At 39.8% G+C, this 472,500-nt stretch overlaps 9 protein-coding genes and 1 long non-coding RNA gene across 23 annotated transcripts in view; 4 read left to right on the forward strand and 6 right to left on the reverse strand.

Moving 5' to 3' along the window:
- DUS1L (dihydrouridine synthase 1 like) overlaps nt 1-8,513 on the reverse strand; it is a 15,437-nt gene extending 6,924 nt beyond the window's left edge. The window contains exons 1-8 of the mRNA XM_081962577.1: nt 8,289-8,513; nt 5,861-6,107; nt 5,158-5,266; nt 4,714-4,764; nt 3,909-4,021; nt 3,151-3,233; nt 2,432-2,535; nt 891-970 (exon numbers count right to left, since the gene is read on the reverse strand). Coding sequence (XP_081818703.1) covers nt 891-970; nt 2,432-2,535; nt 3,151-3,233; nt 3,909-4,021; nt 4,714-4,764; nt 5,158-5,266; nt 5,861-6,100 — 780 coding nt within the window. The 5' untranslated portion in view covers nt 6,101-6,107; nt 8,289-8,513. The remainder of the gene's footprint in view (nt 1-890; nt 971-2,431; nt 2,536-3,150; nt 3,234-3,908; nt 4,022-4,713; nt 4,765-5,157; nt 5,267-5,860; nt 6,108-8,288) is intronic.
- Nucleotides 8,514-16,574: 8,061 nt separating this feature from the next.
- Nucleotides 16,575-72,300, reverse strand: FASN (fatty acid synthase). The gene is made up of 43 exons (XM_081936885.1): nt 72,085-72,300; nt 62,089-62,229; nt 60,927-61,079; nt 60,260-60,433; nt 59,700-59,900; nt 58,423-58,545; nt 56,928-57,043; nt 56,369-56,503; nt 55,451-55,910; nt 55,061-55,248; nt 54,031-54,220; nt 51,214-51,308; nt 50,555-50,689; nt 50,253-50,456; nt 43,018-43,133; nt 42,391-42,566; nt 39,788-39,979; nt 39,403-39,483; nt 39,080-39,265; nt 38,154-38,333; nt 37,318-37,521; nt 35,534-35,844; nt 34,786-35,175; nt 33,767-33,931; nt 33,463-33,581; nt 33,215-33,369; nt 32,651-32,854; nt 30,666-30,816; nt 29,924-30,102; nt 28,945-29,064; nt 28,694-28,816; nt 28,016-28,239; nt 26,313-26,511; nt 24,940-25,091; nt 23,769-23,860; nt 23,521-23,672; nt 23,080-23,322; nt 21,231-21,419; nt 20,298-20,501; nt 19,835-20,055; nt 19,377-19,475; nt 18,959-19,210; nt 16,575-18,117 (listed from the first exon to the last, which is right to left on the reverse strand). The coding sequence occupies exons 2-43, from the start codon at nt 62,213-62,215 to the stop codon at nt 17,980-17,982; spliced, it is 7,518 nt and encodes a 2,505-aa protein (XP_081793011.1). The 5' UTR covers nt 62,216-62,229; nt 72,085-72,300; the 3' UTR covers nt 16,575-17,979.
- A 3,604-nt stretch (nt 72,301-75,904) lies between these two features.
- CCDC57 (coiled-coil domain containing 57) lies at nt 75,905-166,134 on the reverse strand (the record flags this gene model as incomplete). Its single annotated transcript, XM_081936886.1, is given in 20 exon segments — nt 75,905-76,283; nt 88,619-88,835; nt 94,495-94,631; nt 95,135-95,363; nt 107,426-107,499; nt 108,178-108,360; nt 116,516-116,681; nt 122,032-122,151; nt 125,485-125,647; nt 130,153-130,311; nt 144,417-144,617; nt 150,623-150,697; nt 151,926-152,083; nt 157,435-157,536; nt 158,558-158,666; nt 162,069-162,477; nt 165,958-165,994; nt 165,997-166,059; nt 166,061-166,116; nt 166,119-166,134. Coding segments are annotated over 20 exon segments (2,874 nt in total). The 3' UTR covers nt 75,905-76,083.
- Nucleotides 166,135-183,426: 17,292 nt separating this feature from the next.
- On the forward strand, nt 183,427-204,624 carry SLC16A3 (solute carrier family 16 member 3). Of its 2 annotated transcripts, none has more exons than XM_081936893.1 (5): nt 183,427-183,557; nt 195,954-196,196; nt 198,071-198,214; nt 199,594-200,355; nt 201,360-204,624. In XM_081936893.1, exons 2-5 carry the CDS (start codon nt 195,974-195,976, stop codon nt 201,617-201,619), a joined length of 1,389 nt encoding a protein of 462 aa, XP_081793019.1. In that variant the 5' UTR covers nt 183,427-183,557; nt 195,954-195,973; the 3' UTR covers nt 201,620-204,624. The 2 variants fall into 2 exon arrangements, with proteins under 2 accessions (XP_081793019.1, XP_081793020.1); XM_081936894.1 differs by lacking the exon at nt 183,427-183,557 and adding an exon at nt 190,219-190,240.
- Nucleotides 204,625-210,992: 6,368 nt separating this feature from the next.
- On the reverse strand, nt 210,993-248,672 carry CSNK1D (casein kinase 1 delta). 5 transcript variants are annotated; one of them, XM_081938881.1, is made up of 10 exons: nt 248,353-248,671; nt 239,948-240,058; nt 238,956-239,104; nt 238,256-238,484; nt 237,257-237,427; nt 236,180-236,328; nt 233,704-233,875; nt 228,733-228,872; nt 214,640-214,704; nt 210,993-211,779 (listed from the first exon to the last, which is right to left on the reverse strand). In XM_081938881.1, the coding sequence occupies exons 1-9, from the start codon at nt 248,426-248,428 to the stop codon at nt 214,672-214,674; spliced, it is 1,230 nt and encodes a 409-aa protein (XP_081795007.1). In that variant the 5' UTR covers nt 248,429-248,671; the 3' UTR covers nt 210,993-211,779; nt 214,640-214,671. The 5 variants fall into 5 exon arrangements, with proteins under 5 accessions (XP_081795007.1, XP_081795005.1, XP_081795004.1 ...); XM_081938879.1 differs by lacking the exon at nt 214,640-214,704 and having other exon boundaries at nt 248,353-248,670; XM_081938878.1 differs by lacking the exons at nt 210,993-211,779; nt 214,640-214,704 and adding an exon at nt 221,908-223,495 and having other exon boundaries at nt 248,353-248,672.
- A 6,108-nt stretch (nt 248,673-254,780) lies between these two features.
- Nucleotides 254,781-269,413, reverse strand: UTP18 (UTP18 small subunit processome component). 3 transcript variants are annotated; one of them, XM_081936892.1, is made up of 15 exons: nt 269,393-269,413; nt 268,458-268,782; nt 266,757-266,887; nt 266,015-266,110; nt 265,104-265,186; nt 264,894-264,985; nt 262,942-263,067; nt 262,397-262,571; nt 261,897-261,997; nt 261,215-261,305; nt 260,492-260,615; nt 258,430-258,604; nt 257,583-257,725; nt 257,128-257,168; nt 254,781-254,877 (listed from the first exon to the last, which is right to left on the reverse strand). In XM_081936892.1, exons 1-14 carry the CDS (start codon nt 269,398-269,400, stop codon nt 257,144-257,146), a joined length of 1,695 nt encoding a protein of 564 aa, XP_081793018.1. In that variant the 5' UTR covers nt 269,401-269,413; the 3' UTR covers nt 254,781-254,877; nt 257,128-257,143. The 3 variants fall into 3 exon arrangements, with proteins under 3 accessions (XP_081793018.1, XP_081793017.1, XP_081793016.1); XM_081936891.1 differs by having other exon boundaries at nt 257,124-257,168; XM_081936890.1 differs by lacking the exon at nt 254,781-254,877 and having other exon boundaries at nt 254,887-257,168.
- A 32-nt stretch (nt 269,414-269,445) lies between these two features.
- Nucleotides 269,446-322,907, forward strand: MBTD1 (mbt domain containing 1). 3 transcript variants are annotated; one of them, XM_081936887.1, is made up of 16 exons: nt 269,446-269,754; nt 274,586-274,787; nt 276,069-276,208; nt 279,728-279,842; nt 280,479-280,564; nt 289,044-289,161; nt 289,638-289,772; nt 290,059-290,147; nt 291,783-292,017; nt 292,258-292,313; nt 294,298-294,402; nt 297,438-297,585; nt 298,604-298,686; nt 302,204-302,438; nt 305,961-306,038; nt 318,870-322,907. In XM_081936887.1, the coding sequence occupies exons 1-16, from the start codon at nt 269,734-269,736 to the stop codon at nt 318,986-318,988; spliced, it is 1,965 nt and encodes a 654-aa protein (XP_081793013.1). In that variant the 5' UTR covers nt 269,446-269,733; the 3' UTR covers nt 318,989-322,907. The 3 variants fall into 3 exon arrangements, with proteins under 3 accessions (XP_081793013.1, XP_081793014.1, XP_081793015.1); XM_081936888.1 differs by having other exon boundaries at nt 269,447-269,754; nt 276,069-276,202; XM_081936889.1 differs by lacking the exon at nt 269,446-269,754 and adding an exon at nt 270,334-270,430.
- A 2,977-nt stretch (nt 322,908-325,884) lies between these two features.
- On the reverse strand, nt 325,885-333,374 carry NME1 (NME/NM23 nucleoside diphosphate kinase 1). The gene is made up of 5 exons (XM_081941027.1): nt 333,215-333,374; nt 331,119-331,251; nt 329,664-329,765; nt 327,366-327,478; nt 325,885-326,160 (listed from the first exon to the last, which is right to left on the reverse strand). Exons 2-5 carry the CDS (start codon nt 331,245-331,247, stop codon nt 326,043-326,045), a joined length of 462 nt encoding a protein of 153 aa, XP_081797153.1. The 5' UTR covers nt 331,248-331,251; nt 333,215-333,374; the 3' UTR covers nt 325,885-326,042.
- A 214-nt stretch (nt 333,375-333,588) lies between these two features.
- On the forward strand, nt 333,589-341,023 carry LOC309385133. Its single transcript, XR_014174161.1, has 3 exons — nt 333,589-333,711; nt 336,859-336,955; nt 340,799-341,023. It is a non-coding gene; the product is annotated as an uncharacterized lncRNA (long non-coding RNA).
- A 2,638-nt stretch (nt 341,024-343,661) lies between these two features.
- Nucleotides 343,662-440,801, forward strand: SPAG9 (sperm associated antigen 9). 5 transcript variants are annotated; one of them, XM_081955485.1, is made up of 30 exons: nt 343,662-344,110; nt 348,439-348,559; nt 359,382-359,452; nt 365,941-366,035; nt 373,875-374,028; nt 378,240-378,447; nt 379,093-379,192; nt 379,941-380,062; nt 385,815-385,872; nt 386,520-386,672; nt 386,755-386,806; nt 387,514-387,644; nt 390,613-390,669; nt 392,310-392,483; nt 396,424-396,553; nt 401,683-401,778; nt 402,354-402,521; nt 403,960-404,131; nt 406,185-406,412; nt 408,399-408,594; nt 418,137-418,259; nt 420,168-420,248; nt 421,389-421,456; nt 423,673-423,821; nt 425,409-425,580; nt 426,963-427,076; nt 429,463-429,501; nt 430,524-430,700; nt 435,176-435,322; nt 437,151-440,801. In XM_081955485.1, the coding sequence occupies exons 1-30, from the start codon at nt 343,805-343,807 to the stop codon at nt 437,264-437,266; spliced, it is 3,978 nt and encodes a 1,325-aa protein (XP_081811611.1). In that variant the 5' UTR covers nt 343,662-343,804; the 3' UTR covers nt 437,267-440,801. The 5 variants fall into 5 exon arrangements, with proteins under 5 accessions (XP_081811611.1, XP_081811612.1, XP_081811613.1 ...); XM_081955486.1 differs by having other exon boundaries at nt 418,140-418,259; XM_081955487.1 differs by lacking the exon at nt 429,463-429,501.
- Nucleotides 440,802-472,500: the final 31,699 nt, after the last annotated feature.

The raw sequence follows: 472,500 nt of genomic DNA on the forward strand, positions 1-472,500 counted from the left end.
CTCAGTGCCTCTGCAATCACACTCTGGAAACCCAAATTTGTGACTAAATTACAGATAGTCCTCGTTTACTGACTGTTCATTCAGCTACTGCTCCAAGTTGGAAACTTGACAACTAGCAAGCAGTTACAATGGTGGCAGCATCACGATTGCCATGTATGAACTCCACAAACAGCTTCCAACCAGCAAGTCAATGCGAAAGCAGGCAGGAAGTTGTAAGTTGTGCTATTGTCATGTCATGCTTAATAACATGCATGACTTACTCCCACAACCGTAGCCGATGAGGTAAGTTGGGCATTGTTATGCGATGTTTCATGTTAAAACTGCCTTGCCTAGTAATGGAGTTGCCAGTCCCAATGATGATTGATGAGGACTAACTGTATGTTGCTTACTCTTTCATATTTCGCAACATGAAATTAAAATCCATTTCTTGCTATTTCAGAACAATAGAGATTATTTTAATCTATTATTTTACCTCTTCTGTGAAATTAGTGAAGCCTTATTTATCTGATTCTCATGGAACTTCACAGTTAGCATAGTTAGTTGACTACCTCGACTTTTCAAAATTAAGATTTCAATCACTTTCATTAGTATTAATAGGGAGGGGTGTACAAAATGTTTCATATTAAACTGCTTTCAAGCACGGGTTTTGCAAAATGGGCTGTTTCACACATTGTGGAAGCATTTCAAGTTCAAAATACTCATTAGCCGCCCATATTTGCTCGATAGCGGGATGAGTGGCACATAAATTTCATAAATAAATGAAATACATAAATTTCAATACCTCTTGACTGCTTGAAAGCAGGACGCTTTGCAAAATTTTGTGATCAAATTATTTTGAGATGAACCATTTTCACACTCCTGGATAATCACCAATGTTTCAGGAAAAGCACTTCTCTTCCAGAATCCAAATGCAAGCTAAGAGGTGTTAATATGCATATACAACCGTATTTCATATCTTTTGTTTCTCCATCTAAAACAATAGATTTTATATGCAAACTCAAATTCATATTTAAATAAACTAATCAATAAGCATGTTATAATAGCCAGACATTCAAATCTTGTATGGCAGATGTCTTCAAACTGTACTCCATGGAACCCAGGGCTACCCAACAACCTGATACGGTCCCTTGAAAGACTAAGGGGTTGGGGGGGCGGGAAAGGATCACTTGAACCCAGCCAATTTTCTATCACTGGAGCTTTACCAAATCAGAGGGTCCAGGAGTTTTAAAAAAAGTAATAGGTTCCTTAGCCTGCAAACCGCTAAAAAAAACCCAACCCCTTGTCGTACAGCATTAATGATGATCTCTGCTTTTTAAACTAAAGCACTATGTATTCCAAAGGATGTACCTGTTAAGTCTTCACGCCCTGAATGATACCCATGTCTCCCTTAGAGTTATCAGTAGAAAAGCCATTTTTTCATTATGGGTTCCTTTTAATGCATATGGATCAGTGGTGGGTTCCGGACTCCGTCGCAACTGGTACGCTGCTCATGGGGCCGGGCATCCTAGTCAGGCATGCGCACTGTGCACGTATGAGCATGCCACCACCCTGCGACACCCAGCTGCTCGGCGGTGGTTGTGCAGGCACCGCACGTTGTGCGTGCTTGCGCAATTGGCCGGTCACATTATAAACAGCAATGGAACGCGGGCGGGTGGGCCAAACGAGCCACCGTACCGGTACAGTGGTCGCTACTCCTGGCTACTACCGGAATGGCCGTACCTCCAGGAACCACCACTGATATGCATTCTTTCATCAAGATTCCATGTTAAGCCTATGTAGCCTTGGAGCTCTTGTTCCTGATTCATCTGGATGCCAGAGTCCAATGTCTCTGCTGACTGCCAGGAGCTTAATCCTCACTAGCTCAAGGTTGACTCAGCCTTCCATCCTTCCGAGGTGGGTAAAATGAGGACCCAGATTGTTAGGGGCAATAAGCTGACTCTGTAAACCACTTAAGAGAGGGCTATAAAGCACTAAGAAGCAGTATATAAGTCTAAGTGCTATTGCTATTAACTGCTAGCTTTAGAACTTAATTATTTTGAGTCCTCTTCAGTTGTTGGTGCCCTTTGTGTGAGTTATCCACTACAGTAACTATCCTATTTTTCCAATGATCAGTATTAATGTTTGGATGTGTCACCAAGTCTGTACAGAAGATTGGAAGAAACAACAACTAGAATAGCAATGAGACACCCACTTCAATATTGTTGCAAGAATATTACATCACTACAGGTATGTCCCTAAAGACACCAGGAGTCTTGACAGAAGATTGTGTTTATCATATCTGGCACTGCTGGTCTCCGCTCGGAAGATTTAAACCACTGTTTTAAAGGATAATGAAAGCAACAGAAACACTAGATAACCACACTATGAGCAAGAGTACTTGGTATCATTTAACCTCAACAGTGAGATTGAAGAGTTTCTTTTTCTTTCCTACCTGCGCTCATCACGCCCTGAACTCCTGTCTTCTGAATACACCGTTCCACATCTTTGAGGTATTGAATGTTCCCATTTGCAAAAACAGGGATTTTTACAGCCTTTCTATGACAGCAAATGGAAAAGGAAAGATAATGCATAAATAACAGAAATCAAAAACTTTTAAGAGCAGCAAACTCTTAGACTCACCAGACAATATTTTCTCTAAATTGAAGGCTTTCAATGCCTAGGGAAAAAAACCTCCTAACTTACACTGAAGACCAAAAGAAAGAACCTTGTCTCTCCCTTCCAAGATACAATATTCCTTCCAAGATGAAATATTCAAGTTCTACTGATAATTATGTGTGTTCAGAGAATTAAAGGGCAGAATCCTCTGCCTTTCCCATTGGTCAAGATGTCATAGTTCAAGAACAGGTAGTCAAAAAAGAGTAACAGGAAAGGAAAATCAACTTAAATGGCAGTAAGTGGCTCACAATTTCATTTCATTCTAACTGTGAGAAACTAATCTCCTGCCTTTCTTAGCCCCTCTATTCCTCTTCTCTAATAAGTCTCGCCTTCTGCAGAAAGTAAATTTAAAGAGAGTCCATTTCTTTGCTTCAATTCATGTGAACCCTTTGAGAGGCAGTAATTATCTAAAAGATGAGATACAAATGCAGTGAATCAATCTACATACATTCAGAAGTACAGGGTCCTCTCCTCAGGTTAGCTATGGGTATTTACCTCACAGCCTGTATGTGCTCCCAGGAAGCCACACCAACAAGAGGTCCTTTTTGTTCTTTAGTGCGCCCATGGACAGTTAGAAGCTACAACAAAATTGTATTTGTCTTTCAATGTGAATGAGACAAACAATCTTAGAAAACATTTCATTTTTCTGTAATGCTAGCTGGGTTGTTTTTTTAAACAAATAGGCAGGAATGCCAATTTCCACCTCCAATTTCTTCAGATGACATTACAGATAGTCCTCAACTTAGGACCACCATTGAACCTGACTACCATGTCTGTTGTTAAACAAGGCAGTTGCTAAGTGAGTTTTGCCCCATTTTATAACTTTTTTGCCACAGCTTTTAAGCGAATCACTTCAGTTGTTAAGTGACTCATGCAGTCATAAAGTGACTGGCTTTCCCCGTTGACCTTGCTTGTTGAAAGCAAGGTGAACAAACTTAAAAGAAAACTGATAAGTAACACTTGAATAAATTTTATGTCATTCTCAAAAAGACAGAAATTGAATCAATAAATGTATAAAACTATGCACAGATGTGGTGAAAGCAGGGAATAACAAGGATAAAATGTGGAGAAGTAGAATGAATAGTATCAGTGTAAATTAACATTTTCTCATGTTTGATTTATGTCTTGGTTTACATTTTCCTTCCGGCTTTTCTGAACTTTGCATAACTGTTAAGCTGAAAGAGAATAGCATGATACACATGTACATATACATATAATTAATACGTCAAAACAGACTGTAATGAATTTCTTACTTGACAACCAGCTTTCTCCAGTAACTGAGCATATTTCACAGTTTTACTAATTTCTGGGAAAACACGGATTTTGCATGTAATAGGTACAGAGAGCTTTTCACTAGCCAATGCAACTGGAAAACAAGAGAAAGAAGCTGGCTGAATCAGGAAGTTACATTACTAGGAGAGAACAAATAACTGCAATCCCATTTTCTGGTACTCTGCACACATTAACCGCATAGCATACATTGCATTATTGCAGGAATAAATAACTACTAGTTCCTATTGTCTCTTTGTGTGTCAATTCTACATTTGAAAAAGATTCTGTGGATACTCTGTATAGAGGATGGATAATGCTGTGTCAGTGACCCGAAAGCAATGAATGTGCTTTAAAAATATGAGCCAAAGGCCTACCATATTGGCTATTGCACCTTTTCAACTCAGTAGCTGTTCTGTCCTCCGCTGGGCAATTAGGAATCAGCTGTCAGTTGTTTTATTTTATATTAGCTGTAGTCTTCTTCTTCTAGTAATAATTAGCAAGACAGCACATCCACAATTTTGTATGCGGCAGAAGCATAGAGTCCAGTTAAATGTTGCTGGAATTACCCTGCATCCAGCAAACCCTATAGAATTATTTTTAGTTGCATTGTCAAGACAGAGAGACCAGTTACCAAAATCTATGTTTATAACTTGCTGTGTCATTCAAACAGGATGGGTGCAGTGTTATGAATAAATCTTTACGCAGGAGCCCCAAGGACAAATGTAATGCATTTTGGTTCTATTCTCCTCCCATCCCATCCAATGCTGAAGAACTTTCAGGACTTACTCATTCTCTGGAGAAGGTCCCACTCCTCTTGCAGAAATGCTCCATAGTGACCTAAAAGAAAATCCAAAGAATTATAGCCTAACAGGAACTGGCCCAATGTTAGATTCACAAAATAGCCACAGCTTTTTGTCCTCTCCTCAAGCTCAAGAATAAAGATGGAGAATATATTGGAGAAATAAAAAGATTAATTCTAGGGGGGAAAGAAATGACAAATTAGACTAGAAAAATGACTGTGCATGGCAAGCATAGAAGAAGTAGAAGATAATCTACAAGATGGCTTTTCTTAGAGAGTTCACAATTACAGGCATTTGGTTATGTAGTCAGAGGGAGTTAGGCTGGACTTGATGGCACTTTACTAATTCATTCCTTTCAAGGGAGGCTAGTCCTGTATCAATGAATTCCGGTTTGTGGCCTAAATTACTTTAGATTCCAATTTAAGCATACCTCTTTTTGCAATCATCTGAGGACACCCCAGATTTAGGTCAACTGCATCACAGTAGTCTTGAGCTAACAAGGCAGCCTCGACAAAAACTTCTGGATCATTGGCACAGAACTGTAAAAGAGATATATAAACCAAACAGTAAGCTAGCATTTATTTTAACATCAAAATAACTGAAGCATTTAAGATATTTAGAAAAGAATAGGTCAGTATGCTGTGAAACGCCTTCGATATTGTGTTATTAAGTATGACAAACTATTTTATATATTTGTCCTCCCCAATCTAAGTAATATTGTTGTTGTTGTTGTTGTGACTACTTGACAAGATTTGTTTATAACTTTCCAGTTTAAAACTTTTTGTTTCATCATGACAGCATTCCTTTTTCCCACAACTATCACCATGTTGGATAAGTTGACTGGGAGAGTGTGACTGGTCAAGTGATTTAATGAGCATGAGTGACTGAAGATGGGCTTGAACCTAAGTCTTCTTTGTCTTAGTCCAACATCTTAATACTTATATCACACGTGCTGAGATTACAATTCTTATCACTATAATAAATGTCTGTGGATTATGGAAATTAGTCCTTGAGTGGGTGCATTCATTATTTTACAATTACTTCTTCTGAAATATTTATTGTCACACAATGCAGAAAAATGTACTGCACAACAAAGATATGAAAGCCCATTGAAATCATCTGGTCAGTATTACCTGTACAATCAATGGTCTGTCTTCAGGGCACACTTCACAATACAAGTTTTCCTTACGATAATTGGCATCTCTGACAAAGACCTGAGCATGCAGCATAGGTGTATAACATAGGTGGGCCCCATGACGGCGGCTTAACAGTCTCCAAGCCAATTCGCTTTGATCCACCATGGGAGCAACCACAAAACGGGCCTCTCTCAGTGTGTTTTTCCAAAATTCAAAGCCCTTGGGTTTGGGCATCATCCTTTCACTGAAAGAATATAAACAGTAAATATTAATATCCTCTTATTCATCTTATAAAGTAATTATAATATACATTAACTGTATTCAACAACTGATATTAGTTTTTTCACATGGTACCCACTTACTATTGCAATCAATTATTTGTGGTGTTCTTAACACCTACATACAGTACACAAATGATCAATACTGAGCATTCAAAAGAAAAAAGACCAAGAGTTCTGTTGCGCACTTAAAAGTGTATTTGTTGTTGTTGCTCAGCCACTAAAATTGTGTCCGACTTTTTGCAACCTTATGGACCACAGCATGCCAGACCCCTCTCCCCACACTGTCTTCCACTGCCTCCCTGAGTCTGCCCAAGAGCATACCTACTACCTCAATAACACTATCTTATCTTCTACCATCCCCTTCTCCTTTTGCCTTCAATCTATCCCAACATTAGGATCTTTTGCAGTGAGTCCTCTCTTCTCATTTGGTGGCCAAAGTATTTGAGCGTTAGCTTCAGTATCTGTCTTTCCAAAGAAGACTCACGGTTGATTTCCTTAATATATATTTAAGATTATATAAAAACTAGAATGGAATGGAATAAGAATAGAATCAGAATAGAATAACAGAGACGGAAGGGATCTTGGAGGTCTTCTAGTCCAACTCCCTGCACAGACAGGAAACCCTATATCATTTCAGAAAAATAGTTGTCCAATCTCTTCAAAACTTCCAGTGTTGGGAGCATTCAGAACTTCTGAAGATAAGTTGTTCTACTGATTAATTGTTCTGTTAGTTTCCATCCATTGCTTCTTGTCCTGTCCTCAGGTGCTTTGGAGCATACGCTTAATTCCTTCTTCTTTGTGGCAGCCCCTGAGATATTGGAACACTACTATCATGCCACCCCTAGTCCTTCTTTTTACTAGACTAGACATACCCAGTTCCTGCAACCGTTCTCCATATGTTTTAGCCTCCAGTCCCCTAATCACCTTTGTTGCTCTTCTCTGAACTCTAGAGTCTCAACATCTTTTTTACATTGTGGCGACCAAAACTGAATGCAGTATTCCAAGTGTGGCCTTACCAAGGCATTATAAAGTGGTATTAACACTTCACGTGATCTTGATTCTATCCCTGTTAATACAGCCTAGAACTGTGTTGGCTTTTTTAGTAGTGGCAGCACACTGCTGACCCATATTTAAGTGATTGTCCACTATATAGTAGCTATATTATTTAAATTATATACTTAACATTTGTTAACAAAATTGCTGAACAACAAGGATTCTATAGTTTAGGATACGTTTCCTACAATTTTTATATTCTATGATTACTATTTTATGATTTTGTAGATCCTGCTTTATAATGCTACAGCATTATAATTTTCATGACTTGGTAATCTAACTTGCCCTACCAGAGCGTATTAATTTTCATCTTGAGAATTAAGATCAAATTAAAACAATGCTAACTAGAAAAAACAGCCCTATGAAACACTTCCATCTTCTTGTCTGCAAGGAAACCAGATCTGCCAGATCAAAGCTTAAATCTAAGTGAGGGGAGTTATTTCCTCTTCAGCTATGTTTCTTGTGTGTGAAATTCACGTATTTTGCAATTAGTTTCCCTCTCTCCCCTCCCACACCCCCCCATCTCTATTTAGGGAAATAGAGAAAGCCCGGTTAGCTGATAACCACGAAGCTGGCATAAATCATTTTTACAAGGCGAGGGAGCCAATCTCAATATGACCGGATTACCTTTTGATGATGGCCGAGCATTAGTCTACACTAGGTCCAGCGGGGAAAGCCAGCTTGCTTACATAGGGAGACCAGCTATATAATTATTTAAGAGAGGAAAGAGCGAGGGGCTCTGTGTAGGTGCCTTCTGGTCTCTCCATACGGCAAAGGGAGCCCATGCCGGCTTCCATCTAGATTCACCTTTTCCAAAAGCAGCCACTTTACGGTCCTGCCGCTTGGCCAAAGCAGCCCAAGCCCCGAGCTCATCTCCCAGCCTTGCTCCTTCAAAGAGGGCAGCCCTCTATAATAAAAACCAGGCCAGGAGCCCAAGCAGCCTCCCCTTCTCCGGCGCCTCAGCCTCCCCCCCCCTCCTCTCCCTTCCCCCCGCCCGAGCCCTTCTTCTACCGGAGCCCGGACGGCACCCGACCCTGAGACGGCCTGGCCCAGCCCGGGCGGGGCCATTGAACCCCCCTCAGAGAACGCACCCGTCATTTCAGTCCGGCCCGCGTGGGAGGGCGTAACCTCGAACCGGCCCCCCTCGGAAACGACAGCGCGGAAGAAAGAGGCCGGGCGGCTTCTTCCCGGCCGCCCGGCAAAGCCTCCCTCCTCTGCCGGAAGGAAAAACGGCGAGAGGAACTTCCTGCCTTTATAAGAAGGGCGATCCTTCTTATACTTAGCGGGGGTCGGGTATCTCATGGCTGAATTTGTGTTTTAGCGCGTAAGGGAATTCAGGCGATTGGATTAGTCAAGGACGTCAACGGTTAAATGAGAGGAGGCCTAATTCCCCGTTCCTTCCCAGCTCCCTGAAAGTTGTAGTCGCCCGGTACTGAGCTGAGGAAAGTTGGCTTCCCCGGCAGAGAGAATTGAATAAAATATAGAATATCAGTGTGGAAGGGATCTTGAAGGTCTTCTAGTCCAACCTCCTGCTTAGGCAGGAAACCCTACACCGCGAAAAGAAAAGAAACGTAGGGTTAGGGTTACGGGGAAAGACTGAAGAGATTCTCCAGGTCAGGGGTGGCGAACAAGTTCGACAAAAAGAGCCAAAATTTTAAACTGTGAGAGTCAGAGAGCCACACCACGCGCTCCCTTTCGGCGCTAAACCCAGAAGTACGGTCTTGCCCCGCCCCTGGCGATGCAACGACGCCTGCCTGCGCTCCACCAGCTCGGCTGGGAACGGAGACGTTTCCTCAGCGGAGCGGAGCGCCTGAAAGGGACGCAGGCTCAGCCTGCCAGGCTGCCACCACTCCACTGAAGACATTGCTGAGCAGAGAAACGTCTTCGTTCCCAGCCGAGCTGGTGGAGCGCAGGCAAGCGTCGTCGCGTCGCCAGGGGCGGGGCAAGACCGTACTTCCGGGTTTAGCGCCGAAAGGGAGCTCGCGATCCGGGTTTAGCGCCGAAAGGGACAAAATCCAAACTTGGCAAAGAGCCACAGTATACAAAATAATGATAAGAGGCAAAGAGCCGCATTCATTTTGGCCGGGAGCCGCATGCGGCTCGAGAGCCGCGTGTTCGCCACCCCTGCTCCAGGTCATCATGGTTATCCCAAAGGTGCTTTTTCTGGAGGCAACTGGACTTCTACTCTACAGACGTTTAGCTATGCAATTAGGCATGAACACCCTTTGAATGGTGTGGGAGTAGGAATGGATTTCCAAAGGAAAAAAAAAGCAGACTACAGGAACCAGAAGCACCACGCAGGTGACCCTGAAGACACAGATTAACCTCCTAGTGCTTCAAGGACGGTCTAAATAGGATGCAAATGATCAGCTGTCTGCAAGGAATATAAATCCTTCCATTCCCCACTATCCTGTCAGAGATGAAGAAGCTTCTTGGATGAGACGAAATGTCTTCCAAAATAAAAAATAAGAAGCCCAGTTGCCTCCAGAATAAGCACCCTTGGGGGAAAGACTCATTTAGGGGGAAAGACTCATTTAGGGGTCTGCTGAAAACTCAGCCAGGATCTCTCCTTGCTCCGTTTCAGGTCACTGCAGCCCGTCAGATTTTATACTCTTGAGGTTGTTTTTCAACAGAATGGAGACAAGGAGGAAATGCTCCTCTATCTTGGTAACAGCTGACAAGAGTCTCAGGCTGGGGTGATGATGAAGGCAAGGTCCTAGGGACAAAGTAGAAATATAATCTTCGCCAGAACATTTTGTAGCATGGCCAGGATGAAGTTAGAAAGGGATAATACAGGTGGTCCTCAACATACAATCACAACTGAGGCCAAAATTTATGTTACTAAATGAGATATTTGTTAAGTGAATTTTGCTCTTTTATGACCTTCCTCGCCACAGTTGTTTCATGAATCACTGCGGTTGTTAAATTAGTAATACGGTTGTTACGTGAATCTTGCTTTCCTGTTGGCTTTGCTTGTCAAAAGGCTACAAAAAGTGATCACATGATCCCCAGGGGGGTCATAAAGAAGAGTCAGTTGTCAAGCTTCTGAATTTAGATCACATCATGATGGGGATGCTACAGTGATCATAAGTGTGTGAAAGTGTGAAAAATGGTCATGTCATTTTTTTTATTGCCGTTGTAATTTTGAACGGTCACTAAATGAACTGGTGTAAGTTGAAGACTACCTGTAGTTTTTCTCACTCAATTCTGAGGTGATTGTTTTGTTGGTATATGAGATGCTGATGTCCTGTATGCAGTATTAATAGAATCTCCAGAGAGTGTGCCAAATAAAGAAGTATTTTTATTTAAAAGTATTTACTTTTAAATTTTATATACTCAGAGAAGTATTTCAACCTCAAACTTCAGTATAATGATGCAGCAGCATTGGCGACTCAGCAATGCCGTATTCCATTTTCCTAGTTGACTGCTTCATTTTTATATTCTTGATACCATTAGCCACAGCACTGGATCCTTTTCAAACCTGATTATGCTGTTCAAGCCTAACCTTCAGGTAATTCACTCTATTTGCTGGGATGAACAGTCTTATTTTGACATGGGAGACAATAGAGGGCGTGGCTAGTGACTGGAAGTGGAGACAGCAGACCTGAAATGCTTACTTTGTTATTTTGTTTTAGGGACTTTGGGGAGAATTTGGGGCAAAACTGATATCATAAACATTTCAGGCTTGTCCATTTCAGGAAGCTCCATGGACACCCATGGTGTACTAAAGTCTACAGGTTTGTAATTCCTGACTTATTGTCGAGAAACCCTATTACCAATAAATGCTGACATTAAGGGACAGTCAGATCTAATGGTGAACCCTGTGCCTCGTACTCTACTGTCCATTGTGTTTGCAGGCTGAAATCACAGCACTAGGTAAAGTGTAATTTGTAAAATACAACTTGTCTCTTATAAATTCTATTTTAGACTTAAAATAGATCTTAGACTTATATACTGCTTCACAGTGCTTTGCAGCCTTCTCTAAGCGGTTTATAGAATCAGCATATTGTCCCCAACAATCTGGGTCCTCATTTTACCCACCTCGGAAGGATGGAAGGCTGAATCAACCTTGAGCTTGGTGAGATTCAATCTGCCAAATTGCAGACAGCCAGCAGGCAGCAGAAGTAGCCTGCAGTACTGCACTCTAACCACTGCACCACCGTAGTTCATCAATGGCAATCCCAGCAGTCCTGGTTGCAGCCATATCCCCAGAACTGCATGGATCATTAAATGAGGGCCCACCTGACCATATGGGAAGAGGCTAGCAGGTGAGAGCTGTGGATGACAGCTAAGAATGGACAGCCAAATTCACAGGCAATACAATACAATACAATACAATACAATACAATACAATACAATAGTAGAGTTGGAAGGGACCTTGGAGGTCTTCTAGTCCAACCCCCTGCCTAGGCAGGAAACCCTATACCGTTTCAGACAAATAGCTATCCAACATCTTCTTAAAGACTTCCAGTGTTGGGGCATTCACAACTTCTGGAGGCAAGCTGTTCCACTGATTAATTGTTCTCACTGTCAGGAAATTTCTCCTCAGTTCTAAGTTGCTTCTCTCCTTGATTAGTTTCCACCCATTGCTTCTTGTTCTACCCTCAGGTGCTTTGGAGAATAGTTTGACTCCCTCTTCTTTGTGGCAACCTCTGAGATATTGGAATAATGCTATCATGTCTCCCCTAGTCCTTCTTTCTCTTAAGCTAAATATACCCAGTTCCTGCAACCGTTCTTCATATGTTTTAGTCTCCAGTCCCCTAATCATCTTTGTTGCTCTTCTCTGCACTCTTTCTAGAGTCTCCACATCTTTTTTACATCGTGGCGACCAGAACTGAATGCAGTATTCCAAGTGTGGCCTTACCAAGGCATTATAAAGTGGTATTAACACTTCACGTGATCTTGATTCTATCCCTCTGTTGATGCAGCCTAGAACTGTGTTGGCTTTTTTGGCAGCTGCTGCACACTGCTGGCTCATATTTAAATGGTTGTCCACTAGGACTCCAAGATCCCTTTCACAGTTACTACTACTGAGTAAGGTATCACCTATACTGTACCTGTGCATTCCGTTTTTGTTGCCTAAATGTAGAACCTTACTCTTTTCACCATTGAATTTCATTTTATTAGATAGTGCCCAATGTTCAAGTTTGTCAAGATCCTTCTGTATCTTAAGCCTATCTTCTGGAGTGTTGGCTATTCCTGCCAGCTTGGTATCATCTGCAAATTTGATGAGTTCCCCATTTATTCCCTCATCCAAATCATTGATGAAGATGTTGAAGAGTACTGGACCTAAAACAGAGCCTTGGGGTACTCCACTGCATACTTCCCTCCATGTAGATGCAGTTCCATTGAGAACTACAAGGCAGATGTGAAAGAACGGAGGCAGATATAATGGACAGCACTACCAAGCATGGGTGGGTGTGCAGGTGTCCCAGGTGGCACTATAGAGTGTAGGCAGGCACTGTGGAATACAAGTGGGTGCCCAGGATGGGCAGGTGCTGTGGGCAAGTGCCATAGAGTGCAGGTGGATGTGGATGCCCAGGGAGGCAAAAAGCGACAGGAGCATGCACAACTTACCTGTTAACTTTGCAAGTGAAAGTCACAGTCATGATCACATAACCACAGGACACTGCAACTGTTGCCAAGCACTCAGATCGCAATGATATAACCACAGGGATGCTGCAACAGCTCCAACTTTGTGGCTAATAGCAAGTACCCCTTGTTCGGCACCATCATAACTTTGAATCATCACTGAACGAGTGGTTGTAACCCGAGGAGTACCATACATCTTTGTTTGATGCCTTTTAGTATGCAGAAGCAATAGCAGCCAGTGGTTTGGAATACAAGGTAGGAACTTCCTGACATGTCATTGTGCTATGGGATAAGATGGAAAGATGCTGATACTTTAAAGAGAAGCCTGAAGAGGAGGCATGGTAAATTGGATTGTGGTGAAATTATTGTAAATCCATCCACCTGGCAAGTGGTATCATGCACTGCCTGTGAGAATTTCAAGCAGACAGCTTATTCAAATACTATTTGTGACTCAACTGATTCTGACTACATAATGATTAATTTTACATTAATTTATACACACACCCAGTGAGTTGTATATAAGAGACTGTTACAAGAGTGGCATTAGGTATTTATTTGAGCAAGTTCTATTAAAACAATATTGATACCAAATAGAGTTTACATGACCTTGTTGCCTTGCAATAAACAGTGCAAAACTATGGTTACTATTTCCTGACATCTAAGTCCCAGTAGTTGTTTTAGGTTCTAGTCTTGGCATTTGGCAAACTGAATGTAACAAGCAGCATTCAAAAGTGAATCAGTGGTTCTTGCTAGACAATAGCTGTGGAGCAAGTGCTTAAAGATGCTTAAAAAGTGGTGTGAGTGGCACAAATCATGCAATATGTGCTTATGTAATCTGTATAATGTTGTGTTGAAATGTTTTTAGAAGCAGCCAGTGGAACCTTGCATTTTAGGAATTTAGTGCAAAAGCAATTTGGAATAATTTTATGGGTAATTTATTCAGTTTTGTTATTGTTTATTTGTTATAAGGCAGAATAACTTCTGATAATGTCCCTTTAAAACATATTTTAATGCTGATGGTATAATGGTTGCCTTCAGAAGGAAATTTTCCTGTAAATGCAGTTAGTCTTCAACTTACGACCATAATGGAGCTCAAACTTTCCATTGCTAAGGAGGAGCCAACGGCGCGACAATACGGACGTGCGGTCTCGATGCTCTGAGATCGGAGCCGATACTTTTGCCGCTGGGTGGTCCAATCGGACCTAAACCGTCCCACAGAGACGGTGATCAGGAAGAATACGCCTTGCTGATCTCAGGGACATGGCAAAGTCCCTGATCGATCCAAGAGAAGTTCTTCAAGCCGGCGACAAAAAATCCAGCCATTAGGCTGATGAAGTCAGGGTGGAAGGATGGAAACGGAAGGATGCGGAAAGAGAAAGTGTTTCCAGCTGGTGAGGAATTTTTACCGTTTTAAAAGAGACTGCCTATAAAAAACTTAAAATTAATTTAAATTGGAGAACAGAAGAAATAAGCAGAGGAATTAAGTTTGGAATGGTTTTGGACAGTGGGTTATCTTACTTTTTAAATGCTATGTTCATGGATGGAATTTATGCAAGCCTTTTAAAACGAATGGATTAAGTTTTCTTCTATTTTTCTTTTTCTTTTATTACTCTTTGTAACCTATGGACTAAAATTCTCCTCTTTCATTACTGTGGGTGTTCTTCTAACTCATTCAAGAATCGGACTTTTTTTAAAACTTGAAATACGAAAAAGATACAAAAAGAAACAAAGAAAATTGCAACAATAACACTGCTACTCGGAGGCTGGAGGTTTGTGTATTAGAAACGAAACACTCTTACTTTTCTCATTGATTATCCTGGCTTGGCACTCCAAGGTCTCACTGCTTGTTTATAGAGAGTGATAAGAAGAAAAGCATATAGATGTCCCTTCGAAGTATATCTTTAATCAGAAAAAAGTGAAAATAAAACTTTATTGTGAATCTATGCTTAATCTTGTTAAAACCTTCCAAGCTAGAGCAGCAGTGTTTCTTAGCTGGAGATAATGGCACAATTTCAACAGCAGAAAGAAACTTTAAGTCTGCAAAAGATAATCTTAGAAATATAGAAATCATCAAACACATTTGAGAGGATAGAGAAGAAGTTGGAAGACTTAGAGCATCTAACAGTAAAATATGATGAAGAAATTGGAGATGTTTATCAAGTGGTAAAAGTGGTGGTTAGAATCCTAAAAATCGAAGAGGAAAATCACTATAAAGAAATTAAATTTGCTGATATTTATGGTGATTGGTTTGTCTCTGAAAATGGAAAGAGTGGAATATTGAAAAAGGAATTAAATGGAGGGGAACTCTACCCCAGATGGCAAGACACAGAAGAAGAAAAAACTAAAGAATTTATGGATTTAAAGAGAGACAGTTCATTAGCAATATTATTGATAACACTACTGACAATCAAAGATAAACTGATTAAGGAAACAGAGGAAGGGCATCGAAATTACATGAGAGTCTTTATAAGCAAGGAGTTGTTAAGAGGAGTCCATACAACTTTGATTAAGGAGATGATTAGAGGACTGACACCACAAATGGTAGAAGATATGAGACTGTTTTGCTACTGGAAAGATACAGGTTGATAGATGGAAGAGTATAATTTAAAACTAGTTAAACTTAGTGAAATTTAGTGACAATAGATATAGTTAAATAATTGATTATGATAATAATGTATACAATGTGTAGTGTTATAATAAGTAATAATGGGATATGAATATTGAATGGTACCCATGAAAGGAAGATTAGAAATCCTTTTGGATTATATACAAAGGTTAATAAAAAGAATTAAGTTAGATTCAGTTAAGTCTTGATTATTAGGGGGGGGAAATGTTATGATACAGGATATAGTCAGATAAAGGAGGGATTTATTTATTTTTATTTATTTTATTTATTTATTTATTCTTCGCATTTCTAGACCGCCCCCTCTCCCAAAAAAGGACTCGGGGCGGGATAATGATAACGTATATATATGCATGGGTACAACATAAGGAAACTGAATGTAAATTGTAAACAGTGATTTGGAAAGGAGGATTAGAAAATTTTGTTATTAAATATTATGCATGTTTAGCTAGAATAGGACATAAGGATTCAGTGTTATTGGAGGATTTTAGAAATAGTAAATGAAATGCCAGTATGTGGTTATGTATTAAATCTAGGTATATTTTATGATGAAGACGTTTAAACAATTATAGTCAAATGAAAATGGAGATATGATGATGGTAATATGTATAAATATTTGAGTTAAAATACTTGAGTTAATATGAATTATGTTTGATGACTGTGGAAGAGAGGCACGAAAACCTTTTGTAACCAACTGATACACTTTCTACAGTATGTAAAGTAGGAAGATTTTATATGTTGTGTTTGTTTTGAAAATAAAAAATAAAAAAAATTACTTAAAAAAATTCCATTGCTAAGCAAGACAATTGAATTGTGCTCCATTTTATGACCTTTTCTGCTGCAGTTGTTAAGTGAATGACTGCACCTCTTAAGTAAAGCATGTGGTTCTTAAATGAATCTGGCTTCTCCCACTGACTTGCTTGTCAAAAGCCTGCTGGGAAGTTACTATTGGTATTCATATGCTACAGTACTGTAGCATAATTTTTGTTTTTACCAGCTTTAAATATTAAAGTAAATGGAAAACACAGATTAAGATACTTGGAAAACATGTATGTGCGGTCAATCAATTACTCCAATCTGAATATATCGAGATCTATTTTTCTTTTTCTTTTTTAAGCAAAGAAAAGTGGAAAATATGTAAAAATAGACAATGAACGATATGGCAGATTTAAAGTGTTTAATTCAAGAACAGCTGCAGAAAAAAAAGATGCATAGAGTTTTTCCTAAAGTAAACATAAAAGGGGGGGGGGAAGCACAAACACAATTGACATATTTTTTCCCATTTTTGATTTCGAAGGACTTCTTAATTAAGAACTAAAAGCATGCATTTAGCTGCATGTCCACAGAGGATGGCTAGCCAACTCCTTCTCAGCAAGTATGAAATATGTGTGCCCCGATGCTAGTAAAATAATCCAGCTGAGATACTGGACTCTAAAGAGTTTGGAGAGGCACTACAGCTCTTCTCATTGCTGGTTTTTCAGAGTATCTCCACTGTATCATTATTGCAGCAGAAATGCACTGACTCTTCTACGATCATCTCCAACACAAAAGAGGCAAAAATAAAAGAAGAAATGTAATCAACTCCAATAATTTTTCAATTATTTTTACATAGGATGTTTTGCAGATATTGAAAATTACCACCAGGTTCTGCTTGAAGAATGGGGAAAGAAGGATTCAGATTCTTGTCAACAAGAAACTCTGTAAATCAAATAGGGAAATAAGCAAATAGGGAATAAACAAACTAAACCAAAAGCATTTTGGGAAGATGTTTACGTTGGGCTTGGAAGATTGTATATACTTAATTTATGCATTCCCAAATAAGTGAAGGAAGTATTTTAAGTTTTGATCTCACTCTTGGCCAATATACAGTATATATTTATATATGCCCAGAATTACCATATCCTTACATCAGAACCTGAATAAAAGTTTGGCAATTTTTCAAAAGAAGCCCATACTAAGCAAAGCAGAGAAAGGCTTTGCTTGTGTGGGGAGCCTTCTTTTCTCTCTAAATGACGTGAGTTTAAAAGAAATTTTAGTTTAATTCTTTTTTTAAAAAAAGATGATCAAGCAGGAGAAAAATATACTCTTAAATAGAGTATTTCATTCTTATTGTTTAGTCAGTTACAAATTAAAACAACGCACTTCTAGTAAAATAACAATGCAATAAATACCTAGACTATTATTAAAAATAATAGGTACAAAAGAGCCTCAGTGGAATTAATGTAGTTATTGCTACAGACTGACCCTTCACAGACATAGGTGTCTCCAAAATCAGTTGTAGCTTCCATCCTTGGTCACTCGACTTGGTTAATTCCATTTTATCCTTTGGAATACTTCTAGACAATACAATACAATACAATACATAGTACAACACACATACACACGTCTGCCCCTAATTTTGTGTTTCTCTGCCAAATGATGTAGATTGTTGCCATCAGAATTGTTCCTTGCAACTGCGCAACAAGAATGTTACTGTACTGGAAAGAGATGCTGATCAATAAGACTTTCTAGGCTTGGCTGTAGAGCAGATGACAAAGTTCTTGGGGTTATCTAGCTTTCAGAAGTATCTAGCCTTCTCGAACACTGTCCCGAGATTCTGCTATTGAGCTGTGAATGATCCCAATGATAGATTCAACGCCTTCTCCTTCTAGGATAGTACGATGGTCTCCTTCAACAACATGGACAAACACCTTCCCATCGCAGACCTGCAAAGGGTATAAAGATGTAGAAGAAAACATTACAAATTTCAGCCAGAAATGCTTGCTTGAGATCTTAAATGTTCTTCCCATGTAATGTTGGATCTTTTCTGTATATTTCTTCCCATATTTCTTTCCTGGATCTCTTTTAATCAGTCACAACAAAAGCAAGGTATTTTTGTTCCCGTTTCTTTCACATATCCATTCTTAGAAACCATTAAACTGTATCTTTAGCTATAGCGAATACTGGGTAGATTGTGGCTATATTTGCATCAAATCAATAGAGAGTGGCATCATATATATTTATAGTTGCTTCAAAGTCCGGCAATTATGGAAGAGTGCCAAAAAAGGGCAAGAGGGGAAAAGATACCATGTAGATCTCATCCTGTGATTCACTATTCATTCTAACTTTAATGATGAAGAAAGGGAGAATCTTTATTTTTTAACTAATTCTTTTTCTGTGCACCATTCAGATAAGGTTTGGTGTGATTAGCAGTCACCAGATGCTTGCAATTATTCCATTTTGGAAAGTATGGCAGTTAAGAATGAAAAGTGATTGATTGTTCTTGAAAATCTCTTAAGCACTTCAGATAAGAGTTCACAGTGATTTTGTATTCTAAATTTTCTTGGCTATCTAACTTGGTTAAAATAAGTTAAAAGTTAATACACCATTATTTTGGGAGAATCATGGCATTTAGTAAGAGACAGGATGATGGATCAACATTTATACATGCTAAATGAATACGACTTATTTCTACCTATTAACACATCAGTAGTGCAGCTGAAGTTTCTTTAAAATTAGAAAACCTACTAGGTGAAAAGCCATGGTCATGTAATTTTTCAGACTAACCTCTGAAAGCCTGTAGTCTCCTCCAAGACCTTCTCCATATTCATTGTGGGTCTTTGCTTTCAGCAGTGTCACATTGCCGTGATATTTGGATTCTGGTACATACTTGTCTGCTGCCTTTAGTTTGTTGTAAAAGGAAACAGCAGCAAAAGTGAGTGCCTCATGGCTGATATCTTTGTGATTTTGAGTAATCAGGTCTGCTGCAGCAGTAGCACGAGCTTCCAAATTTGGTAGGGGCAAAAGAATCTCCAGCAACTGCAAATAATACAGATAAATCAATCAATCAATCAAAGGGTTACTACAAAATACGGTGTACTTATTAAAGGGAAATACACACGCACACACACACTTATAGTAAATATCTTTATGTCTACATGCACGCATACGTTCTATAACAGTGAACAGTATCAACTATCATTACCTTATTGTACTCCATGCTAGAGAACTGCTGGACAAAGGCACACATTGCTTCTGTCTCTGTTTCACCTTCATTTCCTGGGGTTAGCTTAGCTCTGTAACTCTGGAAATGGGGAATGATTCAAAAGATAATTTTCATGACAAGAATTTTAAACGCACAGAACATAATGATAAAACCCAATTACAATTATTAGGAAACTACACACAAGTTAAAAATGGCTACTACACTGAGATAATTTCTAATTATGAATTCTCCCAGAATAGGAATATTTCCCGAAGAATCCTGTGTAAAACAATGAGGTAACAATTGAATGTTATGGTCACTAATTTGTATTACAGAAGACATTGTTGGAATAGGAAATGAAGTCATCTCATAAATTTGAGTGCTATGTGCATGCGCAACAAAATAGGTACATGCTGATCAGCCAAGGAGTACTGGTAGCTAGACCTTGACTCTCTTACCTGAGTATGTGCTGCTACATAGGAGTGAGAGCCATCGAACAGGAAGAGGCTGTTGGGTAGGTAGGTAGGATTTTGCTGAGCTTGGAGCTGACAACACATTTCAAAGGCTACACAGGCACCAAAGGAGTATCCAGAAATTCGATAAGGGCCTTTTGGCTGTATCTCTTTTATACAGTTAATGTAATAGGATGCCAGGTTCTGTATGCTGTCCAATGGAGCAGCTAATGATAGAAAGCAACAAAGTTAAGAAAAAGAGTCAGGCACTCGACTAGCACATTTATCATCCTGCAATAAAAATCCAAGCCAGCCTAATAGGAATTTTGATAAAACATAGATAATGATGTTGTCTTCCTCTGCTTATAGTTGTTTTTTTTTTTTTAAATGAAATCTTTTTATATCAGCACAGCAGTGTGTTATCATATTGTTTGGCGATTTGATAAATGTGTTAAAATACAATAGCTACCTTTGGTACACTGGAGCCCATAGCTTGGTATGTGGAGCTTTGAGGCAAGGGTGTTGAAGACAGCGATGGATCCCTCAATGGGATGAATAAGGAAGAGTGGAGACTCAGTGTTCTTCACCTCATTGAGTGGTATTATTGTTGGTCCATCTGGATTAACCAAGAGGCTATTCAAATCCACTCTGCCTTTGGTTTCCTGGGATAATACTAAAGATAAGATACAGATACATTCATACAGTGAAGTACAAAGTTTATAAGATGGGCACAAGCCTAAATATTTTTTTTAAACTTTGACTTCTGAACTACTAGGATTCAAGCCAACTCTGATTCAGAAATTCTGAGAATGGGTTCCCATATAGTTTTGCTTTTAGATAAAAGAACATACCCCTGAAAGTCAGACTACAGCTTATACATAAAATATACGTAAAATACTGCCTGGGCAAAAAACATAGTTTTATCTGCTTTTATCTTCTTTTTTCTCTGTCATCATTAAAAGTGGGACAGATGGTAGGTCAGGGGTTGGCAATTAATTTTCTCAAGAGTCCACAAGAGAAATTAAGACTACTGGAATATGATGGTCAGAAACTTTTGTACAACACTAGTACTGTTTGAAATAGTATATATGTTATTCTGTTTTTACTTTTGTTTTATGGTAAGTGGAATGCCAGGACAATTACACTTATTCAATATATTTATATGAAACAATAAAAATATAACTTAAAAACTTAAAAAAAAAAACTGTTGTGGAGGGTCGATCCAAGAGGGCCATGAAGGTGCTTAGGCATGCATCCATGCACATATTTAAACTGAAGAAAAAATAGCAGTCACCTTCTAAATAAAAGCAATCCAAAGAGGCTGGGAAGGGTCAACCAAAGGGTTGGATGTGGTCTGGGGCTATAAAATACCCAGGTCTGTCTAGTTGATATACACACTTACTGTCCTGAGGCCCAGATTTAGAAGAAAATTCCCGTAGTTTGTTAATGGTAAGCAACCGTACATCTCTCATTGACATGACAATATCATAGTCCCGCTCCAATGTCTGGCGTACTTCAACTCCCATCAGGGAATCCAAACCCAAATCAGCCAGAGAGGTGTCAGCATTCAGACTGTTCACATCACGGACACCTGAAGAAAAGAAAAGCTTGCTTAATGTCATATGGGAACGGCCCTTTTAGGCTGTCTCTTCAAGATTTAGCACTTGTTTGACAGCTTTTCTCATTTTACTGACTTGGCATCTCTTGATGGGATTGCTATTATATAAGTCTAATGGAATGCATGAAACATGATTTGAGATAAAGGGCAGCTATCTTTTAGGCAATATTTAAAATACAGTTCTTTCAGTGTGGTCAGCGACATTTCAACTTTTTGTATATACATTCTACAGATCATTTTGTTTAAAATTTAAGCAGGGTATGGAATTGAAAAAAGGCAATTAACCTATGAGAGAAGTCATCTGGGACGCCATGGGAGGCATCTGGGATGATGAGACACCTTGGTGGAGGATGGGATTCAGAACCCAAGGGATAGTTTGCTACACTGCTTAACCTTTTCTGTACTACCCCGTTTCTTCTCTATCTTTGCAATACACATAGTTACACAGACAGTTTAAGAGAACTAAGACCTTGAGACTGCATATTCTCAGATGACATGACATCAAGTCCTCAGATTTCCATCCTAACTTTTAGAAATGATAGAACTTGCAAAACCTCAGACAATCCCTGATCCACTAAGGATGAAATATAAATGTATATGAAGTGCACATAGTTGAATGCAAAGGAGCTGGATTACTAATAATGAATAAAAGTAAATTAAAAAGTGAAAGAGCTCAGCAATGGCTATATATACATAAACAACATTTGCCATGGAACAACACAGGGCATTATCGGCTATCCAAGAGATCGTGACTGAGTCATGCAAATCAAAGCAATAGCATACAACAAGTGAGAGAGAAGGGAAGGGAGGGATGGAGAGAGGGGAATGGGAAAGAGGGAATGTTGCTTTCTCAGCAAAAAACCTCCTTGCGTTTTAAAAAATCATGACTAGCATTTAAATCATGTTACAACATGAGCAGTAGTGAAAGCCTACACTATTTCAGCAATTAATCCTTTTCACTTCTAACTTTCTACTAAGTCATTTTATATTAATTTCTTATTTTAGAAACTCCAGCCTATGCGTGTTCTTTATAGATAATTTGTGGTGTTATTTTGATTCTGAGCTTCAGTTTCGGTAACTCTGATTATTTTCTGCCTTCTTTTATGTTTTCAAGAAGAGAGAAGTACTATATCAGTTCACATCTTTACAGACACTCCTCTGCATTACTGATTTCTCTTTCTCCCACATCTACTACTATTTGACGTACAGCAACCTCAATTTCTCCATCTGTAACATAATAACATCTTCATTACAAATCCCTATAGACACTTCTTGCAGAAGCTCTCCAGCTCTGTGAAATCGTCTTCAGAAAATAACAGACCTGACTTTCTGCTAATTTCATAAGTGTAGGATGCATGTTTAAATCAGGATCACAGTATACTTTGCAAACAACTAAATGAAATTATGGAATAATAGCAATGGATTGTGTGAAAAAACAGAATAAACAATAACACAGAAGCTGCAAACAGAACTATTTCAAATCTACAATTAACCTACTTAGTGTACAATACATATTTCCCACCCCCACCCCCTTTTAGATGACATGGCTCCTCTGCCATCATTCCTGTCCTCTGGCTTAGCATTCTCCCTAGGATCAGATGGCTCTGAATTTGCTGTTCTCAGTGATACTCACCAAGAATGTGAGCAACAGCTTCCACAAGATCCCTCTGGCTACCTCCATCATTTTTGGCCAACATTTTTTCTGCTAAGACAAAACTGGACATGACAGCGTGAGGCTGGTTGAGGAAGTGATCCAACACATCCAAGCATGAGCTGATCCTTTGGGGTAGAGTTCCCCCAATCACAGTGTCATTTGTGCCAATTGTTTCCAAAACAATTCCTACATCACCAATGGCACCCCACTGGATTGCTAGACCTGAAGGGAAAAAAGAAGATGTGGCAGTTATTAAAGAGGCAGGCATAAAACAACAAGATAAGAATATTATTGTTTATGAGCATAAGGATGTGGTAATGTGTTGGAGAAATCAGATGACATGTACTTAAGTCTATCTAATCTTCCTTTAATTTATGTCTTTTTAAATCCAATTTGTCAAGGTGGAAAAATGATTATTACCAGGAAGGCCATCATGTCGCCGCTGTTCACAGATACGTTCCATAGTAGAGTTGGCAAAACCGTAATTACTTTGGCCAGCATTTCCTCTTCCACAGCTTACTGAAGAGAAGGCTACAAAGTGATCCAGTTTGGGGCACCTTTGGCGGGTTACTCTGGAATAAGAAAACAAACAAGATTATTATTTACTTTCAAAGAGATGCTCCACTTGATCACCATTATCAGCTTTAAGTTCTTCGCATGCTACTTACTGGTCCAAATTAAGTGTGCCCAAATACTTGGGTTTGTTGACATCACAGAAAAGTTCTGGGGTCTGATTTTCCAGCATAGCATCTTTCAGCACCTATAGAAACAGCAACAAATTTCTCAAACTTACAAAAATATTTTGGTCCCATTTCAAAACAGCTATGCTATACAGTAAGGACCTACCTCATAATTATCTTTACAGTTAATGTGCACATTTTATGGAAATAAAAATAGTAAATATTGATTGGGTGGAGCAGATGAAAAAAGAATTAGGCAATCCTCTTGCACTGCAGGCAAGAGTTAAACCACCACCAGTTTTCAGATATATTAGCCCTTTGTTAATTATTTAATATTAATATTTTAAGAAAGACAAACAGTCTTTGAAGATAAAATCTAGACAGCTCTAAGATAATCATCCAACCAAGATAATGTTGAAGTATATATTAGCGTTTCCATTCAACCAATGTCCAATATATCTTTTTCCATATTACTGCAGTGTCCTTTTTTCCCTTACAATCTTTCCTTCTCAATTCAAACTCTAGGGGAAAAATTTTTTAAAAAATCATTTGATTACTTCTCTTGTTTGAGGCACTATGTGATTATGGTTTTGGCTGAGGAATGCTGAAGATTAGATAGGGAGATATTCACTCATAGGTTAAGATGAGCCCATCTAATTAACACTATACAAACTGAAACAGCCACACACCTCCAGAGCATTACACTTCACTACATTTCAAATTTTTTAAAAAACATTCAAAATTGCATATATTTGGTAAAAAAAAAAAAACTTTCACCAAACATATCTGCCTCAAAAACTATGTTAGCGAAACAACATACTGAAAGCACTGTATCTGCTAAAAATGCTTGCCAAATTATGTACCCTAAGCAAAACTGTCTACAAAATATACATAAATTAAGAAGAGTATCTGCAAAAAAGTTCATTAGTTTTTCAGACATACTTTTTTTAAATCTGAAAACTGATGAGAAAATAGGATAAAGTAAAGGTTTTAAAAAATGGAAGATACAAGAATGGTCAAATCTTTGGGGACAGAGGTCAGATCTTTCTGTTTCTAGAGTGGTCCACAATAAACAGTCAAATAAAACGAATCTGAAGAGAATTAAACAGCAGAGAAGAAATTAACAGAACTATGGCCATGCCAATAGCCTGTCACTCACCATCGCCAAATTGAAAATACCCCCAACAGGCCCTAGTTGAGAAGCCTCTTGTATTAACTGCTGGGCTCCCTCAAGAGTAGCAACATCACTGGTTGACACGAGAACCTGGACTCCAAGCTGTTTCCATTCGTGCACTCGTTTAGCCTGATAACCTGAAAATCAGGAGAGTCCGAAATCTAGCTGCAATTATGCTATATTTTGGGGTATAAAATCATCAACGCAATTAATATGAATATGAATTAGGCAAACTCCTGGAGATAGTGGAGGGGGGGGGGCTGGCATGCCATGCTCCATGGGGTTGAGAAGAGTCAGACACAACTTAGCGACTGAATGACGACAACATTTACTTCCCCATTCTGCTGATGAAGGTAAACGGAAGAAGCAGGAATTTATCTTCTGTTTTACATGCACACACATGTCTGATAACCAAATGGGGAAATAAATCCGTTTTTATGATCATAATGATCCTACTGATAATCATAGGATACATCATTGTTTCTTTCTGAGATAAGCCTACATTACTGGGAGTTGGCAAAATTAACTTTGTAGAGAAAGAAAAAAGGGGGGAAATGTGCTTGTGATTTATGAGTTTGAGCATTATTTGATGGAAAAATGAAATTGTGATGTAACAATAGAGAGAGAGTAAAATACAAATGTATTTATAATCACTGGCAAAAAAATTGGAAGCTGCTTCTTTATATATATATTTTCTTTTCTTTGTTTTCTTACTTATACACCATTCTTCCTTATTTTCTTTTTGTTTCTTTAACACTTGTATTGCTTTTATATTTTTGTTAAAAATTTCTTCAATAAAAATATATATTTAAAAAAGAATCTTGTTACTAGGGATAACAGGAAATGAAGTCTTTGTGTGAGTGTGTGCAAAAATCTATGTTCAAAATATTGATGTTTTTTTTTCTTAGTACTCTAGCAGTACTGTATTCACTCTTTATCTTTGCATGCAAGATCTTAAAAGGTGGTATAATTCAGTTTAATTACATTAACTTCCATAATTTAATTTTTATTTCTGATTTTCCCCCTTCATTGAAAATGATTGGGGTTTTTTTCTACAACTGGAAGAAACAAGAATACCACAATTGTCCTTTATGTTATGATTAGTATATTCTCCCTTTCCCTTAACTGTTAGATTCTTTAAAAATGCATTTTTGCTCTTGCTCCATATGAACTGCTAATTTCTTTTAGCAGTATGAAAAGTTTATCGCACAATTATTTCACAATTCCATCTTAAGCTTTCTCAAACCACTCCTTGCTGTCTCGATTCAAATGTAACCTTTGCTAAGAGCAAAACTAAAATTTGCATTTCCAATCTGGAATCAGGGAACTCAGTCTTCCCCATTATTTGCTCAACATACCTGTCCTGATGCCTGAACGAGATGTCAGCACCAGAATTTTTGCCCCTCTTTCAACCAACCACTGAGCCAGTTCAAGCCCAAATCCTCCAAGACCTCCTGTGATAATATATGACTTGTTTGGTGGGCAAGATGTTCGGGAGATGGCTGGAATCGGTGTTAAACTAAGTTCCTTTGTGGGAGAGCTCTTTTCTTCATGGATCTAGAAAAAGAGGCAGCAATTTCATCATATAGTTCAAAACAGACTCACACTCTCTTTTTTAAACAGAAATAGCACTAAATTAGTATAGCTGGAAAGGCTATCCTGGAGGCTATCCTGTAAATGGGTCATAATGTCTTGGTTTTAAATATTTTTCATTATACAATAGCTAGCATGCAACTGAGATGGGTGGATATTATTATTATTATTATTATTATTATTATTATTATTATTATTATTATTATTATTATTATTATTATTATTATTATTATTATTATTATTATTATTATTATTATTATGCAATTGTATCACAGCGGCCAGTTGCTTCGCTGGATTTGGCATTGATTACTAGTCGGGCCCCACCCAGGGGCCTAGGACGTCATAACATATTTTCGTAATATACGTGCGGATCCAAGCAGTGCAGCTTTTTGCATTTGACTGATGGTGATTTTGTCAAGTTTTAACTGTTTTAAATGTAATTCTAGTGCTTTTGGAATAGCACCCAGTGTGCCGATTACCACTGGAATTACCACTGCTGGTTTGTGCCATCATCATCATCATCATCATCATCATCATCATGTTGTTGTTGTTGTTGTTGTTGTTGTTGTTGTTGTTAATCTTTGGTGAGATTCACAGCCTTTGGGGCTGGTTGGTAGCCTAATAGCTCGAGTCCTAACCAAGGACCTAGGAACTGTTAAGGTAGCGTCGGAGGATTTAAGTTGTTCCAAGTAGGGTGGTTTTTTGTAGAGTCAGAATGTTCAAGTCAGGTAAATTTAGAATTTTCAAATAGCGAGGTAGCCCTTTAGGTATTGCTCCAAGGGCTGCAATTACAATTGGGACAACACATGATTTCTTTTTCCACAGTCACTCAACCTCAATTTGCAAGTCCCGGTATTTTGTGATTTTTTTTCTTGCTGTTTATCTTCAATTCGTGCATCATCAGGCATTGCAATGTCAATGAACCATACTTTTTTTCTTTTCAATTATTATGTCAGGTGTAGGCCAAGTGCCTGTCAGTCTGGATTCTGAAGTCCATGATGATGATGATGATGATGATGATGATGATGCAACCGTATATTCTGGCAATATGGGAGTCTTTAACAATTCTCACAACACCCTTCTCAGTGCAGAAGTTCAAATTAAATATCCTTATCCAGTTTGTGTTTGAACATATCCAGGGAAAAGGAACACGCTATTTTCCTCAGTAATTGGTTCCATTGTTGGACTGCTTTGACTGTTATGCAGGAGTGGGCTGCTGGGGGTTCGCAGGGGTTCAGGAGAACCTCTAGCTAAGATACTGTGCAGTTTGGAGAACCCCCAAATCCCATTCTTGGCTGGCCCCGCCCACCCTGCCCCTCCCCTCCCAGGAGTCTACATACTAACTCAGCTTCTCCATTCTTCAACCTACCCTCTCCCTTCCCCACTCCTTTTTCTACAGATATTCACAGCAGGTATCAATATTCACAATTATATAGTACAGCTTTCCCAAAGCCTTCTTGGATCGTACCTGAATTACCACTTTTCCAATGTGTTTTCCTTGTGCCATGTATCTGAAGGCAGCTTCTATTTCTTCTCTGTTAAACAAAGTAGTCTGCAAAGGTTTTACTACACCATTTTTAATGCCTTCTTCTAGCAGGTTGGACACAATTTCCCAGTCTTTGTTTTTGTCTTCAAAAATAGCATCTAGTAGAATTCCATGAAAAGCCACGTTCTTCAGGAAAAGAGCCATTCCTACAAGAAGCAATGCAGTTATGACTCTTCTACCTTAATGTAGCTTTTGCTGCCAGCAAAATTCTCATAAATGTTTAAAACAATCAATAATGAACCAGAGCAAAATCAGATTAGAAAAAAATGACACTCTCCTTTTTATGAAATGATTCCTATGAATTTAATTGAAATAAAACAAGTAACATTTAAGATGAACTAGTTTTAGAAGTTCCAACCACATAACTCTTCCATTCAAAAAGTTAGTTACAAGCATTACAGTATCAGAATGCTAAGAAAAAGATGTTTAGGGTAAGAGGTGGTTCAAGACATCTGTTAGTGCCTGCTTTGATTTGTGCCATGCCTTTTTTATGCTCAAATCAAGGTATACGTCTAAAAGGTATGACTAAATTCGTGCTACAACTGCCCAGTAGAGTCCAGAAATATCATACACATAGATTCTCAGGCTGAAAAATCTTACCAAGAGGTGTGTTATTGGACAGGTCATATTTGCCAATTTCCAAAAAGCGCCCATGACGAGCAAGGCAACGAAGGCTGGCCTGGAGTTTCTCTTCTGATAAGGAGTTTAACACAAGGTCAACACCTGCAAAAATGTTCAACAAAGTCAATAAAGTAGCCTACAAGATTTGCATTGCCTGGTCATCTACACTCTTTGCTTCTAATTAAAATTTTTACCATAGCGGGATGGTTGCCTCCAGTATTTACACTTACCTCTGCCATTAGTAACTCTCAGTATGTGTTGTTCGAAGGAAGTATTTCTAGAATTGGCAAAGCTATTTGCATCAAGTTGAGGGAATCTTTTTTGGAGATATTCACGTTTTTCTTTGGAACCTGAAAATAGGAAAAATGTATTCCTCTCAATTCAAATATCTTACAGCACTTTCTTCTTTGGAAGCCTTTTAAGGAAGACAGAGAATGCCATGAGCATCTACAGTGTGGGGTCAAAATCTGCAAGATGGTGCTACAACAATGTGACTGAAATGTGTCCTTTTGTTGTGAAAGTGTGATTGATGTTGATGTAGATATCAAAGGGGTGGTGGGACTTAGATCATCACACCTGCCATCTTGAAGATTTTGATTTTGATCTCTCTCATTTCATGGACACCATTGGATAATGCCAGTCACAGCACTGTTCTGATAAATTGGCAACTGATGATGATGGCTGAAGAGACATAGAAATTAATCTACTGCAATTTTTTTTTAAAGTCAACCTGTCCTTATTTACTTCTCCCAGGTTTAGTTTATATTATCAAATAAGGAATATGTTTAAGGAATAAAAGAAACATTGTTTTTCTCAGTTCTTCAAGTCATGTTTGTTTCTGAAAACAAGTAACTTATTTATTCATTCATTTATTCAATTTCTGTAGCTGCCCATCTCAAGGCTCTGAGCTGCTTAAAATTCCAAAAGCATAGAACAATTAAAAACATTTTTTAAAACCCCACCCAAAATAAATAAACTGGCCAAGATATTTGGCTAGTTAACAGTAAATGCAGACCTGCAGGCTCAGGAACACAGGCAGGATTTTAAAGACTTTTAAAAGGTCAACAAATTGGAGTCATTCTAAATTCTGAGAGGAGATTATTCCACATTGTTTCCTATGTTTTCATTCTTCAGAGAAGAAAACAAAGGTTACAAATAGAAAGAAGGGCGGAAGCAGTTGTTTGAATCAATGAAAAGGCAGTTACGTACCCACAGTGGCAAAGACCTGGCAGCCCATGCTTAGGGCAACAGCAACGGCAGCTTGGCCCACACCTCCTGAAGCTGAGTGGATGAGGACAGAGTCGCCCTGCTTCATGCCCCCTCGAACCACCAAGGAATAGTAAGCGGTTGCGTAGGCCACTGGCACAGAAGCTGCTTCTTCCAGGGTCCTGAAAAATGGCAAGAAGTTATTTGCAGGCCTACAAACCTCTATTTCCCACCCCTCTTGTCAGTTTTCATCATAACTCATGTGAGGAAGAAAGGCAACTTGGAATCTGCCCTTTTCTTTCTCAAGGGGCCATTCAACTATGTGCACCATTTTTAAACTGCATCTTTTCATCCAGAATTCTTTCTATAGTAGCAGCTGATTGTAAGAATGTTGTGGTAATAGAAAATTTGTGCCAGAAAACATTTGCTTGGTTGCTTTTTCTCTCCTCCCTGTATTCCCTCTTTACATAAGCCAGATCTGAACATGTTAATTTCCAGAATGTAATTTTAAAAAGTACTTAAAGTAGAGCAAATATTAACAATCTGTTCAGTCTCTTAAAATTAAGTTACCAGGATCCCCAGGCATTCATCACCTAGCTTGGTAAAAGAATCCTAAATAAAAATTGGTGGGCTCCAATAAAATCAAAGGCTCTGCATTTTCTCCAATCATAATGTTTCTTACATTAAATCCCATTATATTTTGCAAATGTAGGGATAAATAGAAAATGCAATTAACTAGACTTACCAGTTTTGTGGCACTTCCCATAGGAATCTCTTGTCACAGTCTACCACTGTAGCAAGTCCTTTAGCTGGTAGCAAACCCATTACTCTTTTCCCTGCAGGGTCATATCCTGAGAACTCCATTCCTAACATGCATTGTTGCAGTGTCCAATTTCCTGGAAAACAAAATTGTCTGTTCCTGTGAAACTGATCCAATGACATGCTACTGGTAGACATTTATGGACTTTAATGTCCATACTGATGTCTCAACTTTCCCATGCACATTGCTGATGAAGAGAGATATGTACGTCAATTTTGATCTGCAACTGAGTATCCCCAGCTAGAAATTGCAATGTAAGAAAATAATTTCTAATGTTTAACAGTTTAGCATTTGACTGAATGTATTTGTTCTGCCTATCAAGACTGTAGCATTAAATTTTCCACTTCTGACTTCAACCCACATAAAGACTGGTAATTGCTTCAAATATGTGACCCCCAATGACTTTCCAATTTCTCCTCAGGTAAGGTCACTGCTCTTCCCCAGAATTCTGATTTTGACATGTAGTCAATGTTTGACAAGATTCTCCAGCAGGAACATTTTAAAGTGGCAATTGCAGGCAGTTTATCTCCAAGATAGGCACATCATCAAGGAATCCCACTTGAAAGTGGACTTAATTTAAAAAATGATCTTAATATTTTATTTCAAAGTGTTTCTAGGGTGGGGATGGCGGTGGAAATTTTAGCCCTATTCTTGCGATAGTCTGTATGGATAAGATTCAGGAAGGATTCAGCTCACCTCCAATCGGATCCTATTCTTTATCTAATTTAGAACATTATTATGTTAATATCAAATTTCTTTCCTGAAGATATCCATTCTCTAATTATTTCTACAGATATTGTATCAAGCCATATATTATACTATCTTAGCCAAAGAGTTAATCTAGTTTTTGAAGAATATATATATGTGTGTGAGTGTGTGTGTGTGTTACTGTGAAAGTCGGAAATCTGGTGAATGTCGACATTCACCGGTGAATGTCGGAATGTCGACATTCACATAGTCGCTTGGTGTATGTCCGAAATTAAAACCGACACCCTTACCCTAATACCCTTACCCTAATACCCTTATCCTGTTGACACTTCCTTAAAAGGAAGACGCTTCCTTTTAAGCGTCTTCTATTCGCGGAGTTTTTTTTTTTAAACCGACACTCTTACCCTAATACCCTTACCCTAATACCCTTATCCTGTTGACACTTCCTTAAAAGGAAGACGCTTCCTTTTAAGCGTCTTCTATTCGCGTGTTTTTTTTTAAACCTGCGATCCTCGGCGGTTAGAACGAGTAGTTTCCAGGACCGCGAATTGAAAAGGAAAAGTAAAGCGGTACGCTGACTCGTTGGACTTTCACAGTAACAAATGTCACCGTGAAAGAGCGAAATTGGTATGTGTCGACATTCACCGGTGAATGTCGACATTCACCAACATTCACCAGTGAATGTCGACATTCACCAATTTCGGTCTTTCACGGTGACATATATATATATATATATATATATATATATATATATATATATATATATATATGATAAAATTGTTTGTCTTAGGACACACATATATAATAGAAAACTTTTATATTTTCATAACTTTAATACCATTTAAGACTCATCCTGACAATGGGTTCTAATCATTAGGCAATAATTTAAGAACACTCAAGTAGAGAGGAGTTTCTGGAAATGTTTTTTATAAAATACTACAAAGCTGCTTTGTAACAAGCCACAGCACTTAATTATTCAACTGTTATAATTGGTAACTACTTTTCAAGGTCTTTCTGCAAATCATCATGTTCTCTATTACTGTACTGTGCTGTGTTTTCATCTACTTATCTATATTCAATTTTAATGGAAGCATCTCTTTCATTTAAATACTTATATGTAATATGTTTCTCTCAGAAACAGGTGAATTAATGCATGCAAACTAAAATACTGCAAAGCCTCTATTAAAACAAAAGCAACTTACCAGGAATAGCATCTGGAGAGAGTTTTCCTGTGGCCAACATAATGTCTCGGAAATTTAGAGACGCATAATGGATTTTGCACAGCTGGACATTGGGATTGCTTGTGCAGAAATGCTGAAGTGGGGAAGAAATCCAGCGAAGAGAGGAAAGATCCCCACGTGTCAAAACATTCACAAATGCATATTCAGTAATCTCTTCAGATTGAGCTGGAGGAGATTGGGAGATGTACAATTTAGCATTCTTTCATTTTACAGGTGCAAATGTGACAAACTTATTTTTCTCCTTAAACATTGGGAAGAGCCTGACTTAATTAGTTAGAATGGAACATTCCATTCCAACATTCCCAAGGCTTTGGGTTTCTAAAGTAAACTCACTACAAGACAATTCACACCACTCATTTGTACCGAAAAGGCATTCACTGTTATCCAGAACTGAGACAAGTGTCACAAGAAGACTATTTACATTTATAAAGAATAGAGAGATTAAGTGAGAGACAGTGGAGCAAATGTTCATTTTTCCCCCTTGTCCTTTTGTGAGCACATTCTACATTTTGTAATAAAATTCACCTTGCTTTAGTGGGAGATGTCTGAAAGAGCCCCACTTTCCATCACGGTAAATATTCATGACCAAATCATTTTGCAGAATTGTTTGCATTTCTTTAGCAGAAGAATTGGTGGGCGGGCTAGGAGAAGCAGCATTCAGACTGCAGATGAAGAGGCACCTAGGAAGTAAAAGACACTGTTTAGTCTATTCCATATTTTTTCCAAGTAACTTTAAGAAATGTATAGTGTCACTAAATATTATATTGTTCTACCTGATTCTGTGTCCACCAGGTTCTTGACGGAGACAGTTCACCATACCAACAACTCCAGAAGTACCACACTTATTTGCAGTCAACCACACAGAGTGTTCAGAAGGCTCTGCTAGCATTTGCTGAAAGAGAAATATCTTATTTAGTTGTCATGGAATAGTGATTTCCATAATGCGTAATATGAAAATAGCAACTTTCAAATTTCAAAGGATTTGTATACTAAAAGTTGAAATCCTGTTAACTGACAGCTGTAAACTTTAGGAAACTTTAGAAAAAGAAAGAAAATCAAGTACTTCTCCGTTTTTACCTTCAAAGGTTCCACCCATTTATAATTGGTTTCTTCCACCGCTAGGAAAATGGGCTTCTTGGTAGGAAGTGGCTTGCGGCATAAGAAGATTGCTGCGCCAAAAGATGATCTTTTCACAGCTACCAAATTTAGACTAGCCTTCTTAAATAAGTTCTCCCATTCTACCTGCCAAACCAAGGAAAATTAGAATTATCGTAAATCACCCAGTCATGTGATTCTTGAAGAGTAATATTTCTCATTTGTTATTTACTAAACAAACGTTAGGGAACTGTCCTGTTGCCAATCATTTAGTTTCTTACTGATGCTCTTACCTTTAACCTACCTGCTACTTCTAGAAGACTATATCACTAACCTGCCATTAAGAATATATTTAATGGTAACTTGTATGGAATAATCTAGGGCTTGTGAGCTTGTGAAGTAACCGGTACTTAAAATTATGTTTTATTGTCTAATACTGATTCAAAAGTAAATCTCAGAGAATTCAATTTAATTATTAATGTATAGGGGATAGCTTTAGCCTAAATCTTTCACACTGATGTGTACAAGCATTTACCTATCAGTCTGTTGTCCTTCCCCCACATTAGTCAATTTCACTGTACCTACTGGATCTATCAAAATGGCTTCTTTTCATATTTAATTCTTGTAGGAAGTATGTCACTCAGGTAACCAGGATCAGAGCTTGGTCTTTTTCCAGGTTACTGTCTTTATTTTATTATGTAAAGAGTCATTTTCTAATCTTTGGAAAGATGGATAAGAGATTTTTATTCCTGTCAGTCTGAGGTAGATAGTGACATGACTAATAGTTATTTAAATACATTATGGCTACTCTGCTCTAGACTTTTAAAACCTTTTAGACTACACTATGGATTTCCCCCTCTGAAATGTAAAAGAAAAAAAAAAATCCCATCTGACATCTTTTAGATAGATGTGCCGAGTTGGCAGTTCCTAGAATTCCTCAACCAGAAGAGACAACACCATTCTGAAGCAGCTGTAGAGAAATGGGAGGGCATATTTCATACCTGATTTAGAAGGCCTGGTTTATCTTGAAGCCCTGGGGATGTGAGAAAAGCAACTATTTCTCCTAACGTTTCTCCTTTCAGAAGAGTGTGCAATAAGATAAAACCACCATCCTTCACCGTGGCTGCCATGTTAGAAAGTGTTTCGGCTGGCTTGCTGAGAGCATTCAGTGAGCAGTTGCATACTAGGAGATCAGCATTTGTCAAGCTTCCAGGAGGAGGACTGGCAGGATCCCACTGCTCCATAGAGGCCCCGATTTCCTGCAAATCGTTCTCATGTGATGTCAGATTTTTTAGTACTCGGTCAGTGGCAGTGTAGTCTAGTTGCAGCATGGGCTGGGTGTTTAAGATGCTTGTAACTCGTGAGAATAGATGTCCATCTCCTGCTAGAGCCTGAAAGAGCACAATAAAAGTGTGTATTTGTGCGTGTGTAGGTACACACACAGACACACACAAAGGTAGTCCTTATTCAGCAGTTGCCTTGTTTAGCAATTCTTTGTAGTTGCAACAGTGATGAAAAAGTGATTTTTTAACCAATCCTTGTGTTTACTACCTTTTCAGTCTTTAAAGCAAAGGAAAGCTCAAGTAAGATTGTAAGCACAATCATGGTTTCACTTATTGACTGCTTCAATTAATGATCAAGTTTCCGGTCTCAAACGTGATTGTTAAGCAAGGACTATCAGTATTAATGCATGGGAGAAACACACCCATAGAAAGAACAAGTGGGACAGTAGAATTGTTTCATAGTTACCTCTATGATTCTCATCTTGTGACTGGTGATATTCTCCAGCACTACATCTACACAAGTCTTCAATTCAGCAAAATCCAGCAAGCCATTGAGAAGAGAGTCTTCTTGAAGATGCAGCTTTTCCCGAGCCACAACCTGTTCTAGTTCTGAATAGAGGTTTCCATTTAGCTCTAGGCGGCAGATTTCAGCAAGAATATGAGCAAGACCCTTCTGCTCAACTTCGGCTTGTGTGACGTTTATGAGAGCATCTAGCCCAGGTATTGCTATCTTGACTCCATGCTTTGCTATCTTCTTCTGTAGGTTTTGGATCAGCACTGGAAAGAAAAGAACCAAGGTATAAAATACTTTATAGTGGTGGTTTCTTCCAGTATTCTAGTTCAGACCAACAACTGTTTTTCACAGAATGCATTTAATTCAACCGCAATTCTCTATGTCTTCTTTCTGCAACAGACCAAATTATATCCACATTATCCACAAGTCTATGTGTTAAGGCTGTGGCTCCCAGAATTCTAAGCCAGGACGCTAAGTTACAGAAGGCTTTCTATTGTAGGTGTTTAGGGACATGAAGCACTTCGCATCCAAAGCCAAACAACGCTTCAGAGTATGCACACTGCACTTGTCAGCACTTCCTTAAAGAAGCTGTTTTTTTTTTTTTCTGGGCTTGGGTAATAGGCATGTGAAGTTTGGAAAATATGGATTTGAGTTGAGAAGGCACTGGCGGGGTGGGACAAACTACCTCCTAAAATCAAGCACAATTTTTTTAAAGATCATGCAGCTAACATGGGAGCCCAGGAAGATACATTTTCTTGAAAGAGGTACCAACAAGTACAGCATGCATTTCCATGCTTGCTCCTTTGCGTCCTTAGTTCAGCATGTTCCTACTTCATACACATACAGTATGTAACTTAGGGATCTTTGCTAAGAATTCTTCCTATCCAACATATTCGTAACTAAGTGTATGCACACAAGAGATGGGCAGTCTTTCAATCTCAAACTTCAAATTTAAAGAGGCTGAAAAGCCTCTTCAAGGACTGTTCTCCCCCAGCTAATGCCTTCTAGATATGGCACACCCATAATGCTATGTGTGACCAGCGCTTTCCTCCACCCCCCGCTTTTGGCGTGATTTTTTCCCCCTTGCCAGGCTCTAAGGCTTTCTAGCAACCTGGGGAGGGCAAAAACAGCCTCCCCTGCTCTCCCTGGAGGCCCTCAGGAGGCTTCAGGAGCTTCCCTTAAGCCTCCTGAGTGCAAAAAATGGCCTTAAGGGCAAACTGGAAGTTCAGGAACGGACTTCCGGTTTGCTCATAGGACTGTTTTTCGCCCTCTGGAGCTTTCCTGAAGGCTCCAGAGGGCAAAAAACTGCCTCAAAAGAAGTCAGTTTGCCAGGGCATGCATGTGCGCTGGACCTGACAGGGCAACACCTCATGTGCCCTAACAAATGGCTCCGCGTGCCACCTGTGGCATGCGTGCCATAGCTTCGCCATCACGGTGTTAGGATGATACATTTGGGGGAACGGGGGGAGGGGAATTGAGGACTGTTGATTTAGAAATTATTTAGAGAGCTTTTGGGGGCTATTTGGTGATATCATTCAAAAGGAGGGGAGATGCGACAAAGGTGGAAATGAGAGCAATAGATTTTTTGGAGACCTCCATTCCACAACCCCACAAAATCTGAAACGGCCAGAAATTTCAATTAGAACCCAGACAGAATATGCAGTGATAACTCTTTCTTCATTGCTTACGGGGTATATCCTATCAAAAATTTCCTCTAATCATAAGGAACTTTTTACCTTTGCAGTGCTCAAAAGTAGACTGAAGCTTGGCATCAGAGGATAAGCAGCCACTCTCATCATAGGGCACAAAACAAAATTTCTCCAGGATGGGAGGAATTTGTTCCTGCTGTCGCCGGGGAGCTGTGCTGGAGTGAAGACCAGATATCTGAACAGCTCCTCCTGTAATGGTATCAAGGCAACGGTCCACTGCAACATCTAAAACTACAAGGCAAAGAGATAGTCAATGGACAGCACTGTAAAAGAAAACCAATCAGAAAAACGACTTCTTGGAAATTCTAGATACAGGTAGTCCTTGACAGTTTGTATGGCGACTGTTCTAAGTTACAACAGCACTGAAAAAAACGACATATGACTGTTTTTTTGCACTTACGTCCATTACAACATCCCCATAGTCATGTGATCAACTGACTCATATTTATAACAGTTGAAGTGTCCTGGAGTCATGTGATTGCCTGACAAGTAATGTCAATGGGGAAGACAGATTCATTCAACAACTGTGTTACTAATTTAACCGCCGCCCCGAGTCCTGCCTGGAAAGGGAGCGGCTAATAAATCCAAATTTATTATTATTATTATTATTAACAAGTGCAGTGATTCACAACATCTGTGCCAAAAAGATCATAAAATGGGGCAAAGTTCACTTAACTGTTTCACCTAACAACTGAAATTTTGGGCTTAATTGTGGCAGTAAATTGAGGACTACCTGTACTAATTATTAATTTTGCTCCCTAAAATTTATCCTAAAACTTTAGGCTGGGACAGGCAATTTAACATGTTGGCTTTTTTAAAGAAGTTACAGCAAAACAAAAAATAAATGGCAAGATGCTCTTTACCTTCAGTCTCTTCAGTGTGTTTCTGAACAAACTCTAGATGTAGTTTTGGGTCAATGCACACTGAACGGATTCTGGTTGGCAATCGCAGATTTCGTCCCATTTCCCCCAAAATCATCAAATGCAGCATGGTGTCAAGAAATGTCACCCAGTTCCCATTCCACAAAATCTTCCCAGAATTTCCTGCAACGGCAAGCAATTTAATTAGCACAGAACACCCTTGCCGCTGCTGTTTTGGTAAGAAAAAAGAAAATGCAGGCGAAAACCATAGGCACTACAACACAGAATTACTCTGCTTTCCAACTGAAATTCAAGAAAAATGTCCCCAATGACCTTTATTTTCCTAAACTTTTCCCTGGTTGCCAAGCAAATATTTGTATTTCTGTGCTTAGATTATAAATTCATTTCATCTCACAGTCAGATTTCCTATTCTAGTACAATGCTGATACTTTGGATTACATTCCATATAATTGCAAGACAACATGTTATGCAATAATTATGGGAGCTGTCAGCAAACACATTGAAAGCACCAGATTAGAAGAGAGTTTTCTATTCATTAGAATAATTACAATTATACAGTCCTTATTTCCTTTCAAAAATTTTCAAGCAATTACAAAATAATAGAACAATAAAAGCTATTAATATTGCAAATTAATATTAAATTTGAAGCCAACAAAATATTTTTATATTCTGTTGGCGTAATAGCCACATTGATAGTATCTTGAAAATGAATTATAATAAAGTCAATTGCAAAAGGCAGCTTTACTTACATCTCATAACAATGCCTTTAACACAACAAAATCTGCCTATCCTTAGGAAGGACTCAGTAGGTGAACAAAAATGCCAAGTCCAGTCTAAACATTTGGCTGCTTGTAGGACCACCCATAATAACCATAGTAGTGCTGATTTCTATTAAGATATGTTGTTACCATTACTGCTGGATTCCATGACTCCTTGAAACGTTGGCCCATAATCATAACCACGTAGGCGAAGCTCTTTGTAAATGTCACCCTTTGATAAGCTAATTCCTGAGCAGGGATTTGGCTGGTTTTTCAAATCAATAAGCTGGTTTCGAAAGTTATTCAGAGCAGTTTCTTCCAAAGTGCAGATTTTTCCTAGTATATCCAGTAGATAGAGGGGAAAAAAAGAGAGTCAATAAGCAGGCAGAGTCAGTATTTCCTTTTTTAAAACACACGCACACACACACACACACACACACACACACACACACACACCAATATTATTTACTTACCACTCACAGCCAGATTTCCATTTCCAGATACTTCAAAACACTGGGAAGCAGGCATGAGTCTCACCTCCAACTGTGTTAAGCCTAAAAGGAAGGCAGAAATTAATGAGTTGACTCTACATTCAAGTATCATATATGAATAAAATAAAGAAAGCAGAAATGGTACAGTGTTTGTATTTATGGTATGTATCTTTCTCTGTTACTAGATAAAGGAATATGTCCCTCATTGATGTCATTTAAAATTTATCTCCCCTCTGTCATGTTATTCCAGTTCATGTAAAAATGAACAGATTTAAAAAATAAGATCTCCCAGACACTATCAATGAACATTTCAAGGAATCAACTCGATCAGACAATACTTAGATGGAGCAATTTTTATTACTCTTACCTTTTTTGGGAAGTATTGTTGCCTGGTGGATTGTAACATCTTCAAACATGACAGGCAGTTCTTCTAGCGTAGTTCCCAGGGAGCGTGCTAGAGTGCGCCAGGCTAGTACCAAGTAACCAGTTGCTGGATAGAGAACTCTGCCATCAATGCAATGGCCCACTAAGTAATGTTCAGGGGATTCAGGATTCACATCTGTTAACAACAATAGACAAACAATATAGCATTTTAGAACTTTCTTATGAACCTGACTTTGGTATCTTTTACCCATAACCAAGAATCAATCTCTGCACACTTTCTCTTATCCTAGCTTCAGTGTCAGAGATGTCTCAAAGAAAGCAGATCTCTGATTCTTACTGCTTCCCATATACTTCTTCTACTAAAGTGATTTAGTAGAACCTACCTGGTGGCATTAAGGGCGGCCAAATGTAGATATTGTGCCACCCTTATTGCGTCCGCGGATAACCGCCCTGCTGCCCTGTTTAGGGTGACCCGCTCCCTCTTGTCACAGGGGACGCAGGGGGCACCTTTACAGGGCAGAGCAGAGGAATTTGGGGAATATCTGCAGGACAAAGTCGCTCAGATCCGGAGCGGATGGGCCCCACTCAGTGGACCAGACGAGCCGCCAACAGCGAGTCTTGTGAGACCATCCTGGGAGGAGTTTGATTCTGTTGCCCCCGAGGATTTAGATAGGTTGCGTGGACGGCTGCGACCCACCACATGTTTAATGGACCCGTGTCCCTCCTGATTGGTACTGGCATCTTGGGAGGTGACACGAGGCTGGCTTCTGGGCCTGGTGAATGCCTCATTGGGTGAGGGATCCTTACCAACCGCCTTGAAAGAGGCGGTGGTGAGGCCCTTACTTAAGAGGCCCTCACTCGACCCAATGGAGCTAGCTAACTATCGTCCAGTCTCCAACCTTCCGTTTCTAGCGAAGGTTGTTGAGAATGTGGTGGCCCAGCAGTTTCCACGACACCTTGACGAATCCGAGTATCTAGACTCACGCCAGTCCGGCTTCCGACCTGGGCACAGCACAGAGACAGCCTTGGTCGCGTTGGTTGATGATCTCTGGAGGGCCAGAGATAGAGGTTGTTCCTCTATCCTGGTCCTATTAGACCTCTCGGCGGCTTTTGATACCATCGACCATGGTATCCTATTGCGCCGGTTGGAGGGGATGGGAGTCGGAGGTACCGTTTTGCGGTGGTTCGGCTCCTACCTCTCCGACCGGAGGCAATGTGTGTTGACAGGGGGACAGAGGTCGACCCCGAGGCCACTCACTTGTGGGGTGCCACAGGGGTCGGTCCTCTCGCCTCTCCTGTTCAACACATATGTAAAGCCGCTGGGTGAGATCATCCGTGGTTTTGGGGTTGAGTATCACCTCTACGCTGATGATACTCAGCTGTATATTTCAACTCCAAACCACTCCAACGAGGCTGTCGAAGTAATGTCCCGGTGTTTGGAGGCCGTCGGGGTCTGGATGGGGGACAACAGACTTAAACTCAACCCCTCCAAGACTGAGTGGCTGTGGCTACCGGCACCTCGATTCAGCCAGCTGATTCCATCGCTGGCCATAGGGGGCGAGCAATTGCCCCCTGTGGAACGGGCGCGCAATTTGGGCGTCCTCCTTGATGCCCGGCTGTCAATGGATGACCATGTGGCGGCCGTGGCAAGGGGGGCGTTCCACCAGGTTCGCCTGGTGCGCCAATTGCGCCCCCTACTGGACCGGGATGCCCTACGCATGGTCACTCATGCGCTGGTGACGTCCCGCCTGGATTACTGCAACGCTCTCTACATGGGGCTGCCCTTGGGACGCGCCCGGAGACTGCAGTTAGTTCAGAATGCAGCCGCGCGGGCTGTGATGGGGAGTACGAGGTACTCCCACATAACACCTCTCCTGCGCGAGCTGCATTGGCTACCTGTGGTTTTCCGGGTGCGTTTCAAGGTGCTGATTACCATCTTTAAAGCGCTCCATGGCACGGGACCTAGTTACTTGCGGGATCGCATCCTCCCACATACATCCCTGCGGCCAATACGCTCACACAGGGACTTCTCCTGGTGCCATCCACTGGACAATGCCGGCGGGCGACACCGAGGAGTAGGGCCTTCTCTGTGATGGGCCCAACCCTCTGGAATGACCTCCCCCCCGACATTAGAACCACTTCTGACCTCCGCTCCTTCCGGCAAAAACTGAAGACTCACCTGTTCCGATTAGCAGGCCTGGCATAATTCAACTGTCCCTCCTGGCAAACGCACTATATCTGGTTATTTTAGGGGTTTTTTAATTCACTGTATTTGTTTTTAGGGGTTTGAACTTATTTTAATCTGCTTTGTACAGTTCTTTTAATGGCATTTTAACCTCCTCCATGTCAACTGTCAACTGTACATACTTAATTTTATTGTATCTGATATATTTTGTATGAACTGTACACCGCCCCGAGTCCCTTTCGGGAGAGGGGGCGGTCTAGAAGCATTAAATTAAATTAAATTAAATTAAATTTAAATACTAGGACATGTTTTCCCTTGAGATTGTTAAAATCCCACACAAATTTATTTTTCTTTTTGGAGTGGGGGTCAAAAAAAGAAGCCATTTGACTTCTAGTACATACCAATATTGTAGACTGTTGCTGCCCCAGAACCTCCGGACCCTGTTGGAAAATCTTCAGGTTTTGGGACATCCCAGATCTGGCTGTGGTCCCAAGCAATGTAAGGAGAAATAAGTGGCGTTCCGGTCGGAACAGGATATTGGACGTGTGGAAACAGATTGTTTGCCAGGACATTTATTCTAGGAAAAGAAAAACAAAACATTGTGAAGATGGTACTCATCACTCAGAGGCAAGAATAGTAGCTCCTTGGAAAGGGAGATTTAGCTAAGCACCAGCATGGGAAGGATGACCCAACACCACCATTTGGGACTCTTGTTTGATCTCTTATAAAACATACTTTTCTTACATGACTCCTTCTATTGATACTCTTGCAGTAACACAAACAAAACTTTGATTTTTTAATGGTAGCATTTATATGTAAATAATACAGAATGCTTTTATGCCACAATCCATTTTTCCATTATCATAGCGGTAATTAGAAATGCAGGCTTCTTCCTCAAACCTTTAATTATTTCTTGGGTAGTCACATAAAGTAGCTGGGGCAAAGCAAATAATAGTACTATTCGATACAATCCAATTATGAAATTTGGGCCATTATATTCCCCGCAAACCTTTCATTTATTCCCTTACCCTGTCAAGTGGATTTTTCCAACATTTGTCAGGAAAAATTCCAGATTGTTCTTGTGTTCCCTCCTCATCAAAGGTAAAATGGTGCAGGTTGGTTTCAACGATCTTTTCAGGATTGCCTAGTTAGTTAGAGATTACAAAAATGATCAGAAAAAGTTACACATTTTCCAGTTCCAAAAGATTTCATTAATTATGGATGTCAACTTATTCTGACAGGCAAGTTTTCATGAGACAGGGGAACAAGGGCATGGCATGAAGAAGAAATAGTTGAAGAGATCAGCAACAATAACTTTTAAGACAATCATTCCTTTTACTTAGTAAACAGATGGCTTTTTCCTCATCATTGTATAAGTGCTGGGAAAAGCTACCTGTGTCATAAGGCATAAGTACAGTCTAGCGGGGTGGGGGAAGAGGTTGCCAGTGCTGTTGTTGACCTGACAGAAAAACTTTTTGTACCCAGTTATGTTCTGCCAATGTTTACCAACCGCATGATAAAAAATAATAATGCCTTTTGATGAGCTTCCTACACACAGCCAGTCAGCACTTCTCAGAAGGATTAACAAGAAGTTTAATTTAGAAGAAAGTGATATAACATTTGCAAGTTCTAATTCATTTTTACTGGAACTACAGCTTCCCTCAACCAGAAGGGATATAAGGTAAGACATAGAAAGTATAAAAACATGCTTTGAGGGTTTCTATGTCTTTGAGCACATGTTTAGTTTGGGTCCTGAGCCTATTGTCCTCCCCATTATTGTTCTTCCCCCCCAAATTGCTTGGTTCAGCAGCAGTAGGCATTACTTGGGAGAATGCCCTTTTAAATAAAATAGGGCTTAATTTTTGGTAAGTGAATGTCATCATTTTATGTCAAGGTTATCCAGAACTCAGTATTATGTTATTTCAAATCAATCAGACAGCACAAGGTCAAGATACAGTTTATGCCCTCTCTGCTTTAAATACCATGCAAAAAGAATCCTCTTTCTTCAGTTTATCACAGAAACCAGAAGTATTTGTCAAGGCAAATTGCCCAGATCTTAGCATTGCCACTGAAAAGGTACTGGGCTGCTAACTAAGACAGGAGAATCAATGAACATATGTAGGGATCAGAGGTGGTATTCAGCCAGCTCTCACAGGTTCTGGAGAACCGGTAGCGGAAATTTTGAGTAGTTCGGAAAACCGGCAAATAGGCTGGCCCCATCCCTGCTTCCTTCCAGCTGATCTTTTGTTGTCCTGAACAGACGAACTGAGCTGGAAAGCAGGTTAGTGAGATGGGGAGAGAATGGGGATTTTGCAGTATTCTTCCCCTGCCACGCCCACAAAGCCATGCCCACAGAACTGGCAGTAAAAAAAATTTGAATCCCACCACTGGTAAGGATGATAAAAGAAAGACACCAGGAAGCCTGATGAAATTCCTTAAGTAAGGAAAGAGCACTGCACAATTAAAATCTTGCTTGGGAGTCCCAGAGTGGCAAAATAATACATTCCCAAAAAGGACACCTTAAGAAAAGGTGATGGTTCCTCAAGCACAAATTAATTATATAAAAAAAGAACACCTTGGATTTGAAATGATCTTGATTTTGATCTAAAGAGCACATCTAATCAGAATAGCTTAGAAGACTTGTACAGGAAAAGTGAAATTGGCTAAGACCACATCCAATTTTTATTCACTGAATTGACAGGAAAGATAGCAAATACATAAATTCAGCAGCAGTAAACGTCTACGATGATTCTCAATCACCCCGGTCAACGTTGTCCCAAAAGGGCTTTTTCAAGAGGCCACTGGACTTTCCAGAAAGTCCAGTGGCCTCTTGAAAAAGCACCTTTGGGTCAGCAGCAGTAACGAAAAAAACTCAGAACAAGCATCAGAAACCAAACTTCCAGTAACACCTTTAGAACAGCTACATCATTTTCCAGGTTATGTTTTACACAATACATCTAGAGTGTAATTTGCACACTGGACTGGAAAAACAGGAAAATAAGTTTAATGCTAAGTAGATCCAAATCCTCAACCAAGCTTAATATCTGTTGCACAACTGTATTTTCAGACTGCACAATCTACACCAGTGTTACGTTTACCTTGTGCATTATCCTTCTCCCTAGATTGATATTTCACGAATATCTAAGCTATTTCATTCCCAAGATGCCCTTCTTTCCTGATGAGACCTGCATCTTGCCTTCTGGTTCTCCGTCAGTCTAACTGCATGAAGCAAATTATTTTTTGGACTTTTCTCTATGTCTTTGGATGTTTAAATGACTTGTCCTTTTTACCTTTTTTTCTCTTGAGAAAGAAAATCTATTTGGCCTGAAGAGTCAAATGTTCAATCTACAAAGGTGTAAATGTACTTTGCCTCACAGCCTTTTCCAGGTCTGGCCTCTTCTTTCTTTTTCAGTCTCAAACCTTCCTGATTGTAATTAACCTGTATGCAGGTGTTCCAATGCATATGAAAGAGGCCAAGATGGGCAGAACAAATAAATTGACAGTCTTCTCATCATTATTTATCCAGCAGTGCATGTAGGATATGGGACTTTCTACTTACAGCATATATGAACAGTTCACTGCATTTTCTCAAGCAACTAAAAATACAGAAGCTGTTTCTTTAGTCTTTTGAGCCACTAACCAAAGTAAGAAGAGGATGATCTACACTGGTACTTCCCCTCATATGCGACATCTTTGAGGAGACTCTTATGCTTACAGAAATGACTCTGATTTGCCCAGGGCCTATTCAGTGCTCTTAATATAGTTCCCTGACATTAGTTTAAACAAGTGCTCTTAGCACTAATTTTCTGTCCTTTTGATTAATGTAAGTTTTTTTTATTTTATTGCAGAAAGCAAAGCAATTTTTTTAGAGCTGAATATTATCAGCAGCATGAGCCTGAAAAATCCTTCATCTATTTTTATCTTAAACTAGCCAATGCAGATACTTTCATGTTTTTTATATTCATTTCCTCAGTAAACCTCTTTATTATTAAAAGTAAAGGTTCCCCTCGCGCATATGAGCTAGTCATTCCTGACTCTGGGGGGCGATGCTTATCTCTGTTTCAAAGCTGAAGAGCCAGCGCTGTCCGAAGATATCTCCATAGTCATGTGGCTGGCATGACTAAACACCAAAGGCACATGGAACGCTGTTACATTCCTACCAAAGTGGTCCCTATTTTTCTACTTGCATTTTTACGTGCTTTCAAACTGCTAGGGTGGCAGAAGCTGGGACAAGTAGCGGGAGCTCACTCTGTTACGTGTGCTAGGGATTCAAACCACCAAACTGCTGACCTTTCTGATCAACAAGCTCAGCGTCTTAACCACTGAGCCACCGCGTCCCTTCAAACCTCTTTATTAGCTTTCCCTATAAGAAGCAGCTTTAAGTGTTTGGAAAGCAATATTCTGGCCAAAAGTTTTTGGCGTCTGCAGATTTGAGCTGAATCTGTTCCATGTGAGGAGATAATAGGGTGCTGCCTTGAAAAATCTTCTTGACTGAAGATCTCAAATATAACTAGTCCAATTAAGAGATTATAAATTGGTAGTCCTCAACTTATAATAGTTCATTTAGTGACTGTTCAAAGTTACAGCAGTGTTAAAAAAGGGGACCCATGGCCGTTTTCCACACTTACAACATTGCAGCATCTCTGTGGTTACATGATCAAAATTCAGATGCTTGGCAACAGGTTCATGTTTATGATGGTTGCAGTGTCCCGGGGTCATGTGATCCCCTTCCACAACTTTCTGATCAGCAAAGACAATAGGGAAACCAGATTCACTTAACAATCTCTCCCGCGGAAGCTGCATTGGTTGCCGATTTGCTTCCGGGTGCAATTCAAGGTGCTGGTTGTCACCTTTAAAACCCTTCATGGCTTGGGACCAGGTTATCTGAGGGACCGTCTCTTGCCGATCACAGCTACCCAACCCACCAGAGCGGGGAGGCAAGGAATGTTGCAAGTGCAATCTCCTAGGGAGATACACCTATTGGGACCCAGAAGAAGAGCCTTCTCCATGGTGGCTCCCTCTCTCTGGAACATCATTCCTCCAGAGATTAGAACGGCCCCCACTCTAACACTCTTTTGAAAGGAGCCGAAGATCTGGTTCTGCCAGCAGGCCTGAGGAATCCAAAGCGGGATGGAGTCCATTAAATGGCTTGTGTGGTGTGCTGTCGCCAGGGTGGTTATATTATTTTATTAATTTATTATGTGATTCTATTAGTTTTATTGTTTTATATATGAGGTTTTCATATTCCTGTAAGCTGCCTTGAGTCGCCATGTGAGACTAGGTAGCAATATAAATTTCCTAAAATAAATAAAATAAATAATCATGTTACTAAATTAACAACTGCAGTGGTTCTCTTAACAATTGTGGCAAGAAAGGTTGTAAAATGGGGCAAAACTCACTTAATAAATGTTTCACTTAGCCACAGAAATCTTGGTCTCAATTATGGTCGTAAGTCGAGAACTACCTGTACTCTGAAATACACTATGTTTTGGGATGCAGGGCTGTGCCACAAAATATTTCAGAGTGGTTAGATGTTTCCAGGAAAACATGCAACTGTTTTGTGGTGCTGCAGACAAGAACCAAGTTTCAAGAACCATGTTTTTATGTCCCTTGAAACACTTTTAAGAAATCGAATTCCAAGCTTCATAGTCTCAAAACACAATAAACGAAGTCATCATAGTAAAATATATTAAGGCAGCCTAGAAAAACTATGGGATAACTGTTACATGAATAATATTAGCAGATTTTACTTATAAGTGAAAAGGCAAAGTTTACAGATGAAAACAGGGGATTCAGAATTAAGGCACTGCAGTTGAAAAAAATCTACTGCAACTAATACTACATCTAATTCTGCAAACCCATGAAGATGATTCTGCCATAGATAACTAGGATTACATAGATTCACAAAGGTAGATTTTTTTCTCCTCCCTCTCGCTCCAACAGTTTTTAACAATCAATTCTTAATAGCAATAGCACTTATACGTATATACCGCTTCACAATGCTTTACAGCCCTCTCTAAGCGGTTTACAGAGTCAGCCTATTGTCCCCAACAATATGGGTCCTCATTTTACCCACCTTGGAAGGATGGAAGGCTGAGTCAATTTTGAGCCTGATGAGATTCAAACTGCCAAATTGCAGGCAGCCGGCAGTCAGCAGAAGTAGTCTGCAGTACTGCACTCTAACCACTGCGCCAAGGCTCTATAATGGGTTTGTTTTATTATGGAAGTGATGCCTTCCTAAGAGACAGATTTTGCTACAGCATATTATTTCTAAAATTAAAATTGATCATTTATAATGGCCTCTTTTTATAATGAATGACAACCAAACATCCTTATAGACATTGGTTTTGCATCACACCCATAGAGAAACACCTGATATTACTTGGTAATGGTTCCCAGTAATCAAGATAAACTATAAGACATTTATAAACACAAGATAAATTTTGCAGCAAAGGCAAAATTTGATAATCTTCACTCAAAAAAACAAAACAAAACCCCAAACCAAACAAACAAGAAACCAAAACCACATAGGTAAGCAGAATTGAAAAGCTCTGAAGCTATTCCTTCTGTCTGTTCAAAACAAAAAAGCAATTGTGTCTCTAAGTGATGTAAACCTATATATGAATATCTAGGAATAAATCCCACTTCAGGTAGTCCTTGACTTACAACTACACCTTGGCCCCAAAATTCCATCGCTAAGCAAGGAAGTTGTTAAATGAGTTTTGCTGCATTTTACATTTTTGCCACAGTTGTCAAGCAAATCACTGCAGTTCTTAAGTGAGTAATGCGGTCATTAAGCGAATCCCCATTGCCTTTAGAAGCCAGCTGGGAAGGTTACAAATGGTGATCACGACCCCAGGACACTGCAAACATAATAAATACATGTCAGTTTTCAAGAGTCTAAATTCTGATCATGTGACCATGGGGATGCTGCAACGGTCATTAAGTGTGGAAATTATCACTTTTTTCAGTAGCATTGTAATTTTGAATGGTCACTAAACAAATGGTTGTAAGTCGAGGACCACCTGTAAACACCAATGTACTTCCTTTTGAAGAAGTATAAATAGGGTTGTATTCAGTGGTGGGATTCACTTTTTTTACTACTGGGTCTGTGGGCGTGGCTTGGTGGAGGGGTGGTCATGTGTCTGAGTGGGCGCGGCTGAAGGTGAGCTAGGCGGAGGGTGAGCGGGCGGCATGTGGGCAGAGCCCCGGGGAAGGCCAGAGCTGGGCCGCGTGGCAAAGGAAACATATATAGGGTGGGGATGGGCAGGGCAAGCGGGTGGGACCAGCTAGAGATGGTATTTGCTGGTTTGGTGAACCAGTTAAAATTTCCACTACCGGTTCATCCAAACTGATCCAAACCGGCTGAATACCACCTCTGGTTGTATTGTTCAAGTCATAGTTCCCTGGTGAATGGGTAGCCATAAAAATTGAACACATAAATAACCACAGTAATAAATAATTCAGGGAGTGTCCTGAAACTTCATGGTATGTTCCGAATTGTAACTTCTTAGAATTGCCTGGGCAGTTTAAATAGGAAGTCAATGTACTCTTGTAACTCCATTTAGCCCATTATTGAATATACAAGTCTTGCACTTTTCGCACATTTAACTCTAACCTGTGCAAATGGGATCCTTGTTGCCATTGCATTTATTATCCTAGTTGTACTGGTCTAAGTTGTAATAAAGATTTTAGAGGTTGCAATTCTGTTCCTTATAAAAATGAATTGCTGTAAACTCGATTTTCTGAGAATAGTTGGGAAACCTAGAGATTAGAGACTTTATTTCTAGAAACCACTGAGCAGCACAAAGCCAGCACGACCATCATTTCAAAGTGACTATGAGCTACTAACACCACATCACAACCTTATAACACTAACTATTACAAAACATATGGTATTTGGAGATATTCAATAGGCTTGTGGAAAGATGGCTATGATTTAATTTTCTGTTTCATTCTCTACTCCCAAATGATACTAATGAAATGGTTTCTCTCTTTTTGGTTTCAGAAAATATTATGACTGCTGAGAAGCACATTAAAATAGGTGCAGAACAGCTACATGAAATTTAAAAACACAGAGGAAAGTATGAACTGATAAGGAGGAACCAGTAGATTTCCACAAGTTGGTGCTTCAGGAGATCCTTGACTGAGGGAAATTCTGGGAATTTTTAACTACAACACATCTGAAGACACCAATTTTGGAAAGACTGACCCCACGATATTCTTACTAACTTTTACTCATCGTAGTCCCCAAGAGTAATACCTGTAGAAGAGCATGTGGAGCAATTTCCACTACCACTGCATTATCTGGAACATGCTTCAGTGCTTCCTGGAACAAGACTGGGTTGACAAGATTATTCACGTGATACTCAGCAGAGCTATTCTGAGCCAGCTCACTTTGCCATTGGCTTTCAGGGATAGAGGTACTGATCCAGCGGGCTGAGCGAGGCTTTGGATTTAGGATAACCTAAAAGGAGGAAATGAAAGGACATGTGCATTGGAGGTCACTTCTTTTGATCTGAACGCTTCCTCCCTCCCCAGCGCTGGATCCTTCCAGAGCATTACCTTTTGTAGGGCACTCAGCAACACTGGTGCAATTGAAGCCATATAGTAGGAGTGGAAAGCAACTCCAGCACTCAGCACTTCCTTCGCAAACACGCCTTCTGATTTCAACTTACTCACAAATTTGGCTATGGCCTCCTAAAAAATTAGAAACGCATAATAACCCTTTGGCGTTACTCCAATAGTTTATAGTTAATCACATTATGCACTTGGGCCCTGCTGCCTGAAGTGCCTCCATTACTTCCCACAAGTTGCTCCAATGTAATCAGTCTACATTTAATATTAAACAAAATATTAAGTATTCCAGGTGTTAAATACTGTTGCTTGTTACACATTTTCTTGAACTGTCCAAACAAATTGAAATAATATCACCTCTCCCTATGTGCTATTCTATATTATTTACTCTCCTCTATCTTGCTGTTCTATCCAGAAGGCAATCAAGGCAGTCCATAATCCTCATCCTGAATGTGACACTTGGTTAGCATTCACACAGCTCCTGGCACCTCTTGAAGCTAAGAGTTTTCACAAATACAAGTATGTTTAATTAGCTGAACAGCATTGAGCTTTCACATCCGGTTGACCCAGCCAAGACGGTATTGAGGACATGGAATTAATACCCTAAATGCCAACATTTGAAGTAATCGTTCACACTACTATTTTACCTGAGGGCCTGAGATGGTGACAGTGTCTTCAGCATTATGACAGGCAGGTACCACTCCTGGAGGACAGTTTTGCCTGCATTCCTCCCATGTCAGACCTGAAAAGGGCAGGTTATTTTAGATAAATCCAATCGAGTGAAGAATATGCAGGAATACTTTTTTTCATAGGACAGCAACATAGCATTCCTAGAGCTAAAAAACATTTCTTCCCTAAAATTATTTCGGTACCTTTGTAGAAGAAAACTTTTTGTGAGAAGGATTATGAAGCACTTTCCTTCATTTGGTTTTTCCAGAAGATATCACTAAAACCTGATGCCTTCTCTACTACCAAACAGGACAAAAATATGTTATATGTACCGTGCTCTCCTATGCATATTTATTCAAAAGGACTATATTTTAGTATGCATTGAATCACAGCTGTAATTACATAAAGTTGCTAATATGGACAGCCATGGATAAGATACCTGAAAAGCAAGCTAAATTAGCATGTTAAGTTCTTACACCTTAGGGACTAGAACAGGAGCTTCAAATTTTGAATAAACATAAGCCACGAAGTTTTCCCTTGATATCAAATATGTTTGACTACCATTCTCAAAGCTCCCAATTAGAATGGCATCTGATCATACTATTCTAAACAGTGCAATCTAAAACAAGCCCTATCGTTCATATGCTCCATTCTTGTCATCCATCTTGCGTGATGGAACCTTGTCAACCTATTCACAAACTTATCTCCTATTGTGTTAAATCATATGCTATATTGTGTTAATTGAACTTTTAAAAAATTTGTATGTGAATTCAACAAGGTTTGCATTGTTGAAATATCTGATGCAAATAACTAAAATAAAGCCATACATATATAAATATAGAATGTCCTTAAGAATAGATATTTACTGGCAAGTTCGGATTCCACCAAACCTAAGAAAATTAATTGAAGTTGCCAACTGTTGGTTCAATTAACAAGCAAAAGCAACAACATTGATTCATTCCAGTGGCTGACACAGTATCTTTTTAAAAAATTGAAACGCAAAATTCTAAAATATCTAACCAGACATATGCCACTCAAGTAGAAATGCTCACTCATTTATTGACTTCTATGGTTGTACACTAATACACCGTTCTGAACAACTTATAGGGTTTATGAACAAGAGAAAACAATATTAGAAATAGCCATGCCAGTAGGAAACACTCCTCCCCAGCTAACAGCAATTAATTCAAATAGCATGTGGGTGACAGGACAAAGAATCCTGTTTTGATTATCCAAAGAAAGGTTGAAAGAAGGACTGTAGTCCATAAAGCACACACACCTCACTGACAAGTTGCTTCTGGAAAACAAGTTTTGCAGATGTATCCATTGTTTCATAAAGTTGCCAAACCTGGTGGACTAGAGACACGAACTCAACCAAAAAAAGATATGTGTGTGGGCATTTTGGGAAACAATGACTATTTCTAGAATATTTTTTTAATTAAATATAATTTTCAAGTCAATTACTTAACTCAAACACAGGGTACAGCGTCAGACCCTGTAAGAATCTTACAGACCCAATATCTCTAATGGGTTTTGTAATGAAAAGTAGTTACATAAATCTGACCAGTTTTATTGCTTAATACACAATGAACTAGATCTTATTGAGGCCACAAACATTTGTTTCTGAGCCTCTAAGGTTTAACCCTTGCCTGAGCTTGTTTCTATATAATTAGAAAGCCAATTCTCCATCCTACACCCCAGTGAAATTGTAGGCTAATGCATAAAATCTCTTTTGTACATCCTTTTAAATTAAATTGGGAATAGCAGTATTTATAGCAACAGCTGTTGCCAGCAAACAGTCAAATGAAAATATAATAGCCAATTAAATTAAATTTGGAAAAAGAGCCAATTAGGTGGAATTTGGTGAAGTTTAGGAGAAGTTTAGTTTAAATTTAAATTATTTAGCTAGGAGAGATACAGACACAGCTAATCCAAGGATGGACTGAGTCTAAACTGGGAGGAGGAGCCTCATGGGCATGTCTTTACAACTTATAGACCCAATCCAATTGGATACTGACAGAGTAAAACCCATGCCTGGATGATGTCTCCACCTACTAGGGGAAGAGCAGTATTTATAGCAACAGCTGTTGCCAGCAAACAGTCAAATGTCAATATAATAGCCTGGTGAAGTAAGTTAGTCTTTTCTTTTGATGACTGAAGAGCAATAAGCACAGCTTGCCTAAATTGCTGGCAAATGTTAACTTTTGAAAAGTCCAGATCTATTGGTGACCAAGAAGCAGTTTTAAAGATCAGTGCAACATAAGGAAAAAGCTTCATTGGATTTTCTCTTACGTCTAACCATATTTTCAATAGTTTATGTAAAAGCTTCTTCAGTATGCTGTAACTTTCCCCAAACTCCCATCACAATTATGTTGCATAGTAGCCAAGATTACAATCCAACATGTCTAGAGGGGCAGCAGGATGAAAACATGTGGCTATATGATCACTCTCAAATGAAACAAAGTAGAAATAGAAAAGAAACACCAGTTTTATATGGTATCAGAATACACTGTAATATTTGGCCATTTGATCACAGTGGAATAAAGAAAGCAAACCATTACTAGGAGTTGCCCATTCTTTGCATTAAAGATATAAGGCAATAAATTTTCAGTAGCTATAATCCATTGAGTGAACCAAACTGTCATCCCTAAACCATAAAATAGTTGGTTTAGAGACAGTGCATTATATGGATGTGATGGTGTTAATTCAGCTTTAAGAATTAGTGTGCTGTGTGGACTCCCTCAAGTTATAACTCAGATGTTTTTTCTCAATATTCATGAGGGACTTTTACCTACCAACAGCGGCCATGCCTCCTGGTGGCAATTTCGCATCTTTGACACATTTTCCTCTCCAGTAAGCTGAGAGAATTACTTCTTCATGTGTTAGGGAGTTATCTGCATAGCCACAGGCCAGTTCTCCAACGGAGTGACCAATAATCCCATCAGGCTGCAAACCTGCAGCCCTGAAAACATCAATTTGTGCAATCTGTGAAGAGAATATCGTTGCTGGATTTAGATATGTGAAGCAGTATAGGTAAGCCTATTCAGGTGAACATTATCACCTATTATTACACAATACATAGTTCCTAAGAGTACCTAATTGTACCCTCACCTCTCTTTCAAATATTTTGTCACTTAGTGACCCATATTTCTTTCTTGGAATTTCTTTTTTCCAACCAAAAAGCTATGGTTTATTTTTCCCAATTCCAAGATGGCTTCAGAAATGTCATTATATGGTACTAGACCAAGGCATTCCTGCTGTATTCACACCAGCATTTTCCTACAGTCAACAGCCATACCAGCCACAGAAATGAACACAATGTTATTGTAACATTGAGTTCCATACCTCTTGCATATGTTAAGGCAAAGGTCTATTTTCAATTACACTTGCAATTAAGCCTTAATGTGTCATTATTAGTGTTTATTATTAATATATTGTTATCTATTTTTCCTTCATGATGCTCAAGATAGAAATTATGTTCTTCTTGTTCTCATCTTAGATAAAGTTGACAGATAAGTACCTAAATCATGAGTCACCCAGTAAACTCTATGATAAATAAGGTTTCAAAATGAATCTCTATGGTTGAAATGACGTTAACTTGGGGATATTCAGGTGTTTTGAATTACAATTCCCATGATGCTTGTTTATAATAATCAATTTGGAACTGGTGGGAATTGAAATCCAAAACATTGCAGAAGTATCATGTCATCCCATCTTTCAAGCATTTCTCCAGCCTAATTCTAGACTATGACTTAAAAAAAATCTTCACTCTAACAAAGCTTGTGTGCACCAAAGCAGTTGCCAAAGTAGATCCATTCTTCTTACCTGAATAGCTGCAAGCCCAACAAATGCATTTACTGTTTCATTAAAGGTATTTTCATCTGAACTCAAAAGAAGGTCTGAGACTTTCAAGCCTGTGTCCTTCAGAGCCTCGTCTGAACGCAAGATGGATTGTCGGAAGAGATCAAGCTTCATTAGGCTGAGACCCATCCCTTTCCACTGTGTCCCCATTCCTGAAAATTAAAGGAGGAGAGAACCCTTGCTATTATTAGTGAATGGATGAATCTATTTTTGATGTGACATTTGGAACAGCGTTTAAAAATTATGTCTCAAAAGACTGAAACTTTCCAGTTAGTAGCACATATATGAAGGTGGGCTAAACAGTTTCAAGGCTGTTTGCGACTGAATGGAGGGGGGGGGGGAGAAAGAAATTACCTGAACAAATGTACCACAGAGGTCTCCCTGAGGCCTGGGCCATTTGAACTTCCTTTATATCACTCTCACTTCCAATCAAGGTATAGCCCCTGTAGGGCATGGATGACACTGATACTCCAGAGATATCGTTAAGCATGCTCAGATATGCAGCGTGTTCATGTGTCTTGCAGCTCTGTTCTATTAGTGTTTCTACTGCTTCTTGAGTCCTTCCACAAAACTGTAATAATCGTGGCAAATTGGGAGCTTCTGGTGGGGGTGATTTGTTTCTGTTAGCTCTCAGAATGACATGAGCATTTGAACCTCCAAAGCCAAAAGAATTGATTCCAGCAAGGAGGCCTTTTATGGGGGTTGGCTTGGTGACTACTTGTAGGCGGCCGTCATCTAACCCAGGGATATCTGGATTTGGGGTGTTGTAGTGGAGATTTGGTGCCCATACACCATTTTCAAATGACAGAACAACCTGAAACAGAGAAAACGTAACAATACTGAATACTGGTTTTGTAACAAGTGTAATATAAAGATATAATTTTGGCATTGACTATGAAAGCTAAAAGAACCCCTTATGCCCTTAAGTTATATATGAAGACTTTAAGATCCTGTAAAGTCACACATTTTCAAATATTTGAAGATAGAATTGCTGGAGTCTTTTTTTAATATTGTGGAAGCCTCAAAATTAAGGAAAGATTATGTTCATCATCATACAGTATATCTATTCTGTATTTCTCCTTCCTTCTTCCCATTCTCTCTCCTTTTCTGTGTTGGCAACCTTGCACTTTCCTCCTGCTTTCCCCTGTAAGATCAATGAATCCCACTTTTACCTCTGCATTGGATCACTTACAAATGATCACTCTGCTCTCATTCTCATTCACAACACAAGTGGGAGCAACATATGCAATGAGACATGTATAAAATCTTTACCTTTGCTAAAGCTGCAAGACCAGAAGCTGGTTCTGGATGGCCCATGTTAGATTTTGTGGATCCAATCAACAATGGTGGCCGCTCTGATTGGCAAAATACATTTATAATGCCATTCACTTCCTGTGGATCCCCAACCTAAGAATAAAAGAAAGATTGAAAGATTTCAAAGGTAACAATGACTGCTTCATCCTGTCAGTTTTCTTCATAAAGTTGTACACAAGTAATATGGTTGAAAGTAGAGACTACTATAATTGAGCCTAGCAGGGAGCCAGCATGCATATCTAAGATGGGAATAATTCTTTATATGCAGATCAAATCTTCTAGTGTGACTCTGATCATATTCATTAGGGAGATTTTGAAATTTTAAACAAATATGAACATTACTGAAATATTGGGATGAAATAACAGGCTGGAATCATGGTTTGCTGAGGCGTTCTCCAGTGAAAGTTTTAAATGGGGAATCTATTTTTTCTAGCTCAGTTAGAGAAGTACAAAAAAAATTATAGAAGAATTACAATGACCATCAAAAGAAAATAATCAGAATAGAAATAAAATGTACCTTTGTGCCTGTGCCATGGGCTTCTATATATTCTACTTCTTCAGGTTTAATTCCAGACTCTCTGTACAGAGAACTGACCAACTGTTGCTGCATCCACCCAGAAGGAAATGTTACACCTAAAGTAAGAAGAACCATTATTTCTCAATCTTGTATGAAGTACCAAAACATCCTCATTTAAGATTCAGTCCTCTACCAAATTACTTGGAAGAGTCCATTTAATTTATAGGTCTTCATAATTAGGTGTGTATAATTGTACTATTAGGGTGTAACATAAACACTGCTACATTTGTCTGCAAAAATTTAAAATTAATATTTTAAAAAGAAGCATGAGTATAAATGTAAAGCACTAAGAAATTCTCAATTCAACCTAGGAATAAAACTAATATGTATTATATCTAGTAATATAAGGATCATTTGAATTTTTCATACGTGGTGCTTTGAATATTCAAAAAACTTAAGTTAACTACAAGATATGATTATTCATGTAAAATATTCAATTTTGCAAACAGAAAAAGGCAACTTGTAGAACTTTTTAAAAATCAGCAATTTCTCAAGTAGCACGGAACCATCAATATGTTCTCAGTGACTCGGTGAATGCTGAGTCATTCATTGGGATGTGTTTTCATGCTTCACAAGAAAGGATTTCTTATAATTTATGGTTAAGGGCATTTCCACTTGAGGCTTTTATTAATGTGGAATTGCTCTACCTTGTTCATGTAATATTTTTTGAAAACATCTAGACCAAACTTCCATTTCTAACTCTCCAAATTTTGTTCTGATTCTTTCCAACCTTCCCACCTCCAAATATAGCAGCATTGTTAAGAAGTGAAACAAAGGTCAACTGTACAAGTAAATGGGCAATCTTTTCTGTGGCTAGGACTTTGCTCTTCTCAAGTTCTTATAGCTTGGATTTGGATTTGGGACCAATTTTTCACCTCTTTTGGATTTGGGACTTAAATATTATAGGTTAATTATAAGCCTATCTCCAGTTTACTGTTCCTATTTCCATTCGCTTCTTACTGAAAATCAACAAATCTCATTTTTCAACTTTGCCATTAAATTCCTGTGGAGGGACTATCAGGAGTTTGCATAAACGTTGCCTCTGAGGCTGCACAAAGTCTGGGTACCAGGTGTTTTCCTATATGGCCTTTAGTATTTTTAAAAATGTTCAAGAATTCATTCTTTTTTTGTAAGTAAAGAGGGAAAGTGGTAGTTGCTGTGATGAAGTGGCAACCTCTGCTGCAAACTTTAGTATCTTACATTAATTGCAGAGAGCGACACTCTTAAAGGAATCCTTTTTCTGGAATTCTGGAGAGCTGTTGATGTGTCAGTGTACTCACCAATGATATTATGATATCATAATAGGAACCAATGAGAAATATCAGTTGATTTAAATATGGTACAGGCATTTCTAATCCAAGGAGAATCTAATCCTGTTTCCTGCAGAATAATTATTAAAACCTTAGAACTTCCAAGAAAGGGAATTATATTTTACCTTGTTCTTTAAATCCATCTGTGTTAATTCCAGAGTTTACTATGGTAGCGTAAATCCTTTTGGCTTTTGATTTCTTGGTCAGAAACACAGCTACAACAGCTTCAGAGCGACAATAGCCATTCCCTGGAAAAATCCAGAATCATAAAAGCAACAGATTCAGACTTTATTCATGTTTGAATAATTGGATTTCTAATCTTTGTTTTCAGAAGTGCTGAGCAACCAAAAAGTAAAAAATACTAAAACATGTTCATTATCATATTTAAAAAGGGAGATTTTTCAATTCACATATTTTTAGAGTTCTCACTATTCAGAAAGTTACAGAAAAAAATGATTAGCAGAATAAATTTATGCAAGAATCTTACAGTATGTTCTGTTCATACAACTTGGCTTCTTATTCTTTTGATTATCACACTGGCCACAGACCCTGTTTTCCATAATTTTACTAATAATTTGGCATAAAGGCCACAATTCTGTTTTTCAAATATTCAATTATCAGGGTTATTAATTTTATAAGGAAATTAATAATATTTCCTAACTTATTTTGATGGAATATTAAATATTACAGAGAAAACTGTATTATAAAATATTTTCTCAATCAAAACACATTACTATATATAGAAAAAACTGTAAATAAATATACCTAAAACATTTTAAAATTTACCATTTACACTAATTCTCCTTGTAGTCTCTAGATAAAATGCTTATTATCACCACAAACTGGAGGGTATCACATTAAAGCTTTTTTATAATACTAAAACTAATTAAAATTAATAATAAAGTATTGGCTTTTAATAAGTATTCATGAAAAAGAATTATCTTAAAAGAAAAAGAAAAAAATATAGAATTAGCTTGCAAGCAAGGCTGATATACATGTTTTCTTTCATTTCTTCCTATATTTTTAAAACTTAAACCTATTTCATTTATTTACTACAAACTAAGCTCTAAGTGGTTTTTTTGCCATATAATTTTTTGTCACTCTAAACTTTATGGAATTATATGTATCTTGCATTTTTATAACTTTCTAGCTTTCTTATCAAAGCTGTCTGCTTTCCCTGTTGGTAGCTTCTTTGCCTGATCTGAACCTACCAAGTAGTTCTCAAATTAAAAAGGCAATTAAAATTAATTAATTGCTGCTGGAGAGCCTTGAAGGGGGAAAAACCACACCTTCTCTGGCTTTTCTGATTAAATGAAAGCTCTGAAAACAAACATTTTATCATACTCAAATTCTTATAACATTTGACCTAAATATTTAACAATGAGAAAGGCAATCTTATTACCTTCAGCATCAAAAGATTTGCAGGTCCCTTCAGGGCTCAACATGCCGAGCTTCATGAACTGTACAGATGTATTGGGTTTCAGGATTAGGTTGACTCCACCTACAAGAGCTGATTCACATTGCCCACTGCTGATTGCTTTGTAAGCATTGTCCAGAGCAACAAGGCCAGAGGAACAGGCTGTGTCAATGGACATACTGGGTCCTTTGGAAATACAAGTTATGAAAAGATAGATTACCAAGTTTATAAACATTTTCAGTTATCCACCAAACCTCAAACAGTTTGCTTTTCTTATGAGAAAAGGAAGGAGTCCTGTTCTTCCTGGATTCGAACCCTCAAGAGAAAATGCTACTTCTTTGTCAACAGCTGAACTTCGCATTGTTGCAGCAAGCTGCCCAGAAAAATTTCTAAAAGCCCTCAATTATATATTTCACCATCTTAACACTTGTATAAAACTGCCTGGATCCCTATAACTAAATTTAAGAATAACCAGCTCACAAGATAGTTACTGGTAGTTGCTAATACCGGTATTAAGCTTGTAACCTGTAACTATGAACACTTGCCTTTGAAATCAAAAAAGTAAGAGATTCTGTTGGCAAACATAGCACGTTGACAGCCAGTCATACTGTATCCCAGCAACTGTTCAGGATCTACACTAAATGCTTCAGCAGCTTCTGACCCACTCACACCAATCCACACGCCGGTGTCTGTGCCTCGAATGGTAGTTGGGTCAATACCTACAAAGGAGGAAGACATATTTAATTCCCTGTGGTGTTCAAGGCAAACAACTCAAAAGAACATTAGCCATATCTGATATCCAAGTAACTAATGGAAACATGAGATGGGTGTATGGACAAGAAAAAGGCACTTATGAAGGAATTATTGATTGTAATATTAATAATTTATTTGACTATTTCAAAACTCTCTCAAGCTCTTCAGAGTGGCTCAACTGTAGTTTGTTTCTTTTATTCTATAAATCTTTCCACAAATAAGAGTTTGGGCCCCACCTTTTTAATTTTTTTACATGCATATTACAATCAAACCAATATGGCCATGCTAGAGAAAGATGCCAGTGGTTACTAATGACTACTTTAAAAACAGTCTTCCTGTGTCTATTTTGTGCATGAATAAATCTGAATCTAATCAACTTTTTATCCAAACTGTAATCTGTACACTCAGTCCATAGACGATAGGATTTTTGAATAAAGAATTCCAGGCTCTATTGCTTACCACCATCCAAAATGGCTTCATAAGAAACTTCCAATAACAGACGTAATTGAGGGTCCATGGTGTGAGCTTGTTTTGCATGGACTCCAAAAAATGTGGCATCAAATTTGCTGATGTCTTTGAGTTTTCCATTTCTCTTGGGCAGTCCATAAATTCCTGAATTAAACAAGAAACAAAATTATTTCATCACAGTCATTGTGTGGTATATAATTACTGAATGAGAAGGTGTCATTATAAATCAGGTGCTGATTGTACTTATTTTGCATCTCACTATTTTTACATCTTAACAAGCCAAGTAAATATGGAAGCAAGATGTAAGATACTGGTAAGAGTTGTTTATGAAAGCCACATCGTCTTTTTTTTTTGTAAAGACAAAATACCTTATTATTTTACTAGTATCCAAGCTTTATGCATTGTTCTCTGCTGGAGCACACAACTTGTCATAGATTCAAAAGTAGTTATACCTAACAAATCTTGACTATCTTATATTAATTTCTATTGTCTGCTGGAGTTGGGGTGGCCAATAAATTTAAATAAATAATAACTTATTTTACAAATATAGCTACCTGCATTTATTTTGGATAACTATCTAAGATTAGTACAATCAATAACATCAATACAACTGATATCTAAACATTTAATTTGGTATATTTTACCATCCATAAAAGCTTCTTTTACTTGGTTAAACTGCCCAATTTGTAAACTACACTGTAGATAAATTAGAAATTATCCTTTCAATCATCTCAGATCTCCAAATAATGATGAGAGGCCTGGGTAATAGGGGGAAAAAACAAGTTGAGGGGGATGCAGAAACTTTGTAATTAGAATGGAAATCAGGTTGGTTGCCAATTTTTTTACTACCGGTTCGGGTGCGAGACGCTTCTGCGCATATGCAGAAGCGTCCAGGAAGGTGGGTGGAGCCTCCCACCGCTGCTACTCCCGGTTTGGCCAATCCGGGCCGAACCGGCAACAGCCCACCTCTGATGGAAATGACCTACTTTCTTAATCAAAATAAAATAGGAAATTGATCAAACCGTCTAAAACAATTCAATCATTTAAAAAGAATTATTTCATTTGATCCTACTTCTGTTTATTCAATCCAATGCATATAAAGACTTTTTTAAAGTTTCTTTTTCTACCATCAACTAAGAATTATTTAACTTACCTGGTTTCCATCTCCGATCATCTTCTGTAACCATGTCTACTCCATTGATCAAGTTTTCCCAAAATTCCTGCAAATTTTCTGATTCTGGCAGCATCCCTGCTATACCGGCAATTACTATGTCTTCCATCTTTCAATTCTTTTCTGAACATAAAAGAAAAAACAAGAGTCAGGCAGTGAATATTGCAAAAAGAAAATGGCAAAGTTTTTTTAAAGTTATCTTTCACTGCTCATTGAAGAATTAATTTTCTTTCTTTGCTATGACAATAGACTCTTTTAAAGACACACTTGAAGGACAGCAGAACAATTGTATAAGTTTGCATAACTACACACTAAATGTGTGGGTGAATCATTAAAAAAAAAGTGAGGTGCCAAAATTGCTCAATGAATTTAATTACTCAAATAGAACAGGATTTAGCCTAAGGAGATTATGACCATTGAGGTCTCCTTCCTTCCATATTACAGTGCAGATCCTCATTTTCTGTTTGCCTCATCGCCAGTAAGGGACATCCACTACCTCTTGAGCCCAGGAACAGAAGCTGTCATCCTCTACACACTCACAACCCACCACAAGTAGACCCTCTGGCTTTATTTTGAAGATCTGCTCCAAATTGTCTGCTCCAAAAACCATCTTAAGCCTTCTTCCAAGCAGATGATCTGCAGTGTTTACTTTCAATCTTACGGTAACTCCTGCAATTGGCAAACACCTATGCCTTCCCTCCAGGGATTGGCCACTGCCTTGTGCAGCAATTTCATCTTGCACTCTCAGGCTCTTGTGTTCTCTGATGATAAGCAACTTCCATTTTGCAATTATCTTGTAGTTGATTCATCAGCAGCCTATTGTCAATGAACTTTCCTCAACCCATTCCTTGTGGAAAGTCCTTATGCCACTCAAGCCTTAGATATGCCATTGGGCCATTGGGCACCCTTTTAGGTCCTTCCCAGGCTGAGTGAAGCAGGATCCCTTTGTTTTCTATCCTCTTCCCACAGTGCTGCAAAACTTCCCCTTTTCTTTATCTTTTTAGTTGCAACATAAGTAAGCACATTGGAATGAAGTTACCAAGTTTAAGTAAATGCTACTTTGCTTCCATGAGTTCTTCCTTCTTATAACAATTTCATCAATTTACAATGGAACATAGGAACGAACAACTTATTCCCTTTGTTTTAATCATCACAGCATTAAAAGCAATGATGGTACAAAAGAGAGAAAAAAGAGATGGAAGGAAGGAGGGAAGATTAGCATTAGTGTCTCAATAGAACCTCAAATTGGACTAGAAGACTTCCAAGGTTCCTTCCAACTCTGTTACTCTGTTAATGTATGAAAACAAACAGGTGTGCAAATAGCTGCAAAAATCAAGGTGAAAAAACCAGGGACCCATGAGGATAGCTCAATTTGTAAAAGGAAAAGGCAGCTACCAGGAAATCCTAAATGAGCAGAGTAAGTGAAAAATGATAAACAAGTAGAATGGGCATAATATTATAGAGCTCTTCTGTTTGCAGTAAGGATACTCTGAATCTAACTAATTGTGTTTTAGATAATTATTGCATTTCACTGATTTTTGCTTAGGTGTGCCATGGATTTAATAATAACTATGGTCATTTTGTTACCTGACATATTTTGAATGGAATTGACTAACGATTGCTGCTCAGGATCTTAAAGAGTGTTTTTGAATGGATGAATTAGAGATAATAATAGCAGTTCAATTTATCTGCTCAGAGTCAAAGGACTCATAGAATTTATGATTTAGTTAGAAAAAATAAGAACTGGAAACTAGTGAAATACATGTTTTATTCAGTGGTCTCATTAAAATTAGATGAGGCATATTTCCAGAGTGAATGCACTGAGGTTAACAACTGTAATTAAAATTAAGTAAAATTAGAAACATTTCAAAACATTAAAATGAGTTATAACAATAAGGCAATTTGTGACATATTTGAGAGTTTTGAATGACATACCTTGTACTGAGAAGGACTATGGAAATAGCATACTAGAATAAACAATTATTGTTATTTAAATGTAAAACTCAGATCTCATAATCAAAAGTGCATGCTAATAACATTCGGGGCTTGTCAATAAATATATCAGCAAACCTATTTATATCCATTTTTCTCTCTCTGTGAGTTGCGTAAATCCAAAGGCACCTTTATTTCTCTTTGGGAGCAAAGGAACAGATTGGGAGACAGCCGCTCAGATGTTCAAGCGGTTATACCTCTCTCCAGTATTTTAGTTGTATTCAATGTAAGCTGTTACAATGGTGACGACTAATGAAGCTACTGTCCATACTGCTTCCTTTTACGTTGGATGGACCTATTGGAATTATTCAAGGAACATCCATTGTGTGCTAGAAAGGGTAATGAAGATGGCAGCATATAGAACATAGGTCTTAACCAAGGGTATGAGCATTTTAACAGGTAATGCCCCTATATGCCACCCTCCATCCATAATATAGAAGAGTTCTGTGTGGTTTATACTACGCACATAGGGCACAATTGACAGGGAGAAGTTTTGGCTTATGTGGTCCCTCTGCTAAGTATGTATGTTAAGGGGTTCCATTATGGAGGGCATCAGATTTTTTTAAAGTTCCTTTTAAGCAGTACCCTTTAAGCAAAGTTCAATCCGTAGTGTGTACACGGATGTATCCTTTTCTAGCAATAACATAGAATTGGCTTACCACAACGCTTGCAATGTTTTTCAAATATCCCAACCTAACGTACAACTTGGCATTTCCTGAGTCTACCATCGAAGTTCTAATCAGTCCTAAACCTGGGTTAGGGACATCTGGTTTGAATAAAAATGACAATGGCATTGATTTCAGTCCTTCTATAAAATACTCTTGCCCTCAGGATATAGTTAATTCACTACATCCTCTCACAATGTATTAATATGCTAATAAAATAGAATCATACAACCCATGAGTTGGAAATGAGCAAAATGTCTTGCTTGATGCCCTGTCTCCACTAAACCATCCATCATAAGAAAGAATTTAAATCTTGTTTGAACATCTCTGATAGGGGATTCCATCACTCCTCGAAGTAGTATTTCTTAGCAATTCTTAGTCAAGGAATCCCTCCTAATACTCAGCATGAATCCCCTTTTCAATGTGAACATGCTGACCTCTTTCCTGCTCCTGTTTCAATGGAGAACAGCTCTGCCCCCTCCTGCAAAAAAGCAGCCACATATCTGTAGACAGATATTTCATCTTCCCTTCTTTGTCTTCTCTTCTGCAAGCTACTCATGCCCAACTCTTTTAACATTGCTCATAGGATATGATTTCCAAACCTTTAGGAACCCGGTAGCTCTTTTCCTGAACCAGTTTTCTCTTGGCCCTGTTAAGATGTACTGCTTTAGCCTTCTTGATTGGAGTCCCACTTTGTGGGAATTCATCTCTTCTTATGGTTTCTCATCTCACTTCAACTTATTTATCTGTTAGGATTTCAAAGATTGATTTTCTGCTCTTTTGCCTGAGTTCATTATAATCTGCTTTTCCTTTCATAGTTATCCTCAAAAAGTTTCCCTAGCTGAGATAGTTTCCTAGCATATATCAGAATAAGCCTAATGCTACTACTGTATAGCCCACCAACCTGAAAACTTTGGAATTAATTTAGAAATAGTATGTCCACAGCCATTGGACAGTGGCCTGTAAATAAATTTCTACTGTAGCTTTTTTTATTCTCACTACTTCTACTCTTACCCAAAAGTTTCAAGCAGATTTCCATATTCATGGAAATGAATTCCTCTACAAGAGTATGACTTCTTTACAACAAAGCTACTCCATCTCCTACCTCTCTTTGAATTAAATCTATTCCTTTTGAACAAGAATAAACTTTGTATGTTTCAATCATTATTTCTATATCAGCCATTTTTATGATACTGTTCAAGTGATGTTTTCTTTCCTGTATTTATTTCTAAAGCCTCCATTTTTCACCCACACTGATTTATAAACCTTGGAGTCTGGGAATGTCATTGCTTATTACTTTTTCAATTACCACATGTTGAAGATTGCATCCAATGATTCCCATGGAATTGAAATTTGGCAAATTTTATACAACATTTTATGACATAAGAATCATAAAACACTTTATAACCTAATATAAAATGTCATAAAACATTTCCTGTGTTAAACTGCTGAGATCTGACTGTGTTACACAGTTCAATGGAAGCTACTTTCAAGGTAGATATCTCTCTGAATATCCCCTTGAATTTTGAAGACCTTTTTCAGTAACATTAGAAGCTCTGCCATTATTGTAGGCACTGAGGAATTTGGTAAGGAAATATCTCTGAAATGATGACCCAAGGTGATCATGTGGAGTACCTCTATGTACTGCTGGGCTCAGAAAATTGTTTTGGGTGTTAAAATGAAGCCAAGTTCACAATCCTTCCAGATGACAATCTATTCCTGGTTACTCAAAGTTTCTTCATTACAGAAATCAAAACTGGTTAGCGGAAGTAATTTTTCCATTATTATTGTTAACAAAAGGGGAGAAGGAAATCAAATAACTTCAGATCACCCAATATTTTACCAGTAGATCCCAATCTACCTTTTTTCTGACTTTTAATTTAAGGTGCAAAAGACTTATGCTATTAGAAATTAGCTGCTTAACTGTTGCAAGATTTCTATGCCCTATAACACAAAGCTATTCCTTGTTGAATAATTTTGTTTAATGGTCATTTCCCTGCATGCCCTTTATGAACGTCTAGGGACAACTGGGTGTCCCTAGACATCCCTAGAAGCAAAAAACAAGATGGCGCCGCCATAGGCGCCACCAATAGAACCAGTTCAGATGCGTGGGCAGCCAAGTTACTACCTACTCAGCCGAACCGCTCCAAACCAGTAGGAACCCATCTCTGAATACAGGTAGTCCTCAAGTTACATACAACAATTAGTTTAGTGACTGTTCAAAGTTACAACGGCGCTGAAAAAGTGACATATGACTGTTTTGCACTTACAATCATTATGGTATCCCCATGGTAATGTGATCAAAATTCAAATGCTTGGCAACTGACTCATAATTATGACATTTGCAATGTCCTGAGGTCATCTGATCACATTTGGCAACCCAGATTCACTTAGCAACCGTACTACTAATTTAACTGCCATTGTTCAATTTACAACTGTGGTGAGAAAGATCGTAAAATGGGGCAAAATTCATTTAACAAATGTCTCACTTAGCACTAGAAATTTTGGACTCAATTGTGATCATTGAGGACTACATATAATTCCTCTTCAGAAAAGTCTATATAATCCCAAAGCTTTCTTGATGAATTTCAATTCAGGGAGGCTACATACTTGGCTTTCCCAGAATGTAACACTTAAGTTACCGAAGAAATATTGCCAATCCCGTTGTGACTGCAATTTAATTATAACAGAATGGTGCAACAACTTAATTAAGATTCTGGGTGGAGTAGAATCCAGAACTATGAAATGTGGTCAACCCTATTATTAGGTAAAATTAGGTATTATATTAGCAAATCAGGAAGGCCACACTTGTTACCAGGCTCTAAAACTTTTCTTACCCTTGTTTTACCTTCCTTGAGCAGGTCACAGAGGCCTGCAACAGATAATGATGCTTCTGAGCCAATCACTGCTTTCTCAAACATATAGTAAAATATACCCATGTTTTCCCAAAAATGAGACGGGGTCTTATATTAATTATTGCTCCAAAAGACACACTAGGGCTTATTTTCCAGTTAGATTTTATTTGGGGGGAAATATAGTACTAAATGAGTCTGTCTGGCTGACAATCTTAACTGGGGTTTATTTTTTTGGGGGGGGGGTAGGGCTTATATTATGATCATCCTGAAAAATCATGCTAGGACTTATTTCCAGTTGGGTTTTATTTTCAAGGAAACACGGTAGATAACCTGGCAATGTTAACACAAGATACTTAAGCATATCAAAAAAGACCTCATAGATGTGTTTATACAATGTGCTACAATTATGGATTGTGGCTTAGTAAATAGTTTGAATTGAACTAATGGTTCACAGTATTAATCAATTCCAGACAGTGGATTAATTTATCACACATATTATGAATGCTCTTTGATAACAGAGCTCTAAACTCTGTAGCAGCTAATGAATTTGGGTATAACTTATTGAAGGAAAAGAAAGGAGGCAGGAGACAGCAGCTCAAGTGGAGCAGAATTGCTTGCTTCAAGAGCAAAGGAACACTACAAATATAGCAGACCCCATGTCACTTCCACTTAATCAGCTAGTATTGAAACAGATGATTAAGCAATTTCAACCCCCCAAAATTGGCAGAACATAAAATGATAGGATAGAAGAAAGAGAACTATAACAATAGAAAGCAAGAATGTGCTTCTATAGGTGTAGCAAATTGGGGTGGGTGGGGGGTGGAGGTAGGAATAGTAGTATGTACCATTAATTCAAAATAAAAATCCTTTTTAAAGCAGTCCTGAGTTCAGAGGTTATCTTGATTTGTGGAAATAAAGTAAGTCACTGACTGTTTTTCCTTTGACAACTCAATATCTTAGCCAGCCTAGATTTGAAATAAACCACTGATAGATAGGATAGTAGAGAAGACAGAAAGCAGAGCAAAGATAGCCCATGCATAATACAGGTGAACATTGTGCTTAAGTAAACACAAGAAATAGGGACAATAGACAAAGAATGTAGTAAAGAAAGTAGACATTAATTATGCAGCTACTCAGGACAGGATTACAAATATGTACTTGAAAAATTGGTCATTATAAATCTAAGGATTCATATTTTGATGGAGAACAGATTGCCAGTTTTATACATCAGAGCAGTTTCGGACCATTTGGGGTGCTCCCTGAACAAACCAGGCGTTGCTCCAACACTGTTACCAATCAAGTGAAAGAAATGTTGGAAAGGTAATGCCCCAATACCTCTGAGAAATACCAGTTTGGTGAAAATTACATTCAGATATTCTTCATATTTACCTTTGCCAAAGCAAATATATTAAAGGGCCATGGGCTGCCCTTGTCTAATACAAAATACCTGTGAATGTATCCTTTGGGATTTCTTAAATTTTCCCAGTGTACCTTTCTTTTCACTTCTGCAAGTAAAATATATTACTTCTTTTCCTTAAGTTGCTGACTATAATAAATTATCTAGAAATTGTTGTGAATTCCTCTGGTCATGACCCCAAATACTTTGCTGGCCAAAATGAAATACAAAGTCCCATCCTTGCAGAAATTCCAATTATAGTTTAAGGCTTTTCAACCTTACTTCTTTATAAATAATTATCATTCTAGGAAGAGCCTTTTGATTTAGACAAAAATAATCTAGTCCAGTGTATTGCGTCTTAGAATGACCTGAGCAATATATCTGGAAAATTTAAAAAAGGAAATCATACCAAAGGCTTCTGACCAGTTTAATGGATACGAGATAGACAGCATATCACAGTCAGCAGTGAGTGTTGTCTAGTTCCAAAGGAACTGGTCATTCTAATTTGGAATACTCTGCTGTCCAAGAGAATTTAAAGACCACACAGAAAACAACCATGTTACTGGACTCCAAATACCCATTTGCCTCTTAAACAGGCCTTTGTCCTCTCCCTCATTTTACAACTCTGAGGCAAAATTTTCAAACTTCAACAAGCCATTCACCTTCTCAGCTGTGATTAATTTGAACAGTTTGTTAAACAATCATCAGGCCTAGTTGAACGATCATCTGTTGAATAATGAAGGTGGATTCTTTTAAACAAACTATAGTTTAAATGACATTATCAACTGGTTTATAATAAAAACTATTGTTCAGTGTGACATTTTTGTTATGCGTATCCAGTATTTCCATTAATAAACTTGTATTTCCAGAAACCTGAAGTGCTATTATGATATGCAACTTGTTCTAGTTCCTCAATTTGTTGACTGAGAAAACTCACTGAATATAGATTACTTTTCTTCCTGGTTACTTGTGGTTACCAGTAGACCCTGTGGTTACTGTAACCCCAGACAAATTTCTTATGGATAAACTCACTGAACTGAGTAAGACTTGTTTCTAAGTTTACTAATCCAGAGCTGGCCCGTTACTGTGCGGCCTATATCTGTTTAGAAGCAATTCTTATTGTACACCACTGAACTAGTAATGTGTGGCATGGATTTCAATTAAGGATAAATAAAATGCAAACAATTAAGGAAAACCACTTTTAAAAAATACCTACCGTTGCACACAGATTAATACTGCTGAAGTCAACAAAACTGCATTTTAATTTAGGGCCATCACTGAATGAATTGTTTGTAGATTAGGAAATTAAAGTTCTTTGTTTCCACTGGCTTTAATGGAAAAAAGGAACTTATGATACTATTTCAATTTTATTCTTACTTCCTGTAGCTTTAAAGCAGCTTTCTCCAATCTGCAGCTCTTAAAATACTGATGGAGCTATGGTTTCCATCATTACCAGTTAACATACCAAAGAGTTGGATTGGTCCTCAAATTTGGAGTGCTAATGTCCAGAAGATGTAAACAGTTCAATATTTGAAAAGGCTGCTTTAAAAATGCTTTCAGATTATTCTAAATAACAGTTTTACGCTGTTGAATGTTGTAATTCACTTCAGAATTATTTTTTAAAAAGCTTTTAATAAGTAAGTCAATAATACTTAAAAATGTAATGTATTTACAGGTCAAGAAAAATATAATAAAAGGGAATTTGCGATCTATTACCCTACTGTTTAAAATAAAACATGTGCCTAAAAGTTTCAGTGTTGCATGCATTTGTTACTTGATAAATGTGAGAACTGTATTTCACCAACTTTATTAAAAATCATGTTTGCATCATTAATACAACTGTAGGCTTTCAAAATCAATGGAGCAAAGATGGTGAGGGGTTGGCAGATACTAGATATATACTAGTAGAGACAGTAAGTTATATATTTTGTCCAGTAGAAAAAAGATTTCCTTCTGCATCAAACAGAACTATCTTATTTGTCATTATCTTCCTGAGAAGAAACAAATTAAGGTTGTGAGTAACAAAGAAGATTATCCCATCTCCAAATTCCCTCACAGAAAAGTCACAGAATATTCGCAACATCGAGTTTTTGCATTTCCGGTCTTAGCTCTTTCTGCATACTATTGTATGGGGATGATAAGAGCCAGAGATTTCCCTCTAGGGCTTTAAAAATATCGGTAAATATTAGTACGTCAGCGTCAGCGTATCTTGCTTTCCCTGCTTGATACCAAAATGGCTGGATGCAGAGCACTTCCAATGCAGAAAGGCTTAGTTCTCCCCTCATGAAACACCCCTCCCCTTATTCAACAATCCCAGAAACCCCCCCTTAATTTTAACCTATTGGCATACTACTACAAAATGACCAACCTATCCAGAATTTATCTATGTCATTTTATGGAAGGCAAGAGGGAAGGCGAGATTCCTGAAGGGACATGGTCAAATCAGAGCCTCGTTTCCAAAGAGCCAAGCCAAACTGGCATCGCTTTAAGTTCAACGGTCTTTGTTCTAAAAGGCATTTTGTGAGGCAAGCTCATTGTATAATTACAGACTTTCCTGCGCCTCCAAGGCCTCGACGCGCCGCACGCACCTAATCTTTCGCTGCCTCTCAGCAGGGACCTGAGATTGATGTCGCCCCAAATCAGCACAACTTCCATTCAAAAGAGATGCGTTTCAGTCATTCCCAAGGCTTACACAACCCACTTTGCATAAGGAGGCTGGGAAAATGGAACGCACTAAGCGATGTGGTGCCTCTCCAATACCGGTTTCCCCTCCCCACGCAGGAGGCGAGAGCGAGGAAGATGGTTGGCTTGGCAAGAAAAGGGCCTCTCCTCGGCGACGGAGGGAACGGATTTGAAGCCCTTCTAACAATGCCTCCATCCTCTCCTCGCCCCAATTGGTGGGATACACCCCCCACCCCTCCGCCTCCAAGGATAACTCGGGCCCTGCGTGTCCCCCCCACCCGCGAACGCCATTCCAGCCACAGGCTCCATTTTAGCTTCCCTCAGTTTCTTTCATTCACGCCATCCCAAGTTTTGGATGTCTTTTTTCAAGCAGCGCTAAGCCGGTTACCTGCTCAGGTCCCTGAGGTCGGCCAGGCGGCAGGTCGGTGCTGAGACAAGCGATGCGGCAGCTGCTGAAAGCTGGTTGGCGGAGGAGGCGCGCTTATCCGACTGCTAAGCAGGCACGCAGGTCTCTCGGCTAATTTGCCTCTTTCGTTCCCGGTGCTTTGGCGCACACTGAGCTCTCTGCGCTCTCCGTTTCTTTCTCACTGTCTCCCTCTAGCTCCCGGCGCCTATTTAAACAGCCACCACCTCCGGTGGCCACGCCACATGGGCTGACAGTTTGCTTTTTTCCTTCAGTCCAATGAGAGCCGGCGCTGGGCCTCCCGGAGCAGATCCTGGGGCGATGCCAGGCCCTGGCTCACGGGAGCTTCTCGCGATCACCGATGGGGAGGAAGGGAAGCCAAGAGCAGCGCCCTGAAGAACACGCGTCGTCGTCCATACCGAGGCCTCGCGAAGCCTTGGCCCTACAAAATGTCGGCGAAGGGAAGGCGGGGGGGGGGGGGGAAGCACACAGACAACGTCACTGCGTGGATTTTAGTCCGAGAAGAGGAAAGGATTATTCGAGACCCGTGATAGTGATGGATAGATTTTGTTTAGATATCCGTCTTTTCCCTCGGGAGCTCAAGGCGGTCTGCTTCCTTCCCTCGGCAGGGAAGGCTAAAAAAAAAGGCGGACTGGCCGTGAAGTCACTGAGAGAGTTTTGTGGATGTTGAAGTGTAAGAGTGTGTTTGTGTGTGTGTTTAAACGCTAACCACTACACGAGAATATTCGCCATCACTGAGTCTTTACAACCGCATTTACTTCACCCTCCTCACACATACCTTCCCCCCACCCACCCCACGAAACTTTCGCCAATCTTAATGTGGACATGGCGAATAAAGTTACGACCACTGTGTCTCGGTGGAGTGGATTCAGCAGCGCCACACACGGACTTCGCTAGCCTAGCCTCCCGACCCCTCAGAGACTCGCGCTTTTTCCTCCCGGCTCACTTCGAGAAGGCTGCCTGATGCTTTCTCGAGAGCCACCTGGTGCCGGCGGCTGCAATGGGGTGGCGACGGCGGCGGAAAGGGAAGCCCGCTTGCTATCTAGAAAGGAGGCTTGCTCATGGGCGGCTGGCCTGCTCGTATGAGAAGTGTGGTACGGGATGCACTTGAATTCATTTCCCCCAACCTCAAGGGAAAGATGAGCGGGTGGAAGATGTAACCTTGTTTTAGGAATCACGGAGTAGCTGCGTGTATACATAGTCTAGTGAAGCCTGGGAGAGAAGCATAATGAATTCCTTTTCCCAGCCAGTCTCCTCTTCGGCAAAGGGAAAAAAAATTAATTAGGCAAGTTTATCCCTTTAGACTTTTGGCCCAGCACTCTCCCAGACGAGTCTAATTGGCCGCAGGCGCTCTACTTTGAGGAAACGGCTGGTATCCTAGGAAATCAACGCCAGTCGAGCGGCTTGTCTTGCTACACTCTGACCGAATTCTTTCTCAAACCCGGCTAAAATGAAGTACACAAAAGAACACATTTCTTTCGGGGCCCTGGGTCATTGATAAGAGTGTCCAATCCGAAAGCCAAGAGATGTAGGCGTGGTTGCCCTTTCACCAATCCCAGAGGCTGTATGGGTGTTGCTAGGAGATAGGGTGATATGGTGACTGTATTTAGGGGGACGGGTCTGTTTAGGAAATGAAGTTGTTGGTGATGCAAGAAGAGCTTTTGAATTGTGGCTTATTTCAGGTCATTCACCTCAGAAGAGTACGAGCTTCCCGGGTTACTACCGTTCAGTCTTTCAAGTGGACTCCAGATCGCTTCACTCCAACCCGAGGGATTTTATTCCTGCTGCATGGAAGAATATAGGCCCAAGAAACGGTTAAATGTCCTTAAATAGTGCCCGACTGTTCTTACATCTTTTGTCTTTCTAGATTTGCTTCACCGTGGAGCGTAGGATCCTCTGACTAGGATTAAGAATTTGTACTATCTTGTTGGCTGCCTTTGTATTCTGCTGGTTATCTTTTTAAGTGTAGCTTTCTCCATCTCCTCAGTACATTTGTGACATCCTAACTTATCCATAGGTTTGCGCTTGCTTGGCCCAAATGTAACACTCCCCATTCTTTATAAAAGCAACACAAGCTAAAGTCCCCACCCCCAAGCTTAAACTATAATTAAATGTAGCAGTCTTTAAAGTGCCACAGAACTCTTTGTGATTGAATTTTTCCCAAGAAGTGTAGTAGAGAGCAGAAGTTGAGTCACTTTTTGAAAGATGACATTACTTATTGGACACTATATTTTGAACATAAGTGGAGTATAGTAAGCTGGGAAAGCACAGTTCAAATCCCTATTTATGAATTGTTTTAAGATTTTTGCCTGTATCTCCGAGTTCCTCAGCCTAGTGGCCTTCTGGTGCATTGAAATATAATTCCCACCATTCCCAACCAGCATGGACATCATGCTGTATTAGGTGTGCTATGCATTATGTTGTTATGAAGACTCACTTCTGTTTCTATGAATTCTTTGCAGTAGTTTTTTAAAGCATGAGTTTGTACATTTTTATCTAAAATCATAAAAACATTGCAATTTCAAGGAATTCATTTTCTTTTTATAATGAATTACTGCTAATTGAATGTATTATTATTAAAATATATTAAAATAATAACCTTTGTTTCTGTCATGTTTCAATTTCCTCTCCCCCAGTGATTCTATTTATTTAAACTATTTTATTCCTATTTTCTTGTAGGAACAGATATTTAGATTTTAGGTTTCAAAAGATCTGGAGAGTCTCTAGTGCAGTTTTCTTCAGCCTAGTGTCCTCCACGATTGGACGATCATCCCAACAGCATGAGATTGTCCCACTGTGATGGCATTCTTGAGCCATAGGCACTTTGAATGGTTAATCATATCTTGTTTATAGTTAATATTTTTTATTATTTTAATTAAGTAATTAGTATTTATTGCAAGACTGTTGGACCTGTGATTATATCTCTAATGCTATCAGACTCTGAGTACCCTTTCCAGAGTTTCCAGATTGATGCTTCTATTAATGCCCTTGGCCAGTGTTTCTTAAAGTATGATCCTATGATCTCTAAAGATCCCCCAAGGCACTCTTTTAAGTTTTCAATTTTTATTTTATAATAATAAATTATCACATTTTAAATGACATATCTTCCTCACAGAGGGGTTTTGTGCCAGGCTATGTTGAAAAATAATACATTAAAATCCCATCAATCACAGTTGTGAGAAGTAGTAATGAATGTATCAATTTTAAGTGGAAAGGAGGCCTGAGAACAAGAGGAAATAGTGCCCTAGGCCAGGAATCCTTCATCTGAGGCTTCAAAGTTTACAACAGCCTCACACACATGAAAACATAACCCTCAGAACCCTTGTAATTTTTAAAGTAAAAGCATGGCTATTAAATACATAGAAACAATAACATAAACTGTTTCATTAATGTTTATGATGTTTCAATAAAGGTGAAGTACTTGTTTCCTTTGAAGTGCAGCCCTTGGCATGCCACTCAAAAGCCATGTGGCCTGTCTCAGAAAACACTATATGTAATTAGTCTGTGGAATGCGGAGATGTACAAACCCAGTAAATACCAATAGTATATGTGTTGTCCTATGACACAAAACCTTTATAACACATTTTCTGGATGTAGTGGCCAAATAAGGAGAGCTACCCAGTGCAGATGGCTGAAATCAAATACTGAGAAGAGTCCATGTTCACAACTATTGTATAATGATGGAGGAGCAATTGTTCATCATTGTGTAGATAGGTGCTGTCAAGTGAACTTTAGCAATTATGGTTATGAGCCACCATGGTTAAAGAAAACACAATATTTTGGGTAGACTTTTACATTTTATTCCATGCAGAAAAAGAAAAATGAGCATTTTGATATGCAATAATATGAGATTAGCGATATCAATGCAGCTGAAAGTCTAATATTTAAACTATTTTGTATCTTTAATAAAAACAAAGAATCTCAGCATACTATACAAAGAAAATTTAATAGTTCAGTGAAATCTCAGTCCTTTATATTGTAATTGCGGATTTTAGTTATTCGTTGAGATTTTTGGAGTTTGTTGGATTGAATGTAAGGTGATTTCTTTGGTTTTAGCCTTGCTTGAACATCAAACTTTTTCCCCTTGACAGCCAATGGATCTACTTGCGCTTTTCTTGGAGATTCTTCAATTTGTTTGGGTTCATTGATAATCTGGCATTTTTCTACAAATCATAAAGATAAAGGAAATTAACAGCATTTTCACACAATTCCGATACAAGTAATAGAGACCTAAACTGAGAAAAGAGCATTGTTTTACTCCCATTTCTCACTGCCAGCTTTGAAGACAGCTGATGGCATTAAGGGTGGCTTTAGATCCAAATTAACACTGTGTAGGGACACAAACTTTAGATAGAGACAATGCATTATCTCTCTCTGTCTTTCTCTCCTCCCTCCCTCTCGCTCGCTCTTTCATTCTCACAGAACTAGTAAGGGAGAAAATGGCTGCTTTGTTTACTCATTAATATTTCAGGCTATTTTCATTTGACTGGAACCAAGCTATTATTCCATTCAATAAAAATACATAGACTAGTCCCAATAAATTACAAGTCTATTAGTTCTCAATGTAATAAGTAGACCATATGACTGGTTTCTATATTCAAACGACGGGTGTGTTCGAAGCAATGTTATTTCTGAGGAGCAGGCTGGTTTTAGAAAGTAATGTTCAGCTCTGGACTATGGTCTTGTCCTTCACCATTTGGCTGAAAAATACTCTGCTTCTCCCCCACTCCCCACCGCTGCCCAACGTTCCCTGTTTTGCAACCTTAGTTGCAAAAATCAGCTCTTGAATTTATTCCAAGGGGTAGAGAAACTGTGGAAAGATTAAGGCAATACACCATTGGCAAAAAGCTGCTTCTATTTATCCAGTCTCGCTAACTCCTCTCTTGAGAGTTTGGTGTTATTATATTTTATCTTTTTCAAAATTATAACTAAAGGTCGTGGATGTTCCTAATACTCCTGCCTTCTATTTTGTCCATAATAACTACGCTATGAAATAGGTTGGGTTGAGAAAGTGGCCTAAAGTCATCCAGCTACCTTACATGTCCATCTTTCTGAAGCTGTTCCAACTTAGAGGTTAAAGGAAGGTTACATATTAGCCCTCTTACTTTTTAACTTTTATATAAATCAAATCCTTCAGGCACTTATGTTCCCTGCTCACCACCCTCCCCTCGTAGTAGAATGTGTGATTCTGGCACTTGTATGACATTGTAGTCACCATGTCATTTTCTCAGGAATGAAAAAGGCACTGGCCTTTTGTATTTAGAAAAAAGATAGATATCCTCAATTACCGTAACAATGACAACTGGAACTAAACTGTAGTTATTAGGCAACATGGTTGTAAAGCTCAACGTCATAGCACATAGCGTAGCAATGGCAGTTCTGGCCCTTCCAATTGCCTTAGTTAAGAAAATCTCAAGATGTCACTAAGTGTGATATCCTGTGAACACCATTTATAACCTCCTGCCGGCTGTCCCACTGACTTTTTTTCTCAAAAGCCAGCAGTGATGGTCACAAATAATGATCCTTTGTCTGTGGGATGCTGCAATGTTGTAACTGCGAGCCAGTTACAAAGCACCCAGATTGCAATCATATAGCAAAGGGGATGCTGCAATGGCCGCAACTACGAGGACTGGTTCTAAGTATCACTTGTCCATCACTTTTATAAAAGACTGGAAAACGTTTTGCTTAAAATGAAAAGAAGGTGAAATGATGATTTTTGGACATGACTGAAAAAGGACTGAATAAAGGATCTAAAGGGACCATTTTAACATGAAAGAGGGAACAGGGATAAGGAGTTTGTAACTGCTGTAAATAAGGTTTGAAATTGTTTCTTTTTTTTTCTGTAACTATTGTTTTCTGTAGTTTTCTCTCTCTCTTTATATTTCTATATTTGCCTTTGAACTATGTAAAATTCTCAACAAAAACTACACTAAGTCTCCATTGATTTGGTCCCTTAGGACTGTATTAAATTAATATGAGTTCTGAAGGCTATTGACAAAATTCATTCATTAGGTTTCACAATATACAACCTATGCTCATGAGGCTTTGAAAATGCCAGAAGGGCTCACCAGCAACAGATCTGTGACACTGACCTTCAAACCAAGCTGAGCCTAATGTCTAGTCCTACAATTTGGGAGATTCTTTTATAAGAGTTTGTGTCAGTTCCCTATTTATTCATGATAACAACAACATTTAATAGGCTTTTACTTTAACACTGACCTCAGCAGTCCTCTTTGGACACTATATGGACACCTTGCAGGCCAGCAGCTATACCCATATGGGGATGGCTCAACAGGGTCCCTGGACCACTGCCCCTCTGGTTTTTCCTTTACACAATATTACATTATTATATGTTTATCTTTATTCTTTGCTATACTTACTCGCTCTACATTCATCTTGTAGGTTTTATATTGCTATTTTCAGGCTTGGTTTGGTTTGATTTAGGGTTCTAGTGTCAGCCCCGGACCACCAGACGGCCTGGGGCCACCATTTGGGCAAGGGAGGAGTGGACAACTGGGACATGCATGCACGGGCATCAACGGCCACACCGCCCTGCCATCCTGACGGGGATGAGCCACCACCTGAGACGACGTTCCAGACACACGCCCACAGCCGGCATCGCATCACTCCTGCCTCCCAGGGGCTGCCGCCTGGCTAGCAGGACCCAGACTGTACCTGGCTGATCAGGAAGGGAAATAGCTGATCGTCAGATCGTGGGTGGAAGCAGGAAACAGAGCGGGATAAGCTGGGATGTGTAGCTAGGGGCATGGCCGGACTGCGGAAGCTGTATAAAACCTTTATAACACATTTTCTGGATGTAGTGGCCAAATAAGGAGAGCTACCCAGTGCAGATGGCTGAAATCAAATACTGAGAAGAGTCCATGTTCACAACTATTGTATAATGATGGAGGAGCAATTGTTCATCATTGTGTAGATAGGTGCTGTCAAGTGAACTTTAGCAATTATGGTTATGAGCAACTATGGTTAAAGAAAACACAATATTTTGGGTAGACTTTTACATTGTATTCAATGTATTAGCGGCAAGTAGTCAATAGGAGGGGAGGTCTAGCACGATATAAGGTGTGGGTGAACTAACCACGGTAGCACAAACTAATTCCTTTTGGATGGTCGCTTTGTGCCAGGTCTGTGTTTCCAGATAAAAATTCTAACATCATCCTGTGTTACTGGCTTTTCTTACGCAGGGCACCGGAATGTGACATCTAGATTATCATGGAGGAAAGGCAAAGCATTAAGGAAAGCTGAATGTAAGATACATATCTGGGTGTGTTTGTCAATGGATGTTTGAATGACAAAAGCCACAAGTGTACGCATCTAGAGCTAGGTCTATACAGGTAGTCCTCGACTTACAACCATTCATTTAGTGACTGTTTGAAGTTATATTGTCATTAAAAAAGTGACTTATGACCAGTTTCCACTTGAGCACTTGGCAACTGGCATGTATTTATGGCAGTTGCACTGGACAGGGTCATGTGATAACCATTTTTATAAACTTCCAGATAGCTTCCAACAAGCAAAGTCAATGGTGGTGGGGAGTTAAATGCCCTTAACAACAAGTAATTCACTTAAAAACTGTGGCAAGAAAAGTCATAAAATGCAGCAAAGCTCATTTAACAACTATCTTGCTTAGCAACAGAAATTTGGGGCTTAATAGTGATCAGAAGTCAAAAATTGCTTGTATCTCAAGTACTGTATAGTACATAGATATGTATATACAATCATACACAGATACGCATATAAAATCATTCAAAGTCCGTTAATATCATTCAATCTATCTTTTATTAGCACTCTTTCACATGGAAACTTTAATCTGTACAGAACTGGTATGGTTCTATGGGAGCCGAGAATCTGTGTTTCCTGATTTGTTACTGGTTTAAACTCGTTTTCCAACAGTTTACTGGCCCATTAATTTTCCTTGATGCCTTTTCATCAAGATGGACGCAAAAATCTCAACTAAGTTATTGTGGCCTTGCTATCTATCTTTCTTTGTTGCTCAGAGGCCAATAATTTTTTTAAAAACTGAAATCTGTGGGAAAAAAATCTTTGATGTTGCATAGCAGGTGGATTCTGTGCTACAGCCAACTCTCAGTGGTGGATTCAAATTTGATTTATATCTGTAAACTATTTAGGTTTCTTTGCCTGACATAACAGAACCTTTGCTTTGGCTTATTACAATGCCTTATTCTCAGCTGTACAAAATGGGAAATACAGTAGGTGATAGCCTTGTGGAAATCCTATTTCATGTATTTTTTCACTGCTTTTTCTACAGCAATTTATATGCAGACATGCTTTTGCTGCCTCCTAACAAAGAGCCAAATCTGTTATGAGTGAGAGACATTTGTTTCCTAATCACAGACTGGAATGCTACTATCACCAGTGTTCTATGTGCATCAGCAGCAATTTTCATCAGAAAGGCATAAAACGTCCTAATCCTGGAGTGATGACCCCATGACATAGTTCTTTTCTATTTTATAATATTTTCTTTTCATTTCATGTCATTAATGTATTTCTATTATATCTTTATGTTTTGCATTATATTATATTATGGCTTTATATATTTTATTCAGTTGCTTCTTTTCTCCATTTTTTAAATCTTAACTTTAATATAGCTGTTACCCTGCTTCCATGTTTTCACCTTGCTGACAAATGATCACAATTAAATAAAATGGACTTTGAAATTCACACACGAGCAGGTCCATATGTGTTGAGAGCTCATCTGATATTTAGCACTAGCTCCATCTGTGCCCATTCATGATCCCTGACAACAAAATTAATTTTGATCACACTGCATTTCCCTGAACCAAAGAATATAAATGATGAATTCTTACAATCCATTCTGTTACTACTGCTCCTAGAATCCAGATAGCTCTCTCTTTCGTTTAAAGTGCTGATTTTACTGGCAGGAACTCTTAAGTACAGAAATCACATCAGAATAAGTTAATATTTGTACTTCTCTTGGGAGATGAGAATCTTACATAATAGAGAACAAAACTGCATGCATAGAGTCCAAAACGAGTACGCATCTCTACTGGTTAATATTCTACCCAGCCCTCTCACTGTCTGGTCCTTTACCCACATGATAGGGAAAAACGTGTTGAAATTCTGATCCATAGAGAAGATTATGTATGACCCAATAAAACTGAGCCAATAATAATGAACAATTATAAAAGCGGATTAGTTTTCATCATCTGGGTTTAAATATTGCAACAAAATATGTATTGAAATTATGACTGTCTCTTATTTTTCAATCCTTTTGCATCTTTTTATAGTTCCCCAAGGCTTGGAACTCTAAAAATAAAACACTAGCACAGTTATAGTAATTCAATTATTATTGTTTCATTTGGTCTTTATACTGATGCTATCTGTTTAATTATGTTTGTCAACTAAGTAGCTGTCTTCCAACAACTAAGGCAAGTCACTCTGGGAAGCATGTAATTTAATTTATAGGAATGGTGGTACAAATATTCTAGGGCACATTATGTACACAATTATGTACATAGAGAACAAATGCAGTATCCTTCCCCTGTCATCTCCACCAAGCCACGCCCACAGAACTGGTAGTAAAAAAAATTGAATTTCAACACTGGATCAGATGCAAGTAATTTAAAGAACACAAAAGAACAAAAATTGAAGAATGTAAGGATCAAGATGAGCCTTATTTAAAAAAATTGGTTTAGTGCCAGAAAAATTGAAGAAGCTTTGGAAATCATTAAGGAAAAAAATACCAGCAATAAGCTATGAAAATTGAATGCTATGAGGCCTGAATAATCTAATTTAAGAAAAATCAGTATTTCAATCAGACCAGAGGAGATTATACAAAATATACTGTAAATGGCAATAGAAATTCTAAAAATGGAAAACCAACAAAAAAGGTGTACAATACAGTTTTGTAAAGATCTATCAGAAACTCAAAATATAATAAAAATGTTGGATTGGGATAAGAATTTGAAGACGAGTTAGTAAAAATCAAATTCAAGGTAATAACAACAGAAATGGTTATAAATTAAGTGAAATGTATTAAAAACTGTACATCTTGTGGAAATTATCAGTTGTATGGCTTTTGGCTTAAATATTTGAGTAGTTTACATCAAATTATAGCTGAATGATTTAATGAAAATTTGCATAAAAGACATCAGCGACCGGTTAATAACTGGCAAAACTTATCCGATTTAAAATGATCCAGCAAAAGGGACACGGGGAAACTACGGGCCAATAACATATTTGTCTACAATGTTTAAGTTACTCATAAGCATTATCATGGACCATATCCAAGATCGTTTAAAAGAAAATAACATCATCCCAGTAGAACAGAAAGAAATAAAATAAAAAGCAGAAGTACAAAAGATCAACTTCTGATTGATAAAATGGTTTTGGAGAATTGCAAAAGGCAAAACAACAATTTACATATTGTCTGGCTTGATCATAAAAAGGTTTTTACTACATCATTACATAGATCATCAAATTTTGCTTCAACAAGAACATTGCAATGTTTATAGAAAAATATAATGAAGTAGTCGAAAACAGAACTGGTAGTTGGAAATTAAAAATATAGGCTTATCAAAATGAGCAAAGGCATTTTCCTGGATGAGTCATAATTACCCTTATTATCTGTCATTGCTATGATCTTATTTTCAGTGTTTTGAAAAAAAATCAAATTTTGGCTATAGAACAGCAAAAAAATACAGTATCACATTTCTTTTATATGGCTGATTTGATTTGAAGTTTTAGGTAAAATCAGAAATCAAATCCAGTCATGGACAAATACAAAGAATGTTAGCATAAATATAGCAATAGAATTTGACCTAGAGGAATGTGTTATAGTAGCAATAAACCAGGGTAAAAGCACAAATAGTAATGGAATTGAAATGGTGAATGGTGAAGCCATCAGGATGAAGTTTCTAGGCATTTTACAGTTGGAGATACTAAAATAGAAGACAAATAATTAAGGAAGATCACAAAGTATCAAAATTGAAGTTGAAGGATTATGGCATGAATTGGTCATTGTGGTCCCAGTGATTATTGGCATGGGTGCCAATAATATTGGGTGCCATGCCACAAAAACCTTGGATGGCACTTAGGAAATCTGCACGTTGACAAAATGACCAATTTTCAATTACAAATGTGGCATTGTTTGGATCTGCACATATACACTGATTCACTACGACATCCAAATTTTTGGGGAAGAACTCAATGCCTATGAAGGCCAATACTAGCAAAAGAGCTGGCAGCTATGATTTCAAATGTATATAATAATGATTGTGTGACTAAATATTATAACCTTTAACAACATTAAACATCTGCCTATCCCAGGTCCTTGGGAAGCACTCAATAAATGGTCAAAATGCCAAATCCAGTCTAAATATCTAGCTAACTATGTGACAAATCATCATCATTTTGACACTCTCCTCTTAATAATAACTACTCTATTTTTCAAAGGGGTTTTTTGTCTATAGGAGAAGATCTCATGCTACTCAGATGCAAAGAGATCTATTCCTTTTCAGGTCACTGACTCGCAGAATGTCCACATTCAATCTTGATGTTTTTGCTTTTCTCTAATAGCAACATGAACATGTCCCATAGTTTTTATATGGTGTGTCCTGATAACATTGTCTTCATTTCACTATCGAGCCACATAAACAATACCTTAAATAAGTACTGTTCCTCTTTTCACACAATTTTTGCCATGGATACAATACGGGTTCCTGACTGAGCATTTGGTTGCATGACATGAAGTTGGAACATGCGCTTCTGGCTGCTACAAATATATCCTCTCCTCTACGGTTTCCAGGCACTGCCCTCCATAACCATTTTGACTTGAACTGCAGGTGAGACCAGATATATGGCTTCCACAGATATATCTTGTCAGTGTATGAGGAATTATGAGCTGGGATAGCCATAACAACAAGTCAGCCAATGGGAACTATTTGGTGAAGTTCGGAGCCTGGGCCTGGCTCATGTATGTATATATAAGTGCCTCTGTATTATACTGCTTGTGTACTTCTGGATTCTGAGTTCTGGATTCTGCTGCATGGTATTGTATACAAGGAAGTATGTTATATCAATGAATCCTGTTGAGTTATTTACTTGTGTGCTGGTTGGATTGCTGCAAACTCTAACATATCTTCCTATGTAATAACTGACTGGTATTTCAGAAATGTCTTCCAACAAAGGGATTTTTCATGATTGAACTATACATTGTATTTTAGGGCAGTGGCAGAAAACACTATTTTGCCAAAGTTTACACTTGTTTGCTTATCCCATGGGTCGCCTTCAGATGTTACTGTCATAGCCACATTCTGTCAGCATAGCCATTCCTCTGCAGCTTTTATTGACTGTTCTCTCCCACTTCATATCTTGCTCTTTCTCATCTTTTTAGCCTGACAGGACATAAATGCAATAGAAATATATTGGGTAAGGTGAGAGAGAATTCTCCAATGTTCCTTACAGTGCTCTGAATCTGTGAACTTTAACATGGAATATTTTTGAACATAGCTTTACTGCTGTTTTGAAAAAGCATTAGACTTTTTTCAAAAATATTAAAAATGGGCTGGTTAACAAGCCACGAGTGTGAGACAGGGAGGGTGCTCCCTCTGGAAGACTGGGATAAATCCTTCCTACTCCATCCCACAACCCCACTCCACAATTGCAATTTGTCTGGAAACTCCAGCCAATTGGAGTCACACATTTGTGGTGGAACATGTCATTTTAGGATGCCTCTTCCATTCGCTTTGCTACATTCTATATTGCCTATATGCAGGACCTGAAATCAAGATAAGAGGATAAATACTATTCCCAAAGCAGATTACCTAATGCCAAGACCTCCATAGTAGGTATATGAGATAGATAAATACCAAGCTTAAACATAAATCTCAAAATCCATCTGTAGATGGTATAAAATACTAGCCCAAAACGTTGTTCTATAGCATGAAATTGTGGCCATTTGCAGTATTAAAGGCAGCAGTTTTATTTTAGATAGATGAATCCAAGATTAGGAATTAGTGTTTTTGTAAAATTGCCAGATAAGTTTCACCAGTTGAGAACATGAAACATTAGGAAAGTTGCTGTAATATTTACATGTGCAAACAGTCTTTATCAATAGGTTCTTGAACTGTGGTATCTCTTCTATGCTCAGTTCACAAAATCTTTGATGCAATAGATGAATCTCTACGTAGTATCCCTGGAGCTCCATATTACCCTCCCCTTGCTACCACATGGCTGTCAGCATACGTAAGTATTATGTAACTACTGTTAAATGGGAACACAGTGTTAATCTGTAATTTCATGATATATTTTCTATTTCCAAAAACTTTCCCAAAACATTTGCAATAGTAACTAACGAATTAGAGTCTTGGAGCTAGAGAATCATCTGCAGAGAAATTGTCCAATTTGTAGAAATCTGATAAATTCATGTAATAAGCATTAATGACCATAGAGTGATCAGTAAAAGAAAGAGACAAAGTGAGGAAGAATTTTAAGTCTAATATTGGAGAGATAAATGCTTAGTTCAGCGATGGCGAACCTTTTTTGGCTCGCTTGCCATAAGTGGGGGGAGCGCAGGGGAGTCGTGTGTGGGCGTGCTGCACCCATAATGCAATGTGCGACCCCCCCAGTGCGCATGCGCGCACTACAGGCTTCCCCCCATTTTTACATGCTTTTATCGCCCTTCCCAGACTCCAGAGGCTTTATAGGAGCCGTGGAAGGGTGAAAACAGCCTCCCCCGCCCCCCCTGGATGCCTCTGGACGGTCCCTGAAGCCTTTGGAGCGCTCAAAATGACCCTCTGAGCAAACTGGAAGTGACTTCCGGTTTGCTCGGAGGGTCGTTTTGAGCGCTCCAAAGGCGTCAAGGAAGCTCATGAAGCCTCCAGAGGGTCTCCGGGGGGGGAGGCTCGTTTCGCCCTCCCCAGGCTCCTATAAAGCCTCTGGAGTCTGAGGAGGGTGAAAAATGTCTTTAAAAAAGGGTGAACTCAGTTGGCCAGCGCACGCATGCGCGCTGGCCAGCTGACAGGGCAGCGCCTCGCGTGCCCTGACAAATGGCTCCACGTGCCACCTGTGGCACGCGTGCTATAGGTTCGCCATCACTGGCTTAGTTGGTTCATATAGGCAAAAAAGAAAACATTGGTCAACTAGTGAAATAAGAAATTATTTTAAATGGGATAAAAGAAGAAAATAAGCTATTAAATATTAAAATAATTAAGTTCTATGGATAAAGATAATTAAAACAAGTTCAGTAGTATTTTCCACACGTATAGTATATATGTATTTGCGTGTGGGGGTTGTGGAATATGTATGCATCCATGCCAACTTGCTTTTTCAGGCGGGGGACACACAAAAAGTATCAAATCATCCCATCAAATCATAGCAGAAGTACTCTATAAAGCTTTGGTAAGATCCAACTTAAAATACTTCATTCAGTTTTGTTCATCCCAATACAAAAAAAATGTTGAGACTTTGGAAAAAGTTCAGAGAAGAGCAACATAAACAATTAGGGGTCTAGAAGCTAAAACATACGAAAAATGATTGCAGAAACTGGGCATACCTAGCCTAGAGAAAAGAGAGACCAAATTGACATGATAGCAGTCTTCCAATACTTAATGGGATGCCACAAGGAAGAGGGGGGCAATTTATTTACCAAAGTACCTGTGGGCAGGACAAAAAGCAATGGATAGAAACTAACCAAGGAGTGAAGCAATCTAGAACTAAGGAAGTGAGAACAATTAACCAGTGGAACAAATTGCCTTTGGAAGTTGGGGGTTTCTCCATTGCTGGAGGCTTTTAAGAAGAGACTGGATAGCATTTATCAGAAATAGTATAGGTCTCCTGGAAGAGCAGGAGGTTGAACTAAATGACCTCCAAGGTCCCTTCTGTTACTATTATTCCAAGATTACCAATAAGATTCTGCTTAAAATTAATTAATAGGTCAGTTTCCATTTCCCTCATAATCTTTTCAGATGTTAATAGGTTCTGAGTGTTTCCTTTAGTAGTATTGGGGTGGCAGGGGGCAGCAACTTTAATGTGTACACTATAAATCACCTAATGTGCAAATCTCACAGGGTTGTTTTGGGGGGAACCTGGGAGGATAGAGCATTACGAATACCAACTTGAGTTCCATAAGAAAATCTAATTTAATAAGTAACAAATAGTTTATTATTGAAACTTATAAAATTGAATCTTACAACAAGGCCACACTTGGAATACTGCATTCAGTTCTGGTTGCCACGATGTAAAAAAGATGTGGAGACTCTAGAAAGAGTGCAGAGAAGAGCAACAAAGATGATTAGGGGACTGGAGACTAAAACATATGAAGAACGGTTGCAGGAACTGGGTATGTTTAGCTTAAGAGAAAGAAGGACTAGGGGAGACATGATAGCATTATTCCAATATCTCAGAGGTTGCCACAAAGAAGAGGGAGTCAAACTATTCTCCAAAGCACCTGAGGGTAGAACAAGAAGCAATGGGTGGAAACTAATCAAGGAGAGAAGCAACTTAGAACTGAGGAGAAATTTCCTGACAGTGAGAACAATTAATCAGTGGAACAGCTTGCCTCCAGAAGATGTGAATGCCCCAACACTGGAAGTCTTTAAGAAGATGTTGGATAGCTATTTGTCTGAAACGGTATAGGGTTTCCTGCCTAGGCAGGGGGTTGGACTAGAAGACCTCCAAGGTCCCTTCCAACTCTACTATTGTATTGTATTGTATTGTATTGTATTGTATTGTAACAAATCTTAGAATGCATTGACTGATTTTTTTTAAAATCTCTACCAAGCAAAACTTGAGTTATAAGTACAAAAAACAATATTGTATTTCCACCTATAAGTAGTTTATGAAAACTAAAATAATAACAGTAAAATAATTTTACTTACTGAAAACGGCAGTATAATGCCAATATAAATATATTAGTGCTAAGTAAAAGTGGTGATATATTTATATTCAGCTACAATAGGGAGTATCTACTTCCGAATTGTGAAAAGAGTAGTTACCAGACTTTCAGCTTTAAAGAACATTTTGTCACACATTTCTTATCGCTTAGCAACACCTGACTTGGATTTTTATACAGCGGAAAGGAGATGGGCTGTAATCAGTTTAAGTGTAGGAAAGTATACCAAAAGAGCACCCAAGAATACAATTAACACTTCCTTACATTTGGATATTGTGGAATGTCCAAGAAATACACGGGAGAAACCATTAGAGACAAGTATGCTGTCTTCCAATAAGTTCCACAGAATATTATTTGATCTATGTGTAGATACTACAGATTCTGATCTATCTGTAGTCAATGATTAATTGAGCACATAAATGTGTTAGTTTCACACTCAGTGAAACACTGAATTCAAAGGTGGTGAATATGTAAAGGAAATGAAGAAAATACCAATGGAATTTCTCATAGGCAAAATAGAGAAATTTGGGTTTCAAAAAGCCATTGTGCTATATTTGAATTATATTATTGAAATTAAATAACCATGGCTTTATACATTATACATACCTTGGTCAATGTTTTTGGGGCTGAGAACTGAAGGACTTGATCCCATCTCTAACATTTGCCAAATTTCCTCCAAGGAACTAGGAGCACTAGATGATAACCGACTTTGCTGGGATAGGCTTGGACTTTCTCTTCTGAGCTGTTGAGGCTGCTGTAGCACAGGGGCTTTAGATACTGAGGGATCTGCAGTGCAGTTTCTTGAACATGAGTCTGATCCAATCTGTGGAAATGACCAATGCCAGAGATCAATATCATATGGAAATAGAGGAGAAACATTAAAAAATAAAAATATGGAATAAAATTTTAAGTAAAAATTTAAGAAAATGGAACAGAACGCATTTTGTAGAAATCAATGCTGTGGTTTCCAAATTATGTGATCTTTTCACTGAAGAAGCTTCTTGCCCAGACCACTTCTGCATTATTCTCAAAGCTCTCAGCAATAATTTGGCAATGCAATTTGAGTGAATCACCTTTGTATGAGCCTTAGTTTCAATTTCTCCATATTCTGCTACAGCACTACACCAAAAACACACACACAGAGGTTAGGGCAAAATGAATGCTTTTGCAATGGAATAAACAAACATGGCAGCTATAATGTTATTTTTTTCTTCAAACAAAATTAAAGTTTGGAAATAACACATGTCATGAAAACTTTGAAACAGCAAAAGAAAAAGGGAAAAATATGATAAACCAACTAATCCATGGACAACCAAATGAATCTGGAAATCTGGAGTGAGCTAGTGAATTAGAATGGAAGTGAGGATGGAAGTGATTTAAATGCTATAGTTGACCAGAAATGGGACTATAAAAGTGGAAAGAAGAGAAAAGGAGAACTTTGCCCAGGTCATTCTTCCAAATGGCCGAAGAATTAAATATTTATAATGTATGGCGAGAAAGAAGTCCAGAGGGAAAGCAATATACCTTCTACTCGAATACCCATGAATCCTGGTCAAGGATAGATATGGTCTGGATGTTGATGGAGTTAATTTCGGACGTGAAGGAGATACACATAGAACCCAATCTATGGGCTGACCACAATCCCATGAGGATTATATGGGGAAAAAAAGGCAGTTATCGTTGGTCATTCAATAGAACAATCCTAAAAGATCAGGAATATATTAAAAGAGTCAATCAGGAATTGAGATTTTTCTTCAAAGAAAACTAGCCAAGAGACACATCCCTACCAAACCTATGGGATACAACTGAGGCATTTATAAGAGGGGTCATGATATCAGCTACAGCTAGGAAGAAAAAAAATGAGAATCAAAAAACAAGAGAGTTGAAAGAAATATACAGAAATTTAGAGAGTGAACTTCAAAAGAAACCACAAAATAGAAGTATAAAAGAAAGTATGGAATTGGTTAAACAGGAACTGCCTATATTTGAAAAAGCAAAACTGGCACAATCTATAAAAAAATCAAAACAAAATTCCTTTGAGAATGCAAATAAACCTGGGCGGTGGCTAGCCTATAAATTGAAGAAGCAGAAGCAAGAGAATTGGATCAATAAATTACAAGATGAAAAAGGCGAGATCGGCTATCAACTAGAGGAAAAGAAAGGATTACCCAAAAGTTCTATGAACAATTATATAGAGAAAACGGAGACTATACAAAGGAAGGAATACTACAATATCTGGAAAAGTCAGATTTGCCAAAGATACCAGAGGAAGTAAAAGATATGCTCAAAGAGGAAATAAAAATATCAGAACTAATTGAGGCCATACAAAGACAAAAGAATAATAAAGCAACAGGGCCGGATGGACTGCCAGCGGAAATATATAAAGAATTCCAGGATATGCTTGTTCCAACACTGATGGAGGTTTATAATGCTGTGTTGAAAGAGGCAAAGACACCGCTATCATGGACGGAGGCTAACATTGTCTTATTACCTAAGGAGGCTTCAGATCAGATGTCTATACAAAACTACAGACCAATTTCATTGCTAAATGCAGATTATAAGACTTTTGCTCTGATAATTGCAGAACGGTTGAAAAAATTCCTCACATTGTTTATCCACACAGATCAAAATCGATTCCTTCCCAGAAGACAAATTAAAAACAATATGAGAACTATGCTGGACATTCTCAAATATTATGAAGTGCATAATGAAAAACAGGTTGTGCTACTTTTTCTCGATGCCCAAAAGGCATTCGACAATGTGAACTGGGAATTTTTACATCAACAATTGGAACACATGGAATTTGGTGATAAATTTATAAACACGATCAGAGCAATGTAGACAAATCAAAAAGCCAAAGTAATAATTAATGGTGAATTAACGCAAAGTATAGCAATACAGAAAGGTACAAGACAACATTGCCCTCTATCCCTGCTGCTGTTCATATTAACCCTAGAAGTTCTAGCTCGGAATGTGCGTAAAGAGGAACAGATAAAGAAATTAAAAAGGAACAATTTAAGTTACAGGCTTTTGCGGACGATTTAATTTTCGTGTTAGAGGATCCTTTAAAGTCTGGTATAAAATTTATTGAGGAATTGACAAAGTATGGGAAAGTAGTGGGTCTAAAGATAAATATGACAAAGACTAAAATGTTGGTCAAAAATATGACATCCTAATTGAAAGAGGAGTTAACAAAGAAATTGGTTATTCAAATTGTCAAAAAAGTGAAATATCTAGGTATACATTTATCAGCGGGGGGTGTGTCCATCAAAGAAGACAACCATATTAATTTGATCAATAAAACTAAGCAAGACTTAGAAAGGTGGAAAAAACTACAATTGTCCCTGATGGGTAGGATCGCAGTCATAAAAATGAATGTACTACCAAAATTTCTTTTTCTGTTTCAGAACATTCCCTTTAAATTAGAAACAGGTTTTTTAAAGATTTTAAATCAATTGGTTTCTAAATTTATATGGCAGGGGGAAAAAACAAGAATAAAACTCAAAGCTATGCAAGATACTAATGAAAAAGGAGGATTTGGCGTACCGGATTGGGAACTTTATTATACTGCGGCTATTCTAACATGGTTAAAAGAATGAATAATGTTGAGAAATAAAAGATTACTCAAATTGGAAGGTCATGACCTCCAAGCAGGATGGCATGCCTTCCTATGGTATGAAAAAGGATCTGCACATAAATATTTTTATAGACACTACATCAGACAGTCCCTGTTATTAGTTTGGAACAAAATAAAACACGACCACTACATTGAAATACCCATTTGCTTATCTACGATAGAAGCATACATACATTCAAATTTAATTAACATGGAAAAAATTGTTACATACAAAGAGTTATTGATCAGACAGGGGGAGATTAAAAACTAGATAGAATTGGCATCACAAGGGGTACAACTAGAATGATGGTCTTATTTACAGGTACAATCAAGTTTGCACAGGATAGGAAAAGGGAAGGTATTGCCAAAGATTACACAATATTAGATAAACTTCTGATAGAGACAGAAGACAGGTTGATCAAACTGCTGTATAGATTTTTACTGGAATATAAACTTGAGAAGAACATGTCAAAGAAACTATGGTCGCCTGGACGAAAAATTTTGGTTATAATGTGGATTTGGCTAAATAGGAAAATCTTTGGATACTTAATTGGAAACTAACAATGGCCACGGCTTATAAAGAAAATCTGCATAAGATGTTCTACAGATGGCATCTTCCCCCAGCACGGCTCTCCAAAATGTTTAAAAATTTGCCCCTAAATTGTTGGAAGTATAAAAAACCACCAGGCACTTTTTATCATACATAGTGGACATACAACGAGGCAAAAATATACTGGAAAATGATTTCATGGTTGGAACAAATGGTGGGAGATCAAATTTTGTTCAAACCAGAAATTTTTCTCCTAGGCATAATACCAGAGGGGTATAAGAAAGTTGAGCTTTATCTAATTATACATGTACTAACTGCGGCGCATACAACTTATGCGCAGTGTTGGAAAAAAGAAAATACACCACCAGAGTTAGATAGAAAAAATTAGTTCAAGGCTCTCCCTTGAACAAAAAAATAAAGGGGAATCGGAATATTTTGAAGTCTGGAACAGATTCTATTATTGGTATAAGACAAGGTGACAAGACTGGAACAAACTGTATATATTGTGATTGGATAGAAAGATGGATAGTGTACTAAGTAGGCTAACAGTTACTGGATGAGATTATTTGTATATAATGTGATTGTATGGTCACTTCGACTTTGCGGTGCTGCACTGTTTTAAATGTAAAAACAATAAATATATATATGAGGATGGAAGTGAGGATGAATTTAAAAAATTGACTGTTTGCAAAAAAGAAGAAGAAGGAAAAAAGAGAGCACCATCACATATGGAGCCTCTAAAAATGAGAATCAGTTGGTTGGCAATGAGGTGTAATTTAATGACAATGAATATGTACATATATCTGTGTCTCCGGTCTCAAATTTGTCCAATTACTGCAATATTGGTAATAAATCACATTCTGATTTGAGGCAGATTTGTTAATCCCTATATAAAATCCTCCCTATCCCTCCTCCCTCCATCAAAATGTATTATTTGAGGAAGCATTATAAGCAGGGGTGAAATCCAGCAGGTTCTGACAGATTCTGGAGAACCGGTAGCGGAAATTTTGAGTAGTTCAGAGAACCGGCAAATACCACCTCTGACTGGCCCCAGAGTGGGGTAGGAATGGAGATTTTGCAGTTTCCTTCCCTTGGAGTGGGGTAGGAATGGAGATTTTGCAGTATCCTTCCCCTGCCATGCCCACCAAGCCACGCCCACACAACCGGTAGTAAAAACTTTGAATTTCACCACTGATTATAAGTTTTAAAAACGGCTTTTCTCTCTTTGGTACATGTCAACATCAATGTACTGTGCTTCTGAACTAAAGAGATATCTGTAGAAAAACCTGAATCAGGGATAAGGGCAGTTTGCCACCTTAGATAATTAAATCCCTTTCCAAATTGGCTCATTTTGTATTGGGTAGGAGTTGTGTGTACAAATCAGAGTCCGTATCTAGTCAGCACTCGTGTTGCACTTCCCATGTAATTGATATTAATTTTTTTGCCATAAGTGACAATATGCAGTGAAAATATCATATGGTTAGGAAATTGCTTGCTATCAGTTCCAATTGGTAAGGGCATGAAAAATGGATCAGCAGAATGAATTGAAATTAGGATAACATTACAATGAATTAATAAAAGCTTTAATGCAATTTAATGTTAATTTGCCTACATATTGCATATATAACCACTTGAAATAAAGGAAAAATTATTACCAAAACAAATTTATTTCAAAGAAAATATGCTTCTATTTATGCTCCATTGGAGGGAATTTAAGGCTATAAAACACCATATGTTTTCAAAGGATTTCTACTACTTCAGGACAACTCCTACTGCTTGGGATATTTTCTTTTTTCTTTTAATATGATTGTATTAAATTTCAAAACCATGAATAAAAGTAATCAAACAAGAAAACAAAAAACAGAAAAAGGGAAAAAAGAGACAAAGTGCAAGGTAGAGGGTGAAAAAGGTAAAAAGAAAAGAGAAAGGATGGTTTCCAACTTTCTTTGGTGCAGATGTAAATAAAAAAAAATACGGCCCTTTTACTCTAAAATTAACAATAATCTATATTAAATGTATCCAAGTCTCTTCTAACCAATCTTTAGGCACATTGGCACATTGCTGCAATCTCCAAAGAAATTGTGAATTTTACCTCAACTGTGTTCCCCATGGAATAGGGATGGAATCTGGATAGTTGGGCATAGCAAAATCAGAGTTATTTCACAATACTCTTCAGAGCCTGGCTTTTGCATAGTTTGCATATCATATTACTGCAATCACAAGAAAGGATCTAGCATTCCGACAGCAATCTTCTTGTCCTTGATATAAAATAATAGGATGAGGTTCTGAAATACTGTTTGGAAGAGGACATATTACCTGTTTTGTAAGATGGCATTGCAAATGTTCTAAAGCTAGAAAATGCTGCTTTGCTTCTTGTACAAGTTCTTTGGGATAAAGAGCACTAGGGAATATCTCGTTTTGAAGGTTTTTTGAGTCGTTGCAATCCTGAAATCCTACAGAGATGACAAAATAAAAATGAACCTTTTATGCTATACAGAAATTGAAAGACGATCCCCAGTGCTTTAGCTTTAAAGTTAAATTTTATTTTGACGTCAGGTTAGTTATACAATAATGTCATTTTTCATTGTTCCTCATCTCCAGGAAACAAAACAGAAAAGTATTTATTTCAAGAATCTTCTTATATACATGAGAAGTATATAAAAGAGCCTTTTGCTATTATGTAACAAGTAGTTGCTACCTTGACCTTTTAGAGCAGTAATCCTCATAGCCAAGAATAAGAAACAAATACTGAGTCTGTTCATGTTTCATACCATCATGTTCAATGTTGAGAGCAACTATGCTCTTATTCAGCAGCATTTCATTCTCAAGCTCTGACCAGGACCTCTTGACCTTGACAACAAGCCTACATGCAGTACTTCACTCCATTAGTTTTTTCAATCTCAAGAGACTGAATTTCTTACGCAAGTATTGAGATTGTTCTCTCCAATGAGCTTACCTTCCTTTGAAGCTTCTCCAAGTTCTGTTCTTAGTCTATTTACCATCTCTAGTAGCTGCTGTTTCTCTTTGCTCAGACAGCAGATCTTTTTTGCAGCTCCTTTCAGTCTGTCTTGAATCACTTTTCCGTGGTTTCTAAAACGTTGATGAGGTCCGTCACCTGTGGCTGTACTAAGTAACTGCTGCTTGGGATGAACGGAATCCACCTGAAGCCATTTTACCAATGGATTCTAGAAGCAAAATGAGATAAAGATTATTCCAGAGTAGGAATAATTCCTTTTTGATGCTGGTAACATATTTCATATTTTGAGCACCTGCTGGAGGTTTTCTGGGTGCTTTTGAAAAACAGTTGCTTAGAAGGGCTTGGGTTCCAAATCACCAATTACACAACATCATTTAACTGAAAGATTATTTGCCACCTGGACTGGACCCTCTCTGTTCCAGATGTCTTCTAAAAATTCTGCTTAGTTTTGTCTTTATTGACAGCAGATAGGCATGCTTCTAAACAAAGCACTAGACTCTTAGCAGCCCACTATTATTATTTTCCAAGAAAGCTTATAAAACCTATTTGGGGTTCAGAGCAATACTGGGAAATTTTTAAAAATTGCCAGATGCTGGAACACTGCTTTGAAAAATTCCAACTTCTCACATTTGAAATCATTATTATTTTAAATGTAATAATGTAGGGAAAGGATTCCAACAGGTAGCAAGACAACTCTAAAGGGACACATTCGTAAAGTAGTCACAACGCCAGGAAGCCCATTCCAGAATAGTATTACTAAAAGAAAATGAAGGACAAGATATATATTTCTTAATGAACAGAGTAACACAGTGGTGTCAAACTTGATTTCATTGAGGGCCGCATCAAGGATGTGTTTGACCTCGCGGGGGGGGGGGGAGGCGGCGTGAGCATGGTCAGCTTACTGTCACTTGTGTCGGGAGCACCTGTGGTGGCATGAGCACTCTGCCAGCGAAAAAGGGCTCCTGAGCTCCGTTTTCAGCTGCAACAGCCTCCTGCAACCCTCTGCCAAAAAAAAAGGAGTTTGTGCTCCATTTTCACTGGCAGAGACACTGCTGAGCAGTCCTTCACTGTTTCCAGGGTGGCCTTGTGAGCCAGATCTAAGCAACTCGCATGTGGCCCTTGAGCCTTGAGTTTGACATTCCTGGAGTAAAGTGTTCACTATGGTAAGATAAACCAGATTGAGTTTGCAAAAAAGTACCTGAAGGACTCTCAGACTGTGAAGAACAAACTCTAAGTGGGCTTTCATGTGTTTTGCACTAAGGAGAGGCTTCCATCTAGCCACTCTATCATAAAGCCCAGATCAGTGGAGGGTTGCAATGATGGTTGTCCTTCTGAAACTCTGTCCCATTTCCACACAGGATCTCTGGAGCTCAGGCACAGTGACCATCAGGGTCTTGGTAACCTCTCTTACTAAGGCCCTTCTCTCCCAATTGTTCAGTTTGACCGGGCAACCAGCTCTTGGAAGAGTCTTGGTTGTGCCAAACTTCTTCCATTTGAGAACTATGGAGGCCACTGTGTTCTCAGAAACTTTCAGTGCAGCAGAAATGTTATTGTAGCCTTCCCCAGATCTGTGCCTTGCAATAATCCTGTCTCTGAGCTCTGCAAGTAGTTCGTTTGACCTTGTAGCTTTTGATCTGCTACAGTATTCATTGTCAGCTGTGACACCTTCTAAAGAGAGGTGTGTGCCTCTCCAAATCATGTCCAATCAATTTAATTTACCACAGATCAACTCCATTCAAGGTGTAGAAACATGACAGCAACAATCAAGAGAAATGGGAGACACCAGAGCTAAATTTCTCGTGTTGTTGCCAAGGGTCTGAATACTTATGTCAATGTGAAATTTCCATTTTTTCTTTTTAATAAATTTATAAACATTTCTAAAATTCTGTTTTCACTTTGTCCTTATGGGGTACTGAATGTAGATTAATGAGAAAAAACGAATTTCAATAACTATAGAATCAGGCTGCAGCATAACAAAATTTGACAAAAGTGAAGGGGTTCTGAATACTTTCTGAATGCACTGTAGCTGACCTACCAGCTTCTACCAGTAAAAAGTACTTCTTACTACTGCAAGCACATGAGTTTCTCAGCTATTAGAGAACTTTGTATATTCAGCATACAGATTGAAAAAAAATAAATAAGGGGAGGGTTTATACCCTCATTTTAATTTTATTACACTCATTTGGCAACATGGAGTCAGTTTCACTATATTCTATCTGTACTGTGAGTTCCTGGGCTGTTAAGTTTAAGTTTCTTGTAAGGACAAGGAGATATTTTGCAATTCCCATTTTTCTAAGCACATTTCACAGCTTGATATTATTGACACAATCAAAAGCTTTCATGGAAATTGACTGGCTTTCTTCATCTTTAGTTTAACTTGGAACCTATAATAATGGAAAGTTAGCACTGAAGCAGTGAATTGATGCAATGATAGTGAAGACATTTAACTTATTCAGTACCATCATTGCTACTAAATAAACCCAGAAACACATTCTTAACCCTGTTAGTTGTTCTATTATTTTAAATAGAAACATAGAAAACTGATGGCAGAAAAAGACTTAGTGGTCCATGAAGTCTTCCCTTTGAGTTTATTTGCTTTTTTGTTTTCTTTTTAATATATATCATTTTTAATTATTATTTTTATTTAATTTTAAATTTTTGTTGGATAATGGACACATATTTATCTCAAACAGGTTAAGCATGTTTAAACTCTGTTTCTGGGGACTGACCCACTTCCTCCACTGGAACTTGGTTCCAAGCTTCTACTACTCTTTCTGTGAAGTAATACCTTCTAACATTACTTTTGTCAGTTTGAGGTTATGCCTCTGTATTCTTGATTTTTGCTTCATATTGAACATACTGCCTTCTAGAACCTTATTTATACCCTTAATATATTTAAAGGTTTCAATCATGAAACCTTTAAATATTTTCCCTTCTGTTTACCAGGCTGTACATATTCAGTTCTTCTAGTCTCTCCTGATATGTTCTGTCCCTCAAACCTTGCACTATTTTTGTTGCCCATGTCTGGACTCCTTATCAGTATCTTTTTTAAGTGAGTTCTCCAGAATTGAACACAATATTCCCAATAGGTTTGGCTAAACCCTATATAGCAGGATTAGGCTCCTTTTTCCTGCTGATGACCCCTCTAGTGATGCATTCCAGAATTTTGTTTGCCTTCACAGCTTCCTGCCCATACCATTCACTCATTTTGGAGTCATCTCCTATTATATTCCTTAACTCTATGCCATGAAAAGTGAATTATGCCCTAGAAAATGAAGCCATTGCTAAAGATGCATTCACTTATGAATTCCTCTCATGAGTGGCCCCATGAATGTACAACTCTTTTGTCCTTCCATTAACATAATGGCTTATTACCGATGGAGCTGTATTACAGCTTCAGTGCTTACTCCCCATTACCCTTCAAGATACAATTTTGCTAAAACAAAACATATTTTTATGAAAAGGAGAAAAGGGAAAAAATCAAAATCATCACATGACCTGTGGCCCTCATAGCTAAGTTTTAATGTAACCCAAAGATCTTCTTAGAGATTCTACTTGTTAAATAATGTAGGTAAGCAGAGAGGCATCATTGGAGCAGCTTTTTTTTCTGCAAAATTTCCTTCCACATAAATTCTAAGACAAATTTAAATCCTTGGAATTGGCAGGCAGAATTAAGCTGATAAATTTATGTTTGACAAAATATTATACATTTAATTAACACCAGCCAAAAGTGAAAAAGGTATTACTGAAGGTATTTGATATGTGGGGGAAAACATTTATAGCAGAGCAAGATAAATTACAACTTGTACAGCTGCAAACTTAGTTAGCTCTATCTGAGATACAATAGTAATACAATACAATATAATAGCAGAGTTGGAAGGGACCTTGGAGGTCTTCTAGTCCAACCCCCTGCCTAGGCAGGAAACCCTATACCATTTCAGACAATGGCTATCCAGACTTCCAGTGTTGGAGCAGTCACAACTTCTGGAGGCAAGCTGTTCCACTGATTAATTGTTCTAACTGTCAGGAAATTTCTTCTCAGTGCTAAGTTGCTCCTCTCCTTGATTAATTTCCACCCATTGCTTCTTGTTCTACATTCAGGTGCCTTGGAGAATTGTTTGGCTCCCTCTTCTTTGTGGCAACCCCTGAGATATTAGAACACTGCTATCATGTCTCCCCTAGTCCTTCTTTCTCTTAAGCTAAACATACCCAGTTCCTGCAACCGTTCTTCATGTGTTTTAGTCTCCAGTCCCCTAATCATCTTCGCTGCTCTTCTCTGCACTTTTTCTAGAGTCTCCACATCTTTTCTACATTGTGGTGACCAAAACTGAATGCAGTATTCCAAGTGTGGCCTTACCAAGGCATTATAAAGTGGTATTAACACTTCACGTGATCTTGATTCTATCCCTCTGTTGATGCAGCCTAGAACTGTGTTGGCTTTTTTGGCAGCTGCTGCACACTGCTGGCTCATATTTAAATGGTTGTCCACTAGAACTCCAAGATCCCTCTCACAGTTGCTACTATTGAGCACGGTACCACCTATACTGTACCTGTGCATTACATTTTTGTTGCCTAAATGTAGAAAGAACGTTGGTCTTACCTGAACGTTTTTTTCTGTTGAGTGGAGGGAGGGGTCACAGAAGGGTTAACACAGCCTGATTGGTCCATTTGACTGAGAGAAAACTTCTTAACCTTCGGCTTCTCCCGTTGGTTCCCAGTTTCCGCCATGTCGTGGCCTGCATCTGTAACAACAAACAAAAACAAGGACAAGCCCCCCCGGGGCCTCCCAATCCTACACCTCCCGGACCCTGTCTATCTAACTAGGCGGGAATGTGACCCCTCTCTCCACTCAACAGAAAAAAACGTTCAGGTAAGACCAACGTTCTTTTTCCAGTAGAGTGGAGGGAGGGGTCACAGAAGGGACATACCCACGCTACGTCCCAGGGAGGGCAGACTGGGTCCCAGGTGAAGGATCGGCCACGACCCTCTGGAGGACCCTCCGCCCAAAGGACGCTTCAGCAGAGGCATAGGCATCCAAACGGTAGTGCCTAATGAAAGGCGTAGGAGAGGCCCAGGTAGCCGCCCTGCAAATATCCTCGAAGGGCGCCCTGGTAGCCCAGGCCGCAGTGGTAGCGGCACTGCGGGTGGAGTGGGCAGTGATCCCTGACGGGGGAGTCTTCCCGGAAGCACCGTAGGCCTCAACTATGGCCAACCTAATCCATCTCCTGATAGTGGAAGAAGACACCTTGCGTCCCAACGAGCCCGGCTGAAAGGAGACGAACAACGCCTCGGTCTTCCTAACGCCCTCCGTCCGCTTCAGGTATATGCGGACGGCGCGGCGAACATCCAGCCTGTGCCACACTAACTCCTGCTCCCTTGAAGGATTGGGACAAAAATTAGGGAGCACGACCTCCTGGGCCCTGTGAAATTGTGAATTCACCTTCGGAATAAACGAAGGATCCAAACGCAGGACAACCCTGTCTTGGTGGATTACACACAGATCACTGCGAGAAGAAAGGGCCCCCAATTCTGAAATGCGCCTGGCCGATGTAATGGCCACTAAAAACACCACCTTAAGAGTGAGAAGGCGCATGTGCACCGTCCTAAGAGGACGGGGAGCCTGTTAGAGCCTTGAGGACCAGGGTAAGCCTGTTAGAGCCTTGAGGACCAGGGTAAGGTCCCAGGTCGGGAATCTATGAACTGGAGGCGGACGGATGTTAGCCGCCCCCTTAAGAAAACGCTTAATCAGGGGGGAACGGGAAAGGGTAGGGGATCCCTCCCCCCCCAAAATGGTGGCCAAGGCCGCCACCTGTCGCCGGAGCGTATTATGCGACAAACCGTCCTCCAACCCCTTCTGGAGGAACTCCAATACGTCCGGGACGGTAGCCCTAGAGGGATCCAACCCCAATCGGATACACCACTTCGCAAACGCCTTCCATGTGGCATTGTAAATCCTAACCGTGGAAGGCCTCCTAGACGCCTCTAAGGTGGCTATAACTCCCGACGATAGCCTCTTCCCCCTCAGGATCCCCCGTTCAAGAGCCAGGCGGTAAGATGAAGCCACTGAGGCTCTGGGTGATGCAAAGCCCCCTGACTCAGAACGACCTCCCCTGGGGGAATCCTCCAGGGGTCTGCTACCGACAGCTGGACCAGGTCCGCGAACCAGGGTCTCGTCGGCCAGTACGGGGCTAACAGGATAACGAGAGCCCTCTCTGTGACTACCTTCCTTATCGTACGGGGAATGAGGGGAAGGGGAGGAAAGGCATAAAGAAGGCCCGGGGGCCACCGGCTCCTGAGAGCGTCCGCTCCTTCCGCCGACGGAGTCTGGAAACGGGTGAAGAACCGCGGCAGCTGGGCGTTGTCGGGGGAGGCGAACAGGTCCACAAGGGGCAAGCCGAATCTGCTGCAGATCTTCCTAAACAACTCCGGGCCCAGTTGCCACTCGCCATTGTCCAGGGTTGTGCGACTCAGCCAATCCGCCTGAAGATTCGACACCCCTGAGATGTGCTCTGCTACTATCGATGCTAAGTGTCTCTCTGCCCACAGGCCCAACAACTGCGCCTCCTGCCATAGGGAACGGGAGTGGGTGCCCCCTTGGCGGTTGACATGGGCCTTTGTTGCCACATTGTCCGTGAGCAGGAGGACATGGCGCCCCCGCAGGTGATGACGAAAAGTCCGAAGGGCAAGCCTCGCGGCTTTCAGCTCCAGCCAATTGATGTTGTGGCGGAGGTCCGAGGCTGACCAACGTCCCTGGGCCATGTCGGAGTCCATCACGGCCCCCCAGCCGAAGAGGCTCGCATCCGTCGTCACGGTTACTCTCTCCGGTTCCCAAAAAGACGCTCCCTGCTGCAGAGCTGGGGACATCCACCACCGAAGAGAGAGCCTCACCTCCGCTGGTAGAGGAACAGGACGCAAGGAGTTGCTCATCATCCTTCTCTGGACCGGAATCAAGACCCACTGGAGTGGTCGCAGGTGGAGCCGGGCCCAGGGCACTATCCCTATACAAGAGACCATCTTCCACAGGAGTTGAGACAAGGTCAGGATGGAAACAGACCTTCTTCTTCTTACGGAAGAGACCAGTTGGCGTAGGCTGGTCAGGCGGTCTGGGGATAGGCGAACCCTCCCTGACTCGGAGTTTATCACTGTCCCTAAGTGGAGGATCTGCCTGGATGGGGACAGGTGGCTCTTGGGAAAATTCACAGAAAACCCCAACGCCTGAAGCCAACGGATCGTCAGCCGAAGATCCGACGTGGCTCTGGGAAGGGACTCCGCCTGAACAAGGACGTCGTCCAAGTAGCACTGAAGTCTCACCGGGATGGAACGTAGGTAAGCCGCCAGTGCTGCCAGAACCTTGGTGAACGTCCGCGGAGCTGAGGCCAGACCAAATGGGAGAGCCCGGTACTGGTAATGCCTGCCCTGGTGGGAAAACCTGAGATAACGCCGGTGAGACTGAAGGATGGGGATGTGGAGATAGGCCTCCGTCAAATCTACTGAGGCCATGTAATCCCCTTTCCGAATGCCCTGCAGGATTGATTTTAGGGACGCCATCTTGAACCGCCTGTAGACTAGGTAGCGGTTCAGATGCTTCAGGTCGAGGATTGCCCTCCAACCCCCCGAGGATTTTGGGACTACGAACAGGTTTGAGTAGTAGCCCAGACCCCTCTCCGGCTCCGGAACGACCTCCACCGCCCTGATGTCTAGGAGATGGGCGACTGCGAGGTCCATGAGACGACGGCGTTCCGGGTCTCGAGCTGGGGGGAAAACCTTGAAAAAACTCGGGGGCTTGGAGAGGAACTCTAACCTTAGGCCGTGGCAAACGGTCGCCCTGACCCAACCGTCTGATGTGATCTGATCCCACTTGTCCGCGTAGTGCCAGGCGGCCTCCGATGGGATGACTCGGGTTCGAGTCATTTCCCTCTGCGGAAGGGACGGCTGCCCCCCCCTCAAAAGGGCCGCTTGGACTGCGGCTGATACCTAGAGCGATCCTGAAAGTTCTGCCTATTGAACTGCCTGTCCTGCCTGTACGGTTGGTAACGCTGTTCCTGATCCCTGTCATAGGATTTGAACTGGGTCCTGCGATAGGGGTGACTACGGGACTCCGCTTTCTTGGTGGATGTAGGCATAACCTTCTTCTTATCTTTGTTCTCCACCAAAATTGGCTCTAAGGAAGCCCCGAACAAATTGGTACCTGTAAAGGGGGCAGCTACCAAGTCCCATTTGGCCTTATAGTCAATCTGCCAGTTCCTGAGCCACAGGAGCCGACGGGAGGCCACAGAGGTGGCCAAAGCACTTGAACCAAATCTAACAGCGTCTAGGGTCGCATCAGCCGAATATTGACACGCTGCCATAATTTTAGCTAAATCCTGGTGTACGCGCTCATCTTGGATCGGAATACGATCCTGAAGTTGGCGGAGCCACATAGCCGTTGTGCGGTTGAAGTACGAGGCAGCAGCCGCCGCCCGCACCGCCCATGCAGAGGCCTTATAATTTTTATGCAAAGTGAGCTCCGCCCTCTTGTCCTCTGGCTTAAGCTTGTCTGCCGCATCCCCCGAGACCACCGGGGAAGAGGAGACTAGAGCTGCGATGGGCTGATCTATAACCGGAAGCTGAATAGCCTGCACAAAAGACTTTTCCATGTTGTAGGAGCGACGGTCGTTGCTGCCTGGAGGGGAAAAGTTAGAAGGACGGGCCCACTGGCTAGTAGCTACCTCCAAGAATAGGGGAGGAGCAGGAATCTCTTCCTTATTGGTGGCCGTCGCTGAGAACATGACCATGTCCGGATCCGTGGGCGGCGGGACTGTGGGATCCCCAGTGCCCACCTTGGTGGTCCTCCTAGCCTTCTTAAGCAATGGTTTGAACATGGCCTGGAGAAAAAGGTTTGAAGAACGAGGCGGCTCAGGAGCCGCATCCTCCTCCTCAGAGAACCCCCAATCATCCCTCCGTGCCTCCCCCCTAGAGGAGACCTCACTCATGAGAGAGGGGGAAGAAGCCCTAGATCTGGACCTACTAAAGGGAGTAACCCTACTGTGATGGTAAGGCCTGTCTCTTTGGGCAAGGCCCCTAGAAATGGCTGCAGAAATTAGTCTTTTAAGATTCTCAGGGAGGTGTTCTAGATCCTCCTCATCACCCTCCGAATCATAGTCTGTTGCCACATAGGCCCTGCTGGATCTCCTACCCCTGACGGGACCTGCAGAGGTACCCTCCAACGGGTCCTCCCTATCTGCCTCTCTAGTCCCCAGGGAAGCAGAAGGAGAGCGAGGGCCCCCCCGCTCCTGACTCCTATCAGATCTGCATGGGGAAGCAGAGGAAGAGGAAGGACTTAACCCCCTGGCCACAGGTGGAGAAGGGCAGGAAGCCACAGGGCGTGGAGATCTGGATCTAGGCCTAGGATCCCGGGCCTGTCTTTTCTCAGCTCTTTCAATGACCTTTTCAATAGCCCTGGATCGCCTGAGCTCATCTCTTTGCAGAGCTCTTGATGGCCTGTCCTCTGCCGAAGGCCTGGAAGCTTGAGGCCTAGCTGGGGGAGTGGGTTCTGCCTTATCTTCGCCTGCCTGAGACGGCGCGGCCTGCTGAGCCTCTGATCTCTCTGCCATCGCCCCACTCACGTGCTCCAAGGTGAATTTTAGGAAGTTACGGCCCTTCAGCTGGTGAGGATCGCCTGCTCCGGGCCTCTGGCAATGCTGTAAAACGCACAGACACGTTGTCCTCAGCCTCTCCGTGCTGCAAGCCCAGACACGTGATTCAAAATGGCCGCCGGCTTCTTTGGGCGGTCCTTTGACAAAAGCGCACCTAAAAATGGCCGCCGACCTCGCCCGTAGCCTCCTGTGCCTGCGGGCGGCCGTTTGCAAGCTCGCCGCCCTGAATTTCACTCAATTTCTCTGCTGGATCTCCTAAGCTACGAGGAACCCTCCAAAGACAAAAAAACGGCCCCGCGCCGCTGCTGCGGGCTGTAACCGGCCCAGGAAGAAAGCAGTTTGAATGGCAAGCCGATCTGTCGCTTTCGCGCCGAAAAGCCCCAGCGCGCTGCGACTCCCTACCGAGGGAAAGCTTTAGAGACCGCAGGATCGCCTGGCACGCCCGTGACACCAGGCATCAGTCCAGAGCGATCCGTTCAGGAGAGGGGAGGAAGCAAACGCCCCCCCCCTGACTCTCCAAGCCTTCTGAGGGCAGCCAAACAACAGCCCTGCAAGGCAGACCAACTACCGAAAATTTAAATAAAAAATCCAAATGTAAAATGTTCAATTGCCACTAATACTGACTAGCTAGCTAACAATAAAACTCTCTTACTAGGAACCAAACCTTAGTCATTGGACCGACTGAGAGGAAACTGGGAACCAACGGGAGAAGCCGAAGGTTAAGAAGTTTTCTCTCAGTCAAATGGACCAATCAGGCTGTGTTAACCCTTCTGTGACCCCTCCCTCCACTCTACTGGAAAACCTTACTCTTTTCACCATTGAATTTCATTTTATTAGATAGTGCCCAATGTTCAAGTTTGTCATGATCCTTCTGTATCTTAAGCCTATCTTCTGGAGTGTTGGCTATTCCTGCCAGCTTGGTGTCATCTGCAAATTTGATGAGTTCCCCATTTATTCCCTCATCCAAATCATTGATGAAGATGTTGAAGAGTACTGGGCCTAAAACAGAGCCTTGGGGTACTCCACTGCATACTTCCCTCCATGTAGATGCAGTTCCATTGAGGACTACACGTTGAGTGCGGTTGGTCAGCCAGTTACGAATCCATCTGGTGGTGATGATGTCTAACCCACATTCTTCTACTTTATCTAGTAGTAGGTTATGGTCTACCTTATCAAAAGCTTACTGAAGTCCAAGTAAACTATATCGACGGCATTCCTTTGGTCCACTAATTTTGTCACTTTGTCAAAGAATGCAATAAGGTTAGTCTGGCATGATCTGTTTTTGACAAACCCATGTTGACTTTTGGCTATTACTTTGTTTACTTCTAGATGTTCGCTAATTCATTGCTTGTACAATTTAATTTTCTTTCCATGTTAAGAGTTCAGTTTAGATAACCCAAATAGATTATTAGAATATATACAGGTGAAACTCAAAAGATTAGAATATCGTGCAAAAGTTCATTTATTTCAGTAATGCAATTTAAAAGGTGAAACTAATATATGAGATAAGACTCATTACATGCAAAGCAAGATAGTTCAAGCCATGATTTGTCATAATTGTGATGATTATGGTGTACAGCTCATGAAAACCCCAAATCCACAATCTCAGAAAATTAGAATATTACATGCAATCAATAAAACAAGGATTGTACCTAGAACAATATCGGACCTCTGAAAAGTAGAAGCATGCATATGTACTCAGTACTTGGTTTGGGCCCCTTTTGCAGCAATTACTGCATGCATGCATGCATGCATAAATAAATAAATAAATAAATAATAAATAAATAAATAAATAAAGTAATCCTTTGGTCATTGAATCAAGTTTTGGTGCTTTTGGCAGTGTGGACAGCTGGAAAATGAAGTCAGCATCCCCATAAACCTTGTCTGTGGTAGGAAGCATGAAGTGCTCCAAAATCTCCTGGTAGACAGCTGCGTTGACCCTGGTCTTAATGAAGCACAGTGGTCCAAAGTCCAGTTGCTCAGTGGTCCAAAGTCCTCTTTTCTGATGAGAGCAACTTTTGCATCTCATTTGGAAACCAAGGACCCAGAGTATGGAGGAAAAGCACAGTAATCCCACGGTCATTGAACCAGGTTTTGGTGCTTTTGGCAAAAGGTGCTCTCACCAGAAAAGAGGACTGAAGAGCTGAAGGCCACTATTGAAGCATCCTGGTCTTCCATAACACCTCAGCAGTGCCACAGGCTGATAGCTTCCATGCCACGCTGCATTGAGGCAGTAATTGCTGCAAAAGGGGCCCAAACCAAGTACAATTGATTTGACAATTATGACAAATCATGGCTTCAACTATCTTGCTTTGCATGTAATGAGTCTTATCTCATATTTTAGTTTCACCTTTTAAGTTACATTCCTGAAATAAATGAACTTTTGCACGATATTCCAATTTTTCGAGTTTCACCTATATATCATTAACCCAGATGCAGCAAAGATATTTAGAATTACAATGCCTCCTAGTGGAAGTAGTAGGAAAGGCACAGATCCTTTGTCATAAATTGGTACTGTTTATACATGAGGTCAGAATACGTGAATCGTTGTACAGTGAAAGCAAACAAATGTACCCCTTTGTTCTGAATGAATCCCTATATTAAACATTAACAGTTATAATTTTGGTTTTCATACCCCTGTTCTTGAATGTTCAGTTTCATTTTTTTCCAGAAACTTTACAGCAGCAACTGTATTATGATGCAACGTACCTGAAACAATAAAGAGCAGAACAAAGCAGATGTCAACTGAAAAACTCTAAGGATACCTCAAATCCTTTCTAGTTATAACATACTATTAGCTAATTATTAATGAGGTTGATGAAGCACAGGTGTATAATTGTGGGGGAGGGGGGTGGAATCTTCATTGCTGTATCCAGTGACAATGAAAATGTACTTACTGAAACAATCAAACAGTATATTATTCTAATTTATCTACAGATGACAGAAATTCTTTCCAGACATCCTCTTGTCATTGGACCTGATTTGTTATAGAAATTTTTATTTCTTTGTAAGCAACTTTTCTTCAAGTTTTGATTTATTTCGTAAGCAACTTCTTTATTTCTTTAGTAAGCAACTTTTCTTCAAGTAGTCCTGTAGCTGCTGGCCCTAGTTGCTCAGCCAACAGTCCTGAGTCCTATGGGCCACTTGTCACCCAGATGTCCAGGAACTCCAACACCTAGTGTGGTCCATGATGACCCAGGTGATGACCAATCCAGTACAGATTTCTGCAAGTTACGTTTCGCCACAGTGTTTATAGGAGGGACATTCTTCACCTGGCTCCTTTGATGAGACCTGTCTAGTATGTTGAACCTCTGGCATGGCTCTTATCTTCCTCCGAGCATGCAAGAATTATAACATAATAGTAGATGTGAAATTTATTTCCCTTACCATCATTCCCACTGACAAAGTAGTCCAGATGGAAAGTTTGAGTAGCTTTATTACATCTAGTTACATTAAGAGAAGGCACAAGTACTTTTCTTGAAGCTTCGGTTGCATTTTCTTTCTGTTTGTCGATTGCCTCGCATGTTTTTTTCCATGTTCTGATCTCCTCTTCCAGGAACTGCTTATGGTCTGCAAAAATAAAAATGCCCATTTTAGGTTGAGAACTTGCAAGACATGATTGCCTGATTGCATTTATAAATTAAAAGCAAAATATCCAAACATTCTCAAATATATATATTTTCCTGGAACAGCAGTAATATTGGTCTGCTGCAGCAAAAGTAATAAAAGTGTAATGGTATCTTAATGATGAAATAAATTACAAATTTTAACATATGACAGAACTTAATCAGACATATACTTTTATATAAAGCTTCATATTATAAAATAATTTTCTTATTTCTATTTGGTTTTCAGGAACTGGCTAAATTAGCTTTTGCTGGTATTCTTTTAAAGATTAGGATAAGAAGAATGATTCCAGAAGTAATTTCAATTCCACATAGTAAAAAAAACAGTGAAATTTGATTTTTTTAAAATTTCAGGCTACCAAGAAGCTTATAATACTTGTTTTATATGAAATACAATACATGTACATGTATGAAAAAGAGATAAATAATAACATGGAATTTGGTAGGCACTGAATAACTATAATTTCAATTTTATTTCCAACAGCAGATGGGTTGGATTTGAATAGTTTAAATCTCATCTTAAGAAGCGACTTTAATATTGTTGCAAATGATAAGCATATATTCTCGCAAGAGTGGAGTAATACTTCGATTGGAGGGAGGCAGTTTCAATGACCATGACTACATCAGGATCTTAATATTTGCTCCTAAGAATGGGGGGGGGGGGAGGAGATAGAAGGGGAGCTCATCGAATTTTCAGACAACACAAAGCTGGGGTGTGGGAAATGCTAATACTTTGGAAGATAGACTCAAGATTCAGAAAGATCTTGACAAAGTTGAGTCTTGGGCCCTACCCAGCAAGATGCAGTTCAGTGGTGAGAAAAGTAAGGTCCTGCACTTATGTAGGAAAAACCAAATGTACAGCTATAGTATAGGCATTACTTGGTTTAACCATAGTAATTAGAAAGCGATCTAGATGTCCCAGGGGACTATGCCACTTAAGTATGAGCTAGAAGTGTCCTACAGCTGCGAAAACATCTTAGGCTGCATCAACAGAGTGATAGTATCAAGATTATGAAAAGTGATAGTATCACTCTATACTGCACTATACCACACTTAAAATACTGCATCCAGTTCTGGTCACCATGATACAAAAAAGATGCTGAGATCCTAGAAAGAGTGAAGAGAAGAGCAACAAAAATGACAAGGAGTTTGGAGGCTAAACTTTACAATGAATGGTTAAGGGAATTAGGTATGTATGGAGTCAGATGTGATTTCTATGAACTGCTCCTCCTCTGCAAGACTGAAACCAGTAGGAGCTGGTGCATTAAAAGGATCTCTCACCAGTCATACTGGGAACTGTTTTCAGGGAAGTACTTTGTAAAGAATCCTATCAGTGATGAAATATGCTGCTTAAAATATGGAATCACTGAGGTGGTATCATAGTCAGTAGTGTAAACAAATTCCTGCAAGTTCTCAAATAACACGGTACTTCCTTCATCAAGTTGCCTCCACCACATTGCAAGCTTTCGAGTGAAAGAGTTGATCTTGTCTGTGGCCTGAGGGAGGTGTTGATTTTTCCCCTGAAGCTGTAGATTTAGTTCATTGAGCTTTCCAAATATGTCACTCAGGTAAGCAAGTTTCATCAGAAAGTTCACATCACTAAACTTTCTTGCAACGTCATACTTGTGCTCCTGCTCCAAAAACATTCTTATCTCCTCTCTGAGCTCAAAAACTCGGGACAACACTTTTCCTCGTGACAGCCACCTTGCTTCACTGTGAAACAGCACAGCTTGATGTTCAACTCCCATCTCCTCACAGATAGCAGAGAAAACTCTTGTTTTTAGTGGTCTGGTCTTTATTATTGCTCTTTCTCCTCTGTGAGTGGCACTAGGAACCGGCGTATTGATTCCTGTATGTCTCCACGGGTCCTCTGCATGTGTCACGTGTGTTGGCGGTCACGTGGTCCTCCACGTCGGGCTGCTACTGGGGCTGCGCTGGGACAATCTCCAGTGATCGCGCCGCGCTGCTCCCTCTCTCCAGCCGTAGAGTTGCTAGGCAACCAACGCCGTGTGGGACGCCGCTTGCGAGTGAGTCGGATAATCCGATCTGGACATCCAATATGACAGTGTTTGCCGAGGTCAAACGAGCCCCCCTTTATGGAGCCTCGCGCCCCCCCTGGGGGGGGCGCCCCACTATTTGAGAAGCACTGCCCTATGGGGAGATCCTCCAGGCAGTCACTTCTGCCTCTTGTAGGATTGGTTGGTATTGTCCCTGAATGATTTTCTGGGCTGGAATCTCTGGCTGTTTCTGCCTGATCTGTTGGAAAAGGAAGGGCCCTGTCTGGGGGGAGCCTTACATTGCGGACGGGAGCTGGAGGAACCCCCATCCTGACCCCAAAAGGGCTACCTGTGATAAAAGGATTGATTGCGGCCCTCTTGTTTTTTAGTGGCCGGCTGCAAGATCTTCCGCTTATACTTGGACTCTACCAATAGAGGATCCAATAGGGCCCCAAAGAGAAGGGATGAAGAATAGGGAGAAGAGGCTAGCCTCCACTTGGCACGGGCTTCCACCTGCCACTGTTTTAGCCAAAGCAGGCGACAGGTGGAGATGGAGGATGCTATGGCCTTGGACGTAAAACGGGCCCCGTCCAAGGAAGCATCTGCAGTGTATTCTAGGGCCATCTTTATTTTGTTGATATCCCTGCGAGCCCTAGAATCCCTGGCCGGAAGCCTCGCCTGGAGTTGCCTTAGCCATAAGAAAGCAGAGCGACTAAAGAACGAAGCAGAGGTACCCGCCACTGTTCCCTCTAAGGTGCGCGGCTGCGTGGCCGCGCAGGTGGCAAGAAAACACCGCGCAGCAGTTTCCAACTACCGCGCAGTGATTTCTACTGTCACAGGCGCCGGAGGCTGGGGAGGTCCTTTGCAGGCGGCTAGAACTGGCCGCCCGCAAAGGACCTCCCCGGACTTGTTTTGATGAGCGCGGGGTGACTGAGTTCAGGAAAGCAAGCCCGGCGAGGTCCTTTGTGGGCGGCCAATCCTAGCTGCTTGCGCCCAGCGGTGCGGCTCAAGTAAACCCCTGCTGCTACCGGAATATCTGCTGCCGCCTCCTCCTCCTCTAACAGCACCACCACACTTGCTGGCCAACGCTGCGGCCGAGGTGAAGCCGCCAAAGCTCCCGCCGGTGCCCCCACCCATGGCAGCAGCGTGTCCCACTCCATTCAGAGCACCTGAGCTGGGCCCCGCGTTACCCTCCTCTTCTGCTGTGCTTTTGAGGAGCCATGAGGCCGCGGGAGCCAGTAGGAAGGCGGCGGAGGGGGCGCAGCAGGGAAAAAAGGCCTCATGGCTTCTCAAAAGCACGGCGGAGGAGGAGGCGGCAGGGGTAATGCGGTGGCCAGCTCAGGTGCTCTGAGTGGAGGGGGACGCGCCGCCGCCGCTGCCACAGACAGGGGCGCCAGCGGGAGCTTTGGCGGCTTCACCTCAGCCGCAGTGCCGGGCAGCAAATGTGGTGGTGCTGTTGGAGGAGGAGGAGGAAGAGGAGGCAGCTGCTATTCTGGTGGCGGCAGAGGCTCGTCGGCATCTTCAGCGGCAGCCCTGCCCCCTGTGAAAAAAACCGAAGATGGAGCAGATCCACGCAGATGACATCGCCGAAACATGACTGGAGGAGGAATTCTGGGAGTTGAAGTCCACAAGTCTTCAAGCTGTCAGGTTTGAAGACCCCTGGTTTTTTTTTCTAAAGGGTTAGTGGTGCCAGGATCTTGCAACTTGACAGTTTTAAGACTTACATGCTTCAATGCCAGAGTTTCTGACCCAACATTTTGGTTGCTAAGCAGGAGCATTGTTAAGTGATACTATATAACACTTTTAATTAAGCAGGTACCTTGAATAAACATAACTTTGAGTTTCAAATAATACAGATTTCGTTGTTGTCTTAGATGACACCTGTGAAAAAAATTCAGGTGCTGCTCAGGCATGAAAATGTGCCGCTCAAACACTATACTTTTCTGCTCACACTGAAAAAAAATTAGAGGGAACATTGGTACCCGCCCTAATGGCCGAAGCCGAGGCCTGGTGACTCTTGACCAGAGTTTGTTCTATTCTCTTGTCTTCGGGGCGAAGAGCCTCCCCAGGAGCTGCTGAGGCTGCGTTAGGAGAAGAAAGGCCAATTATAGGTAAGTCAATAGAAGGTACCTCTAAAGCCTTGGTGAATTCTGGCCCCACGTTATACAGGCGCTTGTCCAAGGTATTGGGGAGGGGACCTGTACCTGGTGATGCCCATTGGTTCTAGACCATGTCTATGAAGAATATGGGAGATGGACTCACCTCCTTTTCCACCTTAGGCTGGATGAAGAGGGGGTCAGTAGTGTCCGCCTTGTCCGCTATCGTTCTTTGAGGTCCCTTCTTAGGAGAAGGGATGCCAGCGATTCTCTTGGCCTTAAAGAGGAGAGAGCGAAAGACAGCAGGTTTGAACAAACCAACAAATGCAGGTGGGTCAGGGGGAAGACCCTCGTCTTCCGAGAGATCTGAATCTCTTGCCGGGCGTTCCTCTTCGCCAAAAACCAAAGGGTGACTGGATGTGCTAGGGAGCTCATGCAATGAAGAAGCCGAGAGATCACCATCCCTGCGTCTGGAACCAGAGGAAGAAGCAGACCTGCGTGGAGTAGAGTGGTTAGAAGACCTATGTTTAAGGGCAGCTGCTATGCCACGTTCAATGGCCTCAGATATCACGTCTGCCATACCAGGTGAGTAAGAGCGGCAGCGGCAGGGAGGAGGGGAAATTTCCTCCTGGTAGAGGGGCTCCTCATCCGGAGTGATGCTCCTGCCACTCTCAGATTCATCCCCACTGCAGGTGAGATCGCCTGAGCCCCTGCATCCTCAGGTTGAATAATGGATGCAGCCGGGGAGAGGTCATCCTCCAAATCAGAGGATAAGTCAGGAGGAGGACTAGGCTGAGAAGGCCTCTGGGCCTGAAATAGATGGGATTCAGTGTGATTGGTCTTGGCCTTGGCCTTGCTGGGAGGAACCTGGGTGGAACTGTCCTTTGCCTGTGGCTTGGCTACACCCCTATGGGACTCCCTGGGGGCCTTGGGAGAGGGCTCCGTGGGGGAGGCTTCTGGGGCAGGCCTGCATTTGCGGGTCCCAGAAGAAGGGGTCTCGTTGGTGGGTAGAGGCACTTGTGGCTCAGGGGCAGGAGATGAGGCCATGGTCTGTACTCACGACTCCTTGAAGTGCCCAAAATGGCACTAGAGATCTTCGTGCCAAAACAAAATAGCCGCTGAGGCTACAGAGCCTATGGGCCGGGCGCCATGAGGTAGCCGAGGCTGTAGAACGAGGGAGGGCGTCGAAGGCCCTGCGGAGAGGCTGCGGAGGTCGAACGGAGCAGCAGCGGTGATCCGGTGAGGCGGGAGCGCTGAGGGGCAGCAGCGGCATGTAGCGGTGGTGCTTCCCGGTGGCAGCAGCTGCTGGTGGCTTTTGCCGGTTGCTGGCGGCTTTGGCGGTGCTTGGAAGTGGCTGCGAGCTTGGTAGCACGAGGAAAAAGGCCCGGAGGCCAGCAGAGGCAGCAGCACTGAGCGGAACCTCCAATGGCTGTTGCTGAGAGGTGCTGCTTGCAGGAGAGCCTCTGAATTGCCGGTAAGCTCAGGAGGCAGAAGCCTCGAAGAAGCCCTAGTGAGTCTCTCCAAGAATCCCAGGGCTGAATGAGAGACTTAGCTCTGAGGAGCTATCCACTGATTCCTTCCAATTTGGATGTAATTTAGATGAAATTTAGAAAAATATCCAATTAAAGGTAACTATAATATCTACTAAAGTTGAGGAGAAAGCAGTTAGCACAGCCAGTTCGGATCAAACTGAGTCTAAAAAAGCGGGAGGACATCACTTCGGCAGACTCAGTTCTATTGGTTACTGACTGAGTTAACCCATGCATGACCGCTGTCTCCACCGTTGGAGAAAGTCATGTTCAAAGGCAATACAGAGCACCATGGAAAGATAAATATTCACTAAATTGTTTAAAGTTACAAGAGAAGTCATAGTTAAAGTACTAACTCTTCTCTGTAATAATATGGAAAATGTTTGTTTGTTTGTTTGTTTAATTTATAAAAATTTTGGCTGCTCATCTTACTATAGGGTACGGTAATTGTGGGTGGCTTACAATTACATCTAACTTAAAACATAAAAAGTTTAAACCTTAAAACCAAGGACACATGGGGTAGGCGGGAGTGGAGTGGGAAGGAGGTAGGATCTGTTATTACTCAATCAACCACCTCCATTGTGCTGTTCCCCCATTGGAGCCCCAAGCTGACTGGCAGAGCCATGTCTTTCAGCCCTTATGAAAAGATAGGAGGATTGGGCCAACCTCACATTGGGGGGAAAGATATTCCGGAGGACAGGAACAACAGCAGAGAAGGCTCTCCTCCTGGATATGCCAGCTGGAATAATTAGGCTGAACGTATCCGCAGCATGCCTCTTCTGTTGGCATGAGTGGTACAGGCCAATCCCAGTAGGATGAGACAATCTCTCAAGTAACCTGGACCCATGCCATGAAGGGCTTTAAATGTGATCACCAACACCTTGAATTGCACCTGGAAGCAGACTTGTAGCCAATGCAATTCATGGAGCTGTGGTGCTATAGGGGCCATTCTTGGGGCCCCCAAAATTACTCATGCTGCTGCACTGTGCACCAGCTGTAGCTTCTGAACACTTTTCAATAGTCCAGCTGTGAGATGACTAGGGACTGAACAACTGAGGGCAGAGAATCTTGGTCCAGGAAAAGCTGCAAATGACCCACAACACAAAGTTGTGCACAGGCTTTCCTAGCCGCGACTGCTACCTGTTCCTTGAACACAAGTTGCAAGTCCAGGACAAACCACAAGTTGTAGACTGAGTCTTTCTGTGGCAGTGCAATCCCATCCAGAATCAAAGATGACAAAAATCCCAGATCCTGGATCCTCATTTACTCAAAGCCATTCAATCTTACCAGGGTACAATTGAAGCTGCTTCCCCCCCCCCCATCCAGACCCTCAACAGCCTCCAGGCACAGCAAAAGGACAGCCATGGCATCACTTGGGTCACCAAGAGTGAAAATATAGAGTTGGGTGTCATCAGCATACAATATATACCTCAGCCTGTGGTGATGGATTGGATCACCACAAATTGGATTCAAAATTGGAGACTGAAAAGCTAATTAATCATCTGGTAGTATGCTTTAGTCATAGGACATTCCCCAGAGAATATAAATATTTAGAAAAATGTAAACATAAGAGAGAGTCAGTTTGGTGTAGTGACCAAGTTATCAGGACTGAATTCTAGTCCTGCCTTAGGCATGAAGCCAGCTGGGTGACCTCTCTTAGGTCTCTGAAGGAGAAAATCTTGCCAAAACCCCTGCATGGACATTGTCAGGAATCACCATAGTACCAAAAATAAAAAAGAAGAAAATCTTCCAAAAACACAAAAGAAGCTTTTGCTAAAGGAGACTACATTTATAAAATATTAGCTGATGATCCAGCATTGCCTGGGTATTTATTTATAGGGGGAAAATGTCCTGACCAAATATAATTTCTAATGTTGGATTTTCCCCCTTACCAGAGGGAACCCCCTTGTGAAGTACTGTGAAGCCATTACCATGGCAACTCCACTGAGCTTTACAGTATAAGCCATTTTACGACAGTACAGTAAAAGCCATTTTAAGGCATAAAAGGCTGTATCTTAACAGAACACCCACCCGCCCCCAAGGGGTTTTGCGGTGTCTCACCCCCACAGTATTTGTTTCCAGAGAGTAAGTCATCTGTGTACCAAGTTTGCTTGCTTGCTTATTTATTTATTTATTTATTTATTTATTTATTTATTTATTTATTTATTTATTTATTATTTATTTATTTATTTATTTATTTTATTTATTTATTTATTTATTTATTTATTTATTTATTTATTTATTATTTATTTATTTATTTGAACTTATTAGTCGCCCCCTCTCCCCACAGGGACTTGGGGCGACGTACAAAAGCAACAGTCAGAAATTGAAATTGCTTGAAATTGCTCGAGGAATTCCAGAGTTATGTTGGAACATACACACAGCCATTTTTATATATATAGATAGAGACCCTGGTCAGTAAATTAAATCCATTTTATTACCAGGAGGAAATAAAACTACAGCAGAATTAGTTATACCTGCATTTTGCATTTTCATTTTGATGTCATCAAAGGAAGCTGCCTGATTATTAAGGGCCTCCATTTCTTTTCTCATTTCTGCAATAACAGACCTCAAGGTATTGTTCTGCTGCTGTAATGTCTGGATATCAGCAGGAGGAAGATATTCAGAAACTCCTACCGTACCCTGTGGATAATCAAGAAATTAAGGAAATTATCAAAACTGCCTCCCTCCAGAATAGAATAAGTCATTCAAAGAAGCAAGCTCAGTATACAGCAAAATTACCAGTAAAATCATTCTAATGACATGCCATATGCATCAAAAAATGAACAGTATAGTTAATAATCTTAAAAAATATCTGTGGAACTGTTTTAACTACTTATTACTCATATATAAACACACACATACAGTATATGTGGGCTCCTCCTGGTGCCGTCTGCTAGGGGCTCCTCCTGGTGCCGTCTGCTAGTCAATGCCAGCGGGCGACACCTAGGAGTAGATCCTTCTCTGTGATGGGCCCAACCCTCTGGAATGACCTCCCCCCAGACATTCGAACTACCACCGACCTCCGTTCCTTCCGGCAAAAGTTAAAGACTCACCTGTTTCAATCAGCTGGCCTGGCACTTTCTTAGTTGTACCTCCCAGGGATTTATTTTATTTTAGGGTTGGGGTTTTATTTGTGATGTTTTAAGATTAGTATTATTTATTTCTTAGCACAGTCTATTTCCTCCTCCAATGTATCTTAAATGCAGTTTAAACGTATTTAATTATTGTGAATGTTTTTATTATTGACTGTACACCGCCCCGAGTCCCTTTTTGGGAGAGGGGCGGTCTAAAAATCTAAGAAAATAAATAAATAAATAATAAATATATACTGACAAAAGTATATATATATATATACACATACAGTATATATACACGCAAAAGTAGTACAGGCAGTCCTCAACTTAAAACTGCAATTAGGATCAGAATCTTGTTCACTAAGCAAAGTGGTTAAACAAGATGTCCTGTAACTGCTTCGCTTAGCGACTGCAATCCCAGCATTCCCAGCTGCAGTCATTAAGTGAGAATCATGGGCTGTTACATGTACAGAGTCTCAGGTAAGGAGTGCAGGATTGCCAAAAGAGGGTGGTGAGGCCATGGAAGGCCTTAGCACAGGGTATGCATGTGTGGGGATTGCTGTAGTGAAGTGTAAAGCCTCAGCTGCCCACCCAGCCCAGCAGTGCTTCAGAAACCTTCTGAATGCAGGTTGGTGAATGAGATTTCTGAAGCAGGGCTCCTGCAGTTCTCCAAGCCAGCGTCCCATTTTTCTGACTTGGAGACAACCAGAAGGCTTCTGAAGGACTGTGAGAATGGGATACTGGCTTGAAGAATAATATGAGGTGCTGAGGGTCAGTGGGGCACAGCAGAATCTGTGAAGCGCAGGATGGTGGGTGCAATTGGGGCTTTGCAGAACAGTGCTGAGATGCTGAGGTGCTTGGTCGTATTTCTCAGACTGACCTCTACTTTAGCCCCTTTGCTGCCCTTTGGGTGCTATTGTACAGTGCAGCAAAAAGGTCACAGATTGGGAAAGAGATAGGCAGAAAAAGGGAGCTGCAGAGCTTCTGTGACAGTTAAGTGTGGGCCAAATGTCCTAATGTTGATCTTATGACTGTGGGATGCTGCAACAGTCGTAACCTGGGACACAGGTTGTAAGTCCATTTTTTCAGCGCTGTTGTAACTTCGAACAATCATTGAATGAATGGTTGTAAGTTGAGGACTACCTGCAATGAAAATTTAAGTTGTCAATTAAATCTAAACAAAGTCCATATACTTAAATATTAGCGTTTCTTTCCAAGTCTACATCAGCAGTTCATTTTCAATCCTGAAATATCATTTTTCGTTCTCTTAGATAACCACCTCTGTCTAAAAATTCTGTAACTAAGTATTTTTTTCAATCTCCACTTCTGAACTCGTTTCAAAGAAGATACTCTTTTTAGAACAATAAATAGTGGGCAACCACTAGAGTGCAGCATAAGGTTTTTAAAGATTCAAAACAGTCTCAGTATTTTTGATAGTATATATGAAATGGCTGCTAGCAATGAAAAAATATTTCTCTAAAAGGCAAAAGTAAATACAGTATCAGAAACATTGGCAAGAGTCAGAAATACAATAATATTTCTCAGTAATTCATATGCTGTGAAGAGCTTAAATCTGATTTAAGAGTTGGAAATGGTAATAATATTTTGAGAACACAGAGCAGTGTTAAGTACTTACTCACACAAAACTCCTTTTGTGTGAGTTTCGTAATTAAAAAGAGACATCTTACATAACATGGTTAAAAAAACAATGAATCATGTTAATGTGTTAGATTTTTATCTTACATGTGAAAGCTCTTACACCCTAATGTCACTTTGACTGATTCCAACAAAAGATTCACACAACTACAGATTTTGAAAACCTCCCCCCACCATACACACATCATAATACTATGGTTTTGACAGATGATTTTAAAAATTGACATTTAATCTTAAGATGCTTGAGAGGATATATCATAGCATTTCTTAAGCAATGAAGAGCTAATACAAAGAATATCAGTCTGTTCTTTAGGTCTTAAGACCCTAATTATAACCTTGTAACAGTAAAACTGATTGCATAGGAAGACTGAGTTCTTCATTCGTATATATTCAGTATACTTGATCTTAACCAAAAAGGCCAAGAAACAATTTATTAAACATGTTCAAGCAAAAGCAAATGTCAAGAATGTTTGAAATTGGAGTAAAAGTCTAAACATTTTGGTCTAAATAACCCCTTTAAACTTTATAATTCTGTGTTTTAAATGCTAATAATTTTTTTTCACTGTGTACTATTTATTGGCCTTTTGTATGTAATTATTGTAACATATTTCTCTAGTTATCCTCCTTATCCCATAAAATAGTTCAGTTATTCTTTGCATTGATCTTCCTTCTGATGGACATCATACATATCCACAGAAAATCTTCCTGAGGATAAAGGTACCATCATCATTTCACAACAGTGTTTTTATTCAGAAGAAATGACTAAGCAATTCCTCAAAAAGTAGCTTATAAAGATTCATGCATAGGGAAATATGTTTGCTCTCCACTGTTCTTAGGAGAAAAGTGTTACCTCATAGCTAACTAGCTTTATCTACTAAATGATTTAAAAGGAAAAAAATTGCAAAGAATTATTGGACTACTTCTATTTCTGATTGTATATCATAAACTGTTAAAAGCCAGCTACCCATGCAAAACAATCTTCAAGGACAAAGAGTAGTGAAAATGACTCAACAAATAATCAAATGTTATTTTTCTCCAGCCTTTTCAGGAAATATAAAACCTTTCAAAGGTAGCCACAATGCCATATTGATGTAAGCCTAAAAATAGCAGAAGCAAGCAGTTATCTAACCTAGGGATGGCCAACCCACAGTCACTAATCAATTCCCAATGCTATTGTGTCTTCTCCGGAACTCCCTCCTTAGTTGCTATCAAAATTCAGCAGGACAATTTGCTGCTACACTTTGCCAGCATTATATTCTATTAAAATTAGACATTGAATCTTTAAAATGTTTGAAGATCTTTTTAATGTAATAATTTGGAAATGTTTTATTTCAGTTATCTTGACCTTTTTTCACTTTGTATTATTTATCATCCATTTCTTTTTCTTTTTTTTAAATGCATTACTTCATCTGGCCAATTGAAGAACCTCAGTGCTTAAGCTAAAAGCATCCATAAAATCACTATGAAAGCAACATACTGTAAATAAAGCCATAAATAATATAAATAACATAATTGCTAGTAATGATTAAATCAGTAACTGCCTATGAAGAAATGTTGGGAATAATTTGCTATTGTTTTCCTTCCAGTGAGCCTCCTGGCTTCATGCAAATTCCCTAAAAGCAGGAAATGCTTTCCAGCAGTCAAAAACAGTATTTTACAGTTCTACAAGATCTAATTCCTTTTTCCTCTTAAAAAATACAATTGCAAATCTGCATTCCCAGAGTATGAGTTCTGCTTAAGGATCAAAGGATTTTCAAGATTATATGACCAGTTTTATATTTAGAAAACATGGACAACTGCACCCAAAGTATACATGTTTCTGTCTTGCATTGTGAAGTATTTTATTAGTTCTTCTACAGCAGGGGTGTCAATCTGGATTTCTTTGAGTGCTGGATCATTGTAGTTCTCCTCTGCGGGCTGGCTTGGGGGACGACGATGACGACGGGGGGGGGGGGGGGGGCAGAATGGGATGCGGGACAGCAAATGTTTTCGGCCTGGACAGCCTCCTGCAGCACTTTGCTGGCTAAAACAGGGCATGGGAAGGCATGTGTGAGTCCCCCCCCCCGGTGCCCTGTTTTGGTCGGCAGAGTGCTGCAGGAGGCCATTCAGGTTGAAAATGGGGCATGGGGGACCCCCCGCAGCCTCCACCCCCCATTTTGGCTGCCAGAGGCACTGCAGGCTGGTCCTTTGCTATTTCGAGGCCGGCCCCGCAGGTCAGATTTAAGCACCTCGCAGGCCCCTCGGCCTTGAAACCCCTGTTATATGGGATTTGTGGTAAAGGAAAACACTAGCCTCCTTGTGAACAAGCTGCAGCTCTAGAGTCTACAGACTATATGTGCCTGAAGATTCAGTGCTTGCTAAAGGGCTGCTCTGACAAAGGGGGTAGGTGAAGAAGGTTGAGAGAGACAGAGGAGGACAAAGAGAAGCCTTCTTCGTCTTGCCAGGCTTGTATAAATGAATTCTCCTACCCCTGTATGTTGCTTGGTTGGAACTCAGCACATTTAATTAATTAATTAATTAATTAATTAATTAATTAATTAATTAGTTAGTTAATATTCTGCCCATCTCTCTACCAAGTGACACTGGGCAGCTTAGAATGTCACAAATGACAGACTAAAACAAGTACAGTATTAAGACATTAGACATTAAAAATTAAAACATTTAATATTAAAACAGATAAAAAGAACCAACACAGAGACAGGGTAGAGGTGAGATCTTGTCCTAGTCTACTAGCCACCTCAAAAATGGGATACCCCAAATGGGGGCCCCAAGCCAGTCGGCAGAGCAGGGTTTTCAGACTGCTTTGTAAGGCTAAAAGGATGGATGACCATTTTGCTTTATCAATGGAAATTCCAGATCCAATTAGGGTTAATAGTTAAGAACTGCCTATAGATTTGAATTTTTCAAACCAGGATATATTGCACATCTTTATTCTTATCAAAATTAGTATTATTCTCTTTGATTTGGTTCAGTTCATTTGAATTTTGATTTTGTCTTCTAAAGTACAAGATTAGCCGATTTAACATGGTACCACCTGCATGGCTGAATATCCATATATAAAAATATAGAGAACCTATTTTATATGGAAAGTATTTCATGAAAGTATTTTGTCATGTGTGATGCAATTTTAATGAAAAATATCCAACAAATTTCTGCATTAATGCAATCAAATAGTTTGATTAAATATTAGTTTTCTCCCACAGAATAATACTGACTATAACTTTAGCTCTATTCAATGAATAATGTTAAGTAATTCCAACCTGTTTCTCTTTTAGGAAGCGAAGTTGTTGACAAGCTTGGTCTCTTTCAATAGTTACAGTAGACAACAGTACCTCTAATCCATGCAATTTTTCTTCCTTTTCTTTTAGTGCAGCAGTAGCCTATAAAAAAGTTAAAGTGACCGAAGAAGAGTTTTTGAAAGATTCACTTTTATCTTCTTGTTCATCTGATATCCCATTACAGGTCATCCTCACTTAATGACCATTCACTTGGTGATCATTCAACAGACCTCCCCAGAGTTACTTATAAAACGTTCCAGAATTCTGACAGCTGCACCCCGTGATCTCATGATTGCATTTTGGGCACTTGGCAAGTGACTCACATTTACAGCCATTTGCAACATCCTATGGTCACATAATTGTGATTTTCAGCATTTTTTTTTTTGCTGCTTGGCATCATTTACTTCCAGTTTCTAACAAAAAAAATTCCCATCATTAAAACAGGTTCACTTAAAATGCTGCACAAAAGGTCATGAAACTAAGTATGGTCAGGTGGCGTCCTGCTTAATGACTTGCCACAACTCATGACCATAATTCTAGGCTCACTGATGATCACAAGTGGAGGACTATCTGTACATACATACATAAAATTTAACCTTTGGAGTAAAATTAAATTCAGTCCCAAATCCTACAGAAAGGCCTATGTAGGAAAAAAAATTCAGGCCTGTCTAGATCAAAGTGCTCTGCTGAGTTACCGATGGCCTTACCATTCTCCAGTTTGACTACTGTGATGAACTACATATAGGCTGACTTGGCAGACTACATGGAAGCTGCAGTTGGTGCAGAATATAGTGGCAAAATATACAGCATGAGAGTTGCCAAAGCCATTATAACACCAGGTTTGTAGACAATACATGGTCTATTTTCCTTGAGTACCGAAAGCACACGTGCACTGTCGTGCATGCTCGTGTGTCCACACCCATAATGCAATGCCCCTCCCATGTGTCCCACCCCCTGCACATCCATGTGACACCCCCGTGCTCCCCTCACCCCCTGCGCATGCGTGCATGACCCCCGTGCTCACCCCGCAGATTGTATGCGCAACATCCCCCCCCTTTTGGCCTCACATCCCAAAACAGCGCTGGGGGAGAGAAAGCCTCCCACCCCAAAACAGCGCTGGGGAGGGGAAAAACGCCTCCCACCCCAAAACAGCACTGGGGAGGGGAAAAAAGCCTCCCACCCCAAGACAGTGCTGGGGAGGGGAAAAAAGCCTCCCACCCCAAAACAGCACTGGGGAGGGGAAAAAACTCCCACCCCAAAACAGCAAAGGGGAGGAGAAAAAAGCCTCCCACCCCAAAACAGTGCTGAGATGGGGGAAAGCCTCTCCTTTCCCCCTCTCAGCGCTGTTTTGAGAAGGGAGGCTTCTGAGAGGGGGGAAATCCTTCCTTTGCAAAACAGCGCTGAGTGGGGGGAAAAGAAGGGCTTTTTCTCCTCTCAGTGCTGTTTTGGGACGGGACACTTTTTTCCCACCTCAGCACTGTTTTAAGAAGCCTCCCTTCACAACTCAAAATAGTTCGGGGGGGGGGGGGAATCTCCGGAGATCTGGGAAGGCACGGGCTGCAGAAATTGAGGTATGTGTGTGTGTCTCCCACCTGCAGGGTAAACCCAAACATCAGCTGGCTGGTGGGAGGTGCGCGTGCTGAGCAACGGCTTGCGTGCCCGCAGAGAGGGTTCTGTGTGCCACCCGTGGCAAGCTTGCCATCGGTTCGGCATCACGGGTCTATCAGGAGGCTTCTTGGTACCTTTAAAAAAAATTCTATTTAGGTATTTAGGCATTAATATGGAAATGTTAACCTTTGGAGGATCAAATAGGGCTCCCCCTAACTGTACTCTAGAGCAGGGATGTAAAACTCGGGGCTGGCTAGCCGGATGCGTCATGCATTAGCCACACCCACACCGTTTAGCAAAGGGGAAAAAAGTTGCGATACATCACATGATGACGCTGTGATGCTGTGAATTTGACTCCTATCCCATATTGTAGTCAAAACAGCTTTTCCAGTTTAATTTATGATGAATAATGGGAGTGCTGTTTATTCTGAAAGTAGATTTTGTGGTCAGTGTAGAGTTTATACTTTTTATGGATATTATGTTTGATTCTTACAGAAATGTAAGATGTTGTTAATAAATTAATTTTATTTAAATTAATAAATGTCATTTAATTAATTTATTCAGAGTAGGCACCACCCAACTACAGATGATACTGGGCAGCTCACAATGTAAAAATAAATTAATAAAAATAAAGCTAGACTCTGACATCACACTATATTTTTAGTTGCTCGTCATTCAATCATGGAAATGGCTCACTGTCAGCAGCTATTGCTTTTCATGTTCCAACATCTATTTCAATTTGGACCTATTTTTAACAGAATATAGGTGGAAAAAAAGATTCATTTCTAGCATAGAACAGGTCTTGTTACTTAAAAGCTGTAAACCAACTAAGCTGAAATTTTCTCTAACTAGTTATTCTGACGTTATTCTAGTTATAACTAGTTATTCTTCCTGATACAATAAAAAGCAGACAGTCCCAAAAATCTTCTTTTTATTTTAAAGGCTGTGAATTATATTCATTCACAGCCAGTAATGAGTCCCAAATAGTTTGTAAAGAGTCTGACAGTAGGCTGCCAAAGTCTTTTGAGATAAGGTTGCTAAGCACCCACCTTTATCTTCCTTGAAATGCTGCCAAAGACCAAATTGGTAATTAGCTTGGCAAGGCCACATGGAGCAAAGAGTCAAAATGGAGCTTCAGAATGTAAACCGACCAGCATGAACAAAGTTGCTTCCTGCAAAGACTCATGTGCCTTTGCTCCTCCTTTATGTCCTATGGGAGGGGCCAATCACCTCCAAGACTTACTCCCAAGTCATCCCTTCTGTCTCAACTGTTCTTGCTTCTGGCAGCTCTGTGCATGCATGCATTGGGAACAGGGGGAGCCTGTTCCTCTGCCTTGCTGATGTCCGACTCTGGAGGCAACACATAATTCCCAGATGGCACTGGCCCCCTCTCTGCCTCTGATGCAGAGCCCTCGTCTGAGCCTTCCCCAGACTCCAGGACTGGCCCATGTTCCTCCCCAACCTCCTCGCTGTCCGAGTCTGCTGCCAGCTCCGCAGGCCACCGGCAGATCACAACATTAGTATCAAAATGATGCTCTACTCATATCTGTAGACAATCTTGCTGGGAAGTGTTTTCAACTCTTAAATTGAAATCTAGCAGTGTTGCCTACAAGTATATATAAATTATTAAAAAATAAATTACCTGCTACAGGTCAAAGCAGACTGAACAAATTACACTGAGAAAGTACTAATCCCGTCAGTAAGATGGAACATCTGATGTATTTGCTAGAAGCATAGGAGTATTAAACTTTTCATTAAAGCATCAAATATTCCATCATGAAATATGTCTCTGTTAATACCCTCTGCTTAGCTGCTAGAAATGCTGACCTGGTCCCTAGCTGTTGACAGGTTCTGTATCAGAGCCTCTGATTTGTGATATTGATTCCTTTCAGCCTTCTCACATCGCTGCTGCCATTCCAGCTCTCCTTGCACTTTAGCTCTTTCCAAACTCTCTTCTTTCTCTATTTCAAGTGAAAGCTGTTGCTTATATCTAATACAAGGAGAAGAAAAGACATTACTTAAATATTAATTTAGAAGTTAACGTTTACAATGCTATAAGAATGATGCATTTAAAAAACCCTTTAAAACAGTTGTTCACTAACACATATTATTCCAGTCCAGTAACAACTGAATTTGCAAAGTGAAAATTAATGACTTAAATCTATTTGCAAACTGGAAAAAAATCTTGCATCACTCATTAAGTTTATTTTTTAAAAGAACAATCTTATACTTTTATTGATAGTGAGAAACATATAGTATATCAAATAACCTCTTCTCCATGTAAACTCCAGGTAGTTTATATGGTTTCTTCCACTCATCCATCATTATAACATCACAGCAATTCTGAGATACTAGTTAGGCTGAAGTGCAGTGAGTCATCCAAGGTTATCCTGCATGCCTCATGGCTCAGTAGGATTAAAAACTTGTGTTTACTCAAATCTAGACTGACTTTCCCATATACCACAGCTATTCACTTTTAGATGTCTTTATTCACCCTTGATGACATTAACGTCCATATGATCCCCAAATTTAATATTATAGCACTTACTGTAGCTGGCCAACTCTTGATTAATTGTGTTCATAGCATATCTTAAGTTTTGATTAATTGTGTTCATAGCATATCTTAAGTTTTCTGAGGTTGACTAGCTAATGGTAATCAGCATGCCCAGCATAACTCTCCTCCATATAAACTACCTGAGTTTCTTCCACTCATCTATCATTATAGCATCACAGCAGTTCTGAAATACTAGTTAAGCTGAAGTGCAGTGAGTCATCCAAGGTTATCCTGCATGCTTCATGGCTCAGTAGGATTAAAAACTTCTGTTTATTCAAATCTAGACTGACTTTCTATCCCATATACACAGCTACTTACATTAGCTTTCTAGATGTCCTTATTGGGTTATTTCATGTCAAGTGGTCTGATTTCAGAAAAGTGCCTTGTTTGACCATCACGGATTTTGATGAAATTTGGCGTGAACATGCACACACGTTCCCAATGAACATCGGTAAAGTGTTACATTTGCTGATGCAATACTTGCAGAGATATAGTCATTTGTTTGACTCCATACCGCAGCCTTCTATAGTATGACTGAGGTTTCAGCAACTTTTGAGACATAATCTCTTCGGCAATATTTTGTTGAGAGAAACAAAACTTGGCCCTGTTGTACAACTTTTTGTGCTCTATTAAACAAAATAATAAACACATTCTCATGAGGTGTGATGTCCTGCCTTTTAGCCAGAATGTCGTGAGTGAAATAGGGCGGTTGGCGGTGAAAGGAGAATGGAGAGCGTCGGCGGCTGCTGGAGTGGGTGTGGTCAGTGGCTGCAGCGGGACGCCCGGCCTGGGGTCTCTGCAGCCAGTGTGGGAGTGGTCGGTGGCAGTGGTGGCGGGACGCCCGGCCTGGGGTCTCTGCAGCTGCCGCTCCCCACGCCGTGGTGTTATCCTGGTTGCTCCCCCCTTCCACCTTGCTTATGGACATGATAGATTGGATCAGCGGGGAGTAGCTGAGGCAGCTGGCATAGATATTCATACCAGCGGAAGATGGCTTCGGTAGTTGCCGTGGGCGCGGTTGGAGTGGGGGGGGTCCTTCATTGTGGTCCCTTCCGGTATCACCGCCATTGCCTGGGCCACTGTACTGTGCCATTTGGCCATTTGACCCCTCCTCCTGTGACACTATGGACTGGGTCAACGGAGTGTGGCCCTGGCGACGGATATGAGCATGGCTGGCATGGACGGAGCTTGGCTGTTGGAGTCGTTGAAGTTGGAGCAGCCACCGCTGCCACCGCTGTCCTCACTGCTGCCATCACTGGCCGATTCACCACCTCCCAATCTATCATCTGCTGCGATTTTGACAGCTGGCCATTACTCTTACATACTGTCCTTAACATTGACCATTTCTATGGGACACAAGCTTCCCGCTACCCCCTTGAACACTGTTGGCTGCCCCCCTCCCCATGGACATGTCATCTCCTTGTTCCATCTCCCCATGATGTCATCCCGTTTGGTTGATGCCACACTCTCCTCTATGTTATACTGCGACAGAACTTTACTCCCTCCGGGAACTCCCCCTTTCCCAGGGATGGCCTTCTTGCCTATCAAGACGCTTCCTTAATGACGGATCTTGGGATCCTGAGAGGTGGCATGCGAAGAAGAGATTTCTTAGGGTTTTTTACAGGGGGGTTTAAATCAAATTTTAAGGGGGGGCAGGGGGGATTGATTCGGATGGCTCAGACAGGCTTGTGGGGGGAGTCTGCCAGGGCACAGGCCAGAGCTAACTAATGGGCGTGGGTCGGGAGTGCTGGGAAGGGTCAGGATTATGAGGGAGACATTAAGCCATTCCATTGGGGGGGTTTACCATCTCTACTGTTTGTGGGAGAGGCAGATATGGTGGGGGCCGAGGACCAAATTATGTTCGGGGGACGTGGGTTCGCTGTTTAAGAGCGATCGCCCGTTCCGACCCTCATCGCCCTTCTCGCACCCCCGGGTGCTCGGAATTACAGGACCCTGGTCTCTGGCTGGTGTCGCTTAACGCCAGGTCCGTGGTGCATAAGGTCCCCTCATTTACGACCTCATACAAGAGGGTAGAGTGGACCTGGCGTGTATTACGGAGACCTGGTTGGGCCATGAGGGGGGTGTTCCCCTTAGTGAGCTATGCCCATCAGACTTCCAGGCGTTTCACCAGCCGAGAGCACAGGGCAGGGGCGGGGGGGTGGCGGTGGTTATTAGGGAAAGTCTCAGACCTCAGGAGGTCACTGTGCCTCAGATAGGTGGGTGTTAGTCCCTTTTTGTGAAATGGGGCCTTGGAGTTCAGGTGGGCCTTTTTGTTACGTACCTGTCTCCCTGCTATGTTTCATCGGCCCTGCTGGAGCTGCTGGATATACTAGCTGGATTGACAGTTGATTTCCCCAGGCTTATGATCCTGGGGGATTTCAATCTGCCTTCCATTGGCGAGACATCCGTCAGCTCGGGTGTTCATGGCTTCCATGACGGCTATGGACCTAACTCAGTTAATTCAAGACCCCACCCATAATAGGGGACACTTGCTCGACCTGATTTTTGTCTCTGGGCAGGGAAAGAAAGATCTAGATTTAGGGGATATTTCTATTCAACCCTTGTCATCATCTGATCATTTCCTCATCAGGCTTGACTTCCATACTACTACTCCTCGCCGCAGGGAGGTGGAACTAACTAGATGGTTCCGCCCAGGCGCCTGATGGACCCTGAAAGGTTCCTGATGGAGCTTGGGACTTTTCCTGAATCCCTTGCTCACAACTCGACCAAAGCCCTAGTGGAAGCCTGGGATAGGGCAGCCACTGGGGCCTTGGATCGCGTTGTGCCTTTGCGGCCTCTAACCCGGTGTCGATCCCGGGTGGCTGCGGTATGAGGTCAAACAAATGACTATATCTCCGCGAGTATTGTATCGGCAAATGTAACACTTTACCAATGTTCATTGGGAACGTGTGTGCATGTTCACACCAAATTTCATGGAAATCCGTGATGGTCAAGCAGGGAGCCTCAGACCACTTGACATGGAATGACCTCATTGATGACATTATCATCCAAGTGATTCCCAATTTTAATATCATAGCACTTAGCTGACCAACTCTTGATTAATTGTGTCCATGACATATCTGAAGTTTTCTGAGGTTGACTAGCTAATGGTAATCAGCATGTCCAGCATAACTTTCTGTGACCTTACAAATCTATTGTTTTAAGAGAGGAAAAACACCAGAATGTTGAAACAGGGCATGACATAATGAAAGCAATGAGTCTTGGTGTTCTCATTTCATCTCTTGAGTTCTCTGGCATATAGCATTAACTAGACAACCAGTGTCCCATTGGGTCACTGTTTCAGAGATACTGTATTTCCTGACCTAAACAAGAGAAACAAAATGACCAAGAGTGATTAAAAAAGCAGGGGACTTCTGACTTTTTGCTGGCTTCCACACTGAGTTTGTAGGAATCTGTCAGGGAGCATTGGAAACCTTCCTTCCTTTCCTCCCTCCCACCCCTGGGCTCCCTTTAGATTTGAAAAATGTCACTCGCAGGATCTTTTTGCAGAGGGCTACAATTGGGAAGGAAATAGGAAGCCTCTGGGAAACTATTCTGATTGCCATACTTAATTCTTAAGGAGGAAAAAAATGGCACTGCTGAAATTCATCCATTTTGTCCCCAAGATTCTGTGGATCAATTTCAAGATACGGGATGGTAAAAAATGTGATGCGGGGGGGTGGGAGGGGGGGAGAAGCATCCATGCAGGTTAAGAAAAGGTAAGGTAGTAAGCCCACCCCTTTTCAACACATGTCATCACATGCACAGAAAAAAAGATTCAATTATATTGTCGTAGCTTCCATCTTGACTTTTTTTACTCTGCCAGCACACACCTCTCCTGGGACAACCTGCATGTCAAAGGCTGTCCAATAGTGGTATAACCCAAGATTAATTATCAATAAACTTTTTGAAAAATCTAAGGTTTAATAGGAAAAATAATTCACCTTTCAATATCTTGATTTAAGGCAACCACCTCTGCTTTTAGCTTTACGACTTCTTCTTGCTGTGCTTGAATCTGTAAATTCTTGGAAACGGTCTCCTTGGATATCTGAGCTACTTGAGAATCCCAGTTTGTTTTCAGTTCTTCTAGTTCGTGTTCAAGTCTTAAAAAGCAACAGCTCAAATTTGATCTCCTTGTTATATTTTAAAGAAAACAAGTAAGCAATTGTCTAATTTATCTAAGTAGTCGGAAGGACAGTCAAAGCATGAAACTTGGCAATCTTAAAGTAAGATATTATATAATAAATAAAAATTATATGATGCAATATTATGCAATATTATGCATATACAGTAATTTGGATTCACTGAAATTTCAGAGACATATAATAGAACATTATTACTATACAAATACAAACAGGAAGAAACAGTTACTATTTAGGTATGTTCTCTATGCAAACATTTTTATTTACTCTATATTACTAACATGGATTTATTCCTAAATTCAAAATACAATCTATTAGATTATTTTGATTTTTTTCTAAGTGAATCTACAATTTTAGATAACATTCATTAAGTTAGATGTTTTTACCAAGTCTTGCAGAAGCTAAATAGAGAATAATAAAGATTAAATATTTTATATAAACTCAATCAAAACTCGATTTAGATTTAGATTCTAAGTCAGCGATGGCGAACCTATGGCACGCGTGCCACAAATGGCACGCGGAGCCATTTGTCAGGGCACGCGAGGCGCTGCCCTGTCAGCTGGCCAATGTGCGCGCTGGCCAGCTGAGTTCACCTTTTTAAAAGGGAAGCCTCTGGACGGTCCCTGAAGCCTCTGGAGGGCCTCGGGGGGGGGGAGGCTCTTTTCGCCCTCCCCAGGCTCCTATAAAGCCTCTGGAGCCTGGGGAGGGCAAAAAAAGCATGTAAAAATGGGGGGGTCACGCGTTGTGCGCGCATGTGCACTGGGGGGTCGCGCGTTGCATTATGGGTGCGGCACGCCCGCACACGACCCCCCTGAGCTCCCCCCACTTGTGGCACGCGAGCCAAAAAAGGTTTGCCATCACTGTCCTAAGTACTGACTTTATCAACTTATAATAATAATAATAATAAATTTGAATTTATTAGCCGCTCCCTTTCCAGGCAGGACTCGGGGCGGCGTACAATGGGCATATAGAACATAGAAACATGTGTACAAACACATAAACATACAAAAATACAAAGACACACATGCACGGAGGAGGTAACCAATTACAACATTTAGACAGTTAAAAATCACCATTAAAATACCCCAATTGTAAAAAACCCAATGTACAATTAAAATTTAAAATTTAAAAAGACAGTCAGGAGGAGTGAGAAAAATTACGGTTGAGCCAGGCCAGATAATTGAAAGAGGTGGGTCTTCAGCTGTACACGGAAGGAGCGGAGATCGGAAGTAATCCTGATGTCACGGGGGAGGTCATTCCACAGGGCTGGGCCCATCACAGAGAAGGCTCTGCTCCTGGGTGTCGCCCCCCGACATTGTTTGGCGGACGGCACCCGGAGAAGTCCCTCTCTGTGTGAGCGAATTGGTCGTAGGGATGTGTGGGGCAGGATGCGATCCTGCATGTAACTAGGCCCTGTGCCATGAAGCGCTTTAAAGATCATAATCAAAACCTTGAAACGCACTCGGTAGACCACAGGAAGCCAGTGCAGCTCGCGCAGGAGAGGTGTTACAGGGGAGTATCTAGTCCTCCCCATAATCACCCGCGCGGCCGCGTTCTGGACCAACTGTAGTCTCCGAGTGCATCTCAAGGGAAGCCCCATGTAGAGAGCATTGCAGTAGTCCAGGCGAGACGTCACTAGCGCATGGGTGACTGTGCGTAGGGCATCCCGGTCCAATAAGGGTCGCAATTGGCGCATCAGGCGGACCTGATGGAACGCCCCCCTTGCCACGGCTGTTACATGGTCATCCATGGACAGCCGGGCATCTAGGAGGACGCCCAAATTGCGCACCTGTTCCATGGGGGCTAGTTGCACGCCCCCGATGGCCAGAGATGGAAGCACCTGGTTGAACCGGGAGGCCGGAAGCCACAGCCACTCCGTCTTGGAAGGGTTGAGTTTTAGTCGGTTGCCATCCATCCAGACCCGTACGGCCTCCAAACACCGGGACATCATTTCGACGGCCTCATTGGGGTGGTTCGGGGTGGAAATGTATAGCTGAGTATCATCAGCATACAGATGATATCCCACCCCAAAACCACGGATGATCTCGCCCAGCGGTTTCATGTATGTGTTGAACAGGAGAGGCGAGAGCACCGATCCCTGTGGCACTCCACATGTGAGTGGCCTCCGGGTCGATCTCTGCTCCCCTGCCAACACACGTTGCGTCCGGTCAGAGAGGTAGGAGCCAAACCACCGTAAAACTTATTTAGTGACTGTCTGAAGTTACAACAATGAAAAGAGTGACATGACAATTTTTCAGACTGACAACCACTGTAGCATCCCCATAGTCATGTGATCAAAATTTGGACACTTGGCAATTGGTTCATATTTATAACAGTTGCAATGTCCCAGGGTCACGTGATCACCTTTTGTATTGAGCGAAGTCAATGGGGAAGCCAAATTCATTTTACAACTGTTACTAATTTAAAATATAGCCAAGCTCAAGAGCTCCTGCCTATTCTAAATGTTCTTCTCTCTAGGCGGGGTTGATGTGGGAAGCAGGATGGCTCTGTCCCTGGAAAGGACAATCTATTTAGTCAGATTAAAGTAAATGCAATATCCTAGAGAGCCTTCAGGAAAACTGGTAACATTACTGTCTAATACAAAGCATAAAAAATAACCTGATGGCAAGATGGCACCAAAATATAGATTCTGCAGTGTTTGTTAAAATGTCAGTGAGATTGTATATAATCCATAGTAATATTTTAAAGTTCAGTATTTTAAATGCTAACTTTTTAGTATGGATTTTAACTACCATATTTTTCAGAGTATAAGACACACCTTTTTCCCTCAAAAGAGACTGAAAATCTGGATGCATCTTATACACTGAATACAGCATTTTTTGCCTCTCAAAACCCTGCCCCCTTCACCAAAATGGTCGTGCATAGTCTTTAGGAGTCTTGCAGAGTACTCCTGGGGGCTGGGAAGGGCAGAAATGAGCAAAAAACGGCCTATTTTTTGCTCAATTTTGTCCCCCCCCCAGCCCCCAGGAGTACTCTATAAGCCTCCTAAAGGCTATGCATGCCCTTCTTTGACAAAAAATGGGCCCGTTTTTGTGAAAAAGGGGGCATTTTTTGCTCATTTGGGGGGAGGGCACCTCCCCAGGAGCATTCCACAAGCCTCCTAAAAGCTATTCATGCCCCTTTTTGAAAAAAAGAGCTGTTTTCACGAAAAACGGTCTGTTTTTTTGGAGGTGTGCATAGTGCAAAAACTTTTTTTTATTTGCCTCTTCAAAACCTTGGTGCGTCTTATACTCCAAAAATAGGGTGAATACGATGTATTATTAAAAGAAGAAATTAAAAAGTTTTGATGCCAATTTAGTCTGGAGAAAAATGCTGTAACAGAAATTCAGTAATTAAAATGCCAACTAAAACATATTAGAACCAAATATCTAATAGGTTTGGAATTCATGAATTAACAAATAAACCAATAAATAATCTGTTCTGAAATAGGTTAGTTTTTTGGGAAAAAAATGTTGCAAAGATTGTTAAAAATATTCACTATGTCAGGGAAATTAAAATTAAATGAGAAATGGTAAAAGGATTTCTCAGGAAAGGGAAAGAAATCAGAACAGTAAGAAATAATTATATACAATCACATCCAGATACTGCATGAGCATCCTCTTTGTCCACTCTAACACAGACATATAATACCTAAGCCTATAATATTTAGAGAAGATAGATGAGCAGCCAATGAAATTATTTGAAATAGAGGTGCACAGAGGGCTCCAAAGTGTTTTGGATTTAGTACAAAAAAAATGCACTGGAATCCACAAGAGCACAAATACAACCTTTATAGTCACTCATTAAAGCAAGTGCATCTGTTTCCAGAGTTGTGTGGCTACTGTGGAAACAGATCCTGAAAAAAGACTTGCTTTAATGAGTCACCAATGAGTACTGCATTCATGCTCCTACCTACTTCCAAGCCTCATTTCAGAATACTATAGAAGCACTGTGCAACTATGGAACTCATCATCTTTAAAAGGTAAGCCTTTATATTATTAAACCTAAATAGTATAGCCATTTCAAAAGAGGAGTTCCAGTGGATTTTACTCCACTGGTCATTGCTGACTATGGGGAGCAGTGCTCATCTTTATTTCAAAGCCATTGAACTAGCACTGTCCAAAAACATTTCCAGGCTGAACTAGCCAGCATGACATCACAGAGCATTGCTACCTTCCCACTGAAGTGGTACCTATTTATCTACTTGCGTTTGCATGCTTTTAAACTGCTAGTTTAGCAGGAGCTGGAACAAAGACAGGAGCTGTTTTTGAACCCGGCTGCTGGCTTTTCAGCCAACAAGCCCAGTGTTTTAACTGCTGAGCCACCATGTTGTTTCCATTTCAAAAGAGGGTTACACAAAGTTATATAAGTTAAGGCTATCAATGATTATATAGTGCATGCATCTGATTACCAGCCGCAAGGGAAGGGGAAAAAAAACACAGGAGAGGGCTATTACCCTGTTCGGATTGTGAGCTTCCAATAGATATACTTTCATGATTACTTTGAGAGAAACAAGATCCCAGATTAAATAAATATTGGTATGATCCAGAAAGATTCTTATGTTCTGTTTTGTATGTTTAATTAAGTTACATAACAAGCTAATAATAGGCGGCTTTTAAATCATGAGTAGTGGTGCGACACTGTATACATCAATTATTCCAATTCACATGAGGGAAACTTTTTGATTTTACTGCCACAAGCTACATCATCAAGCATAAAAGTGTTGATCGCAGCACCCCTATTTCTAGGCACTACATTTCAGGAAGGATAGTGGCAAATTGTACCATGTCCAGAAAAGAGAAATCAAAATTATAAGGGCTGGGAAGGAAAAATGTATGAATAATGATTGAACATGCTGAGTATATTTCAGTTAGAGAAGACAAGGGTATTGGAACAGACAGTCGCTGTCTTCGTGTATCTGGAAGAGTATACTTCAGTAGTCTGTGCATAATTATTCAGAGTAGTTCTAGAAGACAGGACAAGAAACAATGGCTTCACATTTATGAGGAAAGATTACTGGATGACAACAGAAAAAATATCCTATTGGTAAAAGAAGTTCAACCACCATGGGAAGTGGTGAAAGCCCCCTGGAAGTATTTGTTTACGCTGAACTGCCACCTGTCAGAAATTCTATAATAATGAATTCCTGCAAAGGCAGGGGGTTGGACAGGATGGTCTCCAAGGTCCCGTCCAACCTTTACATTAATTATTTTGTAAGAAATTATCATTACACTATCAAAAGCCATTGATTGAAATGGAAAACTATTGGCTATCTTCACATCAAAATTTAACAATCACCTTCATACAAAATGCTTTTGTGTTTCAGGATATGTTTTCTTCACATAGAAAATTGAATCTAAAAATTTAGGATGTCTTATTAGTTAATTGTTTTAGAGTAATCATTATGAAAACCATTTTTCTTATAGACCGATGGTATTTTCTATCTGATCAACGAATTAATGCTGTTTCTCCAGGACATTTAGAGCGTCCTGCTTTAGAGAACAGGATTTGGTTTCCCTCTGAACTATAATTAGTAAAACTATATAGACATTGTATTTTTAAAACAACCTCGTGTAGCCTATAGCGGACCTACATTCTACTACCTATTTGCATCTTACTTAATGGTTGATCTTAGAGAAATCCTTCCTTTTTGGTATTTTTAAAAAATACTTATTTAAAAAAAAGAAATAATAACGCCTCAAATTTGTAAGAACATTTGATCTGGCAGACTTGATCTTCTAGAACACAGTTCTGCTTTGGACAGTGATTAGGAATAACAGCTCCTAATTCAGTATACAATTAACAAATGGTCACAATTTATTTTATTTAGAACTCATTCTTAATACATTTATAATTTCCTAAGCAATTTGCATTCTTACATTTACGCTTTTATATTATAATCAAGGAACTCTAGTGAAATAAGGGCGTACCTACCTACCAACCTTGACTTGATTTGGAACAAAAATTTTCTCCTACTAAAAATTAATTGCAAGATATGGAAGCCCGGGCCTTACCAGACAATTTATCACTATAGTATTTCTTACAAAAGGAAATAGACTAACATCAGGCCAGGCTGTTTCTTCAATGAAGATTGTATACATCTTGAGTGGATAGTGGGATAATTTCCTAAATTCTCTGGCTGACTTTTGATAATGGATTTTTTCTTCTTTAATATAAATCTATGGAGCAAATCACTCTATAGTGCACTGGACAGTGTGTGTGTGTGTGTCAAAAGAACTACCTGCCCATTTCCCACTGAGAATTCTGCAATAACAGAATCTTTAGTGGGCATGATCTTCCATTTCCCAGTTTTATGAGAAAAGAATTTGCTTCCAAGTAAACAAAACTATTTTTGAATCAATTAAACAGGAGAGTTGAGCCTTGTCTTCTTATTCACTTCTATATGAGGAATCCTTTGTGAGCTTGGCTGTTTTCTTGCACACATTTCATTATCCAACTAGTTAACATAATCAGTGCTGCTGATGTTATCTAGTCTGGGTAGTGAAACATCTGCAAGAAAACAACCAAACTCAGAGAGCACCAAGGACCCTAATTTCAACCCTGAGCTACAAATATTATCCTTTACAATAGTGTTATCACTTATCTATCCCTATATATGCCTGCTTCCCTTTCTATCTTCTGCAATTCTTTCCCCTCTTTATTTATTTTTCCCTGTGGTTTTTCTATCATATCTTTTAGGGGATTTGTCCTATTTGTCCCATTAATGTTTGTTTTTACAGGTATGTCCTCTGCATGTGACCTAACTATTTGTTTCTCATAGAGTTGACCCTAACCCTCTCTTATATGTTAAGAAAACATACATATACCTATATATGTCTGCCCAAGAAAATGCCCAATTTTCTATAATGTCACACTCATAGGAAAGAAAGTTCCAACAAAATACTTCTGTCCATGATATTTTCTAAAAATGCCCAAATGATATTCGGTAGTATTTATCATCTATCTATCCATCCATCCATCCATCCATCCATCCATTATATAGGAAAGTAATATCTGAATGGCCACATGCATTAATAGCTGGATATGAAAAATGTATTTCATGAGCATAGAGCCAACTGTAGAATTTGGGATTTTATCCCCAATTAATGCAATATTTCCTATAATGTAATAAAATTTATGTGAGAAAGAATTGACTAGTACTTCATTCTAGAGCATTGTTGGTACATACAGAAATACGAATTCATAGACTGATGATAGTGGTATGCTCCAATGAGTGAGAAAGGAAGGTGAGTTTGGGGGAAATTGTACATAATTCTGATTTTTTTTTAAAGTTGTAAATGGTATGAATGGATTGGTAGGAAGAGATAGAGAGCAGACAAATAATAACTGGTGATTTGGAGACCAAAAAATGAATGAGAATGGTGACCTAGTATTTCTTAGAAAAACTCAATTTTGCTTTGAATTGGTGGCTTTGATTGTTTATTAATCCATACACGTACGTCAATACAAGTAATGAAGGTAAAAGAGTGTTAAAGAATTCTCTGTGTGAGATAGGGCATTTTGGGAAGAAAGTTTCAGGGGAAGTAGATATGGGAGAGGAAGAAAAATGAAAAAAAAAAAGAATACTGCAAGGGAGAATGTATTTATCATTTTACAAAAAGAAAAAAAAAACAAAGTTATTCCTAGCAAATAATTGGAAAGTGGGTGTACATACCACTTGGAACCATGTCAATAAGTTAATAGAAACATAGAGATTAGCACTATTGGAAATATGAAAAAGGATTTGATGAAATTATTAAGTGAAAGAAAATATTAATGAAAAGATTGCTACCAAAAATTAGGAGAAAAATATTTTATAATGTACATGAAGAAATTTTTTTACAAAGAATATAGTTAAGAACAAGGCACAATTAAAATTTTCAAAAGGCAAAGAAAGGCAAAGTGATTTTGATGGTAATAAAAATATTTTGCAAGGAAATGAAAAGAAAAAGTTCCCTAATAGAAGAAAGAGTGAAGACTGTACCCATGACTAATGGCAAGAATATATTACTATTCCTTATACAAAATTAAAAGGAACAATGGTGAATGCAAAACTACAAGAAAAATGGATTGCAAAAACACATACCAGCAAATGGCAAAAAAAATAAAAAATGGAGCCAGCAAATACATTTGTGTAACTTGGAAGAATGATTACTACAGATGGGAAAACTAATAAAGAAATTTTAAAATGTACAAATGGTTGATAGAAAGTTAGTGAACAGTACCGTGTTTCCCTGAAAATATGACCTGTCCTGAAACTAAGGCCTTGCCACATTTTTCAGGTGGGCAAAAATATAAGGGTCCCCCTGAAAATAAGCTCCCTGGACAACCCCCCCCCTAGCCAGGCAGAGTGCCACTCACCAACCTAGCGATATCCCGAAGGTGCCAAGCTGCAGGAGTTGGGGGTGGGCAAAGGCAGTCACATTGCTTGCTGCCTTTGGGATACCGCTAGGTTGGTGAGTGCCGCTGTGCCCAGCTGGAGCTGGGGGTTGCCGGGCGGCTGCTCTCACAAGCAACTGCCCGGCAACCCCCCTTTCCAGCTGGAAAGAACATCACTCACAGACCCAGTAATACCCCAAAGGCGCTAAGCAGTGTGGGGCTGTGCCCGGCTCTAAAGGAAGGTTGCATGAGCGCCTGTTCCACCCCAGCTCACGTGCCTCCCAGCCTCACCATGCCCTGGCCCAGCTCTCCCTGCAGGGCCAGGGTGCTGCCGCCGCTGTGCTGCTGCCGCCGCCGAGCTCCAAGCATAACCGGCTTCCAAACTCCAGAGACCCGCTGCTGAGTCTTCCCGCAGTGGCCGCTCTAGGACTATGCTCTATGGTTATGGGCCGGCTGCCAGAGTCTTCCAACAGCCAGCCCACAACCATAAAGCGTAGTAATACAATAATACAATAGTAGAGTTGGAAGGGACCTTGGAGGTCTTTTAATCCAACCCCCTGCCTAGGCAGGAAACCCTATACCATTTCAGACAGATGGCTATCCAACATCTTCTTAAAGACTTCCAGTGTTGGGGCATTCACAACTTCTGGAGGCAACTTCTGTTCCACTGATTAATTGTTCTTACTGTCAGGAAATTTCTTCTCAGTTCTAAGTTGCTTCTCTCAGAGCGGCCGCTGCCAGAAGACTCGGCAGCGGATCTCCAGAGTTTGGAAGCCAGTTATGCTTGGAGCTCGGTGGCGGCGCCCTGGCCCTGCAGGGAGAGCTGAGCCAGGGCATGGTGAGGGTGGGAGGCACACGAGCTGGGGCAGAACAGGCGCTCACGCAACCTCCCTTTCCAGCCGGGCACAGCACCACACGGCTTAGCCCCTTTGGGATATTACTGGGTCGGTGAATGGCGCTCTGCCCGGCTAGAAAGGGAGGTTGCTGGGCAGCTGCTCGTGAGCATGATCACCTCATGGCTGCTTTGTTGCGCTGCTGCTACAGCACAACACAGCCGTTTGCCCGAGGCTGTGCCTGGCTCTTCAGGCGCCCGCTCGCAAGAGAGCAGCCACTGGCAACCACAAATCAATAAGCCCCCCCCCGATAATAAGGCCCAAGCAACATTGGGGGGGGGGGTTCAAAAGAAAATAAGACCCCGTCTTAATTTCAGGAAAACACGGTATATGATCTGCTACAAAGTTTCATGAAAGAAGCAAAAAAAGGGTAGTTTAAAATAAATTTCTACCCACTGTTATATGGAAGTGAGTATTAGTTATGTCAAGTGAAACATGATCTTAATTTCATTGTGGTCGGAATGGGTTACATAGAGAATGTATGAGGCAAAACAAGAAGAGATAGTTAAGAATGAATTGATATTGAATGAAAATACAGAAGCAAAGGACCGGGATAAAATAAGTGTATTTTATTACAAGGATTTGATCACATTAAAAATTGAATGAGGATCATATTGCAGAACAAATACATGAAGAAAGGAAGGTGAAAATTGAGAAAGGTAAAGTTGTTGAGATGCCAAAAAAGAAAAAAAAAGAAAAACACGAGAAGTTTAAGGAAGAAAAGACAATGTATGAGGCAATCTCTGCATATGGTAGAAGCAACAATAGTTTACAATATTAGAAATACTGTAAAAAGAAACATACAATGGATTTGCATAAACTACTTTAAGTTAGACTTCCTATTCCTATCTCTTATCATCGGCCTCTTATTTCTTTTATTACAGAAATCCTATTTTTTTTCCTGCACTTAGGATAACATTGCTTTATCTGAGAAGGAACACAGTAGTATGATAGGCATGATACATCTTCATATGTATATATTTCTGCTTTTAAAACTGTAAACCTCTGCACACTTTTCTAACAGTTCCACTAAATCCTTTTTTCGACATCATTTGGGGAGATGCATTTGAGTCAGTCTTGTTTTCATATAAGCCACTGAAGTTTTATTGATAAGATTTACAAAGTTGTTTGCCGCTGTCTTTTTCCTGGAGCTGAGAGAGAATGATTGACTCAAAGTCAACCAGCTGGCTTCATTCCTAAGGCAGAACTAGATCTCATTTTCTCCCTAGTTTCTACCGTTGTGTCTTTAACTACTATATCAATCTGGCTCTAAAACTGATTCGTACTTCTGAGTAAATTGACAAGAGATTATTTTAGTGCTTTCAATGGCTATTTATCCTCATAATTTCTCTAAAAACAAATTATATAAATATCCCAAACAGTGCACTTTTATATAAAAACGTACTGTATTCTATATTATTAAAAGCACAGTAAGTTCATGGTTGACAAAAAATAAATGTTATGTATACTTCTGTATATTGTTATGTATATATATTTTTCCCACATTTTCCTTTTTCTTTAAAATATCCCCATATCTTAATTTTTCTTAAAGTTTTCCATTGAGGAAAATTCAGACAAAATTTCTCTTCATATAGAATTGTAATAATATCAGCCTCTGTATAAGTATTGACCCAAATCAGAAATACACACAAATAGACTCCGGGAGGATCAAACTAAGCATGACAGAATGGACTAGTTTAACAATTTCTCTCCAAAATCACATTGAAATAGAAGGAAATGTTATTGACAGTAAATTACTTCAGAATCTATATGGATAATCCTATATGTCATGCAAAAATGTATTCCTAATTTAACATGATACCCATTCAGAGGCATCAGCCAATTTACTTCTTACCTATATAATCAAACTTTATCTCCATTTAGTTGTATTGGGAAGGGGACAAACATTCCTTGTAAAAATAAAATAGTTGAAGGACGCTAGACTTCCATCCCAGCAAAAATTTGTGAGGCAGATTTTTATGGAGTATATCATATTTGATACAATAACTATATAATTCACATCTATTAATGAGATCTGAAAACGACATGTTTTCTATTATAATAGAATATTAAAATATATTCCCAGTAAATGGGAAACATGCTGCATCTAAATTGATATTTGATCTTTGTTTAAAATTCGTATTAGAAAGAGACTTCCCTGCCTAGATTTGAGCTATAGTCAAATCAAATGTTTTTATTGTGGTGTTTTTGTATTGACCAGTCCTTTTGAGTTATAGTCTGATTGGAAAACTATGGTGCACAGCCAAGAAAAATATATTTATGTTTTCATAAGTGATATTCTTAATCAATTAAGTCTGCATCTTGACACAACTTGACCTGCTACTCAGTACATGAAGTATGAGCAAATACCTTCAACTGATCTGTCTTCAGTAAAGACCACATTCTCAGGCTATTCTAAGAACTTTTAAGAGCTGCTGAGTGCCTTAAAGCTGAAGACATATCAAAGACACATTTACTATATATCAATTAGGCTCTATTGCTGGTGTGTGAAATTTCAGCTTTAATTTAGTTTTACTGTATAGTACGTTACTAATTTAGTATTACTACTGTATAGAAAGTTCCAAGAATCCTTTCTTGACATTTTTTCTTTTGTGTACATTTTTAAAAAATATACAAATTTACACATTGGAAAGCAGTAAAAACAACAAACCAAAGCCCTCCAGATTATTATTTTTACATATTAAAACCCAATTTCTTGAGCCCTGGGAATCTAAACCAGAACTGCAGGACTGTCCCTACTTATTCCATCGAGTATGGAGAGAAAATATTGATTTTCACCCCAATTTTTAGATAATGACTTTCATAATCTAGTACACTGAACCACTTCTGTGGAGTCTTTACATTTGAACTGTGAAGTCAATCCATTAACAAATGGAGAGATACAACATATTTCCACCCTAATTTTCACTGTGCTTGTTTGGAAATGGAGCATCACTCAGACCGGATTTATTCACTGTCTCTTTAAGGGAAATCATATTTATTCCATTATGCACACAGAAATGCTCTCACAATGACTTATGCATCAATAAATACACTTTGCCCTCAAACTCCTATCTAAAACAAGATAAAGACACATACAAAAAGAAGATACATACTAACAAAGAAAGGTAGCTGTTATTTAAAAAAACCTTAAAATATAAGCTTTTAATGTGATACAAATTTTGTAATAATCATTTAATTTAATTTAATTAGCACTTCTAGACCGCCCCCTCTCCCAAAAGGGACTCGGGGCGGTGTACAGTCCATATCAAAAACATCATAAATAAAATTTAAACAATTAAAATTATTAAATGGATAAATACATAAATAAGAGGAGGATAAAAATAGACAGAACTGTAATTGCTAAATGAATAATTTAAAATATACAAAATTTAAAACCCCAGTGTCCTATAAAATTAAGTCCCCTAAAAAACCAGTAGGAAATATATATGCCAGGAGGTAGACGTTAAAAATTATGCCAGGCCAGCCAGTCGGAACAGGTGTGTCTTCAGTTTCTGCCGGAAGGAGCGGAAGTCAGTGGTGGTTCTAATGTCGGGGGGGAGGTCATTCCAGAGGGTTGGGCCCATCACAGAGAAGGCCCTACTCCTTGGTGTCGCCCGTTGGCATTGCCTAGTGGACGGCACCAGGAGAAGCCCCTCCCTGTGAGAGCGAATTGGCCGCAGGGATGTGTGTGGGAGGATGCGATCCCGCAGGTAACTAGGCCCTATGCCATGGAGCGCTTTAAAGATGGTGGTCAAAACCTTGAAACGCACCCGAAAGACCACAGGTAGCCAGTGCAGCTCGTGCAGGAGCGGTGTTACGTGGGAGTACCTAGTACTCCCCATGACTGCCCGCGCGGCTGCGTTCTGGACTAGCTGCAGTCTTCGTGCGCGTCCCAAGGGAAGCCCCATGTAGAGAGCATTACAGTAGTCCAGGCGAGACGTCACCAGTGCATGAGTGACCGTGCGTAGGGCATCCCGGTCCAGAAGGGGGCGCAATTGGTGCACCAGGCGAACCTGGTGGAACGCCCCCCTTGCCACGGCTGCCACATGGTCGTCCATTGACAGCCGGGCATCTAGGAGGACGCCCAAATTGCGCGCCCGTTCCACAGGGGGCAGTTGTTCGCCCCCTATGGCCAGCGTTGGAGTCAGCTGACTGAACCGAGGTGCCGGTAGCCACAGCCACTCAGTCTTGGAGGGGTTGAGTTTGAGTCTGTTGTCCCCCATCCAGACCCCGACGGCTTCCAAACACCGGGACATCACTTCGACAGCCTCGCTGGGGTGATTTGGGGTTGAAACGTACAGCTGAGTATCATCAGCGTACAGATGGTATTCAACCCCAAAACCACGGATGATCTCCCCCAGCGGCTTCACATATCATCTCTAATGCAGGTATAATACTCCTGCAAGAAGAATACTCCTGCAAGAGGTCCTTAAAGAGGAAGTTGGTCTTATCATGTTAACCTGAATGGAAATAGTACAAATAGTGTAAGAGTTCAAAAGGGCTAGTTTCAGCTGAATTGTGGAATGGCCTGATGAAAGTAGCTTCTCAACAAAGCAGGATTTTAAAGTGGTCTGACTCAGTTATTTTAAAAAATTATTTTTACATGTATTTATTTAACAAAGTATAAAATTATTGGTATTCCTACACACAACCCACATTAACTGTTGGTAATGTATTGGAAATTTGAAAACAAATATGGCACAAGACCCTAATATAAAATGGATCCTATCGTTCTGTAATAGTAGATCACATTAGATTGAATCAGACCAAGACAAATCAAGCCATACTTACTTTTCAATGATAGTCTCGTTTTCTCTCAACTGGTCTATAAATCTATACTCAGCCTGATCTAATTTCATTTCCAAAGTTTCCTTATTTGTCTGTAGTTTTTGGATTTGATTTTTCCATCTGTGTGTTTGTTCAACATGAGCTTGTTTCATTGAAGCAATCACTGCCTCCTTTTCTCTGGCAAAGTGATCTATTGTAGCATGCCTTTAAAAGAATACAAAAAGACAAGTTTTTATTTGGGTGTTGCAATCCTTGCTACTAAGGGGGAAAATATAATACTTAACATACCTACAGTAAAACTTTTCAAGTCTGATCATCTTGCCTTTCAAGGACCTTGTGTCACACTTGGGTGTTGGGATTATGATGATAATTAATAATCCACATTTAAATATAGTAATCAGGGATAAAATATGGTGGCATATTTTAATCATAGTAACATAGAATTTAGCCAGTATGGTAATGCTAGCATTGGAATAGGAAACAGGAGCTTAATGTAATATTGATCTGAATATTGTCACAAATGAGACAAAATTGCATATGTCTGTATACAAACTGCAATACAGCAGTATATAAACAATTGTTTCAACTTCTTCTGAAACACAAGGCCAACTAGTCTTTCATTGGTTGCATAGAAAAGGAGACTGAACACATGCAACTTGTCATCTCTTTAACATATGCTCATCCAATGATAAGCATATGTTTCATTCAATCAGATGGACGAAAGTCAAGATAATGTATTTTCTTTAGTTTTTAAACACTTAATTAGATCTCCAATTAAACCTTGGTAAATTAGCTAAACAGGATTACAAAAGTTATGCTATGTACATTCTCCAGATATTGTAAAGAGATCAAAGTTAATGCTTGAGAAGCTAAACGATACACAAACAACGTTTTTGAAAGATTTTCATGTAATCTGGTTTCCTTAATAAAGTTTATTTTGTTTACCTCCTTTTTTTCTCTTGGTTTTCAAAAAATAGAACACTAAATAAATTGATACTAGGGAGCAATAACCAGTTCAGAACTGAAGATGTTTCTTGGATGAGAAGCGAAATGTTTTCAAGAAAAAAACCCAAGAAAGTCCAGTTGCCTTTGGAAAGGCATCCTTGGGAATGCTTACTATTGTATTGTACTGAACTGTACTATACTGAACTCTCATTAGATAAAAGAGTCTTGCTAGTATATGAAACCAAAGATATCAAACACTCAATCCACAGAAAATTGACAATTGATTTGTACTTTTTTTTTGCTGATGTGGAACAATTCAGTCCTAAAACGGCAACATACACATATTTTCCAAATGCTAAAAAGACCATTGGCTTACCTGAACGGTTGTTCTCTGGGCGCTGCGGGAGAGTCCAAGCATGGGTTAACACAGTCTAACTGCCCTAAGACTGAGTGAGTTTTTCTTGACCACGCCTCCCTTTGCCTCGTGCAATTCAGTTTTAAAAACGAAAAAGCCATACTGGACAGCCGTTCCTTAGTCCATTCAAGATCATAGTCCTGACCTGCCAGCAGGCCCTGGGTGGGGTTGGACTCTCCCGCAGCGCCCAGAGAACGACCGTTCAGGTAAGCCAACGGTCTTTCTCCTGTGCGCTGCTTGGAGAGTCCAAGCATGGGACATACCCAAACTATTGTGTCCCAGGGCGGGTAGAGTCCAGAGAGTCCGTAGCCCCCACAATGTTTTGTAAAATCCTTCTTCCGAAAGAGGCTTCAGCCGAGGCAAAGGTGTCAATTTTGTAATTCTTGATAAATGCCGTGGGTGACGCCCACGTGGCCGCTCTGCAAATATCAATGATGGAGGCCTGGGTCGCCCATGCTGCTGAAGTAGCGGCACTCCTTGTTGAATGCATTGTCACGCGGCACGGTGCAACCTTGCCCTGATGCTCATAGGCAAGCTTGATGCAGGCCCGCAACCAACGCCCAATTGTGTGGGACGATACCTTGCGACCAAGTGACCCAGGATGGAATGATACAAAAAAGGATTCAGAGCGTCGAAAGTCCTTGGTTCTTTTGATGTAAATCTGGACTGCCCTCCTTACATCCAATTTATGCCAGAGTTTTTCTCTTGGATGTGTAGGATTAGGACAAAAGTTGGGAAGAATCACTTCCTGGGATCTGTGGAAGTGGGAGTTGATTTTAGGGATAAACGTGGGGTCAAGTCTCAATATGACCCTATCTGTATGTACAATGCAGAGGTCCTCTCTCACGGACAGTGCAGCCAATTCCGAAATTCTGCGCACCAAGGTGATGGTTATTAGAAAGGCAGTCTTAAGTGTCAAGTGATGGAGGCTTGCCTTCCGTATAGGTTCGAAGGGTGCCCCCATTAGAGCCTTTAGAATGAACGGCAGGTTCCAGGACAGGTAATGATGAACCACCTGAGGGCAGATGTTCACCGCACCCCTCAGAAAGCTCTTGATCTGTGGATGTTGACTCAAGGGTCTAGAAGAGTTACAAGTGAGAATGGTCCAGACCCTCCTGGAGAAAGTCAAGTGTGGCACAGAAGCCGAAACGTCTCTTACACCACTTTTTTGACACGAGTTCGAAAATGCAGCCCACGTGGCTTCATATATTCTATTAGTGGAAGGTCGTCTGGACGCCTGAATGTTTTTGATGACCTTGTCCGAAAAATTCTGATTCCTCAGGAGTTCCCCCTCAAATGCCAGACGGCTAGTTGTAGCCACTGGGGGTCCGGATGACAGATGGATCCCTGGCTGAGGGAGATTTGCTCCTGAGGAATTCTCCAGGGTTTTTGAATGGAGAGACTGACAAGGTCCACGTACCAGGACCTCCTGGGCCAGTGAGACGCTACAAGGATTACTTCAGCCCTTTCTGTTAGCAGTTTGGCCACTACTTGTGGGATGAGCGGAAGGGGGAGAAATGCATACAGAAGTCCTGAGGGCCATTTGCTCCTCAGCGCATCCGTCCCCTCCGCCAGTGGTGAGTGATAACGAGAAAAGAAGCGGGGCAGATATGTCTTGGTGTGGGTGGCAAAGAGGTCTACTTGCGGTTTGCCGAATCTCCTCACGATCTGACTGAAGAGGTCCAGATGCAGCCGCCACTCGGAATGGTCGATCGTCTGCCAACTCAGCCAATCTGCCTCCTGGTTGCTGGTCCCCGATATGTGGTCCGCTCTTATGGACGCCAGATTTCGTTCCGCCCATCTGCCCAGGGACTCAGCCTCCCCCATGAGGCTCTTGGAGTGTGTGCTGCCTTGCCTGTTTATGTGAGCCTCTGTTGCTACATTGTCTGTTAGTAACAGTACATGATGGCCCACAATCTGAGACACGAACTGACGTAGGGCAAGGTGAGCCGCCCACAGCTCTAGCCAGTTTATGCTGTGGGCTGCCTCCCTCTGTGTCCACTTGCCCTGAGCGAACTGGCCCTGGCAGTGCCCGTCCCATCCCTGCAGGCTGGCATCGGTTGTCACAACCAGTCTTTCGGGTTCCTTGAAGAGGCACCCTTTTTGGGCCGCTGCTGTTTTCCACCAAGATAGGGAGCGGATCACCCTCGGCGGTAACTTCACTCGCCACGGGGAGTTGCTGGCCCTTGCCCTCTGCATTGGCAGGAGGAACTACTGTAGTTCCCTGGCATGAAGATGTGCCCAGGGAACCACCTTCAGACAAGATATCATGATGCCTCGGAGTTGGGAAAGTTGTATGATTGCCACTGACCTGGACAGTCTGCATAGACGAAGTCTGTTTTGAAGATTTTTCAACCTGTCTGGGGACAGGAATACCTGGCAGGAGGTGGAGTCTATGATGGCGCCGAGATATTGGATGCGAGTGGTCGGTTCTAGGTGGCTCTTCTCTCGGTTCACCAAGAAACCGTGGCCTTGTAGGGCCCGTATGGTCACTCGAACATCCCTTCGGGCCTGGCCGTGGCTGGAGGAGTAAATTATGATGTCGTCTAGATAGCATTCTAGACGAATCGGAACAGTTCCGGAGGGGGGCTGCCACCACTGCCAGTATCTTCGGGAAGGTCCTGGGGGCGGATGAGAGGCCGAAGGGGAGAGCCCTGTACTGGTAATGCCTCCCCTTGTAGTGGAATCTCGGGAACCTTCTGTGAGCAGCGTGAATGGGGACGTGCAGGTAGGCCTCCCTCAAATCTATTGATGTGAGCAGGTCTCCCTGTCTTGTGCATTCCAGGATGGAATGGAGGGACTGCATCTTGAATCGTTTGTAGGCCAGATGTTGATTTAAGCACTTTAGATCCAAGCTGGCCCTCCACCCTCCTGAGTTCTTCGGAACCAGGAAAAGGATGGAGTAAAACCCCTGCTTTTCCTGATCCTTTGGAACAGGTTCTATGGTCCTTATGCTGAGCAGATGGAGGATCTCCTCCCTCCTGATCGTGTTGAGGACCCAGGTGTCTGAGATTATCTCCTCCCACCTGTCGGCGTATAACTGTAGCAGAATTGGCGGGAAAGGGCTTCCGAAAGGAATGCTGTTGATGGCCCAGGCAGCCACCTGGTGAGTCTTATGACACACCTTCTCAGAGCGTTTGTCCTCGGCTTTAAGACCTTCCAGAAGGTCTGCTGGTAGGTTCGAATTGGAAATGAGAGAGACCACCGGAGCATCCACCTTGGGCAACTTCAGTACCTCCTCCATTTTACTTTCCACTGAATAAAGGGACTTGTCCCCTCCGCTGGGATTGGTCAGGGTACCTGGTTGAACCCACTGTCTTTGGACCACGTCCATGAATAACTCTGGAACTGGGATCAATTCTTGTGTAGTAGCTGGTTCCTTGAACAGGCCCTCCTTGTGATCCTTAGTGGGAGGTGGTGTGACTGTCACACTCTTAGGAGTGGAGCCTAAGTTGGTGGCTGCTTTGGCCTTGTGGAGAATTGATTTGAAGAGGGAGGGTTTGAACAACCCTGTGAAAGCTGGCTTATCAGGAGGAAGATCTTCGTCCTCTGATAATTCAAAATCATCAATTTCTCCCTCCTCCCAGGCTGACTCCTCCGTGGCAACTGAGGTGCCAGGAGAGGAAGGGGCTTGGTCCCCTGTATCTGCTAAGGCCGGTCTGGGCTTCGGAGCACCAGATGGTCTGGTCTCCTTTAGTTTGATGCCCTCGGCTATGCCCTGGGAGATGGCTTTCGCAATCACCTCCCTCATTTCTGCCGATAAGGCCGGACCTTTGTCCTCCTTAGGGCGACATGGCAACGGGACATGCCACCCCCCGCCCACCTATGAGCTGATCCCCTCTTCCGCTGGGAGGATACCCTGGAAAGGTTCCAGCTCCTCCCTGACAGAAGAGCTGGGAGAATCGGGGTAGCCCCCAGATGCATCGGGGGAAGACTCCTTCGAGATTTCCCCTACTGACAGGGGTGATCTGTCCCTTTGAGGAGAATTAGGTTCCCGCTCCCCCCTCTGGGCTGAGGGAGGGCCTGGTAAGGCCTCCTCCTCGCCAGGGGACCTGTCCAACCTATGGGCTTGCATAGTCTTGTTTTTACGGGGGCCCTCTTTATGTGTATCCATACCCCCTGAGGGCCAAATGAGTCTTCGACGATTTAAAATGGCTGCCGCTGCGCACGCAGCCTTCAATACCAAAGCGGCCGGCCCTGCAGCAAAAAGCACGAGAACCGTTATAAAATGGCCACCGCTGTTGCCGGGCAGATTGGAGAACCGCTGTCACCGCCGGAGCGCTCAGGCGTTCCACATGGCTTTCAAAGCAGCAGCTGGCACGTGATCGGGCCAGGAAGCCCCCCCGCCGCCCCCTCGCTCGCCGGCTGCCACCAGACAACCCACTCACCCCCCGAGCTCCGCTTACTACCAGCAGGAGACGGTAGCGCCGGCAGACCTCTCAAGCAGTTGTTGCTTGTTTACGTTGCCGTATTATTGATAGATTTTGTTTTAGTGGTCAATTATCCTTGTGCTTGACTTGGGGAGTCCAATTTAACTATTCTAGAACTGAGGAGCTCCCTTGCTACAGTCCTAACGGGCGGACTGAGTTTTTAAAACTGAATTGCACGAGGCAAAGGGATGAGTGGTCAAGAAAAACTCACTCAGCCCTAGGGCAGTTAGACTATGTTAACCCATGCTTGGACTCTCCAAGCAGCGCACAGGAGAATAGTGAGTTCAGCAAGAAAAGCCTTCAGACAAACTAATATACTAATTGTTTGTTTTTAAAAGTAGAATCTTCCACTTTTAATGAAATGCACTCAATGTTCACAGTATATCTATAAAATGAGGGCATATGTTGAAAGAACTTACTTTCTATCAAATGTTTCTTTTTCTTTTTCCCAGCCGAGCTGCACTGAAGCAAGTTTACTTTCTAAATCCTGTATCCTATATTGTCAAACGTTGGAGAAAAGTAAAATAATTTACTTTATACACAGAGGCAATGCATAAAATTATCAAGCTTTTTATGAAAAAGTCTGAAGATAAGTAATTGCCAAAGCATATTTTAAGAAAATTGGGATAAAATCAGCATTTTTTCCAGAATAAATTACCTTCAAGGACATTAAAAGGTTGAAGTTGCATAATTCAAATATATATTATTACACTGGGCTAGACGCTTTTTAGCTACATGGTTCCTATACAAAGATGAAATTATTCTTCCATTTTTGAATTTTACTTTCTCATCATAATCCACCTAATGAAGGGCAAAAAGTGACTGCATCATACATGCAAGTGAGAATATATTCTGTCTACTCTAGAATTACAGGCAGTCCTCAACTTATAACAGTTCATTTAGTGACTGATCAAAGTTACAATGGCACTGAAAAAAGTGATCTATGACTATTTTTTACACCCGAGTGTTGCAACATCCCCATGGTCATTGGATCAAAATGCAGCTACTTGGCAGTTTATTTATATTTATGATGATTGTAGTGTCCCTAGGTGATGTGACCACTTTTTGCGATTTTCGCACACGCAAAGTCAATGGGGAAGCCAATTTAATTAACCACTGTATTACTAATTTAACAACTTCAATGATTAATTTAACTGTGGCAAGAAAGGTTGTAAAATGGGGTAAAACTCACTTAAATATAAGTTGTTAAATATCTCACTTAGCAACATAAATTTTATGCTCAATTGTGGTCATATGTTAAGGACTACATGTAATGTTTTTTTATTTTATATGAGGAACATTATTTCATACACAACTCCGTAGATATGAAAATGAGTATGTCTGTTCTTTGCTGTAGTAGAATTTCATCTAATTCTAATTTTAAAAAGCGTGCAATACTATTTGAATTAGGTATTATACAAGTCAGCCTGAAATTGTCTGAATTTATGAGCATAGAATATACAATCTAGGGTTAGTATTTTGTCATGGGATTAAGGTGAACTAACTATTTAGTTAAGGAAAAGATATGTATGGATTCTGGAGTCATGCACAAACTCAGAGACATCTTTGACTAACTGCTTTGTAATATATTTTAAAAGCCACATTTTCTTCTTCAAGGTACAAGAAAAGGAGGAAGAAGAAGAAAAAAATAGAAAAGAAAAGAAGGAAAATTAATGGAAAAATCCCCCCCCTTTTTTTTTAATGAGTGGAATGATACAGTACTGAGCATCTTTTACGGCTGTATTAGCTTTTATTTCCCAATCTTTGCATCTAACTTGTTTTTCAAGTTCCAAATTAGCTGCTTCTGCCACTTTCAGTGAGTCTGCTGCTTTCATTCCAGCTTCTTTCAAAGCCTCTAATTCTTTGGTCAACAATTTCACCTTTCAAAATGAAAGAATAGAAGAATCTATTAAATAGTCTTCATAAAATTTAAAACTATAGGAAGTACTATCTGTTATTATCAGTTACATAACATATTTATGAACACAAACACACTTTTATTTGAAATGGATTTGAAACATAGGATAGGGTAGACAAAGGGTTTTGTATGTTTTCAATTACTATTCATTAAGGCAGCTTACTCAGTTCAGAAACAACATTAATTCCAGCTGTGGTAATGTTAGACACTGTTACATCTGAATTAAGCAATAAAATAACTACTTCTTTGTCACTCATCCAAAATGATGAACTAATAGGGAAAAATATTGTTTCTGGGATGTACCGTATTTTTCGGAGTATAAGACACACCCTTTTCCTCCAAAAAAGAGGGTGAAAATCTGGGTGTCTTATACTCTGAATGTAGCCGCCTGGGGCATCTGGAAAAGGGACAGGTGAAGCAAGTACAGTAGAGATCGCAGTAGCTGGAAGGGAGAGACGTTTTGCTTTCGGGGCTCCTGCTCTCGGCTCCCGGGAGTGTTTAGGCGATGGCAGCGGTTCCTCACATTGCTGGGGAGTGAAGTCATTGTGGCCATTGTCTCCCCTGAACTGCATGACAAGTCTCTGTGCATCTTTCACTTGCAGGAGGAGGAGGGTGAGGGCAGAGTATACCAAAGCCTCTGAGTAACTGGGAAAGAAAGCACTTGAAACCTGTCGAAAACTGCCACCCGAAAAGCACGGCTTTCTTTCCCAGTTACTCAGAGGCTTTGGTTTAAGGAGGCGCTGCTTTAGGCCGCCCTCCTCCTCTTCCTGCAAACGAAAGGTCCCTCAGAGATGCTAGATTTCTCAGAATGCTAGTTGGGGAAGTTAAAAACCTGGAATGGGGTACAATCAAGCTTGATTCAAAGGCTTTGGTTCCTGAGAAAAGCCTTCGTGGAGAGGAGATCTTTTCTCTTCCCTTCCTCCACCACTACCCCCCATTCCGCCCGGATCTGTCATACAGCAACGAGATACGGTAGCTGGGAGCAATAGCAGCAATAGCAATAAGCAGATCAGGAGAGATTGGGGGGGGGGTGCGGGTGGAGGAAGGGAAGGGAGAGGAATGATCTCCTCTCTACAAAGGCTGCCATCCAAAACGCTGGTACCACGATCTCTGCAGTGCCCACTTTGCCTGCCCCTTCTCAGGTGGTTCCAGAGATCGCGGTAATAGCATTTTCAGGTGGCAGCGCAGTGCTCTCAGGAGCCTTTGAATCAAGCTTGATTGTATCCCATTCCAGGTTTTAGCTTCCCAATCTAGCATCCTGGAAAAAGCCTTCATGAAGAGATCGTTCCTCTTCCCTTCCTACACACCCACACCTACACCCACCCACCCACCCACACCCACACCCACACCCAATCCGCTCAGATCTGTCATGCAGCAAAGAGATATGGTAGCTGGGCGCAATAGCAGCAATAGCAATAAGTACCGCATGATCGATCCAGGAGGTTTGGGGGGGGGGGGAGGAAGAAAAGAGGAAAGGACTGGTCTCACCACAAAGGCTTTTTTCAGGATGCTAGATCTTCACTTTCTCTCTGGGAAAAGCTATTGGCATCGTTGGGATCTTGGCTAGTGGAAGAAGTGCAGGATGGAAAGGAAACTTCAGAATGCAGGAGCGCCAGGTCAGGAGTCTCCCTGCAGCCTGGCACCTGCTTTTGCCCTGCGACTAAGGAAGTGGGATTGCCAAGAGGGCTGTGAACAAGCCCGGTTGTTCAAGGAGGCAGCCTTGCCAGGTTGTTTTGTGTTTCCTTTTGTCTCTCAGCTGCCACTGTGAGGAACCATTAATCCAAATGGAACACATCCCTACCCCTTCTCACCCAATGGGCTGTTCCTGGTCGAGCGCAGCGGCGGCTGTTCAGCAGCCCCCGTGTGTCTGTCTTTCCCTCCTCGGTGAAGAGAAGAAGCGAGCCAACTGCTGCTCCTTGGGTCAAGCAGCTCTGTGTGGTCGCCAGTCAGAGGGAAAAAAATAAAGCATGCAGAGATATATTTAGTCCTGCCCTGTCATGGGAGGGGTAGAGGAAAGTGGCGATTGATAAAAGCCTTACACTTTAGGAAGATTGATTCTCCATGTATCGCGTTTTTGCCCTCTCCGCCCCCCAAGTGAACTTTGCAGGCCTCCCAAACTCTCTGCATCCCCCGTTTTTCACAAAAAAACAACAACAACAGTGCAGAGAGCTCCTGGTGGCCGGGGAGGACAAAAGCTTTTATGTAAAATGTACCTCTTCAAAATTTTGGTGCATCTGAGTCGACCGGAAGTTCTCCAGCTGGACAGACATGGAGCTTCACATGAACCCTGTCTGACAAACCAATTCCAAGATCCTTTTTTGGATCAGAATCTCCCTGAAGGAGCCAAAATCGCAACGACACGACATGCGATCTCAATGCTCTGAGATCGCAGTCGATACTTTTGCCACTGGGTGGTCCAAATGGACCTAAACCATCCCGCAGAGACGGTTAGCAGGAAGAATATGTCTTGCTGATCTCAGGAACATCGCAAAGTCCCTGATTGATCCAAGAGAAGTTCTTCAAGCTGATGACCAAAAAATCCAGCCATCTGGCTGATGAAGTAGGGACGGCTCCAAAACGGAAGGATATGGAAAGAGAAAGTGTTTCCAGCTGGTGAGGAATTTTTACTGTTTTAAAAGTGACCGCCTATAAAAAAACTTAAAATTAATTTAAATTGGAGAACGGAAGAAATAAGCGCCGGAATTAAATGGACAATGGGTTATCTTATTTTTTAAAAGCTATCTTCACAGATGGAATTTATGCAACCCTTTTAAAACGAATGGATTAAGTTTCCTTCTTCTATTTTTTTTCTTTTACTATTCTTTGTAATCTATGGACTAAAATTCTCCTCTTTCATTACTGTGGGTGTTTTTCTAACTCATTTAAGAATCGGACTTTTTTTAAAACTTGAAATACAAAAAAGATACAAAAAGAAACAAAGAAATTGTAACATTGTAACACTGCTACTCGGAGGCTGGAGGTTTGTGTATTAGAAACGAAACACTTATCTTTTTTTGCTGATTATCCTGGCTTGGCACTTCAAGGTCTCATAGCTTGTTTATAGAGAGTGATAAGAAGAAAAGCACACAGATGTTCCTTTGAAGTATATTTTTAACCAGAGAAAGGTGAAATGTTACTGTGAATCTATGCTTAATCCTGTTAAAACCTTCTAAACTAGAGCAGCAGTGTTTGTTAACTGGAGATAATAGCACAATTTCAACAGCAGAAAGAAGTTTTAAGTCTGCAAAAGATACTCTCAGAAATACAGAAATTATCAGATACACGTGAGAGTATAGAGAAGAAGTTGGAAGACTCAGTGCACCTAACAGCAAACTATGATGAAGAAGTTGAAGATGCTAATCAAATGGAAAAAGTGGTGGTTAAAATCCTAAAAATCGAAGAGGAAAATGAATATAAAGAAATTAAAATTGCTGATATTTATGGTGATTGGTTTGTCTCTGAAAAGGGAAAGAGTGGAATACTGAAAGAGGAATTAAATGGAGGGGAAATCTACCCCAGATGGCAAGATACATAAGAAGAGAAAACAAAATAATTTATAGATTTAAAGAGAGAAATTTTATTAGCAATATCATTGATAACACTACCGACAATCAAAGATAAGCTGATTAAAGAAACAGAAGAAGGGCATTGAAATTACATGAAAGATTTTATAAGCAAAGAGTTGCTAAGAGGAGTCCATAAAAGTTGATTAAGGAGATGATTAGAGGACTGACACCACAAAGGGCAGAAGATATGAGACTGTTTTGCTACTGGAAAGATACATGTTGATAGATGGAAGAGTATAATTTAAAACTAGCTAGTGAAATTTAGTGGCAATAGATATAGTTAAATAAATAATTGATAATGATAATGTATACAATGTGTAGTGTTATGATAAGTAATAACTGGATATGAATATTGAATGGTAGGCATGAAAGGAAGATTAGAAACCCTTTTGGATTATATATAAAGGTTAATTTAAAAAAAGAATTAAGTTAGATTCAGTTAAGTCTTGATTATTAGGGGGGAAAATGATATGATGCAGGATATAGTCAAATAAAGGAGGGATAATGATAATGTATAGATATGTATGGGTACAACAGAAGGAAATGGGATGTAAATTGAAAACAGTGATTTGGAAAGGAGGATTAGAAAATTTTGTTATTAAATATTATGGATGTTTAGCTAGAATAGGACATAAGGAGTTAGTGTCATTGGAGGATTTTAGAAATAGTAAATGAAATGCCAGTATGTGGTTATGTATTAAATCTTGGTATATTTTATGATGAAGGACATTTAAACAATTATAGTCAAATGAAAATGGAGGTATGATGACGGTAACATGTATAAATATCTGAGTTAAAATACTTGAGTTAACATGAATTATGCTAGATGACTGTGGAAGAGGTGCACGAAAGTCTTTTGTAACCAACTGATACACTTTTTACAGTATGTAAAGAAGGAAGATTTTATGTGTTGTGTTTGTTTTGTAAGGATGAATAATTATGTAAATATATGATGAGAATAGCTTGGAATTGTAACCAGGCCCACATCTTGGCTAAAAATAAGCTGGGGGGGGGGGGGTTCAAAAATACAATTAGTATATACATATATTTTTTTTCTCTTTTAAAAATAGAAGGATGAAAATATATGTTAAAATTAAATATGTATATTGAAAAGGAATTATAAATACCATCAACATAAAATGGAGCTTGCTCAGAGGCTGAAATACACCAAGTAAATGAGATGAAGGGTGTGAAGTAGAGGAGAGAGCTAAGGGAAGAAGAGAGGGGAGGGGGGGGAGGAAGAGGAGGAGAGAAAGGAGGAGTGGAAAGGGGAGAGAGGAGAAGGAGAGAGGAAGGGGAAGTAGAGAAGGATGACAGAGGGAAGAAAGGAGGTAGGGAGGAGGACAGAGGGAGATGATGATGGATAAGGTACAAATATGATGTATGGAGAGCAGAAGAGCCAATAATTGTTTTTGGGAGTTGATGGTAAGATGAATTGATGTAACATTTAATAATATAATACGATGTTTTTTATGTACATGTGGTTATATGTTATGAAAATGAAAAATAAAAAACTTTATACAAAAAAAAAAGATTTCATTAAAAAAAAAAAACCTTGGTGTGTCTTATACTCCGAAAAATACGGTACTCCTTAAAATAATTCTCTTTACATTACTTCTTAATAGCTGAAATAAGTTTGTCTGGTTATGAAAACAGAACATGATTTCAGTGTATCAGAATAAAAAAGTGAGAGTAATACCACAACATATCTGCTATACTATGCATGTTTACACTTGATGGCAATTACCTTAAGCTCATGGGACAGAACTAAGTTGCTCATTTCATTTGCTTTCTGTCGAAACTCATGCTCTCTTTTTTTAATTTCTGTGTCAATTTCTACAAGAAGTTCCTGAAATAAAACACATACAATTGTAATAATATTGTAATCTCATAAAACAATACAGAATAAATAATTTTTAAGGGCTTACAAATTGTTTTTTTTACAATATACATTGAATATATGGAGATGTTTTTGTAAATTAGGACTACTAGTCTTTTCAGCTTCAACAGGCTGAGGATTTTTTGGGGGTGTGCGTGACTGTTTGGACTCCAGTGTACCATAGTAGAAGGGAAAAAAAGACACTGTATGTCATATTGCTAAACAACATAGGATATTTTATTTTATTTATGCTGCTCTACTACAATTCTATCAATTAGTTGTATATTTCAAAAATACTACTATTTCTATGTACAGTATGTGGTTATATCCCTGTTCTTTGGGTTTTGTTATTCATCCATGTTCACCAGATTTATAGTTGTTTACAATATTTATTATTTGAAAAACCTATAAATGATTCTTTGAGATATATGTATATATCTTTACATACTATAACAAGGATCCTACCCTGCAATCAATTGACAGAAAGTAGTATACAGTAAAGAAACATGTCAGTTAATACTTAAAATGCCTTAAGTTAGCCAACAGATCTTTTTAATGTTACAAAACTGGACTCCTGAAATCAGAGAAGCACTGGGTGTTGGCACTGGCCAGAGTGTTTATTTAGCCCTTGCAAACTGTTTTTGATTTATAGTAATGACCTTCCTGAAATTCAAGGTTGGCAAATTTAGCACAGCGTTTTGGCTGTACCCCTCTGTAAAGTATTTTACACCATCTTGTTTTACTAGAAACAATTTTACCAATTTTTTTCAAGAGGATGATGCCATGTTAGGAAGTAAAGCACATATTCCCTAATATATAGAATGAATATCTTTATTTAATGTAAGATGTTTAATAAAATCACATAAATTGAATTGCAGGAGAATAGACTAGAGGGAGGGAAATACTCAGAACAATGAACACATTCTTTTTGTTTACTGAAAGGAAAATATAAATATTTCCCTATTCAAATTGTTTGTTATGCCTTCTGTACCTGTCTTTGCAAAGCAAGTTCACCATCGACTTCCTGGAGCTTTCTCTCCAATTGTTCTTTCATATTTTCATATTCCTCATGACAATGGCTAATGTCAGCATCTTTGGAACTAAGGAATTAGTAATATAAAGAGCAAATACCGATCTGTCAGAAATATATTTCTCTTTCCATTCCAGTGTAATGTCTACATGAAACTATCGGGTGAGGCCATCTGTCAGTACAGGGTTTAAATATTATCAGTATGCTGATAATAAACAACTATATATTTGTGCCCTAGTGATGATGTCAAGTTCCCCCCCCCTCCAATGCCTAAAGATTGACAGGATCTTAGTGGGAAGGAACAGTCTTTAACCAAGTGGCTGTGACTTTCCATTGGAACTGGAGACCTTCTATCCTTATCGCTGGATGAAATGCCACTCCCGAATACAAACGAATGGGTGTGCAATCTGTGAATTTTCATTGATTATAGCTGGCAGCTGTGGCTAGCTGGTATTTGCAAATCTATTTTGTATCCAGTTTTATTTTTTTTCTGGATCAGGAGGTATGTTTATAGTCACTTATGCCTTATTCACTTCCCAGTTGGACTACAGCATGAGTATAAGGGTCCCCTTGAAGATCATTTGGAAGATGCAGCTAGTCCAGAACACGTTATGGGCAATTTTGGGTGCACCACAATACACCCACATAAGATCACTGCTATATGAATGCACTAGAACTAGATCCTAGCAGTTTTGTAGATACAATTAATGGTACTGAATACCACTTATATAGCTCTATATGATGTAGGTCAGGGTACTTGACCCACCATCTGTTTCTAATTGTTTCTGCTATCCTACCAAATCTCATGGGATGGACATGCTCCATTCTGTGAAACAATGTCATCTTTTGTGACATAGGATGCATACCTTCTCTGTTACAGATGATATGTAAATGCAGCCCTCTACACTTTATTCTTTAGTTTGGAATGAGAATTTGGTTAATATATTCAAGAATTGAGGTCATATATAAGCTACAGGTTGCCACTGGCTAGGTCATCCCTATGCTAGAATGCATTTTGTTAGATCTGCTATGGTCTTATTTGTAAAACATGTGCAATCAAGTCAGTCACTAATTGTTGGATCTCTTTTCCTGTGGTTCTAACAACTTAAGTTACATAGCAACTAACTCAAAAGTTACCATTTTAGGAATGTAAAGTCCACATCCATTTTGTACAGGAAGATTTCATAATTTCTGCTACCGCTACCCAGTGACAAAAAGAACACCAACATAAAATAGACTTTCCTCCATGTTCCCATTCACATAAGAATTTGAACCTCACATTCATGCTGACTGCTTGTGGTTCTATCTTCTTGTAGTTCCCACCATTTCACATCTTCCTGCAATATGGGTATGCAATACAGAACATAAGCTATCTAATGGAGCACGGAAAAGCCAGCATGACCAATTGCTGTTACATAGCAGTGAGTTCTATAAAAGAGGACTTGTTTTTCTCAGCCTATCTATAGCCCCAATTCTCTTTTTTTTTGGGGGGGGGGGGAGAACTGAATAGAGAGGACTAGGCAACTGCCACACTTAGAAATGAATTATGTACTATGTTTGTGTGATGTGAGACTGGAGAACAACTAGGGGAGTTGGGATTAAAGCTGCTTTTACTTAGCCTCACAGATAACTGGCTTTAGATAATCACATGACATACCCGTCATAATTCAATGAAATTTATATGAAATGAATAATAGTTTATGGTTTTTTGGTAGCAGTAATGAATGAATTATTCTTACCACATATATTGTCAAAACTTCATACTAGATATGGCAGCTCAGCTTCTCATTTTCAAGCAGACTCAAGATTAGGGTAAATAGATTTATTGTCAAAAATTGTGAAACCATTAGAGGTATACAATATTCAGAGCAAAAGCAGGAAAAGTGCTTCAGATCCACTTTGGGTATGCTCACTGTATCTTTGGTTACTGTAATTCTATCATGTGAATTTATATGGTCAGGCCATTTAGCTTAATGAAATAACTGTGTGACCAACGCAACAGACACAAATACATCTACACATCGCCTCCACATAAACACACACTAATATAAAACACATTGAAAATACTACATAATCAATTTGTCACTGAGCACGGGGCAAAAATATAAACCAGTCTCCAATATCATTCTTTAAAAAGGGTTTTAATGTCTTTTGACAGAACAGCAGGGTCAGAAATGTCTAAACTTTAGGGGTGAAGCTATTCACAGCATGTTTGGGGTTAGCACAATTCCCTGCTACCTCCTTACTTTGCCCATATCCATTTCATTGTAAAATAAGGGATTACCCCAGAAACTTCTTTAATCATGCTGAGATTTCTGGGGCAACATTTTTTAAAAATAAAAAGCTATTACATGTATAACTCCTTTAAATACTCTTTTCAGTCAACTTCCAGCCATAGTATATGGAGTGATACTCTATTGGAGAGTTACCTATGATTGTTTCTTTCTATCTTTATTGTTGCATTGTGGTTTTAATTAATTCATTTAATGTGTATTCGACAGTATTTTATTGTGGATATTTTACTTGATTTATTCTGTAAACTGTTGTAAACCATTGGTAGCTGCTAAGATGCAGTGACATACATTTAATGAATAAATACATCCATTTATTAAATCCAATAAATTATTAAATAAGGACAGGATTCAATAAACAGTATTTGGAATTCATTCCAATCCCTTTATCATCATTGATTATATGTTTGACTATATGTATGCAGTGGAAGCCCAGGCATGACTCAGCAACATGGAAGAACAGAAGAGGATGGCTTAGAATGAATGCAACGTTCCAAACCACTATCTGATTTCATCTTCTAAAGGGATGCAGTGTGGGAATTTTTTTAGTAATTCTCCACAGCTCTACACCTTGGCCCATGCCAATGCTGGTTATTGTTTTTGTTGTTTCATTTCTATGTGCCAATTTCATCCCATTCTGTACACTTTTCCAAGAGCTAATATGACCCCACTCTTTATATAATTTATTTCCAGTGCTCCACTGGGTTGGGAAGAATATAAAAGCTCTGCACTTAAATAACTCTTTTTAACAATGTCATAAGAATAGCAATTTCAACATCTCTCCCCTGGAATAATAAATATTTTTAGACCTTTTACAGCAAATACCTAGAATTTCTCTACCATCAAATAATTACCTAGGAGCCCATTGAAAGGAAGAAGGCTATAGACATTAGCAATAACAATAGTATGCAGACTTATATACCACTTCACAGTGCTTTACATCCCTCTCTAAGCAATTTACAGAGTCAGCATACATTGCCCCCAACAATCTGGCTCCTCATTTTACTGACCTCAGAAGGATGGAAGGCTGAGTCAACTTTGAGCCAGTAAGAATCGAACTGCTGGCAGTCAGCAGAATTAGCCCTTAATACTGCTTTGTAACTGCTGCAACACCATGGCTCCTTACTAGACCCTAAAGTCCATACTTTGTCAGGTAGAATTGAAGAACAGTCTTACCATACCTGTGAAGCTGTTCCAAGGCTAATTGATGTTCTTTCAGTTTCCGATGATATTGATCTTTGAGAGCTTCTTGTTTTTTTGTTTCCCGAGCTAGTGCCTGTTGCAGTTTATCCACCTGTATTCTAAGATCACTAACCTCTGCTTGGTTGGCATTTTCAACCATTTTCAACTGGATGAACAAGGTATCATAGCGCTCCAACTCTCTATCTCTCTCCTCTAAGACTTTAAGGTTGTAAGTGAAATCTTCTTTTAAACTGTTATATTTCCTGTGCACTTCTTGAAGTTGTTTTCTGGTTTCTTGGAGTGTAGTTTGCTGAAAATGGTTCTGTCGAGCTTGTAATTCTTTCAGTTCTTGTTCTTTACAGATAAGAAGTTCATCTAAATCTTTCTCTGCATATAACATTGTTGTTCCTGAGAAAGAGGATACCTTAATTAAAGCACTTTATCTTCAATCTTAACTCCATCCATCATTTTAGTCTGTACATAATATATGACATATATAATTGTATTTAGCTTATGCAGATATGGACAAAAAAGGGAATAATAAGTAATAATTGATAACTAACTTAAGTTATTTTACAAAGTGGCTGATTTAGGTTGGCCACAGTTAAAACATCTAATGATAATCTGTAAGTCTACAGTACTTACTGCAATGTTCAATGAGAAAACTTTGGACTTTTGGCAACTTCAGCTGGTCCAAAGATCCACTACTATTATTGATCAATCTTATTTTTAGAGGCTTCAGTTACTTCTCTCTTGTTCCTTATTGCAACTTAAAGCAATTGTATTTTGATCTGGACTCATATATACAGAAATTTGGAATCTGATTTCTTGATAACATCACTTCCTTTACATGAAGCTCTCTACCTCAGTGAGTCTTTTTCTATGGTCTTTCACTCATCTTCAGAGGTTAGATAGATGTTTACTATAATATTGTTTATATTCTTTTACATTTTAAATATTTTAAACACATTATAATCTACCCACATTATTGATATATAATGTGGCATTTTTCTGTGTCACATTGTGAAAATATAAAGTCAGGTGAAACAGTAATAAATGCCTCTTTCCAGTCCAATATTAGCATTTTAATCTTTCAAACTTAATCTTTTAGGTTTTCAGATAAAGCAACATGATCAAATATGAACCAGCACTTCAATATTTTCTTTTAATACAGCTCTAACTATTCTCCCAAGACATTAATAGAAACTAAAATGAAGTACTTTCTTTACCACTCAGTGGTATATTCTATGCTTTCAGCAATATGGTCCTGTAGTTCTCTACTAGTGGACAATAGAAAAGTCATTTTGCAAAGAAAAAGGTCACTCTTAATCATTTATGATGGGTTGAACATCATGAATATGTCAGACGAGAGAATTATGCATCTACGTGCTAGAGAGAATCAGTATTTTATAATACTGGTTATACTTGAAAGAATAACGAACAAGAGTAAAGTCAAACAAAATGTTTAAAAAGAGCAGGGCGTAACTGAATGAAAAAATAATCTTGCATGTTTCTCATTTTTTTTAAATTATATATACTGTAGTTTTTAAATGTAATGTTTTCAGTTATATGAAGAGCTCCAGATATTCTTAAAATCAAACAGCTTAAAAAGGTCAGGATCATGTATGTCTTTCTACACGTTGCATAAATCTAGTTAATGATAGCAACTTTTTCTTGTTGAAAGATGGGCAACAGGCTAAAAAACTAGTTCTGACCATCATTTATTTATTTATTTATTTATTTATTTATTTACTAAGCGCTTATAGACCGCCCCCTCTCCCGGAAGGGACTCATGTAAAGTGAGGAAAAATAACCCAATTTCTATATTTTTTATTCCAACTAGATTAGACTAGATCCAACTCTCATGTGGACTATTCTCAAAATTTGCTTTTTAAAATGCAAAAATAGGACATTTTACACACACATACATATGCAAAGAGAGAGGCTATATATCGAAGCTTTACATATGTATGTATGTATTCTGTATATAAAATTACTAAATTTAATTAACAAGCAGATATAAAGAGATTTAAATTTTAAAATAATACATTCTTAATCTTCTCTGCTAAATACTGTATTTTTCGGAGTATAAGACGCACCCTTTTCCCTCAAAAGAGGGTGAAAATCTGGGTGCGTCTTATACACTGAATACAGCATTTCTGGCCTACTGAAACCCCGCCCCCTTTGCAAAAATGGATGTGCAGAGGATTTGGGAAGCTTGCAAAGTGCTTCTGAGGGCTGGGGAGGGCAAAAACGAGCAAAAAACAGGCCATTTTTGCTCGTTTTTGTCCCCCCCCCCAAGCACTCTACAAGTCTCCCAAAGCTCTGCATGCCCCCCCCCTTTTTTTTGCAAAAAACAAGGCATGTAGAGGCTTTGGAAGGCATGCAGAGGTAATTTTTTTTAATTTACTTCTTCAAAATCATGGTGCGTCTTATACTTTGATGCGTCTTACAGTCCAAAAAATACGGTAATATAAAATTTGATGGTAGCCATTTGCAAAGTGATGTCAAGGGCTTTAAAGTATTGACATATGCCTAATTGCTGGTTAAATTTAGTAATTCGGTTTTTATAGAAGACCTTTCTAATAGTGTCAAGAGAACAATTTAAAGCAACATTATTTCCACTTTTGTCTTTTTTTCCCCAAATGAGAATGGTATGTAGTTGTCAGGGTTAAGCTATTGTATATATAAATAAATAAAAGGCAAACATAACAGTAAGGATTTAAGAAATCGAAATGGGATCCTGCCATACAAAACATATGAAAGCTGTACTAATAAAATCAGTGCTCTATTTAGCATTCACAAGCCATCACAATAGGCCCAATCCTCCAACATTGTGTAAGTTTTTGCCAGAAAACCACTGTCACATCTGATGCTTTAAAAATATATTTTTAGTTGTAGTAGGATCTCTACATTTATTACCAAGATGACACATGCAACTTTCAAAAGAATATTTCTTAAATTCTACAACTCAATTCTACTTTGGTGGTCAATTTAACTGAGTTGCTATTTGTGGTTGTTGTTTTGCTGCTGAACAGTTATCGTTCGTTAAGAATCAACATTATAGCCAGTTTGATCTAGTGGGTAAGGTGCAGGTCTTGAAACCAGGAGCATATGAGTTCTAGTACCACTTTCGGCATGTAAACTGGCTGGGTGACTTTGGGCCAGTCACTCTCAGTTCAGCCTACTTCACAGAGTTGTTGTGGGAAAAATAGGAAGAGTACAGGTAGTCCTCAACTTACGACCACAGTTGAGCCCAAAATTTATGTTGTGAAGGGAGAAATTTGTTAAAGTGAGTTTTGCTAAGTGGTATGTAAGTGAAATAAACTGATACTTTTCCCGATTTGGGAGTTATGTTTGAGGGATTTTCTTTGTAAAACTACCTAAGGTTTATTTTAAGTTTATACTACATTAGAGCCTGAGCATTTCCTCCCTCAAAAAGTTGAGAAAATAGACTACCAGTTGTCAGAAATTATAGTCAAAGTGACCAACCACACATTAAAAAGGAAATGGATAAAATATTTGAAAGGATAAGAGAAATACACACACACACACACACACACACACACACAGACACACAGAGAGAGACATACAGACACACACACACACACACACACAGAGCAAAATTTTCTCCTAAATATTAATAACAAAAAACAGACGCTATAAGGCAGCAATACTGAAAGAGACTTCACATATACAAATAACACACGGGAAATTACACATTTATGACAGGGTAGGAGGAAGTCTGACATTATATACAAGTTTTCAGGATCCAGAGTTTTCTCCATCTAGGAAAAGCTATGGTTTTATTACAGCGGGACACTGATGCCATAGGCAACTGTAAAAGAAACCGTGAGAGATATTGCAAATTAAATGCAAAACACCAACCTTTGATTAAAGGGAGGCCGTTGAACAAAGTCAACGCCCCTCCAACAGAAACGTCCTCAGAGCTGAGCGGGGACGAACTCCTTTAAAGAGTTCCCTTCCCTTAATCACCACCTCCCAACAGATTATTCTCTTCAAAGCGCAGCAGGGCCGTCGCGACTGCCGAGGCCTCGTTTCCATGGAAACCATAACGGTTGGCACGTCCCGGAAGCCTTTCCGGCAGAGAACAGGCGCTCTGGATTCTTGTGACCGGCAGTAGCTGCTTGCCAGCCACGAGGCGCCGTCTCTCCGCGAGTCGTCATTATATTACAACATTGGATTCTGTATTCTTTGTTATATAGTGGATAGCCAAAGCAGTAGAGCCAAAATAGAAGTCGGCAATGGGGAATAGCGGGTGTAGAAGCAGTATTATTTTCAGTGATGGATCACTGGATAGCACTTCGATTCAATCGGGGAGCAGCAGTATTTTGTGCTCAGATTTGAAGTACTTGGGTTTTTTTAAAAAAATAAAATTAATACTCTGGTTTTCTTCATAAAGAAGAACAGGGGATAAACCTTAAAATAAATAAAACATGTTAAAGTGTCCAACTTTTTTGGATAGTGTCAAATATTTTTATTAGAAATGTGTTTGTTATAGTCCATAACATATTTATATGAAGATGGATGCAATGCATACTTAAAGCCCTACTACTAGTTGTTTTCCTACTGCACTGGCTTTTCTTCCCAACATATTCTTTGTTTACTGACTATATAGATCACTGAATCTCTTCTATCAGACAATACCCAAGTCAGTGCTGTCCAAGAAAGAGTAACAGGGAAGATCAGTTCTGCCTGAACTGGATATAAAAAGGTAAAGGTTCCCCTCACACATATGTGCTAGTCATTCCTGACTCTAGGGGGCGGTGCTCATCTCTGTTTCAAAGCCGAAGAGCCACCACTGTTGCCTTTGTCTCCATGGTCATGTGGCCAGCATGACTAAACACCAAAGGCACACAGAAGGCTGTTGCCTTCCCATCAAAGGATATATATGTACCTAATAATGTACATTAATAAATAATAAATAATAAAAATAATAGGTTACAGACAGTAAATGTTAAAATCCTTTAGTGCAGAGCACTACAACGGGATAATATCCAGATTCATTTAAATGCCACTGCATCCATGATGCCCTATAGTTGTTAATTCACATTTTAAATCTTCTGAACAATTATCAAATATTAGATAAGAATATTATTCAGTCTTATTATCTTGTAAGGTTTTCAATATTTCTTTTCGTTTCTTTGTACCAATAATAGTAGTCTTCTGAGAGAGAATCTGACTGAGTTCACATATGATGCTATTAAGTCATAGTATAGTTGGGTTGTGTGAACTCAGACAATTAAGTTTATGAAAGTGTGTGGTTTTTCTGTGATGGACAAAACCATTCAACTAAGATTTTATTCAGTAAAACATTGTTTAAAGAAACAGCTTAGCAGTACCTATTCATTGTGATCTATGGGATTTACTTATAAGTAAATTGCATAATTGTGTACTATTGAGTTGGATTCAGCTCCTGGTGATTGTGTGGACAAATGCTTGCTATCAAGCTTTTTTAAAATAAAAGCGTTCTAATAATTCCTTTGGTCCTTCCCTGTATTTCTTGCATTTCAATTATATATGCCCTTGTAAGGAATGTGTTTTTAAAATATTAATATCATCAATGTCCAGACTTCCTTTAGTCTTACCAAATCATCATCTCCAGGTCTGTTTTTAGACATTCTGTACCATAATTTCATTTTCAGTACTGCTTCTCAGTAACTAGAGGGGTGTTTTCCAATTTTTTGAATCTAAATTTATTAAATGTCACAACCATGTTCCTAGAGGTTTTTTTGTCAATGATACAAAGTGGCTTGTTTTTGCAGTGGATTTGATTTTGGAGTTCCTATTCCTAAATGGTTTGGCTATCCTTATGCCAACAGAGCTCCATCTGCCTTTACCCCTGCTGTGGCTTACTCTTAGCTTTCACCTTTCTTCTTTTGACTTTTATTTGCAGGAGAATCACTCTCAGGTTACTGGAGAACTACCAAGCTCTCCCACAAGTCTCAGACAGGAAGCTGTTAATTGCAGAATTAAAGTCTCATCATCCCTTTTTATCATCCTTCACTTTTTGATAATTTCCTTTTTATGATGTAGCAATTACCTCTGCAAATCATTTATTCAGATGAGAGCTACAAATTAGTAGTGCTTTTAAAATAATCACATACAAATTTGTAAATTAATTCTATAATTCAGAGAATGGAAGTTCATTATAGTTGCTTGATAGTAGGTTATTTTTAGTAACATTTGCCCAGCTATCTCTTTCAATTAAGAGACAAGAAACTCTTGGTACTTTATTTGGAAATGTCAATAAACTGCATAGCTGATTTAATGCTTCTCATATATCTAGCTACTTTCAAATATTTGTTTCTGTTTGCTTAGTGCCTAAAAGTATGTTTAAGATACTTTAGGTAATTCTTGATTATCTAATACTGGAAGAACTGGGGGGGAAATCCTAGCGAACATGGTAGGAACAAAATTAAAGAACTACATTTCTGATGTAAAATGTCATGGGCTGTCTAGCAGTGTCACAGGAGATGAATTTAGGATTGGGTTTTGAAAGGTTATAGACAGATATGATCTGGGGATGAGATTTCAGCTGCAGTGATGTGTGCTTTGGCACGCATGCCAACCTTGGAGAGGGTCATCATAGGGATAATAATCCATCTGTAGTAATATCCAAGTCACATTATGAGCTCTGCTACATGAGAAACTTAAAGGATGCAAGCCATTCCCAACAGAAGATTAGCCGAGTTTACCAATCATGTATGCCACTATCATATGTAGTAGGTCACAATCTATGAATTAGAAATCCCTGGGCATAGTGGGGGACTTGGACTCTCTTCTTGTTGGTGTTTTTTAAGCTGTATTATTGGATTGTTTGTACCATGCTCTAAAATGTTTCCTGAGCAAATGTGAGTGCATTGTGTGGCTGCCTCTGGAAAGCATATGGAAACTACTGGCAAATCAAATATTCTCTCTCTCAAGATTCATGAGACATCTTATCTTTTAAAAGTATTTCTAGTGAAGCTTGACTGCAGGGGCATGTCCATATTTTTTCCTTGGAAACGGTACAGAAGACATTGTCCATTGTGTTTTTTTCAACTTCCCACCATAGTCTTCAGTGTTGATATTTACAGAAGAATCCTATGTACAGTAGTGCTAAACAGATCTAGTTCTTCTTAGCTTCCAATCTGGGCATCATCAGGCAGGTGCAGCCAGAGTTTACACATTAAGCTTGTGTTAATGATTTGCCTCTTGACATAAACCTTCCCTATATTAATGCTGCATTTGCCTTTCATCTCATTTTTCATCTTCTCTTCCTCACTTTTAAAACATGAACTGTTTATAGTTTAATTTTAAGTATTCTTTGGGAACCATTTTGAGATTGATATCTATGGGAGTGGTATAATGCATAATAAATAAATGGTGGATTTTATCTGCTGGAATCCAAATGATACACCATCTCCCTCCAAGGTGATATTGAAGACTCTCAGCTCTCATTTAGAGAACCCAGTAAAGTTTCGACATATTTAACAAGTTTTGTCATTTCTGAACTATTTGAAAAATCTACAGGATGCTTTTAATCAGATTTCTTTTTTTTTCTATTTGCCCGCTGTTTTCTCTGTTGTTTGTTGCTTTCATTCTATACTGCTGCTTCTTCTGTTAATATTTTATTATCTTTATATTCTTTGTTTCAAATTATCCTGAGGCTTTTTTGTGAAAGATAAGAGAATAATGAGATGGAAGTTTGGAGAATAAAGGTAAAGTGTCAATTGGAGGTAGGCAAAAAAAGAAAAAAAAGGTGAGTGAGCAACTGAGATGAGAAACAGTTGACAATTGTAAATTCTGCTTGGATTTTGGCAGGGATATCTTTTTAAGCTTCTGAGTGGAGATATACACACACTGCTGTTCACCTCCCAGAGTCTCCCCCATCCTCTGAGACACTGCACACTTCTTACTCAGGACTCTGTCTACTTAATGACCTGCAAGATAGCTTAATGAACACAACCAGTAGTGCTGGGATTTCAGTCATTGAGTGAAGCAATCACATAATGTCTTGCTTAACAACTGCTTCACTCAATGACTTGAATTTTCAATCCCAATTGTTGTTGTAAATCAAGGACTACACACTTTCTCATCCAAATAAGGATATTCACTGAACAACTCACAAAAGTACAACATGTTACTATCTCTCTGAAAATAGATTTATTGCCACAAAGTGCTTCTAAAACAAGTACAAGATGATTCTAGCTAAGTTACACCCTGCACGGAATGGCCTGTTCTTTACATTGGCAACATAGAGACCTGTTCTGACCCCATCCCCCCCAATGTCTGTGAATAAACCAGAACACAGGCATGGCTGTTTGCCTCTGTTTAACTACTGAGATAACGAATCCTTTGGCTGAGGACCCAGACAACTCACATTCAATAGAGCAACCCAGATAATTCAAATGAAGCAACGCAGATAGTCCAAACGAACAGACACGGCTAGAATACACAGATAGATTTTCTTCACTACTAATTCGAACGGTTGTTTCCTGCAAATGTCCCCTCCCAACGTCTCACCTATAATCTCTCTTGGGAGGGGCCAATCCACAACCACCTGTGCTTAATCATCTTCTGTGAATCTGCCTACGGAGTTGCTGCTTCCGTTTCTCAGCCCTTCTCAATCTAGCATCAGGGACAAACTGCCTTTGATCCTCCCCACTGCTCCATGCCTCAGGCGCCTCCTGGTGGCCAACCAGCCTCTCTGGTCCCTGCTCTGAGTCTGAACCCTGCACAGGGTCCTCCACATCGTCCAGGGCAGACTCATATGGTTCCTCACTATCCAAGTCCATCAGCAGCTCAACTGGATCCTGCTGGGCCGCAACAGAGACCATGTCCCCATTTGCACCTAATCATGCATGACTTAAACATGTCTCCGTTTATTTATTTTTCTGCTGTGTCTGTCTGATATTGTATTTATTTCATCTCCAACCTACGAGCGAAACAGCCCAACAGAGGTGGGTTGGTGCCGGTTCGGCCTGGATAGGGCGAACTGGTAGTAGCAGCGGCAGGAGGATGTGCCCACCCGCCTGGACGCTTCTACGCATGCGCAGAAGTGTTGCACGTGAGCACATACATATGAGCAAACCGGTAGGAAAAAAAATAGAAACCCCCCACTGCAGCCGAAGTTGTCCTTAGTTTACTTGTAATAAGATAATGTCTCCCATCTCTTCTATTATTATTGAAACATATCTTTAAGGGGTGTTTTTTGTGAGGGTCACTCCCAGCTCCTCATGCCAAATAGACTCAAATGTTTAATCAACTTCTTATTGAAGGAAAAATACTTACATGTAGCAAAAGGAGATTTTCCAATTCTTTCTTTCTCAGGTAGGAGAGGGTTGTTTCTTTTTTAAGATTGCAGCAATACTGTTTGAAAATGCTTAAGAAGAAAAGGTTTAAAAGTTGCATGTTAGGTTGGGAAGAAAACAGGAATTTCTTCAGTCTCTGATAAATATGTAAAAAAATCTTCAAGAAGCTAGAGGGAAATCCACAGCAGTAAATAAGGGAATTTTAGCTTCAAGCATTTCTCTCCAATCTCTTTGCTCTGATGGTGGGGGATGGGGGTGGGGCAAAGCAAGTGATTTCTGTAGAGCAGGCAAACTCTTTTGTTTAACTCTTCCCCTGTTCCTTCAGGGCAGAGAGATTGAAGAGAGATTTCAAGAAGCTAAACTGTTTGATCTTCTACCCATCAAAAGCAACATGATTGCCCTTGCAGTGCGAAAGCAAAAGTCAAATGGTTGGTAAATGAGGACTTCCTGTAGATCCTTTCAGCCCTTATTCAGACTGGCAACTTTTTACATTAGCGTTGTCATGAAACTAGAGCAAATTAGTATAATCTTCTGGACACTCAGAATATTTTTTGAATAATTTTTCTATTGGAGGTTCTAAGAGGTTGCCGTGATTTGAACCATATTTTTATTTCATTCTCTGTATTTTCGTACGTACATCTTTTACTCATTTAAACATCTTTAATAAAAGTTATACTAAAAACATAATATAAGGCAGGCAGCTGCAGTACCTTTTTATAGACAGACATTTTTGATGCTTTCATCAACATTTCTATCTGCTACAGACTGTCCACATTCATCAGCCCAACTTCCTATTTCACACCGTGATGAAAAGCTGGTGTCTGATCAAAAGTACCATGTTCCTAATCTTAGTAATAATCTCTGATAGGCATTTACTATGTCTTGTAATGTAATAGAATATTGGATTTGAACCTAGATAACCTTGGGGTCAACCTCCAGTCATTCATAAACTTGGCAAAGAGGTGTTGGGCAAAGCACTACGTCTTAATGTAACTTTTCTCATGGATTGTGGTAAGGATATGTTTGAATAGGAATGACTACACTTTTCACAATTGCTTTGGCCTAATCTGAACCTTCTGCAAGTATTTCAGACTATTCTTTTCCTCCCATTGGTTTACCGCTTGAGGAGGAAGTAAAAAATAAAAAGTGATAATCAGAAAGAGAAAGGCGGTCCAAAATACTAATTTTTAGCTTCCTCCCTCCCAATTCAATCCTGCCTGATATCAGCATGTGGTCTTCCACACGTTAGACATATTTTGAGGTGAAAATCATCTTTATAGGAGAAACTGTTCAAATATGTTTTAGTTTCTTGCAGCAGAACATGAAATGTACATATGTGCTCTGTATGTGTGTTTAAGAGAGAGGGGATGGAAGTGGGAGAGAGGAGGCCAGAGAAAGCGAAACATCTTGCAGTAAATATCTGGAAGAACCTGTGTTATCCCACTGTGTAAAAGTGTTACAATACTCTAAGGCAGTGGTGGGCAACCTTTTTTTTCAACTGAGCCAAATCTCGCCAAAACCACAATTGAAATTTATTTTGAGAGCCACATTTTTAAAACCGAAAATACATAGGATGGTACACTGTTTTTAGTTTCAATAAACTCTGGCATTTGAAGCACGCAAGTCTTAAAGCTGTCAAGTAACAAGATCCTTGGATCCCTAACCCTTTAGAAAAAAAAACCCAGGATCTTCAAACCTGACAGCTTGAAGACTTGTGGACTTCAACTCCCAGAATTCTGAGAATTGAAGTCCACCAAGGGCATCAATCATATTAGCCCAGGGATCTGCAAAATTGGCTCTTAAGACTGGTGGACTTCAACTCCCAGAATTCTGAGAGTTGAAGTCCACCAAGGGCATCAATCATATTAGCCCAGGCAGGGATCTGCAAAATTGGCTCTTAAGACTGGTGGACTTCAACTCCCAGAATTCTGAGAATTGAAGTCCACCAGTCTTAAAACAGCCAACTTTGCAGACCTCTGTGTTAGCCCAAAGCCTGGCGCTGGGCGGGCCTTGCTCCCCCATTGGTGGAGCCCCAGGAAGCGAGGAGGGAGAAAAAGAGACAGAGGCAAGGAGCTTCTCCCCCCCCCCGCAAAAATCTTATCAGGGAGCCGGCGGGCAGTAGCAAATTAGCTGATCACGCGGCGTGATCGGCTAATTTGCTACTGCCCGCCTGGCTCCCCGGTTAGATTTTTGCTGGGAGGAGGCGGGGGGGGAAGCTCCTTAGCCTCCGTTTCTTTTTCTGCCTCCTCGCTTCTCGTCCCCGCCCGACTTCAGAATCCTCCCTAATCATTGTGGGTCGAAAAGAAAAAAGGGAAAGAGGCGCTTGTTTTGAAGTGCCCGAGAGGAGGGAGGGGAGCGGGCGCCCGGCACAAGAAGAGCCACATTAAAGTGTGTAAAGAGCCGCATGTGGCTCGCGAGCCACGGCTTGCCGACCACTGCTCTAAGGTAACGGTAAAGGTTCCCCTCACATATATGTGGTAGTCGTCCCCGATTCTAGGGGGTGGTGCTCATCTCTGTTTCAAAGCCGAAGAGCCAGTGCTGTGCGAAGACATCTCCATGGTCATGTGGCCGGCATGCCTAAACACCGAAGGCACACGGAACGCTGTTACCTTCAAACCAAAGGAGTCCCTATTTTTCTACTTGCATTTTTACATTCTTTCGAACTGCTAGGTTGGCAATAACTGGGACAAGTAACCAGAGCTCACTCCATTACGCAGCACTAGGGATTTGCATCACCGAACTGCCAATCTTTCTGATCGACAAGCTCAGGGTCTTAGCCACTGAGCCACCATGTCCCTTGTATTACAATACTCTACTTTTGCCTAATAACTGCATTATCTCTAAGGGGATGAAAAGAAGCTGCAGATATGTTCCCACTTATACTTGCAAATTGTCTCTTGATCCACAGAAAAATCGCATTGAAGCAAATTGTTCCACCATAGTTTTTGTTTAAAAAGTCTAGTTATGCATACATAGGAAAATATTTGTAATACAGCACACTCATAACAACCTCTGGCTTCACTACTCATCATTGAAAACTATACCCGCTTCCAAGAAAAGTATGGTGGTTAAATTGTCTTCCTCTGATCAAAAAGTCTACGAACTATGTAATGAAAGTGGGGGGAAAACCCTGAATGGTTGGTGTCACTTATTTTATGACTTTTTCAGCTTTGTGCAATGCTGCTCTGGATTTCTGGATTATTACCTAGGGTACTGTGAAATGTCCAAAGCGTATTTTCTGATTTCTAAGAGAACATTTACTAATTTATTCTCTTCCTATGTCCTTGTGCTTTGTTCCTTTCAAGTGAGGCCCTTCAATAGAAACAATCAGAGGGATCAGTTTTGGTTGGTCAGGTTTTCCCACAGGATCTCAGCATTAGTTCCCACTTTTGTTGCTGTATTTAAATCAGAAATTGATCTTTTTGTGCCAACCTGAAGCTTGATTCGCAGTAGAATGTTGGGTTACTGCTTATATGGTTAAGACTTTATTTCATTACCACCTGCCAGAAAAGCTTTCTGAAATTCAAAGGCTGAGCAATTTCAGAGTCAAACAAATCATTGAGCCTATTTTCTATCTCTGGATTTATCAATTTTTAAAAGAAATGTATTAAAATTATCATAATATAAGATGCAAATGAAAATAAAGGTATAGGAAAAAGGAGAAGGGAAAGAAAGGGGAAAGAAAGATGTACCATAGGTACAGGAGGGGGGAAAAAACAGACTCCCAACATTTATTAAATACCATCAAGTACACAACAGAATTACAGCCTCAACTTTTTACTTTAGCAACTTAGCAAGCATTAGTCATTTCTATATAGACTATATTAATCAGCAAAACCAAGCCTAAAGAGTTATTTTTTTTTCTGTCCTCAGCACAAAGTCAGAAGCAGTTTCCAAATAGAAACAAAACTGGATATGTTTTCTTTAATTAAAAGTTTTGCGAATTTTGTTCCATCACTCCTTTCATCCTTTCTTCTGTTGTGCAGATTGATGTACCTTTTATTTCTATGCATGTACAATTCTCATTGCAGTCAACATATACAATAACACAGTTTCAATTTTTTTTCCAACTCCTTATCCAGTATGAGTTTATCCAAATGTTTATAATAATTCATGCCTCTAAACAGTCTGCATTTTACCAGTATTATTGTCAACCCTGAAGCTGACCTGACTGAAGCCATTTTTTTACCTCTTCAGTTGGAAGCTGAAATGAACATTGAAGCTGAGGGATAGGGAAGTGGAATTGAGATAGAGGGGAACATATAGCCAAAACAACATATTTTCTCTTGGGAACCAAGAACATTCTCACACCTGGTCAGAAGAAGGCGGAGTGATGTCACCTGGCTGTCAGACTGTTCTGTAATTGGAGTATGTGACTGATTGTTTTGAGAAAACTTTTACTTTTAATTAAGTGTAAACCACAGGAGACGCTCGGTTTTCACCAGATATGTGCCAATCTGATAATTCCAAATAAAAGTATCCTTTGAGGAATGTGCATGCCTCAGAGTCTTGCTTGCTATGGATTTATTACTTGGAACCTTCACAATTATGAGTCTGTAACTCTATCAAATGATACATAGTTCAAAATTTGAGGAACATTCTTATTCTGTGAACTGTTTCCTCTGCATACAATTTTACATACTACCACAGGCTGCAATTTTATCATTATTATTGTTGTTATTATTTGCAGTGAATGTTCATGTATCTCATTCTTTACTTCATAATGGCTCCTACTTCTGATTAAATTGTCTTTGGTCCACACTGCGTCTGTAAGAGACAGTTCATCTTTGTAGCTGTGTCACAAAGAACTAGGGTACTTTGAAAAATATGTAACTAAAAACCTCTTCCTGGCAACACCCTGTTCCAGATGAAAAGAGCAGGGGTGTTAGGGAAAAGAATTACATCAGCTTTAAGAGCTCATAAATTTATAGATTAATTGTATAATGGACAAGGCAGTCTTTATGAACAGAGACTGAGAAATCACCCAAGAAACATATCCTGAAGGGATATAAATTAATGCAAGAGATTAGTTGCTGCACAAAATATTATTTCAAATGGTTCTTATTTCTGTAGGACAGATATGGCCAACAATGCAGTGTTGTTATGTACATTATACATTGTGTACTGATGAAAGAAATGTCCTGGGTTCTGCTCCAAGTGGGGGAAAAGACACTGGAGACATGGAGGCTGCTTGGAAAGATGGTTTAATGGTGGACAGGACCACATGGTTTGAGTCCTGAACAGAAAAAGGTGATCACATGCTTCTATGTTGGTGGAGAAGAGAAGGAAGGACTGAGCTGCTGAGTCCCTGGTTTTATGCCCTCTCTGGCCTTTGATCTTGAGCTTGTATTCTGATTGGTTGTCAGACTCCCATGGGGCCAGGCAGGGGCAACTCTCTAGGCTGCGTTTTGGATCCAGGTTTGGTTGAGGTCTTAGATGCCATGTGGGGAGTTGGGTAAAGGGCCAATATTATCATGCCTTAATCCCATCACTCTGGAGCTGAAGGGGAGAACTTTTTATTATATAAAGGGACTGGCTTGGCCATCTTAATGGCCCATTGACAAAGGGGAATGGGCAGGAAGCTGCAGGGAGCTACTCTGTCTTTTTAAAACATGTTTCTCCCTTTTCACATCCAGGGAAATATAATATTGTGCCATTTCAATATTTCCTTGGATATTTCATTTTTCTGGGAGGGGGCTGGGTTTTAACTTCCTACAGTACATTGTAGTGTACTCCTTGTTTAGAAGAGTAAAAACAACATGGTGCCAGTTGTGACAGCTTTCTTCTTCCCTTTCTGTTCATAGAATAGTTAGTTCCTGGCCCTAATAGATGAAAAAGCCAATAAAATTGGGGTTAGCTTGCTGGTTTCTCCTCCTCCTATTCATGGGTAATTAGTTTTAGGATGATGCAAACAGTTGGGGTTGGGGATTCATCATTTGGTCTTCTTCCTAATGAGAAAAGAAAAGAAGGAAACCTAATGAACAATTAAAGGAAAGGGACTCCCTTTATTGGATGAGTTTAGAGTAAGAGTTTAAATCTGAGAGTGGGCTTTCTGCAAAGCAATGAGAAACAAATAATAATAATAATAATAATAATAATAATAATAATAATAATAATAGTCAAAAAATTAAGGGCAGATGCTAGCAACTTGAAGAACATGCGTGAGCAATGGCTTAAAAACAACAAAATTATAGATCAGCTAATCAGAAGGTATAGATTGAATACAAGAAACATCAATGAAGCTGTAGAGATTGTAAAACAGCAGATAACAGCAACAGCTAGGAAAATTGAAAGATATGAGGCACGAATCATCCTGTATAAACAAAATCAGCAATTTCGATCAGACCAACGGCGTTTTTATCAAAGTCTTAATGTGAATGGTGACACCAAAAGTGAAAAACCAGAAAAGCAGGCCACAGCTGAATTCTGGAAAGAATTGTGGGAAAATGCAAAGGACTACAATAAGGAAGCAAAGTGGATACATGACTTTGAGGAAAGCATTGGTAATAAACAAATGCAAGTATTAGAAATAACAACTGAGATGGTCAAAAAGCGAGTAAAAAAAGTAAAGAATTGGACATCACCTGGAAATGACCAATTACATGGTTTCTGGCTCAAATATCTGACCAGTTTACATGCAATGTTGGCCAGGCAACTGAATGAAATTTTACAAAATGGTCAAATTGATGAATGGTTGACAACTGGAAAAACATACTTGATTCAGAAAGATGCAACTAAAGGAACAATACCTGAAAACTACAGACCAATAACATGCTTGCCAACAACCTTTAAATTAGTCACAGGCATTATTGCAGATAACATTATGGATTATTTGGAAACAAACAACATCTTGCCAGTAGAGCAAAAAGGCAACAAAAGAAGGAGTAGGGGCACAAAAGATCAGATCCTAATTGATAAAATGATATTAGAAAATTGTAAGAAAAGAAAAACGAACTTGAATATGGTCTGGATTGATTATAAAAAAGCATTCGACTCATTGCCACATAGTTGGATCATAAAATGCTTAGAAACAACTGGCATTAGTAAAAATATTACACCCTTCACTGAAAAGGCGATGAAACAATGGAGAACTGAGTTGGCAGTAGGGAATGAGAACTACGGAATGGTTAATATCAAGCGAGGAATTTTCCAGGGTGATTCACTTTCACCTCTTCTCTTCATCATCGCGATGATCCCACTATCAGTAATCTTAAAAAAAATGAAATTAGGCTACCAAACAGTCAAAAAAAGCTGAAAAATTTTCACATTTATTATATATGGATGATTTGAAACTCTATGGAAAGTCAGAAATAGAAATCCAATCACTGACAAACACAGTCCGAGTATTCAGCACCGATATTTCAATGCAGTTTGGCATGGAAAAATGCGCCACTGTATCCATAAAAAGGGGCAAAATAACTACATGTGAGGGAATTCAAATGCCCAATGGCCAACTAATTAAATGCAACAAAAATGAAGCCTACAAATACTTAGGCATTTTGCAGTTGGATAACATCAAACATGGAGAAGTAAAAACTATTGTCAGGAGAGAGTACACCAACAGAGTTAGGAAAATTTTGAAATCTAAATTAAATGGTGGAAATACAATCAAGGCCATAAATACCTGGGCAATACCAGTTATAAGATACACAGCTGGTATAGTTAACTGGACACAAGCTGATTTGGACATTTTGGACCGAAAAATCAGGAAACTAATGACAATGCACTACAGTTTACATCCACGCAGTGACACTGATAGACTATACCTGCCCCAAAAATCAGGTGGCAGAGGATTATTACAAGTGAAGCAAATAGTTGAAGAAGAAAAACATGCACTGGCAGATTATTTAAAAGAAAGTCAAGAACATCTATTAATCGAAGTAAAGAACAAAAATCTATTGAAGGCCCAACAGACAAAACAAGAATACAGAAAAGATGTGATAAAATCAAGAATGGAGAGTTGGCAGAACAAAGCATTACATGGCCAATTTCTGGAAAAAATAAAAGATAAAGTGGACAGTAAAAAAACTTGGTTATGGTTAACAACAGGTACATTAAAGAAAGAAACAGAGTCACTAATCCTGGCTGCGCAAGAACAAGCTATCCGCACAAATGCCATTAAGGTCAAAATCGAAAAATCCTCTGATGATGCCAAATGTAGACTCTGCAAAGAAGTTGATGAAACTGTTGACCACATACTCAGCTGCTGTAAAAAAATCGCGCAGACTGACTATAAAATGCGGCACAATTCAGTGGCACAAATGATCCACTGGAATTTGTGCAAAAATTATAATATTAAAACAGCAACAAACTGGTGGGAACATAAGCCTGAAAAAGTCGTCGAGGGTCAGATGGTCAAGATCTTGTGGGATTTTCGCATACAAACGGATAAAATACTGGCGCATAATACACCAGACATCACACTGGTTGAGAAAAATAAGGTTACAATCATAGACATCGCAATACCAGGTGATAGCAGGGTCGCCGAGAAGGAATATGAAAAAATCGCGAAATACCAGGACTTAAAAATCGAAATCCAACGATTATGGCACAAACCAGCAGTGGTAATTCCAGTGGTAATCGGCACACTGGGTGTTATTCCAAAAGCACTGGAATTACATTTAAAACAGTTAAAAATTGACAAAATCACCATCAGTCAAATGCAAAAGGCCGCACTGCTTGGATCCGCACACATATTACGAAAATACGTTACGACGTCCCAGGCCCCTGGGTGGGGCCCGACTAGTAATTAATGCCAAATCCGGCGAATCAACTGGCCGCTGTGATACAATCGTATAATAATAATAATAATAATAATAATAATAATAATAATAATAATAATAATAACAACAACAACAACAACAACAACAACAACAATAATGGTTGGTTGCACACTCAGCTAGTTGGTTAGACTGGATCTGTCATTTTTATCCACTACTGATGTTCTTCCCATGGACCTAGGAGAAACGGATGCCTTTTTTATAATATTAAAGGTATTGTTGCAGGATATAAGCAGTTCCAAATAAAGCTGCCTTTTGCAATTGACTGATGGTAATTTTGTCAATGCTGATAGTGTTCAAGTGGCGCTCCATATATTTTGGGAATCCATCCAAGGCTCATATTACTTCTGTATTGATACTATTTCTGCTTTTTGCCATAGTTGTTCTATTTGTATTTTGTGATTTTATCCAGTTCTTTCTCTTCTCTTCTGACTGTCTCCAGATATAATTATATTCACTACCCAGATTCGCCCTTTTTTTAAAATGATAAATCTGGAGGGTTATGTGTCAGATGTCTGTCTGTTTGAATTATTATTATTATTTTGTTAATAATTTAATAAAGTTGAGCAAAGAAATATATACTCTTATTTTAGGTTTAATACCCGTAAGCAAAAATAATATCAACAATAACCAAATCCCTCAAAATCTAGAAAAACAAAGAAGGAAAATTCTGGCCCTGGTCATTTAGTTGATTGCACCAAATCATTGTTCTGCCTTTTGCAGCTCTCTAGTATCCAATAAATCAAATCTAATCAAAGAAAAGAAAAGCTTTGGACTTTCCAGTGTATCCCTATGCTTTCTGAGAAACTTAGTAGTTGTAATTCTAACACATTTGATTGAGAGGGATCTAAATAATTACTTGACATTGAGTTCGGTTCATAGAGAATTCAAAATTTATAGCCCATAATGTCTTCATGATATGAAATCTGGCCATCTAATGAAATGCTTTAGATTTACATGGAGGATCAATATGTTGCTGAGTTAACTCAGTCGTAAAAGGGGAGCTGTTCCCAGGTAGCAGAAGGACATAGCTATATTGGCTGAGCAAAGGCTAAGTGAAAGCAAAGAAGGGTGGGAGGGGGATGGGAGAGGGATCCTGGACTGCTCTGCAGAAAGACACTATAAACAGATGGACAGTGACAAGAGATGAAAGGGCAACTGTTGCCATCCAAAATACCGTAGTTATCTTGAGTTCCTGCCTGAACAATCCAAGCCAGCAAGCAAACCTGCTATGGCACAAGAGGGCAAAGGAACATATTGTTATGATCTGGTGGAAGAAAAAATCCATAATATTAAGATTCTGTAAAATGAAGCTCAAAGCTCTGATTTGCAGCCTATTCCAAGGGAGAAGGAGGATCTTAACCCTCAATAAATAGTATTTTAATCTCTGGGTTAAAAGTACAGTGTATGCATGTTATGCAGTCCATGTTTATATAACAGAGAAGGGGACACTATCTTTTAAGATGGGATTGCACATCCATATATTTTTATAAGGATGTCCATATTACAAAACAAAACTCTGGCGTGATTTATTAGGACTTACTTTATTTCTTTAAAAACTTGTAAAAGGTTGTTGTAACTAATCAATTGATTACCCATTATACCTAAACTTTAGCAACGTCAGATATATCTTAGAAATAAAATGTATGATTTGAAGGAAATGTATGAAATGGAAATAAAATTGACATGTAACTGGTAGATATATCAATATTTTATGTATTTTCAATGCCTCTTAATAAAAATATTTCTGTTTCATGAATGGAATGGAAATGCAATTACACTTGTTTGGATTTTGCAGTTATTCACTAACATAAATGTTAATCATGGTAGCATTGTGATCATTGTTTCCAGTTACTCAATAGTAGTCACATATTGGATAACATCATGGGGATTCTTTAGGATTAAGTTCTCCTTTGGTTAAATTTGTGGCTAATCAGGAATAGTCATTTAGAATATGAACAAATTTAGTCTTTTTCTTACAAGCAGAAGGATTTAATTCAATGTTATTTTATTACAGGCTTTAGCCAACAAATAAAACACAAGAAAAAACATCAGTTTTTTTTACAGCAATTAATCTTATTTTCCGCTATGGATTCCCTGTTGGAATCTTTATGCTAAATAATTTAGTAACATTGTCTTTGCCTGAATTTTTTTTACCAGCAAGTAGAATAAGTGGGGATTAAGTGGGGATTGCTGCTACAAGGGGTGCAGTATTGTATAAAATTTATAGTGTGAAAAACATCTACAATCAATTTTACCTCTTATGAACCACAGACATACTGCATTGTGATATTTGTCCCTGTAACAAGAGGACTTTGTTACAGCAAGCCCAAGTAAAAATCACCTTTGTAAAGCTGGTGAAAAGAACTGTCCTGCTTCCAGACAATTCTGGGTATTCTTAACCCAAACAAAATTGTGTAGCAACCTCAAGAAATCTCAACCTGAGCTCATTCTTAACTACTCATGCCTTTTCTTTCTATTACTACTTTGAAAACAGTTTGCAGGACAAAGGGTTTTCAGTATTTTAGAAGCTTTCTAATTTCTGCTTTTGATCCGACGACATATCATCACAACAGGTTTGGATAGCTTGAATGTTAACCTTCACATCTTTGCTACTGAACTAAATCTAATTCTGATTCTATATTTTTCTGCTATTTCCTTTGTCTGTTTTTCCCTTAGTTCAGTCTATGTACTTGCTGGTCCATGATAAAGTGTTCCAATAATCTCTATGGCTCAGGATCATTCCTGATGCCCATGGTTCATCTCTTTCTGATGGTAATCCATGTGCTCACAGCTTGTTTGTCTTTCCTAATGCCCAGATTCCCACCATTGATGCATATCCTGCTGCTCCCCTTTCCTTCCCCCATCCATCACTTCCTTGCTCTTCTGGTTGGTCCTATCCATTCTCAGTCCTATTGCTGGGCTTCTCCGCTTGCTTGTTCGGATGACTTTCCGTCCATTCCCAGCATATGCCTACTACTCCACCCCAGCCCTAGTAGTTTGGATTTGGACTTGCCGAGACTCAGCCCCCAAATTTTGGTCCCCCACCATCTTGTTACCCCACCTCTCCTTGTGATTTCCCAACTCGCCGTCCGCCTGTTCGGACTCGGGGAGGAGTAGGGTGGGGTGGGGACTGTGCCTTTGAAAGAGCCTTTGGGAGGCGCTAGGACCCAACCTTCTGGCGACCAGCTTGACTCAGGCGGGCAGTCTGTGACGTCGTTTACCGACCGGCTTGCAGCCGCTGCTCGGGAGGTACAGGCGTTAAAGCGCCCCAGTACAGGAGCCGCCACAGCCTGCAGCGCGCACCGGCCGACCGTCTGAGCCTGCAACTGGAACACGGGCTCGGCCGTCGCCGCCACAAGTCAGGACGAGGTTACGGCGCGACTCCCAGGTAGCTACTCGCAAGAAGAGATGCTCGGTTTGGTGCCCTCGGGGTGGGAAGAGATGTGTGTGTGTGTGTGGGGGGGGGAGTTGGATGGTCAGGTCGGGATGTCGCCGAGCCAGTCTCGCAGGTGGGACTAGCGTGCGAAATCTCCCCCCCCCCCTCCCGCGTGCGCCTCAGGCCATTGTGGGCTGCTTGCCGGCGCCTACAGGTGGGGAGCAGCCGGCGTACGTGCTGAGCGCCGCGTGGGCGCGCATGAATAGAAACGCTGGGTGGGAAAGAAATAGAGCGATGGGACTTGGCGCGCAACTCGCCGGCTCCCTCGAAAAGTTGCTTCAGCTCAGCTCTCGACAGCGCCCAGGGATGCTGAGCGGAAAAAGGAGGGAGGCGGCGGCCCTTAGAACAGGAGAGAGGAGGGGGGCATTCGGGGAAGAGCTTCTGGGGCTTCCTGTGAGTCTAGAGCGCTCACTAGTGCCGAGTCCTCTCCAGCATCTCGTTTCCTGCCTCGTGGCCCCCTCGCTCTCATGGCCCCAAGTCCTAATCGCCTTGGGGACTCCTCGTCTCTTGCTGGCCCCGATGGAGCCGCCCAGCCTCCCGCTAGCAAGGGGGGTCGCAGCCACGCCGAGCTAATTCTCTACGTCGGATCAGTCCATTCTCTTCTCTTCTTTTTCTTCCCGCGCGCATCCTTGGCCCGGGGACCATCCTTTGGGGAAAGAGGCGCTCTCACCTCTTCCCCCTGTTCCTTCTGTTTTTTTCTCTCCATCGGCTTTTCCTGCGAGTTAGACCGGCCCAGGAAGCCTTTTCCTCTGGAGGAGACAGCCGCCTGAGTGAGCCCATCTATGGCCCCCGGGATCGCTACAAGGAGACGGTGGAAGGTGGGGGCGGGGAAGGAGAGACAATTGGGATCGAGGCCAAGGCCTGGATTGTCTTGTTCTGTATGTTCCCTCTTGGAAAATGCATTTGTCTCAGAACGGGTGTCATAGTACTGTACCTTCCAGTTTAAAGAGTGGCACTGGAAAAGGTGCCCTTATGGTCTTTTCTTGATTTTTGGGATGGATTCTACCACAATAGTCGAAAGGTTGAGAATCACTCTCCCTCAACTGGATCGTTATGTTTGGAGAAGTTTACTTTTATCCAAGTCTTTTTAATTGTTATAAAAAACATTTTCTTGTGTTAATGTATCTCTATGAATTTTATTTTCCCAATTGTCCTGTGTTTGATTTAGTGCTGATTGCCCTTTCCATCCAGGAATCAAGTCCCAGTTACTGGCTTCTTCTAATCCAGTGGTGGTGGTGGTGGTGGTTTTACATAACTAGGTCATATGCGTGATACTGAAATGCCATGAGGGAAAACTGCCTAAATTTCATGGACAGAATTAATACATTTAACCTATATTTCTAGACTAGATTAATTTACTTATCAATTGGTTTATGTTATTGAGATAGTTATCCTATCTTGTGTGGAATTGGTGGATATTTAGATTTAAATATAAAATCTAACAATGGAAGTGATATTTATTAGTAAGTATTTGTCACATTAGATTTTAGCTTTACACTAACACTAATTAGTTGTCTTGCAGCCAAATCCTCTAACATATGTTCACTTAGAAATCAAATAAGTTTGATGAGCATTTCCAAATAATTATTTGAAGGTTGCAAAAGTGCTATTTGAAATGCAATGCTGAACAGAATTTTGAGAAAATAGATATATTTCTGGAGAGTTTCGCAATGTTTTAAGATCATTATTTGTCAATAACTTTGGAAGTCCTCCCCCTAATTGTGAGTAGTAGATCATATCCATTATTCTAATAATAATAGAAGTGGAGAATAATTATGGCCATATATTATGATTGGTATTGGTATTTCTTTCAATGGCATGATGCCTGAAATCATGGGTTTGGGTCTTTTCAGTTTTTATGTCCCTTGACACTGTCTGCTCTTTTTGAAGGGTAAATTCTCAAGATGTACAGCTGCACAACGTATGACTCAGTCTGAAGTCCTGTTCTGCTCTGAGGGCTGCCAGTAAAGTGACACCCTTAACAGTTCTCTTAGTGGTATTCAGTTCTCCCTATGAGTTTCTTTTGGATCAAGCAAACGTTTTTACACATGAGTAACTGCAATACATATGAAGCACAATCCACTAAGTCCAGGATGATCACTGACCTGCAGGCCTTAATTTGCATTTGCACCCAGAGCAGTTAATGGTGACTATGAAATGAGCCTGTTACTACCATACTGTTGCCTCTGGGATTTAATGTTTAATCTGCAGAACTGATAGCTTTTTAAAAAATAGCATGACATATATAGCCCTGGTTCTGACATACCAATTGTGTTTCTCTCTCTCTCTCTCTCTCTCTCTCTCTCTCTCTCTCTCTCTCTCTCTGGCAGCTCAGCATGTCTTAGAATGTTGAGTATAGTATGGGCATGCATGGAGTGTGTGCTTAGAAATGATGCTGCTTTTTTATTGGATAACCTTTGTAGATTCCTATTATTAGTTTTCAGCCATTCTAGAAGAAGGATCAGAAATGGCAGTTGGAATAGGGCAACTGGATAAAGTTCCAATATGATAAGAAAACACTTATAATGGGCTAGACCAGGGGTCTGCAACCTTAAACACTCAAAGAGCCATTTGGACCCATTTCCCATAGAAAATAAAACACCGGGAGCCACAAAAACCTGGGTGGGGGTGGCAACTCAACATCACTCCCACCCAGTCACACGACCACCACCCCAGCCACACCTACCCAGGTTTCATGGCTCTGTTTTCTGTGGGAAATGGGTCTCTCTCTCCCTCTCTCTCCTACCCTCCATCTCATTTCTGTTTTTCTCTTTTAACTCTCCTTCTCTCTTCTTCCTTTCCTTTTCTTTCTTCCTTTCCTTCTTTCTTCTTTCCCTTCCTTCCCTTTCCCTCTTTCCTTTTCTTTCTTTCTCATTGAATACGATAGCAAATCCAAAATAAAGTTATTAACTGTGGGAAATTGCTTCTTTGTAATCTTTTCATAGTGAACTCTTAAGTTGATAGAAGCTGGCAAGTATGTACTAACAGCAATAGCATATATATTTTGATTTCTTTGAAGCTTGACAGTATAATACATGCGAAAATGCAATGTGCAAAGACAGAAAATGACCGAAGGGTGGGGGCCGGCAGGTGAGCAATATTTGGCAGCATTCTGTGTATAAGATGCACCACAATTTTCACCCACTTCTAGGGGGAGGAAGTGCATCTTACACTCCGAAAAGTATGGTATATCTTGCGCTCTCCATTTCAGAGTTTCCTGTTGTCTTTTTATAGCGGTATTACAGATAGTGAGTGCTTATGTTTTTAAAAACTTGCTTGAGTTTGTTTTAATTTTTGCTGTTAAATTAAACATGGTAAGTCTAACAAAGTATTTCATCTATATTGAACCTTTCTGCAATAAAATTTTCTTCCTTAAGAAGACTTTGTCTTTATTACATCTGTCTTTCTAAACCTTTTATATACAGTAGATGTTCTTTCCTTTGCATCTTCTCCTAAAAGGTTATTGATTGTACAAGCAGCTTAGAAGGATGAGAAAATTCACAGTTGTTGCCTGCCCATGGAAACCTTTGATTGAAAGAGCTAGAATTTGCAAAGGCACCTTAGAACCTATTTTGGCAGACAGTTTAGAGGTGTGAGGAAATAAAAGTCAGAAGTGTTTTAAGTGAGAGGAAATCTAAGAACTTGCAAGCAAGCAAATTTAGTTGATGAATTTAGATCCTCTTTGAAAGCATTTATTCTCAATAGAACAAACACTATGTTGCAGTGTTCCTGTATCTTCTAACAGAGCCAGAAGCATAGGCTTATAGATGTTACTGTTCAATTTGTAAGAGGAAACATTAAAAACCTGAAACTTTTTCCTGCTTTATTTTATAATTCTAAAGAGTTTACCTTTCAGGGCTGCCTTTCAAGCCACTGATTTGGGGTGCCTTTAAAGTGCACGTAATGTTTATTGTTATATTCCTTCTGTGAGCACAGGATAAATCACTGGGAGGGGGCCTTCTAGCTCAGGTGCCAATGTGGGTAGCAAATTGGGGGATGTGTTTCTTTGATGTGTGCATTTGCACATTTCTTTTGGGAAGAGGGAAGTGATCTGAAGGGAGAGATTTATATAGGTTGTTAACAACCAATCCAGATGTGTGCAAATTGTATTATTTGCTATGTGTTGGAGAGTAGGGTTTATGATAAATAAGCATAATGAAGAGAATAATCCTTTTGAAATGTCTCTTAAGTGGTAGAGGTAGATTACAAACAAGTTGTACTATTTTCTGACTCTAACCAACTGAGAAGCTTCAGCGTCCAAGAAACCATAGGTGGTGCTCAGGTGGACTGTTTCCAATCTTTCTCCTCCCACTCCCCTTTTCAAAAATATGGGTTAACATTCCCAATATTTCATGATTCCACTTTGCCACAAATCTTCATCCTTAATTGGCCGCTTTACTTTTTTAAAAAAAAATACTGAACCCAAATAGGAAGCAACATTTAGTGAACATGAGCTGACCTTGAAATAGGCAAACAGGTCTGAACCTGGTTAAATACTTGGATGGGAAACATTCAGGAAATCCCAGAGCTGCAGACTAGTTTAGAATATTGAAAAAGCATGCCATAAATAACTTGAAATGGTTTTATTGCCAAATAAACTACTTGGAATTGTCCATTTAATGACCACAAATTGTGTGTGGCTTGAGGGAGTCTTCACTTTTTAATATTTTCTGATAATTTTCTTTCTTGAATTTTTAATTTATACCTGCAAAGAAATAATTATAACTTGTGAATTCTATATAATATTGAATAGAATTCTACATAAGTGCTATAATTTCTAATGTTATCGTATGCTGTTTAAACATTAAAAAGTGTAAGTCTTTGTTTCTAAAAGTACTTAGTACAAGCAGGAAGAGGAAGGTAAATTGTTTCTATTGAGGAACATATTTGCATACTGCAACTATTGTATGGGACAAATAGAGTATTTCCATCTTTGGAAAGAGTATGACTGCAGCAGTTCTTGTGATTTATGGATTAAGTACATAGGGTGACAGGGTCATGCACACCCCTGAAACTCCCACAACTGAGTCAACATTGTTCCTTTCTTTATTTCTAAGGCAACAGTTGAGAGCACAAACATACTTTTGAGTCTGCTCTTTTATTTGAGGAGAAATGTAACTTAAAATGACTGTACAATGGTTGTTTATATGTACATACATAGGACAGAGCTGTATAAACTTTTTGGAATAAGCACTGGTGAGTGTTCTGAATGGGTGCAACAATTTATAGTCTCTGATTGTAATTAAATGCATAGGTGTCAAAGGATACCATGCATCACATTATAGTTTTCTGCCTAAAAGTAGTGTTTGTATGTGAATAAAGCATGCCAAGAATGTTTTTAAGATTGTAGTGTGTTTTATAAGTATAATAGGAAAGGCAAACAGTATATTAAAAATGCTTTTCTAAAATGGGTAGATTTTATATGCAAATAATAGACATAGAAAATGTGAATTTTTTTTGTTATGTCTCTTTTGACAGAGTTGGGCAGATTTGAGGCTAATTTAGTCTATTTTGTTTCTTTGTCACTAGGCTCTAAATTCAAGCCTGGTGCAAGAAAAATATTTACAATGAAAGCATTCTGAGCTTAAGTTTCTTTTCCCGCCCTTCTACTAAAGCACATCTCATTTCTCTTGAGTTTTCTTAATTCTAGCGGTAATATTTAGATTGGGAGAGAGATCTTACTTTTAAACCAAGGAAAATCAGAAATCTTGTAATTACAAACCACCATGCGATCTTCTATAGAAAGGCAAATGAAATTTATGGGATAGCTGCCCAATGTCCAGTTAGAAGGGTTGTGAACTTCTGATTTGGAGGGAGGACTTGAAGACTCAGATTGTTGGGGGCAATATGCTGACTCAGTAAGCCGCTTAGAGGGCTGGAAAGCAACAGGAAGCGGTATATAAGACTCTATAAAGTGCTATTGCTGTTGCTATTTGGGACAGTCTTAAGATGCTTCCTTTACAAAAAGCTAACTGGCCCCATCCTCCTCGTCAGGGGCGAGTTTAGCTTCCCCTCCTCTCTCTCGTGGCCGTGGGGTAGCGTTTGTCACCATGGGCTGATTTCCCCTCGTTACAAGCGGAGCAACTAAGCACAATAAGAGAGGAATAACGCGATTGGCTGACAGCCAGATATGATCAAAGGGGCGAATCTGCCTATTGGAGTAGTAGGGCGTCTGCGGGAAATACCCACTGCTTCCACTCACGGACGAAGTTCTGTGAAGGGTCCCATTACATTCCGTTTCCCTCCGGAGGTCCCTTAGGGAGACGGAGGGAACAAAGCACCCCTTTCTTGTGAATGTCGGAATACAGGGAGGCCGTCCCGAAGACAGAACTCTAAAATACGCGCCCCCTGCAAAGGATGGCTGCGGTCAGTGGCTTCTCCGCGCCCCCTCCCTCCCCCCGCTTCGTTTATTGAAGTGTTAACCTCTCCAATCTGGCTCCAATGTTCCTCCTCCCGCGTCTTTTCCAGCTAGCTTCCGCGCTCAATGGGTTAGCGCATGTCAATTTGGGGAGTGGGTTTTTTTGTTTTGCTTTTGCCTGCAACGGGCTACATCTGCGCTTGCTTGTCCTTCAGGCGGAGCTTGGCTTGGGGGGGGGGGGGGTGGCAGTTCGCATTCCTTTTTTCTCCGCTCTAAGGTAGTATTCCCCGCCTCCAACATGAGGCGAGCGCGTGCATTTTATCCGGAATCAGGACAACCGGGGGAGGGAGGGAAGGAGAGGGCAACAGCTCGTCTGGCACGTCCTTCATTGTTGGCAACCAATGGGCGCCCGTCCCTTCCTTTTGTTACGCCCCGCGCGCTTGGATGGTGGTGGTGGGGCGTCCGGTGGGCTCAGAGAGATGGCAGGGCAAGTGACTTAAGGTCTTTTCTTAAAACCAAAAGTAGGTGAGGCGGCCGGTCACCGAAGGGGGCGGTGCACAAAAGCATGGCAACCAATGATTGCCATGAGCCACAATCAGTTCTCGTTTCCCGCGGTGGCAACAATAACAATAGCACAATGCTCTCCATCCATCCTTCAGGTAGCGAGAAAGTATCTTAGTGTGCTGTCCTCACTAGATTTATAAATGTTATCCAATCACCAATGCGCGGATCTAGCAACAGTCCAGATGACTAAGTTAACACAGCAGGGAGAGTTGCGGGATGCTGCAGGTAAATTGCTACAGAGGAATCTTGCTTCTAGTCTCTGCCAGGCACTGTATTGTACGATTTCCATCCAATTCCATCTGATTTGCCTTAATAGGTGGCAAAACCTTACCAATACTACTGTAATCACTCTAGTTTTTGACAGTGGCTAAGAAGGGAGAATGTCCTCATCTAGCATTTAAAAATGCAGGTAACCATAGAATGAACAAGATCAAACACTACTTAAAATCAACCATCCAGCTCTGACATTAAAAGGCATGAGTGTTTTTCAGGAAAAATGTGATAAATTTTATCTGTCTGAGAAAACGAGAGAGAGAAAAAAACCAACGAAGTATTCTTTACCATTGAATAGGCCCTCTTGCAGTTGCTCCGCCTCTAAAGTCAGGGGTCTTATGCAGCTGGGCTTCCCCAAATGATCCAAGAAGGTTTTAGATGCAGCCATATGTTTATGTGCCCAGATAGAAGAGAAAGGTGAGCTGAGAATCTGAGAATTCCAGAGTTACAACTAGTATTCTGCGATCAGCCCTAGAATAAGCTAGAAATCAGTGGAACTGCTTCTTGCAGTTAGCACCTGTTAAGCAAGTAGCTGCATTGTAATCACCTTCAAGCACTCATCAGGTAGTCTTATATAAATTGTGGGTCTTCCCCCATTCAATGATTTAAAATAAATAGACTAAACTACTGTATGCATGGAGAAGTGAGCAGTGGGAATGTTTTTTACTGGAATCCCACTTTTGTAGCACCAAATTGTGCCTGAGGGTTGCCTTCTGTTGTGAATCTATTTACTTCTCCCCAGTGGTCAGCTATAGTCCAAGAGAAGCATTGCATTGCATTGTATAGTAAATTCTGAATAATCAGCAGTGTAACGTGTCTGTAAAAAAAGGTAAGTACAATTTTAAGCAGAACAGAAATATGAGTTCCAAATCACAGAGAATAAAATTACCCCTTCACTTTGCATAGGTCAGATCCTGCCTCAAGTATTTAAGAGTCAACTTCATGGGCATGAAATTTAAGAAAAATGAGGGCAAATTAAAATGGGTTAGGTGAAGAAGAGCAACGAAGATTGGACAAATGTCCAAACCCTTTGAATAGTGGTGAAAATGCTCCCTTTCAACTTAATTCTTATAATTTTAAAGATCCAAAGACCTACCTTTCTCTGCAGATAATCTTATAATAGCAGAAATCTGAACTAGAATTCATGGGAATCCTAGAGGACTGGGCCTCTTAGAGACAGGGAAATAGGTGATCAGATGACAGAATGTCTGGATGAAGGAACTGCCTTAAATCATTTCATGTGGTACAATATCAAATTCATAGTGATTTCAAAGTCACAATAATGGCATTTGGAGCAGAATTTTAAGAATGTGATTTTCAAAAGAGGCTTACCACAAGTAGATAATTAATTTGATCATGAATATCAAATATACTGTGCACAATCTACTAATGGCATTTCTGCTGGAGTAGGCATGAAGTGGAATGGTTGCAGATTAGGATTGAACAACTGGCTGACAGCAGCTTTCTGCCTGGATGGATACGTATGTTCCCATGGGAACAGAAACAGCTGAGGTCCTGCAATGCAATGCATGTTTTTACAAGGAGGAAAGCATTTTCATAAAGTTCACCATGACTTATGAGGTGCTTTTACTTGTCCTCAGTAGATATGTCTAGAAATATCAGGTAGATCAAGAGACAGATGAAGTCATAAGATTTCTTCTTCCTGGAGAACATATCAATATCAGAGAGTGCTTTCATTTTTGCTGTAAAGATTAAACCCTATTAGATTATTGGAAATACAATTTTACTTATTTATCTATTTATGCGATTTATCCCGGCTTCAATCCAGAGGCGTTCTGTTGTCTAAAAGAAGCAGAGATGTCTTAATAAAGCCAAGAGCTCAAGCATGGCATTAGATGTTTGCTTATTTATTAGGGCATTGTTCAGCTCCCTCTAGCAGTGAAAAGAAACTTAATACAATCCTTTACTAACCTTTTAATAGCTTTAATTGTCTTACTTTGGCCAACTGGCAGACAAATGCTAGCTAGACCAGAACAATACATTCTGTTGGGTTGTAAAGAGATGGATTTAGATTATTTTTGTTGATAAAAACACCAATGTGAATTCAGAGCTTTGAAATGCGAATTCAGATCCTAGAAACCACTTACGAAATGTCAGCCTTTTGCAAGGAGTGACTTCTTTGTATATTGCTTAAGAGCTTGCAGAATGGAAGGAAGGATGTGCTATATCACCAGTTCCTGCAAATAAAACTAGCATCTTTTGTAGGGAAAGGGGACTTCGGTTAGAATGTGGCTACATGTACTCTTTATTTATCAGTCCATTGTTGAAGCAACTCTCATTGGTAAATCAAAGGCAAGTTAAGATTTTAAACAGAAACATAGTACCATAGTATACAAAACAGATAACATAAGACGGTTGGAGCTGAGTTACAAATCACTCTGCCCTGGTGCCTGGTTGTTGTGGCTTTTCTGAAGGCCAGCAGGAATGGGGCTATATGACTTCCAAAGGGCAAGTAGCAGATGTTTCTACCATTTTAAATCATTGTGAAAAAGACACTGACACTTGAAAAAGATAGTGATCCAAGTAGGAGCTAAGAACCTGGGAATCCAGGCTCAAATTCCCACCGAGAGATAAGACTTCAACTGGGATGAGTTATGGCAATTACAAGATCACATTGCTTTCATTGGGCTGATAAAAACAGCCTTGCACCCTAAGGTTCACCCCTTTGGAAATGTTCCAGTGAATGTAGAAAAAGAGACTGGTTTGTGGCATAATGCGGTGACACTGTTTTTGTCAGTCTGGCAGTTCCACTGGGGAAAACAACAACGCTACCTTCAGTTTTCTAGAGAAAAAGATGAAATTAAAAAAAATTAGAATTAAATTAAAAAGTAGAATGTCTGCTTTTGAATATTTTTAGATTGTTGAAAGTGGGTTGCTGTTTGTGTGTTTTGCAAGAGACAGAAGCTCAAAGCCTCTTGGCCATGTTGAATCAATTGCTATTTTCTTTTCTCTATGTGGTTTAGGCACAATTCTTATCACTGAATCTCTTAATGGTGTTTCAAGAGATGATGAAAGAAAAGTATGTCAGTGTTTTCCTTCTCAAAGGGCAGGGTACAGCAATAGATCGGCTTTAGTAGGCTTTGCCAAATTTATTTCTGGAGCTTGAATATGAAATTGTTTTTTTTTTCTGAGTGGTTCAGTGTGAAGCCTAAATGTCACAGAGCGGGCTCTGGATAATAGGATATTCAGTTTTCAGCTGTCTAGACAGCAAGTTGGCTCCACCTCTGATTTTGTTCGTGTCTTGGATAAAATATTTATTGCCAAAATCAAGCAACAGGAACAATATGTTGTGGTAAACAAAATATTTATAAGAAGCTGCTTGCATCCGTTTTTGAACACATTTCCTAGCATGTATACTCTCTAGCCATGGAGTGGATGACTCTTTGAATTGAGAATGTTGGTTCTGTAGAAAAGAAAAGAAATAACCTAGGAAACAAAGGCTTCATTTAAAGTACCAAATAAGTAATTCCAGGAACTGATGCTCGGACCTGTGACCAATAACTCAGTGGGCTGCGATTTCTAATAATTAATAAAAATTTAGGGCTTGTGATAATTTTAATCAGCAGAGAAATACCATCCTCTCTCTCTCTCTTTTATACATACACACATTTGTTAAATATACATACATACACTATCTACACATACATGCGCGTGCATGTACACATACACACACACACACACACACAGACAGTGGTACCTTGGTACTCATCATTAATTAGTTCCAGGAGGTGCAATGAATAGCAAATAAGCTTTTCCCATAGGCCCGTGATGGCGAACCTATGGCATGTGTGCTACAGATGGCACCCAGAGCTGTATCTGCCAGCACGTGAGCCACCAGCTCCAGCCCGCATGCGTGTGCTGGCCACCTGACTTTGGCCTTCCGAATGGCAGGGGAGTCCATTTTTGCCCTCCCCAGACTTTAGAAAAGCCTCGGGAGCCTAGCGACGGTGAAAACAGCCTCCACCAGCCCTACGGAGGCCAGAAATGGATCGTTTCTGAATTTCCGGTTGGCCTGTTGGGCCTGTTTTTCACCCTCCCCAGACTCCGGAGGCTTTTCTGAAGCCCGAGGAGGGTGAAAACTCCCCCCCCATGTGGGGATGTGCGCATGCGCTGGGAGTTGTGCGTGCATGCACAGGTGGGCGAGGCACATTGCATTGTGGATGCCCGTACACCCCATCGTACGCACACGTACAATTTTGGCACCTGTTTACAAAGAAGTTTGCCATCACTGTCGTAGGGAATAATATAGTGCTGTGATGGTGAACCTATGGCACGGGTGGCATACGGAGCCATTTTGCCTGGCTCGTGCAGTGTCATCCATTCCTCTTTCGGGTTTCTGGCATGCATGCATGCATGCGTGATGATCAGCTGGCCTTCGTGCGCGTGGCAGGGCTGGAAACTGGAACGTCTTCTAGCATGGGCATGTATACCGGCCAGCTGATTGTGCATGCCTGTGTTCCAGTAACCAGAAGACTAGGTGGCCACTGCGCACACGCATGCTTGAGACTAGACATGCCCCCTTTGCAGCTCCTCATCCGGGTTGCATGGTTGACAAGCGCTCGCTCGCTTTTTGGCACTTGGTGCGGAAAAGGTTAGCCATCACTGATATAGTGAGTCACAAGGAAGCTGACAAGTTCAAGCTTGTCTGTTGAGTACCAAACAAATGATGAACACCGGAACAAAATTTCCTGTCAAAATGCATTCATAATCAAATTCAATGAGTTTCAAAGTACCTGAGTACCATGGTAAGACCATATACGTATATATACAGTATTTAAAACTACTAAAATGCGAATTAAGTACAATCTGTATCAATCTCTTGTTTTAAAGAAAGTTCTTGCAACACTTTTTTGTCTTATCTACATTTCCTGGTTTTGACATGCAAATATTGTGTAGAGTGTGTCTGACCTATGTACTACAGCTGTACAAATATATATGATTTTAAAAAAGCCTGTGTGATAACTGGACAGATGTACAGTTTGAGCCTTCTAGCTCAGCAAAAGCTAACTGGCTTTCTATGATAAATCCCTTCTATGCCATCTACCGTACAAAGTATAGTTTTAGCTGTGTAATATTTTCTCTTTTTCCTGCTGGACTATATAATTCTAATTTCTACAAATTTTATGTTTTAGGAAACTCCTAAAATCTCATCATGGGAGCTGTGGCGATCGATGACAGTCCATCTGGAGTTAAAGCCCCAGATGGTGGCTGGGGCTGGGCTGTACTCTTTGGGGGCTTTGTCATCACTGGATTCTCCTACGCCTTTCCGAAGGCCATGAGTGTCTTCTTCAAGGAACTTATCCGGGAGTTTCATGTTGGATATAGTGACACAGCATGGATTTCCTCTATTTTGTTGGCTATGCTTTATGGAACAGGTAAGCAGCTGGGAAATCAAAGACACGTCTCATTTTTTTAGAGTACCGTACTTTTTGCAGTATAAGACACACGTTTCCCCCCCCCCCCCAAAAGAGGGTGAAAATTTGGGTGCGCCTTATACACCGAATGTAGCTACACCAACCCCCACCAGAGGCCAAAAACGCGAGGCATGGAGGTAGTGATGGTTTCTGGCAATCCCTGCAACCTGGAACAGCTGATCGGGAGTATTCCGGCACTCTGATCCACCCGTCAATCAGCTGTGCTGAATCAGGCTGCAATAAGTTCTGAAGCTGACCTGGCTGGTCAGAGTTTGCAGCAGTAATCACATCCAGAAAGCACACACAAGTAACTGATTCATCATGATTCAAAATAATAACAATATACAATACATTACCAAAAGTAGGTTTTCCAAGGTAGCAGTAAATCCAAGCAAAACACAAGCAGTTTCATTTTCAGTTCTCGGCTAAGCCAGGCTCCTTCCTGTCCCCTTCTTGCTCACACAGCAAATTTCAGAGTCCAAATAGCCCTCATTGGCTGACTTAGTTGCTATGCTTATTCATTGGCTGACCTTGTTACCATGTGTCAGTTGAATACCATGGATGCTGGTAGGCAGAGGCATAATTTTCTGTCGTCTTGTTTTCCTCCCCAAAAACTAAGGTGCGTCTTATACTCTGGAGCATCTTATACTTCGGAAATTATGGTATCCCCCTCTAAATCATTGTAATGATTATAATAAAAATTGGCCAGCATTGGAAAGCCTTAGATAAATTAATCCAGGTAATTGAGTTATAAATTAACAAAACCTCTTCAATTGCCATGTAGAAGAGATTACAGAAAAAGTGAAACTAATGAAACCACAGAAGCAGAAACCACTATTTTATCAAGCTTTGGCAGACATTTTATTTTATCGCAACAGATCTATTATCAGAAATACTTTTAATATGGTAATTATGAATGTATATATTATCTGATTCTCTATTTACTGAGTAGATTGTAAAGAAATTTGCAAAATATGTTTGCTGATCCTGCATACAAGTAGACTTGGCCTACAAGCATTCAGTGACTATTTGAAATAGTCATTGCATTGAAAAAAAGTAATTTACAACCAGTCCTCACACTTATGACCATTGCAGCATCCCTGATCATATGATCAAAATTTGACTGTGGGATTCATGTAACAACTGCAGTGATTTATTTAAGAACTGTGGCAAAAATGGTTATAAAATTGGATGCAACTTACTTAACAACTGCTTTGCTTAGCAATGGAAATTCTGGTCTCAATTATGGTTGTATGACGAGAACTCCCTAGTATTTATAGTGGCCATATTTTCTTAGAACAAATGAAGGACAAGGCTGAAAAAGGGTCATAAGGATAAAAAATTGTTTATGTTTAAAATTTTGCTTTGCAAAGAAAAATTCAAGAGCAAAACCAATAAAATAAATAACTGAAAAAAAAATACAAAGGAGAGCTTTCTGAAATAAAGGACATACGGTCACTGTATATATATATATATATATATACACTAGAATGGAGTGCAGGCTTTTTTCAGCATGGAATCAGTGTGTGTATGTGGGGGGAGGGGGAAATCACCCTTGCCAAGTAAATAGCACTTAGACTTATATACTGCTCCGTAGTGCTTTTACAGCCCTCTAAGCTGTTTAGAGAGTCAGCCTTATTGCCCCCAGCAATCTGGGTCATTTTACCTGCCTCGGAAGGATAGAAGGATGAGTCAACCTGAATCCTCCAGCATCAACCATTGACCCAGAAGTATTCTTGCCAAGCTGACAAAGGCCAGAGAAGAAATGCAAAATGCCACCATTATTCTGGGCATGTTACATAACAGGCATTTAAGCACCTGTTTATTTTTTTCAGGTCCCCTATGCAGTGTGTGTGTCAATCGGTTTGGCTGCCGTCCTGTAATGTTGACTGGAGGCTTCTTTGCCTCAGCTGGGATGATCATTGCTTCCTTCTCCACTAATATCATTCAGATCTATCTCTCTGCTGGTGTCATTACGGGTAAGTAAGAGCAAGTGTCTTTAATGTATTGCCAGGCAAAGGGTTAAATTAGCAGTGTATTGTGATGGCATGTAATCCCAAAGGTGCTTTTTTCAAGAGGCAACTGGATGTCCTTGTTTTTCTTTGAAGACGTTTCGCTTCTCATCCAAGAAGTGAAACGTCTTCAAAGAAAAACCAGAAAGTCCAGTTGCCTTTTGAAAAAAGCACCTTTGGGACAGCCATGACCTGGATGACTGAGACTCTCCATAGACATGATGGCATGTAAGTGGGAAAGAAAAGCTGTGTAGCCTCCTCTTTGATGTTCTCCTTTTGAATGTGCAGGGAGACTTATTTAACAGTTAACAGAGTTGGAAGGGACCTTGGAGGTAATCTAGTCCAACCCTGTCCTCATGCAGGACACCTGTACTAGGGTTTGAATCGCCAAACTGCAGACCTTTTTGCAGCAGAACTCCTAAATGCACATCATGGTGATCGTAATATAGGAAGCAGCTTCTCCAGTGATGGGATTCAAACATTTTTATTACCAGTTCTGTGGGCATGGCTTGGTGAGCGTGGCATGGCAGGGGAAGGATACTGCAAAATCTCCATTCCCTCCCCACTCCAGGGGGAGGTTACTGCAAAATCCCCATTTCCTCCTCACCCCACTAACCTGCTTTCCAGCTCCCTTTTCCTGTGCAGGCCAGCAATCAGCTGGGAGGCTGCAATAGACCAACCATCAGCTTGGGACTTGGAGGCTGGGAGGCATAGAATAGATTGGGGGTGGGGCCAGTCAGAGGTGGTATTTGCCGGTTCTCTGAACTACTCAAAATTTCCACTACCAGTTCACTAGAACCAGTCAGAACCTGCTGAATACCGCCTCTGAGCTTCTCCCTACCACACGGCCTCCCCATTTCCTCCATCTTCCAAAGCAATCCTTGGTAACATCCATTCTTCACGCCTTGCTCTCCTTCCTTCAAGCAAGCCGTAGGGCCAGATGCACAAGACAGAGCTTTGTTCTGCCTGAGCGGCGTTTCTCTTTCTTTCTTCAAATACATACATGGGGGTCTCTCTTGTTTTTGTTTTTCTAAATTAGAATGTTTATTTTAAGGCAGACCCCAAAGGAAGTTACATTACCATGTCCATAAAAACAAAAACTAATCATTTATTCTTAGACACCAGTTTCAGAAGCCTTGCTCTATATCGGCAGCTCTATATTTCCTTCTGCCGAAATGTCAACATATATTCAGCCCACAATGATAATGGAGTGTAACATATATTTTTTTAGTATCTTGAGGGAGAATTGATTGCCTGGATCCTTTGTGCAGTTAAGCCCATTTTACTCGTTTTAAACACTGAACTTGATTAGTGTTTTAAATTATGTCCTTTGTTTTTCCCCCCAGGATTGGGCCTGGCCCTTAATTTCCAGCCATCCCTTATCATGCTGAATCGCTACTTTAACAAAAGACGGCCTTTGGCCAATGGGTTGGCTGCAGCTGGAAGCCCTGTGTTCCTCTGTGCTCTTTCCCCCCTGGGGCAGGTACTGCAGCATGAATATGGATGGCGAGGGGGATTTCTCATCTTGGGGGGGTTGCTTTTGAACTGCTGTGTCTGTGCAGCTCTGATGAGACCTTTGGAAAGTCCCAAAAAACAAGAAGCTTTGAAACCAACCGAGGAACGCAAGAAAAAGCTATTGGATTTCTCCGTTTTCAAAGATACTGGCTTTGTAATCTATACAGTGGCTGCCTCCATTATGGTGCTAGGCCTGTTTGTGCCTCCAGTTTTTGTAGTGAGCTACGCTAAGGATCTGAAGTATGAGGACACCAAATCCGCTTTCCTTCTGACAATTCTTGGCTGCGTGGATATTTTTGCTCGACCTCTTTGTGGAATACTGGCCGGCTTGGACTGGGTTAGGCCCCGCTGTGTCTATTTCTTCAGTTTTGCTATGTTTTTTAATGGTTTCACTGATCTCATGGGCTCCTTTTCTTCCGATTATGGTGGCCTGGTGGTGTTCTGCATCTTCTTTGGCATTTCCTATGGAATGGTTGGTGCTCTTCAGTTTGAAGTTCTCATGTCTATTGTTGGTACACAGAGGTTTTCAAGTGCCATTGGCTTAGTTCTTTTGGCTGAGGCAGTGGCTGTTCTAGTTGGCCCACCTTCAGCAGGTAAGTACCCCAGTTAATTAACAAGATCAGTTGTTCTATTTTTATGGAAAGGGGGGGGGGGAAAGATGAACTCAGGGAAGGAATAAGAACCCTGAAACTCCCCCTCCGTGTGTTTTATTACCCTCGTTTATATTTTCCCAGCTGTTGTCTTAAGAATTAGAGGTCAATTTGCTCTTCTGTTCTCTTGCATGCAGATTAACATAATTGAAGGCCAAAAGCAGGAGCATTTACTTATTTATTAAATTTCTAAAGCCCCCCCCCCCAAATCTCAATCAGTGACTCTGGGCTGCTTACCATTCAATTTACCTTAGAGATGAGGTACAAATAAAGGATTGTTTCAATCCAAGCCTCTAAATAAAGAGCCAAAAAGAAGAGCAACAACAAAAGAGTGGCAAGATGTGAATCAGGTGGGTCCATCTCCTAATTAGAATTAAATAGTAGGCAATTTGGTGTGTGTGTGTGTAATGAAGTAACTCTCCACAACTTCTAAATTATATGACCAAGGAAAATAATACTGTACCTTCAAATTTACTAGAGTAGAAGAAATGCAAACGCAGGGGTCAAAGTATGTGAACTAAATGCAATTTGTGTGCAGCCTATTCGAATAAGCCGTCTTAATGCATTGGAAATGAAGAACTCAAGAGAAAACTAAATTATAGAATTTAAAGAAATATTTCTTTCCCAAAAAGGGGATAAAAACATAGTTCTGTGATGTTCTGACAATATAGCCTAAAGAGAATTGTTTCAAGTTGAGGTTTTTCAATTTGTAAGTCAATGATTTCCATGAATATTACATACTAGCATATACAAGCTAGGCTCATGCTGTCACCATTGCTTCTTTATTCCTCTCCCTCCCATTAACCTTTTCACTAAGATTGTATCATTGGATTATCCAACAAGTTTCTCCCAAACATATTCACTTCAGCTTTCTAAAATGACTAAAAATGCAGTAACTCTAGATTTAACTGACTACGCTATTAAAATATATGAATTTTCTATTTCAGGCAAACTCCTGGATGCAACTCACAAGTATATGTATGTTTTTATTTTGGCTGGTACTGAAGTCGTTACCTCCTCTGTGGTGCTGGCTTTAGGAAACATCTTCTGCATCAAAAAACCTGCGGAAACAGACCAAAATCATCCTGAAAGGGAAGGGTTAAATCAATTACCGGGACAATCCAAAGTGGACTCTATTGAAGTGGAACATTTTCTGAAAGATGAAAAAAATGGGAAAGTTGTAACCAATCCAGAAACGTGTGTGTGAATGTTACCAGAAATGAATGCTAAACATTTAGAGAAAGATTCGGAAACTTTTAATATTTGTATTTATTTTGGTAATAACCTTTGCTTAGGATTGGGCCATTATGTTTGGGAAGTAAAGATCAACAAGCTCATGCAATCACTTCTTGGAAGCTGATTTGTTAGGAAGCTTTTCTGTTTTAAAAGAAGGATTGTTCTTCAAATTAATTTGCTTGGGCATAACTAATGCTGTAAACTAACCCATGGCCTTCTAAACACACATAGGGATCCTGCTTTGCACTACCAGAAAATGTTCTCTGGGATGGAAGTATTTTATCTAGAAGAATGAATGTGTAAGTGTTCCTGTAATGTTCCTGGCATACTTATTGTTTTTGTATCTGTAGAACCTCAAAGTATCTTCCATAATTGTGTCTGATTTAAAGGGGATAATTACCAAGAGATCAACCCTATTTTTAATCTTATAGGATGTTGAGTTTTTAATAATTTTGGTTTCACCAATGTATTTTTTATGTATTTATATTGTTTTAATCATCTTTTTTTACTTTAAAGATTATACGTGCAGAAGAAAGTTATTGTGATGCTTCCTGGGGGGGAAAATATCAAACTATTCTCAAATGGAGGTCAAAACAGAATGAATTGTGATTAGCTTTTATAGGACAACAGACTGAAGAGCTATTTCAGTCTCTCTAATTGCCTGCTGGTTTTCAACTTTGACTGCAGGCTCTTATGAACATGCCTTACATTAATGATTTGTAAAACTTTCTATGACCCAGGGACAGCAGATGGATATGGATTGATACGTTAGCTCTCAACATTTGTATAGTGACAGAGGAGTATATATATTTTTGTCTTGCTGTATTTTTATAAAGTAGAAAAAATTATTTCTAAACATTTTATCATGCCCATTATATAAATCACAAGGGATTAATGGAGTTGGCAGCTTTTATGACCTGAAGGAAATAATGTGAGGAAATAATGTAGTGTAGGAGAAAAGAAGTAAAGATTATTTTTGTCACCCAAAGTCTTCTAAGAAACATTCATACTACAACCTATGCCTTCCATTGATTGAGCTAGGGGAAACTGGCCCCACAATGTTGCATTAGGGGGCAAGAGTGGATGAGATTTCTCCACAAGTAAAGAACTCATGAGATGTCTCTATTCTGAAGGACACCAATGGAAGCAAAGTTATTATTCATGTTTTATGTTAATTAAATGTGTTGATTGTCCATTGATCCTAATGAAGATGGACTTTTTCTACTCTTCTGAACAGTTCTTTAAAGTGACCTGTTGACTTCGAAGACTAATTATGGTATTCCATAGCTAAGCTGCAAAATTCCATATGCCCCCTAGAGAGCTGTTAGGTTTTTGTATCTCTTTGCTACCATCCAGTGGATATTTGAGTCTTTCAAAAAAAAAAATCAGAGAACAGCAGGTTCTTAGTCCTAAATGAATTAGAGAAATTAGAAGTCTCCTGAAGATGGGTTCTAGCACGAGTCTAAAAGCTCGGAAGATATAATTTCTGGTCCCTGTGACTGACCCAGATTGGATCCTGCAACACTATCCTGGGACACGTATATTCGCCTTCATTCGCTAAATGAATTACTTTCTCTAGATAAAGTAGTCAAATAAGTTTATGCATTACTTGAGTTATGTACTAAATACCATTTATTGTCAGATGCCAATATAAGATCCCTACCATGGTTTAGATAAGGATTACAGGTGCTCCAGGCAAGCAAATTGGACTGCTTGGCCAACCCAGTATTATACCAACTAGGCAAGGAGAGCAACTTGGCAAAAGTATTTGTGCCTAGAATTGGATATTTCCAGTCTTACAACAATTTTAGATTCCAATGTCTTTCAACCCCAATCAATCTGCCCACAAACGAGCGGGTCCCATTATCTGGAGAATGGCATGTTGTCCACCTTTCTGCCTATCATACACATGTGAAGGAATATATGCTCTGAAGGAAAGTTTGTTTGTAATAGTCCAGTCAATACGGTGACCTTCAAAAGTTATGCAATTATGATTCCCAGTCAACACAGTCGATTCTGGAAATTCTAATTTCAACACCACTGGAGGGAACCAAATGGGAAAAGACTGATTTAGTAGTTTACTAATGTCAGGAGAAAAATGTGCTAATATCTTCATGTTTACCTGGGAACACTGGAAATGATTAGTGGTAGAATTTTGTCAGTTTTTCTACCGGCAGACAATTTGTGTAGATTAATTAATCTTGTTATATTTCTTCTTAACTTGCATCTTAAATCCAAATTCTTATTTCTTATGTGGTTACCAAAGATAAAATATGTTTCTTTAAGATATTTCAGTAATATTAAAATACCAAACAGAAACACTGTCAGATCTGGCCAATTTCTGTCATAATATTTAACCCAAAGATTAAATCTGCTTACTATCTCATACTGTTACTTTTGATAGAAACTTCATTTTTGTGTGTGTCTTTAGTAGCAAGGGTATATGGTCAAAGCCTGGCAGAATTGTAATATAGAATTTGATCAATATTTGCTTACGCAGATTGGAAATATAAATCAACCTATTTTTTTATGAAATAAGATGTTATGGTTCAGTGTTATAGCAGCTTATAGAGCAACTCAGATGATGCTAAAATGCTGCAATGATATCAAGCAAATACCATTGTAATGTATTTGAGTCTTGACAACCAACCTAAGGTTGTTAAGTTATGGCATTTGTATGATGACATTAACATATGCCAACACTTCCTCCCCCTCCTGGCCATGGACAACTATGTTCAAGGTAGCAAAATGTTATTTAGGTTGGAGAATTATTGCATTGCTTTGAAAGGCAATTCAAAACTCAACTTGGCCTCAGAAAAAGTTTCGTAAGAATTGCAATAAATGGATCATGATAAAGGTCACCCACCTCGTTCAACAAAAACAAAATATTATTGTGCCCTTTTTCATATACTCGGATGTAGTGAGAAATGAATGTTTGGTGTGTATCTCCATGTAATTGAATTAAACCCAATTTAAAAGGTGTGAGTCTCAGGTCTTTCAATTTTATTTTTCTGTGTTTTTTGTGTACCCTATTTGTTTGAGAAGGTACTGCTAATTCACCTGTGTGGAAGGATTTTAGTGTTCCCCTGTTCCCACAATGAATGAGAAATTCTACACGGCTTGTATTTCCATGCACATAGCATTGGATCCATGTGCCTGGATTTTCTGTAGTAATCAAAAACATCAACACAGGCCCTGTGTTAAAGGATTTAAAAATATTTTAAAAGTCTTTTATGTCTGAATATGTGTTTTTATCTGATTGGAGCAGGGATGGTTATAGTTAAATATTATGGAACAATGGAACGGAACTTTATTAGCAACAAATTGACCGAAGACATACTTGCTGCTGAAAATTTTAACTCATTGGTGTAGTTAAAGTAGCATTTATTAAATTATTTTCATATAGTAAATCTGAAATTTCATGAAGAGGCAAATGAGCTGAAGAATTTGGCCTAGGAAAAGGGTGGGGAACTTGTCCTCCTCATTGTCTCAGTCAACATCATAAATAACGCTAAAGCCAAGGAACTGCAGGTTTTACCTTAGGGGGGTATGTATGAGGAGGTACAAATTCTCCATCCCTCCTTGAAAGGGAGGGCAACATAGGATTAGTGTACTAAGATTCCTAAGATTCCTACACATCAGTTCTGTTCTACGCTACTCTACTGAAAGTTGGCACTACATTTTTTGTTGTTTAACACAAGTCCCCTGAACTATCACCATGTGACAGCCATATGTTTACATGTTTTATTCGCAAAACTGATGTTTCTACACAGTGGCTGTGGGGAAGAGGTGAAACTTTGGAACAAAGTTCTGGTATGGAAGGTAAGTGAGCTGTGCTCAGAATTTGTCAATTTCAAGTGTCAATGTACTGCTATTTATAAGTAGGATAGTTGTGATAAAACTTTTTGAGGCTATTGAAGTCACTTTTTGTCTCTACTCTTATGTAAATGCACTTTTATGTTATAATATGTGGACATCAATGTAATTTAGTGAGCAACTATAAATATAGCAAATAAATTTGATTATGTTAATATAGCTTCAGGAATTATGGAACACCATTTGTTCTACTCTACATTCTAGACTCTAGAGGTTAATAAGAGTTGAATTTGTGAGGCTTCAGTTGTGATGCATTTTTGTCATGTTAGGTTTTGCTAAATCTGATGCATATGAATAGTTTCTCTGAACAGGTGGAGAGAGCATTTCCTATACTAGTATTTATGGATCTTGGATTAGGAAGCATAAACTTAAAACCATTATGAATAAAAAAACCTTGAATTTAAAACTTCATTTTTTAAAGCAACAAAATTACAGGTATTGCTTAACAATCACTATTGGGGCTGGCAACTCCCTTGCTTAGGCAGCACAGTTGTTAAGTCAAACACTATGTGACTGTGCTGGATTTATGATATCATTTACATTGCGGTTGTTAAACATGCATTTGTTAAGTGTGGCTTGTGATTTTACTGCCAGTTTCTTCATTGATTTTGTCAGAAGCCAGTTGTCAATGTGCAAATAGAAATCATGTGACTGTTGGATGCTGTGATGTCCACCAATTGTGAAGAGCCTGAATTCTGATCACATGACCAAGGGATCACTGCAATAGTTGTAATGGTTGTGCTTTTTCAGCAGTGTCATAACTCTGAACAATCCAAAGCAATTGTTAAACAAGGACTATATATTCAGACTTGGAACATTTAGATCTCTGCAAAATTTTAGTATCTTTTGCCTCTAATTCCCCTGGCAAGCCGGTAGCCTCCAGCTGTATTATTCATCTATTTTTATACCAACGTATTTGTCAAAGACTCACAGTATTAAAACTGCAACTTTCAGAATTCTCAGTGGGTTTAGTGCAAGCTGAAGTGAAACTGAAGACCGAACTGAGAGACATTCCTTTGCAATTCTCAACTCTACAACTATGAGGGACGCGGTGGCTTAGTGGCTAAGACGCTGAGCTTGTAGATTAGAAAGTCGGCAGTTTGGCAGTTCGAATCCCTAGTGCTGCATAATGGAGTGAGCTCCCGTTACTTGTCCCAGCTTCTGCCAACCTAGCAGTTCGAAAGCATGTAAAAATGCAAGTACAAAAATAGGGACCACTGGTGGGAAGATAACAGCGTTCCGTGCGCCTTTGGCACTTAGTCATAATGGCTACGACCACAAAGATGTCTTCGGACAGCGCTGGCTCTTCGGCTTTGGAACGGAGATCAGCACTGCCCCCTAGAGTCGGGAATGACTAGCAGATATGTGCAAGGGGAACCTTTACCTTACAACTATGGATTCTGAGACATTGCTGAAAACGTTAAGCCTTGTTTATATATTTAAAATTCTGATTGTATAGTGCATCCAACTATGCATACTGCCTAAATCTAAGATTTCAGAGTTTTCAATTCAAAAGGAAAAATGAGTTATACAATTTAATAAATAAAAAAATAAAAATAAAAAATAAAAATAAATAAAATCAGCAATACTGACAATTCACTAAAGCTGCAATCTTCAAAGCAAGATCAAGTGAATAGACTTTTGAATAAACAATGTTTAAAAGTACTTTACCAAGGAAATAAATGCAAACATACTGTATAACAGCTTCAAGGTCTGCCTACAGGAAATACTTTGAAATGAATTTCAGAGCAATACCAGTTTATTCAAAAGTAAGTTAAACTGATAATGGCATAGAAATCCAAATGGTCATTGATTTCTGTCTTCGGATACAGATGGAACTGCTCAGTGAAAAACTAAGCAATGCAGCAGTCACTTAACTAAAAAATAATTCATCATTCTGTGAGTCATGGCTTAAAGCATAATCTGTTTTGCAGATCAGTCAGGAGTTTATTCAATCAACAGAGTAATTTAGCAAGGCAAATGTACTTGCTGAAATTATAGAACAATTCAAATATCAGACATACCAGAAGTATATATTTGTATTTCTAGCTCTCAATAAGGATAGGCGCTTATCCATCATCACACTGATGGGTAAAGTTCATGTACTTCCTCTTCAGACATTGGGAAAGGCCCCATAAGAATGGTGAAGAATGAGCTGGACCTTGGAAATAAAATCTCAAATTCCACAAACTAGAATATATTCAGATGATCATCCCACAAAGAATAGAAGGTATATGGGTAAAATGGGCCTCATTTCTCAATGCATCTTTCTTGTTTGTTCTCACATATAAGCAGTGGTGATCACAGCCAGATACACATAAATATACAATTGCAGAGAATCTTCGTAAACTGGATTTTTAAAAAGAAATCAAGCTGGTAAACAGATTTTGTTTTGCTCCAAACAGAATTGTAGAAAACATGGGGTAACAGAGAGAGGGTAGGAGGGATGGTGGTTCTGCATCCATTCTTGCTCTATTTGAGCTCTTGGTGGCTTTCAAAACCATCGGCCATGGTATCCTCCTTATATCATACGACCAGGGGTGGGTTCCTGCCAGTTCTAGCCTCTTCTATAGAAGAGGTTCCACAAATCTAGTGCCGTTTAGAACCGGTTCCAGCTCCCTCCGCCCGCCCATCTGCACATCATCAAGATGAAGAGCAAGAGGAGGAATTCTGGGAATTGAAGTCCACAAGTCTTAAAGCTGTCAAGTTTGAACACCCCTGGGGTTTTTTTTTTCTAAAGAGTTAGGGGTGCAAGGGTCTTGTAACTTGATAGCTTTAAGGCTTGCACACTTCAATGCCAGAGTTCCTGAGCCAACATTTTGGTTGCTAAGCAAGTGTTGTTAAGTGAGTTTCACATTTTATAAGTTGGGCCACGCCCACCCATTCACATGACTGCCAAGCCGCTCCCACTGTCACATGGCTGGCAAGCCACTCCCACAAAGCAGGTCACACCTACAGAAGAGGTTCTAAAATTTTTGAAACCCACCACTGCATACGACCCAGATTAGGGGTGGGTGGCATGTTGTTTCCTCCATAGATTAGCGGCATCCTTTTGGGTATTCTGGAAGTCTCTCAAGACTTGGTTATGTTAGCAGGCTTAAGTGGCTATTCTTATTCTCTCTTTGCCTATGGTTTATTTTTAATCGTATTTATCTTTTGATATGTTCTTATTTTTATTGTGTTATATGTATGCAGTTTACTGGATCATTGTATCCTGTTTTTTAATGAGATGGTTTAACAGGTTAAAGGAGTTGGAAGGGATCTTGTAGGTAGTCTAGTCTAAAACCCCACCCAAGCAGGAGACCCTACACCATTTCTGACAGATGGCAGTCCAGTCTCTTCTTGAAAGCCTCCAGTGATGAAGCTCCCACAGCTTCCGATGGCAACTTCTGTTCCATTGGTCAATAACAGAAAACTCCTTATTTCAGGTTGAATCTCTTCTTGGTCAGTTTCCATCCATTATTCCTTGTCTGGCCTTTGGGTGCCTTGGAAAATAGCTTGATACTTCTGATGGAGCGGGAGATTTGTCCTTTCGGACTTGAAAGATTCTGTTTAATGTCGCCTTACAATAAGATAGAATTAGCTTATCTGGGAGGGTTTCCTGTCTGGCCTACCTGGTAAGGCTGACCTTCATTCTGCAGAGTAATTCAATCATGGCAGAGGACCTGCAATGGAAACCACCACTCCCCACAGCTATAAAAATAGAGGATAGATAGAAAGATCACTTTCTCTTTCAAATTTTGATTTTGCTCATCCCAATTTCAGAAACTATTTTGGGGATTCCTTCCTTTTGTTCCAGAGTCAATGCCATATAATACATTCATCCCTCTTCCTATTATTTTCTTCCATTTATTGTCATCTGTCTAGAAATACTTTCAGCTGCTGAAAACTGTATGAGACCAGAAAGGTCTCATACACTTTAATAGGAAGTTTAACAAGAACAGCTAAAAAGTTTACAATAATTATCAGAATGTTTAGAGTCAAAAGAAATTGCCTTGACTTTTGTTATTCAATATTGTGTACTAGATATACAGGCTTTGTTTTAATATGTTAAACTCCAATAGCACATGCAAGCAAACAGGGCCACACATTAAAAAAATTAGAAGTCCTTATGAATTTATTTACACAATTATTAAAGTACACAAATACAGTGGTAATACAAATGAGGTGTTCTGAGATATTGTTACCAATACACAGGTTTATAGAGACATTCTAACTATATTTTCAGCAGGTGATGGTGAGATTTAAGTATAATGGAAGGGCAGAGACTGCCCACAACCAAGAACAATTTGAAAAGTTTGCAGTCAACTTTTTAAGTATAGTACAGCAATTGAAGGTTCCAGATATATAGAAAGAAGAGGCTGTCTTTTAAAGTCTCTAACATTACATCATTGACAACAAATATTTACAAAAAGCACACTGAAGTGTAGAACTGTACAAATGGAAGTGCACATGCCCAAAGAACCAACATCTACAGCAACCAGTGATACAATTATTCAACATTTTTCCATGGACCAACATTAAAACACATTCCCATTGCACTCCCCCAATCATAGGTTGCATCAAATCAGACCTTGAACATACAAATAAGCAACAGATTGAAGTTCTAAGGTAGCTAAAGAAAAGTAAGAAGATTGTTCATAGATCGAAATCCACAGAAGTGAAAAAAAGAGAGGAAACAAAAAAGTTGACCCGACAAAAGCTTTGAAACAAAACGCTTGCAAATGAACAGGAAAATAAAATCTTTACTCGCCACCAAGTTTCCAAGGAGACAAGAATCTCACGCTTATTAAAAAGTAGTAACAACACACCTACATATTGCATTTTCATCCCCCGAAGTGGGACTGATGGTGCTTTTGAGTGGTATTTGGTATGACTCACATGCCTTCTACTTTCCCAGATTACTACGGGATAAATATATTGCTCATGAAAACGAAGATTCTTCATGTAATATTAGCTGGCACACTAAGTGTTTTTGGCCACTATATAAATATATCTTCAGCTGAAGGCCAGCTGTTCCAGGCTTGCACGTTTTAATAAAGAATGAAAGAATTCAACAAGCTTGGATGTTCTCTTGACTTCTTGCAGAAGGAACAGATTGCTTATAACTCCGAGCCTTGGCGGAATGCAGCTGGCTGGCAGCACTGGCTGCCTCTGGGCACTCAAGAGGCCCGCCCACGTCCACACTGCTCCCACTGCAGTGGCAGTGCTTAATTGGCATCTGTAGGAACAACCCAGCAGAAACAAGGTATCCTGCCTCTCTCCAAACCCTCCTCTATTATGAATAAACGCAATACATTCTACGTTCAACATTAAAAACTTCCTGAAAGTTTATTTTCGCATTTTTTTTTGTCCTTCAAAATCTATGAAGCGTTCTTTTCGTCTCTACTCAGTACAGCTTTTGCTTCCAAAAGATCTCTCACTCTTTCTTGAACAAAACGAGACAAATCAACATTATTTTTTTTAAAAAAAAACACACAAAAAAACTGTGGGTGGTACATAGAGGTTTAAATTTTTAGAAAAAGAACCTGACAACCCTGGAAGAACAAGAGAGCCGTTAAGTAAAACTAAACATTAAAAACCCTTGAGAATCCCCCTTTTGAACGGGACCATACAAAAGTAAAATAGTGTAAAATAAAAGGAAACACCTCTAATTCAGTTAGACATTCCCTTCTCACTTAAGCTTACAAGAAGTTTCAAGTCTTGAATTTTGTTTGTTTTAAACCAAGCTTTAGAATTTTCACATTTCCACACAGGGTTTGAATGAGACAAGACTTTTGTTTTTATAGAGAAGTTAAGCCAATAATCTTAGCAAAATGAATACAAAACTTTCTTAAACCAAGTAAAAGAGTTATAATTACAGTAGAACAATAAAAAGGGGGGTGGGGTGAAGACTGCCGCCTGCTGAGGGACAACTAAAATGGCTATTAAATAACAGGCGGGCAATGCTGTATTACCATCGCTTCCTTTTCTAGCCCTGTTGCTAGAGTTCATATAAGGTTATTAGGTTTCGGGCTAAAGCCTCTTGTAGTGTGGCAGCTGCTGGATTCTGTCCATGTTCCTGTGAGTATCTTTAGACAGTGGCAAGGAGAGTTCCAACTGGAATATTTCTTCTGCTCTAGTTTGGGATAGTTTGCTAGTAAAAGCCATTGATAACATAGGAGATCAGCCATGCATTATCTGCCCCTCAATGGCAACATTATTTCACCGATGCACAGCAGATTGGAGTACGCTGGTCGTCGCCAGAGCAGGAATCTATTGAAGCCAAGGAACAGGGTATCAATATCAGCTCACACCTACCAAAACTGCATAAAACCTGGACCTGCATACCATTTTCTATGTATACAACTGAACACAAACATCTGCTTCAGAAGGGTGAAAAGCCAGTACAGAGATCTATGTGCCAACTGAATTGATGATACACCCACCTGTAATGCCCATGAAGGGAATGACAGAATGATATGTTCCTTCTGTATTAAAGGTATGCCCCCCCCCCCCCAAAAAAAAGGCTTCTTGTGAGCAGGGAGAAATATATGAAGAATGATGAAAAAAGCACATGCCAGTTAAAGAGAGAACAGATTAGATAACTCAGGTGAGCTGTTAAAATAATAATGAAACCCAAAGCAAGAAGCAAGGTGACAAATGCATTGCAAATGTGTGCGAGCACACACACACAAATATGCATTATTTATAATAATGTTCCCATCAAAAATGCAATGTCAAGCGAAGTCTGTGAGCTCTGCAATCGGAAATTTGGTTTCAATTTCAACTGAGGTGCTGGAAATGAAATAAATTAAGAAAACCCTACATCTGGATGCTTTGAAAAAACGGTGAAGACTTACAATATTCCTAGTGGAAATTATTAATACCTGTCAGTATTGCCTTCTTTTGTAACAAAGTTACATTTTATTCTAAATATATTCAACATATAGGCAGTCTGCTACCAAGTCTGTTTGTAAGCCTCTTAGAGCCACCTCTAGATTAGATGGGTGGGTTATAAATTAAATAAATAAGTATAAGTATAATCTACAAGGTTATTGAAAAATCCTCCGCTTTTTTCAGATCAGGGTGAAAGCAATGGGGGTGCTTTGTGTGCACTAAATCAAGCTTTACTTTAGGATTAAGATGTGCAAGAAACACTTTATAAAAAATGTATAGGCTATGAGTGGCAAGCAAATCCTCCTATTCAGAATTATGCAATAAAACTTTAGTACTTAGATTACCAAAACACTGCCAATCTCTAGAGAGCAGCTTGCATATGATTTAGAACAGGAAGAAAGGTGTTTCCAGGTACCCATCCCTACCTAGTCCAAGTCCTTGCTAATGCAAGTGTGAACTCTGTAGTGCACCAATATTCCAACAGTCAATTTATATGCTAGTTTAGACTCAAGACATATTTTAAATGACAAGTAAGTTCTTTTTGTTGTTTCAAATTAAGACCATCCTGGAATGCAGAGTTTGTAGAAATACTGTCAAATTATCACATTAAAGTCTTGTTGTGCAACAACAAGGGTTTTTTTTAATTAAATAAATCAGGAATTTGATAGTGGACTGGATCCTTCAGTTTTTCTCTCTAAACATTTGAGGTTTTCCAACATAAATTGTACATAAAAACAGGCAATTAAACATAATTTGTAAAGAGTTTGGCTATTACCAACCCTAGTTGCTGATCTTTACATCTTCCCTATTCTCATTTCAACCCTGCCAAACTGGGGAGGAAGAAGAAACATGACATGTTTTCTTTGCAGGAAAATGCAAGCAAGCACTTATTTTAGTATAACATATCTTACAATCAAGGTTAATTTGGAAGAGAATCCTTCCACACAGTTAAAATTCTCAACAGTTGGCTTGCCCAGTTGATCAGATCAAAGTGGACAATAATAACTTGCAAATATTGTTAATAAAAGTAAAAGGCTCTGAGAGTCAAGTATACAAAAGCAGTAATGAGAAGAGGAACAAGAGTGATTCAACATTAATAACAGAATTTAGCATATTATGAAGCTTTATCAAATGCCCTTTGGGCAGAGAGGCAAAGCGTAACTCAAACAATAAAACGAAAGAATGGTCAGGAAAGAGAGCACAGCTGTTAGCAAAATCTAAGCATCTCAGGCTGGGTAAAAGAGCAAAAGAAACGGCTTTGGAAATATTTAAAAATGGCGGCATGCTACATATTGCCCATACACACTCCATTTAGCTTTGGGGAAAACTACCTACTATCAAGGCAAAAGGAAAGATTAAATGATAAGCTTTCGCTATCACAGATTCATTCATTTACTACACCAATACAAGCATTTTAAGTGTCTGCTGTAACAAGTCCAGAGGCAGTTTCCAGCTACTTATCAGTTTTGAAAATGTTTTTTTAATCTTGGCTGCTTGTGGGAAAGGGAGAAAAATAAAGAGGCCACATTAAGCTTTCGTTTATCCTACAAGATAATTCTGCTTAAATTAGGCAGTGAAGATGTCCCCAGTCTTAGTCTTCGCCACAACTAAAGCCCTGTCCCCTTTTATGTCCATGGGATGCACATTAAAAAGGAGGCAGAGCTTCAACTGCATGGCAACATCTGCCATCTTGATTCTTTTAAAAAAACTCCCCCAGATATTCCTATATATTGGAATAATTTAATTTAAATGAATATAGTCTAAAGCGATTACCAGCAGTCACTAAGTTGGGCAGCCAACTTATTAAAAACATGCATAGCAAATAAGTAGTAATATCTTGATGCTCTTTTCAAGGTGTCTTGTTTTTCCAAATGGGCTATTCAGTTTGCACATTTGCTAAAAAGCAGATTTACTGCTAAGCAATGTAGCAATTGGAGAGATCCCTCTATGGGGTTATCCCAAATTCTAGATTATCTTCCACTTTACCGGTAATATTGGTCTCACATGACAAATATTTAAACGAATCATTCTAGCGAAGTATCTAAAGCTTTGAGGAAAATGTGAACTACTGAAACGCTAAAAGCTTTTGGGAAAAGCACATCTAATGCTACATGGTCTACAAGGCAGAGGGAAACAAAAGTGCAGAATTAAAATGAAGCACCACCCCGTTTGAATGCCCCAAAGGAGTTCATCCAGACCCGCCCACCAAGCTGGAGTCTAGCGAGAAGGGACTCACCCAGTGCTGCTTTCCAACGAGGAGACGAGCAGCTACTTGCCATGGTGCTCGAAAGGAATGCTATTCTGAGGTGGGGGGGGAAAAGACAGCCATTTGAAACAATCCCACTGCCCAAAAGTTAACTTCAAACTAAGACTCTAAGTGGAGCTGTTCTTCATTTGGAGCAGTGCTCCTTTCAGAAGCCTCAGAGACATTGGCCTTCACAGCTGCCACCAAATGGATAACCAAAGAGGTTGCTTTGAGAATGTGTTTGGAGAACTGATGTGCAAAGAATGTCTGCTCTGAGCAGCAGGAACAATCAACAGGATTTTGGAAATGCGTTTATACTGGAATGACTCCTAGCTCAAAAGGATCATCAGGTTAATGATTTATTGTCTGTGCTGGCCATTGATTCAAAAAAACATTTTCCTTTTTTACAACACAAATTTAATCCGAGTAAATCAAGGAAACCTGCATCTCTGATTAGTACTCAAATTAGGGACAAGCTCATCTTGAGCAGGGGTCTCCAAACTTGGCAACTTTGAGACCTGTGGACTTTAAATCCCAGAATTCCTGAGCCATCATGGCTGGCTGGGGAATTCTGGAAGTTGAAGTCCACGAGTCTTAGGTTGGACAACCCCCTGCACAAGAGCCTTCAGACTAGTAATCACAGATACAAACAAGAGGCTTTCAGAAGAATATGTTCACTGGAACAGAAGTCCATTTATTGCTCTCAACTGGCCAAGGCAGCACCAAAGACAAAACCTAAATAATCTTGTAAACCTACTGCAAAAGATTAATCACACTTCTGGGAATGGGAGTTACATTTTCTCTCAGTACTTACAATACAATACAATACAATACAATACAATACAATACAATAGCAGAGTTGGAAGGGACCTTGGAGGTCTTCTAGTCCAACCCCCTGCCTAGGCAGGAAACCCTATACCGTTCCAGATAAATGGCTATCCAACATCTTCTTAAAGACTTCCAGTGTTGGGGCATTCACAACTTCTGGAGGCAAGCTGTTCCACTGATTAATTGTTCTAACTGTCAGGAAATTTCTCCTCAGTTCTAAGTTGCTTCTCTCCTTGATTAGTTTCCACCCATTGCTTCTTGTTCTGTCCTTCTTTGTCCACCCATTGCTTCTTGTTCTGTCCTACTTCTTTGTGTACACACAAACCAACACTTCTTCCTAGTGGCAGTGGAAGCTTAAATAAAACCATTCTCTTCTCATAAAAAGTCCCAACTTTTCTACTGCCATACCTGAATGATATGATTAAGAATATAAAACATCACCCATAAAGCAGGAAATGACCATTGTCTTACCTGAAGGGTCCTTTTCAGGGCGCTGCAACGGAGAGTCCAAAGAAGGGTTAAACACAGCCAATCTGCCCAGAACTGAATTGAAAACTTTAAGCCACGCCTCTGGTGCCGACTCTCCTCAGATTTATTCAATGAAGACGTGGAACAGTTGCGCGCTGAAACTTCAACTGGAAGTCTAATATGGAACAAGTCAAAAATAGTCCAACAACAATAACAGAAACAACAAACAACACTGTGACTTCACAAACACCAGCGGAGAATAGACCCCAGGGCGGGGTGGACTCTCCGTTGCAGCGCCCTGAAAAGGACCCTTCAGGTAAGACAATGGTGATTTTCCAGGGCGCTGCTCTGGAGAGTCCAAAGAAGGGACATGCCCAAGCTAACTGTCACTAGGGCGGGAAGGCTCAGCCATCAGGGTCGCTCCGCTGGTATGGATGCCCTGAAGAACACGCCTCCCAAAGGCCCCTTCCGCCGATGCAAAACTGTCCAGTTTGTAATTTCGGACAAATGGAGACAGAGAAGTCCAGGTGGCCGCCTTGCAGATCTCTTCAATCGGTGCCTGTGTAGACCAGGCAGCTGTGGTGGCGGCGCTTCTAGTCGAATGTGCTGTGATATTGCGAGGCACAGGAACGGACTGTAAAACGTGGGCAAGCGCAATGCAGGCTCGCAGCCATCCGCCGATGGTAGATGAAGAGACCTTCTTGCCTTGAGAAGCTGGTTGAAAGGAGACGAATAGAGATTCGGATTTCCGAAAACTGGCCGTGCGCTTGATGTATCTGCGAATAGTCCTGCGCACATCCAGCATGTGCCAGCGCTTTTCCCTCGGGTGCCGAGGATGCGGACAAAAATCCGGAAGGACCACCTCCTGCGCCCGATGAAACCAGGAATTGACCTTCGGAATGAAGGAAGGGTCCAGCCTCAGGATTACTCTGTCGTTACGAATGAGACACAAGTCCTCTCTGACTGAGAAGGCAGCCAGTTCCGATATGCGACGAGCAGACGTGATAGCGACCAGAAAAACCGTCTTGAATGTGAGGTGTCTGAGACTGGCCGTCTTAATGGGCTCAAACGGGGGCCCGATGAGGGACCGCAACACTACATTGAGATCCCAAGATGGGTATCTGTGGACCACTGGGGGTCTCAGGTTGGTCGCTCCCCTGAGGAAACTGCGGATGGTCGGATTCCGGCCAAGAGATGCGTAGCCCTCAACTGAGAGGATGGTTGACAGGGCTGCCGCCTGGCGCCTCAGGGTGTTAGGTGCCAGGCCCTTGTCCAAACCTTCCTGCAGGAAGTCCAGGATGACAGGAACCGAAGCAAGGGGCGCAGACGTACCATGAGCCGTGCACCAGCTGGCGAAGGATTTCCAAGTGGCGTCGTAGATGCGCGTCGTGGACTGCCGTCGTGACGCTTGGATGGTGCCAATCACCTTGTCTGACAACTTGCCTCTGCTTAGGAGATCCCTCTCAAGTGCCAGACGGCCAGCTGCAGCCACTGGGGTTCTGGATGTTGAAGGGCCCCCTGGCTGAGAGAGATGTCCTGTGGAGGAATCCGCCACGGTGGTGTGATCGAAAGACTCACCAAGTCTGCAAACCAGGTTCTCCTAGGCCAGTACGGTGCTACCAGCAGCACCTCCGCCTCCTCTGCTAGGATCTTCCTGATGACTCTGGGAAGAAGAGGTAGCGGGGGAAAAGCGTAAAGCAGACCTTTCGGCCACGGGCCGTGCAGCGCGTTGACTCCTTCCGCCCTCGGGTCGTGGAACCTTGTGAAGAACCGCGGAAGATGCGCGTTGGCCGCGGTGGCGAACAGGTCCACCAGCGGGAGGCCGAACCTCTGGGACAGTTGCTGGAACAGCAGCGGATGTAGACGCCACTCCGAGTGGTCGACTGTGGATCTGCTCAGCCAGTCCGCCTGGGTGTTGCTCATGCCCGAGATGTGCTCCGCCTGAAGAGAAGGGAGATACCTCTCCGCCCATCGACCCAAGAGCTCCGCCTCCTTCATCAGGGATCTGGAGCGCGTTCCCCCCTGTCGATTGATGTGCGCCTTGGTGGCGACATTGTCTGTCATGATGCGCACGTGGTGGCCCTGAACGGTGCTCTGGAAGCGCTTCAGCGCAAGCCTGACTGCCCTCAGCTCCAGCCAGTTGATGCTGTGAGCGGCTTCGGAAGGGGACCACCTGCCCTGTGCGAGCTGGTTGTGGCAGTGGGCCCCCCAACCGAACAGGCTGGCATCTGTTGTGATGGTGAGCCTGACTGGCTCCTTGAATGGCGACCCCTTTAACAGGGCCGGAGACAACCACCACTTTAGAGAGCGACGTACCTCTGCTGGAACTGGAATCAGTCTTGTCGAGCTGCTTTCGTTTGTTCTTTGATATGGGAGCAGGAGCCACTGAAGGGGACGGGAGTGAAGTCTCGCCCAAGGCACGATTGACAGGCACGAGATCATCTTGCCGAGGAGCTGTGAGAGCTGAACCACCTTGACTAGACGTGACTGCTGCACCTGAACGACCATCTCCCGAAGGCTGGCCACCCTTTCCGGAGACAGGGATACCGTGCACGAGGTGGTGTTGATGACAGCCCCTAGATGCTTCAGTCTGGTCGTGGGGACGAGATGACTTTTTTCCAGGTTGATGGTGAACCCGTGGTCCCGGAGCACCTGCATGGTGTGTTCTGGGTCGCTGACAGCTTGTTGATGCGATGATGACAGAATGAGAACATCGTCTAGGTAACAGTGGAGTCTGACCGGACGTGACCGTAGAAAAGCCGCCACGGCTGCGAGAACCTTTGTGAATGTCCTGGGCGCCGATGACAGGCCGAATGGCATTGCCCGGTACTGGTAATGGAGGCCCGCGTAAGAGAACCTCAGGAACTTGCGGTGGGCTTTGCGGATAGGGATGTGGAGGTAGGCCTCTTTGAGGTCTATGGACGTTAGTATATCGCCTGGCCTGATGCACCACAAGATGGACTGGAGGAACTGCATCTTGAACCTGCGATATGTCACGTGGTGATTGAACCTCTTTAGATCTAATATCCCCCTCCACCCTCCTGAGTTTTTGGGGACCAGAAACAGGATGGAGTAAAACCCTCTTCCTTCCTGGCCTGCTGGGACAGGTTCTATGGCCCTGATCTCCTTGAGGTGCCTTATCTCCTGTTCCATGAGGGATCTTTTGACTAACCCTGAGGGAACTGGACACCGGATGAAGTGGCGGGGAGGGGGGGACCAGAATTCTAAAGTGAGACCCATGCGGACCGTTTGAAGAACCCACTGGTCCGACGTGGTCTGCTCCCATTTGGCGTGGAACAACTGCAACCGCCCTCCTATGGGAGCTGACCTGTGATGGTCATTTATACCTCCTAAAGGGTCGGGAGCCGGAGCCCCCCCGAAATGGCCGCTTGGAGAAGGGCTGCTGGCGACCTCTGTCTCGAAAGGACTGACGGTCCTGAGACCGCTCACCCTGCTGGGGATACGCCCGATGATAGGGGGCGGAGCTGGTGGAGGGCTCATTGTTCCGAAAGGCCTGCCTCCTGTAAGAGCCAGGACCTTTACGATCAGGCTTTTTGGTGACTGATGGCATCACTTTCTTTTTGTCCTTGTTTTCCACAAGGACTGGATCAAGGACCTCACCAAACAGCTTGTCCCCTTTAAAGGGGGCAGTAACAAGCTTCCATTTGGAGCGCATATCCACATTCCAGTGCCTAAGCCACAGGAGGCGTCTGGAAGTAACATTAGACGCTAGGGCACGCGAGGCAAACTTAGCAGCATTCAGAGTGGCATCAGCAGCGTACTCTGTGGCTGCCATGATTTTATTGATATCCTGCCTGACTTTAACGTCCTTGGCAGGTATCTTCCTCAACAACTGCCTCAGCCACAGGAGAGCCGCCCTGGAGAAAAAGGAGGCTGAAGCGGAGGACTTAATGGCCCATGCAGCTGCCTGATGGGTCTTGTGACAAGCAGTTTCGGTTCTCTTGTCCTCAGCCTTGAGCCCCTCCAACAGGTCAGGAGGGAGCACAGAAGAGGAGGTAAGAGCCGCTACAGGGGGGTCGATAGGAGGGAGCTTGAGCAGCTCCTCCAGGCTGGCATCCACCGTATATAGCTTCTTGTCATGGCTGCTGGGGGTAGCCATGGTAGCTGGCTGCGCCCACTGTCTTTGAACTAAATTGAGGAACATCTTGGGTACAGGAACTATTTCCTGGACCGAAATGGGTTCCTCAAAGAGATCCCCAGATAGATCATCAGGGTCTACAACCACCTGAGCTGGGGGGGGGGGGTGGACCCCATGTGAGTTGAGATCTTAGCCTTATCTAAAATGGTTTTGAAATTATCCAAATTAAATAAGCCTGAAAAGGCCGGCTTTTTGGCGGGGCTTGCCTCATCCCCAGAGAATTCAGCTTCCTGCCTAGGAAGAAATTCCTCTTCTTCCTCCCAGTCTGACTCATCGGAGGCCACTGAAGAATGCAGGGACGGAGGTGGAAGGCTAGGAGTCATCTCTCTGGAATCCTCCTGGGGTTGCAAATGGTGGGTCTTGCGAGTGCGCTTGCCACCTTTTCGCATGCCTGCCTCAATGCCCTGGGAAATGGCCCTGTTAATTATTTCCTGCATTTCAGTGGATAGGTTAGGCCCTTGGTCCTCAATGGGGCGAACCCTTTGAGTGGGCCCGGGGATCGGCTGTTGAGGGGCTAAGGGCCCCATTGGAGCTGGTCCCTCCTCCATATCAGAGGGACAGGCAAAGAGATCAGCCTGATCAGCCATGGAATGGCCTGGAGAAGTTGCCATGGCCAGGGAATCCCCTTCCTCTTCACTATCAGAAATGGGGCCTCCCTGGGCTGGAGGAATTTCCCTGGAGGGCTCCCCAGGAGACACCGAAAGGGAAGATTGGGCCTGCTGTTGGGCTTTGGAAACCTGTTTTTCTAAGGCCTTCTGTCGCCTTAATGCATCTTTGTCTAGGCCTGAGCCCTGCTTGGGGCCATGCCTGGAGTAAGGCTTATTCCCTCTAATGGCCTCCCTGGCAGCTTTCCCGGCCTGTCTTACAGGGGCTCTGGAAGAGACACCCTCAGAAGTCTCAGGGGCCTGATCTGCCATGGTAACAATCACTGGTTGGGGCAGTAGGGGGATGGGAAAACCACCACTCACCACCTCCAGAAAGCCCACCGCAGCACGATGCTCCTGAGGAGACAGAGAAACTGCAAGGCCTGAAGTAGCTTGGAATCTTTTAGGCGCGAGCAGAATTCGCTCCCAGCGCCTGCAGGAGAGTAAGGGAGGCGACCCAGCAGGCCACAATCCCACGCCGCTATCACTTGCTTGGATTGGGGCCCAGGTCGCCGGTCACACCGGCCAAGTCTGACTCCACGCGGCTCCTGCAAAGAGCCAGGCACCAGGCAGCTGCGGCAAAAAACTTTTAAAAGTAAAGCCGGAAGATTGCGCAATCCAAAATGGCGGCCGGAACTCACCGGAGCTCTGCGCGCCAAATTTAAAGAGGGAAGAAGCCAAAATGGCTGCCCTGGAAGCCCACGCAGCAATTTGACTTGCTAGAAGCACAAATTGCAACGGAGGGCTTCCAGTGGGAATCGGCCCCCAGTAGGGGTGCCCCAACAGCGCTGGCGTCGGCACTCTGACCCACGCGCTTCCCCCAACAGCTGCCTGCGGCTTCTAGGAGCCAGAGCAAAGCCCCGGACTCCAGGAGAGCCGAAAGGGTGAGAAAAACCCAATTAAAAAGGGAAAAAAACAAACTTAAATTTAAACTCACCAGCCTGCTCTAAAAATCCTTAAATATGCTGTTTTAAAAAATTATTCTTCCTCTGGAGAGTCCAAGGAATCAATCTTAGAACTGGAGAAATCTTAAAGCGCTTCTACTGGGCTAGCTGAATTGAAAAAATCTGAGGAGAGTCGGCACCAGAGGCGTGGCTTAAAGTTTTCAATTCAGTTCTGGGCAGATTGGCTGTGTTTAACCCTTCTTTGGACTCTCCAGAGCAGCGCCCTGGAAAATGCTAAGTTCAAATTATATAAATATACTTGCTATGGAGTTCAGCCCATCAAGAAACAAAAATGCAAGCGTGTTTTTTTACTGGAAAAAAACACACCATATCCTCAGCTTGTAGATGGTGACTAAACTAGTATTACCTACCAGCTAGAAATGGCACTACAAAAGAGAAGAATATACATCTACCAGCAATTGCGTTTTTCCAATTAGTCTCTATGTTTTATCATGCTGACAAAAAACATTTCTTAGAGAACCAATGGTTGAAGCTTCACTGAGAAAAAGCTATAGATCTGAAATGATCATGACAAGGAACCATAATAAAGGACATCAAAGTCCCATCAGCTGAATATAGGCCAACTTTCATAGAAAAACAGGATAAAGTGAACTGCTCGTTGGAGACTTTCAAATAAGTATCTCTGTAAATACTCAACTAAAAGGTTGAAAGTATTTAAGAAAAACAGTGAGCATATGGAACTTGTAAGTTAGCATGTGATGCTTCCATCCTTGAGGGAGAAAGAGATCAGAATAAAGTTGCTTACCAAGATGAGCCTCATGCCATGACAATGTTTTTTTTTAAAGAGACTTCTTAAGGGTTTTTTACAGGGGCTTTTTTTTAAACCAAACAATGTTGATGCCCCTGTGGTTCCTGCATAACTATTCGTACCAACAATTACCAGTATTTTCCAACCCCTAGGTATTTTAAGACTAAAACTTCAATTATCCAGCCAACTGATCCATTTCTCAACAAGGTAATAAATATGGATTCAGACTTCTTCAGACTCACGTGACTAATACTTCTCCCCCTTATTAAAAACCCACTCAAACACATAACCCAAGTCCTCTATATTGAGAAACCTTGCCTGTGATTTCGTCACACATTACTAGATTTTTATGGAAGTTGAATGAGTCCTGACATCTGTTTCCCCATGAGGACCAAACAGGTGTGTACAGTATTATCAAGGCTTTGTTTACAGATACTTCAAAACACTGCAATTATCTCCTGCAAAACTCTGCTCTTTTAGAAATGGCTCCTTCAGCTGTCCTGGTCTCTGATCTATTTGAATGTTCTCCATCAGTAGGATTTCAACAAGATTAACACACTTGAATGTTGTTTGTCTCCACCCTGACTCTGTTTCTGTCCACTACAAGCTAGACTTACGCTGCTACAAATAAAGAACTCTGGCTGGACTACAACACTCCTAAAATCTTTGTTTATCTCTTATACGCCATCATGTAGGTGTAGAAACCTACACAATCAATTGCTCACAATCAATTGCTATTTATACTGCTTGCATGTTTCAGCAGAGGCAAAAAAAAAAAAAAATTGGCCAGGTTGCAAAACCTAAGACGTTTTAGTAGTTTTATTTCATACTTCACAAGAACATCCAAATGTCCCCATCCAAAGAAGGAAAATGTCCCTTTTAATCCATGTCTCTGCTCTGTGTTAACTCTTCTTTCTTCACCATCTTCAGCTTTTTGCCTCATTTGCTCTTCTTCCTGCACTTCTTTCTTTGCAGCAACTTCACATTCTCAGCTCCCAGCCGGCTCCACTCACACCCCATCCCCTGGTGTATCTGCTAGAGTGGTCACCAAGGAAATAGTTAATGTTGACTGTAAGGAGTCAGAACTGGGATTTAATGCTGACAGAATTATCAATCAGGGTGCTAAGGTAGGAACTGACATAATTTAATAGTGCTGAATCCTTAACATTCAGAAGAAAATGATTTCCGTGCAAAGGGATGGGCAATGACCATACACAATATATATATATATACAGCATACAGGCTGTATTTTATCTTCAGCAAGGACCATGATCTCTGAAGCCATGTTCTAAGAGAGAAATCTGAGAATGATAAAAATGTCTGCTTTAGAATTATTTGGCCAAACATTTAAAGTATTGTATTCCGTTCAAACTCAGGCCCAACTATTCTGTTCCTGGTCCTCTGACTGCAATTGACCTTAATTCTAATCCAGGGATCTCCAATTCCTGGGCTGTGGACCACTACCGGGCTATGGGCCATTTGGAACAAGGCCACAGCTCGGCGTGCGTGTGTGGCAGGCTGGTTCACCTCTCCCCTCCCAGGGCCACCAAGCTGTAAAAGTTGGGGATCCCGGTTCTAATCTTCCTTCCCTTACTGTTCACTATGGTATAACTCTTATGCTACCAGAAAAGATAGCACTGAAACATGGGAAGTACCATTTGTGGCAACCTAGATTACTGCCTCCATCTAGTATCTTAGGCAAACAATGCAATTGGCGACCCCACCACACAGAAAGATTTCCATTTTTTAAATTTGATTCCCCCCCCCCGCAAGGTTTGGAGCCCTACTTAACTTGCTACCCCAACAGTCTAGTTCACCTATTTGAAGGCATCAACCCTGATAACCCCATTTTTTGTTTCTCTATAGCAAAACCAGGCATAAGGAATGATGGGCTGGCAGAATATGGAAGATCAGATAGCAAATTACAAGTGCTTACTTGGCTAGCTTACGATAGGGCAAATATTCCTCTTAATTCTGAAAGCCCAGGTAGAAGACCATTTTACTTTATATCTTATAACATTTTAGTTATAAGCCAAGATTTAAAAACCATAAGTACAATTTAAAATTGGCTTGTATGAAACAAATTATACATAGCAAGGATCAGATGTCAAACCGCAATTACTTAATTCTTAAGATAAACACTTGGTAGCCGTTCAGAAAGGAGGACTATATGGGGTGATTAATGTGAAGGCTTGTGCATATTGTGCTAAATCACAGTTTAGCATTAGAAAGGGAAAACTTCTCTATCTAGTCTACAAGACTTCCTGTCTCTTTGTTCTGTGCATCCTATTAAATAAGAAAGTGATGTCACATAGCCCTTAGGAGTCACTAGAGGATTCTTAGTCCCTTCATAAAATTCTAATTTTGCAAGACTATTAAAAATAAACTTTTCAGAATGTTTATTATAAAACCTACTCTAATTGCTTTTCACTACAAAAAAAGAATATTGAACCTTTCACAGTCATCTCAGAAAGGAATTTCAATTGCATTCGAATAAGAATTCACACTGCATTAGAGTATGAAATTTAGAGAAAATCAATGTTGCTTAATACAAATCAAGAGATCTAATGATTTTAGCACACATACAGCTATTGGATTTGGGCTGCAAAAAACCAAATGATTATTAGTAGCATATTTCTGCCTCTACATACTGGTTATTTGGATTTTTGCAACACAGATCTGCATAATTGGATTGTAATTTACTTCTGAAATAAGTGGATTTTGGTATTTTTGGGGACCAGTAAAAGAAGAAGAGCCAAGAACAGCAATGGAGTTACAGAAGGTTTGATTTCTTAAGAAACGTTAAGCTCCTAATCCAAAAGAGGCACTCTGTTAGAATTCCAAATTCAATTGGATAAAAATAAAAGACATCACATTATTCACAACCTAAAGGAATTTAAAATGATTTAAATTATCATGCCCATCGATAAATTTACTCCAAACTAATTATCTTCCTTTCAATGAATTAAGAAACCACTTTAAAAAGTTGTCTATCTAATAGAATTGTGTGATAGTTGCACTATTATATAGGATATTGAAGAGGGGACAGTCTTTTTAATTAGAAAAATAACACACAAAACTGTAAATGGAGATGGAGAATTTAGCCTTTGCATGTATGAAGAATATGAATATGAAGAATACTGTTCTATGGAATTCAATTATTACTACCTAAGGGTTCAGGGTGAAAATTATCCCTTTATCTGCATAAAATTTAAATTCCAAAATCTATGGTAACCTGTTCCTAATCATTCATACCTCCTTTAAACCATTACTGATATGCAGTCATGGGCAGCTTTTGTGTTCCATATCACATTATAGTTAGTCACTAATAAAATGAACAATAATTTAAAAATAATTGGCTACTGTTGCAAGGCAAACATTAACCGTATACCCAGAAATACTAGGCTAGGGCAAGATGGGCTTGAAATTTAATGCCTTCTAAATTCAATATCACAACCAAAGAAACATTTACATGTGTTTTGTATAATTAATATAGCTTGCTGGACTTCAGTGATTTTGATGCAAAGGAAAGCAAATAATTACATCTCAAGAGTCCAAAAGTGCTTTATTTCCGGTAACTTAAGAGGTTAAAATGCGCACTTTCTTCCTCTTCCTTCGAGGTCTGCAGGAGCTTGGCTTTTCAGATGAAAGGATAAAAGAAAGAGTCTCAAAACCTCATAAGGTTTCATTTTTCAAAATTAGCAAATCTCCCATAGGATATATTTACTCAAGCCCTAGAGATAAATATATTTGTTAGCCGGTAAGGAAGTGCCCTTGTATTAAAGAGACACGGAGAGCACTGTTTTATTTATTACAACTTTGAATAATGCACAATGAAGTATTTTCTGAAATAATTGCTCGCCAAAAATAATAGAAGCAAGTATTTCAGAACTATATTCAGACCACCATCTACTTCAATATAAAAAAGTATAGATTTCAAGAAAAATAATATAGTAGTAGTTATAATTACAATGATAAATAATTTCTTTATTAGTATGTTAAAGACATTGGACCTGCAGAAAGTAGCCATGTTATTTAAGTTCTTGATTGCAAAAGCTTGCATTAGTAATAAAAGCTATATTCTTGTGGAGCTGAAACTTTTAAGTTACATATTCCTTTAAATGTTATTCTCTGGTCAGAGATCTTTTTAGTATTGCTTTAGAGATTGTTCTGTTTCAAATATCCTTTTGGCATAAATTCAGATTACGTATCTTTCATCTATAAAAGTGTGCTATCAACAATCAAGGTTTTATTAATTGGGCCTTAATGAGCAATGCTACAAACATTTATTAAATATAATTCTGTCTGGATTCCAAATAAGCACCTCCTTTCCTCCTTTTCTAACTGTATTTAATAGTGGCAGTAGAGTTACTCGTACCCCAAATGAAAAATATAAATTGTTACTGGAGGGCAGAAAGCAAACTATGATTCTTTGCTGGTATCTAATGGCTTCTGAATTTTTGCAGCCAGGGTGTGGCAGTTTATTTGTAATCACTATTGCTTTTATAGACTACTTTTCTATTCACCCATAATTCTTGTTTGGGTGTGTTTTCCACTTCTGTTACAAATCTTTGAGCCTCTTTATTGACCTCTGATGCTAAACTCATTTTTTAATAGTTAAAACATCTACATTGCCTTCCTATTCACCTGTAAAAACTTTTGCTACTTGATCACTTCAGCTGACAATTTATCAAGGCTTTGAAAGGCACTTGTTTTCTGACTTAATTTTCCAAATATTTATAATATGCTCTCCTATTAGCATCATAATTCAAACTTATTGTTTCTAAATTCCAGGTTTTTAAAAAGACACTTGAATGCAGATATAGGATCCCAAGACCAATATTTCATTGTTGAACAATTTACAAGTAAATATCCAGTTTTGTAGCTTGTTATATATGAACTTTCAATCTGATGTGATTACATAGTGAAATGAAACAAAAAAATTACAACTAATATAATTCAATAGCTTGATAAGTGTTTGTCTTTAGAAATACACAAAAAGCAGATAAATAATATTAACATTATTCTTTTGTAAAATATGGAGAAAATGCATATTCTTCTAGAATATGCTGTGGCCTTTATACATTGAAAACCTTTAAATTTATAGCTAGTTACACAATGTGTTGAAACCTGATACAGATGTACTTTGAATGTCTGACATATATTTCAAAAACACGATGTATGCTTTATGGGAAAAATTGCAAGTCCTGATTAATGGTCCCAAAGTCAAGGTGCTTGCATACTGCAGACATATTCAGATATCACTATTACTCTAATTTAGCTATGTGTTTCGCATAATAATACACGCCCACAGATAATCTAAAAACGCATTGCTGCTTCTCAAATTAAAAAGGATTCTTCAAAGTGCTAAGAAAAAAATCAGAGATGTGTGAACAGTACCTAACAAACTACTACAGAAGTATACAAAAGAAGCACCACTCTTTTCTATTTCTATCTCTTATTAATCAGTTTTTTTCAGACCTTTAATATTCTTCAGAAAAATCCTTATACAACAGACGTTGTTACAGACAATGATTATACCAGACAAAACCTGGTAGCTATTTCCCAGTCAGTGGCCATTTATTTGGAAATACAACCACAAATTATGTCAAGATCTCAGAACTGTTGGTTGCTGGGTTTCATGTTGTTGTTTTGTCAGAGGGTGTGTGTGTGTGTGTGTGTGTGTGTGTGTGTGTGTGTGTGACTAAGCACTATCAAACAAAATGCTAAGTGACTGGCTACCATTGATGTTGTCCATCTCTAATACTGGACAAATTGTATCTGATCAATGCTAAAGGAAGAATTCTTATTGATTCTTCTTCATCAAATCTAACAAATATTAATATTCATTCATTTGCATAAGGTTTCCGAGATCTGCAGTGGTTAAGAAAAAAACATGATCTTTATGTGAGTTGACGATTCACAGAGTATATATAGCAAAAGTCACTGAAATGTCCATGGCTGTTAAAAATCTGTACCCTGCGAATACACAAAGGTCCAAAAAGGGATTAAGCAAAGGAGGTACGCAGGTACCACAGCTATAGATTTCCATTAGTCCCTCTCTTTCACATTAAAGCCTCAAGAGCCTCAAGAGCAGAGGCCTTCACAATTAGCTATTCACCAGCTGATTCTGGTTAAGTAAGAGGTCAACATGTTTAAAAACGTAACGGCTATTAAGGTATTCAGAGCCCAGAGCATTTCTAAACTGAAAATAAATGCCAAACAACACTATACCCCTTTAGCTCTTTTCCCATGAATGAAAAGTTTTGTACCTGTGAGGTTGACATGCGTGAGGTATCTTGTCGACCTGTTAAATCAGATGAGGAGATATTCACAGGGGCCCCACGATGCAATCGCATACTCACTTTCCGTTCTCGCTCCATTCCAGAAACTGGCCGAGGAGATGTATTTGCTGGCCCCAAAAAAAGGGAATTCTTATTATCAGATTTTTTTTTTACATAGAAAAAATTGTCTATAAGTTATTCCAGAGTTCTATAGAAGTTCTTGTGGGAGATAGTACATACTGTATTTTTCAGACGATAAGACGCATCGGTGCATAAAACGCATCAGGATTTTGAAGAAGTAAGAAAAAAAAGTTTTTGTCCTCCCTGGCCCTCACAGCACCCTGCAGGCTTTGGAAGGGCTGGGGGAACACAAAAATGCTCCTGTTTTTGCAAAAATTGGGACATTTTTGCCGTCCCCCAGCCCTGCTGAAGCAAGGCTTCAGGAGGCCCAAAATGGCTGTATTTGGGGTATAAGACGCTCCAACATTTCCATGCTCTTTTTTGGGGGGGAAAGGTGCATCTTATACTCTGAAAAATACAGTAATTCATTGTGATTGTTGAACTGCCATTAGGGAAACCCTGGTTCTAATCAATCCAAAACCATGAAAACTTCCTGGGTAGCTCTCGGCCAGTCTGTCAGACTCATTCTAAACCCAATCTGCCTTACAGAACTGTTGTTGGAAAAAATTAAAGGAGGGACTATTACATTTTCCAACAGAAGTGTACACAATATGTATCGTTTAGGGTTGAACTGTGCAGCCCTTCGTGTTCTTTGGCCTTGGCTGTTTGCTCGCTGACATTTTATTACCCAACTAGGTAACACTATCAGGGCAGAGTTACTTATGTATACCATCTTGAACTCCTGCATGAAAGGTAGGATGTAAATCTTAAAACAGGTAGTCCTCGACATATGACCATTTGTTTAACAATAATCTGAAATAACAATGGTCTCAGAAGGGATGCTTTACAGGCCCTAAAGCCTGCTCTAGCCACACAAAATGTTGTACCCTCACCTCCGTGGTCACATTCTTGTGATCTGGGTGCCAAATGTCCTGTCATCATGTAATTGCCATTTGTAATCTCTGCTGGCTTCCCCAGAAAGTCAACGGGGAAGCATCGAGAAAGATTGCAAGCTGCTGCCACCTACTGAAAGGACTCTTGAAGATATTGTATTGTATTGTATTGTATTGTATATTTCAGCTCCATTTCTGCACACCCCCACCAAAGGAGCCCTTCCATGCACAGAGGGGGAGCTAAAATCCCTTGATGGGTAGCCCTTTCAGCCAGCCCCAGAGATAAGAAGGAGTCAAAATCCAAGCAGAGAGGCATTACGGTAAGGTAAGGAGTGTGGTGATGGGGGAGGCACTGGGAGATCTGGCAAAGGGCACACAAGTGTCCGTTCAATCAGGAGCTGAAAATCCTGCTTGGATTTCAGCAGGGAGGATTTTTACTTCCTCAGCTGAGCCAGGATCTCTCCCCCCACCTACCCCTTCTGGCACTCATGCTCCTTATCCAGGACTTTGTTAATGACCAACAAGATTGTTTAACAAATGTAACTGGAAGCGCTGGAATTGTTGTTGTTGACAGAGGCAGCCACGTGAGAGTCTCACTTAATGATCAGTTTGTTCAACGACATAAATTCTGGTCCTAATTGTGGTCATAAGTTGAGGACTATCTGTAAACATATAAAGAGCTGGCTCATGGGGAACCCTAATTCAAGCTAAGAAATTTAGTTCAATAATGTTGAACTAGTGTACTGTTCTAAAATGTATACTCGTTCCTGTTGAGCAGTTTCCTCATTTTCAAATACGATGGATGAAATGTAACATTCATTTTCTGACCAATGCATGCATTTACAACACAATTTTCTGCATCTCACAACATGTGCCCGAGTGAGAGTAACACTGGCATTGGTGTACAAGAGAACTCTGAATAAGCAACCAGCAACCAGTGATTTTTGCACTCTTCTTCTGTCTCAGTCACAAGTTTACTTAGTGATCATTTTGCTTGCTTAACAACCTGGTTATTGGAATGGAAATGTGCCACTAAACAAAGAATGTGTGTAAAATGTGAAAGAGGATCCAGAATAGCTTAACTTGTTTTGAAAGCTAGATAACCTCCTTGGCTACGATGATAAGATAAAGCTGCTTTAGCCTGCAGTTCTTACATACAGGCCTGTGTATCTCAAAGGCATTAGGACAGAGGAAATTCCTAAATGATTTAGAGTCAGGTTAGCTGAAGGACTGATAAATAAACCTGAAAATAAAAATCTAAGATGCTGTTCTCTAGGTGTTTTCTACGGTACGTTCTAGTCACAGCTTTAGAATTCTCTGTCAAGTCCATGTTTCTTTATTGGCTTGTCTTTAGAAGAATGTTAAATATTAATTGATTGTGTACTATGAATGTTTTCAATTAGAGAGCTACAAAATCTATTGCTTAGTTTGTATAATCCATAATCCATCAAATACAGTCCTATCACTTCAGTATTTACTGCGTTTTGTATTTTAAATATGATGTAATTCCCCTCTGAAATAAAATATCAGACCACAGCAAGCGTTCAAAGTATTACAGGCTCAAAATAACCATTTTGAGCATTATAAACTTGGAACAAAACACTCCTGTGTTCAATCATCTATCCCGAGATCATTGCAAAATGGGCATTTTGTGCCAAGTTCTTTCTGAGATGTCAAGAGATTGGCTTGTTTTTTTTAAAAAAATTGCTAAGTCATGGAGAGATGCAGAATCCATTAGTCAATAAAATTGGGAGGAGGGACGTATTAGTCAAGTTCAATCTTGTTCAAAAACCTCTAGTAAAAAACTGCTGTTTTTAAATACTTGTGGGATTCAAGTGCGTCATGCTTTTTCTTCAGGCAGGTTTACCGAGACAAGAATATGCAGTGCGTTACGCTACAGCGTTGCCCAACTGCTGACCTTTCAGGACTGCTACACATCATACTGCTTGGATGCCTGATCTAGTGGGCAAGGACAAATATAAAAAGTGCGCACTGCATATGCAGCTATAAGTCAACAGCCAAACATAAGAGGGGGCTCCTAGCTGGAGAAGGAAACTGTTTGGTTTATGCAATGGTGGTTTATTCTGGAATGCCGGCTTCGGAAGCTTCCATGCCGCCAGAGACGATGTTAACATTCCTGCAGCTATTGGTTCCACAACTCCAGGATATGAGAATTGAGGCTTGAGGTCACTGGCGCTGCTGAGGCTTGTTGCAGAGCTGGGGGCTTGAAGAAGGTTGGTGGCGCTGGGGCGTGAGGTTGCACTCAGGCCAGTGCTGGGCCTGAAATAGAGGCCTGGGAGCAGTGGAAGTTGGCTGAGACTGCTGAAATCTGTCATCGCCGAGGAGTGCCATCTCAAGCCCTGTGCGCCATAGTGCCTATTTGCAGCACTCCATTCCCCCACCCCCGCCTGGCTCTCGGTGTGTTGGTGGGTGTAGCTCTCACCCACCGACCTGCTTGCCTGGAACTCCTGCCTCCTCCCTAGTTGTGGTCATGGGAAGCCCTCATTTAATATCCTGCATGGCCTTGAGATTAGATTATGACAGCAACTGGAACTCCTGGATTTCAGTTGCTAAACTACGCAGTCATATTATATTGTGCTCTACAACTGCATTGTTCAGCCACAGGGATTTAGCCAATCCCAACTGCCACTGTAATCCAAGGACTACCTATATAGCTTTGGAATGGGCTTCTATTGGAGATGGATCCTGCCGCTCTCCCCCACTCCTTCCCCATCCTCTGGCCTCTAGGAAGCTATTAAAAACACGGATTTTTCTGGGAGAGCATTTTAATGGTTTTTCTGACTTCATTTGCTGCAACGTTTTTATTATATCAGTCTTCTGGATTTATTGTCATTTATACTGATAATCGATGTAGGTGTTTAAATAATCATTTCACTATATTGACTGTCAACTGCCAAGACTGGATTGATTTAACATGGGGTATTAATCTAGTAATTATGCAATCATTATTGTGCAGTTTCTTCCATGAGACTGGGTTACTTGCAGGAAGCAGCTTCTTGAAAGCGCTGCTTTGTGGCTCTGCCTAGAAGACCTGGAAGCATGCCCGCCCAGAAGACCCCGGGCAGCCATGCCATCATGCAATCCCTCCAACCTCTGATCGGCTGTTACTGCTCTGCCCTGTGAGTTCTAGTGGGGCACTGCTCATAAATGAAGTGCCTTGAAGAACCTACAATCTTAACACTAAGATCTCCTGCTAATAGTCATCATAGAAACAGAGAGACAAAGGTGACATAACACAAGTGCCTCCTTTCCTTTCCAAATGCAAGCATACAACTTCCCTTCAAAGAACATTAGAATGTGGGATGTCTTTCTGATAGTACTATTTATTTGTAATACAAGGTTGGAACAATAGCATTAGGTAACAGCATTTAATTTAAACAGCATTTAATTTAAATGTAGGTGACCCAGATTTAAAAATGCCATGAAAAGTGTGTCTTGAATGTTGGCTGAGGGCATTAGTCAACCTAGACGTAATGCAATCAGTTGTTCTAGAAGCAGGAGAGAGAAAAACAGTTTGTAGAGTGTAAGTAATAGTGTCTTGGTTCAAGAGTGCCTCAAAATTTTGCTATGAGCCACAATGCAGCATTGTAGTATAGTTAGACTAGAGTGGAGAAGGCCTTGCTGCAAATCCCTGATGAGTTCAGATTAGAAAGCTCACTGGGTCAGCTTGCAACAATTCAGGGTCTCTCAGCCAAATTTATCTCACATAACTGCCGAGAAGAATATGGAGGGAGAAAAAGAACAGAGGTAGAACGATCTCTTTCTGGGAAGAAGTAACTGGAAATAAATTTAGACATTACTTTTTCTGATAACTATCAGCTTTCCCATTTCTTTTCTTCAAAGCAGTTTTCCGAAAACGCAATTTTCCATTTTTGAACAAAGAAGTAGTACAAAGCAATCCTTATTTAAGGCGTCTTCAGCTTACCTGTATGTGAAGTTGGAGTAAGAGGAGTTGGTGGAGCTACATCTTGTGTCCCTCTTAGCCTCCCGGAAGCAGTGGAAGGTAATCCACGAACAGCTGGATTGCGTGTATGTCTCATTCTTTCTTCTCTCTCTCTTCTTTCACGCTCAGCATCTTCTACTGCTCGGCTTGCACCCTTCCAGAAAAAGCAATTGCCATGACTAGTAGTTGGAGATAATGCAGGGCGACCGTAGCAGAACTTATAAATGGGTTCTCCAAACTTGACAACTTTAAGTCTTGTGGACTTCAACTCCCAGAATTCCCCAAACCAGCATGAGGAATTCTGGGAGTTGAAGTCCACAAGTCTTAAAGTTGTCAAGTTTGGAGACCCCTGTTTTAGAATACATTTCTGATTATGCTGTTAAAAACATGATACATTTGTTTAGATGAATAGTTTCAAGGTAAAGTCCATTTTGCTGTTCTTATTTACACGGCTCAGCAAGCCAGAGATAATATTTTGCCAGAACTGGCTCATATCAGATGCTGACTTAATAGCTGGCTTTGGGCAAGTTATTTTATCAGCCTTATTTCTTTAGTCCTGCAATGGAGCAGGCACTTGTGAGCCAGTTTGGCCTAGTGGTTAAAGCACTAGCTAGAAGGCAGAAGACTGAATTCTAGCGCTGCCTTTGGCATGAAAGTTGCCTAAATGATGTTGGCCTAATTACTTTCTCTTAGCCCAACATATTTCACAGGGTTATTGTTATGGAGAAAATAGGAAGGAGGAAGGAGTATTGGTTCGCTACCTTGTGCTGTATATGGGGAAAAAAACAGTGGGATAAAAATCTAAAAACAAACTGAATTGGGATGGCAATCTTTAATGATTCATAAATGAAAGACATATCAGTCATCTCAAAACTTCAGGGAACGGGCACTTTCAATTTCTCTCTTAGCTGCATTTCTGAATGATACTTTCAGGAGCTAAAGGCACTTGAGATAAGAGGAACAGAAAACTGATCTTATGGTCCTGCATTATGGGGAAATATATTGGAGGGAATCTGAATTGATCTGATATAGGCTACCATTCCATTGCTGGAACTTCTGATCAATGACAAGTAAGTCAACCTTTCAAACAAACATTCAACACACAAGTGAAACATATATGACTTTCAGGGTAAAAAGAGTTGAACAATACATTTCAAATGAAGGATTCATAATAGCCAATAGAGAATACAACAGCAACAATTTTACTTAATTCCTTTTTTTTAAAAAAAGCAAGCAGTCATAGAAAGATATATCTATTAATCTCTTTCACAGCGCATTAAATTGGAAACGGTTAATAACATTACAAAAGATTGCTTAAAAGAAACCAAAAAATGGAGCATAAATAGTACTGAATATTACAGAAACGACAAAAAATATTACAAGCCAAAGTTGCATCTTTCACTAAATTTAACCATCTCTGTTCAATAAATGTTGCCAGATATTAATGCACTTAAATATAACTGACCATATATGGCATACGGTGAACTGGTTACTGCTATCTCTTTCTTTAGAGCAGTATAAGGGTGAAGAGTGAGTTTTGTACCTTAAAATCTATTCAGGCAGAATCAAAGCAGAAAGGCCCTAACTTGGTTATTTGGAGGAAGAAAGATTGGTGGAGGGGCATCTTGATTGAGATCTAATGCAAATTTCACCTTGGGCAAAGAATCTACAAGTGATGATCCATATTGGTGTAACTATAGGAATATAGAAGACTTGACCATTTGTTATTTCCTAATCAAAAGTTTGGCGGTTCAAATCCCTAGCACCACGTAACAGAGTGAGCTCCCATTATTGGTCCCAGCTTCTGCCAACCTAGCAGTTCGAAAGCATGTAAAAATGCAAGTAGAAAAATAGGAACCACCTTTGGTGGGAAGGTAACAGTGTTCTGTGCGCCTTCAGCATTTAGTCATGCTGGCCACAGAGACATCTTCGGACAGTGCTGGCTCTTTAGCTTTGAAACGGAGATGAGCACCGCCCCCTAGAGCTGGAAATGACTAGCACGCATGTGTGGGAGAACGTTTACCTTTACCTATTACCTTTACCCGTACTGGTGTGTACTGCCCACAATCTACCACTGGTAACAATCCTAAATGCAAGGACCAGTTGTAAATTACCTTTTTTAGTGCCATTGTAACTTTGAATGGTCATTAAATAAATGATTGAAGACTACCTCTACATTTAGCACATGGTTCATGCAACATGTAACATAAAACATGTAAAATAAAACATGTAAGATCTAAAACATTTTGAGCGGGTTCTGTGTAGACCCAAAAGCTGTTTGTGCAACAGAGACAGCACGGTGCTGCTTTACATTTCATTACATTCACCATCCAGTAAATTTCACCATAAGAATTAAGAATTAGGCTTTGGAGTAACAGTCCTGTCGTACATTACATTTAATCAAAAACAATCCAACTCCTTTTTAGGCATTCCCAACTTTTGACAATTAAATACTTACAAATTTGAGCATGTTCCAATCAAATACATAGTCATAGGAGAAGCCTTGTCTATGGAAGAGATTTCTGAATAATTGTCTTAGATATGAATAATCCGGTTTGTCATCAAAACGCAGCGAGCGGCAGAAATTCAGATAGGTAGCAAACTCGGCTGTAATGAGAAGGTAGGATTATGAGAAGTAATGATTGTCTTATGTTAGCAGAAAATCAACGTAAACAAAAGGTCCACTGTAAATGTACCAACACACTGTACTTCCATATTTGCCTTAGGATTTTATGAAATTATTGGGGTGGCTATTCCCTTAAACTAAGTGACAGTTCTACTCATCCTGTAATTGTGATGGAATGTGCACCTGGAGAAGCCATGGAGGGGAGTCTTGGCAGCCCAGAGCTTTCCCAGGGAGGAGGCAGCACATTCCAGAGAGAAGCCCACATTAAGAGACTGCACAGTTCCGGGTTGAATGAATAAGTGGGGAAGAGGTTCAGGGTATTTACATCCCAGAATCCCTCGGGATATACAGTACTGTACAAAAGTTATAGGCTACCACCTGTTTGTTGCTTGTTTAGCAAAGTGTTCATTTAGCAAAGTGTTAATGACCATCCATAAAACACAATTTTCAGAACAAAATGGCTTCTTCGGGCAAGTCGGTGTTTACGCGACCTTCGTTGGCTCTAAGCACATCTTGAACTCTTTAAGAATTTTTTAAAATGAACAATGCAAGTAAATTAAGTGCTACTGCTTTTCAAATTTAGCAATACAAAAATGTAATCAATAAGAAAAATATTTGTTAATGGAGGGCTAGTTATACAGTGAGCTGTTTGTTATAAAGGACAAATATTGTATGCAACAGAAAATCTAGGAATGGATATTACTCTCTGAAATGACAAAGGGAATGAAATAAGTTATTTAATAGCCAGTTTACGTATATTCATTAAACTCAGAGATAATTTAGTTAGTTCCAGAATTATTCCTAAAACAGAAATACAGCAAAATATGTGACATTACGTTAAAAGAAGCATTACTGTAAACTTAGCTTTAAACTTAACATAAAGAAATTTATTCTAGTGAGAGAACTTACAAGGGTATCCTTTACACAAAACCTCAATGGGAGTGGACATTTTCTTTTCACTGATGCGTTCATATTTCTGTCTCTTTGTAGCTGCCTTCAATCCCTGCCAGGGGAGGGAGCCCAGGTTAAAATACATGAGTACATAACCCAAGGACTCCAAGTCATCTCTGCGAGATTGTTCTACAAGGAGTATAAGAACGGAGCCATTAGGTTCTATCATTTGGAGAAACAGTGCAAAGCAATAAGTTATGTAGGCAAGATTTTAAAGTTACAACTTAACTACAAGGAAAACACAACTTTATAGTTATTTTAAGCATGCCTGTAAATAATGTTGCTAAGATCAGAGAACTGGTGCATACAGAAGTAAAAGCAGGAAGCTAAAGATGACTCAGACAATTGAGCCAAATCACAATCCTGCAATGTTTATCATTATTCTTTTCAGTCCAGAATAAAATACCAAGGTAGTCAATCACTGATCCAGGAAATGACAACTTCTATAAGCTTTGTCTGCAAAGAAATGTTTTTACTGTTTCATGTTTCTATTCTCTATGGGAGCTTTCCTCCTTTAGACTAATTTGCTCCCTGAAGTAAAAATGGCCTCTACTGTCATGGCATTCTGGAAGCAGGTAATTACCTGACTATTCTGGAGGCCTTTCATAATTGATGAACATGGAAACATAAGTGCTAAACTTAAAATTTGCGTTTTGTATTACTTTTGTTAGATCGTACTCTTAAATTTTACGCTGTTTAGAATCCACTTGACCAAGGACAAGAAAAATCCCATACAAATCAATCAATCAATCAATCAATCAATCATGCATCTATCTAACCGACTCCATTAGAAAAACATCATGTGGTTTGCAATGCATTGTGCTTTAAATATTAAATGTGTGCTCATAATACACAGTATCTCCTATCACGTATCAGATATTATATATTTCGATTTTTCTGGGACTTACACTCTATGACACTTTAGTTAGCAGTTACAAAAATCTACCACCAGCTTACCAATTCCAAGATGGGTATTAATGGAGGCATAGCGGGCCGTTCCCGTTAAGTTTTTATTTTCACGATAAGGAATATGCTGGTGAGTACGAGCATCGCGATATTTTTTGGCCAGCCCAAAATCTATGATGTAGACAAGGTTGCCTTTCTTGCCTAATCCCATCAGGAAATTATCCGGCTTTACATCTCGGTGGATGAAGTTCTTTGAATGAATATATTCTATTCGGCTTATCTAATTGTAGAAAAACATAATTTCAGAATTAGTAGACATGAAACTCTACATTTAGCTGTTCCTTTGTTCTGAATAACACTGAAATTCTAACATTTAAGTTTAAACATTAAATGATGCACCACTTTATTTACTCAAATGATCTTCACAGTCCAAGAACCACATTTTAGAAAACTGACGTTCTTTAAAAAGGTGGTTGCGTGATCTCACTGGATAGGACTGTCTTTGAAAATATAAACTGTAAAATCATTATTTAATTTATAAATCACTAACTACTAGCCGTAACCACAGCATGTTTGATCACTGCTAGCATGCAAAAAATGCTAGCTTTTGTGTGATGACATTCACAGAAAGAAAAGCTAATTTGTAGTATTCACCACACTTATTCAGAGAAAGTGCCCATAAACATAAGTAGCGTGAAGCTTTTAGGAAGCTCTCATTTCCAATAGCCAAGAAATACAGTGATTCTAATACCATTTGGTCAGCAAGTAGAAGAACAGTCTTGAGGCTGAATTTCCTTGAGCAGAAGTTAAAGAGATCTTCAAGACTTGGTCCTAGCAATTCCATCACCATTACATTGTAGTCACCTTCAGCACCACACCATTTGATTGTGGGAATGCCCACTAGAATGTGGAAAAAAATAGATTATTCATAGCACTTTATAGAAATCACAATATAGATGTGATATCCAGTGAAAATCAATGTAACATTTAGTTTAATTTATAACATTATTTTTCTTTTCTGGAGATTACTAATACTGTGCATTCACAATACATGATCCTTTCCTCAAAGCACATTCAAGTAGGAAGTCAAAAATTAAAAAGAGGGCAAAAGCTTTGTCTTAGTTCTTGGCTGGTCAAATCATAATAAAAAATTAATCTGTCAAACTGAAACGTACGAAAATAGAATGGAGGTTATTATGTATGCCAAAAAATGTAAGTATTCAAAGGAATGTTTACGGCAGCATTTTATTTAGTCTTTTGGTATAGCGTTGTTCGAAATTTTATTTATCTGGATACAGAATATGCAAAAAACTTGTAGAGGGCAACATACAGCCTCGTGGAAACTTACTTTAACTGAATAGTTCAAGCGTGGAAAGAAACAGGCTCAGACTCTCTACTTCTCCTATCTTCAATGTGTTATGAACATTTCTGTTCTCCCCCCTCCCCAGCTTTAAAAAATAAGTCAGTGACTACTAGCACAAAGCAAAGCAAGCCAGTGTTATCATGACTTTTTTTCCCTTTGATTTTATATGTATGCTTAGACAATATCATTCCTTAATAACAACAACAATTTATGAAATGTGTGGAAAAAACACAGGTAGAAAATACTCAGGGGGTATGGTTAATGAAGACACTCACATAATAGCACTGTTCATGTAAGTACCACCCCTTTACCAATTTGAAAGACGTCAAGAGGTGAAATATTTGTGCCTGTATGATTCATGAGGGAGAAAAGATGCTTACCTCCACCTTGCATCATTTTGTAAATTTTGCTCTCTATGTGGAGCTGAGGATGTTTGGTTTTGACACATTCCAATTTGATGGCAACCTCTTCTCCAGCAGCTATGTCAGTACCTTAAAAAAAACAAACGTTATAATTCAATGCTTTGACAAACTTTGACTGAGCTTTGCTATTAGGCATCTGATCCATAATTTACTTAGTCTAAAATCCAGCATCAGGCTACTGCCAATGTCACATCCTCTGTAGGACTTGCAGAATTGATACTGTGCGAATCCAACTATGCCCTACTAAAATACTCATTGTCTGTTTGTACCCCCAAGTTAGCCAAAATGGTCCGTTACAGTACAAGCAATTTTTGAAAGCACCTAACCTCTGCTAACTTAAAAATGTGTAAAAAATCCAGGACCCATAACTCCTGTGGAATTGAAATTTCCAGGATGTTCACAAAGGTTTCATTCGCAAAGTTGTGGCTGCAGCAGTGTCTCTGTAGTTCTGTGATCTGCCAATTTCCCACAAACTCAACAGGGAGGCTGCTAAAAAGTCAGAAGTCGCTGTCATTCTAACTGCATTTTCCCCCACCTGTGGTCATTCTGTTCATTTAGGTAAGTAAATAATGTCTTGCTATGGAAATTTATTTGCCACTACAATAATCTTTCCATTTAGGATACATATTCTTCTTAAATGACTACTGATCTGGGCAGTATTGGAAATATGTCCAGCCTAAAATTTATTATTTCGTCTGGTCACACCATATTGCAAAGGATGACCCGGTAGGTGACAGTTTGCCTAGTACAGTATAAAAACAAAATAGAAATGAATCTACAATAATAATGAATGTGCCATATGTGTAGACAGCTTCAACTGTGGTAATATTTCCTAGAGTGAATCAAATTTCAAATGAAATTGCATCTAAATTGTTGTTATGGCTTGTACAACTTTTGTTATACAATTCCAGACATTTCCCATGAAAATTCTTTGCAGTTAGTTGAAGTATCAACCTAGCTGAATACCAATTAGTTTTCTCTCTGGTCTGATTCAATGAACAACTTTCAAGATGCTCTACGGGAGATATGCAAGACTTCCTTTAGTTTTACAAGTTTATCCTTATAACAATCAATAGAGAAACAAAGCTGAACATATTTGTTGTTTTGTAGATTTAATGCTGAAGAGCCAGAAGATAACAGCCCCAACGACGTTCTGCGTGTTAATTTCATACTAGACTTCTGTTGATCAGAATATTCTAATGTTGTAATAAAAGTGGTCAAACGTCTGTCAAGGGGCAAGAAAATATTTTTGCAGTGTATTAACCATCTCATCCATTCTGTCTGTTATTGTGTAATATCCAAGTTTGCAGTAATAATTTCCATGTTTGCAAAAATATTATCCATGTTTTGACTGTTGTGGTTTTTATTTTTGATCTATTGCCTAAAATAAAGGAATTACAGACAAGGTTTTACTTTCTGTTGTTCTGTATCTAATGATTGCATTTGCATATCATGCTAAAGTAACAACTGGGTAGGTTCATACAACCCATTAAGTATGGGTTGTAAGTTGTAACTGTTACGGTAGTTTTATTTTTAAAACTAACTCAGTTGAAATTATAAACAGGCTATCTTCTTCTATTAAAAGAAAAATAGATAACAAAAATTAATGTGACATCCAGAATAGACAAAACTGTAGGTTAAAATCCTATTATCTAAAAACTTGAAATGTCCGAAGAAAAACTTTTAAAATGCATTACAAAACTGTAAAGATTGTATGGGACAAAGGCACTCAAAATCCTTCCAATTTCATTATGATCTAAGTAACCAAGCCATCATAACTTTTTCACACTGAAATCAGTGGGCCCCGAGTTTAACTAAACTTTGTATAAATCCAACACGTTTTGTGAATTCATACTATCCAAATAAAATAACTAGTTTTTGTTCATGATTCCCAAGTGATCGCAATAAATTACAATATAGGTAGGCCTTGGATTACAACCATTTGTTCAATAACCATTCAGTTATGACATCACTGAACAAGGGACTTTAAAAAAGTCTGTGAAATTGTGGCTGTCATAGCATCCCCATGAGGAACGGTTGGCAACTAGCTGTCAATTATGATGGGCACAGTATCCCACAGTCACGTGACTGCCATTTGTGGTGAGCCTTCCCTCAAGGCTTCCTACAATTAAAATCAATGGGAAAACTGGCAGGTGGTTGCAAATTGTTCCCACTCCTGCCATTTTTTCACCTGCCCACACTCCATAGCACCAATCTGCGTCACCTGCCAATCCATGCTCTAAAGCAGTGATGGCTAACCTTCTTCTAAACATTGTGCACGCGCGCTATCGCACATGCCCACTCCCCCTGAAGATGCGTGAGCGACCCCCTTGTGCATGCGCAAGCAATCCCCACGCAGGTGGGATTTTCACCCTCCTCAGGCTCCGGAAGCTTTCCTGAAGCCCGGGGAGGGCGAAAAACAGCCCAACTGGAAGTTTGGGGACAAACTTCCGGTTTGCCCGTTGGGACGCTTTTCGCCCTCCCCAGGCTTTAAGAAAGCCTCCGGAGCCTGGGAAGGGCAAAAAACAGGCCCAACGGGCCAACAGGAAGGAACCTCTGGTTGGCCCATTGGCCCTGTTTTTCAACCTCTAGGCTCTGGAGGCTTTCCTGAAGCCTGCGGAGGGTGAAAATGGCCTCCCCCCGGCCCTCCGGAAGGCCAAATATCAGCTGGCCGGTGTGCGTATGCACGCTGGAGCTGAGGGCTGCCGTGCTGGCAAATACGGGTCCCCCACCATGGCACCTGCACTCCACTTCGTAGCCACCCATGCATCCTCTGTGGCAGCTCCCATAACATCTGTCTGCCTACTTGTAGTTCTTACCTACCAGCCTGTTTGCTTGGAACAGTTCAAACTTCCACCATAACCTGAGGACTATTGTAATTCTAAAATTCTCTTCGGCTTCAAAAGAAGCTGACCATATTGTACAAAAAGTTGTCACAAACAAGTTGAAAGCTATCTTGGATACATAAAATTAGTTTCATGGCCAGAGTGTTTATTTGCCCGAGACAATAATATAATTTATTGGAAATCTAAAGCTATTGTATCAGAAAAATATTGACAAGAAATTCAGAATATTCTTCAGGGCTAGCAAAATGTGTATATACAATGAGGCTTATTATAGGGGGCCGCAGAAACCAAGTATTGTTATGTTTCCAATAGGCAGATCATGGGAATTGACTTTTTTTTCCTCCATTTCAGGAACCAATTTTATTATACATTACAAAGTCTTGAGTTCTCTTTCAAACGATGTCTCTGATAATATCTGTCTGTTTGATTCAATCTGGCAGGGCGTTCTAGGCTTCTTCAATTAAACAATGCTATCTATCAGGATCCCAGAGGTGTCCTTCTCTGTAGCAATGTCTACCCTGTGGAATAAAGTCCCCCCCCCCCCCAATGGAATGGCTCCCACTTGACATGTTTTGAAGGGTCCTGAAGATCTGGCTCTTTCCCCAGGCCTTTGGCAAAGGTGAACAAAGCCCCTTTTCTTTCTTCCCATCTTAATTAAATAATTAAAATTTCCATTGTTCTTTTTTTGTCTTGTGCTGTTTTCTAGTTTTAAATGTTTTTCTTTAACATTTTAAAAACTGCCCAGAGTTGACAGGACTCAGCTGGCAAATAAATAAATGGAATACATAAATCTCAAGGGCATAGGCATGTAGCATTATTATTTCTTTGTAATCTGGTACCCTGTTTCCCCAAAAATAAGACCTCCCTGGATAATAAGCCCAATCAGGCTTTTGAGCACATGTGCTAAAATAAGCCCTTCCCCGGAAAATAAGCCCTCCCAGAAAATATTGCAACGCATCAGCAGTCATGAGGTGACCATGCTCGCTGCCTCCTGCACCTCAAAAATAATAAGACCTCCCCGAAAATAAGGCCAAGTGTCGGGGAAACACGGTAGTAAGAAAAAGTAAAGAAAAAACAAACAAACTGAACTCTAAATATACTGTCACAATTATTACTTGATATGAAATTTAGCTGAGTCTCATCTAAATCAGGGGTCAGGAATGGAAACCCAGGTTGAGTGGAGAGTGTGAATCAGATCCCTACTCTATATACAGGTGGTCCTCCGCTTATGACCATAACTGGGCCTGGAATCTGAGTTATTGAACAAATCTGTCGTTAAGTGAGACACTACACGAGTGCTTTTCTCAACAACTGCAATCCCAGCTCTCAAAGCTGCAATCATTACGTGTCCACATGGATCATTAAGCGGAGTGCCAGGGAGCGGAGTGCTTCTTGGGAAGCCTGGGCCCTCTTCCCGTCCCACTGGAAAGAACGATTGTGAAAGTAGCATTTGTTAGTGCTGTTGCCAGAATTGGAGCCTTTTCCTCCAGCATTGGAGGGTGTAGTTCGAGACCCGAGCGTGACATAATGGACTGAGCTCCTGCCTCACTGCCAATCTAGTAGTTTGAAAGCATGCAAATGCAAGTTGATAAATAAGAGCCACTTCGTTGGGAAGATAACAATCCTCTGTGAAGCCATGTTGGCCATGACTATGAAAATGTTTTTGGACAGCGTTGGCTGTTTCAATAGCCTTGAAACAGATATGAGCACCAACCCCTAGAGTCAGCAATGACTAGCAAATAAAATCTGCAGGGATCTCTTTCCCTTTTTACCTCCAGCACACCAAAATTACTTGAGGAGCTGGAGGAATGGACTTCAAATCTGGCAAAACGGCTGGCAAACACCACCATTCTGGAAAGCTCAGAAGGTTGGCATTGGCTAGCATTTTAGATAAGACTATCGTCTCTGTCCCTCCAGTGGAGAAAAAATGCTAGAAAACTTAAATGTTCTGTGCCTCTCAGAACACCAGTGTTCGCCACATTTGAGGTCCATTGTCCAACGCGTTGTTGTATACATTATATGAACCTAATAAATGACATTTGTGAATATTAAAAGAAGGTTCAAAAGCTTCCTAAATTGAACCATGAGACAAGTTATCCCCAATTACACCAGCCTGTCCCATTAGATCTGGCAGAGAAGGCATACTATGAATAGTATCTGCTAGGGACTTACTTTTAGTGGATCCCATGAGATAGGGATTTTGTACTGATACCTGCTTTATGTAACATATGTCCCCCCTGAAGTCAGGTTAGCTTCATCCCTCTTAATGTTCCAGAAATCCCTCAAGATCTGGTTATGTCACTAGGCTTGGGGTCCCAAAAATGCAGTAACATTTTATGATGGCTCCAATATTCATTCTCTCCATGTCTGTGTTTATTTTAACATTTAATAATGATTGCTTTCTATTTTTATAATGGTTATATATATATAGTGAGTAGTGAGTTCCCCCCCATATTTGAGCATACCAGGGGTTGTAACACAAATACATACATACATACATACATACATACATACATTTATTATTGTTGTACCACTGACCACTTCTTGTGATATGGGCAACTGTATAAATCTGATAAACAAAAATAAATAAAATGGGAAATCTTACATTGATGGAATACCATAACTATTTGCTTTAAACTTCCAAAACGTTCTAGAGAATTTTATTCATGTAGAATGTCCTATTTTGTGTGTGAGTTAGTCAGTTTTTTAAAAAACTTCTGGCAAGTGCCTAGACGAAGCCCTGCAATTTTCTTGAAATTATTTTTGAAAATTTGCCATTGCCCCCTTTCTAGGGCTGAGAAAAAAGTGACTGGCCCAAGATTACCCAACTGGCTTTGTGCCTGACTAGTTTCTCACCTGATGCCTTCACCACTACATCAAGATGGCTCTCAGAATGTACTGTTAACTTTTGAGGTATCATATAAAGTGGTACTCAAAGGACAAAGGAAATTCACTTTACAAAGAGAGTACTTCTCCCAATTTCATTGAAGTGACATACTTGCTAGCTCTAAAGTTTTGAAGTGGGGAAGGCAACAGTTCTATAGTACACTCAAACTGAACTAAAACAAGCGCATAATTATATAAAAGTTCTGGCTCCAGAATAATAGTATGCAAACTATTCCTGTCTTGACAATTACCACACACCAATGTACATTGATATCAAACACTTTGCTATTAAGAGAAAGTCTCTTCAAATACTAAGAGTGACAATCCGCCCTTTCGAATTTCAACTAAATATTTAAATCTTTTAAAAACATTTAAAATATCACACACTACACTATTCTCTGTAGCTTGACAAATGTCAGTATTCAAAAACATTTTGATCATATGCATAGCTGAAGTACAAAGATATAAATACCAACAACTACTTTAGTTTTCCTACACCTATTTCCTGCAGAAACTAAAAACCTCCACTTTTCTTGTATAGCATTCTCAAAAAGAAAATATCTTGTTCCCCCCAAAATAAGTCCTCCCTGGATAATAAGCCCAATCAGGCTTTTGAGCGCATGTGCTAAATAAGCCCTCCCTGAAAATATTGCAACACAGCAGCAGCCATGAGGTGACCACGCTCGCCGCTTCCTGCACCTCAAAAATAATAAGACCTCCCCAAAAATAAGGCCAAGCGCTTATTTCGGGGGTAAAAAAAATAAGACAGTCTTATTTTCAGGGAAACATGGTATGTAGTTGTCCCTTACATGAGGTAAACATCTGCTTGCTGTCTGATAGTTTAATGGGCCAGGGTATTAGAAACAAGATACATATATGAAGTTTTAAAACTTGTACAACAACTTTAATTATAGGTGGAGCTGCAAGAGAATTATAGGTCTTCCTTGTGCTGGGTGCAGAGTTTTCTAAATAGCTTCAGAAGTACTACCTTATAACACTGAAATAACTAAAGATTCTATTTGTCATGTAGAAGGGAAACCACATTTAAGCTTTCTCGTGAACATGATCCTTTCCAAGTTAAAAAATGGAAAGATCTCAGAAAGCTGCATTTGCACATTATTCACCGTTAATCTTTAGTACATAATGGTACAATAAAGCGTACTGTATATGGCAATTATTCAAATTGGCATTGATTTTCATGTCCTCCATCTCTAACAGCTAAAAAAAGAAAGCCGAATATTCATTATTTAATGCTATTCATTCATTTTAACGAACTATGGGTATCCACCAGGAGAGAAAAGAAATATATGACATAATTGTGCAAACACCATGACTTACACATATGTGTCAGACATTCAGATAGAAATAAATAATCACAGCATTCGTACAATTATGTCATTGCATGTATGTGTTGCCATCTCATTGTGGATGTGGCTGATATAAAGCACTAGGCTATGTTGTCACCGAAAATATTAGGACCTTAAAGAGGGATCCATAAAATATTTTAAACCAAGCCGCTCAGATTTTGACACGTTTATACAGCAGCAGTATGAGCCATCCCATTATATCAACTCAAAAGGTATATTGCAATGGATGCAGTCATAAACTTTGGTATGACTGAATTCTGAGCTGTTTACCCCAATCGGTTTCAGCCAAGAGTATTTCTGGCTTACCTTTGCCATAAAGCGTATCAATTTGAAAGGAGACACCCAGAAGAGCTTACAACATATGAAATGCAACCAACAACAACAAAAAAAATTCACATCATCCTTTCTGGATCTATTAAAAATTCATTACCAGAGATATAAGGGGCCAGGCCAAAGGTTCACAATTACGTTGATTATTCAAAAGGAAGAGACTGGTAGCTGACAATAAACCAGTTAAATCTCTTCCAGCATTTGCTTTGACTGTAGGCTACCCCTCCCCCAAAGAAGCTAGTTTGCAAAATACCCAAAACTTTCTGGAATATTGAAGGCCTCCCAGCTAACAGAGGAGCAGCCTAAGGTTTTGTCCACCCATGAACGGAGCTGGGCACTCTTCCAGTTCTCACACCGTGGCTGTCAGAAGCCCCAGTAGTCTTCAATCCCAAACACTGTTAACATTTGGTTTCCATCTCCCCCTCCTCCATCGCAACCAGGAAGAGGGAAACGGGGGGGGGGGAAGAGAAGCAGGGCAGAGTGCGACTTGCCCAAGGTCATATAGGAAGTTGCTGGACACGACTTCCAACTCTTGTTGTCGTTTCTCTTCTAGTACGAATTAAGAAGGAAGAATCCATAGACTTGAAGAGGAAGGATCAAGAATCGCGTTGGGCTTCGAGGCTAAAGGCCACCCAAATCGGTGACCCTCATTTTCGAGTGAAGAGGGTTCCTGGGGAGCCGGTTACGGGGTCCTTTGAAGGGGGGGGGGGAAATAAAGCTCGCTTCCCGTTTTTATGCCAGATGCGGCTCTTTTGGGGCGTTTTTCTGTCACCTCGCCGGGCAGTCAACCCGGACGGAAGGCCCCGGTAAAGCTCCTCTTCCCCCCCCCCACCGGAGCCGCTTCCCGACGGAGCCTCTCCCCCCCCCCCGAACCTCCGACGCCCCGAGTTCCCGGAAACCGTTGGGATCTCGACGGCGTCAAGCGCTTTCTCACCGAGGTAAATGTCCCCGAACGAGCCGCTCCCGATCTTTCGGCCAAGCCGGTACCGGTTCCCGACTCTCAACTCCATCGAGGCGTCTCGATTGGACCCAACCCTTGTTGTAAACGGACCCTGACTCAGAGCAAGGCAGCACCAGCGACCATCGCGGCCTTTCGTCCCGTCTCTCGACGCCCGAGGTGTTCGGGGGCGGCAGCGCAGCCCGGGTGGGAAGGATGGACGCCGATCTTTTTTTTTCTTTCCCCCGAGCCCCGGATACCCCCTCCCGTTTAGCGCAGGTACGACCGAGCCGCCATATTATGTGACCTCACTTCCTTGGCAACAATGGGTGGAGCCTAAGACGGCGGAGCATCCTCTGATTGAAAGCCGGTTGAGAACAGGAACGGGGCGGGACTGTAAGATTGTGAGGCTTAGCGACGCCGCGTCTCCATGACAACCCCGGCGGCTGGAACATCCGGGCCTACCTTACGCTCCTTGATTCCGTCCGATGACGCAGGGCTTTTGGGGGGGAAACTGGCGGTGGTATCTTGCAGATGACTGCTCCCAGCGAGCCTTCAACCCCCCCCCCACCCCCAACCCAAGAGGCCGGGCAGCCACCGAGCCTGCAGTTTCTGTCAGAAGTATCCATGCTCGACCCGCAGAATGGCGCAGAACTGGACTTTCCCCTCCACTCTTGAGCAGTCCCTTCCAACCTGTTGCTGCTCCTATGTGTTCTGACTTCAGCTTCACGATTCCCAGACAGAAAATTAGGGGAATCGAAATCCCCGCAGAGTACAAAAGTGGGAAAGATGGGTTTTTGGAAGATATATCACCCATACACGTATTCTTATGTAAAATCCTAAGTGATGATGGTGCATTGGATTTATCAACAGCGTTTATTCTGAAGAGTTTCAAACTCTGCTGCCACAGTTCACATCAAAGACATCACATGCGATATAGAGCCCAGGTTTTAGATGCTAATTATTTTACTATTTTATGAATTAGTGTGTTGTCTTAAAGTTTTCCATTATTTTATGCTTGTCAAGTATATGGTAATAATTTTGATTTACCATTTAGGCTTTAGTTTATATATATTTAAGATCTAAGTATTAGGTTAGTTTAAAAAAATAGCTACCATATGAAAATATTACTATAAAATTTAAAAAATATTTTCTGCCAAAATTTACTAATGGAAGAGGGAAAAGAGAAACAATAGGAATTATTAAGATCATGAGAGTGTTTAAGGTCATATAAAAATAGGATGGAGTCCAATAATTAGATGTGTACTAGTGAATACTTAAGCCTATGATTATTTCTCTGTAGTAACTACGTCTAACACCATGGAAGTAGAGATCAATTCTCGTAATGACAACTCCCACTGTTCTCTTTAGATTGTATGAAGATTATAAAAAGCATATGAAAGAGAGCAAATCGAGTATTTGTTTTGGTCTTCTGGGGAAGCAGTGGTGAACTGAATATAGCTCTGCAAAAGCAGAGCTGATGACCATGGCAGAAAGAGGAACCAGTTCCTTGGAATTCCTCTCCAGAAGAAAAAGAGGATCAGGATTGTCCCAAGTACTCTATACAGTGGCTTCCCATCAAAACAGTGGTCTTCAGCAGGCTTTGGAGCTTGGGGACCTTGGTGCAGTTTGGCACCTTCACCTCTTGCCTAACGTGCAGTTTGGCACCTTCAAAAGTAGACCGGGTTTTCTTTCTTAACCTCTTTAGGAGATAGTTTGTTACTAGCTTTTTGGATGTCCAGAGTCTTCAGAAGGGCAATTTTCATTACACCAAGAGTATCGTATTTTTCGGAGTATAAAACGCAACTTAGTTTTGGGGAGGAAAATAGGGGGAAAAAATCTGCCTACCAGGTATTCATCTGGCTAGCGTCCTTAGTCTGGTCAGCTTCAGCACATAAGTTTGCTGGTTTTGAGCCCGTGCGTGCTTGCGTGCGTGCTTTTTATCCCCTAGTTGGGGATAAAAAACAGCTTCTAAAGCACAGATTGTCAGAGGGAAGCAATGAGAAAAGCAGGCAAAGCACGGAAGATCGCTTCACTCACTAGCGCATTAGGGTTGAAAAAAAGCTTAGAAAAAACTACATTTGGAGTATAAGACGCACCCAAATTTTCAGTGCTTTTAGGGAGAGGAAAAGTGCGTCTTATACTCCAAAAATATGTTAAGTTTCCTTCTGTTCTTGATGAAACAAGTTTCATTCAAGTTTAAGGACTTCATTTATTTTTTATTTCTAAGTTAATATCAAAAAGGTGACTAGGACATTGATGTTGGAAGTTTATAAACAAATTAAGGGGCCAAATGGATTTGAAATAAGATTTTGAAATTAATTATAAGAATAACTTCCTGGGAGTGGCTTAAAATTTTACAAAAAATATGACAATTTTGAAACTAATTATAAAAAATCCTCCTGTAAAAAAGTGCTGATTATGAAAAAAAAAAAAGAGGGGACTTTGAAGGTGACTACAGGAAACCAGAAAAAATAGAGGTAGTTTCTTTTCTTTGGTACTAATACCAAAGAAAAGAAACTTAACAAAAATGTAAACTATTGTAAATATCCCTATTTTCACTTGCTGACAAAATAATGTTTAGGATTATCCAACACAGATTAGAGCCGATCATGTAAAGGGAAATGTAGATTAATTTATTGGATCTGTAATCCAATTCAAAACATTTCTGGGCAGCATACAGTGTTAACAGATAAAAACAGCAATGAGCAAAGAGATAGGCAACCCAGGAGAATATGTCTATAGTTAGAAAAGTATTCAAGCCAATTTTAGAAAAAGCTGAAGAATGAGGGACATTATTGCTTACACATGCTGGTAAACAACAAAGTTGAAGAATAAAAAAAAGAAAATATATGCTTTGTTGACTATGACTTCATTGACAGTTGAGGTTTTAACTGTGTTGTCCATATTAAGATAGTGGGCTGTCCTTGAGAAAACGGTAATCTCAGAGTAACTCCCTGTCTTCATGTGAACCTACACAAAGCACAGGAAGCCACTGTCTAGACAGAATATTGTAAACAAACTGGCTTCAGTTTGGCAGAGAAGTGAGACAAAACTCTTTCCTTATTTATTCAACTTATGTTGTGAATATATAGAGATGCTCAATATTGCGGGAGAAAGGAGCGTGATTATAAAATTGGAGGGGGAAAAAACAGCAGTAACCACTCACAACACTGCTCTATAGCTGAAAGCCTGCTCTGTAATGAAAGCCAAGGAACATAGTGAGAAAATGGGCTAAGGCAAAATATAAAGAAGAGCAAACAATTGATAACAGATACAGCAATCAGCCTTAGGACTGACAATGAAAACAGTGTGGTGGATATCTTAATAATAATAATAATAATAATTTTATTTGATTAGCCGCAACCCTCTCCCGAAGGACTCGGGGCGGCGTACAATCAAAGCAAATAAAATACAGATAAAGACAACATATATACATAAAAAACAAAGACATATACATGTGCATGGAGGAGGTATATTAATAAGTGAAGACAATTAAAAAACACAATTTAAAATCCCATTAAATAAAAATTACCAATTAAAAAACCCGTCAGGAGCGTTATGAAGTTATGGTTGAGCCAGGCCAGCTATTTGGAATAGGTGGGTCTTGAGCTTTATACGGGAGCGGAGGTCAGTGGTGGTCCTAATATCCGGAGGGAGGTCATTCCACAGGGCTGGGCCCGCCACAGAGAAGGCTCTGCTCCTAGGCGGCGCCCCTCGGCACTGTCTGGTGGACGGCACCTGGAGAAGTCCCTCTCTGTGCGAGTGGATGGGTCGTAGGGATGTATGGGGCAGAATACGATCCCGCAGGTAACTAGGTCCTGAGCCATGGAGCGCTTTAAAGATCGTAATCAAGACCTTGAAACGCACCCGATAGACCACAGGAAGCCAGTGCAGCTCGCGCAGGAGAGGTGTCACATGGGAGTACCTAGTACTCCCCATAATCACCCGCACGGCCGCATTCTGGACCAACTGCAGTCTCCGAGTGCATTTCAAGGGAAGCCCCATGTAGAGAGCGTTGCAGTAGTCCAGGCGAGACGTCACCAGCGCATGGGTGACTGTGCGTAGGGCGTCCCGGTCCAATAGGCGCAATTGGCGCACCAGGCGAACCTGGTGGAACGCCCCCCTGGCCACGGCTGTCACATGGTCATCCATGGACAGCCTGGCATCCAGGAGGACGCCCAAATTGCGCGCCCGCTCCACGGGGGCGAGTTGAATGCTCCCAATGGCCAGAGATGGAATTAACTGGTTGAACCGGGGGGGCGGAACCCACAGCCACTCCGTCTTGGAAGGGTTGAGCTTGAGTCGGTTGTCATCCATCCAGACCCGTACGGCTTCCACACACCGGGACATCATTTCGATGGCCTCGTTGGGGTGGTTCGGGGTGGAAATGTACAGCTGAGTATCATCAGCGTACAGATGATATCCCACCCCGAAACCACGGATGATCTCGCCCAGCGGCTTCATGTATGTGTTGAACAGGAGTGGCGAGAGGACCGACCCCTGTGGCACCCCACAAGTAAGGGGGCTTAGGGTCGACCTCTGCTCCCCTGCCAACACACGTTGCATCCGGCCAGAAAGGTAGGAGCCGAACCACCACAAGACGGTGCCCCGGACCCCCAACCCCTCCAGTCGGTGCAACAGGATACCATGGTCGATGGTATCAAAAGCCGCCGAGAGGTCTAATAGGACCAGGATAGAGGAACAACCCCTATCTCTGGCCCTCCAGAGATCATCAACCAACGCGACCAAGGCCGTCTCTGTGCTGTGCCCGGGGCGAAAGCCGGACTGGATCTTCTATCTTTTAGGATCAACTGTCAACAGTAAACAGCAATCAAGAAATATGCCATATACTAGCAATTGGAAAGGTAACAATGAAGGCTTTTGAAAGAATATTCAAATGCAGTGATGAGTCTATGCACCTACCAAGATCAGACTGGTGCTAGAAATGTTTTTCCCATATTAGATGTCCAAGAAAATAAACATGGATCCTAGAAAAAAAATTAAAGTTCTCACTTGAGGGACAAATGATGAGGCTCAAATCATCTTCTCTTGGACACGTCTCAACCCTTGTGAGGGAAGAGAAAATGCTGTTAGGCTTTCAAGATTCTACTACTGGACCTATACAAATAAAGTTCCAGTATTTATTGTGGAATGTGCTTCCTAATCTTGCTACCTTGAAAGGTTATCAACAATCAATCCCATTAGGCTATTCCTGTAGGAAATTAAAATAGAAGGAAAATATCTAAACACAACTTTCAGCTCTCAAAGTATGTAAATACAAGTAATACTTTTTCAAATTTTAATTGCTCACCCTCCCACCTATAGTTAATCTTCAACTTTTGACCAGTCGATTAATATTAATTCAAAATGATTAAGATTCTGAATGTCTGTTTTACAGGTCACTTCTGGCCACTGTCAAATGTGACACCATGCTCCCCCAGTCACATGACCACATTTGGACACTTTGTAACAAGCTTGCCTTTATAACAATTTGCATCTTGGGGTCACATGGCTGTAATTTTTGATGTTATTTGCTAGTTTTCAGCATTTTTTGCCAATTTCCAATGAAAAGCTCCCATTCAAAAGAATATGTTTGCACGTACAACTATGGTTTTTGCTTAACAGCTACTGCGAAAAATGTAGTAAAATCAGGTCTGGTTACATGGATGCCTCATCCTACGACTATTACATGTAATCAATCAAATCAATGTTAATCATATGCTGAGGACTACCTGAATAGTTATTTGTGGGAGCTATAATAAATTACACCCAAACCATGCAAACAATAATGTAAAGCTAGAACATTGGCTGGGCTTTTTCCTGTACATACGGTGCTTTTTTTACTTATCTTAAAATATCAGCTTACATATAAAATGTTAATAATTGTCCAGATGATATGCCAGTTGCTTGAGAGCCAATCTGGTGTAGTGGTTAAAGTGCAGTCCTAAAAACCAAATTACTATGAGTTCCAGTCCTGCCTAAGACATGAAAACTGGCTGGATAACTTTTTTTTGTAAGCACCAAATTTCCAAAATTAGGTTCGGGTCACAACCAAATCGGGTTGCGACCAAAGTTATGGAATGAATTATGGTCGTGACCAGATGTATCTATATTTGCCACTTTGACTTTAAAAAGTGGGATTAAAAAATCTAATAAATAAATAAATAAATATAAAACATGTCCAGTGTAAAGCATGCTGAATATTCTATATGCCCAAAAGCAGGATTGAATTTACTATTTTTTTCAAAGAAAAGCCACAAAGTCCAGTTGCCTCTTGGGGAAAAAAAAGCACCTTTGGGACTCCCCCCCCCCCCAATTCAGTTCTATCATGTACACCCATGTCACTGCTTAGAATTTCTTATTTTCACCTGATATTTTCTGTTAGCTATATTGATAATGCAATGTGAAAACATGGAAGCTAGTTTGTAAATTATAAAAATATTTATTGGTGATGAAATACTTGTTTTTTAAAAGACAATAAAATCAAATCTATTTTCTTAGAACCACAAGTTGCATGATCTATATAAAAGAAAAAAAATGAAATCAGTCAACACATTTTTATTAGATTACACTCCACAGAAACCCTTTCACTGGCTATGTTTATTGAATCAGCAAGACATTAAATAATTAAATATGTTAATATTTACTGAACATGTATATACTATATTTCATCTTTTGTATAAGAGTTATAGAAAAATCATTCTAAAATTAAAAATATTAACACATTAAGCTGTGCAATGAAATTCTATATTCAGACAGAAGAGAAATCCTCACTAGCTAACATTTAGAGATATTTAATTGTCCTCTTTTGTCCTTAAGCTCGTAAATACTTGGCAGAGCCACACTAATTTGCACATCTTCATAACAATTTAGTTTATTAGAAGATGCTTACTGATAGTATTTGCAATAAAGTGGTTTGTTTTGTTTCAGCCGAATCATCTGCCACTCATACATGTAAAGAATTCTTGTATAGAATAATACTTTATAACAACTATTCTTACACTGACTAAATACTCTGGGTGATTAAAGAGCTTTTAATCTGCAATGGAATGTGTCCTAATAACTTTCACTGATAAGTAAGGAAGCATAGTTTTTAAATTTAATATTAATTAATGTATTAAATTAAAAAGAAAAACAAACCAATAACAAAAAAAACATGATTAGAGAAAAAATAGCACACACACATATATACAGACAGATGTGATTTTAAAGACAAATACAGATATTTAAACATTCATATTCAATTGTTCTTCCCAAAATAACATTTATACAGCTGAAGGTGGTTTATTAGGAAAAGTGCTGTTAATGTAACTGATGACTAGATTTAAGTAATTTTATCCTTCATTGTTTTCCATTTCAAAGTTCTGTGTTTTTGTACAATTTTTCAACCAGAACTATTTTTCATATTAAATTCTTCTGAGCCAACAAAAACTGTCATTTAGTTCTCCAAAGTTTTGAGATAACAATGAAGAATTAATTTCTTATGCTGTATTCATATCGGTAAGAAAACATGGACGATAAACCAATAACAGGATTCATTATGAGAAACTGTTGGGTGTTATTTTCCAATTTCCTCAAAATGTTTCAGCCAAAAGAACATATTAATTGTCACTATTTAAAAGAAATTTTAGGCCATTAAATATCTTAATAGGTTACAGCAACTTCCATCCCAAATCATCCCCCCAGAATTTTAAGAGAATGTCATATTCAACCTAAGATCATAAATAACAATAGTAAATCCTCTTGCTATTAAACTGATATATCTCACTCTTCAGATGTTGCAATAGTTTTAATGATGAGATCAATACATTTTGTGAAGGAATGATTGAGGCTGAGTCATCTCAAACTACAGTTGATAGATGTGAGCATTCTTCTACACAATATATTCAATACCAATGGCATCTCTTTTAATTATTTAATTCAGTGGTGGGTTCTAGATCCCATCGCAGCCAGTATGCTGTGACGGGGACGGATGTCCACCTCGCGCACACGTGCAGCACATGCATGTGCATGCAACCACCCGGCAATGCCCCAGCTGCTTGGCGAGGTCGCGCAGGCACCGTACACTGTGAGTGCATGCACAATTGGCACGTTTCCCTCAAAATGAGGTAAGGAACGCAGGTGGGCTCACCAAAACACTGTTCTGGTATGATGGCTGCTGCTCCCAGGTAGCACCAGTATGCCCGTACCAGGCCGTACCGCCCGTAACCCACCACTGATTTAATTCTATAAAGCTAGGTGGAAACATTTAATTGTCCTTGGCCGATACCAAAAAGCTAAGCATGGTATGACTTGATTAGTACTTGGATGGCAAACCAACAGGAATCAGGCTTGTAAGGAATACTGAGATTTTTTTTTTTAAAAAAGCCATTTGTGGGAATAGCAAGCTACACCCATGTTATTTTTAAGAAAACTACATGTCTCTGGAGAAATCAAATTCAGCTTGAAGGATACTTATAGGACTATAGGATTGTTTATTTTCTGTTTCCTTAAAGATATTTATCCTCATGACAAAAGAAAAAAAAACACCCTACCAAGAATAAAAAGAAAAAGGAATGGTAAATCACATTGTTATTTTATTATTTTAATTCTTAATTATATAAACTGTTTCAAATTTGATATTCTTCGACCTCTATCATGCTTTTTGTACAATTTCTGGAATCCTGCCTTTTTGTTATATATAAATAAGAAAACATTTTTTTGCAAGAATAAATTCTTTCCAATGTTTGCAACAATTCAAGCTTCCTCCTTCATTTAATATTTACCTACTTTTAAAGAAATCATTTTAGAAATCAGAGTAGTGTTTCAACCTGCAAAAGTTAAAAAAGAATTAACATTAGAGATCTTAAGAACTGTTATCACCTATCTACATCACATATCATTTGATAAGATTTTTGTGGAAGTGACTTCTAATCAAAGACATTTTATGATTATATTACTTAAAGAGTTAAGGTATATTGATTTTATTAGACTTAATTCTAATAAAATAGGTATGCTTATGATCCATCGGAAATACTGTTTATTATTTTGTTTTTTTCCATTAAAGTTTAGTTGGTTTTAATACTTGATTGAATATTTAGTACTTAAAAGTACCAAATATTGACTGAAGCAGGGTTAATTGTTCTTCTTTACATTTCCATTGTATACTAAACACTTTTTTATTAGGATTATTATGAAAAGCAGTGTCAAAAGTATGCAATAATAATCAATTATTTATTACATACCTATACAATAAAGCTTTGCCTTTGTTGTTTGCTATGGAAAAATATCCACTTCTTGGTGAGAAATCCATACAGTAAGCTAAATATAACAACTTTCTCCTGAACACAGGAAAATTTGAGAATACTGTAAATGAAGGAATATGGACCTATAAAAAAGGAATAAAATAAAAAGAATGAAGGCAAACTCTGCATTATGTTTTAAACTTATTCACATTCTCAATTCGGTAGACTTCTTCATTTATTAGAAGATACTTAATTTTGATGCAGCAATAAAAAAGCTAATATTTTATTCAAGAAGAGCCAATGAAGTGTTGAGATTTTTGAGTAATATATAAAATTTCAGCCACACCTTTTTCTCATGGAACAATTGCAAGTACTAAAACTGCCTACCTTAGAAAAAATAAGAGCCAGATGATTGGCTTTTAGTATTATTTTATATCAATGAATCATTGAATTAATCTTTCTACGAATAGATGCTTTATGCTGATGCTTGTAATCCTTACAAAATAAAAAAAAAGTTTCTTCTGCAAAGGAAGGAACAATTCTGAAGAAAGGTTTTATAAAGGAGGCAAGGGAGGTGTTAATTATAGGTATTTGAATTTTCTTTTCAACATTTAAAATACTCTATGTAATCACAACATGGTTGTTGGGTTATATAAGTATTTTGTGTAGATAAAGGGTTCTGCATTATAGTAAAATACAATTTTCATTGCCCTTGAACATTTCTATCAAAATTCTGTTGCTTGAAATTCCCTTTCACTTTTAGTTTTGGTTTGCCCTCTTCCTTGCAAATATGTGCAAAAAGGAGAAAATGAAAGTTTCAGTACAACATTAATAAAAATATACTTACCAGCTTCAATGCATCATCCATTTTATTAGAAGCCATTGCTAGTATTTCAGTGGTTGGGTTGAATACTAACGATGTAGCAGATGTGACTAAGTTCATTATAGCCTTAAGAGGCTTAGGGAATGTTTCTCTCAAACAATCATCATGGGCATACACATTCACAACTCCAGAATTAGAACTAGAAAGAGAAATATTGATGACTTAGAAACAGGTCAGCTTCTCATATTGTAGCACATACTCAAATGTTTAACAAAAACAAACTCAAAAGGTATTTCCAATTACATTCCACATAAATGAGAGGATAATTATATTACATACTAATAAAAGATGAATTTTACATCTTAGCCGCGTGTATGTGTGTGTGTTAACTTGGAAAGTGAGGGGAGCCGAATGTCAACTCATAAAGCATTTCCATGTCTATTATCGAGTTGCCATGGTAAGGAAAGGGGGGGTGGGAGCGCATTTCACACATGCCTTCGGCTAGAGTTGCATCTGTGAGGCGTGGAATTTTACAACCTGCTGCTGCACCTCAATATTCATAAGTCATCTATTCAGAAACCTCAAAGATTTCAGCTGGTCTGACTCAAGCTGTGGATAAGATGTGCTGGCTGACTACTTCCAGGGTTATATATGTAATATAGTAATTTCCTTAATTTTTAAATGGAAAAGTTACATGTGTGGAAATGAACAGGCAATACTGCCCCTGTGATGCCCTTGATCTCTGAAGCAGTCTTAATGATTTTTTTAAGATGACAGATTGCTTTTATCCACAAGCTTAGAGGGCATTTTGTGAGTCATCCCTCTGAATTATTTCAATAGTCCAAAAAATTACCTCCATTGAAAATTTCTTTATATGGAGTGGACTAATCCAGGGCTGGCACTGAAATACCGTATTTATTCGAGTATAACGCGCACACGTGTATAACGCGCACCCCCTAATTTTTGATTAAAAATTGGTATAAAATTTTGTTTCACACCAAGCATTGTAATTGACAAAAATCCTGGAGCCCCCCCCCACGTCGTCCCTTCCACCCAGCCCTCACGGCCGCAGGTTGCTCACCTCCCCCGTTCTTGTAACACAGGTAGGGAAAGCGCCACACGTTGCCTAGCCCCACAGCGAAGCCCACGCAGGACATGATGAAATCCATCTGCCGGGTCCAAGTCTCTCTCTCGTGGGGCGGCAAGGCCAGGGTCGGCTTGCAGGAGTCCACGGCCTCCCCTTTGCTCCCGACTGAGGCTCCTTGGAACATGGCGGCTGCGGGGGGTCCCGTCTTTTTGTCCTGCGGTTCGACCGAGACGCTGTAGATGCTGCTGCCGCCGCCGCCGCTCTCCGACGAAGCCCGCTTGGCCATGGTGCCTGGGGGGATTCCCGAGTCCCGGTCACCCCCTTCCAGACGGATTGAGATCCTGCCGACTGGGGGAAGAGGGTGAGAGGCGGGTCCTGTGAACGGCGGCAGCAGCGGCGGCAATACTCGCAACTCAGCTGCCTGCCGCCTTTCCCCTCCTTTGTCTCCCAGCCGGGGCGGCCTGCCGCCGAGTTGTGACTATTGCCGCCGCTGCTGGCTGGGAGACAAAGGAGGGGAAAGGCGGCAGGCAGCTGAGTTGCGAGTATTGCCGCTGCTGCTGCCGCCGTTCACAGGACCCGCCTCTCACCCTCTTCCTCCAGTCGGCAGCATCTCGATCCGTCTGGAAGGGGGCGACCGGGACTCGGGAATCCCCCCAGGCACCATGGCCAAGGGGGCTTCAGGGGCTACCATGCCAAGTAAATTTTCCCCAGCCGCCACTGCCACCCCACCCCTCGTTTATAACGCGCACCCACACTTTGATTCCTTTTTTTGGTACAAAATTTTGCGCGTTATACTCGAATAAATACGGTACTTCCACAAATCTAATCTGGATCATATATTGCAAAGAGAATGCCTCATGTACAGGCAGACATTTTGGCTTGTAAATCATGGTTTAGCAAGCCGTGGTTTAATGTGTATGTAATTCAGTTTCTTTCCTTGTGCACACGGGTTCTCAATGTTTAAGTATATAATATTTGGCTATCCTTTTGCTTACTTACCCACATGCAATATATTGGCTGTTTTTAGAGACTGCAATAGAAGTACCATGCAGACAACCTTCATCAGTAAACTTGTTCAGACACCGCCTGCTTTTCACATCCCATATGAAAACTTCACCCTCATCTGGTAGATAAGTATGTGTTATTGAAAACAATGTTTAAAAGAATTAAAATATCACATGCCTGATTTAGAAAACAAAGAAGTGATTAGACCATGAATCTTTTGACAATTATTCAAATTGTTCTTGTGTTATTTTTGATAGACGATATGGAATGTAAACTATATAGAGCAAACTAAAGGTATACAAAAGGAAAAAATTTTTTTTGCTATTGGGAGGCTGTATTGATTTACAAGTATTTATTTTATGTCTCACCTTTATTACTTTTATAAACAACTTAAAGCAGTGAACATATCTAATGGTCTTTTCTCCTTCTATTTTCCCCACAACAACCAGGCCGTGAGGTGAGTTGGGCTGCCCAAGGTCACCCAGCCAGTTTTCATGCCTAAGGTGGGACTAGAAGTCAAGATCTTCTACTTTCTAGCCTGGTGCCTTACACTAGACCAAATATTACTGTACTATTTTATGTCTCAAGGATCGCTTATTTGTGGTTTTGAAATGGGGACAATCAATACAATAGCAACAACGTAAGTTGAACTAAAAAATATTTATTTCACCAAACTACAAATGCTAAATCTGCAGTCAGCAATTCTGAAAACATTACCAGAATATGTGTAGATTCTGCTGCCATCTGGAGAGAATGATGATGCAATAGCCCTTCCATTTATTTTCATGCTTCCAACAAATTCTTTTGTCTAAGATGGATATAATAATGCCTATCGTCACCATTATTTATAAGACTATTAAGCAAAATGGTCTTACTAGATCAGGGGTGTCCAAACTTGGGAACTTTAAGACTTGTGGACTTCAACTCCCAGAATTCCCCAGCCAGCCTGGCTGGGGAATTCTGGGAGTTGAAGTCCACAAGTCTTAAAGTTCCCAAGTTTGGACACCCCTGTACTAGATGAGTGAGAAATGAGAGGTACCCCAACATAAAAGACAAGACTACATCATTTCCTTTGGTATGTTTTGTCATGGTTATCCTACTTTCCCATCTGATGTCATCTTTAGCTTGTTCTTTTTCTTTTGCATTATAATGCAAATAATTTTGCATTATTAATAATTTATTATTAATTAATAAATTATTTAATGAAAACTCTTATAACACACAGTATAAAAAATAAAATTAAAGAGCTACCAATAATCATGGATTGGATTCAGCAAATTTACAATAAAATATTGTGCGGATTAACAAGTATATGAATATGTCTTAATTTTAATTAAATGGTACAATATTGCTATCTGAATTATGTTATCCCAAACAAACATATAAGTAGGAACTATACCTTCATTGTAATCAAATGAAGATAACCTGATGTTCCAGTAAGCAGCAGGAATGTTCCATCTGGAGATACTTCGAATTTTTTGACAATCTTCTCCTCTAAGCCTTTAATTCAAAGCAGAAATGTAAAATCTGTTTCTTCTATATACATAATTTGTTTTTAAAACCTATTCAGCCTTTCAATTTAACAGTACAATCCCCCTAGATTTTAGGGAGATGTATTCCCAGGTAAAAGTGAGCAGTACTGCAACTGAAAATATAACAAGTTTATTTATTGTACATGTCCCAAAATGGTAGTTTCATTCCTTATTTTTTTTCTATACTCACACACACATACACACACACGGGAGGGAAGGAAGGAGCGAGGGGAGGGGGAGAGAATGCCTAGCTGAAGTTATAAAAGCAGACATATAGAGACAATTACAGAGTAATATTTGCCTAGTGTTTTCTTCTTTGTACAAAAGAATAAGATTACATTCAGGAACCTTAATGAAAAACAATTACCTCTGATATGATTTATAGGAATAATTTTTCCTTCCATCATGTCATATATATAAAATAGCTTGTTATGAATGCTAGTAGCTATAACCTGTTCTCCTTCTGCACTGAACCGTGCCTTGTAAATTGGAAAGTCTTCCAAGTGTATGCTCTGTATCTGTGGATTTGTGATACCATCCACCTTAAAGAAAAAAGAAACAGTTCCCTCAGTACCTATGTGTACTAAGGATGTATAAAATATAATACAAAAAATATACACAGATCTTATGAACTAACTTTTTTATTATCAAATAAGAAACTCACTAAGCTCTGCAAAATTCATGTATTCAACTCTCTTCAAATAATTCAAAGCTTCCACATGTATGAAATTACTGTTACTTACTATGGCAGATGATGCTTTGACATAATTCTTTTGCTTCTAAAAAAAATACTAAAAAAGTCCTGCTTGTCTACAGTTTTTGGGTTTCATCCCAGGCCTATATATGTGATAGCAAACAACAAGCTGCTGAGTTTTATGGACAAAAATAAAGTAAAATCTGTATCATTCTTACCTGGAATAGTGATATAGATCGATCATCCCCAGCTGTCATAACAACTTGAGCAGTCGGATGAAACTGAACAGTTGTTAATTTGGCATCTGATACACGTTCATTATTGGCGTGCAAACAATTTTTCATCTAAAAGACAGAATATGAATATACAGTGCTTGTATAGCTCAGCAAACCTAAGTAGAACATAGAAAAATAGAAAACTAAGTAGGAATTTTCTACTGGGATTAGAATATATTTCAGTGAAGTTGCTATTAGATCAATTAAAGGTGCAAGTAAGAATTAAAATATATAAATATTACATACAAAAAATACAGCAGTGGCAAGTTCCACACCAGTTGCTGTGCCAGTTGCTGTTGTTTTTAGTTAGCTAAAGGAGGATGGATAAGGAAGAGTCAGTTAAGCATACTTTCAGAAATAAAGATAATGCTGTCTGTCTGATAATAAGACTGACTTCTGCTTCTGGCTATTTTAATACAGGTAGTTCTCAACTTACAACCACAACTGGGACTGAAACTTCTGTTGCTAAGCAAAGTAGTCGTTAAGTGAGTCACACCCAATTTTACTAACAGTTTTCTTCTGGTCATTAAGCAAATCTGGCTTCGCCCATTGACTGCTTATTGGAAACTCTCTTGAGGTGGTCACAAAAGGTGATCACATGACCCCGGGACTCTGCAATCTTCTTAATATAGGCCTTTTTCCAAGTGCCTGAATTTTGATCTTGTGACCATGGGGACGCTGCAATGTTCGTTTGAAGGCTGATTGTAAGCACTTTCTTCAGCAGTGTTGTAACACTGCACAGTGGTTAAACAAATGGTTGCAAGTTGAGGATTACTGTATTGCCTTAGAATTTACAGGTAAGTTTGCTCTTGTATATTCTGCATGTCTTATAACTTCTTTATAAGACAGATTGCCAAATTCTAAAGCATATATACCTAGTCCTTGACTTACAACCACAACTGAACCCAAAATTTGTTCATTAGCAAGACAGTTAAGTGAATCTTGCCCCATTTTATGCCCTTCCTTGCCAAGTTGTTGAGTGAATCACAACAGTTGTTTAATGATAACATGGTTGTTAAAAGAATCTGTCTTTCCCATTGATTTTGCTTGTCAGAAGATCACAAAAGGTGATCATGACCCTGAGACACTGCAACTATCATAAATATGAACAAGTTGCCAAGCATCTGAATTTTGATCATGTGACCATGGGGATGCTGCAACTGTTGAAAGTGTAAAAGATAAGTCATTTTTTCAGAGCCGTTGCAACTTCAAACTAAACAAATGGCTATAATTGAAGGACTACCTATATTGTGATTATACATTACATTGTGCATTATGCATTATGATTGTGCATGGCTATTCTGTGCTGTGTGTCCACGTTGTAAAACTCAAAAACAATTTGTGCTTGCTTTTTGAGACAATGTGCTAACAGATTGAGTCAATGTTGCTTCATTATCTGTTATTTTTTAATAAGCTTACATTAATATTTCTGTAGGTTGGGCGCTAGTAACATGAACAACAGGATAGGCTGAGAAAGGACCAAAGAATGCCTGAATTTTCACTATTCTTCAAGGTAGAAGGTTCACAGCATTTTGAGCAGATTTCTTTTGTTCCAATGGTTTCTTATTTAGGCACATATTCAGTCCAACGTAAGTTTTATTTAAAATGTTTATCTTACTCTTTGACATTAAAAAAAAAATGCACCGAGTTATTTATTTGATAAGACTATCCCTTTCCTTGAGCTGATGAACATGAAGCAAAAAGTTTGCCTTCAATACTGAAGTTCCACATCATTATATTCAACTTCAACCTAGCAACATACTCAAGATATGACAATGGTATCAGTTGCAATAGGGCAGTAGTCACAAATCTTCAGTGCCCCCAGACTTACCCTTTCCCATTTATAAGCTTGCCAGAAACAGTAATAAATAAAAATGAAGTCGAATTTTATTTACCTGTAAAATACCTTTGGGTAAAGAGTCTGACGTGATCACAAAATTGCCTGTCTTGTGCAACAGTTCCTCCTCCTCTTCATCCTCAGTGTCACCTTAAGCAGAGGAAGTCCTTGTCAATAATTATTAATCTGGGCTTAAATATCACACAGTATGTCTGCACAAGACTACGTCTTCTATTTATACAGGCGATCAATGATGAGCTTCAATTACCTTCGTGTGAGGTTTTCCTTTTGGTTTTTTTCTTCGTGCCTCTCAGTGCCCAAGAAGGTGTTGTTCCCATAGCACCTTGAAATCTGTAAAGAAGTATTATTACTAAGGACAAAGCAGGTGGTCCAGAGAAGGTGGTCCAAAAATTCGTAATTAATGTTACAGTCAGCAAAAAATGAAGAATCAGAGAATGAGCAGCAGATAAAGTGAGGGACAAAAGGCAAGAAATGGGGGAAGAGGGTGACCATTGTTACCCAATAATGTATGATCCTTCTTTCCTTGGCCTCTCAGCCACATAGTGTGATATAAGTATTATTGAAATGAATGATGGCACACTTGAATTTTTTTTTGTATAGTACATTCTTTATTCCACAAATGTTACTTTGTGCCATTGAATCTTTTACAGGTAGTCCTCAACTTACAACAGTTTGTTCAAAGTTACAACAGCACTGAAAAATGTGACTTATGACCTTTTTTCAAAGTTGAAAACTTTGCAGCATCTCCATGATCATGTGATCAAAATTCAGATGCTTCGTAACTGCCTCATATTTATGACTGTTGCTGTGTCCCAAGATCATGTGATCACCTTTGCTTCTCAGAAGAAAAATCAATGGGGAAAGCAGATTCGCTTAACAACTGGGTAACCAACTTATCAACTGCAGTGATTCACTTAACTGTGGCAGGAAAGATCATAATATGGGGCAAAACTCACCTAACAAATGTCTCACTTAGCAACAAGTATTTTGAGCTTAATTATGGTCGTAAGTCAAGGGCTACCTGTATTCGGAATCCAGTAGGTTAAAAAAAAGTGTTGCTACTTCTTGCATTCAACACAAACATTTCAGATTGTAACTGAAATAAAATCCCCAAAGATAGCATTATGTAAAATAACTTATGTTACCAATAAAACATACTCTTCTTGAAATCTTCTCTGAAGTTTTGTTTTCGAAAGCTTATTTTCTGCATCACTTTTCATCATGTTTTTCCGATGCCGGTGCGTCATGTCAATTCTGGGAAAGCAAAGCCATATGCTAAATTCATTCAATTGTCTACTTATTCATATTTTTAAAAGGTAAAGATTCCAAGCTTCGCTCCTGGTAACTATTTGGACACATCAAGGCAAATTTTGGCAACACTATGGAAATGATTTTCTGTACCTTATTCCAGGATTTTTTTTTACAATTTTAGATTGCTTAATGATGTAGGGTATGTCAATAATATTACCATTGCCTTTATCATTATTCTATTTATCTTTATGGTATAGATTTGAACATGTCCAGGGCAGTATGGTAGTCAAACTATGTAAAAATGAGACAAATGAAATACTGTTGCGAGGTGATGGCGAGGCAATTATATAATTTACTGTGATCACTGGGGGAAAGGCAAAAACATAAATGGAAAAAAAATCTTTGTATATAATGCAAACAGCAGCCTGTATTCACATTTAATGTTATTTGATCAGCGACAACAATTCCAAAGTAAAAGAGAACACTTGGGCAATATTTTTAAAAATGAGAATTGGAAAGCTAAAAACAGACTGTTAAAACATTTTCACACCCATAAGTATTTAAATATATTAAATAAAAGTGCAAAGAATTAAATACAATTTGCTTATGATATCATTTGACTGAAATTGATTTACTGAGTATTGCATACATTTCTTCAGTTTCATCATCTTCATCTACCCATGCTGGCTTTTTCAGTGGAAGAAAGTTGTCTTCTGCATCATTCTCCGCTTCAGAATCGCCAGATTCTTCTTCAAAGTTACTGCTGAACACATCGCCACTCTAAAAATTTTAAAACAAAACTGTTTAAAAAGAAAATTTGAAAGCAGAAAGTTTAAGTGTTTTTTAATCTAATTTTGATGTAGGTGAGAAATGTGGTCACTTGACATCATGCTTTACAGCTGCATCGCTCAACAATAGAAATGCCAGCCCCAATTACTGTAGTTAACAGGTAATCCTTGACTTACAATGATTAATTTAGTAACTGTTCAAAGTTATGGTAACACTAAAAAAGTGATTTATGACAAATTTTCACCCTTAATGACTGTTGCAGTATCTCTATGGTCACATGATCAAAATTCAAGCACTTGGCAAATGGCATGTATGTATGATAGCTGCACTGTCCTGGGGGGGGGGGGTCATGTGATCACCATTTGTAACTTTCTCAGTCGGCTTCTGACAAGCCAAGTAAATGGGGAAAGCCAGATTCGCTAACAACTTCAGTGATTCACCTAACTTTGGCAAAGAAGTGATGAAATGGGGTACCTCACTTAACAACTGCCTTGCTTAGGAATGAAAATGTTAGCCAAAATCGTGGTCCTAAGTTGAGGACTACCTGCATACTGCATCCCTAAATGAAACAGCAGATAGGAATTAAGTTTATCTGCTCAACAAGCAATACCTTCATTTCTTTTGATTCACTAAGTCACTATTTTCCCCCAATAGTCAACACTCCTGCACCCTCCCAATAGAGCATTCCATTAACACTTTTACTTCTTCACATACAACTCAAGTTCAGAAGATGAGAGACTAACAGGTTAAAGGGAGAAATGAGGGGTCCTTGATGCTTTCTCTGCTTGGTTGTTTTCTTTTGGACCTTTCAATACACATACTAGGTAACATGGCATGTATGTCAGTTGTAGGATTCATTTTTTTTTTTTACTACTGGTTCTGTGGGCATGGCAGGGGAAGGATACTGCAAAATCTCCATTCCCTCCCCACTCCAGAGGAAGGTTGCTGAAAAATCCCCATTCCCTCCAGATCAGCTGGGACTCGGGAGGCAGAGAATAGATGGAGGTGGGGCCAGTCAGAGGTAGTATTTACCGGTTCTCCGAACTACTCAACATTTCTGCTACCGGTTCTCTAGAACTGGTCAGAACCTGCTGAATACCACCTCTGATGTATGTATATTTGAGAACTGTATGCAACAAAATTTCATGTTAATGTATGCCGATTAGTGTACATTCAAAGTGACAATAAAGTGGTTCTAAGTATCATCACTAAGTTAGTATCATCATCTAAGTTCTAAGTATCATCACTATTAGCAAGAGGTAAATGGAGAAATAACTTTCAAAGTACAGAGCAGCATTTAATAAAATATTTTGATGCTCCGCAGATTATGGTTCCATTTCATAGAAAGAAAAAGCTGCCTGTTTGAATCCCGTGTTTAGAGCGGTGTTTTTGGCAATTTTTACGATGTGTTGACCTCAAATCCCAGTTGCCAGGTTTTTAAAATGCACCACAGTTTCAGAGAAACAAAGAGGTCGGGGGAAAGAAAAAAGGGGTGGAGAGCAGGAATAGAAAACTTGGTTCCCAATGGGAGATAAGGCCATGTCCCTGTCCCCCACGTCACCTGGGCGCACGAGGTTTGAAATCGCCGCAGCAGACCCTCGTCTTCCTCCAGCCCGCCGAAGACCAGCTCCTCTAGGCCACGCTCCGAGGCCGGCTTTTCCGCCAGGAGAGCCAAGTGGTGAGCTCGGCGGGCGTCCTCTTCAGGAGCAACCGTCGCTTCAAGCCGATCTTCTCCCAGCCGGGGTCTTTTTCGAGTCGGCATCTTGCCGGAATGAACGCCAACTTTCGCCTCCATGCTTTCCCTTCTTTCGGGAAACGTGAACCGGACATGAAAGGCCCACTTCCCCTTTGCAGGAACCGGAAGCACTTTTTTCGGATGAGTTGCCCTAGTACAAAGAAGTCCCCAAACTTGGCAACTTTAAGACTTGTGGACTTCAACTCCCAGAATTCTCCAGCCAGCTGGCTGGAGAATTCTGGGAGTTGAAGTCCACAAGTCTTAAAGTTGCCAAGTTTAGAGACTTGTGCCCTAGTATAAATGGACTTATGCAAAGACCGCCTGTCGACGGAGCGCCGTTTCCGGATTTTTTTGGAGTTAGATAACTCGCACACATTCTGCCTCTTCCTTCGTATTCATAGTCAAAATTAGTCTCGGAAGTGTATGGTTGAGCACATCTCTTTACGCCCCCGAATGAATTTCTCTTGAGGCGCCCTCTCACGTGACACCCATTTTTGGACTCCCTCGTTTTTTGGTTCCTCCCTCAAAAGATTCAAAGGGCTGCACCATTGCTTCTGAGGTTATAGGGGGGAGAGGAAGGCCAGAAAACAAATCATTTTTTTTACTGACAAGCGGATAACCGACGCCTCTTTGTCCTGAGGTTGCGAAAGCCCCCTCAGACCGCCCATTTTCGAACGGCCAACCGCCGCTCTTGAGCGCCCCCCCGCCCCGCGGTTTTAACCGCCTCCGAACTCCCCCCCCCGCTTGCTTTCCTCACCCACTTCCGCATCGCAGAGGAAGCCGCCGTTGCCGTCCTGCGAAGGGAAGGACGACCCAAAAACAAGCGGGGCAGCCAATGAGGGCGCGCCGTGGAGGGGGGCCGCTCTGCGCAGGCGCGCAGCCCTGGTTTATGCTAATGTTGTTGATATTCTGGAGCTGCCGAGCGGACTGTTTTTTCTCTCGCTGCCCGGGTTCCCCCTGGCAGGAGTGGGACGGCTGAGCGGTCTCCTTCCTCCACCCTGGCCCTGCCCCTCGGGAAGGGGAGGGGGCTGAGCCGAGGGGGCGGGCGGGGGGTGGAGAGCGGGGACGGCCGGAGGAGGCATCCCCTGCCCATGAGGGCCTGATGGAAAACACAAAGGATCTGGTGAGTAGTCCTCTCCCCGCAAAGCCCCCGGCCGAGGCGGGCAGCGCGGCGGAGGAGGTCCGGCCGTTGGGAGGAGAGGGCAATTACCCCGTCCCGGGCTCGGGACTGACAGGGCAGCAGCGGCTCTTTCCACCAAACGCCCCCCCCCCAACCCCCGGGACCCAAGAGCGGGGAAGGAACCTGGTCAACCCTCCCTACAGGCGGCTGGGGGGGGGCTCTTCCCTGCTCCCCCCCAGCCTGTGCAAAGTCTTTTAAGCCCTGCTCAAGGGTTCCTTTCTTTGGCTTCCCTTCTTCCCTTCCCTTCTCCCGCGCGGGTTCGGCTCCTAAAAGCCTTGTGGCGGTGCAGCCTTTCCAAGCCTGGGTGTTCCGGGTTTGCACAATGTTGAACCGCCTGGAGAAGCAGCCTTGTGGGCGGGCAGGGGACCTATTCCTCTCCGAAGGCAGGGAAGGAAACAACCAAACAAACCCCTGTGGGCCGTGCAAATGCCCCCAGGAGGTTGATCACTTGGAGGGTTTGGTTTTTTCTCTCTTCCCCCTCTCGTGTCCTGAACGGAGCAGAAGCAGTTCCTTTCTTTTGGGGATGTAGCTACACAGGAGCAGCAACCTTAGGGTCAGAAAAAGTGGTTCCAGAGAGGAGGAAGTGGCTGAAGGAGGAGGTCGTAAGGAAGTGTTGTGTGTGTGTTGTGTGTGTGTACACAGTGCTAGACAAATAACAGCTGGTTGCATTTTTTCCTGTGCTTGGTTGGTGGTGCCTGTGGTGTGGGAAAACCGAAAGTGATACCCAGAGAATGCAAAATAATTTGCATGTCACAATTTGTGGATAGTAATACTCTCCATAATGTGGCTCTTAGGGAAAAAGAAAAACCTAAACCTAAAATTTAGGAGGACGAATTCAGTTTTTTTTTAACTTTCAAACTAAGTGAATGAGGAAGGCCTAGGTTCATCTACAACTAGATTAAAATGACCCAAACTTCGATACATTGCTTTTTAAATATAAATATGGGACATTAGAAGGAAATGGACAAATAAGCATAGGTTGTATGTTGGCCATATGCTACTTTTCATTGTGTCTTAAATTTGGAGCTTTTTGAGAGCAAAATGGGTTTTCCTGAATTTTATTTGCTAATTTCAATTCAATGCTGAATTTAGTGTATGGCTGTATATAAAGTACCTTGACATATTCATCATACAAGATATAATATATCAAAACAGATTTCTCTAAGATAAGTAGAAAAATGTAGAAACTACATAAAAGTATAATTTCTTTTACCTGGATCAAATGTAGCTTTGGTTTTGCTAACATTAAATTACATTTGTTTCTCGCTTTCTTCAGCTAGTTTGCTTTTTCACTAAGTGCTCAGTATAAGCTTATTTACCACTTGAATGTGTAAACTGTTCAGTTATGCCTTTTCTTAATCAAAATGGTCTAAGAGTTTATAAGCTTATCTGTTTCTCTTTCAAAGACCCTTCTGTGTTGTTGTCATAGTATTTCAAAATATTTCATGAGGAACTTTGTCTTGGAAATTGTCTTCCTCAATAAGAAATTAATGGGAAATTAACTTTTCTGAAACACAATTTATCAACATTTTCCAATTATAAATGCCCTGAGGATACTTAACTGATTAATATAAATTGTTATGAATAAAATATAGATTTATATTCTATAAACTCCATAGATGTTTGTAATGGATTTAGATTTTTCAGAAGTTGTAAAAAAGTTTCATTGATTAAAGGACATAGTAAAAGTCTTTGATAGTGGTTATCTAAATGCAATGCTAAGTCAATGTCTTTTAGGCATAGTTTGTTTATCATTTTAAGCCAAAACAAAGTATGTTTCTTATTTTAGAGGCTGAATTTAGTTAGAATGTGCAACATACCAATTAGGATATTCTGATCTAAAGCATAGCTTATATTTGATGATAAATAAAGTTGTAAGTCTGTAAAAGAGCATAGTTCAATGTTACACTAATAAACCAGCATGCAAATGAAGACCAGTGAGAATTAAACTACTGCATTGTTATAATAAAGAGTTATGATAAAGGACAAGCTATGATTATTTTTCTGTTTAAGAAATAGGCATTATGTGGTGAATGACATATTCATTATTTTGGTAGGGACAGATCTTGCACCTGTAGGATGAAAATTCCTACTCACTGCTCTGTCTACTTAAAACTGCCCAAATCTAGACTCTTAGCCTAGGGTTGGCCACGGAAAATTTCTTTATACCACCAAAGGGAAATTTAAAAACAAAGCACAAAAACTAGTCCTGCAATATGAAATAAATTCTGTCCCCCATCTTTTCATGATAAGGCTATGAATGAAGCAGCAAATCTTTTATTTCATCTCTTCCCCACAACTCAGTTTAAAACTTAAAGATTTTTCTACTTTATTACTATGGAGAAAATAGAATAATGTATATATGTTTATTACAAATATTTATTAAATTTTATTTTATTGAAATTAGTAAGAGGATAGTATTCTCTGTAAAGCTGATTTTTATCTTTTATTCAGAAAATTTGTAAGAGACTATTCTGCAAATGTCTATCATAGAATAAAGTCTCAGTAATTCCAGGATTAGGATCTTTGAAATCAATAGTAAACACATAATGGTTACTCTTCATAGTAACAGATTATTTTATCAGTGTTCAAATAATGCCTTGTTGATGTTAAGTGATCAGTTATTTAGTTCAAGACTAATTTAGTTCTTGTTTTAGGTGCCCTTCCCCCAAATGCATTCCTTTTATGATTATTTAAAAATAGAACAATCTACCCATTTTTTTTCATATTTATAGATGTTCAAGTGATCTGAAAGAGCGTTATTCAAGATAAGGCAAGAGGGAACATGAAATTGTACTATGTTTCCCATTAGCAATATTTTTTCCCCCAATTTTATGCAGAACAGTATCAAATGGTCACTTTCAAAAGGTACCACTGAATGACTGCAGGGGGAGCAGATGTATGGAATATTACAAGAGCGGCCCTAGCATGTCCCAAAGCTGTTCAGTATTTATTTACATGTAACAATTGGAGTGATTATGTAGAATGTATTTTATAGTGTAATCAATATTTGGATGAAGGATTTCTGTTGCAGCTATTCTATTTCTATTGCAGCTGTTTCAGGAGCAAAATCTAACTCATGAAATCTTGACTCTAACTCATGAAATTTTGGGCTCCAAAAGCGTTAGTTTATTCAAATTGAATTTAGACAGAAGTGTGGAAAAGAAATGTTCTTAGTTTTGTGAAAAACTGATCTTCCTGGTCCAGTTTTCCTATCTGTAAAACAATTTCATTCAGTGCTTCACTAATGGAATTTGCTAGTTATTATTTTCACTATGCCTCTCTGTTAATCTTTCAAAGTTCCCATCCAATTAGCTCAAATGTGAATATGATATGGAGAAGTACAAAAGCAATTTCATTTTATGTGTGGATACCATTCCTTCAGTGGTGGATATTATTGGATGTAACTCTAAATATCCTTTTATTTCTATACGTAAGATATCATTTTGCGCTGTTTTGATATATGAAATATCTGGAATGAATTTTCCTAAAAAAAAGTATTTCTGAATAATTCTATTGATGCATAGAAGCCACATTCATGCAGGTTTTTAAGTTTTATGATACTTGCATGTTTCATTCTGTCAGTTGCCATGGCGATGTTTCTATGGCAAATTGTCAACTTTATGAAAGTAGTTTAAACTCTCTGAAAGAGAAACATTTCAGAAGCTGGTGATTTCGTGATTAGCAGAATCAGAACCGTAGAGATTGTGAAAAATATATCCGATAACTTTTTGGGAATTGGTATTTCTCGATTTCTAGTGGCAATAGAGAATTTTGTTTTAAAAGCCATCTGGAAAATGGTGGAAAAGAAGGCATTTTAGGCACATTTAGTGAGGTGGTAACTTGTGGAGTTTTGTCATATGACTTCAAGTGTGACTGATTTTCTGACCTGAAGGAAAGGAATTAATTGAAATCTTTTAAAGTAAGAGGCAGAATGACTAGCACAAGCAGCCCTCCTCCCTCAAGAAGCCTTTTCAGCTCCCTAAATATGTAACAAGGATCAGAAACTCTTGAATTACATGGGGTTTTTTCATATTTGGGAGTTAAATAAAAAGGAATCCATGAATATCAGGAAACAAATTTCATCGCTCTTCCAATTTTCATGAACTTATTTTCTCCCACAGCCACATTATAGAGTTTACCTAATTTGATTCATTAACCTCTCTATAATATTTTGTAGAAGAGATGATTAGAGAATATGGAACCAGGCCCAGGGAACTTGGCTTTCCATATAGTATATTAAATGGATGCAGTAGTTTATATACCTTTATTTATAACAAAGCCCTTTGTTACTTTCTTTTGAGATCTGCAGTAGAAGAAAGGATATCAATAATAAAATAGCAATTTTTCATGTTCAGAATATTTTCCTTGGGTTAAAGCCCATACACAAAATTTGTTTTAACCACATTGTGGATTCTTTTCCTCAATATAATTTTTGCAACATTTTAGTTGTTCTTATAACTCTTGGTGAGGGGAATGTGTAGCTTTCTAGGATTGCTAAAATGTAATTCCTATTCCTAAACTAAATTCCAAATGCCAATAAGCCCAGTGAATAAAGATGGAAACTATAGCTGAACAATATTTGCAGTGTCACAAGTTTCTCCCGTCCAAATAATGTCTTGCTTCAGTGATTGAGATTGTGTATATATAGACAGTGACGTTTAAAAGAGGAAGTTGCATATGTGTTTAATATTAGCTTGCTAAATTGTTGCAATATTTTGTCCACATCTTTTTATTCAGATACCTCAATAGTTTCTGCTTTTTTTCATTTTAGACTGAACATCCTTCAAGGTCAGAAAGGAAGAGACGTGATTCATTCGGGATGTTCGATGGCTATGATAGCTGCAGTGAGGATACAAGTAGTAGCTCCAGTTCTGATGAAAGTGAAGAGGAGGTTCCTCCCTTACCTTCCAATCTCCCAATAATCAAGAACAATGGGCAGGTTTACACTTACCCAGATGGCAAATCTGGCATGGGTGAGTGCAAGTACAATAGCTTTTTCAATGGAGGGTTCAGTCAAGCAGATTATTAACAGCACTGCCTTGAGGTTCATTCTTCTTATTTTGATCAGAAACCAAAGATTGTGGGTTTTGTGTATGTCTTACACAAAAAGGATAAATTTGTTAATGCTAGAATATTCCTTGTTACCATTAAATTACTATCAAAATATTTGCAATATTATACATATGCACTGCTAAATGTACACACATTTATTTTTATACAACATTTAGGCTTTGTTTGTTATTAGAATAATTCTGATATATTATTGCTTTATCTGGACATGGGAAGATGGATTCAAGTTGAAAATGTTAACAGAAGCCATAGTAGTCCTTATGAAGAAATTCAGGACCATAAATGTTTTTTATTTTATTTTACCAAGCTCGGTCCAGATTTTATTTTCCTTTGTGAATGAATATATACAAATACACTAAGCCTGATGGGAAGATAGGCTAGCTTTGATCTACGTTTGGAAAAAACGGAAATTAACATTATTAAATACATTACATTATGAAAAACATTATTAAAAGGTGTGGGATGAGGTGACCAACCTTTTAAACAGCAAGGCATAATTTCACGGCAGAGTAAACTCTTCTATTATTTTATATTCAAGTGTCGTAACTAAATATTACTTCTGTCTTTATGAGATAAAGTACTGTATAATGTCTATCAAATTTAATTTTTAACATTATGGTTTACTTCCCGTAGAAAGGCTGTTTAAAAATTGTCTATTTTGCTGCTTTAATAAGCAGGACATAAATGCCATAAATGAGACAGTGACTGATAGATGCTCACGAAATGCACTGTGCATACTGTTACTTAGATGAAATGGACAGCCACACAAACTGAATAAAAGTACAGTAGTTGTTTAATCAGTGCCATATGTTGTTTCACTGCTTAAACTAGTTTTCACAGTAAATTCAGGAAAACGCCATAACAATACTGTAAGCAAGACAGGCAAATTACAAAACTGCTTACATTGCAAGAAATAACATCTGAAAAGTTCAAAAATATCTGAATGTTTGAAAATGTTGGTTTGCAAATAATTGTCTAATCCCAAACGGAAATATAACTATCTGACTCTAAAGTCCACAAGGAAAGTAGTAAAAGTCAGGAAAGTGATAACAAATACACAAATTAATGCTTAATACAAATCTTGAAGGAAAGGGTATGTTTATGTGCATGATATAGTACTACCATCTATGTGAACTGCAGAGTGAACCTACGTTTAACACACTGTATCGTTTTTTTCTCATTAGCTACCTGTGAAATGTGCGGGATGGTTGGTGTCAGAGATGCCTTTTACTCCAAGACCAAGCGTTTCTGCAGTGTTTCCTGCTCAAGAAGCTACTCATCGAACTCTAAGAAGGCCAGCATTCTGGCCAGACTTCAGGTAACGGTACAGTCACAAATTTTATTACCTTTACTATATGAAGTGTTATAACATATGGTTCAGATTAATATATAACAACAATGGATTTTAATTGTAATAGAAATATAAAAAAAATAAAATTAAAAAAGAGGTCTAAATCAAGCACGGTTTCCAGCTGTAGCCATCAGAAGACCACCTGTAAAAATCACATGGAAGGTACAAACACGTGAACTTTCTTACTTCATCCATAAGTACTGAATTCAATTGTATACAGTGATTCTGAGCAGCTGTAGAGAGGCAGACTCCTGGAGGGGTTGCTGAATCCTTCTTTGTAATGCACAATCCTTTGGCCATCACTGCATCTTGTCAAAAACATACCATAACATAAAGGCTAGTTGTTTGTTTCTTTATATAAAGTTTACATAACTCTCAGTGGAGTTTATAATAGAACTTGTAAAAAAACATTAATAAGGAATTTAAATGTATATATAATAGCGAGATCCACTACCCATAGCAAAAGCATGGTTTTAATTGCCTTTTGAAAGGCAAAAAAAAGGTCCTTTCCTTGTACTTAATGAGACATGTTATTTCATAGTAAAGAGGGCTGCCCTGGAGAAGTAGGCCTTCTGGCCACTGTTTCTTTTGTCTCGTGGAGAGGGGGAGGGGTGGCCCTCAGCATCTCAGCTCAGGGTGAATACCTAGAACACGATTTGTAAGTACCTGTAAGAGTTATAGTAATTTATGTATTTATTATTAAATTTCTATGCCACCCATCTCACTGATCAGCAACTCTTAATAGTCCTCTGACATCACAATAGATTTTCCTCTTCATTATTATATGAACGTTTCATCATCCGTTAATTTTATATCAACATTTTTCTTTTTAAACCTCTTAGGTGATTTATAATAATTATATACCTCTCGATTACTCTGGGGAGTTTACAAGTAAAAACAAACAAAACCAAGAACAAAAGATGGCAAAAAACATACAGGAATGAAAAAGAAATCGGCCCATACAATCCAAAAAAGGCTTCAGTCGCTCTTGCTAATGGCCTGAATATAGAGCCAGATCTTCAGGGCCTTTCAAAACAACAGGATAAAACTCGTCCATAGAGGAACCTGATTCTAGAGGACAGCTTTTGTTTCTAGGGTCACAATATACAGCAGGGCTATCAAACTCACAGCCCATGGGCTGGATGTGTCACACACTGGCCATACCCCTGCCTGGTTTAGTAAAGGGGGAGGGGGAAAGTCCCGATATGTCACATGATGCTTCCATGATGATGCGAGTTTGACACCCCTGATATACAGCATTGTTTAATCAAAGGAACTAATGTAGTGTGCAAACCCTACTACATTAAATTGGCTGAGCAGATACTATGGGAGACAGCCAGTCTCTTAAGTAACCAGGCCTGGGCTAATTAGGGTTTTATAGGTAATGACCAGCACCTTGAGCTGATGCCTGGAAGCAAACTGGCAACCAGCATAGCTTGCAAAGCAAAGGTATTACCTGGGCTTTCAGAGGCATGCCCATCACTGCCCCATGCCATTGCATTCTGGATTAGTTGAAGCTTCCAGAGGATCTTCAATAGGAGCCTCGTATAAGGGATCAGGGTATAAGTGATCTCCTCCCTATTTAGGAATCTGATATCTTTTTTACAGTATTCCTAGCTCCATGGGCGATGTTCCACTACATAAATGTGCAAGCACTCTGTAAACCTGCACTACGTAACTACATAACATCACTACGCTACTGATTTTAAAAAAAATACTTCAGGTTTTCAGTCTGTTTCCTAAAAATGTTACCAGTGGAATTATTTTTCAGTATTGACGTATTTAAAAGTGATTTTCTCTAAGCTCACAAACTCTGATTTAGACTAAAGAATGTCTCTGCATTTCTTAGCCTCTTTGCATGTAATACCTAACTGAACATTTCCTGAATTCCAAAGTCAGCATTTGCCATGACAAGATTTAGGTTTGTGTAATCTTGCTGAACTGGAAGAAGGATATGCACATAGAAGTTATTTCTGATCCTCCAAAGCATTGTGTTAAAATAAAACTCTTAGTATTTTAATTTAGTTACTTACCTTCAAAATATGTCCTGAATAAATGTAGCTAGTTTGGATCTAACTTCCTCATTTATCCAATGCTATATTGGAATTTATTTAGCCCATTGTGGCAGAGTTTCAATGTTGCATCCAAATGTATGTCATGGTTTTGCATAAACTATGAATCTAAACAAAGAGAACATATAAATTTAGTTATACCAAAGAGAACAAATATGTTCTGTTTGCCTATCTGCATGCTTATACAAATAAGTTCCAATAAATTCAATTAGATTTACTTCTAAATAGGTGGGCATAATATTGAAGGTTAACCTTTTCATTTTACAATTTAGCAGCAAACTAGTGTGATTAATTTCTGCAAGTTTTCTTACATATCCCCTTCTGACAAATACTGTGTTTGTATTACAATGATTGCAAGAAATGTGATATGCATATCAGTGTGTTCATTCAGTGTATGGGTGATTCAGCTTGGAGGAGTCTAATTGCTAGTTCAATGTCTGCTCCTTGGCAAGTGAATGAGAAAATTGCTTTACTGTTCAGTTATCCAAATATCTTTTATGGATTTCAATAAAAAGTAATGAGAATGTCTATGTTGAGATTATCTCTAAACAGTACAACTAATTTTAACAGCATGTTTAGTATAGTACTCTAGGAAGAAGAATGTAAAATGATTTTGACTGTCATAAGCCTATTGCACTAGTACAGATAATTCCAATGTATTTTCAACTATAATTGTTAGATGTGAAACATCAGGAAAGTTCATTTTTGTTCTCATCTGAATCTTTATTCTGGATGGAACTGATACTAATTAATCATGCAGCTAGATCAGAAGGGAAATCAACATTACAACTGAAGACTTTTTAATGTGGGAAAAGAATATCAGTCAACCCTCACAGCTGTACATTAATGACCTGATCCCTCTCCATCCCATAAATTGGTAGCATCTTTTGATTCTCTCCCTTCTCTCTGGGTTTGTTGCACCCAGGACAAGACTAGTGGTCCAGGAAAATAGCACCATTGACTGAAATTGTAGGAATAATTAGTACATTATCTTCAAGAAGCAAAGTGGCATTTATTTACCCAATTCTTAAACAACATTGCATTTATCAGTCTTGAAGCATGTGAAAAATTCCCTGTATTTTCTTCAAATGATATTCCCACTTTGGCATGGCAAAACTGTTATTTGTTACATTTTTAAAAAAATCTAAATTAATATCAAAATAGCAGTTGCTAAATTCTTTTGCAGATGGTTTGGAAAGGCAAATTGACACATCCTGGAAATATGGGATACTGTTTAAGTAATTTATCTCTGAATGTAAATATTTTTCTCTCAATTTTTTTGTCATACATTTTCATTGCTATAAATTGATAACAAATAAAATTGGAAAACAAAAGTGTTTGCTTTAATCTGTAGAATCACTGCTTCCAAAGTTTGTGTTGCGTTTTTGAAAAGAACCTTATTTAGCTCTTGTTGTTTCAGGGAAAACCTCCAACTAAGAAAGCTAAAGTGTTACAAAAACAACCTTTAGTTGCTAAATTAGCTGCGTATGCTCAATACCAAGCAACGGTACAGAACCAGTCAAAGACTAAAACAGGTAAAATTGTTATTAACCATCATCAAGTAACAATTAGGGGTAACATTTTCCTTTTTTGTAATGGAGGGAAAGCCTTCTAAAGATTGATTAGATTAAAAATATACAGTATATTCCAGGAAATTGAAGGAAACATGCTAAAATTCCTTATCTTAGCCTTGGCTAAAATATCCGGCAGAAAATAACCTTGAGTAGTTGGCTTTATTATTGGCCTTTTAGCTACATCAAGGGTTGGAAAAGCATTTTCACCAAATAGATTGGGAGAAGAACTTACAGAAATGTATCTGTCCTGATCTAATATCTATCCTATATACCTTGGCAATATGCCTGCATTCGTGTTGGTCACTGTTGTGCATCATATATCAGATGACTATATTTCTTTGATCAGATAAGTTACTTTGATGGAGAATCTCTTATGTAACCCACCATATTCCTCAGCACACCCTGACTTTTCAGACAGATTTGGAAGAATTACCCCCAATGCTGCCATTCTGTAATTTTTCTAACAGATTGAAAATAAATATATATTACTTATGTATAGTAAAAGCAATAAAAGACCAATGCTTCTGTGCTCCTTTAATGTAATACATTTTGTACCTTGCTTATTATTGTTGCTAAATGCCATAATTCTTATTCTAGCATCTGTTCCAGTGGAAGGTTTCAGTTGGGGCAACTATATCAATAGCAATAGCTTCACAGCAGCTCCTGTGAATTGTTTTAAACATGTAAGTATATTGTTTTTAATTTACCATTATTTTCATTAAGGAATAATCAAAAAGATAACAACCCACTGTTCAAGCGTTCCTTTTAACCTATGTCTTAGATATGTACAGAATTAAATATTATCATAATATTAAATATACAGGAAATGTGGACTTTCCCCTAACTGAAGTTGATAGTCTAAATTAAATTGCAGCCCAAATTTCCTTAATCTAAATTGCAATCTTCAAATATAAATAAGTGCTCTGCTGTTCAATTTATGTAGTGGCTATCATAATTTCAGTGACAATTTTTTGAAGACGTTTTAGAGGCAATGCTTAAAATCCTGTGTACTTGATCCTAGGTAGCTTTAGTGCTGAGTTTCCTTCAATTTTTTGTAGTCCCCTTATGTACAAAACAGAGCTTTACATTTTTCCTCAGAAGCAGGTGGAGTTTAGAACAAGCATGTTTTTCAGGTTGATTTTGCAAGAAGGAACAAGTTACAGTAAGTTACTCTCTCATTAGTAAGGCGTGTTTATAGACTGCATAATTTTAAAGTAGTTATTTTCCATTAATGGGGATTAAGAATAAACTTGTTTTTAGTAGGTACTTGGCTGATCCATCCAGTAAAGTTGCTTTTGGAGTTAATTTAAGTGGTCCCTTTAAAAATGTAATGGTTGGATTTAGAGTGTCTCCTGTCAGCAGTAGAGAAATTATTGGTTTTGGAAATATCCTATGAAGTGTCTTTGAAGGATTAGACATATGGCTAGAATAGTAGGGAAGGAGGGAATTAAAGATAGTTGCCTCTGCTGAATCAAAATGAGTTTTCAATTAATGAGAAGCTTGTTCAGCATTGGTGTTCCTTCAGCTTACAGATATAAGACTTCAATGTTTCCTTTGCACAGCATACAGGGCTAGTTTGACCAGAAACAAAACAAACCATGCAGGCAGTTTTAAGGTATGGAATGGCACCTGAAAATACACGCGCACACACATTTCTGTGTGATATTTTTACCTTCTAACAGCTCATCACCTCATTCTTGTAATACACTGTGGCTGCTAGGTGAGAAGTTGTTAACAGGTAACAAGTGAAAGTAGATAAAATAACAGTACTTGTGATTTAATGCAGTCTCACTCTTTATTAAGGAAGCATGATCAGAACCTGGCAATTAAGACGTTTTGCCCTTGCATTAGTTTGTTGATGTCACCTGGTACCATATTCTGTCTCCTTGTGTCAGTTTGCTTTGTCATGCATGTGTCATGAAAGTTTCCTGCAACCAAAGTAACCAGTGTGGCCTCTGCAACAGACAGAATGACTGTCTTTCTGACTAGTTAGCTTTGATTTTCAGCTATAATTCAAATCTTTAAAAATTGAAATGTAATTATCCTATGGAATGTCCTTAGTAATAACATCTGTTAAAGAGGGTGGGATGTAGAGTAAATATGTATATGGTCTGTGTATAGCCCTACTATCAGCTATATTTTTCTGTATTTTTCTTCTGTAACAGACCATATAGTAGGATCTTGAAAAAGAGTTTTCAGAAACAAGAAAAGTATATCCAAGCTGCATTCCAAAGATCAGAGCTATTAGAACATAGAATCATAGGACTGAAAGGGACCTCAGAGATCTTTTATTCCAGGAGTGTCAAACTGGCGGCCTGCGGGCCAGATGCATCACGTGCAGGCCATGCCTGCCCTGGCTCTGCAAAGACAAAAAACTGTCATGATACATCACAATACATCATGTGATGCTATTGAGTTTGACACCCGTGTTCTAATCCAATCTACTGTTCCAGGCAGGAGCTTTATACTATTCCAATCAAATGGTTGTCCAGTCTAGTTTTACATCTCCACAGATATTCCAGTTGTACTTTGGGTACAGGACTTGTTTCAACAATAGTTCCATGTTTTTGTATGTTCATTCATATGTGCTACATAACCAACAGGTACTATACATTGCCATTGTGTAAAAACAGGGTAAATTACAAGTTATTAGCAGCCAACAATCTATAAGATATATCCAAAAGCATTCAGGAAGCAAAATCTTTGTTGTCCAGTGTTAATAAATCCAAGTTGCAGAGCTGACCTAACTTGTAGTTAGCACCTTTTAGGAAAGTGCAGCCTTGGAAAATCGTTCCAAAGGCCAGGGGCCACCACATAAGGCAAAACTCCAGGATCCCAGAAGATAATTTCATTTCAATGAAGGAATCTGGAGTGTTCTTTCCCCATTAGAACAGATAGCATGGGTAAATGCACCAGATATTTATATTGAATGTATTTTCTCCTTTATTTGTATTTTTTATTGTCACTGCGTTAATTGTTTGCAGAGATGTAATTAATTTAGATAGTAAGGTTTTGTTTTATTTTATTTTTCATATTAAAGTTTGTTTTCATTAGAACATGTTACCGGGTTTTATTTCTTATCAAGAGATATGCTTCTGGGAAGGGCTGGCGATCCACACCTCAATCGAAGATGGAAGGGAAACTTTCCATTCCTTCTCATTTATGTTAACAATTAGGGGCTTCTGTTAAAAATATTCTTACCATAATTTTAAATGTTGTTTCTGAAATTTTCTTTGGTAAAGTTTATTGGTTTTTGTTTCACTAGTTTGCAGTTATACTTAACATAACTTGATGATAGTAGGGATTCAAAATAAATTACCTGTGTTTTTAGAATAAAAACATTATAAAATTGATGCAAAGCTCACAGAATTTAATGCACTATAAAATAATGACCCTTACACGGCATAATATTCCTTTGTTAAAATTTATTCCTGCCACCCATGTTTGGAGAAGGGCTATTACTTCATAAATCACTTCAGGAACCAGTGCTAACCCTTTCACTTTTCAGTCATTTTGTTTGATGTTAAAAAGTAACTGGCAAAGCAAATAAAGTAAACTGGGCAGAAAAATTTCAAAGCAGCAGTAAACGGTAGGCAGTTAAAATTAACTAAATTAACAAGAGTAACTTCAAAATAGTCTCTGCGTAAGTCAGGAGAATATCATTATTTCTATTTGTGTACTATGCATGTCCCTTCACTATATACTTTGCAGTTTATTCCGATGTCAATCACTACCAAACAGATGTTTGGCATTTCAATTTTTGACTGAAAATATTTTCAAATCACTTAATATAGCTGTTTCATATTTTAGACATGGCATTTGGTACTACAAATGGCATGTTTTAAATTTAAAATGGTTTAGTTTAAAAATGTTTTCTACAGGAAAGATACATAAATAACATTATCAGTGTGAATAAATATTTAACTAGTAAAATGAATGACTTTTGCATAAGTAATATAGATAAGCTTTATTGGTAACTAATTTAAAATGGACTTAGATACAATATAACTATGCATCCAGAATTGAGCATTTGTAAGAGTATTTTGAGACTGTATTCACTAAGAGTTGAAAACGACTTGATGGCACATAATCCATTTCGAGACAATTTCATTTCCTATATGCTTATTATTTGAATACTTTTACCATTAACATTTACCATTTAGTGTGTTTTAGTCATTGTTTGTGGGACCATCTGTGTATGAATCAGGTTGAAACAGCCACTTCCAGCATATCATTTTATTTCTGGCTATTGAACAGTGATGTGTATAATGTGTAGTAATATGCTGCTTTAGATGTTCCACAAAGGATTGCAGATTTTTCTTTTTATTGCTTCTTTAACCCTGCAGTTTGGAAGAAAATAGATCAGTTGTTTTAAAAACCTATCAAGACTCTCTTTTATATCTGGTGCTTTCACCAGGCTTAACTTTATTGCATAATACTAAATACAGATTTCATCACTAACCGTAATAGAATCATCCATCTTAGATATCTGATTCTTGTTCTCTTCTTGCAGAATAGTGCAATAAACCTTTAGTTTAACAGAACTTGGTTTAGTGGACTTCTGATATAATGGACAATTTTTTTGTCTGGCCTTCAATCATGGGGTATTTGTTAAATTGTTTAAATGTGGTGTTTGATGGAAATTTTGTGTGTTTAGATTTTAATGAATGCTAAAATTTAATTTCTCCTTCTAAAAAGTCCATTAAATGGAATGTTTATTGGATTTGGAACAAAAACTATTTTTTGTTGTAGAATATTTTTTCAAATTTTCAAATGAAAAAAAACCTATAGACATCAAATTGTCTTAGGACTAACATATCTGGGTTACAAAATGCCATCACTAGATGGCAGCAGTGTAATCATTGTCCATATTTCTGCAGCCCAGTTATAGTCTAATCCAGCGATGGCGAACCTTTTTTGGCTCGCGTGCCATAAGGGGGGGAGCGCAGGGGGGTTGTGCGCGGGCATGCTGCACCCATAATGCAATGTAAGACCCCCTCCAGAGCGCATGCGCGCATGAGAGGTGCTCCCTCCCTTTTTTTTTTTTACCATCCCCAGGATCCAGAGGCTTTATAGGAGCCTGGGGAGGGCGAAAACAGCCTCCCTCACACCCCCGGAAGCCCTCAGGAGGCTTCAGGGACCTTCAGGTGGCTTCCCTGAAGCCTCCGGAGGGCTTAAACCGACTCTACTAGCAAACCGGAAGTCTGTTCCCGAACTTCCGGTTTTCCCATAGGGCCGTTTTTTTGAGCTTCAGGGAAGCTCCTGAAGCCTCCTGGGGGAGTGGGGGGGGACTCTTTTCGCCCTCCCCAGGCTCCTATAAAGCCTCTAGATCCTGGGGAGGGCGGAAAATGGCTTTAAAAAAGGCTGAACTCAGCTGCCAGCTGGCAGGGCAACGCCTCGCATGCCCTGACAAATGGCTCCGTGTGCCATCTGTGGCACGCATGCCATAGGTTCGCCATCCCGGGTCTAGTCTAAATGGTCTAGTCCAGTGATGGCTAACCTTTTTTGGATCGCTTGCCAAAAGCAGGGAGAGCACAGCGGGGTTGTGCACAGACATGCCCACACCCATAATGCTATGAATGCGACCAGCCCTCCCCCACACCTTTGGTGCGCTTTTTCACCCTCCCCAGGCTCCAGAGGCTTTATAGGAGCCTGGGGAGGGCGAAAACAGTCCCCCCCCGGAGGCCCTTTGGAGGCTTCAGCCTGGAAGTTCGGGAACGGTAACGAAAAACGGACCAATGCACAAACCAGAAGTCTGTTCCCAGATTGCCCATAGGGCCGTTTTTCACCCTCCGGAGGCTTCAGGGTAGCTTCCCAAAGGTGAAAAATGTCCAAAAAAGAAGGCTGAAGTCAGCTGGCTAGCATGCGCGCTGGAGGTGACAGAGCAATGCCTGCCCTGCCCTAACAAATGGCTCCATGTGCCACCTGTGGCACGTGTGCCATAGATTCGCCATCACGGGTCTAGTGTCTAAATGGACTCTAGAAGGTGGTCTAGACTAAATGATCTAGTTTCTTTAGTACACTATTAGCGAAAACTTTGCCAACTTTACTTAACACTTTGGCCTTACTGTGTTTACGTATATGGTATGCTCAATAAGGGTACAATAAACACACAATGAGTGTTGCTCTTACTATTATTTGAACTACTTTTTTAATCAGTTGATTTTTAATTGGGAGTTACTCATAACATTCGTTTCTGAATATGTGTGCCTTGGAAAACATTATACATTGCTTTCATTTTCAAGTTATTAATAAAATGGTAATGTTAAAGGAAACAACCTCTTATCTTTTCAGTAGCTAACTATTGATGGCATTGGTTTGCTGGATATTTCCCTTTTTAAAATTCAAGGGTGTTTTTTTTTTGTACAAGAAATGTATACTTTTTCAACTTGAATCCAATTAGCAACTATCAATTGCTCACTTATTGAAAAGAAAGGAGAGACTATTTTTTTAAAGCCATGTTATACACATGCCTCCAGTTTTATTTATTAATTAAATTCTATCATTCCTCCCAAAGTTCCAGATAGCATATAGCATTCTTTTTCAGCACTCTAACAACACTCTTGTGAGATATAATGACTGGTCTCAAATCTTCCTGTCTTGTTGTCTGACCCACCCTTGTGAAAGTTGTGGGTAATGTATTTGCAAAATATGACCAGTTATCACTTATACCTCATTTGGTCTTTTAAGTGAAAATTTTATATGAAAGATGTATTAGTTCCTGAAATTCCAGAGCCCACCAGGTATTTTTTTATTAAGCTGAGCAGTTTACAGTAATACTTAGCTTTCCTATTCTGATACTATGTGGTCAGCCTTTTTTTGGATAGGGGAGCCCATTACATGAATCTGGACCTCACCCATCAAGACCTTCCTGATTGCAACTTACCTTGCAGGGAAGGCGGCTGTCCCTCACAGATAATTCCTCCAGAGTGTGCGCTGGATCAAAGTGGTGGCCAGGCAGACCTTCCTTTTATTGGGAAGGAGCCCGAGGCGGATGTCTTCATCATGAGTCTGGAAGGTAAACTTGTTCTTCTCTGTACACTTATGGTTCTGCTAGTAAACATTGTGTTCAGGAGAAAACAGTATACTAAAAATACTGTATACCATCATTTCAAGGCCACGAGATCCATACCCATTATGGCTTTCTTCTTCAGAACTGAGAGCCATATGGATTGGTGTAGGAGGAACTAGCTGAACCACTATTTTTACACAGACAAGGACAAGTTTAACTTTCTGCGGTTACCCCTATACCAATCCACACCTTTGAAATCTGGTGCCTCAAACTTTGGTCATGAATTGGACAGAGTATAAAAATGACTATAATTCCCTACAGGACTCTGAACCAATTGGATGAGAAACCTCAGTCCATTGGATAGCTACTTCTACTGGCTTTACTACACATATATGCATGAATTCAATTTTATATCACTTTTGAACAGAAATAAACTATAGACTGCTCTAGTCCATATGTTTAAGAAAGAACAGCATTAATTTAGTGTATAGGATCTCTTGATTGAAACAGGCCTAGTGAAAATACTAATAGTAAGATTGGAAATTAAAGTTGTTGGAATTTTGGAAATTTTGAATATGTATGTTTCTTGTAACATATCCCTTGTTTAAGATTATGTTACTGTAGTAAGACTTCTGAGTTGGTTTTCTGAATTAAATCTGTCTTTGCTGAGCTTTTCCTGAAGCAGATAGACTACTAAATGAGAAGATTGATCTGCCAGAAACTCTGTTGAGTGGATATTTGCATAACAGTTTACCTCACAATTTGACACCACTGCAATAAACCAGGAGTATGGAAACATCATTTGTAAAAGAGCAGATGCTTCTATGCGCTTCTTAGGGGTTGGGATTTAGTATAGGATTTCTTAAGAAATATGATTATGAGGCAATTATTTTGCAGTATTCAATCTGCCTGAAGCTGTTGTCTTGAAACTTACCTGAATGCTGCTTTTATTGTTATTGTCACTGTCAGGAACATTAGTAGTATCCTGTTTGGGAACCTCCATAATACTTTACATATTTAACAAAATTTCATAGAATGGTTCCTAGTTCATCTTCTATATTTTATTCTTTTTGTCACCTTGTCTAAAATTGGAGCATCTAAAATAGAATGCACTTTTAAGCAGTCAGAGGATAAATACTTTAGAAACTATCAAATAATATTAAGATCTAACTTTACATAGTACCTCTCATATATTTTCCCATTAAGAACCCACTGAATTTGATTTCCCCCTTGAGGATTCTTAATCAACTCTCTAATGTTAGATGTCAAATTCCTGCAAAATTTTGAAACCAGTAATTCATTACATAAACATTATACTTTTATCCACATTTTACTTGATCTGTATCTTCTGGCACAGCTGTATAATTCTCATGTAGAAGTAAATCCCACTGGGATCAATGACCACCGTTGTTTCAGATTGTTTTGGTTCTTGAGTCACTGCCAGATTTCCAGTTAAGGAAGTATACCACACCAGCAAAGAAATTGGCCAAACAAAAGAACCTTGTTCACTGAAAACCTAAGTGTGTGAGCAAACATACTTTCTTTTTTCCAAAATTTAGATGTACTCTTTTAATTGCTCTTATGTCAAGTGCTCATCTTTCTGCAAACAAAGGTACTTTGCAATAATTTGCAATAGGGGTACCTCAACTACAATTATTTTATTTCTTGTAACTTTTCAAATGTGTTAATAAAAAAAATGAGAAAAGGTTTTAATTTGGCTGATATACATACATGCATACATATTCCCAATATGCACTTTAAAGTAATTGGGGTAGTGCTAGAAAAACAAAAATATTATTTGTGCATATAAAAATTACATATTTCTTCAGTCCTTCATTGCTTGAATCTATAAAAATGCTGATTTCTGATTTGGTCCCATATTCTTTGCTGCATTTGACTCTGGATGGATTTCTTTTTATTTTTGTAATAATCATTATGATTTTCCTTCATGCTTAAACCATATAAATGTGAGGCATATTAAAAAATAAGTATTCTTTGTCACAAGGAATGGGGGAAGGGAAGAATGATTCTATATTGTCTTTTAAAAAAGGTAAGCTTTAATATATTGCTGCTAGTATGTTTTCAAAATTGTGTGTATTGTCACATGTTTATCTGTGATGTGACTTTTATTTTTCTGATTGACATTGCAGGCACCTATGGGGACATGCTGGGGTGATATCTCAGAAGGTGTGCGTGTGGAAGTCCCTAACACAGATTGCAGCTTACCTGCCAAAGTCTTCTGGATTGCTGGGATTTTGAAATTAGCAGGTTATTAATTTTTATAATCGTGTATTTTAAATTATAATTGCTTAGACATGATTGAAGAATTATTTCTTTGAAAGGTTTCTCAGAAATAGAAATCCTCAGCATTAAATGGCTTAATTGTTACATTGTTTAGTGAGGCATATCCCTTAGGAATAGCCAGTCAGTTTTGATGATAGAAACTGTAAAGAATTGCTTGTGGCATATTGAATTATGAACATTAATTATAATCTGTATTATTCTTTAGAGACTGATGGACCATAATTGCAACTGTTGAACTTATTAGAATGGTGCATGATTAGCTTAAAATTGTTACTGGAGTATGTGTGCACACCATTTATATTCACGTTTTTAGTACTGATACTCAAGATTGGTTTAAGGAATTGGGGGCCAGAATTGGAACCTCCACCTCCCGATAGCCTTGATTAATATCGCAGATGTATTCCTCCAAAACGAGCCCTTAAACACAACCTCTGTTTCAGGTTACAATGCTTTATTAAGGTATGAAGGCTTTGAAGGAGATTCAAGTCTTGACTTCTGGTGTAACATCTGTGGACCTGATATCCATCCAGTTGGTTGGTGTGCAACCAGTGGGAAACCTCTAGTTCCACCACGATGTATGTACATATAGCAGTAATATTTTGAACTTTTCATCTCGTTCTCTCTGTGCTGACTGTGATTGTGTTAAGACAATATTTTTTATTTGTTATTGAGGAATGCCTATCCTGTTGTGAGCACTATATATTATGTATTAAGATGTTTGAGTTACTTTTGATTGTCAAAACCTTTTGTACATTTTCCCAATAAATAATATATTTGGATTACCATTAAACTTGTTGATTCTCATTCAGAGTCTGTTAATTCAAAGTTTAAATAACTGATGCATGTTTTTTTTCTTGACAGCCATTCAACACAAATATACAAATTGGAAAGCTTTTCTGGTAAAAAGACTCACCGGTGCCAAAACTCTTCCTCCTGACTTCTCTCAGAAGGTGAGAATGACTAAAACTGTGTGGGAAATTTGCTAATATTCCCACTAGTATTAATATTAATAATTACATCAGTTTGGGGAGTCTTCCTTGAGCCTACATGAGGGATTTTTGCAAGCCAGAAAACAGCCCTTAAGACTAAAGCCAAGGAAGTATGTATCTCTCTTTCTCATCGCATACATTGAAATCTGAAGCTAGTGTTTTAACTAAAAACTAACCTGTTAAAAACAGCCATAGCATGCAACTCAAAACTCAAAGCTTCTATAACTTGACCAGTAATACTGTTTTCAAGTATTTGAAAAGGCAAAGAAAAAATTATTCTGATTTCTACTTGATTAATATTGGAAAAAGTTATTGTATTTTTTGGAGTATAAGACTCATCTCCCCCCTCCCCAAAAAAGAAAATCTGGGTACGTCTTATACACTAAATACAGCATTTTTGGCCTACCCAAAAACTGCCCCCTTTGCAAAAAAATAGATGTGCAGAGGGCTTGGGAGGCTTGCAAAGTGCTACTGGGGGCTGGGGAGGGAAAATTAGCAAAAAACTGGTTGTCCCCCCCCAGCCCCCCACTCTACAATCCTCCCATAGCTCTGCATGCCTTTTTGTTTGTTTGTTTGCAAAAAAAGAGGGTTGCAAAGGGTTTGGGAAGCCTACAGAGTGCAAAAAGTTTGTGTTTCTTTTTAATTTACCTATTCAAAATCATGGTGCGTCTTATAATCCGGTGAGTCTTATAGTCCGAAAAATATGAAAAATATGAAAAAAAATTTCATTTAATAAACTGATTGAGAACCTGAGAGGTAAGTCATGAAAAGGCAGTAATTAGAATTGCCTGGTATGGTCCAAGGGTCTCTGGGAATCCCTTAAAACCTTCACAGTAGTCTGCAAAATCAGAACTATGTCAAATATTGAAGATTCCAAAAATTTAACAAAAAATACTCTTATATTTGTTAAAATTTATGTTGTATGTTAAAAAGTTTTTCATGAAAAATATTTCTGTTCATATCGAATAGGTTTAATATTTCTTTTTACATAATTCAATGTTCTATAAACGCATAAGTTTTTAATACGGTAAATTTTAATAAATATAATGCATGTAAACAAAAACTACTTTTGGCATCCTCCATAATTTTTAAAGATGGGAAGAGGTCTTAAGCAAAAAGCTTAAGAAATACTGCTTGATTGTCTGAATAAAAGATTGTTATCAGACTCTGAAAACTCCTTGTCAATACCTTCTTCTAAATATTCCGATTGAATTTCTCCCCCCCCCCAACTCACTCTCTCTCTCTCTCTCTCTCTCACACACACACACACACACACACACACACACTTGTCAAACTACTCCTGGCCTACAGGTCAGATGTGTCACATGCTGGCAACGCCCATGCCCGGTTTAGCAAAGGGGAGAAAAGTCCCAATACATCACATGACAACGCCGTGAGTTTGACACCCCTGATCAGTCTGTCTGTCCGTCCATCAACACACACACACACTATAAGATGGTATTGACATTTGGAATTCTGCTACTTGTATTCTCTGAAAACTAGTTTTAATATATACAGACCTTTGCGGATAATATTTTGAATAATAAATATTTGTGGGTACACATACATTAATGCTGCACAATTACTTGTTTCAAGGTATCTGAAAGTATGCAGTATCCTTTCAAGCCTGCTATGAGAGTAGAAGTTGTCGATAAAACACACCTCTGCCGAACACGGGTAGCAATTGTTGACAGCGTAATTGGAGGCAGGTTAAGATTAGTGTATGAAGAAAGTGAGGACAAAACAGATGACTTCTGGTGCCATATGTACAGCCCACTCATTCATCCTATTGGTTGGTCTCGGAGTATAGGACATCGATTCAAAAGATCTGGTAAGTTAGGATGTAGCAATGAAACCGTGAACAGCATTTGTTTTTTTTAGCTAAAGGCATTTAAAATTATATTGTAACACCATTCTCTGTCACAAATATGCTATTGCATTAATACTTAACATCAACATTCAGAATGTTCCACTTTGTTTTTCTCGGTTATATTTTTGACTAATAATACTTTTAGGAGATGCTTTTCATGTAGAGGAGGAGACAGCTTTAATTTTTCCTTTCTCTTCAAAGATATAATCAAGAAACAAGATGGTCAAATTGATGCATCCTCACATTTATTTGCTAAGGTACGATATTTTAGAAGAAATTGTATTTATATTGAAGAAATTTTTAATTTTAGAAAATGTAAGAATTTAATAAGTATGGTTTATCAGCACTGAATATTTCAAATGATTAGTCCAATAAGATTTGAAGACAAAGTATTAAACAAGTGGCAAAGGCAAGTAACTTGAAGCTTCAGATTTTACAACACTTTAATGAATGAGCAGGATTGCAGTTCCAAATTCAAACTACATTAGGAAACTAAATCTCTAACGTGGATTACAGATTGGATTACAGATCATGTTAATGGCTACACTGCCTCTGTTGAGGGAAAGGGACTCTAAGGTAGTTTACATAAATACCTTTGGCTCAATGCCATAAAAACAGGATGGGATAAATATAGAAAAAGAATTAGCCCACATTTATCAACCCTTGCTTCAGTACAGGTAGTCCTTGTCTTATGATCATAATGGAGCCTGCCTATTATAATTGCAAGTCCTGATGCTCATTAAGTGAGGCACATGATTGCTTGGCTCTCCCAAGTGTGATCATTAAGCGACGGCATGTGGTATTAAACAGAAAGAGGTCAAGCAGCTGCCCTCCATGAGTAAAAAAAGAATTTTTGCACTGGGCTGGAGAAATGAAACTCCGACCCTGAAGCCATGCTGTTCCCCTCCCATCTCAGGACTAGCCTTTCCAGCCTTTAGAAACACGGCATTCACCAAGTTTTTTTGGCTAGAGAATACAATACAATCTTTTGTATACAATACAATTGTATTCAGAATACAATCTTTTGAAAAGGGAGAAGGGCTATAAAAATACCAGAAAATGCTGTCTTTGGTTTTCTAGCTGGCTAGCAAATGTAATCTTTTTAAAATGAGAGAAAGGCTTTCCTGCCCATTTTGGAAAGATTCTTTTTGCTGGCTTGTCAGCAAATGCAATTTTTCTGAAAGGGGAGAAAGCTTTTTAGAACCGGCATCTTTGAGAACAACAGGGTTGCTTCACAGAGGTGAAATCTATCTGACAGGCAGCCCCTGCACTCTCAAAGATGCTGGTGGAAAAGTCTGGCAAAAGGGATTTTGGCATGGAGCATTTGGAGCCAGCCGGGCTCCAAGTGCTCCATGCTTCAAACACCCTGGACTAAAACTCTCTCTGGGACTGTGCTGTGAACTTTTCCAACTACCCTCTTTGAGAGCAGGACTGTTACACGGAGGCAGTCCCCACCCCCACCCTCCTGCCAGGGTGGACTGAAATCAATCAAGCAGTCAACCCTTCCACACTCTCAAAGAAGCTGACTGAAAAGTCCATCCCAAACTGGGTCCTGACAGATTCTTTTCATCCTGTGACTTTGGGAAAAAAAATCACATATAATGAGTACTGTAGAATGACGAATTAAATTGTGGGAATATGCATCATTGTCAAAAAATAATAATTTCATGCAGTATTTCAAAAATAAGTCTGATACAGAATTTAATTCAACTTGGAAACCATCTATGCATTATAATTCTATTTAGAGACATGTGTTGCATTTGAACTCTCTATTTCTTTTAACCCAAGGCTTTAATACCTAGGCCTTTGTTTGAATTACTAAGTAAGGATAGAACTCTTAGATTAAATAGATTGATTCTCTCTACTATGATTCACATTATGGATATTGTTATTTATTGCATATTGACTCAATCTGAATGATGTTCTGAAAATGCAAGGTACTTTAATATGTAGCATTAATCTAATGCTATTTTAACATTTTATGCTGCTTATTTTTTCTGTTCTAATTCTCTTTTTTCTTGATTGTGTTTTTAAGTGTTTACTACAATAAAATAGAATAAATAAAAAGAGAGAAATGAATTTGCATCCGAGTGAAAATGATGCATCTAAAATACATGCATAAAATAAATACAGAAAGACTGAATGCTCTGCATAGAAAATAATGCCTTAACAGCTGTTTTGGTCTGGGTTTTTTGTTTATTGTTTGCCGCATATCAATGTGTACTATGGGTGTTTTTTTAGGTAAAAGAAGCTGAGTCCAGTGGAGAATGGTTCAAAGAAGGGATGAAATTGGAAGCCATAGATCCATTAAATCTTTCTGCTATATGTGTGGCAACAATTAGAAAGGTAAAGATAATTAACTTACCTTGTAGAGGAATGTGAGCTGAAGGCAGCTATTAGGGCCATTTTTCCCTCTATGTTCATAGGGAAATATGTATTTAAATAATTGTTTATTTAATATTCTAAATCACGGGTGTCCAACCTTCTGGCTTGTCTGGGTTACATTGTGTGAAGAGGAATTGTCTTGGGCAGCATATAAAATATATAATAAATGTATATAAATCACATAATAATAAACTTTTATGATCATATGGGGCCACATTACTAGCAGTTTAGGGCTGCATGTAGCCTGTGAGCCTCAAGTGGGACACACTTGTTCTAAATTCTACCTAATATTACATTAATTTCCATGTGCATTAAAAGGAGCTCATAAGAATGCAACACTAAAGATCAGCGATGGCGAACCTTTTTGGGCTCCCGTGACAAAAGCGGGGGGAGCGCAAGGGGTTCGTACGCGGGCGTGCCATACACATAATGCTATGTGCGCAACCCCGCCTTGCGCATGCGCACATGACCCCCCCCCCTTTGGCCTGTGATAGACCCATTTTTCACCCTCCCCAGGCTCCAGAGGCTTCAAGGAGCTTGGGGAGGGCAAAAACAGCCTCCCCCACCCTCCCAAGGCTCTTTGCTGTCTCCCGGACTGCACTGGGGGCGACTGAACAGCCTGCTCTTGGAAATGGAGGCTGTGGCCAATGGGCTTGGCCCTGGGCTCTTGTTCCGCCTGCCCGGGAGACGGAGCGCAGGGAGGAATATAATGGCCGTTTTGGAGGGAATGGACCCCACACCTTCCACTTTACATCCACAGCAGCCGCGCCTGCCGCCTTCAGAGGCAACAGAGGAAAGTGCTCCTCTTGGGTGGCCAGGCCCCAAGCCTCGTGATCCCCCACACAATACACAGACTTTGTTTCTTTGGCCAGCCGACCCCCTGGAAGACCCATTTCCTGGCTCCATGTTCCCGACCTGGGTTATGGGGCAACCCCTGGGCATTATCCTCTGCCCCCTACAATGCTGTTGCCGCCGCTGCCTCTGCCGGGCATGTTGCCTACGTCCATGCCACTGCTGCCTCAGGTCCCAGTAGTTATTCCACCTGTTTCATCAGGTGCACCAGAAGTATTTGCAATTGGTGTCTGCCTCGCACACCTCCCCCACGGCGGCTTCTCCTTCTTCTGGCTGCTCCAGCATCCCAGCCAAAAGCAGCACTGTGACAGCTGCCGAGGGCTAGGGGGCTGCGGTGGCAAGGACAGGCAAGGGCTTCCCGTCCTCCTCACCCGAGCGGGCTACTTGCACGGCTCCAGCCCGTGGCTCTGATGAGGATCTGCGGTCTGGAGCCCTGCTGCTTCCAGCCGGGATATATTCTGCCAGGCCCTCGGCATCTTTATGCAAGTAGCTCTCCTCCCCTGCCAGCAGCTTCTCCAGCATCCCAGCTGGAAGCAGCAGCACAACAGTCGCCGTTACCAGGGGCGAAGGGGTAGCGAGAATGGGCGACTGCCACCCCTTTGTCCCTTCCCCAACAGTGGCTGTTGCGCTTCAGCATCCTCGCCATTGCCACCCCTTCGCCCCTGGTACCCTTGGTGGCGTCTTTATGTGAGTAGCTCGCCTCCTCGTCAGCAGCTCTTCTGCCAGCATCCCGGTTGGAAGCAGAAGGGGCGAAGAGGTGGTGGTCGCCCGTTCTCGCCACTGCCACCCCTTCACCCCTGGTAACGGTGACTCTTGCACTGCTGCTTCCAGCCGGGACGCTGGAGGAGCTGCTGGCAGGGAGGCAGCTACCCTCATAAAGATGCCACCGAGGGCCTGGGTCGCTGACATGGGAGCAGCTGTGGGGGCTCCCCGATTGCTCCAAGCTTCCCCCTGGGGCTGCAGCTGCTGCTCTTCTGGGGTGCCCGAGCCAACCAGGCACTCCAGCCCATGGATCCTCATCAGAGCTGTGGGCTGGAGCTGTGCAAGTAGTCTGCTCAGGTGGGGAGGGAGGAAAGCCTGTCTTTGCCGCTGCCACCCCCTCGCCCCCTGCAGCTGTCACAGTGCCGCTTCTGGCTGGGGTGGGAGTGGCTGCAGGGGCTGGCCGACCGCTCCTGCCCTTCCCCTTGTGGCTGCTGCTGCTTTTCTGGGTCACCCGAGCCAGCCAGGCTGTTTAGGCCACAGATGAGCCATGGGCTGGAGGGCTGGGGCCATGCAAGAAGCTTGCTCAGGTAGGGTGGGAGGGAAGCCCCAACCACAGCTCTACTCTGCTAAGAAGCAATGGCCAGGAACCCCTCTCTGCGTCTTTTGGCACGCGTGGCCATTGCTCTTCCTGTTGCTGGTTTTTGCATGTGCATGCGTGACAGAAACTAGATCACCAAATGGCCAATGCACATGTGCACCCTAGAAACAAAAAGTTCACTTTCCTGGCGTGCACATGTGCACTGGGTGGCTCCACTTCTGCTTTCTGGCACACCAGTGCGTGTCAAGACCAGCTGGCTGCTGCGCCTGAACGGAAGAGCAACTGGTGATGGCGTGCCAGGAGAAATGGCTCTGTGTGCCACTTCTGGCATGCGTGCCATAGGTTCGCCATCATGGCTATAGATTATATGGACCAATTGCATAACAACTGCGCTATTATATAAGGGAGCTGAATGAGGAACTAGCTGATGGATTATTTGTACCCCATACCGATATCAGAGTCATTTGTAAAAGTACCAATATATTATATACTTAGTTGACCATGATTGATCTTGAAAAAAAGTTACAGAGTTGCCCATTTAAGCTGTATGGTCACTAAGAAGTCCTAGGGCAGTAGATTAGATTGGGAAGTCAAAACAACATTCTGGGAAGAAGACAGTGGCATATAATTTTGTATCATTGCTAAAACAAAAACATGTGTTCATGTCACTAGGCATTAAGCTTGACTAAAGGGAGACTTCATGGTTTAATGTAACCATGATTCTTTGAGAAATTTGAGGAAAAATTCTCTTTATGTTTCAAACCCTGTGGCAGCTGAATTACCTGTCACTTCATGTTTTTCCGCCTTGCACTGCTTTGTATTAATTTTCTACATTTAATTCTAGGTATTAGCAGATGGATATCTTATGATTGGGATTGATGGATCTGAGGCAGCTGATGGGTCTGACTGGTTTTGTTACCATGCAACCTCCCCTTCTATATTCCCTGTTGGTTTCTGTGAAATTAACATGATAGAACTAACTCCACCCCGAGGTAGTCATGTTTTCTTGTTCTATATGTATATATACAAACACATTTTGATGTTTTGTGTATGGCATAATACTCATACATTGGCTTGTAAAACATTTGTCCTTTCCTCCAGAAGTAGTTTGAAGTTGCTTAGCCAGCAGTTGAACAGAAAATGATATTTTACTATTTCTTACAACAGCTTTTGGAGGACTTGGTTTGGATGTATCATTTTCTTTCTTTCCCTTGCTTCCTCCAAGGACTTTACAGAGCAAAGACTGAAGGAATTGCCCTGTTGCTGTTGTGTATAATTTCAGAAATGCTGGACTAATAGTGGTGTAGCTTCTCCTTAATTATTTAGCGCAGGTTGGATTGTCTCACTATTAATGAAGGGTTCAAGCAATTTATAATTTAAAAAATAAATAATAAGGCTATTTTTTTTAAAAAAAAACTAAAACAAAACTGATAAAATAAGTATGTAATAAACCATCAGCACATTGCAGAGACCTACTTGCAAGTTCCCACTGAGCTACCTCTGTTCAAGAGTGATTTGTATGTGCTTGAGCTCTCTTTCTTTCCGCTGATGATCCTACTGCAAAAAGTGCAGTCGATACTGGGCTAAATTGGCTACTTGGCGTAGGAACTTGATATGTGTATGAATGCTCATCTTTAAAGGCTTTGCTTCAACTGCTGCCCTCAGATGAAGATAGGCCAACAACTCTTGGGAAGAGGGCTTTATGTTTCTTTGATTATAGAGCCATGAAGCCAAAAAGGTTTGTATAGCATAGCAGCCTTTAGGATTTTTTTGGCTCTAGAATCCTTTGAAATAATTTGTGTAGTATCTCAGTGGTAAAAATACATTTTAATTGTGACTTTATTTTTAACAATTTGTATTCTTTTTGAATTTTTAAAGTTTTTATTTTATGAATCGCATAAAATTATATTATAGGATATCAATAAAAACACATATGTAGTACATATGTACATTTAGGATCAGAATATTTCCTTACAGTGTTGTTATATAATAACTATACTTAACTTGTAGGTTATGCAAAACTACCTTTCAAATGGTTTGACTACCTCAGGGAAACAGGTTCAATAGCAGCCCCCGTCAAATTCTTTAACAAGGTAAGCTGGCATACAGGCCAGAAATTTGATCATTGTAACATGCCTATACTTTCTTCATGTCCTGCCTCCCCTCCCTGAGCCAGAAATTGTCTATGTCTAGCTATTATAGAAAATGTTTTAAAAATGGAAAAGACAATTTATGTGAGGTATAGTACTTTTTCATTAATTTAGTATATATGTTTTAAATCATTAAACTTATGTTTATTGAATGGAAACACAGCATTATACCCAGGGGTGGGTTCCTGCCAGTTCTAACCTCTTCTATAGAGGAGGTTCCACAAATCTACAGTGCTGTTTAGAACCGATTCCAGCTCCCCTGCCTGTCTGCACATCATCAAGATGAAGGGCAAGAGGAGGAATTCTGGGAGTTGAAGTCCACAAGTCTTAAAGCTGTCAAGTTTGAACACTCCTGGGTTTTTTTTTCTAAAGGGTTAGGGTGCAAGGGTCTTGTAACTTGACAGTTTTAAGACTCGCACACTTCAATGCCAGAGTTCCTGAGCCAACATGACTGGAGGAGGAATTCTGGGAGTTGAAGTCCACAAGTCTTAAAGCTGTTAAGTTTGAACACTCCTGGTGTTTTTTTTTCTAAAGGGTTAGGGGTGCAAGGGTCAGATTGACAGCTTTAAGACTTGCGTGCTTCAAATGCCAGAGTTCCTGAGCCAACATTTTGGTTGCTAAGCAAGAGCGTTTTTAAGTGAGTTTCACCACATTTTACAAGTTGGCCACGTCCACCCAGTCACATGGCTGGCAAGCCACTCCCACACAGTCACATGGCCGGCAAGCCACTCCCACACGGTCACATGGCCAGCAAGCCATTCCCACAAAGCAGGCTACACCTGCAGAAGAGGTTCTAAAAAAAAATGAAACCCACCACTGATTATACCATGGCACTCTAGTAACTCCAGAAACTAACTCAGTTGAGATTTTTTTATGGAATATGAATAACTTTTGTCTGAATAGGAATTTTGAATTGAATATAATGATTCTTGGTATGTTTGCATCTGTCTTTTTTCCTGATCCCTTCAATCCTCATAACAATTAACTGAGAGACAGTCCTCAGCCTAAATCATTTAGGAGTTTCCTGATTAAATGGGGATTAGAATTCTTGCCAGCCTTGGCTGGTCTTGGAAAAGTTAAGCAGGTCAGATCTAGTTAGGATTTGGCAGGAGGATTATGAGGAATACAGGTTATTAAAGAAATAAATGAAACAATTCTGGAAGAAGATAGTGGCACAGTTCATGAATGTGTCCACAAAGTCACTAGATAGAATTGTGCTAAGCAAAGTCTTTTTGTGTAAAGAAAGCTTTACACCTTCAAGCTTTAAAGCAGCCGCTTCCTTTAGAAGGCTCACATGAGATCTCTGAAGAATGGATATATGGCTGCTCTGAAGTATAGAATTCTGCTATGCATGAATATGCTGGCAATCAGTGACATAAGGAATGATTATAACTCACAACAACCTATTTCCCTGAGTTGTATGATAAAATAGGAGGGAATGCTACTAAACCACTTTGAATTTTTGAATGAAAGGCAGACTTTCATTCAAAAGAGACAGACAGACAGACAGAAAAAAACTCATTTGCATCCTCTAGAAGACTTGTGTGTCTATTTACTGATACAGTATATCAATAACTTTATATTTATATACTGTATCAGTAAATAGACACAAGTCTTCTAGAGGATGCAAATGAGGTTTTTTTTGTCTGTCTGTCTCTCATCTTGGTAAATAATTGCTTTGACTTAGTATATAGAAAAAAAGAGAGGAAAAAAACAGAAGGGAGAACAAAAAATGCCCAAAATATAGACATGAAAAATAGCTTAGTTTTAAAAGCAGCATTAACTTGAGGGAAACAATATTTCTCTATTAAGAAAGAACTGGTTCATAAGGAAACAGATATAATAAATCCGAATTGTAAATCTGGTGTGGCACTGTCTCCTCATCATAAAAATGTAATCTTTTTTTTATTGTGCCCTGATCCATAGTTATGCATGCAGTGAGAAATACCAAATATTTTATTTATAATTAACATGTTTAAAGCAAATTATTCCTCCTATAACTGTAAGGACAAGTTTATGGATTTTAAAGCAAAATAAGACAATAGTGAAGCAAGTACTTATCATATGGATAAGTACTTCATCATATTATATCTTTAGCATATTGAAATTGCTAGCCTTTAAAAAAATTCTCAGTCATCCAGTAAACATGAAACGACTCCTGCCATACTGTGTTTTGGACCAGTTGCAATTTCTGAGTAGACTTCAGATACAGTCCCATGTAAAGTGCATTGCAGTAATCCAGAAAGGAGGTGACTGTAAGGCCAGGAAAAGTCACAATTAACACATAAGACAAATCTATGCAAATATCCCCCCAGCCATGACTGCTCATCAAGTAGGACCTCTGAGTCCAGGAGGAACACCCTTGTCCCTGAAATCTTTTGGAAAGATATTTAATACAATACAATACAATACAATACAATAGTAGAGTTGGAAGGGACCTTGGAGGTCTTCTAGTCCAACCCCCTGCCTAGGCAGGAAACCCTATACCGTTTCAGACAAATAGCTATCCAACATCTTCTTAAAGACTTCCAGTGTTGGGGCATTCACAACTTCTGGAGGCAAGCTGTTCCACTGATTAATTGTTCTAACTGTCAGGAAATTTCTCCTCAGTTCTAAGTTGCTTCTCTACTTGATTAGTTTCCACCCATTGCTTCTTGTTCTACCCTCAGGTGCCTTGGAGAATAGTTTGACTCCCTCTTCTTTGTGACAACCCCTGAGATATTGGAACACTGCTATCATGTCTCCCTTAGTCCTTCTTTCTCTTAAGCTAAACATACCCAGTTCCTGCAACCGTTCTTCATATGTTTTAGTCTCCAGTCCCCTAATCATCTTTGTTGCTCTTCTCTGCACTCTTTCTAGAGACTTTCTAGAGACTCTTCTAGAGTCTCTTTTTTCCCTTTGATATCTTTTTCAGAACACATTTCTCCTAAATGTGCAAGTACATACTTTTGTGGGTATATTTTTGTCCCATTCATCTTATCCTGTCTCTATTACATAAAAAAATTAATTAAATGTGAATCAGTGCCAGATAATCTGTGTCTGTGATCGCCAAAACATGGGATTTATACCCAGACTTCAATATATATATATTTGAATGGTCCCATTCATTCTTTCTGGTCATTGCTTATGTAATATTAGAACAGCAGGAATGTCCAGAAGCTATGAAGAGAATTATTAAGATGAGAAGGCAATTTTCCTGTGGCTATTTTTATAGTAAAGGTTTGATTTTCACACATAATGACTGGATCCCATTGCATTAAGCCATAATGTGATTTGTTTTGTGGGGATTCTGCACTTTATATGAACTCCATCATGATGGATTGTAAATAGTGTTTAAGGCTCAATGTGATAATGGCAACCCATACAGTGTTTGTTTATTCAACAAATCATAGTTAACAATGCTTTGGGGTGATGTACCAATCCACCTAGTGTAATAAATTTGATTATTTCCCTGTTCCAGGAAGTTCCAAACCATGGGTTTCACGTTGCAATGAAACTGGAAGCTGTGGATCTCATGGAACCTCGTTTAGTATGTGTGGCCACCGTAACTCGCATAATCCATCGTCTCTTGAGGATACATTTTGATGGCTGGGAGGATGAATATGATCAGTGGGTAGACTGTGAATCTCCTGACCTCTATCCTGTAGGGTGGTGTCAGTTAACAGGTTACCAGCTACAGCCTCCTGCATCACAATGTAAGTTACTAAGATTCTTTTTTAGAATCTTCCGTTTCTGATATTTAGCAGATACCTACAGCAATAATTTTATCTTCACTTATGAAATTCTGCCACTTTTCCAACTGCCTCAGTCATCTCAGACATTTGGTTAGTAACTCAGAATTGCCTGATCTAATTTGATCTGCCTTCAAAATGTTCTTACAGCTTCATCTTTATTTTTAAATATGTCTAAAGACTACGAATTTGTCTTACTAAAATGTGTTACAATATATATTTGTTTATAATAAAGTTTACATAGATATATAAGCTTAGTTGGAAAGATCTTTATTCTACTATGTGGTTCCAGGTTTGCTGTTCCTTCTATTAATTCAGATCTTTTAATTTACTCATGTTTCCCCGAAAATAAGACAGGGTGTTATTTTCTTTTGACCCCCATAATAAGGGCTTGGCCTTATTATGGGGGGGGGGGTATTATTTTCTGGCAGGTAGGGCAGGCGAGAAGCGAGACATGCATTTTACCTTTCCAGCTCCGTTGCGTTCCTTGCCATTGTGTTCAGGGAAACACGTTGTAAAAAAAACCCTCCTCGCAAATTCAAACTTCTTAAACTCGCAAGAATGTTTTTTTACAAATTGTTTCCCTGGACACAACAGCTGGAAAGGTAAGATGCACTACGGTGCAATTTGGGGGTTGGCAGGTGGAGCAGGGGATGGGGTGGGACAGAGGCTCCTGTAACCCGCCAATTTCCGGTCGGAACAGCAAATCTCTGTTACCTGCCGGAGGATAGGCAGCAGGAACCAAGCACCTTCCAGCACCTCGAAAGCGGCTTCACCCAGGCGGGGACTGGTGATGGCTGTGGTCGCCGGCAGTGTGAGGGTGTTGGTGGGGCCCAACCTGTTGCAGGCCGGGCAGATGGATGAAGGCGCTGAGATTGGCTGCGGATGGCCGCCATCTGCTTGATCATCAGCGCCGCATTCTGGCGCTGATGCAGAGCCACCTGGAGATCCGAGGCTGTTGGAAGAGGAAAATACTTGGGCACCGGCGGCTTGAAGTCCCCCGGCAGGCCAGGATAGGGGAAGATGACAGGCAGCTCTCCAAGGCAGCGCTTCCCGCTGGACACTGCTGTGGCTGTGGCAGCGTCAGCGGGCAGGAATTCTGCCTGGCCAGGAGAGCCCGGGTGGGGGGGGAGGCTGGCTTCCTGAATAGCCGAGGAGGTGCCCACCATGCAGGCAGGAGGCGCTGGGTTCAGGCCCGAAGCCACCACCAAAATGCAAGACCAGTGGTTGGGTCTGGTGCACACTCGGGCCACGCGGTGGGCTGCAGAAGAATGTTTGGATGGGCTGGCCCTGGTCCAACTCTGGAAGGCCACTGTGGGGGGCATGGAAACCACTGTAGCTTTCCCAGGACATGGTCAGGATCATGACCAACAGGATTGTTTTAGTAGTTTTTTTTTGGGGGGGGGGTTATTCTTTTTAGGGGGGAGCTTATTTTAGCCCACGCCCTGAAAAGCCTGATTGAGTTTAGTATCGGGACATGTCCTATTTTCGGGGAAACACGGTATTATGTAGTAGGATAGGCACTCCTCATCCCATAATACTCAATTTCTGGGTTATGGTAATTTGGGTTCTCTTAAATCTATAACAAAATGAGGAAGGAATAAAATGTTGTTAATGATAAACCTAAAAGATGGATAGAAAATGTTGGCAAATAATTAAAAGAGAAATTATGTCTTTTTTTCCAGCAGTGTTTAAAAAGGTAATTACTATTGTGACAATTGAAAATTAACTGGAAGGGAGAACTATGCCCAGGGATATGTATAGTACAAGGCATAGCTTCCAACAAAAATTCTCCATAGCTATAGAAGGTTCTCTGCCTACTATGGAGATGTACCACCCATATGGCTGTTGCAAAGAGACCATGATGAAGAATGGAATGCTGTTGCTATTGCTATTTCCAAAAAGAGTTTGCATTCCCCAACTATCGTTGTACTTACTACTATAGTTTCTGCTTATAGCTTTGTTATGTACTAGTTGTGTGCAACAAAGCTACAGTGCTTAATTATGAATATTCTGGTGTTCTACGAAATACATTGATACAGTCATTCCAGGAATGGATTCATCATTCTTGCAAAGGATTCTTTTGGAACAGGCTGTGATTTATGTCTATATCTGGAGCACAGTAAACCATGCTCTGTTGTGGGGAAAAAAGCACTTTCAGGAAAAAATAAACTGTGTCCAGACTGGCCAGATCTGGAAGAACATTCTAGTGAACATGGAATATAATCTATGATCAGACTACAGAATTTGTACTTCCCTGTGGTGTGGTATTTCTGCTTGAGTGCTTTTCCTTCACAGTTTATTATCTTCCGATTGAATTGTAGTGCATGCATTTTTACCATATATTCCAGCATTCTGACTTCTGATTGATTTTTGCTCTTTCCTCTTGCACTGCAATTGTGTGTCATAGTACTAGTGTGATCCAATCATAATTGCTCTCTATCACAGGTAGTCCTCGACTTATAACTGCAATTGGAAGTGGAATCTTGTTTGTTGAAAGAAGCAGTTGTTGCAGTGAGATATCCAACTGACTGCTTTGCTCAACAACTGCAATCCTGGCTCTTCCAGTTATGGCTTGTTAAGCACACAGAATGAAAGAGCTTCCTATCAAAGGAGGGCAGGTAGCTTCCCTCTGTGTACAGAAGGGAACTGGTGTGCTGAATTGGAAAAAACAAGCCTGGGATTGTGAAGATCCTTACTTCGTGTCTCCAGGCCAGGATAAGTGTCCCTCTCCTCGCTGTGTGTGGAAGGCAATTTGTGTGCTGGGTTGAAGAAACCCGTTTCTACAGCCTATAAAGGATTGCCCCACCACCATCATGCATGGAGGAGAGAGGGGAAGTCCTTTGACAGGTGGCAGCAGCAACTTTCTCCTCCAGCTTCCCCATTGGTTTTCTGAGGAATCCAGCAGAGAAGATTGTAAATGATCATCACATGATTGTAGGATGCTTGACAACCATTGTTAACTGGGAATAGGTTGCTGAGTACCCAGATTATAATCGTGACCACGAAGGGGTGCAAAGTTTTACTGTGACTGGTTGTAAGTCAAGGACTACCTGTATAATCTAAGTACCATAGAAAGGATATACAATAGATACAATGTAGATATACAATGTACTGGTCACATAAATATACACAATTTAAAAGATTTGTAAATTAACATAATTTTGTATAAAATAAAATTTTCCTGATAGGCTTTAATTTTGTCTGATTAGAAAAGTAATAATAGTTTTTTTATCCTGCCCAAACCAGTTTTAAATTTTCACCTGAAACTTTCTTGTTAATTAGTCAGAATATTAATGTGCATCATTAAAAGCATTAAAATAAATTGGTCACACTTTGAGTAGGCATTAAATTACATTGTGTGTAAATGCTTCCTATAGTATCTTTATTGGCCAGAGCATTTTATTTGTATGGAAATCTGTTTTCTAACTATTTTGAAATATGCTGTAAAGTTGTGTTAAAGCAGTATCTCCTGTTAAATTTTAGCTTCAAGAGATAGCCAATCAAGTTCATCAAAACAGAAGAAAAAGTCTAAATCACAGCAGTACAAAGGACACAAGAAAAGTGGGTAACAGAATTAATTTTTTAAAACTCTATATTAAAAATCTATCACTTTCTCTCTGGACATTTTTGTGTATAAATGCTGTTTGGGAGAAATAGCTTTCAAATGTAGATATCCACTATGACATAAAGGAAATTGCAGTGATACATTATTTTTATACTGTGACGGTTTCTTTTCATTTCTTCTGATCAGATTTGAAATAAAAATAAGATGGATAAAATATGTCATTGAGCAAGCTTTTTCATAGTACAAGAATTATTGTAGTCTCTTCAACTTCACACAAAGCCTGCTTAAGGCCAAATAAAGAGCATTTTTAAATAAAAAGATGCGCAAGTTGTGTGGAGTGAAAGTTTAGCGGATATACTTTTTGTTGAAGAAAAAATTCTATTAAAGAGGAGATTTATGTCATTTTTTCCTTGCCTGCATTGACATTAATTTTGATATTCTTTCTGTATTGTATCATTTGGTCTTCATACTGGTATCTCATCTTAAAAGATGAGCATTTTTGGCGGCATTTTAAAAAGCCAGCAAGATTAATGTATGAAATTAAATTTGGGACTCTGACAAACATTGAAAAGACTTCTCTCATTGGTAACTGCTATGAAGTTATATGAACCAGGTTAAGTTTTAATTTAAAACTATCTTTTGAATAGAAATGCAAATAGAAAGTTTATTTTTTTTCTTAATGGCTTGATCCTCATGATATTTTACACTTTAATTTCAACCTGAGTAGCCTTCACTGAATTGAACTAGTATTCTAGAGCTACTTTGGTCTAGTGGTTAAGGCATCAGGCGAGAAAGCAGAAGACTCTGAATTCTAGTCTGGCATTAGCCATGAAAGCCAGCTACTTGATCTTGGGCCAATCACTCTCTCAGCCCAACTCACCTCACCTTGTTGTTGTGAGGAAAATAGGAAAAAAGGTATGTTGAATGTTCACTGCCTTGACTTACTTGTACAAATAGTAAGGCTGCATTACAAATAAATAAGTAAATTCTTGCGGTGGTAGCCTCTGAATAAATAAATCCACCTTCATTTCAGATGGCATCCAGGAATAAGAAAGTTTATTGATCTGTTTGTGATACTTCACAAATTTCAACATAGAATAAGTTCCTATTTCCTAATACATAGATAGTGTGAAACTATTTATTCTGTTTTGGACATCATGAGTATCTTTTCCAAGAGGGGAGAGGAAAGAAGTGAATGGTATCATTTCTAGGTTCTACAACTGCTGTATGGCAAACTGAGTGTTAACTGTGCAAACTAGGACAGGGGGTCTTAATTTTGGAATAAATGTGCATGAGATTGCACTGCACAAAAAATTCAGTACAAAGTGGACTGATTTTTATTCATTTATTAGCATTTATTAAGAAACCGCATTTAAATTCACATTTTTGAGAAAGCCACTTGAATGATTTTATAATAAATTTAAATTTCTGTACATATAAGCATTAAATATGCTATGACTCAAACCTAAAACATTTGTAAACATTTATACCAATAGTAATTATAAAAATATGAGATTTCAAGAGCATATTGAAAACTGCCTTGGTCATACGTTCCCAATCTGATGTCGCCCAGTTGTGTTAGGAGTACAGTTTTCAAAAATTCTGCCCAGTATTGGAATTTTGAGAATTGCAGTACCATCACATTTGGAAGGCACAAGATAGGGGGAAATATTTTGAGAACTTAAAAGTAAAATTAATTAAAACCAAATAAATTATGTCCTGCTACTAACTGGCAGATATATTTTCTGTCATTGAAGATGGAAGATTATAACCGTAACTCCTTCATTATTGTTTTCTAACAATGATCCTCACAATAGTTAAGTCTGATATTTAGGTTAAATGTCATTTGTTCACCACAGTTGTTAGTAAATGTTTGCAGAATATGAACTTTATTTCAAAGTAATCATACCAAAGAGCCAAAACAATAAAACTATACTGTGACTCAGATTTGTAAGCACGAGGGCACCTTCCAGAACTTTTTAAATGGATAAAGCTGAGATGCATACTCTCTCAGTGGGATACTGTTTAACTGTGATACCAGCTGTGTGACATGTAATTTTCACAGTCCTTCAAAATTTTACTGTCATGTAAAGCAGTGCAAAACCTATGGATAATTCTCATATTGGCATGAACGTTGATCCATATCAAACAACAATTTTGCATGGTATTGATTTTAGGGTAGCAAAATTTTAGATATTGCAGTTGTGCTATGGCAGGAGTTGGTTTAAAAAATAGATCCCTTGTCACTGGTACAGCCACTAAAAAGCATACAGTAAGTAACAAGTGAAATTTCAAATAATAAGCTGGCTATTAAAATATCTTCTGAATCCACTTTTAATTTGGAGATGTTACTGATGGATAATATTTATCTATGTGTACTTGAAGAATAAATCTCAAAAACGTATTCATATGTAGTAATAATTACGTTAAGGGTTTAGCAACAAATGGTTTTAAGATGGAATTCATAACCTTGATTCTTTTATACTAAGTGTAAGAAGGAATGATATCCGTCCTCCTTGCTAACCATGCCTTTTTCTTTGTACTAAGGATAATTGTGGGGTTAATGAAGGCCCCCCCCTTATAATCAAAAGTTATAAGCTCTACAAGCAGAATATTGTTCCCAGACAACCAAAACACCTTTGAGATTAGAAATTAAAAGCTAATTGAATCCAGAGGCTAAGTGAACAAGTAATTTCTGTAAAGCCGACTTTTGCAAAAATACTGGGGGGAAAATATGGTACCTGACTATTGTCATTTAGCACTACAACACTTCTAACAGTCTGAGAAGTGCTGACTGTCCCATTCCAGTTCAACAGAGAATATTTTTTCCCTCAAGAGAAAAATGTTTATCACTTGTAATATCCGGACTTTGGAATCTACCAGGTTTCCCCCGAAAATAAGACTTCCCCGGATAATAAGCCCAATCGGGCTTTTGAGTGCATGCGCTAAAATAAGCCCTCTCCAGAAAATAAGCCCTTCCCAAAAATATTGCAACACAGCAGCAGCCACGAGGTGACCATGCTCTCTGCCTCCTGCACCTCAAAAATAATAAGATTTCCCCGAAAATAAGGCAAAGTGCTTATTTCGGGGGTCAAAAGAAAATAAGACCCTAAAACTAAAATTCAAAATATCTATTTGGGATCTGTATGTTTTAGCTCTTTGTGGCATGAAGCCAGTTTGAATTAAAGGGCAAATGAGTAAGAGTGACATTCTCAATTTTAATTTAGCTACCAAATATGTATCTTAATACTTTTCTTATACCTTTCTATCATCCCAGTTACTTAGACAGTTATTCTGTATAGTAATGAATTTGTCTAGTTGGCCTCAAAACAGACTATGAACAGATAAAATCATACAGATGTATGTGATTGTCTTGATTAAGACTATAATTATTGCTCATATTGTACATCACTTAATTGATATAGCAATCTTTGTTATGACACTAGTTCCTTATTTATACTATTCTGAAAGCATGTAAAAGGCACAAGAATATGAAGTCTTTATATCTGGAGTTATACTTGGTTTGCCACTTTTAACATCACTGTTAAATCAGAGGTACAGGTCATGTTTCTCAACCTTGACAACTTTAATATGAGTGGGCTTCAACTCACGCTGGGTGGAGAATGCTGGGAGTTGAAATTCACTCATCTTAAAGTTGCCAAGATTGAGAAATACTGGTATGGTTAAGAGAATTAAATAGTTTTTGTTAGAGATGTAAGTTAAGGGGAAAACATAACACACTGCAATAGAAGGATGCCTCATAGAGTCTTTTGATTTTGCCACAAATCACCAGAGTTAACTTCTAAGTGAATCCCCTTGGCTTTCATTGATGGAGATTAGGAGCTACGCAGAGAAGCACCAAGTGGAGGCCATTTTCAGTGAGTCTTGCATTACCTTAATGCACTGATATAAGTGTTTTACTTTAGTTTGACTTGATGTTTAGAGAGGAAGATACCAGTTGGAAAGAAGCCTGTCAGTTTGTCGAGCGGCCTCAGGACAGGTGGGGTATGGAGGAGCTTCTCTGGTGATGAAGAGTTGACTCCTCAGTATCGAACCCTTCCAGCACAGACATCCCCGGAGGCCTGTCAGCCTCCCCGGACTAGCAGAGAGTTCAATCCCTGCCTCAAAACAGGTAATTGGTCATGTAAAAAAACAACAACAAATGATATGAGAAGAAAGTTGACTGAGGACCAAGCATGGTCAGGCATGAAACATGCTGGCTCATTGCCACCCTCACTTTTCATTTAAAAATGGCAAGAACATTCATATCAGCCCATGAGCCCATCTCATTGAATTAATCATAAGTGTTAAGTCCCTGATCTCTATGTAGCCAAAAAATCCACTAAATTCCTTCCCAAAGCAAAGAGAAAGTAGAGATAGGGTGAATGTATTGAGGCAAGACGGTTAAGTGCTAAGAGACTGTTAGTATTGGCTTTTTATAGGCTGGGCATGATATCTGAAGAACACAGCAAACCCCTGTGAGCAAGCTGTTTTTGTTGTTGGAAGGGTATTTTGAAAAACTTAATGTGATTCACTTTTTAAAAACTGAAATCATTTTTAGGTCCCAAAATTGACTGGAAGATGAGAAAAACTTTTCTCTATGAATATTTGACCATTTAGACAAACAAGAGAAAAATAGTGTATTAGTATGTCTTGAGGCTCATTTAAGGTTCAGATAGGTGCATTAGGGCTGACAACAAATGTCAGTCTGTGCTGAAAGTGGTTAGCTAATATAAATTACATTTGGGAGGCTATGTTGTTTTAGTTTTGGCCAGTGGAGAATATCACTATTGATTTCCCCCCACTCTCATGGAATGGGTAACACTATATACGAGGAAAGGATGCTTGAATTTTTAAACAAACCAATTTCTATTTGTAATAAAGATGTGTAGTTGAAAAGTCTCCTTTTACTGAGCGTTCCACAAAATGCAGATCATAGACTAGATCATAGATTTCATTCTACATATAATCTGAGTCCTGTCTGAAGAGAAATGTACCAAATTCGATGGTACGTTCTGTTCCACTGTAAGAAATCCTTCTACTCCCTTGGCAGGACCTAGACACTGCTATGTAACATGTCCCAGTGAAGAGATAGGTGCATGTCCCAAGTAATAAAGACCTCTGCATAGCCTATTATTTGCATGACATGAATCAAGTTTTGTCTGCTGTCTGCAAATAGCCACCTTAATGCACAGTAGGGAAGGTCTCTTTTACACCATGCAACAAGATGCATGTGCCGGATAGTGTCTAGTCAGTGAAGAACTATGAATTCTGATAAGGTACTTGGTTGTACTAGTTTCTGCTGGAGTGAAACAGAAGACCTCAGGTGTGTTTTCTTTGGGATGTATTTGATTTATCCATATGATTTCTCATTGCATCCCTATCTAATTATTTTCGCTTACTTGGCTAATGCTAACTATTAAAGCATTTTATAATTACTAATGAAATGAAATGTTCAACATCTCGCCGAAAGCTTTATTTCCATGAATGCTACACTTCATGTTTTCTTCAAAGCAATCAAGAAACGAAGTCCTGTACATCATACATCCCCATCTCCCATTACATTTCTGTAGTGCATTGAACCAAACACTACACTTCGCTACTTCAAACGCTAATCTTATTATCTGGAATAAGTATGTTTCTAATTATGATTATGTTTGAAATGTTAATGTTAAATTCGTTGTATTTCAGCACAATATAGTCTTCAGGCATTTTTTTTCCCATGGGGAAAGGTGTCTTGGAGGATGAGATGTCATCAAGCTAATCTTTTAATACATAATTGTCTTAATATAAAGGTTAGAGATAAGAGATTACCACAGGAGCTCACTGAATTTATAAACATCAGAAAGAAATATATTGCTTTATAAAAGGAGGAAGGTGCTATAGGCCCACTTTAGGCATGAAAGCCAGCTGGGTGACTTTGGGCCTATCAGCCCAATTTACCTCATAGGGTTGTTTTCCAGTTTTTTTAAATAATAAAGGTGAGATAAAAATAAATAAATGAAATAAAATAAAACTGTAGTTCTTGACAATAATTATTTAGTGTAGGGTTTTCACAATTTATGGCCTTTCAAACTGCAGTGCTCATCCCTTATCAATCATGACATTGGCTCAGCTTAGCTTTGTTAATCTCTCCTGAAGAGCCACACACCAGCCATGTTCACCTCAAGGAAATTATTTGATGAATTTCTAAAAATATTACTTTTCTAGATCTTTATCTGAGGGATAGTATCAGCAGGTACTTTTTAAACATCTCTAGCAGATTATTTTGAAAGAATTAAAGTTACACGTGTCTTTTTATTTTGACTATTTTATTTTAAAATGTACTATCTGCCTTTATTTTAGAAATAAAAAAAAATGTAAAACCAATTGAATTCTTAAAAGTATTTGTATATGAAATTCCAAGGACTTCAAGGGATGGGTCAGGCTTTAATAGTAAAATGTTGAATTTGTTAAAAAAAAATATCTCAAGAAATTCCCAGAATATGGAACAACTGCAGTCTTTCCAAAAGACATACTACTATTAGTGGTTGTCCTTCCAAAGAGGAGAGACCCTTGATAGCTATCAGGTGGGCTTGTTCCGTTCATGTCTGCCTACCAGATTGATCAATTAATTTAATTATTTTCTATATATTTCGGGAAACCTAAAGTGGCATTTATAGGAGTCCCAGCTGGTCTCCCATCCAAATAGTTTCCCAACTCAGATTGTTAAAACAAAAACAAACCATTTATTACATATATTCAGATAACGCCCTAAAAGTGCACGCAAACCTAATGAAAAAGAAAAATCAGAGCTTCCCTTGCCTATCTTTCGTTCTGAAACAATTTTCCACAGTGGGTCTAATAAACTTGAGTAAAGTTAGTCTAGAATAAGCATAATAAACATAAATGAAATGAATTAAATAATCTGATTAGGATTAAAATGGGTATAAGAACAGTATCATGAGCCACAGGTTTCATATTGTGAATAATAATGTAATTAATTTCTGTAAAAGTTTGTAAGCTATTTTTATCTCCTTGAGAAAATTGTTATTATTACATGTTCTTAATTTTCATAGTAGTATTTCAGCTTGCCTGCAGTGGACATTTGGAACATGCTGAAATTTGTAACTTGAAATGCAAGAATAGCAAATGGCAATAGACATGGATTGATGAACAAAATGAAATAAAAATTGTTATGTTACCTTTCTATAGAGGGACGCAGTGGCTCAGTGGCTAAGACGCTGAGCTTGTCAATCAAAGGTCAGCTGTTTGGCAATTCGAATCCCTAGCGCCGCGTAACGGAGTGAGCTCCTGTTACTTGTCCCAGCTTCTGCCAACCTAGCAGTTCGAAAGCATGTAAAAATGCAAGTAGAAAAAATAGGAACCAACTTTGGTGGGAAGGTAACAGCGTTCCGTGCACCTTCGGCATTTAGCCATGCCAGCCACATAACCATGGAGATGTCTTCGGACAGCGCTGGCTCTTCGGCTTTGAAACAGAGATGAGCACTGCCCCCTAGAGTCAGGAATGACTAGCACATATGTGCAAAGGGAACCCTTACCTTACCTTATCTTTCTTTGAAAGGAAGAGAAAGGGAAGGATGTAATAGATATGAAAGAAAGTGGTCTAATCTTGGGCAGAATTGAATAATAAGGATTGAGAACTGAAATCTGTTTAATTATGAATAAAAGTTCTATAACAGTGTTTCTCAACCTGTGGTCATGGACCCCTGGGGTCGAAGAAATGTTATGATTTAAATCTTAAGTATTAATGGTCTATGGCCATAAAAGTTATCTAAAGGGAGTCCATGGTGAAGAAAAGGCTGAGAACCATTAATGTCAAGACAAGGTGATATGGTGTGATCTAGTTTGTTGTGAAGGCAAACAAAAATAGGATTTTCTAGGCTGGTGATAGTTGAATGTTACCTCCGAATGAAAGATGGCAATGGAAGAGTCATGTTTATTTATTTTTCACATTTTTTGAACTGTCCATCTCCCTCAAAGAGAGATTACAGTAGTTTGTACTAGGAGAAAAAAAATTATGTTAGGTCAGGGGTCTCCAACTCCCAGTTGATCGAGCTGCACTGGGCCACAGCATACCAGAAACTGGGCCGTGCAAACAAGCAAAACCCCATCCACGGGGTGTAGGCAGCACACTTCTGGTCCACAGAAAAGCCTCTTCATTAAACTAGTCCCTGGTGCCCAAAAGGTTGGGGACTGCTGTGTTAGGTGATATAAGTGGATGGGTGGAAATGTAAGCCATCCAGATCCACTTGGTTGTGATAGGCAGCTATACTAATTGAATAAATGATCCAAAGGTGCTTTTTTCAGGAGACAACTGGACTTTCTTGTTTTTTCTTTTGAGGACGTTTCGCTTCTCATCCAAGAAGCTTCTTCAGTTCTTGGATGAGAAGCAAAAAGTCCTCAAAAGAAAAAAAACAAAGTCCAGTTGCCTCCTGAAAAAGCACCTTTGGAATAACCATGAGATGGATGACTGAGAATCTCTGCAGACTAATTGAATAAATAAATACATTTGCAGAGAAAAAAATGATTTGGCCATTTGGAGGTTTAAGAAAGAATTAGAATGATAACTGGTATCTGCTTAGAAAAAAATATTTAAAATAGTTGGTTTAAGCATAAGTTTGTATGAACACAAGGGAGAAAATTATTGGCCATTTGGGGAACTGTCAGAGTTTTGGCAGCGTGACTAGTATTATGGGATAAACCTAGGAGCAAAAACACAGCACACAGAGCCCTAATACAATTTACCGTGGTTTATCTACAAATATATACAGACATATACATGCAGAGATAAATTCCTTTACCATTCACTACAGACACAAGGAGAGAACTAAATACACGAGAGAGAAACTCCTCTCTAATGACCACCTATATATAGACTCCTCTTAAAACAGTAAATGACTTGTGTGGACCCCACCATCAGAGTCTTAAAAGGTTATACCATAGATGCAATGAATCAGCCTCATTGCATCAGCCCTAGTGATTACAGCTTACAACATTTCATCAGCTGGCAGCTATTAAATCCTCAATACCTTGACAGGAACGGTCCAAGACACCCTCATAAAGGCCTTAGGTCTTCCCAGGGCACCTAACTGCTTATTTAAGAAAGAGAGGGCCACCTTCCACTGCCATTAGAATACATCCTTGCATTGTTGGGTCACTACAGATAGTCCTCAACTTATAATCACAATTGGGACAAAATGTCCATCCCAAGTTGGTGTTGTAAAGCAAATCATTATGTGACCAAACCTGTTACAACCATTATTTCCACAGTTGTTAAGCAAATCCAGCCTAACATTGCTTGTAGGAAAGGCTGGAAAGATTGCAAACCACTGGAATATGCTGCAACTGGTCGTAAATGCAAGCTGGTTACCAGGTGCCCAAATTGCAAACACATGGCTGGGGAATGGCGCAATGGACATAAGTGTGAAGGGCACTGTCCCATTTATAATGAAATCATGACCAAATTATTGAACTCAAGGGCTCAGACCTCAAAAATAGAACTTCTTGCAGATAAGATGTAAAAACCAGGTTTCTACTTTTTCTCTGCTATCGTTTAAGTCTACTATTCTAGTCTTCTGGGACGCATTGGCTCAGTGGCTAAGACACTGAGCTTGTCGATCAGAAAGGTTGGCAGTTCAGGGGTTTGAATCCCTAGCACTGTATAATAGAGTGAGCTCCTGTTACTTGTCCCAGCTTCTGCCAACCTAGCAATTCGAAAGCATGTAAAAATGCAAGTAGAAAAATATGGACCACTTTGGTGGGAAGGTAACAGCGTTCCGTGCACCTTCGGTGTTTAGTCATGCCGGCCAAATGACCACAGATTTCTTCAGACAGCGCTGGCTCTTTGGCTTTGTAACAGAGATGAGCACGGCCCCCTAGAGTCTGGAACGACTAGCACATATGTGTGAGAGGAACCTTTACCTTTGCCTTTTAATCAAGTCTTATTTAATTTTGCTTTATGGTATGTTATCACCTATTAACTACAATAACATATATATAGAGCAAAGAAATTGATATAAATGATAAATGTGGTTGTGCAGTAATGAAACCTTAAGAAAATTACTGAAGGAAAGAAGGTTGGTTAAATGCCAGCAGGCCATTATTTGGATGTTTAGGATCATTGGAACAAATTGCAGTGAAAGTACAGTATATAGAGTGAAGAGATAAGAATAAGAGCTGAGGTGGCACAGTGGTTAGAATGCAACACTGCAGGCTACTTCAGCTGACTGCTAGCTGCAGTTCAAATTTCACAAGGTTGATTCAGCCTTCCATCCTTTCGAGGTGGGTAAACTGAGGACCCAGATTGTAAATTAAATGCACACAATTTAGAAAGTGCAGTGAGGCTTTACGCTAGGCAGATGGTTTGAAAATGGGACTTTTGCTCTTCAGTAGGCCCTTACGAATTAATTACGCCTATTCACTTTATCGTATACTTTTTCTAAATCAACAAACATGAAAAAAAGCTTTGCCACATTCTCATAATTCGTATGTTTCATGCAAATAAAGAGCTGAAGGTTGACTGTTGAATGTTGTGAGTTTTGTTGTTACAGAAGTCATGCATGCATAACTTGAATAATCAGTGTACTTAGTGAATGATTCAGTATAGCAGAGAATAAGACAACTATATGTGATGTCTTTTAGGTTGTTTATTTGTACATAAATATACAAGTAATCTTGGCAATATTAGAGAAGTATTGATTGAGGACGTAAAAGTACATATGTTATGCAGAAAGTAGTCATTAAGAACCTAAATGCATTGGGGAATATAAATCTGAAAATTAATGTATCAAAGCCTATGTTGATGTTTGACAAAAAAAAAATTGAATGAACAATTGTAAGGCATTCCACTGTGAGAAAGAAACCAAGGGCAGGTAAATTAATTCATTAGTTTTTACCTGATGCTTATTTTTTTTAGCTTTTTAGTTTTACTTCTTTACTCCATAATATTGCTTACCTCAAAAAGCAGTTGTGTGGTGAGTATCTATGCATGTATTAATATGTTATGAGAAACTCTGAACACAATGATTAAAAAATTAGTAGTACATATTTAAAGTAAATGATCTCATTGAGGTACAGTTGTCATTGAATACCTTTGGTGTTTGTTTCTTGAATGTTCACAACTTGGCTGTAGTACTGCCGAAACATTGCTGACTTAATTCTGTCTATAATTCAAACAAATGTGATAAAGCTTTCTTGAAATATGTCACACATATACACAATATTGAAGAGTTCTTTAAATATTTATATGGGCTTCTTGCACTCAGATCACATTATGAAGAGGTAGCCAGTCTGTTGATCCAGATTTGGGTTTAGCAAAGCTCCGCTGGCTGCGAAGGAAGAGGATGAAATCCTAATTTCCTCCACCTGTCTTTGGCAATCCCACAAGCCACTCTTTGTGGCTCTGGAGTTGCTCCTCCAGAATTAGAATGAAATATGGTTTTGGAAACTGGAAGTAAATGGGAGAAAAAGAGACCGTTTAAAAATGCTTTAACATATTTTAATTTGGAAAGGCTGAACACTTGGTATTGAAGTGCCTTAGCCACCTTTTCATAAGAAAGAAATAATCAAAATCAAAGATTCTCTTGAATCACCTCGGCTGTGGTTATTCCAATAGTGGTTTTGCTTAATCAGTCTGTGTTTTTGCCAGACCCGGGATGGCAACCATTCAAGTTAGTCAAGAGAGTGAGAAACAAGAATTCTAGGTCCAATTTTGCGGCGTAAGTTTTTGTATGTAATAAAGAAGACATTCTACTTTGTATGAATGGAAACTGTGACTTGTATATTATAATTCAGTGTTAACCCACTGTAAGGCAGAAAGTCACATTTAAAAAGGTATGGGAAGCAAAATAAGAGGAAAATTAAAGAAGGTGGTATTGTTTTGCCAAAAAATGAATAATGTGTGAGAACTAGAATGGTAATTTTCAAATCTGTAAAAATATGATACAATGTTAAGGAAACTCAAGTAGTTGGTTCCCGTCAAAACATTCTACTTGTTCAGTTAAACTCATGGAAGTAGTCTATGAGAATAAGCATTTTGGCCCAGTTAGTTAAGTATTTTGCTTTAGTTCTATGGCAATAAAACTTTACCTGGACTTGTATATTTCAGATTGCAGACAAAGTTTTCATCTATATGCATAGATCATTATAAATCTTAGATAAAAAACAAAAGGGTCATATTCTAGCTTTTTCATATTGTGCTAATATATATGCACGACTTTGTTTCTTAAAACTAGGGAGGCTTCTGTCAAAAAATTTTAAAAGATGCAAATTTTAACTTGGAGGTGCACATACCTATAATGAATTTATCATATTTAGGGTGTGTGTGTGTTTGTTTGTACGTTGTATATTTACTCCATTCAAGAAGCCTTCATCAACCAAGTGCAGCCTTCCAGGATTTCCTTAAAATCCTGATCCCTGAAGAAAATGTTTTTTCTTGTTAAGTTACAAGCATTGTGGTTTCATGTTGTTTCATAGAAGATGCTTTCTTAAAAATACCAGGTTTCCTTTCAATCTAGAGACTGACTTTTTAACAGATATTACGATTGTAGTGAAAAAGACATAGTAACCAAGATACTTTTTATTTAGGGCAAGCACTATCTACCGATTTATATTTAACCTTTTATTTCCTTCTTTTAATTCACATATTTCCAATTTCAGCCCACGGTTTTCATTACTATATTCTCATTCTAAAGTTTTGCTTTGCAGCACTGTATTTTCCTGTGCGGGAATAACGAAAGTTGGGATGTTGCCAAATTTTCATTTCTGAAATGAAAAGAACGATATCACTGCCAATGTTCAATTTTAACATCCTCTTTCATATTTAGTATCTTCACTGCAGCTGAAAGAGGAATTGATAGATGGAGAAGAATACAGCTTTCTTCAAGGAGCTTCTGATCAGGAAAGCAATGGATCAGCCAGCCAGTACATCAAGCAAGAACCCTAAGGGCAAATCTGAACTGAACAGGATGGTACAAAACAAGACTTACCATTTGATGGCTTCTACTAAGGGCACTTTGCTAACTGCGGTTAAGATTTCAAATCAGAATTTTTGGAGGACAAGAAAACTATTTTAGTGGGGGGGGGGAAAGAATTTTCAATTTATTAAAAATTGACATGTTTGTGTTGTATTTGAAGCTTTTGAAAGAATTTTTGTAATATTTTCAAGTCCAGATTGTTAAAAAAAAGATACTCTAATTTTTTGGTAAGAATTAAAAAGCTTAATTATAGCAGGATTGCAGGAAACCCTTTGAGGAAGATGAGATGATAGAATAGTTGAAAACACAAATGAACTTTTTGTGAACCTTCTGGTACAAGCTGGGAGCTTCTGAACTGAAAGGCTACACTAGTCATGCCCTGTCTTTTCCTCAGTGACAACATGAGACACGGTGATGAAACATAAGAAAATAAATTGAAAGGATGGAGTATTAAAATGTTTTCTCCTGGCACAGTGACATACTGACAAATCTGCTTTTGGAGAATTAAGCTTCGGTCCTGTTTTCATTAAAGTTACTGGGGCTGTTACTTGTTCATATTTTGAAGTACTGAGACACTCACGATCAGCAAAGCTTCCATATGTCAACTGGTTTATGGGACATTTTGTTTTTTCTTGTGTAAGGAACTGAAAGGTCCTTTTCTAGTGAAGCAGCAACACATTTGATTTCCATCCTGATGGAAGACACCCTGAAAAGATGCAACAGTGAGCTCCTGAAGATGGCATTATTTTTCCCTACACATTTGGAAGAACCTTGATTTTTGCAAACGGAGCTAGTTTGCCTCAAGATGCTTTGGAGCCTGCGTTGAACACAGTATTTTCTCGGCTGCTGAATTTGTCATAACTAGTGTGGCATGAATGCTGAATTTCTTGGAAACTATTCCTGGATAGTTAAATCTGTATGGAAGTTATCAAATGGCATCATTCACAGAACTTAAAATGTTGTCATTTCCATTCTGGTGTCATGACGGGATGATATATGTCACAGAGTTTTGCTTTTACCAGTAAGGTTCATTTACTAAACTCTCAGGAATTAACTGCTTATTCTGTAATTGCTTCTGGGTCATAGCAAGTCGACTTTAGAGCAGTCTGTCTGATTCTTGTTTCAAGGGTAGGGTTTAGAAAAAAAATTAATTCTATTGATTAACCTCTACACCCTTTAAATCTAACGCTTTATGACTAGCAACTCTCCAAGCCCCAGAGACAATTTTTGGCGTATAAATGTTTTAAATTTTTAAACGCATAGAAAGTTGAAAACCAGCAATTTTGATTATTTTCTTATCTTTGTTATTGGGTACATACCATTTGTGATATGCAAAGGTTTACCACATTCTATGCAAGAGGGGATAATGGTGTAAAATTTTGTAGTAACTTCTGGAAGTACATTTTTTTCCTGTATAATATAGGACTGTATGAAACAATTCCTAGTCTTTTTTTTCTTTTTCTTTTTTTCCTTTTACATAGCTGGGCCATTGTTGAAAACTGCTTTGTGTATACATTTTAAAAAACTGAGTATCGGGTGTCAAATATTGTGAATATAAGTGAAAACTGCATACTTACTGTATTGTTATGTCTCTAAAAAGATTATGTTCATAATTCTTAGAAGTACAAGGGGCGATCTGGGCTTAGCTGATCTGCCTTCTTTCTTTTTTCCCTCTAGGAATTTATTGCCCTCCCTCATTCACAAGTGCTCCATTACAGCTGTTTTTGAAACTTCCCTGGTTTACAAAGCAGTTCATGATGCTACAAAAAAGAGCTGCTCTTGGGGGAGGGGAGCAAAAAGCTGTATCATGTTTGTGTGTATCCAAGTGTGTACACACAGGCACTCATATGCATGCACACATAAGGATTCCCAATCACAGTAATTCTAAAATCATAATTCAGGCATCAATCCCTTAGCACAGTATTTCTTAGGCCAGTGCCTCCCAAATGTAAACGATTCATGTCATCAGGCCATTTACCTGTAGGATAGAATCCTCCAAAAGCAAAATGAGGTTCCAGAAGGAATTGCATCAAAAACTGAGTGATCCGTAATTTTTCCCATCTTGGATCGTAATTCTGTCAACCATGCTCAGCTCTAATAATGCAGAACTGATAGGATGAACGTTGTGCTTTGTAAAGGCCACGGTGTAGTATCTGCATTGTCAGAGACTCTTGAGGACTTGCAGAATAACATTTATATATCAAGTTCTTCTGATTTTTTTTAATCAGAAAGATAATATTACTCAGTGTGAAAAGGGCATCCTGAATAAGGTTTGTACTAATGGCTTTTGGCTTGAGATCAGCATAAAAACCTGGACTTAATGTAGAAATTGTTTAGTTACATGATCCAAACAAGCTTGAACCAAAAGAACATATATTTAAACACAGTTAACTCCCAATTCCTAGTGGACACATATCGTGTGTATTTTGTATCTGTAGGATTGGCAGAAAATCATGAAGTGCAGTAGTGTTTTCCCCATTCCTATGCATGTTATGATTGGAGAATTTCACTAATTTCTGTCACTCTTACATTGGAATGGCCTTTGTCCAGATGAACAGTTGCCCTCTTCTACCTCTGAATATGGCAGCTCCTAGAAAAACCCACAACCACATTTAATCCCCACATCAGCTGAGAACCTGACGTTAACCAGCAATTCTGCAAGATGTTAGACGACCTGTAATTATGTTTGGGAGAGAACGGTCTTGATTACTGCTATAGTACAGGTGATTTTTGGAGATCTCTGATTTTTGGAGATATTTTACATATTTATGTAGGTACTGATATCCTTTCAGGATTTTCATACTCCCATTTCTACATCCTGATACATCTACCCGATTAAATGAAAACTTTTTTCAAATCTTGAAATCGATTCTTTTTCCATGAAACTCTTGGGTGACATCTTTTTCCAGATTAGTTTTCATTTGTCGTTTTTCTTCAGTGTTCATTCTGAGTAATGCTTACGCGTGGCCTCTTAAACACAGCAACCAGATGACTGTAAGCTTTCAGTACCATTGGGTGCATTCATTTTTTTAATGTGATTTGGTTCTAAGAACACACTCCAGTTTACTGTGAACTAATTACCACCAACGAACTGGGATGGAATCAGGTTGGAGGGGCTGAGTGGATATTGGTTTGAGACTTGTACTTCTTCAGTGGGTCAGCTAATATTACAGTATTTGGCACAAGGCAGGATCTTTTTAAATAAGAAGGCACCACAGGCAAGGTAAATTACATTGCAAGGGCTCCTTTGTACAGCTCAGAATTGTACATCTTTTTCACGCTTTAAATTTCCTTGCTGAATCAGAGGAAAACAAAAGCAGTTATCGACTTGTTCTATTGATACTAACACGGGTTTCAGTGTTTGTTTTTATTGTTGTCATTTTTATGTGATGTGAACACCTACTCCCATCAATATTTGTATTATGGTGCTAATATATTGGTAACAATCCTTTATTGGAAAGGGATTAAAACTGTGATTAATTTGATTTTTTTTTAAATTTTCATATTTAAGTGAAATCTCAGCCATTTATATAAAAAAGGGGGGGGGAAAGCATGAGCTTCTGCCTCTGGGAAAATGATTGAGGCAGAAGTTAAAAAATGGTTTTTACATCATTTCTGTATGTATTTGATATATAGATCACTATCTGTATAAATTTAACCTTTTATTTTCTTGGTTATTTGTGTGGTCAAATGGGAACATTTAAAAACCTCTAATGTACATAACTCAGTGAAAATTGCTTTTGAAGAAATTAATGTTACTTTCATTTTTAACAGACTGCAGATTTTCAAGCATGGATGTGAAAAAGCATTAAGAATATAACTTTGTGTACAAGATGAAAATAATTCACTAAATTTGCCTTTTTTACACAAAATAAAAATGTTAAAAGACCAGGTTGTGAATTTTGTCTCAACAATTCAAGAATATCTTTTAAAATATTGATAAATGAAGTATCTCCATTATCACTAATACGTGAGAGTTCTGCATTAATTCAAGCTTATTAAATAGGTTCGAATGGTAATTCTTTGACTATTGGAAAGAAACGTCAATTCTATTTCTGTTTCATGGAGTGAAGTATAATTTTATTTGTGACGGGCCCAATTCTGTTCCTCTCATGTAGCTTTAGTTTAGCCACAATCTGCCCAACCAATGTTTTAACCACAAATTTATAGCTTGAACTTTTTCTCTAGATGTAGCCAGGTCATTTTGCATCAATTTTACTGCTAGTCAAAGATTCATGGAAAGACACTGTTATGTTTTTCACTATAGATCTCCTGTGATGGAGATTTTCCTAGGCTAGGAAAGCTATACTGTGGTGCAGAAAGATTACTCTTCTTGCAAGTAACAGTTAAACAACCTGCTTAGAAGATACATAATCCTGAAATAAAAGTGTTTGAAAATGTACATCAAACCAAGAACTGCAAAATAGTTTATGGGCCATAAATGTTATGGCTGTGATATAGGAATTACTTGAGTTTTTCATCATAAAACCACAAATCAGGTAGGTCTTTTGCCCATTTAGTTACTGGGATTATACAATCCTTATTCTCCAGTCCTGGATATGATTAGGAATGCTCAGTTGATTAAAAAGAGATTTTGAGAACAGACTTTTTGTTATCCCATCTGTATCAGTGCAGATGAAATATTTAATACTAAGTTTAGAAGGTCACACACATCAGGTAGCACTTCTTGTTAAAAACTACAACTTTAAAGGAACAAAACCAAGATCCAGGATGCTATTCCATTACTGCAGAAATACACAAAGGAAACCATTGTTTCCAATTTACTGGATAGCCTGTAGTGGAGGCCCACACTTGTGATATGATGTGAAGGAACCTGTTCTGACCCAGGCTTCCTTAGAAAGCAAAAAAAGCAAAGTCTTAGTCCCAACAAAATCTCTCTTAATAACACGAGTATGAATTCCTTTCATTCAGTCAGCAAGACTTATCAGTCTTTCAAAAGGAATGCTTATCTACACACACCTTCTCCCGCGCTGCCAGATAATTAGTGTCCAAACAGAGCAGAGCCAAACTTGGCACAGAGTTTCTCACAAACAGAACTTTCCAGACCGATGAATGAATTGTTTCTTGCAAAAGCCCACTCTCCGTTGGTTCCTATTTTATTTTATATGAGGGGCCGATCACCTCCAAAGTGTGGCTTTACTCTTGAATCGACCCTGCAGTCTTAGTTGTTCTTGTCTTCTGGCAGCTCTGCGCCTGCGTGCACTGGGAATAGGCTCCAGCTGTTCTTCTTCCTTGCTGCTGTCTAGCTCCCTCTCTGCCTCCGACACGGAGTCCCCATCTGAGCTTTCCTCAGCCCTCAGGACTGGCTCCTGTTCCTCCCCAACCTCCTCACTGTTCGACTCTGCTGTCAGCTCCGCAGGCCACCGGTGGACCACAACAGAACCACACTGACAAAAATCACTGCAAACCGCAAATAACTGGCGGGCTGATCAGCCGTTTGGTGGCTAGTGGAAGAGTAGCAACACAGGAGGTTGTGGTGAGGCTTGGGGTGGGGGGAGGAGTTGGGAGCATGCCTTTGGGGGCAGGAGTTTATTTTAAAATATGCCGCCAGGCTATGCAAATTCATTTGGTGGGCCATGCTGTGCAGACCCACTGGGAAGGGAAATCCCTCCTATGGCAAAGCTCTTTGATAACCAAATTCACTTAACAAATTGTTACTACTTTAACAACTGCAGTGATTCACTTAACAAATGTGTCAAGCCGGCCTTCCTCAGCAACCAAGAAAGAAACCACTTAACGCCATTTTGCAGAATTAAGAGTATTTTTACTGGTTATGAAAAGATAGCAGCCTTAAGCAAAGCAAGATCTGAAGCAAAAGCGCGCGAAATCATACATATCAATATGTGACCAAACCCCCTCTCCCTGGTAACCCTCATCCCAGTGTCCAGTCTGCAAATCCCTTAGGTGTCATGTGAGTTCCATCTTCAAGGAGCATCATCAGGTTGGTATGCAGGACGGTTGGCCTTGACCGACACCAAGCACTAATCTCCAGCATGCGCAGTATACGATGAGACCAAAACTCCATTTTTACAATCTCTCCTGTACTTAAACTTCCCTTCCCAAATACCAGCCCCCCCTCCCCGTTTCAATGGCAGCCGAAAGCAAATAGCGAAACAGAGGCTGACAAAATGTGGCAAGAAAAGTCGTAAAAGGGGGCAAAACTCATTTAACAAATTTCTCACTTAACAACATAAATTTTGGGCTCAATTGTGATCTTATGTTGAGGACTACTTGTATTTAAAAAGATATTTTATTGGTAACTGGTATTTGCTTACCATGTATTTTCACTCACTACAAAAAGCAAGAGAAAAGCTGAGAAGTCTTCAAGAAGTGAATTTTCATTATGCAGGTGATGTAATATTCATTGTTGTAAAGATGCTCAGTGTGAATTATGTCATAAAATATTATTATAAAAGTATAAAATTTGGAGATTTTGCAAAAGGTAATACTCCCTTGAGTGATGCCGGACTTTGTGTACTTTTCTCAGGAATATGGAATTGATTTGCCCTGCCTTCTAGGATGCATTTCGTTTCCTCAATCTGACACATCATCCTGGGATTCACTAGTGGTCTCCCATCCAAGTTCTAATCAGGAATTAGCCTATTTAATTAGGTGCTGTTGCAAGATTGTTCCTTGTAAAATGCAACACATTTGGAATTCAAAGTGTTCTGATCTCGTTGAAAGCACTTCAGACGTTTCAAGTGTGCTTGTTATAGCCAAAGTAGCTTTGTCTTGAATTCAAATCGAAATTTTTAGCATGTCTCTTATCTGTATTTATTGAAGATTTTTTTTAAAACCACAACCGCATGTACAATGAATACACTTCAAACAATTCACACACAACTTTTCGTTTCTTTAAAGACAAGAACACTTTATTTGTTCATGATGCCTTTATTTCATAGTGCCAATCAAGGAGGTAGCTATGCTAACTGCTCCCATGTAATGCAAGGATGGAATGAAATGACTTGTCGAAAGAAGGCACGACTCCTCTGAAGGACTACTTTACTCATAAATCCATTCCTGAGCACAAGGTTTGTAGTCCACAAGTTCTTCAGGCTGGAACCACAGACGGATTTCATTTTCCGCACTCTCCACAGAGTCACTGCCATGAATGATGTTCCTTTAGACAAGACAAAGATGTTAGGATATTTGGTGGAGCAGTTAAAGAAATTAAAAAGACTGCCTGTAGGTAAAAAAAAAAAATGCATTTGTAAGCTTATTTCTAAATTCCTTCACAAATTTGTAAGATGAAGCTACCATCCAAAATCAATTATGGACCACTCAAGTCTGATGGTTGTATAAACTGTTTACATTGTTATTCCTGTAAGTAACTATAATGTAGATTTCACTAAGTAGTTTGAACAAGGTGGCCATTTCTGAACTAGTAATTCAGATCATATTAGAACGCAAAAGCATAGTATTCTATGCTTTTGAGCTCTACTACTAACAGCACAGTATTCTAGCTGCAATTAAGTTTATAGCCAGGATATGCTTTTGCCAAACTTTACCCTGTGCATCAATGATATCAGTGCTAGGCAAATATTACATTAACACTCCTGACAAAAGGCTAATACTTAGCCTGTTTTCCCCCATGCCTTGCAGTTTGGGTACGCACACACTTTGGGCACCTAAAAGGTTCGCCATTACTGATATAGACAATGTTTCTTTAGCCATCAGAAATCAATAAATAATAAATCTAAAAAGTAACGTGGGGTCCATGCAATGAATAATTCCTTGCCTAGATTTTGTTTTTAAGAGGGTGGGAGATTCCATTTAGTGAATAAGATAATGATTATAGAGTTGTTACATTTATTTACTCCTTCCTCTTCCCTGTTTTGAGGGCCTTTTGAAAGTAAATTTTATATGAAATCCAAAATTTAAGCATCTGTCACTTCAATTTTTTTATGCGTGCTATACAATAACAACTCTTTAACACCAAGGTGCTAATCAAGAGAGATTTCCAATAGAAATCACTCAGTACATGGGGGTGAGTGAATCTCCAGTACAATATAGCCCCAGCTTTAGATATTTTATACTTGGGGCTTTTGGAGTATAAGATCACAATTCTTACTAGCATAGAACATGTGGGCTTGCACTTGAGGCCTGCTAACTATTTTTAGATTACTGAATATTGGTACCTAAACAATGATTTGTACATTAGTAGCACATTTTATAAATTTGTTACCACCATTAAGTGCTATATAAGCATTAGCATAACAGGATCAATATTTTATACAAATCAATTGTATCTGACATTATTTTTGAAGCAATTTGATTTCTAGCAGAGCTTCCTATAATCTATAAAAAATAAATTGCAGCACCAACCTGCCCACTTGAATGCAGAAATCTCCACGAATGGTACCAGGCTTGGAATCTGCTGGATTGGTTTCTCCCAGCATTACTCTGCCTGTCTTCACAACATTAAGTCCTTCCCAAACCTATAAAAACAAGTTTACTGAATAGATGCAAATATAATATTGGCAGAATGAATAGCTGCGGGCTTTATTGCATTACATAAATCTTTAAAAATCATATAGTAGTATATTTTTGTTTTAGCTTTTTAGACACCAACTGGAATTACCAGATTTAAGAAGCTTAGCAAAGAAGCATTTGATTCCCATGTTGGTCAGCAGGAATCATGCAAAAAGGAATTAATATGCAACAGTATCTTCATATTTATGTTCTGAAGCAGACTAAGCCCTATTCCGGAGCTTTTATCCAGTAAAAATAATAATAATGGATAATAATATATACTAATCACCATTGAAAAACCCATTCATTGAGACTTGGTTTTCCCTTTCAAATTGCAACTGAATTTGCTATTTTACAGAACGAATTTCATGTTTCTACGCATTATTATATGTTCTTCCTTTTATCTATTCCAAATCTATCACCATTTTACACACTCTTAGATTTTAATATGATGGAATAAGAATGTTTAATTTACTTCTGATCTACTATCATATCCCTATTCCCCTACTTGGGATACTATGTGCAAACTTTTTTAGTCCAGGAATGAAACTTAGCTTGTCTTGTGAGGATAAATCCAATCAAAGTGTTATTACCATCATAGACCAGACACCCAATATATTAAATACTACTATATAATAATAATAATAATAATAAGTCATACAGAGCATCATAAACTACTTCTTGTTCAGAAAATTAATTTCCCCCAAACCAGCAGACCATCCCTGAAATGGGCAGAATTCTATGGTCCAAGAGAAAACAGCAATCCTTTGCTATAGAGCAGTACTTTTTAAATACATGTAGTATTTATTACCGTGTTTCCCCAAAAATGAGACAGGGTCTTATTTTCTTTTTACTTACAAAATATGGCCTTGGGCTTATTATAGGGGAGGGCTTATTGTTTTGGGGTTGCCGGGCAGCTGCTCCCTTGCGAACTGGCTCCCGAAAAGCTGGCCACAGCCTCAGGGGCGAAGCAACCATGAGGTGACCAAGCTCACAAGCAACCGCCCGGCAAACCCCCTCTCCAGCCGGGCAGAGCACCATTCACTGACCTAGGGGGTATCCCTAAGGTGCCAAGCCACGTGGCACTCTGCCCGCTACCAAGCTCCCGCGGCTTGACACATTAGGGATACCCCCTAGGTCAGTGCATGGAGCTCTGCCCGGCTGGAGAAGGGGATTGCGCGAGCGCCTGTTCCACCCCCAGCAGGCATGCCTCCTAGCCTCAACATGTCCAGCTCTCTCTGCAGCCTCCGCAGCTGCGCTCTGAGCATAATGTCTTCTTCGGTTCCAACTCCAAAACTCGGCTGATGAGTCTTCCAGCAGCGGATGCAGCTGAGTTTTGGAGTTGGAACCGAAGAAGACGTTATGCTTGGAGCACAGCAGCGGCTGCTGCAGGGAGACCTGGGCCCGGACATGTTGAGACTAGGAGGCATGCCTGCTGGGGGCGGAACAGGCGCTCGTGCAACCCCCTTCTCCAGCCGGGCAGAGCTCCATGCACTGACCTAGGGGGTATCCCTAATGTGCCAAACCGCGGGAGCTGGGGAGCAGGCAGAGCGCCACGTGGCTTGGCGCCTTAGGGATACCCCCTAGGTCAGTGAATGATGCTCTGCCCGGCTGGAGAGGGGGTTTGCCGGGCGGTTACTCGTGAGCGTGGTCACCTCATGGCTGCTTTGCCCGAGGCTGTGCCCGGCACTTCGGGAGCCAGTTCGCAAGGGAGTAGCCGCCCGGCAACTCCCCCCTCCGCCGAGGCAGTACGCTACTCCCCAACCTAGCGGTATTCCGAAGACACCAAGCAATGAGAGTGCCTTTCTCTCCCCCCTCCCAGCTCCTACGGCTTGGCACCTTCAGGATACCGCTATGTCGGTGAGCGGTGCTCTGACTGGCCGAAAGGGGGGGGTGTCCAGGGGGTTTATTTTAGGGGGTGGGCTTATATTTTTGCCACGCGAAAAATGTGGCAAGGCTTTAGTTTCAGGACAGGTCGTATTTTCAGGGAAACACAGTATCATGTATTACATTTGCTGTTTCCTAGAGGGAAATGCATGATTATTATAGAAGAGAGCTGGTAAATTGCCCAACTATTAAATTATTTTTCTCAGGAAAATGGTGTGTGTGTGAGAGTGGGAGTTAAATAAATGTTCATAAATAGATACTTACCATGGCTACTACAGGCCCAGAATTCATATATTTAACTAAACCTAAATAGAAAGGTCTGTCTTTCAGGTCAATGTAATGTTCTTTAAGCAGGTCTTCAGATGCCTTTAGAGAAAGGAAATACAGCAATGGATTAATCCTCTTTTATCAGTGGAAATCTATTTTAAGTCTGTCTTCTCTGAATGGTCCTATTTGCACTAGCATCAATGAGAGAGTTTAACAGATCAAGCGGGAAGGAAAATTAACTCCTCTCAATCAATTATCTCAACAAGGATGAGAAGATTAATGTCTTGTCCAGGTGCCAGAACAAAGTTCTTAGACAGCCTTCAAAAATGGAATAAACAGAGGCACTTTATTGCCAGTTATTTTATTTCATACCCTCTGCTCAGTCAGGAAAAAATGGAAGGCAGGCCGAAACATATATGAGACTTGTCTCTGCTCATTGTAGCAGTAAACCCCCCTCCCCTTTTTAAATACACATGGGAAAAATGCAGCAAATTGCTGCTTCAAAGCATTCTTTTTGGTAGCTTGAAGAAGCTTGAAAATGTGAATTCCTACTTTTCATGGGGACTCTTCTGCTCATATGCTGCTGGTATGGGGGGCGGAGGCAAATGATAATGTTACCTGCATTCTGTGAACACAACTAAGAATATCACACCAAATAATGAAGTAAACACAGCTAATTCCCCTTAGTAGTACTAGTACTAAGATAACCAATCTTAACAGATCATCCAGTAGTGTTGTTACTGTAAAAGCTACATACCATCTTGCCAACTACAGTTTTCTAACCAAAGTCAGACAAGCTCATTTGTATAGCTTTATGGTTTTAAGAGAACCTTCTACAACTCCGGAAACAAGTGGACTTCTAGACAGATCAGTAAGAAGATAAACTTGAACATGCGCAACTTAAAATTTACTTTTGCTTTCAGATTGAAAATAATCAAGATTAACTGAATTACTTCCTAAAGCAGTCTGCACTCCACCCTGACTTTTGTACAAGTTGCTAGAAATGGTCATAGATATTAAAAATGTCTTTACCTTTACAATTGTAATCTGAGCTGAATTGAAAAGCTGATAATAACCATAATATATTTCATGACGCAATCAGGAAATAACCTCCCAAATCACAAGAATGTGGAATGTTATAATTATATGAAGTTTTTGGATAAATTATCTCTATATGTTAAAACATTTCAGCTGATGTCATATAAATAAACGCCATCAGTCCATGCCTTCTTCTATGAATTCATCTGATTTTGAACTCTCAAGATGTGCTAGTTTTGCGTTTCTATAGTGGAGAACTAACAGAATGCCAGAAATGTAGGCTAAAATAGCTCTGAAATTGCTTAGTCTAACCCTAACTTAAACTGATGCAGTTCAATATATGAGAATATTTTATTCATATGGAGAACTTACATTATCTATCAATTAACCAATTAAGCCAAATATGAAACTTACCTGGATGAATTTCATAGCTACTAGATGGAAGCCTTTCTGTTCAAATCGTTTGATGATGTCACCCACTAATCCCCGCTGGACTCCATCAGGCTTAATCGCAATAAATGTACGTTCTGTATTAGAAGCCATAATTCTGCAAGAGAAAAGCAAAAAGAAATCAGTGAAAATCAACAGCAAAACACTTCGGTTTTACCATTTTTAAATGGAGAAAATGGATTGGTGACTAGCAAGCTATAGCAGCAAAGATTTTAAACTACACAAGAGCCTAAGCATGAAAAGACAGGTGTATTAGGTTTCGGCTAAAGAAGGGAGGGATAAATAGGTGAGAGAGAGAAAATTAGATTCCCTTTGAAAGGCTCAGTGCCATCACAAGACAGCTGCAGTTAAAGTATTTCTGGTGAAAGCATATTGCTTTAACGGTGGAATCAAGTTTGAAGAGCTGAAGTGTCTCTTGCTAAAGGAACGCACTAGCACTTTCATTCCTGGATGAGCAGTCAATTTGATAAGTAGGCCCCTTCCAATTCTGATTCTCTAGAACAGTGTTTCTCAAACTTGGTGACTTTAAGTCCTGTGGACTTCAACTCCCAGAATCCCCCAGCCAGCACAGCTGGCTGGGGGATTCTGGGAGTTGAAGTCCACAGGACTTAAAGTCACCAAGTTTGAGAAACACTGCTCTAGAATGTATCTTCCTGCTCATCGAGGTGGTCCTGTTGAAATGTTCCTAGTTTTAGATTTTTTTAAAAAATATTAAATGGCACATTCATCTCTGTTCTAAAAGCGGAATAGTCAGCCTCTAATCCATTTCTCTGACCTGGATTGTTAAAGTAAACAAACTGTTTCATGATCAGTGTATAGACAAACATGTTCATGCTTTCAAGAGATCATTAAACTACAATACCCAGAAACCCTCATATAAGGGCTGCTGGGAGTTGTAGTTTATCATCACCTACATTATTATAGAGAGCCCGTTTGTGTAGAGGTTAACCTATATGACTTCTAGACCTCCCCCAGGCACAAAGACAGCTGGGTGACCTTGGGGCCAGCCACTCACTCTCAGTTCTAGGGAGGAGGCAGAGGCAAACTACTTTTGAAAAACCTTGCTAAGAAAACTTTTAAGGACTAGTCCAGGCAGTTGCTAGAAATCTATAAACTGACTCAAAGGCAAAGCTTTTTTTAGTATAGGCTCACTATACTTTTTAAATTGAGAACTCAAGAGGGACCCAAAGAGCATTCATAGCCTTCGCTTCCAAACGGTTCTTATAGCTGCCCAGTTCACATAACTAGTGAAGCTTCCAGGGACTGGATTTTTTCATCCCTGAAATACTGACACGGATTGTGCTTCTACCACAAAAACGTTTCTATATATAGGATCTGTAAAGAGGCAGAGAGACCTAAAAGGGGCTCGAGAAAACTGTTCATCTCTCGCGATTAGGTGTTGGCTTTCCAATAAAGAATTCTATTGAATTCATTCTATTCTATTGAATTCTATTACATTCTATTCTATTGAATTCTATTACATTCTATTCTATTCTATTCCTCTCGATTTTGAGCGGCCCTTTCCTTTGGGTCCTCTTTAAAAAGGCAGCTTCCCTTCCCAAGGCTAGCAGAGGCCCGTCCATCCACGTGTCACGCTTTGTTCCCCGGCTCCCCGCCGGCGACACGTGTTAGAGGTTACACTTAGCAACTCAGCAGCCGGGAAGGTGCCGCTCTCGTCTCCCAATAAACGAAGCTTGTAGCGCCGGCCCTATTTCCGCGGCGGCCGAATTGCTCGAGCCTCGGTGGCGCCGCCCGAGAAGAGGGGGCCAGCGCCTCGGCCACCTTCAGGTTACGGAGACCGGAAAGGGGGGAGCGACGCCTTCCGCCGGCCTGGCTGGATCCGTGGAAGGGCTTCTTCCCAAGGAAGAGATTCGAACAATTGCTCCTTTTGCTTGCATGGCAGCTGCGAAGCCTTTTTGGTGAAATAAAATAGTCACCCTGGTTAGATTGGCCGGTTCTGGTCCTCTTTTTCTTTTTTCTTTTTAGGCATTCATTTTTCCTTCGCTTTTGATTGCTTCTCTCCGAAGAAAGGAGGCAAGCCAAGCACAAACCCCACTTACCCCAAATCACAGGAAAATCTGATCCGGGCGGGCAAAGCGGGGCAGCGTGGTTTCAGCAGCTGCCTCCTTGAAATCCTTCTGGGGAAGAGGAGGAGCGAAGAGAGGCCAGGCTGGGCTAAAGCCGGAATCTCACCGGAGCCACCCCCTTGGCCGCAGCGAAGAAGGCGGGCTTTGCTGTCGTGTTTACCCCACCCCACCCCCCGACCGCGTAGGCTGCCTTTCTTGATTCGCGAGTGGGATTTCCACCCCCCCCCCCAGAAGTCTGGCCCTGGAAATGGGAGGGGCGTTTCCCCCCACCCCCTCAAGGACTTCAACTCCCAGAATTCCCCAGTCAGCGAATGCTGGCTGGGGAATTCTGGGAGTTGAAGTCCGGACATCTTCAAGTGGCCAAGGTTGGGAAACACTGCCCTGAGGAGACCTCTAGCTGCTCCCGTGTTTTTCTCCTCGAGTGAAAGGGACAGAGTGTGGCGCTTTCCCTTTAACCTGGCGTCTTCCAGGTGTGTTTTTAGAGGTCCCCTTACCCACATAGACCCAATACCTGCTGCTTTTTTCTGCGAGTAGGTGCAGAGAAGGAGCCTTTGTCTTGTTTGTATATGGAACGTGCAGTAAGGATGGAGACCTGACAGAACCTGAGTAGGTGATTTGTAGGCAGAAGGCGCTAAGTTCAGAAGAAGATCAGAACAACTTCCTTACAGTACATTATTGATTGATTGATTGATTTGATTTGCCAATAGTTTACAAGATAACAAGTATAAGAATAAACATGAGTATGAATGAAATGGGTAGGAATAAATGGGGACAATAGGACAGGGACGGTAGGCACATTGGTGCCCTTATACACGCCCCCTCTTAGGAATGGGGTGTGGTCGACAGCAGACAGTCTACTCTAAGGTTAAAGATTTGGAGATTTGAAGATGTAACAACAGTCAGGTAGTGCATTCCAGGCATTGACCACTGTTGCTGAAATCGTACATGATGTACAGTTATACGATCCTCCTCCTGGCGCATGTTGCCACTCTTCCATTTTGTCTAGCGTGTGAAGCTTTTGCATATTATGTAATCCCAAACCTCTGTTTGCACTATTGGGTTGGCAGATATAGTATCTACTTAAGACTAAGACTCTTTGCCCTATTCACCTCACTCGGCCTTTTCAAAACCCCATGGCACATTAGCGGATCAAGAAACTGACCTTAGAGATTAATAGGTCTAACATTATCCTCTAGAGTGGGCAAGTGCTTCATATTTCTGTTTGTATAGGGTTTTTTTTTATGCTTCACATGGCTTACTCCATTAGAAGCAAAACAATGAGTGAAGTAGCTACAAATGTCCACTAAAGAATCATGACATCTCAGTGTCTTTGGAAACCACAAAAAAACAAAAAAAAAACAACCCAAAACCATTATCAACATATATTGGTAGATAGCAAATGTTTTTGCTTAACTTTAATCACAGTGCAAAGGTTTTTGCTTAACTTTAATCATAGTGGACAGAGGCTATATTTGGACTGCACATGTAGCCATGGATAATTTCACCCTTGTTTATTAACTCACGTTTGTCTGGGTTCAGTAAAGCCAATGAATCAGAAATTATATCAGCTGGGTTTATACAGCCCATTGACCCACAGCCTAGTCAATCACACTTTAGCAAGTGTATTGTCCTAACTTAGCCTGGACAGGTTTAGCCTAGTATAAAACACTTAATTTTGTTCAAAGCTGAGAAAGCAGTTCATAACCTGACCTGATTTAAAGCAACTGCCTACATTCATTTTGTGACACTAACTGCAGTAACATCTGGATTTTAAAGAGTACAAAAGTGTCTCTTGGGAAACCTCAACAGTCTCTAGAAGCATTTTTCCACATATGTGACTACACCTGAGGCCTTTTTTGCATTTTTGCATCCTACAGACCATCTGTTGGTGCTACCGTTGTGCCATCCTCCCAGCTACACAGCAGCAGCCTCGCCCACGCGTGGTCAATGTCACTCCAGAGTTAGTGGTTGGTATGCCCAAGATCAGTGTGTTTGGAAATTTCAATCATCCTTTATCTTTGGGATTTCATGGATACCATGACAATTATAGGGTTAGTCCAAATCATTCCAGACTTAACAGATAGGGGAGGTCATACATACAAACTGGTATCTATCTTGGAGCAGCTCAGATGTTATCTGATAGTGGAGACATAAATTAATCACAGTTGACCATGGCATTAAAAGATGCCATTACATCCTGCAGAAGACAAATTATGTGAAAGGTCCATCCCAGGAATCATAACAAAGCTTGGGGAGTATCTGGGGAGAGGGGATTATTCTGTTGGGGACCCGGTTGACACTGGAACATGGAGTAATTAATGGCTGCTGTGCACTGATTTCAGAGTGGTGGTGGCCTTGATTGATTAAGGAGGTCCAAGAGATAAAATGCCAGAGGAGACACCTGGAGTGAGATTTGGTAAAAGACAAGGAGGGAACCTGATTGGACACAATTGTGGCAGTAAAAGTGGTGAAATGACATTACTTCTCTGTTGTTATTGCATTTGCAGAATTCTGTCCCACAGCAGTTTTAAAGTGATAAGATCCCAATTGGGGAAGGATGGGCAGCTAAGAAAGATTAATTAGTTGCTATAGCCTTTTATCTGGGTGTTTTACAGATAAAACTATATATATTTGGAGTTGGAAGCTAGCAGGATAGTTCAGAAGTGTGATATCTCATGATGCTGGGGCGGGGCGGGTTGTGAATCCCAATGCATAGAACCTGTTGTGAGATGAATTCTGCCACCTGGTTGTTGGTTCCCTGTCCCATCTGACTGGTTTAAGGGTCAGGGAAGGAAAAGGGCCTATGCTGCAATGAACAGCTCTTGGTAGGAAGGGGAGGTGTTGCAGCCCTTGAATGTGATCCTGGACCCCTAGCCATATCAGAGCATTATTACCTGGTTTCTAACTTCCCCTTTTAGAGGAAGTTTTTGAGATGAGCTGCAAAATGCTATGAAAGAAACATTAGAACCATTCCATAGTTCAAACCCAGGCATGGCAAGAGAAATGCATTGGTTGTGTTCATGGATGATTTATACCAGGACGTGAATAAGGAAAATAAGCAGTGGTGAAATTCATTTTTTTTTACTACTGGTTCTGTGGGTATGGCTTGGTGGGCATGGCAGGGGAAGGATGCTGCAAAATCCCCATTCCTTCCCGATTTGCTGGGACTCGGGAGGCAGGGAATAGATGGGGTCGGGGCCAGTCAGAGGTGGTATTTACCAGTTCTCTGAACTACTCAAAATTTCCACTACCGGTTCTCCAGAACCTGTCAGAACCTGCTGAATTTCACCCCTGAAAATAACCTTAACTTTTCTGCTAGAATTCTTGTCAAGCCTTCAGTACCAAGGCCTTGATATCCTTCTGGGTTGCCTGTGAAGGAGGAGAGAAGGAAGCATCATTATTTGCTGATGCCACTCTTTCTGAAGAGATGGCCCCAATTGGTATGCATAGAGAGGAACATGTGGGCCCTTGGGCTGTCCAGCATAGCACTCCAAGTCTTGACTTGCTCCTCTATTTTAATACATATCTATATGAAGCTCCTGGGGAAAGATCATCTGACAGAATGGGGTACAGTGTCATCAATATGTTGATATTTTCAATTGTCTCTTTTCCCAAAGGGGAGATGCAGTAGAAATCTTGAACCCATCTCTTCAACCTAAAGTTCTGAATGGAAAGAAACAGATTGGTACTTAACCCCAGCTGTTGTTTCAGAAGGTGACTTATTTCTAACTTTTGCTTTAGATCGGTGGGTCTCAACCTTCCTAATGCCGTGACCCTTTAATACAGTTCCTCATGTTGAGGTGACCCCCAACCATAAGATTGTTTTATGTTTTCTGTATTTTTTTCAAAAATATGTGTTTTCCAGTGGTCTTATGCGACCCCTGTGAAAGGGTCGTTCGACCCCCAAAGGGGTCCCGACCCACAGGTTGAGAACCACTGCTTTAGATGGAGTTATACTCCCCCAAAACACATAGGTTTCAATATGAAGCTTGCACTCTGGTTTCACACACCCTGATGGAATATGTAGAAGCCATGACCAGGAGGTCTTTTGCCCAACTTCAACTATTGCACAAGCTGTGGCTTTTCTTGAAATGGTCATAGACAACAGCTATTACTGTCCTTATTTTTCTCCAAGCATGCTCACATGCTTAATTTAAGCTAGGTCTGTTGTACAGATAATTTCTTGCAAATCAGCATACTATTAGCATATATCCCACAACTAGAAGAAAAATATAGCATAATGAACACACACTTTGAAAACATGCATCTAGTATAATAGATAAATGAATGGGTCTGTTTTAAGTAAACCCACATTTTTCAAAACAGAATGTTATATAACACTGCAACAGATGTAGAGCTTAATGGCTGTTATGTTAATCTTTTCCTGGAGAGGCACATTTCGTAAGCAGCTATACTAAATTTGCCTTAAACTGGCTCGGGTGGGAGAGCCAGTGGAAGAGATTGATGTAAGAGTTTAATTATCATCAGTATTAAAGCCTTATTTTCCATCATGATTATTGAAACTCAGATATGCAGTATGTTTGAAACAAAACCAACGCTGAATTTTATGAATCTTTTTTACATACTGAAAATTCCATGATTTTTTATTTAAATTTTGTTGCAGTGGTGTTGTATACACACAGTAATATTTGTGACACTTTTTAGTTCTTTATATCTCACCTCCATTGTTTTTACAAACTTTAAAGTGAAACAAAGTAGCTTCTATAGTCATCCTTCATAAAATCCATATATTTAATGGCAAATCATTTGAATAATATATTGTATAATATGCATCCATGAATATATTAATAATACTCATAGACTCATAAATGATCACAACAGTGGTGAAATTCAATTTTTTTAAACTACCGGTTCTGTGGGCGTGGTGTGGTTTGGTGGGCGTGGTTTGGTGGGCGTGATTTGGTGGGCGCGGCAGGGGAAGGATACTGCAAAATCTCCATTCCTACCCCACTCTGGGGCCAGCCAGAGGTGGCATTTGCCGGTACTCAAAATTTCTGCTACCAGTTCTTCAAACTACTCAAAATTTCCACTACTGGCTCTCCAGAACCTGTCAGAACCTGCTGGATTTCAGCCCTGGATCACAACCATTGTAGTCTATTTTTCAGTGAACCCTAGGTTGACTTCAGTCTTTGTACTTTTTTCAGAATCACTGCCATAAATATATTTCTAAACAAAACACAGTATTAGGTTTCTGCTCAGTGTGATCTATGAAGATTATATGTAGGCTAGCAAATTCCATTCTCTGGCCTATTCTTAGGCTAGTTTTTCAGCATCAGAACTTAGGAAATCAGAGAGAAGCAATTGCTCTTAAATGATCCATATTGAAAAGGGGAAAAGGAATTCCCTTCACCATATCTGTACAGGTACTCCTCAATGTACGACCACAATTGAGCCCAACATTTATGTTGTTAAGCGAGAAATTTATTTTGCCCCATTTTATGTCTTTTTCTCGCCCTATTTGTTAAGTGAATCACTGCAGTTGTTTAATTAGTAACACGGTTGTTAAGTGGATCTGGTTTCCCCATTGACTTCGCTTGTCAGGTCACAAAAGCGGGTCACATGACCCTGGGACACTGCAAGTGTCATAAGTATGAACCAGTTGTCAAGTGTCCAAATGTAAATCACATGACCGTGGGTATGCTGCAACAGTCATAAGTTTGAAAAATGGTCATAAGTCATTTTTTTCAGTGCCAATATAAATTCAAATGGCCACTAAGCGAACTGTTGTAAGTCGAGGACTACTTGTAATTCTTTTGTACCATAATTTTGATTAAAAATTCCAATAAGAGATCATTAGTAATTACTAAAGGATAATTTCTTCCAGCTTGGCAGCTTTCTAATGTGTCACATTTAAAAGCCAGGCTAGTTGGGGAATATCAAAATTGACACGCTTCTAGAAAATATGGGGATACAGAAGGTTGCTATGGCACATATCCAAAAGTGAAAATTGAATCAAGGAACTCTCTAATGATTAAGTAGCAATTTTTGTTTCAATTATGCTATAGAAAATTCTTTGCATGATCAAAGATGTTAATTTTGCCCTTAAGAGAATTCTGAAGTTTCAAAGAAGAATTCGCCATTGGCAAAAACTCAAGGCTAAACCTGTTTTGTAATTACTGTTGATTACTTTGGGGTCCACGTCCTACCGACATGAGAAAGCTAACATTTTTGGTGATCTCTGTGGCTCCTGGGCTATAGAATACATTACCTGGGCAAAACTGTTTCCTAATATTTAGGATATTGGTAAAAACACATATCTTCCATTAAGCTTTTAACTGTTAATTTATTTAATAACTTACTTGGGATTTAATTATATTGGTATTGCTTGTTTGCCTTTTGTATTCTCAATATTTGTATTTGGCTGGTAAATCATGTTGAGTATTTTACTACTGATTGTGTGGGCGTGGCTTGGTGGGTGTGGTGTGGCTTGGCGGGCGTGGCAGGAGAAGGATACTGCAAAATCTCCATTCCCACCCCATTCTAGAGGAAGGATACTGCAAAATCCCCATTCCCTCCCCATCCCACTAACCTGCTTTCCAGCGCCTTTCTCCTGTGCAGGGCAACAAAAGAAGACCCAGCTGATCAGCGAATAGATGGAGGCGGGGCAAGCCAGAGGTATTTGCCGGTTCTCCAAACAACTCAAAATTTCCGTTACCGTTTCTCCAGAACCGGCTGACTACCACCTCTGATTAAATGGATATAAATACAAGGCATAAGGCCAATAATAAAACAGACAGAATATTGTGGAGTAGACTTACCTGCCTAGGAAACCCTTTGTAATAATAAAAGGTTTAATTCAGAAAAAAATGTATCTTTGAGCCACCCAGAGTTGGGTGGAGTTTAAGGTAGTTTGGAATGGGCAGCCATACAAATCAGATAGACAGAAGACAGACAGACAGATCTTTCAGGTGTCATCGGACCATTGCATTTGCTTCATTCACAACATTATTCTATGTGATTAATATCTACAAATGGGTCAGTCCAACTAAGGTCTATGAGACTTACTCTAAATAAATTATATGGAATATTGAAAATTATTGATTGTAATTCAATAACTATCTCAAATATAAGGGAATTTAAGATATGTATGCTGAATTCTATTCCACTATGTCACCTGTTCCATTCATGTATTTTGCCCATGCCATAATCATTCAAGAAAACTAGATAGATGTAGTTTTCTCTAAACTAATTATCTCAATTTTTAAGTTTTTTGGGGCTATAACTGCAGTAATGAAAGCATTTGATTTAAAGAAATATAGAAGATATATACTCTTGCAGGACCAGTAGAGGGAGCTCATTAAAAGGCGTACTCCTAAAATTGTGTCCTAAATGCCAATGTTATTTGTATGCAGACAGCAAAGTTAAGTCACATAATAGTCATAGCTACTGGAATTTCTGTTTGATAAATTAAATGTAAGGATTAGAAAATAAAATAAATTAGAAAATAGATTTTAACAACTGTGTGAAATCAATATCCAACTTGAGTTTAGCAATACTCTAATTTGTTGCTTTCACCCTTTGTAACTATTTCAACAGGAAATTGCTGGCTGAGATAGTTTGGAAACAGAACTAGGCAAATGCCAAATTGCAATATTCATTACTGCTACTGTATGTCTATCGGAAGCTAACGGTGTTGGACCTCATTCAGAATATCAGACCTAAGTTTTGATGTGCCCGGCCTTTCCTCTTCCTGTTATTGCTAACCTACTGTTCTGAATAAGAAAATGACAGATTTTTAACTTTTCAACTTTGAGGATCTCTTCTCAGATTATCAGGTCTTATTCTTTTTCTTCAAAAATTACAGTATAGCATTAAATGTTCAAGTAAATTCGTACTTGCTCATTTTTCTTTAAAAATGTGTTTAGACGCTATAATTTTAATTCAGATTTTGTTTTTTTTTAAATCTAAGATTTTACATATTCAAGTTTGTACAATTTTTCTTATTAACCATCTTTTCTGTTAATTTTTGTCTTAGCACCAAGTACCTTTCCTAAAGAAACAGATACAAAATCATGTTGTTCCCATCTACCTTTATCTCCAGTTCTCATTATCTTCTCACCATCCAAATTTAGACTGCAAATTCCTTAGGGGCAAAAACTTACAACATGCTCTGTAATATAGACTGTCTACTGTTGATCTCACCCCATTCCTAAGAGGCCTGTAAGAGACCGTGCATAAGTGCACCAACGTGCCTACCATCCCTGTCCATCTGTCCCCATTTGTTTGTATCCATTTCATGTATTCATCATCTTTTTTTTGTAAAAAGTTTTTATTTTTTAACATACATATAATCCAAAGTATACCATTACATCTTAACAAACATTTTTTAATATTCAATATTATATCAATTCCTCTTACTATCAAGCCACATCAACTTTTATGTGCTCTTCTGCTTTCCATACACCATATTATAGTCTGTTTCATCTTCAACCTTTCTCCTCTCCCTCTCTCCTCCTCCCTACCTCCTTTTTCCCTCTGCCATCTCTCTCTCTACTTCCCCTTGCTCTCTCCTCTCCTCTCTTCTTTCCACACCTTCCCTCTCGCCATCTCTTTTCCTCTCTTCTGCTTCCCTCTCTCCTTTCTCCTCTCTCTCTCTCTCTTTCCCTCCCTTCCACCCTCTAATTTGCATGGTGTATTTCAGCGTCTGGGCAAGCTCCATTTAATATTAGTGGCATTAATAATTATATTCCAGAAAATATATTCCATATTGCTAATTTTAAATTTATTCATAATCTTGTACGTATGTATATCTATTATCTTATACACACCACAAAACAAATAAAAATGTGTGCATATTTACAGTGATATGTAAGGAAAAATATGGGATAATCACATTTGCAATATATTAATGAGGAATATTAATCAAGAATGAAAAGTTACTAATATTTTTTCAATATCAATTTTAGTTCTACAGGTTTCCCTTTTCATTGCAAAATTAAGGTAAGGTTAAAATGTTTTTGCTTCTTTACTCACGCCCTAATAGGCTTCATCTATTAACTTTTATTACACAGTTCATTCTCCACTATAATTTGTCTCTGTAACTGCCACTTTTTCTACAAATCAAATAATTATTTTTGCCAGCAGCCATCATTAACTCTCCCACTCTCCTCACTCTGAACTCTTGCAGCCAGACTCTTATCTTTACATTGGATACCGATGATGATGACCCAACCCACATTACAACACGTGGTACAAATTAAGCCTATGTAAGGTCTGCCAGTTCCGTGTCATGTGAACTCACCAAACTTGCTGGAGTAAATGACATTTAATCTGTGGGACAACATCCCATGGAAGCAGTTTTATTGACCAAACCTATGTATGTTTATTTGAAAATCAATCCACTGGCACTGCAGCTTGGATGTTTTTTGTATATTATTATAAACTTTTTTGTTGTTAGTTGCAAAGTCGTGTCCGACCCATCGCGACCCCATGGACAACGCTGTCCATGGGGTTTTCATGGCAAAGATACTGGAGTGGGTTGCCATTTCCTTCTCCAGTGGATCACATTTTGTCAAAGCTCTCTGCTAGGACCTGTCTGTCTCGGATGGCCCTGCATAGCATAGCAGGTAGCTTCATTGAGCTACACAAGTCCCTTCACCACGACAAGGTAGTAATCCATGAAGGGGATTATAAACTAAAACAAGGTAACTATTCTATTATCGAATAAAGCCAATGTGGCCACGCTCACCTAACAAAGGCACATCAGAGCAGTGGTGAAATTCAAATTTTTTACTACTGGTTCTGTGGGTGTGGCTTGGTGGACGTGGCAGGGGAAGGATATTGGAAAATCTCTATTCCCACCCCACTCAGGCCAGCCAGAAGTAATATATGCTGGTTCTCCAAACTACTCAAAATTTCCGCTACCGGTTCTCCAGAACCTGTCAGAACCTGCTGAATTTCACTCCTGCCATCAGAGGCTTACAAAATCAGTATACCTGGATTCACCCTATACACGCCAAGCCACAACTGTTGTGTGCTTGCGTGAAGTGCACACCTCTGCCAAGCAACCGCGCAGCAGGCTTCCCAACCTACGCCTGAATAATTGCGTGCACTGCCTTCGAGCTCCCAAGGAGGAAAGGCGATTCAGATCTTATTCATAGGGAGAAAGGTGGGATAAACGGGGGTGGTGCAATCTGAATAATTGCCCATCAATTTTCTCCCTGAATCACCCACACAAACCGCGGCGCCGCCTGCTCAACCCCTCCCCTCCTCGCCCCTCCCCACCCACACAACCAAGTGCCCCGCCCCGCCCTAGTTTCTTTTCCATGGCACGTCAGCAGCTCTAAGCTCCACCCCCACCACTCCCGAGGTCTGGAGAATTGGGCTCCGCCCACTTTTGACGCCACTGCCCCGCGTCCCCTCCCTCCGCTTCGGCGCCGTGGGTGAGGTCAGCGCCGCGCGCCTTTCACCCAGGCTTCCTTCCCGTCCAGATTCCGTTGCGGAGGGAGGCGCTGCCTCTCCTGCGGCTTCTTCCCCTCCTTCTTCGCCCTCCGGCCTTGGGCGCCCGGCCGGCATCCTTGCGCGCCGCCTGCTCCCGAGGCCATGGAACTGGCGGACGGCGTGGTGTACCAGGAGGACCCTGGTGGTCCCGGCCCGGCCATGATGTCAGAGCGGGTGTCTGGTCTAGCGGGCTCCATCTACCGCGAGTTCGAGCGCCTCATCGGGCGCTACGACGAGGAGGTGGTGGCCGAGCTGATGCCGCTGGTGGTGGCCGTGCTGGAGAACCTGGACTCGGTCTGTGCGCACAGCCAGGAGACCAGCGTGGAGCTGGAGCTGCTGCGGGACGACAACGAGCAGCTCCTCACCCAGTACGAGAGGGAGAAGGCGCTGCGTAAACAGGCCGAGGAGGTGCGTAGGAGGAGGAGGGGGGGACACGACGACTTGGGGCGCGGTAGTGAAGAAGGGGGATGATGTTGGCAACCCCGGAGGATCTCTAGAGAGACTTTTCTGCTTACACGGACACGTGAACGGCGGCTAAAAGTTTGGTGGGGAGAGGATGAAGAAGCCGAATAGAATAGAATAGAATTCTTTATTGGCCAAGTGTGATTGGACACACAAGGAATTTGTCTTTGGTGTATAAGCTCTCAGGGCACATAAAAAGATATATTCGTCAAGAATCATAAGGTACAGCACTTAATGATAGTCATAGGGTACAAATAAGCAATCAGAAAACAATATCAATATCAATGGTAAGGATACATGCAACAAAGTTACAATCCTGCAGTTATAAGTGGGAGGTGGATAGTGTACAGTAGTAGATTGGGCTTGCTGGTGCTTGGTTGCCTGGGACATACTTCCACAACCAAAGTGGAAGTTGGCTATAATTGTCATTGCATCGAAAGCTGGGGGTGGAGGGTTGGGGGAAGTGTTTTTAGAATAGAAAAATCCATGAGCCATCGGGATGGGTGTGAAATCTTGTAGCGAAGGCTTGTGGTAGAGCTGCTGGTCCCACAGTTGGGGTAAGGGATACTGTTGATTTGAAGGAGATGCTTTGCTTGCTTTGCTTGTGATCCTTCCAGAGGAATCTGATTGGCCGGCTGTTAACACAGGATCCTTGCCAGCTGTATCTTGTGATGCAATGGGTAGAAGAGGGTGAACTTCTGAAAGGCTGAGTTTGTTGCTTTCAACATTTTCACGCCCTGGGGCAGTAATTTTAGTTGTGGTAGTTGTCATATGCTCGTTATGCAATGTTAGGCCTCAATAAATCCATTCTTGTAAAGAATTTATGATGTTTGGAAAGTTGTGTTCTTAAGTACTGGAAAATGAAAACTTTGAAGCAACAGATAATATAGGAAAGCATTTTTTCCCCATGAAGCTCCAAGATGCTAAAAATCAGGAGTGAGATTAAATTAGTTTTTTACAACACATTTGATACTAAAAATTATAGATACAATGCATTATGTGAGAAAGTTTGCTAGTAATATGCTTTTCCTGTCATGCTGAATTTTTAAAAGGTAGGTGCCATGATTTTAAATACAGTTAATTTAGAAAAAAAATCTAATTTTATCTTGCTGTCTTTATACCAGTATATATCTGCTTATATATAAATGAAACTTTGAATTTTAAATAGATGAAAGAGAAAAAAACAAGTAACCCATCCTTATGCAATTCTTCCACCTGTAACATTGAAAGTTGCTTTTCATTAAACAATAGCACAATTGAGCATTTTAGGTAAGTTCTTTGATAAACCTGTGCTATTGATGCATGGCATTCTAAATTTACCTGCTGCATTCAGAATGTATTATTCATTTATTTAAAACAACCTTTATTATTTTGTATTAATAACTGAAGGGCAAACACAAACATATATTATTATTCTTCCTCCTCCTCCTCCTCCTCCTCCTCCTCCTCCTCCTCCTCCTCCTCCTCCTCCTCCTCCTCCTCTTCTTCTTCTTCTTCTTCTTCTTCTTCTTCTTCTTCTTCTTCTTTTCCTCCTGCTGCTGCTGCTGCTGCTTTCTCCACAACAGCAACCTTGTGAGATGGATTGGTCTGAGAGTGTGACTGACCTAAGGTGATCCAGCTGGCTTTCATGCCTAAGGCAGGACTAGAACTCTCAGTCTGATTCATCAAAACTGTGATACTCATGAGTTGACAACTTTTATAGTGTTTCAGTAACATATTTTGAAGAGCAATTAAACTATAAGTATTGTGGTGGTGGTATTTCTTCCATACTTTAGGGGGAAATTTTCTTTTGAACTGTGGGCAGGATAGGACAGTCCCAAATGAATTCTGGGCCTTCATTTGTTAAAAGGCTTGATATTGCTGCTTAAGAAGATGCAAATAATATTGAGAATCAATGATAAATTAGAACAGACACTGTCATCAGAAACAAACGTGTCAAATAATATTTAGCTCAAGATCTGTAGATGAGCCATGCCACTTATTTTAGTCATGAATGCAGAAATTATTGCGATTTTGGCTGTGAGTTACCAAATTATAAGGAGTCACAACATTACTTATATAACTGCATTGATGAATGGAAAAAATAGTTTCAAAATGAAGGGTTAAATTTATTTTCATATATGCATTTGACAGGAATGTGAGTGGAAATGAACATTTTATTGAATAATAATTATTTGCTACTTATCCATGGAACTTAACTGAACATTTGCTTTGCTTAAACTCCAGTTAAGTAGGAGTTGAGTAATAGGACTAGGAAAACAACCTGTTAGACACTTTAGGGTTATTGATGTGTAGAATCGTTGTAGCAAGTTAGATGGATTAATGTTCTGACTTGACATTAAATAGTTTCACATGTTATTTTATTTATTTGAACAATTCTGAATTCAATCACTACTGTGGCATATTTATTGTTTGCTGTAAGACAATTACAACAGTAATTGCTGTAATTACTATGACAGTCCATAGCTACTGGTATCCTTCTACTAGCTATGCAGAGACGGTTGACAAGCTGAATTCCTCACTTCTCTTACCTTCCTCTCACCTTCTGAAATCTCTCCAGAAAACTGTAGCACTTTCTGAATCTGTTTGGGGGTATTATGTGGAGTGGAGGAAGTATCTAAGAAGGTGACAAGATATTGGATAAAGTCTAGCAGGATTTTTATGCTTGCCTCAGTTAAGCATTTTAATTTTAATTTCTCATGTGATTTATGGCAGTAATGATATTACTTTATGATAGCATCTGAAGTAAAAGAGATGTCATAGGTCTTGTTGTGCAGTTATGTCTCAGTCAAGGATATCTTTATCTTTATCACTGTTTCTTTAGTGCCTGAAGGCAGTATATCTCACATGGTATTTGTAAGGATTCTTTTGGCTAAAGAAGCGGGTAAAACTATTTTAAGTAGTGCACTTGGCTATTTTCTATCATTAGTGTTATCTTGCATCTTTTCCGACACACATAATTTGTATTAAACATTTTGAGAAATGAAATTAGCCTATGATTTACATGTGATTTGTGTGTAACAGTTTTTTAAACAAGCATTCTGATATTGATAGGGCTAAAGATAGTTTTCTCTGAGATGTTTTGAAATGGCCAGAAAGCAGTGTATGCTTTAATCATCAGCACCAAACTCTGTACGTCTCTTGACTAGAATAAACATTTATCCAAAATGTATACATTTTGTATACAACAATTTGTAATTGTTGTTTTCCGTCTCAAGAATACCTTGGACAAGAGAGTATATATCTTTAGTGCAATATTATATTGCTAGTGTAATATTACTTCTGTAATTTGGTGTTATGAAATGTTTTCTTAACATATCTGGTGATGCCACTTGTAGAGTGTTGTTTTTTGCCCTTATTATATGCTTGATATATCAATGTTTGCTTTTATTTTAAAATTAAGTTGGTTGGGAGATTTCTTTCTTTAGGATCCGAATATTCAGTGCCATATTCATACACAAGAGTACTAAATAGACCTAAAACTTAGGTATTACATGATTTTAACTACTTTGAATACTTTAAATTGTTTGAATTGCTACTTTATTAAGAATAAAAAGTTTATGTTCTATTTTGAAATTTTATTTGGATTATCAGGGAGGCTCAGGATAAATGGATTAGAAACTCACTGTTAAACACTGAATAATCCCTTAAAAACTTCGAGACTCAAAGGACTACTTAAATAGCTTAGTCTGTGGACTTTATCTAAGAGCTGTGTCTCTCTGTCAATAGAGCAGACTGTTAAATTGGGTTCTCCATCCTCAGTATACATTTTCAAAATCTTGGATTGTTGTGGATTCTTTGGAATAGATATAGGGAGAATGATATTGTTAATGTTTATAACAAAACCTGTATTGTAAAAATGGAATCTCCTGCAAGTTTAACTTTATTCCTGATGACTGCATGGAAACATCCCAGTAGTTTTCTTAGCAACAGTACAGAAATGGTTTGCTATTGCTTTCCTTCTGGATTTCTTTTTAAAAATTCTGATATAGCCTATAGCCCTTCCACCACAGTATTGACCAAAATAACGCAGTCCAAGTGCAGCCAGCACAGGCTAGACATATCCCATATTCTTACATAGACAGGATAAAAATTATCCCTGGAAGAATCAGGATTGTATCCTCTAATATAGAGTTGGATAGAAAAATGTGTACAGTACTTTTTTTGTTTGTGCTGCTAAAATGGTTTGGAAAAGAGGTTAAACAGCTTCTACAGGGTATTTAAAGATATAATATATTTAAATATACTCATAAATACTTTTTCTTTTGACACAGAAATTTATTGAATTTGAAGATTCTCAAGAACAAGAAAAAAAAGAGATACAGATACGAGTAGAAGCTTTAGAGTCACAAACTCGGCAACTTGAATTGAAAGCAAAAAATTATGCTGATCAAAGTAAGTAAGAAAAAAATGTACATTTTAATTAAGTCCTTTTAAATTACTCACACAATTAATTTATATTTTGGAATGAAAATCATGAAGGAGCTTTGTACCAAAATGATTCCCTAGTTATATTGTTTTGTTTATTTATAAATTTGTGTAGCCAATCATCTCAATGCATATACACATGTACACAAGCAAATACACAAATGCATGTGTACTTTATTTTGTATTAACTAGTATAATTCATGTAGATACTAACCTAGTTAAATTTTTTGTGATAGCTGAGTGGAGAGTTTTGTGAAAGATGTTCAACTACTGTTGTTTGGAGTAATTTGTCCATCTAAAATAATCATATAACAGTCATTCTAGATCTGCAACAGGTTGAAATATTAAGGATTAAGAGGCAAAGATTTTTCTGGGGGAAAAGTTCCATAATACTTGCTGAGACTTATTTATAGGTAAACATGTTTAAGATTGTTCATAAATCCCCATTTACTCTTACGAATCACATTTGGAATATACTTGTTGTCTCACTCGGGATATACTTGTACTCACGCTAACTAGATTTGTGTTAGTTTAGATCAGCTAAGTTGAACTGGATTCCTATTATCTGTAACTTTATATTTTCAAGTTAAAATGATTCAAAATATTTTAAAAATGTTTCAGGAAATTTAGTGCTAAATTTTTCTATTATTATTCTATAATAACTCTTAAATGTAAGGAGCTCTCCAAAATCATATATTGGAGTTTTAAAAAAGTTATTTCTGATGGAAATAGCTAAACGCTTCAGAAAGAATGCAAATAGTAATAGCAAAAATGTCAGTCTTGATACGTACTTTTCTGCAGTACCTATTCAAATTGTTATATTTTTTATAAATAGAGTATGCCTATTTTTTAAAAAATACTTTGATACATTATATTTAGAAACAGTTTTATCAGACAAAATAAATTCTTTGTAATCCTATGATTTCTCTCATCCCATCCTCCAGCAGCCTAACAAATTGTTGGACTTTAAGGATATTAATCCTGGATATTTGGTCACCTGAAGTGAAAGTGTGACTGCGGACAATTTTTCTTGTTCTCTCAAAGTTCCTTATCTTTACTAATTTAATATTTTAGTTTATTTTCATTTAATGAACCTAAAAGCCTGTAAGGCATCAACCTGAAATATAATCTGTACTTCCAATAGTGCTTTGGTATACCAGGTAGATTCTTAGAAAATAGTAGGTTGAGTGATTGCAATACAGTGTTTGCTTATCTTGTGATTTATAAATGTTTAAACATTTCATATGAGTCCACTATCTAGAACTGTGCAACACACTTCAAAGATGAAATTTCCAACCTCAAATACCCTATTCTGAATGTTTTTTTGATGAGGTTGGAAAAAGATATTTAGGGACAGAATGTTTTGACCTCAAAATGCTTCACATGTCTCTACTCCTGGCTCAGTGAATCCTTCATTAGGTAGGAAATCATATGATTGTGTTTCCAGCTTGAAACGGAAAATAAAATAATAAAAGGTAATAGAATCCAAGAAAGCAAGAAAAAGAAAAAGAAAAAAAGAATTACATGAGAAATAAATATGTAAGGAATTCCTGTCCTGGAAAATGACTCCTTACTCACTTTGTGGTGAGTATAAAGAGTTTCCTAATATCATCACTTCTTCTTAGCTAACAAATATAAATCTCTCCATCCCACAATCCATTTCTTGTAAGTAGGCAAATCGGATAACTGATATCTTAATCCAGTTACCAACAAAAGATCCGTACATAATTGTTGTTTTAGCATTGATTTATATAAAACCATCTCACCTCTTAACTATAAAAATCCCATTTAAAAGTTGAAATGGTTCCAACTTTTTAATATGTAAAAAAAAACCCATTTGACATGATAAAATGGGGAAAATTCTCCCTTTATAAAAGACAGCTCCAATACACAATATTCCAAATATCTTCAAGTACAATTCCATATCTTCACTTTATAAGCTCAACCACATTCCACAAGTATAAAGTAATTCCAGTATCCAAATACAAATAAAAATGAAAGTTAAGCATAGCAGAAAGAAAGAATTTCGCCTTTAAAGAAACTATCCAAACTTCCTTACTTTAGAGGAAAAATGTTAAATGTAAAACCGGTTTAAGTATGAAATAATCAAACAACAAATTTGTGAACACCTAGAGACAAAGTCATCACTAGAAACCAACATGGATTTGTCAGAAACAGATCATGCCAGACAAATCTTATTGCATTATTTGACAAAGTGACAAAATTAGTGGGCCCGCCAAATGCTATGGAAATAATTTATTTGGACTTCAGTAAGATATTGGATAAAATTGATCACAAACTGCAACCTGATAAGCTAGAAAAATGTGGGCTAAACAGCATCATCACCAGATGGATTTGTAACTGGCTGACCAACCGCAGTCAATATGTAATCCTTAATGGAACTGCATCTACATGGAGGGAATACGTGGTGGGGCACCCCAGTGCTCTGCCTTAGGCCCAATACTCTTCGATATTTTCAACAATGACTTAGACAAGGGGATAGAAAGGGGACTCATCACATTTTCAGATGACATCAAGCTGGCAGGAACAGCCAATACTCCAAAAGATAAGAACAAGATATATATATCTTGACAATCTTGAACATTGGACCTTGTCAGACTTGCCCCAGTCTGATCGCTGAGGGAAGAAAAACCTTTGACTCTATTTGGTTGAAGTGAAAGGTACTTTTACTAAGAGATGCTGGATGCAGTAAAGTCAGACAAAATATGAGTTTCCCGCGCAACAAGACAAAACTGTTTCCTTCAGTCCTGTCCCTCCCCCCATGACCTGTCTAAACCCACCCAATGTGATGCCGCCTGGAAGTTTTGGGACCATGGAGGCATTTGGGCTGTTAACTTTTCACCCTCAGGGCAAATTGCCTCGAAGGTACTTTGGCATGAACAGTGATTAGCTTTTCTTCAGCTGTCATCCTCTCCCGAATTCCCACACAAAAATACATACAGGTTTATTGCTGCTAATTTGTCCCGTTCCCCCCCCCCCCATGCTATTTCCCCCTGTCCTTTGATGGCAGGTTGCAAGGGTGGTGCCAAGCTGAAGATGGTGGACCTGACAGGCCCTTGTTGTGGCCCGCCAGCAGCCAGTGGAGCTGGTGGCAGACTCAGACAGTGAGGAGGTTGGGGAGGAACATGGGTAAGTCCTGGAATGTGGGGAAGGCTCTGACGAGCGCTCTGTGTCGGAGGCAGAAATGGGGCCAAGGCCATCCGGTAGTTATCAGCTGCCTTTGGAGTCAGATATCAGTGGGGCAGAAGAACAGTTGTATCAGTGGGGCAGAAGAAAAGTTGGAGCCTGTTCCCGATGTGCACAGAGCTGCCAGGAGAAGGGAACAGCTAAGGAACAAGGGCTGACTCGGGAGTAAAGGCACAGGTGGACGTGAATGGCCCCATCTCTGCCTCCGACATGGAACACTCATCAGAGCCTTCCCCAGACTCCAGGACTGACCCATGTTCCTCCCCAACCTCTTCACTGTCTGAGTCTGAAACCAGCTCCACTGGTGGGCCACAACAGCCCTATCTAACAGGATAAAACTCAGTGTAGAGAAAAGCAAGGTTTTACATTTAGGCAAAAAAACTCAAATGCACAAGTATAGAATAAGTGGTACCTGGCCCAACATTAGTAACTGCGAGAGGGAACTTGGAGTCCTAGTGGACAATCACTTTACTATGAACCAGCAGCATGCTGCAGCTGCCCAAAAAGCCAATGCAGTCCCAGGCAGCATTAATAGAGCAATAGAGTCAAGGTCAAATGAAGTGTTAGTGCCACTTTATACTGCTTTGGTAAGATCACACGCATGCAGGTTGCCGGAATTGGGTACGTTTGGCTTATTGAAAAGAATGACTAACTTCCTTAAATTAATTGACAATTGCTAAAAATAGTTAGCAACAGAAGTACACAAACCTAGTGTCCTCAAAAGGCTCCAATATGCAGCTGGAGCAAAATGATGAATTTCCCCATCCCCCTGTCCTCTCCCCTCCACCCGAGATAACTGTCTTGTGGTCTCTTCGTGAGAAAAAGGAACAGTTGTAAGGAGAAACAGCTTGGGCAGTTTCACATCAGAAGATCAAAGGGAACTGATCCGCTTCTGTTCCTTTGTAGAAGCTGCAAATAGCCAGCATCATTTGCCTGTCCTCAGATGGCTGGCTTCCCCCAAAAGCCCATTAGCTATCCTCCCCTGAATGCCCTCCTGGGCTGGAATAATTACAAGGAGAGAATTCCAGTTTACATTTATATTCGTCGGGGAGGAAGGGATTACAAAACACTTAAGTGGGCATACTATAAGGGAATACACATTGAAATCAATGTGCTGGCACCAGCAGATAGAAGTGTGTTAGGCAGACAGCCCAGTGTATTTCCCACTGTGGGCTTTCTTTCTTGTTAATCCCTCCCTCTCTAATCTCTCCAACTGTTAGAAATTTTCTGTTTAGTCCACCTGCAATTGATTTTTCTTAAATTTTGAATGCTTGAGAATTTTCTCTTCCTGTAATTTCTAGTGTCCCAGGTCATTTGTATAAAAATATAGTACTACTGTAATTGTTTACTCTAAGATGCTTAATCACTTGGCATTTAGACCAGTGATGGCAAACCTTTTAGATACCGAGTGCCCAAACTGTGCGTGCACATGCCCAAACTGAAAGGTGCACGCGCATGTGAACATGTGCGTGCGCAGCAGAGACCTGAAGGCCAGCTGGCTGGTGGGAGGCAGGGCATCCCAACACTGGCAGCGTGGCAAGAGATGAGATCTTCTTTTGTGAGCTTCTGTTTTATTGTTTGCAGGGAAACAGAAGCTCACAAAAGAAACGCCACGGAGATCTGACCTGGGGCGATAGCACGCATGCCAGCAGAGAGGGCTACCGCTGGCACATGTGCCATAGTTTCATCATCATGGATCTAGACCTTCCTGTGATTTATTTTTGTAAAGGAAGAGTGTTCTTTAGGAAATGCACAGTTTGGCTTACTTTTTAATTTCCCAGAGCTATATGTATTCTTAATTTAAAGACAGATAAAGATCTATAAATTAAGAGTAAGAATGCCACTTTTCTTCTAAGTGTAATATGGCCTATCTGAAATTAAAATAAAGATGAATTTGGATTGTATAACAATCTCTCACTTTAAATGTTATTGTTGTACTTAAAATAACCTAAAAGAAAATTGTTCTGTGTAATTTATCTTAAAAATGTCCACCTACTCTTCTCCAGATTCATAAAGTTCTTTATTCACTAAATAATGCATGTAATGTAAATGAATAATTCCTGCTGTCTGTTGCTTGGGTTATTTATCTTGTGAGAGTCTTTATTTTACCAGCACTGTTGTTGATAATGCTCTTGTATGCTAGTATTACCATTTCATTTATTTATTCAGAATTGTAGATAACACAAGATATAAAACTTGTGATGTTCTTTTCAGATGTCCCTGAGTTCACAGGCATTGACTGTGTTTGCATGCCAATCAGTTTGGAATCTTGCTAAGCGTCATGCATGGAGTCTATTTTTTCTCCTTGTTCTTTGGGCTTAGATGAGACAGTAACCTAACCACAAAAAGCAAAAGCTTGCAGCCAAATCCTGACGTTTTCTTTGCCATCTAAAGGAACAAATCCTGATGTGAAATCTTGGCTAGTGAGAGTTTTAAGCATGCAATGTATAGCTGGCCTGAAATCTATGCTTAAGAAAAAAAGACTTATGAGGAATCAAAGTAGATGCATTGTATTTAACCCTTGGAACAGTATATTTTACCTTTTCAGACAAAAAGATGGAAAGAGTGCTTTATTAGTATCCTGACAATTTCAATTTAGAATAGTTAATATTCTGAATTGCATTTCCTTTGAACATAAGTTTGAGAATCAGTCTGGAAATTAACTAAGATTCAATAATAATAATATCAGATAACAAAAAAGACCTTACACTGGCTAAGAGCGTGTGGGACACCCCCCCCCCCAAAGAATGAAATATTTTGGGAATGTTAAAAGAGGCAGAATATTATATTTCCCCAAAGGAGAAATGGAGAAATATGCTCTTAGAGGCAGAAAGGATCCCCAGTCTTCCTTAATATGCCTATTCACAAACAAAACACCTTCACCTCCAGGTGATGGGATTAAGGACAGAACATGACCTTAACCCCTTTCATTGAGAAAAGTGGAAACAATACCTAAGAATTGAGGCATTTGAACTATGGTGCTGGAGAAGGCTCCTGCGAGTCCCTTGGACTGCAAGGTGATCAAACCGTTCAGTCCTAGAGGAGATCAACCCTGACTGCTCTTTAGAAGGCCAGATCCTGAAGATGACAATCAAATACTTTGGCCACCAAATGAGAAGGAAGGACTCACTGGAGAAGAGCCTAATGCTGGGAAAGATTGAGGGCAAAAGAAGAAGGGGACGACAGAGAATGAGGTGGCTGGATGGAGTTACTGAAGCAGTCGACGTGAGATTAAATGGACTCCAGAGGATGGTAGAGGACAGGAAGGCCTGGAGGAACATTGTCCATGGGGTCGCGATGGGTCAGACACGACTTCACAACTAATAACAACAAAGATAGGCAGTCTAGCTAGAGGCAATAGATAACAGGATAAAATCAAATTCGCATGCCTGCAGGATTAGAATTAAGCAAGTGATAATTAGGACACATGAGCCTTTGCAAAACAAGTAAAATTAATCAAATAATAAAAAACCACAAAGCAAGCCTCCAGATTACAAAATGCTGTAAAAAAAACCTGTATAAAAGCCCATGTAAAACCAAATCAATTTGTCAGCTGCCCCAGATGCATGTTGGTTCTGCTCATCAATGAACAGAGTCTTCCTTTCCAATCAGCCTCCATGTTATTTCCAGCGTCTTTCTCCCAGCTTGGAACTGAATCAGATGGATTTTCCTTCCAACAAGCAGGAAAGTTGAAGAAGGAGACAAAGGGACTAATTCTGGATGTAGATGACCAAGCCTTAAGATTTAATGCATATAAAGCCACAATTCAGAAGATAGCAAGAGACAACAAATATTGCCTCTGCAAAGAACCTGGAGAAACAGTGGATCATACATAGCTAGCTACTGCAAGATTGCAGAGGTTGTTTAGAAACAAAGGCATTACAAAATAACAGCAATGCATTGGAATGTCTGCAAGAAATAGTGCTGGCCTGCAAGTAAGAACTGGTGGTCGACAAAATAGACAAATTAATAGAAAATGAAGAAGTGGTCTGTGATTTTAGAATTCAAATAGACAAGCACCTGCCTCAGAAAACCTCACTTAATAATTGTCAATAGGAAAGACAAAAAAATCTGGATAGTGGACATTGCAGTCCCTGGGGAGAGCAGAAGAGAAGAGAGAAAATCACAAAATACAAGAGCTGCAAAAAGAAGTAGAATGACTGTGGCAAAAGATAATACAAATAGTAATAAGTGCCTTGGGTGCAATCCCAAAACATCTGGAGCACCCTTGAATATCATCATCATTAACAAAATTGTCAGCCAAAGACAGTATTACGTACTGTGACAATACCACTAATATTAAAGAAAATATCCTAAATCCTTGGTAACAGTGGACAAAAACGCTAAATCCAGTCTAAACCTCTGTCTAACTATACACTCAAGCATAATAAATGAAACATGCTTGTCATCCCCAATTCTCAGTGGCTCTGAATGGCTCATGATATGGCTCATGAAAAATTACAATAAAATGAAGATATTGTATTATTAATGCATAGACATACAATAGAAATAATTTTAGGGAAGGGGAAAAAAGAAAGAGGACAGCCAGAAGCAAGAGGGATGGACATGATTACACTATTGACAAGTGTGCATTTGGAAGACTAGAAGGACCAAACTGGGGACAGACTGTCCTGGAGAAAATCTATCTATGTGGCAATTGAAATTCAGTACTGATTTGATGGCACATAATCCAGCAATCATTGCAAAGAAATAACCATTCTTTTTTAAGGGAAAAAACAAAGAAAATTTACAAATTTAAGATGATGGGTCATACATATACATATGTATGTATGAAATCTTATCTAAGATAAGAACCATTTTGAACTAGCTTAGTTGTTTATCTTAGCAAGGAGAACAAAATGATATAACTTGTTCATTTAAAGGTAGAATTTGCTAAAATACTGCCTTTTCATGATTCTGTGCCTACATAGCTATTGTCTTGTAGGAGAAATGTATGCAGCAGCTGTTAAGGAGGAGTTATGTAGAACTGAAGAGCAAAGTGGAGTGTGAGCAGCTGTTCAATCTTCTGTGTGTTCAGTGGAACCAGGCTGATTTTCTGTATTCTTGCCTTTATGTTGGGCATCATCATATGACATGCTAAATTGCATTGTGCTTTAGGGTGATGCCCTGATTCTTTAAAAAAATTAGGACATAGCTAAAGCAGAGTTAATCAACTCATCCCTTGCTTTAAGTGATGTTACTTTATAATGTGGAATGTAATTTGAGTATGGGCAGGGATTTTTTTTTATCCTCTGGCTGCTTTGCTTCCATTCTGTTTTTACCAAAGCTGTTGGGCAGGGTTTTTTTTTTTAAATCCATTCTTTTGGCAGAGGTCAAACCATTGCTTTCACCAAAAAGGGAGGTATTGGGGAAGGGGGAAAACAAGGCAAATAATGTTGGCCAGTTAGTTCAAGTATAAATGGAACTGCCATGTTTAAAAGAGCTTGCAGAAAAGGCAAAAAATATAGTCATCATTTGCTGTATTGCCAATAAGTATTTGTTGGTAGGTCATTTTTGATTGCAAAGAGTGGTCTACTGCATGTGTTGGAGGGGATGTAAATATGACTAGGTACTCTTGCTGTTCTTTATAAGCTGTTCTGGGATCCTTTCCATTGAAGGTTTAATTCAGTATTAGTGGATTAAATACTTTGGAAAAAAATACTTTGGAAAAAAAAGCCATTTTATGTATAATCATGTTATGTCTGCCTACGTTATGCTGCAAAGTATGAAATATTTTAAGGAATTTCAGAAGAAGAAAAACTTTTAAGATATTAACGTGGCAAAGAATACTGTAGGTTAAATGGTAAAATGATTTATTAGTTTGACCAAAGAAGTCTGTGTAAGTATTATGGAAACATCTTCCATTTTTAATTGGATAGAGGAGCCTTTGTATAGAATTTTTGTTTAGATGGTAGCAGTGACTCCATGTAGTTTCTGCCAGATGGAAACAAAGAATGGTCTCACTTTTCTTCACTTATCTCTTAGCAAGTACAGTTTAGGGGCAGCTAAAACAGGCTGTTGATTTACTCTTTGGTGTCTGATGGGTTCTGCCATGTCAACAGGCCAATTTTGAAGCTTCGTATCTTCTTCGGCAGCTTTTGTTTTGACATCTATAGTAGGGCTGCCATTTTGTTTCTTCCCTACTGCCTTTTTTCAAGTCTGGGGAAAAAACATTTTCTGAACTTGAGGACAGTTCTTGCTCATCTTTTCAAATGAGGCAGCTTTCTCTAGGCCCCAGGGGCCCTAAGGTCTGAGCTTCAGTGTTTTCTAATTTCCCAATTAACTTCAAATATATTAGCAGATTAATGTTAGGCTATGGTTCTCTTTGTATCAGGAATATCCTTGAGCCATAGTCTGCTGACTTTTCGATCAATGGTTAAAAATAATGTATCATGCTATGCAATTATTCTGCTCTCTCTCTCTCTGTGTGTGTATAAATATGTTCCAGATATTTCCAGTAAAAAGTTTAAAAAATAACTTAAACTATAAATCAGTCTTCCCCAGCCTAGTGTGTATACCAGATATATTGGACTACAGGATAATAATTTGGTAAACTTGATAAGTTTGATGAGAAATGTTCTCCATCCTGTGGAGGAGGCTATATTTTGATCTTGTTGATCATACAATAATACCAAACATTATCCATGTCTTTGAATAATTTTTTCATGTTGACCATCTGTTGTCAGATAATGCCTTGAGTTTGCAATTACTTAGCTGTGGGTGAAGAACATTACAGGCCTATGCTCTTAGATGTTTAAAGAAAACTGAGCATTAGGCCGCAATATACGGTGGTTAAAAAACTTTTGCTATATGAATTTGCTACCACCAAATCTGGAGAACGTTCCTGTTTGCTCAGGAAACAAAAGAATCCAAAGTACTACCTTTAATTATTGACACCATGTATGTTCCCATAATGGCAATAAAGTAGTCCACTAGATGGAGCAGAAGTATAATTGACAAATGGCTCAGTTGAGAGGAAATTGAGATTATATATCTTCTCTACTTTCCCTTGTGTAGTTAATCAGGGTGGTATAAAGTAGATAAGTTTAATATTTGCTATGAGCTTAGATGCTGCTAAGCTCTTCTTTAGAAAAACAACTAATGATGTACTGCTGAGCAAACTTATGATATGTTTTTATTGTTTTCTGCTTTCCCATGGTTAAAAACATACATAGCTGGCTAATGATACTTTGCTAATTTGTTAATTTGATTCTGTTGTAGTGCTGTTTTAGGTTTCTCATTTTTATACTTCTAATGTTAAACTAATATGGTGGAGGAATGATCAAATGTAACGCTAGGATTTTGTAGCAATGTGGTACTGGGCGATATGCGCAAAATCCTTGTTTTTCTGGATAATTTCTATTACATTGCATAAAAATTTCATGAACGCATTTTTTCTAAAATTTGGCTTTCTCGATTTGTGTCAAGAGCAATAAGCAGGCAAGAATATTTCTTTTTCCTGAAGATAGATCAAAATAGCTTTTGAATTGATAGCTTGGATTTGTAAAAACTAAGTTGAGGTCAACATCTTTTGTTTCTATTGTTGAAAATAGTAAACTGAATGAATTATTTTCTTTTTCAGTTAGTAGATTGGAGGAGAGGGAAGCGGAACTAAAGAAGGAATACAATGCTCTTCATTCAAGGCATACAGAGGTAGGTAACCAGATATTACTTTGAATACTGCCTATATATAATTAGTGAACTCTCGGACTTTTTCTTAAAGGTACTAAGAATATTAATCTGCATCAGCATTTTCTGCAAAATCTCATAGGGCTTTGATTCTTTGCTTTTGGAAAGGCATTACTGGGTCTTGAATATTGCTGACAGGGTAAGACACAGATGTATATTGACAACACGTGGTTTGAGTTCAGGCACATGGTTATTGACATGATTGAATATGGCAAGGGAGAACTCATTGGAAAGATTGGCAGATGATTGAGGAAAGTAGGTAGTTCCTTTACTGCCAACTGATCAGTCCAGATGAGAAATTTATTTTTAATTGCCTAAAAAAGTAATGAGAAGAGCAGTTTGTTGAACTTTCAGTTACGATGACCATTACAGATAGGGATCATCCTTATCATCTGGTATGCCATCTGACTCTGAAAAAACTCTGGATGATAGAAATGATGATCCCGTGAACTTTGGAAGCTCATCCCCTGTTTCACTAACAAGCTTCTCAGATGTTTGTATATTTTTGTAAAGCTTTGCCTGATTTATGCCACTTAAACCCATATTTTCTTGTGGTAAAAGTATTAGATATGCATGCTTTTTAAGGCAACATCATTGAATGTAATCTGGCTAATGCCCAACCAAAGTATAATCTGAATAAAAGGTTAGCAGCATTTTTTTCATTATGAAATCCTTGACTTATGACCATTTGTTTAGCGATTGTTTGAAATTATTACAGTATGAAAAAGGTGACTTACGACTGCTCCTTTCAGTGTCCCCACATGATCAAAATTTGGCTTATTGTCAATCAGCATGTAGTTATTGTAGTTGTATATGTGACTGCCATTTGTAGCCTTCCCAGGGAGTTTCCAACAAACAAATTCAATGTGGGAACCCTTAACAACTCTGCGATTCACTTAATGACTGCAGCAAAAAGATCATAAAATTAGGTTCAATTACTTCCTCTCTTAGAGATGGATGTTCCAATCCCAATTATGGTCTTAAGCCAAGGACTACACATACCCAGATTATATTTGTCAAGTAGTGAATAATGTCTTGATGCAAAAATTACTGTGAAGTATTACTGATGATAATTGTGGCCAGTGCAATTGGGTTTTTTCCCTTGGATGTTTATGTATATCATTGTCAAACTGTAGAATAATTGAGATGGACAAAAGAAAAGAAATATAAAGTATGCAAAGAACAATATTAAGTTAAAGATTGAAATAAAGCTATATAGGTATTTTACTTTATGTAATGATTTTGAGGGTGGGTGGGTTCTGATCACTTTTTGAATCTCACAGATAGTATGTGGGAATTTGTATTCCTGCTTTTCAAGCAATAGTTATCTCTCAAAGTGGGTCAGTTTAATACTTCTATACATCGCTGGCGATGAATGTTGCACATTGATAAAACTGAGATAGAGAACGTATTTAAAGGTTACAAGCTAAAAAAATGTAACTATGGGAAAGTAGTGGGAGAAATTTCACATATGATATCAGTCATGATTATCAAATGAAATATATATATGAATTAATAGGCCACAGTCACAGGAGTACAGACAATATAAACAGAGAAGAAATCTGTAAGGTGCGGTATTAAGCCTTTCTTGTGCATTTGATTCCTGTGTTCTGCCCTCATCAAATCTTGAATAATAGGAAATAATTTCATCTTTTTTTCTCTGCAGTTGTCTGCATTTATAGTCTACAGCAGGGGTAGACTAAATCAAAATTGATTTCATTGAGGGCTGCATCAGGGGTGTGTTTGACCTTGGGTAGCTGGGTGGGTGTGGCCAGGGCAGGCAGGTGGACGTTACTCATGTCGGGGATCACTGTGGTGGCCCGAGCGCTCCACCAGTGAAAGCAGAGCTCGGGAGTCTGAGCTCCGTTTTTGCTGACAGAGGGCTGCAAGAGGCCCTTGCAGCCAAAACAGAGGTAGTTTTCACTGGCAGAAGCATTGCAGCCCGGTCCTTTGCTGTTTCCAGGTCAGGTCAGATCTAAGCACCCCCAGGGGTGAATCCAGTCTGCGGGCCTTGACTTTGACACCTCTGATTTAGAGTATTGTTGGTTAACATATGACATACCTTGATATGTCTTTTGCTCATTTAATGGTATTCATGGTTCACTAACATTAAGTTATTTCTATTTTCCCTTAGAGACTTAGTGTGTTACTAATTAACTGTTATGTACCAATTAACTACTATATATGTGTGTTGTAAATTTCAATCAAGAGTTTATTGTTATTGTTTATTGTTCTCTGAATGGGTTTGGGTTCTGTTCAAATCACGATCCCACATTTACGAAAGAATTGTAGCTATGCCGAGCCCACCAGATATTCTTCAACTTAGTTTAGGAAGCATGTTATTTGCTGAGAAATAACAATTGCATTCAAAATGATTACTCAAACTTATCTGAAAGGAACTGATATTAGTAATCATGTTAGTTCTTATAAAAATGCCTAATTTTTCTGATAGGTGTAATAGCTCTGGCATAGAAAAGATCTGATTATGATGATAAAATGCCTCCCACTTTGTCTGGGAAGTAAGCATTTAATAAAGACCACCCTCAATATATGATTTAATAAATTTGAAAATAGTTTGACTTCTATGAGTGGAAATTTTCTGTAGAATATATGATATTTATTATATCATAATACTTGGGGATATATACAAAGAAGACATTAAAATTACATATGTTATACATTACTGCTGATTAATGTGTTTCTTGCACAAATACCCCAAATATCTGTTAACTTAATTAAATTCATTACATTGTTTGATAATACTGAAACAAGCTACTGATAGTCCTTGGCTTACGACTGCAATTGAGCCTAAAATTTCTGTTGCTAAGTGAAACATTTGAGCTTTGCCTCATTTTACGACATGCCTTGCCACAGTTATTAAGTGAATCACTCAATAGTTGTTTAGTTAGTGACACAGTTGTTGAGTGAATCTGGCATCCCCATTGATTTTGCTTGTCATAAGGTCAACATGACCCTTGGACACTGCAACCATCATAAATATGATTCAGTTGCCAAGTATCTGAATTTTGATCCCGAGATCACAAGGATGCTTCACTGTTGTATGAAAAACGGTCCTAAGTCACTTTTTAAAGTGCTGTTGTAACTTCAATCTGTCGCTAAATGAACTACCTGTACTTGATTGAAAGCATGTTTCTCTTCAAAGTATCAAATAGATTATGGACCACACAAAGAACATTGTAACATAGTTGTACAATGCTAAATATTTTAGTTAAAACTTGCCTATATTCATCAGCAGGTTGAACAACTTAACACAGATGTATCAAATAAAAAGGTTTTCAGCAGTGTGTCACTGTATGCTAGAAGAGTCAATTTGTGAAGATTAAAGATAGTGGTTCTTTTGGATTTATGCCATTATCTTTAGATATTCAGAAATTTTAATCCTAATACATAGGTTGCTTTATCTGAGGCAGCTGGATCTGCTTTTTTTCCGAGGGATAAAAAAACCCCCATATCTTAAAATACAGTACTGTATTTTCTTGTGGCTCATCTGTAGCTGAAGTATTTTTGGTGCCTGGTAAACAGAAGTATTCTCAAACATGATGGAGAACATTAAGTGCTGTAAAACATACTTAAGAAGAAACGGCAACAGATTTCAATGTAAGTTAATCAAAAGTACCTCTTAGAATCCTCAGAATCTTTCTGTTTAGTATGTACTGATTGATGAAGCCACCTTGAGTGCCAATTTGGTAATGGCAAGCATGAATAGAAAGCAAAGCAATGATTAAACCCGATCATTACCAAGAAATGTTAACAGGCAGCAATTAATGTCTCCCTTTGCCAAGAGAAAGTCTCAAATCTATCATATATGTACTTCTCTATGCCTATAAAGAGAGACAGTATGCTGTGATGGATAAAGGCAGCTGGCTAAAATAGAAATCTGGAGACCATGAATTCCAATTCTGCCCGTAGAAACAAAGCTAGCTGGGTGACTTTGGGTCAGTCAGTCTCACTCTAGGAAAAAGAGCATAACAGAATAACAGACCATGGCAAACTATTTCTGAAAACACTGCCAAGAAAAGCATAAAGGCAGTTCTCGGTCAGTCAGGTATATATCTCAGGATTAATAAACACATATTTTTAATAACTCAATTTTTAATCATAACATTTAATTTATGTTATGGTTATATAAGTAACAATGTAAAAATACCAATGATGCCTGATTTTCATTAAAAAAAAAGCAAATCATTATCCCGTTTCCCTGAAAATAAGACCTCCGCAGATAATATACCCAATCAGGATTTTTAGTGCATGCGCTAAAATAAGCCCTCCCCAAAAATATTGGAACACAGCAGCAGCCATGAGGTGACCACACTTGCTACCTCCCGCACCTCCAAAATAATAAGATCTCCCTGAAAATAAGGCCAAGCGCTTATTTCGGGGATCAAGATAAAGAAAGACCCTGTCTTATTTTTGGGGAAACATCATGGTATTATTTGGAGTATTTGTAAGTCATATAAAAGTCTTATAATCCAATTACAAAAATACACATCACAGATTAGAAATAATGCTAATTCTTTATGAATTCATTGCATACTGTAGCATTTTTTAATTATTTCACTTCCACATAATTAATGTGGCCTCTCATGTTATTTTGCTTAATTTGAAATGTTTATGAAGATCCTTTTGATATATGAAATGACCACAGTGCAGTATAAAATCATGATAGGCTTAGTTATAGATAGTCGAACTCAAAAAGAGATATTTGTACTAATTATAATTTGCATGTATCTGTAATTGGTTTATCTGTGAAGGGAGTTATTAATCACCTATGAAAATAGGTAAGGTAAGGTAAAATAGAATAGGTAAAATTCTATTTTAATGTTACAGTTGTTGGAATAATGTTTAATAAGCCATCCATCTTTATGAAATCATGTAAGAATGCATATGAGTCCTTTTCTGTGCATCATCTGATCCTACTTTGATGCTGAAGATGTGAGGAATATTTTTCCACACATTTTAGAAATGTGATATTTTATCTGATATTGAAAAGCCTTTGTTAGAAGCTTTGATTTAGATCTGGCTGTCTTAACTCTTGGTAAAACCCTTGGTAGATGTGTTTAATTTACTCAGATAAAAAAGTAGCTCAATTGATTGTTGGTATATTAAAGAGCTTAAGCATGCACTTTTTAATTCTAGACTCTATTTCCAATTAATTCTAATTCTACAGTAGGAATCTTAGAAAATGCATTTATTTGAAATTGATCTGGAAGCAGTTTATTGTGACACAAGTAGTAGAATCGGACGGATTCATGTCAATGACTAATATACTAAACTCATTATGAACGGATTCTGCAACTGTCTTATTCTTTCCCCTTATTTTTTTCCTGTAAGATACAATGCAATAAAGGCTTAGTCAGCTGTAGTCTACAGAATAATTGAACCAAGATCTTCACCTAGTCCAGACCAAGAGAGACCAACATCTTATTTTCAACAATGGAAAAACCACCAGGGTGTGAGAGCAATATCCTTCTGTCCCTCATTGTAGCATAAATGGCATGCTGACACAATATACTAAAATTCATAATCTGTCAGATACATTGCTCTGAGCAGGTGCACTTTAAAAATATACTATAAACTTAAAATAAGGGTGGGATATTAAATGTGCCAAATGAAAACCAGTGTCAACTTCTCTGGCTCAGTTCAGATGTAATCAGAAGCTACTTTGCTATCCCATTCCCCTTCTCATAATAAAGGGAATTGGAAGCATAGCTCCTCTTTTGTTTAGAAGTCAAGTTACTGGTTTAATGATGGTTTCTGAAAAAGTTGGATCTGAAACGTTTCTTTGTTGAGACTTGTTTTCAGTTCCCCAAATTTAGTTATTTGCAGGTAATTCTTCTGTAGTTAAAAGAAGATGCGAAAACTTCTTATTTCCTCACGGAATCTTCCACAACCCTTTCACATAATGAGGAATCATGGTTTCCCATTGCATCAGAACTGGGCACCAGTGTAACCTTCTCCAACCACCCATCCTTCCCCAAACAAATATGTGAAGTTTTCTCAGTTTCTCAAGGTATCTTTTCCACTTGATCACGGATGGGGCTTCTACTGGTTCTCTTGCTTTGCACTTGGGTGACAATGTATATTTGTCTCATGTTGCTGAAATGGTATAATTATATAAAAGTATGGAGGCGTTTTTGTTTGTTTGTTTTATTGGATTTATATTTTTTTAAAAAGGACTGCTTATATTAATGTAAATTAAGATAAAGTTGTATATTGGAAGGGTAAAATAACTTTGGAACAATTAATGTATTATCAACACAGTTTTTGATGCATGGGATGATTTATATAGTCTGAAGTCCATAAACATATCTCTGATAGTAGTTTCTTGATAGGGGGAATACTGGGGAACTGAAAGGAAATAATTAAAAAAATAGCTTAAATAGGTATGAAACAGTTTAAACTCTTTTATTCCCCCCCCCTTTTAACAACAGATGATTCATAATTACATGGAACACTTGGAAAGAGCAAAATTTCATCAGTTGACAGGAGGTGAACAGCCAGAGCCCATCATGCACAATAGAATTAGGTAAGCTTCATTGATTTTTGCCTGAGTAAAACCTATTCAGTTTTGTTTCAAAGTGTTTGTTTTTGGGTTTTTTTAATCTTGAATAATGAATAATCACAATTATATTTTTGCTGGAATATCAGAAAGACTGTAGAAGTTTTGCACAAGGAATGAACCTATTGTAATGGGAAAATTGCCTTGCTGACACTGTTTTAGGTTTAAAACTCATTTTGTGTAGCAGGATTTTTCTTTCCCTTCTCTCACGGAGATGAAGAACAACCAAAGGATATGCAATTAAGGGTGTGAAATAACTGAATCTCATTTCCATTTTTATACTATTGTGCACATTTTCATGAAAGGACATCTCCAACTAAAGCTTTGTCTACATTATGGAGACGCCTGAGCTTCCCGTCCAATCAAGTGGAGCCAAGCTGCAAAGGTTCAGCGTAATGGGTGGAGGAAACTGCCAACGAGCTTGCTTGTATCCTTAGGTTGCTGCATAGATGCTGAAGCAAAGAGAAGCCGCTCGGATTGCTTTTTTCTTTCTAAGTGGGGGAGGAGAGCGAGGTGATGTCATTTTGCTTTGGAGCTGCTGCAGAAGATAGTGGAAAGCGGCTGTCGATGGCATTGTTTCTGTGGCAGCAGCTCAATGACAGACTTTTACTACAAAGATACTCTCTTGTCCCCTGCGTAGCCTTGGTTCCTGCATTTCACCATGCCAGCGCAGCGCCATGAGTCCTGGATGCATGCTGCTATTTGTATTTGGCTTCGTTGGCGGGGCGGTGGTCATTAATTCAGCGATTTTAGTGTCTCTTTCCGTTTTGCTGCTTGTGCACTTTTCTATATCCACTGGTGTGCCAGCTCTGACGCAGAATTTACCAAGGATTCTCAGGTATTCTGACCCTGGAACCTTTGTTTTTTTTTAAAAAAAAAAATTCTTTGTTCTTAGCCTACCATGTTATTTCTCCTCTCTTGAGTAGGAGTGGAAAGCAGGAAATGGTGGGGTGGTGCTGATTTTAAGAGCCATTTTCAAATCACAATTTTTATATTTTGTAGAAAATGTACAATTTCCTATTGCGAAGACGGGATGGGATTTTTGATGTGCTTTGTTTGAGATGACAAAATCAGAGAAAACCTTGAGAAAATCCATAAGCTCTTTCAGGCAATTGGCAACTTCAAAAAGCTTTCTGTAATAGTCTTTCGTTTATTCAGTTTGTGTTTTGCTCCCAAGAATCTTGTATAAACTGCCTGGGATTGATTCTTCAACACAGATTATTCAAATGGCATAATTGCATTTTATTTCTCTAAATAGATTGTGGGCATGCATTTAGGTATACTATAATGTGAAAAATAGGATATAAATGTATACTTTTTAAACCTGTATCTAGTAATTTTTTTTTCATCCCAGACTACTGAGTTGCAGATTGTTTGTCTGGACTTATCGAACTACTTTTATAGCAACATTGTTTAATATTGCTGCTTGAAAACTTCCATTTCTTAAAAATCAAATATCTACATTGGTGGCATGCATAATTGCATGCATATTAAGGTATGGCTAGCAAATCAAAATCAAGCATTGCAGTCTGATATCCACAATTCAGTAAAACTTGTTTCTATCTGGAACCTTTTCCTAATGAAATTTTACCTATATAATGCATATTTGGTGGAATCCATTGATCCAATTCTTATCCATTTGAACTCTGCTGTTACATAAAAGTATAGCAAGCAGCATGTCTTTTACAGGAACATTAATGTAAGTGGATCAATGAATGTATTTTATTGAATTTCCTTGTCTCATAAGAACTTCTACAAACCTCCCAGGGGGGTATTAGGATTTTCATATTTCCCTGAAAGATCAAGGGAGAGAGGAGTCTTAACATAATTAGGAGATTCTGATAATCCAGTCTAAGGAGATTTAATTTAAAAGTAAAAGACCATAGAAAGTTTGAAGAATACAAAATGAAGACATTTAAATTTTATTGCAGAAGGATCTTTTTGCCTTGTGAAAAATGTTTACAAAAAGCTGTTTAATGTATATGCTTCTACACACACACACACACACACACACACACACACACCACACACAAAACAGCTTTTTGTAAACATTTTGGACAAAGCAAAAAGATCCATCTGTAATAAAATTTAAATGTCTTCATATCATAAATGTCTAACAGGTCTTAAATTGTAGGCGTGTATTTTGTAGAAGGCTGCAAATATTAGCATTCATGTTTTCAGTAGCTAAGAGTTACCTTTTATCTAGTTTTGCAAGCCAGTAAAGAATCTGACCAATTGTGAAGAATTAATTGTGAGTTTTCAGATGTATTCACACAGTGAATAAAGGACCTGAATGTTCTTTCATTCATACTATAGCTGAACATAGAAAGTAGAGGGGTAGAACTTCCCCTCACTTTTTTACAGTATAGCTAATATAAATGGAGTACAATGGTGGATTTAAGCACACATGTATAGAACTGGTAGCATCTTTCCATGGGTTATATTGTATTTGCACTTAATCCATTCCTACTTAACATTTGATTTTTAAAAATCATTTCCCCTCATTTTATTGTTGTAAGATGCCCAGAGTAGCCCCATGGCAAGATGGATTTCAAATAAATTTAACAAAATATTTAAAAATTGAAATTAAACAAAAAAGATTTGGTACCATTACAGTATGAGCATCTTCATATATTCTGTTAAAGACAGATTGCTTATTAGATCAGTCTCCCTAATAAAAAAGAGTGGTCGTGTCCTTTCCATTGACAAGACATATTTCAGGATCAAGTGGAAACTTTGAAACTAGAGGAGAATGATAAATTGAAGTCGTGGAATTCAAAATAATCCAAGTGGGAAGATTGAATTAGAGCTGTGTAAAGCATCCAAAGACACGCTGAACAAAGTATATTTTGTACAAGTGAAGTTCTCCTTGAAGAATTGAGGCTTAGGTTGTTCTTTGTGCCTTCTCTGCATTCAGCTCTTTTGTTTAGATGACAGACTGAGCAGAATGTACACGGAAAACCCGGGAAAGAGCTTAAAATTGCTAGGTTGGCCTTCAGAAGATGCAGCTGCCTCAGGGGTTTGAGGAGTGTTTTGTTCACACTAATAACGCTACATGAAGTGTGTTTTTCATTGTTCTAGCATTAAGCCTTGTAAAATGACAGATTAACAGATATAAATGCCCCACATTATGGCTTGTTACAATGTGTGAATATTGCTCAATAAAGATGATTTAAACTTGCCATGGCTTTGCTTAATGTGTATAGATAACTGAAATTTCTTTTCATACTCTTTCCACATGATACATAATAGCAGCATAATTTGCAGACTGGGAACCTTCCTATATTAAAACTGTATGGAAGACATGGATATGTAGTAGCCACCCTGTGTATGTTGTTGCTGATGGTGAACTACATATGTGTGTATATCTATTCAAATAGATTTTTGTAATAGTTATCTGATAAACAATTATAATTGGGTTATGGACTGTTTCTATGTGCAATCAAATGCAGTGAAGTTGCATTTTGATGAATTAGCGAGCCACTGCATATTAAGACTCTGCCACACTTTGGATTCCATTCAGATAGGTGTTTTGGAATGTGCAGTAGCATAGAAATAGCATCTCCTGCAACTTTTTAAAGCAACTATGAGTTTTCCTGGGATTGCACAACTGCCTTCTGAAGCGGTCACTTGGTACCACGAGAAGATGCAGTTATGTTAAAGAGTTGTAAACAAGGGACACATTTGTGCCCCTGAGTGCTCCCAAACAATTTTTAGAATTGAACAGGAGCTACTGTATAGCCATAGTACGTATGTGAATTGCTAACTTTTAACTGAATTATCTTGTTTTAATCAGGTCTAGATGGCACATACAAAAAAAGTCTGGATTCCATACATTTTCTTAGCATTACATTTAATATGGTTCTGATGCTTGTGTATCTATTTGCATTTGCATTATTTGTACATCACTTGTACAAATAATGTTAATACCAGTGTTAATATCACTTTATAATGCCTTGGTAAGGCCACACTTGGAATACGGCATTCAGTTTTGGGCACCACAATGTAGAAAAGATGTGGAGACTCTAAAAAGAGTGCAGAGAAGAGCAACGAAGATGATTAGGGGACTGGAGACTAAAACATATGAAGAACGGTTGCAGGAATTAGGTATGTTTAGCTTAAGAGAAAGAAGGACTAGGGGAGACATGATAGCATTGTTCCAATATCTCAGGGGTTGTCACAAAGAAGAGGGAGTCAAACTATTCTCCAAGGCACCTGAGTGCAGATCAAAAAGCAATGGGTGGAAACTAATCAAGGAGAGAAGCAACTTAGAACTGAGGAGAAACTTCCTGACAGTTAGAACAATTAATCAGTGGAACAGCTTGCCTCCAGAAGTTGTGAATGCCCCAACACTGGAAGTCTTTAAGAAGATGTTGGATAGCCATTTGTCTGAAACGGTATAGGGTTTCCTGCCTAGGCAGGGGGTTGGACTAGAAGACCTCCAAGGTCCCTTCCAACTCTGCTATTGTATTGTACATTCATAACGTATACAAAAATGGAAATAGCAAAGGCAATAATTTGAATTCTGTTCAGGGCACAAGTAGGAAATTCTTTCAGGTCATTCAGATTTTTATACGCTTGGCTAATAATTGAAGATCTTTTAAAATGACAAACATTCATTCTTACCTTAAGCAAAACATAGTTTTACTTGATTCCTGAGTTTCATGTAAGTAAAATTTGGGGTCATCTGGAAACATTTATTTTTCTCATCAAAAGCTTCTTATGATTGCTCACAGTGTTTAAAAAGGGCTAATATTAAAAACAAAACATTTTTTTTAAAAACGAAGACAATACATGTACTCCTTGAGTCCCAACCATTTGTTCAGTGACTGTTGAAGGTATGATGGTTCTGAACAAAGGGGTTTATGACCAATTCTCAGGGTTCCAGTCATTGCAGCATCCCACAATTGGGTGATCGCTGTTGCCAACCTTCTCTGCTGGGGGAAAAAATCAATGGAGAAGCCAGCAGGGAAGGTCACAAGTCACTCCCTAACATTTCTTTGCTTGCACACACGGCACCCCCCTCCCTTTCCTCTTGGTTGCTTGTACCCACCAGCTCCCTCTTTCCCAGCCTCCCTATGCTCTCACACAAGTTTGCGGCATCCCTACACTCCTTGCCTGGGACCCTTTCCATTTAATGACCTGCAGATCGTGGGGTTATGACTGATTGCATTCACTAAGCAATTTGGTCACCTGATGTTGCACTTTATGACCACATCAATTAGCAAAGACAGTTCCTTGTAACTAGAGGACTACCTGTAAAGTGGCATAAATCATGAGCAATGAATGAGATCAGAGTGAGCAGTAGCAAGCCACCAATGAGGGGAATGACTTCCCTCATGACTTTGCTCAGTGAACTCCAGTCAAACCCCTTGGGTGGGACATGCTTTAAAAGAGCAGCATCATAAAAAAGGACCTCCTTTTGTTTATTTATAGAAGTTCTAACTTATGTGAATACTGCTCATGTCGTTGCTATGAGTTACTCAAGAAATTCATACTGATGTATAATGACTGCCACCTTTGCTCACCTGCATGAGCACTGTCTTCAGCATACTTTGTTTCAGGAGAAGTTTAACATAGGTGCATGATAGAGACATGCTTACTACAGCTTTTGGATCTGTTTGAAATTGCCTATTTTGTTTACTAATGCTGAGAGCTGCTGCTGCTACTTCGTTGGAAATTGTTTTCAGATGGATGTATAGTGTGCTGGTGACTAGTCAGAAAAAAACAATGGCATGGCTTGTTTTTAGCTTATTTTTCACTTTGGTGGTAAGCAGAAATCAATGGCAGAAGAGAATTATAAACAAGCCTCCGGTGGACACTGTCAAACTAATCAGGGCACTGAGAGGAAGCCGGCCCATATGATCTGATGAACACTTGGCATATAACCTGTAGTGCAGATGTTTTCTGATTGTACTTATAGTTCCTCAGTTACTCCTTTTATTTAACTGCCTATACTGGTATTTTACTTTGTGTTGATTTGTGGAACCAGAGAGACTTATTCTGGTCATCTTCCATTGTTCGTGGCACAAACGATTCATTGCTGATATGTAACTATCTTTTCCTCCCACACTACGCCTGGCCAACTGTCAGCTCACCTTGCTTTCTTATTTTAGGACATATTCTAATAAACATGTTGGCTGTTTTGCATATGCAAGTGCTATTTCCTTAGAATAATCTGCTGCAGGGGAGCATTCCCCATATCTTTGGGGCAGAACCCCGTAGTATGATAGATGTGACCTACAGTCCTTGCAGTAATAGCAACGGGAGATGGCTGCCTGCAGCTATAGATGTCCTACACAGGAATGCTAGTGTAAAACGCTATAGAAACCTTAAGGTAGTTGAAGCAGTGTTTCTTGATCTTGTTCCACTTGGAGCCATCCTTTCTGTGGGAAACTTGGCTGGTGATACAGTGTGAATGAAAGCTTTTATAGAGTGCAGAGCAAGTCTGGTGAATTGATGTGTAGGACCAGCATACTAATCAATTGAATAGTCAAATGATTGTGCTGGTTTGACTGTGGTCAATATTTGTTAAACACTCTCTGAAATCATGAATGTCTTTGTGTGGCAGCCAAGGTTTTAAATTAATTATTATTCCATATGGAAACGAGGATCCTTTTATTATCTAGTCCCAAATGATACTTAATAAGTTGGCAGCTTCTCCAAAGGAAGTATTATATTCCATAAACTCTTAATTCCCCTTCAAAATGTTAATTTAAATAGGCAGGAATACCTTGATTTAAATCAGGTTCCTCACTACATTACTTTACCACCTGAGAAAATCTTGTAAACCATTTTAAGTTTACAGTTATAATATTATTTATTGTATTGTTGTAACTCACTTGGTCTAACTATTTGTATGGCTTCCTTTCGCAGAAAGTACCTTTACAATATTGCAGGGTAATTTCTTCTTCTAGCATTTAATGCGAGGTTAAGAGTCGGAATTTAGAAACTTTTGTATAGTATACATTTATTTTTCTCTTTATGTCAGTGAACACTGACATAAAGGGAAAAACATTGAAAATTCCTATTTCATTCAGCTTTGGCCTAGCTTTATTAAAGAACATCAAGATAAAATATAAATGCACATACATAATAGATCTGATAAATATTAAGCATTCTCCTTCAATTTTCATCAGGTGAAAATCAAGTATCCATATTTAAGGGATGAAATATGCCCATTGATTTTTGAAAGAATGTTGCACTGATCTTTCTTTTAGGCAGAAAAATATCCTTTATTGAATATTTTGGAAAAGTATTGGTTTAGAAGCAAAGTGAAATGAACTGCATACTTACATACAGTTTTTTCCATGATATATTTCCTTTATTCAATTTGGTGGGAAATTTGGTTTTTCTCGGAATTTTTAGTCTGTGTTTCTTTAGCAAAAGCTGTTGGAACCACAGTTATGGTACTTGATTAAGTTTTAAATTTAATCTTTTATCATTGGTTGCCTTTTTCCAAACTTGATGCGTAAACTATTTCATTTGTTTCTATACACTTGTAGTGTGTAGTTGCTACGATACTTTCCTGCTGAGAAATGTATGCTTAATTATCACACTTTTAATATAAGCCAAGATTTTCTAACCACAGGTGTTGATATTAGCTTTGTCTCAGGAAAATATGTTTGTAACATGGCCTTAAATGAATTAATATATACATTGTCTACTGCCCACAAGTAAGTAGCATAAGAGAGTATTTATCTTGAATCCGTTTAAAATGATAAATATGATTTAAAAATTTTAAGTTTCAAAAATCAAGAATCTCTAAGAAATTATAACAAATGATATTGTCCCCCTTATCTACAGAAAGGAGCCTCCTATATCATTGGGCATATTTCCACTCCCTCCAGGAGAAGCGCTTCTTACTCCTGATACTCAGAGAGGATCAGTGGAAACTCCTGGTTCAGATAGTTGGAAGTTCCGTGAACTAAGTCAGCCTCGTTCCCGCACCAGCCTCAAGGTGAAGGAGCTGTTTCAATTATCACAGTGAAAAAAAATGATTAATTTGTGCCTTAGGATGTATATGTGTGAGCAAAAGCTAAACTTCCAATTGTCTTTTCTTAGTGCACAAATTTTTGAAACTCATTCCAGGTGAGTTAAAGGTAAGTTCCCCTTTCTTCTAATTATAGTTTATTGAAAGGCTGATAGCACTTAGGAATGTGAGAAGACAACATTTTCTAATTTTTTAAAATAGGTTTCTGAGCTTGCAGTTGGGCAGAATCTCTTGTAGGGCTTTTAGGAATTATTAATATTTATATTTACTATTTTCAGATTCTGATTATTAGCATGGTTGTGGTTTTGTTTTTAAAGAATTTCTATGGGAAGACCTGTGTTGGAAAAAAAAGGATAAGGACAAAGCAATAAACCAAGTGTATATATTTTTAATCTAATAGAAAGCTTGTTGTTTGGATAACTAATTTATAGCAATAATTGTATCAAAATAATTAATTTTATGCTGGCTATATCAATGAAATGTCTTAAAGAGCTTTACTCCTTAAATCAGTAATGCCATGATACTCACTTTATTTTCTACTGGGACTTAACTGATACTTTTTCTTCTAGATTGTATGGTATCCACCTAACAAACGTTTATTATAATATAGCCCTGAATGAGGCTATAATATGAATCCATTCATATGAATTGGTTATTAATTACATATAATTCTCTACTTCAGAATTTTAGCCCTAAAACTTCAACAACAATTGGTTATGGATCAATGAAGCTAATGAAAAAGTAGTGTTAACTCTTACATATTTAAATATAGTGTTAGGTGGATTACATGCATTTTAGTTTGGTGAAGGATAATCTTTTGCACTTTTTCTGGACATTCCGGTGAAGGATAATCATTTCCACTTTGGACACTGGATATCTGAAATATTTAAATTCCTTGATATTCTAAATACTGCAAAGTAAACTGAGAAAATCCCCAACACAATACATAACCTTCCTTGTAAAATCCTATGGTTAAATGCCAATTATCAAAATCTATCAACATAAGCATATACATATATCTTTCATCCAGAATTTCATTTTATACTTTTTTAGTATAGCTGTTCCTTATGTTTTTTCATACACTTAATTTAATTTATTGGATTTGTTATGGCTGCCAACTCTAGAAGACTCTGGGCAGTTTCTGAACAGCTATTATATGAGATAGATTGAAAAAGTGTAACTGCTCACAGGTCATTTAGAAGCTTCATGGATGAATGAGTTTTAAATTCTATTTTCCACTCCTTTAGTTTAACATTGTAATAACTCCTTAATTTTGCTTGTACATACTGAATAGTGACCACTCCTTTCTTGTGAGGCTGAAAATTGCATTAAGGAGAAGCGCATACGACAATAGCAGATCTTGAACACTTAAGACAGAGGTCCTCAAACTTTTTAAAGAAGGGGCTGATTCATGGTCCATCAGACTGTTGGGAGGCCGGACTGGCTGGGTGAGCGTGACTAGTTGGTCATGTGACTGGGTGGCTGTGGCCAATTTAGTAGTCCATTTTGCCTTTGTCCTTGCTGTATTTGCCCCTCCCCTACTCACCCACCAGCCCTAGATCATATGGCTATGAAAAATATCCTGAAAGGCTGTTTTTAAAGCGTTTTTAAAGACTTTTAAAGCACTATTTTACAAGCTGGCAGCAGAGCTGCTTTTCAAGCCATCGGCAGCCCCTCCCCTACTCACCCACCGGCCCTGGATCATGTGGCTGCACTGGCGAGATCACCCCTCAGTGAGCTGGTCCTCCGCAGCACCCTTTGACCTTAACTTCCGCTGCAGCGGTGTGATCAGAAGTGCAGCTCAACCGGTGAAATAACCAGAAGTGCAGCTAGAGTGGATGCTCACTGGAAGATAAGGCCAACAGTGAGGGGCGGGACTGAATCCCACCACGCCACGGGCCAGATACTTTGCATTGGCGGGCTTTGGCCCATGGACTGTATTTTGAGGATTGGTGACTTAAGGTCTTAGAGCGATGTGATCATAATTTTCTTAATAGCATTCATCAGCGTTGACTGAAGCATTGATTTAAATTTGTCCAGATAGCCTGATACTTTAGGAGCAATAGCAGAAGATCAGCAATTGCAGTTTTTAAAATGAACGGTCGCTTCGCAATTAGAATGGTCTAAATTTCAGCTTAACCTTTCAAACAAAGGCTTGCAAGTTCTGTTTCTGTTGGTAACTAGGCTTTTTGTTGGGAGCTTTTTGACTGCTAAGGTCAATGGTCTGTGTGCTGCATTCTTTTCACAATGTGGCTAGAATACAGAAGCTGGGAAATGTTGAGGCAAAGTGAAACTTCATTTCACTCTGGATTTATGGAATAAAACAACGTATTTTTTCTTTTGATAAGTTGACGGATAAATAAGTCTGGGTATCTTTGCTGGATTTTTGGTGGAGGGGTGTATGGATTTAGGGATGTCACTCTTAAACAGCAAAGCTAAAACTATTTTTAGAAGTGTTTTGCTGGAGCAGAAGATAATTTTAGAATATCTTGTCCAAGAAAGCAGAGCATAATGGGCAAACATCTATGTAGGAGAGATTTCTCCTTTATGAGATTGTGTAATGATGAAGAGTAGAATTATGTCAGTAGATGCATACATTGAATTTGATAGTTTCCAATAATGAACCTAAACAGGGTGGGATACAATCATCTTACATAGGTTGATACAAATGAAAATGAAATATAAAGAAATTATAAATATTACTTAGCTCTTGATACAAATTGCAAGTGTCAGTTAAAATGGACAAACAATTAAAATTTGCTCAGATGGCTTATAAACAGTTTACATTGTTTATATTCATTGTACTGAGAGGAAGAATGGGGCTTGGAATACGTTGTTAATTAAAACACAGATGTTTTATTCATTCATTTATTGATTTTATATGACTACCCATTTACATCTTTCTTTTTTATACTCTGAATGTACAACATGTAAAATAAATGATGTATTTAAATAGCATATGACCAAATGTAAATTGTTTAAATTATTTAAACACACATGCAATGTTTAATTCTGCATATTTTAACATTATGTATACATTAATCTAGTACTTATTAGTCTAATGGTGTTAACAACATATACTTTGCTTATGGAAAATAAAAGAGAAGTGCAATTTTATGAGCATATATCTCTTGTTCATTTCCTTTGGCAAACTGGTGCAATAGGAACTGTGATGGTGTGGTGGTTAGAATGCAGTATTGCAGGCTAACTCTGCCCACTGCCAGAAGTTTAATCTTCAAAGACTCAAGGTTGACTCAGCCCCCCATTCTTCTGAGCATGATAAAATGAGGACCCAGATTGTTGGGGGCAATATGCCGACATTTGTATACTGCTTAGAAAGTGTTGTAAAGTACTTATGATCAGTATATAGGTCTAAGGGCTATTCCTAATATTGTTTCATTTTTTTTAAAAAAGCCTGATTCTTATAAATTTCACCTCCTTTCTTGCTTGTGCAATGTTTCAGCAACGCCAGTCATTGAACAGCTGAATATAATTTCTGAATATGATTTTTAGGAACAAGGGAATATATAGCTAATGAGGAGTTGAACTTTTGGCATTGGGATTGAGGCCTCCTGAAGGAAAATATAGTTGAAGAGGATGAAGCTTTGAAAATGACATATTGTAGGTTGACTTTAGGTGGGTTAATGGAATGATATGTGGGAATGATCTTGAGAGATAGGAAGAAGAGCTGCAGACATGGCAACTTATATCATTTTAAAAAATTCTCAGTCCACAGAAGGGGTGGGGCTGGAAAGCATTTCAGAAAAGATTTTCCCTAGTTTTCCAGAGAGTAAAAAAGAGGATAAATCTTGCAAGATTCTGTGAATGTAAGCTTATAATAAAGATAGTGTAGGTACTCATAGTTGTGCTTTATGTCTGGACCTCGAAGGGGTAACAGTTAATTAAAAAAGACTTAAATGCTTAGCTAGTATTGAAGTATTATTGAATAGGAGAAAAGTGTATTTTGTATCACTGAGATTGATACCTTGAATATAACTGGGTGGCATCTCCATTAAGAGAATTTTTTAAAAGTGAAATTGCTTTTGCACAAAGAAATATGCACCTTTTAGCTGGAAAACACAGTAAATTATCTGGCTTCAAGTAGTTAAGTATTAATTCAGGGTTATGGGATATGCCATATAAATTCCGTAATGACGCCAAACTTCTTTATGCTTCAGGATGAAATTTCTGATGTTAGCCAAGCAGGGTCCAAATCAACTACCCCAATCTTAACTGCTGCTTCAGATGCGCTTACGGCTGCGGAGTCTCCCCTGCATGAAGACAAGGAAGGTCTTGCAAAGAACTCTGATTCATGGAACCAGAAATTGGACATAAGCAAGCACATTGAAGTGCAGGTAGCCCAGGAAACAAGAAATGTATCCATCGGTAAGTTGCTAGATTATTCACATTTTTAGTCATTTAATGGTTTGGGTCATTTAAAATCCACAGTATGCCTACCGTTCCAGAATTAATAAACATTTAGAATGCTACTAGTACTACTCATAGGAAGACATCCGCATATAGAATTCAGCAGGAAAGTCGTGTGAAGGTGGCCTTACTAATCACAAGCATGCTTCACTGTATTTACAGACTATGAAATTAAAAAACCACTGCTCTCAGTTTTAGTGTATGATCAACTAAGACTAAATTGTAACATTTAAGGATACTTATGCTGGTAAAATATTATTTTCTATATGACAGCATGTGTTACTAAAAAAATTCACATTTAGAAAAGATATTCTGTGAAAAGTGACCATTAATTTTAGAAATTAATAATCTTGTTCATTGATACAGTGGCCGGTGTAGTGTAGTGATTTTATGTGTTGGAATCAGACCAGACAAAGCTAAATTTTAGTTCCTACTTTATCATGAAGCTCACAGTGTCAATGGGGACCAGTCATTTTCTCCCACTCCTAACTAATTCACTGGATTATATTTTGAGAATAAAATTAGGGGAGATCCTATGTATTGAGCCTTTAATTCTATTTCATATTCCCTGGTTTTGACAATATTAACCTATTTCTTTTGAAGGAGCTAATGAAAATGATGACAAATCTGAAGTTCAGGCAATCATTGAATCCACTCCAGAGTTGGATATGGATAAAGATCTTAGTGGATATAAAGGTTCAAGGTATTTTGCCAGCAATTTTCAGTCACTAGAGAGCTTAGGAAAAATACAAATATTACAAGAGAATTATCGTAGCTATTTTGTTGTTGTTATGGTATATGACCAATCTCTTGATCAATACTTTGCAGTCAGTAGTAGAGTTCAGGCAGTCTGTGGCACTCAGATTTTCCATTGACGCTCTGGCCCAAAAACGTTTGATCTACCATGAAGGGCAAAACAGTATGTGCAGTAGCCATCACTCAATATCTTCTCCTAAGGGTAACATGTCAGACTATTATGCTGCTTCTCATTTCCACCTGTTTAGCATGGAGAAAGATTGCAGTGTGTGTGTGGGGTGTGTGTGTGTTAAGAAACGAAAATGGCTAACTTGTTATGGTGGCAATGTGGATACAAAACTGTCAGGAAGAAAGATAAATGAATCAGAGGAGCTTGTAACTATGCGAACATCAGTGTTGTGGAGGAGAAAATAGTGCCTTGATTAATGTGCCTGTTATTTCTGCATCCTACCGGGAAAAGAGAGAGAAAGGAAAGTGGGAAGGGTGATTGCTGAATGTGTTGTTTTTGTTTTAGCTTTCTTAAATAATAAAACCATTAATTGTGGCATAATTGTTTGTGCAGCAGAATTCACACTGTCTACTCCTTGAAGATGTAGAAAGTGTGCACATTTGTATACTGAGATGTAGACTGGAGAAGTATTTTGTTTTAAAAGATTTAATTCTTCTCCCTCCTACATTTGAATTTTATTGTGTAGCACTCCTACCAAAGGCATAGAGAACAAAGCATTTGATCGTAACACAGAATCACTGTTTGAAGAACTATCTTCTGCTGGCTCTGGTCTGATTGGGGACGTGGATGAAGGAGCAGACTTGCTGGGTGAGTTTTTTTTTTTAAACTGTTTAGAAATCGTGAAAGCAATTTACAGAATATTTCAAGGATAGAATTATAAGAAAAAGTATTCAAGATATTTCCATACATAATTCGCCCGGTGAAGAGAGTTGAAAACATTAACTATTTAACTTTAATGTTGTCATATGCTTAAATGTTTACCACACAAATCATATTGATGCCTGTACTTATTCATTAAAAAAGGTTCTCATTAGCAGCCAGTCTTTTGGCCAATCATCTGGGAGATTTGCAGCTCAAATAGTGGGTAGTAATGATAACCATATTGTTTATTTCATTGTGGTGAGATTTTCTTAAACCTTCCAATTGCATCATTATACTTTCGGTTGCTATTAATGTATGTTAGATGATCATCCCTAATATTTTACATTTCTTCAACCTTACCATTCAGTTTCCTTCCCACCTCCTCCAGTCTGGTTTTGTTTATGTGGGTGAGGAATCTTTTGGAGGATAGGCAGAAGAGAAAGGAGGAGTTTGTTTTAGGAAATCTGTAGCTTTTTACCTATAAAAGAACTTCCTAGATGCCTTTTCTGTCTAGGAATTAACGGGGAAGGTAATGTTTCCCCTGTTTTAAAGTTTAAAAAAAGGAGTGATTTTGACATTAGTACAGTAACTATCTTGAAGTGGGGAGGGCCCTAAAAATCTGGTTGTTCTCTCAGGCTTTGAGCTGAGGTGGCTGAAACCCCCCCCATTAAATAGAAGGTAATGTTCTATTTAACCATTAAATAGACATTAATGGGATATTTGGGATGTCTGCTAGGTTTGCTATCTTGCTCTTTTTTCTTTTTCTTTTTTTTTTAGATTGTTGTTATTTCTTACATTGTTTTATACGGGTAGTCCTCGACTTACGACCACAATTGAGCCCAAAATTTATGTTACTAGGTGAGACATTTGTTAAATGAGTTTTGCCCCATTTCACGACCTTTCTTGCCACAGTTGTTAAGTGAATCACTGCAGTTGTTAAGTTTGTGAAGTGAATCTGACTTCCCCATTGACTTTGCCTAAGAATGTGGCAAAATATGATCGCATGACCCTGGGATACTGCAACTGTCATAAATGTGAGTCGGTTGTCAAGCATCTGAATGTAAATCACATGACCATGGGGATGCGGTCATGAGTGAAAAGTGCTCATAAGTCACTTTTTTCAGTGAGGTTGTAACTTTGAATGATCGCTAAATGAACGGTTGTAAGTCCAGGACTACCTGTATTGCCTGGTTGTTGTCAGATGTCCAATGTATTTGGAGATGGTGGCATCAGCGGGAATAACATAAATACATATTTAGCATGCCTTAAAATGTCAATGTTTTTTTTTGAAGTAACATATCTTTTGTTGTACAACTGGAATGTATGTGAGTTGTTCCTTCTTCAAATATTTCTCCCACCCCAAAATTCATGTGAAGAACACACTTTCTTCTATTCATTTGAAAGTATATATCTATGTTAGGGAGAAAAATACAGAAAAATGCTAAATTTCCTTTCTTCCTCTCTCTCTTTTCCACTTCTCTCTGTAATTTAACTCCTCGTCCCTAGCTTTGTTTGATTAAAATAAAACCCAGAAGTGAATAGGAGATACTTCCAATGTTTTATAACTTATCTCATTCCACTAGTTGTCACTTGGTGTTATGCTCATACTGTTTCTGCATTTTGTTAAAAATAAGAGTTTTGAACCATTAAGGTTAGCCCTATAATAGATATAAGCTTTCAAAAAGGCACTTCATAGTGGCACCTTATTAGTATGGTCTCAGTTATTGCTGTTTAGAGAAGTGGGGAGTGGCTTTGAAGAGAGGAGAAATGGCTCTAGTAAAAGCACAAAAAAGGGATATGTTAGAGACTGCAACAATTTCACTTTTATGTCAAAATAAGTAATTTTAAGGGTATATTCAAATAGATCATTAATGCAGTGTTAAAGTGATCAATAGGCATGTCATCATTTGTAATATTGCCCAGTTGTAACCATGTACTTAATTACTTTAGCATAGATTTGTTTTTGTTTTGTTTTTGGATAGTATGTGTAAGTAGAGCTACCAATATGCACAATGTATTTCTATAGAAGGCCAGCTGTACTCAGTCTGAGGGAACACATTTTATATAAAATGTTTTGTATTAGTAGTTTACTGTGCTGTATTTTGGCATGCTTTTGCAACATTAGTTAAATGGGATTCTCCAATTTGCTTTCTCTTGGGCTGCGTACCCAGGAGAATATTCTGGTGTGTATCCTTTTTATATATTTGAAAGTGATTGTTTTGAAGTTCTGCATTCTTGGCTGTTGCTTTCATAATGTCTGTTTTGCAATTTGCTTTGTCTAGCACCCTGCCTAGTGCTTTTTAATTTATTTTGCCTGATAATTATTCTCTACTCAGAATGCCAACAGTTAAAAGTGTTGTTCACATACTTCAAACACTCCCTTCTTCGAAACTGAAGTATTCTAAAAACCCAAACTTTGACTATTCATTAAAAATAGTCTTCCTTTGTATGGCACTGATCCAAATTCTGCCAGTGCAAACAGCAATCGGGGGAAATGATTGGGAACAAGCACATGGCAAGGTGTAATCTTTCTGAAACCGTTTTCATTATTGTTTGAGCTCTTCATGCAGGACAAAAGGCTGTTTTCTAATCTTTGAAACTCCCACAAACAGGAAACACGCTGTAGGATGAAAACTACAAATGCTGGCTAGTTTAAGGACAAAAAGAATAGAATGTGATTATGCTACCCTGGCAAAATGGACACAGAGTGTTCCTGCTTCCCACACAGAAAGCACAGAATCTGGGGATTTTAAAAAAAATCTATAGACTTGAGCAGTACTTAGAGTGTGTCTTATCAAACAAACAAACTTCTGTCCCTTGGTTTATATTTTTTCCATAGTGCAGCTTGCTTGTCGTGTATTAAAGCACGGGTGTCAAACTCGCAGCGTCACGTTGCCATCATGTGAGGTTTTGCGACAGTTTTTTCGCTTTGCGGAGCTGGGGTGGATCTGCGCACGACACATCTAGCCGGCAGACCGCCAGTTTGACACCCCTGCATTAAAGCATCAGGTATTGAAATAAATATATTGTACTAAATGCGTAACAATTTCAAAAGCTTATTTTTGCCTTGCTCAGCTAACGTTCGGCATAATTGCTCACAGAATACCCTCCCTGCAAGAATTTCCCTGTTCCCTGAGGGAAATGTCTGGTGTACAAGCATAATAAATATCAAATAGCCCATTTGCTGTGGAAGTTATTTAAAGTTTTGTACTTTGAAGTATAGGCAAGGCTTTTGGTGAGGAAAGTAGCTTTATTTAAGCCTTAAATAAATGATGCACAGGTAGTCCCAGTACTTCTCATGTTGCAACAGTCTTAACAGTCATTAAATGAGTTCACCTTGCTTAATCACCCCACCCCCCTGCTCTCCCTGTTACAGAGGTGAAGTGGAGCTTGGGGTGTCTAGAAGTGAGGAAAGCTTCAGTAAACCTAGCATAGGCCCAGACCCACATGCTTCAGTCTCCCCCAAGGTTTTCCCCATTCCCTCAGACACTCTGTGCTCTCTCCACACTGGTTCCTATAGACCTTTTGCCTTCTCCCCACCAGACCCTACCTGTCCCCCCGTACCATCTGTCACCCATTGTGCACTTACCTTTCATAGATATCCAGAGCTCCAGACTTGTGGATTTGTAGCTGCTCCGAAATGGCAGCTACTTTAGGGACACAGCCATGCGGCCCAGTCTGTTGTGTTTTCCTAACAGAGCTTTCTGCAGCACTGTGTGGGTTAGAGAAGCAGAGCAGACTGCTTCATCTCTGGGCCACATGGCTGTGTCCTAGAAGTGGCTGCCGCTTCAATGTGGCCACAAGCTTTCCACAATGCTGCACAGAGCTGACCGTTTTGTCCCTGGGGCACCTGACTGCATGCTGGAAGTGCTTACCATTTGGATGCCACCACAGTTCCTTGGTGGCTACTCAGAAAATGGTGGTTCCTTCTCAGACCCAGGGACACTGAGGGATGGAGTGGCTTGCCCTCTTTCCCCACCATGAGGCTGGAATCCCAGAAATCTGTGGGGGCCTTGTGGAGGAGAAAACAGGCCCAAGGTCTGTAGGGAGCCAGTGGGACAGGATGAGGGAGGATAGGCGAAGGATAAGCCACTGCAGCATCTCTGTCAGTCATAAGAACAAATTACTGTGGTGTTATTGTAGTAGTCATAACGTCTGGGTCATAAGTGGTTTTTTGCCATTGGGAACAGGGTCATAAGTGGTTTTTTGCCATTGGGAACAGGGTCATAAGTGGTTTGTCATAACTTCGAATGGTTGCTAAGAGACTGGTCATCAGGCTAGGACTACCTGCACTTATTGGTCTCATTTCCTGTCATTTCATGTATATGCAATAATATCAACCATTTTCCTACCATCACCCACATTTTATGAAGCCAGTTTTTTGCTGCATCTTTTAAGATATATTACTAATGGCTTCTTTTATTTTACCTCTGGAACCTGGGGAGGGCGAAAATGGCCTCCCCCGACCCTCCGGAAGGCCAAAAATCAGTTGGCCGGTGTGCGCATGTGCAATGGAGCTGATGGCTTGCGTGCTGGCAGATAGGCTCCGCGTGCCACCTGTGGCACGCGTGCCATAAATTCGCCATCACAGGCTTAGTTGACGAGGTTTGTAATGACTTGATAAGGACTGTTTTTCATGGGAAATTACTTGGAATCATCTCATTAAACTGAATACCATTTCAGTCATTTAAATGCCCCATTTATTTAAAAAACCCTAAAGGAAATTATTGAGGGGAAAACAAAAGGATGGGTAATCCATAGTTCACTTCTAAATTCATTTGCATTAAAGATAGCAATGGCTGCTATTACCAGCTCTGATAGTGAAATCAGGTTTTACCAGTATTTCTGAATACTACCTTATTGGGGATGGGATATTTTCCCTTTCAGGCCTGTTGTGATCTTTGGAGAGATCTCTGGTAGCTTCTTTAAGAAGTGGGAGGCTGGATTGGATGGATCCTTGATCTAGAAATGGCTCTCTTTTAACTGTTTGTTTTGCTGCTCTACATATCTTGCTACAGCCATTTAATGCTGGCTTTTTCCTGAAATCACCCGTTTCAAATTCTCAGCCTTCACTGTTCTGTACTTCATTTTTACTGTTCTCATTGCATATTTCTTCTTCCTTTTGCTCTTCATGGGATGCATGGGCTTTAAAGACCATGATTTCTTTGGTAAGGCATCATCTCATTTGCAAGAGCTTTCTATCATTTGAGCTTCTTATATTCAACATTTCTTGTGGTGTCACCTATTTTTGAGTATGAGATTACATAATGTAAAGTTGTTTTTTTTTTTTTTACCGTGATTACCAAACGAGATAGAATTTATTTTGTTTTATGTGCTTGGACTGAAAGTATTTTGCCTCTCTCCTTTGGGTTTCAAAACTGAACTCCACACTGGATTCATTTACAACTTAAGAGCAAAATACTTTATATCTGAAAAAAAAATTCTGATCAGTGGTTATGATCATAGTGTTCTGATCACAGAATATCCCTGCTTGTGAAATTATTTCATTTTATCGAGGATACAAATCTGTACATATTTCTATAAGATGGGAATGAATGAAATGCCTTACTTGTGCAGTAGAATTGTGAGCTCCAGAGCACATGCTGAATATGCTGATCAGTGCAGTTGTTAAAACTTGCAGTTGTTAAAGCACATTTCTGTCTTTTAATGTTTGTTTATTCTCTACGGTTTTTGAAAGGAATGGGACGTGAAGTTGAAAACCTTATCCTAGAAAATACACAACTACTGGAAACCAAGTGAGTAATGATTTCTCCATTTTTAGATACACTAACCTGTTTCTTTAATTAAACATGATGTTGCATATCCATGAGATGCTGTCTGATAAAGGATATAATAATTTCCCCTAAGTCAGGGGTTCCCAATCTTTTCTATACCCTACACCCCTAAAATGCTTCTGATATATTCTCACACCCCTTACAAAAATAAATAATTATATGCATATAATTATGCATATACACTACAATTTTGAAACTTCTAAAGCCAAGTTTTTGCAACCCCTGGAATATCATCTCGCACCCCCAGAGGGTGCGAGCACCTCATGTTGGGAACCCCTGCCCTAAATCATATGTGTAATGGCACATGTATACATGCATAGAATTTTGCGAAAGAGGCAGGGTAACTGGAAATGAGGATTTTTTACTTCAGAACCTTAGATTGTACGAGATTTTTCTTGAAAAGACCTTTCTGAAGTATATTGACTTCACTTAGCAAAATAATAGATTATTAGAAAAGTAAAATCAGATTTTTATTTTTGCTTATTGTATATTGTATTTATTGTATGCCTGTACTTTGTTTATTGTACATGTGGCTGTGATGACGATAGATCTGAGAATGGCATTATTTCTATCTATTGTTAAAAGTGATTTTAACATCTGTGTTTTAGAAATGCCTTGAATGTGGTGAAGAACGACTTAATAGCAAAAGTTGATGAACTGACATGTGAAAAGGATGTGCTGGAAGGAGAATTGGAAGCTGTAAAACTAGCCAAACAAAAGCTTGAAGAGAAGAATAAGGAGTTGGAGGAAGAGCTTAGAAAGTGAGCATGAAATTCTTGAATGTGTTATAGTGAGTTTCCTAGAAGAATTCTTGGGCTAATTTGATTAATTCCTCTTGTCTAGAGCCCGTGCAGAAGCTGAAGAAGCAAGGCAAAAATCCAAGGAAGAGGATGATGTATGTATTCATACTAATAACATCGGATCTACGCTTTCTCTTATTCTTACAGTACTATGGTTGGGTTGATTCTCCTAGTTTTCTGCGGCATTATTGTAGAGAAACGTGAGTTTACAGGTTGCTTGTATACCCCAATCCTGTAACATACTCTGTTGTGAGGTGGGAGGGGAATCAGAGAGATTCTGAAAGATATTAACATGTTTTTCTCCATTTGGGCCAAAACTGGTCACGAGGCCCTTTTTCCCACACTGTGTCAATATTCACACTTACCTGTAAAGCTCTGAACTAGTAGTCCTCAATCTGCAACCATTTATTTAGTGACCGTTTGAAGTTACAACAGCACGGAAAATAAGTGACTTATGATTGTTTTCGATACTTAACAGCTATTGCAGCATCTCCATGGTCACATAATCAAAATTTGGATGCTTGACAACTGACATGTATTTATGAGGGATGCAGTATCCTGGGTCATATGATCACTTTTGACAAGCAAAAGTCAAAGGAAGTCAGATTCACTTAACAGCTGTGGCAAAAGGTTGTAAAATGGGACAAAGGTCACTTAACAACTGTCTTGCTTAGCAATGGAAATTTAGGAATGTTGAGTTCTGATTGTAAGTCGAGGACTACCTGTCCTGTAAAACTGTATATGCTTTTGTGCTTCCCAGTCTCCTTGATTAAGCATGCTTGGTATCTTTTCAACTCTGCAGAGTGATATTCCTACTGCTCAGAGAAAACGATTCACACGTGTTGAGATGGCCCGGGTTCTCATGGAACGAAATCAGTACAAAGAAAGGCTAATGGAGCTTCAAGAAGCAGTGCGATGGACTGAGATGATAAGGCAAGTGCAATTTTTGGTAATATTGTAGACCAGTGGTGGGATACAACCAGTATGCCCCAGTACGGTGCTCCGGAGGGCCTGCCTGCCCCCCATCCTTACCTGTATTTCAGCTGATTGGGGCTTGTGCGCATGGAGCATATGGCGCCTGCATGACGCTCCGCCCAGCAGCTGCAGCATCGTGGAGCGTCGTGGGTGGTAAGTAAGCATGTGCGTGCTGCGCCCGCGCATGTGGTGGACGCTTGACCCCGTTGCATCGTACCAGTTGCAACGGGATCTGAAACCCACCACTATTGTAGACAGATTAAACAAGTCATATACATTTTGTTTACTATGCATGAGAAAAATGCTTCTTTCTTTCTAAAATTCTTTACTGTATTTGTTTTTTTTTTTACATAAACATTTCACAAAAGGAATTTTTTTTTAAAAAAAACATCACTGCTAAAGGTTAACAATTATTATGACATACATTTTTGTGGTGCTTTTATAGATATAAACTAATTTAAGATTAATTTTTGTAGGCAAATTTCCATCAGTGGACAAGATTAATTTTTGTGACTTAATTAACTTGTAAGAAAATGAATTAGAAAGCATCTAACAATAACAAATGGCACGTGGAAGCTTGTTGCAAGAGAACAGATAAAATGATCCAGGTTTTATAGGCATCTCTCATCATTTGCTTAGACTATTTTTAAGGACTATTCTAAAGGCTTCAGAAACGTGTGTGTTTGTGTGTGCACATCAGTGTGCGTGCACACCCTTTAAATCACTGTTGACTCCTGGCGACTGCCTGGTCAGGTCCCTGGAGTTTTCTTGATAAGATTTCGGATGTAGTTTGACATGACCACCTTCCTAGAGCTGCAAGACAGAGTGACTGACCCAAAGTTACCCGGTTGGGTAACCTTGCCTAAGAAGGTCTCCATGCGTAGAATTCATGGACTCCAGGTTTCCAGCCTGGTGTCTTAACCACCATATCAGATTGGCTTTCATTTTAGAAATGAGCTGTGAAAAACAGCATACGTGTGGTACAGAAGAGGAAAAAAAATGGGTTTTATTATTTTATGTATTCTGTTGAGATGGAAGAAGTAAAGAACAAGAAGCAAGGAAGTTGTTGCAGGAGCAGCAGAAAAAGTCAAAGCATGAAGAAGAAAAAGCAGAGTGGTAAAGTAAGGGAAAGAGAAAAAGGAATAGCTAACTGGAAAGGAAAAGTGGATGTGGCACTTGGTACTTAGAAGTTTGATCCAGTTTCTACTGTGGGAGTGGAGTAGCTTCGTAACAGCTGTTTCTTGGGAGGGATACCACTGGGAAGCAGCATACCATTCATAGAAAATAGGCCTAATGCCAGGTTCTGAATGAAATCTGTTTCAGATTTAAAACTGGCCAAGTTGGTATTCTAATTGCAGTGAGACAGATGACATGATCACTCTAGGAATAGATTACCGATTACAGCTGTGCTTCTGGTGTAAACGAACTTGACACGGAGGCAGTTAAATAGTAAACTCTAAAGCTCTCTAGGTCCTGTTGTATATTTGGCTGGCTTTGGCCTTGTTGCATAGAGCCGAACATGCATTATAATTTTCAGAGCATAGAACATTTTCTGCTGGCCGTGTGTGCGCATGAGTGTACGCATGCTCGCAAGTGTTTATGTAATTCATAGGCCTTCAGATTAATTTAGGAAAAAACTTGCATGATAAACAATTCAAAGAGGTAGTGGTTCCTCTTCATTGAATGTGCTCAAGTGAAGGGTATGCAGACATCTGTCTATGATGCCTTAATTTAAATTCCTGCACTGGGCAATGGATGGTTTTGGTGACCTAAATGTCCTTCCTTTCCATGATTCTATGATAAATATATTGATTAAACATCTGTCCCACTTACTGACTACCGTAGAACTTGTGGTCCCACCCATAATTCATTCTATAACTTTGGTCGCAATCCGATTTGGTCGAGACCCAAAATTTGACGCTTACAAAAACAAATGGCGCGGAAGGGGAAATCAGCCGCAAAAAAAGGGGGGACTTTTTTTTTGTTGGAACCCCATTTGGTCATGGTCAGAAGCGTTTGTGATCAGAGGTTCTACTGTATATAAGACCATCCATTTTTGGCAGTAGGCATGCTGAGATGCCTTTCCATCGTCTCCATTTGGCTTTTCTCAGCTCCTTTCTGATCATGTTTTTTTTAAAGTGGTACCCAGTTGTGTGTGAATACTGAATTCAAGTCAGTGTTAATTCTTGATTGACTGCCTGGATAAGCCCTTGCAGTTTTCTTGGTAAGATTTTAGAAGTTTGCTTCTTAGGCCTGAGAGGGAGTGACAACCCAAGGTCACTGAGCCAGCTTTGTGCAAAAGACAGGACTAGAACTCAAGATCTCCAAGTTTGTAGCCTGATGCCTTAAACCGTACACCAAATTGGCTTTCTCCAATTAGTTTGAACTATTTTTTAAAAGTTTCTATTTAAGGTAAACTATATTCATCGTCCCTATTTTGTTGCCACCTAGTGGCATGATAGTTTACTGTTTTGCAGTTAGTTTTTACAGAAAACAAAATAATTCATTTTTTTGATTAGATTGAATTATTCTGCATGAGGACAATTTTCAGTTACTAATTGCAGCAAAACAAATTCATTTTGTTCTCATGTAGTAGGTATACTTTCAACCTGTACAGGTGATTATTTGTTATTGTTGTGAATTAGTTATTGTATCGGATGGTTGCAATTATTTTTATTTTCATAGGAGATACAATTGAATTTAAGAAGGAATACAACAGTGCACAAATGCTGATTTTCTTAAATAATATCATATCCTCATGTACAGCTGTGGTAGGTTTTTTTTTAGTCTAAATCTCAAATTCTGTTTCAGAATTTGGAAAACTCTTATTGTGGATTTACTTATAAAATGCCAATATGGTTCCAACTGTATGAAATGCTCAGGTGTGAGAGATGTTATAATCTGGGCTTTTTATTTTTTTCTTTAGGGCATCAAGAGAAAATCCAGCTATGCAGGAGAAGAAGAGATCGAGTCTTTGGCAGTTGTAAGTATTGAGATACAAATACTTGCATTTATTAGAAATTATATTATTACTCATTTAGGGACCTTTAATTAGTAATGACTACCCATTGTTTTCTTTTATTGTCTAGTATGCCAGACAGGTAAGATGTCAAAGCTGAATTGTATTGTAAGATGCATCCTGAAACATTTATTACGCACTTAGCAGAGAAACATAATTATCTTTCTCTAATTGTGGCAGTTTAAAACCATGCTGTTTGTATACTTACTGACTTCAGTTCACCAAATCTGTTTAAGAGGAGTTCAGATTTTTGCTTTTTGCTCTGTTTAGTACTAAATCTAAAATTACTAAAATTGTACCCAAGAGATTGCATGACTGTCCTGTGTCCTCAGAGGTTTTTAATTTATTTTTGTGAGGAATAATTTAGGATTATTTGGTTGATGAAAATGTTACAAACTGGCAAAATTGCAGGGCTCAGCTGCTAAAGATTCAGAATCCTGCAGGTTTGTGTCTTCATAATACTTTTATTGCTGCTCATGTTGTCTGTTCTTACCTTCTGCTGTGATATTGGTCTGATATACAGAGATTGTAAATCCTACTACCAAGACTGATTTATGAACATGATAATCCAGTATGTTTGGATATATACCCCCTGATTTTAGTTTAACTAGGCATATTTTGGATAGTCTGTGTTATTAAAAAATAGAAATGAAAACAAGATTTATTGAAAAAGTAGGGGAAAGAAACAAGAGGAAATGGGTGAAGGGAGCAACCTTCAAAGATGTAACAGTGAACAGGTCATGAATTTCAAAAGTTGAGTGCATTCTGAAGTGTATGTGCCATTGGCTGAGACTGCTGAAGTTGGGGCAAGCCCACTATAGAAATCTGGTGACCAGGGTAGTGGGGGCAAGGGAGAGGTAAGCCCCATTCCAGCAGAGCCTCCACTTGAGGCCAGCTGATGTTGGCAATTCCAACAGAGGGGAGATGAGACCATGAATGTCAGTGGGAGACAGCAATGCCGGAATACAGTGGCCTCTTCATCTTGGCCATACTGTACACAGCAGCCAAAGGACAGAGATTCCGGGTAGGGGAGATAGATGGGGAGGGTTGAAGCTAAAGCAATTTGCTCAGGGCAGGAAAACATGACTATGGGACGTTTCAACTATCATAAATGTGGGCCAGTTGCCAAGCACCCAAATTTTGATCACATGACTACAGGGAACTTGTAAGTTGCAATCCTTATAAGTGCAAGGACCCATTTATAAGTAAAAAAATTTCAGTGCTGTCAGACCTTCAAATGGTCATAATCTTAGTACTACCTTAATTATCAGGGACCAGAGTCTTGTCATATTTGATATGCAGCATCATCTTTTTGTGCATCCCTAGAGAAAACCATTCCTTCTTTTAGAACAACAGTTTTAGACATTTGGCTAGCCTTTAGCTATCCTCAAAACATTTTCGACTTGAAGGCATATGGATTAATTCTGATGATCTTTATAGCTACCTTCTAACGGTGTGGCTGTATTGAGCAGTGAATGGCTCTTCTTTTCTGCCCTGCTTTGTGTAAGGCACTGTGTTCAATGCGCATGTACATGTAAAACTCCGATGATCAAGAGGCTGTCTGTACTTATGTATTCAAGTGCTTTTGCTTTTTTCCTTTCCAGTTTTAGCAGATTATTCAGTTCATCGGGCAACACTGCTAAGAAACCAGAACCACCAGTTAATGTTAAGTACAATGCACCAACCTCTCATATAACTCCTTCAGTCAAGAAAAGAAGCAGCACCTTATCTCAGCTACCAAGTGACAAATCAAAAGCTTTTGATTTTCTCAGTGAAGAGTAAGTTCTGTTTTTTTTATAGAGCAAAAATACGTGTAGGCAGAACTTACCAGCTATATAGTGACCATGGGCAATATATTTCTGATGATTGGACTTTGCACTCTGGGAATGCTTGGACTCATATTTGTGTTGAATGCAGAGGTGGTGTCAGTGCTTCTGCCCAGCTTGACCTTGTTGCATTAATTGTGTGTCTTCTTGAGGACAAATCTAGAAGTGGTGACATAGGTCTTATTATCTCTAGACTGGATTATTGCAATTCAAACTACGTCTTGAAACTGCACCTGGCCCAGAATGTAACACTGGTGGGTCTTCTCTTAAAGGATTATAGTTCTTTAAGTCCAGTGGTAGGATTCAAATTTTTTTACTACTGGTTCTGTGGGCGTGGCTTGATGGGTGTGGCTTGGCTTGGTGGGCGTGGCAGGGGAAGGATGCTTCAAAATCCCCATTCCCTCCCCACTCCTGGGGGAGGTTACTGCAAATTCCCCATTCTCTCCCCACCCTACTAACCTGTTTTCCAACTCCGTACTCCTGTTCAGGACAACAAAAGATCAGCTGGGAGGTAGTGGGGCCAGGGCCAGCCTATCATATTTTTCAGAGTATAAGATGCACCGGAGTATAAGACGCACCCAGGTTTTGAAGAGGCAATTTTTTTAAAAAAAGTAGGTAGGTATATAGAGGGAGAGAGAGGGAGAGAAAGAGAGAGAAATACAGTAGGTAGGTAGAGAGATAGAGAGAGTAGTTAGGTAGGTAGGTAGATAAAGGGATAGAGAGAGAGAGAAATAGAGAGAAATACAGTAGATAGGTAGGGAGAAAGAGAGTGTAGATAGGTAGGTAGAGGGATAGAGAGAGAGAGAGTAGGTATGTTGGTAGTAGAGGGATAGAGAGAGAAAAATAGAGAAATACAGTAGATAGGCAGGGGGAGAGAGAGACAGTAGGTAGGTAGGGAGAGAGAGAGTAGGTAGGTACGTAGGTAGATGCTTCCAGGTGTGGAGAAGAAAATAGCTGACAACCTGTAGCACCTAAAACTTTGTTTCTGCTGTAGCACTTGATCAATGTAATTCTCATCACCCACTCTAACTAAACAGATTTCCGAAAGGAAAAAAAAAGTTTTTGCACTCTGCAAATCTACCCAAAACAGCCCGTTTTTTGTGAAAACGCCCCCCCCTTTTTAAAAAAAGACATGAATAGCCTTGGGGGGGTTTGCAGAGTTCTCCGGGGGGGGGGGGAGAAAATGAGCAAAAAATGGTCCATTTTTGGTGAAAATGGGCCTTTTTTGTCAAAAACTACATGCATTTATGGAGGCTTACAGAGTTGTTGCTGGGGGCTTGGGGGGGGCAAAATGGCCTATTTTTTGCTCATTTCTGCCCTCCCCAGCCCCCAGGATCTCTCTGAAAGCCTCCATAAGGCTATTCACGGCCATTTTGGTGAAGGGGCGGGGCTTCAGGAGGCAAAAATTGCTGTATTCGGTGTATAAGACGCACCCAGATTTTCAGCCTCTTTTTAGAGGAAAAAAGTTGCGTCTTATACTCTGAAAAATATGGTATTTGTTGGTTCTCTGAACTACTCAAATTTTCCGCTGCCGGTTCTCCAGAACCTGTCAGAACTGGCTGAATACCACCTTGTTTTAAGTCCCTCAAAGGCCATATTTCTTACAATTTTGCAACCATAATTCAAAACAGTGGTGATGGTGACTTTTCAAAACATAAAAGAACTCAAGATGAGCTACCGTAAAGAATAATTTTTTCCAGACTAGTTTGCTTGTGCAATCGATTATCTGATGGAGAGAGACTTTTCTTTATGTTTCAGTAGTCATGTAAAACAATAGAATTCTTTATGATGGAAAAAAACTAGTTTGATCATTTCTAGGAATTCTATTGTAAAGTCACATTTATATAAGACCTTTTTTTAAAAAATTGTGTGGGATTATATATGTACTTCACTTGCCACCAGCATTTCTATTGATAAGTGTTTTGAATATTCTGAGTATTGCATAAGACCAAAGAATGTAGTCAACAATTATATGTCTACACGTATATAATTTACAGTCTGTGGCATTCACTCAAATCGCTAAAGTATAACCTTTGTTGTCCTCCTTGAATCTAGCATAACATACTAAAAAAATCTCCCAAATTATTTTAACTTTTTTCTTTTGTCTTTTGAACACTGCTTCTATGAATAGTGTCTAGTTTGCATATTGTTTGCACAGACAGCAGTTTTGTGAAAAGGAGATCACTAATATCCAAAGCATTATCTTTTATATAGTAAATGGGAAAGTGAAATACAGGCATAAATAACTGAGCCTCTGTAAGAACAATGTTATTTTTGTTTGCATGAATCTGACAGATACTTGTAGGTGTAATTTATGTTGGAGAGGGGCATGGCTCCTCCTCCATCACATTCTTTTGTTGAAACATTTGCAAAAACAAGTTAAGCCTTTCTTTAATTTTTAGAAACTGCCCAGTAGTTCTCTGCAAACTTGAAATGTACGTGTTAAATTTCTTTCTTCCTCCCAGCTTTCTTACCTAATGGAATCTCAATGATTGCATTGGAGCACACAGAAAGTTTTTAAGAGACCATCAACTTCCTGTGTGCCCCATCATACTCTGGGGGTAAGTCAGGCAAGACAGATCATGCACAATACCACGAAAAAGAGTAGGGGGCTCATGGACATACAGAAAAGTATTAGGACAATATGTTTCTGGAAACCTATCTGTGACTCTATAGTAATTAAAGCTTTTATATAGTTTTGAGATGTGGCTTCAATAATTTAACCTTTACGTCCGTCATAGGTAGATTTTCTTTCAGGCCTTGTATGGTACTCAAATGGTGAATTGCAGGCTGCTCTCGAAAATGTAAGCTAGATTACAGCAAAGAAATGAATGGCACCAAAACCAGATTTTAATCTGGGACTGAAATTAAATGTAATATTAGTTAAAATTAATTGAATACAGTTAATACTATTCAGATTTTTCCCTTTCTGTTGATAATAACTTTTGAAAAAGTAATCTTAAGGACTGGGCATGGTACAACTGTTCTTTAAGGAACATAAATCTAAATCGGTGTTGACAAGTTCCTATCAGATCAAGTTTAAATTCTTAGAAGTTGCTAAGGGATATGGTGGCTGTCCTTATTTCCAGCTTCCAGTCATACTGTGGACATCGAAATATGAGACAAAACAGAAGAGGGGCAAACCTACTTAGGATGGGAATATCAGCCTTCCAAGTTATAGCATACCCATTATAGTTAACAACATGCCATGTCAGAAAGATTGTGTGTGTGTGTGTGTGTATTTCATAGCAATTTGGGTATCTAGAAAGATTTTCATACTAACATGCAACTTTGTAAAATAAATTAAGAGCATAAAGCTTTCTGTAGGTTTCCTGCAGAGCAGTTGAGGGTATTTTATTCAAATAAAAAATTCAGCCTGCTGCCATGCAAATTAATTTTGTAGTTTTAAACAGCTTGGAAAAAATGTTTTTCCGGCTTCAGAAATGAACTTTTATTAAAAATACAATAGTAATATGTTGTCTAGATTAGCAAAAGTTGATTTAATGTTCAGTGAAAGTAATTTTTGCTACAGCAGTTTCTGCTACTCCATATAATAAGAAAATACATTCTGTATGGTGTTATTTAAATAGTATTATATTTACCCCAATAAAAGTCTTAATTTTTTCCTCAAGTGCTTTATTGTAAAATGGGGATATTTTAGATTCATTGATAATACAATAATTGAGAAAATAATTATTATTTTCTTTTTTATAATCTGTTTTAGATGAGGATTATCTTAAATTCAGGAGTACTATTTGGGCAAATATAGTAACTTTAAAGAATACCTGCTTTTGCATTCACTAAATCTGGATATCTGAAATGCTATTTTTAACAATATGGAAGGGAATGGAATTATTTGGATTTTTAAAAAAGAGTGTTTCCTGTGGTCTAGGTCTGAGGCCAGTATGGCCTCACGAAGAGAGCAAAAAAGAGAACAGTATCGCCAAGTGAAAGCTCATGTTCAGAAAGAAGATGGCCGAGTACAAGCTTTTGGCTGGAGTCTTCCTCAGAAATACAAACAGGTATTTTGTTAGATATTAACTATCATATTTTTCGGGCTATAAGACGCACCAGAGTATAAGATGCACCATGATTTTGAAGAGGTAAATTAAAAAAAAAAGTTTTTGCATTCTGCAGGCCTCCCAAACCCTTTGCATGCTCATTTTTTTTGGAAAAAAAAGGGCATGCAGAGCTTTGGGAGGCTTGTAAAGTGCTCCTGCGGGCTGGGGGCCTCCCCAAAACGAGCAAAAAATGGCCCATTTTTTGCAAAAAAAGGGGGGGCATGCAGAGCTTTGGGAGGCTTGTAGAGTGCTTCTGGGGGCTGGGGCAAAAATGACCAAAAACAGCCCGTTTTTTGCTTGTTTTTGCCCTCCCCAGCCCTCAGGAGCACTTTGCAAGCCTCTCAAACCCTCTGCACGTCCATTTCTGCAAAGGGGGCGGGGTTTCGGTAGGTCAAAAATGCTGTATTCTGTATAAGATGCACCTAGATTTTCACCCTTTTTTTGAGGGAAAAAGGTGCGTCTTATACTCCGAAATATGCAGTACCTAGCAAAGGAGTAAACTCAACTTTGCTATTATCTGTTCTTTATTGTTTAGGTATTATTGTTCCATAAGGGGATCACTGAAAGCATTTCTGCTTATAAAACAAAGACGGAAAAACACAATAATTTGAGGATTTAGAGCTACATGTTATGTCACTATGCAGACGCCCCCATTAAATAAAATAAAGCTATGAACTGAAACAAACGATTATATAAAACTAATAGCCATGAAAAATTAACAACCAGTTTGAAAGGGTAATGGAAGTTTTTAAGTATTGGCAAAAATGAAAAAGAAAATATTAAATTGCCTCCTGAAGGTCCCTGAAGCCTCCAGAGGGCTTCCGGGGGGGGGGGGGGGGAGACTGTTTTCGCCCTCGCCATGCTCCTATAAAGCCTCTGGAGCCTGGGGAGGATGAAAAAAGCATGCAAAAATGGGGGGGGGGTTTCCCCGCCTGTAGTGCACGCATGCGCACTGGGTGTGTGTGTCACGCATTGCATTATGGATGCAGCATGCCTGCACACGACCCCCCTGTGCTCCTCCCACTTATGGCACGTGAGCCAAAAAAGGTTCGCCATCGCTGTCTTAGGATATTCTTAGATAGGGATGTGAAAAACTTTTTTAAAAAATAATAGTATTGTACTACTCTGGGTAGAAGCATATCTACCCCTTGGCTTTTTATTTTAAATTAAAAGTATTGGTTAACTTTCATATGCCTGAGGGTTTGATATTTTTGTATTGTGTCAAATCCATCAAAAATGGGATGTGGTTGTGTGTATCTATAGGATGCCAGGCATGTCTTAATGTAAAATAAAGAAAACGTGTGACATTAGGAGACGTCTATAGAGATTCTCAGTCATCCAGGTCATGGTTATCCCAAAGGTGCTTTTTTCCAAGAGGCAACTGGACTTTCTAGTTTTTCTTTGAAGACGGTTCGCTTCTGATCCAAGAAGCTTCTTCAGTTGAAGAATCTTTGGGACATTAGAAGACATACAATAGATTTGTCTACAGATTGTATCTTTATTTCTATTTCTGTCTTCTTTCTCTGTTTCTTTAATTCTTTTTCTCATACTGCCTGAACTTGCTGTTATTTAGTTATCTTATGATCATTTCAGTATTGTAAATCTTTGGGCTCTTTGGTTTAAAATGTTACCAAGCCTATAAACAAAAAATAGTTTAACAAAAAGCCTAATCTTTTCAAAGAGAGAAAACAAATGGAACCTATTCTGGTCTTATAAAGAAATGACAATATAATCCATGCCTGGAAAAATCAAGTAGAAGCGAAGAGTTCATTGTGGATACTGTCATGGGAAAATGCCCCACTAATTGTCTATTGAAGACATGTCATCACAAGACAGCACTCATCTCGTCCTGCCTGCCTGCCTGCCTGCATGAAATAATTGTTTCTTTTTAGTGCAATGCAGGATAGCCTAGGCCACGGGTGCCAAACGCACGTCATCACAGCAGTGTCACATGACATATCAGGACTTTCACACCCTTTGCTAAACCAGGCGTAGGCGTGGCCAGCGTGTGACGCATCCGGGCCGTTGGCTGGGAGTTTGACAGCCCTGGCCTAGGCTGTTATTCTAAAGAGCCTTCGGAGAACCGTGGCCTGTTGGGCTGTAATCAGCTGGCAGGTCTGATGTTAAGGTTTCTATTCTCTGCAACATTTTGGCCATGAGGATCTTCTTGATTCATGTCCAACTGTCTTCTGGAATACTGCTGAACAACGGTAGAAATCTTTCCCCGCTGCCATTTAGTAACTGTAGCACTTCTGCAGCAAAGTGGAGTGGATAACTGTACCATACAGATGTTGATCTATTTCATAATAGCTCTGTAGCTTGCTTCCTTTTGAGCCCTTTCTTCTGTCCAAGGAGTGATGATTCTGTGGGACCAGGGAACTGAGGGCATATGACATCTGGATCTTGTGCTGCCAGTTGCTTGGCACTGAAGGAAATATTTCCCACTAACCTCTGTCCTTCTTCCCTCTAGGTTATCAAAGTGGCCGTAACACCCATTTTTTCTTTATTGCCAAACAGATTAGATAGTCAAAGTGCAGTTATATTTAAAGGTATTGTCTTTTTCTGCCAACTCCTGCATTGAGTAATAGCACTTTATTGCTGCCTTGAGAAAGAAGGCTAACTCTGTCAACATGTGATAGATATTATAGAAATGTGAAAGAAGGTCTATTTCTATTTCTATTTCTATTTATTTCTTAGCCGCACCCTCTCCCGAAGGACTCGGGGCGGCGTACAATGAAACATATGAAATAAATATGTGGACAAAACAAACATATAACAGAGACATATACCGAGACATACACAAGGAGGAGGTCGGCTGATAAATAAAACAATTAAAATACAGTATTTAAAAACCCCTAGATAATTAAATATAATTAAAATACCCAGTAAAAACCCGTCAGGAGCGATATGGTTAGATCAAAGTTGAGCCAGGCCAGCTGCTTGGAATAGGTGGGTCAAAAGAAAAAGAGGTGAATATGCAGAATGTTGGCATAGTGCCCTTGGTCTGATGTTTTCTACCGTTGTGGTTAACCCTTCTTTTGTCTTGTTTGGAATTCTTGCTGCTTCAGAGATGATGGGATTAGGGCATTGATTCCTGTCACAATATTGCCATAGTAATTTCAGCATCACCATTCCATACTTCCTCCACGAAGAGGAAATCTTGACAAGAGACCTTTGATTGCTGTTAAAAATCTAATTAGGGATGTTATTGTATTCATAAGGCTTGGGTGCGGTTTGATGCTTTGGAAAATAACTTGATTTAACTTGGATACTTGTATATAAGTAGTTGTAACTGTTTTTATTTTTCAATACAGTGGGATAGATTATTTAGAAACACTGGGCTTTTCTGTCCACCAAGAGATACACCTGATTGGAAAGAATTAGGCAGAGGGGTTTGGGAGCTAAAGTTCTTTGTGTTCTCATTTAAAAGCTAGCAAAAGGAAAATGCCCATAAGCTTTTATATTTGTGAGAATGGATAAACATTTCCCACAAATAAATTTGAACGTTTTTGGAAGTCTCACTTGAACAATGCAGGTGCATCAGTTTTGTCTGATTCAGTTTATTGAGAGACTGATATCTCTGCTATAGTAGTTAAGCTAGATTGTTTCTGTGGGCAGTTTTCCATAAGCATAACTTCATTCTCTATTACAGTAGCCTCTGGCAGTGAGAATGGGTAAGGACAAAACCTTGTTTTAAGGTTTAAATTGTGTTATTTCCCCCCTCCCAGTTCCCTTACAAAAGTCTCCCAGGTATTACTGCTTCCAGCATGGAACAGAACACATGGTAGTAATGGGCACTGGGTAGGCAGAGGCAATATTTCCAGTAATCATTGTACATCAATAAATGGCTCAAGGTGATCACTAACTTTCCAAATCCATTAATAATTTACCTAGGAAATTAAACTTTTAACTGCTCAACTACTCCTGATTTCCTAGAGATGCTTTAGCTACCAAAACCTAGATTTCATTACAGCCCAGCAAATCACAAGACTTATACTGTATGTTTTCCTCAAAGTATTCAACAGAGATCAAAGAGGCCTGTATGTACTTTGAACACTTCTGATGCTCAGAGCTAAATGAATGAATGTAATTTTAGAAGATTCCTATGGGCTATAGAATCTGTCAGAGATCTTTCACATGGGGGAAATAGACTCATGAATCATCTGGCGCCTAGGGTCTGTTGAGATTCAAAATACTTGTGCCTAGCCTTTTGGTGTTTGAAAGTCATATCCTCATAACATTGGAATATGCTAAATATATTAAAGAGGTTATTGAAAATGCTTCATTAGAATTCAGCAAGCACAGAATAATTCCCAGAGGGTCCTCAAAGATTTCCTTTAGGTTAAACATGCTGTCCTTAATCTAGGCTTTGAAGCCCATGGGTACTATGTATATGGTTTCATTATAATTCAGATCTGTTAAAACCACAATTACTTATACCTGAAGAATTTTCTAAAACGAGTCACATACTAATCTACCTTACATTACATGCTGCTATTTGGGAGCTTACAATAGTCCTCCCTCATGGCCTTACCCAAGTCTCCAATTGTGACACTAAGAACTAAGGATGATAAGGGCTTCTTCTGGAAGTTACATCAGGCAGAAAGACATTGAAACTATAAGAGTAGTAAAGTTAGAGTAGCTGTTTGAAACATCGCTAAGGGAAGGTTCTTGAATTATATTTGCGGATTATATCAAGTATTTTTTAGTAACTGCTACAGTTTTGGTCACCCGATCTCAGCGTGAAGGCCTTTGGAAAAAGAGTACTGTAGATCGTCTTTAATTTACCCAGACTTAAATTAATTTAAGCATATTTCTCTTCAGAATGCCCGTTCACACCAAACAGACAGTGGGAATTGGTCACTGAATTGTTTCTGCTTTTCTGAGATGGAAGCTTCTAAATTTAAGCTACTGTAATTGGTCAGGAACGGACTTTCATATTTGTAGCAGAAAACTCTTCCCGTATCAATCTCCTCTTCTTTGTGTTTTAAGGAAGAAATGCAGTCAGAATTCTTGTCTTCCTGGATTAACTCAGTGTTGGCTTGCACCCTCATATCAAAATCAGTGTTACCTTTTCTTTCATTCTTTAGATTATAAATGGTGGTGCTCAGGGTGACAGCAGGATGAGGAATTTGCCTGTGCCTGTTTATCTGAGACCACTTGATGAAAAGGATACCTCCATGAAGGTAGATGAGTTTTTGTTTTCTTTGTCTCCTCTCATATACTGTAAATAAATGCCAAATTGGCTGGGGGATTGTTGGATAACTTGTGAGGGATGAGCTGATTTGTTATGTGTCAGGTGGGTGCGGAAGTCCACTAAACACTTGCATGTCTGAGTTGGGATTGAGAGAGCAGACCGAAACATCCTGACAGCAGTGGACAGAAATATGTGTGGCAGGCAATCTCATATCAAATCAGTATTACATTTTCCTTTATTATTCCTTAGACATAAATGATGGTGGGGATGGGAGGATGTACTTAGAGATATTGGGTGTGTTATTCGCAAATGGTCCAACTTGGCTGGCCCTTGTTTCTACCCTCAATGCCTGGTTATTGGATCCATGATGACCCTGGATTATAGCGATTGTGTCTAAATGTCAGGTTGGCTTGTAGTCAAAGGAACATGATTCATGATCTTATGATGGATGAGGGTACTGATTATTAAATTCAGGTACAGGCTGTACTTAAAACATTGTTATCTTATTGCATTTCATAAAGCTTAATTTGATAAAATGTTTATCAAGCTCTCTTGTCATTAAAGCTATGGTGTGCTGTAGGCGCGAACTTATCCGGAGGGAAGACACGGGATGGTGGTTCAGTAGTTGGTGCCAGTGTCTTCTACAATGATATTGCAACTACAGACATGGACAGCGGCAAACCGAGAAGTGCGTCTCAAAATAGCTTGGATAGATTGGATCAAGAACTCAAGGTAATGCTAGAGGTAGATTTAAAGTGCAAATAGTTTCTGCTTTGTGTTGTAGTTGACAATACTTTAGTTCGTGGTCCTGAATTTGAAGTGTGTTTGTGTAGGAGAAAAGGGATGCAGAGCTTTGGGGGGGGGGGGCAGAATTAAGTGCATCATCAGTTTGTGGATTCCCACAAGCACTCCAAGCCCAACCTCTCCTGAATACCGTTAACCCTTATATGGCGTCAATTTAATGTTGAACTTCAGTTGACTGGATTCTTGATATAGGCTTGAATAAATCTAGGCCACAACCTTACGAATGGTCCTGATTCTTTCCCCCTGACAGTTTGCTTTACATAGCAGGCAATTAAATCATTATTTCAGAAAAGCTTGCCAGAAAAGAAGTTAAAGAGTAGGTGCATTTTTTCCTCTCCCACTATTTTTTTCTCTTTCATGACAAACAAAAACATATTGCCTTCCATTGGATTTATTGGGAAGGAAGTAATCTAAGTATCTCTTTGGTTAGTTAAAGAGACTGACTTACAGTTGGAATTACAGTTGGAGACTGATCTGGGGATCAGTCTCTTTAACTCCCTCTCCTGTCATTGAAGTTCTTATATGGGGAAAAATGAACTTGGGTCTCTCTGGTAGCTAGGAAATTGTTCCCTGTCAAATCTTCCTCTTTGAAAACTAGTCATGCTTTTAGGCTTTTGCTCATTCTGGGTAACTAAGGAGTATTCCACACACACTCTGCAACCAAACACACCCAGCAACCACCTGATACGTTTCAAAAGGGAACTATTAACCTACTGTGGCATTTGCATCTCTCTTCCTTATTTGCAAGCTGCCGCAAACTATTAAGAAAACTTCCTGCGTTGCCTGCTAAGCTATTAAAGGTAGTCCTTGGCTTACCACCATTCGTTTAGCGACCGTTCAAAATTACAACAGCACAGGGGGATAAATCGATCCTCTCCCTTATGTCTGTCACAGCATCCCCATGGTCATGTGATCAAAATTTGGCAATGAGCATGTATTTGTGATGATTGCAGGGATTATTCACTCATTAGGACTATGCAGCTACTTAAAATAGAAAAGAAAAAGTGTTTCAGAGGGGAAGTAGGTACACTCAAGCACTTATTGTCACTGTCTTAAATAAGTTGTATCTTTTCCTGGGCTCACAGAGCTGTGGGGTAGTCTCAGGAAACTACATATTTGAGGCGAGGATTATGGAAGTAGCAATACAGTAATGTTATTATTTATTTAAATTTATTGCATGTCCAACTCCACTAATTGCATCTTATTAACACCTTCTTAATTCAGATGCACATTTCAAATATGTATCTGGCAACGGTGTTACTGCCCTCTCATCATAAAACAGAGGTTGTTATTGCACACTTTACAACACATCTGGTGTGATACAGTTGTATGTTTACAATTGTTGTTCTTGATTTTCCCTATACAGGACCAGCAAAAAGAACTGAGAAACCGAGAAGAACTATCAAGCCTTGTTTGGATCTGTACCAGTACCCATTCTGCTACAAAAGTTATCATTGTAGATGCTAACCAGCCAGGAAACATCCTAGACAGTTTCATTGTTTGCAATTCGCATGTACTTTGTATAGCTAGTGTGCCAGGTAAGAGACACAGGGTAACAACTGTTTTAAGTTAATAAGGATTCTTTTTCCACTTGTTTCGACAATGCTAGATATCCCAACTTTGGTTAAATTCAGCTAAAGAGTAGAGTCATTCTCAAACAACATTTGCAAGTTAGCTATTAATCTTTCTCTTGGATAGTTTTGACTGTTAGAAGTGCCTACATAATATATAACTAACTTGGTAAATTGCAAAAATCTTAAGATGGCTAAATTCTGTTAGAGAAGGCAACAGTTTCTGTTGTGGCTCAGGAAAAATATGTAAAATCTATTTGAAAAAACTTGAGAGTTTATAAACACAAAATCTATTCTGAATACTGTATTTCGAAGACTTGAGTTCTGGTAAAAACAGCAAGTTATTTCTAAGAACCAATACCTGTATTGGTACTTAATTTATTTATGCTACTTTATCTGGCAGGTTGAGGTTCATTCTCAGATAGGAGTACATATACATTGTTGACCTTTGTGATGGGAATAGGAGTAAAATTGTAAGTGGTGAGGAATTTGTACGAGTTGTGGAATTATATGCAATGGCCTTTAAAAACTCATTAATTAAAATACTTCAGTTTTCTAAAATGACTGAAGTAGCTGCATCAATCAAAGTAGTTGATTGTAACCTATTTACATTGATGATATGATTAAAATATGTAGTGTCAAATTAATAATTAATTAAATAATAAAAATGCTGAAGTGTAGGCAGTTTTGTACTCTCAGAGCATGTTATACCTCTGCTCCTTGATCTGTCTTTTTTGCCAATATGCTTTGAGGTTCAAATCAAGGTACTGGTAGTTCTGTATAAAGCCCTACATGACATGGGGCCAAGTTATTTGGGGCACCATTTCTCCTCCATTTTATCTACTTTACCCATCAGATCTGGCAGGAGAGACAAGTTATGGGTCTCATCTATGAAAGAATGTCATCTGGTGGGACCCTGAAGATAGTCCAGAGATGATGATTATATTGATGTATGATTTGGAGTGTGTCCTTGTATAATTTCATCCTTGCTGCTGATTATGTGTTTGTATATGGAACACACCTGTTGCACAGTCAGCCTGATGTTAAGACTGGATTTAGCATTTGGCATCTATCAAGTCTTTCTCAAGGACCCAGCATAGGCAGGACCAAGATTTCATGTGCAGCAGACAATGAAAACCGATGCTATAATAAATATGTTTTCATTTTAATTTACCCCAAAAGACTTTGCTTTTATGGTTTACTCCTAGTGGTCTTCCTATACAGAAGTGGAGTTTGAATAAACTTTAGTGAGATTATAGAGGATCTTTGGGTTTTCTCTTTTATTCTAGATTAAGGTGAATAGCACTCCCGTATGTTTTTGCAGGTTAAATAAGAGGCTTTGTACATTTTATACTAGAACATTAAATATTATTTTTTCTTAATGCCCAGGCCTCTTCTTGAGTATTTCTCTGCTGGAGGAGTTATTTATTTTAGATTCGGACAATTTTTGTTTAGTAGTTCACATATTAAAACTTGTAGGGATTTGCGTAGAGAATTCTAGGTGCAGATGTTTCACTACCCAAACTAGGTAACATCATCAGTGCTAGTCTGAAAGAAAACAACTAAGATCAGAGAGCACCAAGAACCCCTTATTTCATCCCTGAGCTACAAATATTTTCTTTTGTAGAATTCTAGGTGTTCTTTCAGCTTGTTGTCTGAAGATGTTTCATTACCCAAGTAGGTAGCCTAGTCAGTGCTAATGGGTGTGGGGTTTGGTCCCTGTTTATATAGCTTATAGTGTTGGTTGGAGTGTGGTTTTTCTCTTTGGTAATTTTTTTTAATTAGAGTATTGTTTTCTACTTAATAGTTTGTCTGGTATTAATCCCTGTTTATTTGGAGTTGGCTGCTGGAAATGATGTGATGTTTCTTAGCTTTGTTCTTCTTTCTTTTGTATGGCATGTAAAGGTGGTTTATCTCTCAGAGAGCATCTAGGATTCCACATTCAACCCTGAGCTACATGTATTCCCTTCTGTTGGACGATAACGATAATCAACCTGACGCATGTAACATTTTCTTTCAGGGGCTCGAGAGACTGACTACCCTACAGGAGAAGAAGGATCACAGGAACCAGACTCTGGGGTAGTGGATAAGTCATCCTTGAGTGGCAGCATAAATAGCAATAGTTCAGCAGAAGCAGACAGTCTGTTAGGAGGAATCACAGTAGTTGGATGTACAGCTGAAGGCATTACAAGTTCTGCTGCTACCCACAGTTCCAGTGCTGCTTCGCCTGAGACAAACAAACAGCCAGGTATAAAAAATTCTGTGAAAAAGAGGTTAACTCTCCTTTATGTTAGGACTTGTATGCATATTGATGTAGTGTCCTCAGCAACAATATGGAAATGGTTGCCATCCTCCCAATCAAACTGACAACGCTGCTGGTCAAGTAGGAGGTCTCTTCCTACTCAGCTTCTAAAACATAGCTTAGTGCAACTAAGAAAACAAATACATTATTATTTAGCATTATATACATTCCACAAGACAATTTTATTTCTAACTGCCCCTGACATTTCTAGCTGAAGAGGGAAATCTCATTCTTTTAGAAAATGCAGGGAAAGATACAGTTTTATAATATTCTAAGATGCATTTACATTAATATCACAACACATTAATCGTACAAACCAGTTACATTTTAGTCTACAAGCAGAGGTTGGGATGGAGAGGACAGTTTCATTTCCATATGTCCTCTTTGCTTACTATTATATTAGATATAATTCTGATATACAGGTAGTCCTCGACCTATGACCACAATTGAGCCCAGAGTTTCTGTTGCTAAGTGAAACACTTGTTGAGTGAGTTTTGCCCCATTTTACAATCTTTCTTGCCACCATTGTTAAATGAACCAGTGCAGTTGTTAAGTTAGTAACACAGTTCTTAAGTGAATCTGCTTTCCTATTGACTTGCCAGAAGGTCACGAAAAGTGATCACTTGACCCTGAGACACTGCAATAGTAATAAATATGAGCCAGTTGCCAAGCCTCTGAATTTTGAACATGTGACCATGAGGATGCGGCAATGGTGGTAAGTGTGAAAAACGGTCATAAGGATTTTTTTCATGTTGTCGTAACTTTGAATGGTCCCTGAATGATCTGTGGTAGGTCAAAGGCTACCTGTATACTGATGCTGATATCGGCATTTATTGTTATGTGCTTAAGACTTAGGCTTGGTACTCCTGCAACAGTAAAAAGACAAACCAAAACTTTAATTCCTATTTTCAATTAACCTTAGCCTGGCTTTATACTGCAAGCTGTAGATAGGATGTCCTGTATTTCAGAAATTATGCTAACTTCAGTGAATGTGGAAAAAGCAGTTCAACTTTGTGGGTGGGATAAATACATTTCTCCATGCTTTTTTTAATATTTCAAGAAGTGTGTGACTGAATGGGACTTGAGTTTTATTGCAACACCCAAAGCTGTAATTCTTGGTTCCTAAATAATAATTTAAAATTGTCTTACTTCCCAAAATAATTGTTTTTAAATTTAAAGACAACAATAATCAATAGTTAGTTTTAACAATTTCTGATTCCTGGTTGAGTGGAGAAAGGAAAGACGGGGATGAGAGAGTGCATAAAAGTACTTTCACGAAATGCTAATCGTATTAAGCATTGCCTTCAAAAAAGCCTTTGTATTGAGGTAGTAGCTTGTCCTTTGTTTCTGGATGGATTATATTAGGACTGATTATCAGTGTCTTTTAGTGTGGTTCAGCTTGGAAGGAAAAAGTAGATTCTATTAATAAATAGCTGCCTTAAATATTTGCTTGAATTGAATAGGGTGTATAAATCAAATTTAAAAAAAATAAAGACAGTCACCAATGAACTGGAAAATTAAAATAGGTTGTATATAATGATGAAATAATTCTATGTTCACTGCTAAGTTCACAAAGAGGTCTACTTTCAATTGGGAAGAATCTAAATGTATAACCTCTTGGAGTAGTATCATATTTTTAATCCATTTCCATTTATGAGTGCAATATGTTATTTTGAGGGCCAAGATCAAGAATGTATACGCTGATGTTACATAGCAAGTCGATAAGATGGGTGAATTCCTCACTTCTCACTATCATGCTTCCTGTATCTTAATTTAAGTACAGCTTCTTAGTGGAGAAAACAGAAGGGAGTGTTTGAAGGAACTGAAGAGGAATTACTAATTAATATACATTATATATAGTCATGCATGCTTCATAACAGCAGGGAGCTGAATGATCATTCAAGTTCACCTATAATTGAAAAATTTACTCAGATGTTACAGCTGAAAATGATGCAGTAGATGAGCATATTCAGACAGCAGAGGAAGCCACTGAAGCAACAGAAGTCAGTGCTGGCTTGGGAGAAGAAGTAGCAGATATTGCGCAAAGTGGCGTTTACACAGAGCATGTCTTCACAGATCCTTTGGGAGTCCAAGATACTGTGGAAGGTTCTCCGGCTTTCCAGTCTAGGTATGCCTATTTTGTACTAGCAATATGAAGCGATGGTTGGAAATACTTATTGGATGGTTTCTCCCCATCCAATAAAATCTGGAAGAATGGTCCGCCTTTGGATCTCTTCAAGGAAATGTCATCTGCATGAATTGGTGGTGGGGCGAGTAGGACAAGCTTTCTCACTCTCAATTCTTTGGAACTGGATTTCCTGCTCCATTCCTTGATTAGACTACTTCTCTATTAACTTTCAGAAAGTTATCAAACCCTGAATGTTCCAAAGAATTTGGAGTGAAGCATTATTGGGGAAAAGGAGGTCCCCTGCTTTAGTATGCATTGGTGTATTCCTTGGCATAAAGTTCACTGCACTTGTAATTTGTTGCTTGGTCTTGTTGTTTCTTTTGCCATTTTAATGTACTCTTTGTGATTCTCTTACTGGAGAGGGTTTTGTAAGCTGCTCCATGAATTACAGTGACATTTAAGGCCAAGCAAGGAAGGAAATAAGCAAATTATTCTGTGATTCATGTAGTTGCAGCACTCAGATTTTAAATGGCGCAGGTAAGCATGGCATTAGCATGTAAATAACTTCCAATATTATTCATTTAGAATACACACACCCATACACCATCTTAATAAATAATAGTGCTGCTTACAATACAAAACAATAAAAATAAAATAAATACAAATGAAATAATATAAAAATAACAAACACATCTGAATTGGCTATTTCAATACTTCAGGCTTAAGACATCCTTTTGCAAAGAGGGAATCTTTGGCAGTCTTTACATGTCATTTAGAGTCAGAAACAAAAGTAGCAAGATGAAATACTTGCTTTATATGAATGGTCAGGAATGCTGATATGTATTTATTTCAATTCCTTCTTGCTGTCCATTTTTTTCTTTAATATTATTCATGTACCAGGATCCCAACCATTTTTTCCCTAAAAAATTGGAATCCGAAGTCATGATTTGTTCATGAGTTTTAATTCTTATCTTATGGCAAACAGAGATTTCAGTTAGCATGAGATAAGCCTTCCTAGTTCTGCTGTTTCTTCTGATGGGAAGAACCAGTAGACCCAATTGCATGGTGAATTTCAGCATGCTTGTTTTATTCAATGGAGGAAGATAATTAGCTTGGGGTACTCTTCTCTCTAACCTCTGTAGCCAAGACCATCTTTGTTTGTGTCCTTAACGGTAGAGAAGACGGCAATCCCCCAATCTGGTACACAAGTTGTCACAGGAACCCCTCTTCTACTTTTATCTTTGTTCTGTACTTTCTGATCACTCGAGCATATCTAGAGGCCAAAAACTTCCTTTTCCCCTTTGCCCACTCATCTGAAAAAAACAGTGGCAGAAGCTGGACATCCACAGTTATAACAACCTGGATGAAGAATCACTGTCCCTCAAAAAATTGTCTTCTTTTTTGAGAAAGTTTCCTTAAGTTTTGGCAATGGTTACCAGTTGTACCTGTGCTGTCCTCCTTCTATGAAGTTCAGTTAGCTATTGACGGTCCGTGGCCCCGATGCATCACATGCAGGCCATGCCCATTCCAGCTCCATGAATGGGGGAAATGTCACGAAACGTCAGGTGACGCCAATGTGATGCCGCGACACCTGTCTTCTAATGTATGCATTAGATTGCATACTCATGATGTAACTTGTAAATCATTAACAGCTCCTTTTGGGCTTGTTTCAAAATATCCATTAAAACAGATGAAACAGAAAGAGAAAATTCCACAGGGCCAGGGCTACCACTGAGAATGTCCTGGTCCTAGTAGTTTTCAGTTAAGCTAGGCCTCCACCCGGTGAGACACTATATGCGGAAGAAGACTTCTTATCAAAGATCATTGATTGATTACGTGTCATCTAGTTACTATCATTTTGTAGCAACTTCATAGATAGATTTTATGATGATCTGTCCTTAACTTGTTCTTCCAGATCTTCCGGGTCTTCAAGTGGTGAACTTATTGTCACTGTCACCACGCTGCTACCTCTCGTCTTCTCTTTCCTTCTGTCTTTTCCAGCTTTCAAGCATTCTTCAGACAGCTAGGGCTTTACATAATATGCCCAAACAAAGATCATAGCTTCCAGAAAACTGCATATGAGGAAAGCCATTTCCAATAAGCAGAGCCCAAGCTATTTATTTATTTATATGTAATAATAAGCAACATGAATTTTACTCAGCTATCTAATGGGGGCTAGAGTACCTTGGTTAGAATTGGTGTGTTAAGCTTTTGATAGAAGCCTGGCTGTTATTTTCTGCTTACCCCACATTGAATATGCTACAATAATTTGAATAAGAGATGATCAGTTTTAACCGGTTTTGGTATCCCAAAAAGGACATAATTAATGTATCACTTGCAACTGGAAATGCACGCTCATTATCATTGGCTGGCTTTTAATACATGTTTTAGTGACTTTATAAACCCAATAAATAAGGGTAGAAATAAAATGCAAAACTTGTCAATGTAGACTGAGCAATTCAAACAAAACTAAATAAAAGTTTAAATTAAAAAAAACGTGACAAGCTGACATTTAAAAAAAATTAAAAATAGCTATATAAAACACGCTTTTCCTAATAGTACTAAGATACTAATTGCATCTTTATACAAATTGATGCATACTTTTAAACAAAAAATTGCTACAAATTTATCAACAAATTAAATCTTGATCCTGTAGAATGATATTTTCCAATACTGTAAAATACCAAGGAGTATTTTTTAATTCATTGTTTTAAGCATTACCTTCCTCCCAAGGACTTGGTTCATCATGGTAATAACATCTAGAAAAAAGAGACTGCCATTGGATATGACCAATAGCAATAGCACTTAGACTCACCAAAGCTGATTCATTAATGTACCTTCAAAGTTACATTTTCCATTATGGGACAGACAATAACCATTCTTTATTAAACATGTGTTGGAAAGTTTTAAAATCATATGAAACAGAGGTGCGTTCGTACTGGTTCGGACAGGTTTGGCTGAATAGGTAATAACTCAGCCCGACACATGACCGAACCGGTTCTATCCTCGGCGGCGCATCTTGATTTTCTGTTCAGCACATGCACAGAACAATCTTCATTGAAAAAATGTAATTTCCCCCTCCCCTTTTTAAAGTTAAGTGCATAGAAAATTTTACAGGCGCCGGTCTGGTAGTAATACCGGCAGGAACCCAACCCTGATACAAAAGCTATTTAATAGTTCTGAAAACCTGGCACCATTGATTTGTAATATGGGAAATTTCAATTCCGTATTCCAAATTGTGCTGAACTGTGTTATACAATAGAGGGAAAAAGAGCAACTCCATGAAGAACAGGAAGAGTCCTTTCTTTTTGATTCAAAACCCAGACTTTTGGGTTTTCTGGATGCAGCTTTAGCCAGGCTGCAGTTCAGTCCAAGCAGGAATGAATGCAAGAGTTTTACTAGACTTGCCTATTCTCCATATAAAGATGGCACCCAGTCACTCCCTTGAGGTGATTGCTTCCAACATGTAGATGTAGAACACCATTGGAGGAAAGAAGGCTATGTGGCAACTTCCCGAGTGCCATGACTGAAACCTGTTTTCGGAGTTGGGCTACTAATTTCCAGCCCTCTTAGATACCAAGGTCAGTGGTGTTAAAAATAATAATCAAGGAGCACATGTAAGGATATATTTTTCTTGTTATGCTCCCTCAGAAGATTGTTTGTCAGAACAACCAGCATTTTTCCTGCAATACAGCCGAGCTCAAAGATGTTAGGGTAGTCAGAAAAACATACTGTTTTCCTGTTATCGTAGAGACAGCAGCCAGACTGGGTATGCTCCGTCCATTAACCAGTCAGACTGAGTCTACACTTATGATGTCATCGGGCCCTTGTGGCTCCTCCCCAATTTTCAGACTCAGTCCAACCTGGACTGGCTGTGAGAATTGATCTCTCCTCCAAATTATTTAATTATAACTTTAATTGGTGAATTTTCCAAAAAAATTTGTTGTTCCTTTAAATTGTTTCCTTAAACAATCCTTTATTCTACATATTGGAGGGAAATTCGAAACTGATCTCTGGCTGCCTCTCCTCAGCCGTCTGATTGCCTGCGGCCACGAGTTCGCTCAGGAAGCCTGCCTTGCAATCAGATCGGCCAGCTCCCGAGCTACGGCTCCACGGCTGTTTCCCCGCGGCGCTCCTTGATTCTGGGCACTCAGAGGGACGCACGACTGGCCGGTTCGTGCGCAGTAGTTCCGGTGGCCATTCTGCAGATCACCTGACCACACTTAGAATTGGCGGCCATTATGTGGGTCGGAAAAGCCTCAGAGAAAAAAAGTTGGCCATTTTGGATGCTTTAAAAAAGGCGCGAACTCTACAGCAGCCGTTTGGAGTGCCCAGCAATGCGGGATCACTCCAGGTGGACCGGATCAGGAGCTGGACCGTTGCCTATCTTATTGGGGTGTTGATTTATGTTTGGGGAAATGGCTGATCCAGCTATGGATACAAATGCAGGACTAGAGGAGGCAGGACCATCAGGGGCAAAGAGCAGCAGGAAGAGGCAAGCCAAAGAGGCCCCTTCCTCAGGAGTAAACCCCAAGGTCTCTAAAGCGACTACCAGGGCAGAAGAGCGCAGGCAGAAGGCCCTTGAGAAAGAATTTCAGAGGGTCCCAAAACAACAACATAGTCTAACTGCCCAGCCCTCCCTCCCTCTGAGGATCACCATGTGGCGTCCCCAGCTCCACCTGTCTTGCCTCCCATGGGCCCTGACCACCCCCTGGCCTATTCAGAAGGGGAATTGTCTTCTTCGGAGTCCTTGTCTTCGATGGAATCTGACAACAGAGGGAATTTCTTTGATGTCCCTCTCAATAGGGAGTGCACCTTTGATCAGGCTTCCCTCCCGGTTACACATCGGCTCTGTTTCCCCCCCCCCCACACACACACACCATGTACAGCTCTCCTGCTGATATGGCAACCATCTGTGAAGTTTCCAAGAGTTGCCCTAATTAATTTACGAAATTTGCTGAAACCATTAAATAGGTCATGGCTGCTGGCCTACAACAGCAACCCCAACCTGCTCCATCACATGGCCATAGGCATAAATTTTCTGCTGCGGCTCAGCAACCTGATCCATCTGCCTCTACTTCTCAGGCCTCAATTGGCAGAGAGCAAGATAACCTGTGGGACTCGGACCTGTCTGATGACGAGGTGATCACCCCAGATACCCCTGCCTTTACCGGATTATTCAAAACTGATAGTTTCAAGTCCCTTCTACTTAAGGCCATTAAAGCTGTTAACTTACCATCTTCTGCTTCAGCTACTACTTCACAGGATAAACTGGCAGAACCGGTTTCAACTGAGGGTCCCAGTACCCCGTTCACCAAACCCGGTGGAAAAAGAGGTGATCCCTGTTCCCAAAATATTCCTGAACGTCATCCAGAAGCAGTGGGAGTCTCCAGGCATGGGCCCACAGCCGACCAACCTTGACAAACGTCTCTACAACATTGCACCAGACCTCACCAAGTTTTTCGAGACTCCTTCAGTGGACGCACCCGTTGCAGCCCTGTCTTCACCTACTGTGGTCTCTGGAGCCTCTGAGGAGGTTCTCAAGCCCGAGGAGAAAAGGTCAGATCAAACCCTAGTCAGAAACTATCAGGCTGGGGCCTGGGCTGTTAGGGCCTCTACGGCCACTTCCTTTTTCTCCAGGGCGGTCTTGGTTTGGATTGAACAGCTTCAGGATCAGGGCAGCAGTTGAATTTGCGGCTCATTCTTCCCTTAATGCTGCTAGATTCACTTCTAAAGCCATGGCCTCTTCGGTCACAGCCAGGCGTCTGCTTTGGCTCAAGCCATGGCAGGCGGATGTCCATACCAAGTGGCACCTAGCAGCCTTCCCATTCAGTGGCACCCTATTATTTGGTAATACCTTAGACCCGTACCTCACGGAATCTAAAGACAAGTGCAAGGTCTTTCATCCATCTACCAGAAACAGGACAGTCGGCCCGCTCCCTTTTATAGGAGGTCGCCCTTTCGATCGGTGGACGGGGGACTTCCTTCCCCCGTCCACAATGCCAATCCTACACTCCCAGACAGGGATCTCATCAGGACAGGTCCAATAGAAACACACAATGTTTCCCCTCCAAGAAATCTTACTGTGGAAGAGGCAACCGCCATTTTTCACATAGGAAATGACTATCTGGACTCTCTTCGGATCGGAGGCCGCCTGGTGTTCTTTGCCCACCACTGGGAGGAGACCACAACAGACAATTGGGTACTCAAAATTGTCAAATTTTGTCTCACGCTAGAATTCCTCTCCATTCCCAGGAACACTTTGTGCCATGCCCAGTCTCTTGGTGTCCTCGCAAGAGGGCACTGATAGAACAGGCCATTCAGTACCTGTTGGAGGTCCGGGCCATCCAACCGGTTCCTCCCCATTAGGAAGGGCAGGGTTTTTATTCCCGCCTGTTTGTGGTACTGAAGAACTCCGGGGGATGGAGAGCAATTTTAGATCTAAAAACATTGAACCGCCACATTGTCTATCGGCGGTTCAAAATGCATTCTCTGCACACCATCCTCCAGGCGGTCAGAAAAGGCGATTTCCTGACATCAGTAGACTTGACCGAAGCTTACCTTCATATCCCCATCTTCATAGACCACCGAACATATCTCTGCTTCTCCTATGGGGGTAGGCACTTCCAGTATCGAGCTCTTCCGTTCGGTCTATCCTCTGCCCCCAGGGTATTCACAAAAGTACTGGCAGCACTGGCCGCCCACATCAGGTCATCCCCAGTTCGGATTCTCTGTTACCTGGACGACATCCTCTTGTTGTCCAGGTCTCCAGTTCAGGCAGAAAGAGATCTCGCCCTCATCATTCACACCTTGCGGAATCACGGGTTCGGGGTGATTCTCAAAAAGAGTCAACTCGTTTCCAGCACCTGCCTTCTCCACCTCGGGGTCTTGATAGACACCATGGCGGAGAGAGTGTTCTTATCCAGCGACAGCATTCTCAGTCTGAGGGAACTTGTCAGGAAGGTGCTATGTCTACGCAAGGCATCCCTTCTTCTTCTCTCCCAAGTCTTGGGCAAGATGGTATCCTGCTTCGGGATTGTCCCGTGGGCCAGGTTTCACAGCAGGAGCCTTCAAAGGTTTATGCTTCCACATCAAAAGGCCGACGGGGCAGCTCTCCTCTCAGGATCTCCCTTCCCAGATAGGTATTACACTCTCTCAAATGGTGGCAGTCCCCGGCGATTTTGCAAGGGACCTTGTTCAGGGAGCCGTGCCTTCTCACACTTACGATGGACGCAAGGCTGACAGGATGGGGGGCACACATGCAGGACCTAGTGGCTCAGGGTCAGTGGTACCTCGAAGAGAGCCGAAACAGCATAAATTGGCTAGAATTGCAGGCAGTTCGTCTCGCCCTTAGACACTTCCACCACAGAGTTCAGGCCCGACACATATTAGTCCTCACGGACAATGCCATGACCAAGGCACACATAAACAGACGGGGGAACTCTTTCCTGGTCCCTGATGCAGGAGTCCAACCTGTTGTGCCAGTGGGCAGAATCTCACCTGTTACTGTATCTCTCAGGGCAGAACACATCTCAAGGGTCTCCAATGTCCAAGCAGACTGGCTGAGCCAGACAATGATAGATCAGGCGGAGTGGAGCATCCATCTGAACCTCTTCCATCGACTGACACTATGGTTCGGCTTCCCAATGCGACGGCAGACAACAACCAGGTACCCAGGTATTACTCGAGGTTCATGGACCCCATGGCAGAAGGAGTAGACGTTCTCAGATGCCAGTGGCTCAGGGGTCTCCTGTATGCATTTCCTCCCCTTCCCCTCATTCAGAGGGTAATTCAAAAAATGCTGGAGCAGGAGGCAGAACTGTTGCTGCTAATGCCAAATTGGCCACGCTAGCCTTGGTATGGTGACGTAGTGACTCTGTCCTAGAGGCTTTGACTTCCGCGCCCTTTGAACTTATGAGATCCACTTCTTTGAAACTGTTGTCCTTCAAAACACTGTTTTTGGTGGCTGTAACCTCAGCCAGACGTATTTCTGATTTGGCTGCTCTTTCAGTCAGGCATGACTTGTGCGTGTTCCATCCAGACCGAGTTGTCTTAAGACTGGACCCGACATTCACACCGAAGGTCAATAGCTGTTTCCACTGAGGTCAGGAGTTGACCTTACCTGATTTCTGTCCGTCTTCCCGTCATGAGAGAGAGCGAAAATGGCACACTCTTGATGTACATCGTGCCCTCAAGATCTACATCGACCGCACCGCCTTGTTCCGCCACTCGGAAGCTCTCTTCATCTCCTTTTGCCTCCTTGGGTACCAAGGCTTCATCGTCTAGTCTGGGGCGCTGGATAAGAGCCTGTATTAAACTGTCTTATGAACTTCTATCCATACAGGTCCCTGCAAACATTACAGCTCACTCTACACGCAGCGCTGCGACATCTGCGGCTTGGTCCACTCTAGCCATCTTGGAAGAAGTTTGCCAGGCGGCCATCTGGGTATTTCTCACAGTCTTCATACGTCATTACAAGTTGGACAAGTATGCATCGGCTGACTCGGCCTTTGGGCACAGGGTGCTGTAACAAGTGCTTGTGCCCTAACGGACCTTTTTTTGCAATTTACCACCCTAGTGGACAGCCCAGTCTTTGGTACGCCCCAGTCTGGCTGCTGTCTCTACGATAACAGGAAAATGGGTGTTGGTCCTTACCTGATACACTCATTTTCTGGTAGAATAGAGACAGCAGCCAACCCCGCCCAGGTATGTGTCACGTGAGGGAGTTCCTTGTGCGGAGGAGAGAGATACAGTGACTATGGACTTTCACTTTTTGCTCACAATTCTCACTTGAGTCTACAGTTTTCTTTCATCTGAAACTCGGGAGGAGCCACAAGGGCCTGATGACATCATAAGTGTAGACTCAGTCCGATTGGTTAGTGGACGGAGCATACGCAGTCTGGCTGCTGTCTCTACCAGAAAATGAGCGTATCAGGTAAGGATCAACGCCCATTTTCAGATTGTTCCTTGCCGCCTCCATAATGTGTATCCTTCATTGCAATAACTTACACTTTTGTAGGATGTTGAATAATTGGTAGTTTGGGAAAGGGGGCATTTTGAACTAGGAAAATAGCAAACTGGAGTTCACTTCCTAGTATCACCATTCTATACTAGAGATTGCATTTTTTCCGAAAGATGATGAAATAAATAGAAACTGTTGGTGACAGTTCTGTGATTTTAGGACTGGAAGCCCAGCTGTATTTGATTTGTTGTCAACTGCTAGGGTCTCTCTTAAGCATAGTCCCTTTATCAAATATAGTTGATGCCTGATGTGCAGTAGCTCTTTTGTGGTGATAGGGGAAAAAAACTATAAGACCCTGGTTTAAAAACATATTCATGCTGCAAATTAAGTTTCTGGAATGAGAATTTTCAGAGGAACTGTTAAAAATATTACATCAGATTGTAGTTATAAGAATTCATTTAACTCTCCATAGAGTTAATTACCTCAAAACACAAGACTTAATGTGCTATAGAATTCTTTTAGATTCCAGGAATTTTTTTTTCATGCTTTTTATTTTTTTGACTTTTTCTTCCCTTTTCAGCAGTGAGTCTGAATTGTTTAAAGATGTTGCTGAATTACCAAATGAGCAGGATCTTGTGAGGGAGGAAGCGCAAAAAATGAGTAGCCTTTTACCTACTATGTGGCTGGGAGCACAGAACGGATGGTAAGCCTTTTTTGTGCTTTTGTTAATAGTAATGTTTTTGGAGTAAGAATACTAACAGTTGGTGTTACACAGAGTTTAAGTTTGAAATTGGTGACTGGACAATTTGGGAAGCTCAAAACAGTTTTCTCTCTCTCAGACAAGGTTGGAATGGTATCAAACCAGATGTTTTGACTTTAGAAACATTTTGAATTTGAAGTTTTGTACCATTGCCAAAAACCTATTTTTAACTACAGTATTTGTTACAAATTCTAATTTCAGATGAGATTTTCAGTTGATGGATACTAATTGGAGCTTATCCCTAGTCATTCATTGGCCTGCTTATGATGTGAGACTAAGCTAATTAAAGCTGATGCTTGGAAATAAGATTTAGATAAGTGTTACTATTTATGCTGTGGTTCTTATTGAGAAAAAAGGAAAAAGAAAATGTAGATTAGCCTGTGCACTGATGTGAAGGCAGAAGGAGAAAGGCAGTCCGAAGAAAGCAATCATTCTGTCATCAACTAGGAAAGTTGCAAATCATGTATACTGTATTTCAGTGATAGACTGTTGTTCATCCCAAGTCCTTCCCTGTTTTTTGCTCAGAACAGAGCTAGCTTCTTCCTCTCCTTTAGCATATAAACTTTAACCATTTTCCACTTTGTAAAATAAACATGTCTTGCTTTCTTTTTTCCTTTGTTTCTGGAAAAAGTGTGTCTGAGGAAATATGAATTCCATACCTAAACATAAAAAGCGAACACTGCAGTTTTTCCTGATTAGGGACCAAACCAATTGTATTGGACAGAATAGGGACACACATACACAGTATAGAGCAGTGATGGCGAACCTTTTTTGGCTTGCGTGCCACAAGTGGGGGGAGCGCAGGGGGGTCGAGTGCGGGCGTGCCGCACCCATAATGCAATGTGTGACCCCCCAGTGCGCATGCGCGCACAATGCACGACCTCCCCATTTTTACATGCTTTTTTCGCCCTCCCCAGTCTCCAGGGGCTTTATAGGAGCCTGGGGAGGGCGAAAGGAGCCTCCCCCGACCCCCCGGAGGCCCTCCAGAGGCTTCAGGGACCGTCCGGAGGCTTCCCTGAAGCCTTCGGAGCGCTTAAAACCACCCTCCGAACAAACCGGAAGTGACTTCCGGGTTGCTCGGAGGGTCGTTTTAAGCGCTCCGAAGGCGTCAGGGAAGCCTCCAGACGGTCCCTGAAGCCTTCAGAACGCTTAAAACGACCCTCCGAGCAACCCGGAACTCACTTCCGGTTTGCTCGGAGGGTGGTTTTAAGCATTCCGAAGGCTTCAGGGACGGTCCCTGAAGCCTCTGAGGGGGGCGGGGGGGGGCTCTTTTCGCCCTCCCCAGGCTCCTATAAAGCCTCTGGAGCCTGGGGAAGGCGAAAAATAGCTTTTAAAAAGGTGAACTCAGCTGGCTAGTGCGCGCATGCGCGCTGGCCAGCTGACAGGGCAGCGCCTCGTGTGCCCTGACAAATGGCTCCACGTGCCACTTGTGGCACGCGTGCCATAGGTTCACCATCACTGGTATAGAGTCTGGTTGAACTAAGGATTAGGTAGAGGGTGCTCCTATTATGTTCATCACTGCTTTGGTTTTATTGAACTGATACATATCACCAACAAAATGGAGGCTTTGAGTCCTGTAAGAGTTTTTAGACAAACCTATCCCTGCAGCCCCAAGACAACTAGAGACTCTATATTTGAACCATGCTGGCTAGGGAATTCTGCGAGTTGAGGTCCACATGTCTTAAAGTTGAGAAACATTTCTGTAGAGAAGTAATATTTAAGTTAACTTACATCCTCTCTTCTACTATTGTAATTTTTTTAAACTACCACTAAGTGATACTGCTGTTCTTCAATGTTAACATGGGCGTCAGGATATTGAATTTCTAACTTATTTTAATTTTATTGTTGCAGTTTATATGTTCATTCTTCAGTGGCTCAGTGGAGAAAATGTGTTCATGCAATTAAACTTAAAGATTCAATACTCAGTATAGTGTAAGTAGTTACAAATTAATTTGCACTTCCGTAATTTAAAATTAATTCATCTGGAGTGAAAATTACTTTTAGAATATGCATTTTTGTTTAACTGCTTACATTTTTATTTTTGAGAAAATGAATATTGAGGTGGTAATAAGTGAGAAAGAGGTGTACTTTTTGATCATGAATATATTAATAAAGATCAATCCTGGATACATTTAATTTTTGGAGAGGATGCCTATTCAAGAAATTTAAAAAAAAATTCTCAGCCATATTTTCTGATATGATGATGTGAGAGATTAAATGTTCCCTCTATGCTGAATGATCCTACACTGCACATAGACATTTTAGGTTTATTTAAGTCTTCTTCCTGGTTGAGCAAATGTTCTATTGTAAAGCTATATAATTTCAGGATGAGACTGCACTCATATAAACACCTGTTTATATGCACCCTTTATGTACACAACAAGGTTGCTAGTGTTTAATTCATTGCCTTATCTTGTCCCTAAGATTTGCTCCCTCTATCAATATTAGTTTACTGTCACAGTTGCCCACCATTTATTTATTTATTTATTAAATATCTATGCCACTTATCTCACTAATACGGCAACTATGGCCGGCTTACAATATAATAAATTTTTTAAAAAGTGCTAAAAAGCAATTAACATCAGAATAAAAAGATTAAAAATTAAAACCCAAGATGATGGGCAGCTTGGGGGTGAGAATCATCTCTATTTTGTCAGCTACCCCCAAAATAACAGCCTCCTACTGGGGTCTCAGGCTTAAGCACCAGAGCCATGTTTTTAGGCCTTTCTGGGAGGCCAAGAGTATAAAATGTAGAACATGAAAACTTTCCTCCTTTTTAAATACTGGATCAAAGTTCTCATAAGTTTGACCAATACACATATTTCAAAACTGAAGGCCCTTTGACTCAGTATGTTAGCTACTTGTTGATATGATTTTTATAGAGAGACGCCTTCCCCAATATTCATATGTCTTTTACAGAGGGCATGCCTTATGGATTCCTACAGCATGGGATTTAAGGGAGAAGAAGCTTAATTGTATCTGAGTGTGTAAATGCAAGTTGAATAGAATCAATAAACAGTATACTGCTGTTAACTGTAGTAAATATAACTTCTACACCTTTCTTTTATTTAGACATGTAAAAGGAATAGTACTAGTTGCACTAGCTGATGGAACCTTAGCAATATTTCATAGAGGAGTTGGTAAGTGCTTTATTCCAATATATTAGACTAGCATGTATTTTACACTATTAATCTGATTCTGAAAGATGTATGCATTAGAAACCTTGTGTAGTCTCCGAAGTGGGGCGTGGGAGGAGTCACATCTGGGTATTAACACGGCCCATTTGCCCGGAGACTGAGGTAAATCTTGAGGCCACACCTCTGCCCTCCTCCTGACTCCCCCACATTAACCTCAGTCTTCGGCCCAGAAGGAGTACTTTCTTGACTCTCCCTTCACTTTGAAGACTCCTAATTTCAACAGTTTTTTCTATTTACCATCTCTCTTCACTTGCGCCTCTCTAATTGCTAGCTTACACAGGCTGTGCTTGCTGTGCTAGCAGAGAGCCGAGCGGCTGGGCAGTCGTGGGGGCGGGGGGCTCCAGGCCATGCACCTCAGGCACAGCTCGTTGCGATCGCCAAAGAATCGCAGTGGCGAGGGACCATGGGAGACTCCGAAGGACGGCAGAGGACAATCAATCGGAGTGGATTTGGACCACCTCCATGCGAGAGAACTACAGTGGCTCGTTCTTCCACACCAGAGGGATGGGATGAGCGATGTGAGCTTCAAGGTTCCCGTGACACCATAGGTGCTCCTGTCACTCCACTGGTGGCTGTCACCGGCTCTGAACAGAGGGTCCTTGTTCAGGGAACCAGAGAGGATGGTCCTAACAATGGACGCAAGTCTGTTTGGCTGGGGAGCACACCTGGAGTCCCAGCTAGCCCAGGGCCGCTGGACCCCAATGGACCTGCGGAAGAACATCAACTAGTTGAGCTCAGAGCAATCCGCTTAGCTCTTCGGCACTTCAAGGCGACAGTCTACGGTCAGCACATCCTGGTTCTGACGGACAACGTAGCAGCCAAGGCACACTTGAATAAACAGGGAGGCACGCATTCCAAGGTGCTGCGCAATGTGGCAGGGAAGCTGGGCAGAACGGAACCTCCAGTTGATCAAGGCGGAGCACATCTCTGGAGTGGAGAACCAACAGGCAGACTGGCTCAGCAGGGAGACAGTGAACAACGGAGAGTGGCAGCTCCATCCCAGCATCTTCCAACAGATTTGCCAGAGATTCGGTCGGCCGACAGTGGAACTCTTTGCCTCCCCGTTGAACGCCCAGCTGCCCAGATTCATATCTAGGTTCCCGATGCGAGGGGAAGGAGACACCGACGCCCTATGCTGCAGATGGCCGGCGGGCCTCCTCTACGCCTTCCCTCCCCTTCCCCTAATTCCCGGGGTCCTGAGGAATCTAGTAGCAGAGCGGGCAGAGGTCGTGCTTGTGGCACCCTACTGGCCACGTTGCCCCTGTCTCGCAGATCTGGTAGACATGTCGACTGCACCACATTGGGAAATCCCACAGGGGGAGGTGTCCCTACGCCAGAGGATTCTGGTACACCCAGATCCGGAGTGGCTCCATCTGACCGTCTTGCGCTTGAGCGGCAACAGTTGAGTGCTACAGGTTCCAGAAGGCATTACCACGCACTCAACTAGAAGTGCAGCCACTTCTGCGGCCTGGGCCACCCAAGCACCCATCGAGGAGATCTGCACAGCAGTGGCCTGGTCCTCGCCCTGGCCTTTCATCAGGCACTAGAGGCTGGATGCATATGCCTCCGCGGAGGCTGCCTTCGGGAGGAGGGTTCTGCAGGGAGTCCTGGACTCTTGGGGGGGCTCATGCCCAATGATTCCCTCCCACGGACATCTAGCTTTGGTATGTCCCAGATGTGACTCCTCCCACGCCCCACTTCAGAGACTGTCAGTTGGTCTTACCTGAACTGCATCTTGAAGGTGGCGTGGGAGTAGTCACTTCTCACCTGTTAAGGCGCCCCGCACACAGGGGCTGAGTTGGCTAGTTCTGGTCAGTCAGGGACCGGGTAGGGTTGTTGTATGTATGTTATTCTATATAGCTCCAATCTCCAAAGTCTTCCAAAAGAACACTATTTTTAAATGAGTCTCATGGCTTATGGAAAGCCATGAGAATAGGAGCTATCTTTAAAGTATATGTGTGTGTGTGAGGGTTTTTTTTTGGGGGGGGGGGGAAGAGATATAGCTGTTGCCATCATCTAATTCACCAATTATGTGATTTTAAAATACAGTTGCATCTAAAAGTATTAAAAATTAGAAGTATGTGAGTATATAATACCTATTCATATACATTTTTGTAAGTGAGTTTTTCTGACTTCCTTAACTGTTTCTTTCTTTATAGATGGACAATGGGATTTGACAAATTACCATCTCTTAGATCTTGGCCGGCCTCATCATTCAATCCGATGTATGACTGTTGTGCACGATAAAGTCTGGTGTGGGTACAGAAATAAAATCTATGTGGTTCATCCGAAAGCAATGAAAATAGAGGCAAGTGAAAACATTTTTTTCCCCTCAGACTGGATTGATTCTCTTTGCTACTTAAGTCAGAGAACCAGGAAAAACACTGTATAAACAGCCACTATATTGCTTGAAGCTAAGGGCCCCAATTAATCTCTTTACATATTTATGCAGCTTATTCAGTAAAGATCTTTTAGCGTGAAAAGTGTTCCTCCTTCAGTGTTTACAATGGCTTGTGTACTGTTCCAGGTATAGCAGAGATTCCTTTTCTATATTTGCTCCTTAAATTTTAGTACATCCCTTTCCATAGACCACATACCTTCAGTTTTATTACTGCTTGATATCCAGAAGCCTTCTCACTTAAAACAATTTTAAATAATGTTTATTAAATAATAATCTCTCTCTGCTTGGAGAAGATTTTTTAATATTCCTTTTTGAAGCCCATCTCTGGAACTTTTGGCACAGTGCCTTGTTTGTAATGGGACAAAACATAAAGGCATGAAACGAAAAGAACCAATTAACATTTCCTTATTTATACCTTGTTCCTTGCTTCTTTTTTCCCTCCAATATCAAATGATAATTTTTTTCATTTAAAAAAAAGAGTAGGAATCTGGTTTTCTCTTCTACTTTTCAGTGTCTTCTACATTGATATACAGTATGTTGCCCATACTCACGACTTTAGGTTTGTCTTGAGGAGTAATAAACACAGAACAGTGATCCAGTAGTGATAGAAACTGGAAATATATGTTAGATTCCGATTATGATCCTGCTGCTTTAAGGATAGCAAAGTTCCATTGCTCCTCCCTGTAACAGTCAGCTTTACCTGTTCTAAACCCTTTGATCTTGTCATGATGAGAGGAAAAGAGGACACACCAAATTTCAAAGGGGGTTTTTCATGAGACAACTGGACTTTCTTGTTTTTCTTTGAAGACATTTTATTTCTCATCCAAGAAGCTTCTTCAGCTTTGATTGGATGATGGGGAATGGAAGGATTATATTTCTTACAAACAGCTGGTCCCTGTGCATTCTTTTTAGAGAGTCGTTGAGGCCACTTGGAGATTTATCTGTGTCCTCAGGTGATTGTTGGAATGGAACCACCTTCCATTCCTTACCATCTAGTCAGAGCTGAAGAAGTTTCTTGGATGAGAAATCAAAGGTCTCCAAAGAAAAACAAGAAAATCCAGTTGCCGCTTGAAAAAGCACGTTTGGGACAACCCTGACCTGGATGACTGAGAATCTCCATAGACGAGAGTACCAAATGAGAACTAACCTAGAAAAGGGGAAGTGTAAAAGGAAATGAGTATATACAGTATAGAGAAAATATCACTGAAGGCCAAACACATGGAACAAAATGAGACATTAGCATGAGCATTTTAAAAATAGCATTTTCAGAACTCACAGGATAACACAATAGATACTAATCAAGGGATGAGAAGACTTGCATTGAAAATCTTTTCACAATATAAAGAGAGGGAGAGAGAGGAAAAAACGTATGTGTTCATGTGTTATTATTTAAGGAAGACTCTTAGACACTTGAGTGTATTTTAAAGGGATAATAGGAGCGTGGAGAATTTATTTTTTGTTAAAAAGTATAACTGAGCCATAATTTTCTTTTAGAAATCATTTGATGCACATCCAAGGAAGGAGAGCCAAGTGAGACAGCTGGCATGGGTGGGAGATGGAGTGTGGGTGTCCATTCGTTTAGATTCAACCCTCCGGCTTTACCATGCACACACTTACCAGCACCTACAAGATGTTGACATTGAACCTTATGTAAGCAAAATGCTAGGTAAGTCCCATGCCTTGGAGGGAAGGTTGTTGTTGTTTTGGATGAAGTAAATTCCTTGGGTAGATAATGTTTTAAGTATCCTCCAAATTATGGATACAGTTTTCCATATAGAAAGAATACTAGGTGGGACACTGACAATAGCATCACCTCTCAAGAAGTAAAAGAAAACTTTATCTTTTTGAGATGACGAAATCTCTAATTAAAAAAAATAGAGAAAAGGGAAACTTGGACGTTTACCTTGGAAAAGGAAAAATATATAATTTTATTCCAAAACAAACAATACACGCTGTACATACTTTTTATACTTCTATGTAAAGAAGTTTACAATGAATTCAAGAAAAAGATTTCTTACTGTGGTATATATCTGCTTTCAGGTATATGCATACAGGTACAGGTGTGCACATGCACAACAGATACTATGTAATATACTGTAATCCCAGCAACTGCAACATCTGTACCATTTACTCTAGAACTGTGATGGTGAACCTATGGCACGCATGCCACAGGTGTCACATAGAGCCCTCTCTGCTGGCAATCGAGCCATTGGCCAGCTCAGCTCCATAGCACATGCGCGCACACCTCCCACTGGCCAACTGATTTTTGGGGTTCTGCCATGCTTGTGAAAGATGCGTGGGGTTTTTTGCGTGCATGCACAGGATCGCATATGCATATGCAGGGGCGGTGTGTGTGTGTGCGCCCCCTTCCCCCGGCACCCCATTTTTGGTTTCAGGAGGCTTCAGGGAGGCCTGTCAAAACGGGCTGCCGGGGGGGGGGGGGCGTGCATGCACTGGGGGGGCAGGGCTCATTGCATTATTGGTGTGGGCACACATGTGCATGCTGTTGCGTGTGTGATTTCGGCACCCCTGGACAAAAAGGTTAGCCATCACTGCTCTAGAATATTCAGCTACAGTACTGATAACTCTTATATTCTGAATCAGCATAGTCCTTCCAGATCGGAAACAGGGCAGGTTGGGAAAGGTTGAGCTATGTAACTACATTTGAGCTTGCCATATTTGATTTCTTGCTGCCCTTCATGCTGTTCCCTGAAAGATACTCTGCAGGATCAGTGAATCCATGAACAGCAGCAGCAGCAGCGGTGGTGGTGGTGGTGCTAGGACTGGCAGGTTGAAGAAAAAACCAGAGTCAGTAGAAGATTGTATTGGATCTCTGTCTCCTTTGTGAATGCAATTCTCCTGTTTTCAAAATAGCAACTGAGAAACTGGTTTTAGACTCTACTCTAGATTTCTTTGTTATTTAAAGAGTTTTCAAAGCTGGTTTTCTTGTTGTTGCTTACAAAACAAGGAGCTAGATGTAAACATTTCATAGATCTCTGAAGATATTTGGGGGGGGATGTTTTAATGAATGCTGCATGCTTCTTTCAGGTACAGGAAAACTGGGGTTTTCATTTGTGAGAATCACAGCTCTGATGGTATCTTGCAATCGTTTGTGGGTTGGGACAGGAAATGGAGTCATCATCTCAATACCATTAACAGAAAGTAAGTTTATAAGAATGAACAGGGTACCCAAGATTGCCAGCAATTTTAAACCAAATGTGAAATACCATGCTCAGAATGACGTGTAATCTATTTTATAAGCCTCTCAGTATCTTCAGATTGCAGCATCACGTAAACTGTAAAAAAAACCGATCAGTCAGTCAATTGGGACTGTACAGGGATTTTTCAGTTTCTTCTCTGCCAGGCAGTTTAACTTACTAAAACTAAATCTTGGTAAGGACTTAATGTTGGGACAGAAATTCATGCAGTTTTAGAACACAAGACGGTTGAACTGAGAGGAAAAAAACTATGAAAGCTGACTGGCTGATGTTGGCCCAGTGACTCTCTCTTGCAGCTCAACCCACCTCCCAGGGTTATGTGTGGGTAAAATTGGAGGAAGAAGGAATATTACTATGTTCACTGTCTTGAGATACTTCTAAAGTAATAAAGACGTGGCAAAAATCAAATACATAAGAATTTTGCTTGTGGGAGCGTAAGGTCTGGCAACTGCATGTTAATAGTGCTGAAATGTGGCCTTGTTCTGGGTAAAATATGTGTAGGAGGACCTCAGTTTTACTCTGTTGATTTGATAATTAAGAGTCACGATCCTCAATTCAGAAAAAATAGATATTAAAATTGCCTTAAGAGATAGCATGAGACCAAATATGTTAAGATTAAATGCATTAAAGGAGTTTTTTTTTTTAAATTACAAATAAATGGTTCTAGGGAACACTTATTTAACAACTTTGTTCCAGTTCGGTTTCTTTTCACAACCTCTCTTCTCTAGTCCGCTACTTTAATGTTTGTTTTGTTTCCTTCTCTTCTTTTTAGTTGGATAGACTTTGCAGCTGTCTTTTTCCTCCCCTGTTGCTCTTCCAACCCCATAATGCAGCTGGAAAAAATAGGTTGGGGGGGTAGCTTTTGTTCTGAGCATAAGTGCCAAGTGCAGCACTTTAATTTTAATAAATTCTATATTTTTATTTACTTTTTTTTGAATGCGTGAATGGTGTACATATAGTTATGAAATTCTATTTTATTTAAATTGTTAGTTTTCTGCAATTGCATTGAAAGCCCATAGTCTTTTCATCCAAATTCTCCTGTTTAGGGTTTCCACATTGGGAATCAACCAGATTTATTAAAACTGATATCAGATAGAAGTTTTTCTATATTACTGTCTGCAATTTAGAGAGAGAGGTAAAATAGATCATTATAGGGCATTGCTATATAGTAAATATTCCTTTTAAAGAAATTTAATAATGATGAATCTTTTTCATATTAATTGCTTGAGTACCATATGCATTTGTTTTCCATGCTATACCATTCATTGATCATTCATTAAATGTCTGGTTTGGCTTATGTGTCTTCAATAAACAGAAATACTTCAAATAATGCATATATTTAAACAGTGAAAATTCTTTTTCAAATTCAACAAAAATAAAGAAAGAAAGAAATTATTCCTATTGGGGTTTGCATGCCCTCCTTTATTACGCTCTCTAGAAATGGCTTGTAATCTGGAAAAAAAGCAACTCTTCACCACCAGTTTTCCATAAGGCACAAACTTTTAGTATCCTCCTTTAAGAGGTACTATGAAAGCATTGGTGGAACAGCATATAACTAGGTAAGTATTTATCTCCAAAAAGTTATCTTTTTGCTGCTGGTTTAACAAGCTGGATATTCTGGATCCTTCTTGACCAACAGGCAAATTAACATTTGACAGATAGTGCTCACTATCTGGGTCGTCCCCCCCCTCCCGCCAAGAAATGGATAGGGTTTTTTATTATCTTGAGGTGTGGGGAGGGGGCCATGCACAGTGTTTCTTAACCAAGAGGTACATTTGGCTTTTGATGGTGGTTCTGTCCAGACCATTAGTAGCTGGGGCTAAAATAAAAAGGCCATCTAATTTCCTTTTGATTACATTTTAAATTTTAAAAAACCACCCTGAATTATCATATTCTCTAGTCATGTACCTAAATACTTCCCCTTTTCTGACATATTAACACATACTATTTAGTGACATTTTTTTGAAAGTCTAGGGCCATGCCCAAAACTTTGGAGGGTTGGAGACTGAATTTGACCGTGGCCCCTCTCTCTACCTTACCATATATTTAAAGAGGAAGAGGGAAAGGGGAATGACAGTATAACAATAGGTAGACAGTAGCTGTAGCAATAAAGCAAGGGTAATACTAATATTTTGCTATTTGTTTTGCCCATATTCTTTCCTACAAAGAAACGATGTGTTTGCTCTAGTAACCTTACTGTACCTTTGCTAGTAGGAGCTCACCCATGAAGCTGTTTTCAAACAGCAGAACACAAATTGTGGGTTCTGATTAATCCTTCTCCTTTGCTGTCGCACCTACCCATTTTCCCCTCTCCTCCTTTCTTACTTTAGCTGTAATCCTCCACCAGGGACGTTTACTGGGGCTGAGGGGTAAGTGCTGATCCCGAACCTCCCCTGTATTCTCAGGCTTCTCTAATAGCCCGTTGAAGGCTGTTCCCACTTCTCTAAAATTCACACCCCCCCCCCTTGTTCCTAAGCTGTATATCCACTTGGAGTTACCTGCATTGCAGTATTTTATGTTTGCTGAATGACCACCAATCCTTCTCAACTGTTTAGTGGCCTCGTATTTTGTTGCAGCTGAACTTTTCATGCTGACTTCTTGTTTTTCTTTCAGTATCATTTGTGACACCATAACATTGTACCTGTCATTAATCCACACCATTTTTCTTTGGTTGCATATCACATTTCTCTCTTTCTTTCTTCTAGCACTCTTCAAAATGGAGATAGTTCTGTCTGTCTAGCATGAAAAAAGGGCAAAAATTGTAAGTTAAAAAAAATTGGCAGAGGAACATAGTATTTGAAAAATGAATCGGCCAACAACATTCTTCTTTTCTTCATCCCCTATAATTGTACTGTTGGCTTTAAAAAGTCCAAGACTCGTAACTTCCAAGGAAGGCTTCATTTTTAAAAGTTCTTTTTAAAAGAAGCTGTGTTTATTCGCAGAAAGATAGTAGAGCAAATGTATTTAAACTACTCTGATATTTGCTACAGCAAATTAGCATGGTTGCCCTAAGAATTCCTCTTCTAAAATTAAAAAAAACCCTTTGTTTAATATTTTGAATATTTCTGTTTTACACATGGTTGTTTTAGGGAGTTTGAAACAACCTATTCAACATTGTTCATCCTGAACATAGACCTTTGAAATAGCAAAATGTGTGGTTGTGCTCGACTAGCAAGCTTCTCCATTTTTTTGTTTCTGGAGGTACTTCCAACAACTAAGCATGCTATCTTTTATTTCTTTCTAGCTTTGCCTTGAATTGGCATTTTGTTGTCCTTTTTATTTTATTTACCTGAGTTTGCTTTAGCTTCTAGATTGGATATCACAAGGTTCCTTAATGTATTTTTTACAACTTGCCCTTTCACTGGAAAATGTTTTATTTCTCTCGTTGTAGCTAACAAAGCAGCGGCAAGCTCTGGCAACCGTCCGGGCAATGTAATACGTGTGTATGGAGATGAAAACAGTGACAAAGTGACCCCGGGAACCTTTATTCCTTATTGTTCAATGGCACATGCACAGCTTTGTTTCCATGGGCATCGTGATGCTGTTAAGTTTTTTGTTGCAGTACCTGGTAAGCTTTGTGTAGAATTGTATCCTTTAGCCTTTCATTTAAATAGGTGACTTGGTTTCTTCTGGAATCCATCATCAAGTTCTTTCATCCATTGAGGAGAAATTGTTGTACATTAGTGTTCTCAAGGTTTCAGAAGAGGAATTTCTCTATAGAAGCACAGGTTTTTTTCTTGGTTCATCCAGAGAAAATATTTACTTCTGATCTTTGACATTGCTTCAGATAAGATGTTGAAACCAGCAATGATTGCATATTCAAAAAGCTTCAGCAAACTGCTTGTTATAGGAGGAGCTACAGATGGGAGAATAGTTTGGGACAACAGCCATGTAGTTAGGGGAAAGCCACACAATAATCAAGTATAAACTGGGTGTCTTTTATGTTTTGGGGAAGGTTTTTCTAGAGGATTTTCAAGCACTTATGGAGGGAAAGCACTTGCAAGTGTAGACCCCCTTCCCCCACTTATACTTCCACATAAGAAAGGGTCCTTTCCTCCCACAGTTGTCATGGCACATGACAGCTTGCCTCAAACTTCATTAGAATAACCAGAGAACTCACTATGGTATCAGAAAAAGAATGGATTTGCATGTATCTGTCTTGAAGATACTGCACCTATTCAATTATAAGCATAAGTAGTATCATCAGTGATGAAAACCAACAAGATGAGGCCCCATGTAGGAGAACTTCAGTAATAGGAGGAAGTAAGAACAACAGTGGCAGGGTAGGAAATTGTCACAAAGTTATAAACAATGTAAGAGACTTTAAATATTGCTGAGTTAATAATTTTTTGGGGGTTAGCAAGGAACATTGTATTGTAAGTTAACCATCTGGATTCACACAATACATTAAGGTGGTAGTAGTATGTGAACCAGTCTTAAGAGTAACAGCATATGGAAATTCTGGAACATTGGAAGGTATGCAGTCATTATGAGACAGAATATTTAACACAGAAACTTTGAATCATTGCAAAGACCACCAAGGAAAGGATTACTAGAATGTAGGTAAAAGGTTTTTAAAACATTGACAAGATTTTCAGTTTATGTTTTTATTCACTTACAAGAGGCAATTGACTCAATACAAAGAAAGTGTTTTGCTACTGCTGTAATATTTGGATTATCAAACTGCTATTACTGTTAACACATGTGTTAGGATAACCTTAAGATACTTGCTCATGCATGTTGCTGAATCTTCTTTTTTACATCATTGTCACGGTTTTACGTTCTTAGACTTGGGCTAGTGTAGTAAGAAATATGTTTAATTACAATAAGCATAAATCACAAACAGTGTTGTAGCAGCCTGAAAGCTGATATTCACAGCATTACTTCCATTTCATTAAAACTAATCTAGATAGCTTATAATACTCTGGCAGAGATACCATGCCTATCTTATCAGGATGAGAGCTAATGCCTGCTTGCTGTCTTCCTTTCGTGGTGGTAAACTGTACAATCTTAAAGAAAGTTTTTAAAGTAACATTTCCATAGTGCAGTGTTAGAAATGGCTAAGAACACCAATCAAACAGCCACAGAAATTTATAATAGGATCACCTAGTAGTCTCCAAAGGCTCTCTAACATAATTTTAAGTTGTAGAAACTTGCAGAAGATCAGCAATGCAGGGATCAGTTAAGTCTCCAAGGGGAGACAACTCCATAATATAGGGCTGGGATGGTGAACCTATGGCACGAATGCCACAGGTGGCACACGGAGCCATTTGTCAGGGCACGCGAGGCGTTGCCCTGTCAGCTGGCCAGCGAGCATACGTGCGCTGGCCAGCTGATTTCAGCCTTTTTTTGAGGTCATTTTTCGCCCTCCCCAGGCTCCCGAGGCTTTATAGGAGCCTGGGGAGGGTGAAAACAGCCTTCCCCGCCCTCCTGCAGGCCCTCCGGAGGCTTCAGGGAAGCTCCTGGAGCCTCTGGAGGGCTAAAATCGGCCCTATGAGCAAACCGGAAGTCCGTTCCCGAACCTCCGGTTTGCCCGTAGGACCGTTTTTTTGCACTCTGGAGGCTTCAGGGAAGCTCTTGAAGCCTCCGGAGGGCCTCCGGGGGGGGGGGGGGAGCATGCAAAAAATGAGAGGAGTGCTGGTCATGTGCGCTGGGGTCGTGCACTGCATTATGGGTGTGGCACGCCTGCACATGCCCCCCCATGCTCCCCCCGCTTTTGGCATGTGAGCCAAAAAAGATTCACCATCACTGATTTAGGGCAGTGGTGGGCAACCTTTTTTTTCAACTGAGCCAAATCTCGCCAAAACCACGATTGAAATTTATTTTGAGAGCCACATTTTTAAAACCGAAAATACATAGGATGGTACACTGTTTTTAGTTTCAATAAACTCTGGCATTTGAAGCACGCAAGTCTTAAAGCTGTCAAGTTACAAGATCCTTGCATCCCTAACCCTTTAGGAAAAAAACCCCAAGGGGTCTTCAAACCTGACAGCTTTAAGACTTGTGGACTTCAACTCCCAGAATTCCTCCTCCAGTCATGTTGACTCAGAAACTCTGGCATTGAAGCATGCAAGTCTTAAAGCTGTCAAGTTGCAAGACCCTTGCACCCCTAACCCTTTAGAAAAAAAAACCCCAGGGGTCTTCAAACCTGACAGCTTGAAGACTTGTGGACTTCAACTCCCAGAATTCCTCCTCCAGTCATGTTGGCTCAGGAACTCTGGCATTGAAGCATGCAAGTCTTAAAGCTGTCAAGTTGCAAGACCCTTGCACCCCTAACCCTTTAGAAAAAAAAAACCCAGGGTCTTCAAACCTGACAGCTTGAAGACTTGTGGACTTCAACTCCCAGAATTCTGAGAGTTGAAGTCCACCAAGGGCATAAATCATATTAGCCCAGGCAGGGATCTGCAAAATTGGCTCTTAAGACTGGTGGACTTCAACTCCCAGAATTCTGAGAATTGAAGTCCACCAGTCTTAAAACAGCCAACTTTGCAGACCTCTGTGTTAGCTCAAAGCCTGGCGCTGGGCGAGCCTTGCTCCCCCATTGGTGGAGCCTCAAGAAGCGAGGAGGGAGAAAAAGAGACGGAGGCCAAGGAGCTTCTCCCCCCCCCCCCCGCAAAAATCTTATCAGGGAGCCGGCGGGCAGTAGCAAATTAGCTGATCACGCGGCGTGATCGGCTAATTTGCTACTGCCCGCCCGGCTCCCCGGTTAGATTTTTGCTGGGAGGAGGCGGGGGGGGGGAAGCTCCTTAGCCTCCGTTTCTTTTTCTGCCTCCTCGCTTCTCGTCCCCGCCCGACTTCAGGATCCTCCCTAATCATTGTGGGTCGAAAAGAAAAAAGGGAAAGGGGCGCTTGTTTTGAAGTGCCCGAGAGGAGGGAGGGGAGCGGGCGCCCGGCACACAGAAGAGCCACATTAAAGTGTGTAAAGAGCCGCATGTGGCTCGCGAGCCGCGGCTTGCCGACCACTGATATAGGGCATCCATGTGAGGAAGTGTAGCTGGGATTCTGTGGTTTGGAAAAGCAGCTGCCACTGCCAGATAGAAACCCTCCCCACTCCCACTTCCCCGAGGTTCAGCGCAGCTTGTGCTTTTCCCCAAAGGGCCAGAAATTTGAGATGCAAGGGAAGCCTCATCCCACCCAAGCCCTTAGTTTACAAATGCAAACACTAAGAGAGTCTGTGTATGGTGTGTAGGAGAAAAGGAGATGAAAAGACAGCAAGCAGATGGGGGAGTGGGAGGTGACATTTGGAGATTGACAACTGTTAACAGGCAGTCAGCTACCAGGACATAACCTGTGATGAGCAGTATACGAACAGATCTGCTGTGTTGTGGTGTGTCCAGTCCTTGGTCAGCAAAAAATAACAACAACAAAACCCTCACATACCACATAGACTGAACAATGTCTAATAGTTCAGTTGGTTTGCCTTGTAAAAGTGAAAAGCCGATAGCAGCTTGTCTTGGAATCTATGGATTTGAGTGGGTCAAATCTAGTTGGAAAATATTCTTTCAGTCATACCTCATAACCATTTTGTATTTGCCTTGCTATTTGCAATGCAGAAACACTTGGGGCTTTGGAGTATATGAAGGCCATGGCAGCCAATTTCCACAAAGAAGACACGTATTTTCTCTGATACCTCACTCCTCCCCCTCTCTTTACACTCAGGTGTGTTCTGAAGTATTCTCCAACCTTCAAGCACAAATTTGAGGGCACTCAGCAGCGGGAATTTAATCTAATTCCCAGAACAGGGCATTTTGATAGTTGATGGAAAGAGTTGAGTACAGCTCTCATAGTTAATATGCAGACTGTGACCACTGTTCTTAAAAGAGATCATCTATTCCTCCAAAATGGCGCTAAATTTTCTTTCCAGCTACAAAAGCCAAGTAGCTTTGGAAAGTGAAATGAAGAAGTCATTCCTTTCTCTGCTTTTGATATTGTGAGGATTTTTGGAGGAATTAAGGCTCTCTTTTGAAAAGATCCGCGTAATCAATTGGGCATTGCCAATTTGCTGTTGCAATAAAGTAACACCAATACTTTGTCCACTTCTAGGTCAGGTGATTTGTCCCGAAGTGGGTGGAAGCTCAGAATTATCTGGTGAAAGAACTACCGTCTCTGCCCAGGAACCCAATAGCCAGACTCCTTTAAAATCAATACTGGTGATAAGTGGAGGAGAAGGATACATTGACTTCAGGATGGGTAAGAACGTCAACTTTCAAAAAGAAAATTATTATTGTTGTTGTTGTTGTTGTTTAATATATTGTTACATTCTGGCAATCTAATCCAATAATTACATAAAATATCAAATATCCAAATATTTTTCATTTTTAATGGGCACCTTAGAACATTCCCATTAAAATAATGCTCAACAAGGTAGCGTTTGAATTAGGCGTGAGGATGTCTTAATTTGAGGGTTTTTAAAAACTGCAACTTTCTTTGTACTGACTGAAAATTAGATATGCATCTTGGACCTTATAGGCAGGCCAGATTTAAAAAAAAAATTTTTTTTTAAGAAGCAGAAAAATCTGTTCCTGCCAGGTAATAATGCTACTAAAAGGAGGGAAATATAATTATTCCCCATAGTTTGTGTTTCAAATTGTAATTATTTTTTTGGGGTCATAAAACTCAGGGGACCATTGAAATCTGATCTAGCCTCACCAATATAGATAGACTTTCCTTTATGCAAAATCCTATTAAATTATTCTGTTTTTTACTAAAGTGTGATAGTAATGAAAACTATATATTGGGTGTGTTCAATAAAATGAAAGCTCTGTCATTGAGTAAAGTGCCTGTTAAGTGAGATTCCCATATGACTACTTACCATATTTTTCGGACTATAAGACGCACCAGTGTATAAGACATATCAAGATTTCAAAGAGGTAAGTAAGAAAAAAAAGTTGTTGTCTTCTCGGCCCCCCAGGAGCACGCTGCAGGCTTCAGCAGGGCTGGGATAAGGCAAAAACACCCTTGGTTTTCACCAAACGGGGGCATTTTCCCTTCCCCCAGCCCTGTTGAAGCCTGCAGAGTGCTTCTGGGGGGTGGAAAAACACTCCCGTTTTGGTGAAAAACAGACTGTTTTTTGCCCATTTTTCACAAAAATGGGATGCAGGGGTGGGGTTTCGGGAGGCCAAACATGGCTGTATTCGGTGTTTAATAAACACCAACATTTCCACACTCTTTTAGGGGAGAAAAAGATACGTCTTATATTCTGAAAAATATGGTATCTCACTGACTGTAATTTTGGCTGTTGGTTGCAGTTATTAAGCAACTGTCATTAAGCGGATGGAGTGAAAGGGCTCCCTTCTTTGTTAGGAAGGAAACTTAAGGGCTGGAGAAACAAGGAGGGATCGAGAAGGCTCTTCAGCCGAGCACAGGAGTTCCTCTCCCTCCTACGTGCAAGGAGTGGAGGAGAAATCCTTTGTCAGGCAACAGCTTGCAACTTTCTCCATTGACTTTCTGGGGAAGCTGGCAGAGAAGATTGCAAATGGCAATCACATGATCACAAGGCACTTAGCAACTGTTTGTAAGTGCAAACAGATTGCCCAAGATCTTGATCACAGGACTTGGAGGGATGTTTTATGACAGCTGGAAGTATTTTATAGATTGTAAAGCATTCTTTCTGAGCTGTCATAATTTTGAACAGTATTAAACAACCGGTTGTAAGTTGAGTACTACCCGTACTTTCTCACCGCCTTTCCGTAGTTCTGTTTAATGCCAAGATACTTCTTGGCAAGTATCCATTTTAATTAAAGGGAAATTTCTGACGTTATTTTACAGCTGACCTTGTTTCTATTCTTTAGCTATATTATTATACAAAAGGAAAAAGCCAGGAAGCAATTTCTTCTTAAAGCTACAATTCAATATCTTTTGAAAAATTTTGCATTTTCTAGAATGAGGGGTAGTTATCTCCCCTTCATCTCAAACTGATAATAAAATGTGACAGCTTTGGGGGAATGGGTGGGCGGCAGGGAGTATAATTCTTTCTAATTCACTTATATATCATGAACTGAAATATTCTTGCTTTCAGGTGATGAAGTTGGTGAATCTGAACTCCTTGGAGAAGCATTACCAATTGAGCCTTCGGTTGCCAAAGCTGAGAGGAGCCACCTGATAGTGTGGCAGGTTATGTGTGGCAGTGAATAAGCTCCAGAGGAAAATGGTTTGAGACTGCAAAAGCTTTTGCATGTCCTCAATTTTGTTTTGTTTCTGTGGAACCTGTTTCACTGCATACGATTTGAACGTTTCTTTGTCATTTGACTTTATATCATAAACCTCTCAAACCTTAACACAGGAACCAGCTCATGCTGTTTTACTGCATCAGTGTTACAAAGCGAGAATAAATTGGTCTTCCCAAGCAGATAAATGCCATATTTTGTCTCCTAAATGCACCTTATAGGCCCCCATTGCAATCTGTAACACAACTCCCCCCCCTTACTTTCTACAATGAATTTACGTTTATATTTTGAACCATTTTAAATTCATTTGCATAAGAGTAAAATAGCAAATTAATATTCTGGGTTGTATTTCAAAAACATCAGATATATGTAATATATGGGATTCGCTGAACACCTCAAATGATGATTAAGATAAGTTGGAAGACTTTTGCTTTTTCATTTCTGAATCCTACCAATTTTGTTGACCTTTGTTTATATTGAGATCCTTGAGCTAAAAGTTTACCAGACATTTAGTTGTGGAAGGTTTTTTTACAGTTGCTAATCACACCAAAAATCACACTACAGCTATCCTGAATAAATTTAAAATGTGGTATTTTAAGGGGGGAATACTTTTCCCTGTTTCCTTATTTAACGTAGCTTGGAAACATCCAGTTTAATCTCAAAAGGGCATTCTTATATCAAAGCATCTTCCTTAAATACATCTTGAGCAGGATAGGTACCTTTGTGTGCTCCTATTTATTGGATCCTGGGGATTCCAGCTCTTGCCATGGGATATAGAAGGGCTTGTAAGTAGTGAACAAGCTAGCAGTGATGATGAATAACCTCAAATAAGTTTAAATTATATTATGTTTCAATCCATATTATCGGCCTACAAATGCCATTCGAAAGAAAGGTCTATACAGTATGTTGCTTGGTGGACTTAATAAAGTGGTGTATTCACTCATTTTAATGAATGAACACCTGGGTATAAAATCTGAGTGGCCCATGTGTAAATCTGAGGAATTGGAAAGATACTGTCATGCAACTTATTCTATCGTTTCACATTTGAAGTTTTGGACTGAGTATACTCATTTGCTATCCAACTGATGGCAAAGGTAAATTAATTAAATGCTATCATTTTAATCACTCAGAGGATAAACAGGTTCTTAAAGTTTTCCTTGTTATAAAATAGGAGTAAACACACTAACATTCAGCTCATGTCCATTAAGAGATTCTAGCTCTCCCAGTTAGATGGGAGTTACTATTATCTACGTGACAGAATGGAAGAATTTCTAAATTTGAAATGCCAAAATTTACAACCAGAAATCGTCATGAAAAACTGCCTAAAACTTTTTATGCAATAGGAGCAGTTTGTCATCTCTCAAGGAAACGTGTATTCAATACACACACACACACACACACACAAACACACACACACCCCTACACCTTTTTAAAATCACATTAAACTGAGGTCTATTGTGTAAATATTTATTTAGGCAGCTTTTTAATAAAAGAAACTATAATCTTAACTGATGAAAAGTTAATACATTTCCCTTCAGATGTATTGATTATAGTTTTATATGTATAAATACTTTTTAAGCACCCTATTTTGTACACAACGAATGAATCCTGGTAGGTAGGTATTTTAACCACAAAATGTGTGGCTAAAAATAACTGAGAATTGTTGAATGTTTAATACCTTCATATTTTGCCCTCCGATATGCCCAATGTGATCTGATCACAACAGACTTAAAAATTTCAATTGCTGAACTGAGTTTAAGAATTTAATAAAAGGAACACTGATGGAAAAACTGTAAGAAGAATTAAGAGGATATGGATTTTTCCCCCTCAGAAATTGCCTCTGCTACACTCATGTACATCCATACCAGACTCACATTTGTCTTGCATCTTTCACACTTTTCCATCTTGGGAAAGTTTAATAGTCAATTTGGGAAAGATGTTCAGGTGAGTTGGCAAAAGCTTCACCATAGGTGCTTCTAAGGCACACAGGAGCTTTGCCAAAAGAAGACAGATGCTTAAATATTTGTCCTGTCCTCAGAGCAGTAGAAACCATTCATGCCGTTCATAATTCTAGGCGTCCAAAAGGCAGCCAGTTCCATTAACTTTGTTACCCATTGCCTTTCAAGGCATCTTACTTGGAGGAGAGTTTTTGGAAATGTCCTCCTGGCATTTCATGAGTGGTGGAATAGTTTTTGGAAAAAGGAATGAAATGCACATATATTGGTTTTGAATTCTGTTCAGCATTTTCATTTCAAAACCATTGGTGAGCTGTTTCTTGCTCAGACAAAAAATGCATCTGGCTGATAATGTTTAATCACTTCCCAGATGGTAAATTGCCATTCTGTCCTCATTTGGGCAACAGTCATTCACAGCAGAAAAGATAGGAGTCCACCAGAGAGATCAACGCTTGTATTAGTGCAAGTAGGGGAAGAGCACCATTTTCAACCTCCATTTTAAAATTTATTCCCTGTTCTAAAGAATTGCAGTTTTAAAAGATGGATGTAGAGGATCCCTTTCACTTATACTTATACACTCCCTATTCCAGCACACTCTAAACTGTAGATGATAAAATTTTGCTAAAGTTCAAGCACCCAAATGAATGCCTAACAAATCTGTTTTGAGAGTGACATATGTTTAATGTAACCATAGTTCTAAAATCAGAAGTAGGAATGAATCTCTTGATAGTTAACAGCTTTGTTAATAGTTTGAGAGAGCATTTCAAGCACAAAAAAAATGCAGCACATGATTTGTTTGGGTAAATGTGTTTTGCATGGTAAAAGATAATAAGTTTATGTATTCTGCCATTTAGTCCCATTTCTTGCAAGGTCTTCCTGCATTGGATCAGTTAGAGCTGGCAGAGTGTAGACACTTTATCATAGGCTGCCTTAGTAACTAAAATGTTTTATAATCTTCTAATATGCTAACTGTTCTAAAGAACATGGCGTCCTGAAAATAATGTTTAATTAAATATTTATTTCCATGTGAGTATTATAAAAGCTACCAAAGGACTGAAACTGACTTGGCACACTTACAGTTTGACCCTGTGCATAAAGGATTTTGTAAAGATCCCAAGTTTGTAAAAAAAAAACCGACAGACTGAAAAACACACTTCTTTGTGGATGCTAACTTTATTTTCTTAACAGGGTTATGCCATATTGTAACAACCTTTGTTTTGCACTTCAAAACATTGAACGCTAAATACTTCTCTCTAAAAATGTCATTTCTACACTTCTTTATCTTTTAAACATGTTTTAAAACATTTTATGGTCATTAACTTTTTGAAAATGTTGTCTAGACACTTTATGCTGAATTTTACTTTCCTCTGTAACCTTGAGATCAATACTGCAGCATTAAACCTGCTGTCTGTTTAAACTTGAGGCTTCTTTTCTGTGAGCTGATAAGCTCATATAGCAGTGAAATTATTTCAGTATTTATTATTGAATCCGTGGGGGTTCAGAATGTAACTTTGTACATGAAATATATAAATATGTATATGAAAAGCATTCTTGTTTTGGTGTATTTCTTATATCTGGTCAGCAGCTATTATAATTTATATGTAATTTGTATATGGATAAATAACTTTTTTAAAATTAAAATAATACATGTCATGTATTAAAGAACATCGACTTTCTGAGGCTGGAGAAACTTCTTCACAACTCCCAAATTTATCTAAACCAAATATGAAACAGTGAAATTATCCTAATTTTAATGTTGAAAAAAGAACAGAAATAAACATGCTTTCATGTTGGAAGGAAGAGGGTGGAGTGGGAAAAGAGATTCTAAAGTCATCTTTAAAACTTCCCAAATTTTTATTAGCACATCATTTCCTTACTTGAACTATAAATGTAAATAAAGATATAACTTGTTTGAAAGCCCATGACACTAATTCTTTTTTTATTCATAGGATATATTTTAATTAGCAAATGGACCAGTCATTTATGGTTTGTTAATTATTTGTATTTTGTCTTTTTTCCAGGAAGCCTCTTTAGAACAAACCTGTAATAGATAAAAGTTGAGAGTGATTTGTCCAAAGCTTTCTTACAAATTTGATGACTCAAGGTTTGTGCAAGTTGATTTGCATTGCTTAGGTCAGAGATGGGGATCCTTAAGTCACATAGGACTCCCAGTTTTCCTCCCTCTGATCACACTTGCCAAAAGTTGTCACCGTGGTTTTTTGTCATTTTGGTGGCCAAGGGTGGGGACAGTTTAAAATTAATATAAGTGGTAAACAAGACTTAGTACTGATTTCTAAAGAAAAGCTTCCAATATTTTCTTTAAAAAATTAGCATATTGTAGCACTCTCGTGTGCGTGACACACCCCTGTGCACTTTATCATTTCCAATCTTTGTGGCTTTGCTTTCTAAAGGAATGTGAAGGGTACTAACTCAGGACACTAGAAGATGGCGTATTTCTGGATTAGGTAGACTTTGAAAAGACTTGTAGATTACAGCACAGATGCTTGGTTTAAAAGTTATTCACTTCTTCTAACCACAAAAGTTATCTCGCTATTTGTAGATGATAGTTTCTTACCACCTAAGCTGATGGTAAAATAGCCTACTTCAAAAATATGTTCATAAATAGGTAATCTATAACTGTGAGAAGTGGTTTTAGCTCTAGCATTGCAAATCAGATTGCTGCTAGTTTATCAAAGAGATAAAACATATTTCCATATGCTTACCATTATTGCATTCTAGTAGCTTCCATAAGTTTTGATTCAGTGATGCCTGGGGACAAAATATAAGGCCATTGAATGGTTTGCTTATTTTGTGATACGATTCTGATAAAGAATACAATAATTTTCAGAAAATAGCTCTTCTTTCCATCCAGTCTCAAAAGGAATTATTGTTTCTGGCAAATTATCTGACAATCAAGTTGATACAGTAATCCTTGCTATGCTCAAAATGAAATACTTTAGTGAAGAAAGTGGCTATTTGCCACCTATTTCCCCCTTCAGGGAAAAATGGTACTCTTAAAGTCTAGGCAATGAAGTATTTTTATAAAAGTTGGAAAATAGGTTCAAGTTTATTTCTGTAATTCTCTAAAATTGTAATTCTGGGTAACCACTATGACATTTTGTCAAGAAGAAGCTGAGTAAGAACAGATTTTAAAGCTAAATAGATCCCATGTTTCACGTATTTGCACAAAATTCTTGTAATAAATGATTATAAAATATACATGTGTTTTTAGAAAACCTGCATTTGAATCTATGAAAATATTAAAGATGTCTGCATAATAACTAATATAAAATCTGAATAGTAATGCTAGATTTACATTAAGTTTAGTGTAGCCATTGACCTCCTGAATATTGAATTATAACAAAGCATTTATTTTGTTTCCAGATAACATTTTCACTATTCATATGACTTTTTAAATAATTACGCTTATTCCCCCAATTTTCTCTCATTCTTAAAGGCACTTCACATTGTTTTTTTTAAAAAAAGTATTGCCTTTGTTTTCAATTCACACTTTTTTTCTTGCATATGTGCAAAATATTAAATATGATTATTGAGCTAAAAATGAATAGAATTTTCCCAATGGATGAAGCTGGAATGGAAAAATCATTAACACTAGGTTTTCCTTTCAATGTTTTTAATGCACATTGAAAAAGCATTGGCACTGAAACCCACCTAAAAGACTAGCAGTTCAAGCCTAAGAACTGAAAGTAAGTTCTGATTTCTTGATTTAATTTCATCTGTTCAGGAGCTCGACTTTTGAAGTTAAAATGTTGGGCATTTGAAAATAAAATACATTTTTTCTTTTTTCTGTTGACTGAAGTGTGAAGATTGACACAATGCATTTAATTCTTTTTTAAATGGGCTATAATTTAAAATCAATAGCATCTTATGGAGCACCCTTTTAGATGACGTTGAGCTAACTACAGATCCCAGCAGCCAGCCTAGCCAGTATGGTTGATGGTGGGCTACACTGGGAGATTCAGTTCAGCAACATTTGTAGAGCCACAACTGCCAGAGGCTCAGTTTGAAGAGAGGAGGTCAGGCCTGCTGTTTCCGTACAGCCATCTTTTTCCTACCCTTGTAAAATCCTCCATCTGAATTTGACCCCAACAGAGGAGAAGATATTCAAGGGTTTGTAACTTATCCCTGCCATGCACTTGGTTTTGTAAATATATCTGTTATACAGCCCAAATTGTGTTCAAAGCTAAAAGTGTTCAACCACACATGCTTTCCTGCAAGGCAGATCTCATTCCTTACATCATTTTGGCATATTTTCCAAGCTACAATATCCAGTGCTGAGGTACAGTAGCCAAAATAGTCCTACAAGTTATATAAGCATTTTTTTTAATCTCTTTCTTAATATGAATCCCCAGGATGTAATTTGTCTTTCTTTTTTAACAACCACCACATTCTGAATCAGCATTTCATTCAGCTTCTACTACCCTTCTTGCAGCTAGTCCTCATCATGTATACAAAATTAGGAAATGTATACATACTTTTATTTATAAACCGCGCCCAGTCCTGTTTAGGAAAGGGCGTGGTTTATAAATAAAAGTTTGATTGATTGATTGATTGACATACTTTTGACTGTTTATCAATTAGGATTATACAACCTATCTGTTTTGGAAAAGGCATTACTTTCTACTAATAAAAGAGTGCAGCAGTATGTTATTTTGGCAACTACTATAGCAAGGATTCTATAACATCTTACAATAATATTGTAAAGAGCCCGGGTGGTCCAGTAGTTAGGACACAGTATTGCAGGCCAACTCTGCCCACTGTGAGGAGTTTGATCCTGACTGGCTCAAGGTTGACTCAACCTTTCATCCTTCCAAGTTCGGTAGAATAAAGACCCACATTGTTGGAGATTTCGCAGTATCCTTCCCCTGCCACGCCCACAAAACTGGTAGTAAAAAAATTGAATTTCACCACTGCTCCAGAGCCATCTTAAGCAGTATATTTTAGGCTAGATCTGCCCATTATGACATAATTCATTGGGCAATATGTGGGGGAAGTATAGCAATTAAGTGTTTGACATGGATGAAAACAGCCAGGAAAACCTGGAGCACATCTGACAGGGATTGGGCTTTGTGTGCACAGGCAAAATCAAAGCCCTAATGGGACCATACCAGGCTTTGCGGCAAGCAGCATTAGATATCTTAGTTCTAAAAATATTGAAAGTACAGAAGTTAAGCACCGAAACAAGTATCAACACAGAGAGAAATGTGTATATCAAAACAAATTGATATGCATAATTGAAGTTAATAAATAAATGTTCCCCCCAGATTTTTGTACACAGTGGAAATATGCCTATTTAGAGATTCAAGCTGCATTACATCAACACACTTTTAAGGAGAAGTGGAGCTGATATAATTAGGACTGTAGCCAGTGCCTGTTAATTAGGAAATCCTTTAACATTGCTGAAATTATCCATGCACCACTTTCACAATGTCAAAAAGAGAAAGGGGGAAGTAAAATAAGGAGAGGGGGTCTTTCTAAATACACATTCATCATCCTTTTTCCGTTTGGCAAGTAAACGCATCCAGACCAGTGGTGGGTTGCTGCCGATCCTGAACTGGTACGGCCGTACCTGTAGTGGCCTGGAGCAGGTAAGAGCATACTGATATGGTGGGTCGTTTGGCCTGCCCGCGCTCTATAACTATTTACGCCAAAAGGTACACTGCGCATGTGTGCACAAGCGTGCGGAACCTGCGTGCGCCTCGACAAGCAGCTGGGTGTTGCAGGGGCAGTGGATTGCACATGCGTGTGCAGCGCATGTCAGGCATGTGCATGGACAGCCTGCAATCAGTGTACAGTAACGACTGTAAGAGCAACCCACCACTGATCCAGACCATATAAACTGATCAAGAAATGCTAATCAGCTCTAAGACAATTATTTTTATGGAAGGTTTTTCTTGTTAGTCTCACATTCCAAACCGGATTTTGGTTTAACTTTAAATAGAATAATTTCGGGCAGATACATGAATTTGTGATATCAAGGTAGGGAAGATAGTAGTTACAAATTTTTGTGGTTTGTGGCACTGCAACGTTTAAGAATCGCTATCTTATCTCTCTATCTTATTGGCACTATTATGACTATTAGTATTTTTGCTCTTAAAATAGTGCAACTTTTTGAAGATAAATTAGTATGCCTTCATTATTACCTATTCAAGAATTTTTTTTCATTTTGAAGGGCTTTCTTGATGGATTGTTGGAACCATTTGTTGCCTAATTTATATAATACCTCTGGTTTTGAACTTGCACTGCATATTGATGGGACATAAACATATCCAAGCTTCAATCACACCACTCTGGCCACCATTTTGTTTTTTTGTTTTTTTGTTTTTTTAACCAGACCCTTTGGACACTCCTGCCCTGCATTCCCTGCTAACTGAAACCATGCCATTTGCTTTCTTCCATGTTACTTGATAATTTCCTTATTATTAAAATTTTATTAATACAATAAAAGTATATAATTTTTTTAAAAAAAAATAGAAAGTAGGAAAAACAGACGTATGGCTTCTGCCTTTCTATCAAGAAAGAAATGCCATCTTATTCCCCTTCCTCTTTGACCCCCCAAATCATCGATTTCATTTTTTCTTCTTTAAACAAAAACTCCATAAAAGAATTTTTTCCCTCTCATTAAAACTGAGCAGTTTTGCCATTTCCAAGAACATACATATACAATAATCATACTTGGTAATTTCTGTGTTTTCTATATGGGCGCTATAATTTCTGAATGACATACCATATCTACATTTGGTTTATCAGCCAAATGACTCTGAGAATTGACTTAATATGATCTCTCTCTCCACCCACTTACATACATATACCAGTGTTTGCAAAAATAGTTACACAAATCAAATTAAAGCTAATCACCATTAAACCTAAGTGAAGGTTTGTGCAAATATTCAAGGGAGGCATGATTACCTTCTAATCACTTCTAATGATCCAGGTGTTCTTTCTGTAAGAATACTTTTCATTTTGCTTGAGTTTTCCTTCTTCATCTCATTAAATTTGGTATGCAATTTTACTAAATATTACAAAGAAATGGGAAGCAGTGTATAAACATAAAAATATGTTCCTTTGAATTTTGGAAATAGTATCTGTACAAGTGTCTTTCTCACAGAAAAGTCTCCCCCACCAATTAAATTTACAGTTTTGTTAGGACAAATGTAGGCTGCCCAATTTTGCTTTTAAAAAAACCCTCTATTAAATACTTCTCCCCAAATTATGAAGCAAGCAGGTGTATTGTCTTAAATACAGTGCTCCTTATTAAGTTATGGGCAATTCTAAATATCTAAATATAGTAAAACCAGCTAAGATCTTGTTGATTCAATTATAGCGTAAAGAAAAAGACTGATAGAAAGTGGGAAGATCTATTACCAAGGCAATGGGCAAATAAACATTGCAAAAGCCCAAGCACTGGGGTGGGGCGGGGGAAGGGTAACAAAAACATCACAAATGCCCCTCCCCTATTTCACATGAATATAAAAGGAAGGAGGGGAGGCATATTCAGATTGGAAGGTTTGGATACTATAACCAATTTTAATAAAGGTCGTTTTAGAGTAGACCTATGTAGCATCTGAAAAGGACGCAGTGGCTCAGTGGCTAAGACACTGAGCTTGTTGATCAGAAAGGTCAGCAGTTCGAATCCCTAGTGCCGCGTAACGGAGTGAGCTCTTGTTACTTGTTCCAGCTTTTCCCAACCTAGCAGTTCGAAAGCATGTAAAAATGCTAGTAGAAAAATAGGGACCACCTTTGGTGGGAAGGTAACAGTGTTCCGCCCGCCTTCGGCATTTAGTCATGCTGGCCACATGACCACGGAGACGTCTTTGGACAGCGCTGGCTCTTCGGCTTTGAAACGGAGATCAGCACCACACCTTGCCTTTGTGTGAGTGTGTTGTTGGTACAAAAGGATCCCTAGCGCAACAGAAATGAGATTCTGTGGGTTACAAAAGAAAAGGATACAAGGGAAAAAAAACCATCTGAGCTGTTACAGCTACTTCTCAGCTTGTTGAACACGAGATGGCACTCTTACGGTTTTGTACACAACATGCCACCTTCATTTGCTGGCTGTGCCTCTTTGTATCCCTAAATTAGAATGCATCGCTCTCTACTATGCCTGGCAATATTAGCTTGGTGTTGGCTGAAGGCAACGTGTATTTCTGCTTTTTGGATCACTCTCTCTGAAGGCTGCAGGGATCACATGCTGTGTGCTCAAGCAAAATGTGGTTTGTTTGGTTTTGGCTTAGCATGCTATTTAAATCCAGCTGGTCTCAATCTATTCAACAAATTATGGTTCAAGTTTTCCTCCAGTCAGAAGTTAGGTAGAAAGCACAAATGGGCAATCTAAGTACTTAGGAAGGGCACTTAATTGCGAGAGGCTTTCAAATTAGGCAACGTCCATTCAGTCATTTATGGAACACATTGTACAGTATATTAAACTATATTATTACAAGTTACTTGTAATACTTTACCCTGCTGTACAATGAATACTCACATTTCAAAAGTTGCTGCTATTTCAACTCACATGTAATTGACAGAGAAAGCCTTGTGCTTGAAACTCAGAAAATTAGTACAGTATTGTGGCATGTTTCTCTCTAGCTTTTCTCTTGAGATAAATACCCTCTGGCAGTTGTTTGAGAAGTTGCAGGTATTTGTATCCTCTGAAAGGATGAATAAAATATCACACTCTTTTAAAGTTTTAAAGAGGGGAATTATCATTATTCTTGGTGATTCCAAGATACAACCATGAAATGTTTTCTTTGACAACTCTATAGACTTGGTTTGCCATTGCTTTACTCCTGAAGCCTAAAAAAATCAGTGTTTTCTTCAGCCCTTCCATCCAAGCATAAACCAGATGTGGATATTGCCACCTACTATTGAGTTTCAAAATTTGTAGAAATTGCAGAATTTTGGAATTGGAATGGACCAGAGTTACTGGGAATCAATCAGTCAATCAATCCATCATCCAGGATACTGCAAAGTGCAGAGAAAGCAAAACACATTTCTAGAGGTAATTGTCCATTCCTTTTAAAAAAATCTCTAGAGATGATGAACCCCACAACCAGGGGTGGGCTGCTGGGGGTTTGCACAGGTTCAGGCGATCCTCTAGCAAACCCCCAAATGCCACCCCTGGCTGGCTCTGCCCTCCCCCATCACCCCTCCCCTCCCCCTCCCATGAGTCTCCACATGGCCCATTCATCATGCCAGGTAAGTGCAGGGCCCGCGCAGAGGCTCGGGGAGGGCAAAAAACAGGCCTACTGGAAGTTCCGGAAGTGCAGAAATGGGCCATTTCTGGCCTCTGGATCACGCAGGAATCAGTTTTCGCCCTCCCAAAGGCTTGAGGAAAGCCTCCGGAGCCTGGGGAATGCAAAAAAGCCCCCTTCCCGTGGTGAAGGAGGCCAAATAGGCCACACCCACCATGGCCATGCCCACACAGCAACAAGGCAGCCAACCCGTTGCTGGAACTGTTGAAGCTCCCCTCTGCCCACCACCCATGTTATACAAGTTGTATGAAACAATAAGGAGACTTTTTTGCTGACTGCCTCTCAGGGTACTACTTAGGGATCATCATGCGTTTCTACAGGGCAGTTATGTACTTTAGCTAACTTGGCTGTTAAAAAGTAACGGGGGGGGGGGGGAAGGCTAGGTTTGTAAATGTCTTATTGGTTATGTCAGAGCCATGAAGTATATGAGGCAATCAGTAATGGTGTCTCTTCTTGTGATAGCCAAGACCTTTGTGTGGCTCTGCCTGGTTGCTATCTGAAATTCTCTGGCCAGATTCCTCTTTCCTATTGCACCAACCTTTCCATGCTATGATGTTGTAGCCTGCCCTCTCTAAGCATAATGTTGTAAGATGAAACCAATAGAAAGGAAACAAATAGAAAAGGGGAAACGAATAGTTATACTGTCTCTTGCAGTAGGGGAATCTTATTTTTTAACAATATGGCTATTACCTAGGCGGATCCCCTTATTTATTATCATCTTTATTATCTTCTTTATTAGCATCACCATCCTTATTTCATTATTGTGTATAACGTTGTGCTTAAAACAAGAAGATATTGAACGCTGGAGACAAAAAGTATAAATATATTAAAGCTACATTATAAAATATATTAACAACCCTCTAAAAGCATTGAGTCTGACAAATGACCAAGACCAGCAATCAGCAGATGAAATTTAGCAGCCTGAAGCACATTTAACAGAGGTATTTTTAGTTACTGATAGACTGCAGGTCAAGTAGGAGATGATCTTTACCCTCGGTGCAGGAAATTCTGAAAGGTCATGCTTTCTTTCTCATTGCTGTTTAATTGTGCAACAATAAAAACAAAGAATCATAAAATTTTAGAGCTGAAAAGCAAGACAAAGGTAATCTATAACATAGATTGGGCAACTGTGGCAAATTTACGACCTGTGGACTTCAACTCCAGAATTCCAGAGCCAAGTTAAATTTGGAACATCACGAGATCTAAATGGCTCAAACAACCATAGTCACTCGCTCTTGATAAGATTTGAGTTGGAGATAGTTTTCCACCCAAACCTACACAGCCTCCTGGGATAGAATTTCAACAGCCTCACTTGATTGGCCCAGGGTTGAAAGGCTTATTTGGGTATCACCAGTATACAGATTATATAGAAGCCCAAACTGACAGATGATTTCACCTACCGGTTTCATGTAGGAGTTGAATAAAAATGGGAATAGTGTAGGACCCTAGTAAATGATCACAGAAGAGAGGCCTAGTAAATGATCTCTCCACCAGTCAACATGGACTGAAACTGGCCACAGAGAGAAGAACTATAATGTCACTATCCCCTAACCCCGTGATGGCGAACCTATGGCACGCATGCCACAGGCGGCACGCAGAGCCATCTCTGAGGGCACGCGAGCCGTTGTCCTAGGCATGTGCCGGCCAGCTGATTTTCAACCTTCGAAAGGTTTTCACCCTCCCCAGGCTTCAGGAAAGGCTCCGGAGCCTGGGGAGGGTGAAAAGCAGGCCTACTGGGCCTATCTACGGGCTGTTTCCGGCCTCTGAAGGCTTCGGTGAGGCCTATTAGGCCCAAAATGAGGCAGGGGGCATGAGTGCTTGTGTGTGGGGGTGGGGCAGTGGGGCAGTCATGGGGGGGATTGAATTATGGGTGTGGGCACGCATGTGCTTTCGGCACCTGAGCCAACAAAGCTTAGCCATCATTGCCCTAACCACAGTCCCCAAAGCCAGCTTATGTGATCAGTGGTAGTGAAGAGAGATCAAGGAACACAAGGATGAATTCTCTTTGAATGATTCTTTGAAAGATGCTAGAAGAGAGCCCTGGGGCCATGACAAGTTTTTTTTTTAGTAAACGTATTTTTAACAGACGATAAAGCAGCTGCCTTTCCAAAACCTCCCCATTTTTATTCATTCTTCTTTCCTTTGTCTGCCCAACCTTCATGAATGGCTGAATTAAAGGAAGGAGCAAAGCCTTCAGATCTTGACCCACAAAAGAGAAGCTCTGCAACTTATCTTAAAGGACGGTGGTACCTCCATCTAGAAAAAAAAAAAAACCTTAACAAGCAGCATAACTCTACCAGCTGTTTAGGGATTCTTATAACCAGCATCAGAAATGGGCAAGCACTACAGTTGCTGTAGGAAAAGGTTCATGCATCAACTCAGCACTTTGGCTATTGTAGCAACATTTTGCCGTGTATTGGGGGCCTCCTTACACAGTCTGGAAAGTGTTACATGCTTTTAATGAGCAGGACTCGGGGTTGTGTTTTACATGTGGTCCCTCAGCAAACTCATAAATATTCTAGAAGCAGCTCAGAGGAAGCCAGCTAAGTTCCATCTTGCATTGCTGAATCATTTATCCTTCACAAAGATGGGGCAGATGGTCCCCTAAAGACCTTACCTAACTAGATGGTGGAATGGCAACCAGATCTATATGCAGACTCCTCTTGTTACATGAGCTGTCAGAAGGCCGACTGTTTCATTTTGGCATCCCATGAATATACTTTTTCACCATAGGATGTGAGTTCTACTGCGAAGGGGCCAGCTTGGGATTTCCAGACAAACATTTCAGAAAAATAAAGCTGAGAGCTAAGCTTCTGAAATAATATAGGATCTGCATAATATTTTCTGAACATATGAGCAGTTTTGCATAGTTAAGCAGATTCAGAATCTGAGTGTTTTTCTAAGAAATTAAAACATCTAGTTCCTCCCTCTTACTAGAGCCTTAGTAGAAAGCACAAACAAATGCCTAAGCATCCATTCTGAAGAGAACAAATTTGGGTTTCCTTTAAGGCAAGGGAAAAGTAGCAGCAATGCTGTGCAAATCTATCATAATATAACTTGTTTTCCCCCTATGTATTTGAAAATTTAATGATCGTTTAGTAACAAAAACTAAAACTAAATTCAGAGAGAAAGGAAAGTAAAAAGGAGATGAAGAAGTGAAAAGATTTTTTTAAAAGAAGAAAAAAAAACAAAGAATGAGATGAAGAAAAAGAAAAGAAACATAGAAGTGATTTCCAAACTTTATCACAACAGTATAAACAAATTTGGTAGGTCTTCATCCTCATTGAAGTTATAAATAGAGATATCTTTTTCTCATAACCCATTTCTTATCCATAAGGAAATCCATAAGACGTATGATTTTCATATCATAAAAATATATCCAACCTTGATCAAATGAACCATCTTTATATTCCTACCCTTTATTTCTGAAAATATTACTCTTTAATTCATTCAAATATTGTTGTAGGGTTTCATCTCTCTTCAATTCTTTGTCCCATCATAAAGGCTTCTTTGAGACTAACGAGCCTCTTTTGAAATCCAGTAAAAAGACATTATCCAGGAAATTGACTTGATTTATCTTTTGTATTTCCCCTTTAATTTTTAAAATTTCAACCAGTAAAGAGTCCTTATTGAGGCCATTCTCCTGCTCTGTCACTTGCATTCCCAATTTAAATGCCTTCTCTGTCTTGTAATCTACACTTTTTAAATTCACTATTTCTTATTCTATTATTTCTACATCAAGGAAGTTTTTTTCCGTATCTATTATTTCTTCATTAATATCCTTTAGACATAGTCTATCCAAAGTAGCGGACTTCATTACTAAAATTGTTGATATTGTGGCTACTAATTTCTGGCCGCCTTCCTCAAATGTTCTCCTTTCAAATATTTCAAAAGTTATAGTATTTTATGTCATTTCCTAAATCCCAATCCTAATCAAAACCAAACACATTTTTTTTATTATGCCTGGAATCTTTAGTCCCCTCTAATGTCCAATTTAAATAATAAAGTCTCTAGCCATTGTTATGATTTACAGTAGACACAATAATTTTGGTTCCCACAAAAAGCTATTTATTTTATATAATTAGTTCCAATGGAACTAAAATAGCCTTTTGTGTTTATACTGTCCTTTTAATAGCCAGGACAGATGGTGGTTGATCTCTTGGGCTATTGGCCTACAGAATGACATGCATACTTCAAACATCTGTTTTAGTTCTCTTGGTTTTTTAAATCAGCAACAAGAAGAGAGAGATATTATTCCAAGGAGTGAATCAAATTTTATCATTAGGCAGTTTTCAGTCTTATTTTCAAGTGATGACAAATAGCGGTGGAAAATTTGGCTGGGCTCATTGTCTCCTAATTCATGTTTTACATTGATCATATGTTCTTGAATAAGCAACTATGACTGAATTCACATATAGCGCTAAATCAAAAATCATGCTTTACATGCCACAGTAGATGGATTCATACAATTGATAAACCAAAGCCAACCAACTTAAGGTTTTATGATGTGAGAATGTAAGGATAGCAATGCAAATGTAGGCTAGGAGAATTTCTTCAGTCTTAAAAAGGCAAAAGTTCTGCTGATCTATAGGCAGGCTAAGAATGGGTCTGGAACTCAGTTTTTCTGCATTTCTGAAAATGTGAGTATGAAATTTGAGAGTTCTATAACAGGCATTGCTCCTGAAAGTGAAAGTGGCAGCTGTGGTCAGAAGTGCTTTGGCCAATTTTGGCATGAATGACAGTTGTATCACATCCTTGAGGAAACTAATCTAGCTACACTGATTCATGCCATGGTTAATACTTATTCAGAGGTCTGCAACATGCACTGCATGCGTCTGTCAGTGAAACCAGAAGTTCAACAGGTGCAAGTTTATCTACTGCAAATTCTTCAGACATTATTATACTCATCTTAGTTGCACTGGTTACATGTTTGCTTCCAGGCCCAATTTGAGGCTCTGATATGGACACGTCTATATGAAACAACCCATTTTGACATGAGCCTGCATCTTTTTATGACAATGACCTCAACTGATGATCACTAAGCTGGCCTGGAATTATAGGAATTATAGTTCAAGACATCTGGAAGACACCAGGTGGTGATTTATTATTTTTAATCTAAGGATTTGTAATGTATCATCATCATTATCATCATTATCATCATCATCAAGCTAGATTGAACACAACACATGGTCTTTTTGATAGGAGCCTACAAAGAGATTAGGCTACTCTGTTCATTATTTGGTTTTGGTGTGTAATAAAATATCTTTATGTTTTATTTAATTATGGTTTATGATACACTAATAGTAGTTTCCACCTTTTGGTTTTCATTATTATGTTTAAAAATTGCCTTATGGTTCTGTGAGCAGAGTTGCAGTCGTCTAAATAACATTTCCATGCATGGTCCTGAAGATTCTTACTTTACAGGAGAGGTCATGGAGGCTGACACTCCAATCTATTGTGTCTGTACCCAAGATCCTTTTTTTCTCACCCTACCCCTGCTTTGTGTTAATTATGGTGCAAAAGGTTGAGTCAACAGTGACTGAATCCAGCAAAATTCATATAAGGGGAGAGAGAAATGTTCTGCTTATAAAGCAGCTCTTCATGTGGGCATGAATGCTAATGAAAATGAGGCTCTTTGTCACAAAACATAATGGAAAAAACCAGAAACAAAGGGACAAACTGCACCATGTGTAAAACCAATTAAAATTTGGCTTAGCTAGCTAGCTATATCATCTCTGCCCATGTACCTATTGGGAACCCAAGTTCCACATTGTGGAGGATTTAAACAGTCCTTTTCTGATTAAAAAGCAGTTACACTAGAGAGAATGTCCCCCTTTTCAATCAGCTCTCTGAAAGGGCTATCTGGGTAAACTTATACAACTTCGGATCCAGCTCAAGGAACAGGGAAAATTGATCAAGTAGGTGATGCATAATTTCACAGATTTGGCTGCCCATTTGCTTCTTTTGATGACCAATTCCTTTTTTGGCAAAATGTCTACATCAGAGGGCTTCAAACTTGGCAACGTTAAGACTTGTGGACTTCAACTCCCAGAATTCTCCAGCCTGGAGAATTCTGGGAGTTGAAGTCCACAAATCTTAAAGTTGCCCAGTTTGGGGACCCCTGGTCTACACCATTACACCTGCTGCATTATTGTCTTAATTCAGCCCATGCCAGCCTGATTAGGAGTTATGGAAGTTGATCAAACATCTCTGAAAGATATTAGGTTTGATAAGGTTGCTGAATAAATACACATATTTATTCTCCTCATCAAAGTTCCACCTGACAGACACGATCTTCCCTTGAAATCACTTTGTGTATTGATTATAGATAATACTTATTAGCTATATAATCAATACACAAAGTCTTTTAAGTAAGGGATGGGCATGTACGTCTACAAGGGCATAACTCACTTTCTCAAAAAGCCCATTTCAGTTCACCTGGTTCTCTTCTTCATTTTGGACTTCTTTCTTACAGTATTCATGTGTTACAGCCATGCTAGCTATCTTTGGTGCTTTCAGCTTACATAAGGTGGTGATGAGCTGTATATAATGATGAGCTATATATAATAACTGTATATAAAGTTCTGATTTTCAAGTCCCTAATGAGTGAATCTAGAATAGAAGTGCATAGGTGCTGAGAACTCAGCTTCTTTAAACAGAGATTTCTCTATTTTAAGAAAGACTGAAATTGGGCCCTGAAGCATTTTAGTATTGCTTAAAAGTTTAATTTATATGCTGAAATTTGACCTTCTAAAATTAACTTTCATTTTTAACTGTCAAGGCTGTTGCAAATATAATCATCACAAATCTGTCAAGTTCACAAACCTGAAAACAAATAATATTCCACCCACTCTTTCCAAGCATGAAGTTCAGAATATGCTTTTGAGGAAGTTTCTTACGACGGAAAACATTTAATGTTCTCATATAAAAATTGTGAAAAGGTCATTCTCTGGTAAAACTCTCTTTAAATTTAACTCTCATTTTGCTAAAAGACTTAAAAAGGCACTTGTGAACTTTTCCTGGTAATTTTTTTTTATTTTTTTTACTTTTAAAACAAATATGCCATCATTTATTCATTCATTCATTCATTCATTCATTCATTCATTCATTCATTCATTCATTCATCAGCGTGTCAACTGAGTACAAATTTTTTTTGTGTCATCATAGTTAGAGCTGACCACCAAATTCATTCTTTCTTTTCATCTATCTATCTATCTATCTATCTATCTATCTATCTATCTATCTATCTATCTATCTATCTATCTATCTATCTATCTATCCATCCATCCATCCATCCATCCATCCATACATACATACATACATACATACATACATACATCTATCCACCCACATACACACATACATACATACATACATACATACATTCTTATTTTAACATTACCACTTAATCTCTCTCCTGCTATAATATTTCTCTTCCTAACTTATTTACTTTTATACTTTTTATCCATATTCATTTTCTAACCAATGATAAAATAACCCCCATATATTCTAATAAAAATCAGATTCTTCCTTTCCTTTTTAGCAAATAGTTTTTATTTTTTCCCTTTCAAATTCATTCATAGATATACTTTCTTATAATTGTTATTTAACATTTATCTAGTCATCATTAACCTCTATACTCATTTTTATAAATATTTGGGCATACCAGGGATTGTAGCACAAATACACAGACACAGACACACAGACACACACACACACACACACACATTACAGTTAAGATCACTTTCTTGCCACAACGGGCCTCCATCTTATTTTGCAACAACCTTACTCCTACTATCTTCTCAACCTCCCTTCTCTGCCTTCTTCTTTTCTCCTCTCTTGTGGACTTTTGAAGTGCTGCTTGGTGAGGAGCATTACGTTTGGTTTTGATACTCTTTCTCTGAATGTGGAGGTGCTGTGCTGAATCAAATAACTTCTGAGGGAAAAAATATTAGAGGATATTTTTTCAACTGTTGAATCAGTGGTGAACTAAGACTTATGGTTTATACTTGTTAGCGCTTGCCTGGATCTAAATATTTGGAGTAGGACTACCATACTTGCTTCAGTGTTCAAGAATGTGATTTCCTTGAATTAGTCTTACGTTGTCTCTTACATTTTCATCACATCTTGAGTGGTAATGACCTTTTCTTACACGGTGCAAATACAACAACCTGTTATGACCACCCTGGACAACTCAGGTGATAAAGACATTGAAGATGATTGAAGCTGGTATTGAAGTGGTCATTAATTATAGCTTCCCTGAGGACCCAACCAAGAGCAGGGAATCTGGACAAGAACCCATCCTTTTAATGTCTCTAGACTCCTCCAATGCAATCCTTGTCCCTAAGGACAGTCTCAAAATCTAAGAAGGAGTCAAGCCAAGGGTTATCGTGCAGCCTATTAAATGCTAAGTGATCTTGAACTTGTCCAGTGAATATCAGAGTACCTGGACATCACTTGTATGCCATCACAAGATCCATCCTGATACAGAGGTGGGTTCCTACCGGTTCAGCCCGATTCGGCTGAACCAGTAGTGGTATGGCAGCCTGGGTCTCCTATTGTATCCTTTCCTCCCCGACCTACGACCGGGGAATTCCCCCTGTTGTCAGCCAGCAACAGCCATGCTGCGCCTTAGCCAATCAGGCGCGGCATGGCTGAGGCGGGCTGATCTGGCCTGCTGATTGGTCCTTCGGCCTGACAGCTTTCCCTTAAATAGCTGTCAGGCTACAGAACGCGCGCTTCTCTCCTGTATTGCTTACTGTTGGTTAATTGCGAATAAAATAGAGTTGGACGTTCCTTTCGTGTCAAGCCTCGTCTTTCCCCACACTTCTTCACTGGCGACGAAGGTGGGATCCTGCTGAGGCGACGACCCTAACGGAATCCGACCTCTATTACACAGCCGCTTGAGTTTAGCTCCCCGAGCCGCACAACTCCAAGCCGCTATGTCTTCACTTCCCCCGTTCGCTCCCTTCGGCACCGACGGAGAAGGATGGACGGGGTTTTTGGAACGATTCGAATGCTTCCTACGAGCCAACGGGAAACGGGGTATCCCGATGGAGGAGAAGTGCAGCTTCTTCCTCAGTAGCTGCGGAACCCCGATGTTCAACGCCGCCCGGGCGTTGGCAGCCCCAGTGCCAGTACACGACCTCGACTGGGACACGCTGATGGCCAAGTTGAAGGGACATTACGCCCCGACCCCATCGAAGATCACCAGGCGATACGCTTTCCGTCAGTGCGTCCAGAAGCCGCACGAAGACGTCAGCCAGTTCCTCCAGTCCTTGCGGACCACAGCCATTCCCTGCGAGTTTCCTGACTTGGAGGACAATCTGGTGGAACAATTCGTCAGCGGCATCAGGGACCGCCGGCTGAGGAGGCGTCTCCTGGCTCGGCCAGAAATCACCCTGTCAGAGGCGGTCGCTGAGGCACGGGCAGCGGAGTTGTCGGAGCAGTCTGTTGCTGAGATGGACCGCCACCCGTTTCAATCGTCCACAGCGCAGACCTGCCTCATAGATCAGCTGGTGCCCATTCCGAGCCCGGCTGAGGAAGAGGAGGAACTCGTGGCTCGCCTGGCAGAACTGCAAAGACGCCGCAATCCGCGACCTCCGCGCCAGACTGTGACAGCCTGTCTTGGCTGCGGTGGCAGCCACGACCGGTCAGCCTGCCCGTTCCGGGCATCCATCTGCCGCCGGTGTTCGAAAAAAGGGCACCTGGCCCAAGTTTGCCGTGCTGTGTTACCACCATCACCATCCCAGGGAGCCACAGGCCAGCAGATGACAGCCGGACCGCAGCAGCAGCCCCGCCGCCAGCCGCGCTCGAAGGCCAACTGTTACACAGTGGAGCCAGGCCCAGCAGCTGCCCCTGCTGAGGCGATCTACCAGGCCTCCGCAGGTGCGGACAGAATCAAGGCGTCAGTCCTCATTGAGGGCGCGCCTTGCGTGATGGAGGTGGACTCCGGCTCGTCCCGCTCCTTGATTGCCTGGGCAGACTTTCAAAAACTATGCCCCGGCGTCCTTAAACGCCAGCTGTCTGCTAGCCCCGTGGCCTTAAGGGACTATCAGGGGTCACTTATCCCAACCCTGGGCTGCCATACAGTCAGGGTGGAATACGGGGGGTTTTCGGGGTGCCTGTCAATCCTAGTGGTGGAAAAGCCCCTCCCCGCTCTATTGGGTCTAGATTGGTTCCCCGCCCTGGGTCTCTCCGTGCAGGGGGTGCACTCCATCTCAGACACGCCCCCTGACGTAGCGGCTGTCATCTCCGCCTACGCGGACGTCTTTGACGGCCAGCTGGGACTATACAAGGGCACCCCCATCTCTCTTAACTTAGATCCCCAGGTTGCTCCCATTAGGCTGAAGGCCCGCAGGGTGCCTTTTGCCTTAAGGGCCAAAGTTGATGAGGAGATTGACCGCTTGCTGGCGCAGGGCGTATTGGAGCCTGTGGACTACTCACGTTGGGAGACCCCTATAGTGGTCCCAGTGAAGGCCGACGGCTCAATACGCCTCTGCGCCGATTTTAAATCCACCATCAATTTGGCCCTTCAGGCAAACCCCTATCCAGTCCCTGTAGTACAGCACCTGCTCCACTCCCTGGGGCAGGGCTGTATTTTCGCGAAACTGGATATGGCGCAGGCCTACCAGCAGCTCCCGGTGGATGACGAAGCGGCGGCCGCGCAGACTATCGTCACCCACCGAGGGGCTTTCCGTTGCCGCCGCCTCCAATTCGGCGTTTCCGTGGCCCCGGGGATCTTCCAGAGCCTCATGGAGCGTTTGCTCCATGGGCTCCCTGGCGTTGTACCCTATTTCGACGACGTCCTGATCGCTGCATCCAGCCGCTCAGGACTCCTCGAAGTACTGGGGAAGGTCCTCGACCGTTTTAGGGGCGCGGGTCTCAAATTAAAGCGCAGCAAATGTTCATTTGCTGTGCCTAAAGTGGATTTCCTCGGCTTCTCCATAGATGCCCACGGAATCCACCCCACCCCTGCTAAAGTCGCAGCCATCAAGAACGCCCCCACCCCCGCCACTAAGGCGGAGCTGCAGTCGTTCTTGGGGCTTTTAAATTTCTACGCGCCATTTTTGCCACACAAGGCGTCACTAGCCGAGCCGCTGCATCGGTTGCTCGACCGATCGGCAGCCTGGCGCTGGGGCAGCCGCGAAGCGCATGCGTTCGCGGCTGTCAAAGACATGCTGACGTCAGAGGCAGTCCTAGTCCAATATAGTGACAGGATGCCCCTGACTCTAGCGTGTGACGCCTCCCCCGTGGGTGTGGGGGCTGTCCTGAGCCACGTCCTTCCCAACGGCTCAGAAGCCCCCATAGCTTTTTATTCCCGGACACTCTCTCCAGCGGAGAGGAACTACAGCCAGATCGACAAGGAGGCTCTGGCTGCCGTGTCCGGGGTTAAAAAGTTCCACGAATACCTCTACGGACGGCATTTCACGCTCTTCACTGACCACAAGCCGCTCCTTGGGCTTCTGGCCGGTGACCGTCCGACCCCTCCCATTCTGTCACCCCGGATGACACGTTGGGTGGAGTTCCTAGCGGCATACTCGTATGCCCTGGTCTACCGCCCTGGCAAGCAGCTAGGGCATGCTGATGCCCTCAGCCGCTGCCCCTTGCCCGTCTCCAACCCTCAGACAGTGCCTTGCATGTCTGTTTTGGCCATTGCAGACCTCGCCTTGCCGCTCTCTGCGGGCGATGTGGCAGCAGCGTCTCTGGCCGACCCCACCCTCTCCCAGGTGATGACCTGGGTTCTGCGGGGGTGGCCTGGGGGACCGGTGCCCGACGGCCACCGCCCCTACAAGGCCAGGCAATTAGAGCTGTCTCTTCACAGTGGGTGCCTCCTGTGGGGGGACAGGGTGATCATTCCACCCACTCTGCGTGACCAGGTGCTGTCTCGCCTCCATGAGGGCCACCCTGGCATAGCGCGCATGAAGGCATTGGCGCGCAGCTATGTCTGGTGGCCCCGCCTGGACGACGAGATAGCTACCTGGGTTGCCAGGTGCTCGACCTGCCAGGTCTCCCGTCCAGCGCCTCCGGCGGCCCCGCCGCGGGAGTGGGAGATTCCCCGCGGCCCATGGTCACGCCTCCACTTAGACTTCGCCGGGCCTTTCCGAGGTCAGGTTTTCCTGGTTGTGGTGGACGCTTACTCGCGCTGGGTGGAGCTCATCATCATGACCTCCACCACAGCCGAGGCCACTGTCCGAGCACTGACGCGCCTGTTTGCCACCCACGGCTTGCCAGACGTCGTTGTGTCGGACAATGGTCCTCAGTTTGCGTCCACCGTGTTCCAGGGTTTCCTGGCCTCCCAAGGCATCAGGCATGCCCTCGTCGCTCCCTATCATCCGGCCAGCAATGGCCGGGCGGAACGCGCTGTCCGCTCGGCCAAAGACGCCCTTGGCCGAATGGACAAGGGCGACTGGCCCACGAGGGTGGCTGCTTACCTCCTGGTTCAGCATTCCACCCCGTGTCCCTTGTCCGGCAAAACCCCAGCTGAGCTGCTGATGGGCCGGCGCCTGCGGACCACCTTAGATAGGTTGCACCCAACCTATTCTGAGGCACAGCCGAGCAACCTGGGGCCCCCTCCCCGTTCCTTCCGTGAGGGCGACCCAGTATGGGCTAGGGCTTTCTCCGGGGATTTTAAGTGGGTGCCTGCCACCGTCACTTTTGTAACCGGCCCCTGCTCTTACAGGGTCCGGACTGCCGACGGTGCAGACTGGCGCCGCCACGTGGATCAATTAAGGCGCCGCGAACTTTTGGATCCACACGACAACCCCGCAGAGTCGGCCTCGCCAATTCCACCCGAGGCCCTGGGGTTGGCGCCGCACCCGTTTCCCCAGCCGTGGCTGTTGCCCAGGCCGCAAGAAGTTTCGCCAGAGACTGTTCCAGGCGCCTTCCGCCTTCCACAGCCCTCCATCGTTTCAGCCCCCGTTGGGCTACCAGCTCCGCCGTTGCAACCGACTTTGGCCTTCCCTCAATCAGGCCAGCCTGTCCCTCGCAACAATTCAAAGTTCCCTGACTCAAGCCCGTCAGCGGCCGCGCCACCCCGGCCCTGCCTACCTGTTCCAGAGTCTCCGCCTCCTCCTCCTCCGGCTGGGGTAGGCCTTCAAGATGGCGCCCGGAGCTCCACTCCCTCCAGGGAGGAGCTCCCACGGACACCACCTCCTTCTCCGACGGTCTGCCCAGTTCTGAGGCGTTCTGGGCGTGTCCGTCGCCGCCCAGCCTATCTTCGCGACTACGCATGCTCCACGGCTACGCATGCGTACTCGCTGGGGGGGAAGGAGTATTGTATCCTTTCCTCCCCGACCTACGACCGGGGAATTCCCCCTGTTGTCAGCCAGCAACAGCCATGCTGCGCCTTAGCCAATCAGGCGCGGCATGGCTGAGGCGGGCTGATCTGGCCTGCTGATTGGTCCTTCGGCCTGACAGCTTTCCCTTAAATAGCTGTCAGGCTACAGAACGCGCGCTTCTCTCCTGTATTGCTTACTGTTGGTTAATTGCGAATAAAATAGAGTTGGACGTTCCTTTCGTGTCAAGCCTCGTCTTTCCCCACACTTCTTCATCTCCGGAACCAGCAGTGACCTAGGCCTGCCATGCCCCCAAGCCACTTCCGCGGTCACAGCCACCACCATTTTGTTTTTTGAGTTCTGCGGATGCGCAAAACAATTTTAATTGAACTGCGCATCCAGCGCAAAGTGCTCGCACGAGCGAACCAGCAGTAAAGCTGGCCAGAATCCACTCCTGATCCTGAAAGAAAAGTAGGTTATTTAAAAATATAATATAAGTAGTCCTTGACTTACAACTGTTCATTTAGTGACCGTTCAAAGTTACAAGGGCACTGAAAAAAGTGATAATGACTGTTTTTCACACTTACGACTCGTCTTGGTCACGTGATTGAAATTAGGATGCTTTGCAACTGATTCATATTTATGACGGCTGCAGTGTTCCAGAGTCAATGTGATCAGCTTTTCTGACTTTCTGACACCCAAAGTCAACGGGGAAGCCAGATTCACTTAACAACCATGTTACTAACTTAACAACGACAGTCATTCACTTAGCAATTGTTGCAAAAAGGTCATAAAATGAGACAAAACTCAACAAATGTTTCACTTAGTCACAGAAATTTTGGCTCAATGGTGGTTGTAAGTCGAGGACTACAGGTATGTACTTATATCATTCTTTTTAACTCCCCAATCATGGTATCCAAACACCCCCTAATTAATTAAGACCTAATAAACCCTGAAATTGATGAGGTATAATTGTCTTTTTTGCCTAAATAATTGGACACTATCATGCGGTTCTTTTGCCTCTGTTTTGAATATTCTGCTTATGCATATTTATCCATCGGAACGCTCACAGCCACATTTTCCTAAGTTTTCCAAGCTCTAAACTCAAGCTAGAAGTGGAGGAAAGGATTAGTGATTATTTACATTCTGTCTGAAGTTCCGCTTTGGAAACCAGTTAAGAAAATAAACTGTGGTAATAAGATTATTGCATGGCTTTTAGACTTAAAGAGGGACATTGAGTTCTTAATAAAGAGTACCTGTGCCGCAGTTATGGGAGCTCTCTGTGTTTAATTATAGTGTGTTGCCCTTATTCATCTCACAGTGGCTTATTGAATTAAGAATTAAGAAGAAGCCTAGAGCAAGTTTGGTGTAGTGGTTAAAGCATCAGACTAGAAACTGGGAGACAGGGAGTTCTAGTTTTGCCCTAGGCAAAAAGCCAGCTGGGTGAATTTCCACTTTCTTTCAGTCCTAGGAAGGAGACAAAGGCAACCCACTTCTGAAAAACCTTGCAAAGAAAACTGTAGGGATTGTCCAGGCAGCCTCTGATAATTGGATACATTTGAAGGAAGGAAGATATACATATATATATACAAACACGAAGCTAAAAACACCAGCCTGAAGATGGCGAGTGAGACCTCGCTGAAACGTTGCCAAGACAATCTCAATCTTACACGGGAAAAGAAAAGAGTATCTCAGCACAGCTCTGAGCAAGTCAAGCAAAAGGGTGGATTGATGTGATGGTGCTGTACAGTTCTTAGGCTTTGTGAGTCATATGGCGTATACGGTTGAAGGAGATCAGGAATGGAAGCTTCCTAGCTAAGCTAGGCGGCTCTGTTCTTGGGGGAGGGGAGGAGGGGAGGGGAGAGCACAGCCCTAAAGCACTACAATGCATAATGCAGGGAAAGGCAACTTGATGCTTTTAGATCTTTTATACAGTACATCATCCAGAGGTTATTGGGTGGCTTAACTTTGACGTGTGTATAGATCACAGGTGTATTTAGCTGGTTGTCTTTGGTTCGGGCGAACTGGTAGCAGGAGGCCCATCCCACCCACCCCAATGTAATGCGTGACCTTCCACGCAGGCGAGTGAAGCAAGCGTGCGCACACACGCTCCCATTTGCAAACTGGTAGGGAAGGTAAGTGAATCCCACCACTGGTATAGATACATATATAAATCTCTTAGTAGCGTAGGTTTGAACACCCCAAAGTGGGGATGGCCTACAAGGTTCATAGCAATGATGCCTGAATACTTCCCACAAGAGAAGCTGTGCAAGAACACTATTTAGACAAACACAAACATACCGCAGCAGCCTTAAACACCCCAGAAAAAGGAAACAGATTGTCTACACCACATTTTCCAACAAAATGAATACCCATGAACTTTATCAAAAAGTGCCTGACTACTCAACCCAATATAGTGCAATCAACGCAAACTGTGAAATATGTAACATTGCCATACATTAAAATTATCTCAGAAACCAACAACAGAGTATTACAACCACATGGCATCACAGCAGCACGCAAATCAACTAAAGCCTTTCAAAATGTCCTAAGTAAACCAAAAGACCAAGTAGACCCAGAAGAAAAAATAGGAATCAGTTACATCATACAGTGTAAGCAGTAGAATAGTCATGATGTAGGGCAAACAGGCAGAAATCCAGCAGAGCACACCAACTAGCAGTCAGAAGACAGCATGAAAGTTCCTTAATTTCACAACACATGGACACACTAAACCATAGTTTCAACTAGGAAACTGTGAGCACATAGACCCAAGCCAAGTCCAAAACTCCTAGACCCGTGATGGCAAACCTATGGCTCGCGTGCCACAGGTGGCATGCAGAGCTCTCTCTGCAGGCATGCGAGCTGTCACCCCAGCTCAGCTTCACTGCGCATGTGCGCACACCTCCCTCTGGCCAGCTATTTTTGGGGTCTCTGCCACACATGGGTGGGGTGCGGGGTGCATGTGGGCAGTCATGGAGCACGGATGGTCACGCACGCATGTATGGGGTGGGGTGAGTGCAAGGGGGGGTCACATGGCATGCACAGGGGGCCAGGACCACATAGGGGTGTCACGTGTTCCTGCGTGGGGAGAAGGTGCATGTGGGGGAGGTGTGTCACGCACCCATTGCATTATGTTTGTGTGTGTGTGCGCGCACTTTCGGCATGTGATGACAAAAAGGTTAGCCATCACTGACCTAGACAATTTCTAGAAGCCTGGAACTCAGATAAATAGAATAGAATAGAATGGAATAGAATAGAATAGAATTCTTTATTGGCCAAGTGTGATTGGACACACAAGGAACTTGTCTTTGGTGCATATGCTCTCAGGGTACATCAAGCAAAGTGAAATACATTCATCAAGAATCATAAAATGCAACACTTAGTGATAATCATAGGTTACTAATAAGCAATCAGGAAACAATCAATATCAATGTAAATCGTAATGACACAAGCAACAAAGTTATAGTCATGCAGTCATAAATGGGAGGAGATGGGTGCCATAATCAGCCATCAACAGACAAATAGAGATAAACATCTACAGGGCATTCAAAAGAGACAATATAAAAAGCCAAAGAGGAAACCAAAGATCAAAACACTTCCTCATCTGCAATCAACACCCAGTTTAGCAGAGATTAATACCAAGATTAATAGTAGACCAACAATCAAGAAGTAAACAATATCCCAATCAAGGAACTATCAACTCAGAGAAATAAATTAACAATAAAATAACAGCTTAACCAAGAAACCACCAAGGCTTTCCCACCAATACTGACAGGGCAAGCCACTAATATATAAAATCAGAGCAAGCCCCTTTCTCTTCTAGCACTGATAATGTTACCTAGTTTGGCAATAAAATGTCTGCAAGAAAACAACCAAACTCAGAGACCACCAAGGACCCACAGATATCTGAATGATTAAGTGTGTGATGTTATGATATCATAACATAAACACCTGTTGTACCTGAGTCCTGACATCTGACAGTCATTTGTATGATGATCTCATCACAAGTATTTCATCCTGTGTTCTACATGGATACCCATGGATAGAGTGAAATCTCAATTTAATTTATAGTTATGCATCAATTTACTTAAATACAGTTAATAATACCATAAATCAGGGGTGTCCAAACTTGGGAACTTTAAGACTTGTGGACTTCAACTCCCAGAATTCTGGGAATTGAAGTCCACAAGTCTTAAAGTTCCCAAGTTTGGACACCCCTGCCATAAATGATATTAGCAACATTAACCATATAATTACTGTCAGATGTATTAATTCAACCTTCCCAAACTTGGTATTCTTTAGGTTTGGTCTTTAAGCAGAACTACAAGCTCCAACATTCTCAGTCCCCATTGTTGGAAGTAACAAGAATTGTCCACCAGAACTAAGCACAAAAGATGAGAGTCCATTGAAAAAACTAATACCAATAATGCATGTAGTCCCCGACTTACAACAGTTCGTTTGGTGACTGTTCAAAGTAACAACAGCACTGAAAAAAAGTGACCTATGACCATTTTTCACAATTATGACCGTCGTGGCATCCCCACAGTCATGTGATTTATATTCATATGCTTGAGAATGGATTCACTTTTATGACAGTTGCAGAGTCCCCAGAGTCATGTGACCCCATTTTGTGACCACCTGACAAGCAAAGTCAATGGGGAAACGAGACTCACTTAACAACCATGTTACTAACTTAACCGCACTGATTCATTTAACAAATGTGACCAAAAAAAGTTGTAAAATGGGGAAAAACTCACTTAACAACATAAGTTTGGGGCTCAGTTGTGGTTGGAAATTGAGGATTACCTGCATTTATACTTCAAATAAGTATTATGGGAGCCTTTATGCAATTAGGAAGATGAAACATGCTAAATTTTTCCTCAAATTCTATGCCTGAATTCCATATGCAGCATTAAAATCACATGTACATTTGAATATATGAACTCAATGAGGCACGGAAATGGGTGAGATATAGTTTCAAACAGAAGATTAAAGGATAGAGAAAGATTAAGCAATTCATTAAAGGACTAAACTAGAATCAAAAATCCCTGCAGAAGACCATTTTCTCTGCATTTATTTCCGATGCATGATTAGCCATAACCTTGACTTAGGAAATGCCGCTTGGAATCCTATGTTTAGCCTTATAGTTGAAGAAGGAGACCAGGTAGCTGATTAGATTCAGTCAATTGCTGATAGCGCTAGATTAAGCCCTGAAAGAACTGGATGTATCTTGCACAAAAGATAAAGAAGGAATAGAGAAAGGTTTTACATTTTTTTAAGGCCACCAGAAGGGCACTTGAGCGATTATTGACCTAGCAACAGGCCAAAAAACAAAACAAAACACAAGAGATTTAAACCAGTGGGACAAAGTAAATTCATATTAAACAATGTGCCAGCGGCAGAATACGCAGCCTGCAGAGTTGTGGGACATTTCCAAGAAAGATTGTTTCCAACGGAGGGGTCAGCAAACTTCTATGAGGTGACATTGGCTGTTACATGAGATCCAATGGAAGATCAATTGTTAGACTTGCAGGGATTCTCCTTCTTGGGATGCTAAACATAGAAAAAACAAATATCTTCCTAACTTTTATGGAATTGCCTTGCAGCCACCTAGAAATAGCAAGGCAGGCTGCCAAATCTTTGAACTTTCCTTGGTATTTAAAAGGTCACTGCCATGGCAACCTTGACAATCTCCAGGAAAGCCAAGCACACAACTTTTCACAAAAAGGCAGGGTTTAACTACTGTGGAGCTGACAAAAGATATTTTGTTACTGGGAAAAGAAAAGAAAAAAAAAACAAGAAAGACAAAATGTCATTCCTTCCAGATCCATCGCCAGAAGCTGCCTGGATCTGAAATTGAATTGGACTCGATCGACAGCAACGGGGAAAAAAAATCATCCTCCCCATTATGTAAAGCGAGCTTCACAAGCATGGGATCCGCCTTGTGTCCCGTGTTTTCTTCTCCAGTTCCCTTGTTCCCACTAGCTGCCCTCAAGGTACTTAGGCAGCTGACTCATTCCAGCTAGCTACACATTTTTGGGTAGTGTGTTATAAAAAGAATAATCTGGTTTGTCAGATGAGGAATGATTTTCATTCTCTTCCTTCCTTGTTCCTCTCCAACATCTGACCCAAATGAATGTGCAAATAATTGGCTTCCACTTTTCCAGAGGCCAGATCTTCAGTTGACACCGGAAACAAAATGAAGGGGGAAAAGGTCCGTGTGGATTTCCTTAAACAAAATAGTTTTACAAAACAATTTCTTTTGACTCCCCCCACAAATAAGCACTTGGCCTTATTTTCGGGGAGGTCTTATTATTTTTGAGGTGCAGGAGGCGGCGAGTGTGGTCACCTCATGGCTGCTGCTGTGTTGCAATATTTTCGGGGGAGGGCTTATTTTAGGGGAGGACTTATTTTCGGGGAGGACTTATTTTTGGGGAGGTCTTATTACTTTTGAGGTGCAGGGGGTGGCGAGTGTGGTCACCTCATGGCTGCTGCTGTGTTGCAATATTTTCGGGGGAGGGCTTATTTTAGTACATGCGATCAAAATTCCAATTAGGCTTATTATCCGGGGAGGTCTTATTTTCGGGGAAACAGGGTACAAGAGTCACTGGGAGATTGACAGATGTGGCAGGCTTGCCAAACTAGCAAATCAACTCTCTTAACATTTGAAAAGAGCCAGATTGATGTAGTGGTTAAGGCCCCAGGCAAGAAACCCGGTAGACTGGGAGTTCTAGTTCCACCTTCGGCTGGATAACCTTGGGTCAATCACTTTCTCTCAGGCCTAAGAAGGAGGCAATGGCAAACCACTCTGAAAAACCTTGCTCAGAAAACTGTGGGGGTTGTCCAGGCAGTCTCTGAGAATTGGACACAATTGAAAGAAGAAAGAAAAATATATGAAAAGGGTATCTCGGCATCGCTCTGAGCAAGTCAAGCAAAAGGATGGATTGATCTGATGGTGCTGTGCAACTCTCAGTTCTTTGTGAGTCATCCACGTATTCAGAAGAATTATAGAAACAAGGATCCCAAATACTGGAAATGGAGTTCAGGTTCAAAGAACATTTTTTACTCTCACAAAGAAATTAAAGTCTAAAAGGGAAGGAGAGTCAGTTTGGTATAGTCTGTCTGTCTGTCTGTCTGTCTCTCTCTCTCCCGCCTTCCCTCCCCCGCTCTTCCTCCCCCCCCCCCCCTCAGGAAGACTGCAATTTTGAACCACTTCTGGAAATGTTGCCATGAAAATTTCAGGAACTTGATCAGGCAGTTGCCAGGAGTTAAGCACCTGAGGGCAGGACAAGAAGCAATGGAAACTAATCAAAGAGAGAAGCAACCTAGAACTAAGAAGAAATTTCTTAATGGGACAACTTGCCTCCTGAAGTTGTAATGCTCCAACGCTGGAAGTTTTAAAGAAGAGATTGGACACCCGTTTGTCTGAAATGGTATATAGGGTTTCTTGCCTAAGCATGGGGTTGGACTACAAGACCTCCAAGGTCCTTTCCAACTCTGTCATTCTGTCCTGCTCTGCTCTATTCTATTCTATTGAGAGAGGGAGGGAGGGAGGGAGGGAGGGAGGGAGAGGGAGAGGGAGAACTACACGAGGGTCAGATATAGGTTTGAGCACTTGTGTTGGTGACAGAGGAGAGATGGGAGTTGTAGTACTCTGCAGCATAGAGAGGAACAGGAGAATTGATAGGTGAGGACTGCCAGATCTGCAAAAAGTAGATTAAAAGGAATTAGTGCTTTTCTATACATGGTTGGAGACATCTCTATGGGTCCTCAGCATGTGGCCAAGGTTCATGACTGATGTGACTAAAGGTCCAACAACATCAAGAGGGTTTCCCAACCTATGATAAGCGTATTGTTCTTATTCTTTCCAGGAGTTGGGGTCCCCACTATTGTAATGGCAACCAAGCAGATTTTCAGATGATATTATTTCATGCCACTTCAATGAAATCAGGCAGTAGCCCTGGAAAACAGCTGGGAAAAGGAGAGGGAAGAGATCTGGCATCAAAAATCTTAGCTATATAGCAGGATAGACATGCCAAATGGTGACAGTTATTTTGTAGGCAATAAAAGATCCATTTGAAGGAGGCTACTAAGAATATCTCTTCTTTCACAGCTGTATTCAGGTAATATCCTTCCTTAATAATTATAACTGTATGTTTATTTCAGTTTCGGTACATCCTTTTTTTAATGCTGGCAGAAAATCTAAATCTTGTACTGTATTTGTTTTAAATTAGGAACATACAATATTCTGATTTTCAGGCGGAAAAACTTTGTACTTTGAATGACATGCCAAGGGCAGTGCTCCAAAAAGTGGCTACAGACAGGACAAAAACTGGGCTTAATTTGATTTAATTTAATAGGACGGGCGGATTACACATTTAAGAGCTTTCCCTCTTTGTCATCTCAATGCTTGGAATTTGTGGGAAAGCATTTGGAGGAGCCACCTCATCCCTGAGGTGGTGATTGCATATTTCTGGGACCGAAGGCTAAGCCTTTTCCTCTGTGGCTCTTTTTTTTGTATTCATTCTCATAAGAATTAAGCTTTCTTTTGATCCTAATTTGTAATTTATCATAGACAAATGATTGTTTTTGAAGTGGCAAGTAATATTTTATTCCAAAAAAGGGTGAGTCTAACTCTAAAAGTCAAGCCTCAAGATCTCTTGAAGAGGGGAAGCAGCCTGCTGCTTTGGGTGAGTCCAAGGCTCCCATTCTTCAGGTTATAGACCCCACTAATAAACAAGTTGACCCTTGACTTCAACTCAGGAACCAAATACTGTAACTGAACCCTTCTAGGTAAGCAGAAGTGGTATTCAGCAGGTTCTGACCAGATATGGAGAACCGATAGCGGAAATTTTGAGTAGTTCGGAGAACTGGTAAATACCACCTCTGGCTGGCCCCGCCCCCATCCATTCTCTGCCTCCAGAGTCCCAGCTGATCAGGAGGGAATGGAGATTTTGCAGTAACCTTCCGCTGTCACGCCCACCAAACCACGCCCACCAAGCCATGCCACACCCACAGAAAAGGTAGTAAATTTTTTTGAATCCCACCACTGAGCTATAGTTCCCCATCTTTGCTCTTAGGTAATGAAGCAATCCAAGAGTGGAAGTGCAAGAACTTCCTACAAATGGAAGTTGCTGGAGATCATACAGAAAGATTGAAACAAGTTAAGGTTTCCTAACCCCATGGCACTGCAAGGACACAGAGAGTGGAGGGTCTTCATCCCTGTCTATTCTCTGCCTCCCAAGTCCCAGCTGATCTGGATGAAATGGGGATTTTGCAGTAACCTTCCCCTGCCATGCCCACCAAGCCATGCTGTGCCAAGCCCAAGCCATGCCACGCCCACCAAGCCATGCCATGCCCACAGAACGAGTAGTACGGTACAATAATTTGAATCCCACCGCTGGGTGTAAGGCCTTCTTTGTGAAATTGAAATCCTGATTGTACTCTCCCCAGTGTTCAGGGGCAACTCTTCCTGAGCTTCTGATCTCATCACGGACTTAGCTGTAGATCTACCCAGGATTATAAGGCCGAGGCAATGGATTTCAGCTTGCCTGTTTTACGAGAGGGATTGAACATGGCCCAGGAGTTTGTTGCCTCTATGAACCAGCTCATCGCAGTCTAACTTTGTCACATCTGTCCCTAGTTAAGATCAGTTTACAGCACTCTCTAGTTGCTTTGGAGAGGATAAAACATGATACAAGTAATCCAAACATTCCACCGAGGCAATTCAGCAGAGAATCAATCATATTGTCTGGGATTACACATCCTTCTGATTCAATGCCTAGGTAAGGGGGTGGGGGGTTGTCTTGGACTCCAATGTCCGTCTCAACCATGGCAGCTTTCAAATAGATGGAATGGGGAATTCTGGGAGTTGGAGTCCACCCCTCTTGAAAGCTGCCAAGGTTGAGAAACACTATTCAAGACTCACCTAAAGGAAGGAAAGCGTGTAAGGTGTAGAGAGGCAAGAAATCCACCAATTGTGAGGGGTGGAGGGGGCATGATAAGTACATCATTATGATCAAGGTGAAGAAGGAATTGAAATTCAGAAGTGGATTTCTTAAACTCGCTTCATTTCCAGATGGTTTTTGCCCAGCAGTCAATCAGCTTGGGGCTGCAGTGTCTGAGTATCTGTCAGTCACGAAGCTTCACAAAAAAAAAGAAAAGAAAAAAAGTGGCAAGCTTATTGCAAAGAAACTCCACATTTGTTAGATGTAAAAGTCGACATTCTCAGTATTGGCAGTATAAATGTGTCCATTTTGCTTTCTCCCACATTCCATTTGTTTTGAATGTCAAGTTATTTCTATTCCATTATAAAGAAATTATCTCCCATCCCTACTTAGAAATACCCACATTATAACATGAAAAAAATACTACATTAGCCTCTCTATTTACCATTAGGGAAAGGCACCTAATCTGTATTATGTTGCCTTTTTCCTTGGCATATTAACATTATCTCTAGCATCGCTCATGTAAAAATGGTATTTTTCTCTCTCTCCACTTCTGTTTTCCACTGTCAAAGAATTTGTGTGATTCACCAAAGAAAACTAATAGGTTGAGTAACTCTTGAATTTTATTATGTATTTTTAAAATAGGGGATCAACCAGTGCATGTTTCTTTCTTCATCTCAGTAATCCTAAAGCATAGTTAGGTGTGATTATGAAGCCTTGTGGGACAAGAAATGAGCCCTTGAATTGAGGA

This window comes from Natrix helvetica, assembly GCF_964273705.1.
Source record: "Natrix helvetica genome assembly, chromosome: 1".
NCBI lineage: Eukaryota > Metazoa > Chordata > Lepidosauria > Squamata > Natricidae > Natrix > Natrix helvetica.

What these genes read in the sequence shown, in the direction of transcription:
- NME1 (XM_081941027.1), bottom strand. Translation starts at nt 331,247, where the DNA reads ATGGCTTCTAATACAGAACGTACATTTATTGCGATTAAGCCTGATGGA. An exon ending in TAGCTATGAAATTCATCCAG is followed by an intron (nt 329,766 to 331,118) that starts GTAAGTTTCATA and finishes CTTTCTCTAAAG; the next exon opens with GCATCTGAAGACCTGCTTAA. An exon ending in TTCTGCATTCAAGTGGGCAG is followed by an intron (nt 326,161 to 327,365) that starts GTTGGTGCTGCA and finishes TCTTGTCTAAAG; the next exon opens with GAACATCATTCATGGCAGTG.
- SLC16A3 (XM_081936893.1), top strand. Translation starts at nt 195,974, where the DNA reads ATGGGAGCTGTGGCGATCGATGACAGTCCATCTGGAGTTAAAGCCCCA. An exon ending in CTCTGCTGGTGTCATTACGG is followed by an intron (nt 198,215 to 199,593) that starts GTAAGTAAGAGC and finishes TTTTCCCCCCAG; the next exon opens with GATTGGGCCTGGCCCTTAAT. An exon ending in AGTTGGCCCACCTTCAGCAG is followed by an intron (nt 200,356 to 201,359) that starts GTAAGTACCCCA and finishes TTTCTATTTCAG; the next exon opens with GCAAACTCCTGGATGCAACT.
- CSNK1D (XM_081938878.1), bottom strand. Translation starts at nt 248,428, where the DNA reads ATGGAGTTGAGAGTCGGGAACCGGTACCGGCTTGGCCGAAAGATCGGG. An exon ending in CAAAATGATGCAAGGTGGAG is followed by an intron (nt 239,105 to 239,947) that starts GTAAGCATCTTT and finishes TCCACATTCTAG; the next exon opens with TGGGCATTCCCACAATCAAA. An exon ending in TTTGTGTAAAGGATACCCTT is followed by an intron (nt 236,329 to 237,256) that starts GTAAGTTCTCTC and finishes TTCTCATTACAG; the next exon opens with CCGAGTTTGCTACCTATCTG.
- SPAG9 (XM_081955485.1), top strand. Translation starts at nt 343,805, where the DNA reads ATGGAACTGGCGGACGGCGTGGTGTACCAGGAGGACCCTGGTGGTCCC. An exon ending in AGATCGAGTCTTTGGCAGTT is followed by an intron (nt 390,670 to 392,309) that starts GTAAGTATTGAG and finishes TTTCCTTTCCAG; the next exon opens with TTTTAGCAGATTATTCAGTT. An exon ending in CGAAAGCAATGAAAATAGAG is followed by an intron (nt 423,822 to 425,408) that starts GCAAGTGAAAAC and finishes ATTTTCTTTTAG; the next exon opens with AAATCATTTGATGCACATCC.
- FASN (XM_081936885.1), bottom strand. Translation starts at nt 62,215, where the DNA reads ATGGAAGACATAGTAATTGCCGGTATAGCAGGGATGCTGCCAGAATCA. An exon ending in TGAAGCCATTTTGGATGGTG is followed by an intron (nt 60,434 to 60,926) that starts GTAAGCAATAGA and finishes CCTCCTTTGTAG; the next exon opens with GTATTGACCCAACTACCATT. An exon ending in ACAAGATGAGAATCATAGAG is followed by an intron (nt 35,176 to 35,533) that starts GTAACTATGAAA and finishes GTGCTCTTTCAG; the next exon opens with GCTCTAGCAGGAGATGGACA.
- UTP18 (XM_081936892.1), bottom strand. An exon ending in TACCCAAAGGTATTTTACAG is followed by an intron (nt 263,068 to 264,893) that starts GTAAATAAAATT and finishes TCTGTCTTTTAG; the next exon opens with ATGAAAAATTGTTTGCACGC. An exon ending in GGCAAAGCTTTATTGTATAG is followed by an intron (nt 257,169 to 257,582) that starts GTATGTAATAAA and finishes TAACTTTTGCAG; the next exon opens with GTTGAAACACTACTCTGATT.
- MBTD1 (XM_081936887.1), top strand. Translation starts at nt 269,734, where the DNA reads ATGGAAAACACAAAGGATCTG. An exon ending in GTGTGGCAACAATTAGAAAG is followed by an intron (nt 294,403 to 297,437) that starts GTAAAGATAATT and finishes ATTTAATTCTAG; the next exon opens with GTATTAGCAGATGGATATCT. An exon ending in ACAGCCTCCTGCATCACAAT is followed by an intron (nt 302,439 to 305,960) that starts GTAAGTTACTAA and finishes GTTAAATTTTAG; the next exon opens with CTTCAAGAGATAGCCAATCA.